Here is a 556930-nt window from a genome sequence, read left to right as displayed (position 1 = left end):
CTACCAATTAGTCTACAGCAGACCCAGAAATGATGTAAGGAAAAGCCCAGTGGGGGAGAGCACTGGGAACCATAGGTCCAAAGTCACCTTTTTCCTCCCAAGCATGCTACGTTTACCATGTCATGTCTCAAATTACTCTGATACTGCATTCCAAAATGTTACTACCTGAAACAACTCTATCTAATTAGCATTGGAATGAATCACTGTTAACAGTGGCTTATCAGAGGAAGGCAGCATCAGCCAACTTCCTGGCACCAGGGGTGGCTCTGCTGCACAGGACGGGAGGAAAAAGAGGGGTAGAGCTATAGTAATAGGGGATTCTATTGTAAGGGGAATAGATAGGCATTCCTGCGGCTGCAAACGAGACTCCAGGATGGTGCAAGGGTCAAGGATGTCTCAGAGTGGCTGCAGAACATTTTGGAAGGGGAGGGTGAACAGCCAGTTGTATTGGTACATATAGGTACCAACGATATAGGTAAAAAATGGGATGAGGTCCTAAAAGCTGAATATAGGGAGTTAGGAGGTAAATTAAAAAATAGGACCTCAAAGGTAGTAATCTCAGGATTGCTACCAGTGCCACGTGCTAGTCAGAGTAGAAATAGAAGGATATTTCAGATGAATACGTGGCTAGAGGAATGGTGCGAGGGGGAGGGATTCAAATTCCTGGGACATTGAAACCGGTTCTGGGGGAGGTGGGACCAGTTCAAACCAGACGGTTTGCACCTGGGCAGGTCCGGGATCGATGTCCTAGGGGGAGTGTTTGCTAGTGCTCTGGGGGAGGGTTTAAACTAAAATGGCAGGGGGTTGGGAACCTGAGCAGGGGGACAGAGAAAAGGGAAACAAGGATAAAAGCAAAAGACAGGAAGGAGAAAAACAAAAGTGGCAGTCAGAGAAATCAATGGTTTAAATAAAACATGGCCACAGAAAATAATAATTCTAATAGGTCTAAGAGCGTTAAAAAAACAAGCCTGAAGACTGTTATGTTCATTAATAGACATTCTTATTATGAACACAGCTAGCTTTTACTAGTTACTTTATTGAGCCATGTGGACTTGGTACAGTATCTGTAGAGATGCAGCATTGTGCTCCTGTGTGCAGGCTGCCATCTTGACTGTTGCCTTGTGGGTAGCCTAGTGCCTCATGGGTAATGTAGTCTTAATAGCTATACAGCTGGGTAGTGTAGTTTTATACATGCAGTTCTATACAGCTCTACTGCTCCACCTAGTGTCCACTATAGAATGACATGCTATTGATCACTACATCCCCCTTTCTTTGAGGTTTAACAAAATCAATATCAATCAACTTTCAAGAAAACAATAAAGATAATATCAGTAACAATTTTGTTAGTGCTCTATAAACATAAACATTTTCAGAACAGTCAACACATTTTCAAAGCTTTACATTGTACTCAAAGATTAAGTCTATCAGGCTTTTTTACTTCACGTGTGGATCTTCTCAACACAAGTAAATCTGATGTGTCTTCATGAGATTGTTCTGGCGGTGAATGACGATGCAGTTGCGGCAGTCATCGATCTGCTCTTGTATAGATCGAGGTCTCCTTGTGATCTTTGCTTGGAGAGGGTTTCAGTGTTTCCTTCACTCTTCATGCCATAACTCTCAATGTAGTCAATGCACTCTCGAAAAACTGCTGGCAGCTGGATCCCATCATACAGCATAGTCCTCTCAGCAGCCTCGGCTAATGGAATACCAAAGATTGGCCTGAGGGAAGAAAGAGTATCCACCAGAACTGCTTCCTGCTCTGGTGCAGGCTTCTTCTTTTTCTTTTTCTCTTTCCACTGCTTAACAACATCTGCTGCGGTTATATCTTTGGACTTTTTCTCCTTGTGTTTTTCCTCTTTGTGCTTTTCTTCCTTTGGCTTCTCTTTGACCTTGAAGTCTTTTTCTTTCTTCTTGGAGAAACGAGTCTTTTTGAAGACATGGATACCCTTTGGCCTTTTCATCCTTGATGGGCTCTCTGCTTCATCACCTGAGTCATCTGGTCTGCTTATGGCACAGTTTATACGGTAAACTCTTTTGACCAGTTCTAAGTCCTCACAAGCTTTGTCACCCAGTAGTGAATCAAGCCTTTCAGCCACAACAGAAAACATGAGATGATGCACTTTGTCTTTGACTGTCACTTTAAGTCTGCATACACCTAAGCTATCTATTTTCTGTCCATTATAGTCCTTCAGTAGTACTGACTTTTTCTGTATTTTGGGCTTTTCTTTCATATTGTTAATGTCACTCATACTGATTAAGTTTGCTTTTGCCCCAGTGTCCAGTTTCAATGTAACTACTGCTCCATTTATCTGCAGTGGGATCATCCATTTGTCCTCTTTTACTGCATTAACTTTATGTTCAGCATTGTCTATTTCTGAGGGCTGCACATTTTCTGTATCTTTTTTGATATCGTCACATGACACCATTCCTACAAAAAATGTCTCACTTAAATCAGTGTCCTCAATTACATTAACTCGTTGCCCTTTCGTCGTTTTTACTTTTGAAAAGCATTGTTTGGCAAAGTGATTCTTTCCATTACACTTTGTGCACATTTTTCCAAACGCTGGGCATTGTCTTAACTGGTGTTTGTAACCACAGCGTTTACAATTAAAAATGTCATCCTCCGATTGCTTTTCATTTCTGTTCTGCCCACGTTTCTTCCCCTTGTAGGACACAGCACCGACAGCAGCATTATTACTCATTACATTCGCATCATTATTGATTTCACTGAAAGTCTTCACGTGATTTCGAGCTAGCTCGCTGGCTTGGCATATTTTCACTGCATTTTCCAAATTTAGTTTGGTTTCTCTCAACAGACGTTCCCTGACTTTTTTATCATGAATACCAAACACAATCTGGTCACGAATCATGGATGCTTTGAGCTCAGAGAAATTACATGTCTGTGCTTTCAGTTTCAGATCAGTTATAAAGCTAACAAAAGTCTCATTTTGTTGCTGTGTCCGAGAACAGAAGATGTATCTTTCATACGTCTCATTCATTTTGGGAGAGCAATGTGCATCAAATTTTTTTAGCACATCTTCTAATTTTTCTCTGTTCTCCGCTGGATTAAATATAAATGTATTAAATACCTCTATCGCCTCTGGGCCTGCAACCGTAAGCAGCAACGCTATCTTCCTTGCATCTGGCTTCGTACCGAATCCGATGGCTGCAATGTAGAGTTCGAATTGTTGTTTAAAAGTCTGCCAATTGTAGTCGATTTTTTCTGTGAGATTCAAACGCTCTGGTGGCTTCAAATTCTCCATGTCGCTTTTCACAATTTTCAGCAGATCTTCACCACCCTGGTACCATGTTATGTTCATTAATAAATAGACATTCTTATTATGAACACAGCTAGCTTTTGCTAGTTACTTTATTGAGCCATGTGGACTTGGTACAGTATCTGTAGAGATGCAGCATTGTGCTCCTGTGTGCAGGCTGCCATCTTGACTGTTGCCTTGTGGGTAGCCTAGAGCCTCATGGGTAATGTAGTCTTAATATCTATACAGCTGGGTAGTGTAGTTTTATACATGCAGTTCTATACAGCTCTACTGCTCCACCTAGTGTCCACTATAGAATGACATGCTATTGATCACTACAAAGACTTTGGCCTAGAAATTGGGTTGGGGCGCCAAAGTGGTGCAAAAGTCGCCTGAGCGCAGGTTTTAGCGCAGCGATCGGAGTGATACCGATCGCCAGAAATTCAGTTTCAGTGCCCCTCGAGGGAGACGGGGCGAGGCTCGAGGCGCTCCACGTCCCTCTTAGGGCGCTGAAACTGATTATTGCAGTGCAACGTGCCGCAGTGCCACATGCTGCGGCACGGCACGCTGCGGTACTGCAGGCCTTCCTTCCACTGTTAAGGGGGAGGTGCCTGCAACAGCGCGATCCCCGATCGCGAGTGCCGGCAAATGAGCCCGGCACCAAGGAGAAGTGCCGGGCTCTCGGGAAATAGCCGGCAATGCTGCGGGGGGGGCGGGGTTAGGAGGCCGGGGACGGAGGTGATGGCAGGCGGCCACCGAAAAAGCGGCCGCCCCGCACCTCCACCTTAACTTGTGCCGCTGCCGGCACAGTAAGGCCCCGTGAACTGGGCGCGGGTAGCGAGTGGCGCAACTGCGGTGTTCGCTACCAAATATCGCGAACGGGGCACGAATGGTGCGCACACCGATGATGTCATCGGTGGCGGTGCAGCACAAATGCCTAACGCCACCATTAGCGCCCCTACTGAATATCGCCGGAGATGCAGCCAGTGGTGCTACAGCCACTGACTGCCTCTTTAGGTGCTAACAGGTGGCGCTACTCACCCAATTTCTCCCCCTTTGTGTCTTAATGCGAGGAGCATTCGTAATAAGGTGGATGAATTAGCTGTGCAAATAGAGGTAAACAAATATGATTTGATTGGGATTATGGAAACATGTGGCCAAGGCTGGGAACTCAACATCCAGGGGTATTCAATATTCAATATATGCAAAAAGGAAAGGGAGGTGGGGTAGCATTGCTGGTTAAAGAAGGGATTAACACAATTGTAAGGAAGGATATTAGCTCTGATGATGTGGAATCTGTATGGGTAGAACTGAAAAATACCAAGGGGCAGAAAACATTAGTGGGAGTGGTATATAGGCCTCCAAACAGTAATGCGGAGGTTGGGGATGGCATTAAAAGGAAAATTAGAGAAGCGTGCAATAAAGGCACAGCAGTCATCATGGGTGACTTTAATCTACAAATAGATTGGGCTAACCAAATTAGTAACAATACTGTGGAGGAGGAATTCCTGGAGTGTTTATGGGATGGTTTCCTGGACCAATATCTTAGACTGGGTATTATGTAATGAGAAAGGAATAATTAGCAATCTTGTTGTACGAGGCCCCTTGGGTCGGAGCGATCATAATATGCTTGAATTCTTCATTAAGATGGAGAATGAAGTAGTTGATTCAGAGACAAGGGTCCTGAATTTAAATAAAGGAAACTATGATGATCTGAGGCGCGAGTTGGGTAGGATTGATTGGGGAATGTCACTCAAAGGGTTGACGGTGGATAGGCAATGGCAAACACTCAAAGACCGCATGGATGAACTACAGAAAATGTTCATCCCAGTTTGGCACAAAAATAAAACAAAAAAGGTGACTCAACCGTGGCTAACAAGGGAAATTAGGGATAGCATAAGATCCAAGGAGAGGACATATAAATTGGCCAGAAAAAGCAATAATCCTGAGGATTGGGAGCAATTTAGGATTCAACAAAGGAGGACAAAGGGATTAATTAATAAGGGGAAAATAGAATATGAGAGTAAGCTTTCAGGGAACATAAAAACTGACTGTAAAAGCTTTTATAGATATGTGAAGAGAAAAAGATTGGTGAAGTCAAGCGTAGGTCCCTTGCAGTCAGAATCAGGGGAATTTATAATGGGGAACAAAGAAATGGTAGGCCAATTAAATGCATATTTTGGTTCTGTCTTCACAAAGGAGGACACAAATAACCCCCCAGAGATGTCGGGGAACATAGGGTCTGATGAAAGGGCGGAACTGAAAGAAATCAGTATTTGTCGGGAAATGGTGTTCGGGAAATTGATGAGATTGAAGGCCGATAAATCCCCAGGGCCTGATAATCTACATCCTAGGGTACTTAAGGAAGTGACCCTAGAAATAGTAGATGCATTGCTGATCATCTTCCAACATTCGATGGAATCTGGAACAGTACCCATGGATTGGAGGGTAGCTAATGTTACCCCACTATTCAAAAAAGGTGGTAGAGAGAAAATGGGGAATTACAGACTGGTAAGCCTGACATCGGTAGTGGGGAAAATGCTAGAGTCCATTATAAAAGATGTAATAGCAGAGCACTTGGAAAACAGTGACAGGATCGGACAAAGTCAACATGGATTTACAAAAGGTAAATCGTGCTTGACTACTGGAATTTTTTGAGGATGTAACTGGTAAAATAGATAAGGGCGAACCAGTGGATGTGGTGTATTTGGACTTTCAGAAGGCTTTCGATAAGGTCCCGCATAAAAGAATAGCGTGTAAAGTTAAGGCACATGGGATTGGGGGCAAGGTATTGACTTGGATAGAGAACTGGTTGGCAGACAGAAAGCAAAGAGTTGGAATAAACAGGTTTTTTTCCGAGTGGCAGGCAGTGACTAGTGGGGTACCGCAGGGATCGGTCCTTGGACCCCAGCTATTCACAATATATATTAATGATCTACACAAGGGAACTAGATGTAATATCTCCAAATTTGCAGACGACACAAAGCTGGGTGGGCGTGTATGCTGTGAGGAGGATGCCGAGAAACTCCAGGATGATTTGGACAGGTTGGGTGATTGGGCAGAAGCATGGCAGATGCAATATAACGTGGATAAATGTGAGGTTATCCACTTTGGTGGCAAAAACAGGTAGGCAGATTATTATCTGAATGGCAATAGATTGGGAGAAGGGGAAGTGCAACGAGACCTGGGTGTCCTTGTGCACCAGTCGCTGAAGGTAAGCATGCAGGTGCAGCAGGCGGTTAAGAAGGCAAATGGTATGTTGGCCTTCGTAGCGAGAGGGTTTGAGTACAGGAACAAGAATGTCTTGCTGCAGTTGTACAGGGCCTTGGTGAGGCCACATCTTAAGTATTGTGTGCAGTTTTGGTCGCCTTATCTGAGGAAGGATGTTCCTGCCATGGAAGGAGTTCAGCGAAGATTCACCAGGCTGATACCTGGGATGGCAGGAATGACGTAGGAGGAGAGATTGGGTCAATTGGGCTTGTACTCACTGGAGTTTAGAAGAATGAGAGGGGATCTCATTGAAACTTATAAAATTCTGACAGGACTGGACAGACTAGATGCAGGAAGGATGTTCCCGATAGTCAGGGAGTCCAGAACCAGGGGTCACATTCTAAGGATAAGGGGTAGGCCATTTAGGACAGAAATGAGGAGGAATTTCTTCACCCAGAGAGTGGTGAACCTGTGGAATTCTCTACCACAGAAGGCAGTAGAGGCCAATTCATTAAATATATTCAAGAGGGAGTTGGATATATTTCTTAGGTCTAGGGGGATCAAGGGGTATGGGGAGAAAGCCGAGACCGGGTACTGAATTTCGATGATCAGCCATGATCGCATTGAATGGCGGAGCAGGCTCAAGGGGTCGAATGGCCTACTCCTGCTCCTATCTTCTATGTTTCTATGTTTCTATGTAACAGCTCTACTGTATCGGCTGTACATTGAGCGCCGTACTCTATCGGCTGTACATTGTGCTCCGTACTCTATCGGCTGTACATTGGGCACCGTACTGTATCGGCTGTACATTGTGCTCCGTACTGTATCGGCTGTACTTTGTGCACCATACTGTATCGGCTGTACATTGTGCACCGTACTGTATCGGCTGTACATTGAGCTCCGTATTGTATCGGCTGTACATTGAGCGCCGTACTTTATCGGCTGTACATTGAGCACTGTACTATATCGGCTGTACATTGAGCTCCGTACTGTATCGGCTGTACATTGAGCGCCGTAATGTATCGGCTGTACATTGAGCGCCGTACAGTACCGGCTGTACATTGTGCGCCGTACTGTATCGGCTGTACATTGTGCGCCGTACTGTATCGGCTGTACATTGTGCGCCGTACTGTACCGGCTGTACATTGAGCACCGTACTGTATCGGCTGTACATTGAGCACCGTACTGTATCGGCTGTACATTGTGCGCCGTACTATATCGGCTGTACATTGTGCGCCGTACTGTACCGGCTGTACATTGAGCACCATACTGTATCGTCGGTACATTGTGCACCATACCGTATCGGCTGTACATTGAGCACCGTACTGTATCGTCGGTACATTGTGCACCGTACCGTATCGGCTGTACATTGAGCACCGTACTGTATCGGCTGTACATTGAGCACCGTACTGTATCGGCTGTACATTGAGCGCCGTACTGTATCGGCTGTACATTGTGCGCCGTACCGTATCGGCTGTACATTGTGCGCTGTACTGTATCGGCTGCACATTGTGCACCGTACTGTATCAGCTGTACATTGTGCGCTGTACTCTATCTACTCAATGCTACAATCCAAATGCTCGCATTTAAGTTTTTACAGCATAAAGGTATAATATAACAACCAAATGTATTGCTAGATTTTTAACATAATTTTGTATAAAATGTCAACATTTAAAAAAAATGAAGCTGCTCGTGGGCAAATTTGAACATCACATACATTACAAAATTCAGTGGGTTTGTCATACGCATTTATGCTTTGGCAAAGCATTAACCTTCATTTTAGCACAAGATGGACCAAAATCCCTTCAGTAATCATGTGCTCCTCAGTCCCGTTAAGAATGCGCCAGTACCAAGCGTATATCTATTTCACATCTGTTTTGTCACCAGCCAATTGGGAAGTCATTCATTCTAACATGAATAAGGTTCGCTGAACTCTTGACAATCACTGGGTAACAGCAATGAGCACGCTCCGTAACCCAACAACAACAACTTGTATTTATATAGCACCTTTAACGTAGTAAAACGTCCCAAGGTGCTGCACGGGAGTATTTTAAGACAAAAAATTTGCCACCGATCCACATAAGGATAAATTAGGGCAGGTGACTAAAAGCTTGGTCAAAGAGGCAGGTTTTAAGGAGCATCTTAAAGGAGGAACGAGAGTTAGCGAGGTGGAGAGGTTTAGGCAGGGAATTCCAGAGCTTAGGGCCTAGGCAACAGAAGGCACAGCCACCAAAGTTTGAACGATTATAATCAGGGATCTTCAAGAGGGCGGAATTAGAGGGGCGCAGATATCTCGGGGGGTTGTGGGGCTGAAGGAGATTACAGAGATAGGGAGGGGCGAGGCCATGGAGGCATTTGAAAACAAGGATGAGAATTTTGAAATCGAGACGCTACTTAACCGGGAGCCAATGTAGGTCAGCGAGCACAGGGATGATGGGTGAACGGGACTTGGTGCGAGTTAGGACACGGGCAGCCAAGTTTTGGATGACCTCAAGTTTACATAGGGTGGAATGTGGGAGGCCAGCCAGGAGTGCGTTGGAATAGTCAAGTCTAGAGGTAACAATGGCATGGATGAGGATTTCAGCAGCAGATGAGCTGAGGCAAGGGCGGAGCTGGGCGATGTTACAAATGGTTATCCATGGCTGGAATTTTGAGAACAATCACATGATGTAAATGAGATAATAAAATTGTTCACCGTTTACTCCGGTTGCAGTGTTAGATCCTCCGCGGATAAATCTGGTTCTCATTAGGAACAATGTTGGGCTTCTTAGCTTCAGAAGAGCTGCCTTCACTTCTCCAGTAACTTCTGTTGTTCACTGCTGTCAGACTGAGATGCAGCTTTTGTCTGGACACTCGTTCCACCAGTAATTCAGCTAAATATGCCATCAGATTAAAAACCTTGTCCTCCTTAGTCACTGGATATATTGCCTCATTTAAGTTTTCAAAATTGCAGGTTAGTACCACTTACTGTAAAATACAGTCAACGTTTAATATTCCCTTGATGTAGTTAGGTACCAATATTTAGGTAAAATGTTGTGCGCCTCAGGCCAGAGAACCTTGCTACTGTACTCCAGTTTATTGGAATATATTGTGCTGTTACATGATCATCTTGATTTTGAAGACAGAATATATATTCTATCAAACCATGGCTCAGGCTGCAAGTTGATGGTTACATTCACTTAACTTTTAACAGGTAAATGAACAGTGCTCAGTCCAAGCAGTACATTCACAGTATTTACAAATTACTATTCTCCACAAAATATTAAAAGACGGCCTATCAGGGAATGTTAATATAGACTATTCCCCTTTTCCTTATCTTGCTCAGTAGCCTGTAATTAGATCCAGATCAGTACCAGTACACTTCAGCACTGACCAAAATTCAAACTGATTTATTACCCTCTTCCTTGTGGAACAGAGTAAAATGAATGTTATTAAAAAGAGAAATTACTTATTTGAAATGATAACTTCGTGTGGCCGATGTAGATGTAGAGCAACAACTATAATTTTTACATTTAGGTGGTTAAGCCAGATAATCGCGTCAGAAGTAGCGGAGTGTATCGCTGTGATGTCTCCTTCATATTTGTGAATCAGGCATTGAGTCGTTCTATGTTCCATGGTCTGTTCTGGGTGACTGCAGTCACACACTGAAGTGTTTTTAATTCTCCGTTTGTGCAGGAGCTCAATTTAAACAATTTAAGCCTTGCACAGTCTATTTTAGGTAGGCAGAGAAACTGCTAACACTAACTTTGTCCAAACACAGGCCCAGGGGGACTAGTACTGCCTAACATACACTTTTAATATCCAGCTTATCCATTTAAACACATGGGCCTAGAAATTCGGTTGGTTACGCCAGCGATTAGCGCCTAAAGAGCCCGAGAATTGGGGCGTTACCCAATTTTCGGGCGGGCGCAGTGAATATAGCGCCACCTCCCATATTGAGTATCCTTTTAGCGCCGGCGCTAACACTTTGCGCGCGCCCGCGGGCGTAGGCAGATCATGACGTCATTTCAATGTGCAACGCCTTTTTGGTGCCCCGGACCGGATATTCGGTAGCGCCCGCAACCTTTCCGCCTGGCGCTATTAGTGCCAGTTGGATGGAGCGTTCCCAGGCCCTTCTCGGACTCGGGGGGCGCTATTTAAAGGGGACAGCACTAGTATAAAAGCTGCAGCCATTTGGGCTGGCCATTCTGATCGTTGCTGGAGAGAGTTGCTGACCTTCTGTTGGACAGTACTTTTCTCATTGAGCCTTTGGAGGCACTGGCACTGGCAGCTTGAGGGCCCGGCTCCCGAGCTGGTGATGCAGCATCTGAAAGCAGGGAGGTGGAAGAGTGGCTTTAGCAAAAGGACAGCTTGGCAGCAAGGGATGCCAGATTGCGGCAAGGCTATCACATGGGTCCACAGTGAGAAAGCATGCTGGCGGGGGGAACAAGTGGAAGGAGACAGTTGTAAAAGGTGAGAACCTTACCATCGCTGTCGACAATGGGGTCGGCAGCTGCAGTAGTTACAGGATCACTCAGACGTCCTCCAAGAATCTGGTGGACTCTCTCCTCGAGATCCGTGAGAGTGAACACTTGTGGAGGTCCTCCACCGGTGCGAAGCTGGTCTTTGCCAATCCTCGCCAGCTTGGACTGCAGGGGAAAGGAGGGGAAGTTATGTTACCTGATGCCCTGAGTGATCATCTCATGCCCCCCATGGTGCAAGAGCCCTTACATGACGCCTTGAGTCAAATGTGCATGTGTGTGCCCAGAAAGGGCCATGGGTGCTTGCTGGCAGATGGCCAATGGGGCACAGGCCACCCTGTAGCCATAAAGTCAGGTGCAAACGAAGGGATGCAGAAGTTTGCAGAAACAACACCCACCCTCACGACCCGAGTGAGGTCGTTGAATTTCTTTCTGCGTTGGACAGGGCTCCTGGTCACCATGCTGCTGGAGTTGACCCTCTGGCATACATCCCTCCAAGCTCGTCAGTAGTCCTTATGATTCGGCCTCCTGCCATTGTCTGGGTAGAGAACATCTCGCCGGCGCTCCGCTGTGGCCACCAATTGCTCCAGAGCCTCATTGGTGAAGCGCTCTGCTCTCTGTCTCACCTTCTCCATCTGGTCCAAGTTTTTAGCGCCAGAGAAGGGCCTGCGCCGATTCTGAGGCCTGCAAGGCGCAGAGTGTGGATGCTGAAGCTGACTGACCCACCCCTTTAAGAGCTGGCCGGCGCCTGGAAGTCTCGTGGTCATCGGTAATTGAGAGCACCTGCGCTGCGCCCGTCCGCTCCGATATTGGGTTGCGCCGGAAGTTTAGCGCCTTAGGAGTCCTGTGTAACGCCTGAATTCGCGCCTCAATCACCTTTAGGGGCGATGCAACCCAATATCGCGCCAGGTGGCGATAAGTTGCGTCTGGCTATAAACTTTGCGCTGCGCCAATTCTAACGCCCCAAGCGGGGCTATACCCAATTTCTAGGCCATGATGAATTGGCTGAGTACCGAGAAAAAATGTGAAACCGCCGTGGATTCACACGGAAACAGATGAGGTCACGCAAAATTGGTCTGAATCAAGGAGGGATAATGAATCATCCCATCACTAAATGCTTGTTAAAACACAGAAGTCTACCTTAAAGAAATTGCCCCAAACTTCATTATGGAGTAACGCAGCAATTCATGGTAGGGGGACATAATAAATAATGAGAGCTAGAATGTAGAATATTAGATTGATTTTCAGGTAAAGAAAAGATGGTTTTGATAAGATGTAGAATTCCAGTAAATCACCTTGTATAATATATGCAATAACATCAGCATGAGAGGATATGCAGAAGCATTATTAGATATTAAAGAATTTCCACCCAAACCCATTTAGACAAGGCTAAATGGGAATTTCCCAATTAAACCACTTTAAGAATCAATATTTTTGGCAACCACCATTTTATCAGGAGTAATCTTTACTTATTATTCGAAACCGTACAACATGGTAGCATAGTGGTTATTGACTGGACGAGTAATCCACAGGCCTGGACTAATAGTGAGTTCAAATCCTACCACGGCAGTTTGAACATTTTGAATTCAGTTTTTTTTAAATCTGGAAATTAAAAAAAAGATGGTATCAATAAAAGTGACCAAGGAGCAGTCGGATTATCATAAAAACTAAAGCCCTTTAGTGAAAGAAACCCGCCGTCCTTATCCGGTCTGGCCTACATGTGATTCCAGTCCCACACTAATGTGGTTACCTCTTAACTACCCTCTGAGGTGGCTGAGCAAGCCACTCAGTTGTCCACTCAAGGCAATAAATGTCGGACTTGCCAGCAATGTCCACGTCACGCGGATGAATTTTAAAAAATCAAGATGGGTGGAGATAATAAAGTGTGAAATTGATGGGGCTGGATTTTGTGACCCCTATGGGTGCGTGCGAGGTGTGTACGCACCCGTAGGGGCCGCGCAAGTGCCGGGTTTAGGCAAGCAAGGCGCATGTGCTAAAACCCAGCACTTGCGATCTGTCAAAATCCTCTTGACAGGTCCTCTGCCTGCCCGAGAGAAGGGCCTCCGCGGGCGGAGAGTTCCGCTTTCTGCACAACTTCCGCCCACTGAAAACCTTTAAAAATCTTATGCCTGGTAAAAGCAGACGTAAGGCCTGCTTTTACCGGCATAAGAGTTAAAAAAAATATTTCCACTCATTTATAATTTAAATATACTTTTACAAAAGTTAAGTTTCTTTTTAGCCCCATAAAAAACTTTAATTATTTTTTCAAAAAATTAAAATTTTGTGTAAAATATTTAATTTAATGTAATTTTAATTAATTTTAAATATGTGATTTAAAAAAAATATTTAATGTTTAACTGTTTTTTAAGTGATCCCCATTCATACTTTTGACAGATCTGTGCGTAGAAACCTGTCAAAAGTGTGAAGGGGAATTCCCTTCTTTGATTGGCTCCCCATCACCCACATGATCCCAGGGACGCTTGCGAACCACCTGCGCCCCTGGGATACCTGGGCCTCTGCGCATTTTGTAGAGCAGAGGCCCAGGGTCAGAAGTCTCGGAACCTACAGAGCCAGCAGGTAAGTGCGTAGATTTTTTCCGACCGGAGGCATCCGCCCGCAGGAAATTGAGGCCCAAGATGTCCACTGAGGAGAAGACATGGAGTGAAATTTCCTGTATATTTGCATCCAGAGACACTTGTAATCAGGGCATAAAGCAAATACCCGGTGTAAAAAATCGAGGAAACTCAGGCACAACTGTCTTACACACATAATTACGCTACTCCCAAATGTCCTTACTTTATCGATCCTTGTGCCTAAATGCATCTCAGCTCATTATAATGGCTCCACCCCAGGCTAAAGAGCCGTACGTGCAAATTTCATGCAATTACACTGGCTCAAAATGGGTGTAAAATTGAACCCAGAATCCTGGGCACAGCAGGGAACAAAGTCTGATGCTTTAAGAACATAAGAAATAGGACCAGGAGTCGGCCATTTGGCCCCTCGAGCCTGCTCCGCCATTCAATAAGATCATTGCTTATCTGATCTTGGGCTCAGCTCCATTTCCCTGCCCACTCCCCATAATCCATCACTCCCTTATTGTTCAAAAATCTATCTATCTCCATCTTAAATATATTCAATGACCCAGCCTCCACAGCTCTCTGGGGTAGAGAATTCCACAGATTCACAACCCTCAGAGAAGAAATTCCTCCTCATCTCCGTTTTAAATGGGCAACCCCTTATTCTGAAACTATGCTCCTTAGTTCTAGATTCCCCCATGAGGGGAAACATCTTCTCTGCATCTACCTTGTCGAGCCCCCTCAGTATCTTATATGTTTCAATAAGATCACCTCTCATTCTTCTAAACTCCAATGAGTATAGGCCCAATCTGCTCAACCTTTCTTCATAAGTCAACCCCTTCATCTCAGGAATCAACCTCATGAACCTTCTCTGAACTGCCTCCAATGCAAATATATCCCTCCTTAAATAAGGAGACCAAAACTGTACACAGTACTCCAGGTGTGGTCTCACCAATACCCTGTACAGTTGTAGCAGGGCTTCCCTGCTTTTATACTCCAACCCCCTTGCAATAAAGGCCAACATTCCATTTGCCTTCCTGATTACTTGCTGTGCCTGCATGCTAACTTTTTGTGTTTCATGCACAAGGACCCCCAGGTCCCTCTACTGCAGCATTTTGTAATCTCTCTCCATTTAAATAATAATTTGCTTTTTTATTTTTCTTACCAAAGTGGATAACCTCAAACTTTCCCACATTATACTCCATCTGCCAAATGTTTGCCCACTCACTTAGCCTGTCTATATCCCATTGCAGGTTCTTTGTGTCCTCTTCACAACTTGCTTTCCCACCTATCTTAGTATCATCAGCAAATTTGGCTAAATTACACTCGGTCCCTTCATCCAAGTCATTAATATAGATTGTAAATAGTTGAAGCCCCAGCACTGATCCCTGTGGTACCCCACTAGTTACCATTTGCCAACCGGAAAATGACCCATTTATCCTGACTTTCTGTTAGTTAGCCAATCCTCTATCCATGTTTACCCCCAACCCCGTGAGCTCGTATCTTGTGCAGTAACCTTTTGTGTGGCACCTTATCGAATGCCTTCTGGAAATCCAAATACACCACATCCACTGGTTCCCCTTTATCCACCCTGCTCGTTACATCCTCAAAGAACTCCAGCAAATGCATCAAACATGATTTCCCTTTCATAAAACCATGCTCACTCTGCTTGACTGTATTATGATTTTCTTAATGCCCTGCTACTGCTTCCTTAATAATGGACTCCAGCATTTTCCCAATGACAGATGTTAGGCTAACTGGTTTATAGTTTCCTGCTTTCTGTCTCCCTCACTTCTTAAATAGGGGCGTTACATTTGCGGTTTTCCAATTCACTCAAGAATCCAGGTAACTTTGGTAGATTGCAATCAATGCATCCACTATCTCAGCAGCCACTTCTTTTAAGACCCTAAGATGCAGGCCATCAGGTCCAGGGGACTTGTCCACCTTTAGTCCCATTATTTTACCGAGTACTTTTTCTTTACTGCAATTTTTGAGCATTTTTTTGTTATAAATTATTCTCACTGAGACCTGCACTGTATTTTTCTTTGAATGCATTTTTATGCCATCAGTATAAGTTACCTTAAAAATGGAAACGCCTCCTGGATTGCAGGTTCTTAATCATGTTGCGCCTAATGTGCATGATTAACAGTTAGATGGCTTGATGTAAGGTTTTAATTTTCTTACTTAAAGAAGAAATATATGGTGAGAGTTCGGCGGTTTTCTCGGGCCCCAATTGTTTACGCTGATTTCTGCTTGTTTACACCCATTTTTACATTTCGGCGTATGTTAATGAGATTGGCAGGAAATTTGGGTGTAAATACAGTGTTAGCAAGATGGGTATACGAATGGATGTAATTTCAGGAGTAACTTCCCAATTATGCCTCCATAGGTAATTCCACCCCCAGAGAACCAATGTCTATGAATATGCAACCAATAATCATCCATTTTAAAGCATAGGATCAATCAGAGCCCAGATCTAATGACAGAGAGGGAGGTTTGAACAATGTAATAAGTATTGGTGCTGTGCATAAGCAAGTGGGAGCCATAGCGGCACACTATGGGTGTTTGGTTAGAATGTACCGAACAAATTGAGACTGGACTTAAACATTCACTCACAGGATATGCAGAAATAGCACCATTAGAAGCATCACTAAGGACTAAATGTACCATAATATAAATCAATGCTGCTCCCTAGACTGAAATTCTGTAGCAGTTCCACTGGTCTCCCCCTGTGAATTGCAGCCCCATATGTTGTTATATAGTAAACTATTTCCTCATACATTATCTTTCATATACCAGTGAATAGCCTAAGTCATCACATTGAAAAATTGCACAGCTTCTTCTATTTTTTGGGTTTATATAACTTTAAACATGTCAAGTAACCATGACATATGTAGCCCCATCTGTAGGTGTTTTTTTTGTTCCTGGCCAATTATTTAATATATAGTATAATATAGGAAACGAATTGAGCTAGTTAGATTGGCTGGATGTGTGGGTCAGGAAGAGAATCTGCGACAAATACTCCAACAGCATAATCCTATTAGAAGCACTTTCAATGGGACAAGATACTCTGCTGCATTCAAGCAGCTAATTTGCAAACTCCCAGCAGGCTGTCGGGAGCACATATTGGGAATTTGGGCATGCACAATGCACAATTTTCTGACTATTAATTTAAATATTTGGAAAATTATGCACAGAATGCTGCTGAATTTTTAATATGTGGTCCCGATGGGCTAGGCCCCTCGCTAACAGAATGAAGTCAGAACATTATGTGTCATTGTACCATAGAGGAGGTCCCTACTAGTCAGAATACATACATTTAAATATAGTTGAATCCTTTTTTGGCATTGTGACATTGTGAATTTTCCAGGGTGGTCAGCAGGTGGGATCGGTGATGGGTCAGATGGAAAAGTTTTTTTTTTGACAGCACCTTTCCCAATGTCGGGTCTGTCAGCGTTGAGCAGACCCGACAGGCAGCAGCCAGAGACCTAATTACAATGATTAGCATCTAGTTGCAGATGCCTAACAGCCTTTTTTCACTTAACCTTTAACTTCATGACCACGGGATCCCCGCTGTGTGCAGACCACAGCTGTCAAGCTGAGGCGTGAGTTCAGTGGCCATTGCTCCAGCTGATTGCTTGACAGCTTCAAATGTACAGTAAAAACTCCCACCTGACAGATGATCACTTTCCTCAGCCACAAGTTGTTTCTCAGTCCATTTCCAGCACAGATTCTGCAGGCTTTCCACTTTCCACTCTCCAACCACTCTCACCTCATTGGAAGAACCCTCTCACCATTGACAGAATGCTTCTGTCATCTCTACTTCACCTGCCATCTATTCCATTAATGTGGGTGCCCTTTATACTCTCTCACCTTGGTCCTCAGAATCTCATGATCAGCCCCAACACCAGCAGCACCAGCAGCACCAACACCAGCAGCAACCTTCTTCTCAATCAACTGATGCTGCACACGACACAGAGCATCAGCATCCAGCCACATTGCTGCCCGGGAGGCCAGGGATGGCCTCACCATGGCCAGATTTACTTCACTTGACGCTGTACACTCTGGCTGCCACATGATGCGCCAGGTAGGCACCACCCCACACCAGCACCATAAAGCATCTCTACAAAGCCCAAGCCATTCCTTTCACACTCATGACCATTGCGGGGGTTACCGTTATGTCTCACCATTCACTGCAACTCACTTCCAAAGGTGCACACAAATCTGTCCAAGAACGCAAAGTGTTGAAAATAAAGGTTTCAATGTTTGACACCACATTAACAGAAACATTACATGAACATTGCATAAAACACCCAAGTGCCTACCCTTATGTGTTGTTACATAAGAACATAAGAAATAGGAGCAGGAGTAGGCCAATCGGCCCCTCAAGCCTGCTCCACCATTCAATAAGATCATGGCTGATCTGATCCTAACCGTCAATCTACTATCACAGAACCATCTCCTGAATCTAACAGAATTAGACACACGAAATAGGAGCAGGATCAGGCTACACGGCCCCTGGGCCCGCTCCGCTACCCATAGGGCCATGTCCGATCCGAACCTAGACTCATGTCCAAATTCCTGCCCGCTCCCCGTAACCCTTAATTCCCTTTACTTCTAGGAAACTGTCTATTTCTGTTTTAAATTTATGTAATGATGTAGCTTCTACAGCTTTTTGGGGCAGCATATTCCATGGAACTACCATCCTCTGAGTGAAGTAGTTCCTCCTCATCTCAGTTTTGAAAGAGCAGCCCCTTATTCGAAGACTATGCCCCCTAGTTCTAGTTTCACCCATCATCAGGAACATCCTCCCCACATCCACCCGATCCAACCCTTTCACAATCTTATATGTTTCAATAAGATCGCCTCTCATTCTTCTGAACTCCAATGAGTAGAGTCCCAATCTACTCAACCTCTCCTCATATGTCCATCCCCTCATCCCCGGGATTAACCGAGTGAACCTTCTTTGTACTGACTCGAGAGCAAGTATGTCTTTTCTTAAGTATGGACACCAAAACTGTATGCAGTATTCCAGGTGCGGTCTCACCAATACCTTGTACAACTGAAGCAATACCTCCCTATTTTTATATTCCATCCCCCTAGCAATGAAAGCCAACATTCCATTGGCCTTCTTAATCACTTGCTGCACCTGCATACTAACCTTTTGAGTTTCGTGCACCAGGACCCCCAGATCCCTTTGTACTTCAGTACTTTCCAGTTTCTTGCCATTAAGATAATAACTTGCTCTACGATTTTTCCTGCCAAAGTGCATAACCTCACACTTTCCAGTATTGTATTCCATCTGCCAAATCTCTGCCCACTTACTTAGCCTGTCTATGTCCCCTTGCAGGTTTTTTATGTCCTCCTCCCTCACTACTTTCCCTCCCATCTTAGTATCATCTGCAAACTTTGATATGTTACACTCGGTCCCCTCCTCCAAATCATTAATATAGATTGTAAAGAGTTGGGGACCCAGCACTGACCCCTGCGGAACACCACTAGTTACTGATTGCCAGTCTGAGAATGAACCATTTATCCCAACTCTCTGCCTTCTGTTAGATAGCCAATCCTCTATCCATGCCAGAATATTACCCCCAATCCCGTGATTTTTTATCTTAAGCAATAATCTTTTGTGTGGCACCTTGTCAAATGCCTTTTGGAAGTCTAAATACACTACGTCCACTGGTTCCCCTTTATCCACCCTATATGTTACTTCCTCAAAGAACTCCAGCAAATTTGTCAAACATGACTTCCCCTTCATAAAACAATGCTGACTTTGTCCTATTAAATTATGATTATCCAAATGTCCTGTTACTATCTCCTTAATAATGGACTCCAAAATTTTACCTACCACAGATGTTAGGCTAACCGGTCTATAGTTTCCAGCCTTCTGTCTACTGCCCTTTTTAAATAAGGGTGTTACATTAGCAGTTTTCCAGTCTGCCGGGACCTTTGCTGAGTCCAGGGAGTTTTGGAAAATTATTACCAATGCATCCACAATCCCTACCGCCACTTCCCTCAAGACCCTAGGATGTAAGCCATCAGGTCCAGGTGATTTATCCGCCTTGAGTCCCATTATTTTACTGAGTACCACTTCCTTAGTGATTTTGATCGTGTTTAGCTCCTCCCCCCCCCCCATAGCCCCCTGTTTGTCCAGTGTTGGGATATTCTTAGTGTCCTCTACTGTAAAGACTGATACAAAATATTCATTCAGTGTTTTTGCCATCTCCATATTTCCCACCATTAATTTCCCGGTCTCATCCTCTAAGGGACCAACATTTACTTTAGCCACCCTTTTTCTTTTTATATAACTATAAAAACTCTTACTATCTGTTTTTATATTTTTTGCTAATTTACTTTCATAATCTATCTTCCCTTTCTTAATCAATCTTTTTGTTATTTTCTGCTGTCTTTTAAAGTTTTCCCAATCCTCTATCCTCCCACTAGATTTGGCTACCTTATATGCCCTTGTTTTTAGCTGAATACTATCCTTAATTTCTTTACTTAGCCACGGATGGCTGTCTTTTCTTTTACACCCTTTTCTTAGTGGAATATATATTTTTTGGAAGTTGTAAAATAACTCCTTAAATGTACACCACGGATCATGTATCGTCTTACCCTTTAATCTATTTTCCCAATCCACTCTACTCAATTCCGCTCTCATACCTTCATAGTCTCCTTTATTCAAGCTTAGCACGCTTGTTTGAGATCCAACCTTCTCACCCTCTAATTGAATATGGAATTCAACCATGTTATGGTCACTCATTCCAAGGGGATCCTTTACTCGGACATTTTTAATTAATCCTGTCTTGTTACACAGGACCAGATCTAAGGTTGCTTGCCCCCTGGTCGGTTCAGTTACATACTGCTCAAGAAACCCATCCCTAATACACTCAATGAACTCATCCTCAAGGCAGCCCTGCCCAATTTGATTTGTCGAATTAATATGATAGTTAAAATCCCCCATAATTATAGATGTTCCCTTATTACAAGCCTCAACTATTTCCTGATTGATACTCCGTCCAACAGAGTTGCAACTGTTCGGAGGCCTATAGACTACGCCCACTAATGTTTTTTCCCCTTATTATTCCTTACCTCCACCCAAACTGTTTCATTATCCTGATCTTTTGACCCAATATCATTTCTCTGTATTACAGTGATTCCTTCCTTTATTAACATAGCCACCCCACCTCCCCTTCCTTCCTGCCTGTCCTTCCTGATCGTTAAATAACCTGGTATGTTTAATTCCCAGGCATTGTCACCCTGCAGCCATGTTTCTGTAATGGCCACAAGATCATACCCATATGTAGTTATTTGTGCCATTAACTCGTCTATTTTGTTACGAATGCTACGTGCATTCAGATAGAGAACTTTCAAATATGTTTTGTAAAACTTAGTTCCTGCTTTTGCCCTTTTTATTACTTTACCTTTTACTCCATACCTTCTGCCCCTTCCTGACACGCTCTGGTTTTTAATTTCCCCACTGCTACCTACGTCTATGACCTTCTCTGTTGTCATTTTTATTATTTGCTCTCTAGGAACCTCCCCCCCCACTAGTTAGTTTAAAGCCCTCTCTACAGCCCTAGTTATATGATCTGCTAGGACTCTAGTCCCAGCACTGGCCAAGTGAAGCCTGTCCCAATGGAACAGCTCCCTCCTGCCCCAGTACTGGTGCCAGTGTCCCAGGAAGCAAAACCCATTTCTCCCACACCAGTCTTTGAGCCACGCATTTAACTCTCTAATTTTATTTGTCCTAGCCAAATTCGCTTGTGGCTCAGGTAATAATCCAGAGATTATTACCCTTGAGGTTCTGTTTTTTAATTTGACCCCTAGCTGCTCATACTCCTTCAACAGAACCGGCTTCCTAGTCCTATGTACGTCGTTTGTACCAACATGGACCACGACAACTGGATCCACCCCCTCCCACTGCAAGTTTCTTTCCAGCCCAGAGGAGATGTCCTTAACCCTGGCACCGGGTAGGCAACACAGCCTTCGGGACTCTCGCTCTCGGTTGCAGAGAACTCTATCTATCCCCCTAATAATACTATCCCCTACCACTACAACATTTCTATTTACTCCCCCCTCTTGAATGGCCCTAATTCCACAGTGCTGTGGCCAGGTTGCTCATCCTCCCTGTAGTCCCTGCTCCTGTCCCCACAGGGAGTAAGAACCTCGAACCTGTTGGACAAGAGCAAGGGCTGCGGCTCCTCCAGCTCTACCTCCTGGATCCCCGTACCTGCCTCACTCGTAGTCACACCATCCTGTCCCTGACCATGGGCTTCATCTGAATTAATTAACTTCATAGGTGTGACCACCTCCTGATACACAGAGTCCAGGTACTTCTCCCCCTCCCTGATATGTTGCAGTGTCTGAAGCTCAGACTCCAGCTCATCAACACGGAGCTGGAGTTCCTGTAGCAGCAGACACTTGTCACAGACGTAATCACCGTGAGCCTCAATGGGGTTCACCGGCTCCCACATCTCGCAACAGTAACACATCACCTGCTCCATTCTATGTAATTAATTAAATTTTTTATTGTTAGTTATGGACACCCTCTGCCCGATTTTAGATGCTAGTATCCCCTTTAATTAATTGGGTTTAAATTAAATCAATCCCTCTAGTTACACCAGTTAAATGGTTTACCAACAGTCACTCTGCACCAGAAAGGCCTTATTAACTACAACCCACAGAGTTAAAGTTTGAAAAGAGCACCTAACACCCCACTTACCCTAACTCACACTTACCCAAACTCACAGCACTCTTTGATGACTCGCACTCTGTACTTGCTCACACTAGGACTGGTCTTTTTATACTGCTGATTGGTTAGAAAACTGGTTTCCACTGCCTGCTGTGCCAATTTACTCCTACTGCAGTGTAACCTTGTTTTACTCTTCTTAAACCAACAGAATCCCAAATATTTAACTTTTCCCCTTTACTTAAACTGCTTAAGTAATCTTATCAAGAATTATTTAAAGAGAAATAACAATTAAAGAACTCTCACACTTACCCAAACTCACAGCACTCTTTGATGACTCGCACTTGGTATGATTGGACGAGGATGAGGGTGAGGGGTGGTTAGTGAGATGGGGATGTGATAATGTAGATAGGGAGGGATGGGTGTAGGTGCAAGGTAAGTTGGTGTGAGTAAGGATGTGCAGGAGTAGGGTAGGGAAGGCAGAGTGATGGGGATGTGATGAGTGGCACAGCAGGATGAGGTTGAGTGTGGCTTTGACTAACATTTCATGATCGACTGAGATCATTGAAATGTTTGCAGCACTGCACCCAGGTTCTCCTGACCACATCCCTGCTTGTGCCCTCCTGTGCAATGTGCAACCAGGCTGTGTTGATCTTCTGGGGAGGTCTCTTCTGCCCATGGGAAGGGAATAGGACCTCCCTGTGTGCTGTGACTCCCTCCACAAGTATATGGGAGAGCCTGGGTGCAGCCCTGTGCCTCTGTGCAGTCATTGTCAGTGTGTGCAGCACCTCAATGCTATACAGCACTGACAGCACAAATGTCAAGACAAATATAGCCATGATCCCTTTAAGGAAACTGGCTATGACTCTTCCTCTAATTGGGCCGGGAAACGCACTGGGCGGGCTTAAGAAGCCCCTTTAAGGTAAGTTTATTTTACACAGCGGGGCCACGACCCACCACCGACATCGCCCTGGACCCGCTGAGGTAAGTAAAATCGCGGCCTAAGTTTTCCGTGGGCTGTATACAATGCTTACTCCTTACAATCTCACATCGGAGCCTACTGGCAGTGAACAAGAATATAGCAAAAAATGAAATATCCCTGACAAAAAATGCAACATTTTGTCCATGGTTTCTTCTTTTTTGTATATCGTGTTTCCTAATTTTAAAAACCATCATACTCAGTATGAAAGTTAGGCATTCATTTAAAAGCCAACATATTGGTTTAAGAGATGAGGGGGTCATTCTTTGACTTCACACTCCCAGCAGGGAGCCTCACCTGCTGGGAGCACACGTTGGAAATTGAGGCAAACACAGCACATGTCTGTCTGGCCATTTATGTAAATGGTTGGAAAATTATGCTCATTTGTGTGCCCAATTTTCCATCATGAATTCAGATAATTTTTGGTCGCCTTATCTGAGGAAGGATGTTCTTGCCATGGAGGGAGTGCAGCGAAGATTCACCAGACTGATACCTGGGATGGCAGGAATGACGTATGAGGAGAGATTGGGTCGATTAGGCTTATATTCGCTGGAGTTTAGAAGAATGAGAGGGGATCTCATTGAAACTTAGAAAATTCTAACAGGACTAGACAGACTAGATGCAGGAAGGATGTTCCCAATGGCGGGGGAGTCCAGAACCAGGGGTCACAGTCTAAAGATAAGGGTTAAGCCATTTAGGACTGAGATGAGGAGGAATTTCTTCACCCAGAGTGGTGAACCTGTGGAATTCTCTACCACAGAAGGCAGTTGAGGCCAATTCATTAAATATATTCAAGAAGGAGTTAGATATATTTCTTAAGGCTAAAGGGATCAAGGGATATGGGGAGAAAGCAGGGACAGGGTGCTGAATTTGGATGATCAGCCATGATCTCATTAAATGGCAGAACAGGCTCGAGGGGCTGAATGGCCTACTCCTGCTCCTATCTTCTATGTTTCTATGTTTCTATCTGCGCAGAGTGCCCCGCTGCAATCATGAATTCAGATAATTACGCCTGAAATGTCGATAGAAACTGTGTTGGGAACACAGTATTCTTAATATGCAATTATTTTGCTAACAAAGTCATTATGTGGATGCACCACTAGAAACAATCACTAATCTAATCAGGAAGGCTGCTTGCTTAATCCAGATCTCATCAGATTGTATCAATGCCCTAAGACGCAGATGTTGTGAATTAAAATTTCAGTTGAAACGCCACATGTTGCCAGCGCCTGGATATTTTATATATCACCAGTTTGCTTCTTTCTGGCCATGAGGCACAGGATGGAAGACAGCTCCATGGGCATCCACCTACCCACGTCCTGCGAAGGCTCTGATCTGTTGCTTTGCTAAGGAATCAGGCTACTCCTTTTCAAAGGATCTCACCTGGTGGGTTTCTCTGTTTAACCCTTTATATGTTGACTTCAAATTTCTGTTTTTTGGATTAATTTCAAAACTTTGCTTTTATTACTTGCTTTGTTTAGGATGAGGCATTAAAGTGAGGCATTGCCCGCTTGTTCAGGTGGAGATAAAATATCCCATAGCACTACTTGAAGAGGAGCAGGGAGTTCCCCGGTACCATGGCCAGCATTTCATCCTCAACCAACTCCATCAAAAGCAGATTGTGATCATTCGTGTCATTTGCTGTTTGTGGGATCTTGCTGTGCGCAAGTTGACTGCCACGTTTGTCTTTGTAACAGCAACTACTCTCAAAAGTAATTCATTGTATGTGAAGCACTTTGGGACATTTAGAGAACATGATTAGGTATTATTAGGTGGGGAAAAAAGACTGGAGGATTGCAAATGTTACACCTTTATTCAAAAAATGGGAGAAGGATAAAGCTAGCAATTACAGGCCAGTCAGTTTAACATCGGTGGTGGGAAAGCTTTCAGAAACAATAATCCGGGAGAAAATTAACAGCCACTTGGACAAGCATGGACTAATAAAGGAGAGCCAGCACAGATTTGTTAAGGGCAAATCATGTTTGACTAACTTACTGAGTTTTTTGATGAGGTAACAGAGAGGGTGGATGAGGGCAGTGCAGTTGATGTTATATATATGGACTTTCAAAAGGCATTTGATAAAGTACCAGATATTAGGCTTGTTAGCAAAATTGAAGCCCATGGGATAAAAGGGGCAGTAGCAGCATGGATTCAAAATTGGCGAAGGAATAGAAAAGAGGGGGAGAAATTCAGTTGCTTAGCATCTCTCTTATCGCTTCCGGGGGGGCGATAATGGGGCGCTAACGACTTACCGACCGGGCACGGCGAGATGAACGACTCCCGCTAACTTGGCCGAGAGGTTTGCAGCAGCGGTAACACTTTGCGCCATGATCTCCTGCGCCCGGAGATCATGACGTTATTGCCGTGCGCATCGCCCCGGACCCAAACATTGGTTCCGCCCCCCTGCAGCATCGCCGGGTGACAACACCAACAGCTGCAGGAGGCGTTATTCGGGAGGCCGGGAGCTTCAGAGGCGCAAATAAAAAGGGATGTTGGCGCGGGTGGGAGATAAATTTTAACAACGCTTCAAGTGATTTTTTTTGATAGCTCCTGGGCCGCGATCGATCAGCCCGGCACTCCGCTGGAGTGCATGAGGCTGATCGGGCCGGATCGCGACTGCCGTCAGGGACCAGCTAACTGGACCCAATACAGAGCCTGCAGCGATGGCCCTTCCCTTTAAGGGAGGCTAATGAGCCTCGGATCTCGGCAGCGCTGCACGGTACAATGTGCAGCGCTGCACCACTACCGCCCCGCCTGCGGCCTTTAGCGCTCCACTTCCTTCCTGGAGTGCAAACACCGAATTTTGAAAAAGTTGGGAATCATTCGCGCCTGGCACTAAGTTTCCCAGCTTTCAAAAGTTAGCACCCCAAATGGGGCGATACTGAATTTCTCCCCCATTGAGTTGTGGTGAATAGCTGTTTTTCGGACTGGAGGGAGGTATACAGTGGAGTTCCCCAAGGTTCAGTGCTGGGACCACTGCTGTTTAATGACTTGGACTTGGGAGTACGGGGCACAATTTCAAAATTTGCAGATGACACAAAACTTGGAAGTGTAGTAAACAGTGAGGAAGATAGTAATAGACTTCAAGAGAACATAGACAGGCTGGTGGAATGGGTGGACACATGGCAGATGAAATTCAACGCAGAAAAGTGTAAGGTAATACATTTTGGTAGGAAGAATGAGGAGAGACAATACATGCTAAATGGTAGAACTTTAAATGGGTGCAAGAACAGAGAGACCTGGGGGTGTTTGTGCACAAACCTTTGAAGGTGGCAGGACAGGTTAACAAAGCAGTTAATAAAGCAGATGGGATCCTGTGCTTTATAAATAGAGGCAGAGAGGACAAAAGCCAGGAAGTTATGTTAAACCGATATAAAAACACTAGTTCGGCCCCAGCTGGAGTATTGTGGTCAATTCTGGGCACCACACTTTAGGAAGGACGTGAAGGCTTTGGAGAGGGTGCAGAAGAGATTTACTAGAATGGTTCCAGGGATGAGGGATTACAGTTACATGGATAGGCTGGAGAAGCTGGGGTTGTTACCCTTAGAGAAGAGAAGGATAAGAGGAGATTTGATCGAGGTATTTAAAATCATGAAGGGTTTAGATAGAGTAAATAAAGAGAAACTCTTTCCAATGGCTGATGGGTCAATAACCAAAGGGCACAGATTTAAGGTGATTGGCAAAAGAACCAAAGGCGACATGAAGAAAAACCCTTTTACGCAACGAGTGGTTAGGATTTGGAATGCACTGCCTGATAGGGTGGTGGATACAGAGTCAATAGTAGCTTTCAAAAGGGAATTGGATAAATACTTGAAGGAGAAAAATTTGCAGGCATATGGGGAAAGAGCGGAGGAGTGGGACTAACTAGATTGCTCTTCGAAAGAGCCGGCGCAGACTCGACGGGCCGAATGGCCTCCTTCTGTGCTGTACTATTCTATGATTCTCTGGCCAGAATTTTGCCTACCTTTGCAGGTCCGGTGCGAGCAATGTCCGTGGTGGGTTGAGACCCCACTGTTGGCTCCATCCCGCTGTTGAAAATGAACTTACCTTAATAGGACCTCTTAAGCCCGTCCAGTGAGTTACCCAGCCCAATTAGATGGAACGGATTTGGTGACATCATTCATGACCTGTTTTCAGCTGGTATCTTTAAAGGGACCATGGCCACATTACATTTGAGGTTTAATCTAATATAGTGCTGTCAGTGCACTACCGCATTGGAGTGCTGCAAACACTCAGAGGCAGAGGGCTGCACCTAGGTTTTCTGATGACTCCATCCATTTGCTTATGGAGGAAGTCAGAGCACGCAGGGAGGTCCTCTTCCCTTCCAATGGGCAGAAGAGACCTCCTCAGGAAACCAAGACAGCCTGGTTGCAGATTGCAGAGGAGGGCACAAGCAGGGATGTGGTCAGGAGGACCTGGGTGCAGTGCTGCAAATGTTTCACTGATCTCATTAGATCAGGAAATGTTAGTACAAAGCCACACACTTCATCCTGCTGTGCCTCTCATATCTCCGTCACTCTGTCTTCCCTACCCTACTCCTGCACATCCTTACTCACACCAACTTACCTTGCACCTCCACCCATCCCTCTCTCTCTATCTACATTATCAATTCTCCATCTCACTAGCCACCCCTCACACACACCTTCATCCTAGTGCAAGCATACAAACTAACAACACACAAGGGTAGCCACTTGGGTGTTTTATCCAATGTTTCTGTAAAGTTATGTTAATGTGATGTGAAACATAAAAAATCTTTATTTACAACACTGGCGCATCATGTGGCAGCCATATGGGTGTACAGCGTCAAGTTAACTATGTCTGGCCATGATGAGGCGATCTCTGGCCTCCCGGGCAGCAAAGTGCTCGGGTGCTGATGCCCTCTGTCCTGTGCAGCATCAAGTGATTGAGGAGAAGGTTGGTGTTGTTGTTGGTGCTGCTGGTGTTGGGGCTCATTGTGGTCAGATTCTGAGGACCAAGGCGAGACAGTATAAACAGTACCCACGTTGATGGAATAGATGGCAGGTGAAGTAGAGTTGACAGAAGCATTCTGTCAATGGTGAGAGAGTTCTTACAATGAGGTGACACTGGATGGCGACTTTGCTTGAAAGACTTGCAGCCTGCAGAAAGCTCAATCTGTGTTGCATATGCAGCGAGGAACAGCTTCTGCCAGAGGAAAATGATCAGCTGTCAGGTGGGAGCTTTTATAGTACATTTCATCCTGTCAACTAATCAGCCGGAGCAATGGCCACTCAACTCCCGCCTCAGGTTTACAGACGTGCTTCCCGAGCAGCGTGGTCCCCGTGGACATCCAGTTAAATTTAAAAGGTAAGTTTAAAAACACTCAAGGGTCTGACAACAAGCTAATAATTGTTTAAAATGGGTTGCCCGCCTCTGTCGTTCAGGTTGTGTCCGCGATGACAGACGCGCCCAGGGGGAAAGACGCATGGGAACACGATGACAGCAGGTTCTCAATCCGCTGTCAAAAATAACAACTTTCCCACCCGACCCGCCACCGATCTTGCCCGCTACCACCCTGGAAAATTCCGGCCTAGGAGTCTATGATTTATATGCAAGTTCTTTCTTAGTAAACTTTAATTACTATCTGCACTCTGGTTGAATCTCATTTTTGTAAGTTATTTCTTGCGGCTTATTTAGACCCTCTTGGGCTTTCCACCCAAGAGTGTAAGCAGGTGCCCTGTTTGCATGGTTATTCCTATGCCACTCATCGACCACCCAGGGACGTACAACAGCAGTGCAGACTGACTTATCATTCAGTTTTTGCTTTCTCCCTCTGGGGATCACTGTTGTCTGTGATGTGCTTAGAGCAGCCTCCAAAGGCTCACATGGCAACATGCACTCCAGCTGAACAGTGGCAAAATGTAAGATTTATAAAGGGAAATTTCTGTTTGTCTATGGGTTTCTCTAATTGCCTTTTGTCACCTTGCTTTATTGGTTTAACTGTCAATAGGTTTAGCTCTTAACTTTTTATAGAGCTGTGCAACAGTTATTTTAGTGGCATCAAGAATGAATAGTGTTTATCACAGCCATCGTCTCCATCATAGTCACATCTCTCTTTTATAATATTTAGGATTATGTGACAATTCAATAAAAGTCCTTCCCCTTCAAAGAATCCACTCGTCCTGACTCTGAATTCTGACAAAGGGGCCTAGAAATTCAGTAGACTTAGCGCCCCATTTGGGGCGCTGGAGGGCCTAGCGCCGGAGTTATGGCCAGTTGGCAAATTCAGTGGGGCCCTTCCGTCGGCGTTACACCGGTTGCGCTGCGCCGGCACCGATGACGTCATCGGTGTGCGCAGCGTCCCGGTTGCCGTGGTGACGGGCCCCAGCGCTGAAATTGAGTTGCGGCCGCCTCGCCCGTGGCAGCCGCAACTAAGACTTTGGCAACCGAGTCTTGCAGGAGTTAGCGCCGGCGCATTAAGGTCGCGCGGCGGCCGGCCGCTTTCCCGCCGGCCGCCTGCCCGCACCTCCCTCCCCAGACTCCTCCACCCCCCGCCCCCCGCGGAACAGATGCATCTGGCCTGCAAGCCCGGCACTTGTCCGAGGTGCCGGGCTCATTTTTCTGAACATTTGAACGGCCAGCGGGCGGGTGCAGGCAGCTCCTCCTTAACTGAAGGAGGAGGCCTGCACTTCCCCAGCCTGCCGCACCGCATCGGGTGCTGCAGCGCCGGAATTGCGCCGCAATGCGGCACTCAGCACCCATTTCGAGGCGCTGACACCCTCTAGTAGCGCCGGCAGCTGTTTGGGCGCGGCGCTACTGAATTTTTGGCGCGCGCAGGGGGACTTAGCGCCGGCGCTAAATTTCCGGCGCTAAAGCCCTGGCGAACCCACAACTGAATTTCTAGGCCAGGGTCTTCACCCGAAACATTAAACTGTCTTTTCTCTTCACAGATGCTTGCGGTCCTGCTGTTTATTTCCAGCATTTTCTGTTTTTAGTTCAGGTTGCCAGCATTTACAGTTACTTCCTCTCTTGCGCATCCCCCCTTCCTTCACCCCACCATTGGCAGCTGTGCCTTCAGCCACCTAGAGCCCACACTCTGGAATTCCCTTCCACCTCCTTCTCCTCTTGTAAGTCCCTCCTTAAAACCCACCTCTTTGACAAAGCTTTTGGTCACCTGCTCCTAATATTGCCTTTTTTGGCCCGGCATCCATTTTTAAAAATGATGCCTTTGGAATGTTTTTCTATGCTAAAGGCGCTATATAAATACATGGGATTATTTTTTTTAGCCCTGACCCTATGTTAGTCTTTAATATTATACAAACACCTGAATCCATTAACATTTACACAAAACAATCTCGCATCGAATATTGTTATTATATCAGTAACTAATCTGCTGGAGAATCCAATTGGGTAATATTGGGATTCAGGTGCTGCAGGTACAGGAGACAGAACTCAATGGGCCAGACTCCGAGTAGCACCAGGGCTACTTCGATCCTCGAGTGAAAGGAAACTTGAAATCTGCAGATGCCTATAAACGTCTTTTGGTAGCACCTTTGTTTTCCCTTTTAGTTGTTTTAGTGATTTTTTTTATAAAGAGTTCATTTACAACACTGATCTTTGTTTAATTAAGAACACTACAATCTGGGGTATCTATATTGGTGCATTAAGCCCTATCCCTAGCAATTATATATATATATATTTTTAAAGTTGCATAGATTTACATATTAGTAGCGTGATTATATACTGAATTGGTGAGAGTATTTCTTAATACATTAATTGTAATGTTGTTATGAGGAGGATGAGGTGGTTTTGTGGTCAGGATCTGGGAGAGGTCATTAGATTGGGGTGTCTCATTCTCATCTTCAGGTGGTATTGGGTTGGGTTGTTCTTTATGGAAGTCTGATCTTCCTCTTGATTGCCCCTTTCCTTCCTTCTATGTATGTCACCGCCAGCAGCCATTCTTTCAGTCACTATTCTTTGGAACTCTGTCCCAAAGTCGCTTCATCATCTGAAATAAAAACAGAAAAAATGCTGGAAATACTCAGCAGGTCAGGCAGCATCTGTGGAGAGAGCAACAGAGTTAACATTTCAGATTGATGACCCTTCGTCAGAACTGGAAAAAGCTGGAGATGGAACAGGTTTTTAAGCAAGTGCAGGGGCAGGGAGAGGGGGGAGGGGAGGAAAGAACAAAAGCGAAGGCCTGTGATAGGGTGGATGGCAAGAGAAAGAGACAAAAGGGATGAATGATGGTGCAAGGCAAAAGGAGATGGTAATGGGACAAGTTAAGAAACAAAAGATGGCTCTAGGTGAAGTGTAAATGGTAATGTCAGAATGAAAGACAGCTGCCATGTGAGAGAGAGAAAAAAATCATCTGCTTTCTCTTGTAAAGCCTCGTAAGAACCTATAGTGCTTTCAGTTCACCCCTCACCCAAGCATTGCACGCCTCTTTGCCCTCTTGTAGATCTCTGAGATTTTGTTCATGAGGGATGCTATGAAAATGCAAGTTGTCATTGCTGTAGCATTTGAGGAGGGTTATGTCATGCAGGCCTGTAGCAAGGGGCCCCAACCATGACATACTTGCTCGGCCTTTGACAGAGCCTGCTCACTGGGTACAGTTATGGGGATGGATTCTCCTCATTGGGGTGGAACGGCAGCAGGGTAGGAGGTCCGCCTCTCCTCTGGCCCATTGTCCTCGGCCAGGGGGTCATTGAATATTCTTGCTGGACACTGGGCAGGATTCCCACTGCCAAGAGGCAGCCCGCCATTGCCTGGCTGCAAAATCCAGGCAGTTTTGCAGCGTGACTGCCACTGCAGCACCAGAAGGGGCAGCTGGACATTTAAAGAGGCAGAAGATCCACTAATATGAAGGGAGGTGCAACCTTGTCGGTCTTAGCAGAGACCAAGGTCTCCACAGGCAAGTAATTGGGAGCTTTATATGGAGGGAGAGGGTGCTCAACTAGGCCATCTCCCTTCATTCCCTGACCTGCGGGCCTCTATCTCCACTACCATGGGCCTGCTGTTTCCTTCTGCTGGGCAGCTGGTGGTGGTCGAGAGAAATTGAGGACAGGGCAGTGAGGTGACAGTAGGCCTCACTGTCTGATTCTGCCTAATTTTCTGCTGCTATCTTATCCCATTTCTGGTAGGATCATGTAGGTGAATCCAGCCCCTGGTCTCTGGTGATTCAGTCTATTTACTACACTTGTAGAGCTCCTTTGGCCTCTTGGTTGTGGTGCTCTCAATTTATTTTCCATTTACCAGGCAAGCACTAAGGAATATAAACATTTCAACTGTGTAGGCTACCCGCATGGGTAGCCTCCAGCCCCACAACCCTCCGAGGTATCTGCGCTCCTCAAATTCTGCCCTCTTGAGCATTCCCGATTGCAACTGCTCTGCCATTGGTGGCCGTGCCTTCAGCTGCCAAGGCCCTAAGCTCTGGAATTCTCTCCCTAAACCTCTCTGCTCCTCTTTTCTCCTTTAAGATGCTCCTTAAAACCTACCTCTTTGACCAAGCTTTTGGTCATCTGCCCTAATAGCTCCTTATGTCAGATTTTGTTTTATAACCCTCCTGTGAAGCGCCTTGGGACATTTTACTACTTTGAAGGTGTTTTTATAAATACACGTTGTTGTTGTGTGCAGCATTACCAATACTGCTGGCTGTCTAATTAGTGTTTAAAGTATCTAGTCAGCTCTTCATATAAAAGGAGAATGACCTACCTTGATTATATCCTGCCAAAGGTTACTGGCAGTATACAGAAATGGAACTACAATTCAAAAAGAACGATCATTGGATATTTAAAAAATATATATAAAACAGCAGCCCAGAGAGTGCAAAGCAGTATAAGTGATACAAGGCGCACCGGAGAGATTTCGCAGTGCCATCCTTCCAAAGCAAAACTCTACCAGACACACTCCCACTGGACTTTATTGTTTATGCTGCAGGGCTTGATCACATGCTTCAACTGTTTCCTCACTGAAATCAATTACAAGAAACAACATTTATAGTGACAATTTATTAGCTTTCACACCTGCAGTGGGAAATCTCATGATAAGTTTAACAAGTCTGGATTTAGCATTTCGGATACTTGCCACAGTGCAGCCATGTGCACTGTTAGGGTGCCAGAGCACTGTGCCATGGCGTTGTAAGAATGGATTGGTTCCCCCAGTTTCCCTCATGGTGAGGATTTGTTTTCAAATCCCTCCATGGCCTCGCCCCTTCCAATCTCTGAAACCTCCTCCAGCCCTACAACCCACCAAGATTTCTGCAGACCTCCAATTCTAACCTCTTCCACAGCCCCAATTCTCATGGCTGCACCATTGGTGGCCATGCCTTGAGCTGCCTGGGCCCTAAGCTCTGGAGTTCCCTGCCTAAACCTCTCTCTCCTCCTTTAAGACGCTCCTTAAAATCTACCTCTTTGACCAAGCTTTTGGTCACCAGTCCTAATATCTCCTTATGTGGCTCGGTGTCAAATTTTGTTTGTTTGATAACGCTCCTGTGAAGCGCCCTGGGGTGTTTTACTATGTTAAAGGCGCCATAGAAATGCAATTGTTCTTGTTGCTTGATCCTGGTCATAACTGTCAGGAGAGGCATTGAGTAGAGACTAGTATATTCCCTCAGGGTGAAGGATGGGAACAAGCCAGACCAAGCTGTTCTTTCATCCACAGGTGCAACTGGAACTGACCATTGTGGTCAGTGAATTCAATGAGGAAGAGCCACGTTCGACTATTGGTTTGTGTAGAATTAGCTGGTTTCAGCTAAGGTAATAATAAGGGAGTACAGTATCCCTGAGCTAGCGAAGGGGAGAAAATCAGCCAGGATTCCTGTTGGAACGTGCCTGGGGTTGATTTTGACTCCCTTCGCCTGGTGTTAACAGGGTAGTAACGGCCTCAAAATGGGGTCAGCCCATGAAAACCAGAGATGCGGCCGTTGCCATTTTCAAAGGGGCCTGCGTCTGGCTGCCCAAAGCATCCACCTGACTCAGATGACAGGAACCTTTTAATATGGCGTAAGGTAAATCCTATGACGTAAATAGGATCCCGATTGCCATCTCAGGTATGAACAGGTCGGACCCTGCGCTGTGCTGCACCCGCCAAATTATTTTTTTGTTGGCTCGGGAGGTGCACTCCTGGAATAATAAACAACTTAGGCCACTGCTGCCCCGAGATCTCCACCCTCCGCAATTGCTGAATTTGGCGGGCTGCATTGAGAGACTGTTTGGCGCCACACAGCTCGCCTGGCAAATGTGGATGAGGCCCCACCTCAAAATCACAGGGGACCACTTTGCCTCCTGACTGTACGGCTGACCAAGAGTCAAAATAGACCCCCATGTGTTGACATCAGGGGAGGACGGGGTCTGTTGTGTATTTGTAGAATAGGTCAATTTGAGTATATAAAGCACCTGCTTCTCACAAGGGGGCTAATCCAGAACCACTTGCAGCCTGCTCGGAGCTTATATTCATGGACAGTCAAATAATCATTCAGTGGAATGTATATTCATATGCACTGTGAGAGAGTGCAGTATCGGTAGCACCACTACTGACCGAGTTGGCCGAGTCCTGAAGGACGTAGCTGCCAGTCTGGGCCTGCGACAGGTGGTGAGTGAACCAACAAGAGGGAAAAACCTACTTGACCTCGTCCTCACCAATCTACCTGTCGCAGATACATCTGTCCAGGACAGCATAGGCAGCAGTGACCACCGCACAGTCATTGTGGAGACGAAGTCCCGTCTTCACACTGAGGACACCCTCCATCGTGTTGTGTGGCACTACCACCGTGTTAAATGGGATAGATTCAAAACAGATCTAGCAGCTCAAAAGTGGGCATCCATGAGGCGCTGTGGGCCATCATCAGCAGCAGAATTGTATTCCACCACAATCTGTAACCTCATGGCCCGGCATATCCATCACTCTACCATTACCACCAAGCCAGGGGACCAACCCTGGTTCAACAACGAGTGTAGAAGAGCATGCCTAAAAATGAGGTGCCAACCTGGAGAAGATGCAACACAGGATTACATGCATGCTAAAAAGCAGAAGCAGCATGCTATAGACAGGGCTAAGCGAGGCCACAATCAACGGATCAGATCAAAGCTCTGTAGTCCTGCCACATCCAGTCGTGAATGGTGGTGGACCATTAAACAACTAACGGGAGGAGGAGGCTCCAAGAATATCCCCATCCTCAATGATGGTGGAGCCCAGTACATGAATGCAAAAGACAAGGCTGAAGCGTTTGCAACCAACTTCAGCCAGAAGTGCCGAGTGGATGATCCATATCGGCCTACTCCCGAGGTCCCCACCAGCACAGAAGCCAGTCTTCAGCCAATTCGATTCACTCCACGTGATATCAAGAAACGGCTGAGCGCACTGGATACATCAAAGGCTATGGGTCCCGACAACATCCCGGCTATCGTGCTGAAGACATGTGTTCCAGAACTAGTCGCGCCTCTAGCCAAGCTGTTCCAGTACAGCTACAACACTGGCATCTATCCGACAATGTGGAAAACTGCCCAGGTATGTCCTATCCACAAAAAGCAGGACAAATCCAACCCAGCCAATTACCGCCCCATCAGTCTACTCTCAATCATCAGCAAAGTGATGGAAGGTGTCATCGACTTTGCTATCAAGCGGCACTTACTCACCAATAACCTGCTCACTGATGCCCAGTATGGGTTCCGCCAAGACCACTCAACTCCCGTCCTCATTACAGCCTTGGTCCAAACATGGACAAAGGGGCTGAATTCCAGAGGTGAGATGAGAGTGACTGCCCTTGACATCAAGGCAGCATTTGACCAAGTCTGGCATCAAGGAGTCCTAGTAAAACTGATGTCAATGGGAATCAGGGGGAAAACGCTCCACTGGCTGGAGTCATACCTAGCACAAAGGAAGATGGTTGTGGTGGTTGAAGGTCAATCATCACAGCCCCAGGACATCGCTGCAGGAGTTCCTCAGGGTAGTGTCCTAGGCCCAACCATCTTCAGCTGCTTCATCAATGACCTTCCCTCCAACATAAGGTCAGAAATGGGGATGTTCGCTGATGACTACACAGTGTTCAGCGCCATTCACAACTCCTCAGATAATGAAGTAGTCCATGACCGCATGCAACAAGACCTGGACGATGTTCAGGCTTGGGCTGATAAGTGGCAGGTAACATTCACACCACAAAAGTGCCGGGCAATGACTATCTCCAACAAGCGAGAGTCTAACCACCTCCCCTTGACATTCAATGGCATTACCATTGCCGAATCCCTCACTATCAACATCCTGGGGGTCACCATTAACCAGAAACTTAACTGGACCAGCCACATAAATACTGTGGCAACAAGAGCAGGTCAGAGGCTCGGTATTCTGTGACGAGTGTCTCAGCTCCTGACTCTCTAAAGCATTTCCACCATCTATAAGGTACAAGTAAGGAGTGTGATGGAATACTCTCCACTTGCCTGGATGAGTGCAGCTCCAACAACACACAAGCTCAACACCATCCAGGACAAAGCAGCCCACTTGATTGGCACCCCATCCACCACCTTAAGCATTCACTCCCTCCACCACCGGCGTACCGTGGATGCAGTGTGTACCATCTACAAGATGCACTGCAGCAACTCGCCAAGGCTTCTTCGGCAGCACCTCCCAAACCCGCGACCTCTTCCACCTAGAAGGACAAGGGCAGCAGGCGCATGGGAACACCACCACCTCCAAGTTCCCCTCCAAGTCATACACCATCCTGACTTAGAAGTATATCGCTGATCCTTCATCGTCGCTGGGTCAAAATCCTGGAACTCCCTCCCGAACAGCACTGTGGGAGTACTTTCACCACATGGACTGCAGCGGTTCAAGAAGGCAGCTCACCACCACCTTCTCAAGGGCAACTAGGGATGGGCAGTAAATGCTGGCCTTGCCAGCGACACCCAGATTCCATAAACGAATAAAAAAAAAACTATCTAATACTTGACATGCCCTTCTCTCCCTTAAATGCCAGTGTCTTAAGTCTGATAGAGTTCCACAATACAACTATCATGACAATTCTAACTAAAGTATAATATGGACCTATCTGTCACAAGTCACAAGAAAATGCTCACGTTCTGCGGCAAGGGAGCAGCAGGAGCGTCGGCAGAATTTGAGTGACGTCACAGTACAAAAAGTGACGCTGGCACAGGGGAAGCAGCTGATTGGGTGTGTACGGCCAGGTGAGTATTTATACTACTCTTGATAGTTAAAGTTAATAGTTTATAAGGTTTAAAAGGTCTTAATTTTGTGGTTTATAGTTGCTAAGGTCTCTGTTGTGTAGCGGGGAGTACTAGTAAACAAGGGCCCTTGAGTATCATTTAATTGTAGTGTATTGATTTGATTTAATTTAATTTAATTTAGGTTAATTAAAAAGGTTAAGTCATGGCAGCATAGCTCGGCCCCGTGGCATGCTCCTCCTGCACTTCCTGTGTCCCTGACGACCATGTGTGCGGGAAGTGTATCCAGCTGCAGCTACTGGCAGACCACATTGCGGCGCTGGAGCTGCGAATGGATACATACTGGATCATTCGCAATGCTGAGGACATCGTGGATAGCACATTTAGGGTGTTGGTCACACCGCAGGTAAAGGCTGCACAGGCAAGAAAGGAATGGGTGAACACCAGGCAGAGTAGTAGGCGCAGGCAGGTAGTGCAGGGGGCCCTTGTGGCCATCCCCCTCTCAAACAGATATACCACTTTGGATATTGTTGGGGGAGATGGCTTATCGGGGGAAAGCAGCAGTAGCCAACTTCCTGGCACCATGAGTGGTTCTGCTGCACAGGACGCGAGGAAAATGAGCGAGAGAGCTATAGTGATAGGGGATTCTATTGTAAGGGGAATAGATAGGCTTTTCTGCGGCTGCAAATGAGACTCCAGGATGGTATGTTGCCTCCCTGGTGCAAGGGTCAAGGATGTCTCGGAGCAGCTGCAGGGCATTCTGGAGGGGAAGGGTGAACAGTCAGTTGTCGTGGTGCATATAGGTACCAACGATAGGTGAAAAATGGGATGAGGTCCTAAAAGCTGAATATAGGGAGTTAGGAGGTAAATTAAAAAATAGGGACCTCAAAAAGGTAGTAATCTCAGGATTGCTACCAGTGCCATGTGCTAGTCAAAGTACAAATAGAAGGATATTTCAGGTGAATACGTGGCTAGAGGAATGGTGCAAGGGGGAGGGATTCAAATTCCTGGGACATTGGAACTGGTTCTGGGGGAGGTGGGACCAGTACAAAACGGACGATTTGCACCTGGGCAGGACTGGGACTGATGTCATAGGGGTAGTGTTTACTAGTGCTCTTGGGGAGGGTTTAAACTAAAATGGCAGGGGGTTGGGAACCGATGCAGGGAGACAGAGGAAAGGGAAGCAAGGATAGAAGCAAAAGACAGGAAGGAGAAAAGCAAAAGTGGAAGGCAGAGAAATCAAGGGTGTAAATCAAACAGGGCCACAGTAAATAATAATTCTAAAAGGACTAAGAGTGTTAAAAAAACAAGCCTGAAGGCTTTATGTCTTAATGCGAGGAGCATTCGTAATAAGGCTGATGAATTAGCTGCACAAATGGATGTAAACGGATATGATATAATTGGGATTACGGAGACATGGCTCCAGGGTGACCAAGGCTGGGAATTCAACATCCAGGGGTATTCAATATTCAGGAAGGACAGGCAAAAAGGAAAAGGAGGTGGGGTAGCATTGCTGGCGAAAGAGGAGATTAACACAATAGTAAGGAAGGATATTAGCTCTGATGATGTGGAATCTGTATGGGTAAAGCTAAGAAATACCAAGGGGCAGAAAACGTTAGTGGGAGTTGTATACAGACCCCCAAACAGTAATGCTGAGGTTGGGGATGGCATTAAATGGGAAATTAGAGACGCGTGCAATAAGGGCACAGCAGTTATTATACGTGACTTCAATCTACATATAGATTGGGCTAACCAAGTTAGTAACAATACTGTGGAGGAGGAATTCCTAGAGTGTATACGGGATGGTTTTCTGGACCAATATGTCGAGGAACCAACTAGAGATCAGGCCATCTTAGACTGGGTATTATGTAATGAGAAAGGATTAATTAGCAATCTTGCTGTGGGAGGCCCCTTGGGGAGGAGCGATCATAATATGATAGAATTATTCATTAAGATGGACAGTGAAGTAGTTGACTCAGAGACTAGGGTCCTGAATTTAAATAAAGGAAACTACGATGGTATGAGGCATGAGTTGGCTAGAATGGATTGGGGAGCATTACTTAAAGGGTTGACGGTGGATAGGCAATGACAAACATTTAAAGATCACATGGATGAACTACAGAATTTGTTCATCCCGGTTTGGCATAAAAATAAAACAAAAAAGGTGACTCAACCATGGCTAACAAGGGAAATTAGGGATAGCATAAGATCCAAGGAGAGGACATATAAATTGGCCAGAAAAAGCAGCAAACCTGAGGATTGGGAGCAGTTTAGGATTCAGCAAAGGAGGACAAAGAGATTAATTAAGAGGGGGAAAATAGAATATGAGAGTAAGCTTGCAGGGAACATAAAAACTGACTGTAAAAGCTTCTATAGATATGTGAAGAGAAAAAGATTGGTGAAGTCAAGCGCAGGTCCCTTGCAGTCAGAATCAGGGGAATTTATAATGGGGAACAAAGAAATGGCAGACCAATTAAATACATACTTTGGTTCTGTCTTCACAAAGGAGGACACAAATAACCTCCCAGAGATGTCGGGAACATAGGGTCTAATGAGAGGGAGGAATTGAATGAATTCAGTATTTGTAGGGAAATGGGGTTAGGGAAATTGATGGGATTGAAGGCCGATAAATCCCCAGGGCCTGATCATCTACATCCTAGGGTACTCAAGGAAGTGGCCCTAGAAATAATAGATGTATTGCTGGTCATCTTCCAAAATTCTATAGATTCTGGAACAGTTCCCATGGATTGGAGGGTAGCTAATGTAACCCCACTATTTAAAAAAGGTGGTAGAGAGAAAATGGGGAATTATAGACCGGTAAGCCTAACAACATCAGTAGTGGGGAAAATGCTAGAGTCCATTATAAAAGATGTAATAGCAGAGCACTTGGAAAACATTGACAGGATCGGACAAAGTCAACATGGATTTACAAAAGGTAAATCATGCTTGACTAATCTACTGGAATTTTTTGAGGATGTAACTGGTAGAATAGATAAGGGAGAACCAGTGGATGTGGTGTATTTGGACATTCAGAAGGCTTTTGATAAGGTCCCGCATAAGAGATTGGCGTGCAAAGTTAAAGCACATGGGATTGGGGATAAGGTACTGACTTGGATAGAAAACTGGTTGGCAGACAGGAAGCAAAGAGTTGGAATAAACGGGTCTCTTTCCGAGTGGCAGGCAGTGGGGTACCATAGGGATCGGCGCTAGGATCCCAGCTATTCACAATATATATTAATGATGTAGACGAGGGAACTAGATGTAATATCTGCAAGTTTGCAGACGACACAAAGCTGGGTGGGCATGTGTGCTGTGAGGAGGTTGCAGAGAAACTCCAGTATGATTTGGACAGGTTGGGTGATTGGGCAGATGCATGGCAGATGCAGTATAATGTGGATAAATGCGGGGTTATCCACTTTGGTGGCAAAAACAGGAAGACAGATTATTATCTGAATGGCAATAGATTGGGAAAAGGGGAAGTGCAACGACACCTGGGTGTCCTTGTGCACCAGTCGCTGAAGGTAAGCATGCAGGTGCAGCAGCCGGTTAAGAAGGCAAATGGTATGTTGGCCTTCGTAGCGAGAGGATTCGAGTACAGGAGCAAGGATGTCTTGCTGCAGTTGTACATGGCCTAGGTGAGACCACACCTTGAGTATTGTGTGCAGTTTTGGTCATCTTATCTGAGGAAGGATGTTCTTGCCATGGAGGGAGTGCAGCAAAAATTCACCAGACTGATACCTGGGATGGCAGGAATGACGTATGAAGAGAGATTGGGTCAATTAGGCTTATATCCGCTAGAGGTTAGAAGAATGAGAGGGGATCTCATTGAAATTTATAACATTCTAACAGGACTAGACAGACTAGATGCAGGAAGGATGTTCCCGATGGCGGGGGGCTCCAGAACCAGAGGTCACAGTCTAAGGATAAGGAGTAAACCATTTAGGACTGAGATGAGGAGGAATTTCTTCACCCAGAGAGTGGTGAACCTGTGGAATTCTCTACCACACAAGGCAGTTGAGGCCAATTCATTAAATATATTCAAGAATGAGTTAGATATATTTCTTAAGGCTAAAGGGATCAAGGAATATGGGGAGAAAGCAGGGACAGGGTACTGAATTTGGTTGATCATCCATGATCTCATTAAATGGTGGAACAGGCTCAATGGGCCGAATGGCCTACTCCTATCTTCTATGTTTCTATGTTTCTAAATCATATGAACTAAACTATTAACATGCACTTAATATTGCTGTCAAATGATTTTTATAGCACAAGAATGGGGAAGTTCAAAGACTAAGGGCTGGATTTTTCTGGGTGGTCAGAGGGCAAAACCGGTGGCGGGTTGGGTGCGAAAGTGTTTTTTTTCCCTCAACGGGTCGGGAGCCCGCCGCCACGCGCTTTTCCTAATATCGGGTCCGTCAGTGCTGAGCAGACCCAACACGCAGCGGCGGGTTCACAGTGAGCGACCCAATTCAGGTAATTAATGGCTTGTTTAGAGCCACTTAAGAATGAATTTCAGCTCAACTTTTGGACCACGTCCATGAAGCTGAGGTGGGAGGTCAGTGGCCACTGAATCAGCTGTTGAGTTGACAGCTGCAAAAGTACAGTATCCCACCTTAAGGAGATATCTTTCCTCAGCCACAAACTCTTCCTCATTGCATTTCTACAATTGATTCACCATGCTGCAAGTCTTTACACAAGTTTCCATCCAGTCTGACCTCATTACCTCTCTCACCATTGACAGATCGCTTCTGTCGTCTCTACTTCACCTGCCATCTATTCCATCAGCATGGGTGACCTTTATACTCTCTCGCCTGGGTCCTTAGAATCCCACCACTATCAGCCCCAACACCAGCAGCACCAGGCACACCAGCAGCACCAACACCACCACCAACCTTCTCCGCAATCACCTGAGGCTGCACAGGACAGAAGGAATCAGCACCCGACCACATTGCTGCCTGGGAGGCCAGGGATGGCCTCACCATGGTCACATTTACTTCACTTGACGCTGTACGCCCTGGCTGCCACATGATGTGCCAGGTTGGCACCATTCCACACCAACACCATAAAGCATCCCTGCAATGCCCAAGCCATTCCTTTCACCCTCATCACCATTGCAGGGGGTACCGTTACATCTCACCATTCACTGCAACTCAATAAGCCACTATAAAATTCTAACAGGACTAGACACAGGAAGGATGTTCCCGATGGCGGGGGAGTCCAGAACCAGGGGTCACAGTCTAAGGATAAGGGGTAAGCCATTTAGGACAGAGATGAGGAGGAATTTCTTCACCCAGAGAGAGTGGTGAACCTGTGGAATTCTCTACCACAGAAGGCAGTAGAGGCCAATTCATTAAATATATTCAAGAAGGAGTTGGATATATTTCTTAAGGCTAAAGGGATCAAGGGATATGGAGAGAAGGCAGGAACAGGGTACTGAATTTGGATGATCAGCCGTGATCTCATTGAATGGCGGAGCAGGCTCGAGGGGCCAAATGGCCTACTCCTGCTCCTATCTTCTATGTTTCTATGTTTCAAAGGTGCACACAAATCTGTCCAAGAACGCAAAGTGTTGAAAGTAAAAGTTTCAATGTTTGACAGCACATTAACAGAAACTTTACATGAACATTGGATAAAACACCCAAGTGCCTACCCTTGTGTGTTGTTAGTTGGTATGATTGCAGTAGGATGAGGGTGAGTGTGAGGGGTGGCTAGTGAGATGAGGATGTGATAATGTAGATAGAGAGGGATGGGTGGAGGTGCAAGGTATGTTGGTGTGAGTAAGGATGTGCAGGAGTAGGGTAGGGAAGGCAGAGTGATGGGGATATGATGAGTGGCACAGCAAGATGTGGTTGAGTGTGGCTTTGTACTATCATTTCATGATCTACTGAGATCACTGAAACATTTGCGCCACTGTAGCCTGGTCCTCCTGACTACATCCTTGCTTGTGCCCTCCTGTGCAATGTGCAACCAGGCTGTGTTGATCTCCTGAGGAGGTCTCTTCTGCCCGTGGGAAGGGAAGAAGACCTTCCTATGTGCTGTGACTCCCTCTGTAAGCATATGGAGGGAGTCATCGGAGACCCTGGGTGCAGCCATACACCTCTGTGCAGTGCTTGTCAGTGTTTGCCGCACCTCAATGCTGTAGAACACGGACAGCACAAATGTCAAAATAAAGTTGGCCATGGTCCCTTTAAGGAAACTGGCTGATGACGCATCATCAAATGATGTCACCAGGCCCGCTTCCTCTAATTGGCCGGGAAATGCGCTCAAGCTTCCACACTCCCCTCACCACGATCTCCTCCCAATCTCCCCCCACCACCCACTGCCCGATCGACTTACAAGCCCAATCAAGGGAAATTCATTTCTGAGGCCGGGTTGGAGACAGCAGTAGGGTTGGGACCCGCCGAGCTCAGTAAAATCATGGCCTAAACCCTCGAATTTAACCCCCGCATCTGATGAGAATGAGGCTTACGAGATGAGGGGAGGGGAGGAGGGGGATGGGGAAGGGGAGAGGGCGGGGGTTAAAATAGAGATTACGTAACTCCTGTCCGGTGCCAATTTAACTCTTGGATTTCATGAGGTATCGGAGGCGCCCGCCACAGATAATTTTAACCCCGGGCGGTACGAGTTGCACACAGTAGCGAAGGCACCCAGGGAAGCTGCCAGCAGGTGGATCCAGGGCCAGAAGAGGCCCGGCAAGGTGCGTTTTAAAAATCTTTAATGGTTTTCTCATGGACCAGGAGAAGTACTTCTGCCTCACAAGGAAACCATGGAGCTCCTCTGCCTCAAGCTTCCACCCCTCCCCTCACCACAATCGCCTCCCAATCTCCCCCCGCCCGATCGACTTACCTTAGTGCCGTGGATCGTGCCCTCAGTGACCTCCTGTCACCCGAAATCCCACTCCTGCCCACCGGCCCCCTCGTCATCCCTGCCAGACTGGGTGGGAGTCCTTCCATGAATATGGTGATATTGGCTCCACAAGAAGTTAAGTAACAAAATAAGAACTTCCCTTTTTGGGAGGGTTGTGAATGGCTGCAACAGTAAGACCTGAAGATATTAATTATCAGGACTACGTGTTCTGTAAGCTGTATTGCCCTGAGAGTCAACATATCCAGAGGTTTCACTGCAGGGAAAGCACTATGGAGAAAAAAGTGGCCTACTTAATAGTCTTCTCAGTGCTTGCATTTGCAACAGAAGACAAGAGATTCCGTGTCATCTGTGGCACAAAACAGCCAAGTATATAAATGTCACCAGCCTAATAATTCGAGATAATTCATTCCTTCAGAAGGTGTCACTGTGTCGTATTAGGGCACAGATCCTGATGGAGCACAGCGTTTTAAACGTTGAGCTTGTGATAAAGTGTGCTTCACCTGTGCATTGTGTAGATAGCTAGACAAGTCGTATATCCTGGGGTTGTAAGCAGTGAGCTTCACAAGCAATGATAATTAAGACAATCAAGCGCTTTAAGGAGGTCAATGGAGAGGATGAAAAAATTTTCACAGTAGCAATGCAGCACTTAAATAATTTCAAAAAACAGGCATTTTACATCTGTGTCCTTTAGGAAACTGGTCATATCAGGATTAAGTTTTTCAATAAAGTGTTCATATAATTACCATGTGGAGCCTCAAAAGCCTTTGATGTACCAGGACAAACAGTAATGGGCCTGTAATTTAATTTGGTGCAGGTGGGCCTCCATCTGAAAAGTGAACGTTCCATCTCCAGTCAGCAGCAGGAGAGCTTGTGAGAGGGGAATGATTTCGCAAATCTATCAGTGGTACACATAAAATGGGAAGAAGTGGGATATTTTCATGGCCTGTTTCATTTTATATGTTGAGTGAGTTTAACATTTTCTGCATCAGTTCCTAGTTTCCAAAAGGAAACAATTGAATTTGGCGACGTTAGTGTGGAGAGATTCAGTCAGAAGCCTGGGGGGAGAAATTTCAATGCGTCTCGCATGTTTTCAGGGTCCAAAACGGGCGCCACGAGTGTCAAATTCAGCAGGGTTAGTGTTTAGTGCATCAGCAAGCAGGGATAGATGGTTGGCTTTGGACAGCAGCAGCAATTTGTCATGCACCATGTGTAAGGATGGACCTTAAGTGAGAAGGGAGGGAAAAATGGTTTAAAACCCTGCAGGACTTGTCCTCCATCCTCACCAGACGCCATGTTCCCGACGCGCCCTCTGCCGACAACGTCCATCAGCCACTCTACAAGTGGGGACAGCACATGGATGAATCGTGGTCCTCCGCCTGGGGGCTGCCTGCTGTTGCATGTGGAAGAAAGAAGCATGTCAGTGTGAGAGTAGAGAGAGGTTTTGAGGACGTGCAGGTGAGGGTAGAATAGTGTTGCTGGTGTGGGACAGATGGCAGATGTGTGAGGAGGTGAAGGAAGTAATAGTGAGGAGATTAGCAGGTGCAGAGTGCTACAGTAGGAGCACTAGGAGGTGAAACGAAGTGTGCTGCAATAATTGGAGGAGTGTGCTGGTGCAGGGGAGAGTTGTGAGTTCTGGGGCAACAGGTGGTGCAAGGCCAAGCAGAGAGTAATGAGAGACAGGAGTTAGGAGGCTTACCTTAGCTACCCTCGTGAGGTCATTACATTTTGTTGGGCATTTCAGCCATGTCCTGAGGACGATACTTCTGGCACTGACGAGCTCTGCAATTTGCCTTGATATCTTGCTGGTGGATAGAAGATGTCCCTCCTCCTGTTGACCTCCTCCACCAAAATCTCCAACGCAGCATCAGAAAACGTGGGGGGGAGGGCCTTGCAGCTTCCGCTGGGCCTGCCATTGTGCAGAATCGTCAGTGACAGTTGCCTGCAGCCACCTCCCCTTTAAGGGCTGCAGGTTGGCTTTAAATGGCATCAGCAATGTGCAAGATTGACTCCCCCGTTTAAGTGAGCTGCCAATGAACAGCGTGAGTAGTGCTGGCAGCCCGCCTGTTTTATTTTAATTAACGAGGGGGATGAATTTGGGGGCCTTCTTTGTGGCCACATTATCAGGCGCGTCTATTCTGCGCACGAAAACGCACTTGCAGCAATTTCTGCCCCCTGATGTTAATTATCAGGGCTATCAGGACCTATATGTAGCATGCTGTTTAGAAAGGAATTAACACAAAAGGTCGTTAAGTGTGTTTTGAGATAAGTACATCCCATTTCCTATAAACAGGACATCTCCTTTATACTTGTTGCCATGGTTGGTTAAGCACTGCACCTGGCAATTAAATTCTGTGATAGATATTGGATTTTTAACAATTATCTCAAAGCCGGAGAAGTATGATTTTTTTTCTTTCGAGTTGTGGCATAATATTTCTGTCTCAAATGCTTAAACTTATCCTTCATCATACAAAAGCTGTTCTCTTTCTCATGCGATTCTGAGAGTTTCAGTAGTTATCTACAGCTTTTACTTGTTGTCCCAGGGGAGCTTGAATGATAGACATACGATCGTACATCTGCTTCCACTCTCCCTGGATGTTTGTTATCTCCAGTGAAGTGTATCCGCTGCCCCTCACTAACTGTCCTCTCTAATTATCCCATGCTTGGATGTGTAATGAAACACCTTCTGAAAAGGCCAGGTACCAGTCATGGTAACGAAGAGATTATATAACGCTAGAGTGAGATTAAATGGCTGTCACAAAATTTAATGGATGCCCTCTAGACAATATACGATCCTGACGCTGCTCGTGTAACTTAATTGGTGGCGGGTTTGGGATTGTAACTTGACAATAATCGCTGAAGGGCACCAAATGTTTCGAACATAGTGTGATATAAGGAGGGTAATTTTGACTTTTGGCAATAGTGTAAAACGGGCGATATCGGATTGGCCACTCGTGATCTATCTCTCCCGATTTTCATTCCCATTGAAGTTGATGAAAATGAATATCGAGAGAGATATCTAACAGGAGGCTGATCCGATATTGCCCATTTTACACAATCACCCAAAGTCAAAATTACCCCCAAGAAATGGATGCTTTGGTCTCTTAGAAAGAGGAATCTTAGTCTGAAATGGTAACATTCCTCAACTAAAGAGCTTGGGGCAGATCCTGACTACGTGCCATTGTGAAAACGGGTGATAGCGAGTTGCCAGCCCGTTTTTTATCTCTCCCGATTTTTATTTCCATTGCCATCAATGGGAATGAAAATCGGGAGATGTAAAACGGTCTTCTGATTCACTATCACCTGTTTTACACTATCGCACAAAGTCAAGATCAACCCCCTTGTGTCTTCTAGGCACGTGGAGAAACAGGCATAAGTGCAGTACTGTGGCGACACGCCACCACTGGACATAATCCGCTCACGGCGGCACAGACAGTCTAAGCAGAAGCCCCCAGCCGGGGGCCCTTTCCTCCAGCAACTTGTTTCCCGCAGGGACAGGCTGCCGGGAACACTTCCTGTCTGGGAAGTATTTAAGTGGATGCGCGGGCTTTTCTAGTTCCTGTTTGCCATGTGGTCAGAATAAAGAAGCTGTGTTTTCAATAGCTCTGTCTCGACTCCCACGTTTGCCGCGGTATCTCAACACTGGTGACCCCGACGCTCAGGACGAATCCTAAGCTAGCATGGCGGATACAAACGTAGTCACGGTTAAATTACCTGACTTTTGGGAGAACCTCGCCGAAGCCTGGTTCGTTCAAGCTGAGTCCAGATTCCGGCTGAAAGGCATTACAGTCGACGCCACGAAGTACGACTACCTCGTCGCCTCGCTCACCTACGCTACAGTCCCCAAGGTTTGGGCAGCGCTGCAGAATCCACCAACGGAGGGCAAGTACGAGCATCTGAAGGCTGCGCTACTTAAAAAATTTCAAACGTCCTCTTACCAGCGCCACTGCCAACTCCTGGACCTCCCCGGCCTTGGTGACGCTTCACCATCAGACCTGCTTTCCCACATGCTGTCCCTCTCAGACGACAAAAATCCCGGCGCCCTTTTTCGCACGCTTTTCATTCGGCAGCTCCCCGCCAGCATCCGCCCGCTCCTTGTGGAGTCTGACTCCACGGACCTGAATGAGATAGCCGAAAAGGCCGACCGGCTGCTCTCTGCACAGGCTGCTCGCGACGTCGCGCCCGACCTCACGGCAACGACCACGCGGTCTTCCCGGGCCGCTAGGCCCGACCGCCCTACCACTCCGGGTCACTGCTACTACCACACCCGTTTTGGCGCTGGGCTCAACGCTGCACGCCACCGTGTTCCTTCAAACCCCCCCCCGCACCGGCCCCCGCGATGGCCGCGGGGCAGAAGGAGCCCCTACTGTACGTCACTGACGACAGAACCAACCGCCGATTTCTGTGCGACACAGGGGCCCAGCACAGCATCACCCCCGCCTCCGCCCTCGAGATCCAACGCGGCACACGGGGTATCACACTGGCTGCAGCCAACGGCTCTGAAATCCGCACATATGGCACCCGCATGGTCACGCTCGACCTCGCGGGCCGCCGCTACCGCTGGGAGTTCCTCACAGCCAAGGTCCTCTGCCCACTCATCGGCGCCGACTTCCTACGCGCCCACGGCCTCCTTGTCGACATTCCGAGGCACCGCCTCGTCGACATCAACACTATGGCCCCCATCCCCGGCGCCTTTACCCCGGCCCGTTCGGCCGGCCCGATGACCTACTGCCTCGCCAGAGCCACGGACGACTACTCGGCACTCCTAGCTGAGTTTCCCGCCCTCAGTAACCTGACCTTTTTGGCCAAAGCCGCCAAGCACGGTGTGGAACACTATATCCCCACCACCGGCCCCCCAGTTTCTGCCCACGCCCGCAGACTCAACCCGGCCAAGCTGGAAATCGCGCGGGCCGAGTTTACCAACATGGAACAACTCGGCATCATCCGCCGCTCCAGCAGCCCTTGGGCCTCGCCCCTCCACATCGCCCCCAAGCCCGGCGGAGGCTGGCGCCCTTGCGGGGACTACCGCCGCCTCAACGACGCCACCACCCCCGATCGGTACCCGGTGCCACACATCCAGGACTTCTCGGCCCGACTGGCCGGACGAACCGTCTTTTCCAAAGTCGACCTGGTGCGCGGTTACCACCAAGTCCCCGTACACCCCGCGGACATCCCCAAAACGGCCGTCATCACCCCATTCGGCCTGTTCGAGTTCCTGAGGATGCCCTTCGGCCTCAAGAATGCAGCACAGGCTTTCCAGCGCCTTATGGACTCAGTCCTCCGGGACCTGAACTTCCTATTCGTCTATCTAGACGACATTCTCGTGGCCAGCTCCTCCAAACAGGAACACCTCGAACACCTTCGCATCCTGTTCGGGCGCCTAGCCCAACACGGGCTCATCCTCAGCCCGGCGAAGTGCCAATTCGGCCTAACCGAGATCGATTTTCTCGGTCACCACATCACCCCTGCCGGGGCCGTCCCCCTGCCCAATAAGGTGCAGGCCGTCCAGCAATTCCCCCGCCCCACAACCATCAAGGGCCTCCAGGAGTTCCTCGGGATGGTGAACTTCTACAACAGGTTCATCCCCAGAGCCGCAGCCCTTATGAAGCCCCTATACGACTCCCTCCGAGGGAAATCCGGCAAGATGGACGTAGCCTGGACCACTGACACGGCAGCCGCCTTCGACGCCACCAAAAACGCGCTCGCCGACGCCACTCTGCTCGCGCACCCGAGGGCTGATGCCCGGGTCGCGCTCACCACCGACGCCTCCGACCACGCGGTCAGGGCCGTGTTCGAGCAGTGGGTCAATGGCGCGTGGCAGCCACTTGCCTTCTACAGCCGCCAACTGCGCCCCCCGGAGGTCAAATACTCCACTTTCGACCGCGAGCTTCTCGCACTCCACCTGTCGGTCCGCCATTTCAGGTTCTTCCTGGAAGGCCGCCCCTTCACCGCGTATGTGGACCACAAGCCACTCACATACGCGATGGCCAAGCACACCGAACCCTGGTCCGCTAGGCAGCAACGCCAGCTCGCGGCCGTCTCCGAGTTTACTACGGACATTCAGCACGTCTCCGGTAGAGACAACGTGGTCGCCGACTGCCTTTCCCGTCCCGCCGTCTGTGCGAATCACCTCGCGGTCGACTACGCACAACTAGCAGCGGCCCAGCTCATGGACCCAGACCTCCTCTCGGCGGCTACCAGCCTGCCAGGGCTACGCCTAGCCAAGGTCGTGCACGGGCCCGAAGCCACGGCAGTCACGTGCGACGTCTCACTTGGCCAACCCAGGCCGGTCGTCCCTGAGACCTGGCGCCGCCGCGTCTTTGACGCGCTCCACGGGCTCTCTCACCCGGGTTCCCGCGCATCCGTCAAACTCCTCTCCAAGCGCTTCGTCTGGCGCGGCCTTAGCAGAGATGTTCGGACTTGGGCCACCTCCTGCCTCGCCTGCCAACGGGCTAAGGTACAGCTGCACACCAAAGCACCCCGGGAGACTTCGAGGTACCCAGCCGCCGCTTCGACCACGTACACGTCGACATCATCGGTCCCCTGCCGCCATCGCAAGGCCAAACTTATCTCCTCACGATGGTCGACCCCTACACACGCTGGCCTGAGGCAGTGCCGCTGACCTCCACCACCACAGCCGACATCGCCAGGGCGTTCGTTAACACCTGGGTTGCGAGGTTTGGCGTACCGGCCGACATAACCTCCGACAGAGGCGCCCAGTTCACCTCCGAACTCTGGACGGCCACAGCACGCAACCTCGGGGTGACGCTCCACCGCACCACGGCGTACCACCCGCAGGCCAACGGACTTTGTGAACGCTTCCACAGGTCACTCAAGGCCTCACTCCGCGCCGGCCTGCAGGACAGTACCTGGACTGACCGCCTACCGTGGGTGCTACTCGGCCTACGCACCGCGGTCAAGGAAGACCTCCAGTCCTCGGCAGCGGAGTTAGTCTACGGACAACCGCTGCGCGTCCCAGGCGAATTCTTCCGGAGCCTACCAAGCCTTGGTCGGCCGAACAGCAGCGGCTCGACTCTTTCTCTTCCGCTCAGCAGTTCGCCCCACTTCCGGTCAACCGACACGGCGAACTCGCACCTCACGTCCCGCCAAATTTACAGCAGGCGTGCTTCGTCTTCGTGCGACATGACGTGCACCGCGGGCCCCTGCGACCCCCGTACGACGGTCCGTACGAGGTACTACAAACCGGGGACAAGGTATTCAAGCTGCGACTCGGCGACAGGGTCGAGACAGTCTCCATTGACCGGCTCAAACCAGCACACACAGAACCAGGGGAACAGGTCCCCGTGGCCCAGCCTCCAGCCAGAGGCCGTCCCCCCGGCAAGCCAGCACAGCCGGCGGCGAACCGCCCGACCCAACCAACCAGACCGGCGACCACTCAGAGCCGCTGCGGCAGAACCATTAGACCACCGTCACGACTCGTCCACTCCTCCTAAGCGGATTCTGGGGGGAGCTCTGTGGCGACACGCCACCACTGGACATAATCCGCTCACGGCGGCACAGACAGTCTAAGCAGAAGCCCCCAGCCGGGGGCCCTTTCCTCCAGCAACTTGTTTCCCGCAGGGACAGGCTGCCGGGAACACTTCCTGTCTGGGAAGTATTTAAGTGGATGCGCGGGCTTTTCTAGTTCCTGTTTGCCATGTGGTCAGAATAAAGAAGCTGTGTTTTCAATAGCTCTGTCTCGACTCCCACGTTTGCCGTGGTATCTCAACAGTACAATTTTTTTTTAGCATTTGGGTATTTACCAGTCAATAGACATTCTATAATCCAAATGTAGCCACTGATAATTTCAAGATATATTATAAATATGCTGCATCCACCAAAACACAATGGGTGGGGGTGCTTTCTCATGGATGCATGGACCTGATTGAACCAGATTTTCGTCAAAAATTGTGGAGTCACAAGCCGCGTATGCAGTGAATAATTGCTTGTCCCCAAGCAGCTAGCGTTGGACTTGATGAGCAAGGTAAAAACTAGAGGAATGGAGGACTGGCATTGTATGCCAGGATAGCAGGCACGGACCTGAATGAAGTGCTGCTCATCATCAAACACCAGTTGAACATTCGGAGAGTGGAAGCCGTTAGGATTTATGTCTGTGCCAGGGTCTTCTGAGGGAGCCAGCAGGGTGATATGATGCCTTGGACTCGGGGGAAGCCTGCAATTTGTGTAAACCTCAGAGTCCTAGCCTGCTGTTTCTGGTTGTCCATGGAGGAAGTGATGAATGTGTTTGCTCTAATATACATGGCATCAGTCACCTCCCTGATGCAGGCATGGACTGTAGACCGACTGATGTAACTGATGTCCCCTGTTCCAGCCTGGAAGGAGCTGGAGGCAAAGATCTTGAGGCACATGACATACTGAAAAGGAAAGGTATAAAAACTGCTTAAGAGTGGACATTTCAATGGTTCCTGCAAATACTTACCACAGACAAACACACACAAAGAAATGTATAAGTAAATTTATGATACTGATCTAACCTTAAGCTTACTGCCTTTCTTCCCATTAGAGGGATCTGTTATCCTGCATGAAGAGTTTAAAGTGTAACTTAATAACATTTACATTAAAATGTTTGTGTTTAGAAAAATACAAGGGTTAGTAGAAAAGATGAAAGGGAGAGTTAGAAATTCTTGGGTTATAAACAATTTGAGTGGGCTGTAGCAGAATTATCTGACCTATTAACTTGAGCTCAGAGCTCCAAAGCCTGGGTAAATTTTTTAATGGATCAGCTCTCAAGAGCTTCTACCCATGTGTTAACCATAGCGGTTCCAATAAGATAAATACGGCAGAGAAAACGAGAGAAGAAAGACAGAGAGATCAATTTTCAATTTAGTGTACAGATAAGCTGGAAAAGCATGTTGCTAGTGCTGTTACTGATCTGGGTTCAAGTCCCACTCCAGAGACTTGAGCACAAAAATCTAGGCTGACACTCCAGTGCACTACTGGCGGAGGTGACGTCTTGTGGGTGAGACATTAAACTGAGGCCCCGGCTGCTCTCATGTGGAAGGAAAGGATCCCATGGCACTATTTGAAGAAGAGCAGGAGAATTCTCTACAGTGTCCTGGACAATAGTTATCTCTCAACCAACATCACTAAAACATTTATAACATTGCTGTTTGTGGGAGGCTGTTGTGCCCAAATTGGCTGCCGCGTTCCCTACATTACAACAGTGACTGCACTTCAAAAGTACTTCACTGGCTATGAATAATAATAACCAATTTTCCATGTTCCTGCCACCGACCTCATTAGGTGTGCTCTGCACTGGGTTTGTGCACCAATTCAGGCTCGGTCCAATCTCTAGGTCATGGAGTCAGCTATGGTGTGGCATCAAATCCCTTTTGGTCAGACTAGAAGAGCAAAGAGGCTGACCTTCCTTTTTTCACAAGGTTTGTGACAGAGAAGATAGGAGTAAAATGTGGTGTCATATCAGGAGTAAACTATTCTCCAAGATTAGTGCTGCTCTGAGGGTACCTATATTTCAAATAGATGTAAAGCAACAAGATATATTAAAAGTGAATGTGTTTACATTTTGCATTGCATGTGGTCCACACGTTCAATGTATTTTGCTTTTGTGTTTGTTCCTTGTGTGTCATCACTGGTTTGTGATTATATGTCTTTACTACTAAGTGCTGCTCTAGTTGAGGGTGTAGCACTAGTGGGTGGCTGCATAGTCATCGGGCCAACTGCAGGAGATATTTAAGGCCCACTATCTGTATCTGAAACATACCCTGTCTCTTTTGTGTGGAGTGTTTGTGGGCTCATTTTTTCAGATGTAGCACCTACTGTTACTTGTGTAGCATGTGTGATCGCACAGACTGGCCATTGGCACGAGTGCCAAGCAGCTGCTGCTCTGCTGCACCACACTAGGCACAGCTCCACAGCATCTCCTCACAATGCCCACTGATCTGTCTGAGAAGAACAGCGAGTGTTTACAAGGCCTAAGAATGCCTCCCTCATGATTGCCTGTAACCATTCTTTAAACAACTACAAGCAACTGTTAGATCTGTGTATTTTTGATGTTGTGTGTCCTTCAATAGCTAGACACGAGACTGCAGGGAACAATCAACAGGTATTTACTGGATGAGGGTTACTCTAAAACTAAACGTACAGATCCCTACTCAGGGTTTATATACATGTGTGGTCACTGCCGGTACTACAGCATACAGGAGCTGTAAAAAGTAGTTCTCCCCTTAAAGGTACATACACTACAATTCCTCCCTTTTTAGATTGACAGTACCACAACATTCATTTAACAATTAACACTTTTAACATGCACATTAACTGAAAATAGTCTATTTATAAATTCAGTCTTTGGGGCGGCTTCCTGATCCTTTCTGGATAGCGCCTTTCCCGAGTGTCTTGTTCTTGGTGCGGAGGCCCCCTGTCGTCAGTTGGTTCATCAGCTTCTGATGCTACTGTTTCTGGGGTAGATGCTACCTGTATGTCGGGTTCATCACCAGGTGCGCGAGGCATGGGGTTGACTCGTTCCTGTGACTCTAGGATCTGGTCGACATGGCGTCTTACAATGTTCTCTCCAACATTCACTGTGTACATTAGTGGCCCCTGCCGTGTGCATATCGTTCCTGGTTGCCATTTCTCTGTTCGGTAGTCACGGGCCAAGACTGGTTGCCCTACATTGAAGCTCCTTGTCGGCTTCTCATTGATGTGCTGGAATTGCTTATTCTCAACATCTCTTCGTACATTTGGTCTGAGCAAATCCAGACGAGATCTCAACCTTCGGTTAAAGAACATCATGGCCGGGGTCTGGTTGGTGACTGCATGTGTCGCATTTCTGTAGGCTAACAGGAAATTGTCCACCTTATGCTGCAGTGGAATGTCGTCATCGCACATGGCCCTTACTGCTTTCTTAAAGGTTTGTACGAACCTCTCAGCCAATCCATTTGTGGCTGGATGATTCGGGGCAGATGTGTAATGCCTTACCCCATTCTTTTCATGAATCTTCGAAACTCTTCGGACACAAACTGTGGTCCGTTATCAGAGCAAATCTGCTCTGGCAAGCCGTTCCTGGCAAATATGGTCCATAGGACTGCAATAGTTTTCTCCGTGGTGGTGGACGACATTTTGATCACCTCAGGCCATTTCGAGTGCGCATCCACGGCTATTAGAAACATTGAGTCCATGAATGGACCAGCAAAATCAATATGCACCCGTTGCCATGGAGATGAGGGCCACTCCCATGGGTGTAGAGGGGCATGTGGTGGTGCATTTTGGACCTTCTGGCATCCTGAGCAGCTCTTGGTCAGGTCCTCGATTTGCTGATTGATCCCCGGCCACCACACATAAGCCCTAGCAAGGCTTTTCATTTTCACCCCTCCCAGATGGCCTTCGTGAAGCTCATTGAGCACTCTCTCCCTTAACTTGGGTGGAATTACCACTCGGGATCCACACATCAAGGTCCCCTGGCATACTGACAGCTGTTCTCTTCTGGATGAGAATGCTGGCAACAGTGAGTCGCCATGTATTGGCCATCCCTTCACCGTCAAGTCATATACCCGAGACAGTGTCGGGTCATTTTGGGTCTCCTTCTCTATATCAGCGTTAGTTACTGGCAAGCGTTCAATTATAGTCGAATGAAATATTTCGACAGGGTCCACTGCTGGTGCTTCCTCCGCAGTAGGCAGTGGCAGGCGTGATAGCCCATCAGCATTTCCATGCTGTTTCGTGCCCTTATACTCGATTTCATATTGGTTCGCCCCTAGAAAAAGCGACCATCTTTGTAGCCGTTGCGCAGTCATCACCGGCACACCCTTCTTTGGATTAAAGATGGAGACAAGTGGTTGGTGGTCCGTCAGCAAGGTGAACTTCTGCCCGTGCAGATAGTGGTTGAACTTTTTCACTCCCCACACTAGGCTGAGGGCCACCCTGTTAATCTGGGCGTAGTTACGCTCGGCTGAGGTTAGTGACTGAGACGCAAAGGCTACCGGCCTCTCCGAGCCGTCCGGTAACTTGTGCGACAGCACCACTCCAATGCCATAGGGTGATGCATCACACGCCAACCGAATTGGTAGCGCTGGGTTGAAATGAGCCAACACCTCTTTTGATGTGATCAATTCTTTGCACTTCTGGAAAGCTCATTTACATTCGTCATTCCACTTCCATGGTACCCCCGTTTGCAGTAGGGTGTTCAGTGGGTGTAGTACTGTAGACAAATTCAGCAAGAACTTATGGTAGTAGTTCACCAGTCCGAGGAATGACCTCAGTTGTGACACATTTTCCGGTGCTAGAGCCTTGACTACTGCCTCAATCTTTTCAGGGGACTTATGTAACCCCTCTTCATCAATAACGTGGCCACAATACGAGATCTGCTTCTGGAAAAACTCGCATTTGTGGCGATTTGCTCGGAGCCCATATTCCTTCAATCTAGTGAGCACCTGCTCCAGGTTGACAAGGTGAGCACTGTCATTTTCGCCCGTGACCAGGATGTCATCCAAATAACACTGGATCCCTGGAATCCCTTGCAGGACTTGATCCATTGCCCTTTGCCAAATAGCCGGAGCTGATGCTACCCCGAACACCAGCCGGTTGTATTGGTAGAGACCTTTATGAGTGTTGATCGTGAGATACTGTTTCGAGGCTTCTTCTACCTCCATTTGCAGGTACGCCTGGGCCAGATCAATCTTAGTGAAGCGTTTCCCTCCAGATAGCGAGGCGAAAATATCTTCAATCCGCGGAAGCGGATATTGTACCGTGTGAAGGACTGGGTTCACTGTCACCTTAAAGTCCCCACAGATGTGAACTTTCTTTGGTTCCCCAGGCGTATTACTCAACGATCTCTTCATTACAGGAACGATGGGTATGGCCCACTCGCTCCAGTCCACTTTGGGCAGTACTCCTGAACGTTCCAAACCTTCCAGCTCTGCTTCGACGGCTGGGCGGATCGCATAAGGCACCAGTCTGGCCTTAAGAAACTTTGGGCTTGCATTTTCCTCTATTTTGATCGTTGCTGTTATGCCTTTTAGTGTTCCAAGTCCCTCCTGGAACACTTCTTGTGCGTCAGTTAGGATTTTTGACAGTCGTCCAGGTGTGACGTCATCATCCTTTTTGGCATCTACAGTCAGTGCTTGTATGGAATGCCAATCTAACTGTATCTTCCGGATCCATTCACGTCCTAGTAGTGGTGGTCCTCCATCTGGCAATACATATAGGTCCATTTTTGGTGTTTCCTTACCATTATATACGTTTACCCTTATTTTTCCTTTGGGGTAGACTTTTTGCCCCGTGTACGTCTTCAAGACAATCTCTATCTCTCAAGGGTATGTGTGAGAATAGCCACTTGTAGTCCCTTTGGTTTATGACTGTTAGGGCTGATCCTGGGTCCAATTCCATTTTCACTTGGACTCCAGCTATCTTGAGCGTGACCCAGATAGTTTGATGATCCTCCGTTTGGATCACCTTATGTAGTTTCAGACAACCCAGCTCCTTGCTTCCGGAGTCTGTATCACTTTTCTGTTCGTCTGAACTACTCTCCGTCACCTTATGTACCTTCTTGTACTTCTCCTGTGGAGATTTCTTGCTGCTGGTTTTCTTTCCTGACCTGCAGACTCTTGCTATGTGTCCTACTTTTCCACACTGTCTGCACACTTTGTCCTTAAACCAGCAATCATTATGGTCATGTGTTGTTCTGCCGCAGCGATAGCACTTCACTGTTCCGTATGACATTTCATTTGTGCCATATTCTTGCGGTCTCCGTTGTATCTCTGCAGCGCCCCATGCGGCTGCTTCGTGTGATACTGTCATGCTGAAAGCCTTGTCCAGCGTAAGATCCTTTTCTGATAGAAGCCGTTTCTGGGTTCCTTCACTTTGAAGCCCACACACAAACTTGTCCCTTAAAGTATCTGCTAGTCCCGTTCCAAACTGGCAGTGTTTCGATAGCTTGCGCAGTTCCGTTAAATACTCAGCATTACTTTCATCTTTATGCTGGTTCCTTTTGTGAAACTTAAATCTTTCTGCTATCAGCAGCGGTGTGGGGTTTAAGTGGTTCTCTGTAGGATTGACACTATGTTTCCAAAATCCTTGTCCACTGGCTTCTCTGGGGTTACTAGGTTTCGCAGTAAGCCATATGTTTTTGCACCCATGGAATTCAACAATACCAGCGCTTTCCTCTCATCTGGCACTTCATTCGCCTTGCAGTACACTTCTATGCATTCGACATATGTCGTCCAATCTTCGACTTCATTGTCGAACGCTGTGATACTGCCACTCTTCGGCATCCCTGGGTGTGGTTAGACTGGTTCAAAATGGCGTTTTCCCGCGCTTTCCCTTCTTCTCCGCTGCGGCTCAAAATGGCGTTTTCCCGTGCTCTCCCTTCTTCTCCACTGCGGCTGAAAATGGCGTTTCCCGCGCTCTCCCTTCTTCTCTGCTGCGGCTGCTCAGCCCTTGAACACTGGCTGCACTCTGCACGTTTCCCTTTCTTCCCCGCTGACGCTGCTCGTCCCTTGAACACCGGCTGCGCTCTGCGCGTTTTCCTTCGCGCCTCTCTCTCTTCTCCCATCGACGCCGTTCGGTCCTGAACACCGGCTGTGCCCTGTGCGCTCTTCCCTCTCTCTTCTCCCATCGTTGCCGTTCGGTCCTGAACACCGGCTGCGCCCTGTGCGCTCTTCCCTCTCTCTTCTCCCGTCGACGCCGCTTGGTCCTGAACACCAGCTGCGCCCTGTGCGCTCTACCCTCTCTCTTCTCCCGTCGACGCTGCTCGGCCTTTTCTGTGCCGTCGGTCGGCTCTAGCCGCCGCTGTCCGGGAAGGGTCTGCGCCGTACCTGTTGCCAGCCCGTTTCGCTGGACCACCATGACTGGAGAACCAAGCCCAGCTCTCAACAGACTCCCCTGCGATGCTTAACTCTCTGCTGGATGACTGGGCGGTTGCTCGTGGTTGACGCCCGTGCTTCTGGCCTCAACTTTCTTCCAGTGTTCTCCAGGAGCGAATCCCTGGGAGGTAATGCAGAGTTGCAGGTAGGTTTGAATCTGCCTCGTCGCCACTGTTAGATCCGTGTATTTTTGATGTTGTGTGTCCTTCAACAACTAGACACGAGACTGCAGGAACAATCAACAGGTATTTACTGGATGAGGGTTACTCTAAAACTAAACGTACAGATCCCTACTCAGGGTTTATATACAGGTGTGGTCACTGCCGGTACTACAGTATACAGGAGCTGTAAAAAGTAGTTCTCCCCTTAAAGGTACATACACTACAGCAACCACGACTGCATCTTAGATAGCACTGGCGTAGTCTGAGAATACAGGCAGACAACCGGTGCTGACTGATGACATGCAGGAGATGGCACTTGTTATCTGGATGTTGGACTCACCCAGGTTACCCGGACAACCATTTACTGTCATGTGCAAGGATGTAAAGGATCCCTCAGTACTGTGGTGTCATTTTAAAGGGGGCCCACTCAGATCAGGAGAGGCACTCTGTCTGCTAATCTTTCAGTCTGTTCCAGCTGCTACCTGTCACTCACCCTATGCTTCCTCCTCAACATCACTATGTCCATCTCCCAAATTTCTCCTGGTGTTTTCTTCACCTGAAGCAGGCAGTGGTGGGGCTGGTGCACCTGATAAACTAATGGAGTCTCACGGTTTTGTGGCAAGACAGCCAATGGGATATTATAGGACCAATTCTCCCTCTTGGAATGCATATTGCTCCAGAGGCCTAAACCCATGTTGGTTTTCTGTCTCTTTATGACCCCTAATGCCATTTTCATTTCTGCCCAGATTGCTACCACTAGTTCCTGCTCCCACCCACCAAACATGGGCAGCAGAAGTCCAGTGGCAGCCATTTTGAGCATACTTTAAAGGCACCCTTAACTGTTGTCAGGGAAAGCATTTTTACTGCAGCCGCTCTTGTGTTTTGAGTATTAAAGACTTCCATTATTTGATCCCCTTGCTGCTGCAGCCACTACAAAAACTTTCCCTGCCACTATAACCTGCTGCTCCCTTTTACACCTGACACTGCCAAACCCACCCCTTTTAGGTGGTACTGCAAGCCTATCAAAGTCAGCTGCCCCACGAGATTTCCTGTCTCCCCAGATCGGCAAGTCGCCTATATGATGCGTGTTTCACTCTGGCCGCTCGCCAGATTCATTTACATGAAGCCCAGTCACGAAAATGGCTCTGGCACCATTCCGACTCCGTCGGGCGGGCAGAATTCAAGCCTCGCCCACCATCCGCCCGATTAATGCATCACACGAAAATGGACCTCAAAAAGTGTGGCAAAAACATGAGAATAGGAAGCTGCTTGTGCAGACAACAGCAACAACAAGTTGCATTTATATAGCACCTTTAACATAGTAAAACTACCCAAGACACTTCACAGGAGCGTCATCAAACAAAATTTGACACCGAGCTACATAAGGAGAAGTGAGGGCAGCTGGGTCAAAGTGGTAGGTTTTAAGGAGCATCTTAAAGGAGAAAAGAGCGGTAGAATCGGAGAGGTTTAGGGAGGGAATTCCACAGCTTAGGGCCCAGGCAGCAGAAGACACAGTCCCCAACGGTGGAGCGATGAAAATCGGGGATGCGCAAGAGGCCAGAATTAGAGGAGCGCAGAGATCTCAGGGCACTGTAGGGATGGAGGAGGTGCCAGAGATAGGGAGGGGTGAGAACCATGGAGGGATTTGAAAACAAGTATGAGAATTTTAAAATCGAGGCATTGCCGCACCAGGAGCTAATGTAGGTGTGATGAAATATTTTCATTCATCACTGCCTGTGACTGAGATCGGTTTCAGTGACATTTCCCTTCCCCCAGACCTCATTGTATTGTGTACTGGAATGTGCTGTATTGTATACTGGAATGTGCTGTGTGTAGGGCTCCGCCCATACCTGGCCCCGTTTGTAAGCTAACTCAGTCTGGCCTCAGTCTCCAGAAGGAAGACATCTCTCTCTCTTACGTGTTACGTTCTAAGTTAATAAAATTGATGTGCCTCAATAATTCCGAGACTCGAAGTTAGCAGAACAAAACAAGGCTTTTATTAACTTAGAACACCTCGAGAGGTTCCTGAAAACCGCACAAAAACTCAACCTCACCTACAACGAGGACAAGTGCGTTTACAACACCACGCGCCTCTGCATACTAGGCAGCGTGGTGGAGAATGGGGAAATCGGACCAGACCCCGACCGATTGCGCCCCCTATGGGAGCTGCCCCTGCCCAACACTCCCAAAGCCCTGAAAAGGTGCCTGGGGTTATTTTCTTATTATTCCCAATGGGTCCCCAACTACTCCGACAAAGCCCGCCCCCTCTTGAAAGCATCCTCTTTCCCGCTCTCTGCTGAGGCCCACGCCGCCTTCAAAAGCATTAAGCAGGATATTGAGCGGGCCACGCTAAAGGCAGTGGACGAGAACACTCCATTTCAAGTGGAAAGTGATGCGTCTGACTTCGCCTTGGCGGCCACCCTCAACCAGGCGGGGCGGCCCGTAGCTTTCTTCTCGAGGACCCTCCAAGGGCCCGAGATCAGACACTCCTCCACGGAAAAGGAGGCCCAAGCCATCGTGGAGGCAGTGTGCCACTGGCGCCACTACCTAGCCGGCAAACGCTTCACCCTACTTACCGACCAGCGGTCGGTAGCGTTTATGTTCAATAATAAACAGAGGGGGAAGATTAAAAATGATAAGATTCTTAGGTGGCGGATCGAGCTCTCCACCTTCGAGTACGACATCATTTACCGGCCAGGGGCCCTTAACGAATCCCCTGACGCCCTCTCACGAGGGATGTGTGCCAGCGCCACCGGGGATCGGCTACAGACCCTCCACAACGACCTCTGCCACCCAGGGGTCACGCGGCTGTTCCACTTCATAAAGTCCCGTAACTTACCCTACTCGATTGAGGAAGTTCGGTCCCTGACCAGGAACTGCCGCACTTGCGCTGAGTGCAAGCCTCGGTTCTACCGCCCAGATAGAGCCCACTTAATCAAAGCTACACGGCCCTTTGAGCGGCTCAGCTTAGATTTCAAGGGCCCCCTCCCGTCCGTCGACCGCAATGTTTACTTCCTGAACATTGTGGACGAATACTCCCGGTTACCATTCGCCTTCCCCTGCCCAGACATGACCAGCGCCACGGTCATTAAATGCCTCAACAGCCTGTTCTGCCTGTTCGGTATGCCGAGCTACATCCATACGGATAGGGGGACGTCCTTCATGAGTGAAGAGCTACGCCAGTACATGCTGTCCAAGGGGATCGCCACAAGCCGTACCACCAGCTACAACCCCCGGGGTAACGGCCAAGTGGAGCGAGAGAACGGGACAGTATGGAAAGCAGTCACTCTAGCTCTAAGGACCAAGGGCCTCCCTATCTCCCGCTGGCAGGAAGTCCTCTCGGATGTGCTCCATTCGATACGGTCGCTATTGTGTACGGCCACTAATACCACGCCTCATGAACGAATGTTTGTCTTTCCCCGGAAATCCACCTCAGGCGTATCCATGCCGTCATGGCTCTCCACCCCAGGTCCGGTACTCGTGCGAAGGCATGTGAGGGGCCACAAGACGGACCCTCTCGTGGAGCCAGTACACCTACTCCACGCCAACCCCCAATACGCATATGTCCGGCACGCCGATGGAAGGGAGGACACCGTGTCCATAAAAGACGTCGCCCCAGCCGGCATCGACAACAACAACGGCAATAGCAGCAACGACGATCACAGCAACTCTTACCCACCCACTACTCTTTCATCACCCCCGGGAGAACACCGACCAACGGCACCCCCACCAACTACCCCTTCAACAACCCTGGCGGCACCCCCGGCAGAGACCCAGGAGGCTACCGGGGACACCCCGCCGACACCCGCGGCACCGCAACAGCCACGTCGGTCGCAGAGGATTATCAAACCCCCGAACAGACTAAATCTATAGAAGGGGTGAATGTGATGAAATATTTCCATTCATCACTGCCTGTGACTGAGATCGGTTTCAGTGTCATTTCCCTTCCCCCAGACCTCATTGTATTGTGTACTGGAATGTGCTGTATTGTATACTGGAATGTGCTGGAATGTGCTGTGTGTAGGGCTCCGCCCATACCTGGCCCCGTTTGTAAGCTAACTCAGTCTGGCCTCAGTCTCCAGAAGGAAGACATCTCTCTCTCTTACGTGTTACGTTCTAAGTTAATAAAAGCCTTGTTTTGTTCTGCTAACTTCGAGTCTCGGAATTATTGAGGCACATCAGTAGGTCAGCCAGGAAATAGGTGCAGATGTAAGCTTTTTCATAAGATATATGCTATTTTACAAAGTGCCTGAGAAAGTGATGCAACAAAAAATGGCTTTTTTCAGTCAATGAAATGACCACAGGAACAGAAACTCCAAAGATAGTTTTGCAACAGTGATTTGATCTCTACAATAGTAGGTTTACTCCAAACAATGAGTTAAATCGCCGCGGTTTATAAAAAGATTTGGCACTTCTTATTTCTTTCTTGTTGCTTCATCGAGCATTTATTTCACGAGGAAGCATTTGGCAGCTCAGGTGCTCCAGGGCAAAGTTTGTGAATATCTCTGTGTGTTGTGACATAGAAACATAGAAGATAGGAGCAGGAGTAGGCCATTCGGCCCCTCGAGCCTGCTCCGCCATTTAATGAGATCATGGTTGATCATCCAAATCCAGTCGACTGGAATTTAAAAAGATGGTTGCAAAGCAAACTTGGGCACAGTGCCTGAGATTGCAACATCACTCACATTGTGCTGCAGTTGTATTAACTTAAGGTTCATTAAAAGTTTAGTCGTTCACTTTGACTGTCAGACACATGAGATATTGGGCCTGAATTTGCGATCGGAGGCTTCCCGCGGTCGGATGCCTCCGATCATCAAAAAATCTACGCATTTACCTGGTGGTCCGGGAGATACGGAGGCTTGCGATCCTGGGCCTCTCCTGGTAGAAATGCATAGAGGCCCACATATCCCAGGGGCGCATGGGGTTCACAAGCACCCCTGGGATCACGTGGCTGGCCCAACCAATGAAAGAAGGGAATCCCCATTCATACTTATGCGAGTTCTGTACATACGGAACTGTCATAAGTATGAATGGGGATGACTTAAAAAATACACAGACACATGAAATAAACATTACATATATAAAATTAATTAAAATGGCATTTAATTAAATATTTTAAACAAAAATTTTATTTTTTGAATTTTTTTTATATGTTTTGACAGGGCTAAATCTAAACTTACTGTTGTATCCGTGTGTTAATAGAGACACTAAAGGCAGGAGTTAGTTTCACAGGTGTTTACTGAACAAAGTCTGGAGGTGAACTAACTGATACAACACAATATACAGGCTTATATAGCCCGAGTGGCCATTACAGGCATTACAGTACACAGGGGGCTCTTAAAGGCTACACTACAATTCCTCCCCTTTTAGCCAAGCAGTACATAATATTTTAAGTAATCATTAATTACATGTTACAAGAACAATAATCTACACATTGCTGCAGTTAATCAATTATAAGTCAGTCTCTCTGGAGGCTTCCTGACTCGGTCCAGATAACGCCTCGGTGGTGTAGTAGTTTCTGGTGGTGTAGTAGGTTCTTTTGGCAAGGCTGATTCGGCTTGAATGCCAGTGTCGGGTTCATCTGGTTCCAGTATCACCGGATCGGAGGTAGATACTATGGGTATCTCTACTTCATCATTAGGCATATAGAGTTGTGGTGTAGGTTGTCCCTTTTCGGATGACTCTATGATCTGGTCAGCATGGCGCCTTATTATGCTTTCTCCAATGTCCACGGTATACATCAGCGGTCCTAGTCGTGTGCAAATAGTTCCAGGCTGCCATTTCTCGGTACGGTAGTCCCGGGCCAAAACTTGTTGACCTATCTGGAAGGTTCTAGTTGGCCTTTCATTCATGCCTTGAAATTGCCAGTTCTCCACGTCCCTTCTGATGTTTGGCTTGATCAAATCCAGCCGGCATCTTAGGCTTCTATTGAAGAACATCATGGCGGGAGTTTGGTTTGTAACCATATGTGTTGCATTCCTGTATGCAAACAAGAAGTTATCTACCTTATGCTGAAGTTTTATGTCTTCATTACCCATGGCCTTTATGGCCTTCTTGAAGGTCTGGACAAACCTTTCAGCCAATCCATTGGTGGCGGGATGGTATGGGGCGGACGTGTAGTGCTTAACCCCATTGTTTTTTAAGAACTTCCTGAATTCTTCGGACACAAATTGTGGTCCATTATCAGAACAGATCTGTTCAGGCAGCCCATTCCTGGCAAATATGGTCCTTAATACTGTGATGGTTTTTTCTGTGGTGGTGGAGGACATCTTTATTACCTCCGGCCACTTGGAGTGTGCATCAACCGTGATTAAGAACATTGAGTCCATAAATGGACCAGCAAAGTCGATGTGTACCCTTTGCCATGGAGATGAGGGCCACTCCCATGGATGTAGAGGGGCTTGTGGTGGAGCGTTTTGGACCTTCTGGCATCCTAGGCAGCTCTTGGTCATTTCTTCGATGTCTCCATCGATACCTGGCCACCATACAAACGCCCTGGCTAGGTTCTTCATTTTCACTCCACCCAGATGCCCCTCGTGAAGCTCCTTTAGCACTTTATCCTGGAGTTTGGGTGGAATCACCACTCTGGATCCACACATCAAGGTTCCTCGGCACACTGACAGCTGTTCTCTTCTTTGCGAGAATGCTGGCAACAGTGGTTCGACATGTGCTGGCCATCCCTTCACTGTTAAATCATAGACCCGTGAGAGAGTCGGGTCATTTCTCGTTTCCCTTTCAATGGCAGAATTTGTTACTGGTAGACATTCCACTATGGTAGAGTGGAACATCTCCACTGGGTCTACTGTAGGTGCCTCTTCTACCATTGGCAACGGTAGGCGCGATAAACCGTCAGCATTCCCATGCTGTTTTGATCCTTTGTATTCTATGTCATATTGGTGTGCCCCTAGAAAAAGGGACCACCTCTGTAGCCTTTGCGCTGTCATAATGGGAACACCCTTTTTAGGGTTGAATATGGAGATGAGGGGTTGATGGTCAGTCAACAAGGTAAATTTTTGTCCGTGTAGGTAATGGTTGAATTTCTTCACTCCCCATACCAGGCTGAGTGCTTCCCTGTCGATTTGGGCATAGTTACGCTCAGCTGAGTTCAATGAGCGTGACGCAAAAGCTATCGGCCATTCCGAGCCATCAGGGAATCTATGCGATAATACCGCTCCTACGCCGTAAGGGGATGCATTGCACGCCAGTCTGATTGGCAGTGATGGGTTGTAATGAGCCAAAACTTCCTTGGACGTGATTAAGTCTTTGCATTTATGGAAGGCACATTTACAGTCTTCGCTCCATTTCCAAATTACTCCTGTTTGTAGCAGTTCATTAAGAGGGTGCAGAAGAGTTGATAAGTTCGGTAAAAATTAATGATAGTAATTTATCAATCCCAGGAACGACCTTAATTGTGAAACATTTTCAGGTGCTGGGGCTTTTATGACCGCTTCAATTTTTTCAGGTGACTTATGCAACCCTTCCTTATTAATTATGTGGCTACAATATGATATTTGTTTCTGGAAAAATTCGCACTTGGGGCAATTTGCTCGTAGGCCCCGTTCTCTCAGCCTAGTGAGCACCTGCTCCAAATTGGCACGGTGCTCGTTGTCGTTTTCTCCTGTTACAAGGATGTCGTCTAGGTTGCATTGAGTCCCCGGAATCCCTTGGAGGACTTGCTCCATAGCTCTTTGCCAGATAGCTGGAGCTGATGCTACTCCGAAAACCAGTCGATTGTACTGGTACAGGCCTTTGTGTGTATTTATCGTGAGATACTTTTTAAGAGGCCTCTTCAACCTCCATCTGTAGATATGCCTGTGCCAAGTCAATTTTGGTGAAACGTTTCCCTCCGGATAGTGAGGCGAAAATATCTTCTATCCTCGGAAGAGGATACTGTACCGTGTGAAGGACCGGGTTTACAGTCACCTTGAAGTCTCCACAGATGTGAATTTTTCTCTGTTCTTCAGATTTATCATTATTCAACATTTTCTTCATGACCGGGACGATGGGTGTTGCCCACTCGCTCCAATCTATCTTGGATAATACGCCTGCCTTTTCCAAATTCTCCAGCTCTGCCTCGACTGCTGGATGAATTGCGTATGGCACCGGCCTTGCCTTAAAAAACTTGGGAATTGCCGCATCTTCCACTTTTATTGAGGCGGTGATGCCTTTCAAGGTTCCTAGTTTCTCTTGAAACACTTCCTTGGCGTTGGCCAAGATGTCTTTTAATCATTCAGGTATGACGTCATCATCATTTTTTTTCTTACTGGTCACCGTCAGTGCCTGAATGGAGTGCCAGTCTAAACGTATCTTTCTGATCCATTCATAAGAACATAAGAAATAGGAGCAGGAGTAGGTCAATCGACCCCTCGAGCCTGCTCCGCCATTCAATAAGATCATGGCTGATCTGATCCTAACCGCCAATCCACTATGACAGGACTATCTCCTGAATCTAACAGAATTAGACACACGAAACAGGAGCAGGATCAGGCTACACGGCCCCTGGGCCCGCTCCGCTACCCACAGGGCCATGACCGATCCGCACCTAAACTCATGTCCAAATTCCTGCCCGCTCCCCGTAACCCTTAATTCCCTTTTCTTCTAGGAAACTGTCTATTTCTGTTTTAAATTTATGTAATGATGTAGCTTCGACAGCTTTTTGGGGCAGCATATTCCATGGACCTACCACCCTCTGAGTGAAGTAGTTCCTCCTCATCTCAGTTTTGAAAGAGCAGCCCCTTATTCTAAGACTATGCCCCCTAGTTCTAGTTTCACCCATCATCTGGAACATCCTCCCCGCATCCACCCGATCCAACCCCTTCACAATCTTACATGTTTCAATAAGATCGCCTCGCATTCTTCTGAACTCCAATGAGTAGAGTCCCAATCTACTCAACCTCTCCTCATATGCCCATCCCCTCATCCCCGGGATTAACCGAGTGAACCTTCTTTGTACTGACTCGAGAGCAAGTATGTCTTTTCTTAAGTATGGACACCAAAACTGTATGCAGCATTCCAGGTGCGGTCTCACCAATACCTTGTACAACTGAAGCAATACCTCCCTATTTTTATATTCTATCCCCCTAGCAATGAAAGCCAACATTCCATTGGCCTTCTTAATCACTTGCTGCACCTGCATACTAACCTTTTGAGTTTCGTGCACCAGGACCCCCAGATCCCTTTGTACTTCAGTACTTTCCAGTTTCTTGCCATTAAGATAATAACTTGCTCTGCGATTTTTCCTGCCAAAGTGCATAACCTCACACTTTCCAGTATTGTATTCCATCTGCCAAGTCTCTGCCCACTTACTTAGCCTGTCTATGTCCTCTTGCAGGTTTTTTATGTCCTCCTCTCTCACTACTTTCCCTCGCATCTTAGTATCATCTGCAAACTTTGATATGTTACACTCGGTCCCCTCCTCCAAATCGTTAATATAGATTGTAAAGAGTTGGGGACCCAGCACTGACCCCTGCGGAACACCACTGATTACTGATTGCCAGTCTGAGAATGAACCATTTATCCCAACTCTCTGCCTTCTGTTAGATAGCCAATCCTCTATCCATGCCAGAATATTACCCCCAATCCCGTGATTTTTTATCTTAAGCAATAATCTTTTGTGTGGCACCTTGTCAAATGCCTTTTGGAAGTCTAAATACACTACGTCCACTGGTTCACCTTTATCCACCCTGTATTTTACTTCCTCAAAGAACTCCAGCAAATTTGTCAAACATGACTTCCCCTTCATAAAACCATGCTGACTTTGTCTTATTAAACTATGATTATCCAAATGTCCTGTTACTGTCTCCTTAATAATGGACTCCAAAATTTTACCTACCACAGATGTTAGGCTAACCGGTCTATAGTTTCCAGCCTTCTGTCTACTGCCCTTTTTAAATAAGGGTGTTACATTAGCAGTTTTCCAGTCTGCTGGGACCTTTGCTGAGTCCAGGGAGTTTTGGAAGATTATTACCAATGCATCCACAATCCCTACTGCCACTTCCCTCAAGACCCTTGGATGTAAGCCATCAGGTCCAGGCGATTTATCCGCCTTGAGTCCCATTATTTTACCGAGTACCACTTCCTTAGTGATTTTGATCGTGTTTATCTCCTCCCCCCCTATAGCCCCCTGCTTGTCCAGTGTTGGGATATTCTTGGTGTCCTCTACTGTAAAGACTGATACAAAATATTCATTCAGTGTTTTTGCCATCTCCATATTTCCCACCATTAATTTCCCGGTCTCATCCTCTAAGGGACCAACATTTACTTTAGCCACCCTTTTTCTTTTTATATAACTATAAAAACTCTTACTATCTGTTTTTATATTTTTTGCTAATTTACTTTCATAATCTATCTTCCCTTTCCTAATCAATCTTTTTGTTATTTTTTGCTGTCTTTTAAAGTTTTCCCAATCCTCTATCCTCCCACTAGATTTGGCTACCTTATATGCCCTTGTTTTTAGTCGAATACTATTATTAATTTCTTTACTTAGCCATGGATGGCTGTCTTTTCTTTTACACCCTTTTCTTCTCAGTGGAATATACTTTTTTTGGAAGTTGTAAAATAACTCCTTAAATGTACACCACTGATCATGCATCGTCTTACCCTTTAATCTATTTTCCCAATCCACTTTGCTCAATTCTGCTCTCATACCTTCATAGTCTCCTTTATTCAAGCTTAGCATGCTTGTTTGAGATACAACCTCCTCACCCTCTAATTGAACATGGAATTCAACCATGTTATGGTCACTCATTCCAAGGGGATCCTTTACTAGGACATTTTTAATTAATCCTGTCTCGTTACACAGGACCAGATCTAAGGTTGCTTGCCCCCTGGTCGGTTCAGTTACATACTGCTCAAGAAACCCATCCCTAATACACTCAATGAACTCATCCTCAAGGCAGCCCTGCCCAATTTGATTTGTCCAGTTAATATGATAGTTAAAATCCCCCATAATTATAGATGTTCCCTTATTACAAGCCTCAACTATTTCCTGATTGATACTCCGTCCAACCGAGTTGCAACTGTTCGGAGGCCTATAGACTACGCCCACTAGTGTTTTTTTCCCCTTATTATTCCTTATCTCCACCCAAACTGTTTCATTATCCTGATCTTTTGACCCAATATCATTTCTCTGTATTAGAGTGATTCCTTCCTTTATTAACATAGCCACCCCACCTCCCCTTCCTTCCTGCCTGTCCTTCCTGATCGTTAATGCCTGGGAATTAAACATACCAGGTTATTTGTCACCCTGCAGCCATGTTTCTGTAATGGCCACAAGATCATACCCATATGTAGCTATTTGTGCCATTAACTCATCTATTTTGTTACGAATGCTACGTGCATTCAGATAGAGAACTTTCAAATGTGTTTTTTGACACTTAGTTCCTGCTTTTGCCCTTTTTATTACTTTACCTTTTACTCTATACCTTCTGCCCCTTCCTGACACGCTCTGGTTTTTCATTTCCCCACTGCTACCTAAGTCTATGACCTTCTCTGTTGTCATTTTTATTATTTGTTCTCTAGGAACCTCCCCCCCACTAGTTAGTTTAAAGCCCTCTCTACAGCCCTAGTTATATGATCCGCCAGGACCCTAGTCCCAGCACTGGCCAAGTGAAGCCTGTCCCAACGGAACAGCTCCCTCCTGCCCCAGTACTGGTGCCAGTGTCCCAGGAAGCAAAACCCATTTCTCCCACACCAGTCTTTGAGCCACGCATTTAACTCTCTAATTTTATTTGTCCTAGCCAAATTCGCTCGTGGCTCAGGTAATAATCCAGAGATTATTACCCTTGAGGTTCTGTTTTTTAATTTGACCCCTAGCTGCTCATACTCCTTTAACAGAACCGGCTTCCTAGTCCTATCTATGTCGTTTGTACCAACATGGACCACGACGACTGGATCCACCCCCTCCCACTGCAAGTTTCTTTCCAGCCCAGAGGAGATGTCCTTAACCCTGGCACCGGGTAGGCAACACAGCCTACGGGACTCTCGCTCTTGGCTGCAGAGAACTCTATCTATCCCCTTAATAATACTATCCCCTACCACTACAACATTTCTATTTACTCCCCCCTCTTGAATGGCCCCCTGTTCCACGGTGCTGTGGCCAGGTTGCTCATCCTCCCTGCAGCCCCTGCTCCCGTCCCCACAGGGAGTAAGAACCTCGAACCTGTTGGTCAAGAGCAAGGGCTGTGGCTCCTCCAACACTACCTCCTGGTTCCTTGTACCTGCCTCACTCGTAGTCACACCGTCCTGACCCTGGCCATGGGCTACATCTGAATTAATTAACTTCATAGGTGTGACCACCTCCTGATACACAGAGTCCAGGTACTTCTCCCCCTCCCTGATGTGTCGCAGTATCTGAAGCTCAGACTCCAGCTCATCAACACGGAGCTGGAGATCCTGTAGCAGCAGACACTTGTCACAGATGTACTCACCGTTAGCCTCAATGGGGTCTACCGGCTCCCACATCTCGCAACAGTAACACATCACCTGCTCCATTCTATGTAATTAATTTTTTTAAAAATTATTGTTAGTTATGGACACCCTCTTCCTGATTATAGATGCTAGTATCCCCTTTAATTAATTGGATTTAAATTAAATCAATCCCTCTAATTACACCAGTTAAATGGTTTACCAACTGTCTCCACTACAGCACAGAGACCCTAGAAAAAAACTGCAGAATTTAAGATTGTAATAAAGAAGAAATACTCACCAACCAATCCAACCAATCACTTACCTCCTTCCTGGTGACGTCACACTTCGATTACTTTTTACCTCTCTCCCCTGCTGTTGAATTGGTATGCCTCGCCTCACCCCTCCTTTTAAAGTTGCCGCGCTGCCTCTACCTCACGCAGGTCCGCTCTGGTCGGGCGTCGCTGCTCACTGCACTCCCAGGTCAGCCGCTGTGGTCGGGCCTCGCCTCGCCCCTCCTTTTAAAGTTGCCGCGCTGCCTCTACCTCACGCAGGTCCGCTCTGGTCGGGCGTCGCTGCTCACTGCACTCCCCAACAGCGGTGGACCACCATCTTGTAGAACGTATAAATACAACTTCTGTATTTCCTTGCCGTTGTATACAACAGGCACCCTTATTTTTCCTTTGGGGTATACTTTCTGCCCCGTATATGTTTTCAAGATAATGGATGTGTCTTTTAAAGGTATATGCGGAAATAGCCGCTCGTAATCCCATTGATTTATGATGGTCAGAGCTGATCCTGTATCTAGCTCCATTTTAACTGGGGACCCTGCTATCGCGAGGGTAACCCAAATGGTCTGGTAATCTTCTTTGGCAATTACATTATGTAATTTGAGACAGCTTAGTCTCTTGTTTCCGGAGTCGCTATCGCTCTTCTGGTCTTCGGAACTACTGTCCGTCATCATTTTTACCTTTCTGTACTTTTCTTTATTGATTTTTTTTTTCCTGTCCGTGGATTTTTTTTGTCCAGATCGGCATACCTGTGCAATGTGTCCCATCTTTCCGCATTGCCTGCATGCTTTGTCCTTGAACCAGCAGTCCCTCTGGTCATGGGTGGATCTGCCGCAGCGATATCTCTCGAAACCCTGTGTCATTTCATAGGTGCCGAAGTCCTGTGTCTTTTGCTGTATCTCTGCAGCTCCTCTTGCGGCTGCTTCGTATGATACAGCCATACTGAAAGCCTTGTCCAGTGTCAAATCTTTCTCAGAAAGCAGCCTTTTCTGTGTTCCTTCACTTAGGAGACCGCAGACGAATTTGTCTCGAAGAGAATCTGCCAGTCCTGCCCCGAATTGGCAGTGCTTTGATAGCTTTCTTAATTCGGTGAGGTAATCAGCGTTACTTTCATTCTTGTGCTGATTCCTCTTGAAGAATTTGAATCGTTCCGCTATCAGCAGCGGTGTTGGGTTTAAGTGCTCCTGTAGGGTATCAACAATTTCCTTAAAATTCTTGTCCTTTGGTTTGGCTGGAGTGATTAAGTTTCGTAACAGCCCGTATGTCTTTGCGCCCATTAGATTTAGAAGTACTGACGCCTTTTTATCAATTTCTATTCCATTTGCTGTGCAATATACCTCCACTCTTTCCACATATGTGGTCCAATCCTCTATATCGTTATCAAAAGCATCAATATTGCCAGCCTTAGGCATCCTGGAAAAAAATGGCGCTTCCCTTGCTTTCCTTTCTTTCCTGCAGAAAAAATATGGCGCTCCCCGCGCTTTCCCGCCACTGCTGCTGCTGACAACGCTGTTTTCCGCGATTTTTAAATTTATTTTTTTATTTACAGGTGGAGACTTGTTCCCGCAGGATTCTCTGAGACTTTTCCCCTCCTCTGCTAGGTCCGAACGCCAACCTGCTTTGCAGCGCCGGCCGTCTCCCGAGTGCTCCCCCCGTCTGTTTCTGCTTGCCTCTGCCTTCGCTGCTTGGCCTCGCTGCAGAGCCAGCCGATGGAGCCCCAGACCGCCGCCCAGGAAGGATTATTGCAGTGCCTGCCACCAGCTCGGCTAGCTGGTGAAACCACAGTTTGTTTTTTTTTGTTGCTTTTCTTCGACGTCTGAGGAATCGATGTCCTTGAGGTGCTGCCGAATTGCAGGTAAGTCCGTTTCCAATTCGTCGCCACTGTTGTATCCGTGTGTTAATAGAGACACTAAAGGCAGGAGTTAGTTTCACAGGTGTTTACTGAACAAAGTCTGGAGGTGAACTAACTGATACAACACAATATACAGGCTTATATAGCCTGAGTGACCATTCCCGGCATTACAGTACACAGGGGGCTCTTAAAGGCACATACACTACAATTACCTAGGGTTTTGAATGTATAAGTGAGTGATCAAAATTTTATTTTTCTATTTTTTAAAACTCTTGTGCTGGTAAAAGCAGGCCTTTCAGCGGGCGCAAGTTGGGCAAATAGCGCAACTCTCCACCCGCAGAGGCCCTTTTCCCGGGGATGCGGAGGATCCGTCAAAATCGCAAGTGTCGGGTTTCGCACTTGCGCGGCCCCTACGGGCGCGTGCGCACCTCGTACGCACCTGTGGGGATCGCAAAATACGGCCCAATGTTTCGCACTGACTAAATTTAGCAGATCCCACTGAATAAAATGGGGCCAATTTTAATGCACATGGTGGTTTAGTCACGGAACAGAGGCAGCTGATACTGGGTGCAATGTTGTCATTGTTTGGAAATTTCCAAAGTCTTCATTTCATCTCAAAAGTGCCACTCAACTTGAGTAATAATCCTGAATAAACTACATTGCCACCATTACGATAGTATTTATTTGTAATGAAGCGGCTGATAGTTTCCATTACTGAAAATTATTGCAATATATTAGACTGATGACAGCTATCTCCCAGGAAATAAATAATTGGGAGCAAAGATGCAAACATTTTTCAGAACTTGAGACAATTTGATTAAAAACACTGACCTTGGCGGCTCGGTGCCAAAGATGAGAGTGAGGCTGAACTATAGCAATCACTGCCATGATACAAGATGTGATTTGTAAAATGATAAATGTGTGTATAAAGAACTCGTTTATGCTTTCAACGGGTACCTGCCCCCAGCCCTCCACCACCCAGACCCGCCCCTCCATGGTCACACTCCACTCGCAGCTTCTCCGACACTGGACACCATGGGCCATGTTTCACTGTAGCCAAGCCGAAGAAAGGCCCGTTTTCATTGTAATTTAGAACCCAGCAAGATATTGAAGGGAACGTGCGATATTGAAATGTACGTTCCTGGGAATAAAGACAGTAATAAATGATAAAACAGTGATCGCAACATGCTGCTGGTGATCCTTTATTGCTTCTGGAGCAGCTAACAAACTTCTCAACCACCGTAAACACTTAAGCTAACCGGCCCGGGTGGGAACGGAACGGGCTTGGAACGAACACCCATTTTTCATCCGGCCGATTTTACGCTCCATTGACGTCAAGGACCTATAATGAGGTTATAGCATCTGATTGGTTGAAGACACAGTTATCGCTAGTTCTGCATTGAATGAAGGGACTTTAATAGTTAAAACAGAATAAATCACCTGTATTATATATGGTAATCGCTCATTCATTCATTGTGACGAATGAAGTGTCAGTTGTCAAAAGACAAGCAAAGTGGCTAACTTCTGAGATGCCCCATGTGGTACCTGGAAGGTCTCTATGGCATAAAGCTTCAGGGCACTGGTTAGCTTTATAGCAATTAGTAATGCATTGCAGGTCATTGACAATCCCGGCAAGGTCCACAATGACCTCACATCCATCATAACAGTTATTAGATCATTTACAGCAACACTGTACCGACGACTGTTGTGGAGCCAATTGACGAGGCCCCAATGATTTTGTAATTTGTAATAATACAAGTATTCTGTGGGATAAATAGTAAAGAATCATCCCAGAGTAGTGACCATACAAGAATGCAACGTACAGACACACGGAGTAGACTCAGAATTGTCACTGCCAAGTTAGTGATCGACAATAGACACGACCGTCACCCTCAATACTTGTTTGTTTTTGAATTTATTTTGTTCATCCAGTTGTCTAAAAAAATTAATCCTTTCAAGTCTATTCAAGGCGTTTTACATCATAAAAAACAAATAACAAAATAACGATTGAGCTTACTCACAGAAAGCTGTGAATGAAGAAATAGTGGGTGTAATATTAACTTTTGCCGATGCTGTAAAATGGCTGATATTGGATCAGCTGACCATTATACACCCCTCATTATACACCCCGTCCGCCATACACCCCTCATTATACACCCCATCCGCCATACACCCCTCGTTATACACCCCGTCTGCTATAAACCCCCCATTATACACCCTGTCCGCTATACACCCCTCATTATACACCCCGTCCGCCATACACCCTCATTATACACCCCATCCGCCATACACCCCTCGTTATACACCCCGTCTGCTATAAACCCCCCATTATACACCCCGTCCGCTATACACCCCTCATTATACACCCCATCCACCATACACCCCTCATTATACACCCCATCCGCTATAAACCCCCCATTATACACCCCGTCCGCTATACACCCCCCATTATACACCCCATCCGCTATAAACCCCCCATTATACACCCCGTCCGCTATACACCCCCCATTATACACCCCATCCGCTATAAACCCCCCATTATACACCCCGTCCGCTATACACCCTTCACTATACACCCCGTCCGCTATACACCCCTCATTATACACCCAGTCTGCTATAAACCCCCCATTATACACCCCGTCCGCTATACACCCCTCATTATACACCCCATCCACTATACACCCCTCATTATACACCCCGTCTGCCATACACCCCTCATTATACACCCCGTCCGCCATACACCCCTCATTATACACCCCATCCGCTATAAACCCCCCATTATACACCCCGTCCGCTATACACCCCTCATTATACACCCCGTCCGCTATACACCCCTCATTATACACCCTGTCCGCTATAAACCCCCCATTATACACCCCGTCCGCTATACACCCCTCATTATACACCCCGTCCGCTATAAACCCCCCATTATACACCCCATCCGCTATACACCCCTCATTATACACCCCGTCTGCCATACAACCCTCATTATACACCCCGTCCGCCATACACCCCTCATTATACACCCCGTCCGCCAAACACCCCTCATTATACACCCCATCCGCCATACACCCCTCATTATACATCCCATCCGCTATAAACCCCCCATTATACACCCCGTCCGCTATACACCCCATCCACTATACACCGCTCATTATACACCCCGTCCGCCATACACCCCGCCCACCATACACCCCGCCCGTTTGTGCCCTGCTTCTTTCCCTGGGGAGGACAATCGGGCGGGGGTATATTGAGCAGTCGACCCAATATCACCACTTTTACACCATTGGCGAAAGTGAAGATGAGAATTGGATGAGAATAGCCTTTTTTCGGATTCTCATTATGCTTAACTTTAAAGTCCTTTAAAACATGAACCTTGTACATAATGAAAGTTGCAAAGGAAATCCAGTTTGCCAAGGTTGGCACTGCTTACGATCTGATTGATCGTCTCGCCACAGTGCTTGGGTAGGTGATGCTTCTGTGTACAATGAATGAAGAGCAGCAATTCAAAGAATATTCCTGAGTGTAAGCACAGGGGGAGCTGTCGATATGCAGTGTTACTGAAGGTACTGAGTGTATAAAATCTGAACAACAGCAGCATGATATTAATTGTGAGCAAGGATAATGCCAGGGATGGGAAGCTGTAGTTATGAGGAAAGTTTTCAGATGCTGGGTGATGTAAATAGACTACTGAACGCTTGGTTTGAGTATAAAACAAGGCTTAATCAACTGTTTCAAAACCATGAGACTTCTAGTTACATCACTAGTTCCTGGTTACAGAAACATCCTGAGCAAGCTGGGCCCACGCCCGAGTATTTATACTCCTTGGACGGCGCCATCAGCTGGCCGCCTAGTGTTACTTCATGAGTCATGATAAGATTCATGATGTGGAGATGCCGGTGTTGGACTGGGGTGGACAAATGTAGGAAGTCACACAACACCAGGTTATAGTCCAACAGCTTTATTTGAAATCACAAGCTTTCGGAGCGCTGCTCCTTCGTCAGGTGAAGTGAAGAGAAGCATACAGGCACAGCATATATAGTCAGAGAAAACTGCCAGATGATTACAGGTAATCTTTCTAACTGCCCTTTATCACACCTCGGCAGAGAGATAATCACAGCCATCAAAGGTGTGAATGGTCTCCAAACAGGTCAGTCAGGAAAACATTACATCAAAGAACAATGAGGTGGGGTCACAAGGGGTCAAATGTTGCAGATGCTGGGGTCTGTATGAAAAACAGAAAAAAACCAAAAAACGTTGCTGGAAATCACAGCAGGTCCGGCCGCATCTGTGCAGAGGGAACAAGGCAGTTTTCTCTGACTATATATGCTGTGCCTGTATGCTTCTCTTCACTTCACCTGATGAAGGAGCAGCGCTCCGAAAGCTTGTGATTTCAAATAAAGCTGTTGGACTATAACCTGGTGTGATAAGATTCATGACACTGGGGCTGTTTCCACTGGGGCAGAGAAGGCTAAGAGGAGACAATAGATCTTCTTTAAAATTATAAAAGATTTGATAGAGGTGTTTAAAATCATGAAGGGTTTAGATAGAGTAGATAAAGAGAAACCGTTTCCAATGGTTCAAAGGTTGATAATGAGAGGGCAAATATTTAAGGTGATTGGCAAAAGAACCAGAGGAGACATGAGGAAAACTTTTTAACGCAACGAGTGGTTAGGATCTGAAATGCACTGCCTGATAGGGTGGTGGATGCAGAGTCAATAGTAGCTTTTAAAAGGGAATTGGATAAATACTTGAAGGAGAAAAAATTGCAGGGATATGGGGAAAGAGCGGGGGAGTGGGTCTAACTGGATTGCTCTTCGAAAGAGCTGGTGCAGATTCAATGGGCCGAATGGCCTCCTTCTGTGCTGTACTATTCTATGATTTTATAGGTGGAGAGTTGTTAAAGTATGGAATTCTTTGCTACATGGAGTGGTTGAGGCAAAGCCCATTGCATTTTTTACAGAAAAAGTAAGTAAATATTTGAAGCTGAGGAAAATACAGAACAATGGGGAGCGCATGGGGCAGTGGGATTAGCTTTGGATTGCCTTAGCAAAGAATGGACACAGGCACAGCTTGGCTGAATGGCTTCTTTGTGCACTGTGAACTTCTACAGTTCTATAGGTCTATAGAGCATTAGCTGTCAGTAACCAGCTATCTATAGGAGCTGAGCAGCAGCTGGCTGGCATTTTGTCCCATTGTCACAACTGAACCAGGGTGGAGAATTTTATAGGGCAGCAATCTCCATTCATCGAGTACTGAAAATGCCCTTAAGAATAGCTGCAATGTTACTTTAGTTAGAAAGAAAGTCTGCATTTCCTTGACTTACTTTATTAATACTGTAACTTTAGGTTCCCTTGTAAACCAATCTAATTAACACAAGATTGGTTTTCACTGTTATTCGTAGAAGCAATTCCCCGTGAACCAGTTTGTGTTTCATATTAATGACACAGGCTGGAATCACGTGTGTTTGATGATGTAAATGGCCCTTTGGGTGTTATTGATCCTTTTTCTTTAATGTAATTAATCCCAATCTGCGTTTGCTTCAGCAAATGAAACAATTATAATAAGTAAGTGCAGAATGACTAAACTGCTAATTATGGGAAGGATCTGACTAAAATAAATCAAGCTACTATTTTTTGCAATTTCTTTTCATGCTACAGGGCACATTTAATAGAGTTTAACGTTTCCTACACTGTTTGATTAATGATTAGTCACAAATCTTCCACGTAATGTTTGCTGAATATGAAATTTTGTGATTTTATAAGGGGCAGTTAAAGCGGGCCGCGTGACTTACCCACCGACGTCCCACACCGATCCCACTGTCTGAAATTTTAACCTGCTCCTCTCAGCCCGTCTGAAGCCGACAATGTCCCTCAGGACCAATGTAGATCAGGGTCCGATGATGCCATTGAGTCCTGACTGCAATTTTAACTGATGGCCTCAGTAGGGAAGCTGTTATTGCTTTCCCGCCCTGTGAAAAGAGCCGGAAGATGATCTGGGGCCAGAAATGGCTCCATCAGATAAGTTTTTGAAAACATTTTTTTAAACTTTCCTTGTGGGGCCAGGAGAAGCAGAGACCCTCCCAGAACCCCCTCCCAGCAACTCACCTTGTTACCACCAACCATTCCATCAGCGCTGGCCAGCGGCCTCTTACCACCCGATGTTCCACACCCGCCCGCAGGCAGCTGATCGGCAGCATGCAGATGTGGCCTGTGAATTAACACCCAGGGCCTCACGCTGATGAGGTCTGTGAAGCGGGGGCCACGGGTAACGCTCAGCTCCCCCGCTTTCCGTTCAATTCCCACTCTTGGTTAAAATCGGGGCTACAGGAATTGTTAACATTCACTATGATTAGCTGTTCCTCATGGTTGAATGGGTAGATGCACTACATGATGTGGTCCTGAGCTACACAAACCAGGGATGCATTAGAGTGAGGTGGGATACTGTAATGGAGCTCAGTCTGTCCTCCTGGAACGCAGACATGTTGGTAAGCGCAGGATTGAGTTCTGACACCCCTTTTCAACCCCATCCTTATCTAGGACTCTTTTCCTGCCCCCTCCCCATACTCTAACATGTTACATGTGCTAATTAGATTGGTTCGTTAAGAAACCTAATGTTACAACATTAATTAGGTAAAAAGAAGAAAAGAAATTTATATAGTGCCTTTCATGACCTCAGGATGGCCCAAGGTGCTTTACAGCCAATGAAATACTTTTGAAGTGTAGTCACTATTGTAATGTAGGAAACGGAAATGAAGGCTAGATCCTGGCCATGAAGAAAAAAGAAACTTTTTACTACACATTTTTCTTTGCTTTACTGTGAATTGCAGTGAATCCCAATTGTTCTATTAATCATAGTATTTACATGCATGGCAAACTTGTGACTCAGAGCACGCATTTAACACAGGAAAAAAGTTTCAGGAAATTGTAGGTTGTTTTATTTTAGTTAATAATTGGTTTAATTGGTGGTTTAGTCACGATGATAGTGCATTAGATCTTAATTTAATTAACTGTGAAAGTACGAATTTGTGCTAATCACACACAAAAAGTAGTTACCGCTAACATAACCCTGCCACTGCGAGCAATAACTGGGCGGTTACTGCAGGCAGGATGGTCCCACATATTGACGTTTACACCAATGTTTCTCTTGGCTGCTTCCAAAGATCATTAACTTGCGATAAATGTATCTCAGCCTAGTTCTTAATTCTCAGTCATCAGAATGAGGAATGGCGTTGGACCAATGCTAAGTATATCTTTTCTTGCTGCCACAGTTTAAATCTTAACACCAGCAAATAAACACTGGTGACTTAATTTAAATCCATTAGTGGCGATCAAATTAAGCATGAATGCTGGAGAGAAAATGCCTTCTGCAGTATAGAAAATTCAATAGGGCCGTTTTCCCCTCTAGTTGTATAGCACTAAACAGAATGCTTTTCGAGTCATTGACAACCACTGCTCCTTTCAGGTCAGTGATCTAAGAACATAAGAAATAGGAGCAGGAGTAGGCCATTCAGCCATTCGGCCTGCTCCACCATTCAATGAGATCATGGCTGATCTTCTGCCTCAACTCCATTCACCGGCCCTATCGCCATATCCCTTGATGCCTTTACTAGTCAGAAATCGATCGACTTCTGTTTTGAATATATCCAATGATGACTGAGCCTCCACAGCCCTCTGGGGTAGAGAATTCCAAAGATCTGTACGTTAATATTTTTTCTGTGTTTTATATTATTTAGTGCCAATGCTGTGCTCTGTCCAGGGTGCATATGGTTAGAGTAAAGAACTGAGGCTAGGCTACAGTGGCAAAATCAATAAAGCTATGACTGCAATACTTCCTAAGTCAGATTAATACTGCCCCCTCCACTCACAGATCAACATGTCATAAAACCCTATGATACCAATGTACCTGGTTTTCCCTTGGAAAACTACATGAGCACTGACAGGTTTTACAGATTTGTAGCGGTTCCTGTAAGTGGACCTTGTCCCCTGTGAGCTGGAAGTTGTATTTTTACCAATAGTTTCTCCTTTACAGAGTTGCATGACTCAAAGACTAAGGATTACTCTATTTGCAGCCATTTATTTACTGGACTATGGATAGCCTTGTGCTGCACTAGAATGATGGGTATCAACCACAGATCAGATTTTACATATAAACAACTAATATATGTAACTGTAGCTAAAATAGAACTATGACACATATAGGTTTGGTAATTACTAACGGTACACTATAAACATAAATATACATACATCGAGTGAAGACAGTAATGGGCCAATTACTACAACAACAACAACACCAACTTGTATTTATATAACGCCTTTAACATAGTAAAACATCCCAAGGCGCCGCACAGGTGTATTTTAAGATAAAAAATTTGACACCGAGTCACATAAGGGTAAATTAGGGCAGGTGACCAAAAGTTTGGTCAAAGAGGTAGGTTTTAAGGAGCGTCTTAAAGGAGGAAAGAGAGGTAGCGAGGTGGAGAGGTTTAGGCAGGGAATTCCAGAGCTTAGGGCCTAGGCAACAGAAGGTACAGCCACCAATGGTTGAGCAATTATAATCAGGGATGCTCAAGAGGGCAGAATTAGAGGAGCGCAGGTATCTCGGGGGGGGGGGGGCTGAAGGAGATTACAGAGATAGGGAGGGGCGAGGCCATGGAGGGATTTGAAAACAAGGATGAGAATTTGAAATCGAGGCGCTGCTTAACCGGGAGCCAATGTAGGTCAGCGAGCACAGGGGTGATGGGTGAACGGGACTTGGTGCGAGTTAGGACAGGGGCAGCCGAGTTTTGGATCACCCTTAGTGAGCATCATAAATATAACCGTCCTTTCTGATTTGAAAAACAAAATCATGCCAAAGTGATTCATATCACTTTCAGTATCAGCACAACATTGTGTAGTGAAATGTAATGAATAATGGGGGTGAAATTGGTCTTTGGAGATAGCGCAAAATGGGCATTAGTGAATCGACAGCCCGTTTTACATCCCGCCCAAGGAAAGGTAACAAGCAGTTTCCAAATATCAAACCTTTTGCCTCGCCAGCAACAGCCTGAAGGCAAGTTTCTTATTGCAAACATAGCAAAAGTTGCATTGCGCACGTTGTGAATGCTTGTGATCAGAAATGGAATTCTTGAGCAGAAGCTTTAATATTATAGAACGTAACACTTCTTTTTGAGAAATACAGCCGGGCTAACTTTCACTTTCGTCAAAGGCGGAATACCATCAGCTGTGAATCGGCCGCTTGTTATACATCCCATCCGGCTCCCCTTTCGATTGAAGCCAATTCAAACGAAAATCGGGCAGAATGTGTAACCGGCAGCCAACCCGCCACCACCAGCTCTCTGCGCCTGGCGAAAGTGAAAATCGGCCCCAGCAAGTCCTACTCTGCATGTGATTAGATATCAGAAGCTGCTGCTTTATTTGGGTAAAGTTAGCCGATTTGCCGACCATGTGCTGAACACTGGAAGGTAAATAGTTGGAGAAAATGTCAGCCATGGATAAAGATTATGCGTTTAAGTTTTATTCTCCCACGGGTTAGTATTGCAGCAGCAGGTCTGTAAGGAGGTGGAGTCAAGTCTCAGGCTGCAGCTGAGGGCCACCAGGCAGGCCTGTATGTGCCAGTCCTGAGCTGCAGGGTCGTTGTAGGTGTCCTTGAAGCAGATGGCACCATGTGTGAAGACAATTTCCCACGGTTATTTGTCAGGTAGATGTGCCAGGCCTGCAGACATGGTTGGCAGGCGTGACCATTCAAGATACGCTAGCTGCCGATTACCCTGGCAATCCTTCTTTCACAAGGTGCCATTGAAAGCGTGAATGACTGTGATGGGGATGCTTCTGAATGCCTTAGTGGCTTTCAGGGTACAGTCCCAGCTCCCTTTGGGAACAGGAGTCTCCTGCAGGCACTAAGCAAAGTTTTTTTTTCCCAATCTCAGTCTGCAGATGTGGGCGTGCGGGTATTGGTGGCTGGGCACAGAGCACTTTTTGTGCATCCGGACCAGCCTGGCATTTCTCCGTTGGTCCTCTTCTTGTTCCAAATGCCTCAGACAGGCAGATTCCCAATGGGTACTTGAATCGTTGGCAGGAATAGTGTAGCTGGTAGACCACAATAAATAAAAAAAATTGGCACAATGTCTCATGAGAATCAATGTGCCAGCAGAAAAAGAAAGACTAGTGGTTTTAAAAATAGTTTTCAAACTGTATAATCAATTTACACAGTTACATGGTATTTACAGCACAGAAACAGGCCATTCGGCCCCACAGGTCTATGCTGGTCTTGATGTTCCACATGAACCTCCTCCCACCTTACTTCATCTAACCCCATCAGCATACCCTTCTATTCCTTTCTCCATCATGTACTTATCTAGCTTCTTCTTAAATGCATCTCTGCTATCCAATTCAACTACTCCATGTGGCGACGAGTTCCACTTCCTAACCACTCACCTCAAATCAACTACTGATTACAGCTGATGCCCCAGAAACCCTGTGTCACACGGGTAACCTTTGGAACCAAAGTCCTGCACATTGGAAGGTTAATAAATAGTGTACTGGCCGCGCTAGACGTGCTCCTATCTAGTTATCCAGCAAGTTAAACACTTATTCAAAAATAATTCTTCGTGAAGCCGTTTGCTGTTTTGAAGCTTTACTTGAACAAATTTGTGAAACTGTAAACAAAGATAAAGTATGTTTTGTACATAAACTGAGTACTATACATTCAATATTACATAAGATATAAACATATTCACAACAGTAGAATAGACTAATTGTATAACTAACTAACATTTGGACTAACTTCTATAACTATCAAATATTAACCTTTTATAAACATAGTGTTATCAAAATACTACTCTGACAACGTTGCTATTATGCTAACAAACAAAGATACTCACAGATATTGCGCTTGACCTAACATGAAATCAGATTACATTGGATTGTGAATCCCTTATGGAATCCTCCATTACTGCCAGGTTCTTCCTGGAATTCTACTTCCTGGGATTCTACTTCCTGGGTTACACAGGAAGAAAGGTACAAAGGTCAAATGACCTCTCACAGGAAGAAAGGTACAAAGGTCAAATGACCTCTCACAGGAAGAAAGGTACAAAGGTCAAATGACCTCTCACAGGAAGAAAGGTACAAAGGTCAAATGACCTCTCACAGGAAGAAAGGAACGAAGGTCAAATGACCTCTCTCACAGGAAGAAAGGAACGAAGGTCAAATGACCTCTCACAGGAAGAAAGGAACGAAGGTCAAATGACCTCTCACAGGAAGAAAGGAACGAAGGTCAAATGACCTCTCACAGGAAGAAAGGAACGAAGGTCAAATGACCTCTCACAGGAAGAAAGGAACAAAGGTCAAATGACCTCACACAGGAAGAAAGGAACAAAGGTCAAATGACCTCACACAGGAAGAAAGGAACAAAGGTCAAATGACCTCACACAGGAAGAAAGGAACAAAGGTCAAATGACCTCTGCTTCATACAAACACACTGCTAACACATAACCACCACCAGAGGGTGCTATCTGCACACATAAAATAGTCCATCGGTCCAGAACACTCCCCGTCTGGGGTCGTTAACAACTCCACATAGTCTGAACTCTACTTGTCACTGGAGTCCTCTGGCGACAAAAGAAGAACCACCTCGGAGACGGTCCGTCGGTGTCGATGATACGATGCAGCTTCCATAGACTGGTGTGAGGGGGTAGGTTGTGTTCTGCTACGCACAGTTCCAATCTGGGTATGGTGAGGTCTGGCTGGGGCGCCAACTTGCCTCTATCGAAGACGAAGCCGATTTTGCTTTGTCCATCTTGAGTGGTGACCTTCAGATAAGCCACACTTGCAATGGCCTTAGCGGATGCGTCTGCAAAGACACAAAGCTCTTTGAATTGGGCATTTAAGGGAGAGAAAGACGAATAGCAGCGAGGTATTCGGATTTCCTGTAAGTCTTGGAGTGAGTCTCTCCATCTGTCCCACTCTGCTTCCATCTCTTCAGGGAGAGGTGAATCCCACTCTTCAGCGCGTGTGGAGAGTTCCCTGAGGAGCAGCCTGCCTTGTATGGTGACAGGGGCTAAGAAGCCGAGAGGGTCGTATAGGCTGTTGACTGTAGGGAGCACTCCTCTACGTGTGAAGGGTTTCTTGGCGTCTAAGACTTGGAACGTGAACGTGTCTGTTGCTATGTTCCACGACACCCCTAGGCTACGCTGTAGGGGGAGGTCATCAGTGAAGAGGTCTAGGTCTTTGACGCCCTTAGCACAATCTTCAGGGGGGAATGCCTCCATCACTGCTGGTCTGTTAGAGGCTATCTTATGCAGCCTGAGGTTGAATAGTGCAAGTAGTTCCTGGGCTCGTCCGAGGGTACTGATGGCCTCTGCTTCGGTCGGGAATGACTTCAGTGCGTCGTCGACGTAGAACTCTCGTTCGATGAACCCTCTCACATCACTGCCAAAGTCGTCGTCTTCTTCCTTGGCAGCCCTCCTTAGTCCGTATATGGCGACAGCAGGGGATGGGCTATTCCCAAAGACATGGACACGCATTCTGTAGTCCACAATGTCTCTATTGGGGTCATTGTCCCGATACCACAGGAAGCGGAGGAAGTCTCTGTGGTCTTCTCTCACCACGAAGCAATGAAACGTGCTGGATATCGGCAGTGATGGCGACGGGCTCTTTCCTGAATCTCATGAGCACTCCCAAGAGGCTGTTGTTAAGATCGGGCCCTGTGAGGAGTACGTCGTTGAGAGAGACTCCCTCATATGGTGCACTGGAGTCAAACACCACGCGGATCTGTTCCGGATTTTTGGGGTGGTAGACTCCGAAGGAAGGGAGGTACCAACACTCTTGGCCTTCCTGGAGTGGAGGAGCTATCTCTGCATGATCGTTGACAAGCATTTTCTTGACAAATTCTAGGAAGTGTGCTTTTATCTTTTCTGATTCCTGGCGACGTCCTACAGGGTACACATTAACGAGGCATATCTTGGAGCATGCTCTTGCACTCACTCCTTCTCCACACACCTCGGTGCACCTGGATGTCATCTCCGGACCAGCAGCTCCCACTCTCTCCCCGCCGTGCTCTGAAGCGGGAGGAGGCGTCTCTGACTTCCAAGGAGCTGGGCCTGGGTGTAGTGCTGAAACGTGCCGATCACATTCACATTCAGTGCATTTTGCATCTACCTTGCCGTTCTTGGCGAGATGGCTCGTGGAAGAGCAGCACTTGAAACATATAGAGTTCTCTTTAAGATATTGTTTCCGATCTTCCAGGGCCATCTCCCTGAAGCCTCTGCACTTCTTTAAAGGATGGGGCTTGTTGTGGATAGGGCATTGTTTGCTCATATCCTCAGGTTTCTTCTGAATCTTTGAGCTCAGTTGAGGACACTTGCATTTTGTGGGCAGATATTGGTGTCCTTCCATGTCTGTCGAACTTGTCTCTTCTGGCAAGTGCTGGGTGGGAGGAGAAGTTGTTGAAGCTGGGGTCGTTCCTGGCTTTGGCTTCTTTACGTATGAATTTAACGAACGCAGAGAATGGTGGGAACGCCACGTTGTGCTTTAGCTTGAACTTTGATCCGAACGTTATCCATTTCTCCTGCAGTTTAAATGGAAGCTTCTCAATGATGGGACTTACCCCTCTGGAAGTGTCTAAGTACGATAGACCGGGTAGGTAGCCGTCCTGCTTTGCGGCTTCGAGTTCCGACAGCAGATCTCCAAGGTCGCGGAGCTTCTGGGGTTCCTTACTCGTCAACCTCGGAAAGTTCTCCAACCTGTCAAAGAGAGCCCTTTCAATGGCTTCGGGTGAGCCATAGCTTTCTTCCAGCCTCGCCCAAGCCTTCTCCAACCCCTCTGGCAGCTGTCCCACATTGGCCGCTTTTATCCTGCAGGCCTGTCCGGCGGACTCTGGGCCGAGCCATTTGATAAGGAGGCCGAGCTCTTCTCCTGCCGACAGGTCTAAGCCCGATATGGCATCGTGGAAGCAGGACTTCCAAGCCCGATAATTCTCCGGCCTGTCATCAAACTTGATTGACCCCGAAGCCACCAGCTGGGTGCGTGCAAGGTATTTGGCAAGGTCGTAGGTGCTGGGACCTATGCCAGGGTTGCCTTGGCTAGGGGCTCTGTTGGGGGTCTCAGGGAACCGAGAGGGGATTTGCCTCTGACTTTCTCTATTCGGCGTCCTATTCCTCTGCACCGTGTCTTCCGATCTGCTGGGGGAGACTCTGCGGCTTGAGGCACGCCGTCTGCTTTGACCTTGGTTGGCAACTTGTGGCATGTTATACGAGGTGCTTGCGTCTGTAGAGATGTGCGGGCCTTCATCCCTTTCTCCTGTAAACTGTATGTCGGCATGGTCGCTCATGTAATCTATGGTGCGCTGTCGTGGACTCTGCCACGGAACGGGAATTAAAGGTTTGTAAGCTGTCTCGGGATCAGCTCCCTCCAAAATTGCCTCGAATACTTGTGTGTCGGCTAATGCAGCATCTATCTCTTTTTGTTGCTGCAGAGTGTCTAATGTGGCTTGGAGACGGGCCTGTTCAGCTTGTCGTTCAACCTGGTGACGGGTCAGGTCAGCTTGGTGTCGGGCCTGTTCGGCTTGTGATTCAGCTTGGAGACGGGCCTGTCTTACTTTTATTTCTATTTCACTGTCTGCATGCGCAGCTCTGGCTTGAGCTGCTACTAGCTTAGCCTGTGCTTTGGCGATGGCTATGCTTACTCTAGAACCACCCGATGACCGTGAACCAACTTGCGATCTGTAGTAACCGGAGCTTATAGACCGATTGTCACGTTCTACAGTTTTGTCTGCCTGTTTAAGGTCTTCTACTTGCTGCAAAGCATTTTTGTTATTATCTTCTGACATGTTGATGTGAGGTAGGTGTGGTCTACGAGGTTAAGGCTTACTCTGGGTTCCTCCTGCTCCGCTCTTCACAGCTATTGCTATCTCTTCACTGATATCTTTTCACTGATATCTTTTCACTGCTAGCCGTATTGCTATCTTTTCACTGTACTGGCCGTGCTAGACGTGCTCCTATCTAGTTATCCAGCAAGTTAAACACTTATTCAAAAATAATTCTTCGTGAAGCCGTTTGCTGTTTTGAAGCTTTACTTGAACAAATTTGTGAAACTGTAAACAAAGATAAAGTATGTTTTGTACATAAACTGAGTACTATACATTCAATATTACATAAGATATAAACATATTTACAACAGTAGAATAGACTAATTGTATAACTAACTAACATTTGGACTAACTTCTATAACTATCAAATATTAACCTTTTATAAACATAGTGTTATCAAAATACTACTCTGACAACGTTGCTATTATGCTAACAAACAAAGATACTCACAGATATTGCGCTTGGCCTAACATGAAATCAGATTACATTGGATTGTGAATCCCTTATGGAATCCTCCATTACTGCCAGGTTCTTCCTGGAATTCTACTTCCTGGGTTACACAGGAAGAAAGGTACAAAGGTCAAATGACCTCTCACAGGAAGAAAGGAACAAAGGTCAAATGACCTCACAGGAAGAAAGGAACAAAGGTCAAATGACCTCACAGGAAGAAAGGAACAAAGGTCAAATGACCTCTGCTTCATACAAACACACTGCTAACACATAACCACCACCAGAGAGTGCTATCTGCACACATAAAATAGTCCATCGGTCCAGAACAAATAGTGTGCGGGAAGTCCCCGTCCCCCAAATTAATATTTAAATTAAGCTTGCGCCTGTTTGAGGGGAATGCTTCCACTGTCAGGGTTGCCTATAATGGGAAATTTTATATGATGTAAAGTGGGCAGAGCTCTGATGTGATAAAAATTCTGCTCAATTTTCCTTTTGGGTCCACATGACTTAAGGGTCTAAATTGGATGGAGCTAATCAGAAAGTCCAGGCTGTTTCTCTTGAATCGAAGTGCAGCCCATTGTATTTCTTACGCTACTGACACACATTGCCTTGTTTCTGTGTAAAAACATTGCCATCACAAATCTAATAATGCCATTTGAGAAACATATGTTTAATATGGAAGGTTGGAAATTGTACCTAAATTATTCATCATTCCTCCAGAGCTCCGAAAAATTCAAAGGATTTAAAAACAGTGACCCAAAAAAAGACAAATCGATAAATGCCTTAGCAGTGTTGTTTACCCGTCCGCTGCCCACAGGAATCTCACTTACATTTATTTGGAAGGATTCCTACTGATATTTATGAGGGTCCTGTGTATTATTTTACCTGGAGCATTTCACTGAGCTTTCTGAGAGAAAGAAAAAACCTTTGGGATTTTGCTGTCATAACAAATAAAAACCTTTGTTGTGACTCTAGCAATGCAGCTAGTGCTGTGATGATCTTTTTCAGCATGACAGACAAGTATTATGAATTCTTAGAGAAGTTAGATGTACTTGAAATTATTGTTTTAACTGATCACTAACAGGCATAAGATAAAATAAGAATCCTTATCCTCTTGATAACTAAAATGAACACATTTTCTTTCCTCCACTTAATAACATTGGAGTTAGCAGCTTAGCTAACAACACACTTGAAGCAAATTCTCCCCTCCCCTTTGCCAAGTAAGAGATAGTTACACCTGCTCTTATTAGATTTCATCTGCCATTGTTCTGCCCACTTACATATTTTTGTCCAACTAATTTTGAGTTTCTTGGGCTGCCTCTTCAGAATCAACTGCCGTCTCTAATTTGGTATCATCGAAAGATTTACTTGCATTGAATTTCTGAATCAATTCTATAAATTAGTAACAGTAGTGGTCCCAATACCCATCGCTATGGCATTCCATTCAGCACTTCCTCCCCCCTCCACCCTGACAGAACTCCTCTTGTTGAACAGCCCACTGCCCCAATCAATTTGCTTAAACTTTGCCGCCTTTCTTTTTTACGGTTGGCTCTTTTAAAGTTAAATACCTGCCTCCTCGTTCTTGGTATTTCTGAGTTCCAGATCATGTTGATCGTTCTGTGGTTTCTATTGCCTAAAGGAGCCAAGACTTCCATTTCTTGTTGGTTGTCTGGGTCACTTACTGTCACCAGGTCAAGACGTGCACTGCCTCTCGTGGCTTCTCTTACACACTGGGTCATAAATCAGGGCATGCATTATGTTTATTAACTCAGACTCCAAACCACCTGGGTATTCCCTCCTATTTTTGGTTGCTTGAATTCACCCGATAATATAAATTTCCTGTTTTCACATACCCTTCTTAATCGCTTCATAAAACAAAATGTCATCCTTTTGATGTTGAGCTGATGGTCTATAGCATACTCTTACTGTTAGCTTTATTCTTCTCACATTGTATAACTTTATTATTCGCAGTTCTCTACTGCCACAACATTTTAGAATCTTATTCCTAATGCTTCTAGCATTCCTGTCTATACATTTTATTGTAGATTTGTCTCCTTTCTTGGCCTCCAGTGTCTGCTTGTTCCTGGTGTCTGGATTCTGTGTAAGATTAAATTTAAGAGACTTAGGGGGAGAAATTCGGTTGTTAGCGCCACCGATTAACGCCTAAAGAGGCCGAGAAGTGGGGTGCTAGCCAATTTCCAGGCGGGCGCAAGGCGCCTAGCGCCTCGCCCCATATTGAGCATGCATTTAGCGCCGGCGCTAAATCAGCGCCCGCTCATGGGCGCAGGCTGATTATGATGTCATTTGAGTGTGCAACGCCTTTTGGGCGCCCCAGACCGGAAATTCAGTGGCGCCCCCCTCCGTAGCGCCTGGCGCTAATAGTGACGGCTTACCTGGGCCTTACCAAGGCGCTCTCGGGCTGGAGGAGCGTTATTTAAAGGGGACTGGTGTGGTTTAAAAGCGGCAGCCATTTTTGGAGCACAACTTCCTCGAGAGCTACAAAGAGTTGCTGAGCTGCACACTGAGAGCCATTTGACCACTGAGCCAGTGCAGGCAGATGATCTTCAGCCTTCTGACCATCACCTTGCTGTTGGTGAGCCTTGACAACGGGGAACCTTCCTGTGGTCACTTATTATGGGGGCTGCATTGGAGGGGAACGTCCTGCTGCTGAATCATCTGGAAAGGGCACTGAGACGCTGGGAGAGGGGGGCGGGCATGGCCAGACGGAGGAGGGCCAACAGACGTCGCCACAGCAGACCTTACGCTGGCAGGGTTTTACGACAGCAGTTTTCCTACATGAACATGCCGGAGGAGCAGTGTGTCAGAAGGCTGCGATTTAGAAAGGAGGTGGTGACTGAGCTGTGGCAGCTGCTTCAGCCAGATCTGCAGCCTCAGATAAGGTGCAGGACATCTCTGTCGGTGGCTGAGAAGATGCCTGCTGGCATGAACTTCTACGCGAGCGGCTCTTCTCAGGCTGCGCGTCAGAGGCTGATCAGAAGTAGTTTCTAGGCCCCTCTCATGGAATGCTTGCTGCCATTCCAAGAACAGGAATGGAACCGGTCTGATACCCCCAAGCCTGTGAAGGGCAAGATGCATGTAAATAGAAGGCATGGCCATTATAAATGAAGAAAGTGTTTCATTACACAAAATGTGGTTCCTTCAAACATGAGAAAGCTATGGCAACAGAAAGCAAAACTAATACGCTGATACATAACTGGCTCTCACACCCAGGAGACTGTCCAAAACATAAATCACATTCCGACCATCTTCCTTGGCCTTGATTCCACTGTGCCAACCAAAGCATCCAATGCCCCATCAGTGAGGCGTTCCGCCCTCTGCCTCACCCTTTCCATGTCTTGCTAGGCTGGTGCGCCACAGGTAGGCTCCCACCGCTTTGAAGGCCTACAAGGCAGTGAGTGTGTCTGATGATGCCAATTGACCTGCCCCTTTAAGAGCTGGCCGGCGCCAGTGTGTCTCAGGGAAAGTGATTATTGACAGCACCCTCGCTGCGCCCCGCCGCCGCGAAATTGGGTTGCGCCGCCGGGTTAGCGCCTTAAGAGTAGCGTGCAGCACCTGATTTAGCACCGCAATCACCTTTAGGGGCGCTGCAACCCAATATCACGCTCGGTGGCGCTAAATTGCACCTGGCGCTAAACTTTGCGCATCACCAGGACTAGCGCCCCAAATGCGGCTATACCGAATTTCTAGGCCTTAGGATAGAGAGCAGGAGAAACCTTTTTACACAGAGTGTTGTGAGGCCATGGAATGCACTACTGCAGCTAGGGACTGAAGCAAAGGTCATGTCAACCATTTAAGAATGGGTTAGATAGGTGGTTGAAGGAAAGAGGGATAAAGGGATATGGAAACAGGGCAGGCACATGGGATTAGGACTCCAGCTTGAATGGAAGATTAACATTAACACTGCAAGGTTGGGCTGTTACCAGGTCAAGATGTGCATTTCGACTGACCTGCTCCCGTGTTATAATTTCTATACGTTTCTCTGGGTTTCTCTGTCCACATTTACCTGTTGACTACTTTCAACTCTGCAATCAGCCTCTTTGCAGATCCATTTTCCTCCCTACGCTCCCTCCCCCCACCTATCTAGTTTAAACGATTCTCAACAGATGTCTCAATGTTCCTCCAAAGTCTCATTTGTTCCTGTTTTGTTTAGGTGCAGCCCATCTCGCTGAACTATTCCTGTTGGTCCTGACAAAATTCCCAATTACTTATGAAAGTATCATCTTTATTTTCACAGCAGATTTCCAACTACTTATTTAAGTCCTTAATTTTCATGGTGAACTCCTTTCCTTTACCTAACACCAAATATATACTAGAGATCATCCACTACCTTTTGGCCTAATTCAAGTCCATAGAAAAAGATGCATTTAAGGGAAAGCTAGATAAGTACATGAGGGAGAAAGGAATCGAGGGATATGCTGATAGGGTTAGATGAAGTAGGGTGGGAGGAGGCTCATATGGAGCACAAACACCAGCATAGACCAGTTGGGTCGAATGGCCTGTTTCTGTGCGGCAATTTCTATGTAATGGCCCAGAACTTGGTGTCGGGGGCTTGCCGCGCGTGCAAGCCCCCGATGTGCACTTACCCGGCGCGCCGACATCTGAAACCTGGCCCGCAGTGGATTTCCTGTCAGTGGCCCAGTTCTGATGTCGGCGCGCTGTGCTAACCTGACCCAGCGGCGTAGTTAGTGCGATGTGCCGTCTGGGATCAGGTGAGCACTGTTCAGCCAATCAGGGGAGGGGAAACTTCATTCATAAGTTTGAGAGTAAGAACTGTCAAACTCATGAGAAGTACTGCACCCCAAAACACTACTTAAACTTTAAATAAAATTTAAAAAAACATCCCAATCATTAAATTAAGTATAAATAAGTTAAAAAAAATAATTTAAACAATTTTTTTTTTTTGAAAAAAATAAATTTTTAATAAAAAGGATCTAAAACTAAACTTACCTTATTGTAGATTCTTTAAAATAATAAACCTGTGGGGAAAAAAAATTCTAAATTGCACTAAAACACCACTTACCTGTAAAAATAAATACTTACGTGTGCTTTTTACAAGCGTAAAGACCGGAGGCCTTTACACATGCGCAAATCCCCCAAAACAGGAAATCCAAGACGCACGCGCTGCCCCCCTACAGCGCACGCGCTAGCCTCTTCACCTCTTGGGTTAGAGGAGAGGAAATGCCGGTTTTCAGCGCATGCGCTGTGCATGCTGAAAACCGGCATTTCCTCCGGCCAGACGCGTGAGTACCCCTTCCGTACTCACGCGTTTGGGGAGGAATTACTGCCCCAATCTATGTAAACATTACTTTGCTTCCCTTGTCTTTGAATTTTGAGGAAGTCTTTGCATAAGTGACTTTTAAGACCCTATGCAGTTTACTCTTACATGGGCTCCAGCACAGGGTCTCTTCCTGACCTCTTCAGTATCCTTTCTATCCTTTCCTCATTGTACATTGTTCTAACTCCTGGAAAACAATTCACCAAAGGTATTTCCTGAGCAAAACCTCTCCTATGACTACAATCTCCCTGTGCCTTACAACAACAACAACAACAACTTGTATTTATATAGCACCTTTAATATAGTAACACGTCCCAAGGCACTTCACAGGAGCGTTATCAAATAAAATTTGACACCGAGCCACATAAGAAGACATTAGAGCAGGTGACCAAAAGCTTGGTCAAAGAGATAGGTTTTAAGGAGTGTCTTAAAGGAGGAAAGAGAGGTAGAGAGGTGGAGAAGTTTAGGGAGGGAATTCCAGAGCTCATGGCCTAGGCAGCTGAAGGCACAGGTGCCAATGGTGGAGCGATTAAAATCGGGGGTTAATGTAGCAGACCGGGCCCCGATGGCACCATATTTAAAGAGGACCCTGTTGGCTTGAGGCGGGTATCCTTGCCGCCTGCAATTTAAAATTGCAGTACAGTAATCCCTCCCCAACCGCAGGGGATAGGTCCCTGAAAACCCCTCGTGGTTAGTAAAACCGCGGTTGGCAAATACAGTATAAATGTTCAAATAACACAATAAAAAATAATATAAAAGCAATAAAATCATGTTATTTACCTTAATCCTAAATTTAAAACCGCGCATACGCAAAATTCCTGCCGCGGTTGGCAAAAGTTGTTGCAGAGAGGAAACCGTGTATACTTGAAATCCGCGTATGGCAAAGCCGGGGTTGGGGCGGGATTCTTGTATATCAAATCAGGGTGAAGGAAGAGTGGGTAAGTCCCCTGCTCCATTTGAACTACTCTCTCGCCTGGTTTCCGCCGGGCGGAGATGGTTCAAAATCGACCCTCTAATATCTTCTTCTTTGGCTCAGAGTCCATTGCCTTGATTATGTGTCCGTGAAGCACCTTTTGAGACGTTTTTCTTCATCGAAGTTGCAATATAAATGCTAATTGTTGGTGCTGATAGAAGCTCTGTGTTTGGTGGCAGTGTGATAAAGGAAGTGATTTTACGACCACAGGACGCTCTCAGACTCCCTTGTTGCCCCCTCCTGCCCCAGCAATGCAAACAAATGCCAACAAAGTTGAAGACTTTCTTTCTGGCTGCCACAGCCTGTGCAATTCAGCGGGGATGTGATTTTTTTCTTTGCTCAGTGACCTGTATAGACCTTATCCCAGCCATCAGGCAACATACAGTGACCAAAACCATGAGCCGTGACTTTAAACCAACTGTGCGTGTACAAGCTTGGGAGTGCTTAGTTATTTTTCTGTTTTTCCAGGGCAGTGGAAACCATCTCACAATACAAACCGGATGGGCTTTATAGCAGCAGGAGCTTCAGGCAATATTGGAGAGCCACTTCAACAAGCAGATCTGCAATATAAATAGGACTAAAACGGCAGGGCACCACATCCCTATCTGGGAACTCTCTTCACAGCGCACAAGCACAATTCCCAACATCATTCAACAGAGTATGATAGTCGTTTGGGTAGTATTTAGATAACAAGCAGCGTATGTGTACATTTCTTTTCAGACAAAGAAGGGTGCGGCAGATAACTCTTGCAGGGCCCTTTAACTATTGCAGTCGTATCCTTGTTCCCGATGCCACTGAGTATTTTGAAAATATTTGGAAGATAAAGGTATACCATTTATAGAAGCAAACAGCAGGTAAATTAAATTAAATTAATATGAAGCCCACGTAACTCCCTGCAAATACTGTGGTAGCCAAAAAAACCATTAGCCTGAGTAACTGAGGCCTTCTTCCCACAAACGGCAGTGGGAATCTGGAAATCTCTCCCCCAAAAAGCTGTTGAGGCTGGGGGTCAATCGATAAGTTCAAAACTGAGATTGATTGATTTTTGTTAGGCAAGGATATTAAGGGTTATGGAACCAAGGCAGATACATGGAGTTAAGATACCGATTGGCCATGATATAATTGAATGGCGGAACAGGCTCAAGGGGCTGAATGGCCTACTCCTGCTCCTATGTTCCTCCTACTCACCCACCCCACTATTGTCAAGCAAGGTGTTTCTCCAATGATGGGAGAGGTTTCGGGCAAAAAATACCTAACATTTTTTTGCACAACTGTCCTTGTGTAATTATATTGATAATTGTGCAAACAAGTTATATTTTTTTCATGCTGAAATGCTGAAGAAACAGGATAAGCGGGAAGAGGGAGACACTGCTTTGAAATGTTGTCTTCATTATTCTTTGCCTGTGTCAAGTAATTTATTGGGGTGTCGTATTATCACGCACTCCACTAATCTGATGGAACAGTGTAAAGAAACCAAACAAAGGTTGGGGAAATCTTGCGGAGGTCCTCCAAAATTGCACCGTGTGACTACAATTTGTGCAAGACTTCCAGGAAAATACAAGTATTTCAAATTTCAGCACAAGTCATTGGCTTAAAATAAGCAAAGTGCCAGCTTGATTCAGTGATGGTACTCTTGGCTTTGAGTTAGAAACTTGTGGGTTCAAAATCCACTTCATGACTTCGGTGCAGTACTGAGGGAGTGCTGCACTGTCGGAGGTGCCATATTTTGGATGAGATTTTAAACCGAGGTCCCGTCTGCCTGTTCAGGTGAATGTAAAAGATACCAAGGTACTTTGTTGTAGAAGAGCAGGGAATTTTCCTGGTGTCCTGGCCAAAATGTATCCATTAACCAACATCACTAAAACAGATTAATCGCTCATTCATCTCACTGCTGTGTGTGGGACCTTGCTGTGCACATTTTAGCTGCCAAGTTTGCCTACAAAACAACAGGGACTGTACCTCAAAGTAAGTAATTGGCTACAAAGCACTTTGCAACATCACGAGGACAAGAAAGGTGCTATATAAATGCAATCTTTAGATCTAACAAACAGCAACTCTGTTTTGCTAATGCTGACCCTTCAGAATCATCATTAATTTGATCTGCTGCCAGTGGTTTCTATTCACACTGTGATTGGTAAAAAGCCAATAGGAAGAAGGGAAAAAATTCATGCTGTGGAACATTAGTAATGAATACATTAGCGTGTTACTTGTCCGCAATTTATACAAAAACGTTAAACCTTTGGGGGTTAAAGTCCTCATTTAAATAAAGGATAAAAGGGATTTCACAAGTCAGTTAATTATAGTCTAAAACTTTTGACTTAATAAAGGTTTGAAGAAGAATATCTTAAGGTACATAGAAAGTGTTCCATGTACAAAACGGAGTCGGTTTTGATTCTATCCGTATATAAGCTTCACTACAGCAATGCTTACCAATGCAGTTTGTGTGTGTCAGCCGTGGCTCAGTGGGTAGCACTCTCGCCTCCGAGTCAGAAGGCTGTCGGTTCACTCCAGAGACTTGAGCACTAAAATCTAGGCTGACACTCCAGTGCAGTACCGAAGGAGCACTGCACTATCAGAGGTGCCGTATTTCGGATGAGACGTTAAACCGAGGCCCCGTCTGCTCTCTCAGGTGGATGTTAAAGATGCCATGCCACTATTTCGAAGAAGAGCAGGGGAGTTATCCCTGGTGTCCTGGCCAATAGTTATCCCTCAATCAACATCACTAAACAAACAGATTGTCTGGTCATTATCACGTTGCTGTTTGTGGGACCTTGCTGTGTACAAATTGGCTGCCGTGTTTCCCTACAGTACACCAGTGACCACACTTCAAAAGTACATAATTTGCTGTAAAGCGCTTTGGGACGTCCTGAGGTCATGAAAGGCGCTATATAAATGCAAGTTCTTCTTTAAAGCTGCCAAACTTATTTTTTTCATCCAGACCGAGCCCTTTTAATAGCAATGGCTGACTAGGATCGTTTGCACGAAGGAAGGTCTCAGCAGAGGAATAAATTTGAAAGAACCTATTGTTGCTGATGTTTAAAATGAGTCTACCAGGCCTCGACACATCTGTCGCCAGTAAAATGAAACCGCTTAGAGCGGCGCACAGAGCTCACTGCTCCTTTTACTGTTTATAACAGAAGCAACTTTGATAATAAACCAGCCCATTGCTCCAACTTATGTTTTACTAATGATATGTAGAAGCTAAAATAAATCATTCTGGTTAATGCATGCAAAATGAAGCTCACCTAAAGGTTAGGAATTAACGGTACTATTACTGAGCTCGAGATTTCACAGGAGCGAAAACCAAAGTTCCAAAAGCAGCTCGAGTCCCAAATAAAGTACCTTCACCACACGGGCTGCAGCGGTTCCAGGAGAAGGCCCACCGCCACCTTCTCAAGGGCAACTAGGGATGGGCAATAAATGCCGGCCTTGCCAGTGACGCCCACATCCCGAGAATGAATAAATAAAACAAATACATGGACCCAGCACAAAAATTAAGTAATTAAGGCATCACAGAACCAAAGAGCTTACCCAGCCAATAGGAACCTGTGGATTTTCTCGCATCTCTTTACATTACCAATTACTCCACTGAATATATTTAAGAAGGAGATAGATAGATTTCTAGACACAAAAGGCATCAAGGGGTATGGGCTGAGAGCGCGAATATGGTATTGAGATAGAGGATCAGCCATGATCGTGTTGAATGGCGGAGCAGCACAAAGGGCCGAATGGCCTACTCCTGCTTCTATTTTTCTATGTGTCTAGTTTGATTTATTGAATGTTTTGATCCGGAATTAATTTTCAGGATTTTTCAGTATTTATCTAGCAATTTTCTCGTTCTCTTTTATGAGCCAAAGGAGGCAATTTGAAAGTGGATTCAATTGGTTCATTCCTGAAGCCTGCTTGATTAATTTAGTTAAGTATAATTAGAGAGGACTTGGCCTAGAAATTCGGCCACTAAGCGGCCTACAAAGTCCCCAATAGACTTACAGCGGGAAGTGCAGCGTCCGCCATATTGGTACAGGAGGTCGCGGTTGCGGCAGAAGTGCATGCTGGCAGCATTCGAAGTAAAGAATAAAAGTCCCAGTATTTATGGGGAGGGTGTGGGTGATGTCGGAAACAGCCAAAGAACCCAGCAACAGTGGGGACTCGAAGGCCCTGCCAAATTTAATGGTAGAACTCCCATTTACATTTTTCTTTTGTTTTCTGCCCCAACAGCCGGATAAATTGACAGCCTGGCCAGAAGCCACTGCCAGGGACGGTCCCCGGCAACCGGGAGGTCGGCCACGATCGGGGCTTGGTGAGCGAGGCCATCGGCGATCACAGCAGGGGGGAGAGTGAAGGGCCGAGGTGTGCATTCCTGATCAAGGAAGGAAGGAAAGACTTGCATTTATATAGCGCCTTTCACGACCACCACACTTTACAGCCAATGAAGGACTTTTGAGGTGTAGTCACTGTTGTAATGTGGGAAACATGGCAGCCAATTTGCGCACAGCAAGCTCCCACAAACAGCAACGTGATAATGACCAGATAATCTGTTTTTGTTATGTTGTTTGAGGGATACAATATTGGGTAGGACACCAGGAATAACTCCCCTGCTCTTCTTCGAAATAGTGCCATGGGCTCTTTTACGTCCACCTGAGAGAGCAGACGGGGCCTCGGTTTAATGTCTCATCAACGGCACCTCCGACAGTGCAGCACTCCCTCAGCACTGCACTGGAGTGTCAGCCTAGCTTTTTGTTCTCAAGTCCTTGGAGTGGGACTTGAACCCATGACCACCAGACTCCGAGGTGAGTGTGCTACCCACTGAGCCACAAGGAGTACTGTAAAGAGCACTTACCTTGTGGAGCCAGCAGCTCCTACCTCCCTTTCACTCCCAGGTTTTCCAACCCCTGGGAAACCGGCCCAGCAACAGTAAAATTTAAATTGGGCTCCCAATTGCACTGTGGGAGCCCAATTTAAATATGTTAATGAAGTGTCCCATGGCGGGATACTCGGATGCCTCGAAATCCGCTGACGTAAAATCAACAATGTTTTTTAATACCGCCACTCCTTGCCAGGCTCGCTTTCCATTTTGGACCGTCCAGCACTTCACTCGCCATGTGCTAACGTTGCACAGCACCGTGTGGCACTAATTGGCTGGAAGGCCCTTGTTTTTAGTTGAGTGAGACCTAACTTCCTGCAGAATGCGAAAGATACTTTTTTCTTTACATTTATGTACAGGGGTGATGTTCTGTTTTCTGTCAGTAGTGGGCAATAAATGCTCCTTGCATTCATTTAAAATTGGGCAAACTGATTTCTGTTGAATTCTCCATTAACATTTTCCTACATTATCTGCCTCCCTGGGCAATCCATTGCACATGTTCACCACCTTCTGCGTAAAGTATTTAAATCTAAACTGTGCTCCTTCCCTCTTCTAAGACTCAGCCTATGTCCCCTGGGTTTAGAATCTGAGGCAATCTTGAACATATTATCAGGGTCCAATTTATCTATCCCCTTAAGAACCTTGAATACTTGAATAATATCTTCCTTAAGAGTTCCAACCACCAGAGTAAACAATCTAGCTGTTCAACTTCTCCTTGTAGTTCAGATGTCTTAAGCTAGGTATCAGTTTGTTTCTCCTTTTCTGACCTGCACCAAGCCTATCTCCCTCTGTTCTGTGGTATATTGGGAATAGATTCCTTTCCTTGCTGAATGTTTCAACTGAACCATCATCCACTGCACCAGGTGGCAGTCTCGTCCATAAGTTGGCAACTCCAATCGTGAAGCAGTTACTCCTTAACTTGAGTTCAGCTTGTGGTCTCTTCAGCTTCATTCGTATTTTTATACTAGTTTTGTACAAAATACTTCACATTATGGAATTTCTTCATTAATTTTAAAACTTGGCATGTTTCCCTATATTCTTTTTTTCTCCCATTGAAAGTACATTTAGATGTTGTGGCTTCAAATCCTTCTCCAGGACTTGAACACACCAGGTGCCATTTCTTTGTCTGAGATATTGGCCCTGAATTTGCGGTCGGAGGCGTACCAGAAGGATACGCCTCCAAACTGGAAAAAATGTCCAAACGTACCTGGTGTCTCCGGATCTTCGGGTCCTGGGCCTGTGGGCGTACGCCTGCGTAAAGGCCCACGGATCCCAGGGGCGCACGGGGTTCACAAGCATCCCTGGGATCACATGGGCCCGGTCAACCATTCAAAAAGGGGGACTCCTATGATGCTCATGGGGATTCCATTTACGTACGGAATCCCCATAGGGATATTAGAAATCCCCAAATAAATAAGACTTCAAACCACTTAAATAAAAATAAAAGTTCCAATGTTCATAATTAATTAAAATTAATTAAGCATTTAAAATAAAAATTTAAGTTTTTGAAAACTAAATGTAAACATTTTAAAATGGGCTAAAATTTAGCTAAACTAATTTTAAATGTATGTGTACTTTTTAATCATTTTTTAAATTTTATTTTAACATTTATTTTAACCCTTACGCTGGTAAAAGCAGGTCTTAAGCCTGCCTTTTACCAGGTGTATGGCCTTTTTCCAGGCGTAAGGCCTTCTTTTTCCAGGCGTAAGGCCTTTTTCCAGGCGTAAGGCCTTTTTCCAGGCGTAAGGCCTTCTTTTTCCAGGCGTAAGGCCTTTTTCCAGGCATAAGGCCTTTTTCTAGGCATAAGGCCTTCTTTTTCCAGGCATAAGGGTTTCATGGGCATTCACTGGGCAGTAGTTGGGCAAAACTGTGCGCCAGCGAAAGTGTTTTTGCAGCGGATGCGAAGGATCTGTCAATGCGAAACCTGACAGATCGCAAGTTCCGGGTTTTCGTGCATGCGCAGCGCATGCGGAAACGTGGAACTTGCGGGGCTGTTCTGTGCACTTACGACGCGCGTACCCCGTCGTTGGCCCCGGAAAATCCAGGCCATTAAGTGAAGTCCCTGCTCAGGTGGATGTTAAAGATCCTATGGCACTATTTGACAAAGGGAAGGGAGTGCATCTGGTGGCCTGAACAGCATTCTCCATAAACTAACATAATCAAAAACAGATTAACTGGCTATTGATCTCATAGATGTCTGTGGGATCTTGCTGTGTGCAAAATGGCTGCCTACATAACAACAGTTACTGCACTTCAAAGTAATCCATAATATGTGAAGCACTGACATGTGATAAGGTGCGAGAGAAACGCAAGGCTCTTTTTCTCTTTAGCTTCCCTTCTGAGCTCAATGATCTAATTCTTCAGTTGCTTTGTACAGTCAAATGAGTACTATTGGATTTCCTATTACTCTATCTGCTATTCTTCAACATTCAGTCAATATTTAATGCTTTTTCTGAGCAATTACATTGTTTGCTTACATGTGTAGAGAGATAGAGATAGTACTGTTGTAATCATCAGCCAATACAATAATTACAGAAAGAGAGCACAGCCAGCCCAGTGCAAATTCAGTCTCAACCACCTTTTCATTGTCACATTTTGCTAAATATCTTTGCTTTAATGCTTCATTTACATTAAACAGTAGAAATATGAAATTAGCACTTCTACACTGGTTGTAATTAATCAACTATAGAATTATGATACCTGTTCTTCCATACTTATAGAGGATATATCTGTGTCAAACACCCAGCAGACTTGCTAGACACACACTAGATGCTGCAGGATTCAAAGTCATAGAATTACATGGACATGTTCTGGTTATCATCCACATACCTGCCTTTTTTAAAAACTAGTTCCTCTCAACCTAATTCCTTGTATGTTACAAATTTTAGGTATTCTCTTGAGTTCAGCGTCACCAGTCTCTCTCATAAGCAGGCCTCACATTCCCTAAGATCAGAGGTCACCTGTACTGCACGATATCTAGTTATATTATCCAGGGGAGGAGGAGAGGGCATTAAAATGAGACCTTCTTGCTGAATGCTGCAATTATTTCATGTGCCTTCGCATGCATTTCTTCAATAACCTGAAAGGTGGATTGATTGACAAGGCCAAATGCAAAATCACAGACTAGTTTATTTCAGAATTTTAAGTGAACAAACAGAGAACCACTTGATGTAGAACTCATCACACTGCGGCTTGTTCTGTATCCCTCCTTGTGACAAATACAATAATAAAAATGCCACACTGGCCCTCTTAGCTTGGGAGTACCTTCACCACACAGACTGCAGTGGTTCAAGGCGGCGACCCACCACCGCCTTCTTTTGAGTCAGAAGTCTTGAGTTCCTAAGCACCATTCGAGAGACGTGATCATATAATCTACAGTATTGAGGGACTACTGCACTGTCGGAGGTGCCATCTTTCAGATGAGGTGTTAAACCGAAGCTCCATCTGCCCCCTCAGGGCAATAAATGCTGGCCTTGCCAACGACGCCCACATCCCATAAACGAATATAAAAAAAATCCTTTCTCTAAGCCTGGGCCAGCCCTTTACTTAAAGGAGGCTTGCTTCCTACTTGTCTCACTTTGCACCCCTTTTTTGGGAACTGACCTCAAACACGTGCTTCTCCTTTTCTCTGTCCTGTAGCTGGACAGAAAGTTTGCAGTTTGACATCTGACCCTCTCCCCATTCAGGCATTGGCCAGTAGAGCTGTGAATTAATTCAGCTCCTGCCCCCAGTTGGAGCCCGCTAGAAACTACTCTTCCTGCTGTTTTCAAAATGAATAGGGCTATCCCAACACAAGTAAATTAGCTGGCCTACGCATTGTCTGATCTAAAAACAGGCAACATTTCACGGACTACCCTGTCTGGCTTGCCATGAATACACAAGTTCTTGGCCCCAGCTTTGGCTGCAGTGAACTTTAAACCGTTATGAACCCAATTCAATGTAAACTATAAACAAAATGGGTAAAAAACTGTTTCAACTGGTAATCTCATTCAGTGAGATGCCACAGGATAGCTGGTGTATGGATTTGAAAATGGCACACTGTGCCGCAGGGACGTTCAACTGAAGTTGGGAGAGGTTAGGTGTCAGCCTTGGCTCAGTGGTAACACTGTTGCTTTTGAGTCAGAAGTCTTGAGTTCCTAAGCACCATTCCAGAGACGTCATCATATAATCTAGGCTGACACTCCAGCACAGTACTGAGGGTCTACTGCACTGTCGGAGGTGTCATCTTTCGGGTGAGGTGTTAAACCAAAGCCCCATCTGCCCCCCCAGGTGGAAGTGAAAGATCCCATGGCAGTTTTTGAAGAATGCAGGAGAGTTCTCCTGGTGTCCTGCTCAACATTTATCCCTCAACATCAGCAAAACAGATTAACTAGTTATCTCATTGCTTTTTGTGGGCCCTTGCTGTGTGAAAATTGATTGTTGCATTTCTTTACATTGCAGCGGTGGCTACACCTCAAGAGTCATTGGCCGTGAAGCGCTTTGGGATGTTCTGAGGTCATGAAAGGTGCTATATAAATTCAAGTTCTTTCTTATCTGTCTTCATTTAAAAACAAAAGCCTAAACAGATAGCATTGTACATCAAGACATAACAGCATCACAATAGTACATAAGAACATAAGAAATAGGAGCAGGACTAAGCCATTCGGCCCTTCGAGCCTGCTCCGCCATTCAATAAGATGACTGATCTTATACCTCAACTCCACTTTCATTGTACAAATACATGAAGTTAATTCAACACTTTGCATTTATATAGCACCTTTAATGCAAAAAACATCACAAGGCACTTCACAGAGTGGAGATTGGCCCATTCAGGATAAGGAAGAACAGCTAGGTGACTGAAGGTAACGTTAAATGGGTTGATTTTAAAAAGATTTTTGAAGGTGGAAAGAGATGCAGCAGAGGGACGTGGGAAGAGAAATCTACAAATTCATCTCAATAAAAGCATTTAGACGCAGCTAGGAATTTCCTCATATTTACTGAGGGTTAATAGTTTAGGTATACTTTATATCTATACAATCATCAATTTTCATTAATTTTTCACATTCTGTTGTTTGGAAGCAGCGATAGGGTATGTATACTATTTGCGAGAAAGGTTACCATTACGTCTCCTTATTTAGGATCTCTGCTCATATATAGATAGTTATACAGCACAGAAAGAGGCCCTTCGGCCCATCGTGTCTGTGCTGGCCATCAAGCCCTGTCTATTCTAATCCCATTTTCCAGCTCTTGGTCCATAGCCTTGTATGCTATGGCGTTTCAAGTGCTCATCTAAATGCTTCTTGAATGTTGTGAGGGTTCCTACCTCTACCACCCTTTCAGGCAGTGAGTGCCAGATTCCAACCACCCTCTGGGTGAAAAAGATTTTCCTCAAATCCCCTCTAAACCTCCTGCCCTTTATCTTGAAACTATGCCCCCTGGTTATTGACCCCTCTACTAAGGGGAAAAGTTCCTTTCTATCTACACTATCTATGCCCCTCATAATTTTGTACACCTCAATCAGGTCCCCCCTCAGCCTTCTCTGCTCTAAGGAAGACAACCCCAACCTGTCCAGTCTCTCTTCATAGCTGAAACGCTCCAGCCCAGGTAACATCCTGGTAAATCTCCTCTGCACCCTCTCCAATGCAATCACATCCTTCCTATAGTGTGGCGACCAGAACTGCACACAGTATTCCAGCTGTGGCCTAACTAGCGTTTTGTACAGCTCCATCATAACCTCCCTGCTCTTATATTCTGTGCCTCGGCTAATGAAGGCAAGTATCCCATATGCCTTTTTAACCACCTTATCTACCTGCCCTGCTGCCTTCAGGGATCTATGTACATGCACACCAAGGTCCCTCTGATCCTCTGTCCTTCCTAGGGTCCTACCATTCATTGTGTATTCCCTTGCCTTGTTAGTCCTCCCAAAATGCATCACCTCACACTTTTCAGGGTTAAATTCCATTTGCCATCGTCCTGTAGCCTGAGGCTTCCCTCCTTGCTATTTACTACTCCACCAATGTTCATGTCATCTGCGAACTTACTGATCATACCTCCTACATTCATATCTAAATCATTAATGTACACTACAAACAACAAAGGACACAGCACCGATTCCTACGGTACACCACTGGACACAGGCTTCCAGTCACAAAAACAACCTTCGACCATCGCCTTCTGCCTCCTGCCACTAAGCCAATTTTGGATCCAATGTGCCAAATTGCCCTGGATCCCATGGGCTCTTGCCTTCTTGACCAGTCTCCCATGTGGGACTTTGTCAAAAGCCTTACTGAAGTCCATGTAGACTACTGTACATCAACTGCGCTACCCTCATCCACACATCTAGTCACCCCCTCGAAAAATTCAATCAAATTGGTTAGACATGATCTCCCCCTGACAAAGCCATGCTGACTATCCTTGATTAATCCTTGCCTCCCCAAGTGGAGACTAATTCTGTCCCTCAGAATTTTTTCCAATAATTTCCCTACCACTGATGTTAGACTCACTGGCCTGTAATTCCCTGGTTTATCCCTACTACCCTTCTTGAATAATGGTACTATGTTAGCTATGTAAAATGTGGGCAAATTGTTACAAACAGGGATTTCTTAATACTGCAGTGAACAACATCCTTGGATACAACAGGCTGCCTCCATCGATCGCATATCAATCATCACCTTTCCACAGTTCTAAAATGATCGTATTACCTGCCTCCAGTGGCTCTTTGACCCTGTGTTTACCTTCGCCATCTTCATCCTCCTTTGTTTAAGAGCTTTGTAACAAACAAAACATCCTGGCTGAAAACGGCTGAATGTCATCGACTCTCAAACAATGCATGGAACTTTAAAGCAAAAATTAAGAAAACTGGTTGAAACAGTAAAATGAGATATGACACAAATATAAGCAAATGACCAATAAATACATAAATTAGAACTGAATATTAGCTGACAAGCCATCAACTCAACCATGTGAAGCAGAATACAGAATTTATGGTATGTTATAGTGCCAGTATTAATCTAATCATAAGTCGAGTCATTTATATTTGAATCGATTAATTTAGTTTATGGAAATGTGCAAATTGATGCATGGATTATTTAATTTGCACATGATTCAATTTTTGCAGTAGAGTTGCAGCAAAGCAGCCAGTTCTTGAATTGGTTGTGCTCAGTCAGAGGAAAGGCCAAGGTTCAATCCTTACTTAACGCTCAATTTCTTTCTTTCTGGCTCTGCCGAGGTTTCAAACTTCCTGGGCTGGGGGAGGGTGGAAATCTGACGTTTCACCCACGGAGTTCGGGAGACAAATTGTGGTGGAACCCAGATCCGTCGAGTTTCTGGTCTCAATTGGGTGGTGGGGGCATTGTAGATTGGAGTTGTGCCTGGATCATTCCCAGGGTCATCCAAGAATTCTGTCCAGCTTGCCCCTCTTTGGGCCAGTGGATGCCATACTTGCTGAGAGCAGGCCATTCTGCACCTGATCAAGGCCCCAAGATGTAAGGGAACAAAGATAATTGATCACAGAGTGATTTTGTTTACCTTCAGTCTACAGCCCTTCTGATTGACTGCGGGGAAAGAATTTTTATTTTCCCCTCATTGCTTCAGCCTGTTAAAGGCCTTGGTTTTCCTCCCTCGGAATGGCGGGATGCACTTTGCTTTTCCCGGCACCTCATCAGGGACAGCACCTCTGTTTAGACTCCACAGGCTGTGGTTTGCCAGCCTTGACTAGACAAATGTCCCGATTCCTGCAATTTAGGACAGGCTCACAGCCCAGACAGAGTAGCAGGCAGAGGTCCTGTCCCACGACAGTCCCACTCCATTCGCAGATTCCATAGAATACCTGACCCCATGAGTCTGCACCTCAAAACTAAATTGTAAAGGAGACAAATTAACTGAAGCCAAATAATGCTTTGAAATTCGCAAAGTTTTGTGATTACTGTAGTAAAATTTCCAACAGTTAAGAGTGTGGTCATCCAGAACAAACATACAATGGTTTCTCTTCCATGTGAAGACCCGTTTCAATATAACATATAACTTACGCTTGAAAGTTTGGGATTTTTTTTACTTCTGACTGACTGGTAATAAAGAGCACCACACTGCAAGTAGTTTCTCGTTGGCCGTTACAATCAAACCAAACTTTTTTTTTTGAAGATCCCCACTTTCCAGCAGAAATGACAAAAGAAATTTTAAAGAGATCCCTTGAGTTCTGAGTTATGATTCTTCTGAGTTTAATTTCAGCATCGTGTATGTCCATTCTGAAAATTACCATTGTGAACACTGGATTTTTCTTTGCAAAACTGTGAGCTTCTGTTTCTCTCTGTGCCTTGTGATCACATTCATCTCTACCGTGCTCAAAGGCTTATGGAGATGAACAATGTGAGATCAACGCTCCCAAGAGCTCAGTTGATTTAAAATTGATATTTTCAAAACTTGATCCAGGTGTAGAAAGTTCCATCCATTCCTGACACCAGTTGACCTCTGTAATCACGTTACATCTACTGTCACCTGGGTAAATTGATCCAAGTGTAACTCTCTTGGAAGTAAAACAAAACCTATGGGAAATTAGCCCCTGCAGTGTATATGGTCCAATTTAGATCACAGAGCAGTTTGCTGTTACCAGAGACACTTTTCTATTGTCCCTTTCTGTGGTGTGGAATAGAAACATAGAAAAATAGGAGCAGGAGTAGGCCATTCGGCCCTTCGAGCCTGCTCCGCCATCAATATGATCATGGCTGATCCTCTATCTCAATACCATATTCCTGCTCTCTCCCCATACCCCTGTAACCGTTTTTTGCGGTGGCCAATTTCCTATAGGCCCTACCGCAATCGCCAATTATTGTAAGTGGTTTCGTCCCGCCTGTAGCAAGCACGCAAACCCCCTTACTACAAGTTCTGGATGATAGAGATTACTGAGGACAGATTTGAACACGGACTGCATTTTTGGGCTCACCCGTACAGTATTTATTAAGGTTAACAAAACCACTCCACTCGCATACAGTACGAGCGGTGTGAACACAACAGTACAGTTTAAAACAGTACAACCCTGACTTGTCCAACAAGCCCCTGCCGTGCTGACTTACCACGGCCTAAAAACACCCTCCCGTGAACTAAACTATCACAGGACCTTTCCAACACTAAACCCCCTCTGGTTTGGTAGGAACATACAGGCACTCCCTCACACAGCTAAGTGATCTTGTGGGTGTGTAGGCTTGGCAATGCTCACCTAGATTGCCCTTGATCTTGCTTGTAGCTTCCTCCCATCCTTCTCAGCTACCTGGTTCCGTACCGGCCTTGCTGTATGCGAATCCCAGTCTGAGTCGAAGTCTGTCTCGGGTGGACGAGCAAGGCTCAGCTCCTCTTGATATTCCGTTGTGTGGATGGCAGAAGAGAGAGAGGGAGCTATCCAAACTGCTCTCTGATATACCCCTCCAATACACAGACTGCTGTCTGTGGTTTTAATGGACACATGGCCTCAGGGATATGGTTTCCAGGCTTCCTCCCAGGTTTGGATGGTTTAGATCTTGTTTCGATCTCCCAGCCGATTAACTTAACGAGCTCATCTTCTCCAGAAACAATGAGTCGCCAACCTCGTTATTCATGACTTGGGAGTGGGCCTCTCGGACCATTGTTCCCAAGGACAGTTCGTTACCATACCAACGCAACCTGGTTACGTCAGCCACCTTCAGCTTGAGTGTTTCCCACTGCTACCCCCCAAACAGCCTGTCCAGTTTTTAATAAGGGTATATGTTCATAATCTATAAAAAAATCCATGGAGTCTGCGCTGATGGCTACACCCCTTGATGTCTTTTGTGTCTAGAAATCGATCGATCTCCTTCTTAAATATATTCAGTGACTTGGCCTCCACAACCTTCTGTGGTAGAGAATTCCACAGGTTCACCACCCTCTGAGTGAAGAAATTTCTCCTCATCCTAAATGTCCTACCCTGTATCCTGAGACTGTGACCCCTCGTTCTAGAGCCCCCAGCCAGGGGAAACATCCTCCCTGCATCCAGTCTGTCTAGCCCTGTCAGAATTTTATACGGTTCAATGAGATCCCCTCTCATTCTTCTAAACTCTAGTGAATACAGGCCTAGTCGACCCAATCTCTCCTCATACGACAGACCTGCCATCCCAGGAATCTCATGTCAGGCTAGCTACCAAACTCTGCAGCTGTGCCAATCCTATATGTTGATCCTGTTGCACAAAAGTCCTGTTCATAGCATATGACTTGGTAATGTAATTATAATTTCTTGCATCAGGATTCAAATATAGCAGATCTTTGCTACAGTAGGGCCCTTTAAAATTAATTATGCTTTGCAAACAATGATGTAACTATATTGGGAACTAGCTGAACATTACTGATTGACAATTTGATAAAACAACAAATTCAATCTCAACTTGTTATGAAATCCACGGTTAGTCTCAGGACAAGAAACGATACATTTCACCGCAATCCTGAGTCAGTCTTCTATAAATCAAGTGGAATACGTTCTTCTAAACAAATTTAATTAAGAGATTCAGTGAGTGCGGACTCAGAGAGATTCTAACTGTAGGCTATCACTTCCATTGATCTGTAAGGTAAGATTTGGCTGTGGTTATTTTTAGATGAAACTATCCTATTGCCTTCTGAGCATTGTCTAGTGGAAAGAACTTCAGTGCACACCCACACAAAAGACTTGACAGAATGAGAAGACCGGAGAATTTGGGGGGAGGGGGGCGTTAGTTGTAGGGCTGGAGGAGGGTACATAAAAAGGGAGGGGGTAGGGTCATGAAAAGATTTAAAATTGGAGGCAGTGGGGGTGGCTAAGACCCAATGTAGGTCAGCAAGGACAGAGGTGATGGGTGTGTGGGATCAGGTGTGGGATAAGATATGAGTTTTAGATGAGCTGAGGTTTATGGAGAGTGGAAGGCCAACCAGAGTGTATTGGAATAGTTGAGCATGGCAGTGACACAGATATGGATAAGAGTTTCAGCTGCAGATAGATGAGGCAGGGGCCGAGGTGGGCTATGCTACAGAGGTGGAAGTAGATGGTCTTTGTGATGGAGCGTATATGAGGTCGGAAGCTCAGCTTGTGGTTCAATTGGATGCTGAGATTGTGAACAGTTTGGTTCAGCCAGAGACAATGACCAGGAAGAAGGATGGAATCGGTGGCGAGGGTACGGAGTTGGTGGTGCAGGTCCAAGACGATGGCTTCAGTCTTCCCACTGTTTAACTGGAGGAATTTGAGGCACATCCAGGATGATATTGGGCAAGCAGTCTGACAACACCGAGGCAGTGGAGGAAGTCGAGGGAGGTGGTGGGGAGGTAGAGCTGGGTGTTGATAGCGTACATGCGGGAGCCGATCCCATGTCTGTGGATGATGTTGCCAAGGGGCATTATGTAGAAGAGGAACAGAAAGGGCCAAGGATGGATCCTTGGGGGATACTAGAGGTAATGGTGCGGGGGCAGGAAGAGATGCCATTGCTCAAGATGCTCTGGCTATGATCAGGGAGATAAGAGTGGAAACAAGCAAGGGCAATCCTACTGAACTGGACAATGTAGAAAAGCCGTTGGAGAAGGATGGTGTGATTGACCATGTCAAAGACTGCAGCGAGGTCGAGAACGAATAATGTACCACCGTCACCATCACATAGGATGTCATTTGTGAGTTTGATTAGGGCTGTTTCGGTGGTGTGGCGGGGATGGAACTCTGATTGAAGAGGTTGAAGCTTCGAGTTGCAGAAAACATGGGAATGGATTTGGGAGGCAACAACACATTCAAGAAATTTGGAGAGGGAAGCAAGATTGAAATGGGCAGTATTTGCAAGGACAGAGGAGTTGAGGTGGTTTTTTATGAGGGGGAGTGATGACAGCAGCTTTGAAAGGGAGAGGGACAGTACCTGAGGAGAGGAAACCATTTACCATGTAAGCTACAACAAAAACAACAACTTGTATTTATATAGCGCCTTTAACATAATAAAAAGTCCCAAGGCACTTCACAGGAGAATTATAAGACAAAAAAAAATTGACACCGAGCCACTAGCATGGGGGCCAGGAAGGGAAATTTCATGGTTAGCAGTTTAATGGGAATGGGTTTCTGTGGAGCAAGAGGTGGGTCTCATTAACAAGATTAGCTTGGACAGGGAAAGAGGGGAGATTGGACAGAAGCTAAAGAAAGGCGTGGGTTCTGGGCTAGGTCAGGGGGAGCCTGGGTCAAGACTTGGTAAGTGCTCCTCCTGGCCCCACAAGGATACCTTGGGCCTCCCCGGCCCTGAACTCCTCCAACCCTCTGATTGCGATTGCCCCCCCAACCACAAATCGTTACTTACCTGTCTGGGACCGTTTCTGTGGGTCCCCTGTGATGTCCTGACCCTCCATCAATTTTGACTCTCGCCTGCTGGCGGTGACAACATTCCCGCCAGCTTCAGCCGGGAGTCAGAGTCGGGGCATGTAAATGAGGCCGGGTGTTAAAATCTTGCTCCGTAGAAACCTATTCCCATTAAACAGCTAACCATTAACTTCACGCTCAAGGGGGCCAGACAGTTCGCCAGCCACTTCAGCCTCCGCACAGCCAATTCCTGCCCCAAATTAAAATTGGCCCTTTAATCTCCAGCTGGAAATTTCACAAGATTAGTTCAGGAGAAGAAAACCTTTCAGCCCCATTGATCTAAATGTTCATCTTCCTATTTGCAAAAGGTCCCTCATGTGTGTCAGTACTTTCAGGGAATCCCAGGAGTGCGGCAGTATTTACAGAGTCTCGGGAGTGCGGCAGCATTTACAGAGAGTCTCGGGGGTGCGGCAGTATTTACAGAGAGTCTCGGGAGTGCGGCAGTATTTACAGAGAGTCTCGGGGATGCGGCAGTATTTACAGAGAGTCTCGGGGGTGCGGCAGTATTTACAGAGAGTCTCGGGGGTGCGGCAGTATTTACAGAGAGTCTCGGGGGTGCGGCAGTATTTACAGAGAGTCTCGGGGGTGCGGCAGTATTTACAGAGAGTCTCGGGGGTGCGGCAGTATTTACAGAGAGTCTCGGGGGTGCGGCAGTATTTACAGAGAGTCTCGGGGGTGCGGCAGTGTATACAGAGAGTCTCGGGGATGCGGCAGTATTTACAGAGAGTCTCGGGGGTGCGGCAGTATTTACAGAGAGTCTCGGGGGTGCGGCAGTATTTACAGAGAGTCTCGGGGGTGCGGCAGTATTTACAGAGAGACTCGGGGGTGCGGCAGTATTTACAGAGAGTCTCGGGGGTGCGGCAGTATTTACAGAGAGTCTCGGGAGTGCGGCAGTATTTACAAAGAGTCTCGGGAGTGCGGCAGTATTTACAGAGAGTCTCAGGGGTGCGGCAGTGTATACAGAGAGTCTCGGGAGTGCGGCAGTATTTACAGAGAGCCTCGGGGGTGTGGCACTATTTACAGAGAGTCTCGGGGGTGCGGCAGTATTTACAGAGAGTCTCGGGGGTGCGATAGTATTTACAGAGAGTCTCGGGAGTGCGGCAGTATTTACAGAGAGTCTCGGGTGTGGCAGTATTTACAGAGAGTCTCGGGGGTACGGCAGTATTTACAGAGAGTCTCGGGAGTGCGGCAGTATTTACAGAGAGTCCCGGGGGTGTGGCAGTATTTACAGAGAGTCTCGGGAGTGCGGCAGTATTTACAGAGAGTCTCAGGGGTGCGGCAGTATTTACAGAGAGTCTCGGGGGTGTGGCAGTATTTACAGAGAGTCCCGGGAGTGCATTAGTATTTGCTAGGGGTGGGCCAGACAGAAAAATTCTAATCCGTGAACTGTTAGATCCGTGATTCTGAGAGTATGATGTTTTTCAATAACCACACGGATGCTGTAACTTAACAATCAACAGGTATTTACTGGAGTAGGGTAGTCTCAAGACTGGGGGTACAGAGGCATGCGCAAGGCTTATATACAGGTGTGGTCACTGCCAGTACTACAGTATACAGGAGCTGTAAAAGTAGTTCTCTCTTAAAGGTACATACACTACAATTCCTCCCCTTTTAGATTAGTAGTACCCATAATATTGAAATAACAATTAACACTTTAACATGTACATTAAACAGCAATAGTCCATTTATAGATTCAGTCTTTGGGGCGGCTTCCTGATCCTTTCGGGATAGCGCCTTTCCTGAGGTTCTTGTTCTTGGTGCGGAGGCGATTCTGGCCCCCTTTCATCGGTTAGTTCATCGGTTCCCACTGCTACTGGTTCTGAGGTACATGCTACCAGTATGTCGGGTTCATCCCCAGGTACTCGAGACATGGGGTTGCCTCGTTCCTGTGACGCTAAGATCTGATCGACGTGGCGTCTCACAATGTTCTCCCCGACATCCACTGTGTATATTAATGGCCCCTGCCTTGTGCATATCATTCCGGGTTGCCATTTCTCTGTTCGGTAGTCGCGGGCCAAGACTGGTTGTCCTACATTGAATCTCCTTGTCGGCTTCTCATTGATGTGCTGGAATTGTTTATCCTCAACATTTCTTCGCACATTTGGTCTGAGCAAGTCCAGATGAGATCTCAACCTTCGGTTAAAGAACATCATGGCCGGGGTCTGGTTGGTAACTGCATGTGTCGTGTTTCGGTAGGCTAATAAGAAATTGTCCACCTTATACTGTAGTGGAATTTCATCATCGCACATGGCCTTTATCGCCTTCTTAAAGGTTTGTACGAACCTCTCAGCCAATCCATTTGTGGCTGGATGATACAGGGCGGATGTGTAATGCCTTACCCCATTCCTTCTCATAAATTTTCGAAACTCTTCGAACACAAACTGTGGTTCATTATCAGAGCAAATCTGCTCTGGCAAGCCGTTTCTGGCAAATATGGTCCGTAGGACTGCAATCGTTTTCTCTATAGTGGTTGAGGACATTTTTATCACCTCAGGCCACTTCGAATGAGCATCCACTGCTATTAAGAACATTGAGTCCATGAATGGACCAGCGAAATCAATATGCACCCGTTGCCATGGAGAGGAGGGCCCTCCCATGGGTGTAGAAGGGCATGTGGTGGTGCATTTTGGACCTTCTGGCATCCTGAGCAGCTCTTGGTTAGGTCTTCGATTTGTTGATCGATTCCTGGCCACCACACATAAGCCCTAGCAAGGCTTTTCATTTTCACTCCCCCCAGATGACCTTCATGTAGCTCACTTAGCACTCTCTCCCTTAACTCGGGTGGAATCACCACTCTGGATCCACACATCACTGTCCCCTGGCATACTGACAGCTGTTCTCTTCTGGATGTGAGTGCTGGCAACAGTGAGTCGCCATGTGTTGGCCATCCCCTCACCGTCAAATCATATACACGAGACAGCGTCGGATCATTGCGGGTCTCCTTCTCTATATCCGCGTTCGTTACTGGCAATCGTTCAATTATTGACGAATAAAATATCTCGATAGGGTCCACTGCTGGTGCTTCCTCCACAGTAGGCAGTGGCAGGCGTGATAGCCCATCAGCGTTTCCATGCTGTTTCGTGCCTTTATATTCTATTTCATATTGATTCGCCCCTAGAAACAGGGACCATCTTTGTAACCGTTGTGCAGTCATCACTGGAACGCCCTTCTTAGGATTAAAGATGGAGACAAGTGGTTGGTGGTCAGTCAGCAAGGTGAACTTCTGCCCATGCAGATAGTGGTTGAATTTTTTTACTCCCCATACTAGGCTGAGGGCCTCCCTGTCAATCTGGGCATAGTTGCGCTCGGCTGAGGTTAGTGACCGAGACGCAAAGGCTACTGGCCTCTCCAACCCGTCTGGGAATTTGTGCGACAGCACCGCTCCAATACCATAAGGTGATGCATCACATGCCAAACGAATTGGTAGTGCTGGGTTGTAATGGGCCAACACCTCTTTAGATGTGATCAATTCTTTACACTTCTGGAAAGCTCGTCTACGTTCGTCATTCCACTTCCATGGTACCCCTGTTTGCAGTAGGGTGTTCAGTGGGTGTAATACCGTGGACAAATTTGGTAAGAACTTATGGTAGTAGTTTACCAGCCCGAGGAACGACCTCAGTTGTGACACATTTTCCGGTGCTGGAGCCTTGACTACTGCCTCAATCTTTTCAGGAGACTTATGTAACCCCTCTTCATTGATAACGTGGCCACAATACGAGATCTGTTTCTGGAAAAACTCGCACTTGTGGCGATTAGCTCGTAGCCCATATTCCTTTAATCTGGTGAGCACCTTCTCCAAGTTGGCGAGGTGATCACTGTCATTTTTGCCCGTGACCAGGATGTCGTCCAAATAACACTGGGTCCCTGGAATCCCTTGCAGGACTTGATCCATTGCCCTTTGCCAAATAGCCGGAGCCGATGCTACCCCGAACACCAGCCGGTTGTATTGATAGAGAACATTATGAGTGTTAATCGTAAGGTATTGTTTCGAGGCTTCTTCTACCTCCATTTGCAAGTACGCCTGGGCTAGATGAATTTTGGTGAAGCGTTTACCTCCAGATAGCGAGGCGAAAATATCCTCAATTCGTGGAAGCGGATATTGTACCGTGTGAAGGACTGGGTTCACTGTCACCTTAAAACCCCCACAGATGCGGACCTTCTTTGGTTCCCCAGGTGTATTACTCAACGACCTCTTCATTACAGGAACGATGGGTGTAGCCCACTCGCTCCAGTCTACTTTGGACAGTACTCCTGAACGTTCCAACCCTTCCAGCTCTGCTTCGACACCTCCTGGAACACTTCTTTTGCATCAGTTAGCATTTTTGACAGTCGTCCAGGTGTGACGTCGTCATCCTTTTTGGCCTCAACCTTCAGTGCCTGTATGGAATGCCAATCTAATTGTATCTTCTGGATCCATTCACGTCCTAGCAGTGGTGGTCCTCCATCTGGCAATACATATATGTCCATTTTAGGTATTTCCTGGCCTTTATATATCACTTGCACCCTTATTTTTCCTTTGGGGTAGACTCATTGCCCCGTGTACGTCTTCAAGACAATCTCTGTAGCTTTCAAGGGTATATGTGAAAATAGCCGCTTGTAGTCCCTTTGGTTTATGACTGTCAGGGCTGATCCTGTGTCCAATTCCATTTTCACTTGGACTCCGTCTATCTTGAGTGTAACCCAGATAGTCTGGTGATCCTCCATTTTGGTTACCTTATGTAGTTTCAGACAACCCAGCTCCTTGCTTCCGGAGTCTGTGTCACTTTTCTGGTCATCTGAACTACTGTCCATCACCTTGTGTACCTTTTTGTACTTCTCCTGTGGAGATTTCTTACTGTTGGTTTTCTTCCCAGACCTGCAGACTCTTGCTATGTGTCCTGCTTTTCCACACTGTCTGCACACTTGGTCCTTGAACCAACAATCCTTCTGGTCATGTGTTGTTCTGCCGCAGTGATAGCACTTCCCTGTTCCATAGGACATTTCATTGGTGCCATATTCTTGCGGTCTCCGTTGTATCTCTGCAGCGCCCCTTGCGGCTGCTTCGTGTGATACTGCCATACTGAAAGTCTTGTCCAGCGTAAGATCCTTTTCTGATAGAAGCCATTTCTGGGTTCCTTCACTTTGCAGCCCACACACAAACTTGTCCCTTAACGTATCTGCTAGTCCCGCTCCAAACTGGCAGTGTTCCGATAGCTTGCGCAGTTCCGTTAGGTACTCAGCATTGCTTTCGTCTTTGTGTTGGTTCCTTTTATGGAACTTAAATCGTTAGGATTTCTACTATGCTTTCGAAATTCTTGTTCACAGGCTTCTCTGGGGTTATTAGGTTTCGCAGTAACCCATAAGTTTTTGCACCCATGGAATTTAACAAAACCAGTGCTTTCCTAGCATCTGGCACTTCATTCGCCCTGCAGTATACCTCAATACGTTCCACATATGTCGCCCAATCTTCGACTTCATTGTCGAACGTAGAGATACTGCCACTCTTCGGCATCCCTGGGTGTGATTTAACCGTCAAAAATGGCGTCTCCCGCGCTTCCCCTTCTTCTCTGCTGGCACAAAATGGCGTCTCCCGCGCTTTCCTTCCTTCCCGCGCTCGCCCTTTTCCTCCGCTGCGACTTCTAAAAATGGCGTCTCCCGCGCTCTTCCTTCTTCTCCGCGGCTCAATGGCGTCTCCCGCGCTCTCCCTTCTTCTCCCCGCGGACACTGTTCAGCCCTTGAGCCCTGGCTGTGGTCTGCGCGTTCTTTTTTTTTGTGCGCCTTTCCCGTTTCCGCCGCTCGGTCCTGAACCCGGCTGTTGCTTTACCCTCTCTCTCTCTGTTTTGTTTTTCCTCGACGCCGCTCGGTTTTCAACCCCCGGCTGCGCCCTGTGCGCTTCACCCTCTGTCTTACCCCGTCGACGCTACTCGGCTTTCTCTCCGCCGTCGGTTGGCTCCAGCTGCCGCTGTCCGGGAAGGTTCTGCGCTGTACCTGTCGTCAGTCTATTGCTGATCGTCGTGGCTGGGGAACCAAGCCCGGCTCTCCACAGCCTCCCCTGCAATGTTCACTCTCTGCTGGACGACTGGGCAGTTGCTCGTGGTCGACGCCCGTGTTTCTGGCCTTGACTTTCTTCCACCTCCCTCCTGGAGCGAATCCTCGAAGGGAAATGCAGAGTTGCAGGTAGATTCGAATCGACACTCGTCGCCACTGTTAGATCCGTGATTCTGAGAGTATGATGTTTTTCAATAACCACACGGATGCTGTAACTTAACAATCAACAGGTATTTACTGGAGTAGGGTAGTCTCAAGACTGGGGGTACAGAGGCATGCGCAAGGCTTATATACAGGTGTGGTCACTGCCGGTACTACAGTATACAGGAGCTGTAAAAGTAGTTCTCTCTTAAAGGTACATACACTACATCAACAACAACAACAACTTGTATTTATGTAGCACCTTTAACGTAATAAAACATTCCAAGGCGCTTCACAGGAGCGTTATGAAACAAAATTTGACACTGAGCCACATGAGGAGATATTAGGGCAAATAATTAAAAGCTTTGTCAAAGAGGTAGGTTTTAAGGAGCATCTTAAAGAAGGAAAGAGAGGTGGAGAGGTTTAGGGAGGGAATTCTAGAACTTAGGACTTCAGCAGCTGAAGGCACGGCCGCCAATGGTGGAGTGCTTAAAATCAGGTGAAGACCACTCTTCCAGCTCAGTAAAGGCAGGAAGTGCTGGTTGGGCATTTACATGCTGAGTCACGGTGTTACTGTGTGAAGTGCAGCAACCATTACCAAACGTTAAAAGGAGAGAGTGGTGCAGATACTGCCGCACCCCCGAGACTCTCTGTAAATACTGCTGCACCCCCGAGACTCTCTGTAAATACTGCCGCACCCCCGAGACTCTCTGTAAATACTGCCGCACCCCCGAGACTCTCTGTAAATACTGCCACATCCCCGAGACTCTCTGTAAATACTGCCGCATCCCCGAGACTCTCTGTAAATACTGCCGCACCCCCGAGACTCTCTGTAAATACTGCCCCACCCCCGAGACTCTCTGTAAATACTGCCGCACCCCCGAGACTCTCTGTAAATATTGCCGCACCCCCGAGACTCTCTGTAAATACTGCCGCACTCCCGAGACTCTCTGTAAATACTGCCGCGCTCCCGGGACTCTCTGTAAATACTGCCGCACCCCCGAGACTCTCTGTATATACTGCCGCACTCCCAAGACTCTCTGTAAATACTGCCGCACTCCCAAGACTCCTCAAACAGGAACAGCAAATCCCGGTGAAACAAAAGCACTGGAGATGTCCTTGGAGAGTGGAACAGCAGCATCAGGCTGTCTTGGACTTTGCAAACATAAAACACAAGCACAGAGGAGAGCCTGAGGTGCACTGATAAGAGCACGGGTTAGTTTGTAATATGACGAGATCGTCAAGGTGGTGCACACAGGTAGGGCTAAAAATTCGGTGGCGCCGCGTTTGGGGCGCCAAGCTCACCTGGGTGCCGGAATTTGTGCTCCGGCCAGAGCCGCTTGTGCCCTCCCGATATTCAGTGGGAGCGCCCCAAGAGGGACTCGGGACGCTGCTCGAGGCTCCCAGCGTCCCGCTTGGGGCGCTCAAACTGAATATCACCGCGCTACGTGCCACAGCGCCACATGTTGTGGCACGGCGCGCTGCTGTACTGCAGGCCTTCCCCCCCCTTCTTAAGGGGGAGGGGCCTGCACCAGCGCGATCACCGATCGCGAGTGCCAGCAGAAGAGCCCGACACCGAGGAGAAGTGCCGGGCTTTTGGGACACAGCCGGCACTGCCCGGGGGGTGGATCAGGAGGCCGTGGAGGGCGGCGCGAGGAGGTGCTGGCAGGCGGCCACCGGAAAAAATGGCCGCCCCGCACCTCCACCTTAATTTGCGCCACTACCGCCACAGGTAGGCCCTGTGAACCGGTCGCGATTTGCGACTGGCGTTACAGAGGCGGGCGCGACCAAATATCGTGATCGGGGCGGGAGCGGGGCGCTGCGCACACCAATGACATCATCGGTGGCGGCGCAGCGCTACAAGCTAACGCCGCCATTAGCACCCCGCTAAATATCGCGGGAGGCGTGGCCAGTGGCACTAAAGCCACTGAGTGCCCTCTTTGGGCGCTAACTGGTGGCGCAGCCCACTGAATTTCTAGGCCTATCTGAAGCATGGCTGTAATATTTAACTGCAAACTTGGTCTGTCATTTGAAGACCACTGGTCAGGTGCTCCCACTGGGTATCCAAGTAATTGGAGCTGCTTGATAATTTCTGCGGTCAATTAGAGGTTTGTAAATTGCTTGTAAATTTCAGGCTCCAGCTCATAAGAACCCAGGGTTAAATGTCTGGCCTGCTTTCTCTTTTTTAAAGTTAGTTTACATCTGTAACAAAATGTGACATCTGAAGTATGAGAGACACATGATAGATGCAAAACTTTTTTTATTTATACACAATTGAATCTCATGTGGCACTGTTCACAGTAAATCATAGATTGTGTGGTTTTATAAGGACACAATCATTGTACCAGTGTATTATTTCACTGCTAACATGCCCCTTTATGGCTACAAAGTCTAATTAATACTAAGTGAACACTGGGTCAGTTCATCAAAAAGTTAAGTGCCCGCAGACATTGTGGCTCAGGTATTTTACATTCCTGGAGACTTTATCTGGACATTGCAAAAGGATGCCTGAAGTATGATGGACAGGAATTATTTTTATAACAGTGTAGAGATGTATATTAGCAGATCTCCTGTAGCATTGCTCATGGTGAGTAAGAGGCTACACTGAGGCGTGATGGAGTGTAAGTATGATGCTTACAGGAAATGCATGCTAATAGACTTTTAAAATATTACTAGTAAATTACAGGTGGCATTATATATACAAGCTCGCAATGGTGTTGGGAGAAACACTTTAGAAATTTACCCCATTGTGCTACCTGTTATCCTGGGGTGTACAACTACATTGTTAGAGGCAACTGTTTACATACAAGATTTCCATTCTAAATGTTTACATAGGCAGTTTCAGTGTTAAATGTTGAGAAAAATGCGCACATACATAAGAATTAAGCAATATAAAAATAAATACTGTATTTGTAATATATTACACCTTTTATAAAGAGCCACTACTCCCCATCCTAGCTCCACCTGTATCAGCTATAATTTCCTGTCATTTCCTTTGTTCATAAATGATCCGAGTCCACCGTGTGACTATGACCATGTTTCCTGTCCCTGTGGCATGCTTGGGGCTGTGATCATTGTTCCTTAAACAGACCAGATCCTCACAGGCTCTGACCTCAAACGAGACAAGACACAGAAAGTGTAGCAAAGGACCTGGGCCCATTGGTGACTCAGTGAATGAGCAGCTAAGTCATAGTGGACCTGCGTTGATTTGGCTGATCCCAGCCCCAGTGACGGTAGGAGCAATATAGAAAGTTGGAGAAATTAAATACATGAATATATATTAATGAAATATCTTGCATTTCCATAGTGTCTTTCACATCCCCAGGAAGTCCCAAAATGCTTCACGGTCAATTAAATTCTTTTGAGGTGCATTCACTGTTGTAATGTAGATACAGTAAAAGCAGCAGCCAATGTGTGCACAGCAAGGTCACACAAACAGCAGTCGGTTTTGGCAGCGTTGGTTGAGGGATGAATGTTGGTCTTGGCACCGAGAGAACTCCCTCCATTTCTGGAGTGGGACTCGAACCCAATCCTTTAGGACTCTGAGATGTGAGTGTTTTCACTGAGCCAAGCCTGAAATAATGGAATCCAGTTGGCAGAAGGGAATTTAGAAAAGGACCTGGTACACTTGTCACTTTCAATGGCAAACAATGAGGAGGACCCTAAAAGATTTCAGTAGGACATAGATAGGTTTGCAGATTGGGCCAACAGGTGGCAGAAACAATTTAATGTGGAGAAGTGTGAGGTGATGTATTTTGGGAGGAAAATTAAGGAATGGGAGTACACACTCAATGAATGGAAAGGTGCTGAAGGGTGTGGATGAACAGAGATCGAGGGGTTCAAACACAAAATTCCCCAAACATGCGAGTGCAGGTAGACATAGTCATAAAAAAGACCAACGGCATTTTGGATTTTATAAATAAAGTCATAAAGTAAAGAGTAAATTTACTTTACAGGACAATGGTTAGTCCACAGTTAGAGTCCTGTGTACAGTTTTGGGCACCCCTTATAGAAGGAAGATTAAAACCATAAAGAGCGTACAGTGTCGATTCACCAGAATGATGTCAGGAATGGGAAACTGTAGTCGTAAGGAGGGACTTGAGATACTGGGATTATTTCCATTGGAGTAGAGAAGGCTAAGAGGAGATTTAATGCAGGTTTTCAAAATTATGAAGGATTTTGATAGGGTGAACAGGGAAAGACTATTTCCTCTGGTTGAGAGTCAGTGACGAGGGATCATCAATTTAATGTTATCACTAAGAGAGTGAGGACAGAGTTAGAAGAGATTTCTGTACACAAGGGGTTGTTGGAGCATGGAATCGTCTGCCTCAGGGAGAGGTAACTGCAACTTTTAAGGCACAATTGGATAAATATTTGAAGAAGAGGAAGATGCAAAGCTATGGGGAGAGAGTGAACAGTGGGATTAGTTTTGGATTGTTCCAGCAAAGAGCTGGTATCGACACAATGGGCCAAATGGACTCCTTCTGTACTAAGTAATTACAGCGCTTAGCTGTATCTTAAATGGGTCTAATGTTTTGCCTTCAATGACTCTTCCTAGCAAACTGTTCCAGCAATTGCCTCTGAGAAAAATATTTACTGATAAATTTCTCTGCTATCAACTGACTTATCTTGCAAATGTATATTTTCTAAAGCTAGCCAGTCACTATACCGCCTTATTAATAATACAGGAGCATCAAGAGAAAATGCACCAAAATGTTTTCCAAAGCTTCAGGCTTTGAAACATTGATTGCACTACATTTTATCATCTCTAAAGAAATAAGATGCTCATCGCATACAATATCAAAAATATCATTAGGTATGCTATCTCGTGTCCTCATCTGTCTGTGGGAATAATAATCTTCCTATCACATCAGATAACTTGCTTTCTGCCTGAGTTCTTGAATCATAGAATGAAGGGGTAATGTCTGAGCGCCTACATCTTGCTAACAGTCACTGGTTTACATTATAGACAGAATGTGGAATAATCAGGTTATTTCCATGCATGTGGCTTCATGTCTGGTCTCATCTAATCTCAGCTGAATCCACATCAGTCTTGTGCCTCTGGCACTAGATCATTGTTATATTCAGCCTTAGTTGGATAAAGTCAGATATGATGTGGCACATGTGGAACAATCACTAGACAATCTTCCTGCACAGGATTATGTAGCAGTTTGATTGTTTTGTGATATAAGTATTGTGCACTGATACAAACAGTTAAGTAAGCCCTTAAACGACTTTGTCCTGAAGTAGAATATCTTGTCAGAATGTACTGTAATAGAAAAAGCCAAGTTGTAATGTTCAAATTTTGCATAAGTTGTTGATCCTGTGTAACCCTGAGGGGATGCACATATAATTATCATATTAATTCAAATCACACAGAGCATGTCAGGTTAAAATACGTTGATACCATTTAGGTAAAGGCTTTATTGGATGCCTAATTTATTTTACAAGAATACATAAAAATTAAGCAATCAGAAATCAATCTTTTTACATCAAAGATGAAGTTCCAATGAATGTGTAGGTTGGAACACTGCAAATTTTTATTGTGAAAGAAACAATATGAAGCCTGTTCAGTGCTATTACTGATTCCTAAAATGTTGATCTGCAAGGATGTCCAGGCCTTGGAGAGGGTGCAGAGGAGATTTACCAGAATGATACCAGGAATGCGGGACTTCCGTTATGTGGAGAGACTAGAGAAGCTGGGATTATTCTCCTTAGAGCAGAGAAGCTTAACAGGAGATTTAATGGAAGTGTTCAAAATTGTATGAAAGGTTTTAATAGAGTAAATAAGGAGAAATTGTTTCCACTGGTGGGTGGGTCGCTAACCACAAAACACAGATTTAAGATAATTGGCAAAAGAGCTAGAAGGTGAGAAGAGGAGACATTTTTTTGATGCAGTGAGTTGTTATGATCTGGATTGCACTGCCTGAAAGGGTGGTGGAAGCAGATTCAAAGTAACTTTCAAAAGGGTATTGGATAAATATTTGAAATGGAAATTTTGCAGGGCTACGAGGAAAGATCAGGGGAGTGGGACCAATTGGTAGCTCTTTCAAAGAGCCAGCTCAGACACAATGGGCCGAATGGCCTCTTTCTGTGCCTTAAGATTCTATGGACATGTTTTTACTTGTCTCGGTGGGTCTGTGGCAGGTCCCGACCCCGCTGCTGGCTCCATCCCAGCCTCTGAAATGAATTTACCTGTATTGGGCTTGTTAAGTCTGCCCAGCGCGTTTCCTGGCCAATTAGAGAAAGCGGGTCTGGTGACATCATTTGATGACACGTCAACAGCCGGTTTCCTTACAGGGACCATGGCCACATTTATTTTGACATTTGTGCTGTCAGTGTTCTACAGAATTCAGGTGCTGCAAACACTGGCAAGCACTGCACAGAGGTGCAAGGCTGCATGCAACTCTCCCATGACTCCCTCCATATGCTTATGGAGGGAGTCACAGCACACAGGGAGGTCCTCTTCCCTTCCCATGGGCAGAAGAGACCTCCTCAGGAGATCAATACAGCCTGGTTGCACATTGCAAAGGAGGGCACAAGTAGGGATGTGGTCAGGAGGACCTGGGTGCAGTGCCACAAACATTTCAATGATCTCAGTAGATCACGAAATGTTAGCACTAAGCCACACTGAACCTCATCCTGCTGTGCCTCTCTATACATCCCCATCACTCTGCCTTCCTTACCCTACTCCTGCACACCCTTCCTCATACCAACTTAACTTGCACCTACGCCCATCCCTCTCTATCTACATTATCACATCCCCATCTCACTAACCACCCCTCACACTCACCCTCATCCTAGTGCAATCATACTAACTAACAACACACAAGGGTAGGCACTTGGGTGTTTTATGCAACGTGTTAATGTGTTGTCACACATTGAAACCTTTATTTTCAACACTTTGTGTTCTTGGACAGATTTGTGTGCTCCTTTGGAAGTGGCTTAGTGAGTTGCAATGAATGGTGAGACATAACGGTACCCCCCACAATGCTGATGATTGTGAAAGGAATGGCTTGGGCATTGTAGGGATGCTTTATATTGTTGGTGTGAGGTGATGCCAACCTGACGCATCATATGGCAGCCAGGGTGTACAGCGTCAAGTGAAGTAAATCTGGCCATGGTGAGGCCATCCCTGACCTCCTGGGCAACAATGTGCTCGGGTGCTGATGCTCTCTGTCCTGTGCAGCATCAGGTGATTGTGGAGAAGATTGGTGTTGTTGTTGGTGCTGCTTGTGTGCCTGGTGCTGCTGGTGTTGGGGCTGATCGTGGTGAGATTCTGAGGACCAAGGTGAGAGAGTATAAAGGGCACCCGTGCAGATGGAATAGATGGCAGGTGAAGTACAGATGACAGAAGCGATCTGTCAATGGTAAGAAAGGTAATGAGGTCAGACTGGATGGAGACTTGTGTAAAGACTTGCAGCATGGTGAATCTGTTGTGGAAATGCAGTGAGGAAGAGTTTGTGCCTGAGGGAAGATATCTCTGTAAGGTGGGAACTTTTACTGTACATTTGAAGCTGATTCAATGGCCACTGAACTCCCGCCTCAGCTTCACAGACGAGACCTAGGCACAGCAGGAAACCGGTGGGCGACCTGTCAAATCCAAAAAGCTGGGAAAAAGCCATGGATAAGTGGCTTTAAACAAGCCACTAATGATTTTAATTGCCTCCCCCGCTGTTGACTGTCGGATCTGCTCAGCACTGGCAGACCCGACATCGGGAAAGTCCAGTGTACGCCTTTTGACAGCGGGTTCCCGATCCAATAGCAATAATTTTAAATTTAACAGCTGACCCGCCACCCATCCCACCCACTGAGCGCTGGCAAAATTCCGGCCTATGATTCCATGACTGATGGCATGCACCCCTGTGAAAAGTAAAAAGTAAAACTGGTCTATAATTAGTAAATTGGACCATACTTCTATACAATATCCTCCATTTTACAGTTGGCAACAAACTGAAAAAAAAATCATTGAAAATGTTTTTCAATACTACAATGACGTTAAAATAAAAATTATAGACAAATATTAGTTTGCCTCCTAAACTGCCAGTTGACTTGCCAGCAAGCATTCAGGTGATAAGTCCTTAGAGTAAATCCTGACATAAGCTACGATACTTAATAAAATATCAGCAGAGTGCACACACCTTCTCTGAACTAAAGACATACAGCTGTTAAAGTCATGGCACTGGAGTACTGGGCTTCAGAGGTCTCAGTCTTCAAAGTGAACATGCTCATTTCTTCTTTCCCCTCGATTCATCTTCCTTCAAATACAATGGCCTAGAAATTGGGTTGGGGCGCCAAAGTGGCGCAAAAGTCGCCTGAGCGCAGGATTTAGCGCAGCGATCGGAGTAATACCGATCGCCAGAAATTCAGTTTCAGTGCCCCTCGAGGGACACGGGGCGAGGCTCGAGGCGCTCCGCGTCCCTCTTAGGGCGCTGAAACTGATTATCGCAACGCAACGTGCCGCAGCGGCACGCTGCGCTACTGCAGGCCTTCCTCCCACTGTTAAGGGGGAGGTGCCTGCAACAGCGCGATCCCCGCTCGCGAGTGCCGGCAAATGAGCCCGGCACCAAGGAGAAGTGCCGGGCTCTCGGGAAACAGCCGGCAATGCTGCGGGGGGGGCGGGGTTAGGAGGCCGGGGACGGAGGTGCTGGCAGGCGGCCGCCGAAAAAGCGGCCGCCCCGCACCTCCACCTAAACTTGCGCTGCTGCCGGCACAGTAAGGCCCCGTGAACTGGGCACGGGTAGCAAATGGCGCAACTGCGCCGTTTGCTACCAAATATCGCGAACGGGGCACGAATGGAGCGCTGCGCACACTGATGACGTCATTGGTGGCAGCGCAGCGCAACAGGCTAACGCCACCATTAGCGCCCCTCCTGAATATCGCGGGAGGCACAGCCAGTGGCGCTACAGCCACTGACTGCCTCTTTAGGCGCTAACAGGTGGCGCTACTCACCCAATTTCTCCCCCAATGTGTCATAAGCCTCTTCACACCCTCTGGGACTGATCAACAGCAGTGACATTTTGTGAATTAAGGATTTTTTTTTAACTGGTTACTAACAACTGTGCCTGCATTGCATTGTTGCTAGCCACATACAGACTTGCTCATTTAGAAGCACAATGTTGTTGGCTGTGAGAGCCACCATATGACCAATAACAACAACTTGCATTTAGATAGCTCCTTCAAGGTAGTAAAACGTACTGAGGTGCTTCACAGGAGGGCTACCAGACAAAAATGTAGTCTGACCAGATTGTATCCCACTCACACATGGAACATCAGAACAAACACAGTTATAGCTGTAACAGGTAATTTCCACGGTGCTCACATTTTTGCATTTTGGGATTCCAAGCTATAGATCATGCTGTATAATTTATCCGTGAGATTTATCCACATCTATATATATATATATTTTAATACAATCCAACCTTATTAACTTATATTCCCACCACACTCTCGCTTAACTGGAAGTAAAATCAAAACCAGATTTATTATAAATGTGAAAGCACATGTTGATACTCAAGCAGTTTTCAGCATGCATTTTAGTCAGCAAGTTTAATCCCAATAATAGTTAACATTGCTTAGATATGGCTTTCTTCCACTACTCCCTGAAGATATTTGTATTTTTGCCAAATTAGGTATTATGGCTGGCCTGCAAGCATGCACATAATAAATCATTAGTGCACATCCTGACACAAACCACACTACTTAATAAAACATCAAGAGAGCCCACACACTTTCCCTGTACTGGAGACAAAATATCAGCAGTTAGAGGTATTTGGTTGCAGCTCTGTTCTTAATGGGCCCCCAATTCTCTAAACTGAATAAGCTCATTTTGTGTTTTTTCCATCTTTTGTGCAGCTTCCTTCAGATGTAATGTGCTAGGGGCCTCTTACACATCCTCTGCCAATAGCTCTCTGCACTGATCAATGACTGGAGCGTTTTGTGAGCTAGGTCCCCCTTGACGATTTTTCAATCCACCTCAGATGTATATCAAGAAGGCCCAGCTGGCCACTGGGAAAAGACACTTATTATAGTATTATTATATATATGTCAAATCTGGACTCAAACATGGTATTGGAGGTATTGTCTCTCCCTAGGTTGGTGTACTTTCAATTTCAGGGTGGGTATACAGGGAGCAATATTGAATTGTCCACCCATTATTTGCCCGGTCAGATTTTTCTCTCTATTGAAGTTCCATTTACTGCAGTTTTCCCAGACTGGGAAGTTGAAAAATCGGCCAGGGTTCCCTCTCATGATTGGTTGAAAGTGACCCCTGTGGATATTGGCTGAGAAAAGTACTGGGCTCAGCTGTATCCTTCCCTCTTTCCTAACTAGATTAGCCAACCAGCATTCCCCTTCTAGGCTTACACATGAAGAACGGTTGCATGTGTAGGGCTATTAGCACCTGTGGCACTCTGAGTTATCACCTGCAGGAGGAAAGGCAAGAAACTTGGAAAAATGCATTGAATTTTCACCTCATGTCCGAGCAACAGTGTAGAATAAATTGTTGGTCTTTTGAAGCCCTGTACCTAAAGCTCAAACAGTATGGGGTCATTTTAATTTTCAGCGGTGGCAGAAAACAAGCAATAGCGGATTGGCCACCAATTATATACCCCACCCAATTTTGTTTTCCACTGAAGCCAATGGAAAGGAAAATCAGGTGGAGTGTATAATGGGCGGCCATCCTGCTACTGTGGCACCTGCGGGGAGCGCTGGCTGGGAAATCACAGGCCTCCGATCCCTGTTTCTCACTCTATGGAAATCAACAATCTGAAAGTTGGGGCTGTGGGCCCATGATTTCCCGGCCAGTGCTCATGATTATCCCTTCTCACTTGGAGTAACTGACTGGGGATGTAGCCCTCAAATTTACACATTTATTTTTATGTTGTATAAAGAGACAACACAGTGCATAATAATGGGGAGAGGGACTAAAATCCTCGATCCCACTCCAACAAAGTAACAATAGCTGAGTGGGATAGAAACAGAAAATGCTGGAAATACTCAGCAGGTCAGGCAGCATCTGTGGAGAGAGAAACAGAGTTAACGTTTCCCTGAAATGTTAACTTTGTTTCTCTCACCACAGATGCTGCCTGACCTGCTTAGTATTTCCAGCATTACCTGTTTCTATTTCAGATGAAAAGAAAGAAAGACTTGCATTTATGTCACGCCTTTCACGACCACCGGATGTCTCAAAGCGCTTTACAACCAATGAAGTACTTTTGAAGTGTAGCCACTGTTGTAATGTGGGAAACGTGGCAGCCAATTTGCGCACAGCAAGATCCCACAAACAACAATGTGATCGTGACCAGATAATCTGGTTTTTAGTCATGTTGATTGAGGGATAAATATTGGCCAGGACACCGGGGATAACTCCCCCGCTCTTCTTCAAAATAGTGCCATGGGATCGTTCACGTCCACCTGAGAGAGCAGACGGGGCTTCGATTTAACATCTCATCTGAAAGACGGCACCTCTGACAGAACAGCACTCCCTCAGCAAAGCACTGGAGTGTCAGCCTAGATTTTTGTGCTCAAGTCCCTGGAGTGGGACTTGAACTCACAACCTTTCCAGCATCCGCAGTATTTTGCTGAGTGGGACCTCTTCTGCACTGGAAAGTTATACGTCTGACCCAAAAGGAATTCTAAAGGATGGGAGGAAGGAAGAAAAGAGAAGAACTGAACTTGCATTCATACAGCACATTTCTTGACCTCAGGACTGACACCTTCACGCTGGGATACAGTATGTTGGCAGTGGAGGCAAGAATTCTGATGATGTCATGCCACAGTCCTACCTCCATCTCTGATATCAGGTTGCAAAGGGGCAGATGGAGGATCTGCCCATCAGCAAACCCCAACCATTCTCAGATGGGACAGTGCTTCAAGTAAAGACCTCCTGCCCCAGTAGTGCCACAACTCTGCCAAGAAGATCTCAGATTTTTAGGGTTGGGATGTTTAAGTAATATCACTTGAGCACAGCATTGTAAGAACCTGATGGCACTATGCTCATTGAAGGTTAAACTTGTTCTGTGAATTGACCTTGGCAATTCAATTTGGTTAATTGTCTCTTTCACTATTAAACATTCTACATAACACCGTGGGACTAACAGCTGTGGAAACAGCATGCTTATCACCAGTGGTTTTTGCAGTTATTCTCCTGTTTCTCATAATTATTATAAGGAGTCTGCTGTTCTTAAATTACCTTCGAAAATAATTGCTATACAATAACTTGAACCACTAGAGGGATCTTGGTTATAGATTATAGAATTATTCCCCTATGATTCCTACAACAGTTTTCCTTTAGTCCGCTTCGTATCCAGCCTCATATTGTATTCCTGGATTGTCATAGCTTTCATCTTAATTAGAAATATTTCATGTGGAGCCGTATCAAATATTTTCTGAAAGTCCAAGGGGGAAAAATTCGGTTGGATTACGCCTCCCGTTAGCGCCTTAAGAGGGCGCTAATGGGGTGCAAAGCAACTAGCGCCCGGGCGCGGCGATGTTTGCGCCGCTCACGAAATTAACTAGACATTTGGCGGCGGCACTAAACACCACCGCCACGATCTCCTGCGCCGGCCGATCATGACGCCAGTCGAGAGTGCAACGCCCCCGTAACGCCCCGGACCGGATATTGAGTGGCGTTCCCTGTCTTACTGCCTGCCGTTAGCAACGACAGGTTGAGGGGAGCATTTTGCAGTCTGGAAGGGACTGGGGGAGCGCTATTTAAAGGCGACCGCTTCCTGCCATTTTTTGTCAGCGAAATTTTTGCACCACGCATTCTGAGTGAGAGAGAGAGACTGCAGGACATATTCAAAGCTGTGTTGAGGAGTTTTGGGTACTGAGCATCATTTTGCAGGTTCTTTCTGATTTGATCTTCCTTGCATCGATTTAGAAGAGACTATGGGGGCTGCAGTCTGAGCTCTTTCCCTGGGCCTCTCCATTGTTCTTTCCAGCAGAATTGATGTACAGGTCTCTCCAGGCCGAGATTCAAGGCTGCAATGAGCAGGGTGTGGATGGAGAGCAAGATCGACCCTCCCCTTTAAGAACTGGCCGGCGCCAGTGTGTCTGTGTTCCATTGCTGACTGACATCACATGAGCTTCACCAGCGCTCTGAGGTAGCGCCTCGCTCCTTGGCTTTTGTGCCTTAAGACAGGTGTGTAGCGCCTGATTTAGCGCTCCAATTACCTCCAGGGGCGATAAAAGCCAAGTTTGCAGCCGGAGGCGATAATTAGCGCCAGGCACTAAACTTTGTGCCCGGCCGATAATCGCGCCCCAAACGGGGCGATACTGAATTTCTCCCCCCAAGTGTCATAGTGAATTCCACTAATTTATCAGTAGTATCAAGCAGGTTTGCCAGACGTGACCTTTCTCTTCTAAAATTACACTGACTTTTTTATAAGGCCATTTCAATACATGGACACCTTAACGTACCCTTAAAATGGTTTCCATGACATTGTCTGGTATTGAACTTAGACTAATAAGCCTATAGTTGCCTGGATTGGATATGTCTACTTTCAACAATAGCAAAATACTGCAGATGTTGGAAATCTGAAATAACAACAGAAAATGCTGGAAAAACTCAGCAGGTCAGGCAACATCCGTGGAGAGAAATTTGAGTTGGTGTGGGTGCAAAAGGACCAGTATTGAATTGGCCGTCCATTGTACACCCGAGGTTGGGCTCATGACAAGCAAATGATGTTTAATTTGGATAAGTGAGGTGTTATGCATGTGGGCAGGGCGAATGCTCAACATTCATACACCCTTCAGAGAAAAGCATTCAAGAAGGTGGAGAAAAATAGAGATCTGGGCATTCTAGTGCAGCGATCTCAAAAGGTACAATGCTGTGAAGCGATAGCTAAAGCACATAGGGTGTTGGGGTGCATTCATAGCTCAACTGATTATAAGATGAGATATACTATTTTGTCCTTGTACAAGCCATTGGTCAGGCCTCACTTGGAATATTGTGTCCCAGTTTTGGTCTCCTCACATGGTGGGTCAAATTGAGGCTTTGGAAAGAGCGCAGAAGAGGGCCACTAGACTAATTCCCAGTATTAGTTATCCAGATAGGCTAAAAGAGTTGGGACTCTACACTTTAAAGAAGCATAGACTTTCGGCTGATCTCAGTGAGATTTATATGATGCTAAAGGGAATAGATTGTGTTCCAGTTGAAAGTTTGTTCAAATGTAATAGGTTAGGGTGGTTTAGGGGTCACAATTTTAAGTTGTTTAAGGCCAGATCTAGGTTAGATGTCAGGAGGTGGTTCCTTTCCCAGAGAAGAGAGGACCTTTGGAATAGGCTGCTGTCTCGTGCAGTGGACGCCGATTCGCTGAATTTTTCAAGCAAGACCTGGACCTGTTTCTGGTTGGGGTGGACACTACCTCTTACAAAAGGTGGGTACTTCAGGTAATTCAGGGCCAGAGTGATCTCCTGGACTAGTTTCGATCGCCTAGATGGTTCGGAGAGGAATTTACCAGAATTTTTCCCCCTTAAATTGGCCTGGGTTTTTATCTGGTTTTTCACCTCTCCCAGGAGATCACGGGGGGAAAATTCAGTTGTTTGCGCCTCCTGTTAGCACCTTAAGAGGGCACCAATTGGGGCGCAAAGCAACTAGAGGCCGGGCGCGGTGATGTTTGTGCCGCTCGCGAAATTAACTAGACATTTTGCGGCGGCGCTAAACACTACCACCACGATCTCCTGCGCCGGCAGATTGTGACGTCAGTCGAGTGCGCAGCGCCCCATTAGCGCCCCGGACCGGATATTGAGTGACACCCCCGCCTTACCGCCTGCCGCTAGCAACGATAGGTTCAGGGGAGCGTTATGCTGTCAGAAAGGGACTAGGGGAGCGCTATTTAAAGACGACCACTTCCTGCCTTTTTTTGTCGGTGACATTTTTGCACCACGCAATCTGAGAGAGAGAGAGAGAGAGAGAGAGTGGGAGAGAGAGAGAGAGAGAGACTTCTGGAGAGATTCAACGCTGTGTGAAGGAGTTTTGAGTACTGAGCAGCACTTTGCAGGTTTATTTTGATTTGCCCTTCCTTGCTTCGCCAGCACTCTGAGGTAGCGCCTCACTCCTCGGCGTTTGCGCCTTAAGACAGGTGTGAAGCACCTGAATTAGCGCTCCAATCACCTCCGGGGCGATAAAAGCCAAGTTTGCTGTCGGAGGCGATAATTAGCGCCAGGCGCTAAACTTTGCGCATGGCCGATAACGGCGCCCCAAATGGGGCGACACCGAATTTTTCCCCCCACATGTTTTCAGGTGGGGTGGAGAGTGTATATATTGTGATACACACGGTATCACAATTGTGTGGAACAGGCTGGATGGATCATTGTTCTTATGTTCGTATGTCACCCTTTTTAAATATAGCTTTCACATTTTTCTGTTTCCAATCCTGTGGTAATTCACCAGTGCCCTGCTGGTCTTCTATGATGGTAGCCAGTGCCCTTTAAATCTCCTTCCTGGTCTCCTTCAACTCCCTCAGATATCTATTATCATGCCTCGGGGATTTATTTGACTTCGGCCTCCTTACCTTGTCTAATACATCTGCCACATTGACCTTAAAATTCTCTCTGATATTTTATGTACGATAACAAGTGAATACCATATTTGCATTGTGCCTCTAGAAAAGATTTAATTACTATTTTAATTACCTTCACTTTTATCTTATAGAATACTAATGTTCCTTCTAATTAATCTTTTGCTGTTATAGTACTGGAAGATGCTTATTATCACTCTTGGCTTATTTAGTTATTTCTGTCTCCAGGGCCCCTTTTGCATCTCTGCTGTCTCTTCTAAGCTGTTTCACCTGTCCTTGTACATCTCCCAAGTTCATCTCTCCTTCCTCCCCATAGACATTGTATATTCAGGTTTACCATTTTAATTTGCCTATTCATCCATTTCAGGGATTCCTAATTTAATTAATATTTGTTTCTCTTAGGCATATATTTATCTTGCATATTCAACAATATGGCTTTAATCATGAGATTCCCTTCAATTGTACCTCTCAGGTAATTTTCTTTTAATTTCTCTCTCATTCTTTTGCAGCTTACCTGTTTAAAGCCATGATTTCCATATTATCTCAAACTGAAGTCATTAATTTACAAAACTTCCATTACTAAAATACTCATTCCGATTCAGATACTTCACTTTCATTTTGGGCGTTCCCAGTTCATGGGCTTGGGCCCTGAGAGACTCTGTTGAAATTTTTACACACCTTTCCCAGTTCAGACTTTGAGGTGAGTGATTGTTTTACTTTGAATTCTGATGCTGGTTGGACAACAGTTGGCCAGAGCACAACCCCTTCAGCTCTGGCCGCCAATGAGTTCACACATCTGACAATTGCCCTCCCACGTTTGAAGTGCTTTTAGATGGATTTTGTCTCCCACTCAACCAGGTCAACCTTTCCATTTTGACATTTGATTGTCAAGTGAAGGTTAGAGCAAAGGCACATTGGTGGGTCAGAGCTGAAAAAGTTTTACACTCCATTTCTCCTATGCTATACTTGACTTAGGTATAATTGATGCTGATACCGAATGCTAAATAGCAAATAGTATTCCATTCCTTACTACGAACATCCACCATTTTGAGCACAAAAAAACTAGCAAAGCAAAAAACATAACTTGAAAATTTGTAACATTGCCACATCATCTCTACCTCCCCCTGTTAGTACCCAAATTTGAAAATTCACAACCAGGATGACTTGCTTTGTTCACATCAGTACAATGACCTTATTCTTAAATAAGTTGGTCACAGCAGCACAATGCATTTGCATTGCACCCTACACTAGCAAGGCCTGCAGTTCACTAAATAGGTGGTTGAGCTGCCATATAATGACTCTAGGTTTAGCAACATTGCAAAAGTTCCTCCCATTCTGTACAGTTACGTTTAGGTATTCGCTATGGAACCAAGGGAGATAACTGATCATGATTGGTCTATGAGAAGAAACTCTCTCATTTCCTGTTCCGACGCAGGACTCCGATGTAATAAACAGTAAATCTCACACTCATTACACTTATTGAGACCTCCGTGATTCCTGGAGTCAACTAATGACAGAATTGTACAATTACCGACTGTCGCGATTGAGCACTGGACAGGTTTAGAAAGGAATTCCTCTTATAGAAGAAACACAGAAACATAGAAGATAGGAGCAGGAGTAGGCCATTCGGCCCCTTGAGCCTGCTCCGCCATTCAATGAGATCACGGCTGATCATCCAAATTCAGTACCCTGTCCCTGCCTTCTCCCCATATCCCTTGATCCCTTTAGCCTTAAGAAATATATCCAACTCCTTCTTGAATATATTTAATGAACTGGCCTCCACCGCCCTCGGCAGGGAATTCCACAGGTTCACCACTCTCTGGGTGAAGAAATTCCTCCTCATCTCAGTCCTAAATGGCTTACCCCTTATCCTTAGACTGTGACCCCTGGTTCTGGACTCCCCGGCCATCAGGAACATCCTTCCTGCGTCTAGTCTGTCCAGGCCTGACAGAATTTTATAGGTTTCGATGAGATCCCCTCTCAATCTTCTAAACTCCAGTGAGTATAAGCCCAATCGACACAATCTCTCCTCATACGTCATTCCTGCCATCCCAGGTATCAGCCTGGTGAATCTTCTCTGCACTCCCTCCATGGCAAGAACATCCTTCCTCAGATAAGGCGACCAAAACTGCACACAATACTCAAGGTGCGGTCTCACCAAGGCCCTGTACAACTGCAGCAAGACATCCTTGTTCCTGTACTTGAACCCTCTTGCTACGAAGGCCAACATACCATTTGCCTTCTTAACTGCCTGCTGCACCTGCATGCTTACCTTCAGCGACTGGTGCACAAGAACACCCAGGTCTCTTTGCACTCCCCCTTCTCCCAATCTATTGCCATTCAAATAATAATCTGCCTTCCTGTTTTTGCCACCAAAGTGGATAACCTCACATTTATCCACATTATAGTGCATTTGCCATGTTTCTGCCCAATCACCCAACCTGTCCAAATCGTACTGGAGTTTCACGACATCCTCCTCACAGCATACCCTCCCACCCAGCTTTGTGTCGTCTGCAAATTTGGAGATACTACATCCAATTCCCTCGTCCAGATCATTAATATATATTGTGAACAGCTGGGGTCCTAGGACCGATCCTTGTGGTATCCCACTAGTCACTGCCTGCCACTCGGAAAATGACCCGTTTATTCCAACTCTTTGCTTTCTATCTGTCAACCAGTTCTTTATCCAAGTCAATACCTTGCCCCCAATCTCATGTACCTTAATTTTGCATGCTAATCTCTTATGCGGGACCTTATCGAAAGCCTTCTGAAAGTCCAAATACACCACATCCACTGGTTCTCCCTTATCTATTTTACCAGTTACATCCTCAAAAAATTCCAGTAGATTAGTCAAGCACGATTTACCTTTTGTAAATCCATGTTGACTTTGTCCGATCCTGTCACTGTTTTCCAAGTGCTCTGCTATTACATCTTTTATAATGGACTCTGGCATTTTCCCCACTACCGATGTCAGGCTTACCGGTCTATAATTCCCTGCTTTTTCTCTACCACCTTTTTTGAATAGTGGGGTAACATTAGCTACCCTCCAATCCATGGGTACTGTTTCAGAGTCTATCGAGTTCTGGAAGATGACCAGCAATGCATCTACTATCTCCAGGGCCACTTCCTTAAGTACCCTAGGATGTAGATTATCAGGCCCTGGGGATTTATCGGCCTTCAATCCCGTCAACGTCCCCAAAACCATTTCCCTACAAATACTGATTTCTTTCAGTTCCTCCCTCTCATTAGTCCCTATGTTCCCCGACATCTCTGGGAGGTTATTTGTGTCCTCCTTTGCGAAGACAGAACCAAAATATGTATTTAATTGGTCTGCCATTTCTTTGTTCCCCATTATAAATTCCCCTGATTCTGACTGTAAGGGACCTATGCTTGACTTCACCAATCTTTTTCTCTTCACATATCTATAAAAGCTTTTACAGTCAGTTTGTATGTTCCCTGCAAGCTTACTTTCATAATCTATTTTCCCCCTCTTAATTAATCCCTTTGTCCTCCTTTGCTGCATCCTAAACTGCTCCCAATCCTCAGGTTTGCTGCTTTTTTTGGCCAATTTATATGTCCTCTCTTTGGATCTTATGTTATCCCTAATTTCCCTTGTTAGCCACGGTTGAGTCACCTTTTTTGATTTATTTTTATGCCAAGCTGGAATAAACAAATTCTGTAGTTCATCCATGCGATCTTTGAACGTTTGCCATTGCCTATCCACCGTCAACCCTTTGAGTAACATTACCCAATCAATCCTACCCAACTCGCGTCTCATACCATCATAGTTCCCTTTATTTAAATTCAGGACCTTAGTCTCTGAGTCAACTACTTCACTCTCCATCTTAATGAAGAGTTCTATCATATTATGATTGCTCCGACCCAAGGGGCCTCGCACAACAAGATTGCTAATTAATCCTTTCTCATTGCATAATACCCAGTCTAAGATGGCCTGATCTCTAGTTGGTTCCTCGACATATTGGTCCAGGAAACCATCCCGTATACACTCCAGGAATTCCGCCTCCACAGTATTGTTACTAATTTGGTTAGCCCAATCTATATGTAGATTAAAGTCACCCATGATGACTGCTGTGCCCTTATTGCATGCTTCTCTAATTTCCCTTTTAATGCCATCCCTAACCTCTGCATTACTGTTTGGGGGTCTATACACCACTCCCACTAATGTTTTCTGCCCTTTGGTATTTCTCAGTTCTTCCCATACAGATTCCACATCATCAGAGCTAATATCTTTCCTTACAATTGTGTTAATCCCCTCTTTAACCAGCAATGCTACCCCACCTCCTTTTCCTTTTTGCCTATCTTTCCTGAATATGGAATACCCCTGGATGTTGAGTTCCCAGCCTTGGTCCCCCTGGAGCCATGTTTCCGTAATTCCAATCATATCATATTCATTTACCTCTATTTGCGCTGCTAATTCATCCACCTTATTACGAATGCTCCTTGCATTAAGACACAAAGCCTTCAGGCTTGTTTTTTTAACGCTCTTAGACCTTTTAGAATTATTATTTACTGTGGCCATGTTTGTTTTAAACCCTTGATTTCTCTGATTGCCACCTTTGTTTTTCTCCTCCCTGCCTTTTGCTTCTATCCTTGTTTCCCTTTCCTTTGTCTCCCTGCTCAGGTTCCCAACCCCCTGCCATTTTAGTTTAAACCCTCCCCCACAGCACTAGCAAACACTCCCCCAAGGACATCGGTCCCGGTCCTGCCCAGGTGCAGACCGTCCGGTTTGTACTGGTCCTACCTCCCCCAGAACCGGTTCCAATGTCCCAGGAATTTGAATCCCTCCCCCTTGCACCATTCCTCTAGCCACGTATTCATTATATAGAAAGAACAATGACACCCTTTGAGACCTTGGGACATCCTGATTGGAATTCTGTCCCCACAACAACCTGAGAAAAATATCTCAGGATCTTAGCGGGGGGGGGAAATTGGGTATCGCCCATTTTGGGGCGCTAATATCAGCCAGTCGCAAAGTTTAGTGCCCAGTGCTAATTATCTCCTCCGACTACAAAAGTCGCCTCTATCGCCCCTGGAGGTGATTTGAGTGCTAAATCAGGCGCTGCATGCCTCTCTTAAGGCGCAAACGTTGGGGAGCGAGGCGCTACCTCAGAACGCTACCGAAGCTCAGGCGATGTCAGTTACCATGGAAGCCAGACAGACTGGCGCCATCCAGTTCTTAAAGAGGAGGGGCCATCTTGCTGGCCAGCCACACCCTGCTCATTGCAGCCTTGAATCTCGGTCTGGAGAGACCTCTAAAGCAATTGTGTTGGAAGCACTAATGGATAGGCCCAGGGAAAGAGCTTGGCGCTTAGGAACCTCAAAAGTGGTGCTGAGGGCCAAAACTCCTTAGGACAGCGTTAAATCTTTCCAGACGTCTCTCTCCCTCTCAACCTGCGTGTACCAAAAATGTTGCCGACAAGAAAAGGCAGGAAGCGTCCGCCTTTAAATAGCACTCCCTGAGCCCTTTCCCGACTTGAAAACGTTCCCCTCTACCTGTCGTTCCTAGCAGCAGGCGCTAAGGAAGGGGGTGCCACTCAATATCCGGTCCGAGGCGCTACCGGGCCGTTGCACGCTTGACTGATGTCACGCTTGGTGGGCGCAGGAGATCGCGGTGGTAGTGTTTAACGCCGCTGCAAAACGACTGCTCAATTTCGCATGCGGCGCTAAAATCGCCGCGCTTGGGCGCTAAGTTCCTAGCGCCCCATTAGCGCCCACGGGAGGCGCTAACCAAACAAATTTTTCCCCCAGGTCTTTAACATTTCATTCTTGATCAATTGATGCAAAAAAAAACCGTCATTAAGATTTCATGAGTTGTGATCAAATGTTCCACATTCGTAGCATAATCTTTACAATCCGCCCTTGTATCTGATTGAATATACTGTCTGGTACCGAGTGAGCGATTTGAATGTGCATTACCATTAGCATTCCTGAAATGGACCCTGCCACACCAGTTTTTTTCTGTCTATGAATGTGCCATTTCTATGAAAACCGTTCACTTTAATCTTTTGGATTGCAAAATAATCCTTTTGCCACATCAGTGCATTGCTTCCTAGTTTATAGTCTACTTCAGGCTGCCTTCCTTCCAGTGTTGATGGAAATTCAAGATGAAACCAGCCCAACTGCACAGGGCCAGTGAAGAAGTTGTGTTTACAGCCTGGAGTCAAGGTGCACACATTGTAACACTAGAAAAGGAGTATCATATGCTTTCAAATAATTTTATGCTTTTGCAGATCACGCAGTGAGTGCTTGGCAAATTTAGAAAACAGAACATCAATAGACATTGTAACTGTTGTACTTCGTCCAGTGGATCTAAAAGTAGCTCTGAATATAATTAAAAGGGATGTTATGGATAAAAATATACCAAACACTTCACAATTGATGTTTTCATGGTAATACATTTTTGAAGCCACATAAAAGGACACTGTCTTAGAGAGGCAGTGTTTGAAAAACCGTTGGCGAGGAAGAGCCAATCCCTATCACAATGACATCTCACATATGCATTGTGATATGACCTATATCACTAACAAACAAACAACAAAATCTGGCAAACAATTTTTTCATGTAGCCCTTAAATACTACCATTTTAATAGATATACTAGTAGATTATTTAAAGATTACACTATGTGAAGTAATCAATCCAATCACAACAAAGATCATGGGCGGTGGTGAGGGTGGGCGGATGCACTTTTGCTTCTACTGTAGGTGGCTACGTTTTTCAGCTTCTGCTGCCGGTACAGAGCCTTGTTTTTTTTTATTTGTTCATGGGATGTGGGCACCTCTGGCAAGGCCAGCCTTTATTGCCCATCCCTGTTAGCATTGAGAACACAAGAAATAGGAGCAGGAGCAGGAGCAGGAGCAGGCCATTCGGCCCTTCAAGCCTGCTATGCCATTCAATAACATCATGGCTGGTCTTCTACCTAAACTCCATCTTCCCACAATATCCCCATATACCTTGACTCGCTTAGTTTCCGAAAATCTCTGTCTTGAAAATACTCAACGGCTGAGCATCCACAGCTCTTTGGGATAGAGAATTCCAAAGACTCACAATCCTTTGAGTGAAGAAATTTCTCCTCATTTCAGTCCTAAATGGCTCACCCCTTTGTAATGTATGTACCTTTAAGGGGAGAACTACTTTTTACAGCTCCTGTATACTGTAGTACCGGCAGTGACCACACCTGTATATAAACCCTGAGTAGTGCTCTGTACAGTTAGTTCTAGAGTAACCCTCATTCAGTAAACACCTGTTGAATCATTCCCTGCAGTCTTGTTGTCTAATTATTGAAGGACACAACATCAAGATACACGGATCTAACATTGGCGACGAGCAGATTCGAACCTACCTGCAACTCTGCATCACCTCCCAGGGATTCGCTCCTGGAGAACAGTGGACGAAGGCCGAGTCCAGAAGCACGGGCATTGACCACGGGCAACCCCCCAGTCATCCAGCGGAGATTTGAGCATCGCAGGGGAGGCTGTCGAGAGCCAAGCTTGGCTTTCCAGTCACGGTGGTCCAGCGAAACGGGCTGGCAACAGGTACTGCGCAGACCCTTCCCAGACAGCGGCGGCTAGAGCCGACCGAGAGGCACAGAAAAAGGCCGAGCAGCATCGACGGGGGAGAGAGAGAGGGTAGAGCGCAGAGGGCGCAGCCAGTGTTCAGGACCGAGCGGCATCAACGGGGGAGAGAGGCGAGAGAGAGCAGAGCGCAGCCGGTGTTCAAGGGCCGAGCAGCGTCAACGGGGGAGAGAGGCGCACAGGAAAACACGAGGTGCTGCCATTGCCACGAGGACCGCAGAGAGCGGCATTGGCAGCAGCACAGGAGCAGCGCACGAAACCCACAGGGCATCGCCATTTGCCACGAGGACCGCCGAGAGCGGCGTTGGCAGCAGCGCGGGAGACCCCATTTTAAGCCGCAGCAGGGAAGAAAGGAAAGCACGGGAGACGCCATTTTAAGCCAGTCTAACCACACCCAAAAATGCCGAAGAGTGGCAGTATCACAGCGTTCGACAATGAAGTCGAAGATTGGACGACATATGTCGAACGCATAGAAGTATACTGCAAGGCGAATGAAGTGCCAGATGACAAGAAAGCGCTGGTATTGTTGAATTCAATGGGTGCAAAAACGTATGGCTTACTACGAAACCTAGTAACCCCAGAGAAGCCAGTAGAAAAGGATTTTGAAAACATAGTGTCAATCCTACAGGACCACTTAAACCCCACACTGCTGCTGATAGCAGAAAGATTTAAGTTTCACAAAAGGAACTAGCATAAAGATGAAAGTAATGCTGAGTATTTAACGGAACTGCGCAAGCTATCGAAACACTGCCAGTTTGGAACGGGACTAGCAGATACTTTAAGGGACAAGTTTGTGTGTGGGCTTCAAAGTGAAGGAACCCAGAAACGGCTTCTATCAGAAAAGGATCTTACGCTGGACAAGGCTTTCAGCATTGCAGTATCACACGAAGCAGCAGCATGGGGCGCGGCAGAGATACAATGGAGACCGCAAGAATATGGCACAAATGAAATGTCATACGGAACAGTGACGTGCTATCGCTGCGGCAGAACAACACATGACCATAATGATTGCTGGTTCAAGGACAAAGTGTGCAGACAGTGTGGAAAAGTAGGACACATAGCAAGAGTCTGCAGGTCGGGAAAGAAAACCAGCAGCAAGAAATCTCCACAGGAGAAGTACAAGAAGGTACATAAGGTGACGGAGAGTAGTTCAGACGAACAGAAAAGTGATACAGACTCCGGAAGCAAGGAGCTGGGTTGTCTGAAACTACATAATGTGATCAAAACAGAGGATCACCAAACTATCTGGGTCACGCTCAAGATAGCAGGAGTCCAAGTGAAAATGGAATTGGACACAGGATCAGCCCTAACAGTCATAAACCGAAGGGACTACAAGCGGCTATTCTCACATATACCCTTGAGAGATACAAAGATTGTCTTGAAGACGTACACGGGGCAAAAAGTCTACCCCAAAGGAAAAATAAGGGTGAACGTTATATATAACGGCAAGGAAACACCAAAAATTGACCTATATGTAATGCCAGATGGAGGACCACCACTACTAGGACGTGAATGGATCCGGAAGATACAGCTAGATTGGCATTCCATACAAGCACTGACTGAAGATGCCAAAAAGGATGACGACGTCACACCTGGACGACTGTCAAAAATGCTAACTGATGCACAAGAAGTGTTCCAGCAGGGACTCGGAACACTAAAAGGCATAACAGCGATGATCAAAATAGAGGAAAATGCAAGCCCAAAGTTTTTTAAGGCCAGACCGGTACCTTATGCGATCCGCCCAGCCGTCGAAGCAGAGCTGGAAGGTTTGGAACGTTTAGGAGTACTGTCCAAAGTGGACTGGAGCGAGTGGGCTACACCCATCGTTCCTGTAATGAAGAGGTCATTGAGTAATACGCCTGGGGAACCAAAGAAGGTTCGCATCTGTGGGGCCTTTAAGGTGACAGTGAACCCAGTCCTTCACACTGTACAATATCCGCTTCCGCGGATTGAAGATATTTTCACCTCGCTATCTGGAGGGAAACACTTCACTAAGATTGATCTGGCCCAGGCGTACCTGCAAATGCAGGTAGAAGAAGCCTCGAAACAATACCTCACGATCAACACTCATAAAGGTCTCTACCAATACAACCGGCTGGTATTCGGGGTAGCATCAGCTCCGGCTATTTGGCAAAGGGCAATGGAACAAGTCCTGCAAGGGATTCCAGGGACCCAGTGTTATTTGGACGACATCCTGGTCACGGGCGAAAATGAGAGTGATCACCTCGCCAACCTGGAGCAGGTGCTCACTAGATTGAAGGAATATGGGCTCCGAGCTAATCGCCACAAATGCGAGTTTTTCCAGAAGCAGATCTCATATTGTGGCCACGTTATTGATAAAGAGGGGTTACATAAGTCCCCTGAAAAAATTGAGGCAGTAGTCAAGACTCCAGCACCGGAAAATGTGTCACAACTGAGGTCGTTCCTCGGGCTGGTGAAGTACTACCATAAGTTCTTGCCGAATTTGTCTACCGTACCACACCCACTGAACACCCTACTGCAAACGGGGGTACCATGGAAGTGGAGTGACGAATGTAAACGAGCTTTCCAGAAGAGCAAAGCATTGATCACATCAAAAGAGGTGTTGGCTCATTTCAACCCAGCACTACCAATTCAGTTGGCGTGTGATGCATCACCCTATGGCATTGGAGCGGTGCTGTCGCACAAATTCCCGGACGGCTCGGAGAGGCCAGTAGCCTTTGCGTCTCGGTCACTAACCTCAGCCGAGCGTAACTACGCCCAGATTGACAGGGAGGGCCTCAGCCTAGTGTGGGGAGTGAAAAAGTTCAATCACGGGCAGAAGTTCACCTTGCTGACTGACCACCAATCACTTGTCTCCATCTTTAATCCAAAGAAGGGCGTTCCGGTGAAGACTGCACAACGGCTACAAAGATGGTCCCTTTTTCTAGGGGCGCACCAATATGAAATCGAGTATAAGGGCACGAAACAGCATGGAAACGCTGATGGGCTATCACGCCTGCCACTGCCTACTGCGGAGGAAGCACCAGCAGTGGATCCTGTCGAAATATTTCATTCGACTATAATTGAATGCTTGCCAGTAACTAATGCTGGTATAGAGAAGGAGACCTGAAATGACCCGACACTGTCTCGGGTATATGATTTGACGGTGAAGGGATGGCCAGCATATGGCGACTCACTGTTGCCAGCATTCTCATCCAGAAGAGAACAGCTGTCAGTATGCTAGGGGACCTTGATGTGTGGATCCCGAGTGGTAATTCCACCCAAGTTAAGGGAGATAGTGCTCAATGAGCTTCACGGAGGCCATCTGGGAGGGGTGAAAATGAAAAGCCTTGCTAGGGCTTATGTGTGGTGGCTGGGGATCAATCAGCAAATCGAGGACCTGACAAAGAGCCGCTCAGGATGCCAGAAGGTCCAAACTGCACCACCACATGCCCCTCTACACCCATGGGAGTGGCCCTCATCTCCATGGCAACGGGTGCATATTGATTTTGCTGGTCCATTCATGGACTCAATGTTTTTAATAGCCATGGATGCGCACTCGAAATGGCCTGAGGTGATCAAAATGTCCTCCACCACCACGGAGAAAATTATTGCAGTCCTACGGACCATTTTTGCCAGGAACGGCTTGCCAGAGTAGATTTGCTCTGATAACGGACCACAGTTTGTGTCCAAAGAGTTTCGAAGATTTATGAAAAGGAATGGGGTGAGGCATTACACATCCGCCCCGTATCATCCAGCCACAAATGGATTGGCTGAGAGGTTCGTACAAACCTTTAAAAAAGCAGTAAAGGCCATGTGCGATGACGACATTCCATTGCAGCATAAGGTGGACAATTTCCTGTTAGCCTACAGAAATGCGACACATGCAGTCACCAACCAGGCCCCGGCCATGATGTTCTTTAACCGAAGGTTGAGATCTCGTCTGGATTTGCTCAGACCAAATGTACGAAGAGATGTTGAGAATAAGCAATTCCAGCACATCAATGAGAAGCCGACAAGGAGCTTCAGTGTAGGGCAACCAGTCTTGGCCCGCGACTACCGAACAGAGAAATGGCAACCAGGAACGATATGCACACGGCAGGGGCCACTAATGTACACTGTGGATGTTGGGGAGAACATTGTGAGACGCCATGCTGACCAGATCCTAGAGTCACAGGAACGAGTCAACCCCATGTCTCGGCCATACGTACCTGGTGAGGAACCCGACATACAGGTCGCATCTACCTCAGAAACAATAGCATTGGAAGCTGATGAATCAACTGACGACAGGGTGTTAGAATCGCCTCCGCACCAAGAGCGAGACACTCGGGAAAGGCGTTATCCAGAAAGAATCAGGAAGCCTCCCCAAAGACTGAATTTATAAATAGACTATTTTCAGTTAATGTTGCATGTTAAAAGTGTTAATTGTAATTAGTTTGATATTTAATTGTTAAATGAGTGTTATGGTACTGTTAATCTAAAAGGGGAGGAATTGTAATGTATGTACCTTTAAGGGGAGAACTACTTTTTACAGCTCCTGTATACTGTAGTACCGGCAGTGACCACACCTGTATATAAACCCTGAGTAGTGATCTGTACAGTTAGTTCTAGAGTAACCCTCATTCAGTAAACACCTGTTGAATCATTCCCTGCAGTCTTGTTGTCTAATTATTGAAGGACACAACATCAAGATACACGGATCTAACACCCTTATTCTGAGACTGTGACCTCTGGTTCTAGACTCAACAGCCAGGGGAAACATCCTCCCTTCATCTACCCTGTCAAGCCCATTAAGAATTTTATATGTTTCAATTAGATCACCTCTCATTCTTTTAACCTCTAGGGAATATAGGCCTAGTCTACTCAATCACTCCTCATAGAACATCTCAGGACTCAGTCTAGTGAACCTTTGTTGCACTCCCTCTAAGGCAAGTACGTCCTTCCTTAAGTACGGAGACCAAAACTGTACACAGTACTCTAGGTGTGGTCTCATCAAGGCCCTATATAAGTGTAGTGAGCACAGGTAGAGAACTGGGGGTACAGCTGTAGTATCTTTATCTCCAGCACTTGTATCTAGTGGCTAAACCATTTAGGACAGAGATGAGGGGGAATTTCTTCACTCAGAGAGTGGTGAACCTGTGGAACTCATTGCCACAGAGGGCAGTGTACGCCAGCTCATTAAATATATTTAAGAGGGAATTAGATATATTTCTACGGGCAAAAGGGGTTAAGGGTTACGGAGAGAAGGCGGGGACGGGATACTGAATTAAAGGATCAGCCATGATCTCATTAAATGGCGGAGCAGGCACGAAGGGCCGAATGGCCTACTCCTGCTCCTATCTTCTATGTATCTATGTATCTATGTATGCCCTGCAATGAAGTGGCATGAAATGACCCCGACAGCAAAACTACTCCAATGCTCCATTACTCACAATACATCACCATGGCACAAGGGTTATCAAAGTTGCCCACAGCAGACTTCTTTATAAACAAAAACGCTCCTTTCATAGATATCCTCCTCACTGACCCAAGGACAGTAAATGTATACGAGGAGAATAGTTTCCTGTCAATAGAAGTTTCCCATCATAACTGTCCTGTTAGAAAATGGTTAGAATGCCCTTAATTGCAAGTTTATGGAGTTATATCACTGCTTAATTGTGATTTTAAGATTCAGGCTGACATCTGGCATGCTATTTGCAATTGATTTCTCCCAAATAATTGAATGCCGATGAAACAGGATTTATTAAAGGCAGCAACTAATGTTATGAGATTTTTAAACACCAAGGCCCTGAATTTCTCCTGGCCTCCTGCCATTAGCAGCAGAAAGTGTCCGTTTACTCCATTTCTCCAGGGGTTCTGCCAAACTCTGACCAAAATTCAGGAGATTCCCTATGGAAATTCAGGGCCCATGTGATCAACACTGTATCCCAACAATGGCACTGCCGAGGGCCAAAGAAAGAAGTTGGTTGGATGAAGTGGAGATTGAGGGTGATATTTTTCCCAGGATTAGATGTCAGAACTGCCCACAGTACTCTAGATGAGATCTGAACAATACTTGATAGAGAAACAGTCAAATAATCTGTGATCTGTACTCTGTTTCTTTATAAATGTAACAAAGTGCTTCATTTTCCCTTTTTACTGCAACGAATCCCTGTGATGAGGTTTGATAGACTTACCCACTATAGCCACTGGTTAAAAATTCTCATTCATGGCAATGGTCCTGCTGGTGTTCATCTTGGGAGCTGGAACTGGAAAATTGTTTTGTTGTGAAGTCCCCACTCTCTTCTTCTCTTCTTAGGCAGTCCCTCGGAACCGAGGATGACTTGCTTCCACATTAAAAATTAGTTCTCAGGTGACTGATGAGTCCAATGCGGGACCTACAGTCTCCATCACAGGTGGGGCACTGTTGGGGTTGTCCATGAGGGTCCTGACGTTCCAGGTCCCGAACTTCATTTTAAAGGGTGGAAGATGCCTATGTGTGAATTCTTTTAATGTGGGGTGGCATTGCACACCAGCTACCACACGGGCTTGACAGAGCAAGGTCTTGGTCCAATGGCAAGAGGATCCAAGATGATTGGAGACCAGGCTCTGCTACGTCGGTCTAGCACACATACACACACACACACACACACACACAAACATACTCCTACTGTCCTCCTCCCTCCTTCCCACAGGTCCTCTCTGCCTGGGTTTCATAGGATGCATTGTGGTCCTCCCGACCTCGCTGTTGGCCCGTGCTGCACCTTCCCTGGGCCCCCAACCCCGCTGCTGGTCCACGCTGCGCCACTCCTGGGCCTTGACCTCGCTGCTGGGCTCGTCCTCGCTCCTGGGTCCCGGCCTCGTGTGAATGCTCAACACACTCACATCAAATTCCTCCCCCTGCTATTTCAACAACAGAGGTATCAACCCTTTCAAAATATGCATAAGAATACCACATCTACCCTGACACTCCCAATACCAGCACCGAGGGAGTGCTGCACTGTCAGAGGTTAAACCGAGGCCCTGACTGCTCTCTCAAGTGGATGCAAAAGATCCCATGGCACCATTTACGAAGGAGAGGAGAGGAATTCGCCCCTGTTCCCTGACCAATATTTATCCCTGAACCAACATCACTTAAAAAAAAATAGATTATCCGGTCATTGTCTCACTGCTGTTTGTCACTCTGAGCATACACTGTGCAATTTTCCAGCCTGCGTTCCAACCTCTGCCCCATTAATATCCAAGCTGCCTCCTCAGAAGCTGTTAGAGGATAGAAAAACGGGGGTCCTCCTGCTACTGTATTTTCTCTCGCCTGTTATGAGCCAATTTGTTCTTCTAGCATTGTTGAGATGTCAGATGTCTCAAGAGTACAATCAATAACACCCAAGTGCCCATCCTGCATCCCAGCGCGTGTGAGCAAATGAACAGACATCATGCAGTTACATGGTGTTGTAAGAATGATTTGTACAAAGCCCTTTTCTTATGTCAGTGTGACAAGAATTCCAATTGTAAGTTTCAGCTTGAATGTGTGCCCTGCTGTAGGATGGACATGCATGATAAGCAATGGAGGGGCTGTCGACTGCTCTCAGTGCTTTGAATGGGGCAACAGTAAATGTGTAACAGGTTGACAGGCAACACTTTATGGCAAAAGCAAAATACTGCAGATGCTGGAAATCTGAAATAAAAACAGAAAATGCTGGAAATACTCAGCCGGTCAGGCAGCATCTGTGGAGAGAGAAGCAGAGTTAACGTTTCATCAGAACTGGAAAAAGTTAGAGATGTAACAGATTTTAAGCAAGTGTAGGGGCAGGGAAAGGGGGTGGGGAGGAAAGAACAAAACAGAAGGTTTGTGATAGGGTGGAAGGCAGGAGAGATTAAATGACAAACGGTATGATAGTACAAAGCAAAAGGAGATGGTAATGGGACAAATAAAGAAACAAAAGATGATTCTAGAAGAGGTGTAAATGGGAATGGCAGAATCATCAACAGCTGCCCTGTGAAAAAATAGGGGCCGAGATTATTATCTGAAATTGTTGAACTCAATGTTGAGTCCAGAAGGCTGTAAAGTGCCTAATCGAAAGATGAGGTGCTGTTCCTCGAGCTTACGTTGAGCTTCGTTGGAACAGTGTAAGAGGCCGAGGACCGAGAGGTCAGAGTGGCAGTGGAGCGGAGAATGAAAGTTCCATTTATGGCATGTCTACTTGGACCATCTACTTGGACCATGGTCCAGTTGGGTAGCTGTACCTTTGCAGCTCTTACGTTCTTTCATCTTCTTTCATATCGAACCCTGCAGCTACTAGGAACAGTGTTAGCCCTAGCTGCCATCTGCCCCCAGGCATGCCCTGCACTGCCCTTCTCTGGGGAGAGTGCTAAACAGGGACGTCCTCCTCATACCTTCATGCAACAGCATCTCCACATTGCCATCCATAAAACAGAGGATGTGGTTTCTGTGGCACTCTGTCAATTATACAGAGTCTCCGTTCTCTGCCTGAAAATGCTTTTTTTTTTGTGCCTCCGAATGATCACTTGACTTTAAATGGTCACATCAGGCTGCTGCAATACTTTAAATTAACTGCAATATCACAGAAAATCCCACCTCCCTGCGAGCAAGCTCATAGAAGCAACTCACGGCGTGATTGCCATCTTTCCATGAATATGTAAACAGAACTGAACCTGGTAGGTTCAGTCATGTGTAGTACATCAGGTGGCTGTCACAGTGCATACTATTCTAGCCTGATTCACGCCTATTCCAAAATTTCCACACGGAGATCTCTTTTCTGATCAGCACACTTCATCACTCTTCCATTTAACATGTTGGCCTGGATTATCCTCTGTAAAATTGCCAGTATTTGGATGGTTTGACGGCGATAAATTAAGAGAATTGGGGCAGAGAGGCATTCCACTGCAACTGTGCCCCCAAAACCCACCAGGAACCGACCAGTAACTTAGGCCACCTGCTCCGGGCCCACCCTAGTGCATGTAAATGGCATGGGTGGGCATGGTTTAATCATCCCCATTGTTTTCCTATTTCTGACTCTATACTGCTCTCAGGAAAAAACACCAATATAAATGTGGTGTTGGAAGACCAGTACAGTGTCCCAGAGGTGGGACCACAGAGTGAAGGCCATAGTTTGGGAATACTTTCTTACCTGCATATTTTTTCAGAGACTAAGAAGGGAGCATAATTTTTGGGCCTTTTTCACTTCCTAGACACTTAACAGTACCTCTGAAATTTAAAATGAATGAGGAAATAATGGATTTCCCTGTGGGAATATCCTTGTTCCACTATTATGAAGAGGAGAATATTCAGGATATAGAAGAGGCCAGGGTGGAATATAGTAGAATGAGGCATTTACATCTCACCCATAGATAACCTCTCAGCAGGGTTTATTGACCATAACTTTTCACACCAACAATAATTAGAAGGCCACCGCTTCCCTCAGAAACTATTGGGGAGCTATGCTGGCCGAACACATATCAACTATAAGCATTACCTTACCAGTGGCTGTAAAACTGACCACTGCCATGAATTTTTATGCAGATGCATCCTCCCCGACTGCCTTGGGTCATCTGAGTCACACCAGTCAGTCAGTTGTGCACTATTGTATTAAGATGGCTATGGATGTTCTGTTCAGACAGGCGTGTCAATTCATTTCATTCTCAATGAACCCTGCAAAGAAAAGAATGAGCACTCAACTTTTATAAGCTAACAGGATTGCCCCAGGCAAAGGGTGCCCTTGATGCTCATGGCATCCAAGGCCCAGTTTAAGAACCCCCTGAATTTTCTAAATCGAAAGGAGTTCCATTCAATTACTGTGCAGCTGGTGTACGATGCCAATCACACAATTTTGCAAGTCAACCTCTACCCAGGAAGCTGCTTTGACTTGTTTATACTTCGTCAGTCAAGGACTCGTGTGTTGTTCAGCCAAAACAATGTATCGGGATGGTCAGATAGAGACCAGGGCCACCCCCAGCATCCCGGGCAAAGACATCTTCAAGGCATCTACATTCAGCAGGGGACAACATGTTTAACAAGGTGAGTAGACAAGTGGAAAAATGGAATATCTGCTTTACAGCCTGCAAGGATATCTGTGGTCTGCCGTATGCTGTATGACTAAAAAGTCCTAGTGCTTCCAGATATGTATGAGGATGATAAAGAGGAAGACGAAGGAAGAGGCCCACTATCACCAGAAAATGTGGCGTTTGCCCAGGAGGGAGATGAGGTAGTTCACGAAAACCCATTGGCTGCAGATCAAGAGAGATGCCAGGAAATTATTGCCAGTTGCTTTCAATGAAGCTAATCTGTGTAAAACAGTTAAACCACAACCCTCTCCATTTACCAGTTTTGAAGGATCTTCCCAGGCTTTCTAAACATTTTGTCTTTTAAGAGAGAAGTCATCCCCCCCACAGTACAACCATGACCAACTGACGTCTGCAGTTGAAAAAAAAACAAATTCACACACTTTTGGCTGGCAAATGTGCATTTCACTTTACACAACATATCATCGCTAACTAGTACTAATTCTTAACAATGGGCTTACTCCTTGTGCCTAAAACCTTGCTAGCTTGTGCCCCCAACCGCTTATTTTTATGTAGTTCTCTCCAGTTTACAGGAGGTTGAGAGGTGGGTGGCTGGGACATTTCCACTGGAGCTTTCAGGGACTGAGGTTTCATTCATCTCAGTGAGGTTTCTGTCCCTGAAGGACCTACTTCTGGCCACATCTCACTTGTACTTGCAGGGTCCTGGCATAAAGCTCCACCATGAGCTGGCATCAGAGGGGCCAGAAGGATGAAACATCATTGTCACTGTCCGAAGAGACAGTGATATCTTGAGTTACCACTCCTGAGGCACAGGCTCATTTATGGCAGATGGATTTCAACGCAAGTAAGTGTGAGGTCATCCAATTTGGACCAAAATAGGATAGATCTGAGTATTTTTTTAAATGGTGAAAAGCTAGGAACAGTGAAGGTCCAAAGAGATTTAGGGGTCCATGTATACAGATCACTAAAATGTAGTAGTCAGGTAAAAACAAATCTAAAAGGCTAATGGAATATTAGCCTTTATAATTAGAGGGCTAGAATATAATGGGGAGGAACTTTTGCTACAGGTAATTGACGTAAGAAAACTACAGGAAAAGTTCTGATATCCGGCACCGACGGGACCGGCGTGTTGCCGATCTATCAAAAGTGCCGGACATGCAAAGTCAACGTTGAAGCATACGGAGATGAAAATCTCCGTATTTGACAACAAACACTGTTGCTCAGCAACAGCTCGTAAACACTCGGCCCGTACCTTGAAGCGTCTCTGAAGCTGTTGCTAAGCTACAAAGACGCTTTCCAGAGCCTGCCTGTTAACAGAATGCTAGGAGAAGAAAAAAAAACTAACTAAAACGGCTGCTGATTTCTGCCGTTAGAGCAAAGTTTCCGGCCATACAACCTCCGGATAAACCAAAGTTTCCTGTACTAGGCACTTGGTCTGAGTATTAAACAAGGCTTTAATCAACTGTTTTTCAACATGGAGATCTAGTTGTGTCCTTCACTAGTTCCTGTTAAAGAATGTCCTGCACAAGCTGGGCCCATGCCCAAATATTTATACTCTCCCTGGACAGCGCCACCAGCAGGCCGCCCAGTATTACTTCATAAGTCATTTCCACATGAATGACAGATTCATGTCAGTAATCAAAGCCCTGGTTAGACCACGTCTGGAGCACTGTGTACAGCTCTGGGCACCGCACCTTAGAAAGGATAGATTGGCCTTGGAAGGAGTGCAGCGCAGATTCACCAGCATGTTACCAGGGCTCCGAGAGTTAGATTGTGAGGAGAGATTACATAAACTAGGCTTGTATTCCTTGGAATTAAGATGGTTAAGGTGTGATTTGATTGAGGTTTTTAGGATTTTGAAAGGAATTATTAGGGTAGATGGAGAGAAACTTTTTCTGTTGGTGGGGGAGTCTAGGACAAGGAGACACAACCTTAAAATCAGAGCCAGGCCATTCAGGAGAGAATGTAGGAAACACTTCACACAAAGGGTGATAGAAGTGTGGAACTCTCTCCCACAGAAAGCAGTAAATGTTAGCTTAATTAATAATCTTAAATCTGAGATCGATAGATTTTTGGTAGCCAAGGGTATTAAGGAATATGGAGCCTTGGCGGGTGGATGGAGTTCGGATACAGATCAGCTATGATCTCATTGAATGACAGAACAGGCTTGAAGGGCTGAATGGCCTGCTCCTGTTCTTATGTTCCTACTGGGTGTTGCAGGATTGTCGAGCTGGACATGCCAAGCTATTCTTGAGATTGGTCATCTTCTAGCCAAGCATCATCTAGAAGGGTTACAAAAGGAATACTTTGAGGAGAGTGAAGTCTCACGTGTGACCATTAAAATTTAGCCAAAGTGATAGGGGACTCTACAATTAGGGCGAACACCTGGTGACTGTAATATCTCTGGTACTGGAAACGATCCTTGCTGTTACTAACCAACTTCCCCATCATGCGTGCTGCATGCTGTGGTCAGTCACAATGAAATTTGGGAAATGGGCCTCAAATAGGTGTTCGGCATCTGATTTCAAAGGCCAAAGTAAATGAAATCACAAGCAAGCATGCACATACTGAAAGACAACAAAAGCTCACCTTTCGGGAGACAGCCTCCAGCGGCCTCTACAAGAACCATTGGTTTGGCTGCCAAGAGGCACGCGAACATTGACCGCAGCATGCATGGTGCAGAGGGCCGAACACCTGTTTCAGGCCTGGGCCCTTGCCACCTATACAGGAGCCTTTACAATTATGGTAGGCAGCGCACACCTGACACGGAACTTGCTTGCGCATGCCGCCCACTATATTGTACACCTGTAAAACAAGCGCACGTCATCAACTTTCTAGGCCTCCATGTCCTAACAACCCTCAAAATAACCATCTCCCCTCATTCTTTTGGTGATGGTCTCATATATATATATATGACCTCTAGTTATCGACACCAACCAGTGGAAATACTTTTTGCCTGTTTATCTTATCAAAACCCCACATAACTTTGAACACTTCTATCAGATTTCCTCTTAACCTTCCTTGTTCTAATGCATCTAGTTACATTGTTCCTCATTATTTGCCCTGCTTCCTGTTTTGCACCATCAGCAAACTTGGTAATTTTGCTTATGATAATCTGTCCAAGTCATTAATACATATTAAAATTAGCAAGGCCCCAAGGACCAATAGTTGGTCTTATAATTTCTTTCTGCTTATAATTTCTTTCCATCCTGAAGAGTACCTATTTGTAGCTACGCTTTGTCACCTCTTTTAAGCCAATTTTTTTTAAAGAGCTGTACATTACTTCCTACTCTGTGCTTCATTATCTTAGTCATTAATTGTCAATGTGGAACCTTGCCAAAAGACTTCTGAAAATCCAAATACACATCATCAACTGCAATTCTCAGTGTTCAAGGCCTGAGATGTCTTTGAAAAAACTCCAATAAATTAGTTAATCGTGACCTCTCTTTCCTGAATTCATGCTGAATATTCTTTAATAAGTTACGCGTTTCACTCCCTACATCTCTCAAAATCATTTCAAAGATGATCCCTACAACTAATTTTGAGCTTACATGTCTATGGTTCCCAGGTTAGTCTTATGGCCCCTTTCTAAAATAATGGAGTTATATTAGCCATTTTCCAATTCTCTAATGGTTAGTAAACTTGCAAATATATCAGTTAAAGCTTCATTAATTTCAGTCCCCATTTGCCTTAAGACTCATGGATCCAAATCTTTGGAGTAAGTACTCTGGCCCCGAAAATCCACAGCTGTTCTGGTGGAATCCCTGCCTTAAGTCTAGCGAGAATCCATTGTGATGGCGGCAAACTTGGCAGGTCCCAGCCGTGAGTCTGTATTTCCAGAATGGCCTTGTGGCGATGGAGCCTCCGCATGCCCCTATAAGGCCATTGACATAAAGGGGCGAGGCCCGAAGCAGGAACTCTAACTCAGGTGGTACCGCTCCCCTGCCTTCAGTCGGGGCCCAGCGTCACATCGACACAGATCTCAAAAGTGTTGGAAGTGGAGCCCACCTGAGTGTCCAGGCTGGGGTCAGAGCATAACCCCTGAAATTGAGGGGGTGGGGAGGGGAGGGGGAAGGGAGTTTAGGCCATAACCTGCGACTTCCTGGGGTTGACCCAATACCTCTCTCTCAGGCTGGGATGCTTCCTCCTCAAATTATGGGGTTATTGGCAGGGCTAGAGGGGCACTGTAGATGCATAAGCAAAACATCAAAGATCACTTTTGCAGGGCCCCATTACCACCCCCTTTTGCCTTGCACCATCATCCCTTTTGTCATTTAATCTCTCTTGCCTTCCACCCTATCACAGACCTTCCCTTTAGTTCTTTCCTCCTCTCCCCCCTTTCCCTGCCTCTGTACTTGCTTAAAACCTGTTACATCTGTAACATTTTCCAGTTCTGACGAAAGATCACTGACCTTATCTGCCGTTGAACTTCAATCCTTTTTTTTCAATAACAGCAATTCCCACCATCGAAGATAGGCCTTTTAATTTACCTGCTTTACGTCCAACATCTTTTGCATTCTGTCTTAAATAATATCTCAATGTTTCAAATATTCTCCATGTTTAACTGCAAATTGGATCCAATTCCTTGAACTCCTGCCTGCTTTCTGTAAGTTCTGATTATTTCTATGATAACAGATTTATTGTGTGTGAACTGCCATATGAGACCTTCACACTCTGGGGATAATCTTGACTTTGGCTGATAGTTTAAAACAGGCGCTATCGGACCAGTCGCCTGATCTCTCCCGATCTATACGTCTCTCTTGATTTTCATTTCCATTGGGAGAGATGTCTAACGGGCCTCTTTTTAAAATTCATTCATGGGATGTGGGCGTCGCTGACGAGGCCAGGATTTATTGCCCATTCCTAACTGCCCTTGAGAAGGTGGTGGTGAGCCGCCTTCTTGAACCGCTGCAGTCCATGTGGTGAAGGTACTCCCACAGCGCTGTTAAGGAGGGAGTTCCAGGATTTTGACCCAGCAACGATGAAGGGTCGGCGATATACTTCTAAGTCACAATGGTGTGTGACTTGGAGGGGAACTTTAAGGTGGTGGTGTTCCCATGCGCCTGCTGCCCTTGTCCTTCTAAAATCTGATCTTTCTAAAGTCTGATCCGATATCATCCGTCTTACATTATCACTCAAAGTCAAAATCACCCCCACTGTCTCTTTCTAGTTGGGTCTTTGGGTTTACCTCAACACATTCTGTCTCCTTCTGCACTAATTCATTTCAGCTTTGATCTAGCTGCTGTTTAATATTTTTGCTTCCGATCATTTCTTTCTTAAACTCTATGCCTAAATTTTCAATTTGGAGGTTCAGCAAAGAAGCAACGAAGGTCGAAAGGAGCAAATTACATTGGCTTACTTTGTTTCCTTTAACAGCTTCTCAACCACAGTTTGTTGCACAACCACAAATTTTGATTGTCGTTAAAATACATTTCTGCAACTACCAACCCACCCTTTCATGGGTTTCTGGGCACATCCTGATTCTGCAGTAGTCACAGAGCAATAAAAACAGAAAAGGCTGGAAACAGCAGGTCAGGCAGCATCTGTGGAGAGAGGAAGGTAGGTTTAACGCTTCAGGTCGATGACCTTTCGTCAGAACTGGGAGATGTTACAGATGAACGGTTTATAAGGAGGAACAGAGCCAGAGAAAAGGAGGTGGGAGAGTAAAAAATATGATCTGCGATTAGGTGGAGGAAATGTACTTTTTGTTTAAATATTTTTTTTAAATTTTGCACAGTTTTCTCACGACATGGTTTAATAGGAATGTATGTGCTAAATGCCAATTCCAAATGACAAGAACTCAAAGTCTAGGGAGAGTGTATGAACAATCAAAATAATAGAAATCTGTATTAGCTAAAGGCTCTCGGGTGAATCTTCCCCACTTTCACCAATTTATCAGAAAAATGGATTAGGATTTATATTTATGTTTACAGTTTCAAATATGACGGCCCAATCAGCTTGCCTTGAACATTATCTACTGCAAAGACTACTGATTATTCATTATATAGTATTTACAGCTCATAAATAAGCCATTCGGCCCAACAGGTCCATACAGGTGCTCCACAAGAGCCTTCTTCACCTAACCCTTCATCTAACCCCATCAACATATCCTTCTATTCCTTTCTTTCTCATGTGTTTATCTAGTATTCTCCTTACATGCATCTATGCTATTCACCTCAACTACTCCTTATGGTAGTGAGTTCCACATTCTCACTCTGGGTAAAGACCTTTCTCCTGAATTCCCCATTGGATTTATTAGTGACTATCTTAAATTTATGGCCCCTAGTTAACCTAGGTTCACCAATAGCAGAGCCACAATACAACATTGAGTGAAGTGCAAATGAACTCTTACTTGCTGTAATGTATTATCACATGATTTGTCACATGGTTTAGTATGAGCATGCTCAGTTTGCTCTGGCCTAGTAAACAAGCACATGGACTAGCAGCCCATCCTGTCTCTGTCCTTCATTTGTTCTACCCACATATATTACATTTTTTGGCAACGTGAATGGTATCCCAAAGCCACTTTTAGGGGCCATGGAAGGACACAGTGCTCAACCTTCCAGTGGAAAAGTTTAAGGTGAATTTGTGACCTAAACTGAATTTTTGCGATGTTTTACTGTTAATGCTTATGCAGAATTATCTGTGCTTTGCCTTCGTGTGTATGTATGTATACACAGCAACAGCGGTGCTAATTCTCACAGGTACACGGGTAACGTGCTGAGTCACTGTTCAACAGGATCTGGACAATCATGGCCGCACCTACGGGATTCATCGGAAGCTTCAGCCTGTACGACCGAGCTCGCAAACCATTCAGTTGAGCGGATGGAGATTTTTTTAAGGCCAATAGCATTATTGAGACCGAAGGTGCAAATGAGAATGTTCAAGCTCAAAATAAAGTAATTCATGAATGTAAAAAAGCAATTTTTCTAACGGACATTGGGCCAGATATCTACAGAACGTTGACAACCCTACTCACACCAGGAAAAGCAAAGGATGCGTCGTTTGAAGACATTGTCGAGAAACCTGAGGACCATTTTGACCCAAAGCCATTAGAAATAGCAGAGAGCTGTAAGTTTAGTACCAGAAACTAAAAACAAAGTGAAACCATCAGTGAGTACATTGTAGCTCTTAAGAACCTGTCTTTGCATTGTAACTGTGGCACATTTTTGGATCGTGCGTTGCGAGATAAGTTTGTGTGTGGACTGGTGGATGAGCGCACACAGTCCAAATTACTGAACACTCCGAACCTAACATTTGACATAGCATGCAAAATTGCCCTATTCATGGAGATGGCATCTAAGAATGGCATCCGTCCAACTCAAGTGACTAGTGCAGCTGTGGTCTACAATCACAAAGCCACTGCCAAACCTAAAGTTGTGAGACCAAGTCAAAAGCATGTCAGTGAGAGCAGTTCAGTGCAATGGAAATCACTCACCACAGTCCTGCCAATACAGAAATGCAGAGTGTTTTCACTGCCAGAAGCAAGGCCATATTTCAACAGCTTGCAGAGCTAGATCGAAAGCAGGAAGTAAGAACCATTCTAGTGGCAATGCAAAGCAGCACCAACAAAACAGAGGAATTCACAATATTGAAGTGAACACACCTGGTGTTGAAGAACTAGGGATCTACGGTATCTATGCCACTAGCGGCAACGCTAGCAGTCGGGAGAAAGAGGAATCAAGGACTGAGTTTTATTCTAACACTGTTTGATTACATCTATGTTAATATGATTAACACTATCACAAGATTGGTATTGTGATAACACCAAGAGTTATCTGATACTTAATATCAATCAACAGAAACTAAATCATCATAGAAACATACATCATATGGAAAATGACAGGAAAAGATCAACTGGAGTGTCAAGCCTGTCCCATCCCAACATGGTGCAACCTGCATGCACCATCAGCAAGCCAGTCATATAATTTCCTGGGAGAGGCAAAAATAGAGGGAAAAAAGCTTAGGGCGAGAAATTCGTGGCCTTAGCACCACTCCGTAGTGCCAAATGGCACTAAAACCGCGGCGGCCGCTCTTTCGCCAGTTGCTGGTGGGTCCCGCGGTGGCTGCCATTTTGGTCCCTACCTTTGCGCTGCTGGTAACTGGCAGCGCCATCTCTAACAAAATGGTGGCGTTTGTGGCGTAAATCGGCATGCAACACCGACATTATGTCACAAGCGCGAACTTCGACTCTAGCGCTGAATTCAGCGCTGGGTCCTAAGGATGCCAGGTTAACCTGGCATGCAAGCAGGCTGACAGTGGTGATGCCTGCACCCCTTAAATGGACACACACATCGTTCAGGTAGGTTTGGATTTAAGGTTTTGGACTGGGTTTTCTTGATTTTATTGAAGTGGTGGCTTGCTGCAATAGATGTGAAAAGTTTTTTTTAAGTGTGTAGGGAGTGCTGCTGGATGCTTGGAAGGGCTCGGATGGTAAATGAAGGCCTTTGAGAAGACAGAACATGCTGTAAATACTCAGCAGGTCACACAACATCCGTGGAGATAAAAACAGAGTTCACATCTCAGGTCAAGATGCTGCCTGCCCAGCTGAGTATTTCTAGCATTTTATACTGTAATTTCAAATTTGCAGCATCCACTTGCAGAGGGAAGAGGAAGACACAGAAGAGGAGGAAGCCAAAGAGGAGGAATCAGATGTGAAGATGCATCCCAGTCAGCCCCTTTCTGGCTAGGATATCTGGGATGGAATCATCCGCCTGCGGTCCCAATGACCACAACCCCAATTTCAGCATTAGTCCCACACCTTGCCTTCCATCTGTTACTGACCATCACAACATCCTCTTGGCCATGATGCTGAAATAAAAGCTACCACACAGCAAACTTTCCAATCCACCTATAGACGTCTATCCATCCAATGTAACACCAAGAAATCAACTCATCACCCATATGCATTCTCTTAGTGACTGTCTTGTGTGTGTCTTTGCCTATCCTACTGTCCTACTGATGTCATGCAGTGCTACCCTAGTCTTCTTCTTGGGCAGTCCCTCGGAACTGAGGATGACTTGCTTCCACACTAAAAATGAGTTCTCAGGTGACTGATGAGTCCAATGCGGGACCTACAGTCTCTGTCACAGGTGGGGTAGACAGTGGTTGAAGGGGCGGGTGGGTTGACGTGCTCTCCTTCTGCTGTTTGCACTTGGCTTCCGCTTGGTCCCGGCAAAGAGACTCGAGATGTTCGGCGCCTTCCCGGATGCTTCTCCTCCACTTTGTGCGGTCTTGGGCCAGGGATTCCCAGGTGTCGGTGGGGATGTTGCACTTTTTCAAGGAGGCTTTGAGGGTGTCCTTGAAGTGTCTCCTCTCTGCGTGCCTCAGGCTCTCTTGCCGTGTCGCAGCTCCGAGTAGAGTGCTTGCTTTGGGAGTCTCGTATCGGGCATACGAATCATGTGGCCCGTCCATCGGAGCTGATCGAGCGTGGTCAAAGCTTCGATGCTGGGAAGTTGTCCTGAGCAAGAACACTGACATTGGTGCGCCTATCCTGCCAATGGATTTGCAAGGAGAGGGAGAGGAGAGTGAAGAAGATTGATTTGACAGTGACGGCCTCGGTGATGTACTCCCACATCATTCTTTCTGGAGGGCCTCCTGGCCCCTGTGGGTAGAGGGCCTGTCTTGCAGTGTTGACCCCCCTGCACAAAGCTGGAGTTCTGCGTGCGAAACCCTGAGTGCCCCTTCCCTGGCTTGCTGAGCCATTTGTAGCTGCAGCGTGGCTGGTGGAAGGCTGCTGACTTTCAGTGGGGGACACTGCACATGTCCTTGCTGGTTGACCGTGAGGAGCTGGTGGCTGGGCGTGTCAAATCAATCTTCTTCTTGTTCTTCTTCACTCTCCTCTCCTTCTTCTTGGTCATTCACTGGCTGGGCAGGCTGCATTTCCTGGGTGTGTGAAATGAGGAAGGCACAAGGGTGGAGTTGTGGTAATGGGAGGACGGGAAAGCATGAGGTGCAAGCCATAAGGAGGATAACATATGAGGATACCAGCATCTTGTATCCTTTCAGCCCTGCCGCTGGCCAAGGGCTCAGCCATGCTGCTGCCAAGAATGGCCTGCACTGTCTCCTCCAAGGAGGTGAGGTGAGGCTAGGAATGGAAGATGTGCCTTGTGATTGGTGCAGATTGTTGGTAGGTGAGTGACTGGGGGTGGGGTTCATGCATTGAGCGGTGTGTGAGGCCTGTGGTGCAGTTGGTAGGAGACTGCTTTTGAAATGCATTCACTGACCTTGACCAGTGGTCTGAGGTCATGAAACTTCTTTGGGCACTGGAGCCAGGTGGTGGGGGCAACACTGCTGGCAGTGACGGCCTCAGTGATGTACTCCCAATGCATTCTTTCTGGAGGGCCTCCTGGCCCCTGTGGGTAGAGACCTCTCTTGCAGTATTGACCCCCCCTGTACAAAGCTGGAGTGCTGCGTGCGAGACCCTGAGTGCCCCTTCCCTGGCTTGCTGAGCCATTTGTGTTGATGCTGAGGCATTTTCCCATTTTTTTAGGTTAGGAAGAGAATTCAGCTTTAAGAGCGAAATATTTACATTTGGGACTTCTCTTTAACGTTAAATATTTTTAAAAATTCTTCAGTGTGCAAGGCCCCTCAGTCCTCTTGATTATCCACAATTCCTTGCAAGCTCCGCAGCCCCGCTACTGCTTAAGACGAATTTCTCCCCCCTTGACTAATTTAGGAAAATACTCTGGGAAATTCCTCAAGCTTCAGAAGATGGCAGTGACTGATAGCACTAGTCCAGATTTTCATCGCTCCACCATTGGCGGCCGTGCCTTCAGCTGCCTAGGCCCCAAGCTCTGGAATTCCCTCCCTAAACCTCTCTGTCTTTCTACCTCCCTCTCCTCCTTAAAGAAGCTCCTTAATGATGGGTGAAACTAGAACTAGGGGGCATAATCTTAAAGTAAGGGGCTGCTCTTTCAAAACTGAGATGAGGAGAAACTTCTTCACTCAGAGGGTGGTAGGTTTGTGGAATTTGCTGCCCCAGAAAGCTGTGGAAGCTACATCATTAAATAAATTTAAAACAAAATAGATAGTTTCCTAGAAGTAAAGGGAATTAAGGGTTACGGGGAGCGGGCAGGAAATTGGACATGAGTCTAGGTTCAGAATGGTCATGGCCCTGTGGGTAGTGGAGTGGGCCCAGGGGCCGTGTAGCCTGGTTCTGCTCCTACTGTGTTCTAATTCTGTGTTAGATTTCAGGAGATGGTTTTATTCCTGTTCCTGGCTGGGGTGAAGATCGCCTTTACAGAAGGTAAGTACTGTAGAAAATATAGGGACAGAGTGATCTCCTGGAAGAATTTTGATCGCCTAGATGGGTCGGAGAGGAATTTCCCAGATTTTTTTCTCCCAAATTGGCCATTGGGTCTTTATCTGGTTTTTCGCCTCTCCCGGAAGATCACATGGGCTCGGGTGGATGAAGAGTGATAGAAGATTTGAGGTTAGGATCAGATCAGCCATGATCTTATTGAATGGTGGAGCAGGCTCGAGGGGCCGATTGGCCTACTCCTGCTCCTATTTCTTATGTTCTTAAAACCTACCTCAATGACAAAGCTTTCAGTCACCTGTCCTAATATCTCATGTGGCTCGGTGTCAAGTTTTGTATGATAATGCTCTTGTGAAGCACCTTGGGACGTTTTATTGCGTTAAAGGTGTTTTATAAACACAAGTTGATGTTATTGCTGTTAACCAACCCACCTTCTATAACTGGCATAGTGGTTAGCACTGTTGCCTCACAGCGCCAGGGACCCGGGTTCGAATCCAGCCTCGGGTGACTGTCTGTGTGGAGTTTGCACATTCTCCCCGTGTTTGCGTGGGTTTTCTCCGGGTGCTCCGGTTTCCTCCCACAGTCCAAAGATGTGCGGGTTAGGATGATTGGCTATGATAAATTGACCCTTAGTGTTAGGGGGATTAAATATGTGGGGTTACGGGGATAGGGTGGGATATGTGTTGGTGTAGGGGTTACGGGGATCGGGTGGGATATGTGTCGGTGCAGGCTCGATGGGCCGAAATGGCCTCTATCTGCACTGTTGTGATTCTGTGATTCTGTGTGAGCGCGTTAAACTTCCTCCTGCACTGGGTGTGGGACCTGGGGGCCACAGTGCTGCCCATCACGTGGTGTGCCACCTCCCTCCTCATAGTCCGGCAGACTTGTGGTGACGGCCTCCTGCCAGTTGGTACAGGACCGCCCGCCTTCTCTCCACCGCTAAAACCAATGCCTCCAAAGCTTCCTCGGAAGACCCCAGGGCTCTCTCCCTGGGGTGGCAATCTGCCATCAGCATTTGTAAATAAGTGCTCCTTCTCTTTGTCCTTCATATGGTTGTTGAGGCAGCTGTACACCCAACATGCAGGAGATGTAACACCTGCCCCTATACCTTCCCACTGTCCAGGGCCCCAAACACCCCTTCCAGGTGAAACAGCGATTTACTTGTACTTCTTGCAATCCAGTATACTGTATTCGCTGCTCACGATGCAGTCTCCTCTACATTGGGGAGACCAAACGCAGATTGGGTGACCGCTTTGCGGAACACCTCTGTTCAGTCTGTAAGGGTGACCCTGAGCTTCCGGTCGCCTGTCATTTCAATTCACCGCTCCATTCCCACTCGGACCTCACCATCCTTGGCCTCTTGCATTGTTCCACGGAAGCTCAACGTAAACTCGAGGAACAGCACCTCATCTTCCGATTAGGCACGTTGCAGCCTTCCGGACTCAATATTGAGTTCAACAATTTCAGATCATAACCTCGGCCCCTATTACATTTTTACTTATATTTTTTATCCACACCTTTGTTTTGGTTTTTCCCTTCCCCCCCTTTCCTTTTTTTCTCTCCCACATGGCAGCTGTCTCTCATTCTGCCAGAACATTTCACACCTAATCTGAGCCGTCTTTTGTCTCCACCAGTCCTATCACCATCTCGTCTCGTTTTGAATACCTCTTAATGTTTCTTCACTTCTTTTGTTCTCTCGCAGCCCTGCCTTTTGATCTATTTAATTTCCTTTCCAGTTTTGAAAAAGGGTTAGACCCGAGATGTCGACTCTAATTTCTCTCCACGGATGTTGCCTGGCCTGCTGAGTTTTTCCAGCATTTTCTGTTGTTATTTTGGATTTCCAGCATCTGCAGTATTTTGCTATCGTACTGAAAATGAGGTGAAAAAGCCTGTGGCAATCATTACTTTCATTTAGACTACACCCGATATTGATCCATCTTTTCAGTGTAACGCCAGTGAGCTTGGGTTTTTAGACTAGATTTATGACTGCAATCATTTTAATGAGGAGTGAGGATGAATTTTGCATGCGGTCTAGATGATTTTCACCAAGCGCTACTTAACCATTTTTAGTCTAAACACTGCCCCTTCCTTGGCTATAACAAATTTCTAGCCCATAGATTAGTAGTTAACTTTCCTAGTTTTTCATATCTCCAAGTTTGCAGATGACACAAAGCTGGGTGGGCGTGTGTGCTGTGAGGAGGATGCTGAGAAACTCCAGTATGATTTGGACAGGTTGGGTGATTGGGCAGATGCATGGCAGATGCAGTATAATGTGGATAAATGCGAGGTTATCCACTTTGGTGGCAAAAACAGGAAGGCAGATTATTATCTGAACAGCAATAGATTGGGAGAAGGGGAAGTGCAACGAGACCTGGGTGTCCTTGTGCACCAGTCGCTGAAGGTAAGCATGCAGGTGCAGCAGGCGGTTAAGAAGGCAAATGGTATGTTGGGCTTCGTAGCGAGAGGGTTCGAGTACAGGTACAAGGATGTCTTGCTGCAGTTGTACAGGGCCTTGGTGAGACCACACCTTGAGTATTGTGTGCAGTTTTGGTCGCCTTATCTGAGGAAGGATGTTCTTGCCATGGAGGGAGTGCAGCGAAGATTCACCAGACTGATACCTGGGATGGCAGGAATGACGTATGAGGAGAGATTGGGTCAATTGGGCTTATACTCGCTGGAGTTTAGAAGAATGAAAGGGGATCTCATTGAAACTTATAAAATTCTAACAGGACTAGACAGACTAGATGCAGGAAGGATGTCCCCTTAGCAGCTCCCGTTAGCGCCAGTCTATGGCGCTAATAGAGCGCTAGACCAGTATCGCCGGGGTGAGGCAAATCCAGCGGTGCACGCCAAATCCGCCCCCTCCCCCGGCCGTAGCGCCGCCGGTAAGAGATATCGCTGAGAACGTCAACGCCAGGTAGATCATGACGTCAGTGAGTTCACAACGGTCACTGACCACCTGATTTGCAAAATTGATTCTCGTCACTACTTACCTCACTGCCTGGAGTAAATACCAACAGGGAGAGCTGGCTGCCGTCCTTGCGGGCTCCATGCATACCAGGCAGCTAAGTGTCCTTTGCTGCTTGGTGCGCTCGGCTCATTAAGAAAAAAGCATTTCACTGACTGGATTTCACTTGTTGTATTTGGTTATGTGACAAATAAAATTGGGGAAAAAAAGGAAGCCAGCTCCAGTGACGTTATTTAAAGGGCTCATCAGTAATCACTCACAGCTGTCGGGTTAGTGCAGTTTAAGTGTTTTTTTTTATTAGTTTCACCCATGGCAACAGTTTTATTCAGTAATTTCAAGGTTCTTTTGTATCAGGAGTCTTCTGGTAACTAAAAAGTAGCTACATTTATTCTTCAAAGATTCAAACTGTTACACTTGGTAACATTAATAGGTGCTCTACTGGCCACCTCATCCTCTAGGATATACGGCAGAGGGAGCAGAGGCAGCGAGAAATATGGGAACATGTGTGCAGAGAGATGAGGAGGGACATCAGGGCTCTCACCATGAGGTCTTACCCTTCGAGGATATTCCAAGAGCACTTCTCCTACCTTCAATTAAGCGAGGAGCAATGTATTAGACGGCTCCGCTTCACCAAGGAGGTGTTCACAGAACTCTGCCACCTCCTCCAAACAGACCTCCAGCCTCACACTAGGATGACTTAAACCCCAGATCCCCTTTGCTCACCACATCCCCATCATCCCATCCCTCTCGCAGGCCCTATCACAGCGCAAAGCTGAATTGAGGGACACTACAAAAGACATAAATTAAGTCATAAATTTATCAAACAGTAATGGACACATATTTACACCAAAAATATTAACTATTCACCCTTGTGCAATCTCTTAGTGCCTCTCGTTACTGTGCCTTTGCCTACTCTAGTGCTCCTATGAAGTGTTGGCCCAGTGGCTGCAGCAGGGCTGGTGGAAGGCTGTTAAGTGTTCGTGTGGGAGACTTCAGATGTCCTTCCAGGACATCCTCGACCAGCTCTGGAACTGGAAGGCCCGGCTGTAGACTGCACCACCTCAGCATGGGTGGCAGCAGTCTGGGCTGGCTGGATGACAGGGCAATGGCGGAGTGGCAGTGGTGGGAGCAGGAATGCTGTCATCCTGAGATAGGACAGCAGGTCCTGGTCCACTGACCCACTGCCACTTCCCCGTGGCAGCACCTCAGCATCCCTAGCAATCTGTTGGAGCACAGACTGCTGGCCTGCTGCGACACTGTGAAAGCCCCGGTGTCCAGTAGTAGACCCAGCCATGATGGCAGCAGTCAGAGCTTACGTGGCATCAAGCTGAGACTGCATGAGAGCAGTCTGAGATTGGATGCCACCAAGCATAGACTCCATCACAGCACTAAGACGTTGCATCACTTCCGCCTGTGCTGCAATGGAAGCTGCCAGATCGCCCATCACATGTGGCATGAGGTCTGGGTCGCCACGGTCTCTCTGGAAGTCTACCATTTTTTGCAGACTGCAAATGATGGGCTCCATGGTGTGTACAGAGCCTTGTGCAATGTTGGAGGTGGACGCCTCCATGCTCCTTACCATTGCCGAGAGGCTCTCTGGCACCTTTGCCATTGTACCTATCATCACCATGTGCATGCCCTTCTTCTAAAGGCCTCCCCATCGAGGTCCTCATCTGAGTCTTGTGCAGCAGAACTCGTGCACGAACTCACCCTCCGAGGAGCTAGCCCCCGAGCTACCTTCCCCCCTGGCCTTGCTGCAGCCCACTCGTCCCCAGTGCCTCACCCTACTATACTAGCCTCTAAAGAACGCGTAGTGCCCGTATCTGAGTTGGTGCCTGTGGGTGAGACATGCAGTGACGCGGTGTATTCTTCCTCCTCCTCTACTCCCGTATTGCTCTCTACGGTGCCCTCAGGGACAGGCTGCTCTGGTGCTTGCTCATTTTCTGAAAGCATAAAGGCACAAGAGTCAGGTTAAGGTGAAGGGAGGGGGGCAGGAAGGGAGAAATACATGCATACAACATGATTAACTGCAAAGCACGAAATGCTTGTGGGGTGAGGGGGAAGTGGGATGTGAGAAAAAGTAGTAGGGATGAAGATACCATTGTTGTCCCCAAGGGGGTCAACGTCGCCAGAGGCCACAGCGCCCACCACCTGGCACCCAATAATCTCCAGCACTCTATTTTCCAGCGCAGACAGTGGTTGGGTGTCGGCTTGTCCCCCACCTGTGCGCTCCTGCTCCCTCCTGTTGTGAGCCACCTTGGCCTGCAAGAGAAAGGAAAGTGTGTGAGTGAAGCACGGTGGCATAGTGGTTAGCACTGTTGCCTCACAGCGCCAGGGACCCTGGTTCAAATCCGGCCTCGGGCGACTGTCTGTGTGGAGTTTGCACATTCTCCCCGTGTTTGTGTGGGTTTCCGCCGGGTGCTCCGGTTTCCTCCCACAGTCCAAAAACGTGCAGGTTAGGTTGATTGGCTATGATAAATTGACCCTTAGTGTTAGGGGGATTAAATACGTGGGGTTACGGGGATAGGGTGGGATATGTGTTGGTGTAGGGGTTACGGGGATTGGGTGGGATATGTGTCGGTGCAGGCTTGATGGGCCGAAATGGCCTCTATCTGCACTGTGGGGTTTCTGTGATTTCTGTGATCTGTGAGTGTGGAGCACTGTGTTTGGGAGATGTGCCTGCCATAGTTGAATAGCTCTCATTGTGTGCGAAGTGTGAGATGTGGGTCTGAGTGTTGGTAGGTAGAGATTGTTGGTTGGTGGGTGAGTGCTGGGAGTTTGGTGCTTTGGGCAGTGTGTGAAGATTGTGGTACAGATGGTGGTATGTAGCATTTGTTGAAGCATTCACTCACCCTGACAACCCAAGAGAGGTTGTTAAATTTCTTCCCGCACTGTCTGTGGATTCTGGGGACCACAGTGCTACCCGAGTCATGCTGCGCTACCTCCCTCCACATGGTGTGGAAGACTTGTGGCAAGGGCTTCCGGCCACTTGCTGGGTAGAGCACTTTCCTCCATTTCTCCATAGCGAAAACCAATGGCTCCAATGCTTCATCGGAGAATCTGTGGGCTCTCTCCCTGGGGCGTGGACCTGCCATCAGCACACCTGGTTTAGTCCTCCAGCTCCTTCTTGTTCTGCTTCTGCTTGCTGAGGCAGCTGCACAGCCAGCAATGCTGAGAATGAGGTGCTGCAGCATCAATGAACCTGCCCTTTAATTGGTGGCAAGGATGAGTTGCAATTAGACTGTACCCGAAATTGGTCCACCTTTTAAGTGTAACGCCAATGAGCTTGGGTTTTAAGGCTTGATTTAGGACTCCAATCATTTTATTGAGTAGTGAGGATGAATTTTTCGTGCAGTCTAAACATTTACGCCTGCCGCTAATTCTCCAACTTTTCTACTGACACCACCCATTCCTTGGCTATAATGAATTTCTAGCCCAAAGTCTTTATTCAATGGCCTGGATTTTGTGGTGGGTAATGAGGGTGAATTGTCAGTGCTCGCTGTCATTACCCCTCTGAAACTGACCGTAACTTCAGGATTTAGCGCATGCGCATCTAAATGCAGAAATCCTGAAGTTGCAGTCAGTCATTCACTGCTCTGACACAGGCTGCGCTGTGGACCCCCCTCCCCCAAAGTGAAATCAGTGGAACTGATGAAAACTTTTGCGCTAACATCGCTGTTACATACCTCATTAAATGTTAAGCCTTGTTGGAATAGGTGTTACTGGCGTTTTAACAGCTGATTGACTGCTAAACAACCATTCTGACCCTGAAAAACTCATTTTTATATTTGTGGAGTGTCAAATTTCTGCATTACGATAAAAATTACAATTTCTAAAAATATATATTTAAAACATTTTTTTTAAACTTTGTTCATGATACTTCAGCTACTACTTTAACCCCAGTGTATGTTCCAATCTTTATTTCGCTCTCTAACATTTTTTAAAAGTGCAGATTATTCAATGCTTTTCATTTCTTGGTTTGCTGTCTGTGAGAATTCTTCAACGTGGTTGGCTGCTTAGACAGCTTGTTGACATCACTGCGGCTTTCATTGGGAATCCCCATGACAGAGCGCTGGAATCAATTGCACGTCGAGAAAGGCAAACTTCTTGCCACAGAGATCGCGAGGTCTCTGTGGGCAGCTTTCTTCGAGGTCAGCATGAGCACTGGTAGGCTTCAGTGTGAAATCTGTCCCTTGGGTGGTGTGAGCTTAAAATCATGTAGCCACTTCCCTTGGGTAGCAGACTGGCTGCTCCATTGGGCAGTTGCTCCTTCTCTATAGTGTTCTTACGTCACCTCTGAGTTGCATCTACAGTGAGCCCTTATTTCTAGCTTTCTTTCTTTGGTTATGTTCTTCTGTTACTAACTTTAGCTAACCTTGCATATACTGTATTTTCTCTGTTGGCTGTTATACTGTACTGCCCACTCTGTGCTTAGAAACTTAAGGGGAGAAATTCGGTTGGTTGCACCACCGATTAACGCCTAAAGAGGCTGAGAAGTGGGGCGCTAGCCAATTTCCAGGCGGGTGCAGGGAGCCTAGCGCCTCGCCCCATATTGAGCATGCAACTAGCGCCGGCGCAAACTCTTAGCGTCCGCTCACGGGCGCAGGCTGATCATGACATCATTTCAGTGTGCAACGCCTTTTTGGCACCCCGGACCGGAAATTGAGTGGTGCCCGCCTCCGTTCCGCCTGGCGCTAATAGTGACAGCTCACTGGAACGTTCCCCAGACACTCTCGGGCTAGGGGGGCGCTCTTTAAAGGGGACTGCACTGTTATCAAAGCGTCAGCCATTTCGAGAGCGCAACTTGTTGGTTGGTTTCAGAGAGTTGCAGAGCTGCAGTGGGAGAGCCTTATTGCCATTCAGCCAGCGGTGCCAGAGGACCGTCAGCCCTGTGAACATTACCTTGCTGCTGGTGAGACATTACAACCTTTACCTTGTTCGCTCTTATTATGGGGGCTGCTCTGGAGGGGAACGTCCTGCTGGTCGACCATGCTGAGAGGGCACAGAGACGAAGGGAGAGAGGGCCAGGAGTGGCCAGACAGGGGAGGGCCAACAGACGTCGCCACTGCAGACCTTACGCGGCGAGGGTTTTCAGGCAACAGTTCTCCTACCACAACATGTCGGAGGAGCAGTGTGTCAGAAGGCTGCAATTCCACAAGGAGGTGGTGACTGAGGTGTGCCACCTGCTTCAGGACGATTTGCAGCCGAAGATACGGTGCAGGACCTCTCTGTCGGTGGCCATAAAGGTTACTGTAGCCCTGAATTTCTTTGCCAGCGGCTCGTTTCAGGCAGCAACTGGGGACATTGCTAACATTTCCCAGTTTGCGGTGCATTGCTGCATCCGCCAAGTTACAGATGCCCTATATAAGAGGAGGCGGCAATTCATCTCGTTCCCTTTGACACCGGAGAAGCAGCGGGAGCGCGCACAGGGCTTCACGGCAATAGCTGACTTCCCCATGGTGCAGGGCGCCATTGACTGTACGCACGTGGCTTTGTGCGCGCCTGTACATAATCCCGAGGAGTTCCGCAACCACAAGGGGTTCCACTCCCTCAGTGTACAGCTGGTCTGTGACCACCGGCAGCTGATCCTCGCGGTCAACACACAATAACATGGCAGCAGCCACGACGCTTTCATCCTGCGACAGACCTCAGTGGCAGACCTTTTCGAGGCCCCGGCTCACCCACGAGGCTGGCTTCTCGGAGACAAGGGCTATCCTCTGTGCCCCTGGCTTATGACCCCACTCCGCTCGCCCAGCACCCCGGCAGAGGAGCAGTACAACGCCAGCCATCAGGCGATGCGGGACATTGTGGAGCACACAATCGGTGTGCTCAAGCAGCGGTTCCACTGTCTCGACCATTCAGGGGGGCGCCCTGCAGTACTCGCCGGAGCGAGTCGCCCACATCGTCGTTGTCTGCTGCATGCTCCACAACCTCACCATCCAACGCACCCAGCCAATGCCAGCCGACCTTGAAGGACCAGCAGAGGAGGAGAAGGCAGAGGAGGAGGTGGAGGAGGAGGAGGAGGAGGAGGAGGAGGAAGACGGGAGGGTTACTGAAACTGGAAGGGCCGTCCGTCAGAGGCTCATAAGGGGTCGGTTCTAGGCCCCTCTGACGGAATGCTTGGTGTCATTGGGAGAGAACCGTCCGGGCCACCCAAAGCCTATGAAGGCCAGAATGATTGCAAATAGTATAGATGGCCATTGTAAATAAAACTTTTTCTTTATTTTCAAAAATGTGCTTCCTTCCAACATGATAAAGCAATGGCAACCGAAAGCATAACTAACGAAATAACACATAACTGTCTCGCAAACCCGCCAGACTACCCAAAACATAACTAACACTCACAGCAGGTGTATACAGCCTTGAATTCAACAAATAAGATGTCACAGCAGCTCCCTCTACTCTTTACCCCTTGATGGTGACCTACTTCTCTTACGAGATCGGCCCCTTCCCTCCCTGCAGCTCCTCCGTAATTGGACCCCAGTGGCTGCATCAAGGCTGGGGGACGCCTGCTGAGTGTCCGAAAGCGCAGAAGCCCCTGAGGGATGGCGTGGACGACCTCTGGGCTTGGAGGGCCCGGGTGCTGACTGCTCCAACTGTGCATGGGTGGAAGCAGTCTGTCCTGCAGGTGGTGGCAGCTGCAGTGGAGACGTCCCAGTGGTGGCATCAGGAATGCTGACATCCTGAGAGCGGACACCAGCTCCGTGCTCAGCCGACACACTGGCACTCTGACGGGGCAGCACCGCAGCATGCGCCCCAATCAGCTGGTCCACAGATTGACGGCCTGCTGTGGTGCTGCAAGGGCCCCGGGTAATCCTGCCTGATCCATCGAGGGTGGCAGCAGTCAGTGCTCGCGTGGCCTCAATCTGCGTCTGCATGAGGCCAGCGAGTGACTGCGTGGCAGCACTCAGCACTTGCATGGCAGGTGCCAGTGCTTCGGTGAAGCCCTGGACAGTCCTTTCCAGTGCTTCGCTGAAGGCCGGGACAGTCCTTTCCACTGCTTCGGTGCAGCCCTGGACAGTCCTTTCCAGTGCTGCCCCGAAGCCGTGGACAGTCCTTTCCAGTGCTGCCCCAAAGTCCTGCGCACTCCTTGCCTGTGCTGCCCCGAAGTCCTGCGCACTCCTTGCCTGTGCTGCCCCGAAGTCTTGGACACTCCTTGCCAGTGTCTCGATGGATTCAGCCATCCTTGCCACTGCAGCCATCAGCTCAGTGTGCCTGAGCTGAGCCTGGGCGCTCATTTCAGCGAGGGACCGCACCTCTTCCGCGCTCTGTGCAGCAGTCATTGTGGCCTGACTCGCCCCCGAGCTTCCCTACCCCCCTTGCGTTGCTGCAGCCCGCTGGTTCCTGGAACTGGTTCCTCATCAGAGCCACCCCCCCTGCTCCCCTCCAGGGAAGTACTATCCCCAGTCTCCAGATGGGCTGGCTTGCCTGAGGCTGGCATGGATGTTCCGGCTTCCTCCTGCTGGTCGCCTCCAGTGTCAGTGGCACTGGCAGCTTGAGGGCCCGTCTCCCGAGCTGGTGATGCAGCATCTGAAAGCAAGGAGGTTGAAGAGTGGCTTTAGCGAAAGTACAGGGTGGCAGCAAGGGATGCAAGATTGCTGCAATGCTATGACATGGGTCCAGAGTGAAAAGCATGCTGGTGGGGAGAACAAGTGGAAGGAGACAGATCAAAAAGGTGATGACCTTACCATCGCTGTGCACAATGGGGTCGGCAGCTCCAGTGGTGACAGGTCCAGTCACCCGGCCTCCAACAATCTGGTGAACTCTCTCCTCGAGGTCCGTGAGGGTCTGGAGGCGAGGAGGTCCTCCTCCGGTCCGAAGCTGCTCTTTGCGGTTCCTGGCCAGCTTGGCCTGCAGGAGAAAGGATGGGAAGTGATGAGACATGATGCCCTGAGCTGTCATCTCATGCCCCCCATTGTGGAATAGCCCTTACATCATGCCCTGAGTTGTCATCTCATGCCCCCCATGGTGGACTAGCCTTACATGATGCCCTGAGTTTAATGTGCATGTGTGTTCCCAGAAAGGGCCATGGGTGTTTGCTGACAGATTGCCAATGGGGCATCGCGCACCCTCTGGCCATAAAGTCAGGTGCAGATGGAGGGATGAAGAAGATTGCCGAAACACCACTCACCCTGACGACCCGAGTGAGGTCGTTGAATTTCTTCCTGCATTGCACAGGGCTCCTGGTCACCATGCTGTTGGAGTTGACCTTTTGAGAAACTTCCCTCCAAGCCCTGCGGTATTCCTTCTGATGAGGCCTCCTGCCATTGTCGGGGTACAGCACAGCTCGCCGGCGCTCCACTGCGCCCACCAAAGCATCCAATGCCCCATTGGTAAAGCGCTCCGCTCTCTGCCTCACCCTCTCCATCTTCTCAAAGTTTTTAACGCCACAGAATACCCAGCGCCGATTTTGAGGCCTACAAGGCGCAGAGTGTGGCTGCTGATCCTTACTGACCCACCCCTTTAAGAGCTGGCCGGCGCCTGAAAGTCTCGTGGTCATCGATTATTGACAGCACCTGCGCTGCGCCCGCCTGTGCCAATATTGAGTAGCGCCGCCGAGTTAGCGCCTTAGGAGCCCTGTGTAACGCCTGATTTTGCGCCGCAATCACCTTTAGGGGCGCTGCAACCCAATATCGCGCGAGGTGGCGATAAGTTGCGTCTGGCTATAAAATTTGCGCAGCGCCAATTCTACCGCCCCAAGCGGGGCTACACCCAATTTCTAGGCCTTAGACTATTGAATTAACTATTGGAACAGACTTTACTATTACCTCTGCTTTGATCTTAAACAACATAAACCTTCTAAATTCACATTCTGAAATCTTTCCTCAAATTTCAAAAACCTTCTTGAGCTTTCTTAACACCCTTTAAAACCTTACAATTTAGGTGAATGATGTACTGACACTAAACTGGACTAAATGGCCTACTTGTATTCCTCTGTTCCCAAACATGGGCAAGTGGGGTTCTCCCGCGTATGGTGCAGCAACAAATGTTACAGCATTAATGAATCAGGACTGTGGAGCGACAGGACGTGATCAGTGTCTCAGTTCAGAATCTTACCCAGGGATCAGACCTGAAAAGTCTAGCAAATTATCACAGGATGTGAGAGAGAAAAGCAGATGGGTTGTCTCCCCAGTGCTACTCTTGCGTAGTTTCTGATCACCTGCCAAGAGTAGTATTAAGAGTGCCGTGGGAGCAATCCTCTATTAAATATAGAAGGCGTGTAGCTCAGGGACATTAGTGATATAAGATAATAGGAGGGAAACCTTTTACCCGCCATCAGAGATATAAACCTTCAAAAAATACAGATGCATCTTTAGAATGTAGAACAACCCATTTCCCTTTCCACAACCTTACTACTTCAAAGTCTGTCAGATCTGATTACAAAACAAGGCACAATCTAATATTTCAAGTAAAGCTATTCTATGTATAGTGATTCTTTCTGAATTAATATTCTATCAACAGACATTTGGAAACGATCCCATGTTTAAAGCTGCATAATACACGGCCTAGACTCATTGTTTTATTGGAAAACTCAGTTGAAACAAATATAGAAACATAGAAACATAGAAGATAGGAGCAGGAGTAGGCCATTCGGCCCTTCGAGCTTGTTCCGCCATTCAATGAGATCATGGCTGATCATCTAAATTCAGTACCCGGTCCCTGCTTTCTCCCCATATCCCTTGATCCCTTTAGCCTTAAGAAATATATCTAACTCCTTCTTGAATATATTTAATGAATTGGCCTCAACGACCTTCTGTGGTAGAGAATTCCACAGGTTCACCACTCTCTAGGTGAAGAAATTCCTCCTCATCTCTGTCCTAAATGGCTTACCCCTTATCCTTAGACTGTGACCTCTGGTTCTGGACTCCCCCGCCATCGGGAACATCCTTCCTGCATCTAGTCTGTCTAGTCCTGTTAGAATTTTATAAGTTTCAATGAGATCCCCTCTCATTCTTCTAAACTCTAGCGAATACAAGCCCAATCGACCCAATCTCTCTTCATACGTCATTCCTGCCATCCCAGGTATCAGTCTGGTGAAACTTCGCTGCACTCCTTCCATGGCAAGAACATCCTTCCTCAGATAAGGTGACCAATACCGCACACAATACTCGAGGTGTGGTCTCATCAAGGCCCTGTACAACTGCAGCAAGACATACTTGTTCTTGTACTCGAATCCTCTCGCTACGAAGGCCAACATACCATTTGCCTTCTTAACCGCCTGCTGCACCTGCATGCTTACCTTCAGCGACTGGTGCACAAGGACACCCAGGTCTCGTTGCACTTCCCCTTTTCCCAATCTATTGCCGTTCCGATAATAATCTGCCTTCCTGTTTTTGCCACCAAAGTGGATAACCTCGCATTTATCCACATTATACTGCATCTGCCAAGCTTCTGCCCAATCACCCAACCTGTCCAAATCATCCTGGAGTTTCTCTGCATCCTCCTCACAGCATACCCTGTGCAGTACAGAGTCAATTATTACAAGTAAATACTGTTCCGCTCTGAAGTTATCTCTCGGCTGTAAGGTACTGTTTATCTACGTAACACACTAATAGACATCTGTAACTGCAATACTGTACATTTATCATCTGACTCAACTACTATGTAGAAACAAGAATGAATTTTCTGAATCAGAAGCAGATCTTCATATAGGTTCAAAGCAAGTTTTCTGCGCTATAAATATCTTCTGTTGATGGCTGTAATTTTCCCAATCAGCCAAATTGTAAATGTAACTACTAATGTCATGATACAATAATGTAATCAACAATATAATGCCGAAAGGTAAAAGTAAATGAACACTGATGGCAATTCTCCAACTTCAGGAAAAAACCACGGCCTCTCGGGTTGTAAATGGGACCATGACTGAGGAGTAACACCATCAACCTTCAGCTCTGGGTATTGTTTCAAACTGCCAGTCACTTCTGTTACCTCAGGCCACTGAAGGCAGCAAACTGATCTGAAAGGTGACACCATGGGTAAAATCCTTTCGTCATCCTTCTATCCTCAATCCCCTGTGCAGTACAGAGTCAATTATTACAAGTAAATTACAGTTTCTGTTACCGGTTAAGTCACTACCTTATTTTCTTCTGGTCCTTTTCAGCTTTTAAAAACTTCTGCTTGCGTTCAAACAGTAACCAAGAACTCTCTGTTATCGTTAAAAGATCAAGATAGCGATAGTTTGGCGCAGCTCTCTGTTTGGCATCACAAAGGAGCATGCTCAATGGAGCCTGACTGTCCTCAATCAAGCTTGAATGTCCAGGAAGCAGGCAATCTGAATTTTGTATTTTCAAACAATGTGGCTAATTCATTTATTGTTTTAAAAGTGCTGATTTTTTTTGTACTCATCAAAGTGAGAAACACTAATGGTTCCAAGCACCAGCATCAAGAAAACCAAGGTCATGAATAAGACAAGTCATGTGTAAGACAAGGTTTCCTCTACACTACCCAATAGAGACCTTGGGGTCGAATTTCATCGGACTCTAAGGGGTGGAAATTGGTTACATCCCGTTTTGGGTCCGTGACCAGCGGCACGCTGTCAATGTGCGCCCCAACTGATAGGCCCGAGTCCACCCCGAAATTGGTCCTCGGGCCTCGTTAATGTTATTTGTGCGAGCTCCTGACACTTGTCACACCTGCACATTTCACCAAGGTGAATTTTGAGCCACTTGCCTCACCAGCAGCGGCCCAAAGGTAAGTCCCGGGGTGGATCACGATGACTGTGGAGTCGGGGGAGCATTCCTGCGCCTCTCTTGGCTCCACAGGAATGCTTTATAATTATTTTTCAAATTTAAACTTTCCTGTTGGTGACGGCTGTTGCTTAGGCCGCAGCGGGGGGGGGGGGGGCGGAGAATCCTGAGCGGAGCAGGCCTGGCACCTCCTTCGCTTATTGGAAACACATTTCTCAGAGGGATCCTTAAACAAGTGTTAGGCCCCTTATTCACATATGCAAGGCACATAACGCCTGTTTTAGGTGGCCACCCGGGACACCTAAAAAATGGGCCTGACGAGTTTAGCTCATCAGGCGCAGGCCATCCCACTGGTAAATTTGTCGTCATTGCGCCCATTTTACACTTGAAAAACAGGCACAAAGCATAGCAATTTCAATCCCGAAGAGTCTCTCCACTATGCCAGTGTGACATTTCCATTTCTCGCACCAGCCATCTTTGTAACTGTGCTGAGAAAAGCTATCAATTTTATGCCAATTAGTACCAAGTTATGGGAGCCTCTGTGCTGTGAACTCGTGCTCAGAAGCAACTCACTTAAGACTCTGCAAACTCATCTCACGTAGAGCCTACCCAGTTATCAAAAAAGGCTTTCTGACAATAAACGGAAAACATGCAAGACAGCCAAGCTGACAAAATTGGCCGATTTCTGCAGGAAAATACCCTTCCATCCTTTCAGCACATTGCAGGTTGAGTGGTTTGACCAGAGGTGAAAGATCAGTACTCTAACCATTGTGTTAACTAGACGCTTTTAAAATGATTTTTCGAAACGCGAACCATCTTAACATAATGCATGAAATGCGGTAATCTTGGTAAAAGATGGACTGCAGCTGTTAACCAATCTATTTTAGAAAACATCACAATTGATGGTTATATTGTCTTTTCACTTGTGTTTCCTGCCATTTGAAGGAGCAACCTTGAAATGCGACACCATTGGTTTTAACAGTGAGCTTGTAATCTCGTTTAGTGTTTACATGCAGTTGTGTGCAGGTCATGTGTCCAATGTTCAGTCCCTGTTTGAGAACAATCCTGTGACAATGCAGAAGTCTGTGGTTTACCATTAAATGACATCCTAGCTATGAAACAGATTCTACTCTCAGAAGGCCTGAATGATTCATTCCACATCCCTGACATTTCATGGTGTCCTTTTCTGCAAACTTTGCTTGTGATTTGTGAGTCAAAGAATGGGAAATTCATTTCTTGCAGCTTCTTGCCCATGGTTCAGTTTGAGAAGGTGCCACATATCAAATCTGTTAGACAGAAATTTCACAGACCCTTATTTATTTCAATAGACAATGGTTATAACACAAATAAACATTTTTCAGCATTAACTGATGTTCGGCAATCGTTCCTCAGACAATTTCATTCTCTCATGTTGGGAGGTTAGGAGTAAGTAAGTAAGTAAGTAAGGTGGAACTTTTTTACACCAAAGGTGTAGAACGAATTATTGGGGAACGTAATTGAAGAAAAGAGTATAAACAAGATGAAAGGGCAACTAGAGTGAGGAAGGAATCGAGGAATATGGTGAGAAGGTAAAGGGATAGGACCGAGATCAGGCTAAAAGAAACAGGCTTGTTGGGACACTTGTCTTCTTTGCAAAATTGTTAACTTCTTATCTTTGACATCTCTAACCACTTCCTGTATTCTTCATCGCCCACATTGTCCCACTCTGTTCTAACCCCAGTTCCTTCTGCATTTACCCCTGGAAAAACTTTTCCCCTCCAAGTAACTGCCAGCTGCCTAGCCTTTAGCCCCCCATTGGTTCAGATACCTCTGCAGCTGTTAATTCGCTCAACCATAGCACCTTGAAAGTTTACAGCACAGAAGGAGACCATTCAGCCCATTGTATTTGTGTCGGCTCTTTGCTAGAGCAATCCAAATCTAATCGCACCGCCCCACCCTCTCCCCAAACTCTTTCTACCTTCCTCTGCATCAAATATTTATCCAATTTTTCCTCAAAAGATGTAATGATCTCTGCCTCAACCATTCCCTGCTCCAAGCATTTCATGCACCAACAATGCTCAGAAATTTTTCCTGAGCTTTCTCCTCACTTTCTTAGTGATAATTTTAGATTGATGACCCCCTCGTCACTGACTCCACAAACAGAGGAAAAAATCTTTCTCTATTTGCTCTATCAATGTTTCATAATCTGCAAAACCTCTATTAAATCTCCTCTTAGCCTTCACTGCTGCAGTAGGAATAGTCCCATTATCTCAAGCCTTTCCTCGTAACTATTGTTTACCATCCTTGGCATCATTCTGGTGAACTGCATAAAACACTCTTTGGGATAGAAATTTGTCTGAGCCTGTTTTCAAGCCCAGACTTGGCACCGAATCACATGGGAACGAACTGGTCAGGGTCCCTCACTATCATTAAATAAGTGGGCTCCTGAGCTAGTCACGCTGGTCATTGGCAGTTTTCCTAATTGGGGTGTGAATATCGGGGGTACCTGAAGCAATCCAAAGGTAGCCAGCAGCTCTTAAAGGGAAGGTGCACTTTAGCTGCAGGCAACTGGAAAGCAACTTCTCAACGTGGCAGCCAAGGAGAAGCTTCGAGGGCCCCTTCAGTGTATGCCAGAACCAAGAGGCCTGGGGATGGCTAGAAATCTGCCCTCGAACCTCATCTACATATTCGGGGAAAGCTACCGGCACTGGTCGCGCCTCCAAAGGCTGCTCGTTCCAGAAGAAATTCCATTTCGGACCGGTTGCCTCGCCGACAGCGGCCCTCACATAAGTTCCAGGGTGGGGGTTGGAAGTAGGCAATGAGGTGGTGGGGGGCGGGATCACTAGGACTGTGGAGTTGGGAGGAGCACTCCTGCTCCTTCTACTCCTCCCAGCTCCCCAGAAAAAGAACTTACCTTTAGTTGGCGGCCACAGAGGCCACTGAAGAATCCTGAGCAGGCTGCCCCGGACTCTGGCTCTGGCCTCTTAAACATTCCCCTTCCCTTCACACCTTCTGTACCGTCTACGTCTTCTGGTGCCAAACCCGCTGCCTAGCCACCCCTGCCTCTCCATCTCTCTCTCTCCCATTGAGACCCTCCTTAAAACCCACCTCTTTGGACATGTTTTTGTTCACCCCTCTTAATCTCCTTCTTTGGCTGTGAAAGTGTTTTTCCTTACACCTCAGCGAATTATCTAGGGATGTATTTCTACCATAAGGGTGCTACATAAATGCAAGTAGTTGTTGTCATTATGACAAGTAAATGAGCTCTTCTGATCAATGGCTCATATTGCTAGAGTGTGAGCTCCTCTGTACACTCTACTGGAGCTTCTGCTGAATCAAGGGGAACGTTTTATACTAATGAAATTCCAATCTGCAAATTCATTAAACATTTTGGCAGACCAATTAGATTCTTTAGTTAAGTTCTGCTTCAGTGATAAAGACAAATGTCACCAACCATCAGTAAATTTACGATACGCAGGTTTGTTTTAACCTGTGAAAAATAAAATCTGTGAATCCTGCATACAGAATTGTTAGAGCAAATAATGTAGGTCGTATTAGATCTCATTAAATGAAAAGGGCTTGTGCCTTATTAGTTTTACAGTAATTTATTTGCTGTCGATTAAATGTTTGGTTTGTCAGTAAAATGACCTTGTCTCACTGAAGCAGCCTATGAAACTGCCTGGTACGGAGCTGTGAGTAATTCACCCTTGCTTTCCTCTCCTTCATCAACACTCATCTCAGCACTGTCTCTTTCAGCTGAGTGAGCAGACTGCAGGCTCACACACAGCGGCTGCAAATCAAAGTGAGGGGACAATTTGTCTTTTTCCCCAGCAAGGGGATGACTTACTACAAGTACAGCCACGAACTTGCTTCATGGTAAACCTCCTTTGTTTTGCGTTTAATCCGACTAGAAAACGGTCAACATTTTGCTCTCAAGTACATGTGTGTCTGTCTTTTTATATGAGCTTTGCTTCAATGAGACCTGATTAAGGGGTGGGATCGATCTTGTTTCTGATTTGGACATATTCCAATATAATGTGCGACAACTCCTCCCATTCCTGGAACCCTTACACCTCTGCAGTGTCGAGGTACTGAGCCCTGGGGTGTACTAGCTTTTAATCCTGTATTTACCATGACAGCAAAGAAGAACCCAATACCATGATCCAGCACAGAGAAAAACGCTTCAATTTTGTCACAGGTGGATCCCGGCTGACTAGCCCCTCCCACGCCTTTTCTTTATTATTTACATAACAGGAAGCCCTGGATGAGTGCACAAATTGCTTCTGACCCACATTTAGGTCACCCAGCTGAATTGTTTACTGTTCTCCTTAATGAATGTTTTATGTATGACTGTTGTATTGTTTTTAATTCCCCTTCCCATGATAAAAAGTCTATTCCGACCACAGGGCCTCCCCACTGATGGGCAGATCGACATCAGGGCTAAAGTTATTCAACCCAATTGTCTAGATTCAAATAGAGCCTGGAGTATGTCATCTACATACTCACGAAAGCTGATGAGCAGCTCCCCAAAAGCTGACATAGTTCCAAAACACGGGCAACTCAAATAACAAGTGACAACTCAAAAACAACCCGGCACATAGAGGCCTAAGGCCAGGACCAGTGCTGTACAGTCACTGAGAAATTTAAATTCTGTTTTATTCATGGGATTCCGGGATTTTCCACTCGTGTTTTTGGGATCACATTTCACAATCTGGCTTCTCTTTTCTGTAGAAACTGATGTCGATAGGCTTTGCCTATGAAGTGAAAATAAATGGTTCGACTGACAGTGAGGTGAGACATGAGCTTGTGGCCACTTATGGTGCAGGTATACTCAAAGTGTGCATCATTTGTACTTCAGGGAAAAATTCAAGTGCCTTTTTCCAACAGGTGGATCTGAAATCTATATAAAAGTGGGATATGACCACTGAAGACACAAGGGTTATTCCCTAGGGGGTCTGTGTTCATGTTTCCCCCAGGAAACTTTTTGATCTTTAACACTTTTTTGGTACATTGCCCAGCATTTTTGGAGTATAATTTAGCCTTTGAAGTCAAAAATAATTTATTCTGGAAAGGCTACAGATATTTGTGAAAATAAAACGGTTGTTTCAAGTCACAATTGACTCTTGATCAGCAGGTAATACATAGTGAGAACAACACAGCAACCTACATGCATGCATGAGCCAGGAATGAGGACATTATATGTAATAATGGGCTGTAGACTTGCCTATAACGTTAACAAATTACTGAAATAGTAAATGATGTAACATTTCTTAAACATATAGCACTGATGTAAAGAACATAACAGCAACTTGTGTTTCTATAGCGCTCCTCCAAGTGCAGAAAGACACCTCGTTGTACTTTACATTAAGGAAGACGGAACATAGCAATTAGTGAATCCAACTCAACACTCTGCAGAAATAGAATAAAAGGGAATCAAGGTAATTGATTCTCCTTGGAACTCCCGCTCCCACACACTCTTACACTGATTCTTCTCAAGAGCAAAGAGACCATGGCTTAACTGATAATCACATTTCTTTAAATCCAGAACAAAATACACCCAGTGTTACACTTTCTACAGTATTTGAAAGAAAGAATTTAAATTTCCTTACTTGCTGCTAAATGCTAGGTTGAGCCAGTATTGAATCATAGAATGATACAGCACAGGAGGCCATTCGGCCCATCGTGCCTGTTTGGTAGAACTATCCAATTAATCCTCCCACTCCCCTGCTCTTTCCCAATAGCCCTGTAAATTGTTTTCTCCTTCAAGTATTTATCCAATTCTCTTTTGAATGTTACTATTGTAGAGATTTTGGCCAATTAGTAACTTATCTCTAGTCTTTCAAATAATCAGATCGACTGCAAACCAATACGGTGGGTATATTGGCCTAGAAATTAGGTTTGCCTCCGCCAGGGCTTTTGTGCCCGAAATTTTGCACCCGCGATAATTGCCGCTGCGCCCGCCAAAAATTCAGCTGCCCCGCGCCCAGACAGCTGCGGGCGCTAATGGAGGGTTTCAGCGCCTCGCTATGGGCGCTGAATGCAGGTTTGCGGCGCTAATCCCCCGCTGCGGCACCCGATGCGGTGCGGCAGGCTGGGGTACTGCAGGCCTCCTCCTTCTGTTAAGGAGGAGCTGCCTGCAGCCGACCGCTGACCGGTCGATTCGCCCGACAAATGAGCCCGGCACCTCGGAGAAGTGCCGGGCTCGCGGGCCACACACATCAGTGCCGCGGGGGGGTGGTGGAGGAGTCCGGGGAGGGAGGTGCGGGCAGGCGGCCGCCGGGAAAGCGGCCGGCCGCCGCTCCACCTTAATGCACCGGCGCTACGTGCTGCAACATCCCGTTGAACAATCGTTGGTTGCGGCTGCCACGGGCGAGGCGGCCGCAACTGAATTTGGGCGTCCGGCCACGTTACCACGGCAACCGGGACGCTGCGCACACCAATGACGTCATCGGTGCCGGCGCAGCGCTACCAGCTAACGCCGATGGTAGGGCCCAACGCAATTTCGATCGCGGCTATAATTCCGGCGCAAGGCCCTCTAACGCCTCTAATTGGGCGCTAACCCCACCGAATTTCTAGGCCATTGTGTTTAATCAGAGTTTAAGACAGAATATAACACACTAGTAATACAGCAAAAACATATGACCATGACAAGCAGCTGGTACCGGTCCCGATCAGACAGACGGCTGGCATGCGTGAACAGTTCTCTGGCTTCCGGCTTCTCTATCTCTTTCTCTCTCTCTCTCTATCTCTCTACTGCCTTCGAGTTGGTGAGCGTGGGATCACTCTCAAAAGAGCGTTCGACCAGCCCAACTTTAGTCTGGCTCTTCCCTCCACCATCTGTGTGGACAAGCACTCAGGGTGTCCCTTTTATTCTCCTTTTAGGGGTGGGCCTGAGGCCAAGTTATTGACAAGACCAGTTAACCTATAGAGGTTCCTCTAAAATCTCATCAACCAATGACAGCGCAAGTTCTTTGTCTTGGTTCTTGGATGAAAGCCCTCCCCAAAAGGGGGTCTCATTACCTCATTCAATTTGTCTTATTGTTTAATCTTTCTGAAGGTTCTTCCTTTGGAATTCGTGTCTTATCTCTCTTGTCCCTAGTTTGGAGTCGGACATGCCATTCTCGGCCATCAGATGTTCATAACTGCTTGTTATCAGTTATTTATGTTCATGCTGTTCATGCAGCTTTAGCTATGCAAAACGAACTATTTCATTATCAGACTATTGTACCATAGAATGAATCATTAAATTCCCAAAGCTATCTTCTATTCTATTCTCATACACTGGTTAACTTATGCATTTTAAAGCAGTTTTGTTAAATAAAGTCAAAATCCTAACTTAGCAGTAATGGAAGAAATATAATGTTGGACCTTGGTTGGTCAAATTAGAGAAACATAAACAAGGTTGAAATCCTAACTTGAAAACAAGATTATTTATGACAGTCACACTGCAGAATGCTGTAACATTCGCAGGGAACCAAAACACAGGCAGATTCTACGCATCTATCTAATTATTCTAAGACTAGTCTGAAAGACTTTCTGTCTCTAGTTCTAATACAATCATGTAAATACAGCATTACTCGAGTCACAGTTTTATCCGCAAGACCATATACATTTTTTAACACCCCTGATTTCTAACACTATTGAATCTGCTTCCACCACCCTTTCAGGCAGTGCATTCCAGATCACAACAACTCGCTGTAGAAAATTATGTTTCCTTATGTCGCCTCTGGTTCTTTTGCCAATCATTTTAAATCTGTGTCCTCTGATTACCGACACCTCTGCCAGTTTCTTCTTAGTTACTCTATCAAAACCCTTCATGATTTTGAACACTTCTATCAGATTTCCTCTTAACCTTCTCTGCTCTAAGGAGCACAGCCCCAGCTTCTCCAGTCTCTCCAAATAACTGAAGTCCCTCATCTCTGGTACCATTCTAGTAAATCTCTTCTCCACTCTCTCCAAAACCTTGACATCCTTCCTAAAGTGTGGTGTCCAGTGTTTTATAAAGGTTTAGCATAACTTCCTTGCTTTTGTACGCTATGCCTCTATTTAGAAAGCCAAGGATCCCAAATGCTTTTTTAACACCTTCAAATATTTGTGTACATTCGCCCCCAGGTCTCTCTGTTCCTGCATCCCCTTTAAAATTGTGCCATTTAGTTCATATTGCCTCTCCTCATACTTCCTACCAAAATGTATCATTTCACCTTTCTCTGTGTTAAACTTCATCTGCAAATTGACTGCTCATTTTACCAGTCTGTCTATGTCCTCCTGAAATCTGTTACTATCTTCCTCAATTTTTACTACATTTCCGATGTTTTGTATCATCGGCAAACTTTGAAATGATGCCCTGTATACCCAAGTCCAGATCTTTAATATATATCAAAAAGAGCAGTGGTCCTGATATCGACCTCTGAGGAATACCACTGTATACATCCCTCCGGTCTGAAAAACAACCGTTCACTACTACTCGCTGCTTTCTGTCCCTTAGCCAATTTTGTATCCAAACTTCCACTGTCCCTTTAATTCCATGGGCTTTAATTTTGCTAACAATTCTATTATGTGGTGCTTTGTCAAATGCTGTTTGAAAGTCCAAATACACAACATCAACCGCACTAACCTCATCAACCCTCTTTGTTACTTCATCAAGGAACTCAATCAGGTTAGTCAAACATGATTTGCCTTTAACAAATCCATGCTTCCTTTCATTTATTAGCCCATACTTTTCTAAATGCCAATTAATTTTGTCCTAGATGTCTCTAAAAGTTTCACCACCACCACGTTAGGCTGACTGGCCTGTAGTTGCCGGGTTTATCCCTCTCCCCTTTGTTAAACAGGAGTGTAACATTTGAAATCCTCCAGTCCTCTGGCACTCCTCCCATATCCAAGGAGGATTGTAACCAGAACCTCGGCAATTTCCACCCTTACTTCCCTCGGTAACCTATGATGTATCGCATCCGGACCGGGTGACTTTTCTACTTTGAGGACTGCCAACCTTTTAAGTACCTCTTCTTTATCTATTTTTATCCTATCCAATATTGCTACTACCTCCTCCTTTACTGCTACATTGGTAGCATCCTCTTCTTTAGTGAAGATGGATGCAAAGTACTCATTTAGTACCTCAGCCATGTCCTCTACCTCCACAAGAAGATTTCCTTCTTCGTCCCTAATCGGTCCCACCCTTCCTTTGACTACCCTTTTACTATTTATGTGCTTATAAAAGACTTTTGGGTTCCCTTTTATCTTAGCCGCTAATCTATTCTCATATACTGTCTTTGCCCTGCTTATTCCCTTTTTTAGATCTGTACTTTCTATATTCAGCTTAGTTCTCTACTGTATTATTAACCTTACAATTGTCATAGCTGCCTTTTTCTGTCTCATTTTAACCTCTCTTTAGTCATCCAGGGAGTTCTAGCTTTGGATGCCCTTCCTTTCCCCCTCATGGGAATGTGTCTACTCTGTATCTGAACCATCTGCTCTTTGAAGGCATCCTATTGTTCAATTAATGTTTTGCCTACCAATTTTTGATTACAATCCACCTGGGCCAGGTCCCTTTTCAACTCACTGAAGTTAGCCCTCCTCCAGTTAAGTATTTTTACGCTTGATTGTACCTTGTCCTTTCCCATAACTATTCTAAACCTGATGATATTATGATCAACGTTCCCCAAATGCTCTCCTACTAAAACATACTCCACTTGCCCCACTTCATTCCCCAGAACCAGATTCAGCACTACATCCTTCCTTGTTGAGGTGGAAACACACTGATCAAGAAAGTTCTCTTATACACATTTGAGAAATTCCTCCCTCTCTTTGCCCTTTACACTGTTATTATCCCAGTGTGGCGGAGCCACTGAATGACTCTGGGCAACTGTATATAATTCCCTTTAACGATGTTCTAACACCAGCCTAAGCCTGTACCATGGTGTTAGACATTACTGTGTTTTGTATATAGTTTGTATGTACGGGGCGCGGCCCCTTTAAGAGTGCAGGAAAACGCGGGCAAACGCGATGACATCACGTCGCAAACCACGTGACTGTCCGGGCAGTCCTCGTGGAATCTCCATCTTGTTAAGACCTGTTTTCGTGGTTCTCCTGTATCGATCTCAACAAACTGTTTCAACTTGTTTAGTCTTACATTAAAGACCTATTTGATTGATCTCCTGAGTCGACCTCAGTTTGGTGACCCTGTTTTTGTGGACATTTTTCGCAAAAAGAACACAGCATGGAGGCCAATGCCGTTTCGCTGAAGCTACCGCAGTTCTGGGATCAGCAAGCGACCTCGTGGTTCATTCAGGTCGAGGCACAGTTCGCCCTGAGGGACATCGTTGCGGATCAGACCAAATATCTCCATGTGGTCTCCGTACTCGACAGCTCTACCGCCTCGCGGATCGTCAGCCTCCTCGAGAACCCTCCAATGGAGCGCAAGTATGAAACCCTCAAGGCGCGGTTGCTGCAAGTTTTCGGGCTCACTAAATCGGAGCGCGCCCGTCGATTGCTCGCTATGCCCGGGCTCAGGGACTCCAAGCCTTCGGAGTTGATGAGCCAAATGCTCACACTCCTGGGCTCAGAACCGGAATGCTTCCTATTCCGTGAACTATTCCTCAGCCAGCTGCCTGAGCAGGTGCAAGCTGCCCTGGCCAGATCCGAGGTGGGAGATTGCGCGGCACTCGCGGCAGAAGCGGACAAAATTTTCGCGGTAACGCAGCAGTACTGCACCGCCACGAGGCACCCATCCCCCACAGACGTCGGCCCAGCTCATCAGCCTGCTGGGCTGTGTTTCTACCACGCGCAGTTCGGCGCGAAGGCGCGACGTTGCCGCCCTCCCTGCAGCTTTCCCCCAAAAAAACAACTGCGACTACTGAGGAACGGGCCTAACGGGCGCCCCGCGGCCGCCATGGCGATCGGCAACACGGGCAAGTTGCTTTTCATCACCGATACGCTCTCAGGTCGTCGTTTTCTGTGCGACACCAGAGCGCAGTGCAGCATTTTGCCCGCGTCCGCCCTCGATGTGCAGGCAGGGAATCACGGCCTCGCCCTTGAAGCGGCCAATGGCGGAGCAATTCGAACCTTCGGTAGACGGTGAGTGGAGGTGTGCTTTGGGGGGCAACGTTTTCACTGGGAGTTTGTGATGGCCAAGGTTTCTCAACCCATTCTCGGCGCGGATTTCCTGTGCGCCAACAGCCTCCTGGTTGACGTGAAGAACCGGCGGTTGATCAACGTGGCAACTTTCAATTCTATCCCTTGTTACTGCAGTAACACTACGTCACATACCGTCGCCTGTGCTTTCCCGACTCCTGACGAGTTCGCTCGTCTGCTCGCCGAATTTCCCGCCCTCACAAGACCCACGTTCTCCTCCACAGCCATGAAACATGGTGTGGAACACCATATCACCACCAACGGCCCCCTGGTCTACGCGCGGGCCTGGCGCCTGGAACCTGGCAAGCCGGCGGTCGCAAAGGCGGAGTTCGCGACCATGGAACGGTTAGGGATTATTCGCCAGTTGAATAGTCCCTGGTCTTCACCCCTCCATATCATCCCGAAGCCTGGCGGCGGATGGCGACCATGCGGCGACCATCAACGCCTAAACGACGCCACCACTCCTGACCGGTACCCGACCCCCCACATCCAGGATTTCTCTGCCCATTTGGCAGGGAGCAACGTCTTCTCGAAAGTCGACCTCGTACGGGGCTACCACCAGGTCCCAGTGCACCCACAGGACGTCCAGAAGACCGCAGTCATCACCCCATTCGGCCTCTTCGAGTTTCTGCGAATGCCGTTTGGGTTAAAGAATGCCGCCCAGGCTTTCCAACGCCTGATGGACTCCGTGCTGCGGGACCTCAAGTTCCTCTTCGTCTACCTGGACGATATCCTAATTGCCAGTCCCACTAAAGAAGAACATATCTGTCACCTACGCACCCTTTTTCGACGCCTCAGCCAACACGACCTGATTATCAACCCAGCCAAGTGTCAGTTTGGCCTGTGCCAAATTGATTTCCTGGGACATCGCATCACTGCAGAGGGAGCGGTTCCTTTACAAGCGAAGGTAGAGACGGTGATATCCTTCCCATGCCCGCAAAGCATTACGGCCCTGTAGGAATTCCTAGGCATGGTAAACTTTTACCACCGTTTCGTGCCCAAGGCAGCACTACTCATGCAGCCCCTGTATGAGGCCCTCAAGGGCAAGACTGGCAAGAACCCGGTAGACTGGACGGACGACATGGCCCGAGCGTTTGACGACACCAAAAGCGCCTTAGCCAACACAACCATGCTGGCGCACCCGCTGCCAGGAGCCACCATCACCCTCACCACCGACGCGTCAGACTACGCCATCGGTGCCGTGCAAGAGCAGTGGGTGAACGGGACGTGGCAGCCGTTGGCATTCTTCAGCCGTCAACTACGGCAGAACAAGAGAGCATATAGCACATTCGACCAGGAGTTGCTCGCCCTTTTTCTGGCCATCCACCATTTTCGCTTCCTCCTGGAAGGACGTCCTTTCACCGCCTTTGTAGACCATAAGCCACTAACTTTTGCCATGGCCAAGACCGCCGAACCGTGGTCATCCCAACAGCAACATCAACTGACCTACATATCCAAATTCACCATGGAGATACAGCACGTGGCCGGTAAGGACAACCTGGTGGCAGACTGCCTCTACCGCGCGACCGTCAATGCGGTTCATTTGGGCATCGATTACGCCCTTATGGCAGTGGACCAAGCCTCAGACCCAGAAGTCCAAGCCTGCAGAACGACTGTCACTGGCCTCCGGTTGGCCGACGTCAAGTTCCATTCAGCAGGTACCACGCTGTTGTGTGACGTCTCCGTACAGGACCCTCGCCTGGTTGTGTCGGTCGTCTGGCGCCGTAAAGTGTTCGACGCCATACATGGGTTGTCACACCCAGGAATGAAGGCCTCTCAGAAGCTGATGTCAACGAAATTCGTATGGCATGGCATGCACAAGGATGTCCGCGACTGGGCCAGCGTGGTCTGCCAAAAGGCCAAAGTACAGCGCCACGTCAAAGCTCCGTTGGCCACCTTCACAGTTCCGGAGCGACGGTTTGACCATGTCAATGTGGACCTGGTAGGACCACTCCCACCCTCCCATGGTTTTTCATACATCCTGACCATGGTTGACCGCACCACCAGATGGCCGGAGGCGGTTCCCCTGCCATCCACTACTTCGGCGGATGTGGCCAGGGCGTTCATTTCCACCTGGGTCGCCCGGTTCGGAGTGCCTGCAGATATTTCTTCCGACAGAGGACCGCAGTTTTCCTCCGAACTCTGGAATGCAGTGGCCCAAGGACTCAGTGTCAAATTACATCGCACCACAGCCTACCACCCACAGGTGAATGGCCTTTGTGAACGTTTCCACCGATCACTGAAAGCCGCCCTGAGGGCCAGTCTCCAGGACGCTGGATGGGCAGACAAGCTACTGTGGGTCCTGTTGGGCCTTCGCACGGCCCCCAAAGAGGACCTTCGCTCTTCATCAGCGGAGCTGGTGTGCGGTCAGCCGCTGCGAGTCCCGGGGGATTTCCTGCCAGCTTTGACGAAGCCATGGTCCGCGTCTGACCAGCTTACTAGTCACCAGGAGGCAGCCAGATGCTTCACACTGGTGCCCACTTCACACCACAGGCCGCAGAGTTCGCACGTTCCCCCGGAGCTTCACAAGGCTGAGTACGTCTTTATTCGCCATGATGCTCATAGGGATCCACTCAAGGCCCCATATACTGGTCCCTTCCGCGTGTTGGAGGCAGGGGACAAAACCCCTGTCGGTGGTAAACCGGACCACATTTCAGTCGATTGCTTAAAGCCAGCACATCTGGACCTCGACCGCCCCGTCGAGACAGCACAACCGCCGAGACGAGGTCGGCCACCCATCGCCGTTACAGCAGACCAAGTGCAACCGCCCGCCAGACCGCCAGACGCCCAACAGCCTCCACCTCAGGAGTACAGGAGTCGTTCTGACAGGCTCATCAGACCCCCTCCCCGTTTCACTTTGTCCATTAAAGCAAATTCTGGGGGGGCGCATGTGGCGGAGCCACTGAATGACTCTGGGCAACTGTATATAATTCCCTTTAACGATGTTCTAACACCAGCCTAAGCCTGTACCTTTGTGTTAGACATTACTGTGTTTTGTATATAGTGTTTGTATGTACGGGGCGCGACCCCTTTAAGAGCGCGGGAAAACGCGGGCAAACGCGATGACGTCACGTCGCAAACCACGTGACTGTCCGGGCAGTCCTCGTGGAATCTCCATCTTGTTAAGACCTGTTTTCGTGGTTCTCCTGTATCGATCTCAACAAACTGTTTGAACTCGTTTAGTCTTACATTAAAGATCTGTTTGATTGATCTCCTGAATCGACCTCAGTTATTGGTTAGGAATTCGTCAATTCCTACACCAGTCTATATTAGGATAATTGAAGTCCCAAATAAGGGCCCATGTACTCCTACACCCTCTGTACATATGCACAATCACTGGAACATCATACAAGTGCATGAACTCCGCACATGTGCACAAATATCTGAGCAACCTGTGGCGATTGTTACCGAGAACTCGCAACCTTGTTTTCAAATCCCTCCATGGCCTCTCCCCTCTCTAACTCTGTAACCTCCTCCAGCCCTACAATTCTTCGAGATCCCTGCTCTCCAATTCTGGCCCCTTGTGCATCCCTGATTTTCTGCGCTCCTCCATTGGTGACCATGACTTCAGCTGCCTAGGCCCTAAGCTCAGGAACTCCCTCCCAAAACATCACCGCCTCGCTACCTCTTTCCTTTAAGACGCTCCTTAACACCTACCTCTTCGGCCAAGCTTTTTGGCCATCTGTCCTAATATCTCCTTATGTGGCTCGGTGTCAAATTTTGTTTGATAACGCTCCTGTGAAGCGGCTTGGAATGTTTTGCTACATTAAAAGTACTGTATAGATGTTGTTGCTGTTGAGAACTACTGGAGGTAGTTAAATCCCAGGATTCCATCAGCAAACGTACTGCAGAAGTGTTGATTCTCAGCATGAATTACTGATGGTCGGCCTGTATGCACCTAGTCTCAGCACCACCGCAGCACTAATTGATTTGCCAGCTTGTACTGTGGCTCAAAACTGTAATCGCTGAAACCTCTTTCTAAGGATAGACATCTGGATTCAGGACAGAGGTTAATGGTGAAAGCAAAATAGGACTTGTTCATATAACGCTGTTGCTTAACTGAGGTCACAGTATGCACAGCTGTTTTTGTATCGTCTATGAGTTGGTTTTGTTTCTAGATGAGAAGAATTATTAAACCAGGCTTGCTGGTTCCCCCCTTAATTACTCATGATGCATATACTGTCAATAACCATTTCCATCTGCTTGCTGAAGGCTTCCTACTGCTCGCTATTTTTACAAGTGATCTTGAATGTGCATGTGTTCAAAATGTGGGTCACTTAATCAGTGATCTTGGCAACATCCTGTGCTATTTTGAAATATTTGAAATCTCAGCTTGTTTTTCCTTGGAGGCATGCTCACTTGACTTGTTCCAGACTTACTGACTATGAGATGAGGTTTTTATGAGTATTCACTGTTCAAAATTGTGTCTTCATTTGGGCTTAGGTGCTTCCATGCAAGAGATAAAGGAGTCTAGTGATGACTAAAGACAGAAAACCTTACTGATGTTGCACTGCTACCTGGAAGTAGTAAGCACGATGGATGCCTAGAATAAACATAGTTTAACTCTGGAAATACAAGAGAGACATAGCTGAAATGCTGATCTATCTTCTCTTGTAGATACTGATTAACCAGCGGTGTTTTTCCAACACTTTTTGTTTTTATTTCAGTTTTTCAGCATTCATAAAACATATCTTTTTGCAATTTCTTTCTTTCTTGCTTCTTTCCCTGCTCTTGCTTTGTGATCTCAGTTTTTGACCCCACATATATTGTAGCTCACAAGATCACCAGATACTTATGGATGAGGAAAAGCCATTTGGCCCATCTTAATTCATCAGTCCAGAACAATCCTACATTTCTCCCATCGCTGCATCTAATTGTTTCTTAAATGATTCCTGGGTTTCTGCCTCCACCACTCTGCCTCAAAGTCTATACTAAGTGTTGATCTCTCTCTGTGTGAAGATTTTCCTCATATCAGTCCTAAAATGACCTTTTACTGTTTACACCTCTATCCCCTTATCTGACTGTCAGTTTAATTTAAAGTACTATTCCAGAATAACTTTTTCTATACCGGTTACTCACCTCTCAGAATCCTCCACAACTGAAAAGCCCAAATCTCTCCAGTGTTCCCTCATACCTCAGACCCCTGACACTAAGGGATCAGCCTCATGGCACTTCTCTGCCCTATCTCCAGCACTTGAATGTCTCCCTTGTTTCTTGGCAACAGGTGTGGTCCGACCAGGGCACTGTACAGTTTGATCATGACTTCCTCGGAATTATAGGCCTAGAAATTCACGGGGCGCCAAGCTCGCCTGGGCGCCGGAAGTTCCGCCCCGGAAGGAGCCGATTGCGCCAGCGCGATATTCAGTTTCAGCGCCCCAAACGGAAGCGGCGCCCCGCGTCCCTCTTGGGGCACTGAAACTGAATATCGCAGCGCAACGGCGCGCTGCGGTACTGCAGGCCTTCCTCCCCTTCTTAAAGGGGAGGGGCCTGCACCAGCGCGATCAGAGATCGCGAGTGCTGGCAAAAGAGCCCGGCACCGAGGAGAGGTGCCGGGCTCTTGGGACACAGCCGGCACTGCCCGGGCGGGGGGGCTCAGGAGACAGTGGACGGCGGCACAAGGAGGTGCTGGCAGGCGGCCAGCAAAAAAAATGGCTACCCCGCACCTCCCCTTTAATTAGCACCACTACCGCCGCAGGTCGGCCCCCCTGAACCGGTCGCAGATTGCGACCGGCGTTACAGCGGGGGGCGCGACCCAATATCGCGATCGGGGCGGTAGCGGGCTGCTGCGCACACCGATGACATCATCGGTGGTGGCACAGCGCTACAGGCTAACACCGCCATTAGCGCCCCGCTAAATTTCGCAGGGGGCGTGGCCAGTGGCGCTAAAGCCACTAAGTGCCCTCTTCGGGCGCTAATTGGTGGCGCAGCCCACCGAATTTCTAGGCCATATTCTGCTATTATGGCCACGTAGTTCAACATTCCACTGGGTTTGTTGATTGTTGCTCTGCGTTGATTGGACATATAGATTTACAACTTGATGCCCGGACGTAAAACTAGCTTTGCAGAAATGAAAATTTGGAGCTTTCTATAACAGGCGGCAGATTGACAGCACCAATTTTATGCCCTGGCGGCATGTTGAACATCTACCCCATTGAGCGCAGAGTCCTCCAAGACTACAAGTCTTTTCCAACTTCATCCTTGGCGGCTATTTCAACACCACTTGCGGAGTACGCCATTTTTCTTCTTTTGTCTGTAATATCCTACACCTACGTCAACTATTTTTTTTGGTAACAAACAAAGCATGTTTCTTCTTTCTTAGGTTAATACAATGATTTCACCCCGATCCCTTTTCTTTGGATTTCTGCAAGCTCTTTGACTCCTGCAAGTTATTATTATAAATTGCTTGACTCTAGAGAGACTGCACAATCACAAAGGTACACAACACAATCGTACCTTTCCTCCTTAGATATTTTGGGAGAGGAAATCAAAACAAAATGATTAATTTGAGCTGCGGTAGAAAGATCCCATACAGAGCACCGGTGGGAATTTTAGACAGCAGCCATTAACTACTGTTGCTTATGCAGATCTCAGCAAATATAAGGTTTCCCAGAAGAACAAATACCCCATTTAAGCTTGTTTTGCACCCTGGAGCTGCTTCATTTAACTCTGCATTGTATTTGTCCTTGCCTTGACTCCTTTACGCTCCAGCATTACAACAGGCGACTGTTGCGATTAGCACACAATGTTCCATTGACTAATTCTTAGTGCCACAATCACAAGCACATCAATGTTATTTTACATCATGACATACTTAAGTTTTATCCTAATATAAAACTCTGTTTCAGTGACATACTGAATTGTAGTCAGCTATGTTGGGCTAACTAGTTCAACAATGCAAAGAGTGTAGTGAAATAAACCATGAGGTGAGCTGGAGATGGTCAGAGTTTACATCATTATCACAGAATCACAGAAACCCCACAGTGCAGATAGAGGCCATTTCGGCCCATCGAGCCTGCACCGACACATGTCCCACCCAATCCCCATAACCCCTACACCAACACCAACACATATCCCACCCTATCCCCATAACCCCACGTATTTAATCCCCCCTAACACTAAGGGTCAATTTATCATAGCCAATCAACCTAACCCACACATCTTTGGACTGTGGGAGGAAACCGGAGCACCCGGAGGAAACCCACGCAAACACGGGGAGAATGTGCAAACTCCACACAGACAGTCACCCGAGGCCGGATTCGAACCTGGGTCCCTGGTGCTGTGAGGCAACAGTGCTAACCACTATGCCACCGTGCTGCCACTTATGCAAGTGTTATTGCTTTGTTTATGTTAATACTAATTATTGTTCTGGTTTAAATGGATTGGAAATGTGTCAGTTGGAAACATGGTATTAGATTCCACTTCAACGCGAGAAACAATTTCTACCACATTATTTTCACATTATTGATGGTGCATACCACCCCGTTTTTTGTACACTGGCCTATCAAGTCATAATTTTTGCATCTTAAGCATGTACCATTAAAGTACTAAGTCAAGGTTTAAGATGTAGACAGCATTACTGACTCCAGAATGCTAAAGTTTCACGTATATCAGAGTTCTTATAGCTCAGTTATACGACTCAGTTGGGGCAAAGCAATTTCCTCGAGGATGTGGTCTCGCACCCCTTATGGCTTCACGCCTGATGACATACAATGGAGTGAAATTTAAAGAGCTCACATTGGGAGCTTGTTAAACTTTGTGTTGAATTGTTTTAAGATTAGCAAAGAGCTGATCGTTACCCAGCGATCTCTATTGGAATGTGAAAGGAAAAAAAAGAAAGACTTGCATTTCTATAGCGCCTTTCACGACCACCGGACCAAAGCGCTTTACAGCCAATGAAGTACTTTTGAAGGGTCGTCACTGCTGCAATGTAGAAAATGCAGCAGCCAATTTGCACACAGCAAGCTCCCACAAACAGCAATGTGATAATGACCAGATAATCTGTTTTAGTGATATTGATTGAGGGATAAATATTGGCCAGGACACCAGGGATAACTCCCCTGCTCTTCTTCAAAATAGTGCCATGGGATCTTTTACATCCACCTGAGAGAGCAGACAGGGCCGTGGTTTAACGTCCCATCCGAAAGACGGTACTTCCAACAGTGCAGCACTCCCTCAGCACTGCACTGGAGTGTCAGCCTAGCTTTCTGTGCCTGGAATGGGGCTTGAAACCCACAACCTTCTGACTCAGAGGCGAGGGTGCTGCCAACTGAGCCATGTCCGACACACAGGTGTGTGTGCATGTGCGTGTTTCTTAAAATTAATTCTGGGGATGTGAGCATTGCTGGCATTTATTGCCCATCCCTAGTTGCCCGTGAAAAAGTGGTAAGCCTTCTTATTGAACCGGTGCAGTCCGTATGGTAAAGGTGCTCCCACAATGTTGTTAGAGAGGGAGCTCCAGGAGTTTGGCTCAGTGCTGACGAAGGAGCGGTGATATAAGTCCAAGTCGGGATGGTGTGTGACTTGGAAGAGAACATGAAAGTGACGGCATTCCCCTGCACCTGCCGCACCTGTCCTTCTAGGTGGGATAGATCGCTGGTTTGGGTGGTGCTGCCAAAGAAGCCTTAACGAGTTGCTGCAGTGCCTGCTCTACACAGTGCCCACTCCAGCCCAGGTACACTGATGGTGGAGGGAGTGGTTGTTTAAGTTGGTAGATGGGATGCTGATCAAGCGGGCTGCTTTGTCCTGGATGGTGTCGAGTTTCTTGAGTGTTGTTGGAGCTGCACTCATCCAGACAAGTGGAGAGTATTCCATCACACTCCTGACTTGTGCCTTATAGGTGGTAAGAATCAGGAGGTGAGTCACCCAGCCTCTGACCTGCTGTAACCACGGTATTTATGTGTCTGTGTGTATGTGCGTGTCTGTGAATATAGGGTGAGAAGAGGTTCAGAATCAGCTGTGGTTCTCCCTCCCCCAAGGTCAAGTAACACACCTACACTCTCTGCCTGGGCTCACATAGGAAGGATGACCACCTGAGAGAGGTGGTAAAGGGCTGTCAATACCTGGTGAACTGTATCACAGCATCAGCCCGCTCCTTCAGGAGAGAAAAGGGATGGAGTCTGGGGTGGGCAGAGTGTTTTATAACCGCTTGTCAATAATGTTCTAAAACAGGTCACCAGGAGCTGCACATGAGCAGTCTCTGACCTCCTCTCCCTTCTTCCCTCTGGGGAAATGTCCATCTCTGCTTCACACTTGCAAGACACTTTACCATGGTGACAACTCTACTCTAATAAAACCTTTGAAGAATTTCAGGATAAAAATAATTTTGTGCTATAGTGGTGAATGTTTTGGTTACCATGGTAACATAGATGAAAGCTCAGCTTGTTCAAAACAAGAAAATCCAATATAAAGGCCATCACAAGGCTGAGAGAAGTGGATGAAAGAAATCCATTAATAAGTATTTAATACTTCAATTAGTGCAAATCCATGGCAATTATTGTTTATAGGACTTCAGAAAAACATATTTTTATGCTTCTATCGTAGTTTGATTGTATGCAACTCTAGATAAACTCATATTCAATCCAAACATAAGCATAGAATTCCAATGCATAAATCACTTGCCGTCAACTCCCATTATACAAAATGCTGATCCCAGTAGAAAATGTTCCCAATTATCCATGTTTTAGTCCTCAAATATGAAATATAACCAGTCCAGGACCTTATTTTACCCCAAAACAGCAGTACATATTTGAAATGAATCCCTTCTGTATAAAATATATATTGTGCTCATAATTGTGTGATTTTTGTTCAGATTGAATTGCTGGCTGAACGAGTAAAAGGAATGTGGCATAAAGACACAGAAATTGGCTATTTTTTTTTTGCCTGAGTTTAAGAAAGCTTGATCCAAAATGTATCCACCCTTTAAAGCACCCTCCCTCAGATAATGCAACATCCTGTCAACATTAGATACTGTAAAAAAAAACAAAGAAAAGTTAATAAAAACAGAGGCAACTTGGTCTGTGATGACCTCATAACATTGTGGGGAAAATCAGTGTTTTCTATTTATAATCTGTTTTAAACCTGTAAGCTTTAGGGAAAGAAGCACCCTTAGAAAATCATGTACGATGGGAGTTCTCTCACAGCTGAACAATGCAGCCTATGGTGTAATGCACACCGTGTACTTTCAATGAAGATAATACATATAAATTAGTCTCTCTTTTTTTCCTCCTCACCGGTACAATTAAAGGATGGGTTGTAATAGAAGGCAATCTTCAATATTTTCTAATTCCCCTGCTGTGTGCTCCTGTTGAGTTTGTGTGATGACTGTAATAGATGCAGACGTTCCGGTAATTTTACTTCATGAAGAGAATAAATGAGATGAGATCAGCTTCTTGAAAGAGAAAACTCTATTAATCCAGCCTGTCATCCACAGGAAATTACAGGTAGTCTTGGAAATTTAACTGGTAAATAAACAATGAAAAATATGCGCTTTCCAGATGAAAAGCAATCACTGGTTGGAAGGCTAAGCGATGGTTGTCCTTAGCAACAGCTTAGATTATTACTTATTTTGCACTAGTGTTTAAAAATGTCAAGAGTCCATATATTAGCAGCTTACCTAGAGAAACAATTGATGTTTACGGGAGCTGGTCCCTCAGTAAAGAGTTACTGGACTCCAATTTAGATAATTTTTACATTAAATTCCCACAGTTTCCAGAGCAACAAACTCCAGATTGTAGAATATTATGGATTTTTTGTTTTGTTTTCCCTGGTACAACAATATTGATCCATTTTTGCACCAATGTGAAACCATTTAAAGACCTGCCTTGCACTGAAGTTCAACCTTCTCTCCATGACAGAGCCTGGCATTCATGTGTGAGCATTTAGGGGGTGAGGGGGTGAAGAGGAGGACCCTGCAATTTGGATGTGATCAGTACATGTTGGTATCCTGCGCACCACAAAGGCTAATTCTCACTTCCTGTTAATACTCATAACCATGTTGACCTGACCCTCCTGCAAAGTCAGTTTGTGGCTGGACAAATTGGAGGGAGTGACTCCAGTGTGCTGTTGTATGTGCTATGACAGTGCCTATGGGCTGGATTTTGTCAATGGGGACATGATGGAGGTGGGACTCCCACTTTTTGGGTTGTAGTCCCGCCTCCATTGAGTTGTGGCCAACCCACGCGATTTTCCCTTGATTGACCTTGTTAACCCTGCCCAGCGGGCTCAGCAGGCCAATTAAGGGACACCTGGTTACTGGTGACGTCAGTAATTGACATTTCCTCTGTCAAGAGCTTTTGACAGATGAAAAATCAGCGTTTGACAGCTCTGTGAAGCTGTCAAACACTGACAATCTGTCTTCTAACTTGAGTCCTTCTACTCAGACTCAGTTAGAGAACTCTCCAGACCAGAAAGCAGAACGCTGCAGCTTTTGACAGTTCAGCAGCCATTCTGCTTTCTGTGCCGGTGAACTGAGGGACTCCCAAGAACTGAAGGAAGGAAGCCTGCAGGAGAAAGTAAAGGAAAGTAAAACTTATTAAAACACTGTACACTTACCTCACACACTTACCTCTGCACACATACACCCATCACTCACCTGCACAACGAACATCCCGACCCCTCCAACTCCTTCAGACCGACGGTCCGTCTCGCTAACTTGGCATGGTTCGGAGCCATCAGGAAGCCCACACTTCAGGGCTAAAAATAGTGATTAGGCAAAAAGCTGCCTGTTAACTACCTGTTAACAGGCAGTTATTTGGCACTAATCCCCTCCCCGCCTCGGGGAGGCGGCTCCCAGCACAGGTCGGATACCCGCCTCCTGGGACATTGGCACGGAGGCGGGTTGGGGGCGGGATGGGTTCCTGCCGCCCGATTCTGCAATTTTCCCACCACTCCCGCCTCCAAACCCACCTCCACGGGGCTTGGAAATTCAAGCTCAAAATGTTTAGAATTGCAATCGGTACCACAGAGCAAAGTACTTCCAGGCTCCTATACAAAAGCCTTCATCGACTATTACTTATCATTTAAAGGCCTCATTCTTTAAAGCTTAAGATGCCAGAGATATTTCAGAAGTTGAATGTCAGTAATAGTGGCAGTGCAGTAAACTTGCATTGCACAGTACCTTTCTTATGTGGGCTTTGATCAGACTACAATACATCTGAAAATACCATATTTTGTGAGTTGTGTGGTTTCCTTAAATACTTTTTGAGACTTTTTTTGCACTTATCAAGGTGAGAGATATTGGGCCTGGGGTATGGCCGATTTTCCATTTTGAGCACCCCGCGTCAGCATCAAGTACTCCCAATTATACCAAGCATTAGATCCAGATTGAACCTCCTACTCTGTCCCAACGATGTGCCTCAGCCCTAGCCTCAGAAGGCTGTACATGGTTTTGTGAAAAATGATTGTGGATTATATAAATCAATGCATAATTAGACCTGAAATAGACAGAAACTAATTTCAGAGAAAATCTGCTGACACAAACATTTGTGCTTTCTTAACACATAGAAACTTGTGCTAATGCGAGGTATTTTGATAAGTAGTTCTAACAGGGTTGGCAGTGCACATATCCTAGTTTTGAGCAGTACATCCCTGGAGGGAAGGATAAAATAAATCTCTTATCCCAAGTGATTACCTTGGATTCTCTGCTTTCTATCTGGATGATAGTTAAATTACATCAATAAACAATGGGGCAATTTTGGTATGGGGCACAGATTGGATGGGAGAATTTATAATGAGGAATGAGGAAATGGCAGAGAAATTAAATAAATACTTTGTTTCTGTCTTCATGGAAGAAGACATAAAAAACCTCCCAGAAATACAAGAAAACCAAGTGTGTGGCAAGAATGAGGAACTTAAAGAAATTATTATTAGTTAAAAAACAGTACTTGCAAAATTAATGGGACTAAAAGTTGATAAATCCCAAGGACCGGATGACCTACATCCTAGGGTTTTGAAAGAGGTGGCCATTGGGGCCCAGCTATTCACAATCTATATTGATGATTTGGATGAGGGGACTAAATGTAACATTTCCAAATTTGCTGATGATACAAAGCTAGGTGGCAGTGTCAGTTGTGAAGAGGATGTGAAGAGGCTTCAAGGGGATTTTGATAGGCTCAGTGAGTGGGCGAGAACATGGCAGATGGAATATAATGTGGATAAATGTGAAGTTATCCACTTTGGTAGAAAAAACAAAAAGGCAGAGTGTTTCCTAAATGGTGAAAGATTGGGGAATGCAGATGCTCAAAGGGACCTGGGTGTCCTTGTACATGAGTCACTGAAAGTGAATGTGCAGGTGCAGCAAACCATTAGGAAGGCAAATGGTATGCTGGCCTTCATTACAAGAGGATTTGAGTACAGGAGTAAAGAAGTCTTACTCCAATTATATAGGGCCTTGGTGAGACCACACCTGGAGTACTGTGTACAATTTTGGTCTCCTTACCTAAGGAAGGATATACTTACCATAGAGGGAGTGCAACAAAGGTTCACGAGATTGATTCCTGGGATGGCAGGACTGTCGTATGAGAAGAGATTGAGTAAACTAGGCCTGTATTCCCTTCTCATGGAAGCATACAAAATTATTACAGGGCTTGATAGGGTGGATGCTGGGAGAATGTTTCCCTTGGCTGGGGAGTCTAGAGCCAGGGAATAAGGGGTAGGCCATTCAGGACTGAGATGAGAAGAAATTTCTTCACACAGAGGATGGTGAATCTTTGGAATTCTCTACCCCAGAGGGCTGTGGAGGCTCAGTCATTGGGTATATTCAAAACAGAAGTCGATAGATTTCTGACTAGTAAGGGCATCAAGAGATATGGCGATAGCGCCGGTGAATGGAGTTGAGGCAGAAGATCCGCCATGATCTCATTGAATGGCGGAACAAGCTCAAAGGGCCGAATGGCCGACTCCTGCTCCTATTTCTTATGTTCTTATGTTCTTGGACGGGTGATGAGCAGGGCATCAGATCTGTTCACCTGTCCAATGATATCGGGGGAGGGAAGTTCAATCGATTTTATTGGGCGAGCCTCACGCACAAGAGGTGAGCAGTCAGCACTAATCACACTGCTTATAAGCAGCTTGACATTAGGGAGGGCGGGAAATCCAGCACTGATTAAAGCCAGCCTGTAGCTCTTAAAGGGTCGGTGCACTTTTCAAAGGTTTTGAGTGGACAGCACGTTACTGAGGCAGGATAACGATGGCCAGAGCACCCTGATTTTTAGATACTGCCATGGAGGCCTTCGTACAACAAGTGAAGACTAGGAGGGGGGACCTCTTTCCTTTAGCTGGGCAGTTGGTGCCCAGAGAAATGAGCCAGGACAATGCGGAGCAAGTCAATGTCACAAGCATTCCTCCCAGGACCTGGTTGCAGTGCAGAAAGCAACTTAATGACCTCACCAGAACATCTGTCTCACTCTCTACGCAGCCCTACAAAACCCGACTTTAACCCTAGTACTAGCACTCCATCCCTTCCCGCTCCAATCACAATGGGACACTTCTCTACGCCTCCTTTTGCTTGCACTCACACACTCACACCTGCTGCTGCCCTCACACCGACCCTCTCCATTGCCCGCACTTGCTGCTTCTTCCTCTCAACATGCACACAATACTAAAAGTTGCCTCACACGTCTTCATAACCCTTCAACAGAGCACACAATTAATTTCTCAGACCTGTTGGCGTGCGAAGAAAATCGAGATGAGTTGGAAAATGGTATAGATGCCTTTAAAGACTATTTTGTTTCATCATTGATAAATGTTCTTTTCATACGCATGTATCATACATTAATATTTGGTGCCTTCATTACAGGATCGGAACTGTTCAGACCTACATCATGCGGATGAAGCTCTCATCCATGGCCCGTTAATGAAGGGCATGTTTGTCTCTTGGTTTCTTCTCTAATTTTGTCCTGTGTTAAAAATTCACTGGTCCACAGGTCTCAGACAACGGAGAAGCTATGCTTTAGAAAACTCTTAGCTTTAATCAACTAATGTTATTTAACAGCCTCATTATAAGCACCTGTTTGGATGTGAGGAGCCCAGCAAATCCCAAGGCAGATCACACTCTTAATTTTTCTAATGAGCACCGCATGCCTGTTGTGCGTAAAAGCTCTTCATACAACTGACCAGCTCCTTATCTAACAGACCAGAAAGGTTGATGCAGCAATTAGTGGGAAATCAGACCACTCTTTATCAAGAGGTAAGCTTCCAATACAGAGCTTTATTTTACTTGAACATGGAGCTTCCGCAGATTTAGGATATCATTCAACGGACAAAGAAAGACCATCTCCCATTTTACCTCTACATTTCTTTAATCAGAAGGATTTTAAGTAATCCATTTTAAATGCTACAATTAGTCAGGAGAACCCCCTCAGTTTTACATCTAGTATATAATAGTATAGTTCCATGGGATGCAGGGTGGGATAGTTGCCAAACTGAAGTAAAGGTGGTTCCTTCTTCGAGATTGATATTGGAAATCTATGGCATAACTACTAATATGCATCCATTGTGTAGGAGCCAAGAAAGAGATATTTAAAGTATGGCAAATGTTTGCACTCGTTTTGCATCAAGTACAGTGAAACTTGTAAATTACAGATATCTTAGGGACTAGCATTAGCTGCCATTTATTTTACAGGTGTCCTTATTTTCCAAATGGTCATTGTATGTACAGTAGTGGTTTTAGCCATCAATTGACCAGATAGGCTTGGTCATCTGGTACTTAGCGGACTGATGAATTTGACCCGGTAAATACTAATAAATTCATGCAAACAAATCTCTTATTAAATGGTACTTTTAATTTCATACAAATAAAGTGCAAAATGTACACACATCATTCATCATTATTGAAGAGTCACTTAATGAGATAGTCAATGAGTGATGCCTGGACAGCCTGGCTTTTGACTCCATGTAGCGGTCAGTTATATCAGATTCAGCTGCGCTAATGTGAGAAAATAATATGTTGTAGCCCTTGTGGGATCTTCAGCATCATGGAAAAGACTTTTTCGAATGTGGGAATTTCCACAGGTTTAGGGTTGGGCGTTTTCTCATTTTCATGGTGATCACTGATGTCATTGTCAGAGGCTGTGGCACTTGGGCGAGTGTAGGAGTCAATGAAATCTTGCTGCCTGACTGGTTCAGGGATTCCTCAATAGGAAGTTCATTGTCAAAGGAGACAAAGGGCTGGATTTTCATTGAGGAGGCGTGTAGGAGGCGGGACTACAACTTTCGGGGTTGTAGTCCCGCCTTCATCGAGTTGTGGCCAACCCACGTGATTTTCACTTGATTGACCTTGTTGAGCCTGCCCAGCGGGCTCAGCAGGCCAATTAAGGGCCACCCGGCAACAGGTGATGTCACAGATTGACATTTCATCTGTCAAAAGCTTTTGACAGATGAAATATCAGCATTTGACAGCTGTTTAACATTGACAATCTGTACTCCAAGTTAATTCCTTCCTTTCAGGCTGATTTAGAGATCTCCCCGGAACAGAAAGCTGAAACTTTTGACAGCTCGCGGCCATTCTGCTTTCTGTGCCGGTGAGATGAGGGACTCCTGAGACCTGAAGGAAGGAAGGCTGTAAAGGTAAGTAAATGTAAGTAAAACTTCTTTAAACACTTTACACACACAAAACACACTTACCTCTGAACTCATGCACCCATCACTCACCTGAACACCGGACATCTCGAACCCTCCAAGCCCTTCAGCCCGACGGCCCGCCTCGTTAATTTGGCATGGTTTGGAGCCGTCGGGAATCCCTAACTTCAGCAATAAAAATAGGGATTAGGCTAAAAACTACCTGTTAACTACATGTTAACAGGCAGTTAATTGGCACTAATCCCCTTCCTGCCTTGGGGAGGCGGGTCCCAGCACAGGTCGGGTATCCGCCTCCTTTGAAACTTGCTTGGGGGCGGGATGGGTTTGTGCCCCCCGATTTCGAGATTTTAACCCCCCCACACGCCTCCAATCCCACCTCCATGGCCCAATGAAAATCCTTCCCAAACTCTTTGTGGGCAGGGCAAGGGAGGAGAGCAGGGGAGGGAGGTCAGGTATGGCAGGCGGCTTCCCCAGTTTCTTTTACACTGATGGGCAAGAGAAAGAAAGAGAAAAAAAGAACAAACTTGCATTTATATAGTACCTTTCACAAATTTAAGACATGTAAAGTGTTTCACAGCCAATGAAGTCCTGCTTTAAGTGTAGTCACTGTTGTAATGTAGGGAAACATGGCAGCCAATTTGCACACAGCAAGATCTCACAAATGACAATGAGATAAATGACCAGATATTCTGTTTCATGGGGGTTGGTAGTAGTCATCATTTTCAAAGAACTATTCAAATGTAAGTAGACTAAGTCCGGTGGAAAAGTCCGATTTGTAGATTATTGCTGTAGTGGACATCTTTGAATACAGTATTCTGAATTTCCTAAAAACATGAATTAACCTCCAGTGTCATAAGAAGCTATACTTTACGAATAGGTCATTTAGTCCATCAAGCCTGTTCCTTCCATATATTGTACTATAACAGACCCCCGCTCAACCTGTGTATTCAACTGAGAGTGAATAATCAAAGAGCGCAATTGGATATTAAATTGTTTGTGTACTGTCTTTTGACCTCTGCTGTCCCTGTGTACTCCTGGATATCAATCTACCATTACAATTTACATTATTCAACCATTCATGCCTACACTTAAACTTATAATCGTCAATTCTGCTGATAAAATATTTATTCAGCTCTTTTAATGGAAGCATCAACTACTTTTGATAATGATTAGTGGGGAAAAAATATTGTCTCACTTGAGGCTTGTTAATTTTGTACTACTATCATTTATTTTGCAATCATAGTTTAAGTTAAATAACCTGCTTATTTCGACATTATCCCTGCCTCTCAGCAGTTTGATGACCTAAGTCTTACATCATTACCCCCATCAATGTTCTTTTCTTCAGTGAAACAAATTTCAGCTTTGCCAGCCTTTTCTTGTAATTTAGTTTCTTAAGCTCCTAAATCATCCTTAAATATTCTTCATGTAATGTATTCAACGCACCAGTATCCTTCTGAATGTAGGAAGTCCAAAACTCCGCTCAATAATTTAAATGTGACTTTGACTGATTAGAAAAGCTTATAATCAAATGCTTGAGAAACATCCTAACAATTGATCAGCACTGTTGACAAAGATTTCACTTGATACATTCAATACATTTTTACTAATCACACCCATTTTCCCTTTCCACCTTTTCCAATGGATACTCATTCATTGTGTACGTTTCATGTCCAAGTACAATATGCATTATCTTACATTTTTCCATATTAAAACCAATCTGACCTTTCTCAGTTCTTTTGCTTAATCAATCCCTTTGAATGCTATCAATCCCACCAATAGTGTCACCTGACTCTATGCCATCAGCATAGACTCTAAGCACATCTGCAATACCTGCAAATGAATGTATGAACGTGAACCACACATGTATTGTGGCAAGCAGCTCAGCTCCGTCACTAACTGAGAATACTTGCCCACTATCAGAGGATGTATTGTGGAGGGTTGCTGTATTCTCCAATCTCAATCTCTCAACTTTACATAAAGATACAGACAAACTACATCATCAAGACCCAACATTGTGAAGGACCTGCATTTTGCAATGGATGTAAACTTGATTTCAGAATCTGCCTAAATCATTTCCCACCCCATTTTAAGGAAAATACAGCCAGTCATCTCTAATAGAGATCCATTGAAATTTTAAACATCAAGGTCAGGTTAATCCTGTGAAACAACTTGATTCTGGTATCGTGCAGTAATCTGTAACTATCATTATTCTGGCTTTTGGATTCAGAAAATGAATTCAATCACTCAAACACTGTTGTAAAGTGGACCAATTCATCATATAGGCATCCCTGGGGAACCAGTAGATCATTTATAGAATGAGAATTTCTTCAGCTGAGAGATTGTGGTAGAAAAGTCTTAGAAAAAAAACTCCAGCAACAGTAAAAATTTATCCTCCAAATAAAGTTTATTCATTATTTATTACTAACAGTTACAAGCAAATCCAATATTATCCAATAGTTTATACATATTGCATGAGTTCATTACATAAATTCAAGATATGTTGGTGAGTAAATAACAACACAAGACATAGTCATGGATGAAAGAATGTGATCCCTATCGCATTTTGCAGTATCAAAATCTACATCAATATTGTGCAGAGAACCAGATTGCATGAAACATAACACAACACATCACATTTCCCCCAAGGCAATCTCTCCTTAAAACTAAGAATAGGACACAAATATTTACATGTCTCATTCTTTTTCAATGTGAAGCATTTTACATAATCTGTAGTTGTACATGGATCTGATAGGGTTTGTCTCCACAAAGTCCAAAATGGCCGAGTTTAAAGTTAAAGCAGGTGCCAAGCCTTCAAATCCAGTGAAATTATTAATGCACCTCACAGCACTATGCTCAGGGCACCCATTACTCTTCAAGGAACACTGTTTCACTTTAATACAATTCAAAAAGGTATCATTTGCAGACTGGTTATTTTATCCCACTTTAATTAACCTGGTCTTTGTTTAACGGCAATTCGTATTTGGTATCTCATATAGCACCTAGGATGTGCGGTTAGCCACATATAAGCCATCATTCCCACAATGGCTTCTGCTACATGTGTGATACTTAACATGGTTGTTCACATAATGGTCAAAAGTTTTACTTATTGTAGCAAAAAGAAGAACATTTAAGCTAGGTATATGGTTCCAACCAGATCTCTCTGGGTAGCTGAATCATAGAAGTTGTGATTCTTTGAATCCACAATAAATGGCGTTGTAAGTTTAAGTTGAATTGAGGTCTTTATTTTGTGCAATTAATTTTCATTTCACATGATATCCAACTTTTAATTTTTAAAAGAATATTTTCGTACTCTTGATTAAAAACTGGCCACGTCACACAACCTGTGACCACAGTTGGTCTCAAAGCAGAAAGTCCTGCCTTGATTTACAAAGTAAAGCTCCCTCCTCTTAAAGAGTTTGTGCCAAACTGATTTGAAAGAAGCGCTTGCTTTGTTACGGGAACAGCCTGGAACTCCCAATGCCATTTACCCTAGTTACGCAGAGTAGGGCAAGTGTATGCCGGCGATAGATGTGACAACATCATTGCTTATCTACAATGGCATCATACCAGGCTGTCCAAAGTCCCGTTTGTTTTCTTGTTTCCCAGCAAGAAAACAGAATAATGGGAGCTGTAAAGGAGGTCCAGGATCTGAAGTCCTTCTCCAGAATCTAAGTCCCATCTAACAATCTGGAGCTTTTAGAAACATGTGCTCCAATAGCAAAAGCTCTTAAGTTTGTATTTATTTTACTTTTGTCCTTCACTTTAATGTGACGTACATTAAGATCTATGTGAATGGTTACGTTTTAATGGTGATTTTCCATTTATTTCCTTCCTAGCTTCCTTTTCTTTAACATTTTGGTTGTTCACTTTCCCTTCAACATAATTTACACTTTTAGGACATATCACTTCTCCTAAAATGAAATATTTGAGATTAAAATTGAACTTAATTATTGAGGGTGTTAACTTAACCATTGCCTGTCCATTACAGTTATTCTCTGTGGCCACATATGGGGGGAAATTTTAACCTATCCCGCCAATCAGGAAACTGACAGGATCGGGTGCAACGGGTACACCCGCCGGTTTTACTGTCCAGGGAAGTCAGTGGGCGGTGTGTAAAACCAGTGATCCACCCGATCCCATGAGTTTCCTACCCAGTGAGTTAGGTTCAAATCACCCCCTTGATTTGAAGATTATTTAACTTAACTTTGCTACTGGTTATTTGGATAAATATCAGGCATTTTCTTTGTCTTGATTTTAAATAGTGAACTTGCACAGAGCTTGCTGGATGGTGGGGAGCTAAGGCATTTTTACTGTAATATCTCAAGTTGGCAGAGGGTTAAGCCAATAACAACACTGACTAAAATGGTAAGGCAAGTGGCAAATAAAACACTTTACACTAAAAAATTAATGAGATAAAAAAAAAATGGAAAATCAACCATTACTTTCTGCTATCTGACTCTTCTATCTATTTTCATTGCAATGCTATCTCTGGAAAATCGGGATTGAATAGTTTGTAGGCAAAAGCCTCAATCCATGGACCAATGGAGTATTGATAACACTGCACTAATTGGGAAGGGTCATAATAAGGGCCATAAGCCTTTCCTCACTCCTTAATTGGTGTTTTGTGTCAATGGTCAATACAAAGTGCTTTCCTGGAAAAGAAATACTAATTAGCCAAGCACAACATTGTGCCGAGCTGGAAGTTGAGCTTTAAACTCGTGTATTTTTACAAAGATACTAATTTATTTCAATATATAAAAGAGATTTGTTCTCATCACTGCCAACGTATGATTCAAACTATCAAGTATCAGAGCCTGTAAACTCCTGTTAATAATATTCTAGTATGTTAATGAATCCTCTGCACATGAATACTTTTTTATTACTTTTTCATTAAACTCATAACATCTTTGTTATTTAGACCTGCACAGCGCTCACTATTATAGGACCCCTCTTCACAGCTGTCTACAGGTGAGACTGGAAGGTGGGCTATCTGTGAGCTTCCATAACTGAGATTGATAACTTTGGTCAGTTCTTGTTAACAGGAATGAAATTCAGTAAGTTGCTTGGCGACTAGAATTAAAATTTGAATCTAATTCTAGTTTCACTGGTGGTCCAAATAAAATATTAAAACATCGGTGATTTATATTTTTTATGCTTATTCATTTTCATGGCTATTTTCATTCATCTGACCCTTTAAGGAATATGTTCTCTGTTTAAGGTAATCCTCGCCAGTTCCTCACAGGTGTAGAAACCAGAATTTAAATTTGTAGCTGCTTCATCAGCTGAGCACGCAGGATATTGCCAGCTTAGTAACAGGCCTCATGATGGTTTGAGTCCAGTTCAGCTTGTTATGCGAACACAATTATAAAATAAATCATTTGTCATAGTTTCTACATTAACATCTTCATACTTAATTTCCTAAAATAATTGTGATTATATTCAACCTTCCAAATGAGAGTTAATCAAAATACCGTACAATTTCCAGTAATGCTAGGACCAGCACGATTATACATGCTCAATTTAATACGTTTTAAATTGAACCTGCCTAGGCCTAAATAATGGATACTGTCCCTTACACTTCTTAAGATACACTGACATCAATACACTATTTACACATGCTTTGTTAATGTGTTCATTTCTATATAAAAATTAATTTGTTTCAGAATCTATAATATGCTATATTGCTAGTAGCTCCATTGGCACCATCTGCTGCTGACTCTAATGCTGACAGATCAATGTTATTGGTGAATTTAGCATAGGTGCTGTGGCTAACACTTTTTACGGCTCTGCAGTATCAAATGCATTGTATTTGCTGGTCTTCTGGTGCATTTCCATGGCAGTTCTTAGGGTGGGACTAGGATTATGACCGCAAGTGTCATCAGAATAGAATAGGTTCACCAGGACATCATTCTCTAGCAGATAATCATTTGCTATGAGAAACAGAGGCAGGCAGAGTAGTAGTTCCATTTTTGCCCATAGATAAAAAGTATTTGGACAACTATTTTTAATTTAAAAAAATAACTCCCATCATTTAGTTTCAAGTTATTTTCTAGAAAGCTTTAGACATCGCTGGTCACTTTATGAATCTAATGTTTCCCCATTTTGCTTGCACATTTCTAACAAAAAAGCAATTTCAATTTCCTTTTTTTAAATTGTCTTAAAAAACAGGAGAGATTGCCATTTTACACAGCATCCTTCAAACAATTAGACTATTGAGTACATTATGTTCATCTTTAAACTACTGTGACCCCCTAAACTTAAAGGAAATGTCACTATCCTCCTCCAGTATCATTTATTTTCCATTCAAATCTTTTTGGCAATAAATTTCATAAGTTGAATGTCATACAAGCCAGCAACGAGAACATAACTTACAGAAACAGCATTCATTGTACATTACATTTGCCAGTAATGACTGTGAACACAATGGATTTGACAGCAGTGTCAGGATAATATTGAATACTTCTATAGCTATCACCATTTTGTAAACTGTTCATAGCTTTGCAACATTTCACCCCGCATGGCCTCCCTTTGACAGAAGAGCACAGCCCAAATGTCAGTAGACATCCATTTTACCGAGCCAGTGACTGGATTTGGCAGGAATGTTATCCAATTTCTGTCTCTGGACTGGATGTATAACTGTTGTGTCTTTGAAGTCCTCTTAAAAAACAGCATCCCCGGATTCCCCCCGTGAAGTAATCCTTTCACATAATCTGACAGCCAAGTACATTGAGTTGCATGTAGAACTTTGAGTCATCGTTTAAAATTAAAAACAGAAACATCCACATTGATGGAAAAAAATCAAAAGAAAAAAATCTATTTCTTGCCTTCGGATGCATTCACTGCTAAATTCATAAACATAATCAAGAGTCTCAAACACAGTAGACATAAATGATTCAGTTAAGACTGTGACATACTTGGCTATGAAGTATAGCAACATCTATAGTTACAAAAGTTAACTTTAAATAAACAGCCTCGACTGAGGACATATGTATTCATTGTTACTGACATGCAGCATGGGCCACCAGGACACTAATACTTAGCTGGACTAATGGAGTAACGAGACAGACCTTTAACACAGAACAAGCCCTTAGTTATTTCTGAACAACACTTTATAAGCAGTGTCTTTAAAATTTAAACTACCTTTGTCAAAACTGTTTTAAAATGCTCCATGGTGTTGCTGTCCATATGATAAAATAAGATAAAATGGGCACTTTTTAAGCCATATAGTTTTCACATGCAAAGCAACTTTCCTCCTTCTTCTGTCCACTGTACACTATTTACAGCGACACATTCAAGCGAAAATACTGACATCCCTGAGAGATGTACACAAGTTATTTATGAAAATGCTGCATGTTTTACGTACGGCTCATGATCTCTAGAAAGCGACATGTTGACTGATGCCAGCATTCCTACAACTAAACAGACACAATTTTTTTTTTGCCCCTATGTGCACAGTTAGCTGCAGTATTGCAACAGGTGCACGGTATACGATTCGACCAAACGGAAAACATTTCTGTTCTTTTTTAAAGGAATGACCAGTGCAAGCAACTGTCAACTCGACAGCCCTCTCGTTCCCTTGGTTTACTTGCCTCTAATTATTAATATTGTGTAGGTCGTTCCATGAGGAATAACAGATGCAGACTTGCACAGTATATAACTGTAATTTGCCACCAATAAACCGAATCAGGCCACCGCAGTCTGGTTTTAACTAGCCTGAACTGGAGTTAACAAAGTAGTGGCCAAGGCAGTAAAGCAAAGCATATTTGAACCCCAGTAATGTACTTTACAGGGTATGATCTTCAGTGTCCAAAAATCTTATTGGCTAGTTCTTCAAGTCCCCTTCTCAGTCCTTTATGCAGTCCTCAAGGACCCCTTGGGCAGATAATTCTGCCAGGACATTGTCCAAATAGTTAGGATCTGGGTAGCCATGTCCGGTTAAATTTGATCCAAACTCCGTTTTGTGATGGATTTCATTCCACACCACAGTATCCGCTTCTCCAGTGGTGTTGGATGTTCCAATGGTGAATAACAACCTGCGATCCCACGCCACAATCAATAGCTTCAGAATCTAAAAAATGACAATTAAAGATTAGAACATAAGCAAATGGGTAAAGATCATTTTTCTTTCTGTCTCTTTTCTCTCTCTCTCTCTCTCTTAATCCAATCTTTCTCTCCCTCTCTTTATTTCTCTTTCTGTACCTGATTTAACTCTAATTCACCCTCCTTCTCCTCTTTAAATCTCATTGGTTAAAGAGATAGGGGGAGAAATTCAGTATCGCCCATTTTGAGGCGAGAATATCGGCCGGGCGCAAAGTTTAGCGCCTGGCACAAATTATCGTCGCCGGCTGCAAAATTCACCTCTCTTGCCCGTAGAGGTGATTGGAGCGCTAAATCAGGCGCTTCACATCTGTCTTAAGGCGCAAAGGCCAAGGAGCGAGGCGCTAACTCACAGCGCTGGCGAAGCTCATGGGATGTCAGTCAGCAATGGAACACAGACACACTGGCACCGGCCAGTTCTTAAAGGGGAGTTCTGATGAATGGCCATCGAACTGAAACGTTAACTCTGTTTCTCTCTTCACAGATACTGCTTGACCTGCTGAGTTTCTCCAGCATTTTCTGTTTTTATCTTAAAGTGGAGGGTTTATCTTGGTCTCCATCTACATCCTGCTCATTGCAGCCTTGAATCTCGGCCTGGAGAGACCTGTACATCAAATCTGCTGGAAAGAACAATGGAGAGACCCAGGGAAAGAGCTCAGAGTGCAGCCCCCACAGTCTCTTCTAAATAGATACAAGGAAGGGCAAATCAAAATAAACCTGCAAAGTGCTGCTCAATATGCAAAACTCCTTCACACAGTGTAGAATCTCTCCAGAAGTCTCTCTCTCTCAGAATGCGTGGTGCAAAAATGTCACCAACAAAAAAAGGCAGGAAGCGGTCGCCTTTAAATAGCACTCCCCCAGTCCCTTCCCGACTGCAAAACGCTCCCCTCAACCTGTCGTTGCTAGCGACAGGCGTTAAGGCAGGGGGCGCCACTCAATATCCGGTCCAGGGCGCTACCGGGGCATTGCGCACTCGACTGACATCACGATCTGCCGGCGCAGGAGATCGGGCAGTAGCGTTTAGCACCGCCGCAAAATGTCCGGTCAATTTCGCGAGAGGCGCAGATATCGCCGCGCCCGGGCGCTAGTTGGTTTGCGCCCCACTTAGCGCCCTCTTAAGGCGCTAATGGGTGACGCTACCAACTGAATTTTCCCCCCATAGACTTTTGGTCCCGTTGTTCACTAAAGTCCCAGATGCCCTGGCCTGCCGTTATAAGAACATAAAAACTAGGAGCAGGAGTAGGCCATACGGCCCCTTGAGCCTGCTCCGCCATTCAATAAGATCATGGCTGATCATCAACCTCAACTCCACTTTCCCGCCCAATTTCCATATCCTTTGATTCCCCGAGAGTCCAAAGATCTACCTATCTCAGCCTTGAATATACTCAAAGACTCAGCATTCACAGCCCTCTGGGGCAGAGAATTCCAAAGATTCACAACCTTCATCTCAGTCTTAAATGGCTGACCCCTTATCCTGAGACTATGCCCCCTAGTTCTAGACACTCCAGCCAGGGGAAACAACCTCTCAGCATCTACCCTGTCAATCCCCTTCAGAATCTTGTATGTTTCAATGAGATCACCTCTCATTCTTCTATACTCCAGAGAGTATAGCCCATTCTACACAATCTCTCATCATAAGACAGCCCTCTCATCCCAGGATCAGCTTGCACTTCCAGTAACTTACAGGGCAAATAATTTCAAGCAGAAGGGCGCAGGAAAAAGTCTAACTAACAGAGCAAGCCGCGAGATGCCCCACTCCAGCAAAATCTGGGCCATTACGTTTTTCTTTTCTTCAACTAAGACAGTGTTAACTGATCATGGACCTTTTCTACAGGTTTTAAGTGGCGAGAAGGTATGTCCTTTTCCATATTGTTGTCTTTAATTGATGTGGCCCCGTGTGGAATACCTATTGCTCGGTGACTTAAAATACTTTAGAAATAACAATATTTACCTCAAATAAAATGTTAACATTTCTAGACTCAAGGGTCCAAAGCAATTTAGAACTTGTTTCAGAAGGCTCTTGAGATCTACAGCTAGACAAGAGTTTAATTCAATAATCTTTATGAGGTATAAAGTACTGGCTATTATTCTAGATGTCAAAGTCAATTAACCTAGATGGTTGTAGGGTTTTTTGGTAGTGTATAAGCAAACATATACAAATGTAACTCTCACCTTTCGGCCTTTCTCGGTATCAGGCAGATAGCAGTGTCGTGGAAAGCCTCTGGCAGTGAACTTCTTTCCTTGATTGGGGTGTTCAATGCCCTTCACAAAATTGAAAAAAAAATTGAAACAATAAAACACCAGTTAGATTGACTAATGAATCATGAATTCACACAAATAATGGAACATTTGAGGTAAGTTTACAGGTCCATGTTGCCAGCGAGGAGTCTTGCCCACTAGGAGTGCATACTGAAATTCGGGTGTGTGCTGCCCATGATTGCCCTACTGCCCTGTTCCTGGGACTAGGGACAGGGTCACTGGCAAGGCTTGGAAGCTAAGCGAGAGCCAGGCCTGGTTAGTACCTGGAGGGGTGACCATCAGGGAAGACCAGGTGCAGAAGGCCCCGAGGAGGGGCGGTTGGTGAGAAGGTCACGGAAGGAGCCCCGGGAGGGGTGGCTGGTGAGCAGGCCCGGGCGTTGGGCTGAAGATAGGAGGAATGGTGGAAATGGAATGGCGGCGCGCACAGACGCAGTGGCTTTGCTTCTCCCAGGACGGTGCTATTTACGTTAATGTTAATGTTATTTGTACTGGACTCATGGGAGCTTGCAAGATCACATTTCGTTGTTCATGTAATTGTATAATGACAATAAAGTTGTACAGGTAGACTATCCTTTATCCGAAAACCTCGGGACCAGCTGAGTTTCGGATAAAGGAGAATTTCGGATTTCGGAAGGTGGGTCGGCGGGGGTCCGCGTGGGGGTCGGCGGGGGGTCGTGTGCACGACTTACGCTGACGCTCAGCGTAAGTCAGTCAGGGTCGGCGGTTGTCGGGGCCGGCGGGGGGGTCGGCGGTTGTCAGGGCCGGCGGTTGTCGGGGTCCGCGGGGGGGTCGGCGGTTGTCGGGGCTGGCGGGGTCGGCGGTTGTCGGGGCCGGCGGGGTCGGCGGGGGGTCGTGCGCACGACTTACCCTTTATCCGAACTTCCGAAACCGGAACCCTCTAAAACCGAAGGTTTTTTCTTTCGTACGCACGACTTACGCTGAACGAAAAAACCTTCGGTTTTTAGAGGGTTTCGGTTTTCGGAAGTCCGGATAAAGGGTAGTCTACCTGTATTATTATTATTTTCCAACACGGGCGGACCTGTAAAATTACCTAGATTGCATCATTCTAAATATGAGAAATTTGTGGACTTCTTTGTATCCAAAATCTAAGCCATCCGCAGTTGTTCCTGTGCTGCTTCCTGCCCTCCTTACTCCGATCCTTTGCTTCTCCCCTCATCCAAACCATTCCCTGAGTCCACCCTTAATCCCATACTTTTTCCCTCCCTTACCCTCATCAAACTCATCCTGATCATGAAACCCGACACCCATTTCCTTGACCATTCTGTCGCCTTACTACCCAAATTTATCTTCTCAGCCTTCTGCTTTCTGACATCATCAGCCTATCTCCATACTCGGAAATGTTTCCTACCTCCTTCAAAACAGCCCTCACTTCAAAAAACCTACTTTACAACCCTTCACACTCCCTTGTTGTCATTCTATCTCAAATCTTTCTTCCTCACAACAATCTCTCTCCTTACTATCTAAAAGTGGCTCAATACAGATCATCTAATGATTCCGTTTTTTTAAGCAGCAAATCACCTCTTTGTTGTGTTAATTATGTTGCTTAATTAAAATCATTAAATAATACCATTTTTTTTTTTTTTTAAGTACTCATTTATTTGAGGAGTGGACCGTATTCCCTGTTGAGACCTTGCAATCTGGTTTCTGTACTGCGATTTAATTGAGGTTGGGAGTGATGTACTTTCTCCCTTTCATCAACATGCCATATTCCATTGGCTTTGTCTTGTATCGGTTTAATATTGTTAGATCTGCACCACATTGGTCTACTGAACTGCCAATGACATTAGGTTGATATACAGCTATTGCTATCATTCAAGGAAATACAATTTATTGCTTTTTTAGTATAAGATGAAATAACCGATATTCAAAACTTCCATGGCATGGACAGTCTTGAAGCACTGTACATCAGCATTGATACCAGAGAAATCGGCACCCGTGCTTGTGCATGTTCTGAATTCTAAGCTCCTTTAAGAATAAGAGTCTTTATTTTTACTAACAAATATGGAAAATGGTTGTGTGATAGCCACTTGTACCAGTGCAGATGTATTATTGTATAGCCTGTGCAAAATTCACATCGTGCTGCTTTTTCAACAGAAACGGCTATAATTTAAACTCTTGCTGTACTATATTTGCGGTACAAATATGATAGTTACTCAAGTGATCCTAACAAGATATGAAATTGTTAGAAGCATTCACCTGTAGTCCTGCTGGGATGTCATAGACAATGCGAATAGTTTTGGATTCGGTGTATCCAGGCAGTGAGTGTGGGATCACGTGATATTCCATCTTCCCAGGTGGCTGTGTTCCAGTTTTCTCACCATAGATGGCCTTGCAAGTGGGGCACTGCAGGCTACCGTCCTGAAAAAGAGAAATCACAATACCTTCCATTCTATTTTCACTGATAATGGCAACTTGCTCAATGTTCTTGTGATTCAGTGGTTTTATATAATCTTATATACATCTTGCTCCAAAATACTGCATGATTTTGGAATATGTTTCTCTGGTACTGTATTGTGGCTAGATTGTAAAAATGACTATCTTATTACAAAATTATTTTATTTACATTTTGAACCCTCAGTTTTGCCACTTCAGTCTTTCTCCTACATGCATACTTCTTGAGGTAGGAGGTCAACAAGACATACTGCTCCACCAGAAACCTAGATGAGATCCAACTAACCTCTGTAATCAAGACAGACTGAGATTAGTAGCCCTGGAACTTCCACCTTCAGACTGTGAAACAACTGTCTGCCCCAATATACCGCTGGGCTAAATGCAGCTTGGTTATTATTTCAAATTCACTATTGAACAAACTCCGCTTTCAAGTGATGCTGTATGAAACTCAATTCCCAGGGAAATGCGCCGCAGTTTGAAGCTGCCTGGTGTACCAATGACCTTCATCAAAGTGCAGAAGGACCCGGGGCTTACACTCAGGATTCCGCTTATGGCAAGGTGCAATCTCAGTCAGACCATCATGGAAAGCCACCGCAGGGAGGAAGGGAAAACTGGAAGCAGAGTTAACCCACGTCACTATGATGCACCTCCCATTGGCTTAACAAGATTAACACCACAAGATTAACACCACAACGGTCATGCACACCTGAAGAATGTCTCACAAGCAGTGTCTGAACACACTGACTTGATGCTGAGAAATCAATTGTGGCAGTGGGGTTGTCTCTCATGTCATGACTAACTAAGAAGACTCAACAGGTAGCAGAAAGTGACAAGTTCGCAACATAGAAACATAGAAGATAGGAGCAGGAGTAGGCCATTCGGCCCTTCGAGCCTGCTCTGCCATTCAATGAGATCATGGAGTGGTTAATGCATGTTTAAACGGTCCAAATACTTTAAAAATGTTAGAATTAAACATGATTGAAATAAAATTACAATGCTTGTGAAGACTTTTACAATCACACAGTAGTATTTTCAATAAGATATCTCAAGTCTACCATTTAACCACTTCACTATTTCACCTCCAACACATTGTAATCCTGTGATTGTGCAAAGGTTTATCTCAGCACTGTCAGATTTATGATGATTGATATGACTGCGCAATAAAAGTACAGTTTTGGTAGGGATATCTGAACCAAACTGATTTCTGGGATAGTAACAAATATTCACCCTGCCTCCCATGTACAGTGTAAACCTCTCCGCCTCTCTACTTCTCTCTCCTCCTTTAAAAGCGACCTCTTTCTCTGTCCTAATATCTCATGTGGCTCGGTGTCAAATTTTGTTTGATAACGCTCCTGTGAAGCACCTTGGGACACGCGCAATATAAATGCAAGTTGTTGTTGTTGTTGATTATTCTTTTTGAGTAAAAGAAATGAGAAAAATAATTTTCATTTATATAGCATCTTTCACGGCTTCAGGACGTTCCGAAGTGCTTCACAGCCAATGAAGTACTTTTAAAAAATGTATTCAGTTATAATGATGAAGGCAAATGCACACAAGGTCCCACAAACACCAATGAGATAGTGACCTTCCTGCCTTTTCATACAAAGGAGAATGTATGGATTGGAGAAAGGGGTGAGGACTTGGGAAATGGTGCATAATAAGGGGAGATCAAAAGAAACAAGAAAGAGAATTGAAATACAAACAGAAAATGCTGGAAACACTCAGCAGGTTAGGCAGCATATGCGGAATAAATTAAAAATATTAGGTCAACGTTTCAGGTCTATGACCCTTCATCACTACCCAGATTCTGACAAGAGGACATCTGTACCAAAAGCAATATTCAATTCATTTTTACCATTCAGTTGGTTTTACTAACTAACAGTTTATGGGCGATTGAAAAACTAAATTAGACAAGCTCAAAAAGAGGCTCCTCAATTTCTATCAGCGACTTGGAATCAGAAGCTCAACGCAAACTGGTCAAGTGCAGAGATGACATCAGACAACTGGGAGGGCAAGAAGGGGGAGTCGAGTCAAGTCAGAGGAAACTGCCAATGATTTAGAAAAAAAGGTTATATAAAATCTGTAAGTGGACAGAACAGCGGCTGAAGAAATTTAACGCAGATTACATTTTAGGTACTGCTGTCTGAAAGAGAAGATGGGCAAATATATAGTCAATGTGTAGAAATAACGAAAAGTGAAGTTGAAAGAGATTGGTGACGTTGGTAAACTTGGCGTTTAACATGTCGAGTCATGGTGGAGAATCAATCGACAAAGCAAACAGAGCAATGAACTATCTCGCTACGTCATTTGAGTATAAGTCAGCGGATATCATGCTGAAACTGCACTGTGCTCTGTTCAGACTGCACCAAAAGTACTTGTCCACTTCTGTCCACAAGGGGAACATTCAAACCCTAGACACAGTCCAGAGAACAGAAACCTTGAAAGATCGTGACTGAGAGGAGAATTTGTTGCCTTATAGAAAATATTAAACAAGGGGTCGGCCATTTAGGACTGAGATGAGGCGAAATTTCTTCACTCAAAGGGTTGTGAATCTTTGGAATTATCTACCCCAGGGGACTGTGGATGCTCAGTCGTTGAGTATATTCAAGACAGAGATCGATAGATTTTTGAATATTAAGGGAATTAAGGGATATAGGGATAGTGCAGGAAAGTGGAGATGAGGTAGATGATCAGCCTTGATCTTATTGAATGGCGGAGCAGGCTCGAGGGGCTGAATGGCCTACTCCTGCTCCTGTTTCTTATGTTCTTATGTAACCATTTAGGTGCTGCGATGAGGAGACAGGAGTTCGGATCTTCTGACTGGGTCTGTCTAATCCGATCTGACTATTCGGCAGAGTTCCATGATTCCAGATCTCCTCTCACTCTATGTCACATGGTATCTCCCAGGGGCAGGGAATGCCAGTAATGTTAGAGAGCGCTGCCAGGATAGTGGCTTTTTAATATATTCCTCCAGCACTGGTATTAATCTCAAAAGTGCGAGTCACTGCATTTGTTTTGCTAATGGTATGGAATTCCTGTTTGAGAAAAATAATTTGCAACATAGAACATGGACATGAATTATAATAAGATTCATGTCCAAATAACAGGCCTGATATAATTTAATATTACATTAAATTTATTAACATTATCCCAATATTCGCTTCCCAAATTCTTTGCTGAAGCAGTCTATTGTAATTTATTGACATGTTTTAAGCTGCACTGAAAACATGTTTATTATTCTAAATGTGTGTGCTATCACAGAGGTGTAACGCAAGGGAAAATACAAGTAGAGATTTACAATTATTGAACAAATATTTCTGTCACCATCTAAATTGCCTCAGAAATGACTTTTTTCAGTGTTACAGGCTTCTTTCCGAACCCCCCTCCCCCCCTCAATTTTCTTTCCACTCCTCTTCTCTTGAAGGCATTGACTCCTTGTTGGCCATTGGTTCCATCATTGGTCAGATACCCTCTGGTACCACAACCAAGCGTCTGTTCTTCACTCTGAATATAGACAGTGCATCAACTGCCCGCTGGGTGGTAGTGGGGGATGATATCACAGCCAAGCCAAATCCTGTTTGTACCTAATATCAACACACATACACTTTCCAACAAGACTCACTAGATAGCGAGGATGAGTGGAAATGGCTACAATTTCTCTGTCTCCCAACACTCTTTATTTCTATTCATAATAGAGTTCCGTTTCTATAGACAGATTCATGTCTCCTACGATATGAAACTTACACCTTTATGCATGTTGTGAATGGGAGTACCGTGCTACAGAATTATCAATTACCTTCTTACTCTGATATTGTGAACTGGAGGTTACAGTGGCTCCTAATTATGCATTCCCATCCAAACCAAAATGTGTCTAACCATTTTATTCAGGCTAAACCTATGAGCTGAATTTATTCCACCCCTGGAAAGAATGCTATCCCAAGTCACTTACAATTGCACTTTGAAGCTGCCAACTGCATAGCCTTTGGCCCTCCATTCATCACCATACTCCTGCAGCTGTCAATCTATTCAACCACTCCATCATCTCTACCTTGTATTCAGTAAAATTTGAACTTTCTCCCCTCCTGGCTGTTCTCCCTGGTATAGTCCCCACCTTTGCATCGCTCAAATCCAAGATGCAGACTTCAGCGTTTCTGGCACACAACTGGTTCCGCCATCCTTCACCAGATCTGGTTGGGCCACATTAAGTGCTATTAGGCCTCACTCTCCTCTGCCAAAACTGTCCACTGCTCCAGGATTATCCTGAGAGTCAAGATAACCCCAGCTTCTTTTCTTCACTACAAACCATCTCTTTAAACCACTCTCCCCTGCTCTCTTACCTCCAAAAGCAAGTGTGAAGACCTCACGGACTTCTTTGTCACTTTGATTGAGGTCATCCATTCAGCTGCCTCTGCTACTTCTTCCTTTCCCGTTGCCCAACAAGCCAAACCTCTCCCCAGGCCCCCCTGACCTAGCCCTGACCCCACATCTTTTCTATCTCAGCATTGGTAGTGGTGGAAGTGAATCATCCTATTGACTAGTTCATAGTGTGCAGCATAGGGGGAGAAAGGGAAGATTAATAACATATTATAAAAGGAGGATTAAAAACAAAGTGCAGTTTTGTTGCATCTGATTTGGAGTTCTTCATGTGGTCATTCAATGCATAGAGGGAACATTTCAATTTGTAAGTACTGTTCTCCCTCAGCCTGACAAACAGGTACAGCCAATGGATTAGAATCACCCAACAGTCAGGTGCTGTATCAAAATATAAAGGTAATTTGTCCAAATAGTATCATACATTACCAAAATGAACGGTCATATACAGACAGTATTTTTATGGATAGGACCTAAGCATTACTATTAAAAAATATTTTTCATGTTATTACTTTTATCACAGATTTAAGTTAAAATAACTTAAGAGGCAATTCTCGATTCAGGCTTATATTGGGCGGGCGATGGACGGGACATCTGTGGGGGAGAACCCTCCTGATGATACCCCATCAGTCGCTTTCACCCTTTCAAGCACCAGCACAGAAATCAACAGCCCGCGTGGTATAGACAGTGAGTTAGAAGGGTTTGCACTGGGTGATTCACTGAGCACAAGTGAGCAGGTGCAGGTGGAAAGGACAGTCCAGGAAACAACTGAGTAGAGGTCAAGCTCATGCCTTAGCATTACTAAAGAGGGAGACTTTGACACTCAACACTTGAAAGGGATGCTTTCTGCGCACCAGTAATTGTTCAATGCTTCTGGAATGAATTAAATTGGTCTCCGAGTTGAATTGGGCCCCTAACCTGTAAATATGCATAAACTCAAAGGCCTAGAAATTGGGTTTTGGCTTAGCCAGGGCTTTAGCGCCGGAAGTTAGTGCCGGCGCTAAGTCCCCCTGCGCGCGCCAAAAATTCAGCAGGGCCGCGCCCAAACGGCTGCCGGCGCTACTGAAGGGTCTTTGCGGCGGTAAATCGGCACTAACTGCCGTTTCGCGCCGCAATTCCGGCGCTGCGGCACCCGATGCGGTGCGGCAGGCTCGGGAAGTGCAGGCCTCCTCCTTCCGTTAAGGAGGAGCTGCCTGCACCCGGCCGCGGCCCGCGCACATCTGTCTAAAAATGAGCCCGGCACCTCGGACAAGTGCCGGGCTTGCATCTGTTCCGGGGGGTGGGGGGGAGAAGTCCGGGGAGGGAGCTGCGGGCAGGCGGCCGGCGGGAAAGCGGCCGGCCGCCGCGGGGCCTTTAATGCGCCGGCGCAAACTCATGCAAGACTGTTGCCAGAGTCTTAGTTGCGGCTGCCACGGGCGAGGCGGCCGCAACTGAATTTCGGCGCTAGGGCCCGTCGGCATGGCAACCGGGACGCTGCGCACACCGATGACGTCATCGGTGCCGGCGCAGCGCTACCGGTGCAACGCCGATTTAGGGCCCCAGGGAATTTTTAAACTGGCCATAACTCTGGCGCTAGTCCCTCTAGCGCCTCAAAAGCGGCGCTAAGGCAACTGAATTTCTAGGCCAAAATGAATGGAAATCCACCCCAACCCCATGGCAAAAAACAAAAAGTTCTGTCCTTTTCAATTTTTTTTTTAGAAATGGTAAATGCGAGTGAGGTCAGTGACCTGGCATTAATATCAAGCATCACCACTGCAGGTGTAGCATTTGTTTCTGTAAGGTGAAGCTCTCACTGCTCTGCTCTGCGCTGTAACCCAACGTTCAGATGAGCAACCTCTACTGCACCAACGTGATATCTCCAATTCTCAAATTAGCTACTCGTGTGTCCTGTCTGAATGAAGCGGACAATTTGCGCCAAGTTGTCCATTGTTTTGAGCTGTTGACTGGTTTCCCATTAAGAACTGGGTTGAAACAGCCCCAACTTGTCTAACTTATGACAGTGAGAGTCGGCAAAGAGAAGAGATGCTATCCGTCAGTCAGGGGTGGATTTCCGTGCAGCTCCTGAATATGAATAGGATAATGATTTAAATCACTGCCCCACTCAATCCAAAAAGTTTCCTTCTGGTTTTAATGTAACTTGGCCTAAAGTTTAAGAAAACAAGTACTGCCTGTAATTGATATAAAAATGTCCCTTGAGCCACAATGTGGCTAATAAGCATAAGCTGTGTTTATACGGCTGCACTGCTCTGTCAGAGCTACCAACCCCTGTCGTGTGGGTCTCCTGCAGCCTCAAATAAACTGCTTTGCTGGGTCTTTCTCACAGGCATTCTCAGCAAATCCAACAAGTTTATTTTGGGATAAAAACAGAAAATGCTGGAAATACTCAGCAGGTCAGGCAGCATTTGTGGAGAGAGAAACAGAGTCAATGTTTCAGCTCGATGACCTTTCATCATCGGTCAGTTCTGATGAAAAGTCATGCTCGTCCAGTTCTGATGAAGGGTCATTGACCTCCACAGATGATGCCTGACCTGCTGAGGGTTTCCAGCATTTTCTGTTTCCAGCATCCGCGGTATTCTGCTTTAGTTTTAAGTCTGTTTGGGGGCGGGAGCCGGCTGTGTGACCCCTGCACGTTGATGACGAACACGGCAGTACAAAAGCAGCTTTGGGCACCATCTAGACTGCACACAAGAACTCAAGAGGTCAGACCTGCATTCTACCCCTCAAACATGCCAACTAGCCTACACCTCTCTGTAATGTGAATTACAAATAATCAAAGGCATGCTCACTGGTCAAATGATTGCCTGGTCTCACGTATGCACTGAAGAAGAAGCCGTCTCAATGCAACACAGCAGCAGAAAGACACCTGCATGATTTGCATTCTGCTTACGTGCTCCTCCTCATTTAGCCTTTTACCAGCACAAACCTATATTTAGGTTTCAACAAAATGCTTTTTTTTGTGTGCCTTTGAGGATATTTTGAATCTCTGGTGTGCTTTGTACAGATGCATCACAAACAGATGTGACTGAAGAAACATATTAATATTCTAAATGTATTTTAGTCAACTGCCAAGCAAAAGTGAGCTAAATTTCAGGGCGACTAAAAGCGGAGTGCTGCAGCAGGAGCTTTTACATGAATACAATGTCCCATTGGCCAGATGTATTAAGCCTGTGGCACAGCCGATGATGAATTCACGGCTGTTATCATCACTGCGGTCTACATCCCACCGCACGCTAATGCCAAACTAGCACTGAAGAACCTCTACAGGGCCATCAGCGAACAACAAATTGCGCACCCAGACGGAGCTTTTATCATCGCGGGGGACTTCAATCACATAAACCTAAAAACTGTACTACCGAAATTCCACCAGAATGTCTCCTGCCCCACAAGAGGGGAGAACACACTGGATCAAGTCTACACGAGCATTGTAGACGCCTATAAGGCCATTCCCTGCCCCCACCTTGAGAAGTCTGACCACCTCTCCCTGTTTCTAGCCCCGGCATACAAACCGCTCATCAAGAGGGAGAACATCAGTGAGAGCAGTGAAAGTATGGCCAGAGGGGGCAGTATCGGAGCTTCAGGACTGCTTCGAACGCACTGATTGGGGCATGTTTGCCCATAATGACATCAAGGAATACGCATCCACAGTGCTATTCTACATCAACAGCTGCGTCGAGGTCGTCACGACCCATAAAAATATCAGGACATACCCCAACCAGAAACCCTGGATGAACGGAGAGGTCCGCTCACTGTTGAAAGCACGCGACGCGGCGGCTTACAGTGCAGCTAGGACCAACCTAAAAAAGGGTATCAGGACTGCCAAAAGGAAACAGACACTGCGGATAGAGGATCACTTCCGCAACAACTTGGACCCCCGGCGCATGTGGCAAGGCATCCAGTCCATCACTGACTACAAGGGCAAAAACACCAGCCCCCCGGTTAGCGATGCCTCCCTTCCGGAGGAGCTTAACAACTTCGACGCTCACTTCGACAGGGACAACAGGGAGCCGGCTACCAAAGCCTTGCCACCCCCGGAAGACCAGGTGCTCACTCTGTCGACCTCCAACGTAAGGGGTGTTCTACGCGGAGTGAACACACGAAAGGCTGCTGGACCGGATAGCATCCCTGGACGGGTACTCAAGGAATGTGCTGATCAGCTGGCTGATGTCTTCACCGCCATCTTCAATCTGTCATTGGCCCAGGCAGTAGTCCCTACATGCTTCAAGACCGCTACCATTATTCCTGTGCCAAAACAAACGGCTGTGACGTGCCTGAACGACTATCGACCTGTCGCACTCACACCCATCATAATGAAGTGTTTCGAGAGACTGGTCTTAGCCCACATCAAAGCCAGTGTTCCTGCCTCTCTTGACCAACACCAGTTTGCCTATCGTGCAAACAGATCAACGGAGAATGCAATCACAACTGCTCTACACTCGGCACTGAATCACCTAGATGGTAAGGAGAACTACATCAGAATGCTGTTCATAGACTACAGCTCAGCATTCAACACTATCGTCCCCAACAAGCTGGCCACCAAACTCCAAACTCTTGGCCTGAACACTTCCCTCTGCAACTGGACCCTGGACTTCCTAACAAACAGACCCCAGTCTGTCAAATTAGGTAACCACACCTCCCCCCCCCGACCCTGAACACGGGGGCCCCACAAGGATGTGTGCTGAGCCCCCTCCTCTACTCCCTCTTCACCCACGACTGTGTGGCTGTTAATGGTTCCAACACCATCATCAAGTTTGCGGATGACACCACGGTAGTAGGCCAGATCACCAACAACGATGAGTCAGCCTACAGGGAGGAGGTCCAGCATCTCGTGAAGTGGTGCGCCGATAACAACCTGGCCCTTAACACCAAGAAAACCAAAGAAATCATTGTGGACTTCAGGAAGTCCAAAGGCGGAAGTCACACCCCCATCCACATCAATGGGGCTGTGGTGGAAAGGGTGGACAGCTTTAAGTTCCTCGGAGTCCACATCACGGAAGAACTCTCCTGGTCCCTCAACACCTCCTCTCTGGTGAAGAAGGCCCAGCAGCGCCTATATTTCCTAAGGAGGCTGAAGGGATGTAACCTGTCACCCCTGATCCTCTCTAACTTTTACCGCTGCACTATAGAGAGCATCCTGACAAACTGTATCACAGTATGGTATGGCAGCTGTAGCTACTATGACCAGAAGCCCTGCAGCGGGTAGTCAAAACTGCCCAACGCATTACCGGCACCCGGCTACCGACCATAGAGCACATATACCAGAAACGCTGTCTACGGAGGTCACGGTCCATCATCAAAGACCCTACCCACCCCAGCCACAGTCTGTTCGCCCTCCTGCCATCTGGGAGACGCTACAGATGCATTCGCACCCGTACGACCAGATTTAGGAACAGCTTCTTTCCCAGGGCTGTCATCCTACTGAACTCCACAAATAAACTCTAAAGCCTGCACATCTGCCAATGCACTTTATTATGGTTATATTTATGTTAATATACTACAAGCCAAATGTATGTTGAATGTTTAAATGTCTTAATCCAAATGTACACTCTCGGGAGCTGCAAGCCTACATTTCGTTGTACTACACTTGTGCACTAACAATGACAATAAAAGTTGATTTGATTTGATTTGATTTGATTAAAGCCAAGGCCCTGCAATGACCTTATCCTAGTATTTTGCTGAAAGTATAAGTCATTATTCCCATTAGCTTAGCATCTCAAACAAGAGGAAGCTCAGCCATCTCCGCTGACCTTCAATGGTATCACTATTGCCAAGTCCCCCACCATCAACGTCTTGGGGTCACCGACAAGAAGCCGAACTGGACCAGCCATATCAACACCGTGGACACAAGAGCTGGGCAGAGGCTGGATACTCTGCGGTGTGTGGCTCACCTCCTGACCCCTCAAAGCTTCTCCACCACCTCCAAGGCTCAAGTCAGGGATGTGATGGAATATTCGCACTTGCCTGGATGAATGGACCCACAATAACACTCAAGAGGCTTAGCACCATCCAGGACAGAGCGGTTCAGTTGATCAGTACCCATGCTACTGGGTTCAATATCTCCCTGCTCTATCATAGGTACATTGTGGTTGCAGGATGCATTGCTGTAAGGTTGCTTCAACAGGAACTCCTTCCCCTGTGACCTCTACCACTAAGAGGGACAAGAGCAGCGATGTCTTGGGAACACCATGACCTCCAATTTCCCCTCCAAGTCACGCCATCCTGATTTGAACATATATCGCCATTCCTTCACCATCGCTGAGTCAATATCCTAGAATTCCCTACTGAGCACTGATGTGGGAGCCTTATCACCATAAGAACTGAAGCAGTAAGGAGAAGGCCCACAATCTCAGGGCAACTAGGGATGAGCAATAAATGCAGCCCTGCCAGCGTCATCCATATCCCGAGAACAAATTAAAAAACTTGAAACCTGGCATTCCACTGTCTAGCTTTAGTTGCCTGAACCCCTCCATTGTTCTAGATTTGTTCTACAATACAATGAAAAGCAGAGGCTCATCAACATGCTTTGAACATTTTGAGTTCATGGTAGCGAACAAGATCTGACCTTAGAGTGAGAATCAGGAGATGAGTCAATTAATCCATGCCACTCACAGGCATCGGCTAGCAACTAGCTCAAGAGCAGCAAGTCATGGAACTGTTAGGCGATCATTTACCAAGCCTAAGAGTCAAGCAATGGAGTGCGATGTGGGAGAACCAAGCGAGGAGGGAAAATAACTGGAGACATAGGAACTGAATAAAACTCTTAAAAAAAAAACTGTGTGTATATTTTGTAGTAATCGACTATAGATTATGACTTGCTACAATTACATAGATTGCCCTGGTCACTGGTCTCCACCATGAGACCCTTTGATATCAAAAAGAAAAAGGACCCAAAAGTCACAGGAACTATTTGTTATATTACTTTAGAAAATGGCTGCATGTGAACAATTACATCAGAGGTCCTGGTGATGGTTGTGCACTGTTTGAATTTCGGTCTTGTAGTTCATGATGCCATCTGATAAGCTTATTCCCCAGTGATCATTCCCAACTATCTATTTTTCTCTAGATCATTGTCAAATTGAGCCAATTGTAGATAGCACAAATTTACTTTTACTTAGTGACCCAATTATAACTCCCACATCACACTCCATTGCTTGACTCTCAGCCAACTAGGCCAATGAGTGCCCATGAAGAACAAGCTAGATGGGTTGCCCGGCTGTTTCACATAACTACTTTCTTATGTTCACATATTTTTTATTCTACTGATTAACTGAAATTGATGCTACATTAGATAAAATTATGACTTTGCGCCATGTGATGTGCACACAAACTACCTGTTTCTCGTTTACTCTACAAATCTTCCTTGAATTCACATACCATCATACTATTTTAATCAATCTTTTTTTGGCACATTGTACCTGTTGGATATAATTTTTTTTTATCTCCGAAAGTTATAACTCAGCTCTATATAGCTTCTTTCTTGACAGAGGTTTTTGACTGAAGCAAAAAAAAAAGATAATGTTAAGTCTTACAAATTGAGAAAAAAAGCTAACAACAGAAATGCAGTCGTTACTTCCAGTGCTTCAGGATCCATGTTATCTGCTGGCAGGCTGATCTCACCTTGTTGCCATTGTTGTACATGGCCACGAGACATAGGAGGTGGTACATGTGACTGCATTTACTGAGCTTTCCAACTAGTTCCGGTTTCACTCCTTTCAGGCTCAGGACACCCTCGTAGCCTGACGAGCTGACCAGCCTTTCCATACATATGGTGCAATCCTGATAACAGAAAAATAACACAATTACAAATGAGAAAGAATCCAATTCAGTCAAACTAGTCTCCGTCCTCTTGCTTTCTGTAGAGACTTGCTATTGTAAGTAATCTGAGGCTTCCGTTAACTCACTTCACCTCTGATTCAGCAACACCTTGGGAAATCAGCTCTCACCGCACCGTACCTGAAATGGGGGATATTTTGATTAAACTATGATTAAGTTATCTACAGCAATAACTAATGTTACCGGCCATAGCTAGACCATATCTAAAGTAGGAATTATTTCAATTCAAACTGTAACTGCAATTTTCATCTGATGCCAGCTATTGTTGGACCAGGTTTCAAATGGGCAAATCTCTATGTTTATTCTATAAATAAAACACTCTTGGTCGAACCTTAAATGCCTCTAACTGGATTGTGGAACCGTGCAGATGACCACTGAGTGACGCCTCTTTGAATTTCTGCATGAAATAGTTAATTGTGTCCACAGAATGGAGAACTTGATGCCATCCAACCAGCTTCCACATGGTCCCAAATGGGAGAAGTTAAAACATTTAACTGTAAGCACCTCACTTCATTGCCCCTTCCTTTACTGAAGGTAAATACCCATTACTGAGATGTGGCTGCCAGCCCTCTCGTGTATCATCTAAGTGGTCATTCTTCATATGTGAACCTAGAGAGGGCATCACAGCTGAGCGCAATCCTGTCTTCACCCAATGCCCATGCAAACAAACGTTTAAGCAACATTAATGTAGAAAATATCCCAAGGTGTTTCATGGGGGGTGGGGGGGGGGGAGAGAGGGAGAAAGGAATAGAAAATTGTAAAGGAATGCTGCTAAGCCATGGTGGGAGGGTTACAAGAGGTGACGAGAAGCTTGGTGGCAAAAAGGTTGCTGGATGGATTTTGAGAAGGTTTTCAAAGGTAGGGAGAGAAGTGTAAAGGCAGAGAGGTTTAGGGAGGGAACTCTAGAGGTAGGGCTGTGGTGACTGAAAGATCTTCCAACAATGGTGCAAATGCACCAAAGGCTGAAGTTGGAGGATGCAATGGCATGGCAAGAATGGAGGAGGCTGCTGAGCTAGGGTGTGATGGAATTTGAAGATAAGGAGGAAGATTTTTAATTCAATGTCATTGGGAGACAAGGAGCCAATCTAGGTCAGTGGGGATGGGGATGATGGGTGAACAGGAATTAGTGTGGGACAGGATGCAGTTGTCTGTGTCAACTGAGTCAAAGCCAAGGGATGCTGAGGCCAACTGTAGCACTCCTACTGCTTCTCTGGCTGAGATTGGTTAACTCAGCACAGACCAGCAATTGAACCTGGGACCCTCTTGATCTGTATGACTCGGTGTCATACCATGTGTGCATTTAGCTATTAAATCACTGGGGGGGGGTGGGGGGAGGGGATCATTGATCACTTTTTAAAGGTGCTAATAGATTTCACAGTCACCAAAAACAGTTGTGCAGCACTTCTAAAAGCAAACTTAGCTCTTCAGTGTCTCTTCTATGGAATTAAACAAGCCTTTCAACTAATTAAAACTTCACACAGATTTATAATTTATTACAACATTTAAAATAATTTAATGAAGGCATATATTTCTATTGATAATACACTGAAAATGTTAAACTCTGGTCAGCACATGTTTGTTTATGAAACAATAGCCCTTTGCACCCCACTGCTCAACAGATAAGTCTTTCGAAGTCCGGCAGTGACTTTTGGCAATGGAGTTCTTCGTTAGTTAGTTATTACCACTTCCGGTGCAACCCACTCAAATAATTAAGATCCACGATAATGAGGCTGCCATCCACAGCAGGACACAGGTTGCCTGCACCTGTCCAGCAGGATGTTATGTTGTTCAAGGCCATAACTCCTCTGATACCATTCTTCTGCTGCATCATTGTGGATAATTGATTCCAAATTAGGTGTAAAAGAGATTACTCCATTTGTTCTGCGGCCATTAGAAGGTATGATCTTAGGGGCTTGACTAATGGCTTAGTCTAGAAATGCGGCGTGTGGTAATAAGCGAAACAGACCAAGAAAGTCCCTGGTTTGATGCCTGGGCTACGCTGAGTTAACTCTCTCAAACCAGGGCAGCAGTGGTGATTCTACAGTTGCCCCAGCTCCCCTGGGCTAAGGAGAGGGCAAAAAGTCAGCTAGGACGCCTCTCCTGGAAAAGTTAATGTATCGATGTGCCGCCTGGAGGCGATGTCCCCACAGTTAAGCACTCTGCTAGGGCTCACTGTATGGACTAAGAATGAAGGGGGACCACTTCCGCGAGGTAGCAGAGGGTTGATGGCACCCATGGAACAGTACAACTGCACCAGTCATGACATTCAGGATAGGAGGAAAGAAAATGAGAACAAGCAGCAGTTTTACACTAGGGCTCAGGCTCTGGGAGAACGGTGCTAAAGCAGAGATCTGCAACCTCCAAAGGTTGCTCTCCCCCTTTTTAGTGCGCCCAAGTGCCATCCGCACCATTGGAGGGGGACCATTCAGAAAGAGGCGCCTATTTTCTGCCTGTCTGATTTCACACCAAATGTTGGATCCTGGGCAATGTTGGAATTTACCTCATTTCTGTTGTATTGTGCTGGTGAGCAACTCCCAGTGTGAAAGTGCTGGAAAAAAAATTCAGAAATGATCTGACCTTGCGTCAAAAAAGTATTGATGAAGAGTTGTCCATAACTGCTTCTCGTTAGGATTTAGAAGAACATCAGTTTGTTTGGAAAATAATTTTATGAGCGAAACACCGAATGATCGAGACTTTGCTGGTTAAGGGGCACCAATTTAAGATAATCACAAATCCAATTAAAAGACGAATTAGAAATAAAAAATATTGTGGTAGAAGCAGAATCCACAAATTCTATTAAAAAGGGATTCAGATGGTTGCTTGAAAAAGAGGACTATTAAAGGTATGGGGAGCAAGCAGGAGTGTAGGGTTAGACTAGAAGGTCCATGTAGAGAAAAATACCGACAGACTGAATAGGCCAAAGGGCCTGTTTCTGTGCTGTATCATTCTATGATTTTATGATCTACACTTTCCTTTTGTGATAGGAAAAGGTGGAAAAATGCCAATGCTGGTTGTAGTCTCATACTTTTCTTGCTTTCCAAAGGACAATCCCAACTACTATTAGATAAATAAATTACTTTAATTTAACTATTACATATGAAAGCCAGATTGATTATCCATCTTGAAGAGACAATGCCCTGGTTTTAATTGCATCTCCCTTTGCATCTGAGTGAATTGAAATTCCTTCAAGAATCTGCCCATTGTGCAGAAATCAATAGCTGATTGAATTTAAACTTCAGTGCATTAGTAACAGATTGCTGAACAAAAAGTTTCACAGGAAAATCAATTCAAAAACTGATGCATAATATTTTTAATTTGTTAGGATTTCGGAAACTGAAGGAGGAGACAATGAGAAGTTAATCATAATGAGAAAAATATTTATTTTTGAAGTGTAGGCAACAAAGGCAAAGCTGCATTTACTGCTATCCCTAGTTGCATTGAAGGAATTAGAAGTCAATCTCAAAGTGTGGACTGGAGTCACATACAGGCTGGATTAGTTATTACAATAATCTAGCAGGTTTTTTTTTATGGTCAAATTGCCAGATCTATTGAATTCAGTTTGGCAATTTGCTCTGCTGGGATTTGAAATCAGTCCACCCGCATTGCTAATCCAGTACTATAAGTAGTTAGTGACTATGTTTATTAAAAGCATCCTTATTTAAAATATACATGGATTGTGCTTTACCTATTGCAGGAGTTCCAAGCTATTTTCTGTTACAGGTAGACTATCCTTTATCCGCACTTCTGAAAACCGAAAACCTCTAAAAACCGAAAGTTTTTTCGTGGAGCGTAAGTCATGCGCACGACATGACCCGAGTGGCGCCAAACATGACAGGAGTGGTCCGGGAGCTCTGCCTTTCCCTGTGAGCAGGGCAGAGGGTCACAGAGTTCCCTCCTGGGTAGGAGATTGCAGGCCGAGCCGGGCAGTGTGAAGGAGGTACCGGGAGAGTGAACCCAACAATACAGCGACCCGTCCGATAGCTGCAGCGGCCCGTCCGATAGTCTTTTCTTCCCCCCCCCCGCCCCGACCTGATTTGCGGGCCAGCTTAGTGTAGGAGTCAGCCGATATCCGGCTTTCCCACAACTGGCGGCGGCAGTCGAGCCCCAGACCCCCGCTAAGTCAAGGAATTCAGATACGGAGCAGGGGGAGCCGGAAACCTCGATCTAACGGCAGAAATCAGCAGCCGTTTTGTTAGGTTTTTTTCTTCCCCTAGCATTTTTTTACTTCCCCTAGCATTTTTTTAAACAGTCAGGCTGTGGAAAGAGTCTCTGTAGCTTAGCAACAGCTTCAGAGACGCTTCCAAGGCAGGGCCCGAGTGTTTACAAGCTGTTGCTAAGCAACAGTGTTTGTTGTCAAAACCTTCTGAAATCCAAAAAATTCCGAAAACCGAAACACAGCTGGTCCCAAGGTTTTCGGATAAAGGATAGTCTACCTGTAGTAGACATCAGCCGTGTTATTATTATACTGTATTAGTATAAAGAGCACATCCAGTATTCATGTTAAATCGATCGAGCAGTCCAGTGAAAGCCACAAACAGATATTTTCTTTCTAAAATCCTTGATTTCATCCCCTCCTCACCACGGTCATGTCCTGTAGGAGCTACTCGTCACATTGCAACCTCCTTGAGCCAGGACAATAGAGCATGACCTTCGTCACAACTCACTCAATGCTGCTCCTCATTGGTCAACAGGAAATGTATTTATGGCTGAATGAGTCAACCAGGTCCCTCACCCCCACCTCAGTGGTCCCAGTTCCTGTAATAATGTAGCCTCCAAAAGAGACAATGAGGGGGGAAATCCGTTGGCGCCGATACGGCCGCAACGCGCGTCCAAATCGGGAGGCCTGTGGCCGACCCGGAATTGGGGCTCGGGCCTCACAGGCTCCAGCTCGCTGTTCTGCAGGAATGAATTTCAGGCCCCCTACCTCACCAGCAGCAGCCTCAGGTTAAGTGCTGGTTGGGGGGAGCAGGGGTAAAACCTGAGCTCAGGGCAGCCCAATTTCTCAGAGGGGTCCAAAAGCAGACGTTAGGCCGCTTGCATATGCTAATGACGGGCCTAATGCCTGTTTTAGGTGGCCGCCCCGGATGCCTGAAAAACAGCCTGACCCAGTATCGGACGGGCATCTTTCAGGCATCCTTGGTGTGCAGGACATTGGTCCCTGAAATTGGCCCTCATTGGAATGTTTTTCACCTGTAAAGCGGGTGCAACAAGGTCCAATTTCTAGGCCAATGATCTTAAGTGTCAGGCAGGCCCCAGACCTGTATCTATGACCTGCTCCTTGGATGGCTGATGTTCCACTGCACTACCGATCTTCCCCGAACTGCCTTCATTTTTCTGTCCAGCGTTTCCATTTTTGAGTGTACAGCTGTTTTTGGTTAATTGATGAAATTCATAGCTGTCAGTGCCATTTTCATGACTAAGCAGTGGACTAGCGGAAGATATATTGGAGACGTGTTCAGGTGTAAGCAAAATTCTAATAATTTAAAGTGTCAATTTTAATTCTCCAGCAAATGCCTGACTGTACAGTAGTTATTATATCCATAGTTTAAGTGATTCAGTTGTACTCCTTACTGTCACATCGACAGTTTAAATGTTTTAGCTGTGGCTCCTTACTGCCATGCCCAAAATCCTACTTATGCAACTAGGCAACCAACTGTGACAAAGGATAGAAATAGAGTGAAAAGGTTAGACAGGAAATTAAGAGTGGAAAAATAATAAAATAAAGAACTGGGAAATGTGCAAATTACACGGTAATGTGCTTGAGGTTTATCACAGCAATACATGGCCTTCAGGTTCAGTAATTAAGGCACATTCCAAGAGATAAAAGCCAGCTCTGTGATGTGCTAAAAGTATTAAATGTTTTTTCCATATTAAATTCAAGTGAATTGTGACTAGCTAATGAGCTCCAACAAACGTCAGATTATTGTATACAATGAGCTCTATTGTGACATCAAATGGCAAAAATTATACTGAATACTCCACTCTCCATAAACTTTGAGTTCATCCAAAAGTCTGCTGCCCTTTTTTTAAATCAAGACTCACCCATCACCCCACTATTGGCGACTGTTCCTTCAGCCGTCTACACCCTAAGATGTGGAATTCCCTCTCTAAACTGCTCCTCCGTTAAGGCCATTCTTAAAACCTATGGGGGAGAAATTTGGTATCGCCCCATTTGGGGCGCCATTATCGGCCGTGCGCAAAGTTTAGCGCCTGGCGCTAATTATCGCTTCCGACTGCAAACTTGGCTTCTATCGCCCCTGGAAGTGATTGGAGCGCTAAATCAGGCGCTACACACCTCTCTTAAGGCACAAAGGCCGAGGAGCAAGGCATTACCTCAGAGCGCTGGTGAAGCTCATGTGATGTCAGTCAGCAATGGAACACAGACACACTGGCGCCAGCCAGTTCTTAAAGGGGAGGGTCAATCTTGCTGTCCTTCCACACCCTGCTCATTGCAGCCTTGAATCGCGGCCTGGAGAGACCTGTACATTAAATCTGCTGGAAAGAACAATGGAGAGACCCAGGGAAAGAGCTCAGAGTGCAGCCCCCACAGTGTCTTCTAAATCGATGCAAGGAAGATCAAATCAGAAAGAACCTGTAAAGTGCTGCTCAGTACCCAAAACTCCTCAACACAGCTTTGAATATCTCCTGCAGTCTCTCTCTCTCTCACTCAGAATGCGTGGTGCAAACATTTCGCTGACAAAAAACGGCAGGAAGAGGTTGCCTTTAAATAGCGCTCCCCCAGTCCCTTCTCGACTTAAAAACGCTCCCTTCAACCCGTCGTTGCTAGCGGCAGGCGGTAAGACAGGGGACGCCACTCAATATCCGGTCCGGGGCGCTACCGGGGCGTTGCACACTCGACTCACGTCACGATCTGCCGGCGCAGGAGATCATGGCGGTAGTGTTTAGCGCTGCCGCAAAATATCTAGTTAATTTAGTGAGCGGCGCAAACATTGCCGCGCACGGGCGCTAGTTGCTTTGCACCCCATTAGCACCCTCTTAAGGCGCTAACAGGAGGTGCAAACCAACTGAATTTTTCCCCCATGTCTTTGACCAAGTTTTTATTCAACGCTCCTAATGTCTCCTTCTTTGGCTTGCTGTCAAAATTTGTCTATTTATGCTCCTGTGAAGCACCGTGGGACCTTTTCCTAGGTTAAAGACGCTATTCAAATGTAAGTTGTTGTAACAAGTAGGAAATGATTTCGTAATTTGGAATTCTATATTAATAAATTTATCATGATACAACACAGTACAGTAAAATGATTTTGAGTTCTACAGCATGCTGTAAGGTTTGCATAAAATGATGACAAAAATGCTTCAAGAAGGAGCTCTGTGGATTGAAGATATGGAGTTGGCCTATTTTTCACACTGCCTCAATGAAGATGTAAATCCAAACAGTGGCCACCAATGGTTTTGAACATGAGAATTAATTAAAACGATATATTACAGTGACTACACTTCAAAAGTACTTCATTGGCTGTAAAGTTGTTTGGGATGTCCTGAGGTTGTGAGAAGCGCTATAGAAATGCAAGTCTTTCTTTCTTTTGGCAGGAACGTTAGGTAGGATGGGGAGGCTGGGATTTCATCACCAAATATAGTCTTTATTATTAGTTTGTTAGAAAGCACATTATAAAAATGCAGTCTATTCCAGTCATTTACAGAGACAGATAGGAACATGATCACAGACAAAGATAATTCAGAATCAGAGACAATGACAGTCGAGAAATTTGACACAAAGAAGTCCCAGAACAAATGATGAATCAATGAAAAGCACAGTGAGAGAAACAGACATACAAACGGAGATGTTTTGTCCTAGAAACACACACGTCCTTTTTCATTTATTATGTTAAAAATAATCTCCCAGTTCAGGCCAGATTTCTATTCATCCAGCATAAAACAGTAGCATATTTTTCATGTTGTTTGAAGGACACAATAAAATCACACTGGCATTTGGTTCAAATGTTGCAGCTGTAATGAGCATAGTTTTAGTTCCTGCCATGTAGATGGAAATAATGACAGAGAGTAGGTGAAGTGAATTGCCACAGACACCTATCACCTTCTGGTCTTTCTGTAGTGCTCTGACTGAGGGACAGTTTGATAGGTAACCCTCACCTCATCTGGCGGATTCTTGACCTTCTGCATGTATCTTCGCACCACGTCCTCTGGAGCTTTTCCTGTGAGAGAGAAAGAGATCACACATCCTTTAATTACCTGTGACACCAGAAAGGGGAAAAAAAAATCCCTCACTCCAGCATTTCAGGTGCTGTATGTAGGTCAGCCTACTTTATTAGTAGAATTCTGCAAAGGCAGCATCTCGCACACAAAAATGATGACAGAAGGTTGAGGACCCTAAACTATTTTCCACAGGGCCGACACTGCCTATTAAGCACTGCCGGAGTGCCTCTGCGCACAATAACCTTGTTTGTGGTCTGTAATGACTACAGAATCCAATAAACATGGGTTCATACTTCAAAGAGTTTGACAGCCTTTTCCATCATTGCGAATTCTCTAGCAACATTGGTTCTTTTCCCAGTTTAAGAATGCATTTTGGAAAATAAGTATTTTTTTTTCGGTCTTTATCCTGTAGTTTATGCCAATCCTCAGCCAATGCTGAAAACTCAGCACCATTACTCTACAGTCTAAATGGGACAGATGGTAATTGATAGAAGCAAGACTTCAAACGCAAAGACAGGTTTCAAGGGATAAGCAGAAATGCATCATTAATCATTGACTACGAATTGTACGTGGCATCATTTAAGAGACTATTTATTTGTTTCTGAAACAATGCTATAAAAATTAGTTTCATCTTTACCCCACTCTTTGTTGGGCCTTTCTCTCTTCTCTCATGACCTTGTAGCTAAGAGGTACAGTGCTAAGGGAGCATGGAGCTTTAAGATAATTGGCAAAAGTACCAGAGGCGACGTGAGGAAAAACATTTTTATGCAGCGAGTCATGATGTTCTGGAATGCACTGCCTGAAAGGGCGGTGGAAGCAGATTTAAGAACAACTTTCAAATGAGAATTGGATATACACTTGAAGGGGGAAAATATGCAGGACTATGGGGAAAGGGCAGGGAAGTGGGACATATTGGTCAGCTCTTTCAAAGAGCCAGCACAGACATGATGGGCCAAGTGGCCTCCTCCTGTGCTGTATCATTCTATGATTCTGTGGTGCTGGTGGGGGCAGTGTCTCTTGAATGAAACATTTAACTGAGGTCTTGTCTGTCTTTTTTGATGCAAAGAACCCATTGTCTAATTGCTCAGAGTAGGCTGAGTCTTTCAGCAACAAATACCAGGAAAATCCTCTGATTATCCATCCCCCTCTCTCTCTCCGCGCCCCCTCCTCTCGGCCCCAGTGTAAATGAGATGTGATGGTCAATGGGTTACCCAGGTTAAAGAGGTAAAATAAAGTGGGAAAATGGAAAATGGCACCCTCCACAGCTGTAGTCCCTGCACTGCAGGAAATGTACATCAGCACCACAGTGCTCCCTTCCTTATCAGCAGCCCAACGACTTACTGATGTAATTCAGTCCACACGCTGCTAACAAATTGCTTGCTGTTTAAATGCCCAATTCAAAGGCTGGAGAGGATGTGGACACTTGTGTGGGGGGGGGGGGGGTTAAATACTGACTTTGGCTAATAGTGTAAACCGTGCGATATTGGCTCGGTCTCCCAGTTAAACACCTTTAATGATTTTTTTGTCTATTAAAGCCAATGATAATGAAAATCGGGAGAGGGGCTCAATGGGTGACTGAGCCAATATCGGGCCTTTTACGCTATTGTCTAAAGTCAAATTTACCCCCCTGATTTTTCCATTTCAGTTATAATATTTGAAAGTTGTGCTCCACCTCCCCTTCAATCCCATAGATGTTAATGTTCTTGGGTCTCTACTGGAATATCAAGGCAGCATTCAAAGAGCCCGAGCAAAACTCAGAGCAATGGGGGTCAATAGAAAAACCCTCCAGTGGTTGGAGTCAAACCGAACACATGGGAAGATGGTCATGGTTGTCAGAGGTCAATCAATGCAGCCCCAGGGCATTGCTGTAAGTGTTCCTCAGGAGAGTGTCCTTGACCCAAGCATCTTTCATTGTTTCATCAATGACCTTCCCTCTGTCACAAGATCAGGAGTTGGGTTGACGATTCTACAATGTTCAGCTCCATTTGCAACACCTCCAATAAGGGAGCAGTCCATGCCAGCCTACAGCAGGACCTGGACAACATCCAGGCTGGACATATCACTTCATCATTGCTGGGTCAAAATCCTGGAATTTCCTAGCGAATACCATTGTGGGAGCATCATTTCCACAGGGACTGGAGCAGGGACTCTACCACTTAGAAGGACAAGGGCAGCAGGCACATGGGAAGTTCCCCTCCAAGTTACACATCATCCTGACTTGGAAATATATTGCCATTCCTTCATTGTCGCTGTGTCAAAGTCCTGGACCCTAACAGCACTGTGGGAGTACCTTCACCACACGGATTGCAGCGGTTCAAGAAGGCGGGTCACACCCACCTTCTCAAGGGCAATTAGGAACGGGCAATAAATGCTGGCCTTGCCAGTGACGCCCACATCCCAGAACGAATTTTTTTTTTTTTTTTTTAAGGAGAAGGCCTGGACACCACCTATGGGCAACTGGGGATGAGCAATAAATGCAGCCTTGCTAACGCTGCCTGCATCCCAAAAGCAAATTTTGAAAAGCTTGACACTGCTACAAAGGATTGGTGTAGCATAGTTTAATAAGTAACAGGCCATCATTTGATGTGGCAGGGCATCGAACAGCGTGTGACGTTAGTTAGACTTGCCCATGCCCGTTTAGGTTTTTAAATTTTTTATGTGGTAAGTTGCTGAAAGTGCGAGCTGATAATGTCGCGGTGAGGGAAACACCACATCTGGGACCTTAGTGAACAGGGCAAGCAACTGTGTATCTCCTTAACCAATCAGACTGAAGGATTGTGAAATTAACAGTGCAAGGATTGACAAGTGTAAATTAGAGTGGGTGAATTCAATATCAAATCAGATACAGAAAAAGAAAGAGAGAGAGGAAAAGAAAGATTGGATTAAGAGAGAGAAAAAAGATAGAAAGGAAAATTATTATTTTTTTAATTTTACCTTTTTAAAATTTCCAACAACAATTAAAAGCTGATGGAATGAGACTCCACACTTGCAACAGTTAATTTTCAGTGTCAGAGAGGTTCTTTGGCAGTAATTAACACTTATCACGTCGTTAAAAGAGTACTTAGACTAAAATGGACAAGACTTAACTTTCTGTGGCGAATTTAGTTTTTATCTATCGTGCAAATACAACAGCTTCCCGAGATTCAATGCATTTCAATGGTGAGGCAGACAGCGAAATGCTGTTTTCACAAAGCTCACGGCGAAGCGGCGTAACTCGGACAGCCACTTTTGGACATCCGCGTTTATCCTTGCGTCTGCCCTTTGCCTGAACCTGTTGTGCTGTTTGTGCATAAATAATGACGAGCACCATTAGCCTCACCATTATTTTTACAGCAAATTGTGGCTCAACATCTCACTGGTGACATTAATAAACGGGGAAAAAAAGACAGCAGGCAAGTACAGTCACACCCCTGTAGAAATAATGAATGAGGAGCTGTACGTACATTGGTGTGGAATTATCATTCATTACTAATACTGAACTGGAAATAATTATTGTTTACTTAAAAACCAAGGACAGAAGATTCTTGCTGAAAAACCAAATCATCTGCTAATCCCTAATAGCAAAAGCATTTCACTCTGCACATTTGCCTGATGATTCATGAGTTAGTAATTATCCAACATAGGAGTGAAATGAGAACATCCCAGGCTTTCGTAATTATGATCTAATTCTTAAATGTAGGAACAAAAATCAAGAAAAGGGAATCTTACCGATGGATTGGGAGTAAGAGAATCTGAGTTGTGCTCCCTTTATATTACATTGCTGCCATCGAAGACAGCTACAAATTTGGCAGGAACACTGTACTTTAAATGAAGGAATGATACAGCTTCCAAAGGAACCAAAAACAGCTCTGCAGATGATTTTCTTGGGTTCTTCCAGAGACAGCACTCTTACAATGAGTGACTATAAATGTGTCACTGAATGCTACTGGCTGTAGATAAACTGAACACTTTGTCTGTATAGGTCAGCAATATGATTTTTGCACTCCTGGCCTGCAGAAGTCGCCCTGACGTTAGGGAAGGCCCGTGGGCAGAAAATGAAGTCACGATTTTAAACACATTCATGGCCATTTACAGGAAACTTTCGATTTACCGGCACCTAAAATAACCGGAAATCTCGGTTAACCGGCAAAATTCAGGAGTAGGTTCAGGTAAGTTTTATTTCATATTGTCCTTGCCTTCCTCGAGCTGTTGCTGTGCAAGGGTGTGGCTGCAGCTGTTGCTAAGCTACAGAGATGCTTGGAACTTGTGGCCATTGTTCTGAACCTGTTGCTAAGCAAGGGTTTGTTGCTTTATACGGAGCTATCATCTCTCCGTTTTTTTTACTATAGCTTTCGGTTATCTGGAATTTTTGATGAACCAGCACCACGTCGGTCCCGTCGGTGCCGGATAAAAAAAAGTTTCCTGTATTTCCTTGTGCTGATGTTCCAAAATCCAGGTCTCAATGTAAAATGGGGCACATTCTAAAGTGCCAGCACATGGTGGAACTGCTTAAGCTAGAAACATCTAAGCAATGTAAAAGGGGCACCACTGCAATGGACGTTACGGTAGTTAAAACAGTGAACGGGTTCTGTCAGCAAGGTCTTCATAACACACAAGGAGCGACAGATTAACCCATAGGAAGAACAAACTGTAAACTGATCCATTGATCAATGCAGGGCAAGGAGTTGGGGGAAACAGCAGTGCACTCACTGCCGACCTAACTGTCAACAGAGAGTGTGCTGCTAATTGTCATCAATGCAAAGACAAGGTATTACTGAAGGTCTGGGCATTTTCCAGCACACCCTCAGGGAACCATTATTGTAATGAACAAGCTGCAGATTTAATTCTATACATTGCTTAAACCCATTTGGTTGTTACCAAGTGGAGCTTACATTTCTCAGATGTCGGTCTCCTGGGTAAATGGATACTGTACACAGAGTATTGAAGAGCATTTTCCAAGTCAAATGCAAAGAGGGGCTTATGGATGGCCCTAAAAATGTCCCGAATGCAATGAGAAAGTAACTGTCCCAAAACAGCTGAAGCGGTAGCACTGCCTTGAATCTGCCAGCTGGAACTCAACACCCAACAAGAAAACCAATGCAAATTTTCTCTGCTTCCTATTCACTGCCACAATTCTTTTTGATGAAAACAAACAAAAAATCTTTTAGTTGGAGCCAACTTCTTTGTAGTCTTCAAATTGAAATTGTTAAAGCAATCCTCCTTTTAACCTGATACTATAACATGAAGGGTTCAATTGCACACTTACCATTTTGTTGCAATACAGAGTCCTGATGAGTGAAGGGGTATGTAGGGTTGGGTGTTGTAAAAGATCCATTTTCTAGATTTAGTCGTGATTAATTTATTTAAGGCGTTAAGCAGACTGGCAGTTACTGTGGGCGCTAACTTTTGAGAAGTTGGAAGTTTAACGCTGGGCACTAATCAATCTCGCTGCCCGCTAAATTCAGTCTCAGCGCTCAAAGAATGTAGGGGAATGCTAAATCAGGCATTAGTGGCGTAGGTGAGTGGCATCAGGCTCCACGCGATAAGGAATATGAGGTGTTGTATAATCGGGAGTGAGCATTGGCGCAGGCGCCTTCCAGCCATTAAAGGGGAGGGTCACTGGAGTCTGCACACCAGCCCCCGATGATTTGGGGAGTGCAGAACGGCGATATGCTGTGAGATGAAATGCAAAGTCCTTTCGTGGCTCGCAACACTCCGTGGACTAAGCAGCCTTTATTTGACAGCGGATACATCCTGCGCTCTCTGCCACTCATAACTGACCTTTCGAACGGAAGTTCCTCGACAGCTGGGGCGCGTCGCTTTAAGTAGCGTCCCGCCAGCCGGCTGGTTCCCGCCTCCACTCCCTGGCGCGGTCGGTGTGAGGCGCTACTGAAGTTTGCAGATCGGTGACGTCACGATCTGCATGGCGGAAAGATGCCAAGGCGCTAACTGCTATCGCCGGCGCTACGGGGCCGGCGAACGTGCCCTGCGGCGCAGGATTCGCTCCGCCACGGCGCTACTGCCTGAGCGCCCCGTTGGCCCCCCGCCAGCCGCTAACATGCTGAATTTTATCCTGCTGGGAGCTTCATTCTTTATGTATTTAATCTAATTTCCCCCAAGGGTTTTCCCTCCTCCATTCCACTCCTGAAGGTGTTGACTCTTTAGGTTTCCACTGGCATGATATCCCTTTGGTATCTCACCCAAGTGACCATGAGCTTTAACCGTGAACACAGGGAGAGGTGTCATAGCCGAAAACGATCCTGCCCCCACCCAAACACTTGCACTCTCTGCAGGGTTTGTTGGAAATAGATCAAGAGTGGGAACCTTGGCTAATTTCCCCACCCTTCCCCCAAACTGGGCACTGAGGCCAATTGTAACATCTCTACGAACATCCTGGTTAAGGTTGTCTAACTCAACATAAACCAACCTGGGAGCTTCCTGTTACGCACAGCCTAGCTACTCACTAGGTAAATTCACCAAGTCATTGGGAGAGTGCCATGCAATGTATATACATCATGCATACATGTATGTATGTTGAATACATGCAGACTATGTGTGTACCACATATATATGATGAAGATGTGGATTTTAGTCTTATGATTCAGAGTGTGGTATTACAAATGGGTGCATGGTATAAGAAGGGTGGTGGATGAAATGAGTAGTGGAACAGGAATAGTGGGAGGTTTTTTTATTCGTTCCTGGGATGTGGGCGTCACTGGCAAAGCCAGCAATTATTGCCCGTCCCCAATTGCCCTCGAGAAAGTCGTGGTGAGCCGCCTTCTTGAACCGCTGCAGTCCATGTGGTGAAGGTACTCCCACAATGCTGTTAGGGAAGGGGTTCCAGGATTTTGATCCAGCGACGATGAAGGATCAGCAATATATTTCCAAGTCAGGATGGTGTGTGACTTGGAGGGGAGCTTGGAGGTGGTGGTGTTCCCATGCGCCTGCTGCCCTTGTCCTTCTAGGTGGAAGAGGTCGCGGGTTTGGGAGGTGCTGCCGAAGAAGCCTTGGCGAGTTGCTGCAGTGCATCTTGTAGATGGTACACACTGCAGCCACAGTACACCAGTGGTGGAGGGAGTGAATGTTTAAGGTGGTGGATGGGGTGCCAATCAAGCGGGCTGCTTTGTCCTGGATGGTGTCGAGCTTCTTGAGTGTTGTTGGAGCTGCACTCATCCAGGCAAGTGGAGAGTATTCCATCACACTCCTGACTTGTGCCTTGTAGATGGTGGAAAGGCTTTGGGGAGTCAGGAGGTGAGATACTCGCCACAGAATACCTCGCCTCTGACCTGCTCTTGTAGCCACAGTATTTATGTGGCTGGTCCAGTTAAGTTTCTGGTCAATGGTGACCCCCCCCCGGGATGTTGATGGTGGGGGATTCGGCGATGGTAATACCGTTGAATGTCAAGGGGTGATGGTTAGACTCTCGCTTGTTGGAGATAGTCATTGCCTGGCACTTGTGTGTGGCACGAATGTTACTTGGCACTTTTCCGCCAAAGCTTGAATGGCATCCAGGTCTTGCTGCATTCGGGCATGGACTGCTTCATTATCTGAGGAGTTGTGAATGGAACTGAACACTGTGCAATCATCAGCGAACATCCTCACTTCTGACCTTATGATGGAGGGAAAGTCATTGATGAAGCAGCTGAAGATGGTTGGGCCTAGGACACTGCCCTGAGGAGCTCCTGCAGCGATGTCCTGGGGCTGTGATGATTGACCTCCAACGACCACAACCATCTTCCTTTGTGCTAGGTATGACTCCAGCTAGTGGAGCTTTTCCCCCCCCGATTCCCATTGACTTCAATTTTACTAGGGCTCCTTGATGCCACACTCGGTGATATGGGATGAGCTGCAGTTTTGAGCAGCGGTGGGTGGAACGGGAAGAGTTGGAGGTAATATGGGAGATGGGGTGGTGATATGGGAGGAGGGGGGGGCGATATGGGAGGAGGGGGGGCAATATGGGAGGACGGGGGGTGATATGGGAGATGGGGGGCGATATGGGAGGAGGGGGTCGATATTGGAGGAGGGGGGCGATATGGGAGGAGGGGGCGATATGGGAGGAGGGGGGGCGATATGGGAGGACGGGGGTGATATGGGAGATGGGGGGCGATATGGGAGGAGGGGGGCGATATTGGAGGAGGGGGGCTGGATATGGGAGGAGGGGGCGATATGAGAGGAGGGGGGCGATATGGGAGGAGGGGGCGATATGGGAGGAGGGGGGCGATATGGGAGGAGGGGGGTCGATATGGGAGGAGGGGGGTCGATATGGGAGGAGGGGGGCGATATGGGAGGAGGGGGCGATATGGGAGGAGGGGGCGATATGGGAGTGGGGGGCGATATGGGAGGAGGGGGGGGCGATATGGGAGGAGGGGGGGGCGATATGGGAGGAGGGGGGGCGATATGGAGGAGGGGGGCGATATGGGAGGAGGGGGGCGATATGGGAGGAGGGGGGCGATATGGGAGGAGGGGGGCGATATGGGAGGAGGGGGGCGATATGGGAGGAGGGGGGCGATATGGGAGGAGGGGGGCGATATGGGAGGAGGGGGGGCGATATGGGAGGAGGGGGGGCGATATGGGAGGAGGGGGCGATATGGGAGGAGGGGCAATATGGGAGGAGGGGGGCGATATGGGAGGAGGGGGGGCGATATGGGAGGAGGGGGGCGATATGGGAGGAGGGGGGCGATATGGGAGGAGGGGGCGATATGGGAGGAGGGGGGCGATATGGGAGGAGGGGGCGATATGGGAGGAGGGGGGCGATACGGGAGGAGGGGGCGATACGGGAGGAGGGGGCGATATGGGAGGAGGGGGCGATATGGGAGGAGGGGGGCGATATGGGAGGAGTGGGCGATATGGGAGGAGGGGGGCGATATGGGAGGAGGGGGGCGATATGGGAGGAGGGGGGCGATATGGGAGGAGGGGGGCGATATGGGAGGAGGGGGGCGATATGGGAGGAGGGGGCGCGATATGGGAGGAGGGGGGGCGATATGGGAGGAGGGGGGTGATATGGGAGGAGGGGGCGATATGGGAGGAGGGGGGCGATATGGGAGGAGGGGGGCGATATGGGAGGAGGGGGCGATATGGGAGGGGGGCGATATGGGAGGAGGGGGGGGCGATATGGGAGGAGGGGGGGCGATATGGGAGGAGGGGGCGATATGGGAGGAGGGGGGCGATATGGGAGGAGGGGGGCGATATGGGAGGAGGGGGGCGATATGGGAGGAGGGGGGCGATATGGGAGGGGGGGCGATATGGGAGGGGGGGCGATATGGGAGGAGGGGGGGCGATATGGGAGGAGGGGGGCGATATGGGAGGAGGGGGGCGATGCACAATTATAGTGGCTAGCAACGCAGCTGAATTGGTGCCAGCAAGACATGGACACCCGAGGTAGGTCTAGTTTGCACTGCTGTAGATTGAAAAACAAAATTCTGATAGTTTGTATGTAACAGCAAACAAAGGTCAGATTTAGGGATGAGCACAAGTGCCATTTGTAACCTTAAATTAGATAACAGGAAGGGCTGGATCACTGAGTTGCAGAATTCTGCATTATGCAAATTAATAGCAATGAACAAGAACACAGTGGATATTATAAATGTTTCGCAGATGTAAAAAGATTTCATTTCCATTTGGGGATTTCACTTTAAATTCTAATGTAATAAAAGGCTGTTGAAATGGTCAGGGGTAACACCGAGATTCTGTGCAGCAGTCTGACATTAAAAAGCCTTTTAATCTCCCAACAACCCCAAGGGAGGCTTCATACCAATTTTGCGCTCATTAGCTCTAAATTAATACATTTTTCAGAATTCAGGCTTTAATAGCGCTGGGAGAGCAGAGCATCACTCAGAGTAACTTGATAATCACACCACATTCCTGAAAGGCCAGTTCCAATGGGCAGATACAGTGATGTGGTTTAAAGTGCTGATGTGAAGCTAAGAATGAGGAAAAATTGCATTAAACTGAATTTTTTATGTGGCTGCAATAAGAATTTATATACTTCAAGTGTCCGGTACTTATATGTAACAGAAACCCTGGACTGCCAATTTACCAGCAATGGGTCACAATTTGCAGCAATGTGAACATCTGTGATGAAAATACTCACGTTGGAAAGTAAAGGCAAACTCACGGGAACAGGAAATAACAGTGAAAGCTCACTGGGGGGGGGGGGGGGGAGACAGTGTACGGGGGGGACAGTGTACGGGGGGGGGACAGTGTACGGGGGGGGGACAGTGTACGGGGGGGGACAGTGTACGGGGGGGGGACAGTGTACGGGGGGGGGACAGTGTACGGGGGGGGGAGACAGTGTACGGGGGGGGGACAGTGTACGGGGGGGGGACAGTGTACGGGGGGGGGACAGTGTACGGGGGGGGGACAGTGTACGGGGGGGGGACAGTGTACGGGAGGGGGACAGTGTACGGGGGGGGGGACAGTGTACGGGGGGGGGACAGTGTACGGGAGGGGGACAGTGTACGGGGGGGGACAGTGTACGGGGGGGGACAGTGTACGGGGGGGGGGACAGTGTACGGGGGGGGACAGTGTACGGGGGGGGGACAGTGTACGGGGGGGGGGACAGTGTACGGGGGGGGGACAGTGTACGGGGGGGGGACAGTGTACGGGGGGGGACAGTGTACGGGGGGGGACAGTGTACGGGGGGGGCAGTGTACGGGGGGGGGACAGTGAACGGGGGGGGGGACAGTGTACGGGGGGGGACAGTGTACGGGGGGGGACAGTGTACGGGGGGGGGACAGTGTACGGGGGGGGGGACAGTGTACGGGGGGGGGACAGTGTACGGGGGGGGGGGCAGTGTACGGGGAGGACTGAGCGGCAGAGCGGGGCTATAAAAGGCCCCAGAGACCAGGTAAGGCCTCACAGCGTCGGCGGGAATCCTGAGCGGCAGAGCGGGGCTATAAAAGGCCCCAGAGACCAGGTAAGGCCTCACAGCGTCGGCGGGAATCCTGAGCGGCAGAGCGGGGCTATAAAAGTCCCAGAGACCAGGTAAGGCCTCACAGCGTCGGCGGGAATCCTGAGCGGCAGAGCGGGGCTATAAAAGGCCCCAGAGACCAGGTAAGGCCTCACAGCGTCGGCGGGAATCTCGAGCGGCAGAGCGGGGCTATAAAAGGCCCCAGAGACCAGGTAAGGCCTCACAGCGTCGGCGGGAATCTCGAGCGGCAGAGTGGCGCTGTAAAAGGCCTCAGAGACCAGGTAAGGCCTCACAGCGTCGGCGGGAATCCTGAGCGGCAGAGCGGGGCTATAAAAGGCCCCAGAGACCAGGTAAGGCCTACCAGTCTCCAGTCTGGGAACTCGGATTACTTTTTACCTCTCTCCTTCCCTCCAAGTGTGACGTCACCAGAAAGCAGGTAAGTGATTGGTTGGTGAGTATTTCTCCCTTTTAAGCTTAAATCTTTTTGGTTTATAGTTTCTAAGGTGTGATATTCACCATCTAGAATCGGGGCAGAGGATATTTAAGAATAATATTAATAAATTTAATTAATTACATAGAATGGGAGATCAGGCGATGTGTTGCTGCTGCAATATGTGGGAGCTGGTGGACACCATTGATGTTCACGGTGATCACATTTGCAGTAAGCGTTGGCTGCTCGAGGAACTCCGGCTCCGTTTTGAAGAGCTGGAGTCCGAGCTTCAAACACTGAGACACATCAGGGAGGGGGAGAGTTACCTGGACTCTGTGTATCACGAGGTAGTCACACCAATTAGATTAATTAATTCAGATGTAGTCCGTGGCCAGGGTCAGGATGGTGTGACTAGAAGTGAGGCAGGTACGGGGATCCAGGAGGTAGTGTTGGAGGAGCCGCAGCCCTTGCACTTGTCCAACAGGTTCGAGGCTCTTACTCCCTGTGGGGGCAGGAGCAGGGACTGCAGGGAGGATGAGCAACCTGGCCACAGCACCGTGGAGCAGGGGGCCATTCAAGTGGGGGGAGTTAAAAGAAATGTTGTAGTGGTTGGGGATAGTATCGTTAGGGGGATAGATAGAGTTCTTTGCAGCTGAGAGCGAGAGTCCCGAAGGCTGTGTTGCCTGCCCGGTGCCAGGGTTAAGGACATCTCCTCTGGACTGGAGAGAAACTTGGAGTGGGAGGGGGAGGATCCAGTTGTCGTGGTCCATGTTGGTACCAACGACATAGATAGGACAAGGAAGGAGGTTCTGCTGAGGGAGTTTGAGCAGCTAGGGGCCAAATTAAAAAGCAGAACCACAAGGGTAATAATCTCTGGATTATTACCTGAGGCACGAGCGAATTTGGCTAGGACAAATAAAATTAGAGAGTTAAATGCGTGGCTCAAAGACTGGTGTGGGAGAAATGGGTTTTGCTTCCTGGGACACTGGCACCAGTACTGGGGCAGGAGGGAGCTGTTCCGTTGGGACGGGCTTCACTTGGCCAGTGCTGGGACTAGAGTCCTGGCGGATCATATAACTAGGGCTGTAGAGAGGGCTTTAAACTAACTAGTGGGGGGGAGGTTCCTAGAGAGCAAATAATAAAAATGACAACAGAGAAGGTCATAGACTTAGGTAGCAGTGGGGAAATTAAAAATCAGAGCGTGTCAGGAAGGGGCAGAAGGTATGGAGTAAAAGGTAAAGTAGTAAAAAGGGCAAAAGCAGGAACTAAGTGTCACAAAACATCTTTGAAAGTTCTCTATCCGAATGCACGTAGCATTCGTAACAAAATAGACGAGTTAATGGCACAAATAACTACATATGGGTATGATCTTGTGGCCATTACAGAAACATGGCTGCAGGGTGACAATGCCTGGGAATTAAACATACCAGGTTATTTAACGATCAGGAAGGACAGGCAGGAAGGAAGGGGAGGTGGGGTGGCTATGTTACTAAAGGAAGGAATCACTGTAATACAGAGAAATGATATTGGGTCAAAAGATCAGGATAATGAAACAGTTTGGGTGGAGGTAAGGAATAATAAGGGGAAAAAAACACTAGTGGGCGTAGTCTATAGGCCTCCGAACAGTGGCAACTCTGTTGGACAGAGTATCAATCAGGAAATAGTTGAGGCTTGTAATAAGGGAACATCTATAATTATGGGGGATTTTAACTATCATATTAATTGGACAAATCAAATTGGGCAGGGCTGCCTTGAGGATGAGTTCATTGAGTGTATTAGGGATGGGTTTCTTGAGCAGTATGTAACTGAACCGACCAGGGGGCAAGCAACCTTAGATCTGGTCCAGTGTAACGAGACAGGATTAATTAAAAATGTCCTAGTAAAGGATCCCCTTGGAATGAGTGACCATAACATGGTTGAATTCCATATTCAATTAGAGGGTGAGAAGGTTGGATCTCAAACAAGCGTGCTAAGCTTGAATAAAGGAGACTATGAAGGTATGAGAGCGGAATTGAGTACAGTGGATTGGGAAAATAGATTAAAGGGTAAGACGATACATGATCAGTGGTGTACATTTCAGGAGTTATTTTACAACTTCCAAAAAATATATATTCCACTGAGAAGAAAAGGGTGTAAAAGAAAAGACAGCCATCCGTGGCTAAGTAAAGAAATTAAGGATAGTATTCGACTAAAAACAAGGGCATATAAGGTAGCCAAATCTAGTGGGAGGATAGAGGATTGGGAAAACTTTAAAAGACAGCAAAAAATAACAAAAAGATTGATTAAGAAAGGGAAGATAGATTATGAAAGTAAATTAGCAAAAAATATAAAAACAGATAGTAAGAGTTTTTATAGTTATATAAAAAGAAAAAGGGTGGCTAAAGTAAATGTTGGTCCCTTAGAGGATGAGACCGGGAAATTAATGGTGGGAAATATGGAGATGGCAAAAACACTGAATGAATATTTTACATCAGTCTTTACAGTAGAAGACACTAAGAATATCCCAACACTGGACAAACAGGGGGCTAAAGGGGGTGGGGGGAGCTAAACACGATCAAAATCACTAAGGAAGTGGTACTCGGTAAAATAATGGGACTCAAGGCAGATAAATCACCTGGACCTGATGGCTTACATCCTAGGGTCTTGAGGGAAGTGGCGGTAGGGATTGTGGATGCATTGGTAATAATTTTCCAAAACTCCCTGGACTCGGCAAAGGTCCCAGCAGACTGGAAAACTGCTAATGTAACACCCTTATTTAAAAAGGGCAGTAGACAGAAGGCTGGAAACTATAGACCGGTTAGCCTAACACATCTGTGGTAGGTAAAATTTTGGAGTCCATTATTAAGGAGACAGTAACAGAACATTTGGATAATCATAATTTAATAGGACAAAGTCAGCATGGTTTTATGAAGGGGAAGTCATGTTTGACAAATTTGCTGGAGTTCTTTGAAGAAGTAATGTATAGGGTGGATAAAGGGGAACCAGTGGACGTAGTGTATTTAGACTTCCAAAAGGCATTTGACAAGGTGCCACACAAAAGATTATTGCTTAAGATAAAAAATCACGGGATTGGGGGTAATATTCTGGCATGGATAGAGGATTGGCTATCTAACAGAAGGCAGAGAGTTGAGATAAATGGTTCATTCTCAGACTGGCAATCAGTAACTAGTGGTGTTCCGCAGGGGTCAATGCTGGGTCCCCAACTCTTTACAATCTATATTAACGATTTGGAGGAGGGGACCGAGTGTAACATATCAAAGTTTGCAGATGATACTAAGATGGGAGGGAAAGTAATAAGTGAGGAGGACATAAAAAACCTGCAAGGGGACATCGACAGGCTAAGTAAGTGGGCAGAGATTTGGCAGATGGAATACAATACTGGAAAGTGTGAGGTTATGCACTTTGGCAGGAAAAATCGTAGAGCAAGTTATTATCTTAATGGCAAGAAACTGGAAAGTACTGAAGTACAAAGGGATCTGGGGGTCCTGGTGCACGAAACTCAAAAGGTTAGTATGCAGGTGCAGCAAGTGATCAAGAAGGCCAATGGAATGTTGGCTTTCATTGCTAGGGGGATAGAATATAAAAATAGGGAGGTATTGCTTCAGTTGTACAAGGTATTGGTGAGACCGCACCTGGAATACTGCGTACAGTTTTGGTGTCCATACTTAAGAAAGGACATACTTGCTCTCGAGTCAGTACAAAGAAGGTTCACTCGGTTAATCCCGGGGATGAGGGGATGGACATATGAGGAGAGGTTGAGTAGATTGGGACTCTACCCATTGGAGTTCAGAAGAATGAGAGGCGATCTTATTGAAACATATAAGATTGTGAAGGGGTTGGATCGGGTGGATGCGGGGAAGATGTTCCCAATGATGGGTGAAACTAGAACTAGGGGGCATAGTCTTAGAATAAGGGGCTGCTCTTTCAAAACTGAGATGAGGAGGAACTACTTCACTCAGAGGGTGGTAGGTCCATGGAATATGCTGCCCCAAAAAGCTGTAGAAGCTACATCATTACATAAATTTAAAACAGAAATAGACAGTTTCCTAGAAGTAAAGGGAATTAAGGGTTACGGGGAGCGGGCAGGAATTTGGACATGAGTCTAGGTTCGGATCGGTCATGGCCCTGTGGGTAGCGGAGCGGGCTCAGGGGCCGTGTAGCCTGATCCTGCTCCTATTTCGTGTGTCTAATTCTGTTAGATTCAGGAGATGGTTCTGTGATAGTGGATTGGCGGTTAGGATCAGATCAGCCTTGATCTTATTGAATGGCGGAGCAGGCTCGAGGGGCCGATTGGCCTACTCCTGCTCCTATTTCTTATGTTCTTATGACAGTGTACGGGGGGGGAACAGTGTACGGGGGGGGGAAACAGTGTACGGTGGGGGGACAGTGTATGGGGGGGGGGGACAGTGTACGGGGGGGACAGTGTACGGGGGGGACAGTGTACGGGGGGGACAGTGTACGGGGGGGGACAGTGTACGGCGGGGGGGACAGTGTACGGGGGGGGGGACAGTGTACGGGGGGGACAGTGTACGGGGGGGGGGACAGTGTACGGGGGGGGGGGACAGTGTACATGGCGGGGGGGGGGGGGAAGTGCACGGGAGGGGGTGAAAGTGCAGCGTACAGAGTGAGGAGGGGTACCTGATCCAGGAAGAACAGCAGGTTATACAGGAGGCGCAGGTGGGAATATGGCAGGAGAAGTCGAGGATACCACTTGCGTAGCCGGTGATGGGGAGGAGTGCTCGGTGGTACGTAAAGAGTGGCGGATATTCTCATGTTCACACTGTACAGATAGAAGCACAGTGTACGGAGGGAAAGGTGGCAGCACAGAGTACAGTGGGGGAGAGGTGAAGGAATAGTGTACAGAGGGGAGGTGAAAGCACAATGTACAGAGGGGAGACAGAAGCACAGTGTAGGGGGCGGGCGGGGGGCGGGGAAGGTGAAGGAACAGGGTGCTATCCAATAATGCCAGCAGTTCACCACGTCTTACCACTTACCATCACTCTATGGCGCTGTGTCGTTGTATTTAGCGCGACCCAGAGACAATCCAGGTCACGTGTGCATTGCCTTAACTAAGGTCCATTATCAATTCCCTTTTTGAGGACATTACAATGGAAAGTAGTGAGGTGCTCTATGACCTTTAAAAAAGGAGTTTCATCACAGGACTACTTTTAAAGTATCAGTTACAAAATGTAACTTTAACCTCCTTTGGAGTATTTCTCTTTATTTCTGTTAATATTCTATCATATATTGCAGTGCTGAAATCATCAGGGGACCAAGCTTGGCGGAGTTACTAAATCTGAGCGTGTGAATGAACTGTATTAACAAGAGCAGAGACACGGTCATTAATCAGCTGTGTCGGGTGGTCATGTCATTTGCAGCAGTGTCCTTTAATTCAGTTCCCTCACACTGCGCGATTCAAACAGCTCCTCTCAATGGCATCATTAGTAATTAAACAGAAATATCCAAAACACTGACAGAAATAGACAGAAAATCTTCTTGTAACAGGCGGTTTTGAAAGGGTTATGATAATGAGACTCCCTTTTATCAGCCCTCCATGGTTGAGTGGGCGGGTTTGCGGATTTCGGGGAGTACACTTTGTGCACCTACCTTTTTTCAGATGCTTCTTCTTAGTCTTTCTGCAGATACCAGATATCCCAGGGACGGGCTTTATTTCACTCTTATTGACAGGTGGTGGATGAAGTATGGGTTTGGGAGCCCGAGTCAGGCACACTGGAAGGCCAGCTGCACACATTAGAATCCCAGTCATACCTGCGTGGAATGCAAATGAAGATCATTTAGAGTTTAAATCACTTTCATTGCAAATCGTAAATGCCATTGTCTTTGAGATCATTTCAATATAATGTAAGGAGTTGTATTGTACGGATATTATAGTCTAACATTTCCTGTAAGGTATACTAAATCGATCACACTAAGCTCTTTAAAGGGAATTATTCTACCGTGTCTACTTTGGTCTGTCATTCCGCTGGTCAGGGACTCTTCAGGGCGTTTGCTTGTGCCTGCTTCTACTTATTCCTGACCTCAGATCTCACAACTAAAATCCTTCTTAATATTGAAGATAGTCATTGACAATCAAGATTTATCTTTTGTAGATCCCCTTCCAAGTCACACACCATCCTGACTTGGAAGTATATCGCCGTTCCTTCATCGTCGCTGGGTCAAAATCCTGGAACTCTTTCCCTAACAGCACTGTGGGAGTACCTTCACCACACGGACTGCAGCGGTTCAGGAAGGCGGCTCACCACCACCTTCTCAAGGGCAATTAGGGATGGGCAGTAAATGCTGGCCTTGCCAGTGACGTCCACATCCCAGGAACGAATTAAAAAAGATAACACATAGGTTTGCTTAAGCTGCTTTGCAGTCAGACTTCCTGAATGAAAATCCATGCAGTGACGTAACAACATAGTGATATACCGCCAGACGCAAGCACCATGAATAGTTTCATAATCCTGTTCCTGTATTAATGGTTGCTGCTTCCCCTATAGCTTAGTGGCTAACTGAACTACGTGATGTGATACTCAGCTGTACAGAAGAGGGAAGCTCCTTTGTTTGATCCGCAATCTGTGCTGAGTTACCTGACCTCAGTCAAGGGCTGGCCAATGACAGGGATGCTATAACTGCCTCAGTGACCTGAAGTTAGGGAGGGTGAAAAAAAATATCAGCCAGGATTCTTGCTGCTAATTGACATCTAGTGACTCTTCCTGGAAGTGCGTGTGTATGGACAACAAATGATGTCCCCCACGTTAAAATGGCCTGCAAAAATCGCTCTCGAGGCTCACTGAGAAGAGTGGTCATTTGGGTAAGGTAACGCAATTTGTCAGCACCTGTAGTAGTGTAGCCCAGAATAAGTGACTGTCTTCAGAAGATGAACGAACAAAGGAAGATAGATTTAGATATCATGAGACACGCATGCATCCTTTAGAAAAATTCTATTAACAGTGGATGTGTTCCTTTTGACTCGGGTTAATAGCATGTAGGGTGCTGTAGGAGATGGTACTGTCTGTGTTCAAACATTTACCAACTCCACCTTTATGATCATGAATGACATTCACTCTCAGCAGGACTGTTTAATGTTGAAGCTGAGATTGTTGGCTAATAACTTGTAAATTAAACTGAAGACACTATAATGAGGGTTTTCCCTTTCCACTCACGCAAGTCATTACAGCAGAATCCCTGTACTGTGGTGGCATACATTTCATTCCGTTTTAAAGATCCTACCCTCCAATTAACTCCCCTCCTTTCCTGAAGCTGCCAGATCCATGGGTGCCATCTGCCCCCCAGAATCTCAATCAAATGCCTATTCTTTATGCGTGAGCTTTCAAGAACCTCAACCGTGGTAAGGGGCGTCGCACCAAAACCTGATCTTAATCGATATCCACCCTGCAGCAGTTACAAGCTAACTCAGCATAGCCTGGGACTCGAACCTGGGACCTTGCCGGCCTATGTAGCTCAGTAACACTGGGCAGTGCATTAACTGCCTGTGAAGGAGCTAAAACAGCGCTTTATATCACACTAATAATATCCTCCGACTGAAAACCTTAAGTTTTTGTTTACTGGTTATACATTATCAAAATGACTGTAAAAGATTAAGGAACTGAGTGACTACAAATTAAAGCCCAATGGCCTCTTGCCGTGCTGACATTTCTGTGATTTTATAGTGTGATGTAAACTATTGGAATACAAAAGGTTAGCTTCAACCACTGATGGACAGCACTGGGTGCCTAACCATTACCAAATATCCTGTATTCGTGTGATCAATCATGTCAACTGAAGATAGCACAGGAATGATATCTCGACACTCTCAGCTTCAGTCACTGCAAGGTGTAGGTGATACAAAGTTGCATATCAAGACATTTCTATTCTGATCCATTGGTGAGGGATTTGAAGTGTTGAGTTTCCATCATCATTTTATTTTTTTTACTCTAATCCAAAGAATAGAATGTGGCACATATGATGATAGTTCCAAGGTTGGTGTCGGCAATCGAATCCCCGGACTGGTGGGCAGAGGGGAGGGGGTCAGTAGAGCAAAGGATTGAGTGATGCGTGCACAAACTTCAGATTGCTAGCTTAAGAACAGAAAAACATAAGAATTAGGAACAGGAGTAGGCCATATGGCCCCTCGAGCCTGCTCCGCAATTCAATAAGATCATAGCTGATCTTCGACCTCAACGTTGGGTTCCCACCTGATCCCCATATCCCTTGATTCCCCTCGAGTCCAAAAATCTATCGATCTCTGTCTTGAATATACTCAACGACTGAGCATCCACAGCCCTCTGGGGTAGAGAATTCCAAAGATTCTGAATGAAGACATTTCTCCTCATCTCAGTTCTAAATGGCCGACCCCTTATCCTGAGACTATGCCCCCTGGTTCTAGACTCTCCAGCCAGGGGAAACAGCCTCTCAGCATCTACCCTGTCAAGCTCTCTAAGAATTTTATACATTTCAATGAGATCATCTCTCATTCTTCTAAACTCCAGAGACTATAGGCCCATTCTACTCAATCTCTCCTCATAGGACAACCCTCTCATCCCAGGAATCAATCTAGTGAACCTTCGTTGCACCGCCTCAAGTATATCCTTCATCCCTGCTTGGGTGTTAAGGGCAGACATTGCTGGTACATTACAATGGATTGGTTCTACAGATCTGTGACTATTCTCCTGCTCTGCAGCGTGAAGGCAGTGCCTTGCTTCATACCTGCAAGTGCCGGGTGGACAGGACCGGAGCCATTTAGGTTTTTCACTGGTAGGGCAGGGACCCTGGAAGAAATCAAAAAGGAGAATATTAGCTTTCTTAATATAGAACTCACTATTTCATGGACCACATCAAGCCATTTCATCTCAATATGTTAATTTTTGATAATCTGCATCCCAAAGTTTTGCTTCTGTGCAGTCCCAAAATTGCCTGGTCATTTATCACAGTGTTTGAAGCTCCATCATTCTGATTGGTTGAATGCTGTATGTTAAAGTCTATTAACGACAGTCAGGCTCGATTAAAGACCCATCACAAGACACTTCTAAAACACGAATAAATATGAACTAATCACTCCCTTTAGTTTGTCTGTGCAGATGGAGAGATCTATCTTGTTACTTGAGTCTGATAAAGAGACTTAACGTCACAAAGGACTAGAAAAAGTGGCTGAAACTGTGACTGATTATTAGTAATAATAAACTGTACTGTGAAAAGGAGGAAAGCAGGTCAATGGAAAGTCACAGCTACAATCTTCAGATTCTCCTGCTTATCCTGGTCACCACAACAGTATAGTCCATTAATATATTCAATACTTATCAGAGTACAAATACTTAAGGCATACTTTGAAATTTCACTAAAGAAAGCTCCAGCCTGAGCCAACAATGTTAAAGATATTGACAAAATCTGTATGCAAATTTATCAAGAAATAATTTTTGGTTTCTCAGATGGTAATAGAATTAAACAGTTTAGACAGCTTGGTAAATAAACATCAAACCTAAAACTTCTAATCAGCGCCATTAAAATATGAATATAATTTCAGAAGAACGAAGGTGAAAAATCCCCCTTCTTTCTACACAGTTGTATTCACTTTGGTAAACTAAACACCTTTCGTGGAAAGATCCTGTTTTGTTCACTTTTGGAAGCAGGAATGTTTCTGTGTTAAGAAAGAAGGAAAGAAAGAAGGAAAGAAAGAAGGACTTGCATTTGTATAGCGCCTTACACGACCACCGGACTTCTCAAAGTGCTTTACAGCCAATGAAGTACTTTTGGAGTGTAGTCACTGTTGTAATGTGGGAATACAGGAAGAACCAAAATATCAAAAACAGTAAAAGATCCCCCTTAATAAAAAGAACGTTTAAATTGTCCAACGAGCTTGTGATTTTAAGAGAAACTGTAAGATAAGGCTCCCTTGGTTTTTTTTAAAACAGGAAACAGAACTGACTTTTGGCCTGTTCATTGGAACATAATGAACACTAGAATTTAGCTGTGAACAGGAATCGTGTTAGTCCCTTATCATTTTAAATGGCTCTTTGTAGCTATTGGGTGTACAATATATGTTTCAACTATTTTGATTAAATGTCTCAGTTTTACATCGACCAGGAAGGTGCCACCTCAAATGATGTTGCTCAGTAACCAGGGACATCATGGCATGGCTTCTTGTATACTAAACCTCCTCCTTCAATGATCTCTTATTTCATCATCAGCTTAACCTGTATTAATCTGAATACTAGTTATTGTATTTTGTCCTTTGGGGATGCATTTTGGAAATAATATTTTTTAAACTCATATTAATGAGCACAGTGAAATCTTCTTCAAAGTCCAGCTGTCCACAGTAATCTCTGATCCAGATGGGAAATTCTTATTGGGAAATTGTCCACAGAGCGCTTCAAGCAAGTTCCAAGACTAAAACAAAAATTCACTGCACTACTCACTCACACGGAGTTACAGTAAGCAATTAATAAATGATGTATTTGATGTATAGGCCCAGTAATTGCTTCACTCCAGCCTGCCAGCACGAACTGGGTGCAGGGAACAATCCTTTTTGGTGGCCACCACCAGCGGTCACTTTAAGGACCGCCAGTTAAGCCACATAGAGACAATGTTTTCCCGAACGCAGCTGGCCCAGCGGGTCTCAAACAGGCATTAGGTCCGCGATTTGCATATGCAAAAAGCCCAACGCCGGTTTCAGGCATGGGCCCTGGATGAATCTTTTTCTGCCAATACTAATATGGTGGGTGGTACCCATCCAGCGTGTAATGAGCTATATTTGCGCCTGTAAAATAGCCACAGATTTTCCAGAACATAATCTACAAGTCATTACAGGTAGACTATCCTTTATCCGAAAACCTTGGGACCAGCCATGTTTCGGTTTTCGGAAAATTTCGGATTTCAGAAGGTATTACGGGGCAGCACCCCGTAAGCCACCACTTTCGTTTTTCAGAGGTTTTCTGTTTTCGGAAGTGCGGATAAAGGCTGGTACACTATCCCTTATCCGAAAGGGTGGGGGTCGGCGGGGGGTCGGGGGTCGGGGGGGGGAGAAAAGAATATCGGACAGGCCGCTGCAGCTATCGGACGGGCCGTTGTATTGTTGGGTTCACTCTCCCGGTATACCTCCTTCACACTGCCCGACTCGGCCTGCAATCTCCTACCCAGGAGGGAACTCAGTGACCCTCTGCCCTGCTCAGCATAAGTCGTGCGCCATTCTGGTCATGCCGTGCGCACGACTTACGCTGAACGAAAAAACTTTTGGTTTTTAGAGGGTTTCGGTTTTCGGAAGTTCGGATAAAGGATAGTCTACCTGTATTCACAGACTATCAGCTCTATCTAAAAGTATGCTAGATTGGAGCCTCTTATTACAAAACACCATTGACTGCCATTTACAGACACAGTAGAACACTTAAAGGGGCAGTTTTCATGAAGAAATACATTTGGGAAATCATTTTACATTTCATGAGGGAGAACTACCGAAAGAGCCGTTAATCACGGTTACCACATCCATCACATACAAGTGATGGAATGATGTATTGATACAATTTACAGCACTGCTAAATCTTTTTTCCATTCAACACACTCGTTTTTATGGAGACAGTGGTGCTTTAAGTAGTCATAAATTTATCAATCTGATTCTGTTCATCAAGGTACTTATGGCTATTTCATTGCAAAATTTTACTGAGAAGCTATAGCATGTTCTAGATGTTCCAAATATGATTTTGTTTTGTGAAAGGTGCTGATCGGCAGCGTTTTCTGTTGCTTTTGTGTGGATTAAATTGCTGAACGAAGGATTCAATGGATGAGCTTAGAGCACTTTACCAAATGACTATTTTTATCCACAGTTTAAATAAATCCTGATCCAAACATAATCCTGATTCATGCAGAACATTTCTTGGCAAAGGATTTACTAATGTTTAATTCTCCTGCCCGATAAACTCAGGTAACGCAAACGTTCTTTTAAGGATGGTAAAAGCAATCAAGCTCCGTTGCTCCCTGGGTTCGTCCACACTTTGATTGGTGGTTTACACTGTGACCGAGCCAGAACAAGCTGTTCACATTTGCACAACAGAGATCAGTACTCTCTCCTGGCCATGTGCCATCCCAAAAGCCTCTTTAATCATATTCTGAAGCTGATTATTGAATGCCCATACTGCTCCTGAATAATCAAGCAGCTATCTGGAAGTGTTTGTGGCTTGAAGCAATGCATCTTTAGTCTATGTCATTACTAGGTCCTCTTCAAACACCTGCTGCATATCTTAGTCTACACAATAGTGGTCACCACAGAGGGCACTTACCCACTGAGCAAAGAAATCTTCATCTCCCTTAGTGCAGGAGTCTGGAACTCTGTGGTAACCTTCCCTTGTAAACACTGCGAGTTTAAAAAGCGGATGCAGATATGAAATGAGTCGCACAGTGGGTCACTCCCTGTATCCTGATCTGTTTTATAAAGTAGCTTAATCCTATCCATCACCATCACTTCAATGACATCACCGCCAGCCTTGTGCGTAATGTGCCACCTGCAGGGATTAACAGGGAATCAGCCACCCATTCATTCGTAAACAACCTGCTCTTGCAGACACGTACACACATATTAAGCCAGGAGTCAAAGATAGATTCCCAACACCTCCGGCCATCACTGAGGTTTTTCCATTCTTAAATACGAGATTCCCATCAAACCAAAAGAAAAACTGAGATTCTCTACTAAAGAAAATCTAACAAACACCAAAGCGATTTGATAGCGTCGCTGGCAGCTGAACTTCCTGCCAGGCAGCTCATTTTTTGCCTAGCCTAATGTCTATTATTACTAGAGATATTCAGTTTGGTTTTATATAGAACTGCAGGAAATGCAACACCTGCCCATCACTTTCTCCCGTACCATTATCCAGGCCCCTGTACACTCCTGTATGAGACAGCAGGTCACGTGTACATCCTCCAATCTAGTACACTATACTCCCTGCTCACTGTGTGCTCTCCTTTACATGGGGCAGATCAAACACAGATTAGACGACTGATTTGCCAAGCACCTCCGTTCTGCCCCTACACTCCCTGTGGCCCTCCACTTTAACTAACTTTCCTATTCCCACTCTGACCACTCTGCTCTTGGCCTCTTACACTGTTCCAAAGAAAATTGGTGCAGGAGTCTTGTATTTGTTGTTAACCTTCATTGGTTGGTCATGTTTCAAACCAAATGTTCCGAGGGGGCGAGGTAGGGGTGGGGACGATGACGACGGGCGATGCAGAGAAGGGGAAATACACTTAAAACCCATTATTTAATATGGATGTTCCACTTTGCCGGTCAGCGATTGGGCTAAACCATCTTATATACAAACCTTTGGGACCAATAAACAAACTTCTGTTTTCTTAATTTGCATACGGACAATTGAGACAACATCATCCCAATTATAAGCGGGAAACATGTACAATGGGCAAGATTTCCTACCCACTGACTATGATTCAGTGGAAAATCTAGGCTATTGAACACAAGTCCAGCCTTTAATTGGGGCGATGTTGTCTCAATCGTTTATATGCAAATTTAGAAAACAGAAGTTTATCTATGGGACCCAAGAGTTTGCACGCAAGATAGTTTCACTATGTTTAATTATAGATATTTATACGCCAGTTGTGAAAATTGTCCCATTTGCCACTAACTGTTTAGAGATCAGATTCAAATCAAAGGATCCCAAATTACTTCTTGTTTAGAATGTTGATTGAACTGTTTGCATACAAGAAATAAATTGAAGTCTACAATATTGAAACAGGCCATTCGACCCATCCAGTTTACCCTCCCCATGAACAAATAGTTCTAATGACAGTTATGCATCCTTTTCCTTCATCCACATACCCAATCTAACCTTGATTATTGACATCGTTTCTGCCTCAACCATTAAGCCTAGAAGTGAATGCCATATCCTCACAACTCTCTTTGTAAAGCCGCTTCTCCTGCCCTCTGTTCTAAAGCTCTTGCATTTAATCTTGTATCTGTGGCTCCTCATTCTTGACCCTCAAATACTGGAAACAGTTTGCTCTGATCTACCCTGCCCCTTCCTTTCATAATTTCGAACGCTTCCAGCATATCGCCTCGTAATCTGCATTGTTTAAATAGGAAAAAAAACATTTTTTAAGCCTTTCCTCACGCCAGGCAGCATCCTAATAAACCTGTATTGTACCCTCACTAAAGCTTCAATATCCTTCCTATAGTATGGAACCCAATACTGCACACCATACTCTAACTGAGGTCTTATTAATGTTTTATATAGACTCATTAATTACCTCTTGTGTTTGCATTTCATTAACCAATTTGGCCAATTCTTTTAATTGCTTTAACTGGAGTGATCTTTCGTAATGTTTCCAACAGACTACATGAGATGATCGTTGATTGATTCAAACACATTTTCTGAAGCGCCTTGGGACATTTTACTACGTTAAAGGTGCTGTATAAATGCAAGTTGTTGTTGCTGTAGCCGGGCAATTCAGTACATTCCCATGAAAAGAATAAAGCATAGGGACAATGCACTGTCGAGTGACAGAACATGGGTTCGTGCCTACAGATTCCACGCTTGCTTCCACATACAATACATTCCCAACCTCAGTAATGTCACCAAGTGGAGATGCAGAATGGAGCCCAGGTGCTATCCCACAGCAACGAAGGAAACTTGGATGGAGACTCACTCTGGACCACTCTCATGCACCTCCTAATGAGCAGTTGCAGATTGGTCGCCTTGTCTGAGGAAGGATGTTCTTGCCATGGAGGGAGTTCAGCGAAGATTCACCAGACTGATACCTGGGATGGCAGGAATGACGTACGAGGAGAGATTGGGTCGACTGGGCTTACACTCGCTGGAGTTTAGAAGAATGAGAGGGGATCTCATTGAAACTTATAAAATTCTAACAGGACTGGACAGACTAGATACAGGAAGGATGTTCCCGATGATCAGGGAGTCCAGAACCAGGGGTCACAGTCTAAGGATAAGGGGTAAGCCATTTAGGACAGAGGAGTGGAGGAATTACTTCACCCAGAGAGTGGTGAACCTGTGGAATTCTCTAACACAGAAGGCAGTAGAGGCCAATTGATTAAATATATTCAAGAAGGAGTTGGATATATTTCTTAAGGCTAAATGGATCAAGGGATATGGGGAGAAAGCAGGGATAGGGTACTGAATTTGGATGATCAGCCATGATCTCATTGAATGGCGGAGCAGGCTCGAGGGGCCGAATGGCCTACTCCTGCTCCTATCTTCTATGTTTCTATGGTGCAGACATATCCCTGATAGCAGTTTACCTATCCTTCTTCACGACCCAGGGAATAGAGTGTGACATAAAGAAACCAGTAGGAGGAAGAAAAATACATTTACACGAAGAACGACAACCAAGGGGTTTATTAACGTTGCATAATCACAAACATGACTTGTGAGTATAACTCCCACCAAAGGCCTTTTCCGTTTCATAGATTTTAAAAATAGCAAATAAAAATAAAAATAAAAAGCCATTTGTACAGGAATATGATCGTCCTGTGACAATTGTAAAATAACTTACATTTTAAAAGGGAGATTTAAAGCAGAAACGGTCTTTGACGGTTGTTGTGAAAGCTGGTTTGGCAGCTTATTTAAAAACGAAAATGGAATAAAGACCTTCCCATCAAAACACAATCACAGACTGTTCCTTAATGACTTGTGGCACAGCAGGAGTGAGGGATTACAGGCTGCAGTCATCGAACCCTCCAGAATACGCATGGATTAGACATCTAACCTGAGGATCCACTATTTTTAATGTTTTTAGTGCACGCTTGTTTTCATTTCGGTTGATATTATTAGCTTTTCATGGCATTGTTAACTTTTATTAAAAAAATAAAATGAACCAAACTTGCAAATGAACAACAACAACTTGTATTTATATAGCACCTTTAACATAGTAAATCATCCCGAGGCGCTACACAGGAGTATTTTAAGACCAAAAATTTGACACCACATAAGGAGAAATTAGGGCAGGTGACCAAAAGCTTGGTCAAAGAGGTAGGTTTTAAGGAGCGTCTTAAAAGGAGGAAAGAGAGGCGGAGAGGTTTAGGCAGGGAATTCCAGAGCTTAGGGCCCATGCAACAGAAGGCACGGCCACCAAAGGTTGAGCGATTATAATCAGGGATGCTCAAGAGGGCAGAATTAGAGGAGCGCAGATATCTCGGGGCGGGGGTTGTGGGGCTGAAGGAGATTACAGAGATAGGGAGGGCCGAGGCCATGGAGGGATTTGAAAACAAGAATGAGAATTGATGCTTGATGCTCTTAACAGGAATGCACCAACCAGCAATTTTATTGGGGGGGGGGGGGGAAATAAGATGTAGTCCTACTTACAGTGAGGTCTGTTTGCCATGCACGGTTGTCTCAATAAATCCATTCATGGATGCTAAGTGCGTAGCATTGTAAATAATACAATAATGCTGTTCAAATAGCCATCACTTTGAACGGACTGGAAAATATTGTAAAGGTTTTGTAAGCAAACGGGACAGTCAATTTGCAAACGGCAAGGTCCTAGACAGCAAATTAGATAAATGAGTAGTTAATCTGTTTTGGTTGAGCTACAAGCATTGACCAGAACACCAGGAGAACTGCCGGCTCTTCAAATAGTGTGATGGGATCAGTTACATCCATTTTAGCAAGCAATTTGATTTAATGGTTTATCTGAGAGAAAACGGGTCGTATTTTGCGGCCCCTATGGGTGCACAGCAATCCAACTTCTTGACAGATCGTACCTGACGTAATAAAACTCACTACGCACTTGGTTTGAGTATAAAGCAAGGCTTTAATCAACTTGTTTCAGAACATGGAGGTCTAGTTGTACTTCACTAGTTCCTGTCTTACAAAATGTCCCTGTCAAGCTGGGCCCACGCCCGAGTATTTATACTCCTTGGACGGCGCCACCAGCTGGCCGTCCAGTGTTACTTCATGAGTAGTTTCTTTATGATGATGAGATTTAGAACAGTACCCATCCCCGGGAAAAGTGCATCCGCGGGCGGTGAGTTGGTCTGTTTGCCCAACGAATGCCCATGAAATTCTGACGCCTGGTAAAAGCAGACGAAAGGCCTGCTTTTACCAGTGTAAGGGGGAGAAATTCGGTTGATAGCACCACCGATTAACGCCTAAAGAGGCCGAGAAGTGGGGCGCTAGCCAATTTCCGGGCGGGCGCAAGGCGCCTAGCGCCTCGCCCCATATTGAGCATGCATTTAGCGCCGGTGCTAAATCTTAGCGCCCGCTCATGGGCGCAGGCTGATTATGACGTCATTTGAGTGTGCAACGTCTTTTGGGTGCCCTGGACCGGAAATTCAGTGGTGCCCCCCTCCGTAGCGCCTGGCGCTAATAGTGACAGCTTACCTGGGCCTTACCAAGTCGCTCTTGGGCTGGAGGAGCGTTATTTAAAGGGGACTGGTGTGGTTTAAAAGCGGCAGCCATTTTTGGATCACAACTTCCTCGAGAGCTACAAAGAGTTGCTGAGCTGCACACTGAGAGCCATTTGACCACTGAGCCAGCGCAGGCAGACGATCTTCAGCCTTCTGACCATCACCTTGCTGTTGGTGAGCCTTGAACGGGGAACCTTCCTGTGGGCATTTATTATGGGGGCTGCATTGGAGGGGAACGTCCTGCTGCTGAATCATCTGGAAAGGGCACTGAGACGCAGGGAGAGGGGGGCAGGCATGGCCAGACGGAGGAGGGCCAACAGATGTCGCTACAGCAGACGTTACGCTGGCAGGGTTATCTGACAGTAGTTTTCCTACATGAACATGCCGGAGGAGCAGTGTGTCAGAAGGCTGCGCTTTAGAAAGGAGGTGGTGACTGAGCTGTGCCAGCTGCTTCAGCCAGATCTGCAGCCTCAGATAAGGTGCAGGACATCTCTGTCGGTGGCTGAGAAGATGGCTGCTGGCCTGAACTTCTACGCGAGCGGCTCTTCTCAGGCTGCGCGTCAGAGGCTGATCAGAAGTAGCTTCTAGTCCCCTCTCACGGAATGCTTGCTGCCATTCCAAGAACAGGAATGGAACTGGTCTGATACCCCCAAGCCCGTGAAGGGCAAGATGCATGTAAATAGCAGGCATGACCATTGTAAATGAAGAAAGTGTTTCATTACACAAAATGTGGTTCCTTCAAACATGAGAAAGCTATGGCAACAGAAAGCAAAACTAATACACTGACACATAACTGCCTCTCACACCCGGGAGACTGTCCAAAACATAAATCACATTCCGACCATCTTCCTTGGCCTTGATTCCACTGCGCCAACCAAAACATCCAATGCCCCATCAGTGAGGCGTTCCGCCCTCTGCCTCACCCTTTCCATGTCTTGCTAGGCTGGTGCGCCACAGATAGGCTCCCACTGCTTTGAAGGCTTACAAGGCAGTGAGTGTGTCTGATGATGCCAATTGACCTGCCCCTTTAAGAGCTGGCCAGCGCCACTGTGTCTCAGGGAAAGTGATTATTGACAGCACCTTCGCTGCGCCCCGCCGCCGTGAAATTGGGTAGCGCCGCCGGGTTAGCGCCATACACGTAGCGTGCAGCGCCTGATTTAGCGCCGCAATCACCTTTAGGGGCGCTGCAACCCAATATCGCGCTAGGTGGCGCTAAATTGCGCCTGGCGTTAAACTTTGCGCATCGCCAGGACTAGCGCCCCAAACGCGGCTATATCGAATTTCTAGGCCTAAGAGTTTAAATAAACAAAAATATTTTTTTCAATCATTACGATAAGTTTATTTTTAGCTCCTTTAAAATATTGAAATTTATTTGTTAAAGAATTTAATTTTTGTTTTAAATATTTAATTAAATGGCATTTTAATTCATTTTAAATATGTAATTTAAAAAAAATTATTTGATGTGTACATGTATTTTTTGGGATATTCCCATTCATGCTTATGGGATTTCTGTACATACGGAATCCCCATAAGCATGAATGGGGATTCCCTTCTGTCATTAATACAAAAGCAAAATACTGCAGATGCTGGAAATCTGAAATAAAAACAGAAAATGCTGGAAATACTCAGCAGGTCAGGCAGCACCTGTAGAGAGAGAGAAACAGAGTTAACCTCCTTTTCCCTGCCCCTACACTTGCTTAAAAACCTGCTACATCTCCAACTTTTTCCAGTTCTGACGAAGAGTCATCGACCTGAAACGTTAACTCTGTTTCTCTCTCCACAGATGCTGCCTGACCTGCTGAGCGTTTCCAGCATTTTCTGTTTTTATTCCCTTCTTTCATTGGGTGGGCCGGCCCACGTGATCCCAGGGGCACTTGTGAACCGCCTGCGCTCCTGGGGTACGTGGGCCTCTACCCGCAGGTACCCGGAGAGGCCCAGGACCGCGAGTCTCCATACCTCCTGGACCACCAGGTATGCAGGCATTTTATTTGCGGGCCGGAGGCAGTTCCCCACAGGAAGCCTCCGGCCGCAAATTCAGGGCCAAGATCTCTGACAATGCTGTGTCAACCCAGATTATGTGGTTAAATCCTGGAATTAGACTTGAAGTCACAACCTTCTGCCTCAAAAGCAACACTGTCTCCAACTGAGCCAGACTGACATACACTGTGGACACTTTATTTGGTGCCCTGACGTTGGATTGCTGTGCAGATTTAACAACTTAACTTAATTTTTCAACTAACAGATCATTAAAGAAGGTGCCTCTTAAGTTTTACACTGGTCCCTGTTGATAGCGCAATTCAAGTGCAATTCAACTGTAAGACCCTTGTTATACTGTATTGCCTCATGAGGATGACCTCAACCGGGATCTTGGGTTCATGTCACGCTACATGTAACCCCACCTGACGTAGGGTCATCCAGACTCGAGTCGTCATTGGCTTGTTCTCTCCACACAGATGCGGCCGGACCTGCTGTGATTTCCAGCAAAAAAAATGTTTTTTGTCTGTTTTTTTGTTTTTCATACAGACCCCAGCATCTGCAACATTTGACCCCTTGTGACCCCACCTCATTGTTCTTTGATGTAATGTTTTCCTGACTAACCTGTTTGGACACCATTCGCACCTTTGATTGCTGTGATTATCTCTCTGCCGAGGTGTGATAAATGGCAGTTGGAAAGATTACCTGTAAACATCTGGCATTATTCTCTGACTGTATAAGCTGTGTTTTTATGCATCTCTCCACTTCACCTGACGAAGGAGCAGCGCTCCGAAAGCTTGTGATTTCAAATAAAGCTGTTGGACTATAACCTGGTGTTGTGTGATTTCTTACATTTGTCCACCCCAGTCCAACACCGGCATCTCCACACCATTGTTTCTCTCTAGCCAGGCAAACTTGATGTTCCTGTAATCGTAAACACATATGCTGGTATCCGAATCCCAGTTAAGTTTTAAATTAGCAAAGAGATGATTGACCCTTGGCTGTGTTCTAACTGTAAAGATTTGAGTTCTGGGTGCATCAATCATTACATTGCAATCAATGTGAAGGTAAAGAGGTGTGAGACTACCTCCTGTAAATGGTCTCACACGATACTACGAAATTTGGACAACTTTGCATCGATAGGTAACTACTCAGTTTTCCTGAAAACGAAGCATAAACCATTGAACTAGAATTTGGAAGTTCATTTCATTAACAGGCAAGAAACAAGAGCAAAGCAAGTTGATTGAATAATATGCTGAAAGCTAAAGTCAAAGGCCTAGAAATTCGGTTTTGGCGCAGCGAGGGCTTTAGCGCCGGAAGTTAGTGCCGGCGCTAAGTCCCCCTGCGCGCGCCAAAAATTCAGTAGCGCCGCGCCCAAACGGCTGCCGGCGCTACTGAGGGGTCTCAGCGCCTCAAAACTGGCGCCACGCGCCGCATTGCGGCGCTATTCCGGCGCTGCGGCGCCCGCTGCGGTGCGGCAGGCTCGGGAAGTGCAGGCCTCCTCCTTCCGTTAAGGAGGAGCTGCCTGCACCCGGCCGCGGCCCGCGATAATCTTTTTAAAAATGAGCCCGGCACCTCGGACAAGTGCCGGGCTTGCTTCTGTTCCGCCGGGGGGGGGGGGGGGGGGGAAGTCCGGGGAGGGAGCTGCGGCCAGGCGGCCGGCGGGAAAGCGGCCGGCCGCCGCGGGGCCTTTAATGCGCCGGCGCAAAGTTCTGTAAGGCACCTCTGCCAGAACGTTGCTTGCGGCTGCCACGGGCGAGGCGGCCGCAACTCAATTTCCGAGTTCGGGCGGGTTACCATGGCAACCGGGACGCTGCGCACACCGATGACGTCATCGGTGCCGGCGCAGCGCTACCGGCCTAACGCCGATTTAGGGCCCCTGTCAATTTCTAAACTGGCCATAACTTCGGCGCTAGGCCCTCTAGCGCCTCAAGAGCGGCGCTAAGGCCAGTGAATTTCTAGGCCAAAGTCTTCTAAGTAAGAAAGACTTGCATTTGTATAGCTCCTTTAACGACCTCAGGACGTCCCAAAGCACTTTCCAGCCAATGAAGTACTTTTTGAAGTGTAGTCACTGTTGTAATGTGAGAAACGCGGCAGACAATTTGCGCACAGCAAGCTCCCACCAACAGCAATGTGATAATGACCAGATAATCTGTTTTTTTGGTTGAGGGATAAATATTGGCCCGGACACCCAGGATAATGCTCCTGCTCTTCTTCAAAATAGTGCCATGGGATCTTTTACGTCCACCTGAGAGAGCAGACGGGGTCTTGGTTTAACGTCTCATCTGAAAGACATCACCTCCGACAGTGCAGCACTCCCTCAGCACTGCACTGGAGTGTCAGCCTAGCTTTAGGTGCTCAAGTCTCTGGAGTGAGACTTGAACCCACAGCCTTCTGACTCAGAGGCGAATGTGCTACCCACTGAGCCACAGCTGACTCTACGAGTAGTAAAGAATATGACAGCTGTTACTCGTCTCAAGTACAGACACACAAACATAAGTCCTGGGAACAAGACTCCAGTTTTTTCCAAAATTTTGCTAAAATAACTTTAGATATTTGGAGCAGTATTAAATCTGCTTTTAGTCATCTTCCCATCAACTTGACCCCAAGTTATATGAAAAGCCCACAAGAAAATTTAGCCCTGTGGGTGCCCCAGCTGGAATTGGCTTGTCATTGTTGTCTTGCTGCTGCTTAGTGCTAATGTGGTGACAAACTCTAATCCTGAAGACAGGCCCATAAGCACGTGCGTCCTGTGCTTATTATGGGGATTTGTTTGTACTTGATATCTTAAGGTCTACCCGGCCTAGTTTCAATTTCAGAAACCAATCTGGACTTTGGAACAGCTGCAAGCTCTTGGCTTTATAGAAACTAATGTTGTTGACTAGAAAAGTACAAAGCGGCCTTTGTACATTTTGTTTGCATGGATCTTCTGACCTATTTAAGATTAAAAGTACAGTGCATTTCCTTTTCTTATTCTCACATGAACATTTAGGACAAAAACACTACTGTAACTATTAAATATGGTTCATCAGTCAGTGATATTCTGCAGCCAACTGTAATTGTTTGAATATGCCTTTGTACTAAAGCACCAAACCTCCCAAAACATCATTTATGTAGCAGAAAGGTTACCATAGTGACGGATTCAATGGCTCTCTGGGACCTAGGATTCCTCATCAGGGTTGCCTGCAGGTGGACTTATGTCACATCCCACATGTTAAAAGAGCGGTCGACTAGCCAGTCCTATTAGAATGTTCATTTTGTTTCAGAACTCTTCACAGTTGTGGAAAAGGTTGCAAATTCCCCTGGCTGCCTATAAGCACGGCTCAACTTACAGCTGTGCGAGGCCACTAGAGGTTCTTTCTCGATGCAGGAGCTAAGATGAACCAAAATGGCCTCGCTCATCAGTATCTAGCCTCTGATCCTGTGAGAAGAGCTTGAAAACTTGTTGGGTTGTAACTAATGAAATAAACGATTTCCTTCAGGCATTCGATAAGCAGGATATAGACATAACATTTATATAATTAAACTGACAAGTTAACTATATTGCTGAATATAATAATCCTGTTTTAAAAAAAGGGTATTTTCCCCTGTCTGAGCCATGCAGCAACTGCAGCTGGTAGAGACTCTGGGGGGTCTGTTCCTCAATGTTCATCCATTTAGCTACAAATAGGAAAAGGCTTTCCTTCTGCTTTTTCCTCTACAAGTGGAGAAGTACCTCGTCTGCATTTTGTCCCTCTCCACAATAGAAACATAGAAGAAACATAGAAAAATAGGAGCAGGAGTAGGCCCTTCGAGCCTGCTCCGCCATTCAATATCATCATGGCTGATCCTCTATCTCAATATCATATTCCCGCTCTCTCCCCATACCCCTTGACGCCTTTTGTGTCTAGTAATCTATCTATCTCCTTCTTAAATATATTCAGTGACTTGGCGTCCACAGCCCTCTGGGGTAGAGAATTCCACAGGTTCACCACCCTCGGAGTGAAGGAATTTCTCCTCAGCTCAGTCCTAAATGTCCTACCCCATATCCTGAGACTGTGACCCCTCGTTCTAGACCCCCCAGCCAGGGGAAACATCCTCCCTGCATCCAGTCTGTCTAACCCTGTCAGAATTTTATATGTTTCAATGAGATCCCCTCTCATTCTTCTAAACTCTAGTGAATACGGCCTAGTTGACCCAATCACTCCTCATTAGGACAATCCCCCCATCCCAGGAATCAGTCTGGTGAACCTTCGTTGCACTCCCTCTATGGCAAGTATATCCTTAGCACAACATAGATAAAATCAAATGTGTGTCCATAACATATAATAACCACCTGTGATATAGAACAGCCTCTGCTGAAGAACACATCGATTACACATTCACCTTAAGCCCAAGTGCACATTGTGAGGTTTTTATCCAATGACTGGAGGGATTTTAAAATGGTAAATCAGCATTTGGAACAACAGGTTGTGAATAATTTCTTCAAAACCAAGATTAAACTGATCGATACAAACGTTATCGGAGTCCAGTGAACCAGGTGTTTTGTTTAGTATGACCTCCTTGAAGCACTGGGTTTTGATTTGATTTATTGTTGTTAAAAGCGTCATGTTCACAGGGTTGACATGTAGCTAAAGCACAGACCAAAGGTTACACAGTACTGTTCACACGCACAAAATTGGGGGAAAACAGAGGCAGCTTCGGCTCCGATTATGTGTGGGATTTATCAGGAATCAGAAAGCGCTCACTGGGAGCGAAGAGTTATAGAATTAGTGCATTTAAAAAGGGTCTTGTTTGTAAAATACTGGTAGCTAGGAAATCTCACAGCAAGCAAGCAAGCATTTGAGAATACTAAAGATGGCGCAGTGACCAGTCATTATTGAGGCACGTACAGGCCTTACAGCAGCCGAATGTGACAAGCACACAGCCCTTCTGGTTTTTCAGACTTGTTTTTTCATATCAAACATTCACACATGAAAGTTGAAAAATCTTACAAAGATAGCCCCAACAGTAATTGTACAAACACAAATAAGAGCGAAGTACTCTGTCCGACCAGTTAAAGTAAGCACCTTGGGGTGTTTTTACTCTGTTAAAGGTGCATCTAAATACAAGTTGTTGTTGTTTGTACAGTTGAAATTCAATACTGTAATTTTAGGCCAATCATGAGTGGTTCCTCTTACCGAGATGAGAGTTCCTCTTCTGCCGATAATGGAGCTTCAGGCAAGACCAGAGGGGAACGTTTGCTATGGTGGCTGGTTAGGAAGAATGCAGTTTATAATAATGAGTTGCCACCATTTTTCCTTTCCAACGGTTGTGGCAAATTATGCAAAGTTGTGTAAATGACACCATAATGTGAGCGTGTGTTGATGTGGTGTGAACACAAGTGTGTAAGTCTTTGAGAACTGGAGAGTACCAGGTGAAAAAGACAATCAGATCTCAACCTGTCAACAGGAAGCTCACAGCCAGGCACTTTATTGATGTTTGACCACATCAAATAAACACTTCTGAAGCAATCGAATCATTTATTCCTAGTGTTTGCATTCAGTACAACAGTGAGAACAGTGGGGACTTGGTCAAGCTGAGAAATCTTGGTGTAGGGCTGAAACCCATTGTGCAGAAGCGCACCAAGTGTGAAAACAGCAAAAGAGAGAGAAAAAAACACAAGGTAAATTAGCAAGTAATGATTGTAAAAGGAGAGAAGTAGTGACTGTAGAGAGATGGGGTGCCACAGTTTTGAAATCCTGAGAAAGAAGGAACTGGAGTAGGCCATGGTGTCATGAATTTTAGTGAGACTTATAAGCTTGTGAATAAATTGCACAAGGAGTGTGCAGTGTGGCCCCTCTTGTATGCAAATCCACAAGCACTTTAATGTCTCAAATGCGAACAGCATCAAATCGAAACACAGCATTGCAAGGAAGTCCAATCAAACAAAACGTACTGTTCAATTGCGTCCGCAGCAAAAATGCATTACTTTGCTGCTAATCGTTTTCAACACATTATTTACAACAGGAAGTTCCCAATGCACATTTACCAGATTAAAATCATTTTGGTTTACCGATAGAAACCTCACAATGTGCACGTGGGCCACCGATGTGTGTGACACCGACTTGCCATCCAGCCACAAGCTCAGATGATCACACAGGCTTGTCTGCCCCTCTCGCATATTTGTAAACATAAACCTAATTCTTGTCTGGGTGGCTTTCCAGCAGCAAAAAGTACGGGGTTCACACACACACACACACACACATACGTCTCATCTTGTTTAGCTGCTTTGTTGCACATCCTTCTCTCCCCCCCCACTCTGCAGACAGGTAACATTGGAGCAACAGTCCATTTGTAAAAAAAATGACCTCTTGTCAGAAAAGCCTTAAAGCGCTCTACTTACACGATGTTATCCATCTGTCAGTGAGTGGGCAGCCTGGCGCACTGTTCCACTGTCCAGTCCCACTAATAACCAACTCTGTACATTTTCACGCTCAAATGACGTGCCGTTCACTTGTGGTGCAAATGCTTCCTCAGCATAAAGAGGTGGAAACACACGAAGCTGAACTTCCTCTGAATGACCAAGCGCCAGCTCAGAGACAGCAGAGCTCGCATGTGTGTGTTTTTAAAAAAAAGCTTCTTGCACAAAACAGCATTAGGCCATAGCAACTATGTGTCAATGTTTTTACTTCAGTGCTCTTGTTTTGAAACGTGCGCTGTTTAATTTCCATTTTTTGCGAGTTAATTACTTTTTAATGACACTGGATGACCGTTTGTGGGTCGAATCATATAAGAGGAACTGAAAACGGGAAGGCGAGAACTAAATGCTGCAATTATACGGAACTTTTACTTCAGCTAAAGACATCGCAATCCTCGGATGCAGTCGCAGACTATATTTCGACGCGACTGTTTTTATGCTTAACCACATTTTTGCCTTGGGGGGGAGGGGCGGCCAACTTCAAACTGCTGAAACCCACGTTGTGTTTTAAAAGCCGCCTCGGGCAACTCGAAGGTGAGAGAATATGCGAGAAAGCGGATGTGAGTGGGTTTCTAGGTTATTTACAAACGCAGAAGGAGTCAATCCATTTATGTAAATATACGTGGATGAGTACAAGCCACGTCCTGCAGCCACCTGTGTGAGAACATGTGAAAAACTCACATCAACAGCTGTGGAAACAAAGTGCACTGTTGCTGTTTGCAATTCATTTCCAAAGCACAGTGGTTTCAGTCCTTCAGGCTGCAAAAACCCGACTTCAGGTTGGAGGTACGATAGCAAAATACTGCAAATGTTGGAAATCCGAAATAACAACAGAAAATGCTGGAAAAACTCAGCAGGTCAGGCAACATCCGTGGAGAGAAATTTGAGTTGACGTTTCGGGTCAACCCTTCTTCAATACTGGAAAGAAAAGAAAATAGATCAAAGGCAGGGCTGCGATCGGACAAAAGAAGTAAAAGAAACAAAAGCAGTAAAAGAGACAATAAAAGGTATACGAAGCTAGACGAGATGGTAATAGGCTGAGATTAGGTGTAAAGTGTACTGGCAGGGCAAGAGATAATTCTGAATGTTCTGAACTGGCTGTGATTCCCCCTCCACTCCGGGTCGGATTCGACATAAACTCAATGACCTGCAGAAACATTTTCATCTCAGCAGAAGATGGCAGGAGGTCTGTTTGTATATACCAGTGCGTAGCACATCTCTTCTATAGTTAAGTCCTCCTCCAAGATCATGAGGTCTATTATGGGACCACCAGGCTGGCACAAGATATGACCCCCTCCAGCACAACTGCACACATGGGTTCTAGCCACATGCTCCGCACTGGAAAACTGGAGAGACAGAGAGAAAGAGTCACTCAGGGTCAAGAGAAAGTGCGATTCACTCTGGGCAACTCTCATGTACTTCCCAGCTTTGTAGGTGGGGAGGTGGGGGTCATCTGCCCACTCTCTCAGCTCAGGATTATACCTGGTGCAGAGATCCACAGAGAAAAAGGGGAGGAAAATAGGAACATGCTGAATATGTTTTCAACCCAAATGATCAATAAAGTAAAATAAAAACTGCAAGGTTCAGCTGGACCACTTGCTGTGATTCAGGGATGAATTTACAGCTGTATTATAAATTGTGGGGCAAGATGGAATAGAATTAGATAGAAGTTGTTGTTCTACTGCTTGAATAGTAGATAACAGTCCTGTGTTGTGCTCCTGGTAATTTCCAACTTTAAATGTGATGTTTGGCGTGACCTGAGATTAAGTGAGATGTTTGTAATTTCAAAGGTGTCAAAATCAAAATCAAATCAACTTTTATTGTCATTGTTAGTGCACAAGTGCAGTACAACGAAATGTAGGCTTGCGGCTCCCGAGAGTGTACATTTAGATTAAGACATTTAAACATTCAACATACATATGGCTTGTAATACATTAACATAAACATAACCATAATAAAGTGCATTGGCAGATGTGCAGGCTTTAGAGTTTATTTGTGGAGTTCAGTAGGATGACAGCCCTGGGAAAGAAGCTGTTCCTAAATCTGGTCGTACGGGTGCGAATGCATCTGTAGCGTCTCCCAGATGGCAGGAGGGCGAACAGACTGTGGCTGGGCTGGGTAGGGACTTTGATGATGGACCGTGACCTCCGTAAACAGCGTTTCTGGTATATGTGCTCTATGGTCGGTAGCCGGGTGCCGGTAATGCGTTGGGCAGTTTTGACTACCTGCTGCAGGGCTTTCCGGTCATAGTAGCTACAGCTGCCATACCATACTGTGATACAGTTTGTCAGGATGCTCTCTATTGTGCAGCGGTAAAAGAGAGGATCAGGGGTGACAGGTTACATCCCTTCAGCCTCCTTAGGAAATATAGGCGCTGCTGGGCCTTCTTCACCAGAGAGGAGGTGTTGAGGGACCAGGAGAGGTCTTCCGTGATGTGGACTCCGAGGAACTTAAAGCTGTCCACCCTTTCCACCACAGCCCCATTGATGTGGATGGGGGTGTGACTTCTGCCTTTAGACTTGTATGGTGGAACCTCCATTATCCACTACAATAAAGAAAAAGGAAAGAAAGACTTGCATTTATATAGCGCCTTTCACAGCCACCGAACGTCCCAAAGCGCTTTACACCAAATAAGTACTTTTTGAAGTGTAGTCACTGTTGTAATGTAGGAAACACAGCAGCCAATTTGCACTCGGTAAGCTCCCACAAACAGCAATGTGATAATCTGTTTTAGTGATGTTGATTGAGGAATAAATATTGGCCAGGGCACTGGGGATAACTCTCCTGCTCTTCTTTGAAATAGTACCATAGGATCTTTTACATCCACCTGAGCGAGCAGACGGGGACCTCGGCCTCATTCCAAAGACGACACCTCCAACAGTGCAACACTCCCTCAGCACTGCACTGGAGTATCAGCCTAGATTTTTGTGCTCAAGTCTCTGGAGTGGGACTTGAACCCACAACCTTCTGACTCAGAGGTGCTACCAACTGAGCCACAGCTGACACACCCTTCACCGTCTCTTGGTGGATAATGCAGATTGGTGGGTAGTCCACAAATGTTGGCCTTGCACATATGGTACAGAACAGTATAGAATGGCAAGAGAATTAAGACAAGTACATTACAAATAAAATACACTGCACTTAATCTTCCTTGGGCTGAGATAGCAGGAGATTGGTGTTAAAATGCTTTGCAAAGAGGTAGTCTCTTGTGTAAGGCTGTGCACGTGAAAATCCTCGTGTAAAATTGGCAAGGCAGATAATCGAGGACTCCCTGAAGGCAACACAACCTTGACATCCTAGTCAGTCTTCCACAAAAAACAGTACCACAGAGTCAGCATTCAGTGATGCACACAGACTGATCATTTCTTAGCTTTCAATGCCAAAACTGGCTGACTCAGTTCATACACCTACTGTGGCAGGTTAGAGTTATTGAGGCTCAATGCTGCCAGCCATTTGTGGCAAGAATCCATTTTTTATTTAATGATGCATTATTTATTCTTTTTGAAGGAAATTTTAGGCTAACTGTAGTAAGGAATGCCAATGCTGGAGAATGGAATATTTTCCTTGTGAACCCAATGTCTGTATCACATACTCTCACACCAGTTAAAGCATAAGGTAGATACAGATTAAAGCTCCTTCAACCCGACCTTAAAAGAAGTCCTTAACCACAACATCAAAAGCAAACTTCCCACTCCATTTTCACTTTACACATCAGTTACCCCTGAGGCTTAAATGAGAGTGCCCTGTCAATAATCATTAGTGCTGATTAGTACAAAACTAGAGGATGCAAGAATAAAATTAATAAGTCTCATGCAAAATTAGGGTTAAAATTCCCCCTAGAGTACTCAATATGATGAATAGACCCCAGCAAAAGCAATGAATGCTCTCCAATTAACTAATTTTAAAAATAGATACATAAATATCTGGTTCGGAGAAGGATTGAACGTTATAAGGAGTAAGCTAGATACAATCAAATACTGTATGGGATGCCATAATATGTGGAATTATACAGGGCCTTATCACATCAAACCTCTCAGAATGCTTCACACAGTGAATTACCTTTGAACCCGATTGAGTGTTATGTAGACAATCCCAGCAGCTATTTTGCAGCACAATCACCCCATTCACAGCAACGAGACGACTGACTGGTTAACCATGGTTCCCGAGCTGCTGGGATTGTTGAGATGTAAAGCAAGGAAAACAGTTGGACAACATGTGTTGTGAGGCTGGATGAATGTTCTGTAGTTTTTGCTTGATTGCCTTTGGGTAGTGGGCGGGGTTACGGAGGAACTTTGCTGAACGACCCTCTGGAACTTGAGTATACGTTTCATAAAATAGAGCAGATTATTGCACAGTTTGTGGAAAGATGGGAACTGATGGGCCAAAATACCCTTTTTTCCAGCCATACATTCTTAAGTTGTTATGATCCAATACATATCATGGCCTGGAGTTTCCGCTCAGTTGCCACAATTCGTCCGAAATCGGCGAAACCAGCGCAAAAGGTCACAGAATTTTAAGCGGAAATTACATTCAGCGCAACTTGAGTTTCCGCGATCTTTTGCGTTAGTTTTAAAAATGTGACGCTAGAAGCTGGCCCCGCCCACAAAACTGGCCACGCCTCCAGATCAAATTAACTGCCATTGGGAGTTTCCGCTAATTGCGCTCGCTTGCGGGCCTTCGAGGACGCTCTAAAGATTAAGCTGGGTTCTTTTGGCCGCAAGGACACGACTAGGAACATTTTAAAAGCTTTTGAATATAATTTTTCTTTTTTTAATTTACTATGGAACTACTGTAAAAAACAAAGAAAGAAAAAGCTTGCATTTACATACTGTACCCCCAATATAACCAGCAAATGATTCTGCATATTTTTACATCATTTTCAGTAATTTAAAATCGGGTTACTTGCATGTGGTGGACTGGACACGCTGATTAAAATGCTTATTTTTTCTGATAAACCCATTTTACGCTGTATTAATCAAACTGCACCAAGTTACTGCTCTTAAATATATCAAGGAATATTTTTGAAAGCAAAGTTTTTTTAAAATTATGTTCTAAAACACTGCCCAATTGCGCTGGTTCATGGCAGATTTTGTGTTCAGTGATATGCGAATGAGTTTGAGCGGAAACTTGAGGAAAAAAAACCCCACATCTCAAAACTAGTGCAATTTGTGCCAGGATCGCCGATTGCGCCCAAAGCGGAAACTCTACCCCCACTCGTGCACCTCTGCTTATGATGTCAGCCAAACCTACGACTATGTAATGTCCCATAACTACTCTAATCCATCTACAGGAAACTCTCTTTTAACCAGCAAAATTCAGGAGTAGGTTCAGGTAAGTTTTACTATATATTAGTGGCCGTGTAACCGGGGTTCATAAGAACATAAGAACATAAGAAATAGGAGCAGGAGTAGGCCAATCGGCCCCTCGAGCCTGCTCCGCCATTCAATAAGATCATGGCTGATCCGATCCCAACCGCCAATCCACTATCACAGAACCATCTCCTGAATCTAACAGAATTAGACACACAAAATAGGAGCAGGATCAGGCTACACGGCCCCTGGGCCCGCTCCGCTACCCACAGGGCCATGACCGATCCGAACCTAGACTCATGTCCAAATTCCTGCCCGCTCCCCGTAACCCTTAATTCCCTTTACTTCTAGGAAACTGTCTATTTCTGTTTTAAATTTATGTAATGATGTAGCTTCTACTGCTTTTTGGGGCAGCATATTCCATGGACCTACCACCCTCTGAGTGACGTAGTTCCTCCTCATCTCAGTTTTGAAAGAGCAGCCCCTTATTCTAAGACTATGCCCCCTAGTTCTAGTTTCACCCATCATCGGGAACATCCTCCCCGCATCCACCCGATCCAACCCCTTCACAATCTTATATGTTTCATTAAGATCGCCTCTCATTCTTCTGAACTCCAATGAGTAGAGTCCCAATCTACTCAACCTCTCCTCATATGTCCATCCCCTCATCCCCGGGATTAACCGAGTGAACCTTCTTTGTACTGACTCGAGAGCAAGTATGTCCTTTCTTAAGTATGGATCTGTCGCCGTGTAACCGGGGTTCCTGCACCTGTGGCCGTGCAACAGGGACTCCTGGATCTGTGGCCGTGTAACCGGGACTCCTGCACAAGTGCCGGGTGTGATGAAATATATTCCATTCATCACTGCCTGTTTTCTGTGTCTTGTAACTGCCTGCTTTCTGTGTCTTTTCCCTTCCCCCAGTCCTCATGTATTATGTATTGGAATGTGCTGGAACTGGTTGTGTGCAGGGCTCCGCCCATACCTGGCTCCTTTGTAATCTCCTTTGTGCATTGAGTGCTGCTGGAGTTTTGCTAAGTGGGAGAAAAATCATTTAAGTGTATTTTGTGAATTTTAGTGTGTTAAGAAGTCAATTATTTGAAGTAAGTTTAATTTTTTAAGGGTTTTTTAAACTCTTGGGCAGTTTAAACCGGAAGTAGAATCCAGGTATAAAAGGGGAGGGGCTAGTGCGGTGCACAGAGTGCTTTGTGCATTGAGTGCTGCTGGAGTTTTGCTAAGTGGGAGAGTTCGGATAAGTGGGAGGTGAGGGTGTGTTTTTTGCTCTGTTTTATTCCCCACTCCCAGGCTTAGACAGCACTGCGGAGGCGGAGCAGCGAGACGAGTCAACCAAGCAGGCTCCACAGACAGTATTCAAGGAGGAGGTTGGTGATCAGCTGGTTGGTTGGTTTTCTTCCTTCTCTTCTCTTTCATACCTTTAAGTTGGTAAGTCCTATTGAATAGTGGTGTGATATTATCATATATATCCGGGCAGGGTCTTCATAACTAATAATAAGAAATTTAATTAATTATATAGAATGGAGCAGGTGATGTGTTACTGTTGCGAGATGTGGGAGCCGGTGAACCCCATTGAGGCTAACGGTGATTACATCTGCGACAAGTGTTTGCTGCTAGAGGAACTCAAGTTCCATGTTATGGCGCTTGAGACCGAGCTTCGGACACTGCGACACATCAGGGAGGGGGAGAAGTTCCTGGACTCTATGTTTCAGGAGATGGTCACACCTATGAAGTTAATTACTGCAGATGTAGTCCGTGGTCAGGGACAGGACGGTGTGACTACGAGTGAGGAAGGTACAGGGATCCAGGATGTAGTGTTGAAGGAGACGCAGCCCTTGTTCTTGTCCAGCAGGATCGAGGTTCTTACTCCCTGTGAGGGCGGGAGCGGGGACTGCAGGGAGGATGAGCAACCTGGCCACAGCACCGTGGTACAGGGGGCCATTCAAGTGGAGGGAGTAAAAAGAAATGTTGTAGTGGTAGGGGATAGTATCATTAGGGGGATAGATAGGGTTCTCTGCAGTCAAGAGCGGGAGTCCCGAAGGCTGTGTTGCCTGCCTGGTGCCAGGGTTAAGGACATCTCTTCTGGGCTGGAAAGAAACTTGCAGTGGGAGGGGGAGGATCCAGTTGTCGTGGTCCATGTTGGTACAAACGACGTAGATAGGACAAGGAAGACGGTTCTGTTAAAGGAGTATGAGCAGCTAGGGGTCAAATTAAAAAACAGAACCTCAAGGGTAATAATCTCTGGGTTATTACCTGAGCCACGAGCGAATTTGGCTAGGATAAATAAAATTAAAGAGTTAAATGCGTGGCTCAAAGACTGGTGTGGGAGAAATGGGTTTTGCTTCTTGGGACACTGGCACCAGTACTGGGACAGGAGGGAGCTGTTCTGTTGGGACGGACTCCACTTGGCCAGTGCTGGGACTAGAGTCCTGGCGAATCATATAACTAGGGCTGTAGAGAGGGCTTTAAACTAATTAGTGGGGGGGAGGTTTCTAGAGAGCAAATAATAGAAATGACAACAGAGAAGGTCATAGACTTAGGTAGCAGTGGGGGAATTAAAAAACAGAATGTGTCAGGAAGGGACAGAAGGTATGGAGTAAAAAGTAAAGTACTAAAAAGGGAAAAAACAGGAACTAAGTGTTACAAAACATATTTGAAAGTTCTTTATCTGAATGCACGTAGCATTCGTAACAAAATGAATGAGTTAACGGCACAAATAATGACATATGGGTATGATCTTGTGGCCATTACAGAAACATGGCTGCAGGGTGACCATGACTGGGAATTAAACATACCAGGTTATTTAACAATCAGGAAGGACAGGCAGGAAGGGAGAGGAGGTGGGGTGGCTATGTTAATAAAGGAAGGAATCACTATAATACAGAGAAATGATATTGGGTCAAAGGAGCAGGATAGTGAAACAGTTTGGGTGGAGGTAAGGAATAATAAGGGGAAAAAAACACTAGTGGGTGTAGTCTATAGGCCTCCGAACAGTTGCAACTCTGTTGGACGGAGTATTAATCAGGAAATAGTTGAGGCTTGTAATAAGGGAACAGCTATAATTATGGGGGATTTTAATTATCATATTAACTGGACAAATCAAATTGGGCAGAGCAGCCTTGAGGAAGAGTTCATTGAGTGTATTAGGGATGGGTTTCTTGAGCAGTATGTAACTGAACCGACCAGGGGGCAAGCAACCTTAGATTTGGTCCTGTGTAATGAGACAGGATTAATTAAAAATGTCCTAGTAAAGGATCCCCTTGGAATGAGTGACCATAACATGGTTGAGTTCCATATTCAATTAGAGGGTGAGAAGGTTGGATCTCAAACAAGCGTGCTGAGCTTGAATAAAGGAGACTATGAAGGTATGAGAACGGAATTAATTAGAGTGGACTGGGAAAATAGATTAAAGGGTAAGACGGTACATGACCAGTGGTGTACATTTAAGGAGTTATTTTACAACTTCCAAAAAAAATATATTCCACTGAGGAAAAAAGGGTGTAAAAGAAAAGATAGCCATCCGTGGCTAAGTAAAGTAATTAAGGATAGTATCCGACTAAAAACAAGGGCATATAAGGTAGCCAAATCTAGTGGGAGGATGGAAGATTGGGAAGTCTTTAAAAGACAGCAAAAAATAACAAAAAGATTGATTAAGAAAGGGAAGATAGATTATGAAAGTAAATTAGCAAAAAATATAAAAACAGACAGTAAAAGTTTCTATAGTTATATAAAAAGAAAAAGGGTGGCTAAAGCAAATGTTGGTCCCTTAGAGGATGAGACCGGGAAATTAATGGTGGGAAACATGGAGATGGCAAAAACACTGAACAATTATTTTGTATCAGTCTTTACAGTAGAGGACACTAAGAATATCCCAACACTGGACAAACAGGGGGCTCTAGGGGGGGAGGAACTAAATACGATTAAAATCACTAAGGAAGTGGTACTTGGTAAAATAATGGGACTCAAGGCGGATAAATCCCCTGGACCTGATGGCTTGCATCCCAGGGTCTTGAGGGAAGTAGCGGTAGGGATTGTGGATGCATTGGTAATAATTTTCCAAAACTCACTGGACTCAGCAAAGGTCCCGGCAGATTGGAAAACTGCTAATGTAACACCCTTATTTAAAAAGGGTAGTAGGCAGAAGGCTGGAAACTATAGACCTGTTAGCCTAACATCTGTGGTTGGTAAAATGTTAGAGTCCATTATTAAGGAGACAGTAACGGGACATTTGGATAAACATAATTTAATAGGGCAAACTCAGCATGGTTTCATGAAGGGGAAGTCATGTTTAACAAATTTGCTTGAGTTTTTTGAGGAAGTAACATACAGGGTGGATAAAGGGGAACCAGTGGACGTAGTGTATTTAGACTTCCAAAAGGCATTTGACAAGGTGCCACACAAAAGATTATTGCTCAAGATAAAAAATCACGGGATTGGGGGTAATATTCTGGCGTGGGTGGAGGATTGGCTCTCTAACAGAAAGCAGAGAGTTGGGATAAATGGTTCGTTCTCAGATTGGCAACCAGTAACTAGTGGTGTTCCGCAGGGGTCAGTGCTGGGTCCCCAACTCTTTACAATCTATATTAACGATTTGGAGGAGGGGACCGAGTGTAACATATCAAAGTTTGCAGATGATACAAAGATGGGAGGGAAAGTAGTGAGTGAGGAGGACATAAAAAACCTGCAAAGGGACATAGACAGGCTAAGTAAGTGGGCAGAGATTTGGCAGATGGAATACAATACTGGAAAGTGTGAGGTTATGCACTTTGGCAGGAAAAATCATAGAGCAAGTTATTATCTTAATGGCAAGAAACTGGAAAGTACTGTAGTACAAAGGGATCTGGGGGTCCTGGTGCACGAAACTCAAAAAGTTAGTATGCAGGTGCAGCAAGTGATTAAGAAGGCCAATGGAATGTTGGCTTTTATTGCTAGGGGGTTGGAATATAAAAACAGGGAGGTATTGCTGCAGTTGTACAAGGTATTGGTGAGGTCGCACCTGGAATACTGCATACAGTTTTGGTGTCCATACTTAAGAAAAGACATACTTGCTCTCGAGTCAGTACAAAGAAGGTTCACTCGGTTAATCCCGGGGATGAGGGGGTGGTCATATGAGGAGAGGTTGAGTAGATTGGGACTCTACTCATTGGAGTTCAGAAGAATGAGAGGCGATCTTATTGAAACATATAAGATTGTGAAGGGGCTTGATCGGGTGGATGCGGTGAGGATGTTCCCAATGATGGGTGAAACTAGAACTAGGGGGCATAATCTTAAAATAAGGGGCTGCTCATTCAAAACTGAGATGAGGAGAAACTTCTTCACTCAGAGGGTGGTAGGTTTGTGGAATTTGCTGCCCCAGAAAGCTGTGGAAGCTACATCATTAAATAAATTTAAAACAGAAATAGATAGTTTCCTAGAAGTAAAGGGAATAAAGGGTTACGGGGAGCGGGCAGGAAATTGGACATGAGTCTGGGTTCGGAATGGTCATGGCCCTGTGGGTAGTGGAGCGGGCCCAGGGGCCGTGTAGCCTTGTTCTGCTCCTACTGTGTTCTAATTCTGTTAGATTTCAGGAGATGGTTTTATTCCTGTTCCTGGCTGGGGTGGAGATCGCCTTTACAGAAGGCAAGTACTGTAGAAAATATAGGGACAGAGTGATCTCCTGGAAGAATTTCGATCGCCTAGATGGGTCGGAGAGGAATTTCCCAGATTTTTTTCTCCCAAATTGGCCATTGGGTCTTTATCTGGTTTTTCGCCTCTCCCGGGAGATCACATGGGTTCAGGTGGATGCAGAGTGATAGAAGATTTGAGGTTAGGATCAGATCAGCCATGATCTTATTGAATGGTGGAGCAGGCTCGAGGGGCCGATTGGCCTACTCCTGCTCCTATTTCTTATGTTCTTATGTTCTTATGTTCTAACTTCAGTCCGGCATCAGCCTCCTGAAGGTAGACATCTCTCTATTTTACGTGTTATGTTCTGAGTTAATAAAAGCCTTACTTTTGTTCTGCTAACTTCGAGTCTCGGAATAATTGAGGCACATCAATTTTATTAACTCAATTTTCAACACTATGGATCAACTCCTGAAACCCGAACGTTTGGATTTGGATCAACATGCTCCGGACGCATCAGCACGCTTCGGACACTGGTTTGACTGTATGGAATTCTTCCTGGACAATTCCGCAGCCGTCAAAGACGCTACGGACACTGCGAAGATGAGACTCGGAATGCTACGGAATTGGGTAAGCCACCGGGTTTACCCCCTCATCCAAGATGCCGATACGTACCTGGCCGCCTGCAACACCTTAAAGGCGCATTACCAGCAGCCTACGAATGAGGTGTATGCTAGGCATCTACTCGCGCACAGCGACCTGGGGAATCGGTGGAGGAGTTCCTAAGCATCCTGAAAAAGCTTGGCAAGGACTGTAAGTGCCGAGATGTAAAAGCCGCAGTATACACCGACGAGCTTGTTCGCGATGCCTTTATCACAGGCCTCAGCTCCACTCACATCCGGCAAAGACTGCTGGAAAAAACGGGGTTGGACCTGAAACAGGCTGCGGACACCGCGCGGTCCCTGGAGATGGCCCAGAGAAACTCGGACGCCTACTCTTCAGCCCGCACCGCCCACGCCGCCACGTGTGCGCCGAGGGCGCCGCCATCTTGGAAGGCATCTTCCCCGCCCGGCAGCCCGACACCGGCGGGGCCCAGCTCTCCCCCCAGAAGCCCTACGACAGCCGCGACGCGTCAAGGACCCAACTGCTACTTCTGCGGGCAGCCAAAGCACACCAGAAACCTGTGCCCGGCGAATGGCACCACCTGCTTTAAGTGCGGTAAGAAGGGGCACTTCGGGAAGGTGTGCAGAGGGAACCCCGCCGGAAAACCAACCGCCGGAAAACCCGCCACCGCCGCGTGTGCGCCGTGGGAGCGGCCATCTTGGACGCCATCTTGCCCGACCTCGTGGGGTCCGCCATCTTATGAGCAGACAGCGTGGACGCCATCTTGTCTCGATCAGGGCCCTACAGTGGCATCGGTCACAGTGGACCAGACCAGGCCGCATCCGCTATCCAAATCAATGGTGGACATCGAGGTAAACGGGTGCCGGGTTAAATGCTTAATTGACAGTGGAAGCACGGAGAGTTTTATCCACCCTGAACTGGCACAACAACTCTCCCTAAAGGTGGTCCCTGCTCAGGGTACCATCTCTATGGCCGATAAAACCCAGACATCGACCATTCTGGGTTACTGCACGGTACAATTGTGCGTTAACGGAACTGTGTATGATAATTTTAAAGTATTAATCATGAAGAATCTATGTGCGAGCGTGATCTTGGGTTTGGATTTCCAGTGCAACCACCAAAGCATCACGCTCAAGTACGGTGGGTCCCAGCCGCCCCTCACAGTGTGCGGTCTGGCTACCCTGAAGGTAAAGCCGCCTTCGCTATTCGCGAAACTTACCCCTAACTGCCGGCCAATAGCGACCAAAAGCAGGAGGTACAGCTGGGAGGACAGGCGGTTTATCGCGACCGAGGTAGACAGGCTCCTGAAAGAGCGCATTATTGAACACAGCAACAGCCCGTGGCGCGCCCAAGTGGTAGTGGTAAGGGGTAGCGAGAAGAAACGGATGGTGATCGACTATAGTCAAACGATCAACAGGTACACCCTACTAGACGCCTACCTGCTACCCCGCATATCAGAAATGGTGAACCAAATCGCCCAATACCGGGTGTTCTCCACCATCGACCTCAAGTCAGCGTACCACCAGCTCCCTATCAGACCAGAGGACCGCCCGTACACCGCCTTCGAGGCGAACGGACGCCTCTACCAATTCCTCAGAGTCCCCTTTGGGGTGACGAACGGGGTCTCGGTCTTTCAGAGGGAGATGGATCGCATGGTCGATGACCACCACTTGCAGGCAACCTTCCCCTACCTCGACAACGTCACCATCTGCGGTCACAACCAGCAGGATCACGACTCGAACCTCGAGAGGTTCCTGAAAACCGCACAAAAACTCAACCTCACCTATAACGAGGACAAGTGCGTTTTCAACACCACGCGCCTCTGCATACTGGGCAGCGTGGTGGAGAATGGGGAAATCGGACCAGACCCCGACCGATTGCGCCCCCTACGGGAGCTGCCCCTGCCCAACACTCCCAAAGCCCTGAAAAGGTGCCTGGGGTTATTTTCTTACTATTCCCAATGGGTCCCCAACTACTCCGACAAAGCCCGCCCCCTCTTGAAAGCATCCTCTTTTCCGCTCTCTGCTGAGGCCCACGCCGCCTTCAAAAGCATTAAGCAGGATATTGAGCGGGCCACGCTACAGGCAGTGGACGAGAACACTCCATTTCAAGTGGAAAGTGATGCGTCCGACTTCGCCTTGGCGGCCACCCTCAACCAGGCGGGGCGGCCCGTAGCTTTCTTCTCGCGGACCCTCCAAGGCCCCGAGATCAGACACTCCTCCGTGGAAAAGGAGGCCCAAGCCATCGTGGAGGCAGTGCGCCACTGGCGCCACTACCTAGCCGGCAAACGCTTCACCCTACTTACCGACCAGCGATCGGTAGCGTTTATGTTCAACAATAAACAGAGGGGGAAGATTAAAAATGATAAGATTCTTAGGTGGCGGATCGAGCTCTCCACTTTCGAGTATGACATCATTTACCGGCCAGGGGCCCTTAACGAATCCCCTGACGCCCTCTCACGAGGGATGTGTGCCAGCGCCACCGAGGATCGGCTACAGACCCTCCACAACGACCTCTGCCACCCAGGGGTCACGCGGCTGTTCCACTTCATAAAGTCCCGTAACTTACCCTACTCGATTGAGGAAGTTCGGTCTCTGACCAGGAACTGCCGCACTTGCGCTGAGTGCAAGCCTCGGTTCTACCGCCCAGATAGAGCCCACTTAATCAAAGCTACACGGCCCTTCGAACGGCTCAGCTTAGATTTCAAGGGCCCCCTCCCGTCCGTCGACCGCAATGTTTACTTCCTGAACATTGTGGACGAATACTCCCGTTTCCCATTCGCCTTCCCCTGCCCAGACATGACCAGCGCCACGGTCATTAAATGCCTCAACAGCCTGTTCTGCCTGTTCGGTATGCCGAGCTATATCCACACGGATAGGGGGGCGTCCTTCATGAGTGAAGAGCTACGCCAGTACATGCTGTCCAAGGGGATCGCCACGAGCCGTACCACCAGCTACAACCCCCAGGGTAACGGCCAGGTGGAGCGAGAGAACGGGACAGTGTGGAAAGCAGTCACTCTAGCTCTAAGGACCAAGGGCCTCCCTATCTCCCGCTGGCAGGAAGTCCTCTCGGATGTGCTCCATTCGATACGGTCGCTATTGTGTACGGCCACTAATGCCACGCCTCATGAACGAATGTTTGTCTTTCCTCGGAAATCCACCTCAGGCGTATCCATGCCGTCATGGCTCTCCACCCCAGGTCCGGTACTCGTGCGAAGGCATGTGAGGGGCCACAAGACGGACCCTCTCGTGGAGCCAGTACACCTACTCCACGCCAACCCCCAATACGCATATGTCCGGCACGCCGACGGAAGGGAGGACACCGTGTCCATAAAAGACGTCGCCCCAGCCGGCATCGACAACAACCACGGCAATAGCAGCGACGACGATCACAGCAACCCTTACCCACCCACTATTCTTTCATCACCCCCGGAAGAACATCGACCAACGGCACCCCCACCAACTACCCCTTCAACAACCCCGGCGGCACCCCCGGCAGAGACCCAGGAGGCTACCGGGGACACCCAGCCGACACCCGCGGCACCACAACAGCCACGTCGGTCGCAGAGGACTATCAAACCCCCGAACAGACTAAATCTATAGAAGGGGTGAATGTGATGAAATATATTCCATTCATCACTGCCTGTTTTCTGTGTCTTGTAACTGCCTGCTTTCTGTGTCTTTTCCCTTCCCCCAGTCCTCATGTATTATGTATTGGAATGTGCTGGAACTGGTTGTGTGCAGGGCTCCGCCCATACCTGGCTCCTTTGTAATCTAACTTCAGTCCGGCATCAGCCTCCTGAAGGTAGACATCTCTCTATTTTACGTGTTATGTTCTGAGTTAATAAAAGCCTTACTTTTGTTCTGCTAACTTCGAGTCTCGGAATAATTGAGGCACATCACCGGGTAACCGGGGCTCCTGCATCTGTGGCCGTGTACGGGGCTCTCGTACCTTGGTAAGTATACCTCTCTGTAATCTGGACTTTTTGGATCAATCGGCACCACGCCGGTCCCAGATAAAAAAGAGTTTCCTGTATTGTGGTTGTAAAAATTTGCGCTGTTGCAAAAGTGCAATGCTCTTGATCATGTTGAACATTAAATCTGCAAAAGAGTTCCCCTCCCTTCTCAATAAAGGCTAAAACAAATGATTACATGCAATAACTGATTAAACAACATTGAATCTCTATTTGCTTTTAATGGAAGCTATTGAAGCGCTCGTTGCTGTCAGGTAAACAACTCAGCAGCTTTCTATATTCCAGGAAGGTGTTGACTTGCAGTCCACCACAACCTTTTCACCAGGGCCAAATTTAAAGCTCCACACCCGATCGCGGTACTTTAAATGATTGGAATATCCCAGGCAGCTCATTGCCTGAGGCCATCCTGGAATGGAGAAGTTTATAATGCAGCTTTAGGAGGAAAACAAAGGAAGTCATAGCAAATGTGTAATTGAGTGAATCAGACTGGAACTGATACCTTGGCTTATGCCAGACTGTGCCTGATCAATGCAAATTACAAGTGTGTGTTTCATGAGAATCAAATGAGATTCAGCGCAGACTTCAATTCAATTAGAAAAAAGTATTGAGAGAGAAAGTAATGAAAAACTGAAAGAAATAGACTCAAGGTGATTCAGCAGTTTGCCCGTTTATCCTGATGTGTAGGACAGCTTCATATAAACTCTCCTGTTGCCTTCATATTGGATCCATGGACTGATTTAAATAACAGGGGGATTAATCAAATTCCTTGATGCATAAACTCTCGATTAAGAGTTAGTCCGACTAACTGAGAAGTAACTGGGAGAAACAGTTTTTCTAATAACCTGCCTCGCGTGCAAACAGGTAGAAGCTGGCTCCACTAAATAACTGAATGCAATTTGGGCTTCCTCTTGGTGAGTTATATATTAATAGAGTGAGCTATCTCTCAGGGGAATCTGTGTTATTCCATGGAACCATCTTTCAACTACTAGCAGCTAGCTCCTAGCTCAAGGGAGAAATGATAGGACAGCTACCTCCAGTGAACTAGCTTTTATTTACAAGAAACAAACAAACTATATTAACTAGTAGATTTACATGAGTAAATTCAGAGAAGCATATTTGACCAGACACATTGGGGTAGGAACTGATATGCATTGCGCCTGTTCTTCGGGTGCAAAGCATATCAGTTTTAGCAGTGTGACGGCCTGCGCACAATCTGCATTAGGCATTGGTCCCACTGCTAAACTCATAGGCCTATTTTTTAGGCAGACGCTTAAAAAAGGCTTTAGGCCCCTTGAATATGCAAATGTGGAGCCTGATGAAGGACCACCTTAAAAAAACTAGCCCCCAATGAATTTTTCAGTGGCCCCCGCGGCTGCCAACAAAAGGTAGATGTTTATTTAATTTTAATAAAGACACCTTTATGTGGAGCCAGGAGAAGCAGGAGTGCTCCTCCGGACTCCACACTCCTGTTGATCATCCCCCGCTCCCCCACAGCTCGCTTGAACCCTCTCCATCCGGTACTTACCCAAGGGTCATGGTCGGGGAGGCAGGAGGCCCGGAATTCATTGTTCTGTTGGGCTGAGCTGCTTGTGGAGGCACAACAGGAGCCGGCAGCTCTCCCTGAATAGCTAGATGAGACCCTAGGCCCAATTTTGGGCCAGCCTTGGGCCTCTGTTTTGGGCGCTCGCTGCCCTTGCAGCGTCGTGTCTCGGCCCATTAACAACACCCGATTGAATCGGTGTACTAATAAACGTGACCAAAATAAAACTCTGGAAGGATGGAATACAGCTACCCTCTGCATCCAGGACAGTGAATCCAAGTCCACTCCAGCTATAAGCAATGGAAGGAAAGAAGGCTGCAGCTCGTGACACACAATAACAAAAGTCGGGAGAGGTGTATAACAAGCGATCGATCCGATATCGCCCCATTTACACTACCGGCAAAAGTTAAAATGACCCCCATAGTCCCAGATTGTTGGAGAGTTGCAAGAGTTGCACTGCTAAAGCTAATCAAACCGCAGTCATTTAATAGCTGAACAGCTCAACAACAACACTAAATATTAGCAACAGGATAATAAAGAACTTAATAGAGTTAGGAAGTGAGAAAACCTATTAAATAAGTCCAACTGATCATAACAATAGAATTCAAAGACTTTCTGAAGCTATCAGAACGGATATAAAAATACAGGTAGCACCAGAAGGAATAGATAGAAATAAAATGAGACATAAGGACAAGTCAGGAAGACTGTTAATCAGCCAAATTCATTAAAGGCTTGTGTTGCTTCAATATCTCTTCCCGCACACCAGTGAAGTGCCTCACTGCTGAAAATCCAATCCTTATATAACGTATCAAGAGGTGGCTTTCCCTCAGCTGGAGAAGTAGAACAACCGAAGTAGCCTTGCTGCTGCTAGCTGGGCACTTAGCCTGCCAGTACAAGCCAGCGATGTCCTTTTCCCACTGTAGGTCTCTATGGACCTTTCAAAGTACTGACATCCAGTTGCTTGGAACTGTGGAATCTGCCCCATAATGTAAATAGAGCAGATTCCAGCATATCGCAGGACTACTTCAAAGGAGGAGTAATTCTGATCATAAATGCCACATTCAGTATATCAAATGGGTAGCATGGTGAGAATGGTCCATTATAGAGGTCTGAGAAGCAAGCCCTGATAGACCTGCAGCAACAAAAAATGCAGTGTCTCCTCCAATAATGAAAGTGGCTACCACTTCTTGAGATGGAGGTTGTGTTCATTCAGCCCTCGGATGCTGGTAATTGTTTTGTTTTTGGATTATGCTTCAACGTCGTTCAGTGTTTAAAAATATCAACCACATGAATTATGCAAATATGCCAACGTAATTTTATGTCTACACGAATGACTCGTACAGATCCCAAACCATTTTGGATATTTCTGCAGAAATCACTGCAGTCAATTTGAAGACGGAGAGCGAAGAAAAGGAAAACCAAATAGAGTGAGAAGAGAATACAGAGACCGCGGGCATTATGAAATTCCAGCTCGCGATTGAGGGCCATTAACAGAGCAGTCAGAGGAGGAAACCTGGAGCAGGGCACCTCACTCGTAGCTTCCCCCGGCTTGAGACAGCAGGATGCAAGTTGTGTGCGTGTTGCTGGGTTTATCCAACTGAAGAAGCACATTATATCAGCCATTACAAATATGCAGATTGACTGAGGGAAGACATGCTTCTATACAGAACATTTATCTCAAAACCATCCTCAAAATACTTCCCCGCCCTTGGTTTCCCTTCTTCACCAGCTCACGGGTGGCCTCCTGGTTCTTAGAACTTCTTGCAAAACAGCTAATGGTGCGAAACCACAAACAGAAATACTCAACCGTTATAAGGTAAATGCAATAATATTTGCAGATGTATCGCGTGATCAGTGTCACGTGGTCAGATGTCACTAATGTTCCCTTTAAGCCGTGCGGCCGCGCAGCCAGCACACCAGCTTTTAAATAGGAAAAACCGCGCATGTGTGGTATTTTGAATGGGCAGGGCAGCCCCTTAAAGGGGCCGCGCACCCCCAAAAAATGAAAGGGAACATTGGATGTCACGTGATCAAACCTCAATGAATACCTCTGACCAGGGTTGGCAGACGTACCCTCAGCCGTCAGGTATGTGTCTAACTCACGATTTCACAGCTAGGACTTTCCCATTATCGATAGCTCTGCATCAAACACTGTGCACCGTGATACAAAGAGAATGTGTCAACACCAGTCAGGCAGAGTTTGTACCCACCTCTATCTTTTAAACAGCAGAGTTACAAATGGGATTCCCAGTAAGACTTTGCTCTCATTAAAATCCTTTTTAAAAAGGAAGAGCAGCTGTTTTTTTTTTTAAAAACAGGTGGCTAAGCAGCTTTATTAAAATTGAAGTTGATTTTCATGAAATGACTCATTCAAAATGAAATGACTGTTCCAGGAATAGCAGCTTGTTGGCTCAAATTGGTTCACTTCAATTGATCTGCATTGGAAGCTCCATAAGCAAAATGTTAAATGATCCAGCGGCACTTCCAGCAAATTGAGCCAGATAGCTATCCCTCTCCACTTTGTACGGCAACAGAAGTGAGAACTGCAGAATGGTCCTGGTTCTGGCGTCAATCTACGAATGCTTTTTGGGAGATTGTGAAGCAAGTGACATCTCAGTAACCCCACTATTTAAGAAAGGAGGGAGCGAGAAAACTGGGAACTACAGACCTGTTAGCCTCACATCAGTAGTTGGGAAAATGCTGGAATCTATTATAAAGGATGCAATAACTGGGCACTTAGAAACTAATAGTAAGATTGGGCAGAGTCAACATGGATTTATGAAAGGGAAATCCTGTTTGACAAACCTATTGGAGTTCTTTGAGGGTGTAACTAGTGGAGTAGACAAAGGGGAACTGGTAGATGTGGTGTAATTTGCTGATGATACAAAGCTAGGTGGCAGTGTCAGTTGTGAAGAGGATGGGAAGAGGCTTCAAGGGGATCTCAACAGGCTCAGATGGAATATAATATGGATAAATGTGAAGTTATCCACTTTGGTAGAAAAAACAGAAAGACAGCGTATTTCCTAAATGGTGAAAGATTGGGGAATGCAGATGCTCAAAGGAACCTGGGTGTCCTTGTACATGAGTCACTGAAAGTGAATGTGCAGGTGCAGCAAGCCATTAGGAAGGCAAATGGTATGCTGGCCTTCATTACAAGAGGATTTGAGTACAGGAGTAAAGAAGTCTTACTCCAATTATATAGGGCCTTGGTGAGACCACACCTGGAGTACTGTGTACAATTTTAGTCTCCTTACCGAAGGAAGGATATAATTGCCATAGAGGGAGTGCAACGAAGGATACGAGATTGATTCCTGGGATAGCAGGACTGTCGTATGAGAAGAGATTGAGTAAACTAAGCCTGTATTCTCTTGAATTCAGAAGAATGAGAGGGGATCTCATTGAAGCATACAAAATTATTACAGGGCTTGATAGGATGGATGCTGGGAGAATGTTTCACTTGGCTGGGGAGTCTAGAACCAGGGGCCACAGCCTCAGGATAAAGGGTAGGCCATTCAGGACTGAGATGAGAAGAAATTTCTTCACACAGAGGGTGGTGAATCTTTGGAATTCTCTACCCCAGAAGGCCGTGGAGGCTCAGTCATTGGGTATATTCAAAACAGAAGTCGATAGATTTCTGACTAGTAAGGGCATCAAGGGATATGGCGATAGGGCCGGTGAATGGAATTGAGGCAGAAGATCAGCCATTGAATGGTGGCGCAGGCTCGAAGGGCCTACTCCTGCTCCTATTTCTTATGTTCTCAGTATGATATCTAAATTATGTACGAATTCTTGTTTTTTGCACTGTGAAAACAAATTCAACTATTACCATCATGTGTCAAAGATGGCGTAGAGGAGCAAAGGGATCTGGGAGTACAAATCATTAAAAGTTGCGACACAGGTCAATAAGGCTATAACAAAAGCAAACCAAGCACTAGGGTTTATTTCTAGAGGGATAGAATTGAAAAGTAGGGAAGTTATGCTAAACTTCTATCGAACCTTGGTTAGACCACACTTGTGAGTGCTGTGTACAGTTCTAGTTGCCATATTATAAAAAGGATATAGAGGCACTGGAGAGGATGCAGAGAAGATTTACAGCGATGATACCAGAACTGCGAGGATATTCCTATCAGGAATTATTGAACAGGCTGGGGCTCTTTTCTCTTGAAAAGAGAAGGTTGAAGGGTGACCTAATAGCATTTTTTTAAAACTATCAACGGTTTTGATAGAGTTTGTTTCCATTTGTGGGGAAGATCAAAACTAGAGGCCATCAATATAAGATAGTCACCAAGAAATCCAATAGGGAATTCAGAAGAAACTTCTTTACCCAGAGAGTGGTGAGAATGTGGAACTCGCTACCACAGGGAGTGGTTGAGGTGAATAGCATAGATGCATTTAAGGGGAAGCTAGATAAGCATATGAGGGAGAAGAGAATAGAGGGTTATGCTGCTAGAGTTAGATGAGGAAGATGAGAGAAGACTCAAGTGGAGCATAAATGCCAGCAAGGACTGGTTCGGCTGAATAGCCTGTTTCTGTGCTGTATATCCTAAGTAATTTTATGTAAAAACTGGAACATTCCCAGAAACCAGTGCCAAATTTATTATTTAGAACAATACTCAAAAATGAAACGGTGTCTGTGACGATTGCATCAAGTATCCAGTCAGCAACGGGTTTTACTGTCATGGAAAGAAGCAAGCAATAGAACTGGCAGTAACTTTCCAACAAGCGTGCATCTGCTTTACTGCCCAGCTAACCATCACTGAGGGGAATAAATTGATTTTAGAATAAAACAATTGGGCCTGACATTCGTCAGCTCATAAAAAAAGCGTAAAGTGCATTTGTCAAACTTTTAATAGATCTGCCTACAAAATCATTGGTTACTAATTTGCATCTCTCACAGTCAATGATGAAAAAGGAGCAGCCAATCACAATGTAACTGCAATAATGATCTTTCCATGTTTCTAAAGCAAGTAATCATTTGACCCCTACAAGTTTCCAAAAGTCTAAGGGGGAAAAATTCGGTTGCTTTGCGTCTCCCGTTTGCGCCCTCTTAGGGCGCTAATGGGGCGCAAAGCAACAAGCGCCCGGGCGCGGCAATGTTGGCGCCGCTCGTGAAATTGACCAGACATTTTGCGGCGGCGCTAAACACTACCGCCACGATCTCCTGCGCCCGCAGATCGTGACGTCAGTCGAGCGTGCAACACCCCGGACCGGATATTGAGTGGCGCCCCCTGCCTTTCCGCCTGCCGCTAGCAACAACAGGTTGAGGGGAGCGTTTTGCAGTCGGGAAGGGACTGGGGGAGCGCTATTTAAAGGCAACCGCTTCCTGCCTTTTTTTGTCAGCGACATTTTTGCACCACGCATTCTGAGAGAGAGAGAGAGAGAGAGAGAGAGAGACTTCTGGAGAGATTCAACGCTGTGTGAAGGAGTTTTGGGTACTGAGCAGCACTTTGCAGGTTCATTTTGATTTGACATTCCTTGAATCGATTTAGAAGAGACTACGGGGGCTGCACTCTGAGCTCTTTCCCTGGGCCTCTCCATTGTTCTTTCCAACAGATTTGATGTACAGGTCTCTCCAGGCTGAGATTCAAGGCTGCAATGAGCAGGGTGTGGATGGAGAACATGATCGACTCTCCCCTTTAAAAACTGGCCGGCGCCATTGTGTCTGTGTTCCATTGCTGACTGACATCACATGAGCTTCACCAGCGCTCTGAGGTAGCGCCTCGCTCCTCGGCGTTCGCGCCTTAAGAGAGGTGTGTAGCGCCTGATTTAGCACTCCAATCGTCTCCAAGGGTGACAGAAGCCAAGTTTGCAGTTGAAGGCGATACTTAGCGCCAGGCGCTAAACTTTGTGCCCGGTCGATAATTGCGCCCCAAACGAGGCGATACCGAATTTCTCCCCCTAAGAATCTAGCTATGGAGAATTCAATTGACATCAGTGTTGAACCAGTTTTACTAAGGAGGCCCAAGAAACCATGGGAAAAGGGATTACAGCAGATAGCTCCAGCTAACAGTGGCATAAGTGCAATTGGCCAAATAGCCTCCTTCTGTGCTACAATTTCTACAATTCTGGTGAACATGATTATGGAGAGATGGAAGCATATTCCAGGACAAAGCAGCCCGCTTGATTAACACTCTATCCACCACCTTAAACATTCACTCCCTCCACCACCAGTGCACCGTGGCTGCAGTGTGTACCATCTACAAGATGCACTGCAGCAACGCGCCAAGGCTTCTTCGACAGCACCTCCCAAACCCGCAACCTCTTCCACCTAGAAGGACAAGGGCAAGCAGGTGCATAGGAACACCACCACCTCCAAGTTCCCCTCCAAGTCACATACCATCCTGACTTAGAAGTATACCGCCGATCCTTTATCGTCGCTGGGTCAAAATCCTGGAACTCCCTCCCTAACAGCACTGTGGGAGTACCTTCACCACACAGACTGCAGCGGTTCAAGAAGGCAGCTCACCACCACCTTCTCAAGGGCAATTAGGGATGGGCAATAAATGCTGGCCTTGCCAGCGACGCCCACATCCCATAAATGAATTACAAAAAAGACAATTCGCTAAGTGTGGCAATATGTCATCGACAGTGTCAAAACAGTCTCCTCCACTTGGAGGACCCAGTGGGAGCTCCAGAAGACTACACATTTCAAAGATAAGCACAAATGTAAGACACGAATATTATTGTAGAGCAGGAATGTTACAAGGGTTGAATTCTTTTTTTTCTCTACTTAAATACCAGATCAAAGGGGCGATTCCACACTTCGGTGCTCCTAGTGGGTTGGCCATTCAGACAGCACATCTTGGTTAAAAGCGTTGATTTTAATGGACAGAGACTCACAGTCTGCACGCTAACAATTTTCTGAGGTATATTCTCCTTGAATTTGCATCATTGTGTATAAATCCTTCCTTGGCCTCTCCTTCACTACTGCTTCCACCCCGACAACAGCTGCCTCTAAACTCTCTTCAGCCTCTTGTGCATACCCCCGTCTTCGTCCCACCATTTGCAAATGTGGCTTCAGGTACCGAGTCTCTGGAATTCCCTCTCTGAATCCCTCAGCCTCTCCAGCTCCCTCTCTCCTTTAAGACCCTCTTTAAAACCCACCTCTTTGACCAAGCTTTTAGTCACCCCAACTAGCTTCTCCTTCTTTGGCTTCGCGTTCATTTTTCTCATGCCTCTCTGTAAAGCACTTTGGGACATGTTTCTACATTACAGCTGTTACATAGTTATGTTGGGACTACATTGTACAAGTGTACTAACACTCAAATCAAGTGTAGCAGCACTACGATGCTGGGAAAGTCATGCGCAGGCACCGCACAGCACTTGGAAATATCACCCCGCACCATGCGGCAGGCAGCCATTACAACACAAATAAAACAGTAGTTATAATTACAAACTACCGAGTCCAGAGTCGTCTTTACAAAGCACTACGAGCGCTAGAAGACATAACAACAGCCAATATATCAATGTAAGTTGCTGGAGTAAGGCTTTGTCCATTTTAATTTGTGTGAGGCTATGTTAAATCCAGTAAACAGATGACTGTAAATGGGGGTAATTCTTAATCCATTGGATACACAACTCTGCTAAAGGGAGATTATACAAAGGGTCCAGCTTCGAGATCAAAGGTATCAAGGTCCTCTTACACGAACCATGGAAAAATCTTTGGGAAGAAAGAAAGCCAAAACAAGAAGTGCTGGGCATAGCTGCATGGGGCAAGGTTGTAGTTGTAAAAAAAATTAAAAAACTATAATAACCAGCAGAAATGTTATCAAAAATGCAGCAAGGAACATATTAAAAGGTGAAAATAGCAGGTTTTACAAATTACAATATACAACCCATGATGGAAGAGTGAATGTATGGGCAGATGGAATTTGCAAAGACCAACATTGCCATGTCTCCATTCTTACACATTTCATGTTTAAAGGCAAAAGTCTCACATAAAAGGAGGGCATGACATACAAAAGATAGAGGTCTCCCAGACCTGAAGGTACTCATGCCATATCAGTAAAGAATAGTTGATTTATTCAGAAGCGAGAGTCAGGAAGGGACTGAGGGGGAAAAATGGGGTTGCGCCCCCTTTGGGGCGCTAACTTCGCCGGAGCACTACTTTTAGCGCCCCGAAAAAAATTAGCGCCCGCGCGCCTGAAATTCACTGGATGCGCCCCAAGAGAGAGGCGGGGCGCTACTGGAAGTGCCTCACCTCCCCTCTTGGGGCGCTGCAAGTGAATATCACAGCAAATATCAGGGGAGGGGCCTAGCACAGTGCTCCCCGGGGTCCAGCTGGGTCAACAGGGATCGGAGTGCCGGCAAAAGAACCCGGCACTCAAGAGAAGTGCCGGGCTCACGGAGAACAGCCGGCACCCCCGGGGGGCTGCACAGAATGCCAGGGACAGCAACGGGGGCAGGTGCTGGCAGGCGGCCAGCGACAAAAATGGCCGCCCAACACCTCCCCTTTAATTTGCGCCACCCCGGCCGCAGGTAGGCCCCCCTGACCCCGTCGAACATAGCGTCTGGCGGTAAGTCAGGGGGTGCTACCGGAGATCGCGGCTGGGGTGCTGCGCATGGAGATGATGTCATCGCTGGCGGCGCCACACCACGGGGCGCTAACGGTTACCGCCGCCACTAACCGCCCGCTGAATTTTGCGGGAGGCATTGGCTGTGCCGCGCCCAGGCGCTAGTTGCTTTGCGCCCCGTTAGTGCCCTCTTAGGGCAAATCAACCGAATTTTTCCGCCTGAATCTCTGGAGGCTGCAGTAATGCAAAGAACACATGGCGTAAACCATATTAAGAACGATGTTGGACAATATGTTACTTGGTCATGTTGATAGATGCTGATGGGGAATACTAATGCATGTAATGTCAATGCAGTACCCAATGGATAAGTACTAACTCATACTGTACCAAAGGCTCTCTCCACAGATGATGAAGAACCCAGTCTAATACCAACTGCTCCCTACTGGAAGCAGCTACCAGCAAAGATACCTGCCCTGTGGGAGACGTTGATACTCTTTAGGATGAGGAGAAGGAAGCAAAGGTTTAGTCACCAAGAACTGGAAAGGATGGGATAGCAGTAGTGGTGGCTGATAAGGGGATAGCTAGCATAAAGCAAAGGGCTGCATGATCCTACTGAGTTCGGTACAGAGACCTTCATAGGCCTGCTTTCAAATGGGCCTTTTTACTGCAGCAGGACCATGTCAATGGGTTACATGCCTCCTTGCACATGATGTTGGAAGATAGTCCAGTTAGTTTGGAGGAGTCCAACACCCAGATATCCACCACCGTCTCCCACATGAGTGATATGAAGCAATGGTTGTCTGTATTGCAATCTGGCTTTGAGCACCCAGCAAAACCAGCAGCACCTTCAGTCAAAGTCATATAGGTGATATGGCTATTGATAGGGGAAAGGCAGAAGTTGATAAATACCAGGCCACCAGCAGCATCAGGTGTGACAGCGCATGTGTCCTGTGCCAGAGTCTTGCTCCCCCAGGCACAGAAGTCGGCACCTATGATCACTGTCCGTCACCCCTGTTGGAAAGCGCGCACATATGAATGTCAGGGAAGGACAGAACTAGGCGGAGCTCTGTTATGCCTCACTGTCAAATAACCTGCCAATATTCAGTCGCACATGGAAAACAGCCACTTAGGTGAGGTACTAAAAGGTTGGCAGCTCTATAGAACCATAGCCCAGCACGAGTCTCCACCTTCAGGACAGAAGGGAGAAAAAGATTTGCATTTATATAGCACCTTTCACGACCACTGGACGTCCCAAAGCGCTTTACAGCCAATTAAGTACTTTCTGAAGTGTAGTCACTGTTGTAATGTAGGAAACGTGGCCGCCAGTTTGCGCACAGCAAGTTCCCACAAACAGCAATGCGATAATGACAAGATAATCTGTTTTGATGATGTTGATTGAGGGATAAATATTAGCCAGGAAACTGGGGATAACTCACCTGCTTCTTCAAAATAGTGCCATGGGATCTTTTATGTCCCCCTGAGAGAACAGACAAGGCCTCGGTTTAACGTTTCATCTGAATGATGGCACCTCCGACAGTGCAGCACTCCCTCAGCACTGCACTGGAGTGTCAGCCTAGATTTTGTGCTCAAGTCTCTGGAGTGGGACTTGAACCCACAACCTTCTGACTCAGAGGCGAGTGTGCTACCCACTGAGCCACAGCTGACACACAATACCAGAATATATACATTTCTTGCCGCCAAGTTCTGTTCAAAATAAAATTCCTTTAAACTCCTGACCAAAGGTTTCTGTCTCTGACCTGCAGAGTATTTCCAGCATTTTCTGTTGTCCTTTACACAATGCCTGGCGACAGACAGTGTTGCAGGTTATCTCTGTGACGTTCCTTCGGCTTCAGCAGATTTAGATTTTAATCTAGTCACATTCATTTCCTGAATCTAATTATGTTTACACCGTGGCTGTGAGCAGACATGTCAGCAGCTCCTTAACACATTGTTCATTGGAAGCAGCTGATCCTTGTAGACCCGAGTGTAGTAGCAGCAAAACTGGTGTCTTTCGTATTGGTGGCCAGAAAGGGCTACAGGATGACAGAGAGAACACGCCCCGACACACAGGCAGCACGCCCCAACACACAGACAGCACGCCCCGACACACAGGCAGCACGCCCCGACACACAGGCAGCACGCCCCGACACACAGGCAGCACGCCCCGACACACAGGCAGCACGCCCCGACACACAGACAGCACGCCCCGACACACAGGCAGCACGCCCCGACACACAGGCAGCACGCCCCGACACACAGGCAGCACGCCCCGACACACAGGCAGCACGCCCCGACACACAGGCAGCACAGAGACACTTCTACATTGAGATCTTTGACAGAGAGCAAACTATGGTGTAGAAATTTGTTAGAGCTATAAGGCGAACTGGGCGCAGGAACAGCTAGGCCCAAGGCCCGATCGATATTGGTCCTCAGGTCTCATTTTAATAAGTCCAGTGAGCTGCTGATCCCTACCTCGTGTCCCCAGGCAGCTCGCCAGTGAAGCGGGCGCAACAAAGGCCAATTTCTACCCCAACTGACAGGCAGCTCTGACACAGATATAGCATGTGTGCTCATTGACATGTAGTCAACATGTTTCGACTAAGAGAACACGCCTCACTAACAACCTATACCAAAAGCATTAAATAAAATGAATACAGACATAGGGTACTGTAGCCTAGTGGTAATGGTAGTGGACTCTCAACCCAAAGCTTATGGGTTCAAAACCCACTGAGACAAATTAGGAATTTGAATTCAATTAAAGTGGTAATTTGTGGGCTAGCACCAGAAAATAGCCATGAAACCTGGCAGAGTGTTGTAAAATCCCATAGTGCTTCACTAATGTCCTACAGGGGGTGGAACCTGCCACCCCTACCTTGTCTGGCCTACATGTGACTCTAGTTCCACATTGTAGTTGAGTCTTAATACCCTTCCAGTATTGCCTACATTTCAAGAACACAAAAAAACTTTGCATTGACTCACTTCCTAACAAATAGCAATGATGTTTCCAGTGCTCTGAAACCCATACGATACCTTATTAAGCAAATATGCATGCGCTCTGGCTCTCTTTCTATCGACTGCAACAGGGTGATTTCCTGAACCGTCATCCACATCCTCTTCTAGTTTAATTATCATCGTCCTCACTTCTGTTTCCACAGAGCTGGACTGCTTTTACAACTCTAGGACTTCATGATTAAACATTTTGAACCTTCAAACCTTCTTATTTTTTTACACAGTCTCTGCCTCTGACTGATGGTCTTTTCTGGGGCTGGTACATTCACATTTCTTCTTCACCTTAATGCCCCTCATCAGCAGATGCAGGAGCATTAAAGTAGATTTAAGCCTAAAATCCATTTCCTTGCTTTAAATAATCAATAAAATATTTCATCTATTTTAGAATCTATAAATAAGCAGAATAGATTTGGTTTACTTTACCTTTACTTTTTAAGTTTGATCCTATTGTAGTCAGCCCGTGTGTTACTCTCCTCAATCTGAAGTTCAGCCACCAGATATATTCCTGAATAAAGCCAATTTTAACCTAATTCGGTAGGTGGGAAACCCACAGGATTGGGTGGAATGCTGGTTTTACACACCCCTCATTGACTTTAATGGACAGTAAAATCGGGCGGGATGTAAAACAAGCGTTGCACCCGATCTCGGCCGTTTCCCGATGGGCGGGTTCAGGTTCAAATTTCCCCCCATGCTTCACTGTGGCCAAACTGCACTGAAACCATTCTTTCCCCCGTCTCCCAAACCCGCGACCTCTTCCACCTAGAAGGACAAGGGCAGCAGGCGCATGGGAACACCACCACCTCCAAGTTCCCCTCCAAGTCACACACCATCTTGACTTAGAAGTATATCGCCATCCCTTCATCGTCGCTGAGTCAAAATCCTGGAACTCCCTACCTAACAGCACTGTGGGAGTACCTTCACCACACGGACTGCAGCAGTTCAAGAAGGCGGCTCACCACCACCTTCTCAAGGGCAATTAGGGATGGGCAATAAATGCTGGCCTTGCCAGCAATGCTCACATCCCATAAACTGAATTAAAAAAAAAAATTCCTCCAATTCCTAGACATATTTATAGTATGAAGCTTGCAGTGATACAAATTGGCCAAACTTCTGAGTTCAGCTCAAATGGCCATTTCTTTCTGTCTCCATTCATTCTGGATACTCCTGTTACCGAAATACTTTCTCGTTGCCCAGATTATGCATTTTACTGAGTTGACAATTTGAATTGTAGTCATGTGTTTCATGACTTCTGTTATTTCAGGAATCTCTGAAATTTCAGCAAATTAAATGCACCAACCACAGTACAGTTATATAAATTTATTGCGGTGCAAAATGTTGTAAGAAACTATATAATGGAAAACTATTAATAGTTTGTTAATACACTGCATCACCCCTATCTAATTCCCTGACATTTAGGATTATGCGTTATTCAGATGAATGCAGTTCTTATTAAGTTTGCCTTTGCACACGGTGACATTTTGTAATCTTCCAAGGATTATCAGCTCCATCACTCTTTTTATTTAATCACAAGTGCTGGGATTAGCAGGGAATCGTGTCAAAGGAAGTACGCAGGTTTGTTTCCGTCATGGATTCCCTAGTTTCCAGCGTACACTTCTTCGTTATGAAAGAGCTTTAATTATTCACTGATAAATTAGGTCTGCCCTCAGGATTTGGGTGATGCTAGAAAGGTCACCTTTATTCCCCTCCCTAGTTCTTCTGAGAAGGTGGTGGCGGTGGTTGGCTTTCTTCTTGGTAATTTGTCTACATTACAAAAGATAATACTTCAAAAGGACTTCATCGGCTGTGAAGCTCTCTGGGATGTCCCAAGGTGCTATGTAAATCCAAGTTTTTTCTTCCTAATTGTTTTTACAACTGATTGGCTTTCTGGGCCACTTCAGACGGCATTAAGAGTGAACCTTGCAGCATGGGACTGGAATTATGTGCAGAACAGACTGAGTAGGGGTGGCAAGTTCCCTGCTCTGAAATGAATTATTTGAATTGGGTGAGTTTTTATGCAAAGCCAGCAGCTATTTTTTTTTACCCCGGTGCCACCCTGAGATTAGCAGATATACTGAATTCAATTCGCAATTTGCCGTGGTAGGAATTGAAGTCACAAACTCATGGCTACCAGTACGATACCATAAGTACACCCTATGCAACGGTGTAAATCAGATAAAGTGACTAAAAGAAAGACTTGCATTTATATAGTGCCATTCACGACCACCAGCCAATGAAGTACTTTGTGAGTGTAGTCACTGTTGTAATGTGGGAAAGAAAGAATGGGATAAGGAATTCTAAAACAATAAGATGAGTGTTATAAATCTCATCATCATAAAGAAACTACTCATGAAATAACGCTGGATGGCCAGCTGGTGGCGCCGTCCAAGGAGTATAAATACTCGGGCGTGGGCCCAGCTTGCTCAGGGACGTTTTGTAAGACAGGAACTAGTGAAGTACAACTAGACCTCCATGTTCTGAAACAAGTTGATTAAAGCCTTGCTTTATACTCAAACCAAGTTTTATTATGTCAATGAGTACTGGATGAGTTCACTAAATACGAAAGGAAATAATCATGGGGTTTTTATAAATATTCCTTTTTTAACACATCCCTTTGGATTAGACACATATAAGCTCATCCTGGAGGGGACGCTTGTGTTCTTCCCTCCTGTCAGATTTAATGTTACAGCATCACAGCAGTGATCTGGTTTTTCCACCATTGCACAAGGAAGATTAGCAGATTGGACTGGAATATGCTCTAGCACAGATAAGAGGCTGATAATCCTGATGTCTCATTACAACATGTGGAAAAACATATTGCACAACTGTTTATCTACTTATAACTTATGGGAGACGGTCTGGATCTTAAGCAAGAATAAATATTGACCTAGAAATTACAGTTGGCCATATCAGCGGATGAACACTTCACGTATTTGCCTGACATTCATTGGTCCACTGTTTTAGCAAAGCGTTATCCCGTTAAGTAAATGGGTTAATTCCGGTGTTAAAACAACAAAACGTCATGCAAACATGCTAAACACTTGTCTGCTGACATCACTGCTAGTAACTCATTTTACAATATAGGTTTGTTGCTTTGCAAATATAGGAGGAATTTGAAAGACCTTTACGTAAAAATTCTTATTTTTGTTGAAAGTTTTATTTGGGTTGTAGATGCATAGAATTGTAGTCAACAGTGACCACACTTCAAAATTACTTCATTGGCTGTAAAGCGCTTTGGGATGTCCTGAGGTTGGGAAAGGCACTGTACAGAAGCAAGTTCTTTCTTTATTCAGTAATGTGCAAAAAGCATAAATTGCACATTTCAAAATCACGGTAAGGCACTCAGTGATGGAATGCGTTAGTCCACTCTAACCACAGCTGGAACAGGCGGGGTGGAGTTTCCACTCTGGGCGCAGTTGGCAATCCGGGCACAAATTGCGCCCATTTTGAGAAGTTTTTTTTTCTTGAGTTTTCGCTCAAACTCATTTGCATATCGCCAAACACAGAATCTGCCACGAACCAGCGCAACCGGGCAGTATTTTTAAACATAATTTTTTTTAAAATTTGCTTTAAAAAATGTTCCTTGATATATTTAAGAGTGGTAACTTGGTGCAGTTTGATTAATACAGCGTAAAATGGGGTTATCACAAAAAATAAGCATTTTAATCGGAGTGTCAATCCACCACCTGTGAGTAACCCGATTTTAAATTACTGAAAATAATTTATTTTATAAATACAGAAACATTTGCTAGTTATGTTAGGGTACAGTAGTCAGTTTCTAAGTAGGTTTTAAAAAATTACATTCAAAAGCTTTTAAAACGTGTCTCTTTAGGTCCTTGTGCCCACAAGTACCAGCTGAATTTTCAGAGCCTACTCGAAGGCCTGCAAAGGAGCACAATTAGTGGAAACTCCCAGTGATGATTAGTTCATCCTGGGGACATGGCCAGTTTTGGGGACAGGTCCAGCTTCCAGCGCGATGTTTTTTAAACCAGCGCAAAAGATCGCGGAAACTCGGTTTGCGCTGGACGTCATTTGCACTTAAATTTCTGCGATCTTTTGCATGTGTTCCGATGATTTCGGGCGAATTGCACCGAAATAAACCAGCAAAACTGAGCAGAAGCTCTATCCCTTAGGAGTCAAACCCAGCCTTTGACAATGCTATCACTTGGGGTTCACTCTGGACTATGAATTACTAATGTCAGATATCAAGTGCAGGGCTGAGTGCCAGATATCAAGTGCAGGTGAGGTGCCAATGTCAGATTAGGGGTAAAAACATAAGATGCTCCAGTGCAGTCCACAACACAGCATTTGTTACTAGCTGGTCACAGAATGGCATGACTGGAGATCATGGAGATGCCCACAGTTACAAACTTGCTCTTAAGCGCCTTGGGACATTTTACTATAAAAATATAAATGTGAGTTATTGTCGTTGTTTAAGTGTCAGCCGTGGCTAAGTGGGTAGCACTCTCGTCTGAGTCAGAAGGTTGTGGGTTCAAGTCCTGCTCCAGAGACTTGAGCACAAAAATCTAGGCTGACACTCCAGTGCAGTGCTGAGGGAGTGCTGCACTGTTGGAGGTGCCGTCTTTCGGATGAGATGTTAAACCCTCAGGTGGATGTAAAAGATCCCATGGCACTATTTCGAAGAAGAGCAGGGGAGTTATCCCGGTGTCCTGGTCAATATTTATCCCTCAACCAACATAACAAAAGCAGATTATCACATTGCTGTTTGCAGGAACTTGCTGTGTGCAAATTGGCTGCCGCGTTTCCCACATTATAGTGACTGCACTTCAAAAGTACTTCATTGGCTGTAAAGTGCTTTGGGACGTCCTGAGGTCATGAAAGGCACTAAAAAAATGCAAGTCTTGCTTTCTTTTAGTTGAGGGCACTCAAAGCAGAATCCTACAAAGAAATGAAAATGCTTAAAAGTAAAAAAAACAATTTAAACATACAAGCAAAAATGCATTTAATGCCAAACCACTGAGCATAAACTAGAATGGAATTTTTAGAAGTTTGATTAGAGAAAATGGAATGCTTTTGCTCTTGCTTGTAGTCGGGGTATTTTGTGTGATAGAAAAATGGAATCTTAAAGACATTAGGCACTAGAATGGTTTTCAAATATTGACGCAATTTAAAAAACAGGCTTGGATTAATCTTGCTTTATAGGAGCATTGATGATGAAAATAAATTGTTGCCGCAACAACACAATATAGATAAACTCCACTGATTAAATCCAAATGCATGCAGTGTAAAAGATGGGCTGAATTGAGGAGACTGGTTCCTCATAATATAATTCTGAGAATATATCAATGAACACTCAGCACTAGATCTGTAAATTACATTTGTTATGGAAAAGTGACAACCACAATTATTTTCTGCTTACTATCTCTTGTTTAGATCCTGCACAAGGTCTCACCAGCAATATTTTATAAATATCAGCACATATTCCATTATTTCAATCTATGGCAATTGCTAGTTCGTATTATTACATAAAAATCTTATAAATCAGAAGCTGCTTTCTATTTTCTTTAATACAATTTATCTTTTGAGGCGGTGTCAATCAATAAAATCACAATGCTGGCTGCTCAAATCACCTTTGTAATAATTTAACTAGCACCCTGGTTTAAAATGAAGTGACAATCTTATTTGTTATTCAAGTTGAAGATTCTGGAAAACAAAAGTAAATAAAGCTTTCGGCAAATACATTTTGCCGAGATCAAACCGTTTTGATTTCTAGCCATTAACAAACGACTAAAAAGGCGTTTGACATTTAACAGACTAACAACATGGCTTGAAGAAAAGGTCAATGTGGTCTGAATAAAGGAAATCAGGAACAGTAGATGCCTTGAACAGATGTAATAGCGCACCGCCCCCGCCAAGTGAATTTGGTTGTTGAAGTGTTACAGTGAGCAGCGCTCTGCTTCCCACAATGGGTCTCTGTTGTCTGCTACCCTCGCCATAGTGTCGCTGTAAACAAATATCCAGATGTCATTGTATCAGGCGTCCCTGCACAAAATATCATCCTTCCCATCTTGACTTTGCTCAATCCAATCTGTACTGGGAGTTCTACTGCTCCTGACATTGGTAGTGGGGAAAATGCTAGAGTCCATTATAAAAGATGTAATAGCAGAGCACTTGGAAAACAGTGACAGGATCGGACAAAGTCAACATGGATTTACAAAAGGTAAATCATACTTGACTTATCTACTGGAATTTTTTGAGGATGTAACTGGTAGAATAGATAAGGGAGAACCAGTGGATGTGATGTATTTGGACTTTCAGCAGGCTTTCGATAAGGTCCCGCAAAAGAGATTGGCGTGCAAAATTGGATTGGGGGTAAGGTACTGACTTGGATAGGGAACTGGTTGGCAGACAGGAAGCAAAGAGTTGGAATAAATGGCTCTTTTTCCGAGTGGCAGGCAGTGACTAGTGGGGTACCGCAGGGATCGGTGTTAGGACCCCAGTTATTTACAATATATATTAATGATCTAGACGAGGGAACTAGATGTAATATCTCCAAGTTTGCAGATGACACAAAGCTGGGAGGGCGTGTGTGCTGTGAGGAGGATGCAGAGAAACTCCAGTATGATTTGGACAGGTTGGGTGATTGGGCAGATGCATGGCAGATGCAGTATAATGTGGATAAGTGCGAGGTTATCCACTTTGGTGGCAAAAACAGGAAGGCAGATTATTATCTGAACGGCAATAGATTGGGAAAAGGGGAAGTGCAATGAGACCTGGGTGTCCTTGTGCACCAGTCGCTGAAGGTAAGCATGCAGATGCAGCAGGCGGTTAAGAAGGCAAATGGTATGTTGGCCTTCATAGCGAGAGGATTCGAGTACAGGAGCAAGGATGTCTTGCTGCAGTTGTACAGGGCCTTGGTGAGACCACACCTTGAGTATTGTGTGCAGTTTTGGTCACCTTATCTGAGGAAGGATGTTCTTGCCATGGAGGGAGTGCAGCGAAGATTCACCAGACTGATACCTGGGATGGCAGGAATGACGTATGAAGCGAGATTGGGTCGATTGGGCTTGTATTCGCTAGAGTTTAGAAGAATGAGAGGGGATCTCATTGGTACAAAATTCTAACAGGACTGGACAGACTAGATGCAGGAAGGATGTTCCCGATGGCGGGGAAGTCCAGAACCAGGAGTCACAATCTAAGGATAAGGGGTAAGCCATTTAGGACAGAGATGAGGAGGGATTTCTTCACCCAGAGAGTGGTAAACCTGTGGAATTCTCCACCACAGAAGGCAGTAGAGGCCAATTCATTAAATATATTCAAGAAGGAGTTAGATATATTTCTTAAGGCTAAAGGGATCAAGGGATATGGGGAGAAAGCAGGGACAGGGTACTGAGTTTGGATGATCAGCCATGATCTCATTGAATGGCGGAGCAGGCTCAAGGGGCCGAATGGCCTACTCCTGCTCCTATCTTCTATGTTTCTATGTTTCCATATTCAACAGGATAGCTTTGTAGCTAAGACAACAGTATCTTGTAGTAACCTACTGGATTGTGCCCTCTAGATAAGATTAAGTCCTTGTTTGTTACCATTAAGATTGGCAGAATGCGGAATTCGTCAATGGAGCTGAACATTTACATTTAGCAGTTCTGTGGTTCACTCAATTAAAATGTAGATTTAGAAGGGCCCAGTCATCAATTTGGGTTAAATTCAGTTCTTGGAATAATCGTGAATGGCACCAAACTTTATCAATTTACCACCTTGGGAATATTGCATGAGATGCAACAGTTTATACATTCCTCCACAATGTGTTCGTCTTTATTTTACATGATAGGTTACAAATTACTGCAGCAGGCGCATGTGAGAGATACAACAACAATAATAATCATAAACCCAATACATTGATAAATGCAGACCCGTGTCTTGCAAGATTTTTATCCAACAGCACAGTCCCTTTAAATAAAGGCATTAAAACTAAGCCCAAATTCTTCCAATTGATTGCATCACTGATCACTATACTGGCATATATTTTTGACTGTAAGTGTCTTTTGACATTAACAGATACCAATAACCGTCATTATAAAAGCATGTTAATACTGTAACTCCGTAATAAGGAGCAATCAGATATATGGCTGATTCAAGGAGAGAGTATTGCACATGAGTTATCAATGTCAATCTCACAACTGAAATAAACTTTAAATCATATTGCAAACCATGATGGAACCCCCTGTAAACCTGCCACCACTCCACTGAACAGCAGCAGCTCTCAGTTTTGGCAATCTTGGGTGTCTGTTTAAAAGCTTTTCAGTTGGGATTTATGTCAAAAAACTATAAATCTTAATTTTACCACATAGCTAATATAAAGAATGAAGGATGGCTGGAAGCCTGCTTGGAACTGTAACATGCTCTCAGGGTCCTGTTGTAGGGATCAATCATCGAGTTTTGCCCCTGTGGTTTATGGTATCACAATTGTGTTGTGCTGTCTTCACACCTCCCAGCCTTACATTGTTACCTAATTATACTGCCTGTATGGAGATATAGACCATTGAATAAATCTTTAATTTCAGTGATGGAAATTTCCATAATTTATTCAGGTTGAGGAGCTGAGACTAAATTTCCTCGACCTCACTCAGTGTCTCGAGCTGCCCAAAGCAGTGGATTTTTGTTTCCTCAGGCTGAGTCTAAATTGATATCGCCATGACTCATTGACATTGTAAATATGAATAGATTCTTTGCCCATCATCTCCTGAGGTAGATCTTTATTGGTTCTGGCAGCCCTCTGCCAACTCATTGAAATGGTCATTTTTCATGTGCAAGCCCAAACTGAATATCAGCAGACTACTTGGCCGGGGAGTCCAGAACCAGGGGTCATAGTCTAAGGATAAGGGGTAAGCCATTTAGGACTGAAATGAGGAGGAATTTCTTCACCCAGAGAGTGGTGAACCTGTGGAATTCTCTGCCACAGAGGGGGGTGGAGGCCAGTTCATGTTCCTGTTCCTGGGACTAGGGACAGGGTCACTGGCAAGGCTTGGAAGCTAAGCTAGAACCAGGCCTGGTTAGTACCTGGAGGAGTGACCATCAGGGAAGACCAGGTGCAGAAGGTCACGGAAAGAGCCCCGAGGAGGGGCGGTTGGTGAGAAGGTCATGGAAGGAGCCCCGGGAGGGGCGGCTGGTGAGCAGGCCCGGGCGTTGGGCTGAAGATTGTCGGACAGGAGGAATGGTGGAAATGGAATGGCGGCGCGCACAGACGCAGCGGCTTTGCTTCTCCCAGGACGGTGCTATTTACGTTTAATGTTAATGTTATTTGTACTGGACTCATGGGAGCTTGCAAGATCACATTTCGTTGTGCATTGTACAATGACAATAAAGTTGAATTATTATTATTAAATATATTCAAGAAAGAGTTGGATATATTTCTTGAGGCTAAAGGGATCAAGGGATATGGGGAGAAGGCAAGGACAGGGTACTGAATTTGGATGATCAGCCATGATCTCATTGAATGGCGGAGCAGGCTCAAAGGGCCGAATGGCCTACTCCTGCTCCTATCTTCTATAAGGTCAGACCTGAGCCCCACCTGATGCTCATCCCGTATCCGACACAGGGCTGACTGGGTAATAACCAGGGCAATGACTGACTTTCCCCCTTACTAGCTTGGGGATATTGATGTCAACTGCAATCCTCTGGTTGACTTCAGTTCTTTTGGAACAGACTGGGAGTCAAACCTGGGATTTTCCTGGTCTGTATAGCTCAGTACCCCATTTACTCAGAACCATTGAGGGAGCCAGTAAGAATAGATTAAAATCGTGAATTCAGGAAGAAATTAGAATTGGGACTGTGACCAGCATAAGGTTGCATGTATAATGGCAAGATAATAATTTTTATTCTTAGAATATTTAAAGTACTAAGAATTAGCAAGTTAGAGAGTAGGTCCATGACAAATTATTGGAACTTACTGTATGTGATTTTTGTAGCTGAACCTGCCACAGGCTTTTATTTTAATTGATGTGATGGGAATTTGAAGATGGTAAACAAAATTTCCTGGTGCAAGGTGAAAATCACAAAGATCAGAAACAAGCTAACCTGGTGATCATCTTCGAAAAAGGCAACAGAACAGTCAAGGCAACTGCAGACCCGGTAATAATACATATAAAATAATGGAATCAATTATCAGGAGTAAACTTGAGGATTATGTCTATAATAATAACTTAGTGAACAGCAGTCAATATGTATTCAAAGTGGAAGATGCTGATCAACTTTTTTGAGGAAGGGACAATCCAAGTGGACTGTGGAAAGCCCTACGACATAAGAACATAAGAAATAGGGGCAGGAGTAGGCCAATCGGCCCCTCGAGCCTGCTCCGCCATTCAATAAGATCATGGCTGATCTGATCCTAACCGCCAATCTACTGTCACAGAACCATCTCCTGAATCTAACAGAATTAGACACACGAAATAGGAGCAGGATCAGGCTACACGGCCCCTGGGCCCGCTCCGCTACCCACAGGGCCATGTCCGATCCGAACCTAGACTCATGTCCAAATTCCTGCCCGCTCCCCGTAACCCTTAATTCCCTTTACTTCTAGGAAACTGTCTATTTCTGTTTTAAATTTATGTAATGATGTAGCTTCTACAGCTTTTTGGGGCAGCATATTCCATGGACCTACCACCCTCTGAGTGAAGTAGTTCCTCCTCATCTCAGTTTTGAAAGAGCAGCCCCTTATTCTAAGACTATGCCCCCTAGTTCTAGTTTCACCCATCATCGAGAACATCCTCCCCGCATCCACCCGATCCAACCCCTTCACAATCTTATATGTTTCAATAAGATCGCCTCTCATTCTTCTGAACTCCAATGAGTAGAGTCCCAATCTACTCAACCTCTCCTCATATGTCCATCCCCTCATCCCCGGGATTAACCGAGTGAACCTTCTTTGTACTGACTCGAGAGCAAGTATGTCTTTTCTTAAATATGGCCACCAAAACTGTATGCAGTATTACAGGTGCGGTCTCACCAATACCTTGTACAACTGAAGCAATACCTCCCTATTTTTATATTCCATCCCCTTAGCAATGAAAGCCAACATTTCATTGGCCTTCTTAATCACTTGCTGCACCTGCATACTAACCTTTTGAGTTTCGTGCACCAGGACCCCCAGATCCTTTTGTACTTCAGTACTTTCCAGTTTTTTGCCATTAAGATAATAACTTGCTCTACGATTTTTCCTGCCAAAGTGCATAACCTCACACTTTCCAGTATTGTATTCCATCTGCCAAATCTCTGCCCACTTACTTAGCCTGTCTATGTCCCCTTGCAGGTTTTTTATGTCCTCCTCACTCACTACTTTCCCTCCCATCTTAGTATCATCTGCAAACTTTGATATGTTACACTCGGTCCCCTCCTCCAAATCGTTAATATAGATGGTAAAGAGTTGGGGACCCAGCACTGACCCCTGCGGAACACCACTAGTTACTGATTGCCAGTCTGAGAATGAACCATTTATCTCAACTCTCTGCCTCTGTTAGATAGCCAATCCTCTATCCATGCCAGAATATTACCCCCAATCCCGTGATTTTTTAGGCCCTTTGAGCCTGCTCCACCATTCAATATCATGGCTGTTCTTCTACCTCAACTCCACCTTCCCGCACTGTCCCCATATCCCCTGATTCCCTTAGTATCCAAAATTCTATCGATCTCTGTCTTGAATATACTCAACGACTGAGCCTCCATAGCTCTCTGGGGTAGAGAATTACAAAGATTCAAAACCCTTTGAGTGAAGACATTTCTCCTCATCTTAGTCCTAAATGGCTGACCTCTTATTCTGAGACTGTGACCTCTAGTTCTAGATGCTCCAGCCAGGGAAAACATCCTCCCATCATCTACCCTGTCAAGCCCCTTGAGAATTTTATATGTTTCAATGAGATCACCTCTCATTCTTCTAAACTCTAGAAAATATAGGCCTAGTCTATTCAATCCCTCCTCATAGGATAACCCCCTCATCCCTAGAATCAGTCTAGTTGCACTCCCTCTAAGGTAAGTATATCCTTCCTTAGGTTAGGAGACCAAAACTGTACACAGTACTCCAGGGGTGGTCTCACCAAGGCTCTATATAATTGCAGCAGTGATACCCGCCCTGCTGTATGCCTCAGAGACATGGAACATGTACAGCAGGCACCTCAAAGCACTGGAGAGGTACCACCAACGCTGCCTCTGCAAGATCCTGCAAATCCATTGGCAGGATAGGCGCACCAACGTCAGTGTTCTTGCTCAGGCCAACATCCCCAGCATCGAAGCTTTGATCATGCTCAATCAGCTCCGATGGACGGGTCACATTGTCCGCATGCCCGATACGAGAGTCCCGAAACAAGCGCTCTACTCGGAGCTCCGGCACAGCAAGAGAGCCCCAGGTGGGCAGAGGAAACGCTTCAAGGACACCCTCAAAGCCTCCTTGAAAAAGTGTAACATCCCCACCGACACCTGGGAATCCCTGGCCCAAGACCGCACAAAGTGGAGGAGAAGCATCCGGGAAGGCGCCGAACACCTCGAGTCTCTTCGCCGGGAGCAAGCGGAAGCCAAGCGCAGGCAGCGCAAGGAGCGCACGTCAACCCAAGCACCCCACCCACCCACCCCTTCAACCACCGTCTGCCCCTCCTGTGACAGAGATTGTAGGTCCCGCATTGGACTAATCAGTCACCTGCGAACTCATTTTTAATGTGGAAGCAAGTCATCCTCGGTTCCGAGGGACTGCCTAAGAAGATATAATTGCAACAAGACTTCTTTACTCTTATACTCTAATCCCTTTGAAATAACGGCTAACATACCATTTGCTTTCCTAATTGCTTGCTGTATCTGCATGTTAACTTTCTGTGATTCGTGTATAATCAGGTCCCTCTGGATACCATGTTGTACCTATTATTCCAGAAGGCATTTGATAAAATTACACACAAAACATTATTAATTAAGATGTTTTGTTAAGATGTTATGAATATTAAATGGACTGAAGAGTAGAAAACAATGGGTACTTGTTAAGAGGAGTTGTATCAGGATGAAGGAAGTACTGAGTGGAGTGCCCAAGGATCAATTTTGGAATCACTGCTGTTTCTAATTAACATCAAAATAACATGGGTTTAGAAACATAATGCATAGTGGCCAAATTTCCAGATAGTACTAAACCAAGCGAGGCAGTGTATTTGGAGGAGGCAGTTCAAAATTTGCAAAATGGGCTGAACAAAATATGTAGGTGAGCAGAACATGGCTGATGAAATCTTATGGAGACAGGTATATAATACTACACACAGAGAGGAAAAATGGTTGACACAAATATTGCATGAATGCTATTAAAGTAGCTATGGAAGATGTCTTGTTTTGCACACTTTGTACAAAAATAATAAATTGCAGGACAACGGAGTATTACAGTTTAAACTCTTTTAATGAAGCATCAGGTCTGTCAGACTCACAGCAGTGCAGCACCGTGTGGACAAGATGGAGTCAGGACCCGCTGGGTCTTCTAAACAATAGCAGTCCTTACAGATGCCTGCAGGCCAATGACAACTCAGCATGTGATCACATGTGAATAAAATAGGTATTCCTTACAGGTGCCTGCGGGCCAATGATAAATCAATATGCAAATATTACATTGTAGCGGTTCGTGTAGATCGCCACTAAATAAGAGAGTTTGACTTCGACGAACTATTAACAAGTTGTTTATTTACAGGAACAGACTAATTACATCACGTAAGATGGCAGGTAAGATGGCTGACTGTAGGAGCACCGTGGTATAGGTCTTGTCCCAGCGGGGACTCCACAAGGACTGAGTTCGCAGTCCTGTGGGGAGCGTGATGACGTCATCGCGTTTGTGTTGTGACGTCATCATGTTGTTCACGTTTCCCGCGCTTAGGGCGTCACGTGATGCGCGTCGTCACGTTTGCCCACACTTGGGGCAGTCACGTGACCGCGTCGTTGCGTCGCTGGCCATTGAGGCCGAGGTCAAAAGGCCGGGCTGTGCCGGTGCTTGCCGCGGGAGCAGAAGATCGCGTCGCTCCCGTTGGCTGGCCGATGCGGCCGAAGACGCTATGCCGGGTTGCGCCGGCGGCCGTCCTGGAAGGCCGAGTCGGGCCGGCGGCCGCCGCACGCGCGTTACGTCATACGTGACGTGACGTCAGCACGTTAGGGTACATCTTAAAGGGGCAACGGCCCCGACAGGTAAGTTAAAGGGGCAACGGCCCCAACAGGTAAGCTAACATATATAAGTAAGTTAAGTACATACAGTTAGATAAGTTAAAGGGAATTATGTATATATCTATATGTATGTAAGGGACAACCGGTGGTACCGCCACAACATCCCCTTTCTTTTAAAAGAAAAATGTTATGCATTGCTTTTGAACCTTTCTTCAACATAATGTTCTCAGTAGCATCAACATATAAGTAAATCAACATTTAACTAGCACTGAAAACATCGCAACGTTTCAATAACGATGTACAGTTATTTTTTTAGGGCAGCGATCCGCCTACACCCTTTGACAGTTCACAAGTCAAGGATAACTCTATTGTGCAGCGGCGGCAGTAGTCTAGCTGACCTGTCATAGTATCTCTTTTGGTGTTGCTGTCTCTGTACACGGTTTGCATGCACTTGCTTGTAGCTGACGACCTGCCAGGTCCTGTCTGGGATACGGTGAGGTATCATGGGCTCTTTGACATTTGATGGGCGGCGTTCTAGACAAATGGAACATTTTCTGACAATGTCCTCAATGTGTTTGCACATTCCGGGCCAAAACATAATGTCACGTACTCTTTGTTTGCATTTTTCCATGCCCATATGTCCAGCATGAATTTTTGTCAACATCTCTTCTCTGAGACTGGTAGGAATGATGATTTTCTCCCCTTTGAAGACGATTCCGTTGATTTGTGACAGTTCGTCTCTGTGGTTGCAGAATTCAGATATGCTCTGAGGGCATTTCCTCCTTTCCTCAGGCCATCCTTCATGTATGACTTTTCTCAGCAGTGTGAGTTGTGCATCTTTGTTCCTGCTCGGATCTCTTTCAATTTTGAGTCACTCACAGGTAAGCTGTTGTATACCATGTGCACCTGCACATCCATGCCTTCACTGAGGCTGCTGTCCTGGTAGCTAAGAGACTTTCTGGAGAGCGTGTCTGCGACAGGAATGTCTTTGCCTGGATGGTGAATGATTGTGAAGTCATACTTCTGTAGCTGAAGGATCATTCTCTGTAGCCTTGGTGGGGCTGCGGCTAGTGGTTTCCTCATGATTGACTCGAGGGGCTTGTGGTCAGATTCCACAATGACTTGTTGGCCATAGGCGTATTGGTGGAAACGCTTACAACCAAACAGAATTGCATATAGCTCTTTCTCGATTTGAGCATAGTTGATTTCACTGTCTGTGAGAGATCTGGAAGCGTAGCCGATGGGCTTTCCTTCTTGCAGTAATACTGCACCTGGTCCGTACTTTGACGCATCCACTTGTAGTCTGAGCTCTTTGTTGGGGTCGAAGTAGGCAAGAACTGGTCCTGGTTCTCTGGTGATTAGGTCTTTCATTTTCTGAAATGCTGTGTCGTGTTGTTTGTCCCACAGGAACTCATTGGATTGTTTGAGCAACTGACGCATGGGTGCGTTGATTTCGGAGAGGCTCGGGGCAAACTTGGCTAAGTAGTTAACCATGCCTAGTACTGTCTCTAGCTCTGCGCGGTTCTTCGGCGGCTCCATCTTCTTGATGGCGGAGATTTTCTCTGGATCCGGCTTAATGCCATCAGTTGAGAGGCGATGCCCGAAATAACTGATCTCGGTGGATCTGATTATGCTTTTCTCGGGGTTGAGCCGGATACCTTTCTCCCGTGATCTTTGTAGCATTGCACGGAGGTTCCTGTCATGTTCCTCTCTATTCCTGCCATAGATGAGGATGTCGTCTACGATTGCGACTACTCCGTCGAGGCCTTCACAGGTTTTGTCGATCTTCCGCTGGAATTCACCCTGAGCTGAGATAAGACCAAATGGTAAACGCAGAAATCGGTAGCGTCCAAATGGTGTGTTGAACGTTGTTAGCTTAGATGACTCTTCCGTGAGCTTGATATTCCAGTATCCTGATCGTGCGTCCATTACACTGAAGTAACGTGCTCCCACTAGCTTGGGTGTGATGTCATCTAGCGTTGGTAGAGGGTAGTGAGGGCGCTCGATAGCCTTGTTCAAATCTCTGCGGTCGAGACAGACTCTGAGCTTGCCTGTACGTGGTTTCTCAACCACTACTAACGCGTTGATCCACTCTGTCGGTTCTGTTTTCCGGACGATGATTTCTGTATTCTCCATGCTCTGCAGCTCCTCCTTCAGGCGACTACGTAGAGCAAGGGGTATCCTTCTCGGTGGGCAAACCACAGGGGTTGCTGCTGGGTCAAGGTGAATAGTGCATTCACCTGGGAATAGTCCGATTCCTTTGAAAACGTCAGCAAACTCCTCCATGACTGTCTGCTTCTCAACTGGTGCTGTCAATGATAGCACTAGCTTGACGAGGTCCATGTCTAAACATGCCTTTAGACCTAGCACTGGAGGTGCTTGAGTGTCAATAATGTAAAAGTCCAGCATCATGTCGCTTTCTTTGTGCTTGTATTTCATCACGCATGTGCCTTTTACAATGAGCTGCTCACCCCCATAGCCGGTCAGTCTGAGTGAGGTGGGCTGTAGCTCACACTCATCCTTCAAGCTGTGATACTCACTCAGAGGAATTACATTAACCTGAGATCCAGTGTCTCGTTTAAACTTAAGCTCTTTGCCCTGTTTTCCGATCTCAATATCGGCAAAAGCTTGCTCAGTCTCTGAAATCTGTTTTTTCTGTGACACAGAATCAATAAACAGTTCCTCTGCATTTGGCTCGCTATCTGGCATTTGGCTGTCACTCACTGTGTGTACTGCTTTTCCGAAAACAGTCTTGCAAACAGTCTTGCAAAGTGGTTCCGTTTACCACATTTAGTACATTGCCTTCCTTTGGCAGGGCAGTACTCCTTTTCTCCATGCCAGTTCTTTCCACAATATCCACAGTTTTTGAAGCATTTTATGTCTGTGTCGCCCATTTTTAGAACTCTCGCTGTTCTTTCTGTTCTGAAACACGCTCTCTGGGCAGTGTTCTTTGGTGTGTATCTATTAACTGCGTGCACTGTGATGCGCTATCAATTACTCATAAAAGACTGAGAGTTAAGAGAGTAACTAAAGGCTTTTATTAACAAAAGAATGAAGGTCTGCCTCGAGTGGTCGACCGGTCCAGAAATACAAAGGGCTGGGGAGCAGTCACCTTTATACTAGGACTTGTGGGAGGAGTCAGCCGAGGCATGTCCAGGCATGTACACAGTGGAATACAAACAGTGGTTTACCACACACTGTCTGTTCACTCGAGCTGCTCGTGGCACTGGTTATGGTTTTCAACTGTGCATGGGCTATCTCGTGCGATCTAGCTATGTCCATAGCTTTGTCCAGCATTAGCCCGGACCCAACATTCAAAAGTTTCTCTCTCACTTTAGTTGAATGTATTCCAAACATGATGCGGTCCCTGACCATCTCATCTTTATCTGCATATACACAGTCTTTTACCAGCACTTTTAACTCAGTCACGAACTGTTCAAACGACTCACTAGCTCCTTGTACTTTCTCCTGAAACTTGTACCTAGCGAATATCGTATTTGTCTTGGGCATCATATATGATTCAAAATGGTCAAAATAACTTTTCAGTACCTTTGCTTCATCCGCGGTGAGAGACCATGGCCTAGAAATTGGGTTGAGGCGCCAAACTGGCGCCAAGTTCGCCTGAGCACAGGATTTAGCGCAGCGTTCGAGTCTTCAGCGATCATCAGATATTCAGTTTCATTGCCCCTAGAGGGAGACGGGGCGAGGCTCGAGGCGCTCCGCGTCCCTCTTAGGGCGCTGAAACTGAATATCGCAGCGCAATGTGCCGCAGCGCCACATGCTGCGGCACGGCACGCTACAGTACTGCAGGCCTTCCTCCCATTGTTAAGGGGGAGGGGCCTGCAACAGCACGATCCCCGATCCCGAATGCCGGCAAAAGAGCCCGGCACCAAGGAGAAGTGCCGGGCTCTCGGGAAACAGCCGGCAATGCTGTGGGGGGGGGGGGGGTGGCGGTCTGAAGGCCGGGGACGGAGGTGCTGGCAGGCGGCCGCACAGTAAGGCCCCGTGAACCGGGCGCGGGTAGCGAACGGCGCAACTGCGGCATTCACAACCAAATCTCGTGAACGGGGCACGAATGGGGTGCTGCGCACACCGATGACGTCATCGGTGGTGGCGCAGCGCAAAAGGCTAACGCCACCATTATCGCCCCAACTCAATATCGTGGGAGGCGCAGTCAGTGGTGCTACAGCCACTGCCTGCCTCTTTAGGCGCTAACAAGTGGCGCTACTCACCCAATTTCTCCCCCCATATGTTAAAAATGTCTCTCCCTTTTTCTTCGATCCACAGGAGTAGGTAGCTGCATCTTTCTTCCTCCCCTTTGCTTTTCAGTGGACCCGAAAACATCAACTCCACGTGTTGCTTGAACTTCCTCCATTCTCTAAGTAAGTTCAAAGATTCCCAATTCATTCGGGGTAAGGGAGCTCCAACGATGTCCATTTCAAATCCCTGTTCTGACACCATGTCTTGTTTTGCACACTTCGTACAAAAATAATAAATTGCAGGACAACAGAGTATTACAGTTTAAACTCTTTTAATGAAGTATCAGGTCTGTCTGACTCACAGCAGTACAGCACCGTGTGGACAAGATGGAGTCAGGACCCCCTGGGTCTTCTAAACAATAGCAGTCCTTACAGATGCCTGCAGGCCAATGACAACTCAGCATGTGATCACATGTGAATATAATAGGTATTCCTTCCAGATGCCTGCGGGCCAATGATAAATCAATATGCAAATGTTACAGAAGAAGTCCAAGGAGATCTAGGAGTCTTTGTAGACTCAACACTAAACGTGGACAACCAATTCAGAGCAGCAACCAACAAAACCAACAGAATGTTGAACTACAGAGCCAAAGCATTAGAACACAAGTCAGAGGAAGTCATGCCCAAACTGTATGGGGCTCTGGTCAGGCCGCGCCTTGAGTACTGCGTCCAGTTCTGGTCACAAGAGACATTCAAATGCTAATGGCAGTGTGGAGAAGAGCCAGAAGGCTAATCCCTAGTGTTGAGGTTTGCGTTATGAGGAAAGACAGCAGAAGGTGTCTGGAGGCAATCTTTTAGAGTGATATATGATGGTAAACAGTATGGAAAAGGTAAATACGGAAATTACTTTCAATTCAATTGAGAGATTGGGACAAGTGGGAAATGGGTTCAAACTAAAAAAACGCTAATTTAAACAGCAAGTTCTAAACAAAGAGTAATCAATATGTGGGTAGAGTAGTGGAGACAAAAATTCTGAAACTATTTAAGAAACAATTAGACTGCACAATGGGGAACTCTAGGGTCTTTCTGGACTTTCTAGATGGATGAACTAAGATGGGGCGAATGGCCTTCCCCATCTATAATTGTTTGGTGAACATATTTCACCTTAACACAAAAGCAAAATACTGCGGATGCTGGAAATCTGAAATAAAAAGAGAAAATGCTGGAAATACTCAGCAAGTCAGGCAGCATCTGTGGAGCGAGAAACAGAGTTAACGTTTCAGGTCTGTGACCCTTCGTCAGAACTGGGAAAAGTTGGAGATGGAGCAGGTTTCCCTTAATGTGTGGAACATTAATCAAAAATGATTTTTCTTTAAAAATATTAAAGAATCCACATTCACAACAGTCCAGATTAAAATTAATTTGCTGCAGTAATAAAACAGCATTATTTTTTCCTATTAAGTGGCATGGCATCAGGATCAACTGGAGAAAATCAAGTAGATATCTCTTATAAATCTGACGCTGATGGTTGCTAGGAACTTGGAAACTTAAGATAAATGGTGTAAGGGGCCAATAGGGACACTAGAGATTTCCCATCCCCTACTACATGCTCCGGCATCCCAGGCTGAGCATGTAATAGTTAATTGTTTAAATTCCTATATACCAGTGACTGGGAGAGACTTCCAATGACAGGAGTGTGGTATACAAAGCCTTGCCATTGCAGATTTTCAACTGATGGTGAATGTTAAATGCAGCAGGCATGAACCATAGCAACTTTCCTATCTGAAAGAGGGTGAATGGTCATGAGCGACAGGGGATCTAAAAGGAGAGAACATATAAATAAAAAACAAGGATTTAAATGCAGTTAAACTCTTTACTTTCTTATTCTCAAAAGTGGAAACAAGCTAATGATAAATGGGCTTTTGCATCCAAATTTCTGATCAGTTATAGCTAAACTGCCAATATGAATATGGCTTAAGCAAATGTAACATTTACGAAGCTGCTCCAGTCATAACCTTGCAGAGGACAAAACAGCTAACATCTCTCATGCTGTTGTGTTATAAGTAGAATACTCAATGGTAAGTCATTAAATGTAGAACCTATTGAAATCACAAGCTGCAACGATATAATTCACTCACATCTGTGATATTCACTGAAGTTGTTCCGTTCCATTCACTGGTGAGATAACTGTATTTGTTAGATTACCGTGGAGTATCCTCTATATATTTCATTGTAACCCTAACACTACTTTTAAGGGAAATGCATTTAAAATAGATCAGAAACTTTGTTCTGCTTTTCAGGTTAGGAAAGTAAGTAGTTTAATGGCATTTAAATCCTTGTCTTCATTTATATTTATTTCTGCTTCAAATCCTCTCATTCCTGCCGCCGCACCCGCCCCCCCGCCCCCCCCCGCCCACCTTCATCTACCCTCCCTCAGATGGGAGAGCTCACGCAGCCACCAACACTAATGGTCCATGATCATTGGCCAGAAAATGGAAGTCAGGAAAGGAAAGGCCTGGTCTTGCCTGGTGTAGGGATCTGGCAGACATTCAAATTTCAATTCCACTATGTCTAGCTGAGCTATCAATCAATAATTACTTTCTCCAGGGAATGAAGTTGATCTAAATTTACCGTAGAGATCTCATTCATCACTAGGAATCTGAAAATGTTTAGTCCACAGAACGCAGAATGATGCCTCCACGCTTGCTATGATTCAATGTTGTTATTTGCACTGAGGAGATTTGCACGTCATTCAATTATCAGTTGCAGTGCTATTATACAAACAACCCTTTGCCCCAACAGCAACACTGATCACAACAAAACCACTCTCACTTTTTTTTAAGAAACTACTTAATTCAGCCAGAGTCTAAAGCAATCTACACATCAATGCTCCACTGGTTATCGAAACACTTTAGGGCTCGTGCTTTCAAATAAGCAGAAGAAATCTGGTCAAAATCAGAATATGCCTTTTAAGCTGGAATGAACAGTATTAGCATCCTGAAGAAGTCTCTACCATTCCTGTCAAAACCCAGTTGAAGCCACAGTGCTTCCAGACCGTACTCCAGAGACCTCCTGGTGGACTCTACAGCAGATCTACACTGTGGAACCCCTAGTTGTAGATCATTGAATAAGAGCGAGTTAGAGTAGGGAGCGAGGATACAAGGCTGTGTAACATTTTTAAAAGGAGGGAATTTAGATTATTGGGAAATCTGAATCATTGCTGTTTGATGAGGCCACTGTACTTCTAATTAAAACTATATTTAATGATTAACAGGTTTTATGCTGAAATAGGAGGCAGGGAGCTCATTTTTGCCAATAGATCTCCGCTCCTGCTTTTTCTCTCCGTCCCTTGGTTGAAGACCAAACTTACTAAATCATTGGCACAGCAGGATAATGATGTGCTGTTTCATTTGAGGAATATTTTGTTTGATCATTTTATACTTGGAACCTAATTTTTCTGTTTCACTTCTGCTTTGATTGATCATTAGGGAATTGTTACTGCATTTGATGATATACCAACAAACACTGCATTTCAAAGTAATTCACCAGATATGAAGCACTTGGATGCTTTTCTGAGAAATGTGACAAGACACAATATAAATTAAAGTGTTTCTTTATAGTTTATCCTTATCTTTTAAGTCACTTCATTAAGAGCTTTGAGTTTATTTTTTAAATCCAAATGTTATGTTTCCTCACTGTATATTCAGTATTTTCTTTTTTTAAATCTTTTTCCATGCTCATCAAAGTGAGGGATGTTAGCACTGGGGAATGGGATGTTTTCCCATTTCAGGCACGTATCCCAGTGTCAGTGATGTAAGAAAACTACTAGGCACTTGGTCTGAGTATTAAACAAGGCTTTAATCAACTGTTTTTCAACATGGAGATCTAGTTGTGTCCTTTACTAGTTCCTGTTAAAGAATGTCCTGAGCAAGCTGGGCCCATGCCCGGGTATTTATACTCTCCCTGGACAGCGCCACCAGCAGGCCGCCCAGTATCAGTTCATAAGTCATTTCCACATGAATGACAAGATTCATGTCAGTCAGTATTAAACAATCCTAGAAAATGTGCTTAGATCCCAGATATACTGTAGAATAAAGCTCCCTCTACTGTATACCAACGCTGTGCCTAAATCCCAGTCTCAGAACACTCCCCAATGCAGCAGTAAGAATGTTTTCATTTCCCACACCAACCATCCCAATTGAACCTCTGAGTGTGCTTGAGAATTTAGGGTCCACAATCGCTCTCTTTTTTTAAAAATGGAAGAATGCCTGTTCCTCTCCACACTGGACAACCCATTAATGAAACTGTAGGAACACGTGGTTTTGAAACATGGAATTTCATTAAATGGCTGTTAATTTTTGTCCTGGTGATGTCAAGTACGAGCAGCTAAGTCCCATTCCTTATGGAAATTATTATCTAATTGTATCACATACGTGTAAACACTGCTAGAGACCTCGAAGCACTAGTTCCCCTTTGAACGTGTAACACCAGAATCTGAGAATGCTTAGATAACATGAAAACATGACAACAGTACAGAGTATTAGCCCAGGAAGTGTTATGCCTAAATTCAAATGTTCATACTTTAAAAAAAATATAAATGAACCCAAATGCATTTTGTCAGCAGTTTTATCCTACAATGACCAAACAAACTGAACTATCAATGCTGATGTTTCCAAACATGTATTTCATATGAAGTTAATACAAGTTACAGGTGATTGTATCTTCACTTTGGACAATTGAAATTTTATGAAAATTGTTATTTAATCTAGCACCAATAATGGTTAAAACCGCAATGACTTAAAGAGGCTTTGACAACATTAATTTCTGCCTTGCAAGACAGAAAATAGCAATTGTAAATACAGTGCCAGCCCAATGGAGTATTCCTCATGGGGTAATGGAATCTGCCATAGTTTTACAATTATCAACAGTTTAAAAGATGCAATTTAAAAGAAAAAAGAAAGATTTGCATTTATATAGCACCTTTCACAACCACCGGACTTCTCAAAGCGCTTTACAACCAATGAAGTACTTTTTGCAGTGTAGTCACTGTTGTAAAGTGGGAAACGCGGCAGCTAATTTGGGCACAGCAAGCTCCCACAAACAGCAATGTGATAATGACCAGATAATGTTTTTCGATGTTGGTTGAGGGATAAATATTGGCCAGGACACCGGGGATAACTCCCCTGCTCTTCTTCGAAATAGTGCCATGGGATCTTTTACGTTCACCTGAGAGCGCCGACGGGGCCTCGGTTTAACGTCTCATCCGAAAGACGGCACCTCCGACAGTGCAGCACTCCCTCAGCACTGCACTGGAGTGTCAGCCTAGATTTATGTGTTCAAGTCTTTGGAGTGGAACCCACAACCTTCTGACTCAGAGGCGAGTGTGCTACCCACTGAGCCACAGCTGACACTTTAAGACAAATGTTTTAAACTGTTCGCAAATGAAATTTTGAAAATGACGGCAGACTCCATTATTATATCAAATGGGATGCCCTTAATTGTTTTGGGCCTCTCACTGAACTTTGCTAAATGAATTATTCAATTCACATATGCTGATGTCACCCACACTTACGGCAGAACATTTCTAGCCCACTAAAGTGCAATTTAGGGAACAAAAATCAGAAAATTAAATTTTCGAGTGCGCATTGCAAACAAGGATCAGTAAAGGAAACTAGAACATTTAGTCACATTACACTTCTTTTATGTTCCTGCTGCCGCTTCCGATATGTATGGTGACACACGGGGGAAGATGTTCATTTGCTGTCCGGGTGTCAAACTGGTGCTGTGGATTGGCCGGCCATTATAGAAACTGCGCGATTTTCAAAAGTCATCGGCAGGCACTCGCTGTTCCTACAATTGAGAGCATTACTTTGTGCACAATCTGGGCTAGTGTGACCTAGGCCAGAGGTTTCCAAACTTGCTTTGCTGAGGCCCCCCCCCATTTGGAGATTCATGTCAAGCCCCCCACCCCCCCTTTCTAAGAAACGGTATTTTGCATCTACTTTTATTTTCTCGGCTAACATAAGATATTGTTTAAGACAAAAAGCGACATGAATAGCACAGAACTGCCGAATAAACTTGAACATAAATGAACGCTCGACGACTCGCCCTTATCTCAGTGTAAAGAATGAGCCCATATGCTGCAAGCACATAATTTGTGGAATCTTGGTTTGATTTTGGAGAGTTTCAACTGCTAATCAGTCTCTGCAGTCAAGCAGCCTTTCAGCCCTCTGGGTATCTTTCCAGGTTTCAACATGTTTATAATTGAACTGCTCAAAAATTAGATCTCGAGAGACACTGAATAAAATCAGGCTTTCAATAGTATTTCATTATCTCTGAAATGAAAAGCACAGATAGCAGTGCTTGAAAATCTTTTACCCTATTTTATTATATTTATAAAGGAACTTGCCATTATAGGGCCCACATTGATCTAAAATTAATAAAATCTGCTTTCACAATACACTTTATCACCTGCATTCAATGCATTTCTCCGTTCTAAATTCTCTTAAATTACCTTTTGCTGCAAGTATATTTCTTACCTTTCCCTGATCTATCGTTTGTGATGTGGTAAATGGTGAAGGACACAGATCGGGTGAACCTTGACGCTTTGCTCATATTGGATGATTATATTACCCGTTAAGAGCAAAATGGCGTTGTCCACCTGGTCCCTTTTTAAGATAAAGTTGCCCCAAGACCCATCACACCCGCCACCCGTTTCCATGACAGTGACAGCGCAAGCCCGGCTCCTGGAGGCTGTCCGTCAGGCCCAACTCCACGGAATCAGCTTGGACACTTGGAAAAAGTGACCGAAAGCTCAGCGAGCAGCAAATGCTATTCAGCCGGCAACCCGAGTGCCGGGGGAACAGTACAAACAGGAGCGGGTGGCTGTCCAGGTAACTTAGGTTCCAACCCCTCATGCCCCATGATAACCTCATCGCACCCCTCCCCGCCCCCCACCGGCCCAAGGTGGGCACAACTGCCCCCCCCCCCACTAGTTTGGAAACCTAGGCAAGAATCAGACCCTTTTATTGTCTTAGGATTTTGGCGTAAGATTCTTACTATGCCACTACATCACTTCTGAAGATCCTGGCCCAAAAATTCCAGTTGGGGGCTTCCCGCAGGTGTAAGCCCCCGACCTGCACTTACCTTGCGCGCTGGCCGTTGAGCTGTGGGCCCGCGTGGAATTCCGATCCTGGGCCTCCTCCAACTGCCGGCACGCAGTGCTTGCGTGTCCCAGGGGCGTAGTTAGTGCGATGCGTCCCCTGGGATCACGTGAGCCATGGGCAGCCAATCAGAGGAGGGAAAAGCCCATTCATAAGATTGCCTAAACTTATGAATATACAGGCCCCAAAATAACAGTAAACCTTCAAATAAATTTTTAAAAAACATCACACTTTTAAAATAAACTATAAATTACATTAAATAACTATTTTAAATGATTAAAAATTGTTTTTCAAAAATTTAAATAAAAAAGGGGCTAAAAATAAACTTACCTTGCTTTAAAGTATTTAAAAATAATAAACCTGTGGAAAAAATGTTTTAATTTTAATTAATTGACCACTTACCTTTTAAAATGCAGGCCTTACGCCTGGTTTTTACATTTCCAAAATCTAAAGATTTACCCTCATGGAAAAACCTGTAAAAAAAACGTAAGTTCAAAGCGCACGCGCAGACTCCCGTGCGCACACGTTCGACCGCTGAACCCCTTCGTTCCGAGGAACAAAAGTGCCGGTTTCCCACGCATGCGCAGTGCATGCAAGAAACCGGCACTTCCATCGGGTCCACGCATGAGTACCCTGTGCGTACTCACGCGTTGGGACCCGAACTTCTGGGCCGATCAAATTAGTCAGACAATAAATTTTTGTATCAGGCCGAATTACCAAACAGGTTTAGAAACATAGAAGATAGGAGCAGGAATAGGCCAATTGGCCCCTCGAGTCTGCTCCGACTTTCAATGAAATCATGGCTGATCATCCAAATTCAGTACCCTCTCCCTGCCTTCTCCCCATATCCCTTGATTCCTTTAGCCTTAAGAAATATATCTAACTCCTTCTTGAATATATTTAATGAATTGGCCTCAACTGCCTTCTGTGGTAGAGAATTCCACAGGTTCACCACTCTCTGGGTGAAGAAATTCCTCCTCATCTCAGTCCTAAATGGCCTACCCCTTATCTTTAGACTGTGACCCCTGGTTCCGGTCTCCCCGGCCATCAGGAACATCCTTCCTGCATCTAGTCTGTCTAGTCCTGTTAGAATTTTATAAGTTTCAATGAGATCCCCTCTCATTCTTCTAAACTCCAGCAAGTATAAGCCCAATCGACCCAATCTCTCCTCATACATCATTCCTGCCGTCCCAGGTATCAGTCTGGTGAATCTTCACTGCACTCCCTCCATAGCAAGAACATCCTTCCTCAGATAAGGCGACCAAAACTGCACACAATACTCAAGGTGTGGTCTCACCAAGGCCCTGTACAACTGCAGCAAGACATCCTTGTTTTTGTACTCGAACCCTCTCGCTACAGGGAGGAGGTCCAGCATCTCGTGAAGTGGTGCGCCGATAACAACCTGGCCCTTAACATCAAGAAAACCAAAGAAATCATTGTGGACTTCAGGAAGTCTAAAGCCGGAAGTCACACCCCCATCCACATCAATGGGGCTGTGGTGGAAAGGGTGGACAGCTTTAAGTTCCTCGGAGTCCACATCACGGAAGACCTCTCCTGGTCCCTCAATACCTCCTCTCTGGTGAAGAAGGCCCAGCAGCGCCTATATTTCCTAAGGAGGCTGAAGGGATGTAACCTGTCACCCCTGATCCTCTCTAACTTTTACCGCTGCACAATAGAGCGCATCCTGACAAACTGTATCACAGTATGGTATGGCAGCTGTAGCTACTATGACCGGAAAGCCCTGCAGCGGGTAGTCAAAACTGCCCAACGCATTACCGGCACCCGGCTACCGACCATAGAGCACATATACCAGAAACGCTGTTTACGGAGGTCACGGTCCATCATCAAAGACCCTACCCACCCCAGCCACAGTCTGTTCGCCCTCCTGCCATCTGGGAGACGCTACAGATGCATTCGCACCCGTACGACCAGATTTAGGAACAGCTTCTTTCCCAGGGCTGTCATCCTACTGAACTCCACAAATAAACTCTAAAGCCTGCACATCTGCCAATGCACTTTATTATGGTTATGTTTATGTTAATGTATTACAAGCCATATGTATGTTGAATGTATAAATGTCTTAATCTAAATGTACACTCTCGGGAGCCGCAAGCCTACATTTCGTTGTACTGCACTTGTGCACTAACAATGACAATAAAAGTTGATTTGATTTGATTTGATTTGATTTGAACATACCATTTGCCTTCTTAACCGCCTGCTGCACCTGCATGCTTACCTTCAGCGACTAGTTGCATTTCCCCTTCTCCCAATCTATTGCCGTTCAGATAATAATCTGCCTTCCTGTTTTTGCCACCAAAGTGGATAACCTCGCAATTATCCACATTATACTGCATCTGCCATGCTTCTGCCCAATCACCCAACCTGTCCAAATCATACTGGAGTTATCTCTGCATCCTCCTCACAGCACACACGCCCACCCAGCTTTGTGTCGTCTGCAAACTTGAGATATTACATCTAGTTCCCTCGTCTAGATCATTTATATATATTGTGAATAGCTGGGGTCCTAGGACTGATCCCTGCGGTACCCCACTAGTCACTGCCTACCACTCAGAAAAAGAGCCGTTTATTCCAACTCTTTGCTTCCTGTCTGCCAACCAGTTCTCTATCCAAGTCAGTACCTTGCCCCCAATCCCATGTGCCTTAACTTTACACGCTAATCTCTTATGCGGGACCTTATCGAAAGCCTTCTGAAAGTCCAAATACACCACATCCACTGGTTCTCCCTTATCTATTTTACCAGTTACATCCTCAAAAAATTCCAGTAGATTAGTCAAGCACGATTTACCTTTTGTAAATCCATGTTGACTTTGTCCGATCCTGTCACTGTTTTCCAAGTGCTCTGCTATTACATCTTTTATAATGGACTCTAGCATTTTCCCCACTACCGATGTCAGACTTACCAGTCTATAATTCCCCATTTTCTCTCTACCACCATTTTTGAATAGTGGGGTAACATTAGCTACCCTCCAATCCATGGGAACTGTTCCAGAGTCTATCGAATTTTGGAAGATGACCAGCAATGCATCTACTATTTCTAGGGCCACTTCCTTCAGTACCCTAGGATGTAGATTATTAGGCCCTGGGGATTTATCAGCTACTGATTACAGTCACATTCAGAATTATGTACAGATAAAAAATACTGCAGATGCTGGAAACCCTGGGGATTTATTAACGGCTAAAGTCTTTTACAGTAGCAGAAAAATAAAGGAAAGGACTTACATTTATAAAACACCTTTCATGATCTCAGGCTGCCTCAAAGCATTTTATAGCCACTGAAATACTTTTTGAAGTGTCACTGTTGTCATGTAAGGAAACGTGGCAGCCAATTAGTACACAGCAAGGTTCCACAAACAGCAATGAGATAATGGCCTGAGACCAGACAATTTTTTTTTTTTTAAGTGATGCTGGTTGAGGGATAACTATTGGCCGGGACACCAGGAAACCGCCCCTGCTCTTATTCAAATAGTGCCATGGAATCTTTTACGTCCACCTGAGAGGGCAGACGGGACCTCGGTTTAACATCTGATCTGAAAGATAGCAGCTCCGCCAGTGCAGCACTCCCTCAGTACTGCACTGGAGTGTCCGCCTGGATGGCTTATCTCTAGAGTGGGGCTTGAACCCATGACATTCAGAGGCGAGTGTGCTGCCACTGAACCAAGGCCGACACGTTTACAGACAATTGTTCAAAGCTCAAATGACAATAGTTTTGACCCAGATCATGAAAGAGTTAAACAGGTGAACTAGTCGGTTGAGTTCCTTTGAATGGCTGTTTCTTGCAGGCTTTTCAAGTACGTACTGTAATAGATAGTGGACTCCTCAGTAGCAATCTAATCAGCTACTGATTATAGTCACATTCAGAATTATGTACAGATACAAAATACTGCGGATGCTGGAAATCTGATGAAAGGTCATCGACCTGAAACGTTAACTCTGTTTCTCTCTCCACAGATGCTGCCTGACCTGCTGAGTATTTCCTGCATTTTCTGTTTCTATTTCAGAATTATTTAGATATTCCAAATAATGTTCACATCTTGCCTGTCTATCAATTGTGGCTTGATCAAAATTGTACCTAACAAGGGTTTCAGAATTGCCCAAAACTTTGATTTTTCTCACTCTTTGATCTATAGTTTTTTTTACCATTGAGAAGTCACTATGTGTGACTAAGGGAATTATTAGTACAATTGTCAGCCATCTAGATCAATACACATACAAAGGGGTCTAAGCTAAGGTTGTCCTCAATAGGTCTCGACATCAATGAATTCCCTAGTTATGCCTGTTAATTGTTCCTAGCATTTGGGCGATGGTTTTCCTCAGGCACTATATCAGCCAGGAACTGATAGCTTGACTGGCTTCTTTCTGATCTGCTCCAGGCAGAGTCATGGGGACACAGTTATTTTCGTAGCAGGTAGCAGAAGACCAATTTTGAGAACCCGTTTATTTCAGCTACTGAGGTAGAAGACCGGATTTCTGTGTTGGAACAGCTTCTTAACTGATGCTGGGATGGTTTGTGCGCCATCCCTTCTATAAACCCCTGGAAGTTAATAAATGTGACAGAGAAAATGGAGTAAAACAAAATAATGGCCACCACATTTTTAAGTCCACAGCCATGATCTCAAGAACGTATTAGTGTGCTTTCCAGATTCACCCTTGCCTCTGTTTGTTGTATTTCTTTCTTGCTCTCCTAGCATGCTCTCCACTGTTCCCTCCCCCATGGTTTCCTGTTATTGAAGTCATTCTTGGCCCTTCCCAGATAGCTTTGATGTTGCCTTTGAATCATGAGGTCTCATCATCATCTTACTGCTGCCAAATGGTAATTTGCAATGCCAATATGTTTTGTGAAGGTTGGATCTAAGCTTCTGCATTGAGCTAGTGGGTAAAGGCACCATCTAGTGTAGCACTAAGCCATAGAGACCAGAACATTGCAGGTCCCGCTCCCAGGCTGTGCTTAGTTAGCTGATTGGCATGTGTCCCTAGCCAAAGATGGGGAGAAATCTGACAGGGATTTTGCTCCCAATCACTGTCTAGTGATCCCTGTTGGAAAGTGTCTATTTTTTAATCAGTTTATGGGATCTGGGCGTCGCTGGCAATGCCAGCATTTATTGCCCTCGAGAAGGTGGTGGTGAGCCGCCTTCTTGAACTGCTGCAGTCCATGTGGTGATGGTACTCCCACAGTGCTGTTAAGTAGGGAGTTCCAGTATTTTGACCCAGCGACGATGAAGGATCGGCGATATACTTCTAAGTCAGGATGGTGTCTGACTGGGAAGTGGTGGGGTTCCCATGCGCCTGCTGCCCTTGTCCTTCTAGGTGGAAGAGGTCGCGGGTTTGGGAGGTGCTGCCGAAGAAGCCTTGGCGAGTTGGTGCAGTACATCTTGTAGATGGTACACACTGCAGCCATGGTACGCCAGTGGTGGAGGGAGTGAATGTTTAAGGTGGTGGTTGGGGTGTCAATCAAGGTTGCTGCTTTGTCCTGGATGGTGTCGAGCTTCTTGAATGTTGTTGGAGCTGCACTCATCCAGGCAAGTGGAGAGTATTGCATCACACTCCTGACTTGTGCCTTGTAGATGGTGGAAAGGCTTTGGGGAGTCAGGAGGTGAGACACTCGCCGCAGAATACCTCTGACCTGCTGTTGTTGCCACAGTATTTATGTGGCTGGTCCAGTTAAGTTTCTGGTTAATGGTGACCCCCCGGATGTTGATAGTGGGGGATTTGGCGATGGTAATGCCATTGAATGTCAAGGGGAGGTGGTTAGACTATCGCTTGTTGGAGATAGTCATTGCCTGGCACTTCTGTGGCGCGAATGTTACCTGCCACTTATCAGCCCAAGCCTGAACATCGTCCAGGTCTTCTTGCATGCGGGCATGGACTGCTTCATTATCTGAGGAGTTGTGAATGGCGCTGAACACTGTGCAGTCATCAGTGAATATCCCCATTTCTGACCTGATGTTCGAGGGAAGGTCATTGATGAAGCAGCTGAAGATGGTTGGGCCTAGGACACTACCCTGAGGAACTCCTACAGCGATGTCCTGGGGCTGTGATGATTGACCTTCAACCACCACAACCATCTTCCTTTGTGCTAGGTATGACTCCAGCCAGTGGAGTGTTTTCCCACTGATTCCCATTGACTTCAGTTTTATTAGGGCTCCTTGATGCCAGACTCGGTCAAATGCTGCCTTGATGTCAAGGGCAGTCACTCTCACCTCACCTCTGGAATTCAGCTCCTTTGTCCATGTTTGGACCAAGGCTGTAATGAGGTCGGGAGCCAAGTGGTCTTGGCAGAACCCAAACTGAGCATCAGTGAGCAGGTTATTGGTGAGTAAGTGCCGCCTGATAGCACTGTCGACGACACCTTCCATCACTTTGCTGCTGATTGAGAGTAGACTGATGGGGCGGTAATTGACCGGGTTAGATTTGTCCTGCTTTTTGTGGACAGGACATACCTGGGCAGTTTTCCACATTGTCGGATAGATGCCAGTGTTGTAGCTGCACTGGAATAGCTTGGCTAGAGGCGCGGCTAGTTCTGGAGCACAAGTCTTCAACACAATAGCCGGGATGTTGTCGGGGCCCATAGCCTTTGCTGTATCCAGTGCGCTCAGCCGTTTCTTGATATCACGTCGAACGAATCGAATTGGCTGAAGACTGGCTTCTGTGATGGTGGGGACCTCGGGAGTAGGCCGATATGGATCATCCACTCGGCACTTCTGGCTGAAGTTGGTTGCAAACGCTTCAGCCTTGTCTTTTGCACTCACGTGCTGGGCCCCACCATCATTGAGGATGGGGATATTCTTGGAGCCTCCTCCTCCCGTTAGTTGTTTTTGGTCCACCACCATTCATGACTGGATGTGGCAGGACTGCAGAGCTTTGATCTGATCCGTTGATTGTGGGATCGCTTAGCTCTGTCTATAGCATGCTGCTTCCGCTTTTTAGCATGCATGTAGTCCTGTGTTGCAGCTTCCCCAGGTTGGCACCTCATTTTTAGGTACGCCTGGTGCTGCTCCTGGCATACTCTTCTACATTCCTTGTTGAATCAGGGCTGGTCCCCTGGCTTGGTGGTAATGGTAGAGTGAGGGATATGCCGGGCCATGAAGTTACAGATTGTGGTGGAATACAATTCTGCTGCTGATGGCCCACAACGCCTCATGGATGCCCAGTTTTGAGCTGCTAGATCTGTTCTGAATCTATACCATTTAGCACGGTGGTAGTGCCACACAACACAATGGAGAGTGTTCTCAGTGTGAAGATGGGACTTCGCCTCCACAATGACTGTGCGGTGGTCAATGCTGTCATGAACAGATGCATCTACGACAGGTAGATTGGTGAGGACGAGGTCAAGTAGGTTTTTCCCTCGTGTTGGTTCACTCACCACCTGTCGCAGGCCCAGACTGGCAGCTATGTCCTTCAGGACTTGGCCAGCTCGGTCAGTAGTGGTGCTACCGAGCCACTCTTGGTGATGGACATTGAAGTCCCCCACCCAGAGTACATTCTATGCCCTGGCTACTCTCAGTGCTTCTTCCAAGTGGTGATCAACATGGAGGAGTACTGATTCATCAGCTGAGGGAGGGCGGTCGGTGGTAATCAGCAGGAGGTTTCCTTGCCCATGCTTGACCTGAAGCCATGAGACTTCATGGGGTCCAGAGTCAATGTTGAGGACTCCCAGGGCCACTCCTTCCCAACTGTATACCACTGTGCCACCACTCCTGGTGGATCTGTCCTGCCAGTAGGACAGGACATACCCAGGGATGGTGATGGAGGAGTTTGGGACATTGGCTGAAAGGTATGATTCTGTGAGTATGACTATGTCAGGCTGTTGCTTGACTAGTCTGTGGGACAGCTCTCCCAATTTTGGCACAAGTCCCCAGATGTTGGTGAGGAGGACTTTGCAGGGTCGACTGGGCTGGGTGGACCGTTGCCGTGTCCGTAGCCGGTGCCAAGGTCGATGCTGGGTGGCCCGTCCGGTTTCATTCTTATTATTTTGTTTCGTAGCGGTTAGTTACAACTGAGTGGCTTGCTGGGCCATTTCAAAGGGCAGCTAAGAGTCAACCACATTGCTGTGGGTCTGGAGTCACATATAGGCCAGACCAGGTAAGGACGGCAGATTTCCTTCCCTGAAGGACATTAGTGAACCAGATGTGTTTTTACGACAATCTGGTAGTTTCATGGTCACCATTACTGATACTAGCTTTTTATTCCAGATTTATTTAATTAACTGAATTTAAATTCCCCAGCTGCCGAGGTGGGATTTGAACTCACGTCTCTGGATCATTAGTCCAGGCCTCTGAATTACTAGCCCAATGACATTACCACTACGCTACCATCCCCTAAGATGATGGAAATTGAGCCTTTACCTGCCTCCCAGGCTAAGGTCAGCTAACTCACTTAGACATTCAAGCACAACAACAAAAAATCGCAAAATAAACAGCAAACAAAATGTTGCATGGTACCTCCTTTAAGAACATATATAAGATTAGAAAGCAATTGATGTTGAATTTTAGTTTAAATTGTCAGTTTAACTGAAGAATTCAAATTAGATTCGCCCTACATTCATGTATCTAAGGAAGGCCATTTACTCAAACGTAACCCATATATAGAATTAACTAATATCATTACTGTTGCATGAAGGCTGTAGTGTCCCACTGTTAGCATGTTATTTTTGCTTAAATTAAGAAGATAATGTTTCTCTGATTTAACCCACGATGTTGCATTGACACAAAAGCAATGGGCTGAAGAGTTTTAGAAAGGAGCAGTGTGTTTATTTAAAAAAACACAAGCAAGCAGAGAGCTAAAGGCTGAACCCCATCTCCTGACCTCCTTCACAAAGTTGCCAGTGCTTTCTCTTCGCTGACGGGCGCCACAATTCCCTCTCACACAGACACCAGCTGAATAAAATGTTAACAAGTGTCAGCATGTCACTGACATCACTGGAATTGGCCAAAGAACGTCTGTTTACAGAATGTTTCTGGCACAAGTCAAAAGCAAACAAAAAAAACACTTTTTCAAATAACTGGAAAATAGCTTTATAAAATGACTAGTTTTTGGAAGGACACGGTTAAACGGCTGAGAGGGGCTTTTGAGTGCAGTGTGAAAACATACTATCTGTGGGCCTTCTGCAGCTTTAAGTTCCATCAGCTGTCTTACTGGGAAATATATTTAAAATAAAACAAACAACATGATAGTATTAAAATGATGAATGATTTGAAGCCTGTTTCCTGTTCTGCCAGGAATCTCTGGAAGAGCTGATGCAACTCAGCAAACTGATGGGTCCTGAAATGGGATTTGACTGTCACAATATGGAAAAAAGCTACAGTTATACAATGAAATGAAGAACAGTTCAACAGCCAGTCATAGCGGCACAGAAGGAGGCCATTCGGCCCATCGAGTCCGTGCCGGCTCTCTGTGTAGAGCAATGCAGTCAGTCCCATTCCCCTGCTCTATCCCCATAGCCCTGCAAGTTTATTTCCCTCAAGTGCCTATCCAGCCTCCCCTTGAAAACACTGAGTGTCGCCGCTTCCACTACTTCCATCGGAAGCGAGTTCCAGGTCTTCACCACTCGCTGCGTAAAAAGTTTTTCCTCACATCCCCCCTGTATCTCTTGCCCAAAACCTTAAATCTGTGTCCTAGTCCTTGTACCATCAACTAGTGGCAACAGCCTTTCCCCGTCTAGCCTATCTAAACCCATCATAATCTTGTACACCTCTATCAAATCACCCCTCAACCTCCTTTGCTCTAATGGAAACAAATCCAGCTTCTCCAACCTGTCCTTGTAGCTAAGTGTGCAGTGTTTATGCTGATGAGATGTGCCTGAGCACTTTTAAATACCCACCAGATCATATTCTGCCACGCTGGTCATTTGCAGCCCTATTCTGAGTTCTGGCACAAACATTATACGTTCAGGCTGGGACTCCTAACATCGCTGCCAATATAATTCAAACATCTTTCCCTGAGCCTTTCTTGTCATACATCGTTTTGGGGTTAGGTCATTATGTGGTTGAAGGAAAAATGTCATCTGGTAAACAAGTTTTTTTTTATTTTGAAAGAGTAAGGAATAAAAAGAAGCAACTGGCAACCACTCCTTTGCTCTCATTGTTACATAAATAGGACGAGGAAAAGGTTACAGTAATATTCAACTTCAACCTGCTCTGCTGAGGACTGGAGTACAAAGGTCACGATTACCACAGCGTGAAGCCTGTACTTACCATTTGCACACAAGATATGCTTTTCATGAACTGAATCTTCCACAAACAGCATGCAATATGTTCTGACTCCATATGAGGGAATCTTCTTGTAAAAAAAACCCAGAACATTCTAAGATGTAGTGTGGTCCTGTAGTGCAGCCCACTTTCTGCACTGGATTTCACGATCACTATTAGTGTGCTAGGGTACCAGTGTGGACAATAATAGTGCTTCTAAATACTGTACACTAAAAGTGGAGCTGATTGATTGGGTCCCATATTGAATCCATTTTTTCTCCTCTTACCCTCCCACCCTAGTTTCTCTTCACCTCTTTTCTGAAGTCAGTGAATAACACGGAGTAACTGTTCCACTCATTGCTTTCTGGTGCTTTGCCCAAGTGGACATTGTTTCCTGATTGAGCCCAGACAGGGCTGTCGGCAAGTTACATACTCAATCACGTGAGGTACATAAACCAATCCCACTCCTATTCTTACCTGTTGACCACATGCGTGCTTACTAGAAAAACTCACTAGAAAATTATGAGGAGCTGGGAGGCCTGGGTGATCTTTCTCCTCCCTAGCCCAGGGCCACTCAAAGCCAAATGATAGTTCCACCACCACCTCCCCAACTGAGATCAGGGAACTCTGCACAGACCAGCAATCAGACCCCAGGCCTCCCTCTCTACCATAAACAGATGATGCATTTTCTCTTTAAGCTGTAAAGCGAATAAAGATTTCTGTTCTGATTCAAATGTTCCTTTGACATGTTCTTCTGCCACTAACAAAGCGTAGAAGTAAAAGAAAGGACTGGTAAGACACAGGAATAGAAGGAGCAAACCCTCTCTGCCAACTATCTCATGACTTGTAAAATGAAAGCCAACAGTGTTGGCATACAAAGACGTGGGCACCACTGAAAACATAACACTGCCCTGCCACCCTTTGCTGCACCATCTTGTTGCTGATTTTCTTTCATCAGAACTCCCATCGAGTTGCATGTGTGTGTGGTGGGGGGGGGGGGGGGGGAAGGGGGGAGGATAATTCAAAGCAACAATCAGGTGCTGCTAAATAGCATTGGTAACACGAGTCACACCACTGACAGCATTTCGTAGTGGGGTGATGGTAATGAGGTCTTTCTCTGCAAAAAAGTGCTCACGTTTATATAGCGCTTTTCACCTCCTCAATCCATCCCAAACCACTTTACAACTAATGGGTTACGTTGGAAGTAGTTACTGTTGTTTTGTAGGCAATGTTATCTGTCATTACTGTACACTTTACCAATAGAATGTAGTCAACAAAATGCAGCACTCAGTTGCTCAAGAGTTAAATAATTCCGTGTTTGGTGCTGAAGAGCTTAGTCAAATCTGCATGTGATTAGGATTTTGTGGGTTCTTCTCGTGAATTTTCTAACAACTGGTGTCATTCAGCATTAAGATGTTCTGTTTGTTATTCTGTGGGAAAATCTGCTTTTTGTCAACAGCAAAACCTCAGGATATAATTATATTAGCAGAGAATAACTGAACGATGGCAATCTTCAGCAAGCAATAAAGACAACGGAGCTGCTTAAAATTCTTCCTTCATTTGCAGCAACCTGCCCTTTTGGTTCTATTGATTAAAGTCAATAGAAAACGTGATCGGTAGAATATAATGCGGGGACATAAATGAGTGCCTAAAATATTCAAATAATGATCTGGCTGCACAACCTATGCATGTGAAATCACGAATGGTTAATGTCAATGAGTCATAGAATCTTAGAATCCTACAGCACAGAAGGAGGCCATTCTGCCCATCACTCTGCCTGTGCCGGCTCTGTGAAAGAACTGTCCAATTAGTCCCACTGCCCCGCTCTTTCCCCATAACCCTGCAAATTAGTCCTCTTCAAGTACATGTCCAATTGCCCTTTGACAGTCAGTATGGAATCTGATTCCACCACTCTTTCAGGTAGTGCATTCCAGATTTTAACAACCCTCTGTGTGAAGAAATTTCTCATGTCCCCTCTGGTTCTTTTGCCAATTATTTTACATTTATGACCTCTGGTTACCAACACACTTGCCAGAGGAAATAGTTTCTCCCTACTTGCTCTATCAAAACCCCTCATAATTTTGAATACCTCTATTAGGTCTCCCCTTAACCTTCTCTGTTCTCCGGAGAACAATCCCAGCTTCTCCAATCTCTCCACATAACGGAAGTCCCCTCATCCCTGGTATCATCCTAGTAAACCTCCTCTGTATCCTCTCCAGGGCCTTGACATCCTTCCTCAAGTGTAGTGCCTAGAATTGTAAACAATACTCCAGCTGAGGCCCAACCAGTGATTTGCAGAGTTTGGTTTACTTTGGCAGTGGCTCCTTGATACATACTACTCTCCTGAGTAAGGTGTTGTGAGATGCATACTCAATATTAAAGGAGCAGGCACAAAAGTCCCTGTTGCCAGTTTCCACTGGTGTCACTCTTGAGCTGGTTATTAGGAGGTTGTAAGAAAAGACCAGTGTGTCTTTTCTAATTTTCTTTTCTTAGTGGGAAACACCAAGGTTCCAATAAGTAGCTCTGACATTACTCCATAACTGAGATTATTGGGAGGGGGGGGGGGGGGAGGTGTGGAATAGGAGTATGAATCTGTATCCCACATTTCCATTATACAGGAAACTTTGTGCTATCCGGCACCGACGGGACCGAGCTGTTGCCGTTCCCTCAAAACTGCCGGACACTCCAGCGCTAATGTTGAAACATACGGAGATTTTCAGCTCCGTGTGAATCAACAAACTCTGTTGCTTAGCAACGGCTTCTAAACAGTCGGCAAGCATCTCTGTAGCATCTCTAGCTGAAGCTGTTGCTTAGCTACAGACCTTGCAGAGCTTGACTGTTGAGAAAAAAGCAACGAAAAGAAAGAAAATGGCTCCTGATTTTTGCCGGTGGCTCGAGCTTGCCGGACATTTAGCCTCCGGATAACACAAAGTTTCCTGTACTTATACTGCATGATGGTGTACTAGAAACCTACCCTAACCCCTCCTCCAAAGTTATTTTAAAGCCAGATATTAAAAGAGGTGCTGGCTAGAGTTTCCACTCCTTTATGCCACTAATATCAGCGCAATCCAGGCAGAATCGGCTGAACCAGCGCAAAGGACGGCGCCTCACCACCACCTTCTCAAGGGCAACTAGGGATGGGCAATAAATGATGGCCTTGCCAGCGACGCCCACATCCCATGAACGAATATATAAAGAAACCAAGATGGAGGAATTTTAAACATAAGCGAGTTACGCCCAAAACCACTTACATTCGTGTTTTCCGCGATCTTTTATGCTGGTTTAAGATTCAATTTGCACGGATCAGGCCCCGCCCACAAAACTGGCTGCGCCCCCAGTTCGAAATTGCGAGTTTCCGCCGATTGCGCTGGTTTGGGAAGGCTCTTCAAATTGGGCTCATTTTTTTAGCCGCACAGGCACTAGTTTTTACAGTTTTAAAAAAACAAATTTATTAAGAGACTGAATTGTGTACACCAATGAAACTATTAAGTGGTTCAGTATAGTTCTCCAAGTCATTCTCAGTTATTTTAAATCAGGTTGCTCACAGGTGGAGGACTGAACACCTTTATTAAAAATGCTTATTTTTGCTGATAAATCCATTTCCAGCTGTATTAATAAAACTGCACCAGGTTATCACTCTTAATTATATCATGGAATACTTTTTAATAGAAAGGATTACATTTAGTTATGCTGCCCGACTACGCAGGATCATGGAGGAGTTTATGTTTGTGATTATGCAAATGAATTTTAGCCCAACTTTGAGCTGTAACCTAACCAGCGCATTTTGGGTGCAATTTCCCAATTACGCCCAAAGTGAAAACTCAACCCCGCTGTCTTTATACCTGAGGAGGGAGAAAGGTGGAACAATCATACCTTCAACAGGGTAACTCAAAGGCAGAACACAATGACATCCTTGTAACAGTGATGCATTTGATTTAATTTATGTCATTGCATTTTCGGTGTTCAGAAAACAGTTTGCTAAATACTTCTTAACAAGGACAGTGCCCCTTTAATCAGCATGGCTCACTGAACACCACACCTGCAGCACATTCAGTATGGAAGAGAACATCATTTCTCCCCATGGATCAGTGCCATTTTGAACACATGCAGAGATTGCTAAACCATGCTAAAACAGGGCCAAGGCCCTTAGCTGCCTCCATTTATATCGCTGGCGCTGCAAACAATCCCGTGTCTGCACAATTTGCAGACGCAGCACGTGTTCCCGAGCACCGACAGCTAGACTAAACGGTTGAACTTTCCAGGGAAGACTGCACAGCTACCTGGTCGTGAATTTAAATAGAAAACAATTACATTTGGGCAAAACAAGCGAAAGTCAGCCAGCAGCAGGGGGAAAGCAATTTGGCTCCGTGTCTGAAGACATGAATCTTTCTCGGTGCTGTGAGCTGAAATGTTGTTTCAGTGTGTTGAATGGATTCTGAAGGAGCTGCTCCAACCTGCTCGAGTACAAAGCGTAAAGAAATAATACACACGAAGAAGAAGAAAAAAACCTTGCAACATCAGATTTCACGGCACTCTATTTTAAAATAATAGTATTTTAGTCAGTGGCGCAGCTTCGAATGCTACCTACTGCAGAATGGGAATACTTCCAATCGCTCATGTTTTTCAAACCCGCTGAACAAGCAGAGCAAAGTAGCTCCTCTGAGACACGAGCTGAGAGAACATTTGTCTGGAGTCTATTTTTTAAAAAGCCTGTTTAGTCACGAGTATAAATACGCCTCAAATACCGGCAGGGGCAGCTTTCTGACCGACCAGCCTCCTACTACAGGTGACCAAGAGGCTTGTAGCCTGAGAGGTGCCAACAACATTTTAAAAAACTGCAAAAAAAACAAAACCCAAGCACTTTAGAGAAATACCGATCCAAGCCTCGGAGATGAGATTACAGCTTTGAAGTCACTCACTGGTTCAAATACTTTATTTGTGTGTGTGGCACCTTTTTTGTTACCAATTTCTAAAAGCTCCAGGGTTCTTCCATTATTTCAAGATCATCCCAGTGAAGTGTCAGGTTTTATGTGCTTTTATTTTATTACCACCAATTTATATAATCAACATTTGGAGTAGATTACAGGTAGCTCCACACACAGTTGATAAATATATTCATAGAATCATACAGCACAGCAGGAGGCCATCATGCTCTTTGAAAGAGCTATCCAATTAGTCCCACTCCTCTGCCCTTTCCCCGTAGTCCTGCAAATGTTTCCCCTTCAAGTATTTATCCAATTCCCTTTTTAAAAGTTACTATTGAATTTGCCTCCACCAACCTTTGAAGCAGTGTGTTCCAGATCATAACAACTCACTACGAAAAAAAGGTTCTCCTCATCTCGGCTTCTTTTGCCAATTACCTTAAATCAGTCTCCTCTGGTTACTGATACTTCTGCCACTGGAAACAGTTTCTCCTTATTTACTTCATGATTTTGAACACCACTATTAAATCTCCCCATAACCTTCCCTGCTCGAAGGAGAACCAGCCCCGCTTCTCTAGCCTCTCCACATAAAATTCTACAACAACTTGCATTTCTATAGAAACAAAGAACTTGCATTTATATGGTGCCTTTTCACATCTCAAGGCATCCCAACCAATGGATTATTTTTGAAGTGCAATCACTGTTATGTATGTAAACAAATAGTGCTCCTCGTATATAGAAGGAAATATCAAAGTGTTTTACAAGCTGCTCTATGTAGATTCAATCCTCGTTCTTAATTATTTGCTTATTATCACCTTTCATCACAGCGGCCACCCTGCAGATGCTCAATTTAGAAAACTGATGGGCAGTGCTGATGTCACTTGTTTAAAATTGTGGCGACAGATAATTAATGCTGAGCATGTTCACATCATAGTGAAATGATCTTTAAAAGAGAGCTGCTTTTGCTTGGTGGCTGAGGGCCAGTACTCCCATATCATGACAGGACTTTTCCTGTACATCACACTTCTCATGTTTGTCTTTGTATTTTCTGATTAATTTTCCTCTGTATTTTCCTGTGTAAACACACGTATAAACAAATACAAAGAAAAATACAGAAACAATGCAACTGTGTCCATATTTTCCTTATATGATGTCACTCAAGTGCATACAGGAAACATTTCAGTCTAATGAGAACTCGATAACTTGCTTTTGCCTCAGTCTCTGCCTCTCTGTGCTGGTTTTTCGCTCCTCCTTGCTTCTGTATTTTTTATTTCTTACTATTTCTCCAGCTCTTTCTTAATTGTTTCTCTCACTCTTTTATTGCTGTAATTCTCCTTTCCATTCTTTACGTTTTTTGAAAATAAAAATGGACAGCCATACTTTAGCAATAGTGGCGAGATAGCCAAGGACGAAAGTTGAGACAGCTCGATGTGTTGACATATCTCGGTGCTCAACATATCGAATCCTTGTGCGGCAACAGTAAACAAAGCAAAGAGAATGCTGTTCAATTAATAGAGTATGATTTGGATGATGTCACGCTAAAGTTATACAATACTCTGGTCAGACCATATCTAGAGTAGTGCCCAGTTTGGTCACTAAGACACAAGGAAAATATTCAAGCTTGGGAGGCAATGTAGAGAAGAGTCTCATCCCTAATTATAGGAAAAACTAGAGAGACTTGAATTTTTCAAATTGAAAGGAGGCGGCTGAGAGAGGAGCTCATAGAGCCTATAAGATAGTAAACAATATAGAAAAGGTAAATATGAAGCACTATTTCAAGTTAAACTGTGACAGTTGAACAACTGGTCCCAGGATCAAATTGGTCTAAGGCAAATTTAGGGCCAATGCCAGGGAGATGTTCATCATAGAAAGAATGAATAGCACTGCGATGGATTTCCGGGAAGGGTAGTGGAGGCAAAAACCTTGGAACAATTGCCAGCCAGATGTTGTGATGGGGGTGGCTGTATGCTTTTCTGGATGGAAGAATCAAGAGAGAGCAATGGTGTTCCCCATCTATATGTATCCTCTCCATCACAAAGACCGCTTACTTCCCCCTCCGTAACATTCGCCTCTGCCCCTGCCTCAGCCTGTCTGCCGCTGAAACCCTCATCCATGCCTCTGTCACATCCAGAAAAAAAGTGGGTCTTTTTTTGTTAGAACAACCAATAATTTCGAGCCAATATGATAAAAGTGTTTAAAGATATGAAAGAATCGGAAAGGGAAGAGAGAAGCAGACTGTTTCCAGTAGTTGATGGGTCAAGAATGAGGGGCCATAGATACAAGATTTAATGTAAGGAATTGAGAAGAGAGAGCAAGAGAGTTGTGAGGATGTGGAATTCACTTCCAGAGGTGAGTAATTGAGGCAGAAATGATTAGATTGGACAGGTGGGTGAAGGAAAAGGGGTTGAAGGGATATGGGAACAGGGTGGGTAAATGTGTTTAGAACTACTGCTCACGTGGAGGGTAAATGGCGACACACACTGGCTGGGCTGAGTGGCCTGTTCCTGTGCTTCAACTTCTATGCATTTCTGGTCGAATGCTCTCCTGGCCTCCCATCCTTCACCCTCTGTAAACTTCAGCTCATCTAAAACTCCATTTCCTATATTAGGAGGGGTGTCCAAAAGCTTGGTCAGAGAGCGGGTTTTATGGAGGGTCTTAAAAGAGAAAAGTGAGGTGGAGAGGCAGAGGAGTTCAGCGAGGGAATTCTGGAGTTTGGGGCCTAAACGGCTGAAGGCACGGTCGCCAATGGTGAGGCGAAGGGATGGGGAGATGTACAAAAGGCCAGTGTTGGAGAAACAGCGAGTTCGGAGAGGTTGTCGAGCTGAAGGAGGTTACAGAGATAGGGAGGGGCGAGTCCATGAAGCGATTTAAACACAAGGATTAGTATTTTAAATTGCAGGCCTTGGGGAATCGGGTGCTAATATTAGTTAGCGAGGAGATGGGCAATAGGTGAGCAGAACCTGATGCAGGATCAAGTCACTACAAATTTTTTAATTCAGCCTTAAAAATCCCCATATATTTCTTTTTGTTGTTTTAAAAAAAAAACTAACATTGAATACTCTGCACTTCATCATTCATGTGTATATAGTTGCTTTGCCTCTTTTTTAAAATCACATACCTGAACAGTGGGGGGGGAAGAGAACAAAAAGAAACAAGGCTGTAGTATCTTTATGTGAAAAGGCGGCAGCAGAAAAGCCTGGCATGGTTTCAAGAAGTCTTGGACATGGTCCCAGGACAGCTCGACTCAGCAATGCTCAAAGGCCTTTCATGTCAGTTTTGCAAAATATCAGATTACCCAACCGACTAATTTTTAATAAATCTGCAAAAGGGGTCAACATAGGTACACGGAGATCATCTGGTTGGACGAGTGTGACTGTCAGACTAAAGAGTGATACCGTATCGTTCACAGGTTAGAGGGCAGCACAGGGGATCCAATGGATATAGAGTAAAGCCCTAACCCACAACAATTTGAGCATCACTATCTGGAATTTGAGCACCAATAGCTTGGTTCTGTGATAATGCTGTCCCAAATTAAACCAAAAGTTTAAAATGCAGGTCTGAATGAAATATTCGCATGCAGCCACAACTCATTATTTCAGCTTTACTATTTCTAACCCTCTCTTAAGTCATTATTATCAAGATTGCTGTAAGTTATTGCAGTTGTCCTACTTAGGGTGAATACACACTGACAGCCACTCTGAGGTCAGTAACTGCAGTTCAGGTTCCTTCCAGATAGAATCTCATTCACACTGCCTGGCTTCTGCTGCAACTGCAGCACTCTTGCTTGAATACAGGTGTGGGCAGAGCTCTCTCTAATGGTGGTGGGGGAAAACATTCCCACTCCTTTAAACATTTAACTTAAGCGTAAATGAGTTTACAAAGTACCTGAAGGTATCCAATGAGCCCCGAGCACTCTGCAAGCCTGGTTTGACACTGCATTAGATTTACACTTCACGTGGTGTCAAGCGGAAGTGGTAGAAGACTGACCCTCCGAGAAGACTCATTCTGCTTCTCTTCACAAGACAGTCCAGAATGTCACCCGAGCACAACGCAACGCCATCCACGCTCTCAAGACCAACCGCAACATCGTCATCAAACCAGCAGACAAAGGAGGTGCCATCATCATACAGAACAGAACGGACTATTGCAAAGAAGTATACCGACAACTGGACAACCAGGAACACTGCAGACAGTTACCCGCAGATCCGACCAAAGAACACACCCGCCAACTCAACAGACTGATCAAAACCTTCGATCCAGACCTTCAAAGCATCCTACATGCTCTCATCCCACGTACTCTCCGCGTGGGAGACTTCTACTGCCTCCCAAAGATACACAAAGCCAACACACCTGGACGTCCTATCGCATCAGGCAGCGGAACCCTGTGTGAGAACCTCTCTGGATATGTCGAGGGCATCCTGAAACCCATCGTACAGGGAACCCCCAGCTTCTGTCGCGACACTACAGACTTCTTACAGAAGCTCAGCACCCACGGACCAGTTGAACCAGGAACACTCCTCGCCACGATGGACGTCTCGGCACTCTACACCAGTATCCCCCACGATGACGGCATCGCTGCGACAGCCTCAGTACTCAACACCAACAACAGCCAATCTCCAGACGCCATCCTACAACTCATCCGCTTCATCCTTGACCACAATGTCTTCACCTTCGACAACCAGTTCTTTACCCAAACACACGGAACAGCCATGGGGACCAAATTCGCACCCCAATACGCAAACATCTTCATGCACAAGTTCGAGCAAGACTTCTTCGCTGCACAGGATCTCCAACCAACGCTATACACCAGATACATCGATGACATTTTCTTCCTATGGACCCACGGCGAAGAATCACTGAAAAGACTACACGATAACATCAACAAGTTCCATCCCACCATCAAACTCACCATGGACTACTCCTCAGAATCAGTCTCATTCCTGGACACACGAATCTCCATCAAAGACGGACACCTCAGCACTTCACTCTACCGCAAGCCCACGGACAACCTCACGATGCTTCACTTCTCCAGCTTCCACCCTAACCACGTTAAAGAAGCCATCCCCTATGGACAAGCCCTGCAAATACACAGGATCTGCTCAGATGAGGAGGAACGCGATGGACACCTACAGACACTGAAAGACGCCCTTGTAAGAACGGGATATGACGCTCGACTCGTCGATCGACAGTTCCGACGGGCCACAGCGAAAAATCGCATAGACCTCCTCAGAAGACAAACACGGGACACAACCAACAGAGTACCCTTCGTCGTCCAGTACTTCCCCGGAGCGGAGAAACTACGCCATGTTCTTCGCAGCCTTCAACATGTCATCGATGACGACGAACACCTCGCTAAGGCCATCCCCACGCCTCCACTACTCACTTTCAAACAGCCGCCTAACCTCAAACAGACCATCGTTCGCAGCAAATTACCCAGCTTTCAGGAGAACAGCGACCACGACACCACACAACCCTGCCACAGCAACCTCTGCAAGACATGCCAGATCATCAACACAGATACCATCATCACACGTGAGGACACCACCCACCAGGTACATGGTACATACTCATGTGACTCGGCCAACGTTGTCTACCTCATACGTTGCAGGAAAGGATGCCCCGGAGCATGGTACATCGGCGAGACCATGCAGACACTGCGACAACGGATGAACGGACACCGCGCAACAATCACCAGGCAGGAGTGTTCCCTCCCAGTCGGGGAACACTTCAGCAGTCAAGGACATTCAGCCTCCGATCTTCGGGTAAGCATTCTCCAAGGTGGCCTTCGAGACACACGACAACGCAAAATCATCGAGCAGAAACTGATAGCCAAGTCCCGCACTCATGAGGACGGCCTCAACCGAGATCTTGGGTTCATGTCACGCTACATGTAACCCCACCTGATGCAGGGTCATCCAGACTCGAGTCGACATTGGCCTGTTCTCTCTACACAGATGCGGCCGGACCTGCTGTGATTTCCAGCCAAAAAAAATGTTTTTTGTCTGTTTTTTTGTTTTTCATACAGACCCCAGCATCTGCAATATTTGACCCCTTGTGACCCCACCTCATTGTTCTTTGATGTAATGTTTCCCTGACTGACCTGTTTGGACACCATTCACACCTTTGACTGCTGTGATTATCTCTCTGCCGAGGTGTGATAAATGGCAGTTGGAAAGGTTACCTGTAAACATCTGACATGATTCTCTGACTATATAAGCTGTGTCTTTATGCATTTCTCCACTTCACCTGAAGAAGGAGCAGCGCTCCGAAAGCTTGTGATTTCAAATAAAGCTGTTGGACTATAACCTGGTGTTGTGTGACTTCTTACGCTTCTCTTCGAGGTCGCTTCTGGCCATGAATCCGGCTTTAAACTCAGTTTGGCGCTGGTGCAACATCCAAGTCACTTTGCAGCAATGCTAAACTAGGAGTGTGAACACAACGCAGACATCTTTATCTTCCTCGTTCACACGCATCTTATGGTTGTGTCTCACTTATGAACTATGCATTATACTTTTATTTGTCCATGTAATCAAAACTCTGCTGGACTTGTGCAAAAACAGGATTTGCAATCAAAGGCCCCAAAATCTCTGCAGGGGGGCCAGTGTAAAGGCCAGGATGTGCCCACCCACATCCGCCGCCAGCATTTGCAGAGTCAGGGAGAGGAGCCAGAAGAACCGGGTCTTCAGTAGTTTGGGGTCAAATCACGGCCAAAAGACCCCAGAAACACCAGCCGTTGCTGGTTGGCGCAGAGTAGGAGGACGCCAGCTCGCCCCCTCTAATGAGGAACAATCTCCCGGCCTTGAGCAGCTCTTTACAAAGTGGTCAGCTTCACCCCGCTTCAAAAGATTTCTTGTCTCTCAGAATTCGGGGGTCCAGGCCCCAATTTCACCCTCGAGATCAGGTCGTGCCTGTGCCATTTGTACACTGACCCCAACTGAGGTTGTAGGAGCAACAACTCCTATCTTAGGGAGTCCCTGCCCCTGGCCCAGCCCCTCACATCAGTGACCCCGGAGGGCAGGCGGAGTAGTTACCTTCAAAAGGATATCCTAGAAACATTGGCGCAAAGCTGGAATTTTGCGATTGTTTCGGCGGGAGTCCACAGGAACAGCCGTGGATCTCTGGAGCCAAGGTCTTTTTTTTTAGGTAAGAACTAGTAGAACTAGGCTTGTATTCGCTAGAGTTTAGAAGAACGAGAGGGGATCTCATTGAAACTTATAAAATTCTAACAGGACTAGACAGACTTGATGCAGGAAGGATGTTCCTGATGGCAGGGGAGTCCAGAACCCGGGGTCACAGTCTAAGGATAAGGGGTAAGCCATTTAGGACTGAGATGAGGAGGAATTTCTTCACCAAGAGAGTGGCGAACCTGTGGAATTCTCGACCACAGAAGGCAGTTGAGGCCAGTTCATTAAATATATTCAAGAAGGAGTTAGATATATTTCTTACAGCTAAGGGGATCAAGGGATATGGGGAGAAAGCAGGGACAGGGTACTGAATTTGGATGATCAGCCATGATCACATTGAATGGCGGAGCAGGCTCGAGGGGCCGAATGGCCTACTCTTCTATGTTTCTATGTTTCCAGTGGTGTTACTTACAGTGGGTCGGAGGACATGCTGTTTTAGTTAATTGCTACATGTGTGTATTATCAGAGCCACTGATTTACTGCAACTGAATTACGTTAAGCTCCATTTTTATTATATAATGGTGCAGAAGTTGCGGTGGGTAATGACGGCAAACTGTCAGCATTCGCCGTCGTTACCCCTCTGAAACTGACCGCAACCTCAGGATTTAGCGCATGCGTATCTCAACACAGATATCCTGAAGTTGCGGTCGGTCATTCACTGCTCTGACACAGGCTGCGCTGTGGACCCCCCACCCTAAAGGCAGCGGTAATCAGTGTAATAAGTGCAGTCAACAAAACAGACGAAAATTTAGGCTTTTCCTCGGTAATATCGCTGTTACACACCCCATTAAATGTTAATCCTTGTTGGAATAGGTGTAACTGGAGTTTTAACAGCATATTAACTGGTAAACAAATGTTCTGGCCCTGAAAAACAATGTTTTATATTTGTGGAGTATCAAATTACTCCATTATGATAAAAATTACAAATTTAAAAAAAGGTTTAAAGCATTTTTTTCCCAAGTTTGTTTATGATATTTCAGCTTCTACCTTATCCCCAGGTGAAAGTCTCACGTTTTATTTCACTCTCTAACATTTTTTAAAAGTCTGGATAAAAGCAGCTTCTCATTTCCTGGTTTCCTGTCTGTGAGAATTCTTTAATGTGATTGGCTGCTTCGACAGATTGTTGAGGTCACAGCAGCTCTTCGCTGGGAAGCCCCATGACAGAGCGTTGCAATCAACTGAACGTCGGAAAAGGCAAACTTCTTGACACAGAGACCTCATGTGGGTAGCTTTCTTCAGGGCCAGCGGCAAGCGCCTTAGCTTTGCTGTTGACCGCAAATTACTGTCCATTATGGCAGGTGGAATACATCTGTATATCGCCCAATCAATTTTAAGAAGTTGTGATGAATTTATGAAGTGTTTAAATGTTTACCTTAATGCATTTGGCTATGACTGGGTGTAACATGGAGGTAATATCACAGAAATGTTACAGGAAATGTCTGATGGCACACATTATACACAATCTTGTTAAAGTATAATAAATATAATAAGATAGATGACAAGCATGTAAAATGAGGACTGAATCACAACAAATGAATTACACATCAAAATACATGCACTGGGTAAGCAAAGTCCCATGTGGCTAAAGGCTAACCAATCATATTGCAAGGGGGACTGAAGAGGTCAAAGTGACGACCAGACTTTCACTTGTCCAAGGTCTGGCCAATGTGCTCTACAGGCAGAAGTGCAATTCACTCATGTTGCCTGGCAAAGTATTATTATGGAACAAAGGTCCTCATTATAAGGCCAATTCCCTACCCCACCCACTGCCACCCCCAATTCCACTTCCATACGCAAACTATGCCATTCCCAGATTTTAATGTGGGGTCACCGCCCTTTTCAAAACAACAAGTTGTAGGGGTGTGGGACCAAACATTGAAAAACTGGCACAACAGGTTGAAGGTCACTTTAATTGGCTAATCCGATCAGGTGCCATTAGTTGTTTAGCCAATAGAATGGCTTTTCCAAATGTATTGGACACACAAATTGGCCGTAGAATATAACATGTAACATACAGCTCACATTACAAACACATAAACTTAAGGAGTGGGAAAGACTGGTCGGTTGTAGGAAAACCTTTCAGAAAAAGCATGAATTTATTACAAATAGGTTAACGGGCCTCTGCTATGATAGTGGACAAACTATTTCCATGCAAATACATTTGTTTCAAGACCTTTGAGGTTAATGCTTTCTACTATAAACCTATCGTCATTTATTGATGTTTGTTCTAAGAAAGTCCTCCTCAACTCTACTCAAGCCAACTTTGTCAGTATCAAATGTTCTTGTACATGTTTATTTAAAATAATATTGTTACCAAATGATTATGGGGCTAAAAAGCCATGGGTCGTGATCATGGTGAGTATGTTGATACCCTCCAGCGATGATCCCACCAGAGTTCAGTGGAATGGCATCCAATTATCATGGAGCAAGCGGGCTCAAGTGCCACATCGGGCACATACCTGGCACTCATCTACCCATAGCTTCTGGAAACTCCATCACCCACCTGTGAGGGTTGCTCAGGGCTGCCCTGATCCCGGCCATGAACCCCTTGATAAGGGGGTTTTTATCTATCAATAAATTTTTCAAAATGACCCTCTTTGGGAGTTCAAGCAACTTTCCTAGCTTAGATCCCACTAGTGGGGCCCACATGCATCCTTGTCGAAGCCGGCACACCTCAACTCATACGGCGCACTGGCCCCCATTGATACACCGGGTTTGAGTGAGCCGATAGACTGGCAATTCCCAGCGTAGGGAGTCCCCACCTCTGGTTCTGCCCCCGTCTGCCCCCTGCCTGGTAAGGGGCAGACGGAGGTTCCGCCCCTTATGAATCAATGAGCCATTTTCCTCAGTATTCGACCTGTCTCTCGCCAGAATTATGGCTGGAGACCGATAGAGCTCTCGAGGAACTTTGGGACTTATGTACATATTATTGTAAAATATGCATTACAAAATGGTATTTCTTGTTCTTGATCGGTTTCCTTCTCGCTCCCTTTTCTGTGCAGATCTCTATGTGTCTTTGACGTGCTTTTGTCTTTTGCTCCCATAATGGTCTTCTCTCTCGGTCTCTCTACTTTTACCTGTCATGCAACTTTCTTATGCTCGACACCTACTCCTTCCTTTTTCTCCTTGTCTTATCTTTGTTATGTGGCCAGGGCGTAGAGCAGCTTGGATTGGAGAATAAGGATGATTAATATCATTGATATCTAATTTTACATTATGTCTGCTGTACAGTGTCAGTAAATTACACATCTATAATGTTATCTAAACGAGAATTGAATTTACAACAGTCCACGTAACGAAATGCACCGTCACCAGCACCTCCTCACATTGCCCTTATTGAATCTCGGCCCATTTACTAGCATTTACCTCCGCCACCTTTGAAGCTGTATTGGACTGAATCCTGCGCGAAATAGGATGGGATATCAGCAGAGAACGAGGGAAAATTCAGGCAGTGAGGCCTACTGTTGCTCTCGTATGAGTCACAAGAATGGAGGTTCCAGCCCTACTACAGACTTGGACACATGTTCTAGGCTTCTTTGGCTCGGCATCCATTTGTTGATTACGTCAATGTGAAGTGCTCTGGGATATTTTCCCAAGTTAAAGGTCCTATAGAAATGCAAATTGTTAATTGACATTTCTGTGCAGTGACTGAGGGAGTGCTGCGTTGTTGGAGGTGCCATCTTTCAGATAAGACGTTAAACTGAGGCCCCGTTTGCCTGCTCAAGTGGATGTAAAAGATCCCAAGGCACCATTTGCAGAAGAGAAAGGAGTTCTCCTGGTGCCCTGGCCAAAATTTCTCCCTAAACCAACACCATCAAAAACAGATCATTCGTTCATTTGCCATTGTGCAAAAAAGTAATCCATTGTTTGTGAAGCACTTTGGGACGTCCTGAGGACATGATGAGGCTCTTTATAAATACAGGTTCTTTCTTTATTGTTTGCCGTTACCAGAAGTGGTTAATGAATTGAGATAGCCACCAAAGGCCGAATCCTAGCAAGTTTAATAAATACTGAAATCTTAGCGAGAGTTCCTTGTGATCCACTATTGTCCTTTTATCACCGTTTTTTTTTGCTTTTGTTGTGACAAAGAAGCAAATCTTTCCTTCCTTATCAGCAAGATGCAGAAACCATCACCTCAGTGTCTTTATGCGCGGCTGCATGGCCTTTATTATCCTTGATTAGCATTTATAAACGTCTGTTATTGTTGGTTTCCAGCTGCCTGCAGCGCGTGAAGGGCCAACAAAGGTAAGCAACAGGAAGATAATCTTACAGGCTAATAGATGACTTCAATCACTGTTTGAACTGCCTTATCAGTCAAATACATTAAGGGACCTCAAATCTTCTGACTCTTAATTCTGACTCTTAATAGTAAACAGGGTTTAATGTTGTCCTATAACTTTCTATTTACAGAACTTCAAAGACAATGTTACCACACCACAATTGCATTCACTAATATCAATAAATTGTGCAACACCCAAAAGCCATAAAGCAATGTATTACCACTTTAAATTACCTTTAATCCAAGTGACAGAGGACTTTTGGTATTGCTCTGAAGTCAACATCACTCAAGCCCTTCTCTACCTCTCCAGCTGTCATGACATACTGGAGTCATCTGTACTGATATGGTTTTGTGATGCTGTGGTTGCTCCAGTTCAACAGCGCAAATTGATGTACGTAATGGAACAGGAGTATTTATATAATTCATATTTCTGATGAGTTCTGAATGTGTTGCTGTTGAGTTTTCAAGCCCAAGAGTTAAATGCTAAGCCAAAGGGAGAAATTGTGAAGCATAACACACACAAATTATTGAATTAATTAAATTAAATTGTTCAGCTTGAATAATGCGTGAATAATCTTGGGGCTAGACTAATCAACATTACAATATTCATCAGCAATTTGAATGATAATTATGCCCGAGTAATAGAATTTTACATTTTTGGATTTAGCTTTGCAGAAACCATTCTTTTTTTCGTGGCTCGTTACCAAAATCAGTTTTGTTTAATTGTCAAATAAGTTTCACATTAGAATTTAGCCAGATCTGGGAGTAGCAATTACCTCAGTTGTTTCCAAATTAGTGATGTTTACCTCTTGGACAGCACTTCCTTTCAGAAAGGAAGACTTGCATTTATATAGCTCCTTGCACAGCCTCAGGACATTGCAAAAGTGCTTTACAACCAATTAAATATTTTTGAAGTGTAGTCACTGTTGTAATGTAGGATACCCGGCACACAATTTGTGCACAGCAAGGTCCCAGAAACATCAATGAAATATACGACCTGTTTTAGGTGTTGGTTGAGGGATAAATATTGGTCTGGAGGCTGGGAGAACTCCCCTGCCCTTCTTCAAATAGTGCCGTGGGATCTTTTACATCCACCTGTGAAGGTAGACGGGGCCTCGGTTTAACGTCTCATCCGAAAGACGGCACCTCAGAGAGTGCAGCGCTCCCTCAGTACAGAACAGAACAGAAGTGCCAGAGATTATGTGCTCAAGTCTCTGGAGTGGGGCTTGAACCCACAGCCTTCTGACTTGGCGGTGAGAGCACTATCACTGAGCCAAGGCTGGCACTTTAGATTTATTAATACACAACAGCAAGGACCAACGACATAGGTAGGAAGAGGGATGAGGTCCTGCAGCAAGAATTTAAGGAGCTAGGTAGCAGATTAAAGAGTAGGACCTCAAAGGTTGTAATCTCTGGATTACTCCCAGTGCCACATGCTAGTGAGTATAGGAATAGGAGGATAGAGCAGATGAATGTGTGGCTAAAGAGTTGGTGCAGGAGGGAGGGCTTTAGTTTCCTGGATCACTGGGTCTGCTTCTGGGGAAGGTGGGACTTGTACAAGTCGGACGGGTTGAACCTGAACCAGAGCGGGACAAATATCCTTGCGGGGAGGTTTGCTAGCACTGTTCGGGGGGGTTTAAACTAAAATGGCAGGGGGTTGGGAACCTGAGCAGGGAGACGGAGGAAAGGAAAACAAGGATAAAAGCAAAAGATAGGAAGGAGAAAAACAAAAGTGGCAGTCAGAGAAATTAACGGTTTAAATCAAACGTGGCCACAGTAAATAATAATTCTAATAGGTCTAAGAGCGTTAAAAAAACAAGCCTGAAGGCTTTGTGTCTTAATACGAGGAGCATTTGTAATAAGGTGGATGAATTGGCTGCGCAAATAGAGGTAAACGAATATGATTTGGTTGGGATTACGGAAACGTGGCTCAAGGATGGCCAAGACTGGGAACTCAACATCCAGGGGTATTCGATATTCAGGAAAGATAGGCAAAAATAAAGGGAGGTGGGGTAGCATTACTGGTTAAAGAAGGGATTAATACAATTGTAATGAAGGATATTAGCTCTGATAATGTGGAATCTGTATGGGTAGAATTGAGAAATACTAAGGGGGAAAAAAACATTAGTGGGAGTGGTATATAGACCTCCAAACAGTAAGGCGGAGGTTGGGGATGGCATTAAAAGGGAAATTAAACAAGCGTGCAATAAGGGCACAGCAGTCATCATGGGTGACTTTAATCTACATATAGATTGGGCCAACCAAATTAGTAACAATACTGTGGAGGAGGAATTCCTGGAGTGTTTACGGGATGGTTTCCTGAACCAATATGTCGAGGAACCAACCAGAGATCAGGCCATCTTAGACTGGGTATTATGTAATGAGAAAGGATTAATTAGCAATCTTGTTATACGAGGCCCCTTGGGTTGGAGCGATCATAATATGATCGAATTCTTCATTAAGATGGAGAATGAAGTAGTTGATTCAGAGACAAGGGTCCTCAATTTAAATAAAATTGGTCTGAGGAGCGAGTTGGGTAGGATTGATTGGGGAATGTCACTCAAAGGGTTGACGGTGGATAGGCAATGGCAAACATTCAAAGACCGAATGGATGAGCTACAGAATTTGTTCATCCCAGTTTGGCATAAAAATAAAACAAAAAAGGTGACTCAACCGTGGCTAACAAGGGAAATTAGGGATAGCATAAGATCCAAGGAGAGGACATATAAATTGGCTAGAAAAAGCAATAATCCTGAGGATTGGGAGCAATTTAGGAGTCAACAAAGGAGGACAAAGGGATTAATTAAGAAAGGGAAAATAGAATATGAGAGTAAGCTAGCAGGGAACATAAAAACTGACTGTAAAAGCTTTTATAGATATGTGAAGAGAAAAAGATTGGTGAAGTCAAGCGTAGGTCCCTTACAGTCAGAATCAGGGGAATTTATAATGGGAAACAAGGAAATGGCAGACCAACTAAATACATACTTTGGTTCTGTCTTCACAAAGGAGGACACAAATAACCTCCCAGAGATGCCGGGGAACATAGGGTCTGATGAAAGGGAGGAACTGAAAGAAATCAGTATTTGTAGGGAAATGGTGTTAGGACAATTGATGGGACTGAAGGCCGATAAATCCCCAGGGCCTGATGGTCTACATCCCAGGGTACTTAAGGAAGTGGCCCTAGAGATAGTAGATGCATTGCTGGTCATCTTCCAGAACTCGATAGACTCTGGAATGGTACCCATGGATTGGAGGGTAGCTAATGTTAACCCACTATTCAAAAAAGGTGGTAGAGAAAAAGCGGGGAATTATAGACCGGTAAGCCTGACATCGGTAGTGGGGAAAATGCTAGAGTCTATTATAAAAGATGTAATAGCAGAGCACTTGGAAAACAGTGACAGGATCGGACAAAGTCAACATGGATTTACAAAAGGTAAGTCATGCTTGACTAATCTACTGGAGTTTTTTGAGGATGTAACTAGTAGGGTGGATGGGGGAGAACCAGTGGATGTGGTGTATTTGGACTTTCAGAAGGCTTTCGATAAGGTCCCACATAAAAGATTAGCGTGCAAAATTAAGGCACATGGGATTGGGGACAAGGTATTGACTTGGATAGAGAACTGGCTGGCGGACAGAAAGCAAAGAGTTGGAATAAACGGTTGGTTTTCCGAGTGGCAGACAGTGACTAGTGGGGTACTGCAAGGATCGGTCCTAGGACCCCAGCTGTTCACAATATATATTAATGATCTGGACGAGGGAATTGGATGTAATATCTCCAAATTTGCAGACGACACAAAGCTGGGTGGGAGGGTAAGCTGTGAGGAGGATGTCGTGAAACTCCAGTATGATTTGGACAGGTTGGGTGATTGGGCAGAAACATGGCAAATGCACTATAATGTGGATAAATGTGAGGTTATCCACTTTGGTGGCAAAAACAGGAAGGCAGATTATTATTTGAATGGCAATAGATTGTGAGAAGGGGAAGTGCAAAGAGACCTGGGTGTTATTGTGCACCAGTCGCTGAAGGTAAGCATGCAGGTGCAGCAGGCGGTTAAGAAGGCAAATGGTATGTTGGCCTTCGTAGCGAAAGGGTTTGAGTACAGGAACAAGGATGTCTTGCTGCAGTTGTACAGGGCCTTGGTGAGACCGCACCTTGAGTATTGTGTGCAGTTTTGGTCGCCTTATCTGAGGAAGGATGTTCTTGCCATGGAGGGAGTGCAGCGAAGATTCACCAGGCTGATACCTGGGATGGCAGGAATGACGTATGAAGAGAGATTGTGTCGATTGGGCTTATACTCACTGGAGATTAGAAGATTGAGAGGGGATCTCATCAAAACCTATAAAATTCTGTCAGGTCTGGACAGACTAGATGCAGGAAGGATGTTTCTGATGGCCGGGGAGTCCAGAACCAGGGGTCATAGTCTAAGGATAAGGGGTAAGCCATTTAGGACTGAAATGAGGAGGAATTTCTTCACCCAGAGAGTGGTGAACCTGTGGAATTCTCTGTCACAGAGGGCGGTGGAGGCCAGTTCATTAAATATATTTAAGAAAGAGTTGGATATATTTCTTGAGGCTAAAGGGATCAAGGGATATGGGGAGAAGGCAGGGACAGGGTACTGAATTTGGATGATCAGCCATGATCTCATTGAATGGCGGAGCAGGCTCGAAGGGCCGACTCCTGCTCCTATCTTCTATGTTTCTATGTTTTGATCATTACAATTGGTCACATGTATAAGATGCCAAGCTGTGTTGCTGGTACTGGTCTCCCAAGTTTGGAGGGAGTTGATGTTGGCAGTGTAACCAGACCCGCACCAGTAAATTCACTGCCTGACATACGTCACTGTGAGGTGCTGCAATCGCTCTGTCACTTAATTGAAACAGAAGTGATTCATTAACTCTTAGACTGGAATGCAATGTAGTTTGTAACAAGTCAGCATCATTCTCTCCAGTTGTGAAAAGTAACAGTACCATTAACAGTACAACGGAATACTCATTCTAAAATTCCACTACATTCTTAGAAATGACACTGCACGTGGGTTCACGAGTGCGGTGACCTCATGCTTTATTTACATATTTATTCCCATGCAGTGCTTGAAAAATTTGAGCAGTTTCATCAGAATGTCTGGATCAGCACCAGGTTATATTTCATAAATATAAAGCACCTCAGGGCCCTAAAATATAAAGATTGACTGACAAAAAATCTGCACAATCCTCAGGGACTTGGTCTGAATCCCAACCTCGGCTTCCAAGGGAGAAAATGAGGTGACAAATATAAAATTAAAATATGAATGTGAAGTATGGAGTTCCATTACTTTCTAGAAGGACAAGGGCAGCAGGCGCATGGGAACACCACCACCTCCAAGTTCCCCTCCAAGTCACACACTGTCCTGACTTGGAAGTATATCGTCGATCCTTCATCGACGCTGGATCAAAATCCTGGAACTCCCTCCCTAACAGCACTGTGGGAGTACCTTCAGCAGACGGACTGCAGCGGTTCAAGATGGCGGCTCACCACCACCTTCTCAAGGGCAATTCGGGATGGGCAATAAATGCTGGCCTTGCCAGCGACGCCCACATCCCATAAAAACAAATTTAAAAAAAAATTAAATAATTCTTAATGAAATTCAATGATCACAAGTCTTGTTTAAAGTATGAGAGAGAGAAAAAACAGGTGCTAACTGAACCAAATGTCCTTAAAGGGGAGCTCTTACCTATTTAGTTAATACCATATTTAATAATTAACTCAGAGATAATCATCTGTAAGAACTCTAACCCATGGACTGCTGTGAAATCCAACTGGTGACACTAGTACTGATTTGCTTCTTCCTTCTGTGCATCTTAAAGGTTTCCAGTTAAAAATCTCCAGGAGGCCAAATTATTCACAGCACAAATCACAGCCTGATAAATTATTTGTGGGACCTGTATTATGAAATCCAGTTTCTCAATAGAGTCAACAGCTTCAGCAAGAAATAGATACAATATTCTCCATACGGTAAAGTATTGTACTATTAGAAAGTGGATTTCTTCACGGCCTGGGTCACAGCTCAGTGACATCATGGCACCTGGGTCAACATTTGCCGCCCTTGCAGTGCACTCCCACTGTAGCTTCAGCGAAAGTGCAGCAGAAGAGACGTGAATTAGGCTGGGACATGAATACGCAGGGTCGCGACTCTGAATAGGAGTTTCCGTGGGGTTTTGTAATGAATGGAACCTTCACCCACTCTAAATAAGTCTGCTGTTAGGCGCCCATTTCAGGCCCAATATCGGGCCTAAAAGAAGTTCCCCCTCCATCTCTGTGCAGACAGCAGTAAAACAGTCCTACATCCTGCTTTAAGTTCCATGAATAACACTGCATTGTGAAGTTATTAGTGTTTAATTACATTTCAGTCATGAAGCCAGAACTTAATAGTAACAACCAAGGGATGTCTGCAGTTTCATTTAAATTGTAATCAATAAGTTATTCAGGTGTAATACATCATTAATTAGAATGCTGCACTGTAATGTATTATAGTAAATACAATGGCCCGTATTTTCCGATGCCTACGGGTGTGTACGCGCTGTGTACACACCCATAGGGACATCGGAAATGCCAGTTTCAGGCATGCGAAGGGCATGCGCTGAAAACCGGCATTTCCGATCTGTCAAGAATGCCTTTGACAGATTGGACGCCTGCCCTGGAGAAGGGCCTCTGCGGGTGGAGAGTTCCGCTTTCTGGAGAACCTCCGCCTGCTGAAATCACTTAAAAATCTTACGCCTGCATAAGAGTTGAAAAAAAGTTTTTTAAAAATTTCACTCAGTTATAATTTTTAAATACTTTAAAAAAAGATAAGTTTATTTTTTGCCCCGTAAATAACTAATTATTTTTTTCAAAAAATTAAATTTTTGTTTAAAATATTTAATTTATTGTAATTTTAACTCATTTTAAAAACGTGATGGCTTTTTAAAAATTTATTTACTGTTTTACTGTGTTTTTGGGGTGATCTCCAGTCATATATTTAACAGGTCTATCTGTCAAAAGTATGATGGGAGATTCCCTTCTCCTATTGGCTGGCCTGGCCCACGTGATCCCAGGGACGCTTGCGAACTACATGCGCCTCTGGGATAAGTGAGCCCTGCGCATTTCGACTGTGGAGATGCCCAGGAGCGGAAGTGTCCGGATTCGGGAGCCCGCAGGTAAGTGCATTGATTTTTTCCAGATCGGAGGCTTCCCTCCGATCGGAAAATACGGGCCATTATCTTGGTTTGGCCTCAGTACATTGATGATTAAACCTCCTCATTTTCTTTTTGATAGCTAGGTCAAAATAAGCCAGACTTTCTGAGCAAACAACATGACCTTCAAGTTCTGATTTGTCAGAAAGAAAAATGTCCATTTAGTTTGTGCCTGTCCCCATACAGTTTATCCTAACTTTTGACAATTTATTTTTTGAAATACAACCCAAGAGATAGTGGGGGAAGAATTGCTCCATTTTCTATGGGTATTGTAAACATGTTTGTACCGAACACATTTACCATGTCACTATATAGCCACAGAACAGATCTTCCCTCAGTTACTCATTTCAGTAGTCTAATTGGGCAATATTGAGCAAGAACGTTCCCAGTGAGCAAATAAAATGGTTAAACCTCATAACAAGCCTATTACATCTGAACAACTGTTGTCTATGTGAAGCCGGCACATAGCTCCACACCCACTTAAGACAACATTTGTCAACTATTTCCAAACCCTTCACTGGCTAGTTTTCACCCTGGCAATTTATTTTATCTGACTACCAAAAGAAGGTTAACTTTATTCAGGGGGGAAAAAAAAGTTGCAAAACCAGTGCATTATAAATACATTCCAGCCATGCATTGACTCACTGAAGGTTCTCTGCTCACCTGACTGACTGTAGTCATGAATCACCTTCAGAAAACCTCCACCACAGGATGTTGATTGCATTTCTAACAATGTCATTGTCATTTATCTCAAGAATCACTTAAGTTTATGCAATGCGCATTACTGTACAGACAATGCAATTTCAAAAGATAGGACTTTCTACAATAAATTCACTGTTTGACTTTTAATGATTTATTAAGTAGAGTGCAGCCACCGGCAACATGTTCAAATTTCTAACAGGCGATTTGGGTCCAAAAACATTTGGACACGCTACCAGAATGTGGGCGCTCATTTCAGTATTTTAATGGTGAAAATCAGGTCCCCTGCTGAATCATCCACCCATAATATGCACTGTGCCCACAGAAACTATGGGAGTTCTGGGCTCCTTAAATTGAGATATACTCCTTTGGGAGTTCTGAACATGCAGCATGATTTAGCGGGATGAAGAGTTCACGAGGGGCTAATAAATACAGGTGCAATGGCCCAGCACAGGCACGGTGGGTCGAGCGGCCTCCTTCGGTGCTGTACAATTGTATGACACCTGAAACATTTGGGGTACAGTAGCGTAGTGCTCATGCTACTGGATGAGTAATCCAAATGCCTGGATTAATAATGCAGATTAACGCAAGTTTGAGAATTTGTATTCAGTTTCAAAAAAATCTGGAAATAAAAAGCTGGCACCAGTAAAAGTCGGAATGTTGCAAAAACACAACTGGTTCACGAACGTCCTTTACAAATAGAAACTTGCCATCCTTACCCAGTCTGGCTTATATGTGATTCCAGTCCAATGTGGTTGGCTCGTAACTGCCCTCTGAAGTGGTCTAGCAAGCCACTCAGTTATATGCAGGGAAACTATAAATGCCGGCCATGCCAGCGATTGCCAGTGATTCCCACATCCTGAGAATGATTTAATAAAACATCTATGACTAACCCAGAACCTGTATTTAAAGACTGCTCCATACCTATCTGAACATATCTCAGGAGGAAAGTCTCTCTTACCATTCTAACTCAAGATATTTTCAATCTGTAACCCTCAAGGCTCACCAGACTGGTTCCTGGGATGGGGGGATTGTCCTATGAGGAGAGATTGAGTAGACTAGGCCTATATTCTCTAGAGTTTAGAAGAATGAGAGGTGATCTCATTGAAACATACAAAATTCTTACAGGGCTTGGCAGGGTAGATGAAGGGAGGATGTTTCCCCTGGCTGGGGAGTCTAGAACCAGGGTTCACAGTCTCAGAATAAGGGGTCGGCCATTTAGGACTGAGATGACGAGGAATTTCTTCACTCAGAGGGTGGTGAATCTTTGAAATTCTCTACCCCAGAGGGCTGTGGAGGCTCAGTTGTTGAGTATATTCAAGATAGAGATCGATAGATTTTTGAATATTAAGGGATATGGGGATAGTGCAGGAAAGTGGAGATGAGGTAGAAGATCAGCCATGATCTTGCTGAGTGGCGGAGTGGGCTCGAGGGGTCAGGTGGCCTACTCCTGCTCCTATTTCTTATGTTCTTATGTTCTTATAGGTGTGTCTTAACTTCCTAAAGCCTCAAGAGCATCATCACTGGCTCTGGTATCTAGCTAAGTTTTGATAGAGTGCCCACGATTGTGAGCAGAAATCTTTTATTTAGATTCTGCTTTAGCTACTGGAATTATCCTGTGACCCACAGGATGTTCCTCACATCTTTGGGAGATGGCAGACTATAAATAACACTTGCCCTCATTCTAGCCATTAACTACAAAATTAACTTAATGAACAAGTGAATAAATAATATAATGGATATACTTACAGCAGATATTAGGCTATGCTAACTAGGCTAACTCAGAACAAGTCAAATAATCAATGATTTGCAATCTGTATACACTAACCTTTGAGTGGGAAAGTTGTGAGTTCAAACCCCACTCCAGGACTTGAGCAAATAACTTAGGCTGACAAATGAGTGCTATATTGAGGGAGTGGTGCATAGTCTGAAGTTGACGTCTTTCAGATGAAACATTCAACTAAGGCTCCACCTGCCTGTTCAGGTGGACATCAAACACCCGATGGAACTATTCAAAAAAGAGAACAGTCCTTGGAATTAACTTTTACATACAGCTGTTTTTTTCTTATTATACTTTGACCAATTGTGGCAGCTTATTGGCACAGCCCGATCTTCATTAAACCTTCCAAACTAACTCTCTCCAAACTGAACAGTTGAAGCTAATTAAATATTCCCAAAACAGTTGCTGGAGCTACGTGGATTTGAATAGCCGTCAACTACATTCAAAGGGAGCTGCCAGTCATCATCATACATATAAACTGGACAAATCACACCGTCATTTGTATTTGAATTGTATGGCTTGGCTCTGCTTTCAAGCTATCTGCCTGGAGACCAAACTGACTAATAGTCTGTGTAATATCAAGTTAGGCTGCGGACATGATAAAGAAAGAAAGACAGACGTTGGATGAGGGATAAATATTGGCTAGGACACTGGAGATAACTCCCCTGCTCTTCTTCAAAATAATGTCATAGGATCTTTTTGTCCACCTGAGCGAGCAGACAGCACCTCTGACACTGCAGCACTCCTTCAGTGCTGCGTTAACCTAGATTTTGGTGCGCAAGTCTCTGAAGTGGGACCTGAACCCACAGCCTTCTGACTCAGAGGAGAGAGTGCTACCACTGAGCCATGGCTGAGGTAACAGGGCTAAGCACAACCTTTTTCAAACCTGCTGGTGCTCAAAATAAGTACATATTGGGCTGATTTGCCTGGGCTTCAAGGGCTGGATTACCAAAGCTCAGATTCCATTTTGCCTGCAGGTTGGATGCCCTGCCCTACAAGGAACGGCAACTCTCAACTTTTGGTTTGTACCATTCTTGTTGGCCCCATAAAAAATTAGGGAGTACAGTTACCTTCAATATCCTCCTGATACGAGCATACTTCTTCCCCATTTACAGCCAGGTAGAAGGGACCTGGCTGACAGCATTAAATCAGTTGGTGATCTCCCTCCATACAATTTCCACCCCTGCTTTTACTGGAGGCTGCCCTTGACCCCGAATAGGGCCATCTTCCTTAGGTGCAACTCCTGCAGCAGGACATCCAAAACTTCAGCATCAAAGTAGCACCGCTGCCCAAATATCTCCGCTGTACTATTGTTAACAATCAGTCACCTTTTCTGTCACCACAACTTCTACCAACTCCCTGAGCAAGCCTTTCTTTTGCCAGCAGTCTATTTAAATTAGACGGAGGGACTCCCATCAGAAAATTTAGTCCAGCCCACCTTCTCAGTAGTGGGCACAGGCGAGCTTGAACTGTGGGCTGGCGCAAACCTATTTTTACTATCAGAGAAACAGAATATTAGCACTGCAGAGGAAAAACTACAAGTACACCAACCATGAAGCGTTTTATTCAAAAAAGTATACAGGATCAGTTTTGGGGTTTGAGGGGCAGCAGAACAACATGATGCGGCAGATATCATGGAGGCAGTTGTTCTTGGCATAACACACAGTCACTGCCTAAATAAATGTAGTCTTACCTGCATCTGGAGCGGGATGTCTGCAGGACATGATAAATATTATCATTTAAGAGATTCAGCAGGCACTGGTTTATGACAGAATAAATCACTGACTTGTTAAAAGGCCATTGTCATCACATATATCTGGCTTCCAAGATAGCTATTTCTGCACCTCAACAAGGACTAACTTGAGGATAAAACAGATAAGGCAGCCTCGCCAGTTTCTCTCAATAACAATGGTTTGAACAGTTTTAAAGACATGTCACTTGCACGGCCATGACACGGCAAAACACACTGAAGTGCTAAAGTGTTGAGTTATTACAGAGAACATAATAGAAGTTATTACTCACTACAGAGCTATTTTTCTTCATTCTCTACTGGTTGATCTCAAAACCAATTGTGCGGAGGCAGGGAGGTGGGAGAGCAGAGCAAGAGTCACCCCCAAGCCATACTTGTTCATGTTTTAGGAGTTAGTTGTGGAGTAGCATTGGCAGAGCTATTGGAGCAGGTCCTACGGTGTAACATACAGTGTGCGGTTTGGGAAGATCTTGAGAAAGTAAAAATATTTTGTGATAATAAAACGAGGCAGCCTAGTGGCCCGAGAGTGTTCAAACCATCAAATTCTTTCTCTGGATGAGTTTCACCCATTCACAGTCACACTACTGGCTATAGCAGTGTGCTCCATCTCATGAGGATACTGTTAGCACCAGCCATAACTACAAACTGATTGTGCAATTGTCAGTAATCACAGGGAAGGCTGCTCTTTCGCCCTTGGGAACAGACCTTCACTCAGGGCCTCATTATGTAATTAGGGCAGTAGTCACTTCTAATCCCTATTTTTTTTTGAATATTCATTCTAAAAGTAACCTGTTGCGTAAAGTCTTGAAATCTTCCTTCCTAATGCACTGCACACGGGTATAAGGTTTATGGTACCGCACTAACTCTCAATGATTTCCACGTATTTATCGGCAGCTTAACTTCCTGCAGGTGCTTTTCTATCACTTGTGCTCGGTTTTAACTGAAATGCCCAGCTTCATCACTTAGTTGGTGTCATTCTTTACTGGAGCAACTGTTGACGTCACAGTGATTCAAGAAAGGTTTTTTTTTTTTAAGAACAAAGGTGTTGTCAATGACTGTGACGTACTTTTAAAATGAATTTTCTGAATATGGGAACATGGAGAACTGCAAAGCTTGAGCAACTGACCCTTTCGTTCCCCTGCGAAGATTTTGGGAGTTAGTAGCGACTAGTGTATTCCCCTCCCTTTCCAAACTGTGGAGATAAGCATGGATACTTTGCATTCTGAGAATAGTGATCGGATACAAACCCCCTCCAAAACAATCAGAATCAACAGTTTCGTCCAATAGATTAAAAAATCACCTATTTTTAGTCCTTTGACTCCAAATGTAGCTGCCTGGCAGATTTCTGGTCAAACACGACCAGCAGCACTGGCCCTCAGCTTTGCGAAGGGCCAAGTGCCGACAAATGGTTGAATTTGGAAAATCACAGCACTTTATGAATAAAAACAAATCAGCCAAATTTGTACTACTTTGGGCTTTCGGGTTGATGCTCAATCCTGAAGCAAGTACTGCCGCTGTTTCTTTTTATATTGTAACTGGTGGATTTACTGGGGTGTTGCGTAAAGGTAGTGTGGGGTCTGCAGCATGATTGCGATGTTTCACTGTATCCTTGGAGTCAAAGGGCAATTAAGGACTGAATGGGCTGTTGAAGGATTCCTCAGGATAGATTCAGGAGAAGTCCCAAGATACGGTAGAAGTTTTAAATGGCTACTTTGCATCGGTCTCACTCCTGTAGACGATGCTGAATTACCATTAATGCAATGTACAGTTAGTTGACTTAAAGTTGTAATGCAGATATAATCCTGGAAAGAATAAGGGGTCTAAAAACAGATCAGGCTGCTAGTCCTGATCTGCTTTGAGACTCCTTTTCACAGAGGGTCACTGACCTTTGAAAAAGGTTGTCGGCTCCCGCTGTCAGTACTAATTTGCTGCAAACGTCCCAAAGGGAGTTGGACAAGTTTCTGGGTGTGGTTGATACCAGTGTACAAAAGGTAGGTGGGGTATTGGGTGTAGTGTCTCATGGTCACGAGTATATATCATCTTCAAGAGTCGGGGAGGAATCTCCTAGACTTCTTGCCATCGTAACTGAATGGGGCAGACTAGGTAGGCTATCTGATCTTTTCCAGTTCAGCATTTTCATGTGTAACCTGGCCTGTCTTTTTACGATCCGTCATGGAACACATCACATCAGCCTGCCCACTAAGATCTGTTGCAGGAGGCACCTCATTTCTCCACTTGGCATCTCAGGAGGCCATCGAATGGATAGCCAAACGAGAGACACCATCATAAGCTTTTGCCGTCGTACGAAACAACAACTGCTCAAGTACTCCTCGTGTAGAAATGGTCAAAGTCTTTAAATCCAGGTAATTGTAGCAGTCTGTAAACTTCTAAGGGAAATTGTAAAAGCTCATAAATCTCTGGCTCCAGGTCAGACATCACTGTGATGTCAACATGAAGTGTTCTCTTCTCTTCTTAGGCAGTCCCTCGGAACCGAGGATGACTTACTTCCACATTAAAAATGAGTTCTCAGGTGACTGATGAGTCCAATGCAGGGTTGACGTGCGCTCCTTGTGCTGCCTGCGCTTGGCTTCCGCTTGCTCCCGGCGAAGAGACTCGAGGTGTTCGGCGCCTTCCCGGATGCTTCTCCTCCACTTTGTGCAGTCTTGGGCCAGGGATTCCCAGGTGTTGGTGGAAATGTTACACTTTTTCAAGGAGGCTTTGAGAGTGTCCTTGAAGCGTTTCCTCTGCCCACCTGGGGCTCTCTTGCCGTGCCGGAGCTCCGAGTAGAGCGCTTGTTTTGGGAGTCTCGTATCAGGCATGCGGACAATGTGACCCATCCATCGGAGCTGATCGAGCGTGGTCAAAGCTTCGATGCTGGGGATGTTGGCCTGAGCAAGAACACGGACGTTGGTGCGCCTATCCTGCCAATGGATTTGCAGGATCTTGCGGAGGCAGCGTTGGTGGTACCTCACCAGTGCTTTGAGGTGCCTGCTGTACATGGTCCATGTCTCTGCAGCATACAGCAGGGCGGGTATCACTGCTGCTCTGTAGACCATGAGCTTAGTGCCAGGTTTGAGGTCCTGGTCTTCAAGCACTCTCTTCCTCAGGCGACTGAAGGCTGCACTGGCACACTGAAGGCGGTGTTGGACTTCGTCATCGACGTCTGCCCTTGCTGACAGTAGGCTCCCGAGGTATGGAAAGTGGTCCACATTGTCCAAGGCCTTGTCATGGATTTTGATAATCGGGGGGCAGTACTGTGTGGCGGGTGCAGGTTGGTAGAGGACCTTTGTCTTACGGATGTTTAGTGTAAGGCCCATGCTCTCATACGCTTTGGTGAAGGTGTCGACGATGGTTTCGACCTCCGAGTGAGCGCAGACGCAAGCGTCGTCTGCATACTGTAATTCGAAGACAGAGGATGGGATGACCTTGGATATGGACTGGAGGCGATGGAGGCTGAACAGTTTCCCGTTTGTTCTGTAAATTAGCTCCACTCCAGTGGGGAGCTTACTGAGAGTGAGATGGAGCATTGCAGCAAGGAAGATCGAGAAGAGCGTTGGTGCGATGACACAGCCTTGCTTGACCCCGGTTCATACATGAATTGGGTCTGTGGTGGAACCATTGGTCAGGATCACGGCTTGCATGTCGTCATGAAGCAGGAGGAGGATGGTGACAAACTTTTGAGGGCAGCCGAATTTGAGGAGGACACTCCATAATCCCTCACGGTTGACAGTGTCGAAGGCCTTTGTGAGATCAAAGAAGGCCATGTACAGCGGTTGGTGCTGTTCCTTGCATTTCTCTTGTAATTGACGTGCGGTGAAGATCATGTCCACTGTGTCCCTTAGTGGGCGGAATCCACACTGCGACTCTGGGAGGAGCTCTTCGGCCACTGGGAGAAGGTGATTGAGGAGGATTCTTGCGATGACTTTCCCTGTGTTAACATGAAGTATTACCCCAGCAATGGATAATGCAATCAACGTTATGAAGCTGGGCATGTCAGATTAAATTGAATGCAAGTCATAGAAATAAATCTGCAAGAAGTCAAGCTGTTGATTGACAGCTATTGAAGTATTTTAAACCTCAAACATGTGCGTAGGATTCACAGAGGATGAAGATTTTATGCAAAGTGTATTTTTAAAAGGAATATTAAAAAAATTAGGATTAGAGGGGAATGATGCTCTAATTACATAAGGCCATGAATGAGTGTAAGAATATGGAGAACCGAAGGTTTGAAGAGGAGCTCAGTTGAGCAACTGCCCTTTTCCCAAATTTAGGGTATTTGTAGGGACCAACTACTCTCTCCCCCAGATCCCAGAGTGTCAGGAAATAAGGATGAATCCTCACCTTTCAGGGTAGTTATAATGAAATAACTGTTATAATGTTTTGCACCTGCAACAAACTGTGACACTGAAGTGTGGTACCTGGAGTGAGATGGACACATGCTAGACTTTTATATATAAAGATCTATCAGGATAAAATCAATCAATAGTCTTACATGAAACTTGATTTGAGATAATGTCAGTGAAAATATAAGACGGCTGGAGCTTCTTGGAAAATTGCAACATCTGCACCAAATCATACAGAACAGGCCAGATATAAAAGGAGCAATGAATGCTTACAGTGCAGATGTACCATCCTGCTCCAGAATTGGGAAGATGGTATTTCTCAACAGGCTGCAATAAAGTGCTTACAGCAGGTCAAATTGCATCAATTCAATAAAACATTCATTTCATCCAAAATTTCAGTGCATACAACAAACAGATTTGGTTTGCGAGACTCCTAGAAATTGGGCATCACCCCAGTTGGGGCGCTAACTTTTGAAAAGTAGCGCCAGGCACAAATGGTTCTCTCCTGACAGGAAATTCAGCTTTAGGGCTCCAAGAGGGAAGTGGAGCGCTAAATCAAGCGCTAACCACTTCTCTTAGGGCACTAAAGTCCGAGAGCGGGGCGGTAGCGGCAGAGCGCTGAACAATTTGGAGCGCATTGCTAACGGCATCAGAGGCTGCTTCCCTCGCTTAAAGGGAAGGGCCAGTGATGGTGCACAGACTACTTGTCGGCAGTTCTGTGTAGCAAGGCGACCTGCGCGACTGCCGTTACAGCCCCAAACACTCTCACAAAGCGGAGGACTTGGACATCTTGTAGCAATGAAACATCAGAAACTTTCACAGGAACCAGACTGGGGGAAATCATAAAGGTTGGCCTACCTGAAAACCATTCCCTTTAATTTAGCGCTCCCCCAGTGGCCAGCCGAGTTGACAATGCCGCCTCTTCCTGCCGTTGTTTACGCCCGGCGATACAGCAGGAAGCGGGAGGCAATTACACATCTGGGGCGGTAACGGGACGCCGCGCACTTGATGACATCACGATCTGCGAGGCGCTCGAGGTCCAGGCAGTAAGAGGTAGCGCCAGCGCTAAACTGGAAATGAATCTCGCGGGCGTCACTGCATTCGCCGCGCCCGGTCGCTAACCTCTTAACGCCCCGTTAGCGCCCCCCCCCAGGCGCTAACCAACCGAATTTCTCCCCCAGTATACCTGTGGAAACGAAGCTTCGAGATTCTTGCCATTTACTCTGAACAAACTCTCCCACTTCAACTGGAATCACAACAACTGACATTGGTTATAGGGTACAATTAGATCAGATTGCAAATAAAAGCTTCCACTTTTCCCCTTTGGAGTTGTCAGGGCTTGTGAAGCAGGGAATTACTACTGAAATAAAGAGTTGATCTTCCAAAATTCCCTAGATTCAAGAAAGGTCCCAGCGGATTGGAAGGTAACAAATGTAACCCCGCCTGATATCAGTGGTCGGGAAAATGCTGGAATCCATTATTAAGGAAGTGGTAACGGGGCCCTTAGGAAATCATAATATGATTAGGCAGTGTCAACGTGGTTTTATGAAAGGGAAATTGTGTTTGACAAATTTATTAAGAGTTTTTTGAGGATGTAACAAGCAGGGTAGATAAAGGGGAACCAGAGGATGTAGTATATTTGGGTTTCCAAAAGGCACATAAAAGGTTGTTAAGCAAGATCAGGGCACTTGGGGTTGAGAGTAAGGTATTAGCATGGATAAAGGATTGGTTAACTGACAGAAAACACAGAGTAGGGATAAACGGATCATTTTCAGATTGGCAGGCTGTAACTAGTGGGGTTCCGCAAGGACCAGTGCTTGGGCCTCAGCTATTCACAATCTATATTAAGGACCGAGATGAAGGGACCGAGTGCAATGTATCCAAGTTTGCTGACGATACAAAGCTAGGTGGAAAGGTAAGATGTGAGGAGGACTCAAAGAGCCTACAAAGGGATATAGATAGACTAAGTGAGTGGGCAATAAGGTGGTAGATGGAGTATAATGTGGGGAAATGTGAGGTTATTTACTTTGGTAGGAAGAATAAAAAAACAGAATATTTTTTAAATGGTGAGAAACCATTAAATGTTGGTGTTCAGAGAGATTTGGGTATCCTCGCACAGGAAACACAGAGAGTTAGCATCCAGGTACAGCAAGCAATTAAGGAAGGCAAATGGCATGTTGGCCTTTATTACAAGGGGGTTGAAGTGCAAGAGTAAGGAAGTCTTGCTACAATTGTACAGGGCCTTGGTGAGACCACACCTGGAGTACTGTGCACAGTTTTGGTCTCCTTATTTAAGGAAGGATATACTTGCCTTAGAAGCGGTACAATGAAGGTTCACTAGATTGATCCCTGGGATGAGAGGGTTGTCCTATGAGGAGAGATTGAGTAGATTGGACCTATACTCGCAGGAGTTTAGAAGAATGAGAGGTGATCTCATTGAAACATAAGATTCTGAGGGAGATTGACAGGGTAGACGTTGAGAGATTGTTTCCCCTGGTTGGACAGTCTAGAAGTAGGGGGCATAGTCTCAGGATAAGGGGTCGGCCATTTAAAACTGAAATGAGGTGGAATTTCTTCACTCAGAGGGTTGTGAATCTTTGGAATTCTCTGCCCCAAAGTGCTGTGGATGTTCAGTCATTGAGTATATTCAAGGCTGAGATAGATAGATTTTTGGACTCCAGAGGAATTAAGGGATATGAGGATAGGGCAGGAAAGTGGAGTTGAGGTCGAAGATCAGCCATGATCTTAATGAATGGCAGAGCAGGCTTGAGGGGCATTATGGCCTACTCCTGCTCCTAATTCTTATGTTCTTAGTTGAGCATATCTTCTCTGGATTTCAGGTGTAAATCAAATGCTAGCACATGTATTCGGTAGATAATTAGACCCCTAGCATGGACTGACTCTGGGTAACTTGAGAATTGCAGGACGAGGAATTGCAGTTTCCTCATCCTAACCCAAATTGAATACAATCAATGCGAGGTTGAACTTATAATAGAACTTAACCATACATGCCAATCTGGAAAACTAGCAAAAGCTGACCGAAAGTTTAAAAAAAGGACAACTTGCAAATTGAACTGAAAGTGCAGTGGGACAGGAGTTTATCACAACTTAAGCTGCAGCCTCCAAAACTTGTATAACGGATAATTGTGGTAAAAATTGCAGGAATTTTCTCTCATTTTTTGTGGAGAAACTTTGGACTATTGTGGATATGTACTTGTACGCTCTCAGGTGAACGTAAAAGATCCCATGGCACAAAGAGGAGCAGGGGAGTTCTCGCAGGTACCCTGGCCAATATTTATCCCTCAACCAACATCACTAAAACAGATTACCTGCTACCACACTGCTGTTTGTGGGAGCTTGCTGTGCGCACATTGGCTGCCACGTTTCCTACAACAGTGACTGCACTTCAAAAGTACTTCATTAACTGTAAAACACTTTATGACATCCTGAGGTAGAGAAAGGCGCTAGATAAATGCAAGTTTTTTCGTTAATTGCTAAATCCGATTGGTAAATTCTTTAAAAATAATTTGTACAGTTGTCATAGTGATGCTGTTCTCTCCATCCAGAGAGGCGTTCCCATCCCCAGTTCACAGAGGCACTCTTCACCCCTCCAACTGAAGCTGCCACTTTTCTCTCCCTCCCCCAATTCATTCTGGCACTCTTCTCCCCATCCCACCCCCCCCAATCTAGTTCATGCTTGTACTCTTCGCTCTCGGCACCTTCAATTCAAACTGGCACTATTCTCTAGCCTTGTCTGTTCCTTTTAATTCAGGATGATACTATTCACGCACTTCATCACTTCAAACTTACACTTTTAGCTCTCCACCCCACCTCAAGGCAAATTGACAATCTTTACACCCCCCGCCCACCCCACCGCCTTCCCTTCAGTCCATGCTGGAATTTTTCTCCCTCTTTCCCTCCCCACCTACCCTCCCCTAGTTCAGGCTGGTACTCTTCTCCCACTCCTTTCCACTTCCTGACTGGCACTCTTTTTCCCCCTTCCAGTTTTGCTACCAATCACCTTCCCCCTCCTCATGCTCCCCACTCAATCACCACTCTTGGCTCCTACCTGCTACTGCTGCAGGGGACTGAACACCTCTGCACGTCGTGGGTGGTCATTCCCAATCTTGCGGTTCAATCCCCTGGAGCAGCAAGAGGAAGCGGCTCGACTAGAGAAGCTGGGGTTGTTCTCCTTAGAGCAGCGAAGGTTGAGAGGAGATTTGATAGAGGTGTTCCAAATCATGAGGGGCGGGACAGAGTAGAGAGAGAGAAACCGTTCCCATTAGCAGAAGGGTCGAGAACCAGACGACACAGATTTAAGGTGATTGGCAGAAGAACCAAAGGCAACTTTTTTAGTCAGCGAGTGGTTAGGATCTGGAATGCACTGCCTGAAAGGGTGATGGAGGCAGACTCAATCACGGCTTTCAAAAGGGAATTGGGTAAGTACCTGAAGGAAAAAAGTTTGCAGGGTTACGGGGAAAGGGCGGGGGGTGGGAGGGGGGGGGGGAGGTAGTGGGACTAGTTGAAGTGCTCTTGCAGAGAGCCGGCACGGGCTGGACGGACCGAATGGCCTCCTTCTGTGCTGTAACCATTCTCTGATTCTATGAAGTAGGGTCCAGAAATCGTGCTGCAGGGGGAGAGGAGAAGTGGAGTTGCATTTATTTTTGTCCAGAAATGCAGACAAGCAGACACTGCCCTGATGACACTAACCATCTTCTTGCGACATTTATAACTGCAGCTTCAAAGTACTGTGGGTTTTGCCCTTCAGTAATAAGCAGTCACTACATGTAATTTTTTGAGATCAATAATTGAAATGATGGGTCATCAAGAGAGTAATTTAGGAATTACAGCTTTGCACTTGCTGAGATTGTTTGCACCACAAGGCAGCTTATTTTATTGCTATATAGTAAGCAAGCCATCATTAAGTAAATTTATAGCACCCTTATTTCTACTGCTGGTATCAAGAGTCCACACATGCTCTATATTCGACATAGAAGTGTCATCGCTTTTGACTAATTGGTTTCCTGTCAACTTACATGGGTTGTTAGCGAGTAATCGGCTTTGGAGACACCTGCTTCCAACGTTTGTGTGAAACCTGAGCTCATTCATATTATCTATGAGGAATCCCGTCCCAAAATTTACTTTTAACCGTAAAATAACACAAAGGTCATCTGGACCGGAATATTTCTGAGGTAGAGCCGGGCACTTTATGCTGACAAAGCCCATGTTTTCTATAATAAAAACAGAAAATGCTGGAAATACTCAGCAGGTCAGGCAGCATCTGTAGAGAGAGAAACAGTTAATGTTTCAGGTCGATCACCCTTGAAGGGTCAGCGACCTGAAACGTTAACTCTGTTTCTCTCTCCACAGATGCTGCCTGACCTGCTGAGTATTTCCAGCATTTTGTTTTTATTTTAGATTTCCAGCAGTATTTTGCTTTTGTACCCATGTTTTCTTTGTTTTAATTCCCCAAGAAGCGAGCACCGTAATTAATGACATCTACAATTGTTAAAAAAACTTTTGGCCAACCAAATTACATGACATCCCTCTGTCCGTTATTTTAATGAGGGCATTAACCCATCTAAAACTCTCACTGTTATCAACAATAATTTCTAGTCTTATAGGTGATAGCCCTTTCACTTACTCGATGGAGCATTCTTTCAAAACAGAGTAGCTACCATAGACAGGGATAAAAAGAGAAACCAAAGACGCTGGAAATAAACCGCAAATCCATTCGCATTGGATAGAGGCAAGACAGGTTAACAATTTTGGATGGAGACCCTTCATCAGAACTGGCAAAGGGTCTTCACTTGAAACGTTAATCTGTCGTTTCTCTTTCAGATACTGATGGACTTCCTGTGTATTTCCAGCATTTTCTGTTTCATTCCATTGCTGTGAGTGTTTGATTGCTATCGCTCGTCTTCGTGAGCACTAGCAACAATGAACTCACACGCTAACGTAAAAAAGAGAGAAACTATTATGAGTGCATTCTTTGTCAAATAGGTCGAATGGGAATTCATGCATTTGGGCATGTGATCCATTGTTATAGCCAGTCGGCCTCATACAGTCAGAGATTGTGTTTTCTTCCTTTTTGGATCTGGTGGGCCTGCTGTACTTGGCAAGCATCATCTGATTCAATTTCAAACCGGATCCCAAGGTTTTCTATGTTTTCCATCTCTCCCATTTTCTCTCCTTTTCATAGAAACATAGAAGATAGGAGCAGGAGTAGGCCATTCGGCCCCTCGAGCCTGCTCCACCATTCAAAGCGATCATGGCTGATCATCCAAATTCAGTACCCTGTCCCTGCTTTCTCCCCATACCCCTTGATCCCTTTAGCCTTAAGAAATATAGCCAACTCCTTCTTGAATATATTTAATGTATTGGCCTCTACTGCCTTCTGTGGTAGAGAATTCCACAGGTTCACCACTCTCTGGGTGAAGAAATTCCTCTTCATTTCTGTCCTAAATGGCCTACCCCTTATCCTTAGACTGTGACCCCTGGTTCTGGACTCCCCGACCATTGGGAACATCCTTCCTGCATCTAGTATGTCCAGTCCTATCAGAATTTTATAAGTTTCAATGAGATCCCCTCTCATTCTTCTAAACTCCAGCGAGTACAAGCCCAATCGTCCCAATCTCTCCTCATACGTCATTCCTGCCATCCCAGGTATCAGCCTGGTGAATCTTCGCTGAACTCCTTCCATGGCAAGAACATCCTTCCTCAGATAAGGCGACCAAAACTGCACACAATACTCAAGGTGTGGTCTCACCAAGGCCCTGTACAACTGCAGCAAGACATCCTTGTTCCTGTACTCAAACCCTCTTGCTATGAAGGCCAACATACCATTTGCATTCTTAATCGCCTGCTGCACCTGCATGCTTACCTTCAGCGACTGGTGCACAAGGACACCCAGATCTCATTGCACTTCCTCTTCTCCCAATCTATTACCATTCAGATAATAATCTGCCTTCCTGTTTTTGCCACCAAAGTGGATAACCTCACATTTATCCACGTTATATTGCATCTGCTATGCTTCTGCCCAATCACCCAACCTGTCCAAATCATCCTGTAGTTTCTCGGCATCCTCCTCACAGCACACATGCCCACCCAGCTTTGTGTCGTCTGCAAATTTGGAGATATTACATCTAGTTCCCTTGTCTAGATCATTAATATATATTGTGAATAGCTGGGGTCCAAGGACCGATCCCTGCGGTACCCCACTAGTCACTGCCTGCCACTCGGAAAAAGACCCGTTTATTCCAACTCTTTGCTTTCTGTCTGCCAACCAGTTCTCTATCCAATTGAATACCTTGCCCCCAATCCCATGTGCCTTAACTTTACACGCTAATCTCTTATGTGGGACCTTATCGAAAGCCTTCTGAAAGTCCAAATACACCACATCCACTGGTTCTCCCTTATCTATTTTACTAGTTACATCCTCAAAAAATTCCAGTAGATTAGTCAAGCACGATTTACCTTTTGTAAATCCATGTTGACTTTGTCCGATCCTGTCACTGTTTTCCAAGTGCTCTGCTATTACATCTTTTATAATGGACTCTAGCATTTTCCCCACTACCGATGTCAGGCTTACCGGTCTATAATTCCCCATTTTCTCTCTACCACCTTTTTTGAATAGTGGGGTAACATTAGCTACCCTCCAATCCATGGGTACTGTTCCAGATTCGATCGAATGTTGGAAAATGATCAGCAATGCATCTACTATTTCTAGGGCCACTTCCTTAAGTACCCTAGGATGTAGATTATCAGGCTCTGGGGATTTATCGGCCTTCCATCCCATCAACTTCCCTAACACCATTTCCCTACAAATACTGATTTCTTTCAGTTCCTCCCTTTCATCAGACCCTATGTTCCCCGACATCTCTGGGAGGTTATCTGTGTCCTCCTTTGTGAAGACAGAACCAAAATATGTATTTAATTGGTCTGCCATGTCTTTGTTCCCCATTATAAATTCCCCTGATTCTGACTGCAAGGGACCTACGCTTGACTTCACCAATCTTTTTCTCTTCACATATCTATAAAAGCTTTTACAGTCAGTTTTTATGTTCCCTACAAGCTTACTCTCATATTCTATTTTCCATTTCTTAATTAATTCCTTTGTCCTCCTTTGTTGAATCCTAAACTGCTCCCAATCATCAGGTTTACTGCTTTTTCTGGCCAATTTATATGTCCTCTCCTTGGATCTTAGGCTATCCCTAATTTCCCTTGTTAGCCACGGTTGAGTCACCTTTTTTGTTTTATTTTTATGCCAAACTGGGATGAACAAATTCTGTAGTTCATCCATGCGGTCTTTGAATGTTTGCCATTGCCTATCCACTGTCAACCCTTTGAGTGACATTCCCCAATCAATCCTACCCAACTCACACCTCAGACCATCGTAGTTTCCTTTATTTAAATTCCTTAGGTTTCCCACCTCCAGCTATCCTCTATTTCTTTAATTTCTTTAATGCTTCTTTCCATCACTTGACTGAGGTAATGTTAGATCACCCAACAACCACTGATATTTCCTCTAATGTGTTTCTCTCTTGCTTTTTCTTCCCCTTTCTTTTATCTGATTTTATTAATATGTTTTTCACGTCCGTTCTCTGCACAGATGCTGAGCGGCCACCTGTGTCTAATGTTAGAGGACCCAAACAGTTCACACGGTCAGCTGACTGCAATACTCCCACTTCTCATTTGAAAGGTTAAACATAACATCAACTTGCAGTTATATAGCACCTTTAATGCAGAAAAAGCATTTCCAGATGACTGGGCTACAGAAGGGGAAGAGACCGGAGAGAAGGTCTAAGAGGAGCTAAGAGAAAAAAAGGAAAACAGAAGTAATGCGTCTGGAGCGACAGCCAAAATGCACAGACAAATGGACACAGAGGGAATTCACATTGCATAGGCACGGCAGAGATTAGAAGAGACACAAATAAAAACAGAAAATACTGGATACACTCAGCAGGTCAGGCAGCATCTGTGGAGGGAGAAACAGGGTCAACGTTTCAGGTCGTGACCTTTCATCAAATCATCGACCTGAGACGTTAACTCTGTTTCTCCCTCCACAGACGCTGCCTTACCTGCTGAGTATTTCCAGCATTTTCGGTTTTTATTTCAGATTTCCAGCATCCGCGGTATTTTGCTTTTGTATTAGAAGTGACACATCCTGGTCATAAACAAAGAACCTCCCCGCCTTATTCCAGGCGCTTTGTATCGGATGGATAAAAAATAGTTACACTCGGTACCTTAATGCTACAATATTTCATTATTCAAGAGTCAGCCCACAGGTGCAAAGCTTCACTGCATCAAAAACCTCACCAAACACTAAAGAACGCTGTCGTGTATTGACTGCGAGTTTGACACCAGTAAATGCGGTAATGTAATGTGCATTGCATTATGGGAATTACCCGGGAAAGCTGCAGTCAGCCATTTTACCAATAAAGTAAAGATCACAGTTAGGAGCCTGTCTGCCTGACTCTGATTTAATTCGACGTATCTACATGCTTGCTTGAACGTATTAAAGCATAGATACAACATTGGCGACGAGGATAACAAAAAGAATCATTTAAAATAAGTAATTGCCCAAGTTTTTGTTAGCTAGGATGGAGAAGACCGGCATTCAAAATTTTGCATGTTTCGCTGAGCCAGCCACGTTGGGTCCAAGATGGACGAGGTGGTTAGCGTCTTTTGAGCTTTATGCCGATGGCAAAGGACTCATTATCGACGATACCTCTACAACTGCCACAAAGCAGAGGAGAAGAGCTCTACTTCGACACCTAGCAGGTCCAGATGTCCAGGATATCTTTTCGACTCTACCGGACACAGGAGTGCCAGCAGACTACACGGCGGCGGTTAGTGATTTGAATCACTACTTCGTGCCCCAGGTCAACGCAGCATTTGCTAGACAGACTTTTCATAAGTTGTCCCAGAAGGCAGGTGAGACTGTGCCACAATTTGCTACTCGCTTGCGGCAGGCTGCTAAAGACTGTGCTTTTGGGGGGATGCGGATAATCAAATAAGAGATGCTATCCTGAGTAGGTGCACGTCAGCCTATGTGCGGAGGAAATTGCTAGAGGAAGAGCAAGGTCTAACGCTCGCCCGCACGTTGCAATTGGCCTCACAATGTGAAAACGTCGAGGAGCAGATGTCAGCCATGTCATGTACAGAGAAGGCGGAGACAGATACTGTTTGTCGTGTTGCAAGGAAAAGAGGGTATTATGCGAAAAGCTCGACAGAGAAACCAAAGGGAAATGGCGACAGGAATGAAAGGAAATGTTACAGATGTGGACACACAGGCCACATGGGCAGAGATCCGAAATGCCCAGCACGCGGACAAACGTGTCATAAGTGCAAGGGAAAGGATCATTTCTCCAAAGTATGCCGCACAAAGGGTACAAAGAAACACAGTGTGAACAATGTAGAGGAACAAAATAACTGTGCATTTGCTGTTACTGGAAATAACGTGACAGAGAGACTTACCTTTTGTGTGGGGGGAGTAAACCTGAGAATGGTAATTGATTCGGGTGCAACTAATAATGTGATAGATGAGAATACATGGGAAGGATTAAAGTCAGAACACATTAAGTGTCAGTCACATGTCCCTAAGACAGAGAGAAAGTTATTCTCTTATGCTTCTAGCCGACCACTGTCAGTTAAAGGTGTATTCACATGTGAGATTACAATAGGTAAGAGAACTGAGCAGGCGGAGTTCATTGTGGTTAAAGGCAATGGAGAGCTGTTGCTAGGAAGGGAGACAGCCATGAAACTGGGAGTTTTAAAAATAGGCGCAGATGTCTCAGCTGTGGTAGATGTAAGACAGCTACTAGAACAGCGGTATCCAAAGATGTTCCAGGGAGTAGGAAGGCTGAACACAAAACAGATCAGTTTGTATATCGACCCACAAGTGAAGCCTGTGGCCCAGCCACTCAGGCGTATACCATTCAACTTAGGGGGGGCAGTAGAGGCCAAAATAAAACAATTGAGGGACATGGACATTATCGAACCTGTAACTGGTCCCACCCCATGGGTAAATCCTGTGGTTATTGTACCAAAAGCGGATAAGGATGTAAGGTTATGCCTAGACATGAGACGAGCAAACCAGGCAATAGTGAGGGAACGATATCCAATCCCCACCGTTGATGAGATGCTCCAAGGTATGAACGGCTCGAGGGTGTTTAGTAAACTAGACCTGAAATGGGGTTATCACCAGCTAGAACTGACCCCTGAGTCACGAGAAATCACTACATTTGCAGTACATAATGGAGTATACAGGTACAAGAGGCTGATATTCGGTGTATCTTCAGCTAGTGAGCAATATCAGCACGAGATAGCTAATGCCTTAGCTGGAATAGAGGGTGTTGAAAACATCTCAGATGACATTATCGTGCATGCACACGACCAGGAAACGCATGACAGATACCTGCACGCTGTCATGACCAGACTAATGGAAAGTGGACTGACACTAAACTCAGAGAAGTGCCAATTCAACATGGACCGATTGATTTTCATGGGAATCCTGTTGTCTGAAAAGGGCATTGGACCAACGGCAGAGAGAGTGCGAGCGGTTGGCAGAAGCTCGGGAACCAGAGAATGCTACAGAGGTGAGGAGTTTCTTGGGACTCGTTGGGTACAGTAGCAGATTCATCCCGCAGTTTGCAATGCTAACAGAGCCACTGCGACGCCTGACGAGAAAAGACACACCATTTCCATTTAAATTTGGATCACAACAGAGACAGTCATTCAGTGCACTCAAGGAAGAGTTGGCGAGAGCCGGCACTTTAGCATATTTTGATAAGGACGCACCAACCAAGGTGATAGCAGATGCCAGTCCTGTAGGTTTAGGCGCAGTACTAGTTCAGGACCAATGGGGACAATAGGTGCCAATATGCTATGTAAGTCGTAGTTTAACAGACTGTGAGAGGAAATACACTCAAACAGAGAGAGAGGCCTTAGCTCTTGTATGGGCTTGTGAGAGGCTGCATCCATATGTGTATGGCCGAAAATTTAACTTGGTAACTGACCATAAGCCATTACAAGTGATATACAGCCCACACTCTAAACCCTGCGCCCTTATAGAGAGATGGGTACTTAGATTACAGCCATACGATTTTAAGGTGATACACATTCCAGGCAAGCAAAACATTGCAGACCCACTGTCACGACTGCTGGGGGAGACAGCAAAACAGGAGAGACATTCTCATGGCTCAGATGACTACGTGAGATTTGTAGCTGTGAGTGCGACACCAAAAGCACTCACTACTAGAGAGGTGGAGGAAGCCTCTGCTACCAACCCAGAGCTGATTGAGGTACGGAAGGCAATCACAAACGGACATTTTGAGAACTGTAAAGCTTATGCGGCAATTGCAAACGAGCTGTGCGTAGTGGGGTACCTAGTTCTTCAGGGAACACGCATCATGCTACCCACAGTGTTACACGCACGAGCCCTGGTGTTAGCACATGAAGGACACTTGGGAATAGTTGGAACAAAGCAACATCTCGGAACCAAGGTTTGGTGGCCTGGCATGGACAAGGCAGCTGAAAAACACTGTAAAGCGTGCCCTGGCTGTCAGATAGTAGCCAGACCCGACCCACCTGAACCGTTGAGACCAACACCATTACCGGAGAGCCCCTGGCAGGATGTAGCTATAGACTTACTGGGACCCTTGCCATCCAACCACTCCATTCTTGTGGTAGTTGATTATTATAGTTGCTACTATGAATACGACATCATGACCACCACAACAACAGAGAAGGTTATTGATAGTTTAGAGTCAATCTTCAGCCGCCATGGTTTGCCAATCACCTGCAAATCTGATAATGGTCCCCAATTCAGATCTGAATTATTCAAAGAATACTGTGAAAACAACGGGATCAAACACCTGAAAACGACGGCAAAATGGGCTCAGGCTAACGGAGAAGTCGAGCGCCAGAATGCATCGCTGATGAAGAGAATCAGAATTGCTCAGTCAGAAGGACTAGATTGGAATCGTGAACTTAGAAAATATGTGACTGTGTACAGAAGCATTGACCATGCCACGACAGGAAAGAGCCCGGCAGAGCTGCTCTTTAAATGGGAAATGAGAGGAAAGCTGCCAGACATCACAGAGTCGCGCGCAGACATGGAAGTACGTGACCGGGACGCAGAACAAAAAGGCAAGTCCAAACTGTACGCAGATGAACAGCGGAGAACACAATACTCAGAGGTGGAAGTTGGCGACATGGTGCTGGTACGGCAGGACAAAGTGGACAAGTTCACCACTCCTTTTAATGCCACACCCCACAAAGTTTTGAGTAAAACAGGGAGTCAAGTAGTAGTAGAATCTCCAGACGGAGCACGCTACTCGAGAAACACTACGTTTGTGAAGAAATACAGAACCAATGGACCAAAGGAGACACTCCATGAGCAGGAGGAAACACAAGGGACTGAGGACAGTATAATAGACCCTGACACACATACCACTGTGACACAGGCAATACCCACTGACACCAACATGTCAGACATACCCAGTGTGGTAAACCACTGTTAACCTGTACATGCCTGTGTGGTAAACCACTGTTAACCCTGTACAAGTCCAGGCATGTCTCAGCCCCTGGCTCCACCCCTAAGCCCGGGTATAAAGGTGACTCACCACCCTTCCCCCGGGAGCTCTTAGGATGGATTCACTAGCAGAGGCACGCTCTAGTTCTTAGTCAATAAAAGCCTACTTCATTTAAGTCCATCTCGTAGTCTTTGGTATTGTTGATAGCGCATCAATTTTATTGACTAATTTTCAACATGGAGCAAATCTTGAAGCCGGAACGTTTAGACCTGGATCCTCAAGCAGCAGATGCAGCCAATAACTTTGAACACTGGCTGAGCTGTTTCGAAGCCTTCCTGGACGCCTCCAGCACTACTGTCACTACAGATGACGCGAAACGGCTTGTCTTGAACTCACGGGTGAGCCACCGAGTCTACTCGATCATCCGAGACGCCACTACTTACGCGGCCGCCATCGCGACGCTAAAGGAACAATACGTGAGGCCTGTTAACGAGGTCTACGCCAGACACCTCCTGGCTACCCGAAAACAGCGGCCCGGGGAATCGGGCGCTGAATATTTACTGGCACTGAGAGTCCTCGGCCGGGACTGTAATTGCAAAGCGGTGACGGCCAAGGAATGCACGGAAGACCTGATCCGAGACGCCTACGTAGCCGGCATCAGGTCCAACTATACTCGGCAGAGGCTGCTGGAACAGAGGGGGCTCGACCTGCAGAAGACGGTGGCCCTCGCTAACCCGTTAGACGTGGCCCTCCAGAACATGGACGCCTACCCCCCTGACCGGATGGCCACGTGGATGCCACGGGAGCAGCCATCTTGGGACCCGGTAAGGCCACAAGCCGCCAGCAGCCCAACTACAGCTGCAATGACCAGAGGCCAGAAATGCTACTTCTGCGGCCAGGCCAAGCACCCCAGACAGCAATGCCCAGCAAAGGACGCGACCTGCTCCAAATGCGGCAAGAAAGGCCACTACGCGAGAATGTGCAAGGCGAAATCAACCCCCAATTCCAGCAGCGCCGCATGTGAACCGTACAGGCCGCCATTTTGGACCCCACCAACCACGTGTGAGCCGTGCGGGCCGCCATTTTGGACACCACCAGCCGAGGGGGAGCCGCCATCTTGGACACCATCTCGGGACCAGGCCCTCGGCGCGGGCGAATACTACAGCGACCCACCGACCTCGACGATGGCCTCCATCACCCTGGACCAATCTAGGCCCCATCAACTAGCCAGGTCCATGATGAACGTAAAGGTAAATGGCCATGCCACAAATTGCCTTTTCGACTGCGGAAGCACGGAGAGCTTCATCCACCCCGACACGGTGCAACGCTACTCCCTATCGGTTATGCGCACACGCCACCAGGTCTTTATGGCCTCAAAGTCCCATACGGCGGATGTCGGCGGCTACTGTGTAGCGACTCTGACAGTGAACGGCGTGGAGTACAGAGTGTTTAAATTCCTCGTCCTGCCACAGCTCTGCGCTCCCGTACTGCTAGGATTAGACTTCCAGTGCCATCTGGAGAGCGTCACGATGGCATATGGCGGGCCCCTGCCCCCACTTACAGTCTGCAGCCAGCAGAATTTAAACACGGCGCCGCGCAAAGTATGCAGCCTGTCCACCCTGAAGGTCAAACCCCCCCCGTTGTTCGCTAACCTCGCCAAAGACTGCAAGCCAATTGCTACTAAAAGCAGGTGGTACAGTGCCGGGGATAGGAGCTTTATTAAATCAGAAGTACAAAGACTCCTGAGGGAAGGGATTATCGAGGACAGCACCAGCCCATGGCGAGCCCAAGAGGTGGTAGTAAAGACCGGCGAAAAACAGCGCCTGGTTATTGATTACAGCCAGACGATCAATCGATACACGCAATTAGACGCATACCCACTTCCCCGCATATCTGACATGGTCAACCAGATAGCACAATACCGGGTATTCTCGACGATTGATCTGAAGTCGGCATACCACCAGCTCCCCATCAGGCCTGAGGACCGCCAGTACACAGCCTTCGAGGCTGACGGTCGCCTCTACCACTTCCTCCGAGTCCCCTTCGGCGTCACCAACGGGGTCTCGGTCTTCCAAAGGGAGATGGACCGGATGGTTGACCAGAACGCGCTGCAGGCCACCTTCCCCATCTAGACAACGTCACCATCTGCGGCCATGACCGGCAGGACCACGACGCCAACCTAGAAAAATTCCTCCGTACGGCCCAACGGCTGAATCTGACATACAACAGAGAAAAATGTATGTTCCGCACCGCGCGCCTCGCTATTCTTGGCTGCGTGGTGGAAAACGGAGTCATCGGCCCCGACCCCGACCGAATGCGCCCCCTCCTGGAACTACCCCCCCCGCCCCCCCCACTGCCTAAAAGCCCTGAAGAGATGCCTAGGGTTCTTCTCTTACTACGCCCAGTGGGTGCCCAACTATGCGGACAAAGCCCGGCCCCTCATCAAGTCAACCTCCTTCCCCCTGACGGCAGAGGCCCGTGCGGCCTTCACCCTCATAAAAGAGGACATTGCGAAGGCCACAATGCACGCAGTGGATGAGTCCATCCCTTTCCAAGTGGAGAGCGATGCATCCGACTTCGCCCTTAACCAGGCGGGGAGACCCGTGGCCTTCTTTTCACGGACCCTCCAGGGCCCCGAAATTCGACACTCCTCAGTCGAGAAGGAGGCCCAGGCGATAGTGGAGGCTGTACGGCACTGGAGACATTACCTGGCCGGTAAACGTTTCACCCTGCTCACTGACCAACGGTCAGTAGCATTTATGTTTAACAACAGACAAAGGGGGAAAATCAAAAATGATAAGATATTGCGGTGGAGGATCGAGTTATCCACCTACAACTACGATATCTTATACCGGCCAGGGAAACTTAATGAGCCCCCAGACGCCCTATCCTGTGGGACATGTGCCAACGCACAAGTCGATAGGCTATGGACACTCCACAATGATCTCTGCCACCCGGGGGTCACCAGGTTCTTCCACTTTATTAAAGCTCGCAACCTGCCTTACTCCATCGAGGAGGTCAGGACCATGACCAGGAACTGCCAGGTCTGCGCCGAATGCAAACCGCATTTTTATAGGCCAGACAGGGCACACCTGATTAAAGCCACCCGCCCCTTCGAACGTCTCAGCGTCGATTTCAAGGGGCCCCTTCCCTCCTCTGACCGCAACACGTACTTCCTCAATATTATTGACGAGTACTCCCGTTTCCCCTTCGGCATCCCCTGTCCGGACATGACCAGCGCCACAGTCATCAGGTGCCTCCACGACCTGTTCGCCATATTTGGCTTCCCCAATTACATCCACAGCGACAGGGGCTCGTCGTTCATGAGCGACGAGCTGCGCCAGTACCTGCTCGAGAAGGGCATAGCCACGAGCAGGACTACCAGCTACAACCCCCGGGGTAACGGACAGGTAGAGAGGGAGAACGCAACGGTGTGGAAGACCGCCATGCTCGCCCTAAAATCCAAGGGCCTCCCAATCTCCCGCTGGCAAGATGTCCTCCCCGATGCGCTCCACTCCATACGATCACTGCTCTGTACTGCCACAAACGCCACCCCTCACGAGAAGATGTTCGTCTTCCCCAGGAAATCCACCTCGGGGACATCACTACCGCCATGGCTGACGCCTCCGGGACCCGTCCTGCTCAGGAAACACGTGAGGAGCCATAAGACGGACCCCCTGGTCGAAAAGGTTCACCTCCTCCACGCCAACCCACAGTACGCCTACGTGGCGTATCCTGACGGGCGGGAGGACACAGTCTCAATTCGAGACCTCGCACCCTCAGGTACCACCCGAAACACCATCGATCACCATCCACTACCTCCACCCACCACCACTACCCACGACGCACCACCGGGGTGTCTACCACGAACTGACGACATGCCGGTGCCATCCCTACCCCGAGAGGACGACACGCCAGTGCTCCGTCCCACGCGAGAAGTGGCCACGGGCAAAGAACCGCCGCAACCGGCACCACGAAGATCATCATGGCAGACAAGACCCCCGGAGAGACTTTCGTATACGAACTTTTGAAACACTTCACCCCGCCGGACTCTTTTTTAAACGAGGGGTGAATGTGGTAAACCACTGTTAACTTGTACATGCCTGTGTGGTAAACCACTGTTAACCCTGTACAAGTCCAGGCATGTCTCAGCCCCTGGCTCCACCCCTAAGCCCGGGTATAAAGGTGACTCACCACCCTTCCCCCGGGAGCTCTTAGGATGGATTCACTAGCAGAGGCATGCTCTAGTTCTTAGTCAATAAAAGCCTACTTCATTTAAGTCCATCTTGTAGTCTTTGGTATTGTTGATAGCGCATCACCCAGTACAGCCAGACCTCAAAGGGTTAAAAGAAAACCCCAAAGACTGTCTGATTGTGTCACAACATAAACTGTGCGAGAATTGCATGGGTGATGTTAAATGTTTAAATCTGGGAATTATTTAGTTGTGTGGTAAGACACAAGTTTGTAAAAAGTTTATAAACCAAATAAGTTATGCAGTGTTATTGTAAGCAACTGTTTGTAAACTGCAAGTTTGTTTCCAAGGAAAAGGGGGATGTCGTGTATTGACTGCGAGTTTGACACCAGTCAATACGGTAATGTAATGTGCGAGTTTAACACCAGTAAATACGGTAATGTAATGTGCATTGCATTATGGAAATTACCCGGGAAAGCTGCAGTCAGCCATTTTACCAATAAAGTAAAGATCACAGTTATGAGCCTGTCTGCCTGACTCTGATTTAATTCGACGTATCTACATGCTTGATTGAACGTATTAAAGCATAGATACAAGAAACGCCACACAGCAAGGTTCACAACTTCAACAGAACATGTCCTTTTATTAAAAACAAGGGTAAAAGCACCAAATCCTGGTCTATCGTGATGGTTTACTGGGTAAAGGCATCGATCCCTGGTCTTTGCTGGGTCTCTGATGGTTTACTGGGTAAAGGCACTGATCCCTGGTCTTTGCTGGGTCTCTGATGGTTTACTAGGTGAAGGCACTGATCCCTGGTCTGTGCTGAGTCTCTGATGGTTTAGTGACTAAACAGTTATGGTGCATACGAGGGTGTCCAATCCTTTCCTGATGCAGATTCTATTTACTTGGATTCTTGCAAAATGAAAGACAGCAATTCACCCGCAAGATCCCAGCCTCAGCCTTCCTCAGCCGCTGGTCTAACTTGCATAGCGCTGTGGCCGCTTTGCTTTGCCCTCTCTACAGCAGGTAGGTAAGTAAGTAAAAACCAGCAGGGCAAACCAGTCTGGGATTACACCTCCACAGCAGAGCCCCGTCTTACCTTCACCTGATTGAAAGTGTTGTTGATGTTGGAGCCTGCAGACCACCAAAGACCCCCTGTAGATACCACACCCCGCACCATAAGGATTGGGTAGAAAATCCAGGACCCCAGATTACAGATCCCCACTTCAAGAGATGAAGCATACCAAAATCTTACATGTAATTCACCCGAATCATTTGTCACTACAAATCAAATGTTCCACAATTTAAATATCAAGATTACTTACTCAAAGTACTGGAAGGTGCAGTTATGTTCAGGGAAGTATAATATCAAACATTTTGCAGCAGTTTTGAAATCACCCATAATGTCAGTCAATGAGAGTTGAAGATATAGAACTCAATAATCAGCAGCATACCAAAGTAAAAAAGGTTAATTTCTATACCCTTCTAAGCAGGAGACCTGCTCCACAGATGCTGCCTGGCTTGCTGAGAGTGTTTCCAGCATTTTCTGTTGTTATTTACTCCATAGCACTTTTTTTGGATGAGTAATTCACTTTTGAGGTGACCGCTTTTCACTGAATGGCACTAGATGGCCCCGATTTTAACTCCAGCTGGATTCCCCGCTCAGGCCGGAGTTAAAATTACAGTCGGGTCTCAATGATGTCACCGGGCCGCAACACGCATATGTAAAGGAGGACCCTGTTGGCTCCGGGCAGGTGCCCTTGCTGCCTGCTCAGGAGAGCAGGTTAAAATGACAAATGTTGCCATCATGGCGGCTTTCGGACAGGTGAGAGCCAGGGCGATTTTAACAGCCCACCCGCCAGGTTTCTGCTGAGTGAGTGGGGTTAAAATCGCCCCCATCTCTAATGTGTTGTGAACACACTACATGATGACGGTTTTCTTTTTCTTATAACTCCATACCAATATCTCTCTTAAAAGCAAATCCTGCTTATGATCATTACTTTCCCTCAAGAGAGGCTCCTTCAAATGGCTTTACATGATTATCACTGATTTGTCTTGCATTTGAACTTACCCAGGAGGAATAGAGGCCCTTGTGCTGACCACAGCTGACCTTTGGGTACCCGGTCTGTTCAGGTTGTTCTGGCCCGGTATTGGGGTTGTTGTGGTAGCGCTCTGGCTCTGCGAGATAGGAGAAAGTTGAGTCGTGGTTGGAGAGCGGGTCTGCTCAGGCTTTGGAGGGGTGATCCCAGCTGTGCTCGCAGTCGACCACAAGGCCGCGCCATTGTAGGAGTTACTCTGGCGGACAGTGAGTGTCCCGTTTGTGGCAGAATAAATTTTCCGTCGTTGGGATGCCAGGATGGCATTGGAGGCTGCCCTTGTGCTGTTAACCAGGACACACTGCTGGCAACTGCATGGCTGTCCCGACTGTGTGCCAACAGGCCAGGACTGTGATTTAGGGATCGAACCCATAGTCAAAGGATAGGCCAGGTCCATACGTCGGCGCAGTCGGCGTTTCCGCTGTGTCTGTCTGTTCATCTGACACATACTGTTGAAGTCAATAATATAACAGAATCCCAGAGAAGTCAGGTCCAACCAAGGGTGTTGTTTCTCATACGCATTCTGAATGGTTATACAAATATCCATGTCATACGGTGTCCAGGAGCAACTGTCATTTTCCCATTCCCAAACTATCCCTTTTCCTGGAGCAGAAGAGGGGTCATAAAAATTTCTTCGAACTGGACGCATGGTTCCTGAAAAATGAAAAACAACAGACCGTACTCAGTATTAAACAATGAAAGCTCAAATCTCACGGCATTTTTACCGATTATCATCACCGAATAGAAGCAGGCCATGGAAAGACCTCTTGGCCAGCAGAGGGGAATCACCGCACACCGTTACAAGCAACCTATTACCTTGTCCTGCAAGGCGTAGTTTTGAAATGGTGACATTGGGAGGGTGGGGATCAGCACTGGCCTTGGTGGGGAACTTTTGATGTGCTGTGCATAACACTTCAAATGTGTTTCTGAAACATTTGTTTTGGAACCAAAAAACAATCCTTAGGCTACAGAAAATTACATTTTTAAATCTATCTCCCCAACCTGCAGTTAGAAAATTCACAACAAAAAAAAGTTTTGAAAGATAAAAAGGATGTTCTGCAGATCCTTTATTTAGTCACGGCTGTGTCTTGGGACAAAACTCCAAGCATTGTTTAAATTACCATCTAAGCATTTAAACGAAACACAGATCTGCGAAGCGCTGTAGTTTGTGCAGTGACGAATTTCTTTGGATCTCACTTGACATTGTAGCAAAATTCATCAGGATGTGCTGGCTGAAAATATCTCAAACCTGAAACCTTTGATCATGGCAAAGGTTCTTTGTTCAAATATTCTCTCCGACAGCTGCCATCATGAGCACAGAAACAGTGATGGAATCATATTGTACAAATACAAGTGACCCAGCTATTGGACCCCTATATTAAATGAATGTCTATCTCCAGATACTGAGATACAAGAACTTATTTTTTTTAAAGAATCTTGGAAGGTCCACTTTTTTGAATTTTGTCTTCTTTATTTGATGAGGTCAAAGTTCATAGTGAACACCACATTTTAGAGTGAAATAACTAATAATGTGGTGAGAGGTCTGGTCGCTATGTGCTTGTGAAGATCTACAACTGTGAAAATATTGACAATTTCGCTTGAAACACCAAACATAGGAAAGCTTCACAGACCCATTCACAATCTTGCTACATATAACAACCAGCGGTCCCCTTGCTCCAGTGTGTTTGTGAGAAAGTGTTATTCTCTTATATTGGTGAGATAATCTCCGGGACAGGTTACACAAACTGCACGCTGACCACGTGACCAGTAAATCACTCGGCACTCCTCGCCAGCCAGATGTGTTTTCAGAAAACGTTTCTGCAAGTTTAACAGGAACTCAAATACAAGAATTCAGCTGGAACATTTCCTCGTCACTTTAAATGTGATGGCGGGGGGCGGGGGGGCGGCGGCGGTGGTGGAAAGTTACTTTCTCGGTCAGAACATTCTGCTTAGCAAAACAACTTATTTCCCCACCTTATTTGTAATGTAAATGAAACTTCCTACAAATTGCAGATAAACATTACAATTGTGCCACATTATTTTTAAACAATTTCCTCAGAATAAGAATGGGATAAAATAGTTTTTTTTCCAGCAATAACAGTAAAATATTGTTGAACACAACAGCTACAGACGAACTGAACAATTCATTCTCATGCAAGGTCTGGGTGTCACTTCGTATACATAGCATCATAGAATATTAGAGCAGATACACAGGTCATTCAGCCCATCAAGACTACCATGATATTTTTCTCCAAACAAGCTACCTGGTCTAATCCCATACTCATGTCCTTTAATATTTCTCGTTTTCAAGCAATTATTGAATTCCTTTTTAGAAGAATTTATGCTGCTTAAAGAAAGATTGTGGCAGAGAATTCTAAATTCTAACCACTCTCTTTGTAAAGGCTTCTAATTTATGGGACTTGGTGGTGGGGGTTCAGGCTACAATCCCAGTGTCCACTGGGGTTTATGCCCAAGTTTCTCCTGGATGATGAGTTGCTGATTTTAATCAAGTCACCGTGCAGAGACAAGGTGCTGCAGTCAACAGAGAGAGGGAGTGGGATCTATTAACCCTGGCACAGCTCATCCTAGCTGCTGAACAAAGGCAATGGTAGGCTAAATGGTCCAGCCCTTTTAGTGAGATCACTTTAAATGCAGGAAGGATGGTTAGGAGGGAATGAAAAGGAAAAATCTTTCAACAACAAAAAATAATGAATCTTACAATGGAAATGTTCTTACCACAGGTGATAATACTGGACTGTGCTATATTTGTATATACAATAAGCTTGGACAGTAGAGTGCAATAAACAAACTGCTTGCGCCAGCCTATTTTGCACACTGAATCTTGTATACCTCAGTATTTTAAAAAGAACTGTATAACAATTATAACATGTGTGATGAGCTTTCAGAACTCATTACTGCCTCAATGAAAAAGGAATCACAACAAATAAAATGGGAGCTCCGTTTCCCCCTTTATCATTCTTGAAACACAAAGTCCATTTGTATTGGATATTTCAACTCTGTGGAGATTTGATCACTCAATGATCCACCGGCCATTGTCTTCCAATTTAGCTCCTAAAACCAGAACTTCCTGTCCAAATATTACAAATTACTGATTTAATCTGAACAGACAAATTGTAAGGGCCACCTGCTTAATTGGAACAGAACATAATTCTAAATAGGAGCATGGTATGTTCATGACAGACAAGCAACAAATAATCATTGCTCCGGTATTTGTATGTGTTTTCATTCAAAACAGTGAGGTATCTGAATATTGCGAAATATTGGAGTAAAATATTCATTGCAATTCTGGAACAAAATGGACGAAAGCGGAGCTCAGTCATTTTACTGACATGTCACGTTTGGCCGACTGGACACAAGCCATTGTTAACTTTGGATTTCTGTGGATCAATAGTCCCATTCTTTGGATGACAGTCTGATGACCTTCCAGCCCTTAATGTTATTGAATGGCTGAGCAGGCTCGAGGGGCCGCATGGTCTACTCCTGCTCCTATTTCTTACGTTCTTAGCCCGTGGTCTGACAATTTGAGAGTAAAAGTACTAGAGTCAATTACCCCGGAGAATTTTCACTGTCAGTCGATGGTTCATTATCTCTGTGCTGGATCTAAACCCAGGCTTGCAGAAGTGAAAGTTGGTGACTCTGACATTGCAGAGTTCCAACTTTCCGTTCCTTCCTTCCTCTTTGTCATGCTCGCCTATTGTAAGTAACGCATCAGTGCACTACAACATTAATGACGCTTGCATTGAATGATCCCTCGCACTTTTAGGCACTCATTCAGCCTAATCTTATAATTTACATTTCTTATGATCTTATGTTCTTTTATTGTCCTAATTCACTAAAACAATGTCACAGGCACAGAACAGTAGGTCTATAATCATGCTTACAGTAGGACTGGAGCATCTCGAATATAGATACCATATAGAAAAGCAGCCACCTCTAACTTTTTTTTATTTGTTCCTGGGATGTGGGTGTCGCTGTCAAAGCCAGCATTGACAGCCCATCCCTAATTGCTCGAGCAGGTGATGGTGAGCCGCCTTCTTGAACTGCTGCAGTCCGTGTGGGGAAGGTGCTCCCACAGTGCTGTTTGGGAGGGAGTACCAGGATCTTGACCTAGCGATGATGAAGGAACAGCCGATATATTTCCAAGTCAGGATTGTGTGTGACTTGAAGGGGAACTTGGAGGTGGTGGTATTCCCATGCACCTGCTGCCCTTGACCTTCTAGGTGGTAGAGGTCGCGAGTTTTGGAGGTGCTGTCAAAGAAGCCTTGGCGAGTTGCTGCAGTGCATCTTGTAGATGGTACACACTGCAGCCACGGTACACTGGTGGTGGAAGAAGTGAATGTTTACGGTGGCGGATGGGGTGCCAATCAAGCTGGCTGCTTTGTCCTAGATGGTGTCGAGCTTCTTGAGTGTTGTTGGAGCTGCACTCATCCAGGCAAGTGGAGAATATTCCATCACACTTCTAACTTGTGCCGTGTAGATGGGGGAAAGGCTTTGGGGAATCAGGAGGCGAGACACTCGCCGCAGAATACCCAGCCTCTGACCTGCTCTTGTAGCCACAGTATTTATGTGGCTGGTCCAGTAAAGTTTCTGGTCAATGGTGACCCCCAGGATGTTGATGGTGGGGGATTCGGTGGGGGGAGGTGGTTAGATTCTCTCTTGTTGAAGATAGCCTTTGCCTGGCACTTGTGTGGCACAAATGTTATTTGCCACTTATCATCAGCCCAAACCTGAATGTCATCCAGGTCTTGCTGCATGTGGGCATGGACTGCTTCGTTATCTGAGGAGTGGCAAATGGAACTGAACACTGTGCAATCATCAGCGAATATCCCCACTTCTGACCTTATGATGGAGAGACGGTCATTGATGAAGCAGCTGAAGATGGTTGGGCCTAGGACACTGCCCTGAGGAACTCCTGCAGCGATGTCCTGGGGCTCAGACGATTAACCTCCAACCATCTTCCTTTGTGCTAGGTATGACTCCAGCCAGTGGAGAGTTTTCCCCCTGATTCCCATTGACTTCAATATTACTAGGGCTCCTTGATGCCACACTCAGTCAAATGCTGCCTTGATGTCAAGGGCAGTCACTCTCACCTCACCTCTGGAATTCAGCTCTTTTGTCCATATTTGGACCAAGGCTGGAATGAGGTCTGGAGCTGAGTGGTCCTGGCAGAACCCAAACTGAGCATCAGTGAGCAGGTTATTGATGAGTAAGTGCCACTTGATAGCACTGTCGATGACATCATACATTACTTTGCTGATGATTGAGAGTAGACTGATGGGACAGTAATTAGCCGGATTGCATTTGTCCTGCTTTTTGTGGACAGGACATATTTGGGCAGTTTTCCACATTGTCGGGTAGATGCCAGTGTTGTAGCTGTACTGGAACAGCTTGCTAAAGGCGCAGCTAGTTCTGGGAAGCACAAGTCTTCAGCACTACAGCCGAGATGTTGTCGGGGCCCATAGCCTTTGCTGTATCCAGTGCGTTCAGCCATTTCTTGATATCACGTGGAATGAATCGAGTTTGCTGAAGACTGGCTTCTGTAATGGTGGGGGCTACAGGAGGAGGCCGAGATGGATCATCCGCACGGCACTTCTGGCTGAAGATGGTTGCAGACGCTTCAGCCTTGTCTTTTGCACTCACGTGCTGAGCTCCACCATCATTGAGGATGGGGATATTCATGGAGCCTCCTCCTCCCGTTAGTTGTTTAATGGTCCACCACCATTCACGACTGGATGTCTCAGGACTGCAGAGCTTTGATCTGAGCTGTTGGTTGTGGGATCGCTTAGCCCTGTCTATAGCATGCTGTTTCTGCTATTTAGCATGTATGTAGTCCTGTGTTGTAGCTTCACCAGGTTGGCACTTCATTTTTAGGTATGCCTGGTATGCTCTCCTACACACCTCATTGAACCAGAGTTGGTCCCCTGACTTGATGGTAATGGTAGAGTGAGGGATATGTTGGGCCATGAGGTTACAGATTAGGATTGCTGCTGATGGCCCACATCGCCTCATGGATGCCCAGTTTTGTGCTGCTAGATCTGTTCTGAATCTAACCCATGTAGCACGGTGGTAGTGCCAAACAACACAATGGAGAGTGTCCTCAGTGTGAAGATGGGACTTCTTCTCCCAATTTCAGCACAACTCCCCAGAGGAGTCAGTGAGGAGGACTATGCAGGGTCGACTGGGCTGACTGTGCCTTTGTCATGTCCGGTGCCTAGGTCGATGCCAGGTGATCCATCCGGTTTTATTCTTAATGGCCCAGATATTCCGATCCCTACGGGTGTGTACGCACTGTGTACCCACCCGTAGGGACATCGGAAATGCCGGTTACATAGAAACATAGAAGATAGGAGCAGGAGTAGGCCATTCGGCCCTTCGAGCCTGCTCCGCCATTCAATGAGATCATGGCTGATCATCCAAATTCAGTACCCTGTCCCTGCCTTCTCCCCATATCCCTTGATCCCTTTAGCCTCAAGAAATATATCCAACTCTTTCTTGAATATATTTAATGAACTGGTCTCCACCGCCCTCTGTGGCAGAGAATTCCACAGGTTCACCACTCTCTGGGTGAAAAAGTTCCTCCTCATTTCAGTCCTAAATGGCTTACCCCTTATCCTTAGACTATGACCCCTGGTTCAGGACTCCCCGGCCATCCGAAACATCCTTCCTGCATCTAGTCTGTCCAGACCTGACAGAATTTTATAGGTTTCAATGAGATCCCCTCTCAATCTTCTAAACTCCAGTGAGTATAAGCCCAATCGACACAATCTCTCCTCATACGTCATTCCTGCCATCCCAGGTATCAGCCTGGTGAATCTTCGCTGCACTCCCTCCATGGCAAGAACATCCTTCCTCAGGTAAGGTGACCAAAACTGCACACAATACTCAAGGTGCGGTCTCACCAAGGCCCTGTACAACTGTAGCAAGACATCCTTGTTCCTGTACTCGAACCCTCTTGCTACGAAGGCCAACATACCGTTTGCCTTCTTAACCGCCTGCTGCACCTGCATGCTTACCTTCAGCGACTGGTGCACAAGAACACCCAGGTCTTTTTGCACTTCCCCTTCTCCCAATCTATTGCCATTCAAATAATAATCTGCCTTCCTGTTTTTGCCACCAAAGTGGATAGCCTCACATTTATCCACATTATAGTGCATTTGCCATGTTTCTGCCCAATCACCCAACCTGTCCAAATCGTACTGGAGTTTCACGACATCCTCCTCACAGCTTACCCTCCCACCCAGCTTTGTGTCGTCTGCAAATTTGGAGATATTACATCCAATTCCCTCGTCCAGATCATTAATATATATTGTGAACAGCTGGGGTCCTAGGATCGATCCTTGCGGTGCCCCACTAGTCACTGCCTGCCACTCGGAAAACGACCCGTTTATTCCAACTCTTTGCTTTCTGTCCGCCAACCAGTTCTCTATCCAAGTCAATACCTTGCCACCAATCCCATGTGCCTTAATTTTGCACGCTAATCTCTTATGTGGGACCTTATCGAAAGTCTTCTGAAAGTCCAAATACACCACATTCACTGGTTCTCCCTTATCTATTTTACCAGTTACATCCTCAAAAAATTCCAGTAGATTAGTCAAGCATGATTTACCTTTTGTAAATCCATGTTGACTTTGTCCGATCCTGTCACTGCTTTCCAAGTGCTCTGCTATTACATCTTTTATAATAGACTCCAGCATTTTCCCCACTACCGATGTCAGGCTTACCGGTCTATAATTCCCTGCTTTTTCTCTACCACCTTTTTTGAATAGTGGGTTAACATTAGCTACCCTCCAATCCATGGGTACCGTTCCAGAGTCTATCGAGTTCTGGAAGATGACCAGCAATGCATCTACTATCTCTAGGGCCACTTCCTTAAGTACCCTGGGATGTAGACCATCAGGCCCTGGGGATTTATCGGCCTTCAGTCCCATCAATTTTCCTAACACCATTTCCTTACAAATACTGATTTCTTTCAGTTCCTCCCTTTCATCAGACCCTATGTTCCTCGGCATCTCTGGGAGGTTATTTGTGTCCTCCTTTGTGAAGACAGAACCAAAGTATGTATTTAGTTGGTCTGCCATTTCCTTGTTTCCCATTATAAATTCCCCTGATTCTGACTGTAAGGGACCTACGCTTGACTTCACCAATCTTTTTCTCTTCACATATCTATAAAAGCTTTTACAGTCAGTTTTTATGTTCCCTGAAAGCTTACTCTCATATTCTATTTTCCCCCTCTTAATTAATCCCTTTGTCCTCCTTTGTTGACTCCTAAACTGCTCCCAATCCTCAGGATTACTGCTTTTTCTAGCCAATTTATATGTCCTCTCCTTGGATCTTATGCTATCCCTAATTTCCCTTGTTAGCCACGGTTGAGTCACCTTTTTTGTTTTATTTTTATGCCAAACTGAGATGAACAAATTCTGTAGCTCATCCATTCGGTCTTTGAATGTTTGCCACTGCCTATCCACTGTCAACCCTTTGAGTGCCATTCCCCAATCAATCCTACCCAACTCGCTCCTCAGACCATCGTAGTTTCCTTTATTTAAATTGAGGACCCTTGTCTCTGAGTCAACTACTTCATTCTCCATCTTAATGAAGAATTCGATCATATTATGATCGCTCCGACCCAAGGGGCCTCATACAACAAGATTGCTAATTAATCCTTTCTCGTTACATAATACCCAGTCTAAGATGGCCTGATCTCTGGTTGGTTCCTCGACATATTGGTCCAGGAAACCATCCCGTAAACCCTCCAGGAATTCCTCCTCCACAGTATTGTTACTAATTTGGTTTCAGGCATGCACAGCGCGGGAGGCCTGCGATCGCAAAATATGGGCCATTGTTTTTCCTAGCAGCATGCTACAACTGAATGGCTTGTTCAGCCATTTCAGAGGACAGTTAAGAGTCAACCACATTGCTGTGGGTCTGGAGTCACATCTAGATCAGACCAAGTAAGGACAGCAGATTTCCTTCCCTAATTTCCTTCCCTAGTGAAACAAATGGGTTTTTACAAGTTTAATGGTCAGCATTGCTGATACTAGCTTTTAATTCCAGATTTATTTAATTAACTGAATTTAAATTCCCCAGCTGCCGTGGAGTGGATTTGAACTCACGTCTCCGGATCATTAGTCCAGGCCTCTGGATTACTCGTCCAGTAACATAACCACTATGCTACCATACCCCTTTACACTCCTATTTAGTAGAGGGGTTTGGATAATGGAGAAATTACTCCCTAAGCTCCAAGAAATTATAATAGAAGTCTACAGGTTGTAAATGATGAGGAACTAGCATTAGTGTAACACCTACAGTGACCTCAGTGAATTTTAATATGTTTTTCAGAGGTGCGCCAACCTCAGACCAGTCTGATGGAACTGAATTGTCATCAACAAATAAAACCAATTTGCCCAGTGTACTTCAGGATTTTTGGACTTTTAACTATGTCTATTCATTCACATCAACTCCTTATGCTGTCAGGTTTAATAACTACTCTGTGCTCGTTCCCCCAATTATGTAAAGAGTAGACAGAAGGATATTAAAACTGAGCATAGTTCTTTTCAATTCCTTGATTGTTTAAGTGTCAGCCTGGGCTCCGTGATAACCCTTTTGCCTGCGAGTCAGAAGGTTCAAGCTCCCCTTCAGAGGCTTGAGCACATGACACTTCAGTACAGTACTGAGGGAGTGCTGCACTGTTGGAGGTGCCTTCTTTTGGATGAGACGTTAAATCGCCTGCCCTCTCAGGTGGATGTAAATGGTCCCATGGCACTATTCGAAGAAGAGCAAGGGAGTTCTCCTGGTGTCTTGGCCAACATTTATCCCTCAACCAACATTAAAACAGATGATCTGGTTATTTATTTCATTGCCATTTGTGGGACCTTGCTGTGTGCAAATTGGCTGCCATGTTTCCCAAATTACAACAGTGACTACACTTTGAAGTACTTCATTGGCTGTAAAGCACTTCGGGACATCCTGAGGCTGTGAAAGGCGCTATGTAAATGCAAGTCTTTCTTTCTTTAATGGGGTGATGGTGGCATGCTCTTTTTTTATTCTTTATTCCTAGTTGTCCTGATACGGTGGCCTGTCTCGTGATATTATTCAGAACTGAGTGGTTTGCTAGGCCACATCAGAGAGCATTAATGGTCAACCAGATAATGTGGGACTACAGTCACATGTAGAGACCAGTTGGGTTTTTACAACAATCTGTCAACTTTCATATTACCAGATTTATTGAATTCAACTTAACATTTTCCATAGTGGGATTTAAACCTCTAGCTTGCTAGTTCAGTATCATAACCATTACACTACCGTACCCATATAAAACTTTGGATTCACTGTGTGTTCATAGTCAAAGCCTAACACTGAGTTTCTGTCCAGCATGTCAATAGTAGTCAAACACTTCCCAGTTATAGGGCTACCATGAGGAGGGCATCACATCCAAACAGAACATGAGACTATGTAATAAAAACAGAAAATGTTGGAGATACTCAGCAGGTCAGGCAGCATCTGTGAAGAGAGAAACAGAGTTAACGTTTCAGGTCGATGACCTTTTGTTCTGACGAAAAATCATCGACCTGAAACGTTAACTCGGTTTCTCTCTTCACAGATGCTGCCTGACCTGCTGAGTAGCTCCAGCATTTTCTGCTTTTATTTCAGATTTCCAGCATCTGCAGTATTTTCTTTTTGTATGAGACTATGTAAATCTGAAACTGGACCACGACTCAAGTCAACTAAAACCTGAAGCAGTGTTGGTCCGCAGAGCTGCGGTGAAGCCCACAGCCTGATGAAAGCAGCTGGAGGAGACCATGTAAACTGAAAGAAAAAGGAACAATTATGCAAAAGTGAAGGAAAAAAAATTAACTAAAAACAGAAAATGCTGGAAATGCACAGCAAGTCAGTTAGCATTTGAAGGAAGCCAGGTTAATATTTCAGGTTGAGTCTTGTTTCTGGTCAGAAAGGAGGTTCTCCAGCCTGACTATGCCAGTTCTGTCTCTCTTACAGGTGGAGATGAGCCTTCAGTGCATCTCAAACATTTCCTGTTTTTATTTTAGAATTACAACATTCATTGTTTCATTTCTGTTGCTAAATAAAAAATGGAACTAGACAGATTCTTGTCAATAAATGGGACTTAGGGTTATTAGAAATGCACCAATGGAATACTATGGATAGGTGGGCTCGATTGACCGAAGATTTTCTCCAGTCTGAAACTGCTACTACGATTCTTAAAACATGTTTAATTGGTTCTTTTGTCATCCCTCTCCAATCTAAAAGCAAGTTGTAAGATAGCTTAGCCCAATATGAAATATAAAATACTCAGCCTTTCAGCCACGTGGTCTCCAGACCTCTATCTATTTGGCTTATTAGTTTTTTCCCTCAACACCTTTATTTTCCTCTTAAGTTAAAGAACCACAAATGCTGTAACCAAAGGGCACGGACTTGAGCTTGAAAGAGAGATGGTGAATAAGAAGTTTAGATTTAATTACTTCACACAGAGGTCAGTGAATTTGTGCTTTGGGAGCCAGTGAAGTCAAATAGCACTGGCGAATTCCAGAAGGAGCTAGATAGTTCTTTTAGCAAAAGAAGCAATCGAGGCATAAAAGAGAACATGGGGTAGATTTTGACTTTGTGCGATAGAGTAAAATGAGCGATAGCGAATCAGCAGCCCGTTTTACATCTCTCCCGAAGAAATAAAAGTCGGGAGAGATGTACGCGAGCTTCCGATTCACTATTACACGTGTTATACCAGCACACAAAGTCAAAATCTACCCCAGTATGTAGTAGGGTATTTCTTTTTAATGTAGATGCTGGGCAGATGCACTGCGATAGACTTTTCTACTACTGTGCATTCCTAGATTCAAAGTCTTTTATTAAACTGTTATTGGTTTCTAATGACCAAGTAGTCAAAGATTTTCTTCTTTACCTTTATACAGTGAGGAAAATATACCCCTTGGTCTGTAATACAAAGGTATGCGCTGTGGTCTTTGATGAGTTCTGACTGATCCTCTTTTTCTTTGTTTATATCTTCTCTCTCTCTCTTCTTTTTCCAGGCCTTCTCTCTCCTCCTGTCTGTTTTATCTCACTAATGTCATAACCTACATTGCTCACACTGTCATAGATACACAGCCTGTCTTTAAACTGTCAAAACAGGATCCTTGAGTCCGTTTCCCAGTGATTCTCAAGCACGAAAAGACACATCCTGTTGCTTTCAAACTGACACTAGAAACATTGCACTTTACAGCTGTCCAGAACATTCTCCTGCATTATGGAGCCAAGATAAACAAGAAGGATGAAGGCAGAAATGGAAAGTGCCGGCATATGTTCAGCTGTGTGCTCCGGACACAAGGATATGAGCTGCTTTCCGTACAGAAGCCAATGTAAAAAAAAATGAAAGAGTGTTCATTATCTGAGACAAGTAACAGTCAATAAAATTAGAGTCTAAAGCGTTTAGATCATCAGAGAAGTAAGGCTAAGGAATGAATTATACTGATGCACTGGGATACAACAGCAGGCGAAGACTGAGGGGCAACCAGTTCCTCTAACAGTATCCGATGTTCTTTTACCCCCAGGTGAGATGCTCATTACTTTGCTCCTGTGGTCATGCCCATCAATTTATCTAAGACACTCAGGCAGTCTGGGCTTCACACCTTTCCATAAGCAGCATGATGCCAATCTGCAGTGGAGAGTTGTATGGTGTGACTAACTTACTCTTTCTTCGAGATTAAGTGCCCCGCTATTGGTGGATTTTCTCTCGGCTGTTTTTTATGGATACTTTTTCCCCATTTTCTGCTGTTTTTCTCCCATTTTCTTTGTGAGCCTGGCCTGACACCTTAAAAGGAAAAAAAGAACTTACATCTTGCCTTTCACATCCTCAGGACATCCCAAAGTTTGGAGTGTGGTCACTGTTGTAATGTGGGAAACGCGGCAGCCAATTTTCACACAGCAATATCCCACAAACAGCAGAGAGATATTGACCAGAATATCTGTATTTTAGTGAAGTTGGTTAAGGGATAAATATTGGCTAGGACACCAGGAGCGCTTCTCTGCTCTTCATTGAACAGTACCATGGTCTTTTACGTACACTTGAGAGGGCAGATGGGTCCTGAGTTTAACATCTCATCTGAAAGATTCACTTCCGAAAGTGCGGCACCCCCTCCGTATTGCAGAGAATCATAGAATGATTACAGCATGGAAGGCGGCCATTCGACCCATCGAGCCTGTGCTGGCTCTCTGCAAGGGCACTTCAGCTAGTCCCACTCTCCCACCCTTTCCCCGTAGCCCTGCAAATTTCTTTCCTTCAGATGCTTATCCAACTTCCTTTTGAAAGCAGTGATTGAATCTGCCCCCACCACCCTTTCAGGCAGTATATTCCAGATCTTAACCACTCGCTGCGTAAAAAAGTTTTTTCTTACGCCTCCTTTAGTTCTTTTGCCGATCACCTTAAATCTGCGTCCTCTGGTTCTCGACCCTTCTGCCAATAGGAACAGTTTCCCTCTATCTACTCTGTCCAGACCCCTCATGATTTTGAACACACCTATCAAATCTCCTCTCAATCTTCTCTGCTCCAAGGAGAACAACCCCAGCTTCTCCAGTCTATCAACATTATGGAAGTCTCTCATTCCTGGAATCATTCTCATAAATCTTTTCTGCACTCTCTCTAAGGCCTTCACATCCTTCCTAAATTGTAGTGCCCAGAATTGGACACAATACTCCAGTTGGGGCCGAACCAGTGTTTTATGCAGGTTTATCATAATTTCTATACTTGTATACTCTATACCTCTATTTATGAAGCTCAGGATCCCATAAACCTTTTTAACTGTTTTCTCAACCTACCCTGCCACTTTCAACGATTTGTGCACACATACCCCCAGGTCTCTCTGTTTGTGGATTGTACCATTTAGTTTACATGTCCTCGCCTCATTCTTTCTACCAAATGTATCACTTCACACTTTTCTGCATTAAATTTCATCTGCCACGTGTCTGCCCATTTCACCAGCCTGTCTATGTCTTCCTGAAGTCTATCACTCTCCTCCTCACTGTTCACTATACTTCCAAGTTTTTAAATTGTGCTCTGTACATACAAGTCCAAGTCATTAATATACATCAAGAAAAGCAGTGGTCCTAGAACCAACCCCTGGGGAACACCACCTTCCTCCAGTCCGAAAAATAACTGTTCACCACTACTCTCTGTTTCTTATTTAGGGAGTTAGGAGCTAAATTGAAAAGTAGGACCTCAAAGGTAGTAATCTCTGGATTGCTACCAGTGCCACGAGCTAATAAGTTTAGAGAGAGTAAGATAGATAAGCTAAATACGTGGCTTGAGCAGTGGTGCAAGGGAGAGGGATTTAAATTCTTGAGGCATTGGAACCAGTTCTTGGGGAGGAGTGACCTGTACCAAGGGGACGGTCTACACCTGAACTGTGAGGGAGCCGATGTCCTCGGGGTAATATTTTCTAGGGCGGTTCGGGAGGATTTAAACTAATTTGGCAGGGGGATGGGAACCTAGGTAGTGGAAAAGAGGGAAGTCATATGAAGTTAGAAATAGATGGTAGAAAGGTGAGAAGCAATAAGCAAAGGAGAGAAACACAAAGGGCCAAACTAATTCATAATGAGAGTGTGAAAAAAGCAAGCCTGAAGGCTTTGTATCTTAATGCTAGAAGCATTAGGAACAAGGTGGATGAATTAGTTGTGGAAATAGAGGTAAACAAGTATGATTTGATTGGGATTACAGAAACGTGGCTGCAGGGTGGGCAAGGCTGGGAACTTAACATCCAGGGATATACAATATTTAGGAAGGATCGGCAAAAAGGTAGGGGAGGTGGGGTAGCATTGCTGGTAAAGGAGGGGATTAATGCAATGGAAAGGAAGGATATTAACTCGGATGAAACGGAATCTGTATGGGTAGAAATGAGAAATAGCAAGGGGAGGAAAACGTTAGTGGGTGTGATATATAGGCCTCCAAATAGTAATATGGAGGTGAGGGAAGGCATAAAAAGGGAAATTAGAGAAGCGTGCGATAAGAGCACAGCTGTCATCATGGGTGACTTTAATTTACATATTGATTGGACTACCCAAATTAGTAAAAATTCTGAGGAGGAGGAATTCCTGGAATGTTTTCGGGACGGTTATCTGGACCAATATGTCGAGGAGCCGACTCGAGATCAGGCCATTTTAGACTGGGTATTGTGCAATGAGAAGGGACTTATCAGCAATCTTCTTGTACGAGGCCCCTTGGGTCAGAGCGATCATAATATGATCGAGCTCTCAGTCGAGATGGAGAGTGAGGAAATTGAATCAGAGACTAAGGTCCAGAACTTAAATAAAGGGAATTACGAGAGTATGAGACGGGAATTGGGTAAGATTGATTGGGTGGTGTTTCTGGGGGGATTGACAGTGGATAGACAATGGCAAGCATTCAAAGATAGAATGGAAGAATTCCAGAACATGTTTATACCGGTTTGGCATAAAAATAAACCTAAAAAGGTGACTCAACCGTGGATAACGAGGGAAATTAGGGACAGCATAAAATCAAAAAAAAGGGCATATCAACTGGCAAAAAAAAGCACCAGACCGGAAGATTGGGGGCAGTACAGGATACAGCAAAAGAGGACAAAGGGATTAATCAGGAAGGGGAAAATAGAATACGAAAGTAAACTTGCAGCAAACATAAAGACAGACTGCAAAAGCTTTTATCGGTATATCAGGAGGAAAAGACTGGTAAAATCCCAAGTCGGTCCCTTGCAGTCCGATTCGGGAGAATATATAATGGAGAATAAGGAAATGGCAGACCAATTAAACTCATACTTTGGTTCTGTATTCACAAAGGAGGACACAAATAACCTCCCAGGAATATCGACAAACATAGGGACTAATGAGAGGGAGGAGCTGACAGAAATTAGTATCTCTAGGGATATGGTGTTGGGTAAGTTGAGGGGACTGAAGGCCGACAAATCCCCGGGGCCTGATAAACTACATCCTAGGGTACTTAAGGAGGTGGCCCTGGAGATAGCAGATGCTCTAAGGATCATCTTCCGGAACTCCATTGACTCGGGAACAGTACCCGTGGATTGGAGGGTAGCTAATGTTACCCCAATATTTAAAAAGGGGGGTAGAGAGAAAGCAGGGAATTATAGACCAGTAAGCCTTACATCGGTTGTGGGCAAAATGCTAGAGTCCATTATTAAGGATAAAATAGCGGAGCACTTGACAAATGGGGAAAGGATCGGACAGAGTCAACATGGATTTACAAAGGGTAAATCGTGTTTGACTAATCTGCTGGAATTTTTTGAGGAAGTAACTGGTAAAATAGATGGGGGAGAGCCAGTGGATGTGGTGTACCTTGACTTCCAGAAAGCCTTCGATAAGGTTCCACACAAAAGATTATCATGCAAAATTAAGGCTCATGGGATTGGGGGCAAAGTATTAACGTGGATGGAGAACTGGCTGGCGGATAGAAAACAGAGAGTTGGAATAAACGGCTCGTTTTCGGAGTGGCAGGCAGTGACCAGCGGGGTGCCGCAAGGATCTGTCCTGGGACCCCAGCTGTTCACAATATATATAAATGATCTGGATCAGGGAATTGGATGCAATATTTCCAAATTCGCTGACGACACTAAACTAGGAGGAGGGGTGGGCTCTGATGAGGATGTCAGGAGGCTACAGTGCGATTTGGACAGGTTGGGGGAATGGGCGGATACGTGGCAGATGCACTATAATGTGGATAAATGCGAGGTTATCCACTTTGGGGGTAAAAACAGGAGGGTGGATTATTATCTAAATGGCAATAGATTGGGAGATGGGGAAGTGCAGAGGGACCTGGGTGTTCTTGTGCACCAGTCACTGAAGGAGAGCATGCAGGTGCAACAGGCGATCAAGAAGGCAAATGGTATGTTGGCCTTCATATCAAGGGGGTTCGAGTATAGGAATAGGGATACCTTACTACAGCTGTACAAGGTGCTGGTGAGACCGCATCTGGAGTATTGTGTACAGTTTTGGTCGCCCCATCTGCGGAAGGATGTTCTTGCCATGGAAAGAGTGCAGCGGCGATTCACCAGGCTGATACCTGGAATGGCGGGAATGACCTACGAGGAGAGATTGAATAGTTTGGGCTTGTACTCACTGGAGTTTAGAAGATTGAGAGGGGATCTCATCGAAACATATAAAATTATGGCAGGCCTGGACAGGCTGAATTCAGAGAGAATGTTTCCAATGGCAGGGGAGCACAGAACCAGGGGCCACAGTCTAAAAATAGCGGGCAAATCATTTAAAACAGAGATGAGGAAGAATTTCTTCACTCAAAGAGTGGTGAGCCTGTGGAATTCCCTGCCACAGAGGGCTGTGAAGGCTAATTCAATAAATATTTTCAAGAGAGAATTGGATATATTTCTGAAGGCTAAGGGGATTAAGGGTTACGGAGAAAAGGCGGGGACGGGGTACTGAACTGGTAAGATCAGCTATGATCTCAGACGAAGATCAGCCATGATCTCATTGAATGGCGGAGCAGGCTCGAAGGGCCGAATGGCCTACTCCTGTTCCTATCTCTATGTTTTCTATGTTTATCACTTAGCCAATTCCGTATCTATTCTACCACTGTCCCTTTTATTCCATGGGCTTCAACTTTGCTGGCAAGCCTATTATGTGGCACTTTGTCAAACGACTTTTGGAAATCCATGTACACGACATTAACTGCATTACCCTCATCAACCCTGTTACCTCATCAAATAACTCAATCAAGTTAGTTAAATACGATTTGCCTTTAACAAATCTGTGCTGCTTTCCTTAATTTGTCCAAGTGACTGTTAATTTTGTCCCTGATTACTGTTTCTAAAAGCTTCCCCACTACTGAGGTCAAACTGACTGGCCTATAGTTGCTGGGTTTATCTTTACATCCTTTTTTGAACGATGGTGTAACATTTGCAATTCTCCAGTCCTCTGGCACCACCTCCCTATCTAAGGAGGATTGGAATATTATGACCAGTACCTCCGTGATCTCCCTCAATTCCCTCAGCATCCTAGGATGCATCATCTGCTCCTGATGATTTATCTACTTTAAGTTCAGCCAGCCTTCGAATACCTCCACTTTATCAATTTTTTTCTTATCAAGTATCTCCACTGCCTCCTCCTTTACTATGTCTATGGCACCATTCTCTTCCTTGGTGAAGACAGATGCAAAGTACTTGTTTAGTACCTCAGCCATACCCTCTGCCTCCATGCGTAGGTCTCCTTTTTGGACCCTAATCGGCCCCTCCCCTCCTCTTACTACCCTTTTACTATTTATATGCCTATAGAAGACTTTTGGATTACCTTTTTTGTTGGCTGCCATTCTATTCTGATACCCTCTCTTTGCTCCTCTTATTTTCTTTTTGACTTTTCCTCTGACCTTTCTATATATAGCCTGATTCTCAGATGTATTTGCAACCTGACATCTGTCATACGTGCTCTTTTTCTGCTTCATAATATTCTCTATCTCTTTCGTCATCCAGGGAGTCCTGACTTTAGTTGCCCTGCCTTTCCCCCTAGTAGGAATGTACCTCAACTGTACCTGAACTATTTCCTATTTAAAGGCAACCCATTGTTCCATTACAGTTTTGCCTGCCAATCTTTGATTCCAGTTTACCCGGGCCAGATCTGTTCTCATCCCACTGAAATTCGCCTTCCACCAGTTAAACATTTTTACTCTAGATTGCTCCCTGTCCTTTTCCATAGCTAATCTAAACCTTATGATACTATGATCACTGTTCTCTAAATGTTCACTGACTGACACTTGCTCCACTTAACCTCCCTTATTCCCCAGAACCAGATCCAGCAATGCCTCCTCCCTCGTTGGGCTGGAAACATACTGATCAAGAAAGTTCTCCTGAACACACTTCAGAAATTCTTCCCCTTCTCTGCCCTTAACACTATTACGATCCCAGTCTAGATTGTTGTGCTCAAATCTCTGGAGTGGGACTTGACCCACATATGGGAACCAACAGAGTCAGACCCAAACCTGTGATCATCCCACACTGCGAGACTGATTGCTAGCGCACTAATGCCCAATGGCACCATACCAACAGATTGATACCTTACCAATAAGAATTGTTCCATCAAACACCCAGCTCAGTGAAATTGACAACGTTAGCCACTTATAAATGAATGTTACTTTACCTGTAACAATACATAGACTGAGATTTCTTTGTTATTTTTACTTTAGAAAAATAATGACTTCAAGTGATGAGATTGTGTGGCCATCACGTTACTTCACAGCATGCAGAAGTAGGGTCAGCCCTTTATTCCGACGCACACCGTCCTCTCTACAGTGCATACTCCCCCCGCAACCCACCCCACCATGGGTGGCAGAATCTTCTACTAGCACTTTGGAATTCCTTTCCAAAATTCTTCTACCTCTTTCTACACTTTCAAATGCCTCTTCAATATGTGAATCCTTCACCCGCTGAAATATCTAGTAATTTAAGACCTATCCCATAATTCAGGCACAACTCTGAGCACACCTATCATCAAACCCAGTGCTTTGGAACACAAAAGGCCAGGTAGACTGAACAGTAAGAACTTATTTAAAGTTTCCAACACTAGATCGGGAATATTTTCACAGTTTTGAGGCACGAAGGATTAGGAGGTGAGGTTTATCTAGAATGGTTAGGGGGTAACTGCTCTTTAAGAATTTGACTTATTTCAATGCAGGGCTATTTACAGACAGAACGACTCTCATGTATCCAAACCTCTTTAAAAAAGTCATGTGACTTAATAGATTTATTTTCCATAATAACTATAACTGGGTAAACAGCAAGCCCTTTAATTAAAATAAAGACTTGCATTTATATAGCACCTTTCACAGCCTCAGGTCATCCCAGAGTGCTTCACAGACAATGAAGTACTTTTTTGAAGTGTAGTCACTGTTGTAATGTAGGAAACATGGTAGCCAGCCCAGCAAGCTCCCACAAACAGCAATGTGATAATGACCAGATAATCTGTTTTAGTGATGTTGGTTGAGGGATAAATGTTGGCCGGGACACCTCTGCTCTTCTTCGAAATAATGCCATGGGATCTTTTACATCCAGGGCAGAGGGGGCCTTGGTTTAACGTCTCACCCGAAAGATGGCTCCTCCCTCAGTACTGCACTGGAGTGTCAGCCTGGATTTTGTGCTCAAGTCATGGAATGGGAATTGAACCCACAACTTTCTGACCTAGAAGCGAGTGTGCTACCCACTGAGCCCCGGCTGACACTAATTACAGAGATACAATTGGTTATATCTGTTTATCCTGCAAACTGACAGTCAGCTCGAGAATCCAGCCTGGCAGGGGATCAGAGATTCCCACAACCTAATGATACCCACATGATAGCACAGCATGTTAATTCACTAACCCACTGCCACCAGATAGGCCTGGGTTGTTTTAACAAGTCCATACAGCTTCTATTCAGAAGCCTTTATCACACTCCAGCAACTCTCACTCACTCTTCATACAAGTTAATAACTGGTTATTCCCGTCACCTAATCACACCAGTCTAATCGTTTTCACTTTAGTATTATGAGCAGATATTATCATTTTCAATTAAGAATTTGTCATATGAATGGTCCTGCAGATGAGCCTGTGAATAATGACTTGGTAGTGGTTATAATAACTGTCCATAACCATGTGATTATTCATGGCTGTTAATCCCAATGCAGATACCAGCAATGCTTTAGGAACAGGAGTAGGCCATTCAGCCCCTCGAGCCTGTTCCGCCATTCAATTAGGTCATGGCTGATCTGTACCTCAACTCCATTCATCTGCCTTGGCTCCATATCCCTCGATACCCTTACCGAACAAAAATCTATCGGTCTCAGTCTTGAAAGCTCCAATTGTCCCAGCATCAGAGCTTTGTGAGAGACATTCAAATTGGAGAGCAAGAGAGTGTCCTTAATATTTTCCCTTTAGTTCTGTGTGTAACAGATAATGTACACCAGGTTCTTTTAACAGCTTCCTTATCGTGGAGTAAACGTTCTGAGATTTCGCAGCGCGACGGTGACGGAAGCTATTAGTGGGTCTGATTCAAGCATTTTATAAATTAGTCCGGAAGCCAAACTGTCGTGCAACTGAACAAAACTCGCAAACGTAAGCAAAATATTCACTCCTCTAATTAAGTGCACTTCCACTGCCCTCCTCAAGCTGCATCCCTAGACACCAATTCACTCCAGAATGTGCACATTTTGTATTTCCACAAAAGCACCTGATAAGGGAGCAAAATATTCTTCTTCTGTATTATTAAAGTGCTTTATAAAGCAGAATAGGTGTTTGTGGCAGACACGTTCGAACAAGTGTCAACATACAGTGCTCCTTGCAAATTAGATCTTTGCTGAGCATCAGCAAAGTAATCAGCTAAAAGGATTGTCAAAGGACAGACTTCAGGTAGAGCATTGGCTGGCAAACTGATTAAGACACTAGGCTCAGTCCCTGCTCTTCACCCCCAGAGACCAGATTTGGAACCCAGCCCAGAACTAAGAGAACAGGCCGCTGCCTGCGCAGTGACCTCCATGAGTCAGGTTCTGGGAGCACTCAGAGGGGCCTACAGACTTTCATATGGTGGTTTCAGTTTTCCGAGTGTCTGAATTCAAAAGCAAAAAAGTAATCATTTCTTCATCATTGTTATTTATTGTAAGCCTTTGAACTATGGCCTGATTGCAGAGTTTCCGTTTGGATCCTAAAACAGACTTTCTCTTTGTAATTAAATTATATCAAGGTGCCCTGAAATTAATACCGTAAAGCTTTTACTCTCAGATTTTCATAAATAAAGGTGTATTGTCACTATATAGGGGAGTTTACAGGCAGGCTAAGGTCTTGCAATAGACAGGTGCAGTGTTCTCTGAAACCTCCATTAAACCGCCAGTGGGTATGTTTTCACTGTAACAGACTCTGTATCTGCTGCACTGAGAATTTTTACAATGTGCTTTTAAAGTTACCTTTAAATGGATCAACATTTTGTATGGCACAAACAAGATAGAAGACGCAATGATTTGTAATTGCCTCACTGATCACATCACTGTGCATACCTCTCCAATAAGGCGAAAAGAGTCTTGCGACAGCCCATTTATAGTACAGAACCAGTTCATAAAGCACATTTGAATTCTGGCAGTCTTGCTGTTACAACATGGGCAGGTTTAACACCAGCGAGAGCGGAAAAGGCAGCCATGTTACAATGTGAGTTTGCTACTAATACATTTTACTTGTGCTCGGCTCAAACACCGGCTTCCATAAGCAGACCCATGCCTATGAACCAAAACATAACCACGTGATTGTTGTAAATGAGATAAAGCATGTTTCAGCGTTAACAAGCAAGCCTTTATATCAGAAATAGTACAGGATGCTTATAGTATACTCCTGATCTCTTAAAGCAGAAAAACACCATGCTGCCAAACCACACAAGAAATTATTAGCAAAAATGAGAGCGCACTGAATTGGAGATAATCTTGTGGCATGGGTCGGTAACTGGCTTTAACGTAGGAGACAGAAATTAGGGATAAAGGGTTTGGTTTCTGATTGGCGGAATGTGACAAGTGGTGTCCTCCAGGGATGCATACTGGGGCCTCAGTTTTTTACCATATATATTTATGATGACTTGAATGAAGGAATAGAGAGCTGTAAATCCAAGTTTGCCGATGACACTAAGTTAGGAGGCACAGTAAGTTGTGTAGATGAGAGGAAGAAGTTACAAATGGACAAAGACAGACAAAGTGAGTGGGCAAAACTATGGCAGATGGAGTTCATTGTGGGGACGTGTGAAGTTATCCACTTTGGATCTGAGAAAGACAAATGGGAATATTATCTTAATGATAAGAAACTAGGAGCTGTGGAGGAGCAGAGAGATTTTGATGTCCATGTACACAAATCACTAAAAGCTCGTGCACAGGTACAAGCCATCAAAGGGGCGAAAAGAAGGCCCTCTATCTCAAAGGGGTTGGAATTCAAAAGTATGGAAGTGATGCCTCAGTTGTAAAATCTTGGTCAGACCCCATCTGGAGTACTGCGTCCACTTTTGAGCACCGAACCTCAGGAAACATATATTGGTCTTGGAGGGGATACAGCGTACATTTACCAGAATGGTTCCGGGGCATAAAGAGTTAAATTATGAGGACAGGTTACATAAACTTGGTTTGTATTCCCTTGAGTTTAGAAGGTTGAGGGGTGATCTAATCGAGGTGTTTAAATTGATAAAGGGATTCGATAAGACAGATAGAGAGAAACTATTTCCTCTAGTAGGGGAATCCAGAACAAGAGAGCATAATCTTACAATTGGAACCAGGCCATTTAGAAGTGAAATCAGGAAGCACTTTTTAACACAAAGGGTAGTGGGAATCTGAAACTCTCCCCAAAAGGCTGTGGATGCTGGGACAATTGGAGCTTTCAAGACTGAGATAGATTTTTGTTGGGTACGGCTATCAAGGGATATGGAATAATAAAGGTAAATAAATGGAGTTGAGGTACAGATCAGCCACGATCTAATTGCGTGGCACAACAGGCTCAAGGGACTGAATGGCCGACACCCGTTCCTATGTTCCTATTATATTTCAGGGAAAACTAAGGATTGTTTATTACAAAAAAAAAATACACACCAAAGTAAGTTAAATTAGCAGATAAAATAGTACTCAACTCCCAGATACTTTTAACTATTTTCTGAGATCAAAATAACAATCAGGACTGTTATGATTCGTTTTCAAAACCCTTTACCTGAGTTCTTTATGTGAGCTCATGCCTTGGCTTTCAGAGTTCCATCCTGCTGTAGTGACCTGGAAATACAGCTGATCTGAGCGAACTAAAAATCAATTTTATGCCAAAAGAAGCATTTATGTTGTAAATGCTAATTTTGAAATCTTCAGGACTTCCCTGGCAGGATATCCCATTGGGATAGCCATTGTAGATAACAGGGCAGATTTTGCAGTCGGCGGCATACCTACAGAGTACACCACCGGCATCCCAATAGACTGCGAACTTTCCTGATGGGCACCCTCCTTCGTGAACTTGCTCTCTGACGCCAAGTACTCGAGGGCAGCGTAATGGCCCACGGATCCCAGGGGCGCAGCGTGTGCGGAAGCGTACCTGGGATCACGTGGGCCTGGTGCTCCAATCAGCTAACAGAATTCGGTTTTGGCTCACTTCGGAATCGAATCCAGTAATCAGGCTTAATTACAATTACTTTGCAGGATTGGAATTTAAATCCTAATTAGCTTCATTCCAGCAACTTCACTACATCTTAATTTGTTAGCAAAAATTTAAATTTGCTGGTAATAATTATCAACATCAATCTTTGCAGAAACAAGAAAAACTCATTTGATACAGATACAGCAGTATATAAGAACAGAGGAGCAAATTATACTTTGTGTATGTTTAATTAACGAAGTTGAGTTATGAATGGGGATGGCGATCTATGGCACTCAGATCGCGGAAACTTAAACAGTCCGATTTCTGAGCTGAAAATTACGTTAAATGATGCCAGTATCCCCTTACGCTGCAAACAGGCCCTGCGTCTGTTTGCATCAACCGTAACATTTTCATCCTTAATTGCTGGGCGGTTGGTGGGCAATTAGCCTAACTCTTTGCCAGAGATTGGGATTTCCGAGGCGGTGCGGATGATCTGTCAAGTTATCCCAAACTTGCGGTCCATTTCAAAGGCGGTATGATGACATACCACTGCAAATTCTGGCCCATTGGTTCCGCTTATTTCTCACAATGTCTGAGGAACTACTCAATCCAATTTTGTGCATCATTGGCTGCAAAGCGCTTTGGGACGTTCCAAGGTCATGAAAGGCACTATAGAAATGCAAGTCTTTCTTCCTTAGGAGTCTGTCTGCACACAATTAATATCAACAGAGCTGGGCCATCTGCTGAAGCTATCACCTGGACTAGTGTCAGTGTATTTGCTTTCTGCACCTCCCCTCCAACTCTGCTCCACGCACACACACAGTCTCTCTTTCAAATCTCCTCCATAAAGCTGTTAACGCAAATCAGTTTAAATTTGTCATTAATATGTAATGCTTCCAGACAGAAGTGTATATTCACTTTGACTACAGGCTCTCGAACTAAAAGGATAAAAACAAAACCTCGACAGAAGCGGACATTACTTCCATTTTTAAAATGCCAGTGCCCAGCCTTTAGATGAGAGGATGTACAGAAATGTTGTAACTTGGAACATGATGCATGACTGTTTCTCTCAGTTACTGGCAAGCATTCCTACTTTTCACTCGTAGTGAAATGGTTTCAGCATCACCCGCAGTCCTGTGCAATGCCATGCAGCGCGGCCACTGTTTATATCATAGGCCGCTCTAACCCATCACCATAATGATTCACTTCCAGTGGGGCAGATGAACACAAACAGTATGAAGACTAAGTTCCGTTGTCTCACTCTACTTCACTGCAGTCCGTTTCTGGTTCCGACCTCCTTGCTTCCAACAGCTCATCCATTTTACTGACCAATTGAAAAGCACACATCATGCATCACTATTTGGATGTTCAACTGTTGCTTACTTCTTACACATGCGCAGCATCTAAACCTTGCTGTTTCACCCAATTATGGCCTTTCATTAAAAGACTGAACCACCACAGTGAGTTGAATTTCACATTATACTCTGACCATTAACTTCTATTACACGGTTTGACATTGAGTGTTGACAGTTTTATTAAACTTCATAATGTCTGATGTTTAGTATCTCAAATCAATAACAACAATTTGTATTTATATAGCACCTTTAATGTAGTAAAACGTCCCAAGGCGCTTCAAGGAGCTATTAGGGCAGTTGACCAAAACATGGTCAAAGAGTTAGGTTTTAAGGAGCATATTAAAGGAGGAAAGAGAGGTAGAGAGGCAGAGGGGTTTAGGGAGGGATGCTGAAGGCACGGCCGACAATGGTGGAGTGATTGAAATTGGGGATGCTCAAGAGGCCATAGATGGAATAGGTGAAAATCACTCTATACTATACAAAGATTTCAATTCGACTTATAGGTGAGTATAAAGCTGAGATAATAATGCTCTTCATAATTCTGACTAAAAACCTCCACCTTGTGACCATGGCGTTGACTCAGGCTGCAAAGCCGAGACATTATCAGGTTGGTATAAACACTTGATGTGAATCTCTCGCTGTGGTAGGAGAGGCTCTGCATGCACATCAAGCAAGTAACTTAACAGCACCTGGCACTGGGACTGAATCTGGGCAGTCGTCTCTATTCACCCCGGGAGGCATTATTCAGCTCCTGTCATCCTAAATTTAACTCAACGTGATCTCCGTGGGTCAAGAGAGTACTGCTGTAAATGGAACGCTACAGATATGTTCAGTGATCTTAATGCCGTTTTAAGTGACCTCAGCTAGGCACTGGTTTAATGAGTCCCGTTTCAGATTTTAATTGTCATCTGGCCAAACTGTGTGTTTATTCATGAGCAGGCACCCACCCAAAAAAAAAAATTATGTACTTGATATCAACGGAGATAGATTGTTTCACAAACTTGTCATGTTTCATTTAAAGTACTGCAGTCTTGATGGTATGAGTGGGTGACGGGCCCAGGCAGCTCATGGGAGGTTGAATCAACTGAAGCTCATGACCTTGTTTACTTCAACATATCATGCAGGAAAAGGCGCACTAAATTATAAAGAAAAATTAAGTGGAGATTTGAATTCAAATGCTTTCTTTTAACATAAGAACATAAGAATTAGGAGCAGGAGTAGGCCATATGAGCCTTCGAGTGTGCTCCGCCAGTCAATAAGATCATGGCTGATCTTTGACCTCAAATCCACTTTCCCGCCCCATCCTCTTATCCGTGATTCCCCTAAAGTCCAAAAATCTATCTATCTAAGCTTTGAATATACTCAACGACTCAGCATCCACAGCCCTCTGGGGTAGAGAATGCCAAAGATTCACAACCCTCTGAGTGAAGAAATTCCTCCTCATTTCAGTCTTAAATGGCCGACCCCTTATCCTGAGACTATGCCCCCTAGATCTGGACTCTCCAGCCGGGGGAAACAACCTCTCAGCATTTACCCTGTCAATCCCCCTCAGAATCTTATATGATTCAATGAGATCACCTCTCATTCTTCTAAAGTCCAGAGAGTATAGGCCCATTCTACTCAATCTTTGGGAGAATATTTTACAGAGTGAATTTTAGCATCACATTCCTCCTTTCAAAATCAAAATAATACTGCGAGTCTTTTCTGCATAGACTTTTATTTATTTTGCATACTTGGCGGCCAAACACAGCACAGTGGGACTGACTGTCACAAATGCCAATGTCTCACAAATCTGAATCTGGTGGTTGCTGACAAGCAAGAGCTGGAGACATCCTTGGGGGAACTGGATGGGAGGAGTAACTGAGCCTAGCAGTCGGGGAATATTTTCTCTAGTCGCAATGCGTTAGCGACATTGTAAATGTAGTGGAAAGACTTCCTATGTTTGCTTATTTAATGATATTGTAAAGCACCATGTTCATGACACATAACAGCCAGAGGAAACCTTCCTCCAATGTGAGGGAGCAGAACTAACAGGAGCAGATACAGGCATTCAACGACAGCTTCAGAAGTCTTGCATTAACTGTGTGTGTTAATTCTGCTTCCTATTGTCAGACTCAGTGACTCTTCCCAGCTATTTCCCTTTTTTACTGTCACCATAAGAACATAAGAAGTAAGAGCAGAAGTAGGCCATACGGCCCCTCGGGCCTGCTCCGCCTTTCAATAGGATCATGGCTGATCCGAACCTAGATTCACGTCCACTTCCCTGCCCACTCCCCGTAACCCCTAATTCCCTTATCAGCTAGGAAACTGTCTATCTCCGTTTTAAATTTATTTAATGTCGCAGCTTCCACAGCTCTCTGGGGTAGCAAATTCCACAGATTTACTACTCTCTAAGTGAAGAAGTTTCTCCTCATCTCAGTTTTGAAAGGGCAGCCCCTTATTCTAAGATTATGCCCCCTAGTTCTAGTCTCACCCATCAGTGGAAACATCCTCACCGCATCCACCCGATCAAGCCCCCTCACAATCTTATATGTTTCGATAAGATCGCCTCTCATTCTTCTGAATTCCAATGAGTAGAGGCCCAACCTACTCAACCTTTCCTCATAAGTCAACCCCCTCATCTCCAGAATCAACCGAGTGAACCTTCTCTGAACTGCCTCGAGAGCAAGTATATCTTTTCTTAAATATGGGAACCAAAACTGTACGCAGTATTCCAGGTGTGGCCTCACCAGTACCCTGTATAACTGAAGCAAAACTTCTCTGTTTTTATACTCCATCCCCCTTGCAATAAAAGCCAAGATTCCATTGGCCTTCCTGATCACCTGCTGTACCTGCATACTAACCTTCTGTGTTTCATGCACCAGGACCCCCAGATCCCTTTGTACCTGTACTGTAGCACTTTGCAGTTTCTCTCCATTTAGATAATAACTAGCAGGTACTGCTTAAACAAATGTTTTTACATTTACAGAAATAAAAATATATTCAGATAAATCATTATTCCTTCTAATTGTTCAATTTTTAAAAGAGTTATTGACAGTTGATGAGATTTTCCTTTACTGGAGAGCGTCCTGCTGAAACTTAGAGGTGGAGATGGTGAGACTCTCTGTTTAAGCAGATTGCAGTGGTTTTGACGTAATATGTTTAGTGCCTCTCTGTTTAGCTGCCTATACTGGATCTTTGATGATAAGCAGATTAATGATAGTCCATGTCATCATATGTCTATGTCGTCATTCCTCGGTGTTTCATTCACCGCATTAATTGTAAACCACTTTATTGCCAATGTTGAAAATGCCATTTCCCAAATGCTGAGAATTTCGCCAATGGTAGTTTTTAAATTCAATCGTTTAGTACAGAGTGAAACACATTTCATATTGAGGCATGCAGGCCTATATCAAGAATATAGATCTTGCAGTGAAAACAAATGTCATGTGGAAAATTACACACAAATTAACTGTGGATAAACTTCCAGAATCTGGAATTGTTTTATTCCAATGCCCTCCCTTCTTGGACTTCACACCACAAACTGCAGTAAAGGGTTGTGAGCACAGCTATGGGCATTTTCATACTTGTTTGTAAATGCTTCTTAGTAAGCTGAAATCCAGATAGCTAAGTGCAAGTGCAGATGGCAGTTGAGGTTAAGTTTTAGTTAAGGCTGTCAGTCCTTGTTGCAATAAACAATAACAACTCCCATTAGGCAATAATGCAACAAAATGCATTTTCAACCATATTACTGTTGTACTACAACTATATCATGTAATTGCACATGTATTCAGTAGAAAATGCCTGGTCGGGGAGGTGACTTAAATCTAGAAAAATATACAAAAATGCTTCACAGGGGAGCTGTCAAAATGAGCACAGAACCAAAGAAGGAGATAATGGGGCAGAAATTCCTCCCCAAACGCGTGAGTACGGAAGGGGTACTCACGCGTCTGGCCGGAGGAAATGCCGGTTTTCAGCATGCACAGCGCATGCGCTGAAAACCGGCATTTCCTCTCCTCTCACCCAAGAGTTGAAGAAGCTAGCGCGTGCGCTGTAGGGGGCAGCGCGTGCGTCTTGGATTTCCTCTGTTTTGGGGGATTTGCGCATGTGTAAAGGCCTCCGGTCTTTACGCTTGTAAAAAGCACACGTAAGTATTTATTTTTACAGGTAAGTGGTGTTTTAGTGCAATTTAGAAAAAAAATTTCCACAGGTTTATTATTTTAAAGAATCTACAATAAGGTAAGTTTAGTTTTAGACCCTTTTTATTAAAAATGTATTCTTTTCAAAAAAAAAATTGTTTAAAATTATTTTTTTAAACTTATTTATGCTTAATTTAATGATTGGGATGTTTTTAAAAAAAAATTATTTAAAGTTTAAGTAGTGTTTTGGGGTGCAGTACTTCTCACGAGTTTGACAGTTCTGACTCTCAAACTTATGAATGAAGTTTCCCCTCCCCTGATTGGCTGAACAGTGCTCACCTGATCCCAGCCGGCACATCGCACGAACTACGCTGCTGGGTCAGGTTAGCACAGCGCGCCGGGATCAGAACCGGGCCAGTGACAGGAAATCCACTGCGGGCCAGGTTTCAGATGTCGGCGCGCAGGGTGAGCGCACATCGGGGGCTTGCACGCGCGGCAAGCCCCCGACACCAAGTTCTGGGCCATTAAGGCGACAGGGTTGGGGGGGGGGGGGGGCAGGGGGGTGCAGATCAACATCTTGGTCAAAGGGGTGGGCTTGAAGGAGGGTTTTAAAAGAGAAGATCTGGAGGAGATTAGGGAGAGAATTCCAGAGAATGGAGCCCAGGCAGCTGAAGGCACAGCTACCAATGTTGACCCAAATGGAGTAGGAAGGCAGATTATCTTCTGAATGGCAATAGATTGGGAGAAGGGGAAGTGCAACGAGACCTGGGTGTCCTTGTGCACCAGTCGCTGAAGGTAAGCATGCAGGTGCAGCAGGCGGTTAAGAAGGCAAATGGTATGTTGGCCTTCGTAGCGAGAGGGTTCGAGTACAGGAACAAGGATGTCTTGCTGCAGTTGTACAGGGCCTTGGTGAGACCGCACCTTGAGTATTGTGTGCAGTTTTGGTCGCCTTATCTGAGGAAGGATGTTCTTGCCATGGAGGGAGTGCAGCGAAGATTCACCAGGCTGATACCTGGGATGGCAGGAATGACGTATGAGGAGAGATTGGGTTGATTGGGCTTATACGCGCTGGAGTTTAGATGAATGAGAGGGGATCTCATTGAAACTTATAAAATTCTAACAGGACTAGACAGACTAGATGCAGGAAGGATGTTCCCGATGGCCGGAGTCCAGAACCAGGGGTCACAGTCTAAGGATAAGGGGTAAGCCAGTTAGGACAGAGATGAGGAGGAATTTCTTCACCCAGAGAGTGGTGAACCTGTGGAATTCTCTACCACAGAAGGCAGTTGAGGCCAATTCATTAAATATATTCAAGAAGGAGTTAGATATATTTCTTAAGGCTAAAAGGATTAAGGGATATGGAGAGAAGGCAAGGACAGGGTACTGAATTTGGATGATCAGCCATGATCTCATTGAATGTTGGAGCAGGCTCGAGGGGCCGAATGGCCTACTCCTGCTCCTATCTTCTATTTTTCTATGATGCTCAGGATGCCAAAGTCAGAGGAACGGAGGGTTTGAGGCAGGGAAAGAGGGCTGTAGGACTGAAAGAGGTTGCAGAGACAGGGAGGGGGCAAACCCACAAAGAAATTTAAACACAAGGTTAATAATTTTAAATTGGAGGCACTGGGGTCAGGGAACCAGTGTTGGTCAGCAGGATGGGGGTGATGGGCGAGTGGGAATTGGTCTAGAACAGGATACAAGCAGCAGAGTTTTGGATGGCTTGGAAGTTTATGGAGGGTGGAAAGTGGAAGGCCAGCTAGGAGAATATTGGAGCAATCAAATCTGGAGGTGACAAATGCATGGATGAGGGTTTCAGCTGCAGATGGGCTAAGATAGGGGTGGAGGTTGGTGATGTTATGGAGATGGAAATAGACAGTATTTGTAATGGAGTTGAATAGTGCACTGAGGTTGTAAACAATCTGGTCCAGCCGGAGAGTGGCCATGGAGGGGGGTGGAATCTGTGGTAGGAGTATGGAGTTTGTGGCAGGGCTGAAGACAACGGCTTCGGTCTTCCTAATATTTAGCTATAATTCACTGGGTAAGCTCCTGGCTGTGATGGAGAAGTTCAACAAGCAAGAATATATGTTGCTGAAGGAATAAACACAGAGACATGATGATCGTATAAAGCCTGAGGTTTGTCTTCAATACTATTTGGACCTAGTTCCACACACAACAGCAATGTTCCTTTCTTTTTATGATTGATAATGAAGTATGCCCTCATCACCCAATCAATCAGCTGCAGCAGGTTGGCCGAGAGTGGAGGAATTCTCCCTCTGCATTCCAGCCATGTTGTTGCAGTGAGGGTAAATTTGGGGGAAAGTCATTGTCGGGTCACTACTACATACCTAATGACAGAGGAAAGAACATCACAGATTGGGGCCTGGTTGGGGTCGGGGGAGGGGGGGTAGATCACTTGTAAAAAGTGCATGGCCCAGTACGTCCAAGAGAGACCAAGGGAAAACAGGAACATAGTTACATTTTTGTTAAATATATAGATACACTCCTATCCCACTTAATCCAGATCAGCTGCAGTGACAGATACCATAGAAAATCTGATCACATCTGAGACACACCTGTGGGCCACCCGGGGAATAGTTATACGGCTTGTCCGACACCAGTACTGGATGAGCAGAAATTTCCTCCAACTAAATATTGGGAAGACCAAAGCCATTGTCTTCGGTCCCCACCACAAACACCGTTCCCTAGCCACCGACTCCGTCCCTTTCTCTGGCAACTGTCTGAGGCTGAACCAGACTGTTCGCAACCTTGGTGTCATATTTGACCCGGAGATGAGCTTCCAACCACATATCTGCGCCATCACTTAAACTGCCTATTTCCACCTCCGTAACATTGCCCGACTCTGCCCTACCTCAGCTCATCTGATGCTGAAACCCTCGTCCATGCCTTTGTTACTTCTAGAATTGACGATGCCAACACATTCCTGGCCGGCCTCCCACGTTCTACCATCTGTAAACTTGAGGTCATCCAAAACTCTGCTGCCCCTGTCCTAACTTGCCCCAAGTCCCGTTCACCCATCACCCCTGTGCTCGCTAACCTACACTTGCTCCCGGTTAAGCAACGCCTCGATTTTAAAATTCTCACCTTTGTTTTCAAATCCCTCCGTGGCCTTGCCCCTCCCTATTTGTGTAACCTCCTGCAGCCCTACAACCCTCCGAGATATCTGCGCTCCTCCAATTCAGGCCTCTTGAGCATCCCTGATTATAATCGCACCACCATTGGTGGCCATGCCTTCAGCTGCCAAGCTCTGGAATTCCCTACCTAAACACTGTAGTGTATGTACTTTGCAGAAGGAACTATATTCTGCAGCCCCTGTATACTGCAGTACCAGTAGTGACCACCCCTGTATATAAGCCTGTGTAGTAACTTTGCATAGTAGTTCCAGTTTTGTCTCCACTCAGTAAACACCTGTTGTAACCAGCTCCTGCAGTCCGTGTCTCAATTACACACGGACATAATACTGGCGACGAGCAGATCCGAACTTACCTACAGTCTGCACCACCTCATGGGGATCCATCCCTGAAGCGAAGTGGTCAGAGGTCGAGGCCAGAAGGAAGAAGGAACGAAAGAAAAAAAAAAACAAACAAACAGAAGAAACGAGCGTCGACCGTGGGCAACCGCCTCTGATTCATCGGATTTGAAGATTGCAGGCGAGGCTGTCGAGAGCGGGGCTTGGTTATCCTGTCTATGGTGTTCCAGCTAATCGGGCTGGTGGCAGGTAGTACACTGATCCTTCCTGGGCTGCGGCAGGCTAGAGCTCGATCGGGTGGCTTTTCAACGGGGTCGAGCAGCGTTGTCGGGAAGAGGAGAGAGAGAGAGAGAGAGAGAGAGAGAGAGAGGGTGGAGCACACAGGGTGCGGCCGGTGCTACGAAGCCGGGCAGTGTACAGACCCGAGAAGAGGGAGGAAAGTGTCCCGTGGGGTTTGCTCTGATGACGGGAAAATAAAAGAAATTAGAAGTGCAGAAAGCTGCGAAGAGCTGCAGTTTGCCACGGGGACCGCGGAGAGCGGCGTTAGCAGCAGCGCGGGGGGGAAGTGCGCGAAGACCATAGAGCATCGCCAACAAGGCATAAAAACACCAGCAACAGCGCTAGCAGCAGCGGAGAAGACAGAAAGCGCGGGAGGCGCCATCTTAATCCAGCGGGGAGGAAGGCAAAGCGCGGGAGGCGCCATTTTGTTAAAATCGGGGAAGAAGGCAAAGCGCGGGAGGCGCCATCTTAGATTTCCAAGATGCCGAAGACTGGCAATATTACTGCCTTCGATAAGGCAATAGAAGACTAGACCACGTATGTGGAAAGAGTCGAAGTATATTGCAAGGCAAACGAAGTAGCCGATGAGAAAAAGGCATCGGTACTACTAAACTTAATGGGCGCAAGAACGTACGGCCTATTGCGGAACCTGATCACTCCAGCCAAACCGATGTCAAAGAGTTTTAACGAAATTGTTGATATCCTACAGGAACACCTAAATCCTACACCGCTGCTGATAGCAGATTCAAATTCCACAGGAGAAATCAGCATAAAGATGAGAGCAATGCTGATTACCTTACGGAACTACGCAAGCTATCAAAGCAGCAGGTTCAAATTCCACAGGAGAAATCAGCATAAAGATGAGAGCAATGCTGATTACCTTACGGAACTACGCAAGCTATCAAAGCACTGCCAGTTCGGAGCAGGACTGAGACACTCTACGGGACAAATTTGTCCGTGGACTCCTGAGTGAAGGAACCCAGAAGAGGTTACTCTCAGAGAAAGAGCTGACGCTGGATAAGGCTTTCAGCTTGGCAGTATCGTACGAAGCAGCAGCAAGGGGAGCTGCGGAAATACAGCAAAAGCCACAGGAATACAGCACCCATGAAATGACACGGGGATTTGAAAAATGTTATCGCTGCGGCAGAACAACCCATGACCAGAAGGACTGCTGGTCCAAGGACAAAATATGCAGGCAATGCGGAAAGATGGGACACATTGCACGAGTTTGCAGGTCTGGAAAGAAGACTAACGACAACAAAAAGGCTACTAAGGAACAGTACAGGAAAGTACAAAAGATGACAGACAGTAGTTCCGAAGACCAGAAGAGCGATAGTGAATCCGGGAACAAGAGACTAAGCTGTCTCAAACTTCACAACGTAATCGCGAAAGAGGATCACCGAACCATTTGGGTCACCCTCACGATAGCAGGGTCCCAAGTCAAAATGGAATTAGATACAGGATCAGCCCTGACCGTCATGAATCGACGAGACTATGAGCGGCTATTCTCACACATACCCTTGAAAGAGACATCCATTGTCTTGAAGACGTATACGGGGCAGAAAGTATACCCCAGAGGGAAAATAAGGGTGCCTGTCGAATACAACGGCAAAGAAATACAGAAATTGTATCTGTACATACTGCAAGATAGTGGACCACCGTTATTGGGACGTGAATGGATCAGAAAGATAAGTTTAGACTGGCACGCCATTCAGGCACTGACTGTGGCTGGTAAAAAGGAGGACGACGTCACACCTGGACGATCGTCAAAAATCTTAGCTAACGCTAAAGAGGTATTTCATCAAGAACTGGGAACTCTTACAGGTGTAACTGCCTCAATAAAAATAGAAGAGAATGCAATCCCCAAGTTTTTCAAAGCAAGACCGGTACCGTATGCAATTCACCCAGCTGTCGAGGCAGAGCTGGAGAATCTGGAGAATGCAGGCGTGTTATCGAAGGTAGACTGGAGCGAGTGGGCGACACCCATCGTTCCCATCATGAAAAAAACGTTAAACAATAAGTCTGAGGAGCCAAGGAAGGCTCGCATCTGTGGGGACTTCAAGGTGACGGTGAACCCAATCCTTCACACAGTACAGTATCCTCTTCCGAGGATAGAAGATATTTTCGCCTCACTATCTGGAGGGAAGCGTTTTACAAAAATTGACCTAGCACAAGCATATTTGCAGATGGAGGTTGAAGAATCCTCTAGGAAGTATCTCACGATAAACACTCACAAAGGTCTTCACCAGTATAATCGACTGGTATTCGGAGTAGCATCAGCTCCGGCGATATGGCAAAGAGCGATGGGACAAGTCCTGCAAGGGATTCCGGAGACCCAGTGTTACTTGGACGACATCCTAGTGACAGGTGAAAATGACAGTGAACACCTTGCCAACCTAGAGCAGGTGCTCACTAGACTAAGAGAACATGGGCTATGAGCCAATCGCCCCAAGTGCGAGTTTTTTAAGAAACAGATATCGTATTGTGGCCACGTGATTGATGAAGAGGGGTTACATAAGTCCCCTGACAAAATTGAAGCGGTAGTTAAGGTTCCAGCGCCTGAAAATGTGTCGCAACTGAGGTCATTCCTAGGATTGGTGAATTACTACCATAAGTTTTTGCCGAATTTGTCCACAATTCTGCACCCACTGAACGCCCTACTACAAACTGGAGTAGCTTGGAAATGGAGCGATGAATGTAAGCGGGCCTTTCAGAAGAGTAAAGACCTAATCACTTCAAGAGAAGTATTGGCTCACTACAACCCATCACTACCGATAACACTGGCGTGTGATGCGTCTCCCTACGGCATTGGAGCGGTACTGTCACATAAACTCCTTGATGGTTCAGAGAGGCCGATAGCTTTTGCGTCACGCTCGTTAGCTTCAGCCAAGCATAACTACGCCAGATTGACAGAGAGGCCCTCAGCCTGGTGTGGGGGGGTGAAGAAGTTCAATCACTACCTGCACGGTCAGAAATTTACTCTACTAACTGATCATCAACCTCTTGTCTCCATTTTCAACCCTCAGAAGGGCGTCCCGATAATGAAAGCACAACGGCTACAGAGGTGGTCCCTTTTCCTAGGGGCACACCAATATGACATCGAGTACAAAGGAACTAAACAGCATGGGAATGCTGATGGATTGTCGCGCCTACCGTTGCCGACGGTGGAAGAAGCACCTGCAGTGGATCCTGTGGAGATATTCCACTCAACCATAGTCGAATGTCTACCTGTGACGAATGCAAACATAGAAAAGGAAACACGAAATGACCCGACACTCTCCAGGGTCTATGATTTAACGGTGAAGGGATGGCCAGCACATGGCGAACCACTGTTGCCAGCATTCTCGCCGAGAAGAGAACAGCTGTCAGTGTGCAGGGGAACCTTGATGTGTGGATCCAGAGTAGTAATTCCAACCAAATTGAAGGATAGAGTGCTCAATGAGCTTCATGAGGGTCATCTGGGAGGGGCAAAAATGAAGAACTTAGCCAGAGCGTTTGTGTGGTGGCCGGGAATCGATAGAGAAATCGAAGAGATGACCAAGAGCTGTACAGGATGCCAGAAGGTCCAAAACGCCCCACCACAAGCCCCCCTACATCCATGGGAGTGGCCCTCATCTCCATGGCAAAGGGTGCACATTGATTTTGCTGGTCCATTTATGGACTCGATGTTTTTAATTGCGGTGGATGCACAAAGTGGCCAGAGGTAATAAAAATGTCCTCAACCACCACAGAAAAAACTATCACAGTCTTACGAACTATATTCGCCAGAAATGGGCTGCCTGAACAGATTTGCTCCGACAATGGACCACAGTTTGTGTCTGAAGAGTTCCGGAGGTTCTTAAAGAACAATGGTGTTAAGCATTACACATCCGTCCCATATCATCCAGCCACCAATGGATTGGCTGAGAGGTTCATTCAAACATTCAAGAAAGCTATCAAGGCAATGTGTAATGAAGACATACCCCTACAACACAAGGTGGATAACTTCTTGTTTGCCTACCGGAATGCGACACATGCGGTTACCAACCTGATGCGCCATCAATTACTCAAAAGACTGAGGTTAAGCGAGTAACAACCAGGCTTTTATTAACTAAAGAATGAAGGTCTAGTCTCGAGTGGTCGACCCGTCCAGAATACTAAGGGACTGGGAGGTAGTCACTTATATACCTGGAATAGTGGGAGGAGTCAGCCGAGGCATGTCCAGACCTGTACCTAGTGGAATACACATACACATACAGACAGGTATAACAGTGGTTTACCACATTCACCCCTTGTTTAAAAATGAGTCCGGCGGGGTGAAGTGTATTTAAAAGTTTGTGTATTGGAGTCTCTCCGGAGGTCTTGTCTGCCGCTGTGATCGACGTGGTGACGGCAGGGGTGGTGGAGCTTCCGGCGTCGCGTCCCGTGTAGGCTGGGGCACTGGAGTGTAGTCCTCGTGGGTGACGGTCCAAGGCGAGCCGGCTGCTGGGGTTGGATATCGGGTCGTGGGTGGGGGGGGGGTGGTAATGGGTAGTGGGTTACAGCGGTCCCCGAGGGTGTCGTGGGGGGGGGTGGTGGTAATGGGTAGTGGGTTACAGCGGTCCCCGAGGGTGCGAGGTCTCGTATGGAGACTGTGTCCTCCCGCCCGTCCGGGTACACAATGTAAGCGTACTGGGGGTTGGCGTGGAGGAGGTCGACCCTCTCGACCAGGGGGTCCGTTTTATTGGTCCTCACGTGTCTTCTCAGTAGTACCGGCCCTGGGGACGTCAGCCATGGCGGTAACGCTGTCCCCGATGTGGACTTCCTTGGGAAGACAAACATTTTCTCGTGAGGGGTGGCATTGGTGGCAGTGCAGAGCAGTGACCGAATCGAGTGGAGCGCATCGCGGAGCACCTCCTGCCAGCAGGAGGTCGGAAGGCCCCTAGACTTTAAGGCTAGTAGGGCGGCCTTCCAAACTGTTGCATTCTCTCTTTCCACCTATCCGTTCCCCCGGGGGTTGTAACTGGTGGTCCTGCTTGTGGCTATACCCCTAGCGAGCAGGTACTGTCGGAGTTCGTCGCTCAAACGATGAGCCCCGGTCGCTATGGATATAGCTGGGGAAACCGAACAGGGTGAAGAGGCTGTTCAGACATTTAATGACCGTGGCACTGGTCATGTCCGGGCAGGGGATAGCGAACGGGAAACGGGAGTACTTGTCAATGATGTTGAGGAAGTACACATTGCGGTCGGAGGAGGGGAGAGGCCCTTTAAAATCGACGCTCAGGCGTTCGAAAGGGCGAGTGGCTTTTATCAGGTGGGCTCTGTCTGATCTATAAAAGTGCGGTTTGCACTCAGCGCAGACTTGGCAGTTCTTGGTCATGGTCCTGACCTCCTCAATGGAGTAAGGCAGGTTGCGGGCCTTGATGAAGTGGAAGAACCTGGTGACCCCCGGGTGGCAGAGGTCATTGTGGAGGGCCCTCAGCCTATCGATCTGCGCGCTGGCGCAGGTGCCACGCGATAGGGCATCTGGGGGTTCATTGAGCTTCACAGGCCGGTACAAGATCTCGTAATTGTAGGTGGAAAGTTCGATTCTCCACCTCAAGATCTTGTCATTTTTGATTTTGCCCCTCTGCTTGTTGTTGAACATAAAAGCAACTGAACGCTGGTCAGTGAGCAGGGTAAATCGTTTTCCGGCCAGGTAGTGCCTCCAATGACGCACAGCCTCCACAATAGCCTGGGCCTCCTTCTCGACCGCGGAGTGTCTGGTCTCCGGGCCCTGGAGGGTTCGTGAGAAGAATGCCACAGGTCTCCCCGCCTGATTAAGGGTGGTGGCCAGAGCGAAGTCGGACGCATCGCTTTCCACCTGGAAGGGGGTGGATTCGTCCACTGCGTGCATGGTGGCTTTGGCAATGTCCTCCTTGATACGGTGGAAGGCCGAGCGGGCCTCTGCCATCAGGGGAAAAGAGGTGGATTTGATCAGCGGACGGGCTTTGTCTGCATAGTAGGGGACCCACTGGGCGTAGTAGGAAAAAAACCCTAGGCACCTCTTCAGAGCTTTTAGGCAGTGGGGCAGTGGGAGTTCCATAAGGGGACGCATCCGGTCCGGGTCGGGACCGATGACCCCGTGTTCCACAACACAGCCAAGGATGGCGAGGCGGTCTGTGCGGAATATGCACTTCTCCTTGTTATATGTCAGGTTCAGGAGTTGGGCGGTGCGGAAGAATTTCTCGAGGTTTGCGTCATGGTCCTGCAAGTCATGGCCGCAGATGGTCACATTGTCTAGGTAAGGGAAAGTGGCCTGCAGCGCGTTTTGATCGACCATCCGGTCCATCTCCCTTTGGAAGACGGAGACCCCGTTGGTAACGCCAAAGGGAACCCTAAGGAAGTGATAGAGGCGGCCGTTTGCCTCAAAAGCAGTATACTGGCGGTCTTCGGGGCGGATGGGGAGCTGGTGGTACGCTGAATTCAGGTCAATGGTCGAAAAGACGCGGTACTGCGCGATCTGGTTGACCATGTCAGCTATGCGGGGGAGTGGGTAGGCGCCCAGCAGGGTGTAGCGGTTTATTGTTTGGCTGTAGTCGATGACCAGGCATTGTTTCTCGCCGGTCTTAACGACCACAACCTGGGCTCGCCAGGGGCTGGAGCTGCCCTCAATAATCCCCTCCTTCAGGAGCCGCTCCACTTCGGTTTTGATGAAAACCCTGTCCCCGGCACTGTATCGCCTGCTCTTTGTGGCGATGGGCTTACAGTCGGGGGTGTGGTTAGCAAACAGTGGGGGGGGGTGGGACTCTGAGTGTGGAGAGGTTGCATCTGGTGCGCGGTGGGCAATTTGGAGGCTGCTGGCTGCGGACTGTGAGTGGGGGGAGGGGGCCACCGTACGCCATCGTAACGCTTTTGAGGTGGCACTGGAAATCCAACCCCAGTAGAACGGCAGCGCAAAGTTGGGGCAGGACCAGGAGTTTAAAATTATTGAACACAGTCCGATCTACTACTAGTGTCACCACGCAGTAGCCGCCAATGTCCGCTGACTGGGACTCGGCGGCCATAGAAATCCGCTGGTGCGCAGGCAGGACTGGGAGAGAGCAACGCCGCACCGTGTCGGGGTGGATGAAGCTCTCTGTGCTCCCGGAGTCAAAAAGCAGTTTATTGCATGGCCGTTTACCTTAACGTCCATTTTGGACCGAGCTAGTTGGTGCGGTCTCATTTGGTCCAGCGTAACAGAGGCCAGCGTAGGGGTCGGTGTGTCGCTGCGGGTATCAGATGGGGGGGGGGGTTGGCGGCCTGCTGCGTCCCGGCTGGTGTCCAAGATGGCGGCGTCCATGATTCCCATGTGGCTGGAGTCGTCCAAGATGGCTGCTGCTGCGGTGGTTCGCACATGGCTGGGGAGGCCCAAGATGGCGGCCCGCACGGCCCACATGCGGCGCTGTTGGGGGCCCAAGATGGCGGCTCGCACGGCCCACACGCGGCGCTGCTGGCGTTCGGGGTGGCTTTGGCCTTGCAGATGCTAGCGTAGTGTCCCTTTTTCCCGCAGCCCGAGCAGGTCGCATTCTTCGCCGGGCAGCGCGCTCTGGGGTGTTTGGCCTGGCCACAGAAGTAGCATTTCTGGCCTTGGGATACTGCTGTCTGGCTTTGGGACACTGCTGCGGTGGTTGGGCCGTTGTTGGGCTGTGGCTGGGGTGGCACGGTGCTATGGGGCTGTCCTACCGTGTCCCAGGTTGTCGTTCCCCGCGGCGTCCACGGTGCAGAGGAGTAGGCATCCATGCCCCGGTAGGCTGCGTCCAGCGTTAGTGCGATTTCAGAGGCTTTGTCGAGGGTGAGGTCACTTTGCTCCAGCAGTCGCTGTCGGGTGTAGTTGGACCTGTGGCCCGCTACGAAGGCATCCCGGATCAGTTCCTCCGCGTACTTAGTGGGCGTTACCGCCTTACACCCACAGGCCCGGCCAAGCACGGACAGTGCTTGGAGGTATTCCTCAGTCGATTCCCCAGGTTGTTGCTTGCGACTCCCCAGGAGGTGCCTGGCGTAAACTTCGTTCACAGGGCGCGTGTACTGGGTCTTGAGGAGCTGGAGGGCGGCTGTGTACGAGGTCGCGTCCCGGATGACTGAGTACACTCGGTGGTTCACCTTGGAGATCAGGACAGACAGTTTGTTCGCATCCGTTACGACCGCAGTGGAGGCAGTCAGGAATGCCTCGAAGCACATGAGCCAGTGAGCAAACTTGGTGGAAGCGTCCGCTTCCCGACTGTCCAGGTCCAGGCATGCTGGTGTGAGGATCTTCTCCATTATAAAAAATTTAGTTAATAAAATTGATGCGCCATCAATTACTCAAAAGACTGAGGTTAAGCGAGTAACAACCAGGCTTTTATTAACTAAAGAATGAAGGTCTAGTCTCGAGTGGTCGACCCGTCCAGAATACTAAGGGACTGGGAGGTAGTCACTTATATACCTGGAATAGTGGGAGGAGTCAGCCGAGGCATGTCCAGACCTGTACCTAGTGGAATACACATACAGACAGGTATAACAGTAGTTTACCACACAACCAAACTCCAGCCATGATGTTCTTCAATCGAAGACTACGATGCCGCTTGGATTTGGTTAAGCCAAACATCAGAAAAGATGTGGAGAACAGGCAGTTTCAGAATATGAATGAAAGGCCGACCAGGAGTTTTAAGATCGGTCAACCAGTTTTGGCCCGGGACTACCGCACAGAGAAATGGCAGCCAGGAACGATCTGCACATGGCAAGGACCTCTAATGTATACCGTGGATGTTGGAGAGAGCATTGTAAGACGCCATGCTGACCAGATTCTAGAGTCACTGGAAAACGTCAATTCCACACCACGATCAGATACACCTGGTGAAGAAACCGAAGTACCAATTGCATCTACCTCAGAATCGGTGATATTGGAAGCAGACGAACCAAACAACGACGTTGATCCCGAATCAACTTTGCCAGAAGAACCTGATACCCCAAAGAGGCGTTATCCAGACAGAATCAGGAAGCCTCCTCAAAGACTGAACTTATAATTGCTTAACTTCAGCTAATGTAGCACAGATCACAGAAACCCCACAGTGCAGATAGAAGCCATTTCAGCCCATCGAGCCTGCACCGACACATATCCCACCTGGTCCCCGTAACCCCTACACCAACACACATCCCACCCCCGTAACCCCACGTATTTAATCCCCCTAACACTAAGGGTCAATTTATCATAGCCAATCAACCTAACCCGCACATCTTTGGACTGTGGGAGGAAACCGGAGCACCCGGAGGAAACCCATGCAAACACGGGGAGAATGTGCAAACTCCACACAGACAGTCGCCTGAGGCCAGATTCGAACCCGGGTCCCTGGCGCTGTGAGGCAACAGTGCTAACCACTATGCCACCGTGCTGCAACTGTAATTGTAAATATGTTATTTAATTATTAATCAAATGTTAGCACGGTGGCATAGTGGTTAGCACTGTTGCCTCAGAGCGCCAGGGACCCGGGTTCGAATCTGGCCTCGGGTGACTGTGCAAACTCCACACAGACATTCTCCCCGTGTTTGCGTGGGTTTTCTCCGGGGGCTCCGGTTTCCTCCCACGGTCCAAAGATGTGCGGGTTAGGTTGATTGGCTATGATAAATTGACCCTTAAGTGTTAGGGGGATTAAATACGTGGGGTTACGGGGATAGAGTGGGATATGTGTCGGTGCAGGCTCGATGGGCCGAAATGGCCTCTATCTGCACTGTGGGGTTTCTGTGTGATTCTGTGTGTTTCTGTGCTATGTACTGTTTAGCTAAAAGGGGAGGAATTGTAGTGTATGTACTTTGCAGAAGGAACTATATTCTGCAGCCCCTGTATACTGCAGTACCAGTAGTGACCACCCCTGTACATAAGCCTGTGTAGTAACTTTGCATAGTAGTTCCAGTTTTGTCTCCACTCAGTAAACACCTGTTGTAACCAGCTCCTGCAGTCCGTGTCTCAATTACACACGGACATAATAAACATCTCCGCCTCTCTACCTCTCTTTCCTCCTTTAAGACGTCCCTTAAAAATACCTCTTTGACCAAGTCTGCCCGAATATCTCAAGTGGTTCAGTGTCAAATTCTGTTTGACAACGCTTCTGTGAAGCACCTTGGGGCGTTTTACTGTTAAAAGCGCTGTGTAAATGCAAGTTGTTGTTGTTAACTGTACGTGGCCAGAAATGTGCAACAGTCTGCTCCACTTGTCCACACTGTAAATGGGGGTCCTGCCCAGTGTTCCCTGTAACGTGTGCTGGCTTGCCGGCATTTCAATGTAAAAACTCCACATGCACGGTATTTTGAATGGCCCGCACAGCCCCCTTAAAGGGGCCGTGCAGGGTCAGAATAAATTACAGGGAACATAGGTCCTGGCCAGGGTAGAACGTATTACAGTGCTTCGAATTAATCTTTATCATTTTGGAGTATGTACTTTAGCTTGCCGCTATCTTACAGTCATGAAAATAAAAAATATTGGAAAAGCACAGCAAGTGAGTCAACATCTGAAAGAGAAAAATTGGTTCATGTTTCAGAAGTGGCTGCTCACCTGCATCACCGTACATTATTCTGCAAAACAATATAATTTGGACCAGAAATTCCTTCAAGCGAGAGCTGGGCCTGTTTCGGCTGGGCGGAGATCACCTCGTACAAAAGGTCGGTACTGCACAGAATTATCGGGGCCAGAGTGATCTCCTGGACTGCCTTTGATCGCCGTGGGGGGATTGGAGAGGAATTTCCTAGATTTTTTTCCCCTCCAAATTAGCCTGGGTTTTTATCTGAAATAAAAACAGAAAATGCTGGAGATACTCAGCGGGTCAGGCAGCATCTGTGAAGAGAGAAACAGAGTTAACGTTTCAGGTCGATGACCTATAGTCAGAACTGGAAAAAAGAGGAAATGGACCAGATTTTTAAGCAAGTGTAGGGGCTGGGAAAGGGGGGAGGGGGTGAAAGAACAAAAGGGAAGGTCCGTGATAGGATAGAAGGCAGGAGAGGTTACAAGACATTAAGAGATATTCAAGGCAAAAGGAGATGATAATGGGACAGGTTAAGAAATGTTACATATAGTTATGTTGGGACTACATTGTACAAGTGTACTAACACTCAAATCAAGTGTAGCAGCACTACGATGCTGGGAAAGTAGTGCGCAGGCGCCGCACAGGGTTTAGGAAAATATCACCTCGCACCATGCGGCAGGCAGCCATTACAACGCAAATAAAACAGTAGTTATAATTACAAACTACCGAGTCCAGAGTCGTCTTTACAAAGCACTACGAGCGCTAGAAGACATAACAAGAAACAAAGGATGGCTCTGGATGAAGTGCAAATTGCGCTGGCAGAATGAAGGACAGTTGCCATGTGGGAGAGAAGAAAAGACACAAACAAAAGGTGTGGATAAAAAATATATATGATAGGGACCAAGGTTATGATCTGAAATTGGTGAACTCTATGTTGAGTCCAGAAGGCTGTAAAGTGCCTAATCGAAAGATGAGGTGCTGTTCCTCGAGCTTACGCTGAACAATGCAAGAGGCTGAGGACGGTGAGGTCCGAGTGGGAATGGAGTGGTGAATTAAAGCGACAGGCAGCTCGGGGTTCCCCTTACAGACTGAACGGAGGTTTTCTCTTTTTTTACCTCTCCCAGGAGATCCCATGGTTTCGGGTGAGGTGGACAGTGTAGATATAGTGAGACACAAAGTATCACAATTGTGGGCGACAGGCTGGATGGTCTTTTCCTGTCCGTCATTGTTCGTATTGAATTAATGATCGGTGGTTTCAGTCTGAATTTTGTAACATAATCAATAAGATTAAGAGATGAAGTTGATAATTTATTTGCCCAGATACCACAGTTACACATTTGGACTCACTGAACTTTATAACATTTATGTTTAACAATAACAGATGTTTATTTATTGCGGGCTTTCACAGGGAATCCCTCTGATTGGACACATACTGGCAAGGCCATTTTTATACAATCTTGTAAATGCTGGAAGTTTCCAGCAAAGGTCAAAGGGTGGGTGCTGACCGAGTCTGCAGCTGCTCTGATATCGGCACAAGTAGTGAATTTATTTAAATGTAGCATCAGTAAAGTCATACATGTTCTTCATTATTTCAAGACAATTGATTGTAATCAGTAGCAGAGAAAATGGAAAGAAACCGATACAGTTGAAGTATTACAGAATAGTGCAAGACTCAATTGATATCAATATCAGTACCAGTACCCGAAGGCCAAGATGAAACCAATACCGAGGCAACACAGCAGGGGTGCTCCTAGCTTTGTTGATTCTAATGACTCAAGTAAAAGGCAGTATTTTGTCACTTTATAGTCGTTTCTACTTTTTTGCTAAAATTAGCAAAGGCAAAAATTTCACTTCTAATATTTTTATGGTATACAAGGTGCTACAATTTGATATACTCTCAATAGTAGCTCAAGTTCCATATATTCCTTTCACAGCATGGTTTTATGTTAATTTATCCACTTTTTAAAAAATTTGTTCCTGGAATGTGGGCGTCGCTGGCAAGGCCAACATTTATTGCCCATCCCTAATTGCCCTGGAGAAGGTGGTGGTGAGCCACCTTCTTGAACTGCTGCAGTCCGTGTGGTGGAGGTACTCCCACAGTGCTGTTAGGGAGTTAATTAATTAATTCGTCCAGTTTTGCATTATATTGCCAAAGTTGACTCTGAAAGTCATGGTACAAAGGTGGTGTTTCCCAAACAATTCTCGGAAATATCTGACTAAGTTCTCAGTAGGTAGTTTAAAATTGTTTCTCTTGTTCGTGCTAAGGGTTCAGTTTTGATTGTCAAAACAGCCTTTGAAAAACCTCAATGTTCTTCATCATCCAGGATCAAAAGATTTGATTCCAACTAGGAAGATGTTGCATTTGAACCAAAACCTCAAGAAGAGTTTCCGAATAAAGTTACTGTTAAACAGATCATCGTTAATGTTCAGAATGAGTAATTACAGTGAAGAAAGGCGCACAGATGTGTTTTAAAATGTTTCCCACGAGAAACTCCAGTGAGATTACTTCCATCTTAAAATCAACTTTATAGAGCTGTCTGTGTATGATTTTCAGCTTCATCCCTGATTAAAATGCTTTCCTCTCAAGGCCAACTCTTCAGCAAAAATAAATAAACATAAGCAAACTTCAACACATTGATCTTCCCACAATTATAAATCTTCTATTGAGGAGCCATGCTTTCTGATAAATCCTGAAGTTTTTATCCAACTTATAGCTAAAATAAGCAAACTTCAACACATTGATCTTCCCACAATTATAAGCAATGTTGTGCGCTGAAATAAAGCTGACCAAATCTTCTCCCTTTGACCAATCGATATTATAATGAATTGATCTCTTGATAAACTGAAGAGCACAGTGATGTAGTGCGGCTGACACCGTGGTGCAATGCACTGATCTGCCAATGCACTGTAGCAAGGACATCAAGGGGGTGGGTCTGCACTTGGACGATTAAGAGGCCAAGGAAAAAATGTTCAAGACAGAGATCGATAGATTTTTGAATATTAAGGGATCAAGAAATATGGGGATAGTGCAGGAAAGTGGAGAGGAGGTAGAAGATCAGCCATGATCTTATTGAACAGGCTCGAAGGACCAAATGGCCTACTCCTGCTCCTATTTCTTATGTTCTTACGTTGAAAATAACAACACAGAGTACAGTGGCTGAGCGTTTGTCTAAATTTTGTTTTGTTAAAAGCAATCCAATTGGATTAAATGGTTACATTTGCCAAAAATAATTGAAGGAGTGTTTCTGCAGCAGTAATCAAAAACTCTGGAGGCTTCCCACATACCAGAAGTTCAACGTAACTGAAGGGAGCTGTCAGCAGTTGCCTCCAGCCAAAAACAAATGGATTTCTTGTTTTTCTTTGTAGAGTTTAATTATAAACACAGCTGATCGGCAGAGGTGCAGAATGTCCAGAGGTACAGCTGAATTCTAAATACGTTTGTCCACCTAACGACAACAGTTACAGCACTCCAAAATTAATTCACTGTGTGAAGCACTTTGAGATGGCCGACCAACACGATTAGATGCGATATAATTGCAAGTATTCTTATACTACCACCCTATTTCCCTGTGGTGCTGCACATGGGTTGTCTGGGATCTGGAGCAGGGTTGTAAAGTTTAACAGCTAAGCTAGAGCTGCACTTAATCTGGCTTGTCTCTTTAAGGAATCTGCTCAGGTACTTCCTATGATCTAAATAAGCACACCCTGAAGTCAATTGAAAACAATAATTATTTATATGAAAGTTCTGCAATGACTGTACCATTTTTCAAGTTTGGAGGAAAGATCTGAACAAAAGTAATGAATTGAAACATTTATTAGTGCCACTACATACTGTTGCAGAGTAGTGTGATGAAGAAAGAAAGATGCAAATTTGTTTAACATTTTCTTAAGTTTACATATTTCTTGGCCTTTGCTATAAAAACTAATTGTTGAGGTACATTGTTGTAGATTAGCAGCTGCTTATAAATCCGTGGATCCTGCCCTTGGGGAGAGGCCAAGTTATCAAGGGCAGAAAGTACTTTTGACACCTGGAAGCGTGATGGAGACATGCTAAGAGCAACATTTGTTTAATTTACTAACAGATCTCCTATGGCATTGCTCACAGTGTGTCAGAGGTTACGGGCAGGATTTTCATTTGGCCGTGGAGTCGGGATTGGAGGCGTGTCGGGGGTTAAAATCCCGAAATCGGGGGTCCTGACCCCATCCCGCACCCAACCCGCCTCCATGCCAGTTTCAGAGGAGGCAGGTGCCCGCCCCACACTGGGACCTGCCTCCCCGAGGCGGGAAGGTGATTAGTGCCAATTAACAGGTAGTTAACAGGCAGTTTTTAGCCTAATCCCTATTTTTAATGTTGAAGTGTGGGATTCCCAATGGCTCCAAACCACGCCAAGTTAGAGGAGGCAGACCGTCAGGATGAAGGGCTTGGAGGGGTCGAGGTGTCCGGTGTTCATGTGAGTGATGGGTGCATGAATGCAAAGGTAAGTGTGTTTGGTGTGTGTAAAGTGTTTAAATAAGTTTTACATACCTTTACTTACCTTTACAGCCTTCCTTCCTTCAGGTCTCGGGAGTCCCTCATCTCACCGGCACAGAAAGCAGAATGGCTGCGAGCTGTCAAAAATTGCAGCATTCAGCTTTCTGTTCCGGGGAGATCTCTAAATCATCCAGAGAGGAAGGAATTAACCTGGAGTACAGATTGTCAGTGTTTGAGAGCTTCAAAGAGCTGTCAAACGCTGATATTTCATCAGTCAAAAGGTCTTGACAGATGAAATTTCAATCTGTGACATCACCTGTTGCCGGGTGGCCCTTAATCGGCCTGCTGAGCCCGCTGGGTGGGCTCAACAAGGTCAATCAAGTCTAAATCGCGTGGGTTGGCTACAACTCGATGGAGGTGGGACTACAACCCTGAAAGTTGTAGTCCCGCCTCCTACCCGACTCCTCAATGAAAATCCAGCCCTATGTTTTTGCAAAGACGATGCAGGGGGCACATAAGGGGGCTGGAAGGGCTTGAAGTTGATGTCGAAGGAATGACAATCTGGTGGGTTCTATAAAGGGCCTGAGATCTGCCCCAACAGATTATTGCCCTTGCCGCAACGACAAAAATCTTCCTGACCGTTTTTACAATATTGTATTGAAAAAAAGGGAGAGCGCGCAACTGCACAGGGCTTTCAGTTCAACTCGGATTAAGACAATGCTTTCGGTAACATCTATGCCACTTGTCAGCCTGCTTGAACACACATACTATTCTCTGACAGTTCGAACAAAGCTATTCAACTGCGACAGAAAAAATCTGTCACAAATATGTCTCATATCATACTATATCCACATATACAAATAAACAGCTCATATAATCTGTGAAGTCTTCTATATCATTACAGGTGGTTTTAAAGATGTAGAAACCCCTTGCTGGACGAGGCAGTAAATACACATGCTTTTGTTGGTATGTATATCGATGAGGGAGTTTCTTTGCGCACAGCAGGGTTTCCAGGATTTCAGGCATCGCGCCTTTAGGGCCTGATGAAGTGCAATTATTTCAGAATGTTTGGGCGGTTATTGGGCCAGAAATTCGGGTCGGAGGCTTCCCGTGGGTGCAAGTCCCCGACCTGCACTTACCTTGCGCGCCGGCCGTTGTGCTGTGGGGCCGCGTGGGATTCCGATCCTGGGCCTCCTCCAGCTGCCGGCGCGCAGTGCTTGCATATCCCAGGGGCGCAGTTAGTTCGAAGCATCCCCTGGGATCACGTAGGCCATGGAGAGCCAATCGTAGCAGAGAATCTCTATTCATAGATTTGACAGGAAGACATTTACCGACTGGCAGCAGACAGTGCAAACAGGGTTCTATACAACTGGACACTTTGAATCTTACTACAGTCAATGAGGGTATAATTTGGCAGATTCTGTTAGGTGTTACTGCTGCAAGAAAACAGAAAAGCTCTGAAATTAATTGGACATAGAAATTTCCTGAGAAATTAAACCTAATACCTGGGATGGCAGGAATGACGTATGAGGAGAGATTGGGACGATTGGGCTTGTACTCGCTGGAGTTTAGAAGAATGAGAGGGGGTCTTATTGAAACTTATAAAATTCTGACAGGACTGGACAGACTAGATGCAGGAAGGATGTTGCCGATGGTCGGGGAGTCCAGAACCAGGGGTCACAGTCTAAGGATAAGGGGTAAGCCATTTAGGACAGAGATGAGGAGGAATTACTTCACCCAGAGAGTGGTGAACCTGTGGAATTCTCTGCCACAGAAGGCAGTAGAGGCCAATTCATTAAATATATTCAAGAAGGAGTTGGATATATTTCTTAAGGCTAAAGGGATCAAGGGGTATGGGGAGAAAGCAGGGACCGGGTACTGAAATTGGATGATCAGCCATGATCTCATTGAATGGCAGAGCAGGCTCGAGGGGCCGAATGGCCTACTCCTGCTCCTATGTTTCTATGTCTGGGCAGAGTTGTATTTTTGTACCAATATTTTTTTTTTATATAATGGTTTGCCGAAACCCCCCCCCCCCAATAAAATTACATTCTTCAGATGCACAAAAACCTCATGAATATGGGGCTTGCTCTATTCCTTTCCAGCCATCCCCCTTCTAGTGGGGCTTGCTTATAAACAACTGTTTTGTTCAAGCCTGCTACATATTAGAAAAAGAATGATTTACTTTTATAAACAGCTGTGACTTTGAAGATGTTGGATCAGTAATATGGCTGAGATGGCAGAGAGTGGATCTGCTCTTAGACCATTTCTAATTGTGCTCTGTAGCTAGTTGGTGAGAGATGCTCGAGAGCTGTTTACATTTGGCTTATCCAATTTTACCCTCTCTCACTTACTGTGAGGAACCAGCTGGATATCACTCAGTGCCTCACCTGTAATAACTCAGTCCAGATTGGGATGGTGGTGCGTACAGGCGATTCACACCAAATCACAATGCTGTAAATCTGTCAATTGTGAAAGTAATTCCCCTCCCAGTATACTGCGTTCTTGCTTTTATAGTAAGTATATACAGTTGTAAAAGTTTCTCCGATTTCAGCGACACATCAAAAACACAGGTTGATGTTAATTCTCCACTACAACCCTCAAAAACCTGTGGGAAATCTGCTTTAAGAAGGTTTCATTCAAACAGGACAACAGAATGGTGCTCAATTTCTCCACCAAGCTGAGGTGGAATGCCACACTATCTTACAGCTTCAGGCCGACTGGAGTTCATAAGGGTGCGGTGCATTTACTTTAACGCTGCTGCAAGAGAGTTTCTGCACTGTATAATAATGACAATAAAGCGGCAGAGTAAACCCGGGGCCAGGGCCGAACCTAACTCTGGAGAGAAGGTGTGCGAGACTGCCCGTGGGCGACTGCTTGAGCTTCGCACCGCATGGAGTTTAACTCGAGTGCAGTGTCTAAGCAGGTTTAAAATATCCGCCCACAGTTAATTTAAATATTTACATAGTGCAGATGCTGCTCTCGCTTGAAGATTTAAATTTTAAACCAGTGGGAAGAGCTCTGTGCACACATGCAATTACACATACACAGAGCTCTCTTATAGACAGAAGAAACAGAGATCCAGCCAAGCTGTGTAAATGGGGTACAGCTAGCCGCAGTATAAAATGAATGTAAAACTTGTCCAACTATAATAAATCAGCTGACGTGATAGATTCCTCTAAAACTCATACTTGCAACTTTTTCATTAGGGGGTCAAGCTCTTAGCCTCTTGAGTTGGACGGCCATTCAGTTTATATTTGACTCATCCAAAAAGCTCTGCTACTAAATGCATACCCAGTGTGGACTGAGTCACCCAGATCAAAAAATCCCCATGCTCAATCCCCGGTCTTTGCTGAATTCACTAATCTCAACAGAGGTTAAGATAACGGCTAGAACTGCTTCTATGTTAGGGCATGGGAGAGCAAAACATCACCCAGGTTTCCTTTTCTTGGTTGCTGTCCAGCAACCCTTGTGTAAACTTCAAATGAGGACTGAACCCAGTGCAGCTATGTTGCTCCCCTCCCTCTCCCCCACAATCAAACAGCCTGCTAACATTCCCTGATCCACAAAGAATGGCGAATTGGCCAAGGTACGAAGAAACAGATAGTCCCAGACATGTCAGCGTCTCCAGGAGAGATGGGGAGAAAGTTAGAAAAAAAATTAAAAGACTTCCAAGCTCTGTTGCACAACCCGTTGAAGAAGCAGGAAGCTGAGAGACAATTGTACAAAACGGTTAGCAAATGAACTTGAGCCCAACCCTGCCCAGCAGTTCAAAACAATAAAGTCACAAAAGTTCAAAACAATAAAGTGGTCATTTTAACCAATCCCGCCCAGATCAGGTCGGCCGCCCGTTTTACACCCCGCCCGGTGTTGCTTTCTATTGAAGTGACTGGAAGGTAAAACCGGGTGGGGTGTAATAGGGGCAGCCGATCTGGTCACCGGGCAGATTAGGTTCAAATGACCCCACAAGTTTCAAATCTGGAAGAAGGGTATTAAAATAGACTTCTTCTAAAGCTCTGCACGTTTGTATAGACATGTGAGAATTCACATACACACAGAGTTAACATAAAGAGGGAAGATTGGTCCTTTCGCTCTGAACTCAAATAGCCAAAGAATACTCCAAGGGTACTTACTTCCTGAACTACAAGCTGCTCAGTAGCTTTTCTAGAGCAGATGTGATTGATATAATGGGATCACATACCAAGGTAATGTATATCTCCAGAGACATAGACATGTCCCAGTCTAGCACATCCTGACACAAGCAGCTAAGATACAATATGGGGAGTGCAAAAGCAAAATACTGCAGATGCTGGAAATCTGAAATAAAAACAGAAAATGCTGGAAATACTCATCGACCTGAAACGTTAACTCTGTTTTTCTCTCTCCACAAGATGCTGCCTGACCTGGAGTAGTTCCAGCATTTTCTGTTTTTACTACAATATGGGTAGTATTCTTTTCTCCATCCAAATGGGGCAAAGGCCACATTTAAAATTCATTCTCCTGTGACATTTCTGTGTTATTCTCCTTTGCTGATCCCAGTTGCCTGCGCTCTCTGTATTTGAAGTATAAGAGTGGAGTAGCAGAAATGCACAGGCCATCAGGTTTTGATGGTGCTGACATGCTCATTGCATTGAGGAATGTTAGAAGGCGTCTCGAAAAAGATTTTTACAGCACTACATTGAAGTAGCTGGAATCTTTCCAGGTATGTTTCACAGATACAAAAGCCATGTAGCACAGGCTGGACCAGAGGCAGAGATGGACATACATGGAAAGCAGAAGAAGGCTCACTGTGCTTCTACTGTGGCATGAAAAAATGCAAGTCCTGGTAAGGAAAGGTCTTGTTTCCTTGTCCGGGGGACAGAAGGCACTCGGCTCACACACAGTTCACAAGCCACATAAAGCAGGCATCTCAGAACTGCAAGAACCTTTGGAATATAAAAAGGTTTGCACATGTCCGAGCTAGCTGTGTCCTTGGGCAAGACTGGATAAAAATTTAAAAAGCCTAGAGGCATTGCAGTTTGGAATTGGAAGGATGGTGGATAAGTCGGTTTCATAATCTGAAATCCTGGAAATTAAAAACCAATGGAAGCAAATGTAAAATTTTACACACTCCTTTCCAAAGCTGCCCCCAGCTCCCTACACCCAGCGGTCGGTGCATGTATTTCCTGGGGATCTGGGAAATATTTTGCATTTTTATATTACCAGCGGTACATTTTAAACATTTTCTTCCCTTACAATTGATAGTTCTTTTTACACTAAAATAACTGACAGGATACATTTTCTGCGGCGTGGGTCATTGGTGAGGTTGTAAAATCAGGCGTGCAAAGTTGTACACCTGATTCATTCAAATAAAAACGCAATTCTGGTCCAAATAATGATGGCACGCTACTTGCATGTGCGACCTCACTTAAACATTAAAATCTTTGTGGAGCAAAACTCCCATCCTCATTCAGAGAGAATTCTTCCCTCTCGCTCTCTCCAGTTCACAGAGGCTCCATTCTCCCCCTTGCAACCACCCCAAATTCATAGAAGCTCCCCCTCCAACCGCCCCTCATTTTAAAAAGGCACAGTTCACTCCCTAGTTCACAGAGGCAATCCCCTCCTCTGATCTCGGCACTTCACAGAGGCACTATTGAGCCCCTTATTCACAGAGACACTCTCCTCCTTCAACCTGCACAGCTCACAGGAGGTATTGTTCACCCTCCCCCAGCTCACCGAAGAATTGTCTCCCTCCCACTGTTCACCCCTTAGTTCACAGAGGCACTCTCCCTCTACCATGATCTCTTTCACTGCCAGTCCTGGCTACAGCTCTTACCTGATGCTGCTGGCTTGTTCCAGGAAACAAGACTCTGCACTGTCGGTGAAAATCCCCTGATCTACCGTGTGAGCAGGAATTGCCACTTGCAGCCCTCCAAGTCGGCTCCTGCAGTGATTAGCAGCGTCAGGGAGGAACTGCATCCGGGCCCAACAATGAGAAAACAATTAAGGTGCAGAGCGCCAGTGATTTCACGATGAGGCCCCTTGTAGCTGCAACTCAGATGCTGCATTGCACGCTTACCGATTTGCTGCCTCAGAGGACAAAGTGTAGAGTGTGTAAACTTAACTACTTATTAAGTACAACAAAAACTCAATAGTAATACAGGAAACTCTCGTTTAAATGGCACCTAAATATCCAGAATTCTCTATTAACCGGCAAAATTCTCACTCCAAAAACAACACCTCAATAACCGGAAATGTTGCCGAGTCCAAGTCTCCCGCGGTGGCCGAGTTAGTCAGTGGGGGTAATTCTCCAAACTGCCACTACTCGGCTTCTTGGTGCTGTCGGGAGTCGGAACACCTCAATACCCCTGTAACAGGAGTCTGACTCTCCCGCGCTGCCGGTAGTCTCTTCTGATCCGCCATTTTACAGGGGTACTGTGTGTCTCCCACGCTGCTGGTAGTCATTGCATTGCATTACCCTCAACTGGCAGTACTGTACTTAATCAAGCATCTTCCACCATCCATTTAACACAACATTCTGTAGGTGAGTACCCAATTACTGTATACTGCACATTTCTTGATTTTTTAATTTTACTTTGCTAAAAATAGCCTCGGTAGATAACCCTCTCCGTCATCCGGAATTTTTGATCAACTGGCAACATGCCGGTCCTGTCGGTGCTGGATACCAAAGAGTTTCCTGTATGCGCTTCCTTAAGAATGTAAGACTTATCCCGTTAAAAAACAATAAGGCAAGATCATTCTTGTTGCAGGGATTCGATAAAGTGCCGAATTCCAATAGGAAATATTGCAGAAAACACTGGGAAGATACGGGACTGTTCACATAAATCAGTGTAGTAACCACTAATAAACTGCTACTGGAAGGTTATACACGGATACAATTACATTACTTATCCAAAATGTTTGCTACATTATTAATAGATGAAGTGTTTAAACTGCAGTTAACCATCTAACTGTCTAATGTTTCAGCTAAACATGTGCTTGTACAAAAATATCAGTGATCTTTCCATTAAGTGAAACTCCTTTCAGATTAATTATTTATTAGGTGCATGGGCTGTGAGTGCGATGTCACGGCGCTGGCCAATGTACCATATTTGAGAAACCCTTCTACTGTAAATTCCAGCAGAAGTTGAAAGAGAAAGACTCACACATGCATTCACGTGTGCAAACACACGCACACTCACCCACACAAATAGTAAGGTACTGTAGGATAGGCAACAATTATTTAAACATAAATGCTATGCATAATTCAAATAACTAAGTCAATGGGCGCAAGATGGGATATGGAACCAAGGCGGGTAAATGAAGGGTTTGAATGGCCTACTCCTGTTCTTATATTCCAATGGTGGTCGTTATTCAGTAAACATTATGAAAAAGGATGGGCAATAAATGCTGGCCTTGCCAGCGACACCCACATCCCATAAACGAATAAAAAAAAAACAAGCCAGTTATTTGTAAAAAATTGTATATTATATATATTAAAACAGTTAAAATCCTGTTTGGTGACACTCCATTGAAAACTATTATATAAACATTTCCTATGGGAATTGGAATTGCAATGTTAAAATATCAACATTTATTTGCAACAATTACCTGTCCTACCATTAGGTGACACTAACAGAAATTCCAATGTTAATCTAATCGTTGACCTGTCACAGCTCTGTCACACCATCTTGAGGTGCTGTATTCTATTTTCCCCACAAATCACTAAATACTTTCTGAAAAATACAGTCACTAAAATTTCTAAATGCTAAAACAATGTTCTAAACAAAAATAAAAATATAATAAACGCAGATATTTCACAATAGCATGACATGCCTAAATGTTTCTATTGAATTGCCCATTATCCATATTAACTTGCAATGCCACATATAGAAACATAGAAGATAGGAGCAGGAGTAGGCCACTCGGCCCTTCGAGCCTGCTCCGCCATTCAACGAGATCATGGCTGATCATCCAAACCCTAGCACCCGGTCCCTACACCGACAGCTATCCCACCCAAGCCCTATCCCCGTAACCCCGTAACCCCACGTATTTAATCCCCCCTAACACTAAGGGCCAATTTTTATCATGGCCAATCAACCTAACCCGCACATCTTTGGACTTTTGACATTATGTTCGAAACTCCTGGGGAGGCTTATGGGAAGGGGCAGTGTGAAATTTCCACCCACCCACTATGGAGGACCCAGGCTCTGTTGCAATTCTCAGAGTAAGGTGACTTAAAGTCTTCTGGTTGGGCACCTGTGCCATTTCCAGTGCACCTGAGGTACCAGCCTGACTGGGGGCGGAGAGGGAGAGAGGAATTCTGCTGCAGTGACTTGCCTAAAGGAAATCCTCTTGGCTGATGCGTCTGGAAGAGGACAATGACCATCAGAGGGATGCCCGGTGCCCTCCCGCCAGCACTCCCAAACTTGCACGTTCAGGCAGAGGTGAAATTATGCCACTTTGGCAGACAGTGACCATGGAGGCTCATCTTTCCAAAGGAAACTGCCAACAGACCTGTGATGATAACATTCAGCTAAGTGAATTCTCAAATAGCTGCTATGCTGAATGGTTCTTCAAAAACCACCCCAATCAAAGCATGTCACACTACACAACTTGCATTTATATAGCGCCTTTAATGTAGAAAATTGTCCCAAGGCATTTCGCAGGAGAGTATGTCACACTTTAGGCAGTATTGCATGAAAAACAGCATGCCAGTCTGAGCAAGAGCCCGTGTTATCTGATTGGCCGCACCCACCAAGATTCCACCAACCATTTCTGCAGGGTCTGGTATACCTATCTGGCAATGACTGTGGGGACCCGTCTTCTCAAGACCTGGGTCAGCAGACGGCCAGGTGCAGAGTTTGATTTTTCAGCAGAGGGGTTACACCATTTGTTAACCATTTAGAACTGACTTACACCTGTAGACGAAAATAGGCCCCAATGTCCTTAACAACTCAATGCATATGGTTCAGTTGGGAAAGATAGAGGGTAACTGAGCCATATAGGCCAGAAGGTCTCAAGTTCAATACAAAAGCCCTGTGTTGCAAGTCTAGGGCGGTGAAAATCAGCCAGGATCCCACTCCTATTCAGTGAACCTTGCTAGAAAGTGACTATGCATGAGGAATGGGTGAGGGCAGGATTACGATGGGCTTTCATGCTCTCCATGATGAATAGCCAGAAAACTTTATGGAAGAGGAGGTGAGAATGTTGAGGGAACATTGCACCATATGAGCTACAAGATATGGCTTTAATGGTATAGTTTGAGTATCAAGGTTGCTAGTTGCATGAAATGTTCCAAGCATGCCCAGATCTAAAAGGAAGCCAGCACCTGACGAGTAAATGACGCTGCTAAGGATGTTTAACATCAGTTGAAGATTGTTTGAACTTATTGAAATGACGAGTTAGTATCTATAGGCAGAGTGATGGGTGGAAATTACGTTAAAAAAAAAAACCTGCCCATACCTCAATCACCTCCCCCTATTTAACTGAAGGGGAATAGAAACATAGGAAAATGTCCTTACAACCTCCGGACTGCAACAGCCCTACTGAGCAACAGTGGAACTAGCTGAAAGCTGAGATAACCAAAACCACAGAGTCTCATGGATCTGCAGGAGTTGTTCCAGGAAACGAGCTGAACCCTGGATCAGTGAGACTGCATCAGCTACTTCAACAAGATGGCGGCTGTGTTTGTCCAACAATGTACAATACCAAAAATATTACCGATGAGACAGTAAACGAGAGAATAATGACAAGTTCCGTGTCCAAGGACATTCCAATACAACTTGACACTTAATTAAAGATGATTAATGGCCTGAAACGTGTGCTGACCCTGCAACTGTGACCTGCATTGTGCACAGGAACTGCCTTTCTGAGATTTACAACTTGAGCTTCTTTAAAGCCAGTGACAGCAGGCATATGTACAAGCGCTGAAGGAAAGAGCATCAAAGTTGATCTTTAAAGAATAAATGATGTCACAGATGGAAGTGCTTTTAAAACACAATTGTGAAACGGTATAACTTAGCAGTCTTCATCTCTAAATTCAACAATTTACAATTCAACTACAGGTGCCATTGCAGAACCCGCAAACCATTCCGATGGCCTATTGTGGGCCAGGAGCTTTTTCCTTTGTAAATATGGCCTCATCAGTGGTGACTGGAATTTTCCACAAATAAATTAGCACATTGTTATGCAGTTATAAAGATTTTTTTTTAAAGCCACTGGACTCTAACTTAAAAATGTCATTGTTTCTGTGAATTGTCTCTTCCTGAGAATTTTAGTCATTTGACAAAACAGCAATAATTGAAGTTCAAGAGATGGTGCTTGGCACATTTCAAGCTACTGTATTGTGAACACACTATTTCCCCATCCCACCCACCACCCCACACAGTTACGCAATCTCTTGGAGAGGCAAAACACCAGAGAAGAAATCTCTGGAACATTGCTAGACGAAAAAAGACCACAGTCCATCTGGAGTGCCTTCTACCATCCTGGTAGTCACATAAGACAACGATAATGGAGTTTTGACTAATCTTGACAATCAATCTCTATCAATTATTCTACAACAGACCCAGAAATGACGTTAGGAAAACCCCAGTGGAGGAGAGCTTTGGGAACCATAGGTCCAAAGTCACCCGTTTCCTCCCGAGCATGCTATGCTTACCACATGTCATGTCTCAAATTACTCACATACTGTATCCCAAAATGTTACTTTCTGAAAGAAAACTATATACAGTAGTTTGCATTTGAATGAATCAATACTAACTGCTTCCATCGTCGCCCCAGGGAGTCTGTTCCATAGATTGACCGTAAGAAAAAACTCTGAGAAATTCCTCTTCAACCCCTGAAGGCAACCAAACAAGCTCCAAGAGAAAACGGTGACTGGGTGACACAACCCCCCACCACCCCCCAATGCCCCACCTACTTTCTATGTGTAGAGATGTTTGCCATTTTCAGGAGTTTGTCCAGCTCCCTTTTGAATGACTGTTGTTACTGATGTCTCTGCTGTTAGCCTGGAAGAAAGCCAAGACTAAAACCTTCAGTGCTACAGTGAACTTTATAGCCACTAGCAGTGCAGTGTGTGGTTGGAGCTCATCCTGGCACATGTGGTATAATTGTGTCACTGCCTCGCTGGTGAATCGCAGTCTTCATTAACATTGCTCCTTAATCAAGTCCATATAATTACACCATGACTGACAAATGCAGATGGCAGGGTAATGGTCAGCAGAAACTCTCCTCCAATAATGTAGCCATGCTTCCCTGACAGCAATATGTTCCTCTTCATCCTAATCCTCCAAGTAGCACATATAATGAAGGTTTGCCAGAGGGACACCCATTGTATGGAGGGATACAGTGACAGAAGAAAGGAGCAACTCCAAAGTGGCCCTGGAGGCCTCTGCCCCTTTTACCAGTCTATTATGCCCCATGAACCAGTGCACACGGGATGTGATTGACTCGAAGGTCAGCCCTGCTATCTATAGAACTCATAAGTTGATCATTTAGTCTACACATTTACCATTTCACTATCAATACCGAAGAGGAAATCTCCTCCCATACAGCTTACTCTGATGGATGTTGCCATGGCAACATCCAAGTGCGGTTAGAACCAGGAACGTCTTGCTGATTATGGCCATTTGACAGTAACGTTTTACATAATTGGACACAATACAGGGACATGTTTTACAAACTGCACTATAAATTCTTAATTGGAGGGATAATTGACCACAAGTTCCATTGACCTTTTCTTAACCAACCTATGCTATGGAATGTAAAGCTATTCTACATGCTGCTTGGCAACATCATCCACAGATTCAAGGTCAGCTTCCATACATACACGGACGACTCCCAGCTCTACCTCCCACCACCTCCACTGTTGTCAGACTAGAGTTCACATCCAGTGTTGGGCGTGCCACAATTTCTTCCAGTCAAACATTCAGAAGACTGAAGCCATCAACTGTGGCCTCGCCATAAACTCTGTATCCTTTCTATTGATTCAAACCCGCACCCCGGCCAACGTCTCTGGATGAACCAGAATGTTCACAATCTAGGCATCCTATTCAACCCCATTTCCTCATCCTCTCCATTACAAAGACTATCTATTTCCACCTCTGTAACATCGCCTCTCTTAATCCCTATCTTCAGCTCATCAGCTGCTGAAACCTTTATCCATGCTTTTGTCACCGCCAGACTCGACTATTGCCGGCCTCCCATCCTCCAGCCTCCTTAAACCACCCAACACCGCACCCCCCCCCGCCACCCCCAACCAAAACTCTGCTGCCTGTATTCTATCCTGCACCAAACTCCTGTTTACCCATCACCACGTCCTCACTGACCTACATTGGCTCCTGGTCCCCCAACATCTCAAAATTAAAATTCTCATGTTTAAATCCATGCATGACCTTGCTACTCCCCATCTCTGTACCCTACCCCAACCCTATAACCAGTGATATGTAGTACAGAGGGTAAAGGAATGTCAAAATCTTCAATTTAGGCCACAAGTTCACTTCTTTCTCAGCTCATTTAAAGTGACAAAAGGTCAAATGTACCACTTAAAGACTTACATCTGGATTAAGCACAACTCCCCCACCATTTTGACTGAATCAGCGTTGTGTGTGTGACTGGAATTTTAGTCTTGTGTCAGAGATAACTGAATAATCCTGCAGTGTTGTGACTGAGTAAATTCTCAAATATTAACATGGTTGAATAATTTTCAAAAAGTACTCAAATGGATAATTCCTTTTAAAAAACAGTATGATACACTCAACACTGCGCAAACACAATTTTCTTAGATAAATACATTTCAGGCTTTCGCTGGGAGTCCTACGGCAAAGATGTCTCGACCATATCTGGGATTTTAGACCATTAACCATTCTAGTGCTAAAAGTTCTATCCTGTTTTCCAAATACAGGAAACTCTCTTAACCGGTACCTAAATATCCAGAAATCTCTCTTAACCGGCAAAATTCAGGAGTAGGTTCAGGTAAGTTTTACTATATATTAGTGGCTGTGTAACCGGGGTTCCTGGATCTGTGGCCGTGTAACCGGGGTTCCTGCACCTGTGGCCGTGCAACAGGGACTCCTGGATCTGTGGCTGTGTAACTGGGACTACTGCACAAGTGCCGTGTAACCGGGGTTCCTGCACCTGTGGCCGTGTACGGGGCTCTCGTACCTTGGTAAGTATACCTCTCTGTAATCTGGACTTTTTGATCAACCGGCACCACGCCGGTCCCGTCGGTGCCGGTAAAAAAAAAGTTTCCTGTACATACATTTCACTGTAATATAAAAACCAAATATGTCTGAATGCATATTTGCAGTATTATAACTGAGATATTACCAGGACTAATACCTGAACAGGAGAGAGCTAAAATTTCCAGACACCTTTACCATGGAACTCCTAGTGCATTCTTTATTGGCCATGAAGGTAAATGTACTTCAGTCCCAGGACTGTGCAGTAAATATTGGGTTCTGTCCTTTAAGAGCCACTTAATCTACCCAAGTGAAAGGAAGTACCCTATTTCTCATATTTTCTAAATAAACTGAAAATTGAAGCTTGGCTAGTTTTTAAAAAAAATTGTATTTAATGTCAAACAAAATTGTATTTCCCAAACACCAAACCAGTCGACAATTGGAGTAGACGATGATTATTGGTCTCAGTGTACTTCCACTAAAGCTTTGCTTAGGTCCCAGCAGCAGACAGATTGCCGTGCTGCAGCACTTAAACTGTTGGAAGTATTGGCCAGATTTTTTTTTAAGACCATATAGCTTTTCCAGATTGGCACTGCTTGGGTATTATTGGTAATGACAAACAGAATTACCTACAGAGCAACAATTCCAAATAAAAGGCCCCAGTGGACTGCGGAGAAAACCAGATCTTATTTACTGCATCATAGCTTTCCAGACTGTGTGACACTTGTGTGGAAACAAAGAGTGCTGGAGGGGTATCATGTGAACATCAAAATCAATTCCAGTTAATTACAAATGTGAAAGCTGAGCTGCGTGTATGATGTAAGTTTTTGAAAGCAGATGTTTCCTAAAGGCTTGCCATGTCCCTATCCTCCTTCCACTGCAATAACAGGGACGGCGCCCCATCTGATCTCTGCGGGCTACAAACGCAGATCGCTGCAGTTCTCCAGTTAAATTAGTTTGACCAGCAATTGCTCTCTTGACACCTCCCCTCAATGGTGCAGGCCCCACGCTAATTGGCAGGAGTACAGCACCCTCAAACCTATCCATGGTATGCATGGAATTTAAACGTTCCATGACCGCTTTGAATTAACAAGAGCAAGTTAGACAGAGGTCATAGAAGCTTACAACACAGAAGGAGGCCATTCGGCCCATCGTGGCTGTGCCGGCTCTTTGAAAGTGCGAACCAATCCGTCCCAGAAGGAAGCGGTCTGAGACAGCACAGGCACAATGGGCCGACTGGCCTCCTTCTGTGCTGTATCGTGCTATGGTTCTTGGATTCACTCCCCTGCTCTTTCCCCATTGCCCTGAAAATGTTTCCTTTTCAAGTCTATATCCAACTCCAGTTGATAAAGTTGATCAATTTTTTTTAATGATAACTGCAACCAAACTATTCCTAAAACTACCAGGCACTGACATAGCAGACGCACCAGCACCACTGCCACTTCCTTGACCTTGAATTATCCAGAGTCTTGAACAATCCCTTCAGTAAAGCTCACCTCAGTACCACAATGTATCCTACACAATCTACACTGTGAATGCCACAAATAGAACAATATGTTTTAAGCAAAGAGCAATTCCAATAAAAAAAAAAGCTGAACAGATACATGTTGTAATTTTCAAAAATCCAAGAATAACCATTATTTTCCCCTTACTTTCCCTCCCCCCCCGCCCCAATTGTTAATCTTCCCCTGTGTCAAAGCTCCCACAAACCTCCAATAGGAAGAATGATCAAAGGGAATTAGATTGACAACCCTGCTGATCGCAAACCGATATACCACAAGATTTAGGCAGCAGGTCGGATGCATCTGCTCCAAGTGATGCCACCATGAAAGGTCAGGGATTAAAAATATCTTTCAAAATCACGGTTACCAAAGGATGCTTCAAACATGTAGCTTTGTGCTAGCTCATTAACCTTTTTGCTAGATTTTCCCTCAGCTGTCACACAGCCACTCTCCTCTGTTAAATCCTCTTTTCACTAGAAAAGCAGGTGAGCAGCGAAAACCCCTCCATAGCTTCCACTATCAGCGTTACCCTTTGTACTGGCTAATAGAAGGCACATCTGGTACATCTTTATGACAGTAGTCAGGGCAACGGAGGTGATTAACTATATATTAATGCTCACTGTGGGATACCCCACATCACTGGCATGATTCCAAGCACCACTGTCTCTACTCAATAAACATAAATGAAGTTCCCTGACCGATCCGTTTTACATTTGCTGGTGACTTCTGTCCAAATTAGAGGCAGGGTTGTTAAGCATTTCCAGACTGTGTATAGCCCAGCCAGAAGCAGATTAAAGCCTCCTCTACTTTGCCTCAACATTCTTTAGTTCTCGCTTCTGAGAAATTCCCCTCCCCAATGAACTATTTACCATACCAGGCATCTGAGTAATGACCTCCAGGCCTAAAATGTAAAATAAGAGGAACCGTTCCAAGGAATAGGCTGAAAGAACACAAGTGCAGTAATAAAATGAAACACAGTCAATGCAGATTCAGAAGGTGAAGGTTATGCCTGACAAACCTCCTCAACTTGTTATAGAGTAAATAGAGGAATCCTTTATGATGTAACTTTTGGACTTTCAGAACTCTTTTGTCAGTTTTCCACATTAAAGACTTGAACATAGGAATATAGAAACAGGAGTAGGCCATTCAGCCTCTCGAGCCTGTTCTGTCATTCAATTAGATCAAGCGGACACCATACCTTGGCTCCATAACCTTTAATAACCTTACCGAACAAAGATCTATCAATCTCAGTTTTGACATTTTCAATCGACCCAGTCTCAACAGCATTTTGGGGTAGAGAGTTCCAGATTTCCACTACCCTTTGTGGAGTGCTTTCTGACATCACCCCTGAAGGGCTTGGCTCTAATTTTAAGATTATGCCCCCTTGTTCTGGACTGCCCCACCAGAGGAAATAGTTCCTCTATATTGACACTATCAACTCCTTAGATCAACTTAAACACCTCAATTGGATCACCCCTTAATCTCCTATATTCAAGGGAATGCAAGCCTGGTCTATGCAATCTGTCCTCATAATTTAACCTTTTTTAGTTCCAGTATCATTCTGGTGAATCTGCGCTGCACCCCATCCAAGGCCAATATATCCTTCCTCGGGTGCGGTGCCCAGAACTAAACACAGTACTCCAGATGAGGTCTAACCAGAGCTCTGTAAAGCTGTGATGTAACTTCCACCCCTTTGTATTCCAGCCCTCCTGAGATAACGCTCAACATTCCATTCATCATTTTAAAAAAATGTTTGTACCCATCCACTAGCTGTTGGTGATTTCTGTACTTGGACCCTAAATCTCTCTGCTCATCCATGGTCCCTGTGGATTTTTGCCATTTAGAAAATACTCTGATCTATCTTTCGTAGGTCCAAAGTGGATGACCTCACACTTTCCCATATTGAGCCTCATCTACCACAGCGCTGCCAACTCACTTAATCTCTCAATGTCCATTTGCAACTTTCTGCTCTCATCTACACTATTTACTGTGCCACCGAACTTAGTGTCATCAGCAAACTTAGATATACGACTGTCTATTCCTTCACCCAAGTCATTTATAGATATAATAATAGTAAAAAGCTGAGGCCCCAGTAGAGATCCCTGGGGAACACCACTCGTCAGATCCTGCCAATCAGAGTACATACCCATTATCCCTACTCTCTCTCCTACCTCCTAACCAATTCCCGATCCAAGCCAATAAGTTGCTTCCAATTTCATGCATTCTCATTTTTGTTAACAGGCTCTTATGTGGAACCTTGTCGAATGCCTTCTGGAAGTCCATAGAAATAACATCCGTAGACACTCCCTTATCTACCACGTTAGATACCTCCTCAAAAATTCAACTAGGTTCGATAGACATGACTTACCCTTTACAAATCCACGCCAGTTCTCTCTGATCAGCTCATATTTGTCCAAATGCTCAGTCCCTAATAAGATTCTATTAACTTCCCTACAACTGACGTTAGACTAATAGGCCTATAATTTCCTAGTTTATCTCTCCAATCCTTCTTAAATAATGGAGTGACATTTAACTAAATTAAACTGAAAGCCAGCAGAAGCAAAGATAGAGCATGTGACTGGATAAGAAATTAGTTTAAAGAAAAGCAGAATACTTGTGAGAAGGCAGGGGGTGTTGAATGGGTTGTGCTGGGATCAGTGCTTGGATCTAATCTATATAAGCAACCTAGATACCAAAGCTAATTGTAAGCTTGTTAAGTTTGGAGTTGATAATAAAATAGGTAGAGAAGTAGCAACAGAGGATGCAGCTAACCACCTGTAGAGGGACTTAGATCAGTTATGCAATTAGGCAGACTAATGACAAATGAAGTTTAACACTGAACACATGTAAAATGCTGCACACTGGCTGATAAAACCTAAGTATACAATGAATGGAATAGAATTAGCATAGGGAGACTTAGAAAGAAACCTGGTAACAGCACACTGGTCACTTTCAATATCTAGACAATGTGGCAAAGCAATTAAAATAGATAATTGGGACGTATAACTAGAACAGTGCAGTAAAAGTTTATAGAGGCTTTGCTAAGGCTTTAAAGGCAATGATCAGACATCACAGTTCAATTTTGATCACCGTGCTACAAAAAGTGCATACATGCATTGAAGAGGGTACAGAGAAAAGCAACAAGAATGATTTGAAGTGTCAAGGGCATAAGGTTTTAGGAAAGGTTATTGTAGTGTATGTAACCGTCTACCTTTAAGAGAACTACTTTAGGTGTTGCACTACTTTGTTGGCTTCTGTATACTGTAATACCGACGGTGACCACACCGGTATATAAGTGCTGTGTCAGGATTTATTGGGCAGATTCGCCCTGACCTTCGAATAGTAAAATCCTGTTTTAAGTTACTCTGGTAGTCTGTGTATTAATTAACTAAACAACTCACAGACTTTACAGTGGCGACGAGTCCGATCGTACCCTGCGGCAACAATACTTCCGAAGCAGTTAACGAGCGTCGAGAAGAGGCAACCGCCCTCGTCATTCTGCTGGGAGAAAACTCGAGTCTGCAGAGCTGGAAAGGAGGAAGAATTCAGAGACAAAGACTTCCATCAGCAACAGGCACTGACTGTCCCTTCTGCCACGGTGAGGAGTGAGCCGATCAGCACGAGAAGCAAGCCGGCCACGGTGACTGTGAGTAAGGGAAAAGTAAAAAGAATAACCGGAGGATAAGGGCGGTGCACTCGACCACGGTCGAGGGGGAAAGGAGCCGGACAGAAGTCGGGCCCAGAGGCGCTGAGACTCGGGCAGCGTGGAGCAAGGAAGCCGCGGTACAGACAGGCTGGGGACGCAACGGCGTCGTGAGACAGCTAGACCGCGACCGGCGAAAAAGGCCGGGCAGTGACCGAAGCCATGAAGCGCTGCGACCGGGAGCGTAGGCGCGGGAAGATATAAAAACTCAGCCGCAGCCGGGGAGGGAAGCACCGGACTGCGAGAGGGCTGGGAGGCGCAATTGGGAGCCGAGCGAGCGGGAGAGGCAGAGCCGACCAAGGGAGACTGAGCGAGAGCCAGTCCAGCGGCTGAAACTGTTCGTCGTCAACGGGGTGTACCCAGCGCCGGTAGAGCCGAGCGAGCGGGAGAGAGACAGAGCCCGAGCAAGGGGAACTGAGCGAGAGCCAGCCCAGCGGCTGAAACTGTTCGCCGTCAACGGGGTGTACCCAGCGCCGGTTGCCCTGCCGAGAAAAGGGAAAGCACTGAAGCCGACGCGCAGGCTGTGAACCTGAAAGCCAGCGGCCGTCGCCCGTGGGGAAAGTGTACCCCTCCCGCCAGGGGAAGAAACGCGGGAAGCCGCCATTAGGCGGAGAAGAAGACAGAAGCGGGGAACCGCCATTGAAGTGGGCGGGGAGAGAAGATAAGCGCGGGAAACCGCCATTTTCGCGGGAACCGCCATCTTGAAGAAAAAAAAGAAAATTTAAAGAAATAATCCGTGGTGTTATCAGGAAGAGAGGAAGATGCCTAAGCGTGGTAACATCAACGATTTTAATTCCGAGGTAGCAGACTGGGCCACGTATGTGGAACGCATTGAGATCTATGGTGAGGCCAATAAAATAGAAGAAGAAGATGACAAAGCTATAACCTTGCTAAACTCGATGGGCGCGAAGACATACGGGCTCTTGAAGCATCTACTAGCACCAGCTAAACCGGCGGATCAGACTTTCGATGATATTGTTGCTGTCCTGAAGGATCATTTTAACCCCGCACCACTGATGTTAGTGGAACGATCCAAATTTTACGCGAGAACGCAACGGAAAGAGGAAAGCAACGCGGAGTACCTGATTGAACTGCGTAGGCTAGCGAAACACTGTCAGTTTAGGGAAAATCTGGCAGAGGCACTCAGAGACAAATTCGTGTGCGGAATGTCGAAGGAAGAAACACAAAAACGACTGCTCGAAGAGAACGATCTTACACTTGATAAGGCTGTCCTTATTGCTGCATCGAACGAAGCCGCAGCGAAAGGAACGGCGGAAATGTAGCTAAAGGCAGCGGCACTCAGTGTGCAGCAAATTACTTCGGGTACAATGAAATGCTATCGTTGTGGGAAGACAACACATGAACACATGACCAGAACCAATGCTGGTTTAAAAACCAGGAATGTAGGAAATGTGGCAAGCTCGGTCACATAGCTAAGGTATGCCGGTCAGGAAAGAAGACCAACAATAATGAGTCACCACAAAAGAGGTACAGGAAGGTACATGAGGTGACTAGGAAGAGTCCGGAAGAACAGAATTCGGACTCACACTCGAACTGCAAGGAACTGGGTAGTCTGAGAATTCACAATGTGAGTAATGAAGCTGACCGACAAGCTATCTGGATCACACTACAGATTGCAAAAGTCCAAGTGAAAATGGAAGTGGACACCGGATCGGCATTGACGGTCATGAATAAGCGTGATTATAAAAAGTTATTCAAGCATATTCCCCTACGGGATACGGAACTAGTATTGCAGACATACACGGGGCACAAAGTATACCCCATCGGAAAGATAGAAGTCAAGGTGAGATACAAGGACAAAGATCACCAAAGGATGGACCTGTATGTGTTGCCTGAGGGAGGTCCACCACTTCTGGGACGGGAGTGGATCAGGAAAATAAAGATAGACTGGCATTCACTAAACACCATGACGGTAGATTCCGGAAAGGAAGATGTCAAACCTGAACGGTTGTCCAGAATATTGGACGAAGCTAAAGAGGTATTCCAGCAAGGACTGGGAACACTGCGAGGAATTAAAGCAAAGGTTAAGATTGCAGAACATGCAAGCCCAAAATTTTTCAAAGCCAGATCGGTACCTTACGCGATACGACCTGCTGTGGAGGCAGAACTGGAAGAACTTGAATGATCAGGGGTACTGTCAAAAGTGGACTGGAGTGAGTGGGCCACGCCCATTGTTCCCGTCATGAAGTCTTCACCAAGTAACAAGCCAGGGGGACCGGGGAAGGTCCGCATCTGCGGAGACTTCAAGATCACAGTGAATCCGGTGCTTCACACGGTACAATACCCGCTTCCGCAGATTGAAGATATCTTTGCTTCGTTGGCTGGAGGGAAACACTTCACCAAGATAGACCTGGCACAGGCATACTTACAAATGGAAGTCGAGGAAGAGTCGCGTCAGTACCTCACCATCAACACACACAGAGGCTTGTATCGTTATAATAGACTGGTTTTTGGGGTAGCTTCGGCTCCAGCAATTTGGCAGAGGGCCATGGAGCAGGTATTACAAGGAATTCCAAGCATGCAGTGTTACTTAGACGATATCCTGATTACGGGAGAAGACGAGGAAGAACACCTCACAAATTTGAAACTGGTGCTCACTAGGTTGAAGGAATATGGCCTTCGAGTTAATCGCAAGAAATGTGAGTTCTTCCAAAAACGGATCTCGTACTGCGGTCATGTCATTGACCGAGAGGGGCTGCACAAGTCACCTGACAAGATAGAAGCTGTCGTGAAGGCCCCCGCTCCGGAAAACGTATCACAGTTAAGATCATTCTTGGGGTTGATTAATTATTATCACAAGTTTCTGCCGAATCTATCCACGGTGCTGCATCCGCTGAATGCTCTGTTGCGGAAAGAAGTACCATGGAAGTGGAGTGAGGAATGTAAAAAGGCCTTTCGCAGAAGCAAGGCGTTGATTACCTCTGAAGAAGTGTTGGCTCATTTCAACCCAACGTTACCTCTTCGTCTAGCTTGTGATGCTTCCCCCTATGGAATTGTAGCAGTACTTTCACACAAGTTACCAAATGGCTCGGAAAGGCCAGTGGCATTCGCGTCCCGATCATTGACCTCCGCGGAGCGAAATTATGCTCAAATAGATAGGGAGGCCCTCAGCCTTGTGTGGGGCGTAAGGAAATTCAATCATTACCTGCAGGGCAAGAAGTTCACATTACTGACAGACCACCAGCCGTTGGTGTCCATATTCAACCCTAACAAGGCCGTTTCCACCATGACAGCGCAAAGGTTACAGAGGTGGTCCGTGTTACTTGGGGCACACCAATATGACATCGAATACAAAAGGTCCAAACAGCATGGAAATGCTGATGGGTTATCGCGCTTGCCATTGCCGATAGTAGAAGAAGCGACTACAGTGGACCCGGTAGAGATGTTCCACTCATCCATAGTGGAATGTCTACCAGTAACAAATTCGATGATCGAAAATGAAACAAGAAATGACCCGACTCTCTCACGAGTCTATGATTTAACGGTGGAGGGATGGCCAGCACAGGGCGAACCAACGCTGCCAGCATTTTCGCAGAGAAAAGAACAGCTGTCAGTGTGTCGAGGAACCCTGATGTGTGGATCTAGAGTGGTGATTCCACCCAAACTTCAACAGAAGGTGTTAAAGGAGCTGCACGAGGGACATCTGGGTGGAGTGAAAATGAAGAACCTAGCAAGAGCGTTTGTGTGGTGGCCAGGCATTGATGGGGACATCGAAGAAATCACTAAGAGCTGTCTAGGATGCCAGAAGGTCCAAAACGCGCCACCACAGGCTCCTCTGCATCCATGGGAGTGGCCCTCATCTCCTTGGCAAAGGGTACACATCGACTTTGCTGGTCCATTTATGGACTCAATGTTTCTAATAGCGGTGGATGCACACTCCAAGTGGCCGGAGGTAATAAAGATGTCGACCACCACCACGGAAAAAACCATCACAGTGTTAAGGACCATGTTTGCTAGGAATGGGCTGCCGGAACAGATCTGCTCTGATAATGGACCGCAATTTGTGTCCGAAGAATTCAAGAAATTCTTAAAGAGCAATGGGGTTAAGCACTACACGTCAGCCCCATACCATCCCGCCTCCAATGGATTGGCTGAAAGGTTTGTCCAGACCTTCAAGAAGGCCATAAAGGCCATGGGTAATGAAGCCATTAACTTACAACATAAGGTGGATAGCTTCTTGTTGGCGTACAGGAATGCAACACATGCGGTCACAAATCAAACTCCCGCCATAATGTTTTTTAATAGACGACTAAGATGCCGGCTGGATTTGCTTAAGCCAAACGTCAGAAGGGACGTAGAGAACCGGCAATTCCAGGGCATGAATGAAAGGCCAACTAGATCTTTTCAGATAGGTCAACAAGTTTTGGCCCGGGACTACCGTACCGAGAAATGGCAGCCTGGAACTATTGGAAAAAGGCTAGGGCCGTTGATGTATACGGTGGACATTGGGGACAGTATAATAAGGCGCCATGTTGACCAGATCATAGGGTCAGCCACAAATGGCCAACCTACTCCACCACCTTACACGGTTAATGTTGAGACAGAGATACCCAGAACACCTACCTCCGATCTGGTAATACTGGAATCAGATGAACCTGACACTGTCCTTCAAGCCGAATCGACCTTGCCAGAAGCACCTACTACCTCGCCGGGAGTTACGACACCACCGAGGCGTTATCCGGACAGAGTCCGGAAACCTCCAGAGAGACTGAATCTGTGAACTGTCTTGCATAAAGTTGTATATATGTTATAATGTATGTTTAATGGGGAATCAGTATGTTGTAAGCTAAAAAGGGAGGATTGTAGTGTATGTAACCGTCTACCTTTAAGAGAACTACTTTAGGTGTTGCAATACTTTGTTGGCTTCTGTATACTGTAATACCGACGGTGACCACACCGGTATATAAGTGCTGTGTCAGGATTTATTGGGCAGATTCGCCCTGACCTTCGAATAGTAAAGTCCTGTTTTAAGTTACTCTGGTAGTCTGTGTATTAATTAACTAAACAACTCACAGACTTTACAGTTATAGAATCTGAAGCTCCAACATCTGGAGAAGAGGGCTAAGGAGGAACCTCACTGAAGTATATAAAACATTAAATAATATAGATCAGATTAAACTCAGAATATTACTGCAAAGTGACTCCAGACAGTAAGACCAGAGCACATACATTTAAGTTAGTGAAAAGTAAATTTAAAACAGATTCTCTCAAGAATGAATCATTTTGTCCAATATTTAGCTTGGTATTGGCTTCTTTCATTTTGTCACTGTACATAAGGGTTAAAAACTAGCTTCAGTCATAAAGCTTAACTTGATACAATTCTTACAGAATTAGTTGGTTTGCCCAAGACTGGCGTCCGAGGGGGGAGTTCACGCCATTCAATTCACATAAAAACATTTTGTTGTGTCGGTACCTTTCTACCTAGACACAATTAGAACTCAGAACCCAGAGATTCAAACATGAAGTGCTTTATTCAGGAAGGAAAGGGAAGTTCTGGAGAGTTCCGAACAAAGAGAGCTAAACTTAACCAAGAGAACATCCAACCATTTATCTGCTGTGACAGCGCCACCACAGGTGGGAGGAGAACACACAATACATAACATATTCCTCCCCTCTTAAATGAAAGGTCCACATTATTCCTCAACAGGTAAGTTAATTTCAATGCACTCAACTAACCAAGGGTAGAGGTAGGCTGCCTCAAACCCTGACTTTACCCTGGGGTTTATTCTGCCCCAGTCTTGTGGGTAAGTCACTAAGCCTACAGATCCAAGCATCTTGGAGGCCGCCGCTCTCTGACAGGATACTGGCGGTCATCGCTGGCTTCCACAGCAGTAGGCATTGACACAGGCCTAGATAGAGAAGGTGCCTGTGTCAGTCGAAAGTCAGGAGTTTGCACAGGTGGAACAGTCTCTATGACTTCCTGTGTTGGAGAAGAGCACTGTGGCAAAGAATGCTGGTTTGCGGTATCATCCGGAAACAGTTCAGGCCAACCAGCCGTTGGAGCCTCTGTGGCTGTCTCTGCTCCTAGCAACAGTTGATCTGTGTGTCTTCTCCAGACGACGTCCTCAGCAGTCTCAACCGTGTAAGACACAGGGCCCGTCTGCGCGATCACCGTAGCAGGAACCCATTTCGGTCCAGTGTTGTAATTTCGAGCTAGGACGTGCTCTCCAGGGTGAAACCATCTCTCCTTGGCTCTTTTCTCTCTCTTTTCAACTTGAGCTTGTTGTTGACAATTGACAACCTGTTCTGCCCTTGGAGGTTTGAGTAAGTCAAAACTTGTCCGCAACTGCCTCTTCATCATGAGCGAAGCGGGGGAAGTTTTGGGTATGGCATGCGGCTCGTTCCTGTAGGACAACAGGAAGCTATTCAGATGTTGGTGGATTGAGCCCTGACCTTGCGATGCCTTCAAGGCGTGCTTCAAAGTTTGCACGAACCTTTCTGCCAGGCCGTTAGTAGAGGGCTGATAGGGCGCAGACCTGATGTGTTGGACACCATTCACATGCAGGAAGGTTGCAAACTCCTGTGATACAAATTGTGGACCGTTGTCACTTATGAGTTGTTCCGGTGAGCCACAACGGCTGAACATCTCACCAAGTTTCTCAATTGTTTTCTCTGCCGTGGTAGACCTCATCACAGCGACCTCCGGCCACTTGCTACGAGCATCCACAACCACCATAAACATCTTCTCTTCGAAAGGACCGGCGAAGTCCACATGTACTCGCTGCCACACTTCTGCAGGCCAATCCCAGGGGTGTAGGGTTGCCAGCTGTGGAACATTCCGGACCCTTTGACATGGGGAACATGTTTTGGCTTTCTCCTCAATATTCCCATCGAGACCTGGCCACCAGAAGTAGCTACTTGCCATTTCCTTCATCCGAACCATCCCACTGTGGCCTGTATGAAGTTGTTGCAGTATAGGTTCCCTCAGAGGTGGCGGGATGATGACACGGCGTCCCCAAAGAAGACAACCTGCCTGGACGGAGAGCTCATTTCTTTTTGAAACGCAAGTTTTCAAACTAGGAGAATCTCCTATAGCTCTCCCTCGAACGACATCGTCCATTACCTCAGACAGGACTGGATCATTGCGGGTGTACCTTCACACCTGAACTGCCATGACAGGTGCTCCCTCCACTTGTCTAAAGTAGATGATGTCTATCTGACGAGGCTCTGGGGGAGTAACAGGCAAGGGTAGCCTCGAGAGACCGTCTGCGTTGCCGTGCAAGTCTGATTTGCGATATTTGATGTCGTATGTGTGTCTTGACAACAGTAAAGCCCACCTTTGCATCCTGCTTGCAGCAAGAGATGGAATTCCGGTGTGGGGCCCGAAGATTGAAGTCAATGGACGGTGGTCCGTCAGGAGTGTGAACCTTCTCCCAAACAGGTACTGATGAAATTTTCGAATTCCAAAAATGATTCCCAAGATCTCACGCTCAATCTGTGCATAGTTACTCTCGGCCTTGTTCAAGGTGCGTGATGCGAAGGCGATAGGTTTCTCTTCACCAGAAGGCATGATGTGGGATATGACTGCTCCCACACCATATGGTGACGCATCACATGCTAGCTGCACGGGTAGCTTTGGGTCGAAGTGTGTCAGGACCTCCGATTTCAGCAATGCTTTCTTTGCTTGGGCAAAAGCTTCGTTGCACAGTTCAGTCCATTTCCATGTTTTGCCTTGACATAGCAACTGATGTAACGGCTTCAGCAATGTTGCTAAGTCTGGAATAAACTTCCCATAGTAGTTAAGTAGCCCCAGAAATGAACGTAACTGGCTCACATTCTGGGGTGCTGGGGCCTCCACGATCGCCTTGACCTTTGACGGCGCCTTATGCAGGCCAGTAGCGTCAATCACATGCCCCAGGTACTCAACTGAAGGCTGAAAGAATTCACATTTGTCTTTACGAACTCTGAGTCTGTACTCTTTCAGTCGTTGTAGTGTCGCATCCAAGTTCAGAAGATGATCTTCCTCATTTGTCCCAGTGACAAGGATGTCGTCCAGGTAGCACTGGACTCCTGGCAGTCCACTCAAAATCTGATCCATTGCCCTTTGGAATAGAGCAGGGGCCGAAGTAATTCCAAACAGAAGGTGGCAGTACCTGTATAGCCCCTTGTGTGTCACAATTGTCAGCAGCTCCTTTGATTTGTCATCGACATGCATTTGTAGATAAGCCTGGCATAAGTCTATTTTGCTGAACTGTTGCCCTCCGGCCAGGCCCGTAAAAAGATCATCAATGAGGGGAAGAGGGTACTGTTCCGCAGACAGCACCGGGTTAATAGTCACTTTAAAATCCCCGCAGATTCGAACAGATCCATCCTTTTTCAGGACAGGAACAATGGGTGTGGCCCATTTGCTCACGCTCACAGGCTCCAGGACTCCATTCTTGACTAAGGCCTCCAAGTTAGCCTCAACTTTTGGCCTAATTGCATAGGGTACAGGTCAGGCTTTGTGAAACTTCGGCTTGCTGTCAGGTTTAATGTCCAGTCTCACGCTGATCTTTTTCATGCTCCCAAGTTCCCCATTGAAGAGTTCTGCATGTTTGTTTAACACTGCAGTCAGACCTGACTCCCCTTTTGACATCATGCGGACTGCAGGCCAGTCCAGTGTGATTTTCTCTAGCCATGCACGTCCCAGTAGCGATGGGTAATTTCCCTTTACCACATATAGTGGCAGTTTCGCAGTCTGTCCATTCAATTTAACTGTCCTCTCAATGGCGCCTCTCATGGCCACAGGTTCGCTGGTATACGTCTTTAGCACAATGTTTGTTGGCTGAAGGGTAAGATGCTTTAGCATTTTGTTGTAGACAGTGTCTGAAACAAGGGACACAGCCACGTCTGTGTCCACCTCCATCCGCACTGATTGCCCCTCCACCAGTGGTGACATCCAGTAGCCATTTGAACCACCTGCAACCGTCAGTATGTGCACCTCTTCCTCCTCAGAGGTGTCGCTCCTCTCTGTTTTGCTTGTTCCATCATACTGCACTGAATGAACACTCTTTTTCCTCTCTTGTCCAAATACAGACATTTTGCTTTCATGCTTCCCAGCTCTGTCTGTTCTATTTTTACTTCTACAGGCGCGTTCAATGTGACCCTTTTTGCCACAATTTCGGCATTCCAGCTCCATACACCAGCAGTCATTAGCGTGATGGCCCGTTTTCCCACAATGGTAACATGTGCCATTCCGCGCACCTTTAGGCTCAGACGACACCTTGTGAACTCTCCCTGTTGAACTCAACTGGTGAGCCTCCTTTTCCGCCATCTCCATGGAGACACTAACTTCAATGGCCTTTTCAAGAGTAAGGTTGTCCTCAGTAAGAAGACACTTCTGTGTGGCTGCACTTTGCAGACCACACACAAGTCTGTCTCTAATGGTGTCATTCAGCACCTCCTTGAACTCGCAGTGTTCTGACAACCTTTTTAAAGCAGCAATAAACATCGTCACTGATTCCCCCTCCTCTTGATTCCGTTTGTGAAATTTAAGTCTCTCAGCAATAACCAGAGGTTTTGGTGAAAAATGTGCTCCAAGAATTTCCACTAGTTGCTTATATGTTTTAGTTCCTGGCTTATCTGGCTGCACAAGGCTGCAAAGTCAATTGAATGTCTTCGGCCCCATTACACTCAAAAAGGTAGGCACGACCTTTTCGTTTGCCACCGCATTCGCCAATACAAAATAGTCAAAACGTTCCATATAAGCGCTCCATTGCTCCACATTTTCATCAAAATCACCGATGTTTCCTAATATAGTAGCCATCTCACGTTTCAAATTTAAATTTCTGTTTACTCACTGCACCCGTAACGTTAATGTGATGCTGCAATCTCTGTTCTGAGTGTTTTGTAGTCGAAAACAAGAAAGTTCCCACAACGCAGATTCATCCCATCCTCGTCGCCACTTTGTTGTATCGGTACCTTTCTACCTAGACACAATTAGAACTCAGAACCCAGAGATTCAAACATGAAGTGCTTTATTCAGGAAGGAAAGGGAAGTTCTGGAGAGTTCTGAACAAAGAGAGCTAAACTTAACCAAGAGAACACCCAACCATTTTTATCTGCTGTAACAGCGCCACCACAGGTGGGAGGTGAACATACAATACATAACAGATTTGTTCAAATGTGCCCTTTGTTAGCCAGTTTTTTAAAGAAAAAATGAGCAGGTAGTTGTTTAAAGGACTTACATATGAGAGTAGCCTGAAACAGGGAAGCCAAAACATAGCTAGAATTAAGAAAAATAAAGAAAACCAAAAATTTGACACAGACAATACAAAAGGATTTTTTTTTCACTCAAGGGGCGAGGAGCATTTGGAATAATTTGCCAGGTGAAGCTGCAGAGACCAAGGGGGAAAAATTCAGTTGCTTTATGCCTCCCGTTAGCACCTTAAGAGGGCGCTAATGGGGCGCAAAGCAACTAGCGCCCGGGCACAGCGATGTTTGTGCTGCTCGCGAAATTAACTAGACATTTTGCGGCGACGCTAAACACTACCGCCACGATCTCCTGCGCTGGCAGATCGTGACATCAGTCGAGTGCACAACGCCCCGGTAGCGCCCCGGACCGGATATTGAGTGGCGCCCCCTGCCTTACTGCCTGCCGCTAGCAACGACAGGTTGAGGGGAGCGTTTTGCAGTCAGAAAGGGACTGGGGGAGCGCTACTTAAAGGCAACCGCTTCCTGCCTTTTTTTGTTGGTGACATTTTTGTACCATGCATTCTGAGAGAGAGAGACACACACTTTTGGAGAGATTCAATGCTGTGTGAAGGGGTTTTGGGGACTGAGCAGCACTTTGCAGGTTTATTTTGATTTGCCCTTCCTTGCTTCGCCAGCGCTCTGATGTAGCACCTCGCTCCTCGGCCTTTGCGCCTTAAGACAGGTGTGAAGCACCTGATTTAGCGCTCCAATCACCTCCAGGGGCGATAAAAGCCAAGTTTGCCATCGGAGGCAATAATTAGCGCCAGGCACTAAACTTTGCGCACGGCCGATAATGGTGGCCCAAACGGGGCGATACTGAATTTTTCCCCCCAAGACTTCAGGAATGTTCAAAATGCAAGTGGATGCTGAGCTGGGGGAATTGGGGTGCTGTAGGAATTAACTTGATGGGCTGAATGGCTTTTTCTCATCATTTGCGTTCTTTCTGTAAATTGTGGACAGAATTATCATGTGGTTTTTGCACCACTGAGAACAAGATAAGACTGCCAGAGCTCATGTAATATCCTTGGAATGGTGGTGAGAGAAGATTTGCATCCCACCCAAGCTGGATTCTTGCCCAGGTCTGAGAGGTGAAAGAACAATGCTTTAATTGATTGCACCATCCACTTCATTTTGGCACCATAAGTACAATTGCAGTGGGAGAAACTTAATTTGTTTCCAAAACTGGTTCAATGACACTGAATCACTGTACCTAGAGTCAAACAAAGGGCAGCAGATTTAGTCATGGTCATTATTACAGTAATCAGTACCATTTACCAGCACTGTTAGCCAGAACTAGCTGTTGTTATGATGACCCCTTCCCCCAGAAAATGAAGTAATATATGATGTTTGAATTGAGTAATTACAGCAATGAGAAATGTGGCAGTTAATATCTAATGTTAACTGCCAAATTTTACAATTATATGTCTACAAAACCTTACTTCCTGTTGGCACGTTTTGTAACACTTTTGTGTCAACGTTTTACATTATAAATTCCTATGTTCACATTTATAATGGGAACGTCCTGAGTAAATTTTAGGCTCTGTAATTACACCCTCCCACCAATGATGGCACTGTAGTTACTCAGTTTTGCCTCACCCATCTCTTAAGCCTACACTGTAGAGAAACTCCTATGCTTCAATTAACCACTTTTCTGCTTTCCGAACTGCTGTAAGCTTTGCTATTAACTTTAAATAATATCCAATTGATTACATAAAGACCGAATGCATGACTTAAAAATAGAGACTAAATTATATCTGTGCACCCTGATCCAGTTATCGCCCACCCTGCTTCACATGAAGTCTACACATGACCTTGACTGAAGGGATCGGGCAGAAAAGTGGAGTTGAGGTCGAAGATCAGCCATGATCTTATTGAATGGCGGAGCAGGCTCAAGGGGCTGTATGGCCTACTCCTGCTCCTAATTCTTATAACTCCATATGTGCACCATCTGCCAGCCAGCCTCCTAACTCCCAGCCTCAGCAGCAGCCTTAACCATTGTTTTGTTTCCACTTAACTGCAGAGCAAACAGTAACTGATTGATAATTGTACTAGTGTCGAAGGGGAAATTACATTCTAGAAGGGACTTTGTCAGTATGCTTAGTTCCTGAACATAAGGCCAAAAGATTTATTTTACTCGTATTCGAGAGAGTTGCTATTTCAAGGGACAGTTAACCAATTGGAACAAAAGCAAAATACTGCGGATGCTGGAAATCTGAAATAAAAACAGAAAACGCTGGAAATGCTCAGCAGGTCAGGCAGCATCTGTGGAGAGAGAAACAGAGTTAACAAGGGGAATTTTGCCAGCACTGGGGCGGCGGGTAAGGAGGCGTGTCTGCCAGGAAAATGGCAGAATCTGTAGGCGGGTACCCATCCTGGCCCCAACCCGCCTCCGTGCCATCTTCCCAGGAGGCGGGTACCCGACCCACGCTGGGAGCCGCCTCCCCGAGGCGGGAAGGGGATTAGTGCCAATTAACTGCCTGTTAACAGGTAGTTAACAGGCAGTTTTTTTGAGAATCCCTATTTTCAGCCCTGAAGTGTGGGCTTCCCGATGGCTCCGAACCTCGCCTGGGTCAGAGGGGCGGGCTGTCGGTCTGCGGGGGTCGGAGGGGCCAAGATGTCTGGAGTGCAGGTGAGTGATGAGTGCAAGTGTGGAGAGGTAAATGTGTGAGGTGTGTGTAAAGTGTTTTAATAAGTTTTACTTACCTTTTACTTCTTCCTGCAGGCTTCCTCCCTTCAGGTCTCGGGAGTCCCTCAGCTCACCGGCACAGAAAGCAGAATGGCCGCTGAACTGTCAAAAGCTGCAGCCTCTGCTTTCTGCTCAGGAGAGTTCTCTAACTGAGCCTGAGTGAAAGGACTCAACTTAGAGGACAGATTGTCAGTGTTTGACAGCTTCACAGAGCTGTCAAACGCTAACATTTCATCTGTCAAAAGCTCTTGACAGATGGACAGATGAAACGTCACTCGCTGACGTCACCAGTAACCGGCTTTCTCTTAATTGGCCTAAGCCCACTGGGCGGGCTTAACAAGGTCAATCAAGGGAAAAGAGCGTGGGTTGGCCACAAGTCGATGGAGGCGGGACTGAAACCCGACAAGTGGGAGACCCGCCTCCAAAAGCTCACCATTGAGAAAATCCAGCCCAACGTTTCAGGTCGATGGCCCAGTTCTGACGAAGGGTCACCGACCTGAAACATTAACTCTGTTTCTCTCTCCACAGATGCTGCCTGACCTGCTGAGTATTTCCAGTGTTTTCTGTTAACTAATTGGGTCTATTCTACCTGCTCCAGTTCCTCTTTAGAGTATAAAATTTGTCAAAAATAGGCCCAGATTTGGTGCTACACAGGTGGGGGCCTGAGGCCAGCCGAGAATTGGGACTCAGGCTTTATTTCAATAATACAGGCAAGCTGCCAGCACCTGACATGCCTCCACAGGTAGCTCACCCATTTTAGCACATGAATTTCAGGCCACTTGTCTTGCTGACAGCGGCCCTCAAGCAAGTTCCATGGGGGGGGGCGGGGGGAGAAAGAGTTGGGGAAAGACAGCTTGAGAAGGGGCCAATCATGGCCAACAGCAGCGGTCAGGAATGCTGTGGACTTTTTCGACTCATTTCCCATTCTTATGTTATGCCTGCTTCTCTGTGTCTTTCTGTTTCCCTTTTTCTCTCTATATATGCCTCACACACATTCTTGCCTCTGCATCTGTTTGTCTCTGACTTTTTCTCTCTCGCTATCTCTTTTTTCCATGTCTGCAATTCTCTTTCCTCTTCTATGTCTCTCACTCTCTCTCTTCTTCTCTGCATATTTCTCGCCCCCTCCTTTTCCTCTCGTCTCCTATGGAGCGGGACTTGAACTCTGTTATAGCTACAAAACTGATCTTATCTGTCCCCAAGTACAAAGGGGGGAGCAGGGAGAGGGGAATAGCTTTGTGCTCGTTATCTAATCCAAATGAACCAATATCAAAATAATGCTGTTACTTGTTTGAGTCTCCATTCATGTTTCTCTGTATTTGTTGCATGTAATTTGCAAACTTGTTTCTCTGGAGCCTACCAACATCAAAAATCAGTAACAACTTTCTGCTCACTGTTCCAGATAGATAATGCTTCTTTCACATGAATTTATCTCGTTCAATTTCAATTTAACTGCAGCACTAACAGTAATTGATCATTTTTACTGGTGTTATCTGGATAGATTAACCATGATTTAGTCTAAAAGATTAAAGCAGTTGTTCCGGAACTTCAATGAGCATCTGCGCTTTCCATCTCGCCCTGGTTATAGGCATCTTTCTTCAATGAGATGGACAAAGGCAGCATAATACACTCAGCACTTATTGCACAGACTTTGAAACATTCTTCTTCTTTTGGTTTTTAATCTCATACATCCACTTCAGAGTCATGTCAGCAGGGACTTCAGACACATAAAATGTAGTCTGAGCAGGGTGCCTGGGCACAAAATAGGTGCTTAAGCCCCCTTGACACAGAGACTTTATTGGTCTGCACTGATTTCAGCTTGAGTAAGAAGCTCACTGTAATGCTCTGAGTTTCTAGACCCACATCCATAATCATTCTTCCAGACCAGATTATACTAACAGTCATCGACAATAATCATAAGTAATGAGTGTCCAGACTTGCTGCCTGTGCTGGTGCAATAATAATAATAATAATATAATTCTCTACCTGACAGTAATAATAGTTAATTTTCTCCTGTGCCCAAATGTTAGCAGTAAGCACCTACTGCCAGGCTCACTGAAGGGTACCCATCACCCAGTTTTCCTGTATTATAAACAAAGATATTCACTGTGTCGTTCAGTTAATTAAATTCTAATATACAACAACATCTTGCATTTATAAAGTGCTTTTAACATGGACACACATTCCGAAGCACTTCACAGTGGTATAATAAAAAATGGATGCCAAACCAAAGAACAAGATATTAGGAGAATGGACCAAAAGCTTAGTCAATGAGGTGGATTTTAAGGAGGGTCTTAAAGAAGGAGAGGAAGGTGGAGAGGCACAGGGATTTTGGTAGGGAAATCAGGAGCTTGGGGCCTAGGCAGCTGAAGGCACAAACTCCAATAATAAGATATAAATGGAGGGTTTACAAGAGGCCAGTCAGAGGAATGGAGAGCTCGGGAGGGAGTTGTAGAGCTGGACGAGGTTACAGAGATAGGAAGGGGCAAGGCCATGAAGGAATATCAGTGATCACCAAATCATGTAATACAATATCAACACAATAGCAAAATACTGCAGATGCTGGAAATCTGAAATAACAACAGAAAACGCTGGAAAAACTCAGCAGGCCAGGCAGCATCCGTAGAGAGAGAAACACAGTTAACGTTTCAGGTCGAAGACCTTTCGTCAGAATTGGAAAAAAGCAGGAAATGGAACAGATTTTAAAGCAAGTTTAGGGGCATTTGTCCAGTTCTGACGAAAGGTCGACCTGAAACGTTAACTCTGTTTCTCTCTCTACGGATGCTGCCTGGCCTGCTGAGTTTTTCCAGCGTTTTCTGTTGTTATTTAATACAATATCAACGTCTGCCAAGTCACAGAATTCCATGAACAAACTCCCAAAGAAGGCACTTGATTCAAGTCGATTGCCACCTTTGAAAAGGAGCTGGACTGATATCTGTTAAGAAACAGGAGTAAGGGTTATAGAGATATTCAACAACACTGCTTTTGACCTTTTTCCAGGGAAGGCTGAGGAAGGGAATCAGTGTTCCCTAAAGTAGAGGATCAGCAGGTGGTCTGGGAGGGAAGTCTATTTTGGAATAATCACACATGAGCTCTGGATGGAGAGCGGGCTTGATGGGCTAAATGGCTTTTTCTTTCTCTGGGTTTTCTTATGTTCTTCTTATGAGAGACTGGTAATGGAATTATAAAATGAAATAAGAAATCTTCAAGTTTGTATGTATTAGAAAGAATAACAATCTGAAATGTTTTCCAAAGACCTTGGATAAACATGCTAATTCTTTTTGACATCACCTTCAGCTCTCATTGTGTAATTCTCTTGTATCATAACGCAGATTGAGTCTTAGCCTACACTTCCCAACTGCTGCTGTAACCGGTCTTGCTGGCGCAAAACAGGCAAAGTCAGGCGGGGTGTCAAATGGGTGCCAATTGACTATCGCCCATTCTCCATTACTGCCCAAGACCACTTTCACCCCCATGACTCCAATACGCCAATCCACTCTTGTAGTTGGATGATATGACGGTTTAGAACGAACAATAATGCTTCAGATTAACCTGAATGATTATTGTAAACATAGGTTTCAGGTTTGAGTAGGTTATGGAAAAATAACTGAGGAAATATTAGCTCCTGATGAGCTTTTGGCTCATTAGCATCTTATTCCTGAGTTTCTCAGACTCTTGTAAAGATGTTTTTGTGCTAACGTGAGCCTTGAGTTGTTGGCTTACACACTGTAAGCAGGGAACCAGGGGACCCTTTGAAGTAAGATCAGGATATCCGGAAATGCGTATGTTTTATGACCAAAATCTAGACAGCTTGGGGTGGAGAATCACCACTGGTCACAAATGGATGATGGATGGACAGAGAAGAGTAATTGGGTCAGCCATAAAGTACTACAGTGAATTGGGGAAATGTTCCCTGAACTTCCGCTCCATAAGTCTGTTTTCCACAAACAACAGGATATCAGGATTGGAGCAGATTTTGGGCTGGCTCTCTAGCTCTGGTGCTGGGATATCCAAACATGGCCCATTCCCAACATGCTGAATCTTATTTTCCTACTTTGATTGAAAACAACTTAATTCACTTAAGACTCTCAAGTGTCATTAGTTAAAGTTGACATTCATCACCCAGCTCTCCTTGAATCGAGCACAAAGCAGTGTTATAAAATGCCAAAATGGAAAACAAATGTTACTCTTATTATGGCACATTGTTCCAATTTGATACAGAGAATGTCAGTATATGCAAATACAGCTGTGTTATATCATGGAAATCATGGAAATCAACGTAGGCATGAAGGGGTTAAATTTCGGCGATTGTGGAAAATGGATGACTATCAAAATAATCCATACTGGGAATCCACCAGCCACAATCACCACATCCAGTCACAGTCTGATGTTATAAATTGAAGGCCGACTGAAGAATGGTACTCAAAAACATAACAATTGTCTATTAATATGCCTCAGATTCTGACCTAGCCCACTAATCTCATCTCCTTTTTTACTGAGATCATGGAACATCGTGATCACCAGGCCTCACTGCTAATTGAATGTAATGTGGTTGGTATTTGGACAATTTGTCTGTGAATTTTTGGACAAAATAGTCATATTGCTCTTTAAAATATTTTAATTAAATGGTATAAAAAGAAAGACTTGCATTTATATTGTGCTTTTCACAACCACTGGACGTCTCAAAGCGCTTTACAGTCAATGCAGTACTTTTTTTTTTGAAGTGTAGTCACTGTTGTAATGTGGGACACGTGGCAGCCAATTTGCACACAGCAAGGTCCCACAAACAGCAATGTGATAATGACCAGATAATCTGTTTTTGTTATGTTGGTTGAGGGATAAATATTGGCCAGAACACCGGGGATAACTCCCCTGCTCTTCTTTGAAATAGTGCCATGGGATCTTTTACGTCCACCTGAGAGAGCAGACGGGGCCTCGGTTTAACGTCTCTTCCAAAAGATGGCACCTCTGACAGTGCAGCGCATTCATTCGTTCAAAGAACCTGCACATGACAGATGCTATTTTCAATGGACACTGAAAGAAAGGGAACTTGTATAACATTTTTTTACATCTCTCATCACACACCAAAGCATTTCTGGTGCAACAAATTACTTTGAAGTGCAGTCACTACTTATATACAAGCAAACATGGCAGCCATTTTGCACACTGCAAGGTTATCTATTTTGGTAATGTTGGCTGAGGGAAGATCATTAGCCAAGGTCCTTCTTGTCCACCTGAACCAAAAGATGGAGCCCCTGTGTTTCATTAAAAGAGAGGACCTTGACAATGCAGCACTCTCTCAGTACTGCATTGAAGTACCACTCTAGATTATGTGCTCAAGTTCTGAAGTGGGTCTTGAACACCGAACTTTCTGACATAGAAGTGCCTTGCTATAAAATTGTTATCAATGTTGTCATGTCAGAAGATATGTGTGCATACTTTGCTAAATAATATTGCTAACCTTTTTTGTTGTCTGTAGAAATGGACCCATGTTGAAAATATTACATTCGGACAGTTACAATCACAGCCATCAATCCAAGGCAACACACATCTGACTCAATTAGTAATAATTTTTTATTCTTCCTATTGGCTTCTTTTTTCCAAAAAGACAAAGATTACAGTCATTCATGCTTTTCACAGCAGTCGCTCTCGTATGACTATCTTGATCAAGTGAATAACTATTTCCCTGTCACTTTTTCCAATTTGCAAGTAGAAAATTGACCGGCAACAATTGCAGTAATTTCAAGTTAATCCTTCTCTGACCAGTTTCTAGGAGTGAGATGTTAAGCAATTGAAAATCCTGGTGCTATGTCATCTTCCCTGCCTTTTTCTCCATTTGCCTCTCCTTTTTTTCTCTCTCTAAGTAACCTAGTCACACATGTATCCACCGAGAGTTTTCACAACCTCTTTCCTTGTAATACTTTCTGTCTCGAAATTGCAGAATATTACAATTTCTTGCTTTGACCAGCTCTGCCACTGAACAGTATAATTTACGCTCCCCAATTTCCTCCTTTCAGAGTCCTGAGGTCTGGTGTTTTGAAACGAATGTCTGTCACTGTTCCAGATATTGAGAGTACCTTTCCTGGTGACGCTCCTCTCTGATCTAAATTCAGTCATGCTGCTGCTAGCTCTCACTTTCAATTTCCCGGTCTACCAATTTTCTGGAGGTAACCTTATCTGGATTTCTATATCTCCTGCCTTTATTTCTTGTTACGCTTTCAGCTGTTCCAATTTTTAGAACTGGGACGAACAGTTGGGCGTTTTTGACTTTGTTTGTGCTATGCAAGGCAAGAGCTGGTCAGGAAAGGGATAATTTGACCCTATCACTTTTCCATCTCTGATTCACCTCCAACAAAAGGGGCAATGGTTTTGCTGCAAACAGGAAATGCTAAGGCCTAGTAGAAAAACAATGCAAACCTGTTAAGTTAAAAAAATTAAAAAATAGATTGGACTCCTATTCCTGGCCGTCTTTTTCAAGGAGGATTTTTTTTTTTTAAACTGGATATTTAGGTACTTAATTTACTGCAAGGTGTTCACCAAAGCACCCTGTACCCATGTAATAGAAGGAATGGAAATGGCAGCTAATGCCAGTGCAGAATATGGGAGTAGGGAAGAGGGGGAAGTTACACCATGGGCTAGCAGTGTGAGAGTTTGAAAGTGCTGTCTCCATTATTTTAGCCAGGGTGTTGGGTTAATGCTTCCACTAAAACAAATGCATTAAACATTCATAGATGAATATTCCATAATATTTCTGGGATGAAATGTTTACTCTTATACTAGTGCCAATTTAATGGAAAAGTGGTAGAGGAGGAGCAAGAACCTTTAAAACATTTTTTTTTCTTTTCATAATTGAACTCATTCCTCAATTATAACAGGCAACATTATACTTTCTAGTCCACGAATAAATGTTTTTGCAAGGTGAGGAATGGAAAAGATTATTGAAATTTAGGGAACAAATTAAGACAGAATCAACTTTGACATGCTGATAAGACAACGTCACAAATTATAATAAACAGAAGACCCCGGTGGTTTATAATGTCATCTAAAATCCTCCAACGTATTACTGCCCGGGGGTCTATGGGTTCTCCCAAATGTAACATACTCCAGTTTGCATATAATCCTATAGTTAACACTCTAGCCAATATGTTATCCTATTCGAAATGCAATGCAGTCTATGTGCAATCCTAAAAGCTACACAATCCAGCCTATATGAAAAGCACACTCCATTCAATGTGTTATCCTATAGATGCACTTCCCAATACTGGTGTTATCCCACAGATAGCACTCATCAATCATTCTACATATAGCACATTATATGTATTATATCTCCAACAAGACTGTTGTTCTATAGACATTTTGTGTAGCTTCAAGGGAAATGATAAATTAGTTGGTTCTAGCCTTTCACACCATTTTCTAATACACTACAGCACCCATCTCTCAAAACCAACAAAAATCTTGGTTAGGCCACTGCAATGAATCAAACCACTAAACTCCTCATCCGTGTTACCATTTTGGTCTCCACTAAATAAGAAACATCAACTCCTTTTATTGATGTACTACAGAGCTTCGATGATTGTTAAAGATATTTCAAATATCGTCTATTATATCACTTGAATATTAAGCAAAATTCAGTGTTATGTTAATGAATATCTAAACACGTGGTAGTTTGTGTTGTGATTGATGAGCAGGATACTGCGAGTAAGTAATGGCCAAAAGCAGAGGTCTCCAAATGCTGTAAATGGATCTAACATTAGATTTAAGGCCCCAAGGAAAGCTGGGTCACCCTGCAAAGCTGGTGCCAAGCACATGCTCCTTAATCTCCCTGTATATGGTTTTCCTAGGGTAACTAACACTTATTTTGCATTAATCATTCTTACGAAGGTTCATGTAAATTCAGATTCAATACCAATTACGTGCTAGTTTTACTTAATTAGTATCGAGTGCAAACTCAATTTCTATGAAAAAAGGCTATGATCATACACAACTCACTCGTGAAATACTTCAAACATCCAATATAGTAATTGTATTATTTAACCTTCAATCATAATGAATATTATATATATTTTTTTTATTTACGCAGCGAGTGGTGAGGACCTGGAACTCGCTGCCAACAGAAGTGGTGGAAGTGGAGACACTCAATGTTTTCAAGGGGAGACTGGATAGGCACTTGAGGGAAATAAACTTGCAGGGCTACGGGGATAGAGCAGGGGAGTGGGACTGACTGCATTGCTCTACAGAGAGCCGGCACGGACTCGATGGGCCGAATGACCTCCTTCTGTGCCGTAATGACTATGACTGTATATTATTTAATTCTATTTTGGAATCTATTCTCCCTCTACCAACACTGCTCATTCATTGACTTCCTTGGATCAGCAGGTCGACTTGGAGATGCTGTGAGCAATCTGAAAGCTGCACTTTAGTTGATCTGCGTGGAAGTATGCTTCAGTAATACCAGGAGATATAATGGGTTAGTACCTGGAGTAACACCTGTAGGAGTGCTTCAGTAATACTAGTAGGTGGTGCAATGTACTCGAAGAATGCCTAGAGGTAGACTTGGGTAATAATAGGAAGTATGTTTCATTATTATCTGGACTTGCAATGGGCTTGAACAATACTTAAAGGTGGCTTGAGTGATGCACAAAAAATCTGTCTCCAGTCAAAATTCTCTCACTTCTGCAGAAACAACCAAACTCACCTCCTGGGGAAGACCAGGATGTAAATGTCAACTTAAATCCAGATCTTCTAATTGAGCGTCAGTGATCTAGAACTGTAGCTACTATGCGCCCTGTAATTATTCATTTGTATTCAATTTCACAAAAATGATTAAAAAAGAAGAGGAGATTCTTGTTTTGCCACAATTATCATTTGGAGCAGCAGGAGAGAATGATTCTGTCTAAGTGCAACTTTTTAAAACTCCCCGGGGGTAGATTTTCAATTTGCCACCCAGCCATAAAACTGACATTGCAGATCGAACACCCGTTATATAAACTGCCCAATTATTATTTCCATTGATTTCAGCACTGTGAGGCCGAGGGGGCCCTGCTTATCATTGAGGGATGATAATGTGAGGGAATAAAAACTTCCCTACTTTTTCCAACCAATGTACAACTCATAGGTCAAGTTCTGTCTATTCTGCCCCAACAATGTACCTTAACCCCAGCTCCAGAACAGCATCCCTAACGTAACATAAATAACAACAGAAAATGCTGCAAACACTCAGCAGGCCGGGCAGCATCCGTGGAGAGAGAAACAGAGTTAACGTTTCAGGTCTGGGACCCTTCATCAGAACTGGAAAAAGCTGGAGATGTAACAGATATTAAGCAGGTGCAGAGACAGGGAGAGAGTGCGGGGGGGAGGGGGGGAAGGAAAGGAAGGAATTGAAGGAACATTCTGTGCTGAGGTAAGAGGCAGGAAAGATAAAATGTTGCAAATGGGGATGACAAAATCATACAGCATGAAAATTGAGAGCAGGGGTTATATCCTGAAATTGTTGAACGCAATGTTGAGTCCAGAAGGCTGTAAAGTGCCTAATCGAAAGATGAGGTGCTGTTCCTCGAGCTTACATTGAGCTTCATTGGAACAGTGTAATAGGCCGAGGACAGAGAGATCAGAGTGGGAGTGAAGCGGAGAATTAAAGTGACAGGCAACCGAAAGCTCAGGGTCACCCTTACGGACTGAACGGAGGTGTTCCACAAAGCGGTCGCCCAATCTGCGTTTCGTCTTCCCAATGTAGAGGAGACCGCATCGTGAGCAGCGAATACAGTATACTAAATTGCAAGAAGTACAAGTAAATTGCTGTTTCACCTGGAAGGTGTGTTTGGGGCCCTGGACAGTGGGAAGGGGGGAGGTAAAAGGGCAGGTGTTGCATCTCCTGCGCTTGCACGGGAAGGTGCGGGGCGAAGGGGAAGGGGTGTTGGGGGTGATGGAGGAGTGGGCCAGGGTGTCGAGGAGAGAGCGGTCCCTTTGGAATGCTGAAAGGGGAGGTGAGGGGAAGATGCATCTGGTGGTGGGATCATGCTTGAGGTGGCGGAAATGGCGGAGGATGATCCGTTGAATGTGGAGGCTGGTGGGGTGAAAGGTGAGGACAGGGGGAACGCTATTGTGGTTCTGGGAGGGAGGGGAAGGGGTGAGAGCAGAAGTGCGGGAAATGGAACGGACACGGTCAAGGGCCGTGTCCACCACAGTAGAGGGGAATCCTCGGTTGAGGAAAAAAGAAGACATGTCAGAAGCACTGGTATGGAAGGTGGCATCGTCAGAACAGACGCGGCGGAGATGGAGAAACTGGGAGAATGGAATAGAGTCCTTACAGGAAGCGTGGTGGGAGGAAGTGTAGTCCAGGTAACATTGTGGATACTTCTTTATCCAGCATCAGGTATCCTTATGTTGTCTGAGTGAGTCTGGCTAATTCCAGGTCAAATTATGGAATTTGTCTCCAGCCTCCAAACTAGGAACTGGAATGAGACTGCTCAAACTCACTTCACATGCGACCCTTACAGTCAGCAAACATCCCATTATTCTGGGCTGTGTCACTGAATTTCAGAGTATATCACTGCATGTCATAAGAACATGCGAAATAGGAGCAGGAGTAGGCCATACGGCCCACTGAGCCTACTCTGCCATTCAATACGATCGAGCAGAACTTCTACATCAACCCCACTTTCCCGCCCTATCCCCATATACCTTGATTCCCTTAATCCCAAAAAACCTATCGCTCTCAGTCTTGAATACACTCACTCATCGACTGAACATCCACAGCCCTCTGGGGTAGAGAATTCCAAAAGTTCACAACCCTCTGAGTGAAAATATTTCTTCTCATCTCAGTCCTAAATGGTCAACCCCTTATCCTGAGACTATGCCCCCTAGTTCTAGACTCTCCAGCCAGGGGAAACAAGCTCTCGGCATCTACCCTGTCAAGCTCTCTAAGAATTTTATATGTTTCAATGAGATCACCTCGGATTCTTCTAAACTCCAGGAAAAGCAGGTCCGTTCTACTCATATCTCTCATCATAGGACAGCCCTCTCATCCCAGGAATCAATCTAGTGAACCTGCGTTGCACCGACTCCAAGGTAAATATATGGGCCTAGAAATTCGGTAGGCTTAGCGCCGCATTTGAGGCGCTAGAGGGCCTAGCGCCGGAGTTATGGCCAGTTGAGAAATTCCCTGGGGCCCTAAATCGGCGTTGCACCGGTAGCGCTGCGCCGGCACCGATGACGTCATCGGTGTGCGCAGCGTCCCGGTTGCTGTGGTAACCCGGCCCCAAGCCGAAATTCAGTTGCGCCCGCCTCGCCCGTGGCAGGCGCAACTAAGACTCTGCCAACAGAGTCTTCCCCCAGTGTGCGCCGGCGCATAAAGGTGGAGCGGCGGCCGGCCCGCACCTCCCTTCCCGGACTCCTGCATTCCCCCCCCGCGGCCCTGATCAGTGTCTGATGCGAGCCCGGCACTTCCCCGAGGTGCCGGGTGATGCGCTATCAATTACTCATAAAAGACTGAGAGTTAGAAGAGGAACTAAAGGCTTTTATTAACAACAGAATGGAGGTCTGCCTCGAGTGGTCGACCGGTCCAGGATACCAAGGGCTGGGGAGCAGTCACCTTTATACTAGGACCTGTGGGAGGAGCCAGCCGAGGCATGTCCAGGCATGTACACAGTGGAATACAAACAGGACAAACAGGAATACAAACAGTGGTTTACCACATTCACCCCTTGTTTAAAATTGAGTCCGGCGGGGTGAAGTGTATTAAAAGTTAGTGTATTGGAGTCTCTCCGGAGGTCTTGTCTGCCGCTGTGATCGGCGTGGCGACGGCAGGGGTAGTGAAGCTTCCGGCGTCGAGTCCAGCGTAGGCTGTGGCACAGGCGTGTCGTCCTCGTAGATGTCGAGCGGGTCGCGGGGCCCAGGCCTGCCGTCTGCTGGGGCTGGATATCGGATCGTGGGGGGGGGTGGTAGTGGGTAGTGGGTTACTGTGGTCCCCGAGGGTGCAAGGTCTCTTATGGAGACTGTGTCCTCCCGCCCGTCCGGGTATGCGATGTAAGCATACTGGGGGTTGGTGTGGAGGAGGTCGACCCTCTCGAACAGGGGGTCCGTTTTATGGGTCCTCACGTGTCTTCTCAGTAGGACCGGCCCTGGGGACGTCAGCCATGGCGGTAGCGATGTCCCTGATGTGGACTTCCTTGGGAAGACAAACATTTTCTCATGAGGGGTGGCGTTAGTGGCAGTGCAGAGCAGTGACCGAATAGAGTGGAGCGCATCGGGGAGCACATCCTGCCAGCGGGAGGTTGGAAGGCCCCTAGACTTTAAGGCTAGCAGGACGGCCTTCCAAACTGTCGCATTTTCTCTTTCCACCTGTCCGTTCCCCCGGGGGTTGTAACTGGTGGTCCTGCTTGTGGCAATACCCCTAGTTAGCAGGTACTGACGGAGTTCGTCGCTCATAAACGATGAGCCCCGGTCGCTATGGATATAGCTGGGGAAGCCGAACAGGGTGAAGAGGTTGTTCAGACATTTAATGACCGTGGCACTGGTCATGTCCGGGCAGGGGAAGGCGAACGGGAAACGGGAGTACTCATCAATAATATTGAGGAAGTACACATTGCGGTCGGAGGAGGGGAGAGGCCCTTTAAAATCAACGCTCAGGCGCTCGAAGGGGCGAGTGGCTTTTATCAGGTGGGCCCTGTCTGGTCTATAAAAGTGTGGTTTGCACTCAGCGCAGACTTGGCAGTTCCTGGTCATGGTCCTGACCTCCTCAATAGAGTAAGGCAGGTTGCGGGCCTTGATGAGGTGGAAGAACCTGGTGACCCCCGGGTGGCAGAGGTCATTGTGGAGGACCTGCAGTCTATCGATCTGCGCGCTGGCGCAGGTGCCACGCGATAGCGCATCCGGGGGTTCATTTAGCTTCCCGGGCCGGTACAAGATCTCGTAGTTGTAGGTGGAAAGTTCGATTCTCCACCTCAAGATCTTGTCATTTTTGATTTTGCCCCTCTGCTTGTTGTTAAACATAAAAGCAACTGAACGCTGGTCAGTGAGCAGGGTAAATCGTTTTCCGGCCAGGTAGTGCCTCCAATGACGCACAGCCTCCACAATCGCCTGGGCCTCCTTCTCAACAGCGGAGTGTCTGGTCTCCGGGCCTTGGAGGGTTCGTGAAAAGAAGGCCACGGGTCTCCCCGCCTGATTGAGGGTAGCGGCCAGGGCAAAGTCGGACGCGTCGCTTTCCACCTGGAAGGGGATGGATTCGTCCACTGCGTGCATGGTGGCTTTGGCAATGTCCTCCTTGATACGGTGGAAGGCTAAGCGGGCCTCTGCCGTCAAGGGAAAAGAGGTGGACTTGATCAGCGGACGGGCCTTGTCCGCATAGTAGGGGACCCACTGGGCGTAATAGGAGAAAAACCCTAGGCACCTCTTCAGGGCCTTGAGGCAGTGGGGCAGTGGAAGTTCCATAAGGGGACGCATCCGGTCGGGGTCGGGGCCGATGACTCCGTGTTCCACAACACAGCCAAGGATGGCGAGGCAGTTTGTGCGGAATATGCACTTCTCCTTGTTATATGTCAGGTTTAGGAGTTGGGCGGTGCGGAGGAATTTTTCGAGGTTTGCGTCATGGTCCTGCAAGTCACGGCCGCAGATGGTCACATTGTCCAGATATGGGAAAGTGGCCTGCAACGCATTTTGATCTACCATCCGGTCCATCTCCCTTTGGAAGATGGAGACCCCGTTGGTGACGCCAAAGGGAACCCTAAGGAAGTGATAGAGGCGGCCGTTTGCCTCAAAGGCAGTGTACTGGCGGTCCTCAGGGCGGATGGGGAGCTGGTGGTACGCTGATTTCAGGTCAATGGTCGAGAAGACGCGGTACTGCGCGATCTGGTTGACCATATCAGCTATACGGGGGAGTGGGTAGGCGTCCAGCAGGGTGTAGCGATTTATTGTCTGGCTGTAGTCGATGACCAGGCGCTGCTTCTCGCTGGTCTTAACGACCACAACCTGGGCTCGCCAGGGGCTGGTGCTGCCCTCAATAATCCCTTCTTTCAGGAGCCGCTCCACTTCAGTTTTAATGAAAACCCTGTCCCCGGCACTGTATCGCCTGCTCTTTGTGGCGATGGGCTTACAGTCGGGGGTGAGGTTAGCAAACAGTGGTGGGGGGGTGACTCTGAGTGTGGAGAGGTTGCACCTGGTGCGCGGCGGGCAATTTGGAAGCTGCTGGCTGCAGACTGTGAGTGGGGGTAGGGGTCCACCGTACGCCATCGTAACACTTTTAAGGTGGCACTGAAAATCTAACCCCAGCAGGACGGCAGCGCAGAGGTCAGGCAGGACCAGAAGTTTAAAATGATCGTACACGGTCCCGTCTACTACGAGTGTCACCACGCAGTAGCCGCCGATGTCCGCCGACTGGGACTCGGAGGCCATAGAAATCCGCTGTTGCGCAGGCAGGACTGGGAGAGAGCAACGCCGCACCATGTCGGGGTGGATGAAGCTCTCCGTGCTCCCAGAGTCAAAAAGGCAGATTGTATCGTGACCATTTACCTTAATGTCCATTGTGGAACTGGCCAGTTGGTGCGGTCTCGCTTGGTCCAGTGTAACGGATGCCAGCGTAGGGGTCGGTGTGTCGCTGCGGGTATCAGATGAGGCGGTGTCGGGGGCCTGCTGCGTCCCGGCTGTCGTCCAAGATGGCGGCGTCCATGATCCCCATGTGGCTGGAGGCGTCCAAAATGGCTGCTGTACCGGTGATTCGCACACGGCCGGGGAGGTCCAAAATGGCGGCCATGGCCCACACGCGGCGCTGCTGGGGTTCGGGGTGGCTTTGGCCCTGCAGACGCTAGCGTAGTGTCCCTTCTTCCCGCAGCCCGAGCAGATCGCGTTTTTCGCCGGGCAGCGCGCTCTGGGGTGTTTTGCCTGGCCACAGAAGTAGCATTTCTGGCCTTGGGGCACTGCTGTCTGGCCTTGGGACACTGCTGCGGTAGTTGGGCCGTTGTTGGGGTGTGGCTGGGGTGGCACGGCGCTATGAGGCGGTCCTACCGTGTCCCAGGCTGTCATTCCCCGCGGCGTCCACGGTGCAGAGGAGTAGGCATCCATGCCCTGGTAGGCTGCATCCAACGATAGTGCGAGTTCAGAGGCCTTGAGGTCGAGGTTACTCTGCTCCAACAGTCGCTGTCGTGTGTAATTGGATCTGTGGCCCGCTACAAAAGCGTCCCGGATAGGTTCCTCTGTGTACACGGCGGCCTTTACATCCTTACAACCACAGGCCCGGCCAAGCACAGACAGTGCCTGAAGGTATTCCACGGTCGATTCCCCAGGTTGTTGTTTACGACTCCCCAGGAGGTGCCTGGCGTACACTTCGTTCACTGGGCGCGTGTACTGGTCCTTGAGGAGCTTGATAGCATCCGCGTACGAGGTCGCGTCTTGGATGACCGAGTACACTCGGTGGTTCACTTTGGAGGTCAGGACATCCAGTTTGTCCTCGTCCGATTTGATTGCTTCGGAGGCGGTCAGGAATTTTTCGAAACACTTAAGCCAGTGAGTAAACTTGGTGGATGAGTCCGCCTCCCGATGATCTAAGTCCAGGCATGCTGGTGTGAGGATCTTCTCCATTATAAAAATGTTGTTAATAAAATTGATGCGCTATCAATTACTCATAAAAGACTGAGAGTTAGAAGAGTAACTAAAGGCTTTTATTAACAACAGAATGGAGGTCTGCCTCGAGTGGTCGACCGGTCCAGGATACCAAGGGCTGGGGAGCAGTCACCTTTATACTAGGACCTGTGGGAGGAGCCAGCCGAGGCATGTCCAGGCATGTACACAGTGGAATACAAACAGGACAAACAGGAATACAAACAGTGGTTTACCACACCGGGCTCAGATATCGGGTCAATCCGCCGGACAGTTGTCGGCTGCAGGCAGCTCCTCCTTAACAGGAGGAGGAGGCCTGCAGTTCCCCCGCCTGCCGCACCGCATCGGGTGCCGCAGCGGGGGATTAGCGCCGGGAAACCCAAGTTCACGCCCGTTTTGAGGCGCTAAAGGAGGGTTTTAGCGCCCGCCGCCGTCTGGGCCCGGCGCACCCGAATTTTCGTCGCGCGCTGCCGCATTACCGCTGGCGCAAACTTTCTGGCGCTACAGCCCTGGCAAGACCAAAACCCAATTTCTAGGCCATGCTTCCTTAGGTAAGGAGACCAAAACTGTACACAGTACTCCAGGTGTGGTCGCACCCAAGCCCTATATAATTGCAGCAAGACTTCTTTACTCTTATACTCCAACCCCTTTGCAATAAAGGCTAACATACCATTTGCCTTCCTAATTGCTTGCTGTACCTGCATGTTAACTTTCTGTGATTTGTGTACAAGGACACCCAAATCCCTCTGAATACCAACATTTACTTGTCTCTCGCCTCTTAAAAAATATTCTGCTTTTCTATTCTTCCTACCAAAGTGGATAATTTCACACTTTTCCACATTATACTTCATCTACCACTTTCTTGCCCAATCGCTTAGCTGGTCTACATCCCTTTGCAGCCTTTTTGCATCCTCCTCACAGCTTACTTTCCCACCTAGCTTTGTATCATCAGCAAACTTGGATACATTACACTCTGTCCCCTCATCTAAGTAATTAATATAGATTGTAAATAGCTGAGGCCCCAGCACTGATCCCTGCGGTACTCCACTAGTTACACCCTGCCACCCTGAAAATGACACTATTATTCCAACAGTCTTCATTTCTGTCCATTAACCAATCCTCAATCCATGCTAATATATTACCCCCAATCCCATGAGCCCTAAACTTGTGTAAGACCTTATTGAATGCCTTCTGAAAATCCAAATATACTACATCCACTGGTTCCCCCTTATCTACCCTGATAGTTATACCCTCAAAAAAACTCTTAATAGATTTGTCAAACACGATTTCCATTTCATAAAACCGTGTTGACTCTGCCTAGTCATATTCTGATTTTCCAAGTGCCCTGTTACCACATCCCTAATAATAGATTCTAGCATTTTCCCTACTACTGATGTCAGGCTAAATGACCTATAATTCCCTGTTTTCTCTCTCCCTCCTTTCTTAAAACAGCAGGGTTACATTTGCTGCCTTCCAATCCACGGGGCCTGTTTTAGAATCTAGGGAACTCTGGAAGATCACAACAAATGCATCCAGTATCTCTGCAGCCACCTCTTTTAAAACCCTAGGATGTAGGCCATCAGGTCCAGGGGACTTGTCAGCTTTTAAACCCATTAATTTCTCCAATACTTTATCTTTACCAATTTTAATTACTTTAAGTTCACAGAAATCACAGAAACCCCACAGTGCAGATAGAGGCCATCTCAGCCCATCGAGCCTGCACCGACACATATCCCACCCGATCCCCGTAACCCCTACACCAACACATATCCCACCCTATCCCCGTAACCCCACATAATTAATCCCCCTAACACTAAGGGTCAATTTTATCATAGCCAATCAACCTAACCCGCACATCTTTGGACTGTGGGAGGAAACCGGAGCACCCGGAGGAAACCCACGCAAACACGGGGAGAATGTGCAAACTCCACACAGACAGTCGCCCGAGTTCCTCACTCTCATTAGACCCTTGGTTCCCCACAATTTTTGGTATGTTCTTTGTGTCTTCTACTGTGAAGAAAGATACAAACTATTTGTTTAATTTCTCTGCCATTTCCTTATTCCCCATTATAATTTATCCTGTCTCTGCCTCTAAGGGACCCACATTTACTTTCACTAATCTCTTCCTTTTTACATATTTGTAAAAGCTCTTAAAATCTGTTTTTATATTTCTTTCTAGTTTACTCTCATATTCCAATTTCTCCCTCCTTATCAATTTCTTGGTCATCCTTTGCTGATTTTTAAAACCCTCCCAAACCTCAGTCTTATTACTCTTTTTGACAACACTGTAAGCCTCTTCTTTTAATCTAATACCATCCTTAACTTCTCTAATTAGCCATGTATGTACCACTTTTTCAGTGGAGTTTTTATTCCTAATGGGAATGTATATTCGTTGAGAATTATGAATTATTTCTTTAAATGTTTGCCATTGCTTATGCACCATCATATCTTTTAATCTAATTTCCCAATCTACCTTAGCCAACTCGTCCGTAATTGGCTTTGTTTAAATTTAAGACCCTAGTTTCAGACTTAACCACATCACTCTCAAACACAATATGAAATTCTATCATATTATGATCACTCTTCTCCAGAGGATGTTTTACTATGAGATTACTAATTAACCCTGTCACATTACACAATACTAGATCTAAAATAGCCTGTTCCCTAGTTGGTTCCTTGACATATTATTCTAGAAAACGGTCTCAAATGCAGTCCATGAACTCGTCCTCCAAGCTACTTTTGCTAATTTGGTTTGGTCAGTCTATATGAAGATTAAAGTCGCCCATGATTATTGCATTACCCTTGTTACATTCTCCTCTAATTTCCTGAGTTATACTCTGTCCAACACTATGATCACTGTTAGGAGGTCTATAAACTACTCCCACCAGTGTTTTCTGCCCTCGGTTATTTCTTAGCTCCACCCATACTGATTCTACATCCTGATTTTCTGAGCTAAGATCCTCTCACTACTGCCTTTATCTCATCCTTTATTATAAGGGCTACCCTGCCTCCTTTTCCATTTTGCCAAACTTTTCTAAAAGTCAAGTACCCTGGAATTATTTGGTTCCCAACCTTGGTCACCCTGTCAATAATTCCTTCTGAGTCAAAACAGATTAATTGGTCATTCATTTCATTGCAAAAGGGCTACCACATGACAAGAAACATATTAGGTTTCATATAAATGCTAATCTTTCTTTCTTTATTTGTACTTCTTTCAGTTGTTCTTCCTCGTAAAATAACCAGATTATATTTTCCAAGTTTCATGAAGATTACAATTTGTAAATCATAGGATGTGGTCATCCTGCCCTTCTTGCCGAAGGATCAGATGTGGAGAAGGGAGGCGATAGTGAGGATGTAAAGAGGAATATATTAAGTTGAACAAAATATCTAGTTTATGCAATGACCTACCATGATATGATGCTTAAATGTAATAAGCCTGAAAATGACGGTTTCTATTTTAAACGCACCATCATAGCCACTCACAGAGAGGAATTTTTCAGGGTGTTAGCGGGCGGGTTTGGTGGCGGGTCAGCTGGGGAAATTTTTTTTGACAGCGGGTAAGGAACCTGCTGTCAACTCGCCTCCACGCTAGTCTCCCAGATGTCGGGTCTGTCATCGCTGAACAGAACCGACGCCAAGTGGCGGGGGAGGCAATTTAGATTATTAAGAGCATGTTAACAGGCATTTAAGACTATTTAAAGCTCACTTTTAGATTTTTAGAGTTTGCCCACGGCTTCCCTGCTGCTCGGGGATCACGTCAGGTAAGGAGTTCGGGTGTTGTGTCAGCATGGGATGATTTACTAACATGACAGCTGCAAATGGTCTATAAAAGCTCCCATTTCATAGGTCTTCACTTTCCAAGGTTAGAAGCTGTTGCTTACTGCATTTGCAAGGCAGTTTGAGCTTTATGCAGATTGCAAGTATTTGCAGCAAACTCTCTATCCAGTGTCACCTCATTGGAACAACCTCTCTCACCATTGACAGATCGCTTCTATCATCTCAACCTCACCTGCCATCTATTCCATCGATCGGTCCCCTTGAAAAAATCTCACCTTGGTCTTCAGAATCCCACCACGATCAGCAACAACAACAACACCAACCTTCTCCGCAATCAGCTGGTGCTGCACAGGACACAGGGCATGAGTACCCGACCACATTGCTGCTTGGGACGCCAGCGATGGCCACACCATGGCCAGATTTACTTCACTTGACGCTGTACACCCTGGCAGCCACATGATGCACCAGGTTGGCACTACCCCACACCAACACCATAAAGCATCCCTACAATGCCCAAGCCATTCCTTTCACACTCATCGCCATTGCAGGGGGTACTGTTATGTCTCACCATTCACTGCAACTCACTAAGCCACTTCCAAAGGTGCACACAAATCTGTCCAAGAACGCAAAGTGTTGAAAATAAAAATTTTAATGTTTGACACCACATTAACAGAAACTTTACATGAACATTGGCGAAAGCACCCAAGTGCCTACCCTTGTGTGTTGTTAGTTGGTATGATTGCACTAGGATGAGGGTGAGTGTGAGGGTGGCTAGTGAGATGGGGAAGTGATAATGTAGATAGAGAGGGATGGGTGGAGGTGCAAGGTAAGTGGGTGTGAGTAACGATGTGTAGGAGTAGGGTAGGGAAGGCAGAGTGATGGGGATGTGATGAGTGGCACAGCAGGATGAGGTTGAGTGTGGCTTTGCAGTATCATTTCATGATCTACTGAGATCATTGAAATGTTTGCGCTACTGCAGCCAGGTCCTGCTAACGACATCCCTGCTTGTGCCCTCCTGTGCAATGTGCAACCAGGCTGCGTTGGTGTCATGGGGAGGTGTCTTCCGCCCATTGGAAGGGAAGAGAACCTCCCTGCGTGCTGTGACTCCCTCTATAAGCATATGGAGGGAGTCATGGAAGAGCCTGGGTGCAGCCGTGCACCTTTCTGCAGTGCTTGTCAGTGCTGCAGTACTGTCAAAATCAATTCGCGCATGGTCCCTTTAAGGAAACCATCTGATGACGCGTCAAGTGACATCATCGGATCCGCTTCCTTCAATTGGCTTGCAAATGCGCTGGGCGAGCTTAACAAGCCCAATCAGCGTAAAATTCATTTCACAGAGCGGGCTGGAGCCAGCAGCGGGGTCACACCCCGCCACCAACCCCGGTAGGCAAAATTGCGGCCATAGTGCTCGATGTGTCATAACAAATGGGCAAGGAATCACTAGAAGCATTTCTTTCTTTTTTTAAATCAATTATATGCCATAAAATAATTGAGCCATATTTCTACTTATTAATGGCATATACTAACATTTGTTAAATCAATTTGCCCATTATCTTGGCTGAATTGGAACTCTACTGTAAGAGAAATGTTTTTTGATTTTTCAACGAAACAATTTTTGGAGCTTAAGAAATTCATCGCTGTACTATTGGATTCTTTGTATGCAGTGAAAAATACACCAAAAACTTTAGAAAGGTATCAAGTGAATGATTGCAATCAAATTCGCCAACTATTAATCTTATCCAATATAATAACTGAAGCTTTTCTCTTACCCTTTAAATTTTTGTGGATGGTCCCTCTATCACAGCATGACTTTTTTTTAATCCATGCACCCTGACCTTTTTCACAGCGTAAAGCCTGTTTTCCCCTTCACAGCTTGTCTGTTGGCTGTCATTAGTTGACCTTTTCCAATTGGAAGCAATGGATTGTACAGTAATTACTGCAGCAGCATGTCTATATGTTTCATCGAGAGCAGTAGCATGAACTTAAAAATGTGTCGAAAGCTGCGGTGAAGAGCGACAGGAAGCGCAGAAGGCCAAGGAAGGCGTGTTACTCGATCTATGTGATGGAGCAGGTTCACCCAGACACCGACATCTCCTCCAAAGCCATGCCAAACTCCTTTGTGAATAATAATTCCCAACGCATCGCGTGGCAAAGCTTCCCACCTGGCCCATGACAACAAGCTCTCGACCATCAGCTCCAGGAAGATCCAGACCACAGTACGCTTGCTGCTGCCGTCCGAGGAGCTGGCCAAGCACGCTGTGTCGGAAGGGACAATGCACAAGTTGTGACCAAGTACACCAGCTCCAAGTAAGACTTCACAATGTACTGAAGAAAACCAAAACCACATGCCGGGGACATTTCATAGTGTGAAAAAAATTGCTTTAAATGTGTGGCTGCTCTTCCATATCTGCAGGCACTGTGAAGAAAGACCTTAAATGTGGACAAACTCAACGTATATTTCACAATATCACTTAATTCTGTCCTTCTAACCCATTTTATTTCCCTATTGTTGACTGAGAAAGCAGTTAGTAATAGGATAGAAGCATTGGCAAGACCACATTCAAATGATTTCATGTTGTTCAAGGTCTATTCAAATTTCCCAGCTGTCACTGGTCTGAGACCCAAGTGGCTCTTGAGTTTTCCAGCCTCTGTATTTCCCCAAATTCAATAAAAAATTTATAGGCCCGGAATTTGCGGCGGGTAATAACAGCGAACGAGCAGTGTTCGCTGTTATTACCCCTTTGAAACTGACCGCAACTTTAGGAATACGTGCATGTGCATCCTAACGTGGAAATCCTGAAGTTGCGGTCAGTCATTCACTGCTCCGACATTGGCTGCACTGTGGACCCACCCTCCCCTCCCCCCACCATAGCCGGCAATCAGTGTAATCAGGGAAATCCGTGAAACTGATGAAAATTTGGGCTTTTCCGCAATAATATCGCTGTTAAATACCCCATTAAATGTTAGACCCTTTCGGATTAGGTGTAACTGGGGTTTTAACAGCCTATTGACTGCTAAACAAATGTTATGGCCCTGAAAAACTCATTTTAATTTTGTGGAGTGTCAAATTTATCCATTTTAATAAAAATTATGATTTTTAAGAAACTTTTTAAAAAGTTTGTTCATCTTTATTTCAGGATTATCCTTTCCCCATGTCAGAGTGCCAATCTTTGTTTTGCTCTCTATAACATTTATAAAAAGTTAGAATAAAAGGAGCATATTCACTTCCTGGTTCCCGGTCTGTGTTGTGATTGGCTGCGGCGACAGCTTGTTGACATCACAGCAGCTCGCGTTAGGGATTCCCCATTAACTTACACTGATCTTAACTCAACGTCAGAAAAGTCGAACTTCTCGCCACAGTGATCACAAGATCTTTGTGGGAAGCTTACGTCGGGTCCAGCGACATACGCCTTTGCTGCGCCACTGATCGCAAATTATGGGCCATTATGCATCTGGTACGAACGTAGAAAACACTGCAGTATGGAATACAATGCACCAGTTCTGTACCGTGCGACGTTCAAACTTACACAATTTGGATTTGAAATATCCAATCGACAAAGGCAAACCCAGCCCAGTCGACACTGCAAAGTCCTCCTCACTAGCCTCTTGAGACTTGTGTCAAAGCTCGCAACAATCTTTAGCCAGAAGTACCAAGTGGATGATCCATCTCGGCATCCTCCTGAAGTGCCTACCATCAGCCAATCTTCAGCCAATTGGATTCACGCCACGTGAAATTAAGAAACAGCGGCGTGCACGGAGTACCGCAAAGGCTGTTCCAGTACAGCTATGACTGTGGCATCTACGCGACAAAGTGGAAAATTGCCAAGTATGCCCTGTTCTCAAAAAGCAGGACAAATCCAATCTGGCCAATTACCACCCATCAGTCTATTCTCAATCATCAGCAAAGTGATGGAAGGTGTCGTAGACAGTGCTAGCAAGCAACACTTCATTACCAATAACCTTCTCACCGATGCTCAGTTCAGGTTCCGCCAGGACACTCGGCTCCAGACCTCATTACAGTCTTGGTTCAAACATGGACAAAAGAGCTGAATTCCAGAGGTGAGGCAAGAGCGACTGCCCTTTACACCAAGGCAGCATTTGATTGAGTGCGTCACCAAGGAGCCTAGTAAAAATGAAGTCAATGGGGATCGGGGGAAAACTCTTCACTGGCTGGAGTCATACCTAACACAAAGGAAGCTGGCTGTGGTTGTTGGAGGCCAATCATCTCAGCACAAGGACATTGCTGCAGGAGTTCCTCAGGGCAGTGTCCTAGGCCCAACCATCTTCAGCTGCTTCAATTACCTTCCCTCCATCATAAGGTCAGAAGTGGGGATGTTTGCTGACGATTGCAGAGTTCAGTTCCATTCATAATTCCTCAGATAATGAAGTAGTCCGTGCCTAAATGCAGCAAGACCTGGCAACATCCAGGATTGGGCTGATAAGTGGCAAGTAACATTTGCTCCACACAAGTGCCAGGCAATGACCATCTCCAACAGGAGAGCGTCTAACCACCTCCCCTTGACATTCAATGACATTACCATTGTCTAACTCACCACCATCAACAACCTGGAAGTCACCATTGACCAGAAACTTAACTGGACCAACCACATAAATACTGTGGCTACAAGAGCAGGCCAGAGGTTGGGTATTCTGTGGTGAGTGACTCACCTCCTGACTCCCCAAAGCCTTTCCACCATCTACAAGGCACAAGTAAGGAGTGTGATGCAATACTCTCCACTTGCCTGGATGAGTGCAGCTCCAACAACAATCAAGAAGCTCAACACCATCCAGGACAAAGCAGCCTGCTTGATTGGCACCCCATCCACCACCTTAAACATTCACTCCTTCCACCACCGGCTGCAGTGTGTACCATCTACAAGATGCACTGCAGCAACTCGCCAAGGCTTCTTTGGCAGCACCTCCCAAACCCGCGACCTCTTCCACCTAGAAGGACAAGGACAGCAGGCGCATGGGAACACCAGCTCCTTCAAGTCACACACCATCCTGACTTGGAAGTATATTGCCGTTCTTTCATCGTCGCTGGGACAAAATCCTGGAAATCCCTCCCTAACGGCACTGTGGGATTACCTTCACCACACGGACTGCAGCGGCTCAAGGCGGCGGCTCACCACCACCTTCTCAAAGGCAACTAGGGATGGGCAACATATCTGGCTTTGCCAGTGACGCCCACATCATTTGAATGAATAAATAAAATTAAAAAGCATTAAAATAGTTAATAATCACCAGAGCTTTTTCATTATAACCTTGTTGATTTTGCTGATGTTTACGAAAAAGCGCTTTTTTTTTTTTTTAAGCGTTGCGGATGCCATTTTTTATATATAATAGCTCGTGCCAGTTGGCTCAGTTGGCAGCAATCTCGCCTCTGGGTCAGGAGATTGTGGGTTGAACCCCACTCCAGGGCTGGAGTACCCAATTGTAGTACTGACGAATCAATATATTTTGGTGCTGCTGTCTTTCAAATGAGCTACTAAACCGAGGTCATATTCAGGTGGCTGTTAAAGTTCCCCCAACTTGAAGAGCAGGGAGTTCCTCCCTCAATTAATACCACCAATAACAGATTAACTGATTATTAATTTCATTGTTATTTCTGTGATTTTTACCTGTGCATTTACCTAGATAAAATCAAAGTAATTAATTGCTTGCAAAGTGTTCAGGAACTGTATAAATGTAAGTCTTTCTTTCCTTATATCTAATTAATTGCACTACATGACATGGTTTAAATGAAGGTTTGGAAAGGTTTTCATCCCCTGTTAATGTTGTTGCATTGTGTTCCATTGTTATCATAAGCTGAATTTTCATAATAATATCAACATCTAGCATTGAGAATGTAAGCTGCCATTTGGATTGAGTTCATGCGCTCTGAAACACTGATAACCCATTTTAGCTTGCATCTCATTTCTGTGATGCCAGGAATTAACCTAAGCTTGCCTAACAATACAAGAAATGTTTATCGGTAGCACAGTATAGGTTTATGAACAACTAGCACAAGGGTATTTTACCTGCCTCCTTGCTAGTCCCTTGTAGCTCAGCGAACCTCTGCAAAAGGTCACACAACCTGTCACCTATTGGTAATGACCGTACCTGAATAATTGTGTTTCTTTGCTATAGTATTGCTCATTGTGATAAATAAACAGGCAGTGACTTTTGCAGTTTGCACAGTAAATGATGTGCTCGATACTCCTTCTGCAGTGCTACTCTTTAAAGAAATCAGATGAAGTACAAATATTGCCTGAAAATGTAACTGAAAATTTTCTTCAAAGGCTGCTGCGCAGAGCTGCTGTTCTCCTGGGTTTCTACAGATTTGGCAACCTATAATGGTTCAATGTTGTAAATCAAAACTGCACCCAACATTATTATTACAGTGTTCACTCCACTATGTTGCAGAAGGCAGTAGTTTAGCTTCACAGTGCAGAGTTGGAAGTGGTTATTCAAAAGACACAAGTTCCTCAGCATGCCTCCATTTTCATTGCCGCTGAATTACCTTCTCTGGTGATATAAGAGACTTTCTCAGTTCACTATGGAATCTAAAATCTCTCTCTCATACACACACACACACACGTAGAGAGAACACATTTTTGATATTGCTACAAATAGCAAACAGAGGAACGTGGATGGTTCTTTATCCCAGTTCTGCCTCTGCTTCCTACTGACTTCATCCCACAAAGCTCAATATTTATGTATTCTCTGGTCTCTATGGATTTTCATTTCAAGCAGAACTCCAGATTGGAACCAGCAGCTATTTTTAGCGTGTGAGGTTTTTAATGCTTATTTTGTTTTGTTTCGAGTTGAATTTACAAGGTGTTTGTGTCTGATGCTGCAAAATGACCTTTGGTATCTCTTCCCCATAAATGTTTCATGTGGAAAGGATCTAATTATGGGTAGAATGATTTACTGATGTGGTTTCACTAGTATTTTGCCTCATTTCATTGTATGGGATAACCAAATAGCTGTTTTGACAAATGCTTCCAAATTAGTAGCAGAGGACGGAAAAACTGAGTGTGACTGTCTTTTCACTGTCATGGAATGTTTCCTACACTCACCAGATATAGTTAGGAAAAATCCAAGTCACAATTAGCTGGAATACCTATGATATTTGCAATACCCATTTATTATTGCTATAATGACAGACCCGTGACCCGTGCCCTAAACTATGAACACATGCAGTGATTCAATGCTCCGAGACATGTTTTAGATACACAGCAGTACGTTTTATTGTCATTTGATTATTAAGTGTGTTAGAATAGTATCACCATTTCATTCTGAACTATGCTTTCATCACTAGTACCTGTGTTCAAAGAGCCTGAAAAGGGGACTGTCACCAGTTTTAAAAAAGTGTCTGGCAAACAAGTACTTTAATTGTGTTGAGAAGCATCCTTGAGTCACAAAGAGGCCATTGTGTAGCTTACAGCAACGTCGTCATGACAACACAGTGCAGAACTCTCCGACCACTCCCCTCCACAAAAGGGGCATGAAGTCTCCATTGCCAAATGAACAAGCACGAGCCGCACCAATGTTCCCAATGGAAATTGGGGCCTCTTTTCCTCTGTTCATTAATGTTAGTGAAAAAGCAGTTGGGTAATGGAGGAATCCTGCCTTATGCACTCGCATTCAAGGACAGAGGAAAATATACTCAGTAAATCAATAGCATAACAGTGACCAAATTGGGCACCAATTTGGCAGCCTCACTGTGTCAGATGATACAAAGTGTGGGGAAAGTAACATATTAAAGGGTACTGTTGACAAACTGGGAGTTTTCAGGCCAGCTAAGACCATCAGGTTGGCATGTTTCTGCTGCATTAAACAACATATCTGTTAAAAGTGCAATTTGTTTCTTCTCTTTAATGTTGTATTTAAGTTAAATGTCTGATTGATGAACCAAAGACTTTGTTGTATCACTAGTCCTGCCTCCCTTATTTTTAAACTCAAATACATGTCTTGCATAATCTTGTACATTGGGTTAAAATAAAGTGGTTACAAGTGTAGTGTATGTACCTTTAAGAGAGAACTACTTTTACAGCTCCTGTACACTGTAGTACCGGCAGTGACCACATCTGTATATAAGCCTTGAGCATGCCTCTGTACCCCCAGTCTTGAGACTACCCTACTCCAGTAAACACCTGTTGATTGTTAAGTTACAGCATCCGTGCAGTTATTTGAAAACATCATACTCTCAGAATCACGGATCTAACAGTGGCGACAAGTGTCGATTCGAACCTGCAACTCTGCATTTCCCTTCAAGGATTCGCTCCGGCAGGGCGGTGGAAGAAAGTAGAGGCCAGAAGCACGGGCGTCGACCGCGAGCAACTGCCCAGTCGTCCGGCAGAGAGTGAACATCGCAGGGGAGGCTGTTGAGAGCCGGGCTTGGTTCCTCAGCCACGACGATCCAGCAACAGACTGACAACAGGTACAGCGCAGACCCTTCCCGGACAGCGGCGGCTGGAGTCGACCGACGGCAGAGAAAAAGCCGAGCAGCGTCGACGGGGTAAGAGAGGGTGAAGCGCACAGGGCGCAGCCGGGGGTTGAAAACCGAGCGGCGTCGAGGGAAAACAAAACGGAGATAAAGAGGGTAAAGCAGTAGCCGGGTTCAGGACCGAGCGACGGAAACGGGGAAGGCGCACAAAAACCAAAAAAACGCACAGAGCACAGCCAGAGCTCAAGGGCTGAACAGTGTCCGCGGGGAGAAGAAGGGAGAGCGCGGGAGATGCCATTGAGCCGCGGAGAAGAAGGAAGAGCACGGGATACGCCATTTTTAGAAGCCACAGCGGAGAAGAAGGGCGAGCGCGGGAAGAAAGGGAAGCGCAGGAGACGCCATTTTGTGCCAGCGGAGAAGGAAGAGCGCGGGAGACGCCATTGTTGACAGTTAAATCACACCCAGGGATGCCGAAGAGTGGCAGTATCTCTACGTTCGACAATGAAGTCGAAGATTGGGCGGCATATGTGGAACGTATTGAGGTGTACTGCAGGGCGAATGAAGTGCCAGATGCTAGGAAAGCACTGGTTTTGTTAAATTCCATGGGTGCAAAAACTTATGGCTTACTGCGAAACCTAATAACCCCAGAGAAGCCGGTAAACAAGAATTTCGAAAGCATAGTAGAAATCCTACAGGACCACTTAAACCCCACACCGCTGCTGATAGCAGAAAGATTTAAGTTCCACAAAAGGAACCAGCATAAAGACGAAAGTAATGCTGAGTACTTAACGGAACTGCGCAAGCTATCGAAACACTGCCAGATGGAGTGGGACTAGCAGATACGTTAAGGGACAAGTTTGTGTGTGGGCTTCAAAGTGAAGGAACCCAGAAACGGCTTCTATCAGAAAAGGATCTAAAGCTGGACAAGGCTTTCAGCATGGCAGTATCACACGAAGCAGCCGCAAGGGGCGCTGCAGAGATACAACGGAGACAAGAATATGGCACCAATGAAATGTCATATGGAACAGGGAAGTGTTATCGCTGCGGCAGAACAACACACGACCAGAAGGATTGTTGGTTCAAGGACCAAGTGTGCAGACAGTGTGGAAAAGCAGGACACATAGCAAGAGTCTGCAGGTCAGGGAAGAAAACCAACAGCAAGAAATCTCCACAGGAGAAGTACAAAAAGGTACATAAGGTGATGGACAGTAGTTCAGACGAACAGAAAAGTGATACAGACTCCGGAAGCAAGGAGCTGGGTTGTCTGAAACTACATAAGGTAACCAAAATGGAGGATCACCAGACTATCTGGGTCACACTCAAGATAGACGGAGTCCAAGTGAAAATGGAATTGGACACAGGATCAGCCCTAACAGTCATAAACCAAAGGGACTACAAGCGGCTATTTTCACACATACCCTTGAAAGCTACAGAGATTGTCTTGAAGACGTACACGGGGCAAAAAGTCCACCCCAAAGGAAAAATAAGGGTGAAAGTGATATACAAAGGCCAGAAAATACCTAAAATGGACCTATATGTATTGCCAGATGGAGGACCACCACTACTAGGACGTGAATGGATCCAGAAGATACAATTAGATTGGCATTCCATACAGGCACTGAAGGTTGAGGCCAAAAAGGATGACGACGTCACACCTGGACGACTGTCAAAAATGCTAACTGATGCAAAAGAAGTGTTCCAGGAGAGACTCGGAACACTAAAAGGCATAACAGCAACAATTAAAATAGAGGAAAATGCAAGCCCAAAGTTTCTTAAGGCCAGACCAGTGCCTTATGCGATCAGACCAGCCGTCGAAGCAGAGCTGGAAGGGTTGGAACGTTCAGGAGTACTGTCCAAAGTAGACTGGAGCGAGTGGGCTACACCCATCATTCCTGTAATGAAGAGGTCGTTGAGTAATATGCCTGGGGAACCAAAGAAGGTCCGCATCCGTGGGGATTTTAAGGTGACAGTGAACCCAGTCCTTCACATGGTACAATATCCGCTTCCACGAATTGAGGATACCTTCGCCTCGCTATCTGGAGGTAAACGCTTCACCAAAATTGATCTAGCCCAGGCGTACTTGCAAATGGAGGTAGAAGAAGCCTCGAAACAATACCTCACGATCAACACTCATAAAGGTCTCTACCAATACAACCGGCTGGTGTTCGGGGTAGCATCGGCTCCGGCTATTTGGCAAAGGGCGATGGATCAAGTCCTGCAAGGGATTCCAGGGACCCAGTGTTATTTGGATGACATCCTGGTCACGGGCGAAAATGACAGTGATCACCTCGCCAACCTGGAGAAGGTGCTCACTAGATTAAAGGAATATGGGCTATGAGCAAATCGCCACAAGTGCGAGTTTTTCCAGAAGCAGATCTCGTATTGTGGCCACGTTATCAATGAAGAGGGGTTATATAAGTCCCCTGAAAAGATTGAGGCAGTAGTCAAGGCTCCAGCACCGGAAAATGTGTCACAACTGAGGTTGTTCCTCGGGCTGGTAAACTACTACCATAAGTTCTTGCCAAATTTGTCTACGGTATTACACCCACTGAACACCCTACTGCAAACAGGGGTACCATGGAAGTGGAATGATGAACGTAAACGAGCTTTCCAGAAGTGCAAAGAATTGATCACATCAAAAGAGGTGTTGGCCCATTTCAACCCAGCACTACCAATTCGTTTGGCATGTGATGCATCACCCTACGGTATTGGAGCGGTGCTGTCGCACAAATTCCCAGACGGGTTGGAGAGGCCAGTAGCCTTTGCGTCTCGGTCACTAACCTCAGCCGAGCGCAACTACGCCCAGATTGACAGGGAGGCCCTCAGCCTAGTATGGGGAGTAAAAAAATTCAACCACTATCTGCATGGGCAGAAGTTCACCTTGCTGACTGACCACCAACCACTTGTCTCCATCTTTAATCCAAAGAAGGGCGTTCCGGTGATGACTGCACAACGGTTACAAAGATGGTCCCTTTTTCTAGGGGCGAACCAATATGAAATAGAATATAAAGGCACGAAACAGCATGGAAACGCTGATGGGCTATCACGCTTGCCACTGCCTACTGTGGAGGAAGCACCAGCAGTGGACCCTATCGAGATATTTTATTCGTCAATAATTGAACGATTGCCAGTAACTAACACGGATATAGAGGAGGCCCGCAATGATCCGACACTGTCTCAGGTATATGATTTGACGGTAGGGGATGGCCAACACATGGTGACTCACTGTTGCCAGCATTCTCATCCAGAAGAGAACAGCTGTCAGTATGCCAGGGGACAGTGATGTGTGGATCCCAAGTGGTGATTCCACCCAAGTTAAGGGAGAGAGTGCTAAATGAGCTTCATGAAGGTCATCTGGGAGGGGTGAAAATGAAAAGCCTTGCTAGGGCTTATGTGTGGTGGCCGGGGATCGATCAACAAATCGAGGACCTAACCAAGAGCTGCTCAGGATGCCAGAAGGTCCAAAATGCACCACCACATGCCCCTCTACACCCATGGGAGTGGCCCTCCTCTCCAGGGCAACGGGTGCATATTGATTTTGCTGGTCCATTCATGGACTCAATGTTCTTAATAGCAGTGGATGCTCACTCGAAATGGCCTGAGGTGATAAAAATGTCCTCAACCACTACAGAGAAAACGATTGCAGTCCTACGGACCATATTTGCCAGGAACGGCTTGCCAGAGCAGATTTGCTCTGATAATGGACCACAGTTTGTGTCCGAAGAGTTTCGGAAATTTATGAGAAGGAATGGGGTAAGGCATTACACATCCGCCCCGTATCATCCAGCCACAAATGGATTGGCTGAGAGGTTCGTACAAACCTTTAAAAAGGCGATAAAGGCCATGTGCGACGATGAAATTCCACTACAGCATAAGGTGGACAATTTCCTATTAGCCTACAGAAATGCGACACATGCAGTTACCAACCAGACCCCGGCCATGATGTTCTTTAACCGAAGGTTGAGATCTCGTCTGGATTTGCTCAGACCAAATGTGCGAAGAAATGTTGAGGATAAACAATTCCAGCACATCAATGAGAAGCCGACAAGGAGCTTCAATGTAGGACAACCAGTCTTGGCCCGTGATTACCGAACAGAGAAATGGCAACCCGGAACGATATGCACAAGGCAGGGGCCATTAATGTACACAGTGGATGTCGGGGAGAACATTGTGAGACGCCACGTCGATCAGATCTTAGCGTCACAGGAACGAGTCAACCCCATGTCTCGAGTACCTGGGGATGAACCCGACATACCGGTAGCATCTACCTCAGAACCAGTAGCAGTGGAAACTGATGAACTAACCGACGAAAAGGGGCCAGAATCGCCTCCGCACCAAGAACAAGAACCTCAGGAAAGACGCTATCCAGAAAGGATCAGGAAGCCGCCCCAAAGACTAAATCTATAACTGGACTATTTTTGTTTAATGTGTATGTTAAAGTGTTAATTGTTATTTGAATATTATGGGTACTGCTAATCTAAAAGGGGAGGAATTGTAGTGTATGTACCTTTAAGAGAGAACTACTTTTACAGCTCCTGTATACTGTAGTACCGGCAGTGACCACACCTGTATATAAGCCTTGAGCATGCCTCTGTACCCGCAGTCTTGAGACTACCCTACTCCAGTAAACACCTGTTGATTGTTAAGTTACAGCATCCGTGTAGTTATTTGAAAACATCGTACTCTCAGAATCACGGATCTAACAACAAGTGTCTTGTTTTGCACACTTTGTACAAAAATAATAAATTGCAGGACAACGGAGTATTACAGTTTAAACTCTTTTAATGAAGCATCAGGTCTGTAAGCTTTGTCAATCAATACAGCACCATGTGGACAAGATGGAGACAGGACCCCTACTGGGGCTTCTAAACAATAGCAGTCCTTACAGATGCCTGCAGGCCAATGACAACTCAGCATGTGATCACATGTGAATATAATAGGTATTCCTTAAAGATGCCTGCGGGCCAATGATAATTCAGTATGCAAATGTTACAACAAGTGCTCCAGTTGCTGGACACTGATAGTGTTGAGGAGGAGGGTCAGGAGGGCATTGTGGCCGGGAGAGGGGGAGGGCGGCCTGGGACAAGGGAGGCCCAAGGTTTCCTTGTGGGGCCCCCGAGGAGCACGCCTGCCCTTCCTAGCCCACACAGAAACAAAAAAATGTTAAAAGTTACTTCCGCCTCTGGACATCTTCTGGTTGCGGATCCGCTCGCCGGCAGGTTGGCCTGACTGGGAAGCTGCCACGGTTTCCCCGCGCAGATCTCGGGTTAGGATTGCAGTCAGGCCCCGGGCGTAATCGGAGCCCAATCTGCATAAGTAAAGAAGGACCCCGTTGGCTTTCCGGCGGCTATCACACTCGCCAGCTTCAAACTGTAACCTGCGGGCTCAAAGGGTGTAAGTAGCTGCCTGCCTGCCGTGTAGGCAGGGATAAAATCAGCCCTTCAGTCTCTCAAAAAAAACATTTCCTTTTGGAGTTCAACTTCAAAAATCACAACATAAAAGGAAGAAGTGGAAAGGATTTGTCATCGCTCCCTCCACCTCCAACACTAAATATACCTTTTACCTCTTCTGTTCGATGGTTTAAAGCGAATCAGTATTTTTACTAAGCCTAGTCTACCTCACTCCTGATTTTTTTTTTGGAGGAAAATCTCATCTAGAGAATCAATATTTGCACTAGTTGAAATACCAAAAATCCATCATCCCAGTTTCCAGCACTGCCTGGCAATACAAATTCTCATCCTCCAGGCTATCGTACATCATAATCACTCTACTCATTCTTCCTTATTTCTTTGGTTTTAACCTCTTGTCTTGACCCATTTCTTAAACCTCTCGTTTAGAATCTAAATCATTTCCTGCTTGTTCCCACCAGTCCCCATGTCGCCAATCTGTGAGTAATCGGTTTCATTCATCTCCTCCCACAATGTTGTAACCCTCTCCATTTTCCCACAACACAGTTCCACAGTAAAAGACACTCTGACAAGAGCGGTTGTTTTCTTATCTAATACCTCATTTGTACTTTGAGCCCTACAGAGATCCCATTCAGTTTGGATCAGGAAGTCCCAACCCTCTACACCATTCCCTGGGGCTTATGTGAGCACTGACACTGCCTCAGATCATGCAACAGTAGGTATTAAACTGCATTCTGATACATGTACCGATGTTTTGGCTTTGGGTGAAACCAATATACAATCCCAGCAGGCTACTGTAAATGTTTTCTACATCTGCACGCAAGTATTTTGTTTAAAAGGAACAGTTGTGCCTGATCTAAAGTGACCAGAGTTTGGGTTACAGATGAGTGCTTGAGAATCCATCTATAAACAGCCAAACGGGAACTGCTAGGGTTTTCAATTCAGCTAGACCCCAGTCCTGTTCAGGGCATGACAGTCCCAATGTGCCATCACTCAAATAACTCCACACCATTTGGAATGGCCTGTTTCGAGGGAGTCAACTGAAATATTGTAACAAGTCAAAAAAAAATTTTTTAAACTGCAAATGTTGAAATCTGAAACAAAACCAGAAAATGCTGGCAATGCACAGCCGAGAGTCAGCAAGACAGGTTAATGCTTCGGGCAGAACCCTTCAGATTCCTGTCTGTTAAAGTTTGGATTAATAGTTGGATTAGAACTGAAGCTTCACAGCCTGTAAACCAAATGGAATCAGCGACACATTTCATTGCTCTCATCATTTTATCCAGCAATACGAAACCGTGCCAAAATATGTTTAAACAATGATTACAAATATATCTAATCAAATCTAAACACAGACATGTTCCTATGGTCTAATCCTTCATTTTACCTTTAGGATTAGCCTTGTTGTCTGGGGAGAGGAATGGAGGGACTAAGGATCACTCCACGAGTTAGATCTCCACTAACTAGTCATTCACAAGACAATTCTAGCTCCATTTTATACAGTTAAAATTAACTAAGCTACAATTACTGTGTCCTTCAACTAATCCCATTAGTTATATTGCCATCCAATGTTATTAAAGGCCAATGGAAGCGTGATTTGTATGAAATCAGTAGAGTTCAGAGAGTGAGCAGTATGTTTTGATTTTTTTACGGGCCTATTCAGGGTCCAGGAAAATAAAATAATCGCTCTAAACTGTGAAAGTTGAAATTATACCAAAACCTTCACTTTTTCAATAAAAACATTATTTAAAGGCTGAAACTACCTGAATTTATGTAGCGCCTTTCACATGCCTCACAGCACTTCACAGAAAATTAATTGCTTTTAAAGTGTTGTAATGTAGGTAAATGCAGCAGCCAAAATTGTGCACAGCAAGGTCCAACAAACAGCATTAAGTGACTAGTTAATGTGTTTTGGTGGTGTTGGTTAAGGGGTAAATGTTGGTCAGATAGAAAACACTGAATGATTTTATTAGACTAGATGGTGCCTTTTCAACAAGGTACCAATCTTTGGTGTGGATATTTGACTAAAAATGTCAATAACTTATTTTTATTAACCATATTAAAATGTTACTTTTTGATTTTGTACCAGTGAAAATATAAATGCCTTTCATGAACCATTTTGAGGGCATCATCATCTGTCCTGAAGGGCAGGACACAAACATTGCAGTCAGACACTCAACTCTCCTCCCTTTGTTGTTTTTAATTAAAATTGATTTTAGCCAACAGCTTTAAAAAGTTTGCTCAGCTCCTATCCAACTCACAATGTGAGAATTCCTCTCTGTGCTGTGTGTAATGGAGCTGTAACCACATTCCCTATAAACTGGTTTAACTACGTCATCTACACTCCTTACGTGTGAGGGCACCTTTGTAACATGGCACCTTGAATGGGACAAATGGGCAGGAACAAGCAACATGATACTATGCATGCACAGAAGGGGAAATTTAATTAGAGGCACAGAAGTCATGGGACAGAGAAAGACAGATAAGCATACAAAGAACATATGAAGCAGAAAGAGATGTAACAACAACATACATTTATATAGCGCCTTTAACGTAGTAAAACATTCCAAGGCACTTCACAGGAGTGTTATTGAGCCACATAAGGAGATATTAGGACAGGCAACCAAAAGCTTGACCAAAGAGGTAGATTTTAAGCAGCATCTTAAAGGAGGACAAAGAGGTAGATAGGTAGAGAGGCAGAGGGGTTTAGGGAGGGAATTCCAGAGCTTAGGGCCTAGGCAGCTGAAGACACGGCCGCCAATGGTGGAGCGATGAAAATCTGGTGAGATCTATCGCACAATGACAGGCAGATACTTTTTAAGGAAGGGTTTTTTTTTTGAAAAGGTCTAATTCAGTAAAAACTGTAGTTGCAAATGCCCCCAAAACACATCACAAACATAAAAGTGAAACAGAAGAAACTTGTAGTGAGCACCAGTGACACCAATGTGAAATCTCTGACTGAATCGTGGCAAAACAGCCCATGCTGGCTTTTGGTTTCAGGGAAATGCCCTGATAATGACAGATTGCCCTTTCTATTTCCACAAATTCAGCCCACTTCTATACTGACTTGTCCCCTACGCATCTGTGGTTTTTGAAATGTGTTGCTCTTTGTTTACTGGATGTTGCAGAGATACTTTGGTCATTAAAGTTTCACTTTGATGTCTGGTGCACAAAATCAAAAAGAAATGCACTTGTTGAGCGAAACAGCTTGTACCTGTTACTAAAAAGTCCTATATTGCTAAGAAACCATATGAATGCAGTAGTGTGCAAGAAAAAAATATTGTATTGGAGGTTAAAATATCAGATGTGAACAAGTAAAGGCCTTTCAGCTTATTTACTGACCCAACTGTTTAGACTCCTGTGCAAGAACCATACAGATGCCTCCTGCCTTTGACAATTAGTGAACATTTTGGCATAAATATTGATTTAACTCTAAATTTAACTGATTAAAGTGTACTCTGGAGCAGCTTTCAAAGTCTGTATACATCTTGTAAAATATAGTTTCGAACCCCAACACTTGACTCCCAACGATTTAAGTTCTATGTTGAAGTCCCAAGACTGCCTGGCACTCGACCATTTAATTCCCTAGTTCTCAGCCAGGCCACAGGATGGAGTTCCACACAACAGCAGCTTGCCCATCTCTCGGTAGAAAGAAGACGAGTATCATTGGTGTTGCCTGACTGATCTCATGTCTCCTGCTAAACGATGGAGCAGCAGCACTGCTGGAGATATCTGTGTCTGGGACTACATGGGCTGCCTGACTCTAAGTGGAGGTGAGATTCTACCCTTTAGGAATCAGCGGTCAATTTATTCAGAACATCAAACAAAAAATCAGTTTTCTTTCATATAACTGGGAATTCCAGGCCCTGTTCTGTATTATTCGAGCCCGCTTGTATATTTTCCTATCTGCTCATTCTCTCCAAAGTCAGTCACACGTAGTTCTCAATAACTGAAAACAATTTTTGAAAAACAACTAAGATGGCCCCACCCTATTCACACAAACCCAAACACAATCAAAGTGGCACATTTCCTGCATACTGTATGAATATAACTGTAGAATAGACTATAGTGAGCACAACAATATGTAATTCACTGTAACCTGTCCAAACACCCAGCTATATTTCAAATAGATGCTACAGGTAATTACTTGACAACAACGTCACTGAGCCACTATCAATCAGCTTCAGCCAATACTTAAAACCCTGTAGCTACTTACAAGCATGTTTTCAGAATACTCATCCCCTTCTTCCTTAAACAGCCAATACTCAAACCTAATTCCAACATTTATTAAATTTCTGTGAAATTTGAGATCCTTTATATCAAAAGCTTCACTCATTAGTCCCTGGAACAGTTACCCATACCAAAAATACCATTTATTAGCAACGGTTTCCAGTGCCTCTGTTTATAGCTACATGGACAGTGTTCCATTCTCACTTGACTGCAGCACCCTGTACATATCTCTATCTGCAACGTAGGTCAGGTATCAAGTGCCACGTTGGCCTTTATTGCAAGGGAATTGGAGTACAAGAGAAAGGAAGTCTTACTACAATTGTACAGGGCTTTGGTAAGGCCACACCTGGAGTACTGTGCACAGTTTTGGTCTCCTTATTTGAGAAAGGACATGCATGCCTTAGAGTCAGTGCAACAAAGGTTCACTAGATTCCTGGGATGAGAGGGCAGTCCCATGAAGAGAGATCGAGTAGATTGGGCCGATATTCCTTGGAGTTTAGAAGAATGAGAGGTGATCTCATTGAAACATACAAGATGCGGAGAGGTTGTTTCCCCTGGCTGGAGAGTCTAGAACGAGGGGGCATAGTCTCAGAATAAGGGGTCGGCCATTTAAGACTGAGATGAGGAGGAATTTCTTCACTCAGAGGGTTGTGAATCTTTGGAATCTTCTACCCCAGAGGGCTGTGGATGCTGAGTCGTTGAGTTTATTCAAGGCTGAGCTAGATAGATTTTTGGACTCCAGGGGAATCAAGGGATATGGAGATCAGGAGGGAAAGTGGAGTTGAGGTCAAAGATCAGCCATGATCTTACCAAATGGCGGAGCAGGCTCAAGGGGCCGTATGGCCTACTCCTGCTCCTAATTCTTATGTAGACTTTAATTCCCCCCCAAAATGTCACCTTTGCACATCCTGTGAGATTAAATAATAATCCTTAGATTTTTTTTAATTTACTGTTCCAGAGTTTGGTTACAACTTGTTAACTCACAAAGTGTATGTGCGTGCTTCCTACCTTTTGAGCTCAGCACCACTATACATTTGCTTGCAAAATGTCCAGCTTCAGCAACCTTTGATGTGATCCTATCAACTGGATTGACTTCAGTTGTATATTGGCACTGATTAGATATGCATTCGCTCCTGCCATCTGTCAGGCAGCTCTGTCAATGTCACAATGAATTTCTTCTTCCCACCTCACCACTCATAAATGAAAGGTTGCTAATCGCACAATTTGAAGCAGCACACATCTGTTTTGATTAAGTTTGTGCTATTTCGTAGTTTCCATTTAGCCATTTATACAGGCTGTATGTGTTTGCAATGTTAATCAGCAAATCCTAAAAAATATTTTTAATTCTTATCATTCCCTGACTCTCCCTGCCTCTCTACAGCAGCTAACTGAGCTAGAGTTCAATAGGGTGGGGCAGGGAGAGGTGGGATGGCTGAACCTGCTCTGCCACTGCATGACACAACATTTTAGTCCACGGCACCACTTCAAAAAAGGAGAGAGGTTTGGTGCATATTATATCTGTTAACAATTAGCTGGTAGTGAGGTTAAGGCTCACGTTGCATCTCAGAGTTCTGCCAACATCCAGAAAGCGCTCAAGTTTTGCTCTTGGGCTCCATGACATTATCATTACCACTCAGTTGAATTGCAAACTTCTAGATCACTGCTGCCGATAGACAATCCCTTGTGTATATTCCTCTGGCAACTACTCAATGTTATAATTAGAATAGTTATCGCTGTGGACATAATTATATATAAGTGTAGTTACTCCACTAGCAACACCCAAATTGATTTATTGCAATAGATCAGGAGAGGCTAATGTTCTGAAAAAATCACAAACCATTTCATCAAAAATATTCTTCTGCTTTAAGACACTTTTAAAACCTTCTCCAGTAAATGGGTGCTAGCATTCACTGAAAGGCTATGTCCAGGTAACAGCCAATTGCCAGATATCTATGTGCTGAAACAGACCTTGATTTATTTCACTTCTTGTTGTTCAGAGCTATCTGTTATGATGATTCTCAAATATCTTTGCATTTTACCGAGACATATTTCACCTTATAGACTCATAGAATAGTAGAGCACAGAACGAGGCCATTCGGCCCATCGAGTCTGCGCCGGCTCTTTCGAAGAGCAATCCAGTTAGTCCCACTCCCCCGCTCTTTCCCCATATCCCTGCAATTTTTCTCCTTCAAGTATTTATCCAATTCCCTTTTGAAAGCTACTATTGAATCTGTATCCACCATCCTATCAGGCAGTGCATGCCAGATCCTAACCACTCGTTGCATTAAAAAAATGTATCCTCATGTCGCCTCTGGTTCTTTTGCTAATCACCTTAAATCTGTGCCCTCTGGTTATCGACCCTTCAGCCATTGGAAACAGTTTCTCTTTATTTACTCTATCTAAACCGTTCATGATTTTAAACACCTCCATCAAATCTCCCATTAGCCTTCTCTGCTCTAAGGAGAACAACCCCAGCTTCTCCAGTTTATCCACGTAACTGTAATCCCTCATCCCTGGAACCATCCTAGTAAATCTCTTCTGCACCCTCTCCAAAGCCATCACCTCCTTCCTAAAGTGTGGTGCCCAGAATTGGACACAATACTCCAGCTGGGGCCGAACCAGTGTTTTATATCGGTTTAGCATAACTTCCTGGCTTTTGTGCTCTCTGCCTCTATTTATAAAGCCCAGGATCCCATCTGCTTTATTAACTGCTTTGTTAACCTGTCCTGTCACCTTCACAGATTTGTGCACAAACACCCCCGGGTCTCTCTCTTCTTGCACCCCCTTTAAAGTTGTACCATTTAGCTTGTATTGTCCCTCCTCAATCTTTCTACCAAAATGTATCACCTCACACTTCTCTGCGTTGAATTTCATCAGTCATGTGTCCGCCCATTCCACCAGCCTGTCTATGTTCTCTTGAAGTCTATTACTTTCTTCTCACTGTTTACGACACTTCCAAGTTTCGTGTCATCTGCAAATTTCAAAATTGTGCCCTGTACCCCCAAGTCCAAGTCATTAATGTATATCAAAAACAGCAGTGGTCCTAGTACTGAACCCTGGGGAACGCCACTGTATACCTCCCTCCAGTCTGAAAAATAGCCATTCACCACAACTTTCTGTTTACTATTCCTTAGCCAAATTTGTATCCATGTTGCTACTGCCCCTTTTATCCAATGGGCTTCAATTTTGCTAACAAGCCTAATATGTGGTACTTTATCCAACACCTTTTGAAAGTCCATATACACAACATCAACTGCACTGCCCTCATCCACCCTCTCTGTTACCTCATCAAAACACCCAATCAAGTAAGTCAAACACGATTTGCCCTTAACAAGTCAGTGCTGGCTCTCCTTTATTAGTCCGTGCTTGTCCAAGTGGCTGTTCATTTTTCTTCCAGATTATTGTTTCTAAAAGCTTCCTCACCATCAACGTTAAACTGACTGGCCTGTAATTGCCCGGTTTATCCTTCTCCCCTTTTTTGAACAAGGGTGTAACATTTACAATCCTCCAGTCCTCTGGCACCACCCCTGTATCGAAGGAAGATTGTGGCCAGTACCTTTGCAATTTCTACCCTTACTTCCCTCAGCAACCTAGGATGCATCTCATCCGGACTAAGTGACTTATCCACTTTAGGTACTGCTCTCTAGTACCTACTCTTTATCTATTTTTATCTCATCCAGTATCCTGGCAAATCTCCTCTTCGCTAAATATTGCTTATTTTTAAATCCATTTAACAAACTTCTTGATCATATAGAAATCAGCTAAAACTAACCTTCACCATAGCTCCCAGTATTATCCCCATCCAAAAACCACTAATGACATATTTTCAACTACAACATCATATTGTCTTCATTCCCTTTAATGGATAGGTTGAAGTATTTCAATTATCTTAACCTCATCCTTCTCTACATCATGCAACCATACTGACTTTGCCATTAAATGCTACCCGAGTGTTGACATTTTGGGATACAAAAATTAGCAAATTTAATGGGGCAATAAAAGAGCCTCGAATAGTTATATCATTTTTTTGTTGCACACAAGAGTTACAATGACATTTTGCATGACACATTGATGTGAATGGTGTCATTATAACTTGGAAAATAATGTTACCAGCACTTCAAAGCTTTCCCAACAACAATTCAGAAAAATTGATGCTCTTATAATTAGAGTATTTTTTCAAAAAGTCAAATGATCCCACAGATGCCTAAGAGAGTCTTTTGAAAGGACTTCAAAGCTTTTGACTCAATCAGTGATATTTAAGTAAAACAACCATCAGTGAGAAAAAGAATGATCAACCTTAATAAAACCTTCACATAACCTATTGGGCCATTTGTCACTTGCTGCAATGTTGGAAAGGTCATAGGTTACCAGCATTCCCATAGATCACAGATCACAAGCCTCACATATCCCCTTTCTGCACGGTTACTGCCATCCTGAATTCTTTCAGTAAGACTCTCAATTGTGGTTGTGTTTGTGAAGTTACTGAAATGAACACTGACACTTCTTGGCCCTATGTAGCCTTTCAGTATTTTAGCAGATGTGAGAATATTAACTTTATTGGTGTGATTAACCCACGCCTTCCCTAATTCTCCTTCACTCTTCTATCTATAATCATTTCAATTTTTGTGGGGGGTGGGGGTGGAATTCTAACCCCCAAGGACGGGAGAGTGAGAGGGATGTGGGCGGGGGTTAAAAATAAGAAAATGGGGAACCCCACCCAAACATGCCCAATTCCGGTTTTAACGGAGGGGGGCGGGCATCCATCATGCTCTCCGGAAGATGGTTGGTCATTTTAATGAGGCTCATTGCCCAAGATTTTATCTCTAGCCAGATTAAACACTGGCCGGCCATGATTCCTGGGCCTCTGGAAACCTGGCAGCAGAAGGGAGGCAGGAATGGCTGGATGGAACAGGTTAAGTGCCTTTCCAGCACTGCTTGTGGGCCAAGAGGAGCAGGAGGGCTTGCCCCCGGTCCCCAAACTTACCTGCTTCCATCCTCGCTATCGAACCCCGCCCCCCCCGCCCGATGTCTGACCGCCCCCCCCCCCCCCCAGCTGCAGCCTGGTGCCACAGGCCTATCTGCCCGACAGACAGCCAGCCTCTCGTTTCGACTGGGTGCGACTGGGAAATGGATTTTAAAACATTAAAAGAGGTGTTGTCATTAAATTCGTCAGGACCTCTGGTCCCGGCCGCAAGACCTCCCCCCGCTATTGTCGGGGCCTTGAGCACTGATCGATCTTTCTGGCTTTCTAATTACAAACATTATTTCCTTTCTCATCATCAATAAGAATTTTCTGTGTATTTTGGATACTGATTTATGACGACATTAGTACGTAAGGAACCACAAAACACTCGTCAATTCAAATAATCAGGTGCTGTACCGACACACTGCACAATGGTGTGGTGGGAAGTGGTTAATTCCCTGCATGCTGTTCCCAGGCTAAAGGATGAATAATCATCCATCTACAGTACTCTCCACATCCAATACAGGCTTCAGGAGCAGGTTATGTGCCTATCTACTGAACAGGAACCTGTTGGCTGGGGGGGGGAAACAAGATGAGAAAAACCGTGTGTTTGCAGCAGAGAGCAACACTGCTTTTCGTATATACTAAAAATATAATCTGATGTTTACTTGAGTGCAGAAATTCTCCTCAGAGTAAAAGTTTATTTTACTTCCTTTTTTGCCTCCTCTCTCCGCGGAAGGTGTTAACTGTGGTTCCATGGACACCATCGGAATTTTAAAAAAATTCTTAAGAGTTGGCTCTGTAAAAAGGAGGCTTAACTGTAGGTTGCTTTTCTGTGGGAGGCGGAGGGCAGGGATGCTCTTTCTCATCACAGCCTGATAACAAGTGGTTTACATGCTTCTGCCCTGCATCTACTGCCAGCGAACAGATCTCTCACAGCTAGCCTGGGCACGCCTCACACCCTTTTCTGGACTTTTTCACACCATCTGCGTTATCTTCATTTGTGTTCTTTTGGTCTGTCAGCTTTATTGCCGATTCCTAGTTGCCTCAAGAAGGTGGTGGTGGGCCTCGTTCTTGAACCGCTGTAGTGGTTTGATACAACTAAGTAGCTTGCTAGGGCAGATAAGAGTCAACCACTTTGGTGTGGGACTGGAGTCACATCTAGGCCAGGCCAGGTAAGGACAGCAGGTTTCCATCACTGAAGGACATTTGTGAACCTTTTGGATTTTTACAACAATCCAACAGCTTCACTGTCGCTTTCACTGAAGCAAATGTTCTGGGGTAGAGTTTCCACTTTGGGTGCAATCGGTGATCCGGCCGCAAATTGCAGCCAGAATTGCACCTATTTTGAGAAGTGGTTTTTTTTGTTGAATTTCAGCTTGAACTCATTTGCATATCGGAGAATGTGAAATCTGCCATGAACCAAAATTTTTACTTTGAAATACATTTTCTTGATATATTTCAGAGTGGTAACTTGGTGCAGTTGGATCAATACAGCTGAAAATGGGTTTAATCAAAAAAAATAAGCATTTTTGATCAGTGTCAATCCACCACCTGTGAGTAACCCGGTTTTAAATTATTGAAAATGACTTTTTTTTAAATTTGCACAACCATTTGCCAGTTATACTGCGGTACAGTAGTCAGTGAGGAAGAGAGTGTTTGAAAACCAGGACCTCAAACCCAGCACTAAGCTCATGGTCTACAGAGCAGCAGTGATACACGCCCTGCTGTATGCCTCAGAGACATGGACCATGCACAGCAGGCACCTCAAAGCACTGGAGAGGTACCACCAACGCTGCCTCCACAAGATCCTGCAAATCCATTGGCAGGATAGGCGCACCAACGTCAGTGTTCTCGCTCAGGCTAACATCCCCAGCATCGAAGCTTTGACCACACTCGATCAGCTCCGATGGATGGGTCACATTGTCCGCATGCCCGATACGAGACTCCCAAAACAAACGCTCTACTCGGGGCTCCGGCACGGCAAGAGAGCCCCAGGTGGGCAGAAAAAACGCTTCAAGGACACCCTCAAAGCCTCCTTGAAAAAGTGTAACATCCCCATCGACACCTGGGAATCCCTGGCCCAAGACCACACAAAGTGGAAGAGAAGCATCCGGGAAGGCGCCGAACACCTCGAGTCTCTTCGTCGGGAGCAAGTGGAAGCCAAGCACAGGCAGCGCAAGGAGCGCACGTCAACCCAAGCACCCCACCCACCCGCCCCTTCAACCACCATCTGCCCCTCCTGTGACAGAGACTGTAGGTCCTGCATTGGACTCATCAGTCACCTGAGAACTCATTTTTAATGTGGAAGCAAGTCATCCTCGGCTCCGAGGGACTGCCTAAGAAGGTCAGTTTCTTAGTACGTTAAGAAAAAATTATATTCAAAATTGTATTTAAATTATATTTAAAATGTTCCTATTAGTGTCCTTGCACCCAAAAGATCCAGCTTAATTTTCAGAGACTCCTCAAAGGCCCTCAAACGAGCGCAATGAGCGGAAATTCCCAATGGTGGTTAATTCACCCTGGGGGCAGGGCCATATTTGTGGGCGGGGCCGGCTTGTAGCATAACGTTTTTTAAACCAGCGCAAAAGATCACGAAAACTCTGTTTGCGCTGAACATAACCTGCCCTTAAAATTTTGCGCTGATTACGCCAATTTTGGGCAAATTGTGCCAAAAAAATCCAGCACAACCGAGCAGAAACTCCAGGCCTTTATCTCCAGAGTTTTTTTTAAACCAAGTTCAACTTCTCAGACTGCCACGGTAGGATTTGAACTCATTATTAGCCCAGGCCTCTGGATTACTAGTCCAATAGCATAACCGCTACACTACCCTACCCTTTTATTTGTTGCCTCAGCTTAGGGCACATAAAAAATTGTAACACTGAAGCCCATCCACACCATGAGGGCCATAAAGTTGTCTCTACCAATGAGGTGGACGAGGTATGTTATTTCAACTCAAGGTCAAAGAGCATTCTCCCTGGTACTAATTCTACCATTTATTGATTAAAAAGGTGATCTGGCATACCACACTATTCCTCCAATTATACTTTGTAACACTCAGCATCAAACTCAATGGGCAGGATTTTCATTGGGCCGTGGAGGTGGGATTGGAGGCGTGTGGGGGGTTAAAATCACGAAATCGGGGGGCATGAACCCATCCCGCCCCCAACCTGCCTCCATGCCAGTTTCAAAGGAGGCAGATATCCGACCTGTGCTGGGACCCGCCTCCCCGAGGCGGGAAGGGGATTAGTGCCAATTAACTGCCTGTTAACAGGTAGTTAACAGGCAGTTTTTAGCCTATTCCCTATTTTTATTGCTGAAGTGTGGGATTCCCGATGGTTCCAAACCACGCCAAGTTAGCGAGGCGGGCCGTCGGGCCGAAGGACTTGGAGGATTCGAGATGTCCAGTGTTCAGGTGAGTGATGGGGGCATGAGTGAAGAGGTAAGTGTGTTTGGTGTGTGTAAAGTGTTTAACGAAGTTTTACTTACATTTACTTACCTTTACAGCCTTCCTTCCTTCCTTCAGGTCTCGGGAGTCCCTCATCTCACCGGCACAGAAAGCAGTATGGCCGCGAGCTGTCAAAAGTTGCAGCATTCAGCTTTCTGTTCTGGAGAGATCTCTAAATCAGCCTGAGAGGAAGGAATTAACTTGGAGTACAGATGGTCAGTGTTTGACAGCTTCAAACAGCTGTCAAACGCTGATATTTCATCTGTCAAAAGCTCTTGACAGATGAAATGTCAATCTGTGACGTCACCTGTTGCTGGGTGGCCCTTAATTGGCCTGCTGAGCCTGCTGGGCGGGCTCAATAAGGTCAATCAAGTGAAAATCGCGTGGGTTGGCCACAACTCGATGGAGGCGGGACTACAACCCCGAAAGTTGTAGTCCCGCCTCCTACATGCCTCTTCAATGAAAATCCAGCCCATTATATCATTAGCAGATGATATTTGATGGAAAACAGGCCAAAGGCTGTAAAGGCAATGTAGACCTCATAGTATTAATAAGGGATCACATCTGTTCCAGTCTTTGACCACTGTGCTACCAGGACATACCCTGTTGCAAATTTGTTGAGGCTTTTTCCATGCTCATGAAACAGTAAAGTTCTTGTCTGAAGAGCCAGCTGTCTATACATCAATCAAATGGAAGACTTAGAGTCTTGTACTGTACTCTATAGTATATTCTGCCTGAACCCGAAACAGTGGGAGGAGTGATAGCACTTGGGAAATTTCGTATCAGTCTGAATTCAGTTGTGTTGATTTACTTAGGGTTTGCTAGACTATTGGGGACAGCTCTGTATTTAGGGCCCCATTCTTGACTTTGCTAACTTGGAGCGTAGAACTGTAAAATGCATACTTTAGTATTAATGTAACCCATGCTCTGCTGCTGGGTGCAGAGTAAAGACGCTGAATCGTGTTGTTTTACCTGTGTTGTTTTACCTGTTAACCCCTTTTTTCTCACCAAGAAAATCCACAGCACCGCTGTCTTTTTTACAAGCAGCTATTTTTGTTAAATATTGTTTTAAAGATCCCTCTGGCATGCCGTAAACGTTTGATTGCCACAATTATGAATACTGGCCTGCATTCGATCTGTCAAGAATCCTCTTGACAGATCCTCCGCCTGCCTGGAAGAAGAGCCTCTGCGGGCAGGGAGTTCTGCTTTCTGCACAGCCTCCGCCTGCTGAAAACCTTTAAAAATCTTACGCCTGGTAAAAGCATGCGTAAGGCCTGCTTTTACCAGCAAAAGAGTTTTAAAAAGTTTTTAAAAATTCACTCATTTATAATTTTAAAATACTTTTAAAAAGGATTATTTTTAGCCACGTAAAAAACTTCAATTATTATTGTTTAAAATATTTAATTTAATGTAATTTTAACTAATTTTAAATACGTGATTTAAAAAAAATTATTTCATGTTTTAGTGTGTTTTTTTTTTGAGTGATCTCCATTCATACTTTTGATGGGTCTAAGCTGAGAGACCTGTCAAAAGTGTGAAGGGGGAATTCCCTTCTTTCATTGGCTCCCCATGGCCCACGTGATCCCAGGGACGCTTGCGAACTGCCTGCGCCGCTGGGATACCTGGGCCTCTGCGTGCACACACCAGGAGAGGCCCAGGATCGGAAGTCTCAGGACCTACGGAGCCAACAGGTAAGTTCGTAGATTTTTCCAGATCGGAGGCATCCGCACACAGGAAGCCTCCGATCGGAAAATCCGGCCCAATATTTACAGCTATTTATGTGTCTACCTTCCCAGTTCTAGTAATTATGAAAGAAAAAGAAAGTCTTGCATTCATATAGTGCCTTCCACCTCAGGACATCCCAAATTGCTTTACAGCCAATAAAATACTTTTTGAAGTGTAGTCACTGTTGTAATGTCGGAAACGCGGCAACCAATTTGCGCACAAGTTCCCACAAACAGAAATGCTCTAATGACGAGATAATCTGTTTTTGGTGATGCTGATTGAGGGATAAATATTGGCCACGACATGAGGGATAACTCCCCTGGCTCTTCTTTTGATATAATGTCATGGGATCTTTTACACCCACCGGAGAGGGCAGATGGGGCCTCGGTTCACCCGAAAGATGGCATCTCCGACAGTCCTGCACTCCCTCAGTACTGCACTGGAGTGTCAGCCTTGATTGTATGCTCAAGTCTCTGGAGTGGGACTTGAACCCACAACCTTCTGCCATCAGAGGTGAGAGTGTGGCCCACTGAGCAATGGCTGAGGTAACAGGGCTCAGCACAGCCTTTTTCAGGCACACAAAATAAAAAAATATAAGTACCATGCTTGTTACGGTGGGAGAGCCTTATTGTTAATTAAATCAATGACAAATTGCTAACATTTTCTAGGCTTGGCTTATATTAGACATGTAGCATTACTATCACACTCTGGCTTGACCCAGTGTGTTCTCAGTGAGTGGGTTGAGGGCACAGTTCCACTGTTGTACAAGACTTCCTGGGGAAAAATTCGGTTGATTAGCGCCTCCCATTAGCGCCCTAAGAGGCACTAATGGGGCGTAAAGCAACTAGCGCCCGGCCGCGGCAATGTTTCCGCTGCTCGCGAAATTGACCAGACATTTTGCGGCAGCGCTAAACAACACCGCCACGATCTCCTGCGCCCACAGATCGTGAGGTCAGTCGAGCGTACAACGCCCCGAACCGGATATTGAGTGGCGCCCCCTCCCTTTCCGCCTGCCGCTAGCAACGACAGGTAGAGGGGAACGTTTCAGTCAGGAAGGTACTGGGGGAGCGCTATTTAAAGGTGGCCACTTCCTGCCTTTTTTTGTCGGCAATATTTTTGCACCACGCATTCTGAGAGAGAGAGACTTCTGGAGAGATTCAACGCTGTGTGAAGGAGTTTTGGGTACTGAGCAGCACTTTGCCGGTTCATTTTGATTTGACCTTCCTTGCATCGATTTAGAAGAGACTATGGGGGCTGCACTATGAGCTCTTTCCCTGGGCCTCTACATTAATTCTGCTGGAAAGGTCTCTCCAGGCTGAGATTCAAGGCTGCAATGAGCAGGGTGTGGATGGAGAGCAAAATCGACTCTCCCCTTTAAGAACTGGCTGGCGCCAATGTGTCTGTGTTCCATTGCTGACTGACATCACATGAGTTTCGCCAACGCTCTGAGGTAGCGCCTCGCTCCTCGGCGTTAGCGCCTTAAGAGAGGTGTGTAGCGCCTGATTTAGCGCTCAAATCACTGCCAGGGGTGATAGAAGCCAAGTTTGCAGTCGGAGGCGATAATTAGCGCCAGGCGCTAAACTTTGCACCTGGCCGACAATTGCGCCCCAAACGGGGCGATACCGAATTTCTCCCCCCTGAGTTTAATGATTTAATCACACACTCAAGCTCACACGTTAAGAACAAGCCTGTTCTTTACAGAGCCGGACAGCAACATCGCTTTACAAAAGCAAAATACTGCGGATGCTGGAAATTTAAAATAAAAACAGAAAATGCTGGAAATAATCGGCAGGTCAGGCAGCATCTGCGGAGAGAGAAACAGAGTTAACGTTTCAGGTCGATGACGAAGGGCCAACAATCTTAAAAAAAGGGTAAAGCCTCCCAGTGGCTAAGTGGGTAAAGCCACTGCCCAGTGCAATACGAAACCGTACAGAGCAGAAATTCCAGGACCGCACTGTATTTGCTGATCGCAGGCAGGGCAGTGGTTCTGACTACAGTTGGGTTCAGTGCATTATGTGTAGAAGTAAAAAGAACGAACTTGCATTTATTCAGCGCCTTTCGCGACCTCGGGACCTCCCAAAGCGCTTTCTACCCAATGAAGTACTTTCGGAGCGTAGTCACTGTTGTAATTTGACAGCATGGGTAGAAGGCGCCCCCCAGTTACTCAATAATGATGCCCTTGCTGTAAGTTATTGTTCAGGAGTATTTTATGTGGGGTTTTTAATTTGTAATTGTTTCACTGTTCACTGGTGGGGGAAATGAACCAAGGTTGCTGTTCCAGTGACTCCCTGCCAGAAAGTACGTGTGTGTGCATGTGTGTTCACGTGTGTGTATGTGTGTTCACGTGTGTGCATAGACAGGATTGGGCTTAGCTGTGATGCCCCCATGTTATAAGCGCCTACCAATATTCACCATCTAGGCTCACACATTTGATGCAGGAACAAAAGGGAGACTGATGTCCATGGAACTGCAGCTCTGCATAAGCCAACATCTTGGGGAAAAGACAGGAAAATTTAGAGGGACAATTTAAAAAAAAATTGACAGAATACCAAAAGTAACTGAAGTGCTTTCTTTGAATTCATTTCCCGCAATTGATGTAACTGTGCATGAATAGATCTAATTTCAGCTTGCTGTCAACAACCTGACTGAAATATATATTTACAAAGCACTTCACTGAATGTTGTTGAGAATACTCTTCAAGGCTGAAAACACCAGTGGAGTATTTCAATCTTCATGCGTAAAGGAGCATATGTAGGTCGAACAACACCCTCATTAAAAAGGCAATCGCTGAAGAACATGAGTGGGAGGAATGAATCAAACAGGAATGCAATAATCAATCACAAATATTCTTGGCTCTCTAATGAATCGGGGGAGATAAATTTACTGAGCATGGGTGATCCAGCACATTCTTCTCTGTCGCTCAGAATTAATACTAACAAGAAATACAGAAAACTTGTTAACGAAATGCTCACAATGCTTGCTTCCCCACGGATTGCAGTAAAAACAAAATGTTTGTCCAGCCTGTGTATATGATTTGATTGCTTTTACAGTAGAGAATTGCTAGTCTCAACAACATGACATGCTGAAATGAATTAATTGAAATACGTTATTTTGCTGGCAGTTACCAACAATAACAACTAACCTTTATATAGCGTCTTTAAAGTAGAAAAGTGTCTCAAGGTTTCCTCACAGAAGTGTCATTAAAAATGTAGGATTCCAAACCGAAGGAAATATTAGATGGGGTGACCAAAAGCTTGGCCAAAAGGGGTGGGTTTCAAGGAGTGCCTTAAAGGAGAAAAGAGAGGTGCAGCGGGTGGATTTTGGGAGGAAATTCCAGAGCGTGTTGCATAGGCGGCTTATAACTTTGAAGATTTTAATCACCTGCGACTCCTGGGGTTTTCCTGAGAGTGAAACCATGAACAGATATTTCACACTCACATTCCACTCCCCAGTATTTCATTTCTCATTGCAATTCCTTAAACGCTTCATTTTTTGCCAGCACGTCACTGGATTAGACTTCTGCTTGAGATATATGCTGGGGCTCGTTTCTTCTCTTTCAAATCACTAGATGTATATTAACGCTTCAAGCAAAATATTGAATAGCTCCCACATAATATATACATCACTTTTACTGCCTTATCACTATAAAAGATTGCATTTTAAAATAATCCTGAATATATTTTACAGCATTATAATTTACTTCAGCCATAATGTAGTTTTAAGATATTTAGAAATATGTTTAATCAGTGGAAAATGCAAAAACTAGTGTTTATAGTCATGTACAGCGAGGGTCTGAATTAATTGTTAAAGATTAAGCTAGAAAGCAGCTTCAATAAAATTTGAGTGCTTATTTTAAAATTCATTGCAGAACATCGAGAATTTTCACTAGCGTCAAAAGGCTGAGTTAACTTGAGTAGCCCCACACAAACAAGAGAAAGAGTATAAAGCCAATAGCTCCGATTATAGATTCAAGCACACTGCAAGAGGGCAGCAGAGGCATGGAGCAGTGAGAGCATCAGAGACATGGAGCAGGAGGGCCATCAGAGACATGGAGCAGGAGGACCATCAGAGACATGGAGCAGTGAGAGCATCAGAGACATGGAGCAGGAGGACCATCAGAGACATGGCGCAGGAGGGCCAGAGACATGGAGCAGGAGGGCCATCAGAGACATGGAGCAGGAGGGCCATCAGAGACATGGAACAGGAGGACCATCAGAGACATGGAGCAGTGAGAGCATCAGAGACATGGAGCAGGAGGACCATCAGAGACATGGCGCAGGAGGGCCAGAGACATGGAGCAGGAGGGCCATCAGAGACATGGAGCAGGAGGACCATCAGAGACATGGAGCAGGAGGACCATCAGAGACATGGAGCAGGAGGACCATCAGAGACGTGGAGCAGGACCATCAGAGACATGGAGCAGGAGGGCCATCAGAGACATGGAGCAGGAGGGCCATCAGAGACATGGAGCAGGAGGGCCATCAGAGACATGGAGCAGGAGGGCCATCAGAGACATGGAGCAGGAGGGCCATCAGAGACATGGAGCAGGAGGGCCATCAGAGACATGGAGCAGGAGGGCCAGAGACATGGAGCAGGAGGACCAGAGACATGGAGCAGGAGGACCAGAGACATGGAGCAGGAGGGCCAGAGACATGGAGCAGGAGGACCATCAGAGACATGGAGCAGGAGGACCATCAGAGACATGGAGCAGGAGGGCCATCAGAGACATGGAGCAGGAGGGCCATCAGAGACATGGAGCAGGAGGGCCAGAGACATGGAGCAGGAGGGCCATCAGAGACATGGAGCAGGAGGGCCATCAGAGACATGGAGCAGGAGGGCCATCAGAGACATGGAGCAGGAGGGCCATCAGAGACATGGAGCAGGAGGGCCAGAGACATGGAGCAGGAGGACCAGAGACATGGAGCAGGAGGGCCAGAGACATGGAGCAGGAGGACCATCAGAGACATGGAGCAGGAGGACCATCAGAGACATGGAGCAGGAGGACCATCAGAGACATGGAGCAGGAGGGCCATCAGAGACATGGAGCAGGAGGACCATCAGAGACATGGAGCAGGAGGGCCATCAGAGACATGGAGCAGGAGGGCCATCAGAGACATGGAGCAGGAGGACCATCAGAGACATGGGGCGCGATGCTGCCAGCCCTGGGGAGGCGAGACTGCTGGGAAAATGGCAGAATCTGGGGGCGGGTGCCCAACCCGCCCCCAAGCCACCGTGCCAGGAGGCGGGTAGCTGACCCGCACCGGGTCCCGTCTCCTTGGAGGCGGGAAGGGGATTAGTGCCACGTATCTGCCTGTTAACAAGTAGTTAACAGGCGGATAAGAGGATTATCCCCATTTTACCCACGCAAGTGCGGGCTTCCCAAAGGCTCCGAACCCCGCCAGGGTCACCGAGGCGAGCAGTGGGTTTGCAGGGGTCGGAGGGGTGCAAAAGTGCGCTGTGAAGGTAAGTGATGGGTGCAAGTGTGAAAGGTGAGTGTGTGAGGTAAGTGTAAAGTATTAGTAAAAGTTTACTTACCTTTGTTTCTTCCTGCAGGCTTCAAGAGTTGGGTTTGTGGAGAGTCTCGCACCTCCGCAGCAGAGATGACAAATGGCTGTTGCATTCTCCAATGCTGCAACCATCTAATTTCTGCTAAAGAAAGAGGTTTGATGAGTCTTGAATTCAAGAACTCATCAAACTACAGAGAATGTCAGTGTTTGACAGTTTCACAGAGCGGTCAAACGATGACAATTCATCTGTCAACATTTTTTGACAGATGAAACATCATACGTTGACGTTCTCTGTAACCGGCTTTCCCTTAATTGGCCTGCTAAGCCCGCTGGGCAGGCTTAACAAGATCAATCAAGGGAAAATAGCGTGGGTTGGCCAGAAGTTGATGGAGGCGGGACTGAAACCTGACAAGCCTCCAAAAGCTCCCCATTGGCAAAATCCAGCCCACGGAGCAGGAGGGCCATCGATGAGGTAGCATCACAGTGGGATGAACAAGGAGGTATAAACGGCAGACAGCACATGGGGCGACTGGGGAGAGGAGAGGAAAGAGAGACACCTGAAGGCCACTAAAAGTGAGAGGAGAAAGATTTATCTGGGTCATCATGATGTAAGGGGGAAAAGGAGAGAGAGAAAAACCAGGACAATTTCAATAATATATTTTTTCAGATACTGTACATTTTTAAATTAGCACACAAAGCATTTCAGTGGGACATGCAAGAATCTTTTGGTAAAAACTTGATTAGGGTCTGATATGCAATGTTCCCTCTAATTTTTTTTGGGTGCATGGCCCCTTTAACAGGCTGCGCGGCCCATTCAAATTTCCACGCACACGTGGTTTTTCCTTTGTAAGGCCATCAAGGGGCCTGAGCGGGACCTCCAAATTAACGGGAACATTGCTGGTATGGGAGCTCTGAATTAGTTAACATTCTGACAGTAAGGTGAACAGTCACCATAACATGATTGCATTTAATGTTAAATTTGAGAGGGAGAAAGGAGTCACAAACCAAGGTTATCAGCTTACTTCCAAGGGATGAGACATATACTGACCACAGTAAACGTAGCTGAACTGTTAACAAATAGTGGGAGGTATTCAAAGGAGTATTTGGTACAATACAAGCCTTTCTAACATCTACAAGGCACAAGTCAGGAGTGTGATGGAATACTCTCCAGTTGCCTGGATAAGTGCAGCTCCAACAACACAAGAAGCTCAACACCATCCAGGACAAAGCAGCCCGCTTGATTGGCACCCCATCCACCACCTTAAACATTCACTCCTTCCACCACCGGCGTACCGTGGCTGCAGTGTGTACCATCTACAAGTTGCACTGCAGTAACTCTCCAAGGCTTCCTCGGCATCACCTCCCAAACCCGCGACCTCTTCCACCTAGAAGGACAAGGGCAGCAGACGCATGGGAACACCACCACCTCCAAGTCACACACCATCCTGACTTAGAAGTATATGGCCAATCCTTCATCGTCGCTGGGTCAAAATCCTGGAACTCCCTCCCTAACAGCACTGTGGGAGTACCTTCACCACACGGACTGCAGTGGTTCAAGAAGGCGGCTCACCACCACCTTCTCAAGGGCAATTAGGGATGGGCAATAAATGCTGGCCTTGCCAGCAATGCCCACATCCCATAAAAACAAATATTAAAAAAATACAAGACCAGTACCCCATGAGGGCAAAAGCTCCACTTGTGTAGTTAAGCAACTATGGTCAAGAAATGAGGCAAGCGACAGTATCAAGCTGAAAGGAGCGGCTTACACAAATGCAAAAACAAAGTGGAAATTCAGCAGATTGATTGCTGACTTGTACCACAGGCTTTCCCGGCCAGCAGCAGGCCAGCCTCTCAATCTGGCCGGCTGCCAAGCGGGAAACAGAGTAAAAAAAATTCTACGGTCCCAATGTTAAATTCGGTATTTCCGGCTGCTGATATGTGCCCCCGCTCCCTTCCCGTCTCCCCAGAAATATCGGGGCCATTATGTGAGTGGGCATAACTCTGGCAAATGGAGTTCAATGTGGGGCTATCCACTTTCGATCCAAAAAAGGTAAGTCAGAGTAATTTCTAAATGCTGAGAGACTAGGAGTGGTGGAGGAGCAAAGGGATTTGGGTGTCCATGGAGACAAATCACTAAAAGCTAGTGGACAGGTACAAAAAGGAATCAGAAAGGCTAATGGAATGTTGGTCTTTATTTCAAGAGATAGATTTTTGTTAGCTAAGGGCATCAAGGGATATGGATTATAGGTGGGTAAATGGAGTTGAGGTTCAGATCAGCCCTGATCTAATCGAAGGCTCGAGGGGCTGAATGGCCTACTCCTGTTCATATGAATTCACAAATTGCCTTTAAAATCAGTGCAGCATCTTGTCTGTGATCTGGACATCTTGAAAACTATAGAATTCTTAGAAGTGAATCTATATTCTAGTAAAATTGTATAATCTAAACAATGACCGGCACAGGCACAGGCACAGACACGATGGGCCAAATGGCTTCCTTCTGTGCTGCATCATGAAATGAGTGAATCTAAGAGAAGAGACAGCTGTCACATCAAGCACACATCACACCTTCCCCTGTTCCTGGAGAAAGACCTGAACAGCCTTCCCTGTTTGCCTAATGTTAATGTACATTATCAAGGATTTCTTCATGCCAGTCTCATTGTCCACAATCAATATGTACATTACTAATCAATGGCTCCAGTACTGCATTGTTAAGAGGGCAGGAATACAAATGCACCAAAAGAATTTAAATTAAGCTTGTTGCATGTAAATATTAGCTTAATTTCTAATTAGTTCATAACATAATTTAATGAGAATTGTTTATACAATCACACTGTAATAACCTTTCATAGAAAAGTACTTTTTTGACTGTGTCTATGTCTTAAACTAGCAAGTAATTGATAACAGCAATGAAATTTACCAGATCTGTTACCACAATTGCCAATCACTGTAGTGTGATGAATTAATGCTCATTGATTTGATTTCACTTCCCCATTATATCACATCTACGTTAACATCTACTATAACTTTATAATAAACAGCAGCATCAAAGCCGTGTAATATTTCCTAAAGGAAATTTCCTAATATTATTGTCAGCACCCAGTGTGAAATCAGAGCCCAAATTTTCTGTTGTGACTGTTTAACATAATTTTAGAGTGGTTTTATGTTGCAAAGATAGAATCAACCACAATTACTAATAGTTCAGCTTTGAATCTGGCTCGCAGTTCCTTAAGGGAATACATAATCTTTAGCAAACAACAAGACTTGAAGGACTGATAAAACAAAATCTGATCACTGCTCATTAGTTTTCCTTAGTTGAATAGAAATGGTTAATACTCAGGACTGTGTTTCTTTAATTGAGAAACCTATGTGATTGAACAAGAGCCACAATACCAGTTCGAAAGAGTAGGGAAGAAGAGGAGGTATATCAGAAAATGGTGATTAGGTGTCACCAGGTTTGGGTTTTAAAAACCTGCAGATTGTACAAAGAAGAAAAAACTGAGGAAGCTAAGGGGTTCCACAGTTCTGAAGTCTTGACAAAGAAAGGGTTAGAATAGAAAAGTGTGCCAGAAATTTTGATCTCAAAACAGTGAGGATACGGGGGTGGGGGAGGAGAAAGAGCAGGTAGGACTGTGTATTTGGAGGAACATGTGGAGAAAGGTCAGAACAGCACAGTCCATAGAAAAAAAAGAGATTGTGATAGCGAGAGAGATTGAACGCTAAAGGTAGGAAAAGAATCATCAACCGGGCAACAACCTTTTTCCTGTACCATCTCAAATAATGCAAGAGAGACGTTAGAACAGTGTCCCGAGATAGTGGAGCAATGTTTCAGACTTGGATGGGCTGAGTTAAGAGCTGCATAGTACATCTTGATTAAGAAAAAGAACACTGTAGTCAAAAGCATCCTTTGCTCTCATTACCCTCAAATCTAAGGATGGCGAGATACTGGAGTAAGAATTCCTCTGATTGCTATATATACTGACATTGTAAATGTGTTTGAGAAGACTGTCTCCAATTGCTGTCAACATAGAAACATAGAAGATAGGAGCAGGAGTAGGCCATTCGGCCCCTCGAGCCTGCTCCACCATTCAATGCAATCATGGCTGATCATCCAAATTCAGTACCCTGTCCCTGCCTTCTCCCCATATCCCTTGATCCCTTTAGCCTTAAGAAATATATCTAACTCCTTCTTGAATATATTTAATGAATTGGCCTCAACTGCCTTCTGTGGTAGAGAATTCCACAGGTTCACCACTCTCTGGGTGAAGAAATTCCTCCTCATCTCTGTCCTAAATGACTTACCCCTTATCTTTAGACTGTGACCCCTGGTTCTGGACTCCCCTGCCATCGGGAACATCCTTCCTGCATCTAGTCTGTCTAGTCCTGTTAGAATTTTATACGTTTCAATGAGATCCCCTCTCATTCTTCTAAACTCCAGCGAATATAAGCCCAATCGACCCAATCTCTCCTCATACGTCATTCCTGCCATCCCAGGTATCAGTCTGGTGAAGCTTCGCTGCACTCCCTCTATGGCAAGAACATCCTTCCTCAGATAAGGTGACCAAAACTGCACACAATACTCAAGGTGTGGTCTCACCAAGGCCCTGTACAACTGCAGCAAGACATCCTTGCTCCTGTACTCGAATCCTCTCGCTATGAAGGCCAACATACCATTTGCCTTCTTAACCGCCTGCTGCACCTGCATGCTTACCTTCAGCGACTGGTGCACAAGGACATCCAGGTCTCGATGCACTTCCCCTTCTCCCAATCTATTGCCGTTCAGATAATAATCTGCCTTCCTGTTTTTGCCACCAAAGTGGATAACCTCACATTTATCCACATTATATTGCATCTGCCATGCATCTGCCCAATCACCCAACCTGTCCAAATCATACTGGAGTTTCTCGGCATCCTCCTCACAGCGCACATGCCCACCCAGCTTTGTGTCGTCTGCAAACTTGGAGATATTACATCTAGTTTCCTCGTCTAGATCATTAATATATATTGTGAATAGCTGGGGTCCTAGCATCGATCCCTGCGGTACCCCACTAGTCACTGCCTGCCACTCGGAGAAAGACGCGTTTTTTTCAAAATCGTAAACAGGTTTTAAAAGAACAGAAAACATTTTCACAAATGTATTGAAAGTGTAGCTACAGCTAGTGACCAGAGGAACCTATGGTGAGCAGTGTTTCCATCTGTTTATCTGAGAACACTACTCACAACAACATATACACAGTGCATAGTGCATCTACCCAGAAGGACTTAGATATTGTGCAAATGTCATCGCACTGACCCAACATTGTGACAAATGCTGCCTGCACACAGGTAATGATAGTAAAAGATCAAGCAGGGATCGTTCACCACTCGCACATCTCTACAGACATTGCGAGAAAATGTTACTGCTCCCCTTTGGTCAATGTTGCTGGAGGAGTGATTGGGTGGTGCAGAAAAAGAATCCCTTACCATCTTTGCCCAGGCAATCCTCCTGCACACAAACATCTAATCTAAGAAGAGTGAATCTTACCCTCCAGAAGAAAGAAGTTTGTGTATGAACGACAGCTGAAGTTAGGTTTTAGATTCGGTTCTCCTCGATAGACCTCCAGAGCTTTAGCCATGTAGCTATCTGGTCACCCCAGGGAATTTTTGTTTTTGATTTTCACACTGGTGAAATATTGAACTTGTGGGCAATGAAATGATCAAACACACACACAGAATAAAAGAATGACTTAAGAGGGTTGAACAGCATTTTCTTATCTCAGATTTCTATAATGTCAGATTGGCACTGGGGAAATGGTGCAAAATATCACCTACACCCTCACAGAGCGAGGTTTCCCTTTAAAAGACACTTCTTTTCCACAGCATTCTCCTGTCTGATATTGCAGTTTACTATCCATAGACCAGACTGATGTAGGCTTCAGTACAGTCAGAAAGCTGTCTTTGTGGGTGACTGGACGCAGAAGAGACCCTCGGATATATTTTAACCATCAGGCGGCTGACCGGCTGACCAATCCTGCCGGTGGGAGGCCCGGTCCATTTTGAAGGCGGAGCCTCATTACCATGCCGCCGGTGACCAAACAGGTGCCCCATTGCTGCAGGCCTATTATCTATGGGGCAGCCTAGAGGCCGACAAGAAGGTACAGGGGGAGAGGTGTGAGGGAAGCCCAGGGTGGCTGTTATTCTTGTGGGACCCAGAGGAGCACTCCTGTCCCTACTGAGCCCACAAAAATCATTTAAAGACTTACCTTTTAGGGCCTTTTCTGCCTTAACGCTAGGTTTTACAGAGCTTCCATTTTGCACACACCGCCCGGTAGACCATTAAAACTGCATCAGGGTCTTATGTGCGTCATAGTACCCCGATTTGCATAGATTAATGAGGCTCCCGTCTGATTCAGGTGGGTGCCTCGACTGCCCAGTTGAAAGCCCCAGGAAAAATGGCAGTGGAGTGGGAATTGGGTGGGAGGTCCACCACCTTCATTTTAACTGTACTAATGTCCCATTTCCATTAAACAGAGGGAATTTAAATCTCACTGCCCACCCCTCGAATCTAAATAATAGCAAAGTCATGGGTTAAAGAGACAGAATAGAACAATTAGATCATTGAAGATAATATCATTGAAGTAATAAAGAATTCTTGAATCACAATTATTTAGTTGAATAATCTATAATGATTGCGCCTCCCTTCTCTCAGTATAATCTAATTACAGACTACACGCGCTACCACTGCCTTGGCTTCATCTGCTTTCTGACCTTTCCTTTTCAGTCGTCTGTTTGTTTTTGCCTGAGAGTTTTCATACTGATGCAAGTAGTAATCAGCCAGTTAGTCCCATTCTTGGCAACAGTCCCATTGCCTTAAGATCAGATGTTTACCATTAACTGGAAACATATGCTTAGAGGTGCCGGTCTTTTTTCATAACTTTGCAAACTATGAATTACAGAGAGATGACCCAAACAGGAAGGTATCTGAAGAAGCATCAGAAAACCACTGTGGAAAAACCACGTTTAGTCATCTAACCTTTCAAGGATATACTGGGATTCTTTTAGAACACGTAAATGCAGTCCAGACTAAAATAAATTAGAGCTGCCATATTTATCTTCCCATGATACATTTCCTTATATATCAATTCCCTTTACTTCTCAGAATTTGTTATAGTCACAACCCTTTTCAAGCTGGTACAATAAGGACATCCTTAAAGGACAGGATAAGTGTGTCTGTGGGCGGAAGAACACTTTCACCATGGAGTTTCCTTTTCCATTTAAAAAGTGTTTGAAATTGTGTTAGATTTCATTTCTCTCCTTTTGGAGACTCTGATACTTAGGAATTCCACAGTCAGCGGGGTGGTGCTCGTCTGATGTCAAGGATGGGACTGTCATTGAATAACGCTGCAGGAAATCCCGGTGCTTAACAACTGTTCCCTTCTGGCTCTTCACTGACCACCTCACACACCAGGAAATTTCAGCAATAGCTGAGTACACAAGAGTTCCTAACTGGCAGTGAATATTCTTGTTTCATGTACCTCCTGACAAGAAAGGTTAACAGTTTGTGGTCCAACGCGCGAAGCCACTCACTGATACCCCCATCGCGGATGACACCTGATTGGTTATCTCTTAAGTGTGAAGCCTCAAAACACGAGTTTCCACAAAAAAAATTAAAACTGCAAACATCTGATATCAGGTCGGAGAATTTCTTAAACATGTCCCAGATTCAAACAGGTGACCCAGAAATTCCTGTGTGCATAGAGCCCATTACTTAAAATTTGAACAAGGCCCCTCCCACTACTGTTCTGGGACAGCTCTCAGTGGATCCAAACATTCCGGATCAGGGCTAATGCACAGAGAATGGTCCAGAGGCTGTTTTTTTTCCCACTTATAAATTAACTGAATAATAACTAGCTTAGACACAGACAGTATTCATTTACTATTCAGCAAAATAGAACCACGGTTTATGTGTTTCCATTCCATATTACTTTTAGGCTGCATTTCATTTTTGACAGCACCCAGAATGATTATACAGAAAGGCGTTGGAGACTACACAGGAACATTGTTGCTGAAGGCAATTCAGGAGCTCGTAGCCCTGGTTATAAATACTCCAGCTTGCACCTTCTCCTTTGAATCAATGTAACGGGAGGTGGTGCTACTGAACATTCCACATGTTTCAACAATCAATCATCCACCCCCAAATTAGCGCCCCAGAACCACTCTACCCCCTTCAACTGGAAGTGCGGACTGCTCCACAGATACAGTCAGTGCTATTCTTTAGTCAACCTAATTAAGCGATTCCCCATAGCCGGTCGTCCCATGATATCTTTCTGGTGGACAGCTGGCTAAGTGAAGGTTTCCCCTTGTCAGCTTTTCCAAGTCTGTTGATTTGCTTTAAGACATGTTTTCTAAATTAAGTATGGTTGGTGCTATTTCCAGCAAGAGGAGCTTTCATTAATAAATATCAATTTATTTTTAAATTTTTCAAAAATACAAAAGGACTATTATTACAGCTTAGCTCACAGAAACAGCACGCTCAGCTGTTTGGTTAAGCGAGCCCATGCAATAGCTGTGAGCAGCACAGTCTCAACTCTTAGACATTCCCCTTATAATTGTTTTAAAAGCTTCTCCGAAATGCTCAGAATCTCTTCCAAAGCTGCTAATTGTTCTCATTCCCCAACCTGGTCTGTTTGCCACATCGCTGAACATGCCATAGGACACTACACTGATCCAATTCCAATCCGCTTTTTCTTCTCAAGTTTGCAATTAACTGCACAAGAACACGTCATTCATGATGTTCGAGGTTTGCAAATACACAGCTGTGTCTGAACAGACCACCTGGACAGTGTGCGACCACCTCACATCTGCAACAGCCACACCGTGTCAAAAGTCTTAACACTAAATGATTTGGGCTGGACACTCTATAAGGACCACCCAGGCTGTGTTTCACATATTTTAGTGAAAATCTAAGCTAGCCGAAAGATGCAGTATTAAACTGCAATTCCTAAGGGTAATTCATCATTATAAAGAATTTGGATCAATAAAGTATTTTGACCTCTCACACCACCATCTTACTGAAGCAACAATGCACAAATAAAAGTAAAACATTTAGCCATCAAGAGGGTCTCATGAGCCCATGAATTTTCTAGTAGTCATACACTATGGCCTGGATTTAACGGGGCCTTTGACCGCGTACGTGCAGCAGTAAGTGCCCCGCAAGTTCCCGATTTGCACAGGCGCGAAAACCCAGAACTTGCGATATCAAGTTTCAGCTTGACAGATCATCCGCATGCGCAGGAAATAGACATTCGCTGGCGGAGAGTCGGGCTATTTGCCCAACTACTGCCCAGCGGATGCCCACAAAACCCTTACGCCTGGTAAAAGCAGGCATAGGGCCTTTTTTTTTACCAGCGTAAGGGTGAAACTAAATAGTAAAATAACATTTTTTTTAAATCATTTAATCATTCAAAAATCATTAAAATTAGTTTAGGTTATTTTTGGCCCCTTTAAAAATGTTTACATTTATTTTTCAAAAATGTTCAATTAAATTGTATTTTTGTTCATTTTAAACATGTGGTGATTTATTTTTATTTAGGTTGTGTGAAAGTGTGTTTTTAATGTCATTCCTATTAAGCTTGTGGAAATTCCGTACTTAAATGGAATCCTCATAAGCAGAATGGGAATCTCCCTTTTTGATTGGTTGGGCCGGCCCACGTGATCCCAGGGACGCTTGTGAACCGCGTGCGCCCCTGGGATCCGTGGGCCTTTACGCAAGTCTTCGAAGGTCCGGAGGCACCGGGTAGGTGCGCACTTTTCTCGCGGATCGGAGGCATTCGCCCGCGGGAAGCCTCCGACCGCAATTTCAGGTCCTATATTTTAAAACACTCAGGCCTAGAAATTCATCTCGGGCGGTGGTGCAAGAACGGGCGGTATCGGATCGGCCACCTGTTGTACGCAGTGCCTGATATTCCGTATATTAGACGCTGCGTATAACGGACGGCCGATCCAATACCGCCCGTTTTACGCCACCGCCTGCGACGAATTTCTAGCCCTCAGTATCAAACTGACATTGGTCCAATTTACCTTTCAAGCCATGGGATAGTAATTCAGAAATCATTAACATATCACCTCTCAGCATATTTACAAGCTGCCTATAGCGCTATTAAATATGGAGCACCTCAGACTCTTTCAATGATGTACTTCAGAACCATCAGTCCTTCTGCATAATTTAAGTTTTCAGTCCATAGATTTGCCCTTAACGTGATCTCTTCTTCAACACACCTTCCCGACTCAATCCGTACTTTACAGTTCTTCGCACTGCACTGCAGATTCCCAGTAAGGCTCACATGGAATTATATAAGGACATTTCACACAGTCTTTTTGGCAAAATCAGCAGATGTCAAAGAGCTGAGACTGTTCAGCTCACAGCTATTACACGGGCTCACTTCAGCAAGCACTGCCTATGCTGCTTCTGTGGTTCAAGCAGCAACAATATTCTTGTGTATTTTTGAAGAATTTAAAAATAAATGGACATTTGTTAAAGGAGGCTTTTCTCGCGAGAAAAGGCACAATCAAAATCAATTCAGAAAATAATTAAAACCGCCCGGCTGCATTAAACTGTGTTCAGTGTCTTATGCCATGATGAAATACTGCAGTTGTCACTCATTCATTGCTGCTAATTAGATTTGTTTACAAATGAGTAATTAGGGCAAAGGTGACCAGAAACCTGCGGTTAAAAAGCATTAGTATGTGTTATGCTAATATTTGTAACCAGTGTGTGATGGGCATCTTGAAGCATACTTACAAAGTGAAACAAAGGAACTTTTCATAGGTGTAACAGTTATCAGGGTTTGTGGACCTAAGATGGGACTGTGTGGTAGATAAAGGCCTTCTGAACTACGTCAAGGCCGCCTTCTCTTGGCGCTAAAATGAACTGTTGATCCAAATCCATTTTTAAGAAGTCTTTCCAATGTCTACCAACAGTGCAGTCTGCAATGTGAGATGGTTTCCTAATTAGAACTGACTTTCCTGTTACGTGGATACAAGTGGTTGATTGAGGTTGCTAAGTATATTGCTTGAGGGGAGTATTGCAACTTTAACATAAGGAGCAATTTTAACCCTGCCCGTATGGCTGAAACTGGGCGGACAGTTAAAATCGCTCGTGTGACTTGCACAATGAGGTCTCTGCGCTCTTCCTGCAGGTTCCAATTTTAAGCAGTCGAAAGGGGACATCCACCGGAAACCAGGTATTTAAAAAGGCAAGTCGGGCTCTGGTGATGGCAGCGGGAAGGATTTTTTTTTATATAAGGGCCAAACATTCCAGCATATGTTAGGTGGTGCACATTTTATGAGATGTACTGACCCTGGATTCAACTAATTTACATGCAGTGGGCGAGCACCAGATGCAATGACCCCTTCAACTCACCCTATTGAGGTCAGGAATTCATGTGCTGCTGCAGCTCATAAACGTCTACCTTAGAGGCCGTAGATGTTCTTGAATTTTGACTACTGACATTCTTCCAGCAGGCACAGAAAATAGCTGGGTGCAGTCATGGTCACAGCAGACAGGAGAACGTAGAAAGCTTGCTGCATCAAGCACAGCGCACGAAGGATTTCCTGTTCCCCAACCCCCACCATTTGGCTGTTGGGTGAACTCAAGACTGGGTCAAAGGAACTGGCTTGAATTGGCTGATCGATCAAGTCAATGCCAGCAACATTGTGCAGAGGACCTGGATCCAGTGCCACAAATATTCAATGACCTCACCAAGAGTGGCAAGTTAGAAGAACTGCACTGTGACCGTACAGTTATGCAGTGCAGCAACTATTACTGGCATGAAGTACTGCATCCTACCCACAGATTTTTTACAGTGTTTGTCCAGTTGCCCATTGTTCCTATTTTGATGAACTGTTCAGTTCTCAGCACCTCCCCCTTTGGTAAAGCCCCTGGCCAACTTCTTCCATGCACAGTACCTGCATCATGCTGGTTTCTGTGTTCTCAGCATCTGTGGCTCACATCCTGTTCCTGGGACTTAAGGACAGGGTCACTGGCAAGGCTTGGAAGCTAAGCATGATGCCAGGCCTGGTTAGTACCTGGAGGGGTAACCATCAGGGAAGACCAGGTGCAGAAGGTCACAGAAGGAGCCCCGAGGAGGGGCGGTTGGTGAGAAGGTCACGGAAGGAGCCCCAGGAGGGGTGGGTTGGTGAGCAGGCCCGGGCGTTGGGCTGAAGATTGTCGGACAGGAGGAATGGTGGAAATGGAATGGCGGCGTGCACAGACGCAGCGGCTTTGCTTCTCCCGGGACGGTGCTATTTATGTTTAATGTTATTTGTACTGGACTCATGGGAGCTTGCAAGATCACATTTCGTTGTTCATGTACTTGTGCATTGTACAATGACAATAAAGTTGAATTATTATTATTATTGATACATGTTTTTAAATGTATGTCATGCCACCAGTGTCAACTACCCAATATCTCTGCTTTTGTTAAATACAGTGCATAACAAAAGGGAAAGGATGAGAATGGGATTTGGATGAGGACCAGAGAAACTGCATCCCCTCTACACTTCTGCGGAGCAGGCCCTCGAAATAAACAATGGGAATTTGAAGAGGCAGCAGGAGATGAGAAAGTAGTACACCTGGCCCCAGCTCAAAGTTATTACGCACTTTTCCTTCTTTTAGTCTCCATTCTTTTTGAGTCACACGCTCACAGACACTGAAGCATGTATTGACCAGCAGCTCCATACCAATGTTATAGGTGAAGGTTGAATGCCACCAAGTTTTAATGAGGACATATTGGGAACACCTCTTGTCCTGTTTCTGTAGGTGTAGCAGAAGAAGCTAAGGTGAGGGCCAGTAACCATGCACCTCAAAGCACATCCCATCACTCAGAAGGTTGTGAGTTCAAGCTCCACTATAGGCATCAACTGTAGGCTGACAATTCAGTGAGCTGCTGAAGGAGTGCTGTATTGTCAAGGGTGCTGTCTTTTGGATGAGACATTAAACTGAGGTCCCGTCTATCTGCTTCAGTGGATTTAAAAGATTCAATGGCACTACTTGAAGATAAGCAGGGAGTTCTCCTGGAGTCCTGGCTACTCTTCCACTCTTGACCAACACGAGCAAAAACAGATTAGCTGGTTAATTATTTCCTGCTTGTTGGATCTTACCATGCACACACCGGCTACCATGTTTGCTTACATAACACTTCAAAATACCACAGAAAGAGGCCACTTGGCCCACCGTGTCTGTGCCAGTTCTCTGAAAGAGCTGTCCACTTAGTCACTCCCCTCCCCTTCCCTTTCCTTCCCATTCCCCATACCCTTTTACATTTTTTCTTTTTAAATATTTATACACTTTCCTTTTAAAAGCTATTAAAGATTCTGCTTCCACAGAAGTCCTGACAACCCTATGTGTAAAAAAAATTGTATCTTAACCTTCTTTGTTTTAATTAAGTGTCTCAGTTTCTCTAACTTCTCCTCAAAACTAAAGACTCTCATCCCTGCTATGGTCTTACTGAATCTCGACTATACCCTCTCCATTGCCTTGACATCCTTCCTAAAATAGGGCATCCAAAGCTGGACACAATATTCTAACTGCAGCCTACCTGACGATTTGTATAGGTTTAGCATTACCTTTTTGCTTTTGTACTCTGTTCCCCTATATATAAAACCTAGGATCTCTATCGTGTTGTGGAATTTTTGATCATTTTTTCTTCATGGAAAGGATTTTGGGATTGAGTTATGCTTTAAAACAAAGTGAATTTGCACAGGTTTAAAAGCAGGAGGCCACATATTGCAGGGGCTTAAGATGTATATTAAAGCCAGATGAACCAGTTTGTAGAATAGTACAACTCAATCTATTTCAAACAGTTACAAGTAGAGTCAAATGTCTTATCCCAGGCTCAATATTCTATTTAGGGAATGCTAAGCGATTTGTTATCTTGCTTCAAATATTCACACCGATTGTGGTAAGGACAATTCTATTCATACGGACAGTCTGCTTCCTAAGGCAAGAATTAACAAAGAGAGAGGAAAAAGGAACAAGTTTGGGACCAATCAGGTTTTAAAACAAGGAACTGCGAGGTTTAGGCCTGGGTGTAAAGCTGGAAGCTAAGATGCAGTTGTCTGTAAAGAAAAGTAATGCCGAAAACATGCAAGTCACCGTACAAAGAGAGAGGCGAGACTGAGTGAGGTAAGTGGAATTTGCTTTGATTGTTACTCTGTATATTCACTTGCTGTCTGTGATATAAATCATCTTAATGCTTTATAGCTGGCTTCATCTCAAAGCGTTTCTCAATCTGCCTTCAGAGAGGCAGAGAAGTGCACGAGGGCAAATGCGAAAGACATGATATGCAGCTTAGATCACAAGGGCGTCCTCCGGGTTACGTTACTGTATAATTACATGTTGGGCAGTATGGACACAGTCCTGAAAGAAAGACACTCAGACCATTTACAGGAGTGAGTGGCGCCCACTGTACCCGAGAGAATATCCAAGGCAGACCTGAAATTTGTAACAATTGCTGACAATTACCCAGTGACAAAGGCAATTTAAAAAGGTTAACATTTAAAAGTGAATGGACACAGAAACAGTAATATTTTTTAAATGTCCACCAGGTCAAAAGAGGCAGAAATTGAGTTAGCGCGACTGACAATCAAAGAGCAACAGTGCAACCAGGAGGCTGAGGGGAAAAGGGAGGGAAGGACATTCCAGATACAAATATGGAAACTGGAGGTTGGGAAAGAGCAAGGGCACTGGAAGCAGGAAGAGGAGTAATGCAGATTGCAGGAAAGAATGATGCCAATTCGAGGCCAATGAGAAGGAGAAACAGTGGCAATCTGAGGATAACAAGAGGGAGTAAAAGTGTTGGCACCTCGCGAAGTGGCAGCGTACCGCCAACAAACACTTGTAAAAACTACCATACAATTCCAACTGGAGGTTACTGGCGGCCTCTTTAAAAAATCTTTTGATCTAAAGGCACAGCCTAGGACCTCTAAATGTTCAACTTAGACCAGCAGGATTACGGCACCCAGCCCAAAGACAGAAGATTGAGGCGGAAGCTATTACTGCGCCACATCCCCATCATTTCCATCGTATTTGCAATTTCCTGCCCATTCCAGGCTATAGCATTCCACACCTGGCCATTGGCCAACCAGAAATGCAACTCGTGTGCAAAAGGGACGGTGTTCCCGTCCTACAGGCGTCCGTCTCATACGCCCATTGGACTGGTGCACATGGGACAAGAACAGCAGGTAAATGGGCTCCAACTTCTGTTATCTGATGGACAATACTATTGAAAGGAATATATGTAAAATATTTGGCTTTTTACATATATAGATGTCAATCACAAATGAACGATATTACAAAAAATTTCAGCTATACTCCAGTGAATATATATATATTTTTAATTCGTTTATGGGATCAGGGCGTCGCTGGCAATGCCAGCATTTATTGCCCATCCCTAATTGCCCTTGAGAAGGTGGTGGTGAGCCGCCTTCTTGAACCGCTGCAGTCCGTGTGGTGAAGGTATTCCCACAGTGCTGTTAGGGAGGGAATTCCAGGATTTTGACCCAGCGATGATGAAGGATCAGCGATATACTTCTAAGTCAGGATGGTGTGTGACTTGGAAGGGGAACTCGGAGGTGGTGGTGTTCCCATGCGCCTGCTGCCCTTGTCCTTCTAGGTGGAAGAGGTTGCGGGTTGGGGAGGTGCTGGCAAAGAAGCCTTGGTAAGTTGCTGCAGTGCATCTTGTAGATGGTACACACTGCAGCCACGGTGCACCGGTGGTGGAGGGAGTGAATGTTTAAGGTGGTGAATGGGGTGCCAATCAAGCGGGCTGCTTTGTCCTGGATGGTGTCGAGCTTCTTGAGTGTTGTTGGAGCTGCACTCATCCAGGCAACTGGAGAGTATTCCATCACACTCCTTACTTGTGTCTTGTAGATGGTAGGAAGGCTTTGGGGAGTCAGGAGGTAAGACACTCACTGGAGAATACCCAGCCTCTGACCTGCTCTTGTTGCCACAGTATTTATATGGCTGGTCCAGTTAAGTTTCTGGTCAATGGTGACCCCCAGGATGTTGATGGTGGGGCAGTTGGCGATGGTAATGCCGTTGAATGTCAAGGGGCGGTGATTAGACTCTTGCTTGTTGGAGAGAGGTTAGAGTATTGAGTACAGTTATTGTGAGACAATTAAAATACAACTTTAATGTGAATTTGGTAAACCATAATGTATACCTCAGAATTAGGAGTGCGTACACAATTATAATTAACAGTGAGTGCATTATCATGAGACATTCTCCAAATAAATTACATTAAATAGTTAAGTAGTTTTACAGTTTAACAAGTCTCTGGCTGCGATGTGTTGCGATAGAATGCACACATTTAAAACTGTAAGTATAAGGATCCGCTGCTTCAGGTCAAGACAATCTTAAACACTGCATCAAAGTGAGTGAGCCTCAGGCTAAGTTGTAGGCTGAAGGGATCTTTACAGTCATTTGAACTTCTTGAACAAAGCATGGCTACTGATAAGGAAGAGGAACTGAGTGTTTATAGTGACTGAGGAGGAGCAAACCCCTAATCAGGCTGGCAATAAGTGTGGTGCAGTGCAGAATTCCAATCTGCCCATTCATGAATTTTTAATCAGGGTGCAATGAATGTAAATTGATGTAACCCAGTTCTGTGTAAAGACCATGTTATGTTTGCCTGTAGGGGGTTGTACTTTCCAGTATGTAGAAGAGAAACATTTCCACAAACTAGGAGAATAAATAAATGCCCCCAATAGGTAAGCCATCCAATATTCTCACACTTGGCTTAGTTCAGGTTACTTGCACACTGCCAAAACATCCTAAAATTATATATGTGAATGCAGCATGAATCCTTGCTGCCACTCCTCCTGCATAAATTACAGCCCAGTTAAAAAAAAACAAGTGGACTGTTTTTCCACAATATTCATTCCTTCCAGTTGATTCTTCCAGTTTTAATTCACCATCTGCTTGTATGATTTTCTCAAGGCCTAGGTCTCTCTGATTTTTGTGCTCACTGGGGCAAAGAATAGTTGTTAGTGAATGGAATACCGACTACTTTCTGTTCCATATCTCCTGGTATATACATTTTAATCTTACATAGCCATCACTGCTGAAATAAATGGACACAGGAAATAACAGACAGAATCAAGGCATCTATTCAACTGTGTAATTACAGCTTGGCATGTCTTTAGTTTGAGTATATTCGTGTTTGCTTTGGTGTTGTCATTGTTACTATTTTCTCTTATTGAATTTATACATGGGAGGTTTACAAGATCCTGTGGGATCAGAAACACAGATATCATTGTACTGCAGCTGAAACAAATTATGTAGTAGAGAGCCAGGCAAATGCACATCATACAGAATACAAGAAATGAACTGCGAACGTCCATGTGCATGTCAAGATGAACAACAGTGGTCTGAAAAATCCAATAGTTGTATAATCAGTATAAGTATGCACCCACTTAAGTGCAATGAATCCAACTCACCAGCTCTGAGGAAGATAAGAATGTTCTTTTCAAATATTGCATATAGCAGGAGATTATGGAACAGAAAGTTTAAATGAGATTTTCAATGTTTTTTATTAAAGAAGCATGGACAATATTTTTGCAATATTTGTACCTAATTATTCACTTAATCGAATCTATTTCCATCAAAAACCTAGATGTCACATTCTCTTCCTTGTGTCACTGCTTTACTTCAATTGTATCATATTCTTTGATGTTCTGCTTGGCAGAGACAAATTGCTATCAAAAGGGTGCTAAACACATTCAAAGTCAACACAAATTGTAATCTGTTTGAGCTGCGGTACAATGATTTCTGTGTTTCTGATCCCAATATCAATAAGTCTGTCATGTGGTGAGAACATCAATTCAAATGTATGCAATTAAAGTCCTGTACCATGCCCAAGTACCATATAATACATCAAAATGGCTTCTAATATCCCTTCAGAAGTAGCATCTAACATACCTTGAGTGCCCTGTTAGTAAAGGTTTCACTATACAATAATTGCTTGGAACAAAAATAGGTGCAAAAATGCAAAATATAAATATATCAGAAACATAGAAACATAGAAAAATAGGAGCAGGAGTAGGCCATTCGGCCCTTCGAGCCTGCTCCACCATTCAATATGATCGTGGCTGATCCTCTATCTCAATACCATAATCCCGCTCTCTCCCCATAACCCTTGATGCCTTTTGTGTCTAGAAATCTATCTATCTCCTTCTTAAATATATTCAGTGACTTGGCCTCCACAGCCTTCTGTGGTAGAGAATTCCACAGGTTCACCACCCTCTGAGTGAAGAGATTTCTCCTCATCTTAGTCCTAAATGTCCTACCCCATATCCTGAGACCCCTCATTCTAGACCCCCCCCCAGAAACATTTAATTACCTTTAGCTGAAACTCAATATAGGTTGTACAGTACTTTTAAATAATCTTATTTATCCTGTGTAATTTATACAATGTGCCCAATTTTTAAAAAGCCTACTTCCTGTGTCCACTTTATTTATACAGGCTTATTTACTACTTACTGTCAATGGTATATCCTTGTTATGGGAATGCATTTACCATCATTATTCATTGTAGCATGTGCATGTTGTATATTATTTATCTATATTACCTGGTTAGTATTCAAAAGTGTCAGGTTTCTGTACTTTGGAGGTGACATTTTGAAGCCTTCTTTTGAATTTTTCTTGACCCGGTGACCTCACTGTTCACATTGCTGTTTTTGAATATCTTTTCATTCATAAATATCTCTTCTGATTCTTTTTTTATTAGACAAATTGAGCTGACGTTCTCATATCCGATAGAAGATTATTTCCCCGCAGTTCCATGGCAAGGAGAATCGACTCAGTAAAGTAGCAGCACTTTTGAACAAATTTGTCATTTTACTTTGAAGGGGCATTTTTTTAAAAAGACGACAAAATTGGTGCAGGAGCTAATTGAATACAGGCTCCTGAACTTCCTGGAAATAGGCCTGAAAGAGATGCTATGTATTGTGTTGTGGGCTAATGAAATTAGAAATTATAAATTAAACTATAAATTATTTTTAACTATCCAAAACACTAATTTCAATCAGATATATTTCCCTTTGGGCTTCTACCGTTAGTTCTGGCATCACATAGATCAATTGTGTGCCTACAGCAGTTATATTTGTGTGTGTATATCTCGGCCCTCAGTTATTCATAATGAGTAATGCTTCACGTTCAGACAGATGTAATTACAGGAATTCATAAATGATACAATGCATGTTACTTTCCTGCAATTTTAATATAAGCCTATTGAAAGCTCAAGGTAAGCAAATTTCATAATAAAAAAAAGCAATGTCCCTATGAAGAGTCCTCGCAAAGTAAACCATTTAAGGGCATAACCATTTAAGATCATAGAGCTCAAAAGTGATCTGCTGTGGGATAGTACTGATAATACTGGGTAGTACAAAATGGAATGAGCTGATGTGGGATTATCTGGAGTGGGTTAAAGTGGTATAAAATATGTCAATCAGATTTTAAATGTGATTATAGGCACAGATAACGTAGATGTAAGTAAACTATTAATCTTGGCTCGCAAGTGCAGAATTGAAGGTATGAATACAAAATGAACAAAACTGAAATTAAGCCCTCAGAAGGAGGATCAGAAAGATCTAGGGATGTAGATAAACCTTTAATAACTTACATCATGCTTGCACTTCCTGTCAACTTTTACCATTCTAAAATCCTACGTTCCTAATTATATATAGAACCTGCCTATGTAAACTTGTCACACTGTAATTACACCATCCCTCCAGTGGAGGCACTACATAGGAGTAGTGGACATAGGAATTTATAATGGAAACATAAAAATAAGGACAGAATGTATAATTTTAAATGGGAGACTACATGCCCGTTTAATTATTCCCCGCCTCTAACCCAACTTCACTTGAAGACTACACTTGGTCTAAACACGACAGGAGATCGAGTGGCAGATATTTAAGGATGGGACTGCAGTTTGAATAGGCCAGTAAAAGGCAATGGAATGCTGGGTTTTATAAATGGGGCATTGAACATAAAAGTAAGGAAAAATGTTGAATTTGTACAAGATATTTGTTAGGCCACAGCTGGAAGTATTGCATACAGTTCTTTACATCCCTTTATAAGAAGGATATTAGCGCCATGGAAAGGGTACAGTGAAAATTTACTAGAATGATACCAGCAATGTGAGGTTATAGCTATGATGAAAATCGGCAAAAAAAAATTCCACTGGAATAGAGAAGGTTAAGTCAAGACCATTTGGAAGCCTTCAAAATTTCAAAGATCTTGGGACAATAAAGAATCGAAAGATTGATTCTACTAGTTGGTGAATTGGTACACTGGAAGAACATAAGACATAGGAGCAGGAGTCGGCCATTTGACCCCTCGAGCCTGCTCCACCATTCAATAAGATCATGGCTGATCTGATCTTGGCCTCAACTCCACTTCCCTGCCCGCTCCACATAACCCTTGACTCCCTTATCATTCAAAAATCTGTCTATCTCCACCTTAAATATATTCAATGACCCAGCCTCCACAGCTCTCTGGGGTAGAGAATTCCACAGATTCACGACCCTCAGAGAAGAAATTCCTCCTCATCTCCGTTTTAAATGGGCAACCCCTTATTCTGAAACTATGCCCCTTAGTTCTAGATTCCCCCACGAGGGGAAACATCCTTTCTGCATCTACCTTGTCAAGCCCCCTCAGCATCTTATATCTTTCAATAGATCACCTCTCATCCTTATAAACTCCAATGAGTATAGGCCCAACCTGCTCAACCTTTCTTCATAAGACAACCCCTTCATCTCAGGAATCAACCTAGTGAACCTTCTCTGAACTGCCTCCAATGCAAGTATATCCCTCCTTAAATAAGGAGACCAAAACTGTACGCAGTACTCCAGGTGTGGTCTCACCAATACCCTGTACAGTAGTAGCAGGACTTCCCTACTTATATACTCCATTCCCCTTGCAATAAAGGCCAACATTCCATTTGCCTTCCTAATTACTTGCTGTACCTGCATGCTAACTTTTTTTGTTTCATGTACAAGGACCCCCGATCCCTCTGTACTGCAGCATTTTGTAATCTCTCTCCATTTAAATAATCATTTGCTTTTTTATTTTTCCTACCAAAGTGGATAACCTCACATTTTCCCACATTATACTCCATCTGCCAAATGTTTGCCCACTCACTTAGCCTGTCTATATCCCTTTGCAGATTCTTTGTGTCCTCTTCACAACTTGCTTTCCCACCTATCTTAGTATCATCAGCAATTTTGGCTACATTACACTTGGTCCCTTCATCCAAGTCATTAATATAGATTGTAAATAGTTGAGGCCCCAGCACTGATCCCTGTGGCACCCCACTAGTTACAGTTTGCCAACCAAAAAAGACCCATTTATTCCAACTCTCTATTTTCTGTTAGTTAGCCAATCCTCTATCCATGCTAATATATTACCCCCAATCCCATGAGCTCTTATCTTGTGCAGTAACCTTTTATGTGGCACCTTATCGAATGCCTTCTTGAAATCCAAATACACTACATCTACTGGTTCCCCTTTATCCACCCTGCTCGTTATATCCTCAAAGAACGCTAGTAAATTTGTCAAACATGATTTCCCTTTCATAAAACCATGCTGACTCTGCTTGACTGTATTATGATTTTCTAAATGTCCTGCTACTACTTCCTTAATAATGGACTCCAGCATTTTCCCAATGACAGATGTTAGGCTAACTGGTCGATAGTTTCCTGCTTTCTGTCTCCCTCCTTTCTTAAATAGGGGCGTTACATTTGCAGTTTTCCAATCCGCTGTGACCTCTCCAGAATCCAGGGAATTTTGGTAGATTGCAACCAATGCATCCACTATCTCTGCAGCCAATTCTTTTAAGACCCTAGGATACAGGCCATCAGGTCCAGGGGACTTGTCCACCTTTAATCCCATTATTTTACCGAGTACTTTTTCTCTAGTGTTAGTGATTGTTTTAAGTTTCCCCCTCCCTATAGCCCCTTGACTATCTATTTTTGGGATGCTTTTACTGTCTTCTTCGCCCTCCCTATAGCCCCTTGATTATCTATTATTGGGGTGCTTTTAGTGTCTTCTACCGTGAAGACTGATACAAAATATTTGTTCAAAGTCTCTGCCATTTCCCTGCTTATCTATTTTCCCAGTCAACTTTAGCCAACTCTGCCTTCATACCTTTGTAATTGGCTTTATTTAAGGGGTAAGTTAGAAGAATTTTTTTTCACACAGAGTATTATCAGGACATGAAATGCTTTATTAAAGCTGGCTATTGAGACAGAGACTAGGTCAGATTTCCCACTTTGCAGTGGCACCACGTCAGCTCAGCTTTTGTCTGTTCTCGAACCTCGTCATAACCCCAACGCTTTTTCCTGGGTCACGCATCATTTTCAATGCAGGGTAGGCTCCCGGCGGGATTCCTGCCAGCAAGAAGAAAATTGGGCATAGCTCTCAGAGCCATAGGAGCACTGCCACAGCACCCAATGAGCGAGAGAGGGCGCTTAAAGGGGCAGAAGAGCCCCAAAGAGAATCTTCGCTGAAGTTTTTCTAGTCCCTGGCCAAAACTGAGGATTATAACGGTAATGCTTTGGGGAGGCCACTACTGAACCCTCTCCCTCCATTCTGAAACTTCAGCGCAATCTCATTGCTACCCCAGGGACTTCTCCCTCCCTAGAGGCTGCACCTTGACGTGGTGGGAAGGCTTGCATGCTCCTATGACTCAGAGCTATGCCAGCAGGAGTAGAACTCCTGGGGGCCACGCATGCTAGACAGACCGAAAGGTAGGAGCCAGACTAAACAGTCCACCGGTCCTCCTGCTAGGGGATTGAGTCAGGCTTAGGTCATGAGTCCAAGTCCCACTCCGGAAACCTTCGCACATAATTTAGGCTGACACTTCAGTGAAGTACTCAAGAGGCGCTGCACTGTCGGAGGTGCTGTCTTTCGGAAGAGGCGTTAAACCGAGGCCCACTTTTCCCTCTCCGGTGGATGTGAAAGAGCCCATGGCACTATTTCGAAGAAGAGCACGAGAGTACTACCAATGTCATTGCCAACATTGATCCTTTGACCAATACATAAAATAGATGACCTGGCCATTTATTCCATTGCTGTTTGTGGGAGCTTGCTGTGTGCAAATTGGCTGCCACGTTTCCTACATTACAATAGTGACTTCAAAGGTACTTCATTGGTTGTAAAGCGCTTTGGGATGTCCCGAGGTTGTGAAAGGTGTTATATAAATGCAAGTCTTTCTTCCTTCCTTTCTTTAATGACATGTCCACATAAAATTGCTTTTTTGTTATGGAAACAAACCAGAGACAAGAGGAGTTTGTTAAAGACTTGCAAATATAAATATCAAGGTGGTAATTGTAACCTTTGGCGCTAGTGTAAAGAGGGCGATGCCGGACCGGCCGCCCATTATACACCTCTCCCAATTTTACTTTCCATTGACTTCACTGAGGTATGAGGTATGATGATTTATCTCATACCAGGTTTTTAAATTTCCAAAAGAAGAAATGACTGTACTATTCATTTGTTTCCAAACCTATGATGACACTGATCACATAACCTTCCCACCCACTTTATTTTATCCTTGTGATGTTTCTGCATTATTGCACATATTCATTGGTACAAATGAAATGAATAACCATAACTTTAAATTAAAACAATTCAATATTATCTTTTATACTTTCATAATTAAAAAATACAAACTGACCATTCGCTGTGTCAGAATTGAAAGGGCAAATATATATACGTTACAAGGTTTGCTCGAGTATGAAGTAACCTTCAGGGATGTAGAGCTGTGACCTCATTTGTACAGTATTTTTAATCTTAGCTCTACAATGTTACAGTGCTACAAATATTCATGCATTATGATATTTTTTAAAACTGAATATAAGCATGGGCCACATAGAATTAATTATTTAGGAATTTTTGAAAGAGAACGAAACATTTTCTTTATATCACTCTAGATTGTTGTCTGTCTGAAAGATGGATGAGGCCAGGAAGATGTACTTTGTTATTGATGGGAGAAGGGCATGTGACTTGGCTCGAAAATGATGGGAGAAGGGCATGTGACTCGGCTCGAAAACAAAGTCTTGCTAACAAAAGGGTATGGTAGTGCATCATGATATAGCTGGGAGCTGCTTTTGAGAAAGCAGGTAAAAGAAGAATTCCTTGAGAAAGTTCAAGATTACCACAGAAATAATGCTGACATATGAGCGAAGCAACATCTCAAAGAATATGAACATTGATATCAAGGCAGTTCGATACCATAATTAAATAGTGAATAGAGCTTTGTGCATAATATCACAATGGTAGTATTAACTCTATACAATTCCTTAGCTCCAAAACTTAGAATCAGTTTTGGTGTCCTTACTTACTAAAATGTGTAAACTTGGAAAAGAAAAAAAGGACAATTGGGCTCTGAATCAAAAAAGATAAATTTAAGGTATTCTCACTTAAGCAAAGGAGGACTTGATGAAATGAAAAAAAATCCTCTTATTTTCATTGAATACAAGTTGTGTCATGATGACATGATAAGCTTTGAATGAAATTATATAGAGTTTCTTCTTTAAGAGATCACTGACATATGGAACAAAATTGCAGCATCAAGGGGCCAAGGCAATAAAAGCAATACATTTTAAAAAGAAAAGAATCTGCACAAATTTGTTTTGATAATCAGTAATGAGTTCTAAGTAAGGATAATAATATACATATTAGGTAAACGTAGGGACAACGGTTTGAAAAGAATTTAGATTACCATTGAAAATGGTGGAAAAGGAGAGAATATCATGTATGAATACTTATCTGGGAACGAGCTGGATATGCCAAATGCGCTTTTCTTATTCCTAAACTGCCTGTGTTCCTTACGTGCCCTAAACTCAAACTATTGGCATACACAGTACCTTAAAATGGGGATAGCTTTAAACTATAGGAGTTGTTGGTGGGGATAATATTCCCTGATGTGTACAAAGGGAAGCCAGAGGATATGAGAGTGAGTTTAACTACAGATTATTATATATCAATAAGCATTTGTATACTGAAGCAAGGTAAATTCAGCATTCATCCAACATTACATAACAACCAAAAGCAAATTGGAAAACTGTGATTACATAACACCTTCCCGCTCTAGTTTACAGACGATGATTATGCTATCCATCAGTTTACATGTCAAGAAACACGATTAGTTAAAACAACCCTTATTAACACAAGATTGAGATTAAAAGAAGCCTTCAAAAAAGGTAATATTTTATTGAGTCTTTCAACATTGAAATTCCAGTATGGGTACCACTCGTTTCCAAAATCATTTCCTTCAACCTACTTGTAACTTTGTACATGTGACAAATTCATTTTGTAATAAAATGCAAAAAATAAAAAGATCAGTTTCAATCCATTGAGCACATCATGAATATCTGCCACTTGTATTTAAATTAAATCCTCAACCTACATTACTAATTGTAAACTTTGTAAATTCTGACAATTGATAGTTATTTCTACAAATTATAAATATTCAGATGTTGTAACTGTTGAACTTATACCTTCAGTTTTATTAGATTTGCATTATCCCCTGAACTACTCCATTAATGATATCATGGGTTGAATCTCAGCCATGATTTCCACACAATCTGTTCAATTTATGCCATTAGGGAAACAGTTCACAACAAAGGAGGGATACTATATAATATTGCCAATAAAAATGAAAGCACGTTTTCAGGATTTGCCATTTTTCAGTACTGGGGTTTAGTAAAGGGCCCATTAGGTGTCAGAATTTAAAGCTACGTGTACATGATTAGCTTGGGATTTACAATAAAGCGGTAAAAGTGTTCTCAAAATGCATGTGTTCATCTGAAAACAAACAAATAACTCTCGTTATATTCATGATCATGGTTCCAAAAGTGCTGACAGCTGTTCTAGTCATGCTCCGTCTACTCTGTTTTCATTTGACTGGACAATTCATAACGCATATAATTAAAAAGACACAATCCGCAAAAACGTGCATCAATCAGAATTACTTTAGAATGGAAATCACCATTTCAGGCTCTTGTGCAACAAAATGGTGAACAAGAAATTACACCAGATCCTTTCCAACATTATCTACGAGTACCAGTTTGTTTGTTAGAATTCGCCGCATACATTATAATCCACATTCCTAAAGTCAAGGCCCAGGAAAGCTCGGTCTTGATGTCAGTGCAAGATATTTGATGATTGATCTATAAAAAGCAAGCGTTGGTTCTCTAAAGCCTCTGTGTAAGAAGCATCAGAATGAATCAATTAATCTACAAAAGTAATCTTGTTTTCAATACTTTTTAAAAAAAAACTTAAATATAGCATTTGATCTTAGGACTGTAACCCTTGCTGTTCCAAGTGCTAAAAAAAAAATTGTATTAATGATAAGAATGTACCTGGATAATTTAGTAACTCATTACTCAGAAGGAGAGTGTTCTTAACTTGTAAATTTGGGCACAATATGCAGCCTTTTATTTCCCCCTCCCCCCAAGTTAGCCCCTGTGACACCATCACCTTGGGTCAAAAATGGAGATTGGTTTGGCCTGTGACAGTCCATGATCACTTCCAGCACCATTCATTGGTCGACAAATCAGGAGGTGTGCTCAAGCAGTGTGGAAACGATCCCACTGAGCCAATTTTTCCTTCCCTCCTCTACAATGACAGAGCTGACATTGTTAAGACCAGCCCAGGAGTAGCTCACATTCTGCAGCTTAAAAAAAAAGGTGCACTTCTATGTTAGTGTGGTGTTCAGGAAGGATGCAGGTGTGAAGTAGTAAAGCACGAGCCTTGCCATGGGCCCTACAATTAAAATGCACCTTAAAGGTTATCAGTAATATCCGATTAAATGATAATCACTTCAATGCTTCTTCCCACATCCCGTCCTAACTAGATCTTAGAATTAAGATAAAATGTCTGGTAAGACATACCTTGTTTACAAAAAGGTGTGGCGGCATATTTGCTTTAGCAACATCACCATGTTCTTAATTGCATCCACCATTGCCAATGTGTTATTTTTAATCTTACTTTTAATAAAAAAGCTACGCCAAAAAGTGGGAGAGTTGGCACTGCAACAGATACAGGGCAATAAGTCAGCGGTACAGGGCTCCATACACCGGTCCGTGCCAGCGTGAGCCCTGTGCCAAATTCGACACCGGGCCTCGTCTACATTAACCGGTGAGCTGCGAGCACTTACTGGGTGTCCGGAAGCAGCTGGCCAGTATCAACAGCAGCAATTTGGACCAGTTGCCACGGCCAGCAGTGGGCCTCGGGTAGGTCCTGCGACAGTGGGGTGGCAATACTGAGGGAGCAAAGCCTGGGCCAGCAGCAGCCCGCAGTTGTTTTGTGGAGCCAGGAGGAACATTGCTGCTCCTGCCGACTCCGCAAAATTGAAACATTTTCAACGTTTTTGGGCCTTTTTTCAAGCGGCCAATAAACTGCTCTAGACCCGGCGCAAGCTCTGCCCATTGCTGTCTAATTTCACACTGGGATCCTACAACCGGCGTAGGACCCCGATTTGAATAATCAAATCAACCTGCCACCTATTTCAGTTGGGTGCCCCAGGCGACTAAAAGTCCCCGGATTCAATTTCGCGTGAGGTGCACTTCCAAAGTCAATCAACCTGATTTTGGAGCCCATTTTGCCTATTTAGTGCACGACAAATGGGTGCATCGACGTCCAATTTCTCCCCCTTGGTGTCTGGCACAGTGCAAACTTGCTGCAGCAGCAGTGCAGTTTTCGGAGCTGTTTAATCTGAGCTGTTCCAAGGAACTAATGCTGCCCTGAAAATTCCCCAGCAAAGCAATGATGTCCCTTTCAGATAAATCTCCAACCGAAATTAGCAACGACATGCATTCTAACCTCTGACATGGAATGTCCTAAAGTTTAACCTTCAATTTCAATATTGAGTTAATATTGCTGCCTCAGCTCTATGACAGTGTTGTATCTGTGATGCCATGGGTCAAAACTTAGTCACACTCCTTGCATTGTCTGTTCCATAACATTGCCTAGTAATCGTTCATTTAAAGCTTGTGACCAACAGAACTCGGTCAATAAAATTTATGGTGTAGATTCAGGAATTTGAACACAAGGTTTAAAAAACACCCATTAATTATTGTATTTTTTTTTAAAGTATTTACTGTCATTGCCAGGATTAACTTTAAAACAGCTTTGGGTAGCTCTGTAAAACTTCCTGTTCAAAATGTGCAGACATGTAAAAAGAGCAGCTAACTTTCTTATGGTACAGTGCAGTGGTTATCACTTCTAATACATTGATTATACACCAAAGCGATTTCAGGAAGAACAAAGCTACAGTCTACATGTCGCTGGAATCAAATCACCATGTCAACTCATATCTTTAGTTCCAGGTTTTATGTCACTATGACACTGGCATCAATAAGTAGAAATGGCCTCGAAAACTTCTACTCTGCAAGTTTTTTAAGTTATCTAACAAAGTAGTTGCCAATAAGGGATTCTATAATTGCACCCATTATAACACTGTTGGCATCTGCCATGGCCGTGGATTAAGATGACTAAACACAGTTAAATAAGTATTGGTCATAAACACCATGAATTTCATAATTTGGCATAAACTTCAAGACAAGAGTAAAAATTAAGCTGTACCAATCATTTTTTTTGAATGCTGGAAGTGCATTAGAGTGGAGTCACTAGATTACCTTTGCAAAGGGGAGTTCCTGAACATGGCTCCTGGAATCAGAATCCTGTGGTCACACAACAGTGAATCTCACACCAGAAAAATCCAGTTGTGCAGGCTCAACAGGTGTGACATTAAGAAAAGCCTGCGAGTGGAGTATCAGCAGTCTGAACACAATAGTCCCCACAACACATTGTTTATTTAAATGGAATGCTAAACTTGGCTCCTGCTTAAATTGCATCCTAAACATACAGCAAGCAGTGTATGTGTACTTTGCACGTAATTCCTGTGCTACCCTTCCTCACAGCTTCTGCCGCCAGCTGACGAAACCTGCAAGCTTAGCTTGTTATCTGTCCATGGTCCCAATTCAATGCCTGGTCAAAACTGGGATGTTACACTGCCACAGTAAGATAGCTCGTTGCCTGGAAATGAGTTGCTGGATTGAAAGTGGACTCTGGTGTCTCTCGAACCCCACATTAACACCATACTGTCTACAAAAACACACCATCAGATCAACTCACGGCTGGAGAGGTGAGCTTCTTTCCCAGTGAGACTCCAGAGTGCACCCAATACATTCTCCATTCAGCCATAAAGAAGTGTCAGGAGAGACAATATTGCAATAAAAAGCCTGATGCACAAGTGTCTTCGGGGAATTGCCCCTCCACTGTTATTTATATTTTATTGGTATTCTGAGCAAAATCTACAGGCTTCAAATAAAATCAAAATTATCCCCCTCACGGGACTGGGATTTATCCTGCTGCCAGTGGATAATCGGTTTGATCTGATCTGATAATCACTTATATTTTATTTAGAAGATAACTATTTGAATGCATTATCATTCTTGGAAATGTGATTTTTGCATTTAAAGGTTTTTCCTGTGGTAATCATATCCGGTGCAGTCGGTTACAATCAGACTCTTTCAGATTGCCATTTGTTTAGATGTTTTCCTGCAGCAGCATGCAAAGTGCGGCTTCCATTCCTGTAATAAACCAGCTACAGCAAGGGGGGCTGCCAAATATATTCCAGAGGTGCTGGCATAAATTTGGAAGACTTATTCCTGCCACTGCACACTATATCCCATGGAGTACACGGTTGATTGAATCATATCGATAATAAACAGTTTAAGACTTAACTTCAAATATTGATACCTCCGAATCTCAGACCGGAATGCACGACATTTAATATTGCCGATAGTGTATCTGCATCTACTAGAAAACTACAGTCTATAATATGTGTCTTGACACTGCTACCACGGTAATAGATTAGGATTCATTTCGAATGACTAAAATTGTTTTCTTTTGACAACCTATTCACCAACTTTACCCAGGTCCGGCACAGTGCCACATATCTGTGAATTATCTGTCGCTTCTAAAGGATTGATCTTTCGCAGCCTTTACTGAATATTGCAGTGCCTCTGCGCCAGATTTCTCGAAGATACATCCAGTCCCACTGGCGAGAATATCACTGTGCCAGTGTTCCGCGTATTTTTACACACATTCCGATGGCGGAAATTTCCCCCAGTACAGCCACAGAGGCTGGTAATGTTACACTGCATTTTATTAAACGAAATTCATAAGAATTGTAGCAATAAACCTCGAAGTAATAATAGTCGGCACGCAGTACAATTATACCATTGTCTTCTAGCAGATCTAGGTTGCATCAATTGCACCTCTGGGCAACACAAATGCAATTGAAGTGGAAACACAAAATGACATTACTGCAGATGTTGGGCGTATGGAAAGATCCAAATCAATTTCAACCGCGACTCGTAAGTTTCATCGGGGTTTACCGATGTGGGGGGGAGGGGGGGGGGTTGATTTCAGGTCATGTTGGAGGGGAGAAAAACCTGCAATTGATATTTTGCCGCACTGGAGACATAAATCTCGCCGATACACAGCCGAGAGGGTCATGTATGGAAAGGCTCTGTGCAACTCTATACCTCCGGGGGAGCCATGCATGGTCCACATGGGAACAGCTTGTATGTTGGGTGTGAAGCCACATTGATCGCACGCCCACTGGCAATGCTGGATTTCAAAGATTTAAGTGTCTGAAAAGGCTGACATTTATCGCTCGTGTCTGGCACAAGTGCATTGATACAAGATTGGATTTTTTTTTAAATAATCTAACACTGGCTCTGACTACCTCGAAATCCTGGGGCTGGTTGGGGTTTTACAGGAAGTAGGTGTGGTTATTCGTATTTTTTTTTGGGGGGGGGGGGGAGAGGAGGAGACAGTAAATGAGGTGAAAGTGGAACTTACCTGTATCCTGCCTGAACTGATGCATGGATTGCAAGTCGATGATGTAAGGAGAGAGCTGAGCCTCCGCCTGCCCCAGCACCACGCTCCCCCTGGCATTGCACTTGATGATGTTCTCGATGTGGTGACAGACGGTCGCGCTGTAGGGTCTCCAGCGGCCGTGCTCGTTCAGCCATTCCCACACCACCACCCGGGCGAAATTCTGCGGTGGGAAGCCGAATCCGTTCGCCGACAGCATCACGGTGGCGGCGGCGGCGGGTCGAGCCATGTTGTTGCTGCTGCTGCTGCCGCGATCGCTGTTTGTGTGTGTGTGTGTAGGATGTAGGGGTGGGTGGAGGCTCCGCGATTTTCCCCCTCCCCTTCCTTCTCGCTCGTTCAGGTGTGAATGCGCCGCGCCGAGCAGCGGAGGACCGAACGCCTGTCCGCCCGACCCAGCTGCCTGGGCTGGCCGGATCGCAGTCACACCTCCCCGCCCCTCGCCACCTCTCTCGCTCGCTGACTGACTGCGAGCCGCATGTGACGCGCCGGGGGGGGCGGGACTCCGGCGCAATTGATTGGCAACGTGCGCGGCCGCCAGAAACAAACAAGAGTTTTTTTTAACAGGAGTCGATCGTCCGCACCGAGCCCGACCTGCATTCAAAAAATCAGGAACATTGGTGGGTGGGGGAAACGTCAAAAAGCAAATATCTTTGCTGCAAATTGAGAGGCGAGTGACACCAAAGCTTTAGGCTGCAATTGATGAGCCACCAGCGCAGCACAGCACATACAAGTAGATTGTCCCTCTGCACGTAAAATGTGAGCAAAGTGGACTTGAGTAACGAGTTGTGACCAAGGACCAAACAGTCAGATTGCAGCGTTACTCCCCAGTCCACCCGTCCCCAATAGGGTTGAAAGTTAATTCATGGCGTGTCAGTGGAGTGGAGGAGATGACAGAGACAGGCAGGGGCGAGGCCGCGAAGGGATTTAAACAAGTATTAGCACAGGCCTTGCGATTATCTGGTTTTCTGTCGTTCTTATTTTCGTGCTGGGCGAAACCAAACAAAGTAAAATCGGAAACAAAAGTAAGAGTAGTGAACACTTTTTGTGCATAAGAGAAAAATATATCCAATTGTGTTTGGGTGACACAGATCAGCAAGAGGTGAATAAAATGAGTATGATTCATTCAATTCCATCTGATACAATTCCTTTCGCTGAGTCAAAATATCATATACATAGAATGTACAGCACAGAAACAGGCCAATCGGCCCAACTGGTCCATGCCAGTGTTTGTATTCCATATTTTAAAGAATGAGAATATGTATGAATACATGCTTGACAAAATTATCTTTAACTAATGCTCATGTGATAAGTATACTTGATCTAAGGGATAAGGGCTAAAATAAGAATGATAAATCATTTAGGTCCATGTAAAGGACCATTTCAGACCATTTTCATCTCTCCTTTGCCCTGATGCAAAATAGGTACCTCATCGACTCCCAAAAGCAAAATACTGCGGATGCTGGAAATCTGAAATCTGAA

General features: G+C 45.4%; 1 protein-coding gene across 1 annotated transcript; it reads right to left on the bottom strand.

Moving 5' to 3' along the window:
* Window positions 1–207750: 207750 nt before the first annotated feature.
* dtx1 (deltex 1, E3 ubiquitin ligase) lies at window positions 207751–555884 on the bottom strand. Its single transcript, XM_085961523.1, has 9 exons — window positions 555416–555884; window positions 391845–392523; window positions 258537–258598; window positions 255432–255593; window positions 238444–238505; window positions 230119–230277; window positions 217939–218100; window positions 215635–215724; window positions 207751–213433 (listed from the first exon to the last, which is right to left on the bottom strand). Exons 1-9 carry the CDS (start codon window positions 555678–555680, stop codon window positions 213209–213211), a joined length of 1866 nt encoding a protein of 621 aa, XP_085817649.1. The 5' UTR covers window positions 555681–555884; the 3' UTR covers window positions 207751–213208.
* Window positions 555885–556930: the final 1046 nt, after the last annotated feature.

The sequence above is a fragment of the Somniosus microcephalus genome, chromosome 19, assembly GCF_052327205.1.
Source record: "Somniosus microcephalus isolate GS21.2 chromosome 19, FLI_Smic_1.0, whole genome shotgun sequence".
NCBI classification, from domain to species: Eukaryota; Metazoa; Chordata; class Chondrichthyes; order Squaliformes; family Somniosidae; genus Somniosus; species Somniosus microcephalus.
The sequence above is the reverse complement of the archived record's forward strand: the minus strand, read 5'-3'. Positions and strand labels throughout refer to the sequence as shown.

Excerpts from the sequence above, each read along its gene's own strand:
- dtx1 (XM_085961523.1), bottom strand. The coding sequence starts at position 555,680 with ATGGCTCGACCCGCCGCCGCCGCCACCGTGATGCTGTCGGCGAACGGA. Across the intron at positions 215,725-217,938 it reads ACATCCCAGCAGGACTACAG|GGCATTGAACACCCCAATCA; the intron begins GTGAATGCTTCT and ends AATTTTGTGAAG. Across the intron at positions 213,434-215,634 it reads ATACCGAGAAAGGCCGAAAG|ATTCTGAAGCTATTGATTGT; the intron begins GTGAGAGTTACA and ends GTCATTTTTTAG.